Raw genomic sequence first — 499,643 nt, forward strand, 5'->3', positions numbered from 1 at the left:
TTGTTTAAGCTTCAGCTGGGCTCTTTTGTCTCCCAAAGCCCCTGAAAGGGAATGAAAGATGTCAATGTGTGATAAGACTGTTCAATAATAACACTACCGTGACAGGGCTTTGCTTCAATGCACCATGATATCCTGGCTTTTTCCAGCCACTCCAATCCCTTCCTGTCTCCTTCCCTCCATCCCTCCCTGCCTCTTTCCCTCCCTGCTCCCTTCTTCCCTATCTTCCTCCCAGAGGCTGGGATCATTTCTAAGAGAAGCTGTGATTCTCCCAAGCTACCCATGCTCAAGAAAGTAATCAGAATGAGCCCAGATCTAAATCCCACAGACTGGAGGAGCAGCATGGCTTAGTGGAAGTCAGAGGACTTTGCTGATTGGCTGATGTGTGACTTTGGGCAAGTCACTTAACTTCTCTGTACCTCAGTTCTCCTGTTCTCCCTCCTGTTTAGACTCTGAGCCCCATGCAGAAGAGGGACTCTGTCCAACTGAATTAGCTTATACCTACCCCAGTGCTTAGAACAGTGTTTGACACATAGTAAGTGCTTAATAAATACCATTTAAAAAGAAAATGGACCAGTCATCAAAGCCAAAATAAAACTACAGGATGTGAAAGCTTCAATGTTTATGTTTGGGGGTTTCCCTCCAGTCTCCTTTCCCCCATCTCCCCACCCCGAGCTCTTCAGATTTCACTTTCCCCAACCTCAGTCCCTGAAATTGCTGCAGTGGGGTGCAGTTAGGGAAACTCTGAGCATTGTTTATTATTTCCTTTGGAACACCACTCAGAAGGACCCACCTGGGACCTGCCCCCCATCCCTGTTGAGGGAAAAATGGAGCGTGGAAAGTCAGCAGTCTCTGGTTAGCAAATGTTGCTGGAGTTGTCAGCTTTCAGGCCCTGCCTGCAGAGAACTTCACCCACAGCCTTACTGTGGGTTCTCTTTGCAAAAACGGGATTAGAACCAGTGTCATCTCATTCCCAGAGCCCAACTCTGCAAGTTGGGAGTGCTTGCTGCCATGGGGAAGGTTTCTGATGAAAGAACTGCCAAGGGTGTTCCGGGAAATGGACAAGCTCAGTGTGAATCCTGAAAAATAGCCAGGATATGGACTTCTGAGATGGCAGCAAATGACTAAGACACTCTCCTGCCAGGTCTTGACAGTACGGTGCAGTGTCAGCCCTGGGCTGTGGTCATTTTGGCTGACAATGGGTCCTAGATATAAAAGCCTTGGGGTGCATGATGTCATGTGTTGCCTCCTGCCTGCCTACTCACTTATGGTACCTTCGCTCACGTCAGAAACACAACGGGCCCACGTGTCTGTGTGTTCACACCTGAATCAATTAATGGTAGGGATCAATTATCTTCGGCATGCCAAGCACATCCTAAGCATTTGGGAGACTGCAATAGGATCAGTAGATGTGGTCCTTCCACCCTCATGGATTTTACAGTCTACCTCCACCAGACTCAGACTCCCCAGCTCCAGTGCAAGATATCCAAGCTCACACAGAGGGTCTGACTTCAGTGTATCATGAGCACAGGTCATTCCTTCAGATTCCTTAAAAAAGAAGGTTTAACCGGGGATGGCTGTGCCAGAGGAAGAGTGAAGTGAGTCCAAATAAGAAGAGATAATTCTGTTGACTGTCCCTGTCTCAGCAACTCCTTCTTCCCTTGTAGGGAGTCTGGGCAGTGAAGGAAATGGGAAAGCAGTGTGAAAAAAAAAAGTCCCAGGGGAGGGGGACTGGAGTAGATGGGACACACCTAATACAACAGGGGTGGGATTGGGGAGGAAAATCCAAATGCCTGGTGTGAAGAAGAAATCTGGAGAGCAAATATATGGTGAAAAACGTAAGGGAGACTGTGATGAGAAATCTTCTGTAACATTTGAATTCAGAGAATCATAAGTTGGCAGTGTCACTGATACATTTCATGCAATTATTTCTCAAAAGCCCTCACATTCCTCAAAAATTTCTGCTGTGAAGGAGCAGTCCAATTACCTAGGCTGCATCTGCTCCAGAATGGCTGCAGTTGTGCTGTGGGCACATCTGGCCAGAGATCTCCTCGCTTCCCCCTTCTCTCCCAAAGCCATGCTTGGGCTGGCTTGACCTAGGGTGGAGACATGGGGGGGGGTCCAACAGGAAGTGGTGTCCCTCCTCTTTCTTCTCTTCAACATCACTGTGGTCTTCTTGTTGTGTCAACTGTGCACCTCTCAGGGTATGCCACTAGACACGGGGACGGGGCGAGACAGTGTGGATGGTTCGGTGCAAACCATCCCTCCTGCTGCAAACACCTCTCCAGTGCAGGCACGATTGGTGATAGGACACACCTTTCCCCTCTTCACCAACAGTGTCTGAGCAATGCTGACCGTAAAGGCCAGGACCTAGACAAGGTGCACAACTGTTCTTGTGTATGCAGTGTGCAAGAGTGCAACAGTGTTTGTGTTGCACACTTAGGATACGTTCTCTCCATCAGCATCATTCTTGAACAATAGGACAACTATACAAATGGGAGATTTATGGATTACAGTGAGATGCAGGCCCTGCCGTAGAAGCCCTTAAGGAGAAGACAAGAAAATATATTTTAAGGGTGGATCAATTTCTCTCTTAAAATAGATTGACTTTTCACAAGCTGCTGACACCAAACAAGGTCCATAGAAAAGGCTGTCTACTTATTTTAAAAAATGTATGAATCAAGGATATAGTTCTATATTTCAGTGGACTTGTGTGAATACTCCGCCTACTTCTACTATATCACAAAAATGTACCCAAGACTTAAATTTTCCTTAGTACCAATACTTTCCTTGGATTAGATAATGACCCCTTTCATCCATAGGTCTCAGAATTACTGACAAACACAAATGTGTTCTAATACCAATCAGTCAATCAAAGGTACTTACTGAGTGCTTACTCTGTGCAGACCATTTTATTAACCCCTTGGGAAAGTGCCATAGAGATAGTAGACAAGATCTCTGCCCTCATAGAATTTATGTTCTAGGAGGGAGGCCTACAATCTCAAGAGAGGCAGAAGGAGGGAAATGAAGCTGGCCAGAGTGAGTCTGTCCTGAAGCAAAACAATGGCGAAATCCCTGAGTTTCTCTGTTTCAGCTCTCGATTCCCACTATCTCTCTACCTATGCTGTGCACTTTGGGATCTCACATGACCCTGAGATAGGCTGGCTTCAAATCTCCATTGGCCGGGGAAAGACTGATGAAGAGGAGATTGCTGGAGAGGTTTCACTGACTGAAGCACTTTGGGCTTATCTTGGAGAAGTGTGGCAAGCGATAGGCTAACTGCACTCTTCTGCAGGGAATACAGAGTCTATACCTGCAGAACACCCTCCTCTAGACTGTAAGCCCCTTCAGGCCTAGGAGTGAATCTTCCAACTCTCCCTAAACTGTCCCAAGCACTTAATACAGTGTTCTGCACACAATAAGCGCTCAGTACATACCACTGATTGATCAGTACCTGGGCTGGCCCTGCGTCACAGCTAACATTTTCTTCTTTATACTCCATCAGCCTTATAAGCCTGTGAGGTTCCTCAGGACATTCTTCCTACTCTGCTTTCAGGGTTTTATTTTATTTTTAAATGGTTTTAAGGGCTTACTATGTGTCAAACACTGCTCTAGCACTGGGGTAGATATAAGTGATTTAGGTTGAACACAGTCCCTGTCCCTCACGGGACTCACAGTCTAAGCAAGGCAGAGGACAGGAGAAATGAGGCCCAGAGAAGTGAAGTGTCTTGCCCATGGTTACACAGCAAGCACTTGGCAGAGCTGGGATTAGAACCCAGTTCCTCTGACTCCCAGGTCTGTGCTCTTTCCACAAGGCCACACTGCTTGACAGTAACAGATATGTTATGGGATTTACTGACACTCTGTGCCAAGCCCTGGGCTGACTAGACTGGACCAGCCTGGTCCGGCTTTCCAGGCAATACAGAAGGGAATGGGAGAAAAGGAAATGAGAGGGCTTAGTCAGGCAAGACCTCTTGGAGGAGATATTCTTTTAAAGAGGTTTTATGGGTGGGAAGAGTGTTGGATATGAAGAGGGAGGTTGTTCCAGGACAGAGGCAGGACAAGGGCGAGAGGTCAGCGGCAAAATAGACGAGATCAAGAAACAGGGAATAGGTTGGCATTAGAGAAGGGAAGGGTGCGGCTGGGTTGTAGTGGGAAAGCAGTGAGGCAAAGTAAGAGGGGACAAGGTGATTGAGTGCTTTAGAACTGATGGTAAGGAGTTTCTGTTTGATGTGGAGGTGGATGGGCAGCCACTAGAGGTTTTTGAGGAGTGGAGAAACATAGACTGAATGTTTTGTAGAAAAATGATCTGGGCAGCAGAGTGAAGTATGGACTGGAATGGGGAGAGACAGGAGGCAGGGAGGGTGATGCTGTAATCAAGGTGATATAGGATAAGTGCTTGGATTAACATGGTAGCAGTTTGGATGAAGAGGAAAGGGTCAGTTTTAGCTAAATTGTGAAGGTCGAACTGACAGGATTTGGTTCTACTGAGACTGTGAGCTCCATATGGGACAGGGACTATACGCAACTTGATTAACTTGTATCTACCCAATTGCTTAAAATGGTACTTAAAATATAGTAAGCACTTTACAAATATAACAAATATATCATTTGCTTCAATAGGTTCTCATCCCCCTCCTCAACCCTAGTGTCAGAACTACACCTCATAGTGGCGGGGGTAGGTGGTAAAACAGGCAGGATTGGGAATGCCTGCCGAGGCAGGGCCCTCAACCAGGAAGATTTCTGGCCCAAGAACCACCTAGGGCATTCCACAAGGTAGACCAGAGAGTTTCTGTTCAGGGTTGAAAGGATCCAAAATGGTGGCTTTCTGGCCAGTTCTCTCTGTGAAGCCTGTCTGCCTGCTGTCCAGCCTCCATCACCCTGATGGAGCCACCTGAATCAATCAGTCAATTAATAAATGGTATTTATTAGGTGCTTCTTATGTGCAGAGCATTGTATTAAGAGCTTGGGAGAGTACAATGCAACAGAGTTCCCTGCCCAAAACAAGCTTACAGTCTAGAGTTTGAATTCTCGTTGTGGTCAGGGAATGTGCTTATTTATATTATATTATAATTATATATATATACTCTCCCAAGTACTTAATACAGTGCTCTACAAACAGTAAACACTTGATGAATATGACTGACTGAATGAATGAATAGCGAAAGCTGGACTCCGAGCTGATTTCCAAATGCCTGACCCTCCCACTTAATGCCAGATGTCCAATCTCTGCAGCATTGCTCTACGTCTCCAATGCCCAGGTGGCCCTTGTGGCCCAGGAGGGCAGGGCCTGTGGTTCCACCGTGGCAATACCTCTGGGATGAGTGACTTCCTGAATGGTTTCCTGAGGTTCCAGGTAGAGACGCTCTGGCCCCGGGATAGAAAGTGAATCCATAGCCAAGAGATTAGCCCTGACCAACATTGTGAAAGTAAAAGAAGGGTCAAAATCCAGTCTGTTAAGATGTGGGGGTAACTGTCCCTGAGTGAGGGGAAACACCATCGACACTCTTTGTCTTCAGAGTCAGGGCGCTGAAGGGAGGGAATAAAGAAAGCAAAGAAAATAGACAAAAGGAAGCCATTAAGGGAACATTTTCTTTTGAAGGGAACAGAATTCATAGGAACATTTTTCTCGTTAACATAAACAAAGTCTGCTCTGAGGATTCCTGACAATGACTCCCTGTAAAAGGGGGATAAGATCCCCTCACTCCCTCCCTCAGACTGTGAGTCCTGAAGAGCAGAGGGACATTGTCCAAACTGGTTATCCATTATATGCCAGCACTTCGCACAATGCTTGGCATAGAGGAAGCACTTAAAGAGCATCACGATGATAGCAACCTCATCGTAATCACCATCATCATAACCATCACATCTTAGATAGCTCTGAAAGTATTTATTCAGCATTCTGGTGTCTTTCACTGTACAGGGCCCTGGGAGAATTCACATTCAGACCTCGGGGGAGATCAGTTATTTGCTCAACCCATTAGGTGTTTACTGGGGGTTGAAACATGGCAATACTATGTCCCCAGAGGGCATGAGGATCCTCACTTGAAACTCTCTTTTAGATAGGATTGTTCTTGGCTTTTTCTGCCAGGGTCAGGGGTGACTGTGACAAATCATAGAGATCTGGGTGATACAATGGAAACTCCTTGAGGGCAGGGAAATCCGTGTTTTATTTCTGTTGTGTTTTCCCCAGCACTTAGCACAGAGTGCATTGCATTCAGAGGATGCTCAATCAAACTCCCCCCCGCCCGAAGGAGTTCAATCCTGAACTCACCCTTCCATCTAGAGAATGCCAAATCTCCAACACCCCCTTCCCATCCACATGGATATTCACTCTCCTTTTTAAAAAATGGCGTTTGTTAACCACTTACTATGTGTCAGGCACAGTATGAAGTGCTAGGATAGATGCAAACTAATCAGGTTGGATGTAGTCCATATCCCATTCGGAACTCACTATCTTAATTCCCATTTTACAGATGAGGTAACTGAGGCACAAAGAAATTAAGCGACTTGCCTAAGATAACACCGCAGACAAGTGGTGGAGCCAGTATTAGAACCCAGGTCCTCTGACCCTTAGGCCTGTTCCCTATCCACTAGGTCATGCTGATTTTCTTATGCTTCTCCTCAATATTCTTCTCTAATCTTTCTGATTGGAGGATGGAAGCTGCCCAAATTTGAAGTGCTGCCATGCCTGGGGTTTGACAGTCTCTCATCAGTCAATCAACTGGTCAATCAATAGCATTTGCAGAGTGTAGAATAATGTAATAATAATATTAAGAAGAAGAAGAATGGTATTTGTTAAGCGTTTTCTATGTGCCACACACTGTTCTAAGTGCTAGGGTAAGATACAAGGTAATCAGGTTGGGCACAGTCCCACATGGGCCTCACAGTCTTATTCCCCATTTTACAAATGAGGTAACTGAGGCACGGAGAACTTAAGCGACTTACTCAATGTCACACAGCAGACATGTGGCAGAATTTGAACTAGAACCCAGGTCATTTGACTCCAATTATCTATCCATTGGGCCATGCTACTTCCCAAGCACTAAGCACTTAGGAGAGTAGCACAGAGTACTACTGTGTAAGTAGTGGACATGATCCCTCCCCTTCAGGAGCTTACAGCCTACTGTGGGAACCATACACTGAAATAACCAATGGGTGAAAAAGTAAGAAATGAAAATAATGAGATCTATGAGTTAGTGCTCAAGAAGTAACTCGCGCTGAGTTTCATGACTGCCTGGAGTCTGGTTTTCCCCCAGGGAGGATGGCCAGGTTTTCTGGTCTTGGATCCCCAGGGTCCAGCCCCCAGCCATCTCTCCCCTGTCCTGCTCCTTGCCCCCACCATCTTGGAGGGGATTGGTCTTCTCTGCTTGCCTAAAGCCCAGGCTCTGTCGTGCGCTCCATCACTTCTGATCTGGGCTGGCACCTCCCACGAAAAGATAAAGGCATCAATTAATTCAGCTACCCAAGATAAAAACTGTTGTGGTGGACAGGAGTGAGAGACGCATGTGGTATTGGGGAGCATTTGGAGACATTGGAGTGTTGCCAAGAAAAGCAGATGTGAGTCCCCTTTAAGAGAAGCAGGCTATGTGGGTATGTATGCATGATGACTAATTGCCCAATTGATTCTATAGCACTGTTATTGATGAGCTAATTCGGTTTGGGTACTGTTGTTCCCACTGGTACCATCACAGCGCAATAGGACGATTGACTTAACACTGTCATGCCGAGAAACAGGAAGAGCATCTAATAAAGAGCCTGCATGGCTTTTTTCAAGAATCCATAGAGCCCAGCAGTGATGAGGGATCAGATGTGTTCTGCCTTTTCCTCTGCGGCTGAGTGCATAAATCCAGATGTGTGCAGGGAAGAAGCATACCCTAGCCTAACAATGAGTAATAAAAAGCAACTCACAATCATAGGATGCGTGACACAATAATGAATTGTATATTACATGCCTACGGAACACAATCAAAATGGTCAATTTCTTCCTGGTGGAAATCCACAGGCAGAATTGGGACATAAAGGAAATCCCAGTTGGGGTCCTGGGCCCTGTTTCCCCTGTTTTCATGACCTGGTGATAAATGAGAAAAAGTGCAGATGTTCAGGTCTTCTTCCCTGCCGATGACTGGGTTTCCTCCTCTGTTTACGAGGCTGCTCTCCGGCTGCCTCATTTGTGTTGAGGGGCCAATCTTCCACCCCCTCCGTGCTCCTTCTGCCTGCCGGGCCTGGGGAGCTACACCCATTCACAACTGGAGACCACGAGCCCGCTTTCTTGGGAAGCCCTGGGGCCTGCGAGTGAGGGAGATATCTGAAGTCCAGTGCTAACCTTCTAGCTCTACCTCAGTCTTGTCTGTTTCGCTGCCAACCTATCACCCACATCCTGCCTCTGGCCTGGAATGCCCTCCCTCCTCATATCAGACAGATGATAACTCTCCCTACATCTCCTCCAGGATGCCTTCCCTGACTAAACCTTTCTTTCCTCTTCTCCCACTCCCTTCTGCATGGTATTTTTTAAGCACTTATTATATGCCAGGCACTGTACTAAGCACTGGGGTGGATACAAGAAAATCAGGTTGGATAGAGTCGCTGTCCCACATGGGGCTCCCAGTCTTAATTCCCATTTTACAGATGAGGTAACTGAGGGACCGAGAAGTTAAATGACTTGCCCAGGGTAACACAGCAGACACATGGCAAAGCCGGTATCAAAACCCAGGTTTTTCTATCTCCCAGTCCCGTGCTCTATCCACTAGGCACACTTGGTATTCTCCAAAGGACCAACAGAGTGGCTTCAGTTCCCTTAACTGCAGCCAATACTTTGACAAGGAAAGTTGGGTTCTGTGTTTGTGTCTGTGCTCAGCTGCTCAGAATCAGGGTGGCTCCTGGCAAGGGCACAGTGGGCACTCCAGAATGGGCCCCTGGGACCTCAGCTCCCAGAAGCTTGGGAGTTTCCAAGGCTGAAAGCATACTGCACTCATGGGGATTGAGCAGTGTACCCTAGTGGAAAGAGCCCAGGCCTGGGCGTTAGGAGACCCAAATTCTAATCCCATATCTGCCACTTGCCCACTCTGTGACCTTAGACAAGTCAATTACCCTTTCTGGGCTTCCAATTCCTCCTCTGTAAAACGGAGTCAAAATATTTACCCTCTCTGTCTCTTAGGCTTTGAGCTCCCATTGGGGCAGGAACTGTGTCTCATCTGATTATTTCATAGTCACCCCAAGGCACGACACTTAATAAATATCATTATTATCTATCCCAGTGTTTAGCACAGTGCTTGACACAGAGCAAATGCTTAACGAACACCATAAACATTCTAGTTGGCACTCTGGGGTAGAGGGTTGGTGATGTGATGTCCCATTCAGGAAAAATGGAAGAGGTGATGGGAAACACCTCATGTTGTGGCAAATACATGGAAAATACTTGGCAAGTAATGAATACTTACTGTGGGTGTTCTTTATAGGGAACCAGCTGTGTGCAGAACACTGTACTGAGCCCTGTGCTGTGCACCGGCTATGTATACCACACTTTGCTGAGTACTTTATGCAGAGAGCTGTACTGAGCAATTACTATGTGCCGAGCACCGTACTGAGCATTTACTGTGCGCAGCACACTCTACTAAGCTCTTGGAAGAGTCCAAGTCCTTGCCCTCAGAGATCTCACACTTGGTGGGGGGATACAGGCCGGCAGAAAAGATATAAAATTAGGAGAAGCAGAGGGAGAAGAGTGATGTGGCATAGCTGCAGCTAAAGGAGGCTAAACTTTGAAGAGATGTGGTGGATGCTAGCCCGGACACTTCACCTCAGGCAATAACACGAATGCCCTACAGCAGCCAGGAAGTTCTAACTCTGGCAAACTAGTTATTTCTTCAAAACTGGGCTGAGACCACTGTTTCAGCAATAGTGGGTTGCCTGGAAGTCTGGGAGACATTTCTGTCCAGTTCGTGGAATTTTTACCAAATGCTTTGCCACATCCGATTTTATTAAATATTTCTCATTCCAGTCTGGACAAAATTGTGGAATGTTCCAGGTTCCAAATCCATCTATAGCCAAGCTAGGTTACTTTGGACAGATCAATCAATCAAAGGTATTTATTGAGTGCTTACTGTGTGCAAAGTACTGTACTAAGCACTTGGGAGCGTACAACAGAAGAGTCAGTAGACATGTCTCCCTGCCCACAACAAGTTAAAGGTCTAGAGGGACAAATCACCCTCCACCCCAGCTACCTGTTGGGGTAGCTGTTTTAACTTTGGGACACTGCAAATATCAATTTTTTCTTCATTCCTGTTACTGACTGAGCATTTACTCTATCAGTGCCCTGTACTAGGTGCTTGGGAGCTCACTAAGAAGGCAGAAGGGAAACATTAACGTTATAATTGAACTTGTTAAACTCTATGTGTCAAGCACTAACCTAAGTGTTGGAATAGATACAAATTAATCAGGTCAGACACAGTCCCTGTCCCACATGGGGCTCACAGTCATGGGTGAAAGGCACCCACAGAAAGTTAGCAATTTATCAGACATCAAAGATAGCACCTCTGAGCAGACCCTTGGAGCTTCTGCCCCTTCTCTCCCTTTTCTGCATCCCCAGTATGGAGCACACACAAACATTTTTTTAAAAAATGGCATTTGTTAAGCACTTGCTATGTCCAGACATTGTACTAAGCACTGGGATAGATATGAGCTCATTGTGGGCAGGGAATGTGTCTGTATATTGTTGTATTCTCCCAAACTCTTAGTACAGTGCTGTGCATACAGTAAGCACTCAATAAATATGATTAAATGAATAAGTGAATGAATGAACATGAGTTAATCAGATTGGACACAGTCCCTGTCCCAAATGGGGCTCAAAGACTTAATCTCCATTATGTAGATGAGGTAACTAGGGCACAGAGAAGTTAAGGGACTTGCTCAAGGTCACACAGCAGACAAGTGAAGGATCTGGATTAGGAATCCAGTTCCTTCTGACTCCCAGGTCTGTGCTCTCTCCACTAGGTCACGCTTCCCTGAGTTTTGTTTCATCTTGATATTTCAGTAGTTCAACTGCATCACTATGTTTGCTGTGAGTTTTACTAATAACTTAGGAACTGATTTGCTAATTAGTTACTGCCTCATTTTAGTAACTACTTAAACTTTGCCCCAAGTAGGGGATTTGACATCTTTTTAGGGGGAAGTTAATGGCTTTAATTTTCATCTGGCAAGAAAAAATTAATCGATCAATAGGACATATTGAGCACCTAATATGAGCAGAGCACATTATTAAGCACTTGGAGGAGTAGGGTAGAGGCATGTGGTAAGCATGCGGCAATTACAAAAACTATTAAATCCTCTTTTGTCCATTTTTCCAAATCTGGTCACACTCTATCTCATTCTGAAACAACAGAAATAGAGTAAGTGTTTAAAACCTTTTAAATCTTAGCAGAAAAAACACAGGCTGTGGAAGTCAGAGAAACTGAGTTCTAAAGCCAGCTCTGCCACGTGCCTAATGTGTTGCTATGGGCAGGTCATTTAAACTCTCAGGGCCTCATTTTTCTAATCTGTAAAAATGAGGATTGTCCCTCCCCCTTAGCCTGGGAGTCCCATGTGGGACAGGGACTATGTCCGATCTAATTATCCTGTAATTACCCCAGAGCTTAGAACACTGCTTGGCAAAAAGTAAGTGCTTAACAAATACCACAATTATTATTGTTATTATTATCATTATTCTGTACATATTGTGTGCACCCTCTTACTAAAGTGCTAATCCATGTATGTATCCTCTTTTCCTTCTTCCTCCTACCTGCAACTTATTTTAGTGTCTGTATCCTCTGCTAGAATGTTATCTCCTTAAGGGTAGGGATCATGTCTACCAACTCTACTGTATGGTACTCTTCCAAATGGCCAAGTGGATAGAACACAGGCCTGGTAGTCAGAAGGACCTGGGTTCTAATTCTGACTCTACCACTTGTCTGCTGTGTGACCTTGGGCAAGTCACTTCAATTCTCTGTGCCTCAGTTCCCTCATTTGTAAAATGGGGATTAAGACTTTGAGTGTCATTTGGGACAGAGACTGGGTCCATGTCCATCACGATTTGTCTGTGTCCACCCTGGAGCTTAGTACAGTATCTGGTATGTGGTAAGTGCTTAACAAATACAATAATAATAATAAGTGCTTAGATGTCCTATACTACTATAATGCTATTAATTGATTGAGTGCTCAGTTGTCAGCCCATTTATAGTGTTGGCCAAGAATGTTGCCAAACCTCTTTTCACAAACATGTAAGTGGCTGCACTGAGTGAGCAGTGACTGGCCTGAGGGAAGCCTCAAAGTCAAAGCTTTATCTGGGCATTTTCTACTATCCTGCAGTCTCCAACAGCCTCTGAGCTGGGGCTGCCTGCCTGCCTGCTAAATACAGAGACGGGATTCTTCTCAGCTTTCAGTGTCTTTAAGACGGCCTAGTGCAAAATGCAGGGAGTGCTTTGAGGAGTCCAGATCTGCCTGGGGCTGGTTGTAAGGGCCTCGCCTCTTCGGAGAGTCTTCGTCAGCGTAACTTGGAGCATGGGCCAAAACTTGGGTTCTTTTGTGAACCACTTCCTGAAAGTTCAAAGCAGTGGCTGTCTGTGGTGGCCGGAATGTGGTTCCTCTGAACACGGTGTTTAGATTTGGTTACTCGGCTCCGGAAACAATCCCCCTTGAAACGTGGATGGAAACAAAGCCACGTATGGAACCTACTCCTCATCTGCTGGATCCAGCACTGGTTCCCATTCGCTTCCAGACTCGGACAATCCACTCTCCAGTCTGAGACATTCTGGAGACAATCCTGGGGTGTTGCCTGGCCATTGTGTACCTGTATGCCTCCAGACTCAGATAATCTACTCTCCAGCCTGGCTCAGCCCACGCTGCAAAGACCACTTCTTTCAAAAGTGGGAAGGTCCAACACAATGAACACATTGTCAGAATCCCTCAGCACCAGCACATGCTACTCCTTGGTTTCAGGGCCCATAATGACACCTCAGACAACTCCCCTTGAGCCCAGCCATTTCCTTTCTGACACCATGCTTATGGCCCTTTGCTGATGTGAGTGTCCAGTGTGGTATTGGAGCTGTGCCTGGCTGACTAAACAGGGCCTGGGTGGCGGTGGCCAAGGCCTGAAAGAAGGGACCATGCTGGGGTCGACCACCTGGTTGGACATTATTTAAGCTCAGAAAGGAATGAGCTGAGAAATCTGAAGATAGGGACTCCCCTTTCCTGGATTCTCGCCTTGTCTGCCGCCCCCTAAACTGGTCTAGGCCTCTGTTTTTTTATGGTATTTGTTAAGAGCCAGGCACTGTTCTAAACACTGGGGTAGATATAAGGTCATCAGGTTGGACAGAATCCCTGTCCCTCATGGGGCTCACAGTCTTAACCCCCATTTTACAGATGAGGTAACCGAGGGTCAGAGAAGTGAAGGGACTTGTCCAATATCACCCAGAAAACAAGTGGCAGAGCCAGGACTAGAACCAGATTCTTCTGACTTCCAGGCTCGTGCTCTATCCACTAGGCCATGCTACTTCTCAGGCCTAATGAAGAAAGCTGCACCTGGAGGGGAAGGGAGTATAGCAGCAGCACAGCCCCCACCACCTGTCTCCCCAAACCCAACATATGGCAGAAGACCTCCGTTATATGCGTAGCCCCCTACAGTCCCAACCCCTTCTGGGCCCAGCCCCTCCTTGCCCCCTGCACCTCCCAGGGATTCTTCCTCCCCTGTAGCTTGTATTTACTCTCATTTCCTGGGCCAGCCTAGAGATAGACCCGGTAGCCCATTGCTCACCCTTGTGGCAGGCAGGAGGGAAGGGAGGGAGTCTCAGGCTCACTATTGTCATCTCAAAGTACTACAGCCAGGCCAGTGGAGTTCAGGGGATCATACTGAACCCACACATTGGCACAGACACACAAGTAGGAGTACATGTACCTACACACACACACACACACACACAAACAGAACTCTTCCCCCTGGGTGGTCTGTGTCCAAGTTACCATTCAGCTGGATTTTCAATGTAAATTAAAGGTAGCTAAATAATAGCACTTTTATGTTAATTGCCAAAGTAACAATTTACTTCTCTCAATTACATTTGCTCTTTTTGTTGTTGTTTTTAAAGGAAGTGAAATCACTGGTCCAAGATAGAACAGAAGGTAAGACCGGGATTTCTTGTTTGTAATAACCGTGGCGTTCACATTATGCCTTTTAACATTTATCCCAAATCAGCCCTTTAATCTAGATGGCTTTGATCCTTGCTCTTTTCGGGAGTTCTCCAACCCAGAACTTCTCTGGCATAAATCAATCTTGAGGCGCTGGCAGGTAACAGGGGAACGGGCTGTGTCTAGTGTGTGCAGCCGACGGGGTTCTTTGCTGAATGGCATGAAAAAGCCTTGGAGCACTCAGGGAGGCATAATGGTGGCCAGGGACCCCTGCCAAAGGTAAGCCACAATCACCCTGTCTCTCCAGTGGCTGGAGTGGAGCCTGGTCTCCATAGCCATCCCCACAGGCTTGTACTTCTTCTGATCCTGACCTTCAGAGATGGAGAGTGGCATCAGAACTCCAGATCCTGGAAGCAAACAGAGTGGGGATAGCTGTATCCGAGGACATTGAAATGATAACAGCAACAACAATAACAATATTAATAACAATAATTGTTAAATTTTTGCTATGTGTCAAACTCTGCTCCAAGCTCTGCGACAGATACAAGATAATCAGATCTCAGGTGGTCCCTGCCCCATAGGGGGCTCACAGCTTAAGGAGAGATCCTGCAGCCATTAGAGGATTTAACCGTACATTCTTCCTGTCAGGGCGGCAAAAATGCCATTGAGGAGCAGATGACAGATTAATCCTTTCCTTGGGCGATCTCTTAAGGAACCAAGGGGGACAGCAGCTTGGCATGGGATCTGATGCCAAGTGAGTACCCCAGCTTTCTGTTGACCTCCCCTGAGCAGTTCTCTGAGTTTTTTGGCCCTGGTTGTTGAAACTCATCCAGTCTGGAAAAGAGAGAAGAAAATGGCCCTGAAGATGATGCTCAGTGGAAACACTCTCCTCTGTGGTCCTTGAGTTGAGCACAGGTCCATCCAAGGGAGACTTTGCCTCCAGGCTGATTTCTAAAGCCTTTTGGTCCCCCAACTTATCTCCCAAGAGAAGCAGAATTCCCAAAACTACAGAAAGGTTTTGCCCCACAGAATTACTGACCGACCAGCCAGCAAGCCCCAAGGGGAGAATTTCCCATGCCCTGCCTAGCCACCCCTGGTCCTGCCCTTGTCCATCTCGGAGGGCCCAGGCAGAGCGACAAACCTGATAACAGGAGACGCGGTTCCAAAACCTTCTGGAAAATCAGGCAAAACGGGGAGAAATAAATTCGACCTGGGAAGCAGAGTTTGACTCTGGGACATTTCAACGAGGCCTGGCTTTGTGAAATCACACCTGATCACTGCTTGGAGTACAGTGCAGCTAGGTGAGCCAGAGGGAACAATCAATCAAACCATTGATAGAATTTATTGAGTGCTCCCTGAGTGCATAGCACTCTACTAAGCGCTTGGGAGAGGATAGTACAACAGAGTTGGTAGACGCGTTTTCCACCCACAACAAGCTTATAGTCTAGAGAGGCAGACATACATTAATAAATAAATTATGGATATTATTGCAAATGCTGTGGGGTGAATCCAAATGCCCCAAGGATCTGGGATGGTTTCCAGCCCTCTGAACACCGATTGTTGACTCCTTCCCCATTGCTCGGTCGAGGGGCGGGGGCCCAGAGAGCTCTGTTGGTGGCTCCGGCCCTGGGAAGCTCCATGAGGAGTCAGGTCGGGGGAATGATGAGTGCCATGTGCTGCCGGGATGACTCAGCCTTCTCACAGACATAACAGCTTACTTGTCGGACAGACAGACGGACACAAATAGACTGCAGACCATTAAAAAGTGAAATCCCTGCAGGGAAGCCCTGTGAGATTCTACAGGAATACAGGAAATCTGCATTAGGGGATGTGGTTTCCTTTGGTCTCCTGCCTCAACAAGAAATCTAACTGAAAAAGCACACGTTTTGGGCCATCGTCCGAGCAGGAAAACCATAAAGACCCTCCCCAAAGAGTGCTTGCTCTCTGGGTATCAGATGCAAACATGTGCAGGATAAAATCCAGGGTCAGGGGTTGGGAATACTAGCACAGGGGAGAAGAGGAAATGAGCCTCCTCAAAATGGAGACTGGGTCTAAGTGGAAGGTGGGGGGAAGCTAAAAAGGTTTGTTTTTATTATCTGTTCTTAGGACCCCTGAAACAGGGTTGACAGATCCCCGATTAATCTCTCCTCTCCCCAGGTGACACCCCCTAACTGCCACTTCAGCACTTCACCACCACCTGGGCATTTGTGTACTCAACCCCTTCCTCTTACCACCCCCTCCCTACTGACTGAGCACTTTTCTGTTCACATCTGACCCTACCCATTATCTAACCACTAGCTCATATACGAATTCCTCTTTCCCTCTCCCTTCCATTGTTTTACTGTGTCTTCTCTGCTAACCTCTAAGCTCCTCTAGGGCAGGTACTAGGCCTACTGATTTTATTGTACTCTCCCATGCACCCGTTGTAAATATTTTTGTGTTTGTCTCCCCAATTAGAGTGTAAGCTCCTTGTGGGCAGAGAAGATGTCAGTTTGTTATTCTGAACTTCCCAAGTGCATAGCATAGTGCACCACACCAAAGGAGTGCTCAATAAATACCATTTCTACTACTACTGCTAATCAGCCCAGTGACCTGCCCACAGCATGTGTACAATAAATATTATTAATTGTTTGATTCAGGGCAGAGTGGAGCTGTTGCCCTTGGAGGAGTGGGGAAGCTGGCCTTGCAGAACAGCTTAGAAGAGAGGGAGCTGGGAGAGGGGTGGGAATGGCATGGTAGCTTAGAAGGAGGAGAAAACAGGACACCAGTAGCACTATCATCTTCCCACAATGAAACAGCAGGTGCTTCTGGTGTCCTGCTTGTGCTTCCTTTTTGTAGGGGACTTGGGAAAACCCCTTAATCGGGTTATTTTGGTTATTTTAGGTATGTGATGTGAAGTCAGATTAATCTAGCTTCATGACTTACTGTAAAATCCTCAGAGTCCAGGAAACGGTTACAGATGAATTTATCTAAAAGTGGACTTCTGTGAATTGGAATATTTGTCTACCCAAGATCTGAAAAAGGTTAAAACAAAGACAGGTAAATATCCTTTCAAGAGTGAGACTTGGGTGACATTGAGTTGGGGCTAAATTCTTCTTCTTCCTCCTCTCTGCTAAATAATTTCTCAGATCCCCAGAGGGCTCCTGACTGCCCTGGGATGTCCCCAAGAAAGCCAAGGGGAGTGAGGATTTGGGCCGTAGATTGGCAAAACAATTTGGAGTTTATGTACTCCATCTTTCTCAAGCAGCCCTCTCCCAGCAAAGATTGGCCAGCTCCCATGGGCCTCACAAGATCTCAGGTGGGCTCCCGACTTGAGTGGAGTTTTGAATTACTTCACATCTGTGGAACAGATTGGTCTGTGGAATGGGATTTGGGATTATTGGGATTCAGAGAGTCCTAGTGGTTGGACTAGGGCTCTCTGAAGAGCATGGAATCCCTGGGTTTCCATCTCTTCCGCATCACCAGGTCACTGTGATACCCTCCCCTGGGCACCGCTTCCCCCCCTACCCGGAGTGGTTGTGAACACGTCTTCACACTCTGTTACTTTCTTCCTGAAATTTATATTGTGTCTGCCTCCCCCTGCTAGATTGTAAACTCCTTGAGGACAGGGATCATGACTACTAACTCTATTGTACTTTCACAAGCAGTCAGTGCAGTGCTCTGCTCAGAGTAAGAGCTCAATAAATACTACTGATCGATGGATGGATACATTCCAGAGGACTCCTTCAGAGAATTATTGGTCCTGAAGCAAGTTGAGCCATAAGTCTGTCCTTCACTCCCCATCTATCACCCTTAGCAGATGCTGCTCACAGGGCCTGGGGAGGCCAGGGGAGGGGTCAGGAGGTGCATCTCTCCAACACTCTCATCCCTTTCAGTCCATTTCCTGTTGGATAGTCCCTTCCCACTGCCTTCCCTTCTCCCCTTCTGTGTCCCACCCTAATCCATGAACCTTCTGTCTTTCACACTGCTGCTAAATTGCCCCTCCAATGTCTTCCCAAGGATGCTCACACCCATCTGCTGTTTTTCAGACTTTCTCCACTCTATATATTTTCATTTAAACTCGTGAATACTGGTGGTCTCCTTCATTTTTCATCATAAGTGGCTTCCATTATTTGCAGGATGTTCTCATATGAAATCCCGTAAAGTGAACGTCATGCAGAGAGATGACTTCCTGAATCTCTAACTGGAAGATGTCCCCAATTACGAGAGGTCGAGGGGACAGGGCACACATGAGTGGATTCAAGTCTTTGGACAGAGTGGGGTCTGCGAGGACAGACCAATCTCCATCTCTCTGCATCACCCCCAAGTCGAAAAATACCCAAAGCTACACTTCCCCCTCCTTCTCGCCATTGTGTAGAAACTTTGGTTTCCTTCTTCGGTTCTGGGATTCCCCAATTCCCTGTCACATCATGCTGTCCGACTTTCTCGTCCGGGACGCGCCCTACTTGCTGAGTGACTAGAATGAGCCTGAAATCACTGGGGGCCATAACGGTTGCCTGCAGACTTGTTTGGGTCTGCAGGGAAATGTCCACCACAGAGCAAAACAACAACAAAGAGGAGAAATGACCGGGTTCTCCCATATTTGCGCAGCCCAGATGTTATTTACAGCTCGCTCTGTTTATGAAGCATTTTCGTAGGCCTGCTGGCTTTGATCCACACGCTCTGTCAGCCGGGAACACTCACGTCCTGTCACATGGCATCCTGAACGAATAAACCCACTGGGATTCAATCCTACTGACGAAGAGGAGATGTCGTCTCAAAAACAGAAAGGAAAGCACCACCAATAACCCAAAGGAAAGTCTGCAGGAAGATGGTCTAAATAATGACAACAGGGATGGCATTTATTATATGTTTGCTATGTGCTAGGCGCTGGAGTGGGTAGGAGATCATCAGATGGATCCCAGTCCACCCCACGTCCACATGGGGTTCGCAATCTATCTTATCCCCAATTATAGATGAAGAAACTGGAGCTCAAAAAGGTTAAGGGACTCATCCATGGTCACACAGCAGGCAGGCCAGGGGGCACAGCTGAGACACAAGCACCCAGTACTGTGCTCTTTCCACCTGGCCACTGCCTCCCTATGAAAGGGTCAGGAGGTAGGACATCCAAAAAATAGTTCTACTTTTGTGCCCAAGTCTCTGAGGCAGAAATCAAGGGACAGGAAGGCTTTCCCCTCCCTCTGGGGGTCATTATTCCATGACCTAAGGTCATTCATTCATTCAATCATATTTATTGAACACTTACTGTGTGCAGTGCAGTGTACTAAGCACTTGGGAGAGTACAATGCAACAATAGTCACATTCCCTGCCCACAACGAGCTTACAATCTAGAGTTGGGGAGACAGACATCAGTACAAATAAATAAAATTACAGATATGTTCATAAGAGCTGTGAGGCTGGGAAGAAGGAAGAGCAAAGGGAGTAAGTCAGGGCAACACAGAAGGGAGTGGGAGATGAGGAAAAGTGGGGTATAGTCTGGGAAGGCCACTTGGAGGAGATGTGCCTTCAATAAGGCTTTGAAGCAGGGGAGAGTAATTGTCTGTTGTATTTGAGGAGGGAGGGTGTTCCAGACCAGAGGCAGGAAGTGGGCAAGGGTCGGCGGCAAGGCAGGCGAGATCGAGGCAAAGTGAGAAGGTTAGCACTAGAGGAGCAAGCGAAGTGTGCAGGCTGGGTTGTAGAAGGAGAGAAGTGAGGTGAGGTAGGAGGGGGCAAGGTGGTGGAATGCTTTAAAGTCAATGGTGAGGAGTTTTTGTTTGATGCTGTTTGATGTTTATTGGAGGTTATAAAGGGCAACCTCAAAGATGCGGGCGATCTCTAAGGGTGATGCAGCTTGTTGCTAAAATTGAAAGTTATGAACAAATCACCCAAGAAAAATTTCTTCTCCAGCAAGAGGAAGAGAAAAGTTGAAAAGATGTTCAGTTGTTTGAGAATGTTTGAAGGTATTGAACATTTGAAAAATACTTAAAATTGTGTCTCTCCACCCTTGCCTTTCTGTCTCTAGCCATTAACCTGTGAGAGTATTCATGAGATCATTTCTGTTTCGAAGAGGATGAGCCCCTCCCCCTCAAGATATATTTCTGATTCATTTTCAAGGAAATTCTGGCTGTGGAGATGAGGAAAAAAACAAAATATATTGCTGCAGGGAGTACCTAGAGGTGAGAGGCTGAATATTCACGGAACAGAAAGTATTGCAACAAATCTTCATTTTCATGATCATTTACCTAGACAGGGCTATGGTTACTTCTAATTCAACTAAAAGCCAGCTGGACTTTCCTTGCAAATGACTGTTCTGCATGGAAGATGAAAAGAGAGTTACAGGAGAAAAAAAATATTATTCACTTCCTCACTAATAAACACTGCTTCAGTCCCCAATTTAAGTAGACCCTCAGGAAGCCAGTAATGACCAGACCGCCAACAGTTTTGTTCTTGGTTTCTCCACTTGGATGGCTGGTGAGGTCTGGGGTGCCCCTGCACCCCGACTCTAGGCATCTCAGCATCTTGGTACGGATGATAGCACCAAGTTGGGGAGGAACACCCCACTATCTAGCTCCCGTTCCTGCTCTGCAAGTGACTCATGTTCTAATCAGACCACAGTCAGCTCATCTTCCTGCAGCTCACTCTAACTTGGATGTGGGCTTTTTGGGTCTCTTGTTGGGACTCCTGTCCCTCTTCCTGTTTTCTCACCTTTGAAAATACCACAACACGTTGATCCACTTCTAAAAGCTGGGAAAAATGGGGATATAATCATCCTGGCCATTCCGTTCACCCTGATTCGGTCCAAGACTAGCACTGAGTGTGTTGCAATAATAATTGTGATATTCATTAAATGCTTACTATGTGCCAAGCACTGTACTAAGCGTGGGGTGGATACAAGGTAATCAGGTGGGCCACAGTCCTTAGCTCATCTCAGGCTCATAGTCTAAGAGAGAAGGAGAAGTTTTGAATCCTCAATTTATAGATGAGGAAACTGAGGGACAGAGAAGTTAAGTGACTTGCCTGAGGTCATTCAGAGTGGGCAAGTGGTGGAATGGGAATTAGAACCCAGGACCTCTGACTCCCAAGCCAGTGCTCTTCTCACGGGGACAATGCTGCTCACTGTCTGAGTCCCTTAGACAAAGGATCTCCAATAAGAGGAACAGCTGTGGGGGATGGGACTGAGGAGAGGATAGAACATAGGCCTTGGAGGGAAATGTAATCCGAAGAACAGACAGCATTATCTTCGGTTAAAAGGTGCAGTCAAATCCTGCTCCCCCTGTACTGATTTTTGTTTTCATTTGGGGTATTTGTCCTTGTCTTTGATGTTGTTTCAGTGTTTCATTGTTCCTTATATATCTGTCACCAGTCCCCTCTTTCCACTTATATTCTCAGATTGTGTATCCCCCGAAGGAGAGGGACCATGGTTAATTCCCACTTGCGAATTCTTTCCCAGTGCTTATTATAGTGCGGTACACACAGTCCTTAATAACCTCTTCCTACTACTACTACTTCAAGGATGGCAAACACCCCATAGGGAGTAGATTTCCAGGAAGAGTAAGTAAGGACAGTAGATGGATCCCTTAAAATGAGCTTTGAGCTGGATGAATGAATGCTTATGGCTATTACCTGTGGGATGTCTCTGCCTTTGGCTCAAGTCACTTGGCAATGTTCATCCATGACATTTTTGTAATGAGGCTGATTGAATTTATGGTGTCAATATTTCACTCATTCATGGTAGTTACTGAGCCCTCACTGGGTAATGAGCACTTGGCTAAACACTTGGGAGAGTGCAACAGAAGAGAAACAGATGATCCCTGCCCTCCAGGAGCTTACAGCCTATTGGGGATAACAGGCAGACATAAATTTCTCCCAAACAGAGGGTGCAGGAGGAGGAACAAGTGTAAAACAAGTAGAGTAGTATGGAGCCTATCAGGATGGAATAATAGCAGGAATCATTGGGTGTACCAATGAATTAACCCACAAATACACAAAGGCTGATGGGCTTGGGAGTAAATATATAAGTACTAAGGATAATTTTTGAGCCCATGGGATGTTGGGAATTAATACTGGAAGGCTTCCTGGCAGGGTCGCTTAGTCTGGTAAACCTCATCTCTGCTCCAACGTATTTATTTTTCAGAGCAATAATCTGAACATTCTTAGGAAAGCAACAGTGAAAATAGCACTGGGACATAAATAGTTTCTCTTCACCTCCCCCTGGCTTCCTACCTCTGCTCAATTCATCTTCTCTTTCCTCTTCAAAGAACTGTTTTATCGGTGTGCTGAAACACCTCTCTGGAATCAAGATGGTAACCAGAATGGTTTCAGGGAGGAAAAGCAGCCAGCTGGAAATCCTGTCTTAATTCCAAAGATCAAAGGTGCATTTATTTGCTGCTCTTATGCGTTTTTCCAGTTTCAGTGCATCTTTTTTTCTGAAAGCTACATTGTTTAGTCTGAACTGGCCATTCATAAATTCCCCAGGGTCTATTCTGAGATGATGAGCAGGCAATGAGGTCAGCTGGGAAGAAAAAGACACCCAAATCCCCCCCCAACAAGCCCTGGCCCGGTCTCCAACCTCCTTAATCCACAAGCCCCATATGGGATGGAGGCCATGTCCGATCTGATTATCTAAATCCACCCAGCTCTCAGCACAGAGCTAGGCACATAGTGGTCCTTAGCAGATGCTACAGTAATGATGAGTTGGAGAGATTCCAGAGAAAGGCCATAATGCCACATCTGGACTAGTAAGTTGTGGCCAGGGAGGGAGAGCCGAAATAGTCTGCCCCAACCCTGGGCTGCTGCAAACGGCCATGGGCCAGCCCAGCCCTGGTGGGATCACCAGGGCAGAACCAGCCACTGGGGCACTAGGCTCATAAAATCAGACTGTTGCTGTGGGTGATGAGTCTACAGGAACGAGTCAAATCCCTCCTACCTTTCAGATCTCAAGGTGTAGGCTCAACTCCTCTCTGTCGAGCTCTGATCTGTGCACAGCAGAGGCACTGACTCCATACTCGCCTGTTTCCCGAGAGCCGTTTGCAGCTGGTGGTTAGGGAGGTCTGATTCAAGTACTAAGTATTTTAAAACTTTTCCTGGAAAGAAGCATCACCTCCCTGGGTTTTCTTCCTTGAAGTCTGGAAGGTGGAAATTGGCAGGGCTATGGGGGCTGGGGAAAAAACTAGCCCAACGTGTCATTATAGGCTTGTTTACTCCTTCATTCGTTTTTCTGGGAACACAGACAATTTATCATGGCCAATTAAAGGGAAACCACATATAACAGGCGCTTTACTAAATTGTTCCTGAAGCAGATTTGCATCCCGTGCTGCAGAGCTGAACTAATGGGGGCATCAGGACTTCAAAGGGGCAGATTCCCAGTTGGGAATTCCACTGGTTTTCCTCAGACCAAAGCTGGGTAGAGATGCCAGGTCAATTTTGCACCAATGACCAGAGAAACTCTCTCTTGTTAGACAAACGTGCTTCTATGCTTTCTGGCGCACCACTTCTCCTGACCAGCCTTCCAATTGATTGGATGGGATGAGGGCCTGCAGGCTCATTAGAGACAGGGTCTAGAACACAATTTGGAGGTCTTTGAATGTAGTAATAGTGCTGCTGCTGCTGCTGATGATGTTGGCATTTATTAACCATCTACTCTTGGTAGACATATGATGATAAGAAAGGACACAGCTCCTGTCCAACATGAGGCTCACGGAAGTACGGAAAGTGGATATCTTTTTACCCTTTAACGGATGAGGAAATTGAGACCCAGATATATTAAGAGACTGGCTCAAGGTCAAACAGCAGGCAAGAGGCAGAGTTTGCAGTCTTGCATTTCTTCCTCTCTCCAGGACATCTCTACCTGGACATCCCAAATCCTCCCCGCCACCTAACTTGCTCATCACAGTTGACAACACCACTAGCCTCCCCGGCTCTCAAGATCACAGCCTCAGAAGCAGCGTGGCTCAGTGGAAGGAGCACGGGTTTGGGAGTCATAGGTCATGGGTTCGAATCCCTGCTCTGCCACTTGTCAGCTGTGTGATTGTGAGCAAGTCAATTAACTTCTCTGTGCCTCAGTTACCTCATCTGTAAAATGGGGATTAAGACTGTGAGACTCACGTGGGACAACGTGATTACCCTGTATCTACCCCAGCGCTTAGAACAGTGGTCTGCACATAGTAAGCACTTAAAAAATACCAACATTAGTATTATTATTATCTTTGATTTCTCCCTCTTTCACCCCCCATATTAAATCTCTCATATGTCAGTTCTTTCCCCCACAACATTTCCAGAATCCATCCCTTTCTTTTCATCCAAATGGCCATCACATTGGTCTAGCTATTTGTCATCTGCTGGTTAGACTACTATATCAGCCACTACCACTTTAGCACTTGTGTACCAGCTATTATTATGCACATCTGAGTATGTCTTAATACTGTACTGCTTCCTTTTAACTGTAGCTTACTTAAGTATTTTTCTCTTTACTTTCATATAAGCTCCTTGAGAGCAGGGATCAAGTCTACATCTAGTGCACTCTCCCAAGCACTTAGCACAGTGTTCTCAATAAATTAAAGTGATCAGTTGATTATGATTACTATCCCCTAGACTGTAATCTCATTATGGGCGGGGTACATATTCCATAATTCTGCTGTGCAGTACTCTCCCTAGTGCCTAGTACAGTGCTCTGCACATAGTAAACGCCCAATAAATGCCATGGTTTGACTGATTGATTATTATTATTATTATGGTTCTTGTTAAGTGCTTACTATATGCCAAGCACTGTTCGAAGCACTGGGGTAGATAAAAGTTATCTGGTTGGACGCAATCCCCGTCCCATAGAGGGCTCACACTTAATCCCCATTTTACAGATGAGTTAACTGAGACACAGAGAAGTGAAGTGACTTGCTCAAGGTCACTCAGCAGACACATGGCAGATTTGGGATTAGAACCCAGGACCTTCTGACTCCCAGGCCCGTGCTCTAGCCACTAAGCCATGCTACTCCTCTACTTCTGCTGCTTTTACTACTGCTTTAAAGCGCTCAATCACCTTGCGCTCTTCTACATCACTTTGCTACTCTCCTATTACAACACAGCCCGCACTCTTCGTTCCTCTAATGCTAACCTTCTCACTTAACCTCGATCTCGTTTATCTCCCCCCAACCTCTCGCCCACATCCTGCCTCTGACTTGGAACGCCCTCCCTCTTCATAATAGATAATTGCTTTCCCCCACTTCAAAGCCTTATTGAAGGCATATCTCCTCCAAGAAGCCTTCCCTGCCTAAGCCCTCCTCTCCTCTTCTCCCACTCCCTTCTGTGTCACCCTGACTTGCTCCCTTCATTCATCCTCCCTCCCACCCCCACAGCACATATATTTATATATACATGTATATCTGTAATTTATTTATTTATTCATGTATATTAATGTCTGCCTCCCCCTCAAGACTGTGAGCTCGTGTGGGCAGGTAAAATGTCTGTTTGTTTTTGTATTGTACTCTCTCAAGCGCTTACATAGTACTTCGCATGCAGTAAGTGCTCAATAAATATGATTGAATTGAATTTATCTGCTGTTCTTGCTGTTGCTGCTACTACTATTACTATTACCACCACATGAGTGTCCCTTCCCACAAGCTCATCAGGTACCAGGAAAACGAAGTGTCCTGCCTTTGAAATGTCCCCAGCCAAAGCAGCACACAAGAAAAGTGATTCTCCAAGGAAACATGCAGTGAGTGGTCTCTGTGGTGGGTCCCATGTGGAAGCAGAGTGAATTGTTGGCTCTCCCCTCTGTGCTCGCATCGGGGTCAGCGGGTGGTTCTTTCCTGGGTTGGCTCTCTGTGACTGCCGTGTGAAGTCATGCTTCCCCCCAGGTTCCCCAGGAAATAGTACAGGAGAATTCCTTGTTCATTTCCTGTGGTCGGGATGGACTTTCCTCCAGGCTCATGTATCCCTCCCACTCCTGGGAGGTGGGAGAAGAGGGAATCAAGAGCTTTGTTAAATCCCCACGGGGCCAGAGATTTGGGGTGGGGGAATCCTGAGAATGGTGGCTCATGCCTCTAGGAAATCTGCTTATTCTGAGAAATGCACAATTAGCTAGCCTCCAATAATTAGTCACTGCTAATTTGAGAGAGTCATTCAGGAGGTAAGAGTCTAGCGCCAGTGATTCATCTGTTTCTCTTACGAGGATTAAGTGCCCTATTGAACAAAGAGGCCATTCGTATTACACCATTTCTATCTGACAAATCCGAGGGATGTGGGATGTTAAGAAATGGACTTACTCCAAAGAGCACAGTTTATATTTGGAGGATGGCAAGACTAGCATCAGCACTGTATTAAAAGCCGTCAATAATATCTATGGCACTGTGGACGGAGCTCTGTCTTAATCACTTGAGAGAATAAGATAGTTCGTAGAACCTATCCTTGCCGTCAAGGAGTTTACTGTGTGCAGAGCACTGCACTGAGCACTTGGGATACTATGGTAGAGACATGATCCTTGCCTTTAAAGGGCTTTACAGTCTACTGGGTGTAGAGTACTGTACAGAGCAGTTGGGAGAACACCCTAGAAACAAAAAGCATAATCCCTGCCCTCACAGAGTTTGCAGTCTACTGGGTACAGAGTACAGTACCAAGCACTTGGGAGAACACCACAGAAGCAAAAAGCACAATCCCTGCACTCACACAAGGAGCTCACACAAAGAATTTATACTATTTAACTGGATAGATGTGGCATCCATGGAAGTTTCAGCCAATTGGAAAGTTAGACAATGGGATTTCTCAATAGGACCATCTACCTGTTCTGTAGCTTGATGCCAGATTGGCTTCTTAGTCCATCAGTCTCCCGAAGGAAATGATTCCTTTCTGGATTTGGTTTTCTTCCTCTGTGTCTATCCCTGTATGCTATGTAGACCAGTCTGACCGAAGGAAGCCCAGGTTGCAGAAAATTATCCTTCCCACCTTCAAAATCTCATTGAAGGCAAACTACTCAAAGAAGCCTTTCCTCACTAAGTCCTCATTTCCTCTTTTTCCCACTCCCTTCTGAGTAGCCCAGATTTGCTCCCTTCATTCACCCCTCCCTCCGCCCCATAACACTCATGTACTTAGCTATAATCTATTTATTTATACTAATGTCTGTCTCCCGCTCTAGACTGTGAGCTCATTGTGAGCAGGGAATGTGTCTACTAATTCTTTTATATTGCACTCTACCAAGCACTTAGTAGAGTGCTCTGCATACAGTAAGTTCTCTCAATAAATATGACCGATTGATTTACTGAGTGTAGGAATCGCCAGGTCTTCAAGGAAATTGTTCAATAGGAATGCTTCACTGAGTGTGAAAAGTGATCCACACACATTTCTGTGTGGTCTCGAATGGGTGTTCCCTGAGCACAATCAGAGGGTGGGAAAGTGTCTATGTGATTGGGTCCAGAATGGTCAATGGAACTGGTAAACTGCAGCAGACTGGTTTCTAAAGGTTTGGAGGTATATTCTAGAAACCAATTCCATGTCTTTTATTCATTCATTCATTCATTCAATCAGTCATATTTATTGAGAGTTTACTGTGAGCAAAGCACTGTACTAAGCACTTGGAAAGTATAATGCAAGCAATAGAGACAATCCCTGCCCACAACAGGCTTACAGTCTGGATAGGGGATTATGGCATCCTCAAACATTACTGCTTACAATCTAATGCCCTAGAAGAGAGAATTGCCCCATTTACCCTAGAGAAGCAGCATAGCCTAGTGGATAGAGCTATGGGCCGGGGAGTCAGAAGGACCTGGGTTCTAATCTCGGCTCTGCCACTTGTCTGCTGTGTAACCTTGAGCAAATCACTTAATTTCCTTGGGCCTCAATTCTCTCAGCTGTAAAGTGGGGATTAAGACTGTGAGCCCCATGTGAGACAGGGACTGTGTCTAACTTGATTAGAACTGTGCTTGACACATAGTAAGCCCTTAACGAATACCAATATTATTATTATTATTACATGACTCCGTTCTGCTCCACTAACAGTGGTGAAAGGTATTGACATTCCACTTTCAGCAATGACATGTTCTACCACATCATCAAGAAGCTGCTTTAGGATCCTAAGAAATTTCTCCTTGTAATCCACCGGCGACCCAGCCCAGGCCAGTTGATGTCCCTGAACCCCTTCAAAAGACCTGCATTTTTCTTGTATTGCGTGAAGCAAAAATGATGCCATCTAAAAGTACAGTGCTACTCTGGGAGAGTGCTGCTTATCATATTCTGGGGAGTTGTCCCAGGGGCCTGAAGAGAGCAGTGTGATGCTATCATAGTGGATCCCAACATTTACCACATGTTCCCACCAACCAGTAAGTACCTTAGAAGGTGGTGAGTAGTGATTAATCAAGCCCCTGTTTTCATGCAGGACAAAACCAAATATGGGTGTTTTTCAAGTCTTGCTGTTGAAACAAACATGCCCCTGTACATCGGCCTGGAAGTAAGAAGGAATTGGGTTCTAATTCTGGCTTTGTTACATGTCTGCTGCGTGACCTTGGGCAAATCATTTAACTTTTCTGGGCATCAGTTACCTCATTGGTAAAATGGGAATTAAGAGTGTGAACGCCCCCCTTGGGACAGGGACAGAGTCACGTGATTGACTTATATCTAACTCAGCTCTTAGAACAGTTCATGGCATATATAGTAAATGTTTAACAAGTACATAATTATTATTATCATAATTGCTAATAATAATAATAATTAACACAACAGACATGGACTAGAGAGGTCAAGTGGCGCTATGCAAGCCACTGGCACTAGAATTAACTCCTCTGGGTGGCTTCTCGGTCCTGTAGTCTTTGTGGAGGGAATGAGGCTTGTCCATTGTTTGGGATGGGAAACTCCATCATTATCATCATCACCAATTCTTTGATGTAGGTGACATTCTTAAAGTCTTCCTTTTATGAACCTTTATGCCATACTGGCAGGTCTTACAAAGGGGTTCAGTGGCATCAGCTGGCCTGGGCTGGGCCCACCGATGAGTTGCACCGAGAAATTTCTTAGGATCTTAAAGCGGCTCTTTGGTGATGTAGTGGGACATGTCAGGGCTGAAGGTGGAATGTCAGTAACTTTCTCTATCATTCACAGAGCAGAGCTGAACCATCTAATTATCCTAGGTTTCCTCTTGATCAGTACCAAAAGGCATCATGGATGAACCTCTCACTTGACAATCTTAATCTCCACTTTACAGATGAGGTAACTGAGGCCCAGAGAAGTACAGTGACTTGCCCAAGGCTACACAGCGAGCAATTGTCAGAGCCGGGATTAGAGGCCAGGTCCTCTGACTCCCCGGCCCATGCACTTTCCAGGATAGGCTTTGCTGCTTCAAAATATCTTTTCCAACAGTGGCGGCTGATCCAGGTAGAGTACAGCTATACACCACCATTGATATCCTCAGAGTTCAGTCAGCCCTGCTGTAGGACCAGGAGAAAAAGCATGGGTCTGGGTTTCGGGAGACCTGGGTTCTAGTCCCAGCTCCACCAGATGACATAGGCCTTGCCAGCGTCCTGCCCCCCATCCCTGCCTACTTGCTCATTGTTCTCTGTGCCCCAGCGGGGGCATGTTGGGCAGGGACAAGAGAGAACGAGTGATGTTGTGACAGCCACTAACATTAGAACCAAATCGGCCCTGCAGATTTTTGCCCTTGAGTCTAAGAACTAAAGCACTACCATCAGCCCTGAAGGGGAAATCCACTGCCATCAGGTTCAACTCATTCGGAGTAGCAACATTCAAGCAAGCCACTGTCTCCACAAAAAAAGGCACGAAAGGCTTTCCAAACTTAGGCTTTCTGAGGAGATGCTGGGAAAAATGTAATAATTGTGATATTTGTGAAGTGCTTACTATGTGTCAGGCACTGTACGGAGTGCTGGAGTGCTGAGTGCTGGAGTGGTTATGAGCAAATTGGGTTGGATACAGTCCTTGTCCTAAGTGGGGCTCACAGTCTCAATCCCTATTTTACAGTTGAGGTAACTGAGGTCCAGAGAAGTGAAGTAACTTGCCCAGTCACATAGCAGACAAGTGGCAGAGCTGGGAATAGATCCCATGACCTTCTGACTCCCAGGACCATGCTCTCTTCACTGTGCCATACTGCTTCTCAACTACACTATGCTGAAACACTGAGGCAGTGGAAAGAAGAGAACACCTGTGCTCCAGAACCATCAGAGCCTCAAGCCTGGGATTTTCCCTGGGGCCAACCCTCAAAGAGCAAGCGTCACATGGCAGAACCCAAGCGAGCCATCCAGAAAACCGGCCGTGCCTGGAATGGGCCGAACACATTCCTTGTGGCTGGGAAACTGCACCCAGTTTGGAAGGATGCCGGATGGATGCAAGGAGTAGAGTCCGACCCTGACTGCAGGATCTGAAAGCCAAGTTTGGGCATGACAGTTTCCCAGCTGAAAAGAAGGCTGGACCAGCTATTTTTAAATTATTCCAGGGGCAATGGGAACACTGTCTGTCCCAAATGATGATTTATACCATTCAGTGAGTTGAGCCTGGGAACGAGACCAGCTGGAGCATTGGTTAAAAAGAGCGAGGAGACTGGCAGGCTTCTGGGCGGGGCCCTGACTTGGGAAGTGGACCTAGAATCCCTCCATTTTACGAAGAGGAGGAGCTGGGTGCAAATGGACGGGTGAGGTCTCGCGGGAGATAAACATGGCTTTGTAGGGCCTGTTTTGCTAATGGCAAAACTTCATCAGGCCATTCTCCCACCACCTAAAATGTAAGCCTGTGTGGGGGCCGAGTGCTGGAGTTATTGATGGGATGAGCCAGCATGCCCTTCAGGGAACTGCCGGGCAGAGTCCACCTTCAGTAGAGCATCGAGAGTCAAACCTGACAGGAGGTCTTGAAGGAAGGCTACCAGGGTTGGCCACAAAGGCACATTTGTCTTCTTGAGTAGTTTGGTCAGTGTTACCAGTCCATGAGCATGGGTGTGTGTGTGTGTGTGTTTGTATGTGTGCATATTTCTGGCCAGACACTTTGGGTGGAGTAAGAACTCTCTTAGACCAATAGGGTACCCATTAGTGCATTGCTGCACTCTGTTGTCTCTGAGTGAACAGCCTATGAAGCAAGCAGGCACTGGACTGCTGAAATGGAAGAACTGGCCTCAAATGGGCAAACATTTTCAGAATAGATAAGCAACAACAATGACAACATAATAAAAATAATAATAAAATTTTATAATAATAGTGATAGTGGTATTCATTAGGTACTTCTGTGTTACACACTGCATACACAATATAATAATGTTGGTATTTGTTAAGCACTTACTAAGTGCAGAGCACTGTTCCAAGCGCTGGGGTAGATACAGGGTAATCAGGCTGTCCCACGTGAGGTTCACAGTTAATCCCCATTTTACAGATGAGGTAACTGAGGCACAGAGAAGTTAAGTGACTTGCCCACAGTCACACAACTGACAAGTAGCAGAGCAGGGATTCAAATGTATGACCTCTGACTCCCAAGCCTGGGCAGTTTCCACTGAGCCACGCTAAGCAGCTCAGACTCAGTCCCTGCTCCACACAGAGCTCACAGCTTAAGGGGAAGGGAGAATAGGTATTGAATCCTCATTTTAGAGTTGATGAAACAGGTCCAGAGAAGTTAAGCGACCTGGCTAAAATAACATAGATTAGAACCCAGGTCTCTAGACTCCCAGCCCTGTCTTCTATCCACTAGACCATGGTGCTTCAAAATAAGACCATCCAGATTCATCTGATCTGATCTGAAATTGCCCTAGAAAAGCATCATTTTTGCCCAGTTGGGTTTTTCCCTAGTTGTCCTAGATGCTAGGCAAGAATTAATTTCAAACAAAAATCTGTATTGTTTGTATAGCACGAACGTCTAGTTAGTTGGAAAAACATGTTTTTTAAATTAAATTTCCTTTGAAAAACAATGGCTTAAGTTAAGGAAAATATGTTTTGGAAAACATGAAAAACTTTGAGAAAGCTAAAACTGGAAGGCGAATGAAGACGGTTTGGGGCTTTCCCCAGCCCCCAGTGCTGCCGCTGCCACCCCTCTGTCCATAATGAGAGCCAGCCGGTCAGCCTCTCTCCAGAAACAAAGCAGCGCCGTGTACAAAACCGGTCCTGCACGAGTGCCCGCTCTAGCCCCTCCTGCCACCATTGCCATTACCCAGCGGGAGATGAGAAATGCGCAGCTGCAGGAAAGATGGGCAACTCCCCAGGTGCTGCTGCAGGAGGAGGCAAGTTGTGAAGGCAGGGCAGCTGCCCAGCTCCCCCTTAACCCCTCACCTCACCTCACCGTGCTCCCAGGCACAAGCTTCCAGCAGGTTGTGTAGGTGGGCAGGCTCAACTGTTGTCATTATTGGCCTGGCACCTGACGGGTAGGTGGCACTTAGTATGGAGGGAGAAGTAGTCTGGCATGGGCTTTGAAGTCAGAGGACCCAAGTTGTTATTCTTGACTCTGCTAATTGCCTGCTGTGTGACCTTGGGCAAGCCACTTCATTTCTCTCTGCCTCAGTTTCCTAAATTGTAAAATGGGGATTCAATACCTGTTCTCCCTTCTACTGAGGCTGTGGAGTCCATGTGGGACAGGGACTGTGTTCAACCTGGTTAACTTGTTTCTACCCCAGTGTGCAGAGCAGTTTAGTAAGGGCTTAACCAATACCATAAAAAACACTTCTCCTAAATGCTTAGTACTCGTCATACAGTAGGGAGAATAGGGAGAATATGATAAAATAGTGTTGGTAGACACAATCACTGCCCTTAAGGAACTTAGAGTCCATCTCTGTGCAGAGCACTGTACTGAGTGCTGGAAAGAGTACAGTACAACAAAGCTGGTAGTCAGGGTCCCTGTCCTTGAGGAACTGACAGTCTCCTTCCCAGGGGTTGGGGGGTTGCACATAGAGTTGGGGCAATGGGAGCCAATGGCAACTTCTCTCTGAGCCCCAACACCACTTCACACAGCTGATAAGGCAGCTGGGGAACCAGGAGGTTGACTTGGTGCCAATGGGCTTTGGAGGTGGGGGGCGGGACCACACGGCCATGAATCTGGAAGTTGTTAATGTTTCTTCTACCCCCACCTTCCCAAATGTCGAGAGCAGACCCTCACATGTCTGGACTGTGACCAGCACAGGATATGCCTTTCGACCACACCATCTGCTCGGACGGCTCTAGCCTCTGTGTCTCAAGTGTGGTCAGACAGCTGAAGATCTGTCTGAGTGCCTCTGCTTCTCTAGATTCCACTTTCCCTTGACTCACCCCGTCCACCCGCTGGCTGGCCCTGTGTTGTTAGAGAGGGAGTCTCCTGGAGCCAACCATGTGGGGTGAAGGGTATTCCAAGAGCTCACTTGGGGCCACTCGTTTCTCCAGGCACATCCCTTCCACTCTTGGAGTTTGGACTCCTTGGTCAAATGTGACCCCCAATCCCTCTGGCAAGCAGGGAAAGCCCAGCAACAATAATGAAGCAGAGTGGCTCAGTGGAAAGAGCCCGGGCTTGGGAGTCAGAGGTCATGGGTTTGAATCCTGGATCCACCACTTGTCAGCTGTGTAACTTTGGGCAAGTCACTTAACTTCTCTGTGCCTCAGTTGCCTCATCTGTAAAATGGAGATTGACTGTGAGCCCCATGTGGGACAACCTGATTACTTTGTATCTCCCTTAGTGCTTAGAACAGTGCTTGGCACATAGTAAGCGCTTAACAAACACTATCATTATTATTATTAATGAGCATCTATTGACCATGCTGCACTATACTCAGTGCACGGGAGAGACCAGCAGAAGGATGGGACAGGTTCCCTGCCCACAAGGAACTTGCAATCTTTCTAGGGAACTGGGCATAAAATAATTCCCAGACTGGAGGAAGGAGCGCTTTAATAGCCAAGCATGTAAACTGACATGTACAAAATTACTACTGGACTTTAGAACGCCAATATGCTGAGTTAGTAGTTTGGGGTAGAGTGGGTATTGAGGGAGATGTCACTTGAGGAGAAGAGTATTGAATCAGGGAAAGTTTCCTGGAAGAAGTCCGATTTTGAAGATGGGAAGAGGTCAAACCTCCGGCTAATTTCAGAGCTCTATATGAAGCATTTGGAAGAGTCCAGTAGAGTAAAATACAAGGGCCCTGTGATCTAGCGGGAGAATCAGGAAGACACATTTTTTTTCCACAAAGAATAGAAACTGGAGAAATTAACTCCACCACTACTGCTAATAGCTGGAGTAGAGAAGGATACATGAATAAATACATGAGTAAATTAAAATATGTGGAGAATATGCACAAGTGTGAGTGGTAGGGGTATAAAACTAAGTGCTAAGGGGCAACTGCTGGATATTGGTCACCTGGGAGGGCAGAGTTTAATCAGGATGGGTCTTGTCCTATCTTCTGACCTGCTGCTGCCTGAGACATTAACGAGTTTACAGGTCTTATTACCTGTCTAATGCTCCGGGAAAGCTAGCAATCCATCAAGCAATTAAGGATATTTATTGAGTGCTTACTATGTACAGAGCAGTATACTAAGCACTTGGGAGAGTACAATATAACAGAACTAGTAGACACGTTCCCTGCCCACAGTGAGTTTGCAGCCTCAAAGGGGAGGCAGACATTAATATAAATTGATAAATTATGGCATGTACACAAGTGCTGTGGGACTGAGGGAGGGGTGAATAATAGCAAGGGAGTTGGTTACAGAAAAAGTCATACATAAGGTTCAAATGAATGTTGGAACTACCACAGAACTAAAGGGAAATTTGGAGTCCATCCTCAAAGTAGCCACCAATAAAACCAGCATCTCTAAGATGGGCTCTGGTGGAAACCCACAATTTATAGACCAGTGTGTCTCATTCCTCTACCTGGAACTTCCTCAAGTACATATTGAATGTCCACCAGGTCTACAATCGTGCCTGGGGAAGTATGAAGGAGATAGAGGACGTGACCCTTGCTCACAATTTACTTGCTGACAGGTTGCCGATATTGGCCATTTCCCCTTCAAATTCTTTCAGGACGTTCTTCTGAGAACCCCCAGCTAGGGTGGTGGTTTACATGTAGTTTATCAGTGTGGTCTGCCACGTCCTGTGTGCTTATGAGAACTGGATTCACAACCTCTTTCTTGTCAGCTACAAAAAAACCTCCCTAACAACTTCAATCAATCAATCAATCAGTCAGTTCTATTTATTGCACACCTACTGTGGGCAGAGCACTGTACTAAAAACTGAGGAGAGAACAATAGATATAAGGGACATGAACACCACCCACAAGGAATTTACAGTAAAAATCCATTGGATTCTTACCTATCTCCTTTTCTACCTTGATTGTGGCTCAGCCCCAGTGATTCCCTATTGGGGCTTCTGACTTTTACACCTTTCATTAATAGCTTTAATGACCTTGGAAGATACTCCTTATTCTCTTTCTGGACCTACGTTTGCTCTAAACAGATCTGGCTCACATCCTGCCTTCTAATGACCTCTTTTATTGTTCCCTTCAGCCAAGCACGGTTTTCGTTTGGTCCCCCATTTCTTTTCGTGGTGGGGGTTCTGTGGTTCACATTTTCTCCGAGCTTCTAAGGTGATTATAAACAGCCTCCAGACTTCTGGCAGGTTATTTATTCTTTTACATTCGCTTTTCAGCTTTGCCCTACTAAGTGACCCAGCATTGGCCTTTTCTCTTGGGCCAAGATATCTGCATCACAGAGATTCTCTCACATCAATCCTGACCCTACGTCCTGACTCACACTAAGGATTAAATCCAGGATTCTTTCAATCATATTTTTTGAGCACTTACTGTGTGCAAAGTACTGAACTAAACACATAACCTATGTTTAGCAGGATTTAATCTCTGTCCTCGTGGGATATAGGGTTAGATGCAGAAATCGGTGCCTTATCAAATGAACGGCACTCATTAAGGTTTACTGTGCACAAGGCACATTACTAAACAGTTGGGAGAATACAACAGCACCACCTCCAAACTCTTCTCATCCTAATAAGTCCTGTTGGCAATCAGTGAGAGGACAATAGAAACTTTCCTTTCTCTGCACCTACCTATGGGGGCATCATTCCAAGCCTCATTATCACTTTCTCCTCACTGTCCTTATTCTATTCCTGGGGACTTTAGGACAGTGCTACTATAGTACGGCTTGATTTTCTTTGAGTATTGAATTTAGCCCATAGAAATTCCATACGACTCCTTTTTGAGTTTCTCGCAGGAACTTGGAAATTGGCTGATTTTGACAGAAGATGCATGGAATCTGTCAACAAAACTTGCAGGAGGAAGAATTATCACTGCATTCCATTAGAGTTTGGATACATTCAAGGAGGCCAAGACTGTAATTAATAGCGGGAAAAGATAGAACTCTGAGACACATTTCCATCTGCCATGTTGATTATCTCTCTTCCACCCTTACTCCACACTCAAAGCCCTCTTAAAGTCCCACCTCCACCAACAAGACTTCCCTGATTAATTCCCCCAAGCCAACTGAGCCAACTCTGGCACTTAGCCAACTCTACAACCACCCTCTTCAGGACTCATATGAAATATCTTTGTATTTGATTCATCATTTTACAATAATTTAAAATATAATAATGATGAAATTTGTTAGGGATGTGTGAGGCACTGAGGTAGATATAAGGTCATTAGATTGGACTCAGTTTTTGTCCACTATAGTGGTTAATATTATTATGTTTGCCTCCCATGTTATAGCGGAGGTTCCTTGTGGGCAGGGAACATATTACTTCTTTGTCCTGTGCTTCCCACATGTCTAGAGCAGTGCACGGTGCCAAATAGGTGTTCAGTTTGGCAAGTGGCTTGACTCTAGTGCTTGAGCAGAGGCGAGCATCTTTCTGGTCTGATTTGTTGGGCTCGCCCCCTCCCACCCCACCACTCCCATCACCTGTGAGCCAGGGGCCGGATGGACACATACTTGGAGTCCTGGGACTGTTCCATTGTGGTCACTCGAGTCCTGCAGCATGTTGTATCCTTAACTCTCCACAAGCTTTAGGTGGCCTTTAAGAGCCAGCTCCTGTGGTCCCCTGGGGCACATGGTGGTTGTGTGCAACCTTTCCTGGTTGTTATTTGAGGGTGGGGCCCAACCACAGCTGATCTTCCTGGTTGGATTTTTCTGTGGAAACAGCTGATGAGACAAGTGGTGAGATGAAAAGTCAAAAAGCGAGTGGTTGTCCAGGGTTGACCAAAACTGTGTTTAGCAAGGATAGATGACCACAGAGGCTTGCTTGCTGGGGGATGGGGGTGGGAAAGGAGAGCTGTGCTTGACCCTGACCACTGAACACAATGGAGTGGACTCAGTATGGACAGATAGCCTGTGTCCATATACATATTCATTTATTCGTTCAAGTATTTTGTTTGGACCTTGCATTCTGACTTGTTCCATTACCACTGATTGATATACTGACTGTCTTATGTATATATCCTTATGATCTCCATTTCTGCTACCTGTAATTTCTTTTAATTTCTGTCTGTCCCTCTAGACTGAAAATCCTTGTAGGCAAGGATTGTATCTAACTACTACCTTGTATTGTAGTCTCCCAAGCACTTAGTACAGTGTCCTGAATACAATAAGCCCTCAATAAATATCATCAATTAATCAATCCTTTTGCTTCCCCTATCTTAAAGATATTTTAATGTCTATTTCTCCATCTAGATTGAAAGCTCCTTGTGCACAGGGACCTTATCTACCAATTTGATTATACTGTACTCTCCTAAGAGGTTAGTACAGTACTCTTCACAGAGTAAATGGTCAATAAATACCATCAATGGATTGTACTCCCTGTTACTCCCTGTTTGATCCTTGTTCTTCCTCCTCCTCACCCATCTTCTGTAAACCATTTGTCTGCCTATCTGTCTCCGCATCAGGGTGTGAGCCTCTTGAGGGTAGGGACCATGAATCTTGCTTGTGTGGTACTCTCCCAAGTGCTGAGTACACTGCCCTCAGGATGTGCTCAGGAAATTCCAATGATGGATTGATTGATTAACTGACTGATTGGTAGAGCATACCCTCCATTTCTACACTCCTAGCTCTGTGCCAACTCTGGATCCTCGCCAGAGGTGCCTTTTGAGGTAAACATTCCAATAGGCTGAGGCCCCAGATCTATCTAGCCTTGGACTAGCCGCAGTGGGGATCAACACCTTGAATTAACTGCAAGCCCACCTTCCCTCTCATCCCAACTTCTGGTTCTAGAATCAACTTCTGGTCTAGATTCAGTTTAAGTAGATGGATAATGTTTCTGACAAGAGGTCAAAAGAAGATGATCCTCACATTGTTTTTCGAAGCATTCTACTGCCACAGGGGGATGGACACATCAATCAATCAATCCATCAAATTAATTGAGTGCTTACTTTATGCAAAGCACTGAATTAGCCAAGTGGGGGCATACAATGAGAAGCAGTGGCTTAGTGAAAAGAGCACAGGCTTGGGAGTCAGAGGTCGTGGGTTCTAATCCCAGCTCTGCCACTTGCCAACTGTGTGACTTTGGGCAAGTCACTTAGTTTCTCTGTGCCTCAGTTAGCTCATCTGTAAAATGGGGATTAAGACTGTGAGCCCCACGTGGGATAACATAATGACCTCATATCTACCTCAGCACTTAGAACAGTTCTTGGCACATAGTAAGAGCTTAACAAATACCATAAGTATCATTATTATTATTATTACAATATAACAGAGTTGCTAGACATTCTCCCTGCCCACGATGAGCTCTCAGTCTAGAGGGGGACCAGTTGGGGCATGGCCCGTAGACCCATAGCTCTGTGAGGTTCTCTCAGAGAGCCTGTTTCCCAAGAAACCGTCCTTTTCCTTTTCCCCAAATCTGTTCCCACTCGCTCTGACTAGGACCTGGACTATTCCAGCCACTCCTCTCCAGCCTCAGCTGTTGAATCTCTACTTGTTTTTCAGAAAACTGGCTTCTAGGATTTCTCATTTGGAATTCCACAGGGCACTGAATGATTTTTGGCTAGCTGGTGATAGACAAAGCCCTAATCACGGGAGTCTTAGACAAGACACTGCACTCTAGTCAGACTGGTAGAAACTGAAAACTTTTCAAGGTGCACGAGGAAATAAGATAAGGTAATAGGTAATCATGAGGTGATAGGATCAAAGGTGATGTCCATGAGAATGTTGTTTTTTCCTGCAAAACTGCGGGTTAGAGAGTGCCCTTTGTCTATCAATCAATTGATCAATGGTATTTATTGAGCCCCTGCCCAGTGCAAAAGACTCTTCCCCTCCATGGTCCAGAGAGTTGGTGACAGGGTCAAGGCGGTTTCCCGGATCTTCAGAAATTTCAAAACTGGTGGAAGACTTTGTCATAAGCGACTGTGCTGTTGCGAATATTTAGCTCATCATATGAGGATATGAGACTCTCTTTTCCCTTCTTGCTTCACAGTTTTCTGAAGAAGTGATTCTGGCTATCTTCTCTCATCTTATCTTTCCCTGTGTGAATTAGTTCTACAGATGATGCTAACCATAGGTAGAGAGTGCTCCAGTAATGACGGTCTGCAGAATTTGAATTTTTGGGAGTGTTATAAAGGGCTGTTGGTCTGGTCCTCTTGGGAGGGACCCTCAGCCTTCTGCTTCCCTCCAACCCCAGGGTGACTGAAGAGGGGCTGAATGACTTGCTGACTGACCCTTGCCCTCAATTGCCATTTCAAGCAGAAGCCTGCTGAGGTCCAGTGATGGAAAATGGTGGGGGTTCCAAGTTCTGACAGGGAATGTGCTGAGGTCTGGCAGGGGAGCAGGCCAAGGTCCATCAGTGAGAGTGTTCCAAGGGCTGGCAGTGGAGCAGACCCAAGTCCAGTGGTGGGAGTGTTCAAAGGACTGATGGTGGAGCAGGCCAAGGTTTGGCAGTGGAGTGGGCCGAGGTTCAGCAGCGGAGCAGACCGAAGTCTGGTTGTGGGAGCGTGCCAAGCTCTGGAGGTGAGAGTATCCTGAGTTCTGGTGGCTGGACCCAGGAGGCATGTGGCCCAACAAAGAACTCAGCTGATAGACAACAGGGAGACATTCTTTCCCAAACCTCTGACTAACCCCCAGAGTATTCTCCCTGACAAACTACCTCACCTCAGGCCTATCACATTCTTTGTTCTTTCAATAAAATCAGTCAGTTGATCAATCAATCAATGGCATCTACTGAATGCTTATTGTGTGCAGAGCACTGTTCCAAGTGTAAGGGATACAACAGAGTTGCCCACAAAAAAGTTTATGGTCTAGAGGTCAAAAAAAAAGGTCAAACAGAAAACATTGACAATATCAGTACTGTTGGGGTCTACTTTAGATTGACAGGTAAAATGAGATTTTGATGACTTTTTTTCTGGTATTTGTTATGCACTTACTATGTGCCAGGCATCGTACTAAGATGAGGTAACTGAGGCACAGAGAAGTTCATTCATTCATTCATTCATTCATTCAATTCATGCAATCATATTTACTGAGCACTTACTGGGTGCAGAGCACTGTACTAAGCACTTGGAATGTACAACTCGGCAACAGATAGAGACAATCCCTGCCCAACAATGGGCTCTCAGTCTAAAAGGGGGAGACAGACAACAAAACAAAACAAGTAGTCAGGCATCAACATGATCAAGATAAATAGAATTATAGATATATACACAGCATTAGTAAAATAGAGTAATAAATAATATATACAAATATGCACGTGCTGTGGGGAGGGGAGGGGGGTAGAACAGAGAGAGGGAGTAGGGGGAATGGGGAGGGGAGGAGGGGTAGAGGGAAAGGGATGGCTCAGTCTGGGAAGGCCTTCTGGAGGAGGTGAGCTCTCAATAGGGTGACTTGTCCAAGGTCACACAGCAGACAAAGTGCCAGAACCAGAATTAGGACTTAGGTTCTTCTGACTCCCAGGTCCAGGCTCTATCCACTAGACCCCACTGCTTCTCACCATTATCGGGGGAGGGCTGTAGTGCGGTGTGACAGAAATGGAGAGAAAGGCTTTTACAAGCCTCCCATCAAAAACCAGACTAAGATCTGCCTCCCTCATCTTCCCCCCTTCCCTTCTGGGTAAATCAAAGGGCCATTCATCTTCCCCTCCCCTGCCCCCATCCGCCCCCACTCCCTCCTCCCTCTGCAGAAAACCACAAACTTTGGCCATAGCAAAATTTCCCATTTAATTTTATTCCCAGGCTTGACCCTTTCTTCCTGCTGGATCATCCTTCAGCTTATCAACCCATCTCTCTCTGTTGTCATGCTCTTCTATTTGGCTTCCAGCAATCTGGGATGGTCTGAGTTCCCTCAGGACAGAGAGTGCAGTTTATTAACCTGGTTCTGGAAATAAGGAACCCTGGGTTCTAGTTCTGATTTTGTAGGTGGAGGGGTACCTGCTTTTGACAATGGGCCATTCATTGGTGGTGAGGGTTTTGGACTGAAGAATCACCTAGGGCTCTCCGCAGGGTGGAATTTTGAAATCAGCCGGCTAAGGTGGGCACTGAAGATGGCAGGGGCTACCACACAATTCTCTGCTGGGACTTGGCACTACGGCACAGCGTCAGCCCTGTTCTGCAGACGCTTTGGCTGTGGGTGGTGGTCCTAGTGTAAAGCACCTTCATGGCCACCCCTGCCTACTTCTTCACTCATTGAACTCGGTGTCCCAGCAGGAACATGGCAGGAGGAACAGGAGTGTGAGTGGTGCTGGGCTAGTGCTGGGCCAGCATCTGGAATTATTAATAATAATAATGATAATAATGATGATGGTATTTGTTAAGTGCTTACTATGTGCCAGGCACTATACTAAGCTCTGGGGTAGATACAAGCAAATTGGTTGAACACAGGCCCTGTCCCATGTGGGGCTCACAGTCTCAATCCCCATTTTTTAGATAAGGTAACTGAGGCCCAGAGAAGTAAAATTACTTGCCCAAGGTCACATAGTCAAGTGGTGGAGCTGGGATTAGAACCCATGACCTTCTGACTCCCAGGCCTATGCTCTATCCACTATGCCACACTGCTTCTCTTAATAATTATGGTACTTGTTAATTGCTTACTTTGTGCCAGGCACTGTTCTAAATGATAGGGTAGATACAAAATAACTGGGTTGGACATATCAACTCCTCCCCATAGGATCTCCACCATGAAGTTTTTGGACTGAGACCCATCTGTTGTTCTTGACAGGCAACTCCATCCCCTTATCCTTCATCACAACTACCACCATTGCCACCACATTCACTATCATCATCATCATCAACCCCACCATGATCACCATGCCTAGTCCAGCACCACAACCCCAGAAGGTCCTGGGACTATCTAATGCCGACGATGAAGTTGGGTTTGAGGATGAGGATGCCAACAACAACCACTGGCTTCTTGGAAATTTCTAGCTCACTGGAAATGTCTCCAGGGACCTGAGGTCTTGCAGGGGTTGTTGGAAATGAGCAGTGGGAAGGATTCCTTTTATTCTTCAATGCCCCCGCCTGTCGACAATGCTCGCTTCCCGTTCCGACATGCCTCAGCCTTACGTTTTAGAGGACCGGTCATCTGGAACAACATCCCTCCCTCTGTTTATTTTTCTCTTCTTTCGGGCTCTTTTCAGGACCAGAAATGAAGGGGAATGGTCACATTTTAGAGCCACTCGGTGACTGATGATGTCTTTCAACTTCGTTCTTTACCTTCTTAATTATACCCACAACTGTCAAGTCAGCAGTTCACCGAGACTGTGACCTTGTTTAGGGAATCACGTAGGTACGGTAAGCACCTCCTCCTCCATGGGCAAGGAGCCCATTCCACCTAGGGCTGCAGGGGGGCACCCTAGAATTTGGGGTGCTTGATGCTGCAGGTGAGGAGGGACAAAGTACCTTTTGGGAAGATGGCACTCCCTCTAGGGCTTCCAGACTTCTGTTGTTCAGTTTTTCCAGGTTTCCGAAAGATCAATCCATCAAACAATCGACCCATCCATCAGTGGGACTGACTGAGCACCTACTAAGTGCCATGTGGCTGAATTAAGTGCTCAGGTGAGGACACCAGAATTGAAACATATTTTTCACCCTCAGGGAGTTGATGCTAATGGAGATGGAAAGAGCTCTCTGGGTTTCCAATGAGAAGCTTGGGATGGCAAGTGTCCAGTGGTCAGTACTTCCTAGTCATCAGGAACTCATTGTGGGCCCTCCAACAGCCCCTTTCTTCCACTCTCATCCCACCCACCCACCCTGAACGCCCCCTCCCTCCCCCTGGCACATCCATTCTTAGGGTTGTTGGGGCCCCCCATGGGCTGAGAATGATCCTACTGCAACTTGGTTGCACACAGCTCAGGCTGGTTGAGAGGGAAGGTCTGTAGTGGTGCAAGCACACTCCAACAAGGGAGAGGGGGATCCCTGCACTAGGCTCCCTGGACCATTCACCCAGTTCTGGCCCCAGCCTCCTCACCTTTGCCTTCAAAGCACTCAATCACCTTGCCATCTCCTACCTTACCTTGCTACTCTCCTACTACAACCCAGCTCACACACTTAGCTCCTCTAATGCTAATCTTCTGACTATTCTTCAGTCTCATCTATCTTGCCACTGGCCCTTTATCCACATCATGCCTCTAGCCTGGAACACCTTCACTCCTCAAATCTGACAGACAATTACTCTCCCCGCCTTCAAATCCTTACTGAAGGCATATCTACTCCAGGAGGTTTTCTCTGACTAGGCCCTCCTTTCCTCTTCTCCCACTCCCTTCTGCGTTGCCCAGGCTTACTCCCTTTACTCTTCCCCTTTCCCAGCCCCACAGCATTTATGTGCTGGTCAACGGGTCCCGTCAATGGGTCCCTTTCTTCAGTGCTCTTCACACAGTAAGCTCTCAGTAGATCTGACTGATTGATTGATTGACTCTCCTGCCCGCCTATCCTTGCTTGATAGCCTCTGCTCCAGTCCCTTCACAGAGAACCTGGGCCCAGGCAGGAGCCACTCCACCCCCCCGCCCAAGTGGCCCAGCCTCTAGAGGTACGGGGTTGGCTGCAGGACCTAATTATGTTCCTGTAATCCTCGACTTGAAGTTTCCAGTCACCTCCACGCGAACTCCAGCCCTTGGCGATTATGTAACAACAGAAAAGTGCCCACAAACCCTGAGCTCCTTCTGGAGGCCACATTGTGGCGGGGTGAGGGGGGGGGGGCGGCGGCGAGGGGAGAGAGCTGGGGGGGAGGGGGCTGCGTCTGAGCGTGGGAGGAGACCCCGCCCCCACAAGGGAAAGCGTACAGATTGACTGAACTTAAAAGGGCACAGTTGAAAAGGCATGTCAACCAGACCTGCACGTTTTTTGCACCTGCAGCAGTTGTCCCAGCTCCAGTGCTCTTCTCCCGGCCCCGGCCCCGGTCCCTGCTCCTCCACCCTCCCCAACCCCCGCCTGAGACCACTCTTTCATGCTCTGGCTCAAATGTGTCGTTTTCCTGCTTGGGTGGGGATGGTGGTAAATATCAAAAGAAACTTTTCTTTTCAGAACTTTTGTTAGGAAGGCAATGCCTGATGCAGATCTAAAGTGGGTTGCAGGTCTGGCACAGTTCCTGGAGACCATTTCATGGGGAGAAATAACCTCCGCTTTTGTCTCTGGACCCTAAGCTCCTAGTGGGCAGGGAACAATTCTATCAACTCTGTTGAACTCTCCCAAGCGCTTAGTACAGTGCTCTGCACATGGTAAGCATTCAATAAATATGACTGATTGTTTGATTGGACCTGGAGTTCTTTCAGTCACGCTCTGCCCTGTTCTGAGGCTGTGGATGCTGGGTCAGGGCAGGCCTAAACAACTTTCTTACGAAACCTCCAGAGCACAGCATGTTCCACAGTTAATAACCAAATTGGACTATGTCAGGGGTGGAGACACTGTCCACTGCATTGGACATAAGCACTGAGAGCTCATCCATGGAAAAGTGCTAGCTCATCCCAGGGGCTTATCACTATCAGTGACTTGGGGACTGCAAGGAACTTGTGGTCAGTGATCCCTAATAATTCACAAATGCAAGGACCATTACTTAGGCACCCAGGTGGAGAGAGGGAAACCAAGTCAGTGACTTGAAGCCAAGTGACTTCAATGTTGGAATTAGATCTGGATGGGGGGACTCTTTGTCCACATTTCTCATTGCCCTCTGTTGAGATGAACATTGACACATAAATACTTTTTTTAGACTCTATGAATTGTTAATAATCAAAACAGCATCTGCTGAATTTAACAAGAGCTGGCACAGATTGGTTAAATCACTCTGAACCAGCGATTATGGGAGAGGGAGGGAGGGATGGAGGGAAGGATGGAGGAAGGGGAGGAGAGAGAGAAATGGGTAGTTTGAATCAGTGTCTCTCTAATCAGTCAGTAGTATTTATTGAGCACTTGTGGTGTGCAGAGAACCATACTAAGCACTTGGGAGAGTACAAACAGCCAGTAGACATGATCCCTGCCCTCGAGGAGTTTAAAATCACACACAGAAGGCACTCAGTAAATACCACTGAAGATGACAATGATGAAGAGGACAGTTCTGAAGCAAAAGAGGTTAAGGTGCTCACATTAATCTCCTCTCAGGGTTCCTGTTTTCTAGGAAGTAAACAGGCTCTCCTGTATCAGCAGGACTTTTACACCCCAGATTATTTGTTGTTCATTCAATAGTATTTATTGAGCGCTTACTATGTGCAGAGCACTGTACTAAGCGCTTGGGATGAACAAGTCGGCAACAGATAGAGACAGTCCCTGCCGTTTGACGGGCTTACAGTCTAATCGGGGGAGACGGACAGACGAGAACAATGGCACTAAACAGCGTCAAGGGGAAAAACATCTCGTAAAAACAATGGCAACTAAATAGAATCAAGGCGATGTACAATTCATTAACAAAATAAATAGGGTAACGAAAATATATACAGTTGAGCGGACGGGTACAGTGCTGTGGGGATGGGAAGGGAGAGGTGGAGGAGCAGAGGGAAAAGGGGAAAATGAGGCTTTAGCTGCGGAGAGGTAAAGGGGGGATGGCAGAGGGAGTAGAGGGGGAAGAGGAGCTCAGTCTGGGAAGGCCTCTTGGAGGAGGTGATTTTTAAGTAAGGTTTTGAAGAGGGAAAGAGAATCAGTTTGGCGGAGGTGAGGAGGGAGGGCGTTCCAGGACCGCGGGAGGACGTGACCCAGGGGTCGACGGCGGGATAGGCGAGACCGAGGGACGGCGAGGAGGTGGGCGGCAGAGGAGCGGAGCGTGCGGGGTGGGCGGTAGAAAGAGAGAAGGGAGGAGAGGTAGGAAGGGGCAAGGTGATGGAGAGCCTTGAAGCCTAGAGTGAGGAGTTTTTGTTTGGAGCGGAGGTCGATAGGCAACCACTGGAGTTGTTTAAGAAGGGGAGTGACATGCCCAGATCGTTTCTGCAGGAAGATGAGCCGGGCAGCGGAGTGAAGAATAGACCGGAGCGGGGCGAGAGAGGAGGAAGGGAGGTCAGAGAGAAGGCTGACACAGTAGTCTAGCCGGGATATAACGAGAGCCCGTAATAGTAAGGTAGCCGTTTGGGTGGAGAGGAAAGGGCGGATCTTGGCGATATTGTAGAGGTGAAACCGACAGGTCTTGGTAACGGATAGGATGTGTGGGGTGAACGAGAGGGACGAGTCAAGGATGACACCGAGATTGCGGGCCTGCGGGACGGGAAGGATGGTCGTGCCATCCACGGTGATGGAGAAGTCTGGGAGCGGACCGGGCTTGGGAGGGAAGATGAGGAGCTCAGTCTTGCTCATGTTGAGTTTTAGGTGGCGGGCCGACATCCAGGTGGAGACGTCCCGGAGGCAGGAGGAGATGCGAGCCTGAAGGGAGGGGGAGAGGACAGGGGCGGAGATGTAGATCTGCGTGTCATCTGCGTAGAGATGGTAGTCAAAGCCGTGAGAGCGAATGAGTTCACCGAGGGAGTGAGTGTAAATGGAGAACAGAAGAGGGCCAAGAACTGACCCTTGAGGAACTCCAACAGTTAAAGGATGGGAGGGGGAGGAGGCTCCAGCGCAGGAGACCGAGAATGATCGGCCAGAGAGGTAAGAGGAGAACCAGGAGAGGACAGAGTCCGTGAAGCCAAGGTGAGATAAGGTACGGAGGAGGAGGGGATGGTCGACAGTGTCAAAGGCAGCAGAGAGGTCAAGGAGGATCAGAATGGAGTAGGAGCCATTGGATTTGGCAAGAAGGAGGTCATGGGTGACCTTAGAGAGAGCAGTCTCGGTAGAGTGGAGGGGACGGAAGCCAGATTGGAGGGGGTCTAGGAGAGAATGGGAGTTAAGGAATTCTAGGCATCGATTGTAGACGACTCGTTCTAAGATTTTGGAAAGGAAGGGTAGTAGGGAGATAGGACGATAACTGGAGGGGGAAGTGGGGTCAAGAGCGGGTTTTTTTAGGATGGGGGAGACGTGGGCGTGTTTGAAGGCAGAGGGGAAGGAGCCCTTGGAGATTGAGTGGTTAAAAATAGAAGTTAAGGAAGGGAGGAGGGCAGGGGCGATGGTTTTAAGAAGGTGAGAGGGAATGGGGTCCGAGGCGCAGGTGGAGGGGGTGGCACTTGCGAGGAGGGAGGAGATCTCCTCTGAGGATACTGCAGGGAAGGATGGGAAAGTAGGGGAGGGGGTTGTTGGGGGGGAGGGGAGAGGCGGAGGGGTGACTTTGGGGAGCTCAGACCTGATCGTGTTGATTTTCGTGAGGAAATAGGTGGCCAGATCATTAGGGGTGAGAGATGGGGGAGGGGGAGGAACAGGGGGCCTAAGGAGAGAGTTAAAGGTCCGGAACAATCGGCGGGGGTGACGGGCATGGGTGTCGATGAGGGAGGAGAAGAAGCTTTGCCTGGCGGAGGAGAGGGCAGAGTTAAGGCAGGAAAGGATAAATTTGAAGTGTGTGAGGTTGGCTTGGTGCTTGGACTTTCGCCAGCGGCGCTCAGCAGCTCGAGCATAGGAGCGTAGGAGGCGGACGGAGGAGGTGATCCAGGGCTGTGGGTTAGTGGCGCGAGAGCGGCGGAGGGAAAGGGGGGCGAGAGAGTCGAGATGAGTAGTGAGGGTGGAGTTGAGAGCGGAGACCTGATCGTCGAGAGTGGGAAGAGAGGACAGGGCGGCAAGGTGAGGCGAGATGCTATTGGAAAGACGGATGGGATCGAGAGAGCGGAGGTCTCTGTGGGGCAGTAGCGAAGATTTGCAGGGGGAGGGAGTGTGAGAGATGAGGCAGGTGAGAAGGTTATGGTCCGAGAGAGGGATTTTAGAGTTGGTGAGTGAGGAGATAGTGCAGCGGTAGGAGATGACAAGATCGAGGGTGTGACCGAGTCGGTGAGTGGGCGCGGTATGGTGGAGGAGGAGGTCGGCAGAGTCGAGGAGGGATAGCAGGCGGGCGGCAGAGGAGTCGTCGGGTACATCCGTATGGATGTTGAAGTCTCCAAGGATCAGAGTGGACAGAGAGAAGGAGAGAAGGAAGGTGAGAAAGGGGTCAAGGTGGTTGAAGAAGTCGGAGGTGGGACCGGGAGGGCGGTAGATGACGGCGACAAGTAACTGGAGTGGGTGGTAGAGGCGAATGATATGGGCTTCGAAGGAGGGGAAGGAGAGGGAGGGGGAGGAGGGATAGTGCGGAAGCGGCATCGGGGCGAGAGGAGGAAGCCGACGCCTCCTCCCTTACCGGTGAGTCTGGGGGAGTGGGAGAAGGAGAGGCCTCCGCTGGAGAGAGCGGCGGCGGAGACCGTGTCTTCGGGAGAGAGCCACGTTTCCGAAAGGGCGAGGAGGAGGAGAGAGCGGGAGAGGAAAAGGTCATGGATGAAAGGTAGCTTGCCTGTAACAGAGCGGGGGTTCCAGAGGCCACACTTGAAAGTAGCTGTGGGTGCAAGGGGAGGAGGGGGGGAGGGGCGGGGGGAGGGGAGGGTTTGGATGGGAAGGAGGTGGCGGGGCCCTGGACGAGGAGAGGGGGATGAGGGGTGGCGGTGGGACAAGAGGACTGGGATGGGGCGTGGGTGGGGAAGAGAGAAGGGGGGAGGGGGTGAAGAGGGGGTTAGGTGGGGGGAAGAGTAGGGGGAGGGGGAAGAGGGGTAGCGCTGGTAAAGTGGGGTTCTAGGGCGGGAGAGAGGAGGGGGGGAGGAGACAGAGGAGAGAGCGGGAAAGAGCTGAGCGAGAGAGGGGAAGGGGAAGGGGAAGGGGAGGATAGGAAGGGGCGGGAGGGGGGAGGGGGGGAGGAGGGACATGGCGAGGCCAGAGAGGTGGGTGGCAGCACTGACAATAAACAGTAATAAACGAAATCGGTAATATAGCAACATGATACAATATGATACAGTACAGTGGTGCTAATATAGCAACATGATACAGTATGATACAATATCGTCGTGTTAATAAAAGGGGTGATGACCAGGGTCGGGGGTAGACTCGATTAAGGGGCGACCTGATCAAATTCAAAATCTGACGACAATAAACAATAAAAAGCGAGATCGCAAATATAGCAACATGCTACAGTAAGGCACACTACAATAGTGTTAATAAGCAGGCGATGACCAGGGTTGGGGGACGAGCCGACCCTACCCGATCAGACTCAAAGTCAAGCGGCCAGCGGCCGAGAGTGTCCCAGAGCTCATGACCAAATAACCCTGTGGCGGCGGGGGGGCCCTGAGGTTGTCCGGGGTGGGTGGCGGCCGTAGGCGGCGGCTAAGGCAAGGTAACATGGTGAGAACAAGGACGTCGTCGACAGGATGCATGTCTACCAACTCTGTCATACTGTACTTTCCCAAGTGCTTAGTACAGCAAGTACTCAATAAATATGATTGATTGAATGATTCTTAACCAGTTTCAGGAAAGTTGAGTTTCCCAAAGGAAAGAACACAAGTGTCCTGGATGCATTCCCCAAATTATTATTATTGTTATTATTAATCATATTTATTGAGTACCTACTGTGTGCAAAGCACTGTATTAAGCACTTGGGTTAATACAGTATAACATCAGACACATTCTCTGCCCACAATGAGCTCACAATCTCCAGATTCAGAAAAATGGTCCGAGCAGTATCAGTAGATTTGTTTTAAATGATTAGGCTGATTAAAATGAGTAATGAATACCATTGATGAGTATGATGATTAAAAGCTCAAAAGGTATAGCAACATGATTAAATTATAATTTAAATATGGATGAACTTAGATTATGGGAGGAGTGCATATAAAAATGCAGTTTTTAAATTTATCTAGTTGGCAAAATGGTACCTGTGCTAACAAATCAGCTTTTAGAAAATACCAGTTCTGCCCTGACTCGACTGGGTGACCTTGGGCAAGTTACAACCTCTCTGGGCCTCAGTTTTCAATTTGTGAAATGGAGGCAATATACCTGCTCTCTCTGGTTCTTAGACTGTGAGCGCTGTGTGGGACGGGGACCAAGTCTGGTCTGATTATCCTGTATCTGTCCTAGGGCTTAGCAGAGTGCCAGCAAACACTCTAATAAACTAAATGACAAGTTCTCCCTCAAGACTCTAGAGTAATCTGTGACCCAGAAGCTCTTGATACCACTGTTAGGTGGAGTCTGGGCTTCCCTTTCAACCACTGTAGGGACTTTCTGGGACTCATTCTCCGCACCCCGCTCTCCTATTCCCTACTCCCCACCCTACCCCTTGGCTCTTCTGGTACTGTCTTTACTCCCACACAAAAGGGAGTGTTCCTAGTTGAAGAGGAACTTTGTTTTTAAAATCACCTCATTTTTAAATCACTCTCTAAATTCCAGTAAGAAGCAAAGGAGGTGTATGAAGAGGACCATTTTAGAGTAAATTTCCCCACCGTAAATTCGGAGAACAAACTTGCAGTGCATGAAAGAAAATATTTTCTTAGTCCACACAAATCACCCCATGTAGCTCCATGATCTCATCAAAAGCTCAGGGTAGTGAGGTTGAAGTGGTTTCCCTCTACTCTTGTCATCATCAAAAGAAATCCACATGTAAAACATAATGCCAATTTAGACATTGTAAAATCTTAAGTTCCTAGGCTTGGGAGTTAAATGCCTTTTTAAGTCTATGCCAGACACTTCTCAAATCTACATTTCCTGACTAGAAGTCAGGTGAGGTCATCATTGTCATCATAATCATTGGTATTTATGGGGCACTTACTGTGTGCAAAGCACTATACTAAACTCTAGGGACATTATAATGCAACAGTTGGCAGACATGTTCCCTGCCCGAAACAAGTTGGAGGATGGCACCCAGGATGACCCCAGGGTGAGACCCAAGGTGAGGCACAGGACGGCACCCAGAATGGCGCCCTACTGCTTTAGCTGTGGGCTGACTCAGATGAGATAATAAAAGAGAAAAAATGGAACTCTTTGGTGGGAAGGAGGGTGTGGGCATGATGCAACTCTCAGGGAAGTCAAGGATTGTTGAGCCGCTCCAGGCCATTTGCAGAATTGAAAGTGACTCCAGAGGAAGCTCATTCCCAGAAGGAAGATGAGTTTCCCAGAGGAAATGACTCACAAGGTGGGGTTTCAAAGAGAGAAGGGAAGTGGCTCTTTAGACTCACAACGGGATTTTGGGGGAGCCAAGCCTGTCCCCCTGGAAAAATGCATGGAGGTGAGGGTCCGATGGAGAAAATGGGCAGATGGCCTTGGGCAACGCTGGAAAGAAATCAATCAATCAATCAGTGGTATCTATTGAGTACGGACAGTATGCAGAACACTGGGCTAAGTGCTTGGGAGAGTACAGTACAATAGAGTTGGTAGACAGATCCCTGCCCTTGAGGAACTCCTGGTCCTGAGGCCTTCACAAACCAGGAAGCATGATGGTTGCAGCACCAGGAAAAAAGCAGATCTTCCTGGAAATATTGCTGCAGCTGAAAAAATGACCAAGCCTGGGCCTACAAAGTCTGTTTTCTCCAAGTTCTTAGCAGACTGTTCCCTATTTCTTGCAAAGAGCAGAAGAGATCCCCTTTTCCTCATTCTTTCAAAAGGAGGAGTGGAAGCACAGAGAGCTCATCATTGCACAAACTGACATAGAGCAAAAGAGCCCACATTTGCACATTAAAGTTCTTTGCCTTTTCAAGGCATTCATTAGGCACTCAATCAGTAGTATTGATTGGTTGGTTGGTTGATTGACTGATTGGAAAGGACTGGGAGAGTCTAATTGAGGAACTTTCAGGGCCCCATTTCATGTGGAACTAAAGTCAAAGGTGACTGACAGGGAGTAGTAATTTTCTCTTGGTAGCTACTGCTTCCTGAAAAGTATGTTTCCCAGAAAAGAAGAGAAAATGAGGCTCTATCAGTCAGTAAGCCAGAGAGCCCTCTTCCTGACTTCTTAGATAATGCTTTCTGGGCCAGGTGGCCAGCTGGGTTTTCTCTGGCCCTCTCCATAATGAGGCAAACAGTGAAGACACTCCCTTGGGCTCCAGAAAGCTTGCTGGTTTCTAAACCATTGTTGGTGATTCACAGAGTCAATCAATCCATCAATCAATGATATTTTCCACTGTGTGCAGAGCACTGAACTAATCACTGGGAAAAATACAATGGAGTTGGTAGACATGTACCCTGCCCACAGTAAGCTTACAGAGTAGAGGGGACTGTAAGGTAAAAGAAACTCTGCTTGTTGAAATGGGTATGTCTCCTGAGACCACAGAATCAGGAAATTTATGTGCCCGGATGGGATTGTCCCTGCCCCTCTCTCTCTCCCTCTCCTTATGTCTTGAATGAATGAAGCCTCAAGTCAAAGGTTTCTGGGTCAGGTCATTTTTCAATGATGAGTGGAATGATGACCTAAGTGTGCCCTACTTCCCCATTATCAACCCAGTAGCCCAGCCTTCCTTGGACGACAAATAGGTGGCCACAACCTGGTTTGGTCTGGGACCTGATCCACTTCAAAGAGCTTGGGGGATTAACAGCGGGCCAGAGGGAGTCAGTGGGTCTCAGAGGGATTTGGATAGAATCCTGGAGGAGTGGTCCAGAGTGAGTTTTGCTAGAGGAAATGTTAAGGATGTCAGAAGTTGGAGAAGAGTTAAACAGTGTTGACTTCTCGGTGTCCCTCATTGCTGCAATTAAGACTACCCCTCTGGTGAACTGCTGGTCCAACCTAGTGATGGTATTTCTTTCATCCTTGAGTAGCTTTCACTTTGGGTGTATTCTCTTCTTCCTTTCCAAAGGAAAGCCTTTGGCTTCTTGTGTCCCGAAACTCCTGGTGCCACCCCAAGACCGAAATACACCCCTCCTGAAGATCTTTTTCTGTCTCTCAGGAAATAGTGGTATCAGAAATCTCTGTTTACAATATGAGTGCCTCTGACAATACCATCTGGAGCTCTGGAACTCAAACTTCTCGTACAAACGCATCCTGATGAAATCCTCTGGTCTTCTCCGGAGGCTTTTCTGCCTTCCTGCCAAGTGGTAATTGGTACCCGTTCCTATAAGCCTTAAATTCTCTCTGCCCCAGCTGGAGTGACTCCCCGGAGGGCTTTTCCTCTTCCCTTACTCTTGGCCAGAGATCCTGCTTTGGTTTTTCATAACTGACCTGAGTCCTCTTCCTTGGCTCTGGGAACAAGATTTTACTTTTTTGTGGGGGTTCCTCGTGGTTCTCTTTATTCACTTCAGGTGCTGCTAAGTGCTACCCCTTTCAAGGAGAGGCTTCTGATTGGCTTAATGAACTATCATCCAGCCCTTAAGTGCCAAGAAGAGAGTGGACTTTTCCTCTCCTGAACTAAAGAATGCTATCATGGAGGAGGCCTATCAATGAATGGTATTTCCTGAGTCCCAATTGCATTCAGAGCACTGTACTGAGCACTTGAAAGAGAACAGCAGAGTTAGATGGTCGGGGTCTACTTTAATGCTTCGTCCTGTGCAGATCCAAGTCAAAGACAGAATTTTCCACAGGAAATCACTCCATAGAATATTCCTGGCCCACACAGACAGGGCCAAAGAGCTGGTGGCCAGACCTGAGTCAATTTCTTCTCCAGGAGACACAATACACCCTGGGACAGGAGGACTGCTGAAACCATCCTGGGGTCACTGTCCTTGAGTCTTCCCTCAGAAAAAATCATGTCACATATCCTGGCACCTCTCAACTAGACCCCACTCAAGAAGCAGAGAAATGTGAGCACCAAAGTTGAATGTTGGCTGTCCAGAAGTTTGACTACTGGTCTGAGATACCCAGACTGGTCATTTCTAAAGTACTCATGTGACCTAAGTCTCCAGAATGGTCAGAGAGGGAAATTCCTATTAAAGCACCCAGAGTTAAATTGCTGCTCCAATTCCAGGAATTTCTGCTTCAATTGGGAGATTCTAATAAAGGTAAAGGACAGAGTCAATCAGTCAAACAATCCACTGATACCATTGACTCAGTGCCAGCTGTGAGAAGAGCACTGTAATAAATGGTGGGAGAGTCCAGGAGAGTTTGTAGATACGATTCTTGCCTTTGAGCAGGTTACAATTGAATGGGGAACACAAACAAGAGCCAAGACAACCTATTACCCTTGGCCCTGAAATGCTTTGTTGAGTATGGCGTTCTCTTTTTACACTTTTGGCCTTGATGTGTTCGAGCTTATTAGCTCCTGTGGCCTCTTGTGGCAGAATTTATTCTTGGTGTAGTCGATGGTTGTTATAGGTGATTAGAGGAATCAAAGGAGACGAAGTTCTGGGGAAAAAGCTATTTTCATCTTTAACCAAGAGGCTCGACCGGGCCTTAGGACGGCACCTCAGGTACTGGTAGTATTGGGAAGGTCCCAGTACAGTTGAGATAAAGGGACCAAAGATCACAATCTGGCAAAACTAGTAGAGTTATTAGTTTACCCAGCATGAGAACATCAGAGGTAAAAGACACGCTCCCTGGCCGGAAAGAGCTTACCTTCTAAATGGGGGCACCTGATTCCTTTACGATTAGAAGGAGAAGTAACTGGTTATACAGCCATGAGTGCAGGTACAGCCATTGGCAAATAGGGGAAAACACAAACTAAAAATCCATTAAGCCAAAGGAGTTTTGTAGTAGAGCAGGACAACGTTCAGTGAGGAGGTGCTCTGACTGTCTGGGAACCCTTAAGTGCTAAAGTGGGCTTTAAACCTAATCTGACTGGCAAGATTCTGAGATGATTTCTAGCATTTACGGAAAGGGATGCGGTAGAAAACCAACCTTGGGACCTCAAGATACTGTCCATGAAATCAATCAACCAATCAGTGGTAAACTCACTGTGGGCAGGGAATCTGTCCACCAAATGTGTTAGACCGTCAACCCCCAAGTGCTTAGTGCAGTGCTGTGCACATATAATAAGTGCGAAATAAATACCACTCATTGATTTATTGAGCCCCTAGTGAGTCCTGAACGCTGCACTAAGTGTTTAGGAGGAGATAGCATAGCACAAACTCTGAATCCCACCCTCGAGGCTCTGACTCTCAGGAGCCCTGAGCATCCTGGAAGGGCTGGTGAGGCTGAATGTTCTGGCTGGAGGAGTGTGGGCCCACCATCCAGCCCCACCCAGCTCTTGGGGAGTTTTTAGTGACTCTTCATCACTGCTTCTCTCCGCCCTTTGAAAGGGAAAGGAAAAAGGGCCCGGGGCATGGAGAGCCTCGGGAAGGAGCTATTTTTGCAAGAGAGAAAAAAAGAACTACCAAGCCCCACCCTCCTTCCTCCTCCCCTCCCCTCTTCCACCTCCCGGCCTGCCCCGATCAAGGTCAGCAAAAAAGCTATTTTTGAAAGCAACAATCCGGCCCGACTTGTTTGGCCTCTTGGGACAAAACAGAGGGAGCAGGCAGACATGAGGCTCTTTGTTGAAAGGTAAACACCATCTTGGATACACACACACACACACACACACACACGCATGCACGCACACAGTCTGGTCCTGGCAAATGACTCATCAGGTGTTGGAAAGTGAACCGAATGGATTCATGATCTGTGCCGAGCCTTCTTTCGGTCCGCTACCTCCCCTTGACTCATTGCCAAGCTGGAACGGCTGGATCTGTGGGTACGTGCCCAAACAGTCATTCATTCATTCATTCATTCATTCATTCATTCATTCATTCATTCATTCATTCATTCATATTTATTGAGCACTTACTATGTGCAGAGCACTGTTCTAAGCGCTTGGAATGTACAAATCGGCAACAGATAGAGACAGTCCCTGCCCTTTGATGGGCTTAGGGAAGCAGCGTGGCTCAGTGGAAAGAGCCTGGGCTTCAGAGTCAGAGGTCATGGGTTCGACTTCTGGCTCTGCCACTTGTCAGCTGTGTGACTGTGGGCAAGTCACTTAACTTCTCTGTGCTTCAGTTCCCTCATCTGTAAAATGATGATTAACTGTGAGCCTCACGTGGGACAACCTGATTACCCTGTATCTTCCCCAGCGCTTAGAACAGTGCTCTGCACATAGTAAGCGCTTAACAAATACCAACATTATTATTACAGTCTAATCGGGGGAAATGGGGCCCCAGCTCCAGTCAGGGAAGGACACAGACGGCGGCATTAGTGTGAGGCCTCCACAAATTTTAAAACTCCACGAAGGACGTGCCTGTGACTTCTGTAGCTATTTTTTTCCCTTCTGTGGTATTTGCTAAGTGCTTACTATATGTCAAGTACCATTCTAAGCAGTGGGGTAGATAAACACTAATCAGGTCGGATAGAGTCCCACATGAACTCACAGTCTAAGTAGTAGGGACAGTAATTATTGAAATGTTGGGCTGAGCCATAGAACTCTGCTACTCCCATGGTATTATATATTTTCATTTCCTCTTTCCTATTTTTCTGTCATCAGCCCCCTTCCCCACCTTATTCTTAGACTGAAGGGCCCAGGAGCCATGTCTGTAGTTCATCTGTGTACTTCTTTCCTTTAGTACAGAGCTCTGCACATGGTAGGCGCTTAATAAACACTAGTAGTATTCTACTATTACTGTTACGTTGGCAAGTTGGAATGATCGCATTCACTGGACCATTGGCGAGTAGCTTCCCAGGTGTTTTCTCCATTCCAAAGTCCCCTCCAGCCCACCGCTGTACAGTCAGAGAGAAGGACTGGAGGAGGATGGGGTCTGTCCTGGGGGCCCGGCAGTCCAGACAGTCTGAATTTTTGGCTGTAGAAGAGAGGCAGGGAACATGATTAACCCACACACTTGCTTGTCCCAGCTGCTTCTTGACTCTTGATCTGATGGCTTGGCGCTGGTCCCTCGGGTATCTGTGGTAACTGCTGCTTGTGGTCCAGCCATCTCCCTCTGTTAGACCATTCTGCCGCTTAGGGTTCATTCATTCATTCAATTGTATTTTTTGAGTGCTTACTATATGCAGAGCACTCTACTAAGCACTTGGGAGAGTATGATATAACAATAAACAGACACATTTCCTGCCCACAACAAGCTTACAGTCTAGAGGAAAGCCCCATTTCACTGTTGAGGAAACTGAGGAACAGAGCAGTTAAGTGACTTGCCCAAGGTAACATAACAGGGTGGATCTCAGCAAGATTTTTTTGTTGCCAAAACTCTATTTTACAAACCCTTCTACCTGCTCTTATGCTCTAACTCTGATTTTTATTTCTGTGTCTTCTCAGATACTCTAGCTTCCTCCAGGACTTCTATTTCACCGCATTTGAGTCAGCAAGTCAACCAAGAGTATTGATTTAGTGCCTACTCTGAGCAAAGAACTGTTCTGTGTGTCTATGCTATGCAGAGTGCTCCACTGGGTGCCTACTCTCTACAGAGCACTGTACATGCACCTACTCTGATAAGAGCATTGCACTGAGGAAATGGGAGAGAAGAGGGGTGAGAAAAAAACAAAACAAAGATGAGGAACAAAAAGGATAGATGCAAAAGAGGCCTAAAGGAAACAAAGAAGGGAGAGAAAGAGTCAAAGCAGCTACATCAGGAAGTGTTTGTTTTTTTTTAAAGGTATTGTTGTCACCCTTTCCAGCACTCTACCAGTCTCGACTACAGGAGGGAAAGTCAAGCAGAGGCATATCACTCCATTCCTAGCTTGGGCAGTGGCTAGTGAGTGGAAAGCAATCTGCTACAAGTTAAAACCCATCTCTGCTGGGCAGCAGAGGCATAGGAGTCAAGGGTGGCAATTCAAGTTTACTGCATGGAAGGAGGCAGTGGTAAACCACTTCTGTATTTTCACCAAGATAACTCTATGGATTCACTACCAGAACAATTGCAGATGGAGGTGGGGTGTTCTGGGAGAGAGGTGTCCATGGCGTTGCTATGGTCGGAGATGACTCGTTAGCAAAAGGCATTTGTTAAGTGATTACTATGTGCCAGACATTGTACTAAGCACTGGGGTAGATACAAGCTAATCAGATTGGGCACACAGTCCATGTCCCAAGTGGGCCTGACAGTCTTAATCCCCATTTCTCAGATGAGGTAAGTGAGGCACAGAGAATTGAAGTGAGTTTCCCAAGGTCACCCAGCAGATGAGTGGTGGAGCTGGGATTGGAACCCAGGTCCTTCTGACTCTTGGCCCCAGGTTCTATCCACTAGGTCATGCTGCTTCTCCAAAGACTCTTGGCTAACACTGTTATCCCACATGCTGGCAGGGCACACCTGGGGTGCAGCAGGGAGGGGAGTGGGACTTTTCACTACAAGGATTTTGAGTATGAATGGTAATCAAAGAAAACTTTGGGAATGTGTGGGTGAGAGAGCGAAACAGAGAGAGAGAAGAGAAAGGCAAAAAAAAAGAGAGTGACATAGAAAGGCAGAGAAAGTGAAACAGACATACAGAGATCAGGAGAGTGAGCCTTCTCAAGAGCCTCAGAGGTTTTCAGAGGATTCCTGAAAAGTCCTCCTTCACAAGGGGCATACAGTTATTCCACACTGACTCACAGCACTGTGGGCACTGAAGCTTCTATCCAGGATTGATGGTTTCTGGAGAGCTCTCAGTCCTTCTGGGGTTGGGGGGGGGGGGCGGGTAAGGGGGTGGAAGGGATCTCCTGGCCAGCAGGCTGCCCCCTGCCACAACCTGGGTCCTGGGAAGGCTTACTCTTCTGATCTCCCTCCAGGGCCAGGGGGTGGATCCTGCAGTCCAGCTGACCATTCATTCATTCAATCGTATTTATTGAGTGCTTACTGCGTGCACAGGGGAAGGACCCACCCCATCCCCTGCCACTATAGTGCTCCCCAAACAAAGCTCTGTGGGAGAGCTTCCCTGAGCTGGTGAAGACCTTGGCCTCCCTCTGCTTGGGCAGAAACTGTTTACAGAACACTTTATCGCTCAGAAAGTGGGCACGGTAGCATGCTAATCCCTAGGAATGCTCATGAAATGGGAATACCAGGGCATTTCACAAACCAGCAGTCTCATCCTACAGGAATCTGTGGACATCATTGCTAGCCACTTTCTGACCGAACTTGGAGAGCAGAGCCTTGGTCCAGGCTGCTGCTGAACAAGTCCTTGCCAGCCCCTCTAGTCCTCGCTGAAGTGGCTAGTGAACGGCCAGCTCCCCTGGCAGCTCACGGTTGAGCCAATGGGGGGGCCGCTACAACCCAAATTTCCTAAAGCCAATCCCTTCCTCTTCCTCTTCTCCTTCCTTCTGCTCCTCCTCCTGGAGGGGAACCCTCCAAGTCTTTCCACACTTAGTCCTAATCCACTCCTCCCCAGCTCCTTTCTCCTTAGGGGTCTCAGCGGAGTTGATGCCACCATCAGTCGATCCATTAATTAGTGGTATCTATTGAGCGCCTACTGTGTGTAGAGCACTTTCCTGGGCCCCTATTGAGGGCAGAGTATGCTAATGGGAAGAGTGCTATACTGGATGCCTGCTGTGTACAGAGTGCTGTACTATGCATCTATTTTGCACAGGGATAAGTATTCCTCACCTAGAACCATCATCCCTCCAATATTCAGGAGCTGATGAACTCACTTGCGGATTATCCAGGCCCCATACTTCCCCTCAGCCTTCCTCAAGGAGTTTACAATCTAATGTGGGAGACAAGCAGACATAAATTATTTATAAGAAGTGGTAATAGTGCTTACCCAAGCACTTGGTTACTCCCCACTGTTTTCATCCCCTTTAGCACTTTTGTACATATCTTTCTACTCCATTGCTTCCTCCTCCTTATAGCTTATTTTATTGTCTGCCTCCCTTGCTATCAATCAATCATATTTATTGAGTGCTTACTGTGTGCAGAGCATTGTACTAAGTGCTAGATTGTAAGCTCCTTGGGGGCAGGGATCATGCTCCATCTAGTTGACCTCGAGGCCTTGTGTGGAAGCAACAGGCGGCGGCCTGCCCTGGCAGAGGGAGCAGAGATGTCCAACCTAAATGGGCTTCTCTGGCTGTCTGTCAGCCAGCAGGGACACAGCGGTCAGTCTGGGCCAGATGACTCCTCAGGTCGGAGGCCAGAAAAACTCTCTCTGTCCTCCAGCCTTCACCCCACTGGCTTCTGGGGCCGACACCCCCTTCCGCCTTTGGCCTCTTGGAGCCACCACTGGGCCCCTCAGGCGGAGCAGTCAGAAGATGAGGGGAGGCTAAGCGGCTCAAGTCCTGTTCCCATAGGCCCAGGCATGGGCTGCTCTTTCTGTTGTTGTTTGTTTTCTTACTGACTCATCGGCTCAGTAAACAAACCCAGTGGTACACACTTATCAAATGCCTTACCCAAATATTTGCTATTTATAAAATAATCAAGGAAACAGACCCATGTTTATTATTCCTGAGACAGCAGCAGCTTGACTGATTCAACAATCTTACTCTTTCCCCTTTTCAGCTCTGCTGTGAAAATATTCCTGAAAAAAAAAATCAAAAGGAAAAATCAGAGTGCCTCTCCAAATTGTATGTTGACAAGCTGATGGATTCTCCATCCTGGGCACACAGTAGGCAGACAGGAGAAAGGTGGAACAGGGTGGGTTGGGAAAGAATACAGTAAATGTCCGTTTCCGGTTCACGGGTCCTTGAGCGTCACTACATACTTCGGACGTCTGACCGGCTTCCTGGCTTTGAGAGCCTCTTACTTTAAACATCGGAGAGTGGGCTGATGAGGGGAGGGACGGGACACACGGATACTCATCCGGCATTTCCCGAGGTGCTCACTGGCCTGAACAGACAGGACCGTGTGGTTTGTTCCAGTCAAGAAGCAAGGGTGGTTGAGCTTGGCCAGAGGGTGTGTGTGGCGGGGGTTGCCGGTCGCCGGTCACTTTCTCAGTCACTTTATCTCTTGCCCGCTGGCTCTGTGGGGAGCTCATCTCTGGGATGCTGAGTAGGCAGATCAGAAGCCAGTCTGGTGGATACTGCCGAACCATTGAACATTCCTTGCTTTTCCCTCCAGTTACCTATCAGAGGCCCTTTAAACTTTTCTCCAGCCTCCAGGCACACCTCACATTGTTCAACCATCTCCAAAAGCCCCTCCATTATTCTGTTATGGAGAAGGGCAAGGAGGAAAAGGAGGAGAAGAGGAGAGGAGGAGGAGGAGGAGAAAAGGAGGAGAAGAAAGGGAGGAGGAGAGAAGTAGCAGCCATTCAGGCAGGCTGCCCAGGACAGGCGATGGGGAAGTAGCTGATGTCCAAAGGCCAGAGGTGCAAGGGAGAGAAGAAAGTTCCCCTGTCAGAGCCCATCCGGCCAGAGTGGCCTGGCTTCCTGTCCCTCTGGAAGGATTGTGGCCTTTGTGCACTCTAAACCCTGGCCAGTTCCCCTGCTGGAAGTCCATTGTACTGTTGGGAATAACAAGTGCTTCCTTCGGGCAGTCCTGTGGAAACTCCCTCCCAGGCTCTTTCCCACTGAATGGCAGTAGTGCACTTACCGTTGGTGGCGTCTCGCCTCCAAAGAACGGCAATTTGGAAAAGGCGGTGCTGCCCACACCCTCCCTGGCATAGATGGAGGTGTACTCTGTGCGAGCTGCCCACTCCCCACCCTGATCCTCCCATGATGTTGTGGCCAGCTATGGTCGAGAGGCAGGCCTTTCCTAGCCTGTGCCACAGCGAGCCCATGTTATCTGCCATCGTTGCAAGGAGACCTCTCGTGGCTTTCCACTAGTGCAGAACATCCCAGGAGGGATTGGAATCTCTCACTCAGGCTACTGCTTAGTATTAGCAGTGGGAGCCTGAGCACCTGGGTTTTTAATCCAAGCTCCCCCAATTGCTTGCTATGTAATCTTGGGAAAGTCATTTCATTTCTTTATGCCTCAGTTGCACCAACAGTAAAATTGGGACTAAATACCTGTTCTCCCTCCTACTTAGACTGTGAGCCCCATCAGGGACAAGGACTGAGTCTGACATAATTAACTTGTACCTACCCCAGTGCTTAGAACTATGTTTGATACATAGTAAATGCTTAACAAATACCCAAAGGAGCTGATGCTAGAGCCGGTGCTTCACCCCTGCCAGACGTGTTCCCCTGGGGTATGGAGTGTAGTAAGAGCATGCACAGGCAGGAGACACTGCCAAGGTTTTTCATGTTCGGGGGGCAGCACAGTGCTGATGCTATGCTATACCGTCATGACCCAGCAGGGTTTTCTTTTTGTTTGTTTAAATGGTACTTGTTAAGCACTACCATGTGCCAAGTACTGTTATACTAAGCTCTGGAGTAGATACAAAATCATCAGGTTGGATAGAGTCCCTGTCCCACAAGCACCCAGACTTGGAGTTCTACACTGGTTTGGCCTGAGCATTAACACCCCCACCCCTGAGCAAGATCTGCCATCTCCTTCCCTTGCACCCTACCTGGTCCAGATATTGGGCTTGCAGTCCCTCCCCTCCCCACCCCCCTCCACGCACTCACACAGGCCTGGAACAGGCCCAGTACTCAGGAAGGGCATGGTATCCTGGTGGCTGAGAAGGAGAGGAGCTGGGGAGGGCAAGAGGCCGCTGGCCTGCCTGACCAAACTAACTCCAAGGGGCCCGGATGGTGTGCTTAGAAAGCACCACTCGATTGCTTCATATCACAGTAACCACCACAGGTCAGAGTGAGTTTATTGAACAGATATTCCAAGGTTGGGATCTCTCTGTCGACCAGCCGCCAGGAAAGAGCACATCCCATGTGCAAATTATTACCGGGCAGTGAAAACTTCCCCATTGGCGTCATCAGCCAAGCCTCTGGGGTCCCGCTAGAGACTCTGAGTCAGCAAGAGCTGCTTGCGTCCGAACTGCCCGTAAAAGCTCTTTCCATGTTCCGCTATTTTCATGTGCCTGCCTCTGTCATCCCGGCCCCAGGATGCTCCTGTCAGCATCAATGGGAGCCTCACTAGAGTCAGGCTGCTGCAAGATGGGATCAATGGAACCACCAGCCCCTTTAAGGAAGCAGAGGTGCAGCATGGCCTAGTGGCAAGATCATGGGCTAGGGAGTCAGAGGATGTGGGATCTAATCCCAGTTCTGCCACTTGTCTGCTGTGTGACTTTAGGCAAGTCACTTAACTTCTCTGGGCCTTAGTTACCTCATCTGTAAAATGGGGATTAAGACTGTGAGCCCCATGTGGGACAGGGACTTCGTCCAACCTGATTTCCTGGTATGTACCCCAGTGTTTAGAACAGTATTTGGCACATAGTAAACCCTTACAAATACCATGATTATTATTATTATTTAAGGATGGCCCTGTGTAACAGTCAGTCAACCCATTAATCAGTTGTATTTATTGAGTGCTTCCTATGTGCAGAGCACTGTACTAAGTGCTTGGGAGAGTTCAGTATAACAAAGTTGGTAGACATGTTTCCTGATCACAAAGAGCTTAGAGTCAAGAGGATGATTTGGTCCAGCTTGAATGTGAGCTTTCTAGGCACTGCCTGATGTGAGCGACACTAGATGTCAAGGAGGTAACCCAAAAATATATCTCTCAACATATCTCTCAATATTTTTGTCTCTCACTCTCTCTCTCCCCCGAACCCCTTTTTCATCTGGGAGCTCTGCTCAGAGATTGGAGGAAATGGCTGCTGGTCCAACACTCTCCAGCCAATATCCCCTCCATTCACTCTGAAGAGGAGACCTGCCTCCAGAGCATGGGTTAGGAACAGCTGCAGGCCCATGGCCCAGGGCTCCCTGAGGGGCTGCTCTCCCCTGCCCCACCATCACTAGGAAGAGGACCCACTCCTGCAGGGCAGGCAGAAACACAACCTATTGAGAGGGTATGGTAGGCCTGGACCAAGTGCTCTCCTCCTCCTCATTATCCTGGGAACTTTCTTGGCACTGGCTGTGTGCAGAGCACTGGAAATAATGCCTACTTTATGCAGAGCACTGAATTAAGCACCTATTGTGTGCAGTGCACTGTACTGAATGCCTACAGTGTGCAGAGTATTGCACTGAGCACTTGGGAGAGTACACCAGAGGCGAGACATGATTGTTGTCCTTGAGGGGTTTACCATCCAATGGGGAGAGAGACAGGGAGCAGGAGAAAGAGCAAAGATAAATCACATCTCCTCCAGGAGGCCTTCCATGATTAATCTCTCCTCTCCCCATCCCATTTCCCCCGACCCCCAAATTTCCACTTTAACACTTCCATGCCACCAAAACACTTGGGTACTCACACCCCTATTGCACGTATGTACATATATCTTTATACTCTATTGCTTCTCTCTTCCTGTAATTTATTTTAGTGTTTGTACCCCCAGTTAGATTGAAGGCTCCTTGAGGGCAGAGATTGTCTGATAACTCTCCTAAGTGCTCAATACAGTGTGCTGTACACAGTAAGCACTCAATAAACTTCCCTGATTGAATAATTGATTCTCCCAAGTGCTCAGTACAGTGCTCTGTCCTGTAAGTGCTCAAATACCATTGATTGAATGTATTCTCCCAAGAGCTCAGTACAGTGCTCTGCACAGAATAAGTGCTCCATCAACACTTTTGATTGAAAGATTAAGCAACATGAAGAGGCGAGGATAAGAGCTGAATAAAGAATTAAATATGCTTCTATCTGTCCATAAGGCCTAAGGCTGGCCTGACTAGGTATGTATGTGCCTGTCCTGCCTGGTGCAGGAAGGAGACAGAGGATCATCTCCCCCTCTAGACTGTAAACTCACTGTGGGAAGGGAATGTGTCTCCCAACTCTGTTACACTGTACCCTCCCAAGTGCTTAGTAGAAGGCCCTGTACACAGTAAGTGCTCAATAAATATAATTGATTGATGTGCTGCCTCCACCCCGCTGCCCAAGCAACTATCCTCCACTGCTTTTGTTGTTGCGTACGTTGTTGAATTGCAGGTCTCCAGCTGCATTTGCCCAGTCCTTTCCTTCCCTGTGTGATTTTATCCCCCAGTCAGATCCCTGACCCCAATCTCCAGTCCCAGTTTTGGGAACTGTGGGTGCCAAACAAACATCGTAAAGAAACAGCACTTACAACGGTGATCAGAACTTAGAACAATGTCTGACACATAGTGAACGCTTAACAAATACCGTAAAAAAAAACACAAAACCAAAGAACCAACAACAGTGGGAGGGCACAGTTGTCCAGATGCGTTTCCCTGAAGCGGCTCTCCCAGCCAGTGGCTGGCCAAGAGGCACCACGACCTCTTCCCTCTCCCCGTGAACAATGCCCAGAGCCCCAAGGCCAGGGCAGAACCCAAGCCACCCCCTAGGGACAGACATCCCACGGCCCCACTCTCTGACGCCTCCCCATCCCTGGTTCTCAGCCCAGAGGGGAGTTTACCATTGCTCGAAGCCATTGGCCAACGTCTGTCTCACCAGCCCGCAGGTCAAGGATCCAACATTGCACCATCCTCAGTGCATGTGTGCCAGACTGGAGAGTCTCATTAAGATCTTATGGGCAGGAAGCTGACTCACGCCCATCTCCCACTAGACAGTAACTGTCCAGGAGGGGAGAGCGGCTGAGGGCCATGGTAGTGTTGTGGTTGTGGGGTGCTGCCCTGCCCAGATGCAGGGATGTCATCACTAAGCCCCTATTGGCATGCTTTCCCCCCAGGACAAGTCTACCCAATCCTATCTTTTTTGTGAAGACATTTTTGTGAAGTTACTACTATGTGTCAGACACTATACTAAACGCTGGGGTAGATAGAAGCTAATCAGGTTGGACACAGTCCTTGTCCCATGTGGGGCACGCAGTCTTAATCCCCATTTTACAGATGAGGTAACTGAGGCCCAGAGAAGTGAAGTGACTTGCCCAAGGTCACACAGCAGACAAGTAGAGGAGCCAGGATTAGAACTCAGGTGTTTCTAACTCCTGTGCCCTATGCTCTATCAACTAGGCCACTCTGCTATCGCTGAGATTGCCCTCTCTCTTGGAGCGCCTATGTCTATACTGTTTTCTCTCAGACATCAAAAATGTAATACAGAGAATAATAATTGTGGCATTGTTAGGGCTTTCTTTGTGCCAAGCACTGTACTCAGCATTGGAATAAGTACAAGATAATCAGATCAGACATGGTACCTGTCCCACATGGGGCTCACAGTCTAAAGGGGAGGGAGAAGACTTATTTAATTCCCATTTTACAGATGAGAAAACTGAAGCACAGAGAAGTTAAGTGACTTGCCAAAGGCCACACAGCTGGCAAGCACTACAGCTCGTACTAGAACCCGGGGCCTTTGACTTCAAGGGTCGTGCTGTTTGTATTAGACCACACTGGTAATTCCATCATTTTTTAGCTTTCCTCAACACCTTTCCTTTGCACCCTGGTGATGAATCCAGAGCAGGCAGGAATCGGAATATAAAAATGCTGAGGTGTCAGGGAGAGAATGCGATTCCCAAAGAGCAGAAAGTGAACCCTCGGGTGAGGATAGCCTTCAGGAGGGCTTTGGGGATGGGGAGAGACTCAGTGACTTGCTTACAGATCCAAGCTTTTCCTGGCAGAGCTGGGATTAGAAGCCACAGCTCCCATCACCCAAAGTCCATCAGTTGACACAATGAGTCAGGCTGCCAGTCGGGAAGTAGACGGATGAAAGCACAAGGCCGTTTTGGACAGCCTGGAGCCTGCTTTGTGTGACATCTTGCTACAGTGGGTCGCTGCTGGCTTCCTCTTCTTAATGGAGTCTAGTTTCTACAGGATCTCCTGTTTTCCCACTCACAGACATTAGGGACTAAGACAAACCAGATTTAAGAGCAACTCCTGCACGGAAGGAACTTCCTGGACCGGAGAGAAAGTCAGAACTGCTGACTCAAATCAAAATACTGAAATTGCCCCAGGCCCTGTGGTGTTTCCTAAAAATGTTTGCTACGTGAGGGAGTGAATTCAGAAATTCTTCCTTTGTTTACCAGGTCAATGTTCAATTAAAACTTACTTGAGCTTTCCTTTAAATGGTTCCATTTCAAGCATTCAAAACAACCTACTCAGCGCTGGCGGGATGTGGTAAGAGGAGATTGGATGGAAACAGATGAGTCAGTTAGCAAACTTGATTAACTTTGGTCATCCCAATGTATCTGGAGGGGATGGATTAATAGCACCTACCCACTCGCCAGCCCAAGAAGCAGGCCCTCTAATCCCAGCCACATCGACCATCCCTTCATCCTTTGGAGACAGAGTTGTCCAGACCAGCTCAGTGTCTTGGGAGAGTTAATGTTCTATAAATATATGCATTCATCCCAGAATTCTTTGTCCGGAGCTGAACTCTTCCAAACATCCTGAACTAAGAACTAACTGAACTAACAACTAAGAAATTTAGTTTCTTATAGTACACATCACTGTTGCAGGTCCATATGAGAAACAGTCCTTCTCAAGTGCTTAGTACAGTGCTCTGCATACAGTAAGCACTCAGTAAATTCAATTGAATGAATTGAATGAATGAATGAATGACTTGTCTTATCCTACCTTGCTTCTAGCCTCCAGTCCCGAGAAGGTGTTGCTTTTAGATGGCTTGGGAATTTTAGAGACATCCAACACTTTAGGCCTGGAAAGTGGGACTATGGTGTCAAGTGTTCTGCCAGGGACTTTCAAAAGGTGTTGAAATGCTCAACCTGAGACTGATTGAAAGGAAACTTTGCCCCTTTATCTCAAGAGTGCAGAAGTCACTCTGAGCTCTTCTGCTGAGAGATGGTCAGTGAACACTAAATTGCGCCATTGAGGGAGATGGTGTGTGATGGGATGGCTCTTTCTCCGGTCTTTCTCTGAGGATCCAAGGCCCATGTTTTCTCAGCTGCTTCTTCAATTCCAAGAGGGACAGCCAGGTTCCAGAAGGCACCATGGAAAGGGGTTCATGTCCATACCTTGCAGCAGCAAGAGGTTTTGTGGACATTCTGAACATCCTCCCCTCTGCGAGGAAAAGCGGGGGTGAGGGGGTGTCCCAGCAGGAGTTCTTTGGGAGAATTGGCTGGGTGGAGGACTGGGGAACTGGCCAAGTGGGGCTCCCCCACCTACCACCCTCTGGTCCCACCTCATACTGGCCCTCCAGCTCTCCCATCCCAAGCTCCCCAGAGCCACCTCCTGCCTTCTTGCTCTCTCCCATGCTCCAGTTCCCATAGAGCCTCTGCTCTATCTCCCCATGATCCAATTCCAGCCCCCATTTCCCCTCAGCTTATTCCTAGGCTTTCAGAGCTATCACTTTCCTTGGCTGCCCAAAGCCCGAAGAAGATCAAGGTTGCATTCCAGACTGCATCCAGGAGAACCTCCAACAGCCCACAGATTCATCATCAGCATGGACGCTGACATCTTCACTGGACTCTGTATGGGCAAGAAAGAGAGAGGGAGAGAGAAAGAGAAAAAGAGAATAAGAGAGAGAAAAATATAGAAAGTAAAAGTGAGAAAGTAAGAGAGAGAGATGATGATGATATACGAAACCCTATTGGTATATGTGACTTTTTTCTTTGTGAAAATAGAAGGCTGAAGAAAGGTGAATGAAAATTAACTTTAACTCATATAAAAATGCCTTTCACAATACCTTGTGGGGCAATATCATGATAAGAGTTTGGGGACTAGGAGTTACACAATCCTTAGTCAGAGTAAATTCTCAGGCCAGAGAAACTAGGCCCCTTGAAAGTACATAGAGTCCTTTCCCGGGCTGCTATTGCTCCAGCAAGCAAGTTGGGATTGAGGTGAAAACGATTCATCTGCATTGCAGCCTATCGGAAATACCAGTGAATCAGCTTGGTGGCACCATGTGTTGCCATTCCTTGTTTCAAGGGGGCCACGAGAAAGGTCTTGTATTGTGCTCCCTGTAGCTTTAGTTGCCCATTTCACTGGGAACATATAGTACGATACTAAACACAGTTTCGGCCATTTTTGGTAATCCACTAATTTGGGACAGGGTAAGATATTAGAGCAAGGGAGAATAGAGATCATGTCTACTAAGTCTATGGTATTCTCCCAAGCACTTTCCATAGGGCTCTGCACACAACAGACAAGCTCTTTGAAGGAAGGGGTCATGTCTACTAGCTCATTAAGGGCAGGGAATGTGGTCCACTAATTCTTTTGTATTGTACTCTCCCAAGTCTTTAGTACAGTGCTCTGCACATAGTATGTGCTCAATAAATACCATTGATTGATTGATTACCAAGGGATTAGTAAAGTGCTGTTGATTGATTGATTGATTGATGTCCTTAAGCAGAAGAAAGAAGAGAAGAGCATGCTTCCAAAGTTAATACAGAGGTGCTCTGAGGACTGCTCATGAAGGACAGAAAGAACAAAGAAAAATGGGAAGTGATGCCGTCTTACAGATGGAACCAAAGGAAAAACCACTGAAAATGGAAACCTGACAAGTTGCCAAGCAAAAGTCCAAAAGATTACTGATGGTTTGTGGAGATAAAATTCAAAAACCCAAACAAAAAGTAAGATGTACTTGCCTAAAGGAAATGGAATTAATATATAAGGCTTAGAGAGGATGAAAAAGGAAAAAGTGGACCTAATGCTCTGTAACAGAACATTTAGGAGCTCATCACTTCATATGAAAAAGTGATCTTCACCTAAAAAGATACTATCTTTTGAATGGAAGCTCCTTGTTTACATACTCTCTGAGGCATTCAGCAAAGTGCTCTGCACCCAATAGGCAGGCAGTCTTCTATTTGCTGTTGTTGCATGCTTCACTTGGTAGAGGGGCACAGAGGTCTTGCTATTCATTTGGGCTAGGCTGGGTCTTCCATGGGTTATCTCACTTGTAACTGACTGACAAACACAACCGATTGAAAGCTTCTTGAGGGTAGGGTCCATATCTATTCCTCTATTTTACTCTCCCAAAGACTCAGTACAGCACTCTTTACTCAGTAGGACCCTCTTCCTTGCTCTGCACACAATAAACACTCGGTACATTGCTCTGTGAACAGTAGGAGCTCAGTACTTTACTCTTTACACAGTACAGTGCTCTAAATCCAGAGGATGCTCAATGAATGATTTTGATTATTAATCACTTGGGAACCTAGGAACTCTTAAGGGTTAACAGCCATTTTTTAAACGATTCTTTCCCCAGATATGGTAGTAACGGTAATAATAAAGTCCTAAGTACAGGGAAAAAATAGACTGGTGAAAATTTGATCCAGTCCTTGTCCTTCAAAAGGTTCACAGTCTAAAAACTTCCCCTAGATCTTCCCAGGTATTGAAGAAATATGGTGTATTTAAGTGGGCAAGCCTATGTCTTCTTTTTTCAAAGTTTTAAGAACAGGGAATTCTTCTCCAATATAAGGTGACTTTGGCCAGTTCATTAACTGTCCTGAGCTTTGTTCATTAACTGTCCTGAGATTAACCGTAGCTGCAACCACTTAGACCACCAGCATCTAGAATTCAGGATGACTGGGAATCCATCTGCGATCATGTCTTTCAATTTGATATTGAATATGGTCTGTAGATGATGCTGCTAGAACAAACCATTCAAGGAAATTGGGAAACTGAAAGCAAGGAGGGCAGAGAAAACATTTTAAGGAACAGTAAAACAAAGCCTCAGACGATGCTGCATCCCAGTTGAAAATTGGGAGTCTGTTGCCAAGGACAGAGAAGCCTGGCACCTTGCTGTCAAGAAGGAAGTGACTCTTTTAGAGCAAAACCTTCACAAGGAATGAGAGACAAAGGGACAAAAGAGAAAACAGGACCAGGCACTACATACATCAAACATGACAATACAACAAGGGATTGACTTTATGTGTGTACAGTGTAGGCGGGATTATGGGTCCCACCTTGACCTTTTTAGCCACACATGCACTCAAAGGTGAATTCACCCCTGGGTGATGTCTTCTTGGGATACTAAAGATAACTCTATACCCTTTTGTATTTTATTCTTATCCTCAACATTTATGTACAGATGTATATTTCTATGTAGCTAGATCACTTTATTTACATATTTGTACATTCAATTTTTTTATCCTGGTATATTTCATCTTCTTCCTGCAATATCCTTATTCTATTTCCTGCTTTCTTCTTCTTCTTCATCACCATCATCAATAATGGTATTTACTGAAAACTTACTGTATGCAGACCACTGTACTAAGTGCTTGGGTGAGTATACTACAACAGAATTTTCACAATTTGTAAATAGTTATTGTCAATTTCTCCCATTCATTCATTCAATAGTATTTATTGAGCGCTTACTATGTGCAGAGTACTGTACTAAGCGCTTGGGATGAACAAGTCAGCAACAGATAGAGACAGTCCCTGCCATTTGACGGGCTTACAGTCTAATCAGGGGAGATGGACAGACGAGAACAATGGCACTAAACAGCGTCAAGGGGAAGAACATCTCGTAAAAACAATGGCAACTAAATAGAATCAAGGCGATGTACAATTCATTAACAAAATAAATAGGGTAACGAAAATATATACAGTTGAGCGGACAAGTACAGTGCTGTGGGGATGGGAAGGGAGAGGTGGAGGAGCAGAGGGAAAAGGGGAAAATGAGGCTTTAGCTGCGGAGAGGTAAAGGGGGGATGGCAGAGGGAGTAGAGGGGGAAGAGGAGCTCAGTCTGGGAACGCCTCTTGGAGGAGGTGATTTTTAAGTAAGGTTTTGAAGAGGGAAAGAGAATCAGTTTGGCGGAGGTGAGGAGGGAGGGCGTTCCAGGACCGCGGGAGGACGTGACCCAGGGGTCGACGGCGGGATAGGCGAGACCGAGGGACGGTGAGGAGGTGGGCGGCAGAGGAGCGGAACGTGCGGGGTGGGCGGTAGAAAGAGAGAAGGGAGGAGAGGTAGGAAGGGGCAAGGTGATGGAGAGCCTTGAAGCCTAGAGTGAGGAGTTTTTGTTTGGAGCGGAGGTCGATAGGCAACCACTGGAGTTGTTTAAGAACTCCCATCAAATCATAAGCTCCTTGAGAATAGAAAATACGTGTCTTGCTACCACTGTACTCTTCCAAATCCATAGTAGAGTGCTCACTCAATAGGTGCTCAGTAAATAGTATTAATTAATTTTCCTCTTATTCTCACTGTGTGAATACTATAAGAGTCTGTCTGTGTCCTCCATTAGATTGTAATCTCCTCGAGGTTCGGGACAATGTCTCCTACTCAGCTGTACTCTCCCAAGAGCTTAGCATGGTGTATTCTATTCACAATAGATGTTCAATAAATAATTGGATAGATTAATCTCACATGTACATGGCCACTCCCCGATCCAGGCCCCTCTTCCCCAACTGAGGGCCAGGAACCAAGCTTTTTGTTTGTTTGTTTTAATGGTATTTGTTAGCTCTTTACTATGGGACAGGCACTATTCTAAGCTAAGGAGTAGGTATAGGATAATTAGGTTGGACACAGTCCCTGTCCCAAACAGAGCTCACAGTTTTAATTACCACTGTGCAGATGAGGTAATTGAGGCACACAGAAATTATGTAATTTGTTCAAGGTCACACAGCAGACAAGTTGTGGAGTCATACTTGTCCATCATTGTACTCTTCCCCAGTGCACAGTACAGTGCTCTGCACACAGCAGGTACTCAGTAAATACCACTGAATGAATTAAAGGGTTCGTCGGAGGCTTCTGCTTGCAACTGCATTGGAGTCCTTTTGGCCAATAAGGACTCACCCCCATTTCAGTCCTGGGATAACTGAATTACTGGAACCAGCCTCAAGGCATGATATTGCTGTTTCCATATGAGACATTTGGGGCATTTCTCTGGGTGCAGCCTACTAAGATTTAACTGGAATTTGAACATGTTTATGCAAACCAACTAATCCCACTAAATCATCATGACCTACAGTTACCCTGCTTTTCCCAGCCTGGGCTTGTCTCGTGCCAAATTGGTCAGAAGTTACACAATATGAGTGAGTTTGCGTGAGGGGCAAAGGGGGGACCCCTGCCTCCATCTCTATTCACACTTTCAAGGCAGTCTCTGCTCCCCCCACCCCCAGCTCTGGGAGATCTGGATTCCAAACTGTGGCCTCAGAGGGAAGACTGGGATCCAGTCTCAAGAGACCTGGACTCTAGTCTTGGCTCTGCCCCGGCACACTCTGTCATCTTAGGCAAGTCACTTCATCTCCCTGGGCCTCCAATTCCTCATCTGAAAAATGGAGAAAAATGCCTGTGCTCCCTCTTAGACCGTGAGCCCCATGTGGGCCAAGGACCACATCTAATCTGATTATCTAGTGTTTGCCCAGTGTTTAGTACAGAAAAGACACCTAATAAATGGCATTGAAGAATAAAGGACAATTACTTTGGGCAAGAAGAAATTTGGGCTCATCTTTGCAACCCAGAACACTGTGGGTTGAGAATCCCAGCTCCTCCAGACCACTGTCCTGTTCACCCCCTGCTGCTGATGGAGGCCACAAGAGGGTAGATTGCTTCATGGGCAGCTCTGTCTCCGAACCAAAGGGCGGTGCTACTTCTCTGTCTTCTCTTTGAAGCCCCATTAGAATGGAAGCTCTCTGTGGGTAGGGAAAGTGCCACTTCTCTGTTTTGTACTTTCTAAGCACTTAGTACAGTGCATTGTGCCCAGCTGGGAATCAAAAACTATCAGTTCTCCTATTCCCTATCCATCTTGCTCCCTGGATCCCATTAGTTCTGATTGACTCATTATGGATCGAGAAACAGTCATGCACCCAGAGCACAGAACATCCCCAAATCTTTCTGCATTCCGAATTTGATGGAGCCTAAAATGTGTTTTCTCCAAATGTCTCCAGTTAATTTTTAAAACCATGTGGATTTATGGGGGATATTAATCCATGTGTTTTTCATTCATTTACACTTGTACCATTAAAGTCCTGCCTTGTAAGAGCTAGCTGATGTTAAAGGAACTGGTTGAGCTTTTAAATATGCTTTTTTTAAAGGCTTTCTTCTTAACAACAGGAAGACGTGTTTGCCAAGAGAAAATGAACTCAAACACCAGCAAATCTGGGTTTGATTCCAAAGTTCTAACCCAGGCGGTTTAGGAAGGTTGTAAACTTGGTAAAAATGGATTCTAGCATCCAGGTCCAGTACAACCCTACAGATATGTCATAGATGGCACCAATGTTATATACCTCCCTATCATACCCTAGGCTGTGGTTTTGCCATCGGAGGCTACCCCAGCACAAGGCACAGTGGACAGCCAAAAAATAAACCTGGCTCCAGTTAGAAACAAGGTGCAGAAGTGAAGAGAAATCAGTGCCAGTAGCTTCGGTTCCAAATTCTATTCTGGGCCAAGTGCTGCTGCAGCAGATACAAGATAATCAGTTCAGACACAGTCCCTGTCTCACAGGGAGCTCATGGTCTAAGAGGGTGGGAGAGTAAATCTCTTCTCCCCATTTTACATATGAGGAAACTGAGGTCTAGAAAATGACTATGATGGAACCTTAGCAGATGCGGCTATTGGACTCTGAGCTGGGAGGAGTGTGAAACTGCTTCTCCAGCCACAGTACTCTATTGCTCTTATTTTAGTCTGTATTTATCATGTTTCTTGTCTTTTATACTGTTTTTGCATTTTTATTGTTTCATCTTTCCTGCTACATCTGGTGCTCGTACCCTCTCCCGACAACTATGCCTCAATTGTGAACCCCTTGGGGGGTCAGACCACAGCTAATTTTTGCCCATGTATTTTTTCCTAGTGCTATTACAGGGCTTTACACATAACAGGGGTGTGCTAATAAGTGCAATTACTGCTACAGGGATGCTGAGCAACTTAGTTGCCCAAGGTCATGCAGCAGGCTGGTGGCAGAGCTGGGACTGGAACCTAGGTCTCTGCCTCCCCGGCCTTTGCTCTTTCTCTTTGGCCACCCAGCCTACTTTGTGCATAATGGTCAACTCTAGTTAGGGCAGGTCCAACTGGGATCTTTCAAGCTCAGGCCCACATCTCTGCCTAACCATCACCAGCAGATTTTTTCTTTTAATGGTATTTGTTAAGTACTTACTATGTGCCAGGCACTGTACTAAGCAGTGGGATATATGCTAGTTAATCAGATGGTGGTGGCTCTCAGAAACTGTCCAAGTCTTCACCATGCACATTTACAGAAATACATCTGCGGGAAGGGAAAACCATTCCCCTGCTCCCTCCCTATCACCCCTGGCCACGGACAAGAGCTGCTGTCTGGTGCAACTTCCCAATGTGTGTCTCGGGGTGACCCTGTCAGCTCCTTGGCTTCTCAGTTTCCCGTACATCTGTTCAGAGACACCTCTGGTGGTGACTGGATTGAGCTGGTCCAGCTGAACCACTGGAGCTTTCTTGCAAGATATCAGTTTTCCCTTCACGTCCAAAATCCTGCCAGTTCATGAGCTGGAGCCATTCCGGGGCCCAGGCTGGTCCTGGGAATGAGTGCCCCTTTCCCAAGTCAGTCAGTCAGTCATATTTATTGAGCACTTACTGTGTGCAGAACACTGTACTAAGCACTTGGGAGAGTACAATATAACAACATACAGACACATTCCTTGCCCACAGTGAGCTTAAAGTTTAGATGGGGAGAAAGACATTAATACAAATAAATAACATTACAGACATGTACATAAGCTCTGAGGGGCTGGGAGGGGGGATGAATAAAGGGAGCAAGTCAAAGTAACTCAGAAAGGAGTGGGAGAACAGGAAAGGAGGGCCTCTTGGAGGAGATGTACCTTCAATAAGGTTCTGATGGTGGGGAGAGTATGAGGAGGGAGGGTGTTCCAGGCCAGGGGCAGGATGTGGGTAAAAGGTTGGCAGAGAGATGAGATCGTGGTACAGTGAGAAGGTCAGCATTAAAGGAGTGAAGCATGCTGGCTGGGTTGTAGTGAGAGAGTAGCGAGGTGAGGTAGAAGGGAGCAAGAAGATTGAGTGCTCTAAGTCCTTTGTGTGCATCCCAAGGGATGCCGCCCGCTCACCCACCCACCTAGACAATTTTCCAGGTGGGCAGCATGGCCTGCTGGAAAGGAGAAGGGACTGAGAGTCTGGAGGCCAGGCCTGGGGCTATCAGTGCTGTTGAGAAGGAGATTTATCAAGAGCTTACTCTGTGTTAGGCAATGGGATAGACATAGGAAAATCAGACAGGACACAGTCCCCTTTCCTCTCTGGGGCACAAAGTCTAAGAGGGAGAGAGAAGGGGCATTTTATCCCCATTCTACAGATAAGAAGACTGTGATAAAAAGAGGTTAAGTGAATCACTGGGATCTCGGCACTACTGCCCAGCATCAGCTCTGTACTGCCGTGACTTTGCCATCAGGGGGTCCTGCGGGTGAAGATACTTTGGCAAATACCCTGCTGTGTGCTGACCACCCACCCCTTTTTATGACATTTGTTAAGCACTTACTATGTGACAGGGACTGTACTAAGCACGGGGGTAGATACAAGCTAATCAGTTTGGACACCGTTTCTGTACCACCTAACAGTCTTAATCCCCATTTTACAAATGAGGTAACTGAGGCCCTTAGAAGTTGTTACTTGCCCAAGGTCACAGAGCTGAAAAATGGTAGAGCCAGTACTAGAATCCAGGTCCTTCTGTCTCCCAGACCCTCCCCTTATTGCTCATTGCAGTCCATGCCCCAGCAGGAGTATGATGGGCAGAAATGGGAGAATGAGTGGCACTGTGCCATCCACTGGAACTAGCAACAACTCCTCCACATAGGATCTCAGTCCCAAAGTCTCAGGATGTAGGCCCATCTGTTCCTCCCAACAGGAGATGTTGCCATTTACAGTTCTAGAATTGCAGCTAGATTGACTGGGGCCAAACCCCCAAGCCATAAAGCTTTTAGACAGCACTTTTGGCCTTACACTGGGATCATTCTGGTTTTCAAGCAGTGGTTTGGGCATAGCCTTGCAGGAAGACCCCACAAGTGTGAGTCGCGGGGGTCTGTAACTTGGAAGCTCCCTCATTCGGCCACGGCAAGATGCCCATGGGTTCATGGGCCACAAGCCCGTTTTACTGCCAAAGAAGCTGGGAGCATGCCTTCCACACTCTCCAGGGGCTGAGCTTTTATTACCTTTCACAGCCATCCTGAGTGGCCAGCAGAAAGCCCAGCTGAATTTGTTACATTTTTGTGGCTGTTCCCACATGTTCCCATTTCCCAGGGCTGGCTCCACTGGGGGATAAAGTGTGCCCTGAGCCACAGCACTGTGTATTTCCAGAGAGCAGACCCAGCCCCACGGCTGGCTTCTAAACCCGGCTCGGCCTCATGCTCAGGGCTCACAAAGGTACCTGGGGATGAGGTAGGAGTCCTCAGCTCATGGCCTGAGGTGAGGAGAAGTTCTCATTCACCCCCATCCCCCACACCCAGCCCCCTCTACTTTCTTCAGCCACCTTCCTCTCCTGATGCCTAAGCCTCTGTTCTTTAGATCCCAGCATCAAGTCTCTCTAAACCCCACAGCTCCCTTAGTGTTCCAGACCTCTTCACTTCCTCAGCCATTCCATTACAGACTCTCCCATGCTGCCACCTGCCATAACCTAGTTCTGTCTCCTGATCCCACTGGCAACCATGCCTCTTTGTCCTCCTCCCCCAATAGGCTGGGAGCCTCTCAAGGGTATAGAATGCTGCTATTGCTTTTCACATACTCTCCCAAGCACTGAGTATGGTGCTCGACATTCGGGAGGCACTAAATAGACACTATCTATGATTGATTAATCCCAGGGTAACTGAAGACATCCCCTCAAGTTTCCCCAAAGCAGCCTGGGTCATTTGCTTAGCACTTCCTTCCATTCAAGACTAGGTAAAAAGATTTAACTTTGAAACATCGCTGGGGCAGGACAAGGGTCCATCCAGCCTAGACTTTTACCTCAGGGAGAGAAGCCCCGGGGTGACTAAACAATGGGGTGAGGGCATCCTTCATGCTCTCAAAATCTGGAATATGTAAGTGCTCCTCTTTCCCACTTAGTCCCTTCCACACCCCATTAGTCAAGACCCATGTTGAGTCAACAATCTTTGCAGTGGGAAGTAAGGGATTGAAGGGAAGGTGGTTCAAGTACAACCAAAATGGTACATGTCTTCTGTCACGCCTGGGAAAATTCAATAAGGATGTGGAAGATGAAAAAGCACTGAAGATTTGAACTTCTGAATTTCACTTGTCTCTCTGACATTCCTTGGTCAATTTCTGGTGGTCATTTGAACCTCATGGAGAATCACTTGCCACTGCTAAAAATGTTTCTGGTGTACAGCAAATCTAAAATATTTGCAGTTGGTGCCCTTTGCAACGCTAATGAAGAACTGACAACGGGTTTCCATAATAATCTGCCAGTTGATTGAAACGGCATCCCTGGCAGAGCCCCTCTGTGCTCTAACAAATTCACAGCCTGATCATGCTGAATATGTTCCCCTAACCGTCCATCACTATCTAAATCATGTTATGGACACACATATTATGGCAGAAATAACTGTAACTATTAACACCCCTAGCCTTCTTCCTAAATACCATTACGGACCTCCTGTCCATGAGCTTATTCCAACTTTCTTGTACCTAATTAGATCATAACGCTGAACTCTCTGTGATTGCTTTCTAAATCACCACTCTTGTGGAATCACAGTCCATTTTTACCCACGTGAAAAAGCAAACAGCCCGTGGCCAATAATTCACCATAAAAGTCTTTATTTGGGCAAGGAGAGCAGTAAAACCACAACTGTCTTACGTGACCTTAATTTGTGAAATGCTCAGTGAAGCTCGGCACTCCCTGGCCATGCCCCCGCCCGACCCGTTCCCTCTGATCCCCCTCCCATCAGGCGAAAATTGCTACATCAGCCCTGTTTTCTTTTTTGCCCCCTATGAGGCAGCTCAGAGAACAGTGAACAAGTCCTTTCCCCACACACTGACCCAGGAGTGGGGCTCTCTCTCACCCTCTCGTTTTCGCTCAAGGGTGCAGACCTGTGGATCTTGCAAAAGAGGAAGAGAGAACGGTTGCATTATGCTAATAGATCAATTTTAACAGCTGAAACAAATAATGCATTTCATTTCAGAGCACTCAATCCAACTGCCCTTCTCAGTCAGGGTCTGCGCAGGCTCCAGAAGTTGGGCTCACGGATGGCCCTGAAACCAGAGACAACCAAGGCAGAACCAAGACAGAACGAAGGCAGGTTGTGGGGGAGTGTTTTGTTTGCATACCCCTATAAACTGGAAACTCATTATGACTAGGGAATTTGTCAATTGATTCTGTTGCATTGTACCCTCCCAAACACTTAGTACAGTGTTCTGAGCATAGGAAGCACTCAATAAATTGATTGATGGATTAATTGATGCCTTCTCGGAGAAAAGAATTTTCTCTCTGGCTTTTTCACTAAACTCAGATCTGTGGCCAGGAGATGTGTGATCTTGGATAAGTCACTTGATTTCCCTGGACCTCAGTTTCCTCATCTGTAAAATGGGGATTAAATATTGTTCTTCCTCTCTCAGACTGTGAACCTCACGTGGGGCAGGGACTGTGTCTGATCTGCTTGGGACATAGTAAGTGGTTACAAATTCCATTATCATTGGTATTATTAGGAGGAGGAGGAGGCAGTGATTTATTTGCCAAGCCAACCCAATCTGGGGTCAGAAGCCTACCTCAATCCCAACGCCAATGAAGAGATACCAAGGGTCCCCACCCCCGCCTGCCCACAGTTGAACTAAATACTGATACCTGATATCCAATGTACACCTGACTTGGGTAAGACATTGGTGAGAACCACCACTTCATCAAATATTTTTGCCACTCTCCAGTGTACAGCCACCTGCCTACCTCACCTCTCGTTCTACAGAGTTCCTCCCCCAGCTCCCTACTCATACATACAAGGAACAATATGTCAAGAGCACATCTATTCTGCTCTCAAGATATGACTCAGTTCTGGCCATGGCACTGGGCTTCCACAAACACCACTGACACACTGGCCCAGATGACTGGTCTACTCAGTCAACAACATCCCACCTCATCCAGGAGGCTTTCCCTGATTAATTCCAACTGTTCAAGTCATGTCAACCCAACAGCTGCCCATAGTCTTTCCACATGTACAGCACCCTGAGTCCTGATGTCTACATGTCTGGTTGTTTGTTTTTCTAATGGTATTTGTTCAGTGTCAAATGCTGTTCTAAGGGCTGGGATAGGAACAAGTTAATTAGGTCTGCCACAATCCCTGTCCCACATCAGGCTCATATTCTAAGTAGGAGGGAGAACAGGTATCCTCATTTACAGTTGAGGAAACTGAGGCACAGAGAAATTAAGTGATTTTCCCAAGTTCACACAGCAAGCAATCGGCAGAGCCTGGATTAAAACCCAGGTCCTCTGTGCTCCCAGCTTTAGGCCACACTGCTTCTCCATTCAAGCATATACTCCGCTATTTCAAAGTGACATACTCTTGCTCCTCTGTGTTGTGTTGTTGCTCTTCATTCTGCTTCCACTCTCTGTAAATCATTTAGGTCTGCCTTCTCTTTGCTTCACAAACCAGATAAAACTATGCCCTGAGAACTGACCAATTGATCGATCGATACCTCGGTGAACTCATCCGCTCTCACGGCTTTGACTACCATCTCTACGCAGATGACATGCAGATCTACATCTCCGCCCCTGTCCTCTCCCCCTCCCTTCAGGCTCGCATCTCCTCCTGCCTCCGGGACGTCTCCACCTGGATGTCGGCCCGCCACCTAAAACTCAACATGAGCAAGACTGAGCTCCTCATCTTCCCTCCCAAGCCCGGTCCGCTCCCAGACTTCTCCATCACCGTGGATGGCACGACCATCCTTCCCGTCCCGCAGGCCCGCAATCTCGGTGTCATCCTTGACTCGTCCCTCTCGTTCACCCCACACATCCTATCCGTTACCAAGACCTGCCGGTTTCACCTCTACAATATCGCCAAGATCCGCCCTTTCCTCTCCACCCAACGGCTACCTTACTATTACGGGCTCTCGTTATATCCCGGCTAGACTACTGTGTCAGCCTTCTCTCTGACCTCCCTTCCTCCTCTCTCGCCCCGCTCCGGTCTATTCTTCACTCCGCTGCCCGGCTCATCTTCCTGCAGAAACGATCTGGGCATGTCACTCCCCTTCTTAAACAACTCCAGTGGTTGCCTATCGACCTCCACTCCAAACAAAAACTCCTCACTCTAGGCTTCAAGGCTCTCCATCACCTTGCCCCTTCCTACCTCTCCTCCCTTCTCTCTTTCTACCGCCCACCCCGCACGCTCCGCTCCTCTGCCGCCCACCTCCTCGCCGTCCCTCGGTCTCGCCTATCCCGCCGTCGACCCCTGGGTCACGTCCTCCCGCGGTCCTGGAACGCCCTCCCTCCTCACCTCCGCCAAACTGATTCTCTTTCCCTCTTCAAAACCCTACTTAAAACTCACCTCCTCCAAGAGGCGTTCCCAGACTGAGCTCCTCTTCCCCCTCTACTCCCTCTGCCATCCCCCCTTTACCTCTCCGCAGCTAAAGCCTCATTTTCCCCTTTTCCCTCTGCTCCTCCACCTCTCCCTTCCCATCCCCACAGCACTGTACTCGTCCGCTCAACTGTATATATTTTCGTTACCCTATTTATTTTGTTAATGAATTGTACATCACCTTGATTCTATTTAGTTGCCATTGTTTTTACGAGATGTTCTTCCCCTTGACGCTGTTTAGTGCCATTGTTCTTGTCTGTCCGTCTCCCCCGATTAGACTGTAAGCCCGTCAAACGGCAGGGACTGTCTCTATCTGTTGCCGACTTGTTCATCCCAAGCGCTTAGTACAGTGCTCTGCACATAGTAAGCGCTCAATAAATACTATTGAATGAATGAATACTATTGAGAAGCAGTGTGGTCTAGTGGATAGAGCACAGGCTTGGGAGTCAGAAGGACCTGGGTTCTAGTCCTGGCTCTGCCATTTGTCTGCAGTGTGATCTTGGGCAAGTTACTTAACTTCTCTGTGCCTCAGTTACCTCATCTGTAAAATGGGAATTAAGGCTGTGAGTGCCATGTGGGACATGGACTGTGTTCAAATGGATTACCTTGTATCTTCCCCAGTGCTTAGAACAGTGCTTGGCACTGCCACTTGTCTGCTGTGTGACGTTGGTGAAGTCACTTCACTTCTCTGTCCCTCAGTTAAGTCAACTGTAAAATGGGGATTGAGATTCTGAGTCCCATGTGGGAGAGGGACTGTGTTCAACCTGATTTGCTTGCATCCACCCCAGTGCTTAGTACAGTTCCTGGCACATAGTAAGCACTCAACAAATACTACAATTGTTATTATTATTATTTTAGTAAGTGCTTAATAAATACCACTAAAAAAACTTTTGTGCACTTCTACTGTGTGTCAGGCACGGTGCTAAGTGCTTGGGGGAGTAAAGACAGTTAGTAGGCATGATCTCTGCCTTCATAGAACTGATGCTCTCGAAGGGGTGGCAGACCTACAATAAATTACAGTTAGGAAGATGAGAAAAGAGCACAAAGGGAGATGTACATGTGATAGAGTCCTGGGCACTGTAAGGTGTGTCCATGAATTCTGCCAGAGGGTGGGCATCCACACGTGAGCAGGTGGCACAGAGGACTGCATCAGAAAGGCAAGCATGGTGAAACTGGGTCATGAAAGGTGCTGAAATCTTGCCCTTTCATGTTTAGACCACCTGCAGAATCTCTCCAGGCATAGGTGAGGTCTGCCAGCCTTCCACTGGAGAAACTTCATCCACCCAGCCCCCAACTTGATGAAATTCATTCCCTAATAAAAATTAGTAACCTCTAGTAAAGAGACTAACTTGGGCTCCAAAACTTTGGATTACATCTTAATTATATACTCGGGAGTTTAATAACATAATAAATATTTTCTCCACTTATCTTTAAAGAAAGTATGCTCATGTGAATTCCATTCATAACTTCTCTCCTATTACCTATTCCCTGACCCTGTGGAGACTCTGCCCTGTGGCCCTTTATGCAATGCCTGGAGATGACAAGATGCATCAGTGCCAGGATCTGGGCTTCTTTCTGTTTCCTTTCCACTTTGTGCTCCAACACAAACACACACACATACACATACATCTTCTCTCTCTCTCTTTTTCTCTCTCCCTCCCTCCCATTAGATTGCAAGCCCCTTGAGGTCAGGAGTCGTGTCTATTAAACTCACTTTCTAGCGCAGTTTCCCAATTGCTCAGAACAGTGCTTGACCCTCAGAATATTCTCACCACATACCACTGATGGATGGCTCAAGACCATGAGGCTGAAGCTGGGAAACTTCAGCAAAGCATTATGGGTGGGTATCCTGAAATATGCTCAGGGACAAGAAGACCATAATGGTTTCAAAGGAGAAAAGCATTTCGGTTCAGGAAACTAATCTTGTCTACTATCATTACTGTAATAATAGTAACAAAAATTGTGCTATTTGTTTAGTGCTTACTATGTGCCAAGTCCTCTGCTAAGCCCTTGGCTAGATACAAAGCAATCCCAATAGACATGGTCTCTGTCCCAGGAAGGGCTCACAGACTAAGGGGGAGGGAGAACAGTTATTGAATCCCCTTTTTATAGATGAGGAAACTGAGGCCTGGAGAAGTTAAGTGACTGGCTCAAGGTCACACAGCAGGCAAGTGGCAGAGCAGAGATTAGAACCCAGGCTTCCTGCCTGGCTCCCAGCCCTGAGCTCTTCCCACTTGGTCACACTGCTTCTCCCAGAAAATAAGTCAAGGTGACTGCTTAGGAAAAAGAATGACTAAAAATGTTGCTTTCTTCACGGAATTTCTACTGTCTTGGTGTGGCTTTTTCTCCCTTCCAAGCAAGGGACATGTTGACTAGATCTCAGGCTGTACTATCTCAAGATGTACTCACGAGTGCTCACTATAGGCCCTTTTTCTGGCTTGGGAATGTTTTTTTCAGGGGTGGTTTTGAGGATGGAAAGAATCCTCAACAAGAGAAGAAGGCTCTGCTTGGGGGCGTCTGGGCTGGGAAAAGGAGAAAACTGTGTGAGCAGCACTCACTTTCTGAGGTTTGCGGACAGCCTCTGACCACATATCCTTCCTTCCCGTCGGACCTGAGGGAAATGAAGAGCTCAGGAGCTGGGATGGGTCCCGCAAAAGGGCTGCATTCTTTCCAGCTGAATGTTTCTTTGGTTAATGTTGTACTCTTCAAAGAACTAATAAAATGCATAAATAAAAAGTTGGTGAACTGGTGTATTTCTCTTTGCCATTATGTTCTGTCATGTCATAGCAGTGGAGGGCAGATGTGATCTCTGCTTTTCAATGCTGGCTCATTTCCTCTGTTCAGAAAAAGCAGAAACTGGAGAAGTACAGTATGCTAGCAATCTGGGGTCTCCTGGACCAAGATGCTAGTGATCCAGAGCCCTCTGTGCCAAAGCCTTAGGAACTGGGATCCCTTGCACCAAAATGCTAGGAATCTGGGGCCCATTGCATCAAAATGCTAGAAATCTGGGAGGCCCTGGACCCAAACTCTAGCAATCAGGAGTTTCCTGCTCTAAAGTGCTAGGGATTTGGGGTCCGTCACACCAATCTGCCAATGATTTCACTTTCTTTTGGTTTAAATTAAGTGAGAAGGAAGCAGAACAGATGGGGCCCAGCTTGGTGGTGGCCCAGAGGCCACAAGAAGTGGCCCCTCGGCCCATGCCAAGGGCTCAGCACTTCTCCTCCTGTAGCAAACCTGGTTTTCCCTCAGTAGACCGATGCAGGCAGAGTGAGTGCAGAGGGGACCAGGACAATGGTGCCTGATATTGATGTGGGACCCTGTGTGGTCTCAGCCTGCAGCTGAGAAGTCATGTCATTTGCACGGAAAGCTGTGCCCGCTCTTTCTCAACAGGTTCCTCTCGACGCTGGTCCCATAGTGTGGCCTTCCCCGGGGGCTCCCCACGTTGAGCGTGGTGACTGGGTGAGGGAGCGGCTGTAGCAAGTTTACAAGCATTTCCTCGGCAGCCTGAAGGTGGAGGAGAGAGCCAATTTCTAGTAAACACCTCAACGCACAACCCCAGTTTATAAAAATATGACCTGGTTAATTCATGCCTGCTTCCCTCCGTGTGCCTAGGAGGTAAAACCTGGGCCATTTAAACCTCCTGAACCTATTTGCCAAAATGGGCCACTTGTTGCAGTGCTCTTAATAATAATAATAATGGTTTCTGTTAAACTTCATTCATTCGATAGTATTTACTGAGTGCTTACTATGTGCAGAGCACAGTACTAAGTGCTTGGAATGTAGAACTTGGCAACAGATAGAGACAATCCCTGCCCAATGACGGGCTCACAGTCTAAACACTTACTATGTACCAAGTACTGTATTAAGCACTGGAGTAGTTCCTACATGGGGCTCACAGTCTAAGAAAGAGGGAGAGCAGGTACTGAATCCCCATTTTGCAGATCATGGAACTGAGGTACAGAGAAGTTAGGGGACTTACTCAAGGTCACATAGCAGACAAGTGGTGGTCAGGATTAGAACCCAAGTCCTCTGACTCCCAGACCTGAATTCTTTCCACTTGGCCAGGCTGCTCTTCTCCCATTTGTATGTCCCATACAGGGAAGCAGGTGTCTTTATCCCCATTATATAGATGAGGGAACTGAGGCCCAGAGAGTTCTAGTGATTAGCCCAAGGCCACCCAGCAGGCTAGTGGCAGAGCCACATCTACTGATAACCAGTCCCACACTCTTGCCACTAGGCCATGCCCCCTCCTTAGGCGCACACAGATGTTATGGAAGGAAACAAATTCTGGACCACTTCGCTCATGTCACACGTCGTCCTTGTATGCTAGGAAAAGAACAAAGCCAAGGTGAGAAAGACAAGAGAGGCAATTAAGCAGATGGGAGTTGCACATTTCTGCGCTAGGGCCCTCTGCCCTGGTAGCTCTGCAGAAAAGGTTTTAGAGTTTGTCTTTTATCAGAATCTGTGCAGATTACACGAAGAAGATCCTGAAAAAGTGGGGTTTTGCTTTTTTTTTTTTTCCAGTTAATGCTGTTTTCCAGGCCCTGAACTGCCAATGTAGCATGAGAAATCCACTCATTGAAATGACAGGCCCAGCAGATGTACAGCAGAAATGTGACCGTCTGCTGCAATCAACTGCAGGCTTCCTCTTCAAGGCCAGCAACAAGAGGCAGCCAGGCGGCCAGGCAGCCAGGCGGGAGGGCCCCTGGCCAGGAGCGATTAGCAGCAGCTGGTTGGAGAAGGGAGCACAGGCATCTAAGGGAAGGAGTGGCTCAGAGCCAAGAGAAAAAGAGAAACAGCCATCTTTGCTCCTAGACCCCAGCAACTTTAGCTGAGTGATCTCAATCAATCAATCAATATTTATTGAGTGCTTACTGAGTGCACAGCACTGTACTAAGCACTTTGGAGAGTACAATATAAAAGAGTTGGTAGACACATTCTCTGCCCACAGTGAGCTTGCACTCTAGAGGGAATGAAAAGCCCTTAAAGCCCCCAAACCTAAATATTGAGAAAAGTATCCTTGGGCAAGGATGAATCCTGGTGGGAGACAGCAAGACTGATGGTTTGTGCAATCCACAAGGTTTATGGCCCCCTTGCGGGTCCAGTAAAGGCTTTCTTCCTCACATTAGCAATAGGGCTATCTAGTTAGCTCCCACCTGGTGCCATATGCTGTACTGAGTGCCTGAGAAAATAGAACGGAAACCCAGGAAAGTTTCCCTGTCCATAGGGAGCATCCCGCCTCTTCTCTAGCCCCACAAGCAGCTACCTCCAATGGCAGAGGTAGGAAACGGGCCACTCCATTAGCCAGAAGGTACCAGGGTAACTTGATGCCTCTTAAGAAAGGTATTTGAATCTTACTACCCCAAGTTCAGGTGCTTAGTACAGTGTTCTACAGACAGTAGGTGCTCAATAAATACGACTGAATTAATGAATGTAAGTTTAGCTGGAAACCCTTCGGGAGGTCCAGCCCAGGCTGAATGGACTTATAAATCACCTTGACTATGCACGAATGGGACTGACCAGGTCATGGAGCTATTTTATCAATCAATGGTATTTACTGAGCACTTACTGTGTGCAGAGAACTGTACCAAATTCTTGGGAGAGTATCATACAACAGAATTGGTAGACACATTCCCTGCCCCAGTGAGCTTACAGTAGAGGTGAAGTATTACATTGGTTAGATACCTAAAAATCCTATTGCCTCCAGGAATCCACCCTGAAAGCCTCTTCCTTTTGGGCTCTTCCACGATCATGTAGCTGCATTTTAATGTCAGTGTTTCTGTCTCATTCCTTTCATCCTCTGGTGCCTTCCCTACTTCCTCTACCTTTGAAATTCTCTGACTGGAAGAGAGAAATTATATTTGTATTTCAACAGTTGTTTATTCTGTTGGGCATCCAATTCAAGATAGATCTTAGGGGCATTTACACAAGATGCTTTTTTCTGAATAGGAGGTGTCATATTTACAAATCTATATATGCAAACATCTGATTTCAGGTATTTTATTATTGGCTGATCAGTGCGCTTTCTCCACCTGCTACTCCCCAACCCACACTCTTCATTTGTCCCAAGCCAACCTTCTAACTGTATCTCAATCTCTCTACTCTTTCTCCTCAGCCCTCTGATCCCTCTGCCCTTTGAGACTGTAAGCTCTTTGTGGGCAGGGGATGTATCTACCAGCTCCATTATACTGTATTCCCCCAGGTGCTTTCTATAATATTCTGCACACAGTAAACACACAGTAAATACCATTGATTGACTAATTGAACACCTTCCTACCTCAAATCCAACAGACCACAAGAATCCCTCTATCCAAAGCCCTCTTGAAAGTCCACCTCCTCCAACATGCTTTTGCCGATTAATTTCCAGCATCCCTAGTCACATGAACTACTCAGCCATCTCTACCACTTACAAGCTTGCTAATGCCCACCCTTCAGCACCATTGTAGATGCATTTATTCTACTGTTCCTTCAATTACTTACTTTCATTACTCTATAGGGAATATATGTCCATCTCCCCTACTAGAGGAAGATGAACTCCTTGCAGACAGGTCATGTGTCATTTGCTTGTTTTGTTCTTCCCAAGTACTAAGTATAGTGCTCTGCACCCACTGGGTGCTCAATAAATCAAATCACTATTGCTGCTACTCCACCACTGTTCTTAAAACAACTTCTGCCATTTTAGTCCATTCTTTATATTTTTTCTATGGGAAAAACTCTACTTTGTTTAGCATCTTTCACCGAACACCTTATTTTCGGGGATCCGAGTGTCAGAGCCAGTAGGGGAACCCCAGACCTGCTAGGAATGGGTTGCACTACAGGTTGTGGGTCAGAGGGGGTGGCAGCACTGATGTTGCTATTTGAACAACTCTTATGTGGCCCGTGGTCACATCTTCTTTGTGCAGAAAGACTGTTTCTTTGCTCTTGCAAAAGCAGACCTGCCCAGAACGGAAGTACCCAGTGCTGAAGCCCGAATTTGGCAGGAAGGCATCGGACACTCAAACCCAGAGCACAGAGAGCTAGCATGATTGTGGAAGGATGAAGAATAGAACGACAAAAATAGCAACCAATCTGAGGGGAGGGTTCCAATCAGGAGCTTCCAATCAGAAAAGCAGTGGCTATTCCCTACCCTGGCCAGACCCAAATTGGCAGTGCCCCGTTTTAGTCCAGTTTACTCACAAGGTTGTAGAGCAATTGGCCACTGCCCAGAGCAGACCAACAGCTATTGACTGACTGGGTTCTAATCCCAGCTCTGCCACTTGTCTGTGTGTGACCTTGGACAAGTCACTTAATTGCTCCGTGCCTCAGTTACCTCATCTTGTAAAATGGGGATTAAAATTGTGAGCCCCATGCAGGATATGGACTGTGTCCAACCTTGTTATCTACCCAGTACTTAGTACAGTGCCTGGCACTTAGTAAGTGCTTAATAAATACTATTAAAAAACAAACGGTGGAAAATCAGGTTCAGCGAAATGGAGTTTCTAGATAGGAGAAGTCAATGAATTTCTCTCCAAGCCACAGTGGGTTTTTAATTGGTCCCCGTGCTTCTCAGATCCAAATTAGGAGAAATAGAGATCTGTTAAAGCAAGAGAAACTTCAGTTGGATGTGAAGCAGTCTAGAAATGAAGCCATCACTAGGTGAAAATGCCAGCGTTTCTTCCAAAACTCAGGTTGAACACACGAGCCTGAAATTCACTCCCGCATCACCCAGGCAAGTGAGACCCAGTCTATAAATGGATTCAGTCTTCACCATAGCCTTCCACTCCACTCAGAAATGACCGGCCCCAGCAGACTTTGTGTCCACTTCACCATTCCAGAAAGTAATTGGCTGGATTCATCTGGCTAGCGCTGCTAAGACAGAGGTGGGGGGAAGCCATGGCAAAGCTGGGGAATCTCAGGGTATGGAGGAGTGGTCTCCAGAGCTGCCCCCTGCAGATTTATTGTTGAAGCTGGGCTTAAAAGTCAAAAGCAGCTTTGGTTCTCCACCCTCGTGTTGCAACCCATCTTAATGTGCCAGCCAAACAAAGGCAACATCTGAGTCCACGTTAGGCTCATTAGCTTTACAAAGAAACAAAAAGGGGGGAAAAAAGCCCTGCACTCTTTAAAAAGCTCAACAACAAATAAATATTACATGTTTGGAGGAAGGGCAGAACAGGCGTCACAATATGTGCTCGGGCAACAGATTTCCATAGTCCCGAGACCTATAATTTTCTTGAGAAATGTGTGGTTGCCTTGCAAAGAACAACCAGGCTGGCTGGGCTGATGAGTGACTCAGGTATGAGTGGGGGCAGGTGAAGAGGAGAGATCTGAGGAACAGTTGGGAAATCCTCAGCATAAACAAGATTACTCCAATCCTTTCCAGCTCACGTCCTCTCTTTCCCATAACTGGGCCTCCTGCCAAAGCGACCTAGTGAAAAGTTTCCCGCCGTCTTGGAAAACGAAAGGCCGCTATCTGTCTGGAAAAAGAAATTCTTGCTGTGTCTTCTTTTTCCCTAAATCACATATATTGTCCTAATGATTTCTGATTCTACTAGTTGTAAAGATGTCTATGCCCATCTCTCTGTTAGATTGGAGGGTCCTTGAGGACAGAGACTGTGTCTCATTCTTCTGTTTACCTGCTTGGTCGAGTATGCTGAACGTAGTGGACACTCAGTAAATATCATTATTACTACTACTACAATTACTACTATTTTCTCAAGGGCTCAAAACAGTGCATGGTAATCAGTGGGCGATCAGTAAATACTATGACTGTGGCTGCTACTACTACTTTTTCAAAAGCTTAGTCCAGTGTGTTGTGCTCAGGGTCACTCAGTAAAAACCATTTCTACTGCTACTACTTTTCCAATCCCTCAGTGGTTGCTCAGTAAATACCATTACTACAACTATTAATTGTGGTACTTGTTATCCACATATCATGTACCAAGAACTGGGAAAAATATAAGATAATCAGGTTAGACACAGTCCCTGTCCTATATGTGTCTCATAGACTAAGTAGGAGGGTGTAGGGGAAGTATTAGTGTCTTAAATGTTTAGTGCAGAATCATTTGGTAGATACCACTAACTACTACTACCAATACTTTCCCAAGTGCTTAGCATATAATGCACTGCCCTCTGTAGAAGCTCAGTAAATATCATTACTACTACTGCTACTACTATTACTCAAACCTGTACTCTTCCAACCAAGGGGCAGAGTCATAGTCATCCTCCAAACCAAGCACTGCACTCCAATGGGGCCCAAAGGAAAATATGTTTTGTTAGAAATTCTACGTGTCTGTGCTCTGAAACGCACATGGTCCTGGAAGGTGGTGGAAGGACAATCCGGTGATCCATTTGCAGTGAGTTGAAAGACCCCCTAGGATCAAGTCAACATGGGAACCCAGGACACTGGCAGAGTCATGGGCACTGGCACGTAGAAGTGCGCTGACCCCACTGCTCCTCACCCCTCACCAACAGGGGGCTTGTGAGCACTATGTATCATCTCGCTAGGCCACTAATGCAGAACCAAGAGAAGTCCGTCTGTCCAACCGACCATGTGTGTCACCTGGCTGGAGTCCAGTGCACCATGGTGCTAATAGAGACAGCTGTGCTTGCGTGCATATGTGCATGCGTTGCAAGCAGGGCAGGTACACAGTGTCAGCCTTGCTTAACCAGGGTTCTATGAGGAAGCATTCCTGAAGAGCTGAGGATCAGTGCATGGTTTGTTAGTCAATCAATCAATTGTATTTATGGAGCACTTACTGTGCGCAAAGCACTGTACTAAATACTTGGGAGAGGGCAATATAACATAGTAGACATTGCCTGCCCACATCGAATTTACAATCTAGAGGGGGATTTGGACATTAATATAAATAAATTCCAGATCTGGACATAAGTGCTGGAGGGTTGAGGAGACAATAATAACAATGTTGGTATTTGTTAAGTGCTTACTATGTGCAGAGCACTGTTCTAAGTGTTGGGGTAGATACAGGGTAATCAGGTTGTCCCATGTGAGGCTCACAGTTAATCCCCATTTTACAGATGAGGTAATTGAGGCACAGAGAAGTTAAGTGACTTGCCCACAGTCACACAGCTGACAAGTGGCAGAGCTGGGATGGGGGGCGGGGAGGGGGATAGATAAAGGGAGTAAATCAGGGCGACTCGGAAGCGAGTGGCTTAGTCAGGGAAGGCCTTTGAAGGTGGGGAGAATAATTGTCTGTCAGGGTCCCGATGGTCCCACGGAATCCTGAAAAACATTCTCGACTTGGGTCCAGGCCTGCACTCCTCCCCATGCCAAGGCAGTTTCTGATACGCAGAGATCAGGGGTGGAACTAAGGACCTCCTGCCGGGGGCGCTCCTGTCTTTCCTTCTCAAAATAGCTGTTACTCAATGTCCGTGCAGTTCATACTCCTCCGTACACTGCCACAGTGTAAACAAAAATCACGGAAGGCGCCCACCTGACAAGCTGGTTTCTGGGTTCAGGGACACCACACCCCTAAGATTTGCCAATATTCAAATGGCCGGCCGACCTTTCATTAAGCTGCCACTGAATCACTCCCCAAACCACAGAGAGCTCAGCAGCTATTTGTGTTGTCAATATGATGCCATCTCTCACCTGCAGTGGGCCAGAGGTGATTAATCTCCTCGAATGTGTTGTGTGTTTATGCTACTAGAGGTGGGTAACCCACTAATTTGGGTGGTTAGGGCTGCCTGCCCTGAGGAATTTACAGCTCAAGCTTTTAATCCTTTCGTGAGCTTCGTTTAACCTCTTATTAGGCCAGCAGAGGAAAGGTCCTCACTGATCCCTTCTGTCCAAGGCCGTGGAAGCCTGACCCAAGAGTCAGTTAGAGTCAATTGTATTTATTGAGCGTTTACTGTGTGTAGAGCGCTGTACAAAGCACTGGGGAGACTACCATGTAACAATAATAATAATAATTATTATTATTACTATGGTATTTAAGTGCTTACTATGTGCCAGGCACTGTACTAAGTGCTGGGATGAATAGAAGCAAATTGGGTTGGACACAGTCCCTATCCCACATGAGGCTCACAGTCATGTTCCCCATTTTACAGATGAGGGAACTGAGGCACAAAGAAGTTAAGTGACTTGCCCAAGGTCACGCAGCAGACAAGTGGCAGAGCCAAGATCAGGGACACTCAAGGACACCCACACACCCCTTTTCCCTCTTTCCTCTTCTCTTATTTCTTTCTGCATTGCCCTGATTTGTTCTCTTTATTCATCCCCCTCCCAGCCTCCCAGCCCATATGTACATATATGTAATTTATGTAATTTATTTATTTATATTAATAATCTATCTCTCCCTCTAGACTATAAGTTCATTGTGGGAAGGGAATGTGTCTGTTTATTGTTATATTGTACTCTCCCAAGTGCTTACTACAGTGCTCTGCACACAGTAAGCACTCAATAAATACAATTGAACTGAATTGAACCCCCGTTCCAGCCAAGACCCTCCCCTCTTGAGGGCTTTTGCAAGAAATCCTGTGGTCCCAGGGTTTCCCTTGGCTTCAGCACGCCATCTGAGTTGAAACTTTATGCACAATACATAACCCAGTAGCTTCTTCCTACCACCATAAAAGCATATGTTGTTGATGAATTGCTGGAAGGGGAAACGGAAGGCTCAAAGCCTACTATGGTCTTCTGGCTACTCAGACTAATGGGCTGGGTTGTGGATGAATGATGAAAACTATGAGAAATCTGTTCAGCCACCTGCCTGCCTTGCCATCAATAGCTTCACTGCTTCTGAGACTTTAAAGGCAAAATGGAAAAAGCCAAGATGTTTGTGGTCTAAAAACTGTCTACCTATCCTCAGCTCTTACCTCTTGGCGCTCTTCTTCATTCTCCAATAATCACAGTTGAAAATAGCCATGATGATCATAACGATGATGGCATAATCTCTCTCATCTAATAATGACTGATGCTATCTGCTTCTGAGATGCCCACTCCCTGGCCTTGCCTTCCTTGGGACCTCAGCCCATTTTAGAGAAGCAACACGGTCTAGTGGCAAGAGCATGGGCTTGGGAGTCAGAAGATGTGGGTTCTAATCCCAGCTCCACCACTTGTCTGCTGTGTGACCTCGGGCAAGTCACTTAACTTCTCTTTGCCTCAGTTACCTCATCTGTAAAATGGGGATTAAGACTGTGAACCCCATATGGGATAGGAACTGATCCAACCTGATTACCTTGTGTCTATCCAGTACTTAGAACAGTGCTTGGCACATAGTAAGCATTTAACAAATACCATCATTATTATTATTATTGTTATTTAATCCCCTGGAGTCCTGGCTGCAAGGCCATGAGGCACCTTAAGTCAGTCTGGAATTCAAACATGGAAGTTGTAATCTTCCATCCAGCAAGCTCCAGCAACAATAGCTCACACCTTAGTGATGGCATTTACATGGTGTTCACCAAGTCCCATGCCAGTGCCATGGTAGATGCCAGATTATCACATCACACAGTCTTAGTCCCACCTGACGCACCCAACCAAAGAGCTCATGCTTCTAGCCAGACAGGAGAGGGAATTATCATCACTGTGGAATTTGTTAAGCACTTAATATATGTCAACCACTGTACTAAGCGCTGGTGTAGGTACAAGAAAATCAGGTCCCCTATGGACCATGTGGTCTAAGTAGGAAAAGAAGAGGAATTGAATTCCCTTTCTGCAGATGAGAAAACTGGCAAAGGGAAGTTAAATGACTTGTTTGAGGTCACAGAGCAGACAAGTTGTGGATCTAGGATCAGAACTCAAATCCTCCAAATCCCAGATCCATGCTCTTTCCACTAGGCCATTCTGCTTCTCCAGGGGATAAACAAGGGGGATACTGCAAGGTGATGGAGCCCTATAAGGAGGCCCAAGCACAGCCATGCTGAGATATGACACACACTGCAATCATTCAATCAGTCAATCAATCAATAGTACTGATGGAAAGCCCACTGTGTGCAGACTCCTGTTCCGAGCATTTGGGAGACACAGTCCCTGCCCTCCTAGGGTTTACAATATAAAAGGGAGGGAGACAGACAAATACAGAGCATTCACAAGCAATGGGAGCAGAAGGAAGAATGAGGATCTAACTGGTAGGAACAAGACTATTGACTGATGAGAGAGATAAATAAGTGAAGAAATTTATAGCATAAATGGATCTTTCTGTACCTGGGGCATCTAAAACATATTGTGTGTCATATTACTGTTTTATCCTCCTAGTAGCCCACACTGTCCTGCCCCTGCTATTCCCCCTGCTACCCCAAAAGACTAAGAGTTTGGGCAAAACTATTGGCTTTTAAGATCTGTAATGATGTTTCTTCTCCATCTTGCCATTTTAAATAGGCAATAGCACAGCTTTATTTATGAACACCATATCCTGCAAAGACACTATACCATATCCATAAAAAGCCATGTCAAAAGGCCTCTGTGGTTTGAACAGTCATCACAGGGACTCAGTCCTTCCTCCCAATTTCTGCCTGGACATCGTTCTCTTGTGTGTGCGTGGGTGTGAGTTTGTGCATGTATCTGAGTGTATATGGGGGCGGGGGGGTTATCCACCCAAGTGTGTGCGTATCCGCCCTCATGTGTGTGTTAAATCTCCTCCACTTCTGATTTTGTTTTGTAGGTATTTGGAGATCTGGTTTACTTTAGAACAATGAAGCAGACAGGATTCCCCCCGGGGGGAGATTCGTTGAGGACTGGGAGGTCCCAGTGGTACAATTGAACTGGCACCAAATCAATAAAAACAGAAGAGAAGGGAGAAGAAAAAAAAACAATAATTAAAACATTCTGTAAAAAACATAGAGTGGTAATTAAAAGATGCAAACTATTGTTTTGCCTGGCTAATTACATTTTAATTTTCAATAGATTGCCGAACAGCATCAAAGAGGCTGTCTCCCAGGCTCCACAGAGCCACTGGTGCCTCTCTTGTCCACATGTTTGCCCTGTTTGTGTGCTGGGCACAGTATGCTTGGGCTTTCTCCTCTGGTGGTGGGGTGGAGAAAGGGCCTTTGTAGCCCAATAGCACAAAAAATATCATTTCATTAGATGATTTTTTGGTGGGGGGTTTGGGGGAAGAGCCAGGGAGGGGAGACCATTACTCATCTCCCACTGTGCACAGGCCCAGCTGCAGCGGAATCATTTTGCGATGGGCTCCATGGAGCCCAAACACGGCCAGCAGAGACCGCAGCAGGATTTTGACTTCCTCAGATGGACGAGGCAGTCAGCCCCAGAGTACTGGTGGTCTGTGCGTCATCACCTCAATAAAGAGGTGGCATAGCCTACCGGAAAGAGACTGACTTTGACAGCCAGAGGACCTGGGTTCTAATCCCATCCCTGCCACTTGCCCACTGTGGGGACTTGGGCAAGTCACTTCACTTCTCTATGCCTCCATTTCCTCAACTGTAAAAAATTCAGTCTCTCATTTGGACTTTGCCCACATACGGCAAAAAGAGAAGGAAAGCCAGGGATGGCCTGACCAAGAATGTAGGCCTGGTCACTCCATCCCGGAAGGAAACCTGGGCTCATCAGCCCCAGTTCTGCAGGATAATGAATTCTCCAGGTGCCAGGTAATCACACAGAATGATGAGTAGCATTCCCCATTAGTGGGCTGCACCATGGCTAAGGGTGAAAGAGCACACTCGAAGGGAAGGGTGAAGGTGGTTTGCTTCCTCTCTATCCCAGTAATGCCCTGACATTCTTTGAATATACAAGGAAGAGGGGCTTGGACCTGGGGCCACAATCCTGCTCTTCCGTCATTCGGACAAGTCTGTACGGGCATCTGGAGCTGGAAGTTGCTAGGGCAGAATGGAGCGATCTGGAAAACAGGTTGGAAAAGAGAGGATTGTTGACTTACAGAGCCTGGAACTGAGAGAAAGGGGAAAGACTTGAGGCAATAAATCGGCGCATTTGCTGAACGCATACTATGGGCAGAGCATTGAACTGAGTGCTTGGGAGAGCCCTGTAGAGCTAGTAGTTAAGATCCCTGCCCTTCAAGGAGTTAAAATCTAGAGGGGAGACAGACACTAAAACAATATCAACAGGAGAAAGTATAGAGTATAGAGTGTAAAATGTAAGTCTAAGGGTCAGAGTGGGGCAAGAGTACTTAAGTGGGTAGGTGGCCCAAGTACTGTAGTGGGAGTTGGAGGGTGGAGTGTAAGATTAGCAGAAAACTGGGGAAAGAATAACACAGCATGCACTCAGTACATACATACCACTGACTGATTGAAGGGGTTGACAATCTTTTGAGGGAGACAGAAGGAAGTGATTTGATTTGCACACAAGTGGGAGCAGGAGGAAGAATGGGGAGGACCAGGAAGCAGGGGAGGACCAGGAAGCAGGGCACTGGGGCAGGATGAGGGAGGTGAATCAATACTCAAATGTTTGGGCACTCCCATCAGGCCTTTGGAAGAGGGCGTTGCTCCTTTCTAACCACTGAGGGGTGGGAATGGAGGGTGCAGGCCCACGACTCATTCAACGAAAGCCGGAGTGAACCACAGCCTGAAGAAGCCTGTGCCCTGTCTTGTGGCTTTAGTGACAGCACAGTGGATTTGGAGAGGCCAAACCTCAAGTCTGGTGTTGGCATACCATGAGGTTCTCTTAGAAAGTTAGAAAAGTCAACAATTCTTGGGCCCCTGGATTCGAAAGGCACCCCCATGCCTAGATTCTTGGGACCTTGTGGTGTATTTGCCTGTCCGACACATGCATTTGCATGGAGCGATTGGTCCCCTAACCTCAAGAAAGAGAAAATCTGAATAATTGGAGCAAGCTATTTCAATCCTATTTTCCATCTCTCTCACTCTGGCCTGTAAGGGTCAGGGTCTTCACAAAGAAAGGCTGGCTAGCGATCTTCAGTCAGGCAGAAAAGAACAGGAGAAATCTACTAGCTCAAAACAATGAACCAATTCTGCTGGAAGAAAAGGTTGCTCTCTAAGATCTTCAGACTCAGGAATGTAGCTCTCTTAGGGAACATTTCTCACTTTCTCCCTGCTTACCCATCTAACATTTACCACATTTTTTGCCTATCCATAGTATTTCCTCTGGTAATGCACTTCTTCCCTGATTTTATCTAAGCCCTTCTTGATCCCATGTGATGCTTTCTCCCTGCACAACTGCAGAGAGACAAGAGAGAGGGGATGCACAGCAGCCAAGTGTCAAACAATCCTCCTCTATACCGCTCCCCTTCCAGCCTCGTTGGTCTCCCTCTTCCAATCCCACCACCCCCGTCAGCCCGCTCTCAGTTCCCTGAATCCCACCTCTATCTTTGGTGCGTTCTCTGAGGGAAAGTGTGGACTAGTGGCTTGGGTTTAGGTCTGGGAATTAAGGAGACTTGAGTTCTAGGTTCAGCTTTGCCAGTGGCCTGCTGTGTGATTAGACTGTAAGCCCGTTGATTAGACTGTAAACCCGTCGATTAGACTGTAAGCCCGTCAATGGGCCGGGATTGTCTCTATCTGTTGCCGAATTGTACATTCCAAGCACTTAGTACAGTGCTCTGCACATAGTAACTGCTCAATAAATACTATTGAATGAATGAATGACCTATTTCACCACCTACACCTCGCCTATGTACTGCCTCTGGCCTGCACCTCCCTTCCCCTTCTTATCTGACAGACTACGGCTCTCCTCACTTTCAAAGCCTTATTAAAATTGTATCTCCTCCAAAAAGACTTCCCCGACTGAGTCCTTGGTTCTCCTACTCCCTCTCCCTTTTGTGTCTACCTGTGCTCTGCATAGAGTATGCACTCAGTAAATATGATTGACTGACCTCAGGCCTCCCTAGGCCTCGATCTCCTCATCTGTAAAATGGACAGAGTAATCCTTGCCTCTCTCTTCCTTTCAGGGATGTTGGGAGGATAGAGTGAGAACGGCGATGCCAAAGCACATTGGAAAAATAAAAGTGCTTTAGAAACTCAAAATATTATTGCTCACCACAGAAAGCTCACCACCCCAAGGGCCCTTTCTACACTAGGCATAAATGGGGATATTTCTGTGTGCTTGCTTGTGTGTGTGTTTGGCCCCTGGGTGGTGGTGGTGGGGGTGTCTCTCTGGGTTTTCATGCAAACAATACAAGAAGACAGCAACAAGGGGTGGGGGGTAAGGGCTTCTGTTAGAGGTGGTCAGAACAATGACAGAAAAGCGGTGGTATTGCTGTACCCTTCCTTCTTCCCGCTCTATCCACTCACACAATGTGGGGCTCCCCCAGAACCCAGCCTGAGCTGGAGGAAGCTCCCTCTCCCCTTAAGGGGAAATAATGCCTGGGCCCTGGGAAAAGAGACAGGCTGCCCCTTCACCCCTTCACCCCGTCCTCCTGAAAAACTGGGGCCTTGTCTAGACAGGCGCCGGGGAATACAGCTGTCAACATCTGGTGAAAAGCTCATGCCCGCAGGGCTACCCATGAGCCTCCTGGCCAGGGTGCCCCCTCCACACTCTCAGAGATAACACAATGTGGTTGGCTGGGGAGAGATTGGTCTTCGATGTGCTGGAAAGAGTTCAGAGCCTATCAACATAATAAAAGGTTTGGAGACAAACTCCCGGAGAGGAGATTAAAAGCTATGGGCAAGTTCAGTCTAGAGGGCAGACAGAGCGGAAACCTGGTTAAACCAACGCAACCCCAACGGAGTGCTATAAACACCTAGAGGGGCCCGCGCTTCTCATTAGACACTGGGGGCGGAACACCATGTCACGCGTTTGGATCCAGCAGAAAGGAGCACGAACACTTTACGATCAGGAAGCATTGGGCAACAGCAGGAGATGCTTAGGTTGATTGTAGACTGCGATCATCATGGGCATTTTAGACCAGTCTAGACGGCCGGAGACCAATTAGAATAACTTTATAGAAAGCTTCATACCCTTCTGGGGCAGGGAGGGGCAGGGTGGAAAGGCCCTGGGACTTCAGGAGTCTCTGATGGGTGAGCGCAGAGGATTCCATGAGTTCTTCAATCATCAATGGCATTTCTTGAGCACTTACTATGTGCAGAGCACTGTACTAAGCACTTGGGAAAGTACACTACAACAGAGATGATTGGTATGATCTCTGCCCACAAGAAGCTTACAAGGATCTTAGGATTGCTTCCGGTTTCAAGATTCAGGCTCTTGCTCGCATCCTTCCACTGGCTTTCCAACCTAGCCAATTGTAGTCTCCCAAGTGCTCACTCCAGTGCTCAAAACACAGAAAGCACTCAGTAGATACCACTGATTGACTGACTGACCAAAAGAGAAACCAGCACCAGGTACTGCAAGCAGCAGGCACAAGGCCAAGAACACAAGAGCCAGACTGTGTGCATATGCACAAGATGGGTCCCATACTGGCCTGTTGAGTCCAACTGCCGGAGGCATCTCCCTCAAATGTACAAGTAACAGTTAACGGGCCAGATCCCATTTACCCTACTAACCTGGTCAATCCCCACTAAACTCTGAGCTCCTTGTGGGTAGGGATCATGCTTACCAACTCTATTGTGTTGTAACAATAATAATAATAATTTTGGTATTTGTTAAGCACTATGTGCTGAGCATTGTTCTAAGTGCTGGGGTAGATACAAGGTAATTATGTTGTCCCATTTGGGGCTCACAGTCTTAATCCCCATTTTACAGATGAGGTAACTGAGGCACCAAAAAGTTAAGTGACTTGCCCAAGGACACACAGCTGACAAGTGGCGGAGCTGGGATTAGAACCCACGATCTCTGACTCCTAAGCCTGTGCTCTTTCCACTAAGCCGCGATGTACTCTCCCAAGCTGTTAGTAAATTCCCAATTTAGAGAAGCATCATGGCCTAGTGGATAGTGTCACTATTCTGAGAGTCAGAAGGTCATAGGTTATAATTCTGGCTCTGCCACTTGTCTGCTGTGTGACCTTGGGCAAGTCACTTTAGTCCTCTGTTCCTCAGTTACTTCATCTGTAAAATGTGGATTGTGACTGTGAGCCCCACGTGGGGCAGGGACTCAGGCCAGCCTGATTTGCTTGTATTTACTCTAGCGCTTAATACAGTGACTGGCACATAATAAGCACTTAACAAAAACCATAATTATTATTATTACAGAGCCTGGCACAAATTTAAGTGCTTAACAAATACCTTTTTTTACTATTATTAGAGTCCCTGAAGCCAAGGGATTTTTGGCTGGGACAGGAGCTAGGCCAGCAGAATCCCAAGCAAATCCCACTGGCTCGCCAGGGCTCTGGAATCCCCACACCGCCCAAACCAAAGGAAAGACCAGGCGAGGCTCGCACCTGCTAGACCTAGGACAGAAGGCAGCTGCGGGGGCAAGTTAGACCCACAGACAACAATCCGACCCTGACTCTTGGGTGGAGGGATTCCATTATTTTCCTATGCTATTGGAAAGTCTTGCAGATCATTTAATAAACCATTAAAAATTAGTTTTACTGTAGTTTGATTTTTCCCATATGTGCAGAACCCTGCTTCACTCCTGCTAGCTTCAATTGATTTGTTGAGTGTCTACTGTATGCCTAGTACTGTACTAGGTGCTTGAGAGAGTTCAGTAGAGATAAAAGAGATGATCCCTGCCCTCAAGGAGCTTATAATTGAGCAGGGAGGACAGACACTATAAAAGATTACAGATGAAGAAGAAGAAGGAAAAGGGAACATATCATTATGGGTAGGGAACGTCTTACAACTCGTTGTAGTCTCCAAGTGCTTAGTACAATGTTCTGCACACAGTTAAGTGTTAAACAAATACCACTGATTAATTAGTTCTTCCAGGGGGCATGAATTGATTTGTATGGAGGTGCTTCAGGTAGGTCATGAGTTCCGCATACTCATGATTGAAATTTTCCAGGCTCCACCCCTCACCCAACCCACAACCATCTCCACTCCAAATTCCATTGTTTCATCTGATGCACTTTGTTGATGGTTTTTTTGGGAGACAATGGCCCGGAAACCTAATCCAGTAGGACATGTCAATTCCTTCTTCTAGGTTTCTGGTGGACTTAGAAGGCAGCCAAGTTCTTCGACATGTCTGGGCCTTGGTCTTCTCGTCTGAGACATGGGTTGAGCTGAACTGTACCACTTTATGGGGGAGTTTTGTGGTCTCATTAATTAGCACTCATAAAGCAGTTGGAAACTCTCAGATGTCAGGCACGTGGGAGGTCAAAGGATCTTTGCCATGGATTCATTTCAGTTTATTCTCAGACACTTTGGCTAAGTTTACACTTTATGATTCCAGCCTCTTGACCCTTCCTCCAAACAAAGTAATCTATTTTATAGATTGCCGAAGTAAATAAGTCAGTGAAATAACTCAAAGGCGCTCAACTAGAATGACAAGCCATTTCTAAGTACCACCACTGCTTTTGTAATATTTGATATGATCAGTATATAAATTCAAAATGAACAGTATATTGTCCAGTACAGTGCTGCTCTCTGGGATTAGTCAACAGAAGAACTTGCTACAGTTAACAGCTTCTGTGCCATTCTTGGGTGCTTAGTATAGTGCACTGAAATCAGTAAATTCTCAGTAAATACCATAAACACCAGTCCCTGCAGCTGGAGAAGGACAGGCTTGGGGAAGGAGTGGCTCCTGATATTCCTCATCAGCTGACATACACCACCTCGACAACCCCCCCACCCCTCCATTCATATTCAATTCAATCATATTTATTGAGTGCTTACTGTGTGCCTAACACTGGGGAAAACCCCCCATTTGGGACTCGGCTGGGGTCTCAGAGTTAGTGGAGCCAATGGAGAGACAGTAAGGGCTTGAGAAAAAAAGAGGACATGTATGTGCTTTAGTGTTGTTGGCAGTAGTGGTAATGGTTTGAGCTGAACCATCCACACTCCCTTGCCTGGTTCCCCTGCACCCAATGGCATTCATTCATTCATTCAATAGTATTTCTTGAGCGCTTACTATGTGCAGAACACTATACTAAGTGCTTGGAAGGTACAATTCGGCAACAGAGACAATCCCTGACCAATGATGGGCTCACAGTCTAATCAGGGGAGAGATGGCATGTGTTACGATATGCCTGGTGGGGTGAAAGGATGCAGTCTATCTGTGGTCACAGAACAGAATAACCTTGTGAGCTTGACAGTAGCAGATACCATTATGTCCACACTAATTTCACACTAATTTCTTCTCTCTGACCTCCCTTCCTCCTCTCTCGCCCCACTCCGGTCTATTCTTCACTCCGCTGCCCGGCTCATCTTCCTGCAGAAACGATCTGGGCATGTCACTCCCCTTCTTAAACAACGCCAGTGGTTGCCTATCGACCTCCACTCCAAACAAAAACTCCTCACTCTAGGCTTCAAGGCTCTCCATCACCTTGCCCCTTCCTACCTCTCCTCCCTTCTCTCTTTCTACCGCCCACCCCGCACGCTCCGCTCCTCCGCCGCCCACCTCCTCACCGTCCCTCAGTCTCGCCTATCCCGCCGTCGACCCCTGGGTCACGTCCTCCCGCGGTCCTGGAACACCCTCCCTCCTCACCTCCACCAAACTGATTCTCTTTCCCTCTTCAAAACCCTACTTAAAAATCACCTCCTCCAAGAGGCGTTCCCAGACTGAGCTCCTCTTCCCCCTCTACTCCCTCTGCCATCCCCCCTTTACCTCTCCGCAGCTAAAGCCTCATTTTCCCCTTTTCCCTCTGCTCCTCCACCTCTCCCTTCCCATCCCCACAGCACTGTACCCGTCCGCTCAACTGTATATATTTTCGTTACCCTATTTATTTTGTTAATGAATTGTACATCGCCTTGATTCTATTTAGTTGCCATTGTTTTTACGAGATGTTCTTCCCCTTGACGCTGTTTAGTGCCATTGTTCTTGTCTGTCCGTCTCCCCCGATTAGACTGTAAGCCCGTCAAACGGCAGGGACTGTCTCTATCTGTTGCCGACTTGTTCATCCCAAGCGCTTAGTACAGTGCTCTGCACATAGTAAGCGCTCAATAAATACTATTGAATGAATGAATGAATGAATAATTTTTAAAGGAACTACCTTTGTAAGGGAGTGGCGTAGGAGCTTCTTTACTTTCTTTCAAAATTCTATGCCTAAACAGGGAGATGAATGCAGATTGTAGCTATCCCTGAAATAGAAAGATTTTATCTAATTCAAATTAGTAGCAGGAGGGGGAGAGAGAGAGAGAGAGAGAGGTGGATAACTGATCTACCTAGAAACACAGTCTGTCTTGTATGCCAATGGTATCTCATCATTTTGAATGGAATTTGTCCAATATATGTGGGTGATTTCAGTTCATCTACAAGTCATCTTCAGCAGGACCTAGTTTAGCACAGGGCCTAGTGTGAAGCGGGTACTAAGGAAACAAACGGACTGTTAGTCTTTTTCTAAACATTTTAACTTGGTTAACCCCAGGCTAACTTGTTATTCCTGACTTGTTATTGCTTTAGAGCTGAAGCTGGTTCTCTCCTCCCAATAAGGCCACATCAGCCCTCGTTGGACCCCTTTGGTAGTTACCTATTTGTTGGCTGGTAGTGAGGTACCCATTTGGGCTGTTTGTTGTAATTTGTTCTTACATTCTCTTGAAGTGTGTGTTCTCATCTTAAGTGAGAGCCTGAATTCCCTAAGAGACTTGGCCCATGCTCTGTGTTTGGTGGTGATGGCTGGGATATTTGGTAGATATGTGTCTGCTCATTCATTTCCTTTCATTTCTTTCTGGTCTTTAGCCTTATTTCTTCTCAGAAAAATGCCTGCTTTGTGGCTCAAGACCCTGGTGAAATGATCTTTCCCTGCCCTCAGGATGGTCTGATTCTAATCCAGTCAACGTGGTGGGCAAAGCACTAGGAAGAATGACCACCAACATGCCTATTAACCCTATAAGAGTTGCCTCTAATTCTCTCAATGGCACTTTCAACTTCTCTTTCTTATTCAGTGTGGGACCTTTGATCTCTCAGTTAATCATCAGTCCATCAATGATATTTACTGAGTGCCAACTGTGTGCAGAGCACTGCATTTAGCACTTGGGAGAATATAATAGAGTGAGAAGTAGTGGCCAATAGAGAGAGAAGCTGTGGCCAAAAGAGTGAGAAGTAGAATGGCTTAGTGAAAAGAGCATGGGCCTGGAAATCAGAGGGCCTAAATTCTAATCCCAATTTTCCACTTGCTGGCTGTGTGATTTTGGGCAAATCACTTAATTTTTCTGTGGCTCAATTTCCCCATCTAAAAAATGGGGATTCAATACCTTTATGTTTCTTTTTTTTCTTTAATAGTACTGGTTAAACACCTACTATGTGCTAGGCCCAGTATTACAGTCTGGAGAAGGTAGAAGCTAATTAAGTTGGACACAATCCATGTCCCATATGGGGCTCACAGTCTTAATCCCCATTTTACAGATGAGGGACAGAGAAATTAAGTGACTTGCCCAAGGTCACACCTGTTTTCCCTCCTCCTTAGACTATGATCTTCATCTGGGATAGGAATTGTATCAAACCAGATTATCTTGCATCTACTCCAATGCTTACTACAGAGTTTGGCACATAGTAAGCACTTAACAAATGTCCCAATTATTATAAGGTATAGTTTCTGCTCTCAAGGAATTTAAAAGCTAGAAGGGGAGACAGACACTAAAAAAAAATAATTACATAAAGGCAGAAGAAGAAGGGAATGTAAACATGAGTTAATGCTTACCTAAGGGGTATGCAAGATATGTACATAAATGCTGAGGGAGGTTGAGAATAGTTGCAGTATTAGTAGTAGTAAAGTTATGTATTGAGCACCCATTAGGTGCAGTGTACTGTACTAAACGCTTGGAAAAGTACAACAGGAGTACAACTCCACAAGGAATTTATTTTCTAATGGAGTGAGTGCTCAATAAATATGATTGACTGATTGGAGACAAAAGTATTTTCAAATAGAATAATCAGAATAAATCGTTTGATTTTACATCTGACTATACATAAGTGCTGAGGGAGAGTTTAAATAAATAAATATGAAGGTGCTAGTGGTGGCCAATGGGCAGATGTGAGTTGGATTTGGGGAGCTAATCAGGGAAAGTTTGTTGGAGGAGCTGAGATTTTAGGAGGGCTTTGAGGGTGGAGAGAATTGAGGTCTTTCAGATTACGAGGGGGAGGAGTTCCAGGCTAGTGGAACAGTGTCAGCAAGGGGATGGAGGCAGAAGAGTTGAGAGAGAGGTTTAGTTGGAAAGTTAGGTTGGGAGGAGGGAAAAGAGTGAGCTGAGAATGTCAGGAGAGTAAGAGAGTTGATATCTAAGTGTTTAGGTGATGTGGAAATGCTGAAGTAGCAGTTGGGGGATATAGTCTTGACAGAGGAGGAATGAATCGGGGAAGGCCTCCTGGAGGGGATAAGATCTCAGGAGCACCTCAAGGATGGAAAGTGCTGAGGACAGGAAGCGCTGCGGACTAGCGGATTTACAGGGGGAGCTCCCAGCAGCAGGAAAGACATAGAGTATTCGGATTGTGGAGATGTTTAATCAGGAGCAAAGGAGATCTGGACATCAGTCCTTCTTGCTTAGATACTGGAAACGTAACTAATTGTTGACGTTTTCACCTGCTTTGCTTCCAGTCACTTTTCCAAAGGGAGCTTCGGCATGAGTCTCGCGGCTCCAGTCTTTGAGGGTAATCCACTAGAGGGCAACATGGAGCCATACTCATGAACAATCGTCTAAAAAACGGATTTTGCTTTCCTCTCTCCTTTTGAGCCCAGAGCCCTTCCAGCACTTCTCTGTTATTCATTTTCACACTGCCTCACTGAAGAAAGGTGAAAACTGAGATTCAGGCGAATGAAGTTCACTACTCCAAGTTCCACGGAACACTAGTGATGGGGCAGGAAACCTTCCCAAGTTTCTGGATTCCTCCGCTCTGTTGGGAACACCCAATGAGATTGACTTCAGTGGGCAGGGGGAAGTGGTAAACAGACGCCGTAGACAATTCAACAAAACTAATGAGGCTGAGAAATGATTTAAAGATTCACCGTTTCCGTAAGAGAATTCCTAAGCCTTTCTCATTTTGGTGCAAGTATTCAAGATGAGATTCAACCTTTTCAAAGTACACTGGGTGAGGAGGTGGGGGAAGGGAAGGGAGAGAGCTACTGCTGAAAGAATTTAATTCCTACTTCAGGAAAAATGCACCATGGGATGGTGATTTGATTGAATGTTCTCAACAACACAATCTCTGTCTCAGACTTACCTGAATGCAAAGGATTAGTGGGAAAGTTGAATCTGAATTCCCTTCCTAACACCTCTCGACCCATTTTTGGTGCAGATGTTGGGAAAAGAGGTCAGACTGAGGGACAGTGGATGACTTTTGGCAGGGTATGAGGAAACCCCTCCCAATGGACCACTGCAGAGAGGCAGTATGGTCTGGTGGAGAGAGCACAGTGCTGGGAGTTAGTATGTTGAGGATCTAGTCCCAGCTCTGCCACAGGCCTGCCACTTAACCTCTCAGGGCCTCAGTTTCCTGATCTGTAAAATGGGGATATGCTATCTGCTCTTCTGCCTCTTAGACTGAGCACTCCACTTGGGACAGGGACTGTGTCACTGTTCATGGCACAGAAGTAGGCCCAGGTAAATTCCACTATTAATGAATTGATTGACTCTGGGAGCAACCTATAAGACCATGCCTGCAATGGTTTTGAGTGACTCTGCTCTCTTGGCAAGAGGCGGCTCTAGCCGCACTCATAATGGCAGGAGATTGGCTGATTGGACAGCACCTACTAGAGTGTTTGGCAACTACTACTACTAATAATGATGGCATTTCTTAAGTGTTTACTATGTGCAAAGCACTGTTCTAACACTGGAGAGGATACAAGGTGACCAGGTTGTCCCACGTGGGGCTCACTGTCTTAATGCCCATTTTATAGATTAGGTAACTGAGGCACAGAGAAGTTAAGAGACTTGCCCAAAGCCACACAGCTGACGAGCGGCAGAGCTGAGATTTGAACCCATCACCTCTGACTTCCCAGCCCGTGCTCTTTCCACTGAGCCAAGCAGCTTCTCTATAGTAAGCACCCAACAAATACTACTGTTATTGGACTCCTCTTGCCCCTCCCTTTTTCAGATTCTCTTCCAAGGTGATGTTGTCCACATTTTTCGCAGTTGGTTGGAAAGGTTTCAGTGTTCTGACCTCTGGTTTTCTAAAGATTGATCTAGCCAAACCCAAGGTTCTTGGATGACAGAGCAGGGATGGTAGGCAGCATGTACAACCATGATCAAGGTACCTTCAGTGAGACAACCACCACATCTTTTTTTAATAGTATTTGTTAAGGCACTTACAATGTGTCAAACATTGTTCCAAGTCCTGGGGTGAGTACAGGTCAATTAGGCCAGATACAATCCCTGTCCCTCATGGGGCTCACGGTCTAAATAGGAGGGAGAACAGGGTTTGAATCCCCATTTTAAAGTTGAGGAAACTGAGGCAAGGGGCCTCCCCCTGGACACACTGCAAGCCCTTGGCAGAGTTGGAACCCAGGGCCACTGCTGTCAAAAGAAAGAATACCAGAGTGGTGGTGGGGTAAGGAGGGGTATCAAACCAACCAGAAGGGCACTTCTCATGGAAAAGCTCCCCATCCTACATTTCCCCTGAATACAGAAGCAGGGGAGTCAGTGCGGAGGGGGACACAGTGTTGAAGAAGTCCAACAGACAAAGGGATCCACGCACATCACCCTTTTGGAAATATGAACTCTCCCGTCATTTTAATGGTGCAATGTACATGGTCATATGATCCGAATATAAACATCATGTTCAGGGCTTTTCCCTGAGGCCTGGCTATTTTTGTACCATGAGATCCAGATTGTTTCAACAGCAGCTTCATGGTCAGGGCTGGCTCGGCACAAACAGCGTCACACTCGGGGTTCCTTGATCCACCCCAGCCAGTGACTAGTGCCACGGCCAGAATAGAGCTCCTCTTACACCAGTAGAGTGCAATCCCCTTGAGGGCAGGGACCTAGTGTCTGGCTCCTGGTGAGAAGCTGCACAGTCAAGTGAAAAGATCGCAGTATCAGGACACTGGGGTTCTAATCCCAGCTCCACGGTTCATCTGCTGTATGTTCTTGGGCAAGGCATTTAACTTCTGGGCTTCAGTTTCCTCATCTGCAAATTAGGGCATCAACACCTGTTCCCCATCCTCCTTAGACAGTGAGCACAATGTGGGTCAGGGACTTAGCCCTGTAATGTATCTATTCCAGCACTTAGCACAGTGCTTGGCATTGAGTAAGCATTTAACAAATAGCACAGTTATTACTATACTTAATTATTAGCATTACTACTATGTGCATTCTCCCAAGCGCTTAGCACAATGCAGACACTCAGAGGGCGCCTGATATTAGGTAGCCTTTTCAAATTCCTGAGTGTCCCATAGAATGCAAACTTTTCTTTTTCCCAATCAGTGTTGCTTTTCGAGCCAGCAGGGACAGAAAACCTTATGTTTTTACAGAAAACTTGGCAGGACATAAGACTGACTGAAGACACCTGGTTTTGATATTCAGACTTCAAATAAATCTTCCATAACCAGCTTTTACCAAGATTTTACAAATCTATTTGACCTTTTTTTTCCATTCCCACCCATTGTTGATCCCAGCACAAGTTTTATTGTTCCCGCTCTGCTGCTTTAAGGTTTTTATCTGTTTTTGATCAGAAAAGACAAAGGCTTAGTTGCATCTCCTGTCTTTGGGATGGCTTTCCTCCAACTTCTGACCCCAGATTTTTGGGTTTATTTTATGAAACAGAGACAATTCAATAGGCGCCTTTCATGGGCATGTTGACTATCCTCAACAAAGGAAGAGAAAGAAACGGTTCGTTGCTTAGGAGGGATGTGGCTCATAAGTAACACTGGTATGGGTCAGACTCAATATCAAATGGCAGGACAAGATCATGAACGGTGAAGTTCTGGAACGTCATCAGGCTCCTGGCATCAAAACTCTGCTCACCTTAACTCAGCTACGATGGGTGGGAAAATGTGAGGAGAATGAGTGATGGTAAGAGATCCAAAACAGCTACTGTGTGGAGAGCTGAAATGGAGAAACTGAAAGCAAGGAAGGCAGAGGAAGCATTTTAAGGATACAGTAATGCAAAGCTTCAGACACTGCTGCATTCCAACTGAAAACAGAATCAATTGAGGGGATAGACCTACATGGTACACTGCCATCAAGAAGAGAATGACTCTCTTGAGTGAAAGCTTGGTAAGGAAAGAGGGACAAGGAGGCAAAAGAAAAAATGTCTGCCAGGCACTGTAGACATTCAGCATAACCTTATGAGGGACTACCTTTTAGTGTGCCTGAAGTGGCCAGGACTGTGGATCTCAAATTGGCCTTATCAGCCTCATACACACTTCTCAGTGGTGTCTTCATTGAACCAAGGACAACTATAAAGGAGGGATAAACCCAACTACAAAAAGGAGTGTGTCCCAAACTCAAATAGGACCAGATCCAATTGACATTTAATGAGCACACACTCCATCACTCTCTCTACTCATGTCTTTCTTTTTTAATGGTTTACTCTCCTTTTTAATGCCAGACACTGTACTAAGCACCAGGGTAGATACAATATATCAGGTTGGACACAGTCCATGCCCCAGATGAGATAACTGAGGCACGAAGAAGTGAAATGACCTGCCCAAGGTCACACAGCTGACAAGTGGCAGAGCCAGAATTAGAACCGAGGTCCTCTGACTCCCAGGCCCGGGCTCTTTCCATTAGGCTATGTTGCTTCTCTTGAAGGTACAAAACAACAGGCATCACAATGACATCAGGGTTATAAGGTCAAGGGTTTAGTATTTTTTCAATAGTATTTCCTGAGGGCCTACTATGTGCACAGCACTGTGCTAACTCCTAGAAGATGCAAATAAAGTAAGCTATGGTTCCTGCCCTTAGGGAGCTTACAGTTTATTGAAATAACAGTTCTGAGGACGTGACTTTTAACAAGTACTTTATGGAATACCACCCCCCGCCGCCCCATCCTTTCTCCCCACTTCATCAGTAATAGTAGTACTAGCATTTATTGAGTGCCAACTTGGTGAGGTGCACTGTACTATGGACCTGAAAAGAACAAAAACAGTGAAGTGACATGTTCCTTGCCCACAAGGTGCTTACACTCTAACTGGGGAGAGTGGGAGGAGGCAAAAGTGAAACTACTTGTAACACCTCATGGGTAAGGAAAGTGTCTGAATCATTATCCTTGAATTCTTCCCAGTGCTATGTACATCATAAGTGGATGATCAATCGATAAATGGTATGTATTTATTAAGTGCTTACCTTGTACAGAGTAGTATAATAAAAATAATAATAATACTGGTATTTGTTAAGCTCTATGTGCCAGGCAGTGAACTATGTGCTGAGGTGGATACAAGCAAATTGGCTTGGACAGTCCCTGTTCCACGTAGGGCTCACAGTCCCAATTTACAGATAACTGAGGCACAGAGAAGTGAAGTGACTTACCCAAGGTCACACAGCAGACAAGTGGCCAAGTGTACTAAGTGTTCGAGAAAGTACAATACAACCCAGTTGGCAGACAAGTTCCCGGCCCAGGAAGAGCTTAAATGTCACTGATTAGTGACTGTTGATTATTAGGTTACCCCTTCATGGCCTGATCAAAGCTGAGTATGTGGTTAGGAAGTGAAGGCAAGACATCATTCGCCCTTGGTTTTCTGACCTCTAGGAGCAGGAAGTGCTCTAAGTCTCACCAAACAGCCAATTGTGAGTAAATTAGATAGGCACAATCATCTGACTGTGATAAACACACTACTGTTTGAGTATTCTCTCTGAAACAAATCAGTGCCCTAGTATTGACCCTATGTTCACCATTACCCTAGTACTGACCCTATTTTCACCATTACACAGCTGCATTGGGTGACAATAGACAGCAATTAAATCAATCAATGGTATTTATTGAGTGCCTACTGTGTGCAGAGGACTATACTAAGTCCTTGGGAGAGCACGATATGGCAGGGTTCTATTGTAGCAAACAGCTGTATTGGTAGCAGCGAAAGACCTGAACTGCTGCTGGATGGAGCGCTGAAACTGGGAAACTGAAAGCAAGGAAGGCAAGGAAACATTTTAAGGACTCATTAAACAAAGTCCCAGACGATGCTGCATCCAGCTGAAAACAGGGAGGCCAGTTGCTGCGGAGAGTCCTGCATGACACATTGCCATCAAGCAAAGAGCAGCTCGGTTTGAACAACAAGCTTCGTAAGGATCAAGAGACAAGGAGGCAAAAGCGAAAGTGTCAGGTGCTGCAAATGTCAAACAGGACTGCACGACAAGGGACAGTCTTTCAGTGTGTGTGCACAGTGTAGCCACAACTGTGGCTCCTGCATTACCCTTTTCAGCCTCACCATCACCACACACACATACATACAGAGAAACACACTTGTAGGAGAACTTCACTGTTAGTGACTCCTTCTAATGAGCATAAAACACAGCTATCCTTATATATGTAAGTTGATGTGGCCAAACATCAAGTCTACCAACTGCATTGAGCTCTCCAAAATGCTCTGCATACAGTAAGCATTCAGGAAATTCCACTGATTGACTGATGTAGATACACGAGTGTCTAGGTATATAGAATGCATAGAGATCTCTGTGTGTGTGTGTGTGTGTGTGTGTGTATAAGTTTATGTAAACCTCTCTGCACTCATCAGTATTGCCAGTATTGCCAGTAACTTGGGGTTCAAGGCTCACACTCAAAGGAGCAGTTCAACTGACTGGGGCTTGGTGACCAGGGCCGAATTGAACAACCCTGGAGCAGAGCAAGCATCTTCTCACTAGGTTCATGCCTAGGGCAGCAGAATGTTTGAAGTGTGTCATATAAAACTGCCTTTTCTCTTCCCTAATCTGCTTCTCATGCTGAGGAGGATGGAGGGGGGTACTGCTAAAATTAAAGACAGTTTTGCCTTTCAACACACCAGTCCAGGAACTGAGTCATCCCGGCCACCCTAAACCAGCGCCTCATTTCCCCGGCAAAGCCGGGCAGTGAGGTGGGGCAGATGGTTGCCCTAAATGGGAAGACTCTTGGGATCAGAGGTCCCACCCAGCAGACACCCCAGACTGCCTGCCATTATGGTTATGGGCAGAGAATATTGTTCTCTCTCAGGGTCCTGAGCAAGCAACAGCTCCGAGATGACTTGTGATGGCAGAAAGCTCTAGACTATGAGCTCCTTGACCCTAATAACAATTGTGGTATTCGTTAAGTGCTATGTAAAAGGCACTGTTCTAAGTTCTGGGTTGGATTCAAACTAATCAGGTTGGACAGACCTTGTCCCACAAGGGGCTCACTGTCTTAATCCCCATTTTACAGATGAGCTAATGGAGTCATAGAGAAGTTAAGTGACTTGCCTAAAGTGACACAGCAGACAAGTGATAGAGTCAGGATTAGACCTCAGGTCCTTCTGAATCACAGGTCCATGCTCTCGCTGACTGTAAGCTCCTTGAGGGCAGGGAACATGTCTACCAATTCCTTTGTGTTGTTCGCTTCCAGATGCTTACTATGGTGGCATTGAGGTGAGGTGGCAGGGTTTCCTTGGAAGATTTCACCATCCCACTCCAGGAAATGGATGCCCCAAATATTCCCCAGGCACCCCGAAGTAGTCCGCCACTGCCCTGGGGTGCTCCCTGGACCAGCCCTACTTCCTCAGGGCCTGCGTGCAGGGCCCGCTTCTGAGTGCCTCAGCCTGTCGGCCCGAGTCAGATGGTAACAATTTCCAGCCCCTACCAACATGAGCGGGTTTTGAACTTTAATACGCATCTTAATTACGACTGCAAACACTTTGTTAAGCAAACAAACTTCAAAACCTTTTTAAAAACAGCCCTTCTTTGGTCATTTGGTCTAGTAAAAAGGCTTCAAAAATAAAACCAAGGAGAATCAGACTGAAAGGCAGGGACGGAAACGCCCCCTCCACCCCCACCCCCAACCTACTCCCGATGTCTGGGTCCTTCCTGAAGTCACCACTCAGGCTGATATCTGAGCGCTTCCTTCCAAAATAGATCCAGAGAGCAGGGAGGCCTAACGCCTCAACCCAGCTTTCCAACCATCGAGCTGTTTATTTGCCTACATTCCTGGCTAGTGTCCCTGCCTCTTCTTAGAAAGACAGTGTATGCACAGAAAGTGATGCTAAACTCTCCTACCCCCAACTCCTGACCACACTCTTCCAAAATACTTGGTCACTTCTACATTTCCCCCTCTTAATTCCTATCCCCTGGAGAGAGCTCTTCCTCCGGTTAGTTCAGTTTTTTTCCTATCTTGGCAAGTAGCCCATTAGATTGTTAGCTCCTGGAGGGTGCAGATCACAACTCTAACTCTGTTGTACTAGCCCATGTGCTCAGTACTGTGTTCTGCACTCAGTAGGTGCTCAGTAAATACCACACTGACTGATTGGCTTGATGCCCAGAGGATGGAGACTCCTTTTTCATCTCCACTGGGGATACAGTTGGAGGCAGTGAATGGAGGCTGCAGCAGGAAGGATTTGTGATAAAAATGAAAGCTTCTGAGCATAGTAATACAATTTATTAAGTGCCTAACATGTGCCAAACACTATACTAAATGTACAACTAGGAGTAGTAATAGAGTACATAAAAAATGTACGTAAGTGCCGCTGGGCGTGATTGTGGTCAATTAAGTGCTTTGGAGGGGTGGAAATGCTGAGATGGAAATGTAGGGTGGGGATATGAGGTGAAAAGTAAGAAGTTAAATCAGGGAAGGCCTCCTGGAGGAGATGCAATTTCAGGAGAGCTTGGAAAATGGGTAGAGCTGTGATGTACCAGGTAATAATAATAATAGTAATGATAACTGTGGTATTTAAGAGCTTACTATGTGCCAAGCACTGTTCTAAGTGCTGGGGTAGATACAAGGTAATCAGGTTGTCCCATGTGGGGCTCACAGTCTTAATCACCATTTTACAGATGAGATAACTGAGGCACAGAGAAGTGAAGTGGTTTGTCCAAGGTCATAAAGCTCATTCATTCATTCAATAGTATTTATTGAATGCTTACTATGTGCAGAGCACTGTACTAAGCGCTTGGAATGAACAAGTCGGCAACAGATAGAGACAGTCCCTGCCATTTGACGGGCTTACAGTCTAATCCGGGGAGATGGACAGACAAGAACAATGGCAATAAATAAAGCTGACAAGTAGAGGAATAGGGATTAGAACCCATGTCTTCTGACTCCCAAGCCCGTGCTCTTTCCACTAAGCCACGCTGCTTCTCTATAAATTAAGGTCATGGAAGTTACAAACTGAAGAAGAATGTGAGCAAGAGTTCAGCAGCGGAGACACGCACGCAAGGCACAGGGAGGAGGGGATGTGAGGGGCACAGGAGGTAGGGCTCCCAAGCCAGGGGTTCAAGAGTGACATCCAGCCCAAGGACACAAACTCCACCTCCCACTGCCCCAGGGAGTGGTGCCTAAACCTAAGCCCACATGCGGATCCTGCCATGGACACAGCCCCGCCTCCACCAGTCACCAAGAGTCCTTATCACTGTCCTTCCCATAATGCCTCAAAATCAACAGTCTACCAAAGACATAAATGCTTATGTCTCCTGGAGACAGCCAGCACCACACTGATCACTCCTAGCTTTTGGTCAGCTGCCTCCACAAAGCCTCAGCAGCGCAAGTCAAACATTAGTTCTTCAGCCCCTGGGGCCCCTTTTCTCTGGGTCGGGGGAAGGGGTGAGCAGGCAGGCTTCTCAGAATAAGCAGAGAGTCACCAACTGGGGCCTTTTCAGCTCCAGTTGGAAACTCTCCAGCCTGGTCAGACAGTGGAGTGAGAGCAACTGAGAATCTGAGTCAGACCATCGCTGTGGGGGCCACTGCTCCTCTCCCCCCTTGTATAATTTGGAAATGATCCCCCCACTTCCTCTTCACCCTTGAAGCCACTTCTCTGGAACAATCCCTGACCACTCCACAGTGAGTAATGACCTCCATACTGGCCTCCCGGCCTCTCCTCTCCTCAATCTGTTTTAGCTGCATGATTCATCTTTCTCTAAAGCCACCTGGAGAAAAGTACACCCATCCTCACATGATTCCAATGGATTCACTCGGCCTTTTGCAGAAAAAGAAGGTCCTCACCATTTATTTCAAGGTTTCCGATCACCCAACTTCCCTGAGAAGGAGCATGGCCTTATGGAAAGAGCACAAGCTTGGGAGTCAGAGAACTTAATCTAATCCTGGCTCTGCCACTTACCTGCTTTGTGACCTTGGACAAGTTATGTAACTTCTCTGTGCCTCATTTCCTCAACTGCAAATGGGGATATCCGTTCTCCTTCTTATTTAGACTGGGATGCCTGATTATCTCTTACCTACCCCAGAACTTAGTACAGTGCAAGAAGTGCTTAACAAATATCACAGTTATTATTATTACCCTCTGCCCTGGCCTTCATTCATTCATTCAATTGCATTTATTGAGCACTTAATGTGTGCAGAGCACTGAACTAAGCACTTAGAAAGTACAACTTGGCAGCAGATAGAGACAATCCCTACCCATCAATCAATGTGATACTTACTGAATTCCTGTGTGCAGAACACCGTTAAGGAGCTTATTATGTGCAGAGCACAATACTGGGTGCCTACAAGGCGTAATCAGTCAATCATATTTTTTGAGCACTTACTTTGTGCAAACTACTTCACTCAACGCTTCGGAAACTGCAATAAAATTAGGAGGCATGATTTCTGCCTTTAGGAGCTCATAATCTAGCAAGGGAAACGGTTACTAAAATAGTTCTGTACTAAGTGCTTGGGACAGTGCAAGAAAAGACATGACACAATCCCTGCCCACATTTTTTTAATGGTATTTGCTTGAGTACTTAGTATGTACCAGGCACTGAACTAAGTGCTGGGGAGATACAAACTAATCAGGTTGGACCCAGTCCCTGGCCCACATAGGGCTCAGAGTCTTACTGCCCATTTTACAGATGAGGTACTGAAGAATGGAGAAGTTAAAATGACTTCTCCAAGCAATTAGCAAAGCTGGGACTAGAACCCATGTCCTTCTGACTCTCAGGCCCGTGCTCTGTCCATTAAGCCAGACTGCTTCTCTGACCATCTAAGGAAAATGGACAAAATGGATGGGAAGCAGCATGACCTAATGGAAAGAGCACAGACCTGGGAGTCAGAGGACTGGATTCTAATCCTGGCTCTGCCATTTGCTTGCTTTGTGACCTTGGGCAAGTCACTTAACTTCTCTGTGCCTCAGTTTCCTCAACTGTAAAATCGGGATTAAATCCTATTCCCTCCTACTTAGACTGTGAGTCCCATTTGGGATGAGGACTTTGTCCAACCTTATGAAATTTTATCTACCCCAGCACTTATAATAATGCATGACATACAGTAAGCATTTTAAAAATACCATAAAAAGTGGACAAAGTACTGGCCATTTAATTAAGAGGTGTGGAGGGGAACCCAACAAGGCTGTAAATTTAGAGACATTTCTCTCTTTCTTTCTCTATCTCTCTCACTCACACATGCACACTTTAGACCTATATCAATAGAAACAATTAGTTAAGAGTTAATCACTATTAACAAGATGTTCAGTTCTGGATTTCCTGTAACACACATTGTGTCCCTAAGGTAAACATCAGGGCAGTGATTCACCGGGCCTGGGAATTCCCAAAAGGTGTGGAACCCAATGGAATTTGGGGGCACTATATTTGCAGCTCTCTCTCTCTGCATTGTCCTTGCAAGGGCCCCTAATTAACATGCTGTCCTAGGAATTCTGTTTGCACACTCTCTCCCTCTTCTAGTCCTGGGGAAGTGGGTGGGCCATTGGGAACTGTCTTCCTCTGCCTCCTTCACCTTGTTTTCCTAGAAGAGTTTTCTCTTCCATTCTGGTCTTTTGGAATCTTTGACTTATCTCCACACAGGTTCCACCAAAAAAGTCACTGGTGATTTGGTTTCACCCCAAGGTTTGAGGGATGTGAGCAGGCAGAATGACATTGGCCTGATATGTGACCTTAGGCAAGTAATTTAACCTCTCTGGGCCTCAGTTTCCTCAACTGTAATATGGGGGTTGAATATTTCTCCCCCCTTCTCCTTAGACTTTAAGCACTATGTGGGACAGGGATTGTGTTTGACCTGATTATTTTGAATTCACCCCAGTGCTTGGCAGATGGTGGGCACTTAAATATCACCATTATGATGATGATGATGAAGAATAAAAAGATGCTTTCCATTGAAGACAAATCCCTAAAGGTCGAGAGAGACAGAGACAGAGTGTGTGTGTGTGTTTGCTTTTCAGAGTTTGATGCAGACATATTCTTCCTTCCTTTCTTTCCTTTTTCTCTCTTCTCTCTCCCTCTCTCTCTCTCCCCCCCCACCCCCCACTCCCTTGCCTCCATTAGCTGAACCCTCCAAATGAACTGGCTGCTTGTCAGGGGATCTGTTCCCCAGAAACAGGCTCCAGGCAGGGAAAGGGCTAGAGCTTCCCTAGCCATAAAAATAATTAAAACCAAATTCAGTCAAAAATCTGGCAGGAACATCTAGAAGTGCGTGGCAAAATTGGTCCTGTTGCAATATTTTTCATAATTCCTGGGCCCTGTAGAAAACACTTATTTCTGGCTAGGAAGAACTGGGCCAGGGTGTGGCGAGAGAAGGGGTTAAGTAATCTGGGCAAACAGTAAGCGTCCAGCAAATCAGCACTGGTCTCCCGAGCTCAGCCCAGCCAAGCAGGCAGAGGGCAAGGAGAACAGAGAGGCGTTCAGGCCTCCTGCTGCAGTTACACTGTGGCATCCATACTGGGTGGATCTGAGGAGGAAGGGGGTTTCTGAAAGGTTGTTAGGACAGGAGTGGGGGCCTGGATGCTTCAACAGGGAAGGGATCATATCTACTCTATTGGTGAGTATAGTGTTCTGCACAGAGTACGTGCTCAGTAAATGCTATGGATTGATTGACTGTTTAGAGCTGAGTGGGGGGTCAGTCATCCCTTATCCCAAGCAGGAGCAGTAGGTCCTGGGGCCTCCATCTGCTGGGTAGAAAAGCAAATGCTCTTGGTCATCTATGACCCTCACAGGAGCAGCGCAAGGACAGGGTAGAGAAAGGGGCAGAGGAAGAGGTAGGGGTAAGGGCAGGGACAGGGGAAGAAGCAAGGTTTTTAGTTATGGTATTTAAGTGCTTACTATGTGCAAGGCACTGTACTAAGCACTGGAATGAATACAAGCAAATTGAGTTGGACACAATCCCTGTCCTGCATGGGGCTCACAGTCTTAATCTCTATTTTACAGAGGAAGTAACTGAGGCACAGAGAGGTGAGGCGATTTGCCCAAGGTCACATAGCAGACAAGTGGCAGAGTCAGAATTAGAACCCAGGACCTTCTGACTCCCAGGCCCATGCTCTATCCACTTGGCGATGCTTGCATTGGCAGGGGTGGGCACAGAGTCAGAGCAGGGATAGAAGGAGGGACAGGGACTTGGTAGGGGTAGGAACATAAATCAAGAGGAGAAAGATTTTGTCATGGCAACCTCCACCAAAACCTTCCATAATTCCAGGCAGGCAGACCTCTGCCTCCATGCCTACTGCCCAGGGCTACTCTCACTCTGTAGAAGTGACAGTGGAAATGCATAGTGCCCGCTGCATGCAGGGCACCTTACTAGGTGATAAGTGACACATTCCCTGGCCTTCCACTCTAACAGGAACAGACAGAAACCTATACATAAACAGATTAAGGGGGATGCAAAATGGAGTGGGCCCTGGATGAGCACTCACAGATCCAGCAAGCTGCTGACAGGCTGGAAGGGAAACACTTTACAGAGAGAGGTCGACTTCCTGTTGGGAGTGACAGTCAATCATATTTATTGAGCACTTACTGTGTGCAGTGCACTGTACTAAGAGCTTAGGAGAGTACAATATAGCAGAGTTATAACAATAAGCAGACACATTTGAGCACTACAGGGGCCCAGAGAAGGAAGTCAGTGAATGGCTGCCGGGGGCAGAGAAGTCTAGTACAGGACCTCAATCTAGTCTAGTGCAGGATCTCAGAAGGAAGCGGGCTGAGATTTAGGCTGTCGAAAACACACTCTCCCTTCTGCATCACCCTTGTACTTAGATTTGCACCCTTTATTCACTCCACCCTCAATCCCATAAGCATTTATGCCCCCAGAGCACTGTGCTAAGCACTTGGGAGAAGACAACATAACAGAATTAGGAGACATTTCCTACCAACAAGGAGTTTACAGTTTAAAGGAGGAGACAGACATTGAAATGAATTATGGTTTTATTTGCTTATCTATTTTATGGTATTTGTAAAGCACTTACTATGTATCAAACACTGTTCTAAGCCCTGAGATAGGTACAAGTCAATTAATTAGGTCTGACACAGTCCCTGTCCCACATGGGGCTCACAATCTAAGTAGAAGGGAGAACATATATCCCCATTTTACAGTTGATGAAACTGAGTCATAGAGAAGTTAAATGACTTGTCCAACGTGACACAGCAAGCAAATGACAAAGGCAGGATTAGAACCCAGGTCCTTCTTACTCCCGGGCTCAACATCTCTCCACTAAGCCATGCTGCTTCCCCTGAGATCAGTGCTTTGCTCCCAATAGGCACAGCTCAGTGCACATGTCATTGTCACTTCTACTCCTTTGACTTAAAGGGAAGTACCAGTTCACTTCTGTACTCAGCACAAACATTTCAGGCAATGGAGAAGTGAGGAATGCTGACTCAGTGGACAGGTGACCTCAGGAACTGTTTTTTCCCCAGGAATTTTGGCATCAGGGCTGGGCCAGCCTGCTGCCAGTCACTAATGGTGACTTCTTCAGGGACCTGGGTGAAGTGATCCCTCTCCCAAAAGACAATTGATCAGACTCCCAAACCAATTTGTCTTCTTGCTGAAAGCCATCTCTAGACTCCCAAGGGGCCTCCAATGTTTCTCTGTTAAAGGAACATTCTTGAAGCCTGACCTAGCCCTTTCCCCACATCCCGAAGAACCCTGACTATTCTGAAGGCTCAGGTTCCTGCAGAATGGACACACCAAGCCCTGACCTTTCTCCCTTATCTACCCAGGAGAGAGACCCCAAGATGGGCAGTATTTGAAATCACTGAGGGAGTCACTGACACTGGTAGTTCTGGCATCCTCACCCTAACCCCAAACCTCTTGGGGAACCATACTACTAGAACTTCAAAAACTGTAACCCCAGGTTTTATTTTCACCTTGAAACAGTTTATTTAATCTCCAGCTGACAATAGACCTTGTTTTTTCTGTCTCTGAGATAGTCTCACTTTGATGTGTCAAAGGAAACTCTGTGGACTGGTGAGCAAAGCCCCTTCAACATTAATTCAGGATAAACAGCAGGTGTTCCACCGAGGAACCAGCCCCAGGCCTCCTCCTCCCCCTCTTCTTCCTGCTCCTTCTCCTCTGTCAATCAATTGGTCAATCAATGGAATTTATTGAGTGCTTACTGGGAAAGTACAATGCAACAGAGTCAGTAGACTCAATCACTACCCAAAGGGAACTTCATTCTCTTCCTCCTCTTCCTCCTTCACCTCCTCCACTTCCTCCTTCTTTTCCTCCTCCTCCACCTCCTCCTCATTCCCTTCCTTATCTTCTTTAACTTCTCTCACTAGATTGTAAGCTCTCTGTGGGCAGGGAACATGTCTTCCAACTCTACTGTATTGTATTCTCCCAAGCACTCGACCCAATAAGTGCTCAATAAACATCATTGACTCATTTGATTTTTCTTCCTCCTCCTTCCTTTCCCCTCCACGCCCTGACCCTCTTCTCTCCTTCTCTTTTTCCCCTCTCCCTGAGTTCTCCTTCTATTCTACTGGGGCAAGAGATTCCTCTTTTCGGGTGGGCTGAGCCCACTCTGCCAAAGCCCAGAGAGCAGAAGAAGAACAGGAAAGAAGGAGAAAGTCACCATGCATTCTTGTTTCTAGTTCCTATGTATATGGAATCCCTTTATCAAGATGCAGATGCTTTCAAAACAATGCCACACTGGGAGAGAACAGACCCAGTTCAGGAAATCTTGGGCCTCCAGTGAGACCAACCGCTGGCTAAACTTGCTCTAGGAACAACATGGATTATGTAGTAACCTGTCACAGATGATCATTCAAATCTATCTCCAAAGACAGTCTTTTTTTTTTGTCTTGTATATTGTCTAATTTCTTCTTCTGGAAACTCTTTCAACCACACACCGAGCTGGGATGAGGCAGAGGAGGCAAGATATGGACAGTCAAATAGCCCTCTGCAAATCTCCTCCCCTCTTTGACTTTCTCATCTTTCCCAGCAGCAACTCAAAGGGAGATCTTCTGCCACCTCTTAAAATCCACCCCCTCCACTTGCATCTCTGAACCCATCCTTTCACCCCTTACCAAAAGACTTGCTCCCTCTTTTCTTCCTTGACCATCATTTTTAACCATTCATTTCCCAGTGACTTCTTCCCTACTGCTTTCAAGCATGTATCCCCTATCCACCTCTGTATCAAACAGAAACTCTTTACCATCTGCTTTAAAGGATTCATTTCATTCATTCAATCATGTTTATTGAGCACTTACTGTGTAAAGAGCACTGTACTAGCACTTAGATCAGCTCACCCCCTCCTATCCTACCTCTCTGATTTCATACTATAACCCAGCCCACTTGCTTCTTTATTCCAAAGCCAGCCTACCCACTGTACCTCAGTTTTGTCTTATCACACTGCTGACCCCTTGTCTCTAGCCTGGAGCCCACTCCCTCTTCACACTCAACAGATCATCCATCTTCCCACCTGCAAAGCCTTATTAAAATCACATCTTCTCCAAGAGGTCTTCCTGAATGAAGCTCCCATTTCCCCTACTCCCTCAACTTTCTCCATCACTTACGCATTTGCATCTGTAACCTTTAAGCACTTGATATTCACCCCACCCTTAGCCCCACAGCACTTATGTTCATATCTCCAACATTTAGTACAGTGCTTTGCACATAGTCAGTGCTCAATAAATACCACTGATGATGATAGCTATAATTTATTTTAGTGACTCCCCTGCTACTCCACTGGTGGACTGGAAATGTGTTTACCAACTCTTGTATTATACTCTCCCAAAGGCTTGGTACAGTGTTCTGCAAATAGTAAGCACTCAGTAAATCCCACTGATTGATTGAACAGGCCAGGGGGAGTACCTTACAATAAGGTAGGGTGGAGTTACCTCTGGCCCCATTCAAGCATCTACCCCCAGACTGGGGAGGCTTTCTGCTGCACTCCAACCTACTCCTACCCTCATCTCTCAAAACCAAAACACTACCACCTGCTCCCACCCACACTGCATGCAGCCAAACTACTACCACCCACACCACCTACAACCAATCCACTACCACCCATTCGCACCCACACTGCCTACAGCCAATCCACTAGCACCTGCTTCCCACCAGCACCACCCTGTCAGTCCGCTCTATTTGTGCTCCACCAACTCAATCATTATCCAGGGCATCCACAAACAAGAGCCCCTCAAGCCGCCTTATCATGTCTTGTTTGTTTTGATAAACAGGTGAAACCAACTAGACCTGCCCTCTGGGTCCCAAGCCTGACGTGCCATCAGAGAGCTGCTTGTGTGACCTTCCTCCAAGATGACTGGTGACAACAAACAGGCCAGTGGCCTGAGTCATCTCAAACCAGTCTCACAACTAACTGGGGGCCTCTGGAGCCTGGCTCCGTGGGTGGAGAACACAGGACGTGGACCCAGCCTGTGGCTGCCCCGTGCTAACATTTACCAACTGCACCAAATGTTAGCCGGGCTACCGGACTCTTCTCCAGAGGAAGGGATACTGTGACCACTCCCTGGCCTGGGGACAACCCCCCCACCCTTAGCATCCATCATCCCTAGGGCATCACGCTGAGAAGCAGCGTGGCGCAGTGGAAAGAGCACGGGCTTTGGAGTCAGGGCTCATGAGTTCGAATCCCAGCTCTGCCACTTGTCGGCTGTGTGACTGTGGGCAAGTCACTTAACTTCTCTGTGCCTCAGTTCCCTCATCTGTAAAATGGGGATGAAGACTGTGAGCCCCACGTGGGACAACCTGATTCCCCTGTGTTTACCCCAGCGCTTAGAACAGTGCTCTGCACATAGTAAGCGCTTAACAAATACCAACATTATTATCAGCCCAGTGATTCCTGTCTACCGGGCAACTGGCAGCCAGCTGGTTCCAGACTCAGACGTCCTCTGGCTCGGCCTCAGGACGGAAAGCCGTGGTTGAGATTCATGATCGCGTGCTGGCAGCTCGGAAGGTTCAGTAATGACGGAGTGAGGGAGGGTGTGTCTGTTTACCTCAGGAACTATTGCCCCAGTGGCCAGCCCTCCTTGCCTCATTGGCTTCCCTCCAAGAACAGGTAGTGGCCTCCGTGGTGTTTATTATGAGAATCAATAGTCAGTCACATCAGGGAGAGGTGAAGTGGCTGGGTGGCAAGGTGGCAGGCCAGGAGGCAATTTGGCATGACAAAGCCAGGAAACATCCTGTAAACACTTTCATGCCCAGATAGACTAGGCCACATCACAACCAGGAGAAAATCAGGAGTCTCTCACAACAAAGGGAGCATTGTTCTCCTGTGGTCACCCTTAAGTGGATCCTTTGTCAGAGGAGACTCGGAGGCTCCAGAGCTGAGCTGCCAAGTTCCACCCACAGGGCTCCCAGGGGCGGGTTTGGGGATCGGGATGGCTGAATCAGCCCCTCCGGGGAGACCCCATTTTTCTAATCATGGCATTTGTTAAGCATTTACTATGTGCCAAACACTATGCTAAGTGCTGGGGTAGAGATAAAATAATCAAATTAGACCAGATCACTGTCCCACATGGGACTCACAGTCCAAGGGGGAGAGAGAAGAGGGATTGACTCCCTGTTTTACAGATGAGGAATATGGGGCCCAGAGAAGCTGGGTCTCATGACTTGCAGGCCAGTGTTCTATCCACTGGGCCATGCTGCTACTCAGGCAGAGAGGAGAGGCTCTCAAGAAGCAAAATGTCACAGCAGGTCAAGAAATCCAAATCTGACTAGTCGACAGCCTAGTTCTTTTCCTAACCTGGCAACTGGCTTCCCACATCACCTCAGCTCTGGCTCTTGGTTTCCCCATCAGCAAGGGGGAAGAGAACCATCCACCCACAGGCCAGGATTAGAAGGGGCTGTGAGAGCAGCAAGGGGTAAATTTCTGCTAAAAGCACATGGGTGACATTCCTGCAGAGTCCAGGATTAGCGAAAAATCGTTTTCACCCCGGCTTGGAGCTGCCTGCCCTTCTCCCAGTCCATGGTGGGTGTACTCTACCCAGTTGGACCACATAGCCATCCAACTGTCCACCATGCCACCTTGCTGCCATAGCATCTCAGCCAACACACAGCCCGGTGGGCCCAAGAGAATGCTCGATTAGTGCAGGGCGGCAGCCAAGACCTCATGGCATGCCCTCCCTACATCCATACTTACTACAAACCATGACTGCCAACTCCCTGGGCCCTAGATCCTGCCAGGGCAACCAAGTTGTGGCCATTTCTGAGATTACATTAGAGAGAAGCCAATGAGCACCAGGTCATTGGTCGAGGGAGCACCACACTATGCTGCCAATTGTGCCTGGCAGCGGGGAGGTTCCCATCATTGGGGTGGCCTCCTGAGAGCCAGCGCATGGCTGGGGTCCACCCCCAAGTGGCGGGCTGGGTCCTGCCACCCCCAGCGAGAGTGATGTGCTGTCCCCAGATGACTTGCCCAACTGCCCCCAAAACAACAAGGAAGCTAATCACTGGCCCCCAACGTCATCCAGGTGTGCCCAGACAGGTTTGGTATCAAGGTGCCCGTGAGTCAGGAAACAGTGCCCCCTCCCCCCTGAGGGGCTGGGCGCTGATCATACCAGCCCTCTGAGCCTCCAGGAATGTCAAAAACCCTCCCAGCTGGCCTACTGCCTTGAGCAGGGGCTCCTCTCTTCACCTGGTCTTGCTGGAATGAAAGGCGGGCGGCTGAGGGCGGGAGGGCGGGGGTGCAGGGTACGATGAGTCGGAGTGGGTTCAGTTAAGCTGGTAAAGCCTGTCTAAGAAAGAGCTTCCTGTAAGCAAGGCCGGTGACTGTTCCTGGCTCGTGACGAATTGAGAAAGCCAGGCAGCGTCACAGCAGGCAAATTTGAATGCACAGAAAAAAGAGGCACAGGAGGGAGCCTTCCAGATCATAGCCCACTGGCATGTGAATGCCTACTCTCCCCTGGGAAGCTATTTTGGAGCTCCCCTCAGACAGACTCTAGAATCCTGCAGGCAGGACTGAAAGTGTTAGTTCTCAACAAAGTCCCTTCATGTCACCTTGCATGATTTCACTGGATGGGCTGCTGAAGCCCACTCCCACAAACTGGAGATTTCCACCAAGATCTGCCCCTCTGCCTGTCAATAACCCCTTTGATTTAATGACATTTTTTGTTTGGAGTCCTGTGATGAACCTTTCCAATATCCCATTGTTAATTTACTCTGGGTGAGATGGTAAACTCCTTGAGGACAGAGAATGTGGCTACTAAATTAAGTAAAATAAAATAGTGTTTGTTAAGCTCTTTCTACATGTCAAGTGCTGTACAAAGCCCCGGGGTTTATACCAGAGACGCAGATGGGACATAATGCCTGGCCCACATGGGGCTCGCTGTCTCCTAACTCTATCGTACTCTCCCAAGCACTTAGCATATTGCTTTGCATGCAGTAGGTGCTTGGTAAATACTACTGATTGGGTGATTGTGCAAAATGCCAAGGTGGCAGACAATCTTGGGAGTCCATGATGAGTTTAGTGGTCATAAACACAGATCTATTTTATTGATCCTATGTGAAGCATTAAACCAAATTAAGCTCTCTAGTGACTTCTAAGGCAATGTAGCTGTACGTCACTCTCTCCTCTCCTTTGCTGTTCCACCTCCTGGAACACTCTCCCTTCTCCTACATCTGTCTGACCTCAGCTCTCCCCATTTTGGCTATGAGGAGTGTTGGCCAGAGTTCAGTGGTAAGTGGCTCTCAGGCCTCACGTGTTGCCCAGTGCACCTTTTGTTCTAGGAACTAAGGGTCCACACCACCCTGCTTAGGAGACAAACCCCCATTGTTGGCAGCAGGCACCCACAGGCTCACAGGGAAAGAAGCAATAACTGTAACCAAAGTTACCCACAGCTCTGATTGGTCACCTGCGGGTGCAGAAAAATTGTTCAGGACCGGTAGGCAGTGAGGCCTAGCGGAAAGAACGTGGGTGTCAGGAGATGCGGGTTCTAGCCCCATTTTGCTTCAATCAATCAAATTTATTGAGTGTTTCCTGTGTGCAGAGCACGGTACTAAGCACCTGTACTAAGAGTACAGTATATAATAACACTCCCTGCCCACAACGAGCTTAGAGACTAGAACAGGAGACAGATCTAGAGGAGAAGATAGGCATAAATATAAATAAATTACAGATATGGACATAAGTACTGTGGGGCTGGGATGGGGATGATTAAATGGAGACCTGCTGAATGAACTGCAGCCAGTCACTTAACCTCTCTGGGCCTCAGTTTCCCCTTCTGTCTTTGGGGAGAAGGTCCCTGCTCCCTCCTCCCTTTTATACTGAGAGCCCCATGTGGGAGAGGGCTCCTGGCCAATCTGATTATCATGCATCAAACCCAGTGCTTAACTCAGGGCTTGGCAGACTCTAAACTCACTTGCTCTGGGTGCCAACCTGGGCCTTAAGTGCTTCAGAACAATCAGGGGAAGTTAAAGACTCAGATTTGGACAATGGCAGACCCTCAATCCTTGGATGACCTGTCACTTAGCACTGCAGCCTGCAGGACTCTTCCCCTTCCAGGGAGGCCCTGCCTCCATTCACTCAGTGAGAATAAAACACCCCGGAACTCAGTGTTGCCAGCAGAGTGCTTGAGGGTGAACACACATGTTAATATTTCTTCCCTAACATATTCATGCAATTTCCCAAGTACCAGCCTTGCCCCTTACAAAGTCCAGCCCTGGGAGAATCTAGGTTTTGAAGAGAAAGCAGAAAGGTCAGAAGTCTGGGTTTCCATCAGCGTCTGGTCTAATAAATTTCACAGGGGGGCAGGGGAGAAGAGGAGCATGCTCGATAATCCCCTAGTGAAGCCAAGGAAGCTGCTGTGTCTTGAAAGTTCTTCCTCCAGTCTTGCCTGTGGATGCCCAGCCCTGCCCAGCCTCTCCAATGTGGTCCCCGACCAGAAGGGACTGAGAGGTGGTATGCCATCCCCGAGGTTGCTGGGTCACACCTTCAGTCCATCACAAGGAGGTGAACAAGTTCGTCTGGGAGCCCCTTCACCCCAGCTGAGGGGTCCCAAGAGCCCCAAGACGGCACTGAAAAGAATTTGCAAAAGTGAAACCAGCAGCCAGCTCTCACGTCTGCTCACGCAGATTGGTTTTCTGACTAATTTCTCTTGTCGTGGGAGTAATTAGGTTTATTAGCAACACTGGCTCCACTACTACCTTCAGGCAAAGAGAAGCAGAGCCGCCTATTAGCTGACTCTCACCTAGTTTCATTTACAGCATTCGCTTGAACTTTTACTCCCAAAGGAAGCTTGATGGAGAAAATGGAGTGTGGTGTGTATGTACACATACACACATATGCGTAAACAAACATCAGAAATACATGGAGCACTATTCCAAAAATAAAATAAATCTAAATGATAAAGAAAAGGATGAAATAGAACTCGCCACCTCATGTAAGGTTTGGGGAATTTCAGGACTGGGAAATAAAGAGGGTTTTTGTTGTGTTTTGGTTTTTTATGGTATTTGTTAAACACCAGGCACTGTATTAACCACTGGGTTGAACAAGATAATCAGGGTGGACAGGGATAATCAGTCCCTGTCCCATCTAAGGCTCACAGCTTTAGTCCCCATTTTACAGATAAGGTAACTGAGACATGGAGAAGTTAAGTGACTTCCTCAAGGCCACACAGGAGACAAGTGGTGAAGCCAGGATTGGAACGCAGGGCCTCTGACTCCCAGGCCTGTATTCTATCCAGTAGGCCATGTTGCTTCTTTAGAGTTTTTCCCCAGATGAATCCAGTCCAATTTTGAAAATGGTGCCCCTGTACTTGAACATAATAAAAGGAACAAAGAGAAAGTCCATCCATCCCAACCATCCACTACCCCACCTACCAGCTTCCCCTCAAAGTCCCCAGGGCTCTTGCCCTGGATTCATGGGAGTCATTCCTTTGTCAGTCCTCTTGGATCATGGTACCTTTCTGGAGGGAAATCTAGTTGAGCTCTAAGGTGGGGCTGTGGCTAGGACTCTGGCCACTTGCTTTTGACAGAGCAGAGACACTGACCTGGGCTTTGGGTGTTGCCATTTCAATTAAATTCCCTGGGCCGACCGCTCATTTCTGCCCATTTTTCCTAGCCTTGGACAGTCTTGCATGCAGTCATCAATGGGACATTCAGTAGAATCAAAGTGGCAGCAGGAAGACAGAGACAGGAAACAGCCCTCTAACGCCTGCTGCCCTGTTGGAGGCCCAGAAAGAGAAACAAGATTGACCAGGCTCTGCCCGAGTCCCAACTCAGTATGCCGTCCAGCAAACACAGGGTGAGATTGCTCCTGCTCCATGTCTAATTTACACCTATTTTTTCCCAGGGCTTAGTGTAGTGATCTGTACAAATTATCATTTAATAAATACTATTACTACTCCTAGTACTGTCTAGGAGATCATGGGACTAAGCATCAGGAGACCTGAGTTCTAGCCCCAGTTCTGCTTCTAGCCTGTTGTGCAACAAACATTAGGCAAGTAACATATAACCTCTCTGGGCTTCAGTTTCTCCATCTGTAAAATGGGGATGATCAACCTGTTAGCCACTCTCTTAGTCTGTGAGCCCCAGTGGCCCTGGGACTTGTGACCATAGTGAAAAGACTGTATCAATCCCAGCACTTAGCATGAGCTTTGGACTTAATAGATGCCATCATTTTTACTAGAATTTCCATTAGGTATTGTATTTAATCCTGACTTCTGTAGGCAGCATCCTAGGTATAATCCTTTTGTGTATTTGTGAACAAAGTGCCTTTATGGTATAATAGTTTGAATGGAATTTTCCATCAGAAATAAATGAACAGAATTTTTTTGAAGATATTTAATTGCTTATTATGTTCCAGGCTCTGTGCCAAACACCGTACTAAGCAATGGGGTAGTTACTAGATGATCCGGTTGGACACAGTCCATGTTCCACATGGGGCTCACAATCTTAATCCCCATTTCATAGCTGAGATAACTGAGGCACAGAGAAGTTAAGTGACTTGCCCAAGGTCACACAGCAGACAAGTGACAGAGCTGGGATTAAAACCCAGGTCCTCTGACTTGCAGATCCATGCTCTCTCCCGTAGGCCATCCTGCTTCCCTAATTTGATATCCCTCTTACAAGAATTGTGGTTTATATAATAATGGCATTTGTGTTGACTAGATACATAAGTCAGTGCCCTGCACACAGTAAGAGCTACATAAATACTGTTACTATTTATGTTGAACTCTAAATGACAGAAGAAATAATTAACAATTCATTAATAATTAATAAGTAATTCTCATACCATGCTACTAATTTTTCAAATGCCCAGTAGTGCTCTGGGTTCCTCCTTCAGTGCTATTAAACCCGAAGTTTGACTGGCCTTTAAGCCTCTGATCATTCTTTTCCCCTCCCCTTTGACAAGGTTATCATCTGCCCATCAGGAGTGGGAGTGCTCCACCCCCAAAGTCACTCCCCCAATTGTGTGAAGCCAGGCAAGCAGCCCTCCATCTGGCAGCCTGTGACCAGCAGCCTAGTCAGGAGGACAGGGCCCTTTCCCACTCCAGAGGTGTGGGAAGGCCCAGAGAAGTAACGAGACGTATACAGCACCAAGATGAGCATCAGCTAGCTCTGATTCCCCAACCACCTGTACCTCACTTCGAGCCAGATGACCTCTCTCTCCAGGACAGATAACACCCCTTCCCATCACTTCCTCCCCTCTCAGACTGATGACATGGCCCAGGGCAAGAGACATGCTAACCCCTGGCCCAAGATGGAACTCTTTGTCTTTAGGGCTGGCCTTCCCAGCTCTCTCACTTTGAGGCCCACAACTGTTTGGACCATCTAGTTGGAGGTCCCTAACTCCTTCTCAGACTTCTTCTGTCATACTTTTCCAGTGCTTAGTACATTGCACTGCCCTCAGTGGGCACTCAGTAAGTACTGATAATAAGTGTTGGCTTTAGGTTGTGTGGAAAAAACTCACCCACACATGCATGCTGTCCAAGTCTGAGCACCCTCTAGGCCCAACTGTTCATGCGGAGTCAAATTCAAGATGGGCAGATCCAGGTTTCTGGGCTTCTTCTTTAGAGGAGAAGGCTTCCAATCCCTAGCAAGACTCAAGACGGCAGAAATACTAGTTCTAGCAAAGTAACTCCCCTGAGACACCAAAGCAGTATCCTGACAAGAGGGCTTACAATGGCCATCATTTTCTAAACCAAGATTTCGAGTGCTTTGACTGAAATAAAAATCTCAGCTTGCTCATGTACACTCACACATGACCTGATGGACGTTCCTTGGGTCCCAATAGTTGACATCTGATTACAGTCATTTTCATTAGGTGAAAAGCAGGTATTTTCCAGTGTGCAAAAGCTAACTTGTGAAACGAAAAGTCTAAACGGCTCTGCTTACTTTCCACATGACCTTGAACTTCCTGTTCTGCTTATTTAGAGGACCGTGTCCCTGTTGTGCCCTCTGATAGGTGGAGAGGTTTGTAGGGAGCCTACTTAGCACTTTCAGAATTATTAACTGCCATAAAGAATGTTTGCATACAGGCACTAACTATAGTTGACCAGGGGCTGTAGCCATAAAGTGTTTGGCTGTGAAAACAATGATTGTAGGAGGGCTGGGTTTGGGGAATTAGAAATACCAGCTTCCAAGCACCTCCAGGGCTTGCCAGAACTCAGCTTTCTAACAGAGACAAGCACAGAAGGGAGAGAGCCTGTTTCTCCCTATAAAAGCCTAAGGGCTCTAGCTCAGTACTTCAGATTCACTGCTCAGATCGCCAGGACCGACTTCTCTGGCTTTGATGAGCAAATCCAGCAGGTGGGTTCCATTCCCAGCCCAAGGTGACTGACATTAAGGTCAGACAGCTGCTGCTGCCTTCAGCACAACTTGGAAGCAGCCTCATAAGACAAATCAATTGTGTCCTGCCCACGGTGGGGGTCAGAGTCACTGCATACAGTGCAGATTGAGGGAGAGCCATGCGGGGAGAGCCTGGATTGTGGGGTTGGGAAGAGTTAGAGAAGGAAAATTGGACCCCAATGTGCTCATGGAGAGAGACGGGAAAGAGATGGGAATTTTAACTCAATTCTAACTCCCTGGAGAGCTGGGACAACCATAACTACCCAACTAACAGTTATCCAAGTCCCAACCATAAAGCAATGCAGAGACACATGATCAACAAAGATGCTGGGCTGGAGCCTGACTGGCTCGTTCTAATGGGGGAGGGTTGTTGTAGACCCTGTCGGTCTCAAAAGGAGAGACTGAGGAAAGACGGCTCAAGGTCACATTCATCGGTGATTCCTGCTGAGCCAATCTGGAGCTCAGACTTAAATGCCAACAAACTCAAACAATAATGATGATGACAATAATAATGGTAATTGTTAAGTGCTTACTATGTGCCAAGCACTGTTCTAACTGCTGAGGTAAATATAAGTTAATCAGGTTGGACACAGTCCCTGTCCCATATGAGGCCCACAGTCTTAATCCCCATTTTCCAGATGAGGTAACCGAGGCACAGAGAAGTTAAGTGACTTGCCCAAGGTGAAACAGCAAACATGTGGTGGAGTCTAGATGAGAACCCAGGTCCTTTTGCTACCCAGGCCTGTGCTCTATGAAGCAGCATGGCTTAATGGAAAGAGAACGGGCTTGGGAGTCAGACATGGGTTCTAATCCCAGCTCCGCTACTTGTCTGCTGTGTGACCTTGGGCAAGCCACTTAACTTCTATGTGCTTCAGTTATCTCATCTGTAAAATAGGGATTAAGACTGTGAGCCCCACGCCACGTAGGACAACCTGATTACCTTGTATCTACTCCAGGGCTTAGAACAGTGCTTGGAACATAGTAAGAGCTTAACAAATACCACTATTATTGTTATTATTATCCACTAAGCTATGGTTCTTCTTTAAATACCTTGTTGAAGGAATCTGGCTGCAGTTCCTAAATTGTCAAAAAAATAAATCTAGGTAGGACCTGCTTAGCTGCCTTCTGGGAGAACAGCTATTCCCCTTTTCCTATTAGTGTTCTTTTCCCTGACTCTCTCTTCCTTCTACATAGTCTCTGCACTTATATCTGTGACCTTCTGCCATTTGATATTCACCCCACCCTCCACTCCACAGCATTTAAATGTCTTTAAATTATGTTATTAATTTATATTAATATCTGTCTCCCCCCTAGACTGTAAAGTCGGTGTGGACAGGGAACATGCCTATCTCTGTTGTACTATATTCTCCCAAGTGGTTAGTACAGTGCTCTGCAGATGGTAAGCACTCAAATATAGTCAACTGATTCATTTTAAAAAACAGCGATGTGGCAGTTTGGGGAGTTGGGCTCTCAGAGACACCAAGGTATCAATCAATCAGAGGCATTTATTGAGCATTTATGATGTGCAGAGCACCGTACTAGGCACTTGGGAGAGTACACTATAACACAGTTGGTAGATACATTCCCTGCCTGTAAGGAGTAAAGTCTAGAAAAGGAGCACACAGTCTGCAGGATATTTAAAACAGAAACTCTGCACTCAACGACGGAAGGCGGAGATCGCTTTCCTGTCCAACACTGTTCAGAAACATGCCCCTCCACTAAAATAACCAAAGTTTGCACATGGGAACATCATAATCATTGTCGGGTAGGAGACTGCAGGGTTCAGGGGAGTGGCACCCCAGGAAAACAGTTCAACCCCAACAACCTCTAAACTATAAGCTCCTTGTGGGCAGGGATGTGCCATAGTGTCTTCTCCTCCCAAGCTCTTGGTACAGAGCTTTGCACACAGCGAGTGCTTAATAAATACCACTGAGTGAACACTTAGCCGGATCAAGTAACAGGCTGCCCAGACCCCCAAGGTAGCTGCCTTCCCCCCCCCACCCCCCCCCCCACCCCAGTGGTTGGGACCTGGCGGGACTTGCTCCCCTGATGGAGTAGAGGGAGAAGCCTCGACTGGTGTGTGACCTCCTGACTCAGAGGAGGAGCTTCAACCCCGGGCTCCACCCTCTGGGACAGTGCCTGCATAATTCACTGAGCTAGGTAAAGGTCAGCACCAGGACAGCTGATCTCTCCAAAAGAGGGAGGTAGGGGAGAGTGCCACCATGCCAGAGCCAGAGACTGTGCCCACCTTTTGTGCTCCTGCAAAGGAGAAGGTGACTGACTGAACCAGGGAGGTCAGCATCTCTCCTTTAGGGGGCTGGTGGCAGTTCAGCCAACGGAGGCAACAAGCATTGTGCCAAATAGGAGTATGAGCTGTGGGTGAGTTCTAGGCTGTAAGCTCCTTGTGGGCGGGGATTGTGTCTACCAACTCTATGTATTGTATGCTCCTGGGAGCTCAGTGTAGTCTCTGCACAGTGAAAGCTCATTAAATCCCACTGCTTGATTGATCTGCCCATAAGAGGGACTTGTAACTTTTTGAGCAGGGTCCCCAAGAGCCCTACTCTGTGTCACATGGCCAGACAGGATCACCAGCCTGGAGGGCTGACCTCATTGGGCTGGATCTTACAGGTGAAAGGACCATAGCAAGGCACCTACAGACCTCAGGGGCTTGAAGGTATGCCACTTTCACGGGGACAAAGTCTTTACCAGTGGAAAGGAAAAATAGCCTTTCATCAAACAAGCCTGATATCGATTAGCGTCACCAGATTTCCTACCTTATGATGCCACGGTCTCAGCCATGGCCCATCCAGTGTGATCAATCCTGCCGCCAGGGGACTGGAACACAAAACAGAATCGGCTGAGGTGACCTCATGAGTCATTTCTAGGCCGACCAAGGATTTCTTCATTGGGAAATGTTCTTTTCCTCAGTGTTTATCATAAACAGTTCAGAGAGACAAAAACAATTCACCAAGAAAACGGAGCAGGGCAGAGGCCCAGCCACAGATGCTGCAGGCCCAGTGATCCATGTATGGGTTGCGGGTCCTCTGCCTGTAGAATCTGAGATAACAATAATAATAATAATAATAATAATGGTACTTGTTAAGCAGTTACTATGTGTCAAGCACTGTTTTAAGTGCTGGGGTAGATGCAAGTTAATCAGGTTGGACACAGTCCCTGTCCCACATGGGGCTCACAGTCTCAATCCCCATTTTACCGATGAAGTAACTGAGGTACAGAGAAATGAAGTAACTTGCTCAAGGTCACACAGCAGACACATGGCAGAGCCAGGATTAGAACCCATAAGCTTCTGACTCCCAGGCCCGTGTTCTTTCCACTATGCCATGCTGCTTCTCAGGGTACCCATGGTAGAGTCATCTCTGTGAGGCCCAGTAGATCAGACTCCAACTGTTTCAGAGTTCTTTCATGGGAAAGAGAGGCAGCAAAACAAAACCATAGGGTCTTTCAAAGCACCTGAGAGGAGTCCTATAATATTCAGAGAGTACTGTTTCCTTTTCTCTTCAGCTTATACATGGGCAGGTTCAGCTTGGGTTCATCCCCCAGTAGGCAGAGGGATCGCTAAAGCTTGGAATTTAAAATGCCACTATCTGCTCCAGGAAAAGTCATTGTCACTTTTGGAAATGTCTTCCACTGAGAAGGAAACTACCAATTTCTCTTTCCTGGACTGAGTAGAAAACAGAACTGATAAAACATCCCTGGCTTACCCTTTAAAGAAATGTTCAGTGCTCACAGATTCTTTCTCAGAGGAAAGTCACTTAACCTCCACACTCCAAATCTGTCTCAAACTGTGTACTGTTGCTTTCCCTACACAAATCCTGGGCACAGAAAGAGGATAACAATCAGCCAATCATCTCTATTGATTGCTTACTGTGTGCAGAGCACTGTACCGAGCACTTGGGAGAGTACAATACAATAGAGTTGGAAGACATGCACCCTGCCCACAATGAGCTTACAGACTACAGGTTTACAAACATTACTGATTCTTGCAAAGGCCATACTTGACACACCTTGATCTAATCTTTAGGGTCCTCAAAGGGCACAGGCTCTTAAATATATCTCTGGTAATAATAATTTTAAAAAACTGTGGTGATTGTTAGGGGCTTACTATGTGCTACCAATGATTGACTGCTAAGTTCTGAGGAAGATACAAGATAATCAGGTCAGAACCTCACCTCCCTTCTCTCCTTCTACATTCCAGCCCACACACTCTGCTCCTCTGGTGCTAACCTTCTCACTGTGCCTCATTCTCACCTGTCCCGCTGTCAATTCCTAGCCTACATCCTACCTCTGGCCTGGAACGTTCCTCCCTTCTCAAATCTGCCAATCAACTTCCCTCCTTCAAAGTCCTACTGAAGGCTCACCTCTTCCAAGAGGCCTTCCCAGACTAAGCCCCCCTTTTCCTCAGCTCCCGCTCCCTTCCATGTCGACCCGACTTGCTCCCTTTACCCCCCACACAGCACTTGTGCATGTATGTACATATCTATAGTTCTATTTATTTATATTAATGCCTGCTTACTTCATTCATTTATTCAATCTTATTTATTGAGCGCTTACTGTGTGCAGAGCACTGTACTAAGTGCTTGGAATGTACAATTCAGCAACAGATAGAGACAATCCCTGCCCAACAACAGGTTCACAGTCTAAAAGGGAGAAATAGACAGCAAAACCAAACCAAACAAATAAAACAAAACTTGCTTTGTCGTGCACACACCTATAATTCTATTTATTTATATTGATGCTTGTTTACTTGCTTTTGTGTCTGTCTCCCCCCTTCTAACAGTAAGCCCGGTGTGAGCAGGGATTGTCTATCTCTATTGCTGAACCATACTTTCCAAGTGTTTAATACAGTGCTCTGCACACAGTAAGTGCTCAATAAATATGATTGAATGAATGAATGAACCAACCCCTTCACAGTCTAAGTAGGAGGGAGAGCAGGTACAGAATCCCCATATTACAGATGAGGAATGTGAGGCACAGAGAAGCAAAGTGACAGGCCCAAAGTCACCCAGCAGGAAAGAGTGTGGAGATGAAATGAGAACCTCAGTCCCTGTCATGGATGCATGTGTTTGCCAATTCCCAAACCCACATTTTACCAAGGGGCTGGGAGGCAGCACATTGCAAAGTGCCGGTGAAAGTTCATTGGGAGACTCCAGTGGGTTACCCAATGGCTCCGGTGGGGAGATGGGTTTCATGGCCCCAGAAAAAAAAAAGGTTTCAAAAGGTTTTCACAATCTTATTATCTACTTAACCTTCCAACATCATTAGTCACCTAACTGCCAGACAAGAGAGATCACAGGGCACGAAGAGCCCGACAAATTCACAACCCAAAAAGAATATCCTCCACAATAGCTGGAATCCTTCCAAGTCCCAGTGGTCTTGGCAGATCTCACTGTTTTGGGGCTCCTACAGCAAAGTCTCCATACCTCAAAGCCTTCGTCACTGGAGAAGGGGGTCTCCATGAGGAAAGGATGAAGTGTCCCTTATGGACTTGGAATCAAAAAGACTATTTTGCGCAGCTGAAAGTGGGTCTTGAGGACAGGGGCTATCTACTGTTGGAAAGTTCAGTGTATTTTTATGGAGATGCCAGGCAAACACTTACAACAGGTAAGAAAACTGCCATCAAGGACCTTACAGTAAATTGGTGGAGACAAGCTTTTTTTAATTGTCATTGGGTTTTTGTGCGTATGTGTATGTGGTATTAAAGTGCTTACTATGTGTCAAACACTGTTCTAAGTGCTGGAGTAGATAACTGTAAATTAGGCTGGACACAGTCCCTGTCCCAAATGGGGCTCAAAAACAAGTGAATGTGACTAATAATAATAATGATGATGACATTTATGAAACACCTATGTGCTAAAGTACTGGGTTAAATGTAACTTTTAAAAATGGGACATGGACCCCCATGGCACTCATAATCTATCCTACCCCCATTTTACAAGTGAGAAATGTGCGTGAAAAGAGTAAGAACAAAGAAAAACGGGATAAAAAGAGATACAAATGGTAGAAATAATCCTTAGTAAATAGAGCTCAAAAACAATTGTGGTACTAAGTGGCTTGTTTTTTGGTTTTTTTACAGTATTTGTTAAGTGTTTACTATGTGCCAGACACTGTGCTAAGCCCTGGGGTAGATACAAGATCATCAGGTCAGACAGTCCCTGCCCCGCATGGGGCTCACAGTCTTAATCCCCATTTTACAGTTAAGGTAATTGAAGCTCAGAGAAGTTAAGTGACTTGCCCAAGATCACCCAGCAGACAAATGGTGGAGCTGGGATTAAAACCCAGGTCCTTCACTTCCTTCTGACTCCCAGGCCCATGCTCTATCCACTAGGCCATGCTATTTCTCTATGTGCTGAGCACCATGTTAAGCACTGGCATCAGTACGAGATAAGAAGGTCAAACACAGGCACTATTCCACATGATGCTCACAGTCTAATGGGAAGGAGAACAGGTAATACAGATGAGGACTCTGAGGCACAGGAAAGTCACATGACTTTTCCGAATCCATCTGTCTCTCAGGCCTGTGCTCTTCCATGCTGCTTCTCACAAACATGTACATATAGTCATGAATCCCTGAGAACTCCAGGGACCAGGAGGATCAATCAGGGAGTACCTTTTGGAGGAGGAGAGGCCATAAGAGGTCAGGGGCAGTAGAGTGGTGGAAGAAGCCCAAAGTTTGACTCCCAGGGCTTCCAAGACCACGATTTGGTCAGAGTTCCCAACATTCTCCTCCCCGTTTCCTCCAAAGCTGATATGTTCCAGGTGTGGCCTTGGCAATCCTGCCTGAGAGATGACCTAGCCTCTCGGGATCCAGGTCGCTCTCATTATCATTTGGTTTTTACTGAACCATTCCTGTACCCCTGAGTCTGCCCTCTCCCCTCCCTTCCTTTCCATTGATATCGGGATTCCCCCTGAGGCCAGGGGCCCCCATCTACAGTAAGGTCCTCTTTCCTCTCCCTGTCACTCGGTCCAGTGGGTGAGCACTCAACACACACATGAACAAATGTTCCTTGGGTTTTATTCTGTGTGCTTAGAAAGTAGCAAGCAGCCTACAGTGCAGTCAGGCCAAAGAGACCATCAATAATGCCAAGCACACGAGACGAGAACCAGAGACACGTTACTGTGCGCCGAAACTCTTCACATCCTAAATTACTTGCCTAATAAGGATTTGCTAACTGAGGATGATGGGGAGAGGATGTTGGAGTTTCTGAATGAAACAGAAAGAACATCTTCAAGATGGCGTAGATCCAGGCCCGAAGCATGGAACCCAGAAGGTTCATGAATGAATAGTTTGAGATGAGGCCATCTTCTTTTGCATGCACACAGCCACATCCGCATTCCATAAGTAAAATTCACCATTAGTGGTGTCTTCTAATATAAAGGACACTGTCTAGATCCTGCATTCCAATACTTGCAAACATCTGTGGTGAAGTGTGGCCAAATGAGAAGCAGTGTAGCCGAATGAGAAGCAGTGCAGCCTAGTGAAAAAAGCCCAGGCCTCGGAGTCAGTAGGACCTGTGTTCTAAATCCTATTCTTCCACATATATGCTGTGTGACCTTGGGTAAGTTATTCATTCAATTCAATTCATTCAATCAATCGTATTTATTGAGGGCTTACTGTGTGCAGAGCACTGTACTAAGCACTTGGAAGGTACAATTCAGCAACAGATAGAGACAATCCCTGCCCAACAACAGGCTCACAGTCTAAAAAGGGGAGACAGACAGCAAAACAAAACAAGTAGTCAGGCACTGATACCAACAAAATAGATATATAGAATCATATATATATATATAATTAATAAAATAAATAGAGCAATAAATAATATATATAAATATACACAAGTGCTGTGGGAAGGAGAAGGAGAAGTTACTAAACAACTCTGTGCCTCAGTTACCTCATCTGTAAAATCAGGATTGTCAGTGAGCCTCACTTGGGAAATGCACCATATACAACATGATTACCTTGTGACTACTCCAGTGCTTAGTACAGTGGCTGCCGGAATCAAGTACACAGATGGAAGGGGCTGCATTAGTGGAGTGGACTATCTGTGGGGAACATACCCACATTCTCCTAGGAGAGAGGGGTTTCTTGCAAAGCAGAAAAGAGCACGCCAACAGCCATCGAGGACTGTCAGTGTAGTTCACTGACGGCAGTCCTTAGGGGGTTCAAAGCTGGAGCCATGAGCAGCCGGGGATGGACTGTGGAGTTGGCAGGGTGATCTGCTGGCTTGGTGTTTAGCACTCTGCTTGGCACATTGGAAGGACTGAATAAAGCTAATAACAGTGAAAGAGAAGGTTCCATAGACTCACATGCAAATAGATGTTTCTCCATCAGTCTCATTCTGTTTGGGAAGGATCCTTCTATAGTCTGAGGTAGCTCTGACTTCTTTTTTTTCTTCTACCCAATTCCCCTCCCACTCCTTACTAACCTCTACCCCAACTCACGCGGCCTGCCACCTACTATCCCCTTAATAATAATAATAATAATAATGTTGGTATTTGTTAAGCGCTTACTATGTGCCGAGCACTGTTCTAAGCACTGGGGTAGGAATAGGGGAATCAGGTTGTCCCACGTGGGGCTCACAGTCTTAATCCCCATTTTATAGATGAAGGAACTGAGGCGCAGAGAGTGAAGTGACTTGCCCACAGTCACCCAGCCAACAAGTGGCAGAGCTGGGATTCGAACTCATGAGCCCTGACTCCAAAGCCCGTGCTCTTTCCACTGAGCCACGCTGCTTCTCCACCTTCCCCAACACCACCATCGCTGCCCCTTCATCCTTGATCTGATCAAGCTTACAGACACCCATGGCTACCACACTGTTGTATATTGAGATGTCCCTTGGCCCTATACATTGTATCCTATCTGCCCCAGTGTTTAGTACTAAGAAATCACTTGATAAATGTCCCACAGTTAACAAATACCATAGAACTAAGATACAGCTCTGAGATAGCAGTTGTTGCCAAACCCTCCAAAGCCAGATCCTCCCTCTCTCTCACCCTCCTCCACCCACCTCTGCCCATCTGCCTGCCCTCACTCTCCTTTCTGTGGGGGATGAACCCCAGGCTAGTTTCCAACATCTGTTTGCTTCCTGTTGTCAAAGGGAGTAACACTATAGATCAGCTCATCCACTCAAAGCTTGGCAGGAAAGCCTCCTGCCGGCATTTGGCGGCTGACATTCGGGAAATTGGAAGTTAGCAACTGGATGCCTAGCCCTGCAGACTCACTCTCACTTTCCAGAATTGAGACTGCTAAGTTATGGGACGAGGGGAAAGAAAAGGAGGTTGTATGACCAGGGGACGCTGGTGGCCCCAACCTAAGAGACACACACAACCATACATAGACAGACACCCACATGCTAAAAAAAGTACTCCAGCAAAATGCAACAGCCCACATCGAGGGAGGGTAATGCTAAGAACAACTGTGTGATCACTTCCAGGCTATTGCCAACATTCCGAAAGGCACAGCATGGCCTACTGGAAGAGAATTAGAAAAGTGATACTCGTTAGAAAGTTACAATGCAGCAAGGATTAACACATTTCCTTTTGTTTTCAGTACAGTTCTCCCGCAATAGAAAACTTGACTGTGCTTACTCAAATAGCAGTGCTGCTTGCAGAATGTTGTAGTGGGTACCTGCTCTATGCAGAGCACTGTGCTGGGTGTCTGCTAGATGCAGAATGCTGTCCTAGGTGCCTGCTACTTTCAGAGAACTGTACTGGGTATGCTGCCTGCAGAGCCCTGTAGTGGGCTCCTTCTGTGTGCACAGGAGTGTATTGGATGTCTGCTGCGAGCAGAACGCAGACCTAGGTGCCTGCTGCATATTGACCCCTGTACTGGACACCTCCTCTGTGCAGACTAGAGCTTGGACTTTTGGAAAAGTGCAATCAAGTTAGAAGACACCACCCAACCAGCTAAAATGCTTTCTAGCCAGATCAAGGTGGGACACTTGCTTTTCAATGAAGCCAAACAGCAGTCCCAGCTGGATGCCACCTGCATGTTTGAAGAAGGATGGTGGAAGACCACTAAATCAAGACCTTTGTCAAAATACCCTAGACCAAAGGAAGCAGGTAAGCAAGGCTTAAATCCCTGGAAATCTGCTATTGCCTGTTGTTGTCAAAGGAATACAGGACACCTGCACCCTTCCAAACCAGTGGGGGGTTTTGGCGAATAACAAAACAGAAAATACACTCTGGGTCCCAATGCCAGAAGCAGAGTTCTGAGCTGAGAATGCTGCCATTCCCTCCTTTCCAGTAGAGAGATGCCATGGACCAGATGTTTGGAGTGGTGAACTTTTTCAAAGCCGTTCTTTCTGCTGATAGGGATGCTGTTCCCACCCCTGCATTTTACTTTCTGGTTATTTGTTGTTTCTGCTAAGATTACAGTTCAGGCTCAGCTGAGCCTGCACTCTCCATAGGAGTGGGAGGAGATGTCTGCAGGGGCAGTGGATTGGGGGGAAGGGGAGTGTTGGAGGAGTTGTAAGGGTTTTGGGGGGGCACGGGATTCTCTGTAGTTATGTTGCCATAGACTTTCTGAAACGATAAAGTCTTGGGGACTCAGGCAGCTCACACTTTCAAGTCCAAATGCTGAATCACGACCTCCCTTCAGGGGAGGAAAAGGAGGAAAGGGAGTGTAGGGAGAGGTGGAAGTTTGGCAGGAAGGTAGAGACAGAGTGAAGTGGGAACCAACTGGAGGGAGGAAGGAAAAGAATTAAAAGGAGTGGGACTGCAACTATCCTTGAACTGGTTCCCATCACTGCCAAGCCCTGCATTTCCCTCAGAGTCCCAGGGACCTGTTCTTGAAAGTTTGGTGGGGAAGAGTGACAAAAAGAGGGAGAGAGAAGGAGAGAAAGAAAGAGACACAGACAACATTTCCCTCTCTCTACCTCCCCACCTCTTTCCCAGCTTCCTAGGACACTAGCACTTTGCTCGGAAGACCCAGAGAAGGGAAAGGAAAAATATCAAAGGCTTTTTGGCCTTTGTTTTGGGGAGTGGTGAAATGAGTCAAGTCAGTAGAGGAAAATCAGAAAAATCCCCCTTCACTCAAACTGAACGAGAAGAGAGACTTTTCTGAGGTCTGGAAAAAGCTGGTTTTGCCTCCATTGCCAGGAACCAACAGGTTTGGCTCTTCCAGTGGAGCCCTCCTGGGGTGGGTACGCCCAGACCCACAACCACTCATTGACCCCACTCTTCCTGGTTCTTGGATGGTGTGGTAGTTTCAGCTGGAGACTGCTTGCTGTCTCTCAATCACTATCACTTGCTTGCTTGCTCCCTCCCTAATCACTCACTCATTCTCTATCACACACTCTCTATTGCTTGCTCACTATCACTCACTGTCTATCTACCACTCACTCTCTCACTGACCTGGGGCCTTTCAGGAGGGAAAATGGCTATGACAGTGAGGGATAAAAGGCAGGGGAACCAGCCCAGCTGGAATTTGGGCATCCCAGGCTCTCAATCAATCAGTGGTATTTACTGAGCACTTAATGGGTACATAACATTGTACTAAGTGCTTGGGAGAGAACAAGTTAGAAGACATGTTCCCTGCCCACAAAAAGCATATGATCTTCCTCAGATTGCTCGATCTCTCTTCAGAAAGATGGGTTGCAGTGAGAAGGGCAGTGAGGTAGTAACACCAGCCCCCAGGCACCCAGTTTGGGACTGTTTTCAGATCATTCCTCATCAGTCTTTTCACCACACGTATCAGAGAAAACTGGAACACTGGGGGAAAGGCACATATCTTCTCTTGGGTGGATAATGACTACAGGGTCCACCTTCCCTTTTTCCTCCTCCTCAATGGACTATACTGGATGCCTACTGGGAGCGGAATGCTGTACTAAATGCTTGGGAGAGTACAGTAGATGGACAAAGACACAGTCCCTGCCTGCAAGGAGTTTTCGGTCTGATGAGGGAGTAAGGTTGATGGAAATGCTGTGCAAATAGTGCATGAGCTTCACCATCTAATACTTATTAACCACCCCCACTAATCAATGCTGAGCCAGACAGAAAACAACAGAAGTTAAACAGACACAGTCTCAGGCCTCTAGAAACTTAGCATTCACAGCTACAGATGGTCATTTAGAAACAAGATTAACTCTGCATAGTCACGCACACAACAGGCACTGAAAGTCTGGGAAGGCACAGGAGCATAAATAAACACTCACTGTGTTGTGAGCCAGCCTGCAGAGAGAAACACGTGTGGACAGAACTGGGGGAGGGCAGTTTCTAACCCCTCCAAGACCCTTCACTGCCTAAAAAGTGGGATTTATGGAAGTTTAAGGAAGAAAGGAAAGGTACTTGGTGAAGAGAATAAGCTAGCAGGTTTCAAGGTGAGGGAAAAGTGGGGAGGGGAGGAGGGGTGCAGGGAAGCAGATGGGGGTGGAGGAAAGGCCCACACACCAAAAGCAAAAAGGGGAAAAGGGGAAAAGTTATTTAAAACAAGAGGAAAGTGAACAGGGCAGGAAAGTTGAGGGAGATTAAGGTAATATGGAGGCCAGGGTCAAAGCTGAGCTCAATGCTGAGGGATACCAGTGGCATAAATTCTAGCCCCTCAGCTCCTTGAGGGCAAAGATTGTGCTTGGGATGAGTACTAGTGCTACAGTCATCTCCCAAGTACTTAGTGCTGTGCTTTGCAGACAGTATACCATAAACTCCATGAGGGCCGGAATCATTGCTACCAGCTCTCCTGTATTGACCCAAGCTCCGGGAATGGAGCTCTGCCCACAGCAGGCACCCAGTACACACTCCTGTTTGAATGCAAGCCCAGTCCGTGCCCGCCCTGAGCGATCACACTTTCGATTGCCTCACGCAGCGCGGGTCTCCGGGATACAAGATCCATCTAGTTTTCCATGAATAATCCTCATTAACGACCTTCCTGGGGAGCATCCAGGATGAGTGTTCCAACAGTCGTCGGGGAGCAAGAATGTAGAAATAGACAGTGGGAATACAGGATCTGGGGATGACGGGACAAAGACCAGCTGAATTAGGGAAAATTTGTTTTTCCATGGTAATAACTGCTTACTATATACCAGGCACTCTTCTAAATGCTGGGGTAGATATAAGTTAATCAGGTTGGACACAGTCCCTGTACCACATGGGGCTCACAGTCTTAATCTCCATTTTACAGATGAGGTACTGAGGCACAGAGAAGTTAAGTGACTTGCCCAAGGTCACACAGCAGACAAGTGGTGGAGTTGGGATTAGAACCCAATGCCTGCTGATGACCAGGCCTGTGTTCTATCCACTTGGCCACTCTGTTTCAATGCTGTTCTGATTCTGTTGCAATACAAGCCATCTGACAGAGTGTTTAGCCTGGAGATGTGGCCCTGTGGGGACCTATTCTGAGTTCAACACTCAGAAAACCTCACCTGACCCTAGGGCCAAGGTGAGGGGTTTGAGTGGCTGGAACAGGGCTTGGGCAGCCCAGCCCAGAGCTGGGAAAGGTGAGGGGGAAGGGAGGGAGGGAAGAGTTCCTCCCCACCCACAGGGCAAACACTATTTTATAAAGGAGAAAGAACGTGATCCCATACATCAACTGTGAATAGCTGTGGAGGTGGCCTGGCAGGAGCCCATTGAGGAGCCAAATGACTCTGTCCCTGACCTGCTTTGCCACTGGGCGGGGGGGGGGGGGGGGGGGGGGGGAGCGCGGGGGGGCTAGAGGGACTGGGGAGGGGGGCCTAGGTTAAGCTCAGGAAAAGGAGAGGAATCTTGGGTGCATCAGCATTGTCAGGGTTTACTGAAAGCGCTGTTTGTTTCCCCTAGGTGGGTTTGTTGTTTCACTGTGAGGTCTCTCGAGGCCCACCTCTGTTTCTTCTGTGTTTGGCTTGAAATGCAGAAGGGTAAAAGAAGCCTCCAACACCAAACCTCCGATTACCGAGAGTGGTTAAGAATAGATTCCAGTAGCCCAGCAACCAACACTTCACAGCAAACCCACCCAACAATATGGAAACCCCCTCCTCTCTAGAGAAGTCTCAGCCATTTATGTCAGGACATTGCCTGGGCACTGACTTTGAAATAATTCAGGGCTCACTCATTGCATTGGATCCATGTGCACCCACACACTCACACATCCATACACACAATACGCACAGCTACACACATGCTTGCATGTGCAAGCACACACACTCGCACAGAGACTCAAAAAATGCAAATCAAATTTCTACTCTTCATGTTCCATTCATATGTATTTATTGAGTGCTTACTGTTTGCGGAGCACTGTACTAAGCACTTGGGAGAGTAAAGTACAACAGTAAACAGACACTCTTTCCCCACCACGTGGTTCAGAAAGTTGCAAGCAACCGAGCACAATTCCTGAGATAGAGAGGTAATCATGTCCCTGGCATTACTCTGTCCCTTGAAAGTGTGCCAGGAAGATCAAGCCAGGCCCAGGACAGAGCTGACGATGATGCTGAGGCCAGCTTTGAAAGACACTAGGGAAAGCCAGGACCAGGTAGAGCCCCAATCCAACATGCTAGGACCCGGCTCCTGCAGATGCCTGGGCTTCTACCCACCCTGGCCAGAGTCCCGGGATCCTCGGACCAAGAGCTAAGGTATTCCCAGAAGATTCAGACCTTCTTTGCAGTGGCAGAAAAAAAACCATTCAGACTGAGGAAGAGAGTGGGAGGGATCAGTCAATCAGTGGTATTTATTGAACAATTACTGTGTGCAGAGCACTGTATTAAGCATTTGCAAGAAAACAATAGAGAAGAGACATGACCCCTGCCCAGTACCCACTTGCCTAGAGGAGTGACACCACAGCTTCAGGGCGGTTATTCCTGAAACCAACCAGCAGAAAGCAGTATGACCTATCAATCAATCATTCGTATTTATTGAGCACTTACTGTGTACAGTACATTGTACTAAGAACTTGGGAGAATACAACAGAGTTGACAGACACATTCCCTGTCCACAGTGAGCTTAGTGGAAAGACAACAGAACTGGGAGAAAGGAAACCTTCCTCTTGAATGATCTTGGGCAAATCATTTAGCTTCTCTTTGCCTCAGTTTCTTCATCCATGAAACTGATTAGTACAGTGTCAACCACATAGTAAGTGCTTAAGAAATACCACTGTTATTTTCATTATTATTGTTACGGTGTTAGATACCTGTTAACCCTCCCCATTAGACTGTGAGCCCTGTGTGGGACAGGATTTGTTTCTGATCTGATGGTGTCATCTTCCCCAGTATTTGGGACACAGTAAGTGCTTAGCAAATACCAAATTATTATTATTGTTAGGAAGAGGGTTGCTGGCTGGAGATGCTTAGAAGCAACTTTTCCCATCTGGGAACTTTTCCCCAGGTGGGATTCACTTGGGCTTCCCTGCTCCTGGAAGGGGAGTCCAGAGCTACAGAAAGTTTCAAGAGGACCGCAGAGCATCAGGAGGCAGCCATGGGATGTTTCAGGGTGGAAAGGTCCAACCTGATTGGGCAGAAGGGAAAAGCAAGGTGATGCTTTCCAGGCCCACCTACCTAGAGCAGCTGAGGGGAAGAGAAAGGGCCCGGGGAACTTCCTTCCTGCAGCCTTCCCAGGAGGGGAATGCCAAGGAGAATCCCCTGAAATGAAGAGGGAAGCAGAAGGATGCAGACAGAGCAGTTGGGAGGCCACAAGGTCTGGCTTATCTTGTTTCAAAACCATCTGCAAATCCACACAAAGCCAGGTTGGAGGCAGAGAGGGACACTGTCTTCTCAGTCATCACCAAATCTCCCCCAGCTCCCACCACTGCTGCTTTACTCCACTCATGTGCACAAACGCACCCTTCGCCCCCACACCCTCACACCCACACCTCTCCTGTCTGCCCCCACCATGCTCTGGGAGAACTGAGCTCCCTGGTGGAGGCCAGGGCACCAGCCTGCTTCTGGTTGATAACAGAAGATGCTCAACTAAGCAGGCATGGCTTTCCTTCCCTGACATCCATCCTGATAGGGAATAATCCATCAGTGATATGTACTGAGTGTCTACTGTGGGTAGAGTACTGTACTGAGCACTTGGGAGAGCTCAATAGGGTATGTAGATCCAATCCCTGCCCTCAAGGAGCTTTCATTCCAGCTGCCTGGATGCCCAGTATCCCAGTTTTCCCTTGGTGACCCAGCACTGACCTTTCTCTCATGAATGTATCCAAGCCCCTATTGAGCCTGCTGATATTTTCAGCCTACACAACTTCCTGTGGTAACAAATCCCACATGTTTACCTCCCTCTGTGTGAAGAAGCATTGTTTGCAGGGAGCCTCTCCCTGAAGGCTCTAACTGGGGCACCCCCACACATACCCACCCTGCACCATTCTGCTGCTGCTGGCCTCACTGAACAGTTCTGTGCCCACCTCACCCACCTCTACATGATTCCATTAATACTCTCATGGTCTCTGTTGTCCCATGGCATCTTAGACTGGGCCCTCCTCTCTGGCCTGAGACAACCATGTCAGCAGTGTGGCGAATGCCGGCTGCAATGGAGCCTTGCCTTCAGAAATAGCCCGTGGCCAAGGGGACTGGAGGCTGGCATGAGCTGTGGGCAAAGCCAGGAGCTGAGCCCTTGTGGCAAAGCTTTCTATGCCCCAGTCAGTATTTTTTGACTATTTTTGCTTTATGAATCTGGAAGACAGAAAGGTAAATGAGGTCTAGAGAAGCACTAGAGTGTGTGTAAAGACATCTTTCACAATATCCTATGGGGAAATAACATAATAAAAAGTTTGGGGATGGAGAGTTACACAACCTTTATTCTTAGAGTAAATTCTCAGTCCAGGGTAATTGTGCCCCTCGAAAGTACATAGAGTCCTTTCCCAGGCTGCTCTGAATTGACCTGTCATGTAAACCAGGAGGGCAAAAAAAGCAAGTTTTCAAAGTGAAAATATCCTGAAGCAATGGAGAGAAGAGTTGGGGGGGGGAGGGGGGAGAGAGCAAGAATAGTAAAGGGGGAGGTTGGAGGGTGTCCTGAGAAGGGAGAGGGAAAAAGAGGGCACAAGTAGGGACATGGTATAAAATCTACTTGGACATAAGGATGGGGTAGAAAGAGTGAAGTATGAGATACTGAAAAAACTTTTCTGGGCAAGCAGGCCAATATTTTTATATTGCCTCTTTCCTCAACTGGGTTGAACTGCAAAGCATCTTGAGAGTCAGGTGTAGCTCCTTCCCATCTTTTTTTTTTTTTTGCACTAACTTCCTGTTAAAGGGTTTGGAAAAAAGCAGCCATCAGAAGACCAGAGAGAGTGAATTTTAATCATCGTTTCAGCTTCTGGCTCCTCATCCCAGAATCTTCTCCACAAGCCCAGAACAGAAATGTTCTCTAAGAACACCTGGCAAGCACATGTAGAGCATGTGCCATTAGGCTGTTGGGACAGACCTCATTTTGAAACTCAGAGATCACAAAAGGTATGTTTTAGTTGAGGGCTAAAAGAAAATAGTTTATTTTCACCAATTGCTTTTTTTTTAACCCTCTTAGACTGTGAGTTCTGTGTTGGGCAGGGGCTGCCTCTGGTCTGCCTGGCTTGTATCTACTCCAGCACTTAGCACAATGCTTGTCATAATAATAATAATAATAAAAAATTATCATTATTATTAAGAACTGCTAAATTGCCAGGGCCTACAACTAATTTATAAAACATCAGTTTGCTGCAGCTTTTGCTGGCCATTTTATTTACGTTCTATCCCATGATAATAACTGTACTATTTGTTAAGCACTTACTTTGTAGCAAGCACTGGGGCAGGTGTGCAATAATTAGGCCAGACAGTCCCCAAACCACAAAGAGCTCTCAGTCAAAAAGGAGGGAGAATGGGCATTGAATCTCCATTTCACAAATGAGAGAACACCTAAAAAGCTTATAAATGTTCTTTTTGAATTGATCAAATCAAGGAGTAGGCACAACAGCTTAAGATAACATTTATATTTCCAACTAAATCTTAAAAGGACAAGCAATTTCTAATTTCTTTCATATCTATCCTAAAAAAAAAGGAAAAGGGGAAAAAACATGCAGATGGAAAGTCTTAAAAGTGCTGCCTCTGGGAGAGTGGAATGGGATATAGGTGGAAATGACTGCAGGAACTTGAGGCTTGGTTTAAAGAAGCTCCCAAACATTGGGCAGCTTGTCCAAGCTGCCAGGCCCCTTCTTGGAACATCACTTTGTAGAATGAGCCAGGTCTCTGACAGGAATCCCTGCATGACTGGGGTCGATGATCATATGCAATGGTTTTGGACTCTTGCTCTGCTGTCCCAGAATCTTTCTCCCCACTTCTCAGACTCTCTCCTGCTTGTCTCTCAGGGGCAGGGAAGGCTTTCACCAGCCAGGTAGAAGCTGGTTTCTTTCTCCGCTCAGGAGCAGTGACTGAGGCCAAGGGCAGCAGAGCTTGGAGGTAAACCAAGTCCCAAAAAGTCAGGAGAAATGTCAAAGAAACTGTGCTTCCCAGAGAGGAGCAGCATTGGAGTAGGTGTAGGGAGAACCTGGGGAATAACACGGGTTGCACTGCAGGTGAATCGACTTTCTCTCACTGAGGCCAAAGTGATTGGCACAGTGCTCAGTTCCAAGCAAAATGCTTTAGCTGCAAACCCTTTCCCAAAGCTTCAGATTCTCCAGGGATTGGGCAGGGGCAACAGGAGATGGAACAGGGCCACAAAGGTAAGACTAAAGCAGGGGCAGGCCAAGGTGGCCCACTAGGGGAGCCAATTGTCCTCCACTGCAGAACAACAATGGACAGTCTGATCCCTTCCCCACTCCCCTCCTTCTGAGCCCCAGGAGTAAAGTTCGAACAGGCAGGCTACCCTGCTCAGATCCAGCGCCTATAGGAGCCACAGTGTGTTTCTGCAAATGGTAGTAAACTGAGCCATTTCCCAACAGCCCCCTGGGTCCTGTGGAAATTCTTCTGGTAGAGGCATTCCCAGTCACATAGTTTGGTATTTAAACAATTCCCCATTCTTCCCAGTGTTTCCTAAAGCCGATGGTTCCAGGAGCTGTGTCACCCCCAACTCCCCTCCCCTCAGTGCCACCTCAGGCTGCATTTGAAAATGTGAGAACATTTCTGGGCAGTAATTCGCAAAGTAGAGTGAGTCACAGTCCTCAGCTGGCTGCCAGTCTCTTCCAGCAGTTCCTTCTTTTGGGAAGGGAATTTTCTTAGAAAAGAAAAAAAAAAACCTCTTCACTTTTAGGTCATCTTTTGTACATTTTTCTTTTTTTTTTTAAAAAAAAAAAGGAACTTTCCACAGACGCTTCAACGTGAGCTGAAGAATTAATCTCCAAAGTAAATGGTGAATTTTGATGAAACTCAGGAGTGTTTGGAAATGCTGGGAAGGAGCAGTGTGTTACCAGAATACCAATCAATCCGTGGTATTCATTACTGAGTGTTTATTGTGTGCAGAGCACTGTACTAAACGCTTGGGAGAGTAGAGTATAACAGAGTTGGTAGACAGGTTCCCTGCCCACAAGAGCAATCTTTCAGTCTAGAGGCAGGGAAGGGTGAGCAGCCACTCCAGCCCAGATTTCTGCATTCATTTTCCCCCTCCCACCCCCAAGCCACAACAGCCCTGTACTAAATGCTGAGGTAGATACAAGATCATCAGGTCAGACACAGTTCCTGTCCCAGTTTGGGTTCGCAGTCGAAGGAGGGAAAGCAGGTATTGAAGCTGCAACACAGAGATGTCAAGTGACTTGTCCGAGGTCACACAGTAGGCAAATAGTTCTCTTACTCCCAGGTCTGTGCCTTTTCCACTAGGCCACACTACTTCCATGAGGCATTCTTCCCTGTTCCCCATCCTGAAGGAGGAGCTAGCTAATAAGGGAACCAGCACCAGATCCTGAATCAGGCCTTCTTCCTCTCAAACTGGGAAGGAAGTTTTTGACAGGACTAGAGGGCTCCTCTCTCATCTCCTCCAACTCCCAGTCCCCATCTCAAGCTCATTTTGCCTCCTTTCTTTTGTTTCCCATAAGCTGGGGCTGGGGTCTGACCAGCCATCTCTGGTACACTCAAAGCAGTTTAGTCCCCTCCTCCTCCCAACTTTCCCAACTCCAGTGTTAATTCCCCATCCTCCCAATCCCTCCACTCCTTGCTGTCTTTCAGTTCTTAGATCGTCAGTGGCTATATCGCACTGCCTCACCCTCCCCAGAACTTCCCGGACCTGTCCCTGCCTCCACGCCCAAACAGCCACCACCCTGATACAAGCTCTTGCTGTATTGTGGTCACAATAAAAAGAAATCAAAGCCATTAGGCTGCAAGTTCCTTGAAGGCAGGGGCCATGTGTACTAATTCAACTGTACTCTGTCAATGGCCTGATTCAGGGCTCTGCACACAGTGGGCACTCAGCCCTTATTACTGATTGACCGCTTAACCCAAGAGTTCTGCGATGAAAATTTGAGGAATAAAGATTCCCAATCAATTATATTTACTGAGCATTTACTATGTGCAGAACACTGTACTAAGCACTTGGGAGAGTACAATTTAACTGAGTTGGTAGACTCGCTTCCTGTCCACAAAACTTACAGTCTAGAGGGGAGAGACAGACATTAATACACATTACAGATATGAACATAAGTACTGTAGGGCTGCACCAGAGGGTTGGGTGAGGGGAGTGCAAATCCAAGTCAAAAGGCAGCGCAGGAGGGAGTGGGAGAAGAGGAAATGAGGGCTTAGTCTTAGACTCCCAGGCCTAAATTCGGAATAGCAGAGTTTGAAATAGATGGGGGAGTAGATCAGGGTCAGACCAGTGTCACTTACTCTTCCCAGGAAAAGGAAGGGTCAGGAAGGACCGGTGATGAGGCACATGTCTACTGGTTCTATTCTATTACCCTTGTGGCTGTCCCAGGAGAGAAGCGTACACAGCACTCACAGCACTCTGTTCATAGCAGGTGCCCAATGGCCACGACTGACTGATTGATTAATTGATTGTTTGTGGTTACTGTGTACAGAGCACTGTGGGAATGCGTCTACCAATTCTGTTGTACTGAAGTCTCCTAAGTGCTTAGTACTACACTCTGCACACAGTAAGAGCTCAATAAATACCACTGATTGATTAAACGGTTGGGAGAGTACAACTGAGTATACATAATTCCTGTCCTTGAGGAGTTTACAATCTAGTGGAGGAAACAGACATTCAACTGAGTTGCTGGGTCAATGCTACAGTACATACTCAGGGAAATCAGGCTTTGCTTCCCGTCTCTATGAGCAGCCCTGAGCAGTGAGAGTTCTGCTGTGTTCAGTTAATCAATCAGTGGTACTTTTTGATCACTTTCTGTGTGCAGAGCACTGTATTAAGTGCTTGGGAGTGTACACAAGGCTTAATGGAAAGAGCACAGACCTGGAATTCAAAGGACATTAGTTCTAATCCCGACTCTACCATTTGTTTGCAGTGTGACCTTAGGCAAGTCGCTTAACTTCTCTGGACCTCAGTTACTTCATCTGTAAAATGGGGATTAAGACTGTGAGCCTGATATGGGACAAGGACTGTGATCAGCCCAATTTGCTTGTACCCCACCCCCAGCTCTAAGTTCAGTGCCTGGCATATAGTAAGTGCTTAAATACCACAATTGTTATTATTATTATTGCAGTAAAACAGAGTTGGTAGACACATTCCCTGCCCACAACAAGCTTACAGTCTAGAGACTGTTGTGGAAAGCCAAGATCCAGGAAAGGAACAACCTTCTTTTCCTTTCATTCCCCATCTCCCAATTCAAGTGCCACTCCCCACCTCCAAGCCAAAATGGATGGGCTGAAGTCAGAAAGGGGCTTCCGTCCCCTCCACTCTACCGAGACTGCTCTCTCTAAGGTCACCCATGACCTCCTTCTTGCCAAATCCAATGGCTCCTACTCCATTCTGATCCTCCGTGACCTCTCTGCTGCCTTTGACACTGTCGACCATCCCCTCCTCCTCCATACCTTATCTCACCTTGGCTTCACGGACTCTGTCCTCTCCCGGTTCTCCTCTTACCTCTCTGGCCGATCATTCTCGGTCTCCTACGCTGGAGCCTCCTCCCCCTCCCATCCTTTAACTGTTGGAGTTCCTCAAGGGTCAGTTCTTGGCCCTCTTCTGTTCTCCATTTACACTCACTCCCTCGGTGAACTCATCCGCTCTCACGGCTTTGACTACCATCTCTACGCAGATGACACGCAGATCTACATCTCCGCCCCTGTCCTCTCCCCCTCCCTTCAGGCTCGCATCTCCTCCTGCCTCCGGGACGTCTCCACCTGGATGTCGGCCCGCCACCTAAAACTCAACATGAGCAAGACTGAGCTCCTCATCTTCCCTCCCAAGCCCGGTCCGCTCCCAGACTTCTCCATCACCGTGGATGGCACGACCATCCTTCCCGTCCCGCAGGCCCGCAATCTCGGTGTCATCCTTGACTCGTCCCTCTCGTTCACCCCACACATCCTATCCGTTACCAAGACCTGTCGGTTTCACCTCTACAATATCGCCAAGATCCGCCCTTTCCTCTCCACCCAAACGGCTACCTTACTATTACGGGCTCTCGTTATATCCCGGCTAGACTACTGTGTCAGCCTTCTCTCTGACCTCCCTTCCTCCTCTCTCGCCCCACTCCGGTCTATTCTTCACTCCGCTGCCCGGCTCATCTTCCTGCAGAAATGATCTGGGCATGTCACTCCCCTTCTTAAACAACGCCAGTGGTTGCCTATCGACCTCCACTCCAAACAAAAACTCCTCACTCTAGGCTTCGAGACTCTCCATCACCTTGCCCCTTCCTACCTCTCCTCCCTTCTCTCTTTCTACCGCCCACCCCGCACGCTCCACTCCTCCGCCGCCCACCTCCTCACCGTCCCTCGGTCTCGCCCATCCCGCCGTCGACCCCCGGGTCACGTCCTCCCGCGGTCCCGGAACGCCCTCCCTCCTCACCTCCGCCAAACTGATTCTCTTTCCCTCTTCAAAACCCTACTTAAAACTCACCTCCTCCAAGAGGCGTTCCCAGACTGAGCTCCTCTTCTCCCTCTACTCCCTCTACCATCCCCCCTTTACCTCTCTGCAGCTAAACCCTCATTTTCCCCTTTTCCCTCTGCTCCTCCACCTCTCCCTTCCCATCCCCACAGCACTGTACTCGTCCGCTCAACTGTATATATTTTCGTTACCCTATTTATTTTGTTAATGAATTGTACATCGCCTTGATTCTATTTAGTTGCCATTGTTTTTACGAGATGTTCTTCCCCTTGACTCTGTTTATTGCCATTGTTCTCGTCTGTCCGTCTCCCCCGATTAGACCGTAAGCCCGTCAAACGGCAGGGACCGTCTCTATCTGTTGCCGACTTGTTCATCCCAAGCGCTTAGTACAGTGCTCTGCACATAGTAAGCGCTCAATAAATACTATTGAATGAATGAAAGAAAGAGCCAGACTCCAAGAGGGAAGTGAGGCTGCCCCACTCACAGCCAAGTGACCCACTGGGGGAGTGGGGTGCAGAGCGGCTGAGGAAAGTTCCCAGGGGCAGCCCAAAGAACCCAGGGCATAGGCACAGTGCATGGATGCTGACAATCTGCGGCAGATGAGGGTAGGAATGAGTCACTGTCAGAGAGAGAAAGAGAAAGAAAAAGAGAAAAAGAAACAGAGAAAGAGAATCTGTGTAAGAACAGCTTGGATTTGGGGCAGAATATCTCTTTATGCCCTGGCTTCTGGACCAGGGGTACTCCTTGGGGCCAGGGAAAAGGGGCAGTTGCCCAGTAGGGGAAACTCCAGTCCTCTCCTGCTGCCCCTGTGAGAAGGCACATGGCACACCATGTGACTGACAGTGGACCCTCACAGTCACCTACCAAACTTCTTAGCATGAAGAGTCCAAGCTCATTCTCTGCTCTCTGCAAGGGAGTCTGAGATTCGGGGGGTTGGGGGGAGGGTCCTACATCACTCCTGCCTGAACACCTTGCTTCCTTCACGGGTGCCCGTGTGCCTTCCCCCACCCAGGGCCCTCCATGAACAACCAAGCAAATGGCGATTTCAGCCCGAGATCTTTGTGCCCAAGAACAAATCAAACTGTCCCCATCTCACCAGCTGCACAATCAGGACTGGAGTTCTGGTGGAGGGTGAAGTCAATAACCATCTCATCCAGGAAGGACAAAGTCACGCTAAGGGCAGATCCACCAAACCCAGCTGGGGTAAGTTCACCTGACTCATGAGTCAGTAAAGATGGCCTTGAATTGGTGCACCAAAAGTAAAAGTAGTGATGGTATTTACTGAATGCCCACTCAATGCAGTACATTATACTAAGCTCTTGGTAAAGTATAATAGAGGTGCAAGACACATTCCCTACCCATAAAGAGTTGCCTCTTTAATGAGACAGACACAAATTTACAAATAGGATAACTGGAATAAATAAATTGAACTGGAGGTTGATTCTACATAAGTGCTGATGGAGTTTCAGAGACTGGGAGCTCCTTGTGGGCAGGAAATGTACTTGGATCGAAGCACTGCATCTGTGAGAACTCAATAAATGCTCTTAATGCTACATAAATGGTCTCTCTGGGGCTGGCACCCTTTTCCTACAACTGCTTAAAAAGTGCCGTGCATTCCCCCAGCATGATAGAGAAACCTAGCAAGAAAATGAGAAATAGCATGGCCTAGAAGATAGAGAACGGGCACAGGAGTCAAAAGTAGCTGGGTTCTAACCCTGGCTACGTCACTTGTCTGCTGGGTGACCTTGGACAAGTCATAACTTCTCTATGCCTCAGTTACCTCATCTGTAAATGGAGATTAAGACTGAGAGCCCCATGTGGGACAGAGACTGTGTCCAACCTGATTAGCTTCTATCTATCCAGTATTTAGTACAAGGCCTGTCACATAGTAAGTGCTTTACAAATACCATTAAAGAAAAAAAAATAGTCCCAAACTGGCTTGGTGGCTAACGGTCCTTGCTCTCATGCCTCAAGCCAAGTGGCTTTGCCTTGCACCCCTCCATCCCACCTCTGCCTCTGGGACCTTAGAGTCTACACTGCTGCCAGGTGCCTGGCTCATGACATGGACCCGAGGGAAACAGGGAGGTGAGGGAGCTATAGGTAGTCAAGAGAAAAGTATCCTTTAAGAGACATGAGGTAGATGTCTGGAGCGGGCTGATGTCACCCACACTGCATTTGCGGGGATTTCTTGAAGAGAAATCTGTCCATAATCAGTCCTGTGGAAGCAGAGGATAGCCTGGGGTTAGCCGGGGGCCTGGATCCACAGCTGAAGCTGATGAGGGTATTTGGCCAAAGACCAGATTTTTGGTTTCCTGTCTTCTCAAAGTCCCTGACCCTCAGCATTTAAGGAATCAATAGCCGTTGTTCATTTCTTTAGTTATTTTTCTCATGCAATCCACAGCAGCTCAGCCAGCGCAGTGTACAAACTAATTTGTAACAGCAAATAGGGTTAACATGTGTTTATCTAGGTTAAGCATAGACATAAATACACATTTTACATAACAAGCCAAGATGGAGGAAACTTTCATCGGAAACGTGATCGGGTCCCACAGCCATTCAATTGTCTTCAATTACCCGAGGTATCTCAGGTCCAGTGTTTGCTTTGAGTAAAATCATTTTGGTTTTCCATTGTGAGAATATCTGTTTTAGGAGTTTGGTTTCTGTTTTTTTGGTGGGTTTTTCTGAGCACGTAAGGGAATCAAACTAGATTTCTCCATTATGGTTATGAGCCAAACTTCAATTATTAAAGACTTTTTCCCCCTGTAGCCTGTAGAATTATGTGCAACTTAGATGAATCTGGGCATCTGTTTTCAAGACAAGGACCCTTTGCCTAGCATGTGAGCAAGCTCTCGCAGGAAGAACCCAGAGTTTACAGGAACTCTGACTGACAGCAACATTCCAGTTCAGGTTCTTCCTAGGCTAATGACTCCTTCACTCATAAGGAGCTAAGTTCACTCATTCAATCATATTTATTGAGCACTTACTGTGTGCAGAGCACTATACTAAGTGCTTGGGAGATTGCAGAATAACAATAAACAGACGTATTCCCTCCCCATAACAAGTTTACAATCTAGGATTGAGTGGAGCCCATCCATCCCCAGCCTCTTGGCAAAGTGGCACACCAAAAATGCCTGCTTATAAGCCAGCCCTTTGAGCTGGTTTGAGACCAGGCTGACAATCCACTATACAGCATAGATATGGCTTAGCCCGGTGCTTTCAGGGCGCAGTCTCCTTCCACCCCACCAAGTTCTCTGGCTCAAAAGCAGTGTCCATGTTTATGGAGACTGGGCTGGGGATTGCAGTTGTTCCGGAGCCACTGGAGGGTGGGGGAAGGAAAAGAGATCAGGGTGCCCTGGAGAAAAACCCAAGATTTGTGCAGAATGGTGTCAATATATTGTCACCACTTTACAGCTTGTGCTGAGGCAACACAGGTGACATCAGGCATTGGGATCCAGCTTTTCCAAGCAGAGCCACTGGACACCTGCCTCTAGTCACCCTGGCCTTCTGGCTAAAATCCCTCGATTGCCACATACCTCTGCTTGTAAAAGCTCATCTTTTCGAGGGAAAGTCCTGTCAGGACATCTTGCTCCATTAAAACTCCTTCAAACATCTATTTCCCAGCTGTTTGGGGAGATGGGGAACATATTCCCGAGTCTAGAATTTCCTTGAGTATTGGCAGTTTGCATCCGACTCGAGTGTTTTGGTGCGTGGCGATGCATTTAGTCCCAGCCAAGTGCAACTTCCTGTGTCTAAGAAAGGGAAATAGGGATGGAACAGGATAGTAAAAGGGGGCCAGGAGGGCTTTTGGATATCAAAGAGCTCTCGCAAAGCCACATTTTGATGACTTGAGTGTAAATGAATTAGAAACGTGTGGATCACGTTTTCCTGAAAACAAACGTATTTGTTCATCAGTGAAGGAAACCCTCAACCCAAGAGGGTTGGGGTTTTCCAGACGGGGGTGAAGTGAGCAGTAGACCACACTTTCAGGCAAGCAGCCAGGTTTCCTCTGGAGTTGGGGTTGCTTCCGGTGTCCCTGTTGGTGAGAGGAAAGCCCAGAGAAAGCCTGATCTTGGGCAAGTCTCTCGACTTCTCTGAGTCTGAGTTTCCTCACCTGGAAAATGGGTATTAAATACTTGGTCTCCGTCTTCCTTATGCTATGTTCCCTAAGTGAGACAAGGGCTAGGCACATAGTAAGGGTTTAATACCATGGTGTTTTTTTTAATGGTATTTAAGTGCTTTCTATATGTCACTGTTCTAAGTGCAGCAGTATATAAAAGTTTTTTTACTAGCAAGAGCCTACCTAGGTTTGGAGGGAAATTTGGAGATAGGGAGTGGAGTTTGGTTTTTTAGAACATGTAGCCAGGAAGAAGTGTTATTATCTTCTTCAAACTGTAAGAGGGTCGATGAGAGAACTCAGAGAGACATGAGACTGGGAAGAAATCCAGGGATAGCATCACCAGAAGCCAAAGTGCAGCCTGTTCTATTGGAAGCTCTCTGAGGGCTTGATCATTCAGTGCCCAGGTGCTTAGTACAGCATTCTGCATCCAGCAGGTGTCAGGACATTCTATCGATGATGAGATGATGATGTGAGGTTTGTAGCAGATGTAAATAGCCGAAGGGGAAGCACAGATGGCCAGATGGCCGATGCCCAGACCGTGAAGCCAAGAGCAGGGAAAGAATAAGTCAAATCCAACGCTATAGTTCCATCCTTGAAATAGGGAAAAAATAGCCCTCTGACTCAGGGTCAGAAAGGAATGGAGGAAATGTGAGGAGTCTGGTTTTCAGCAGGGGTTGAGGTTGATGAGTTACACAAAAGGAGAAGGGGAATAAAAGTCATTGGCAGCCATTTTCAAAGGGGCTACTGCTGTCTGAGCAAGAACTCTATCTGCAGGACCAGTGTAAAGAGGAAATAAGGGAATAGCAGCAATTTACTATTTACTGAGGGCCCACTGAGGGCTGTGCACTGTACTAAGTAGTGACTTATTCCCTAACCACAAGAAACATCCACTCTAATGGCTGGTGTTGGTTTGACAATGCCTTCCTTCACCCTCCTCTCAGCTTTGCTTCTACTCAAGCTAGCATCAGCCCCTGGCTCAATTCCTGCAGTTATTCACCATCTTTCTACTCCAACACCAGATGACTCTGGCTGGGAACGGCAGTAAGACTGGGGAGAAAGACACCTAACAAGGACATCCTCTCAGGAATGTTTCCCCAGAAGACCCTAGGAGGACACACAACATGATCAAGGCAAGCTTTCTTCCCCCCACCTCCCCACCCCCATACTTCCACACAATGGATTAGCGACATTGGTCAATACTACATCCATCTGCTTTTCCACATGACTCCCCCAGTCTAACCCCCACCACATTCCCCACATGAACTAAACTGGAGGCCAGGCCGTCCGGGTCTGGGAAAGGGAAATGAGTCCTCTCTATCCCGGGACCTCTTAGAATGAGTCGATGTTCTTCCCCCTATTTGGAAGAGACAAGCAGACTTGGGGTGAAACATCTCTCGCACTGCTTTCTGCCCCGAGTCTTCCAAGATTCCATAATGAATTATGACAGCCCTATCATCACGAACGCAGATAAACAAACTGGAGCTTTAAGTGCCAGAAAGTATTAGGTACAAACCAAGAGGAAATTAGATTCCCCCCTCCCCTGCCTCACAGTTCTCCATAGAAAACCACATCGTGAATCTTCCCTCTCTAATCATTTTATGCTAAACTTGTTGGGAAAATACCCATCCAAATCCTCACAGTGTGAGGCTGCCTCTGTTCCCAAGCTTTTCTTAAATGGTTAAAGCTGTGAAATGTATCCCTCTAGAGATCAGTCAAAAGAAAGAAGCGGCACATGCACAGAATCACACACACACATACACCCCCCACCACCACCACATGCTCCTCCCAAGACATGTACCACGCAAAACTTTCTTCTCATATTGAACTGAGACAGAAAGACCTCCTGAGACCTGGTATTCTACAGATATTAATTTTGTTCAGCTTTTTTCAGAGGAGAAACTACTCTAGGGAAGACTGGCGTCAGACTTTGGGAGCAGAAGGAGAGGTGAGGGATTGAGCAGTCAGACTACAAAGGAAAAGAGAGTGCCTGCTGGCAAGTGAGATTGGAAATGGCCAGGAAGTCAATCAGTCAATCAATCAATGATGGAATTTACTCAGCACCTACTGAGTTCAGGGCACTCTACTAAGTACAACAGAGTTACAATTAGGCCATTTATTAAGTGCTTACATATGCTAAGCACTGGGGTGGATATCAGATTGGATCCAGTTCCTATCCTACCCAGCTCTCACAGTCTTTTTTATCCCTATTGTACAGTTGGGGAAACTGAGGCCTAGAGAGTTTGAGTGATTTGCCCAAGGATACACAATGGGCCAGTGGCAGTGCTAGGACTAGAACCTGGGTTTTCTGACTCCCAGTTCCCTGCTCTTTCCTCTAGGCCACATTACTTATTACTTCCATTTTACAGATGAAGAAAGTATGTCCCCTACACCCAGAGAGGTCAAGTGACCTACCCATCCAGCCAGTGACAGAGTAGGGACTAGCACCTGTGTCTCCTGACTCCCAGTTCTATGCTCTGTCCACCAGACCACACTGATTCATTAGCTTTTTGGCTAGAATCTCTCTCAAAAGTGTGTCTGCCTTTGTCCCCTATATGATTGTGTGTTCATCTAGGGCAGGGTCCGTGTCTCTTTTATTGCACTCTTTTAAGTATGTAGTACAGTTCTCTTTACCAGTAGGTGTTTAATAAATACCACTGAGTGAGTGAGGAAAGGTGATGAGAGGCCAGGCAACAGAGGGTGGGGCACTTGAAACCATCAGGCAGTGTGGGGTGCGGGCTAGAGGTGGGGCCTGGGCCCAGGCCCAGGGCAAGTTTTCAGTTTGGCCATTTTTGATCCAAGCTTGAAGTTCCTGGGAAGCCAGAGGAGAGGTTGGGGGTCAGTAGTAGGCGAGAGAGCCCCTGGACACTCCTCCCTGGTCCACACGGCTGCTCAGCCTCCACCCCCAGCCTCCGGCTGGCCATGGCTCCCTCAGACATCCCACCCACGTGGTCTTGGCAGTTACCTGCATCCTCTTCCTGGAGGGAAGGGAGTGGGCTCCCCCACCCCTCCCTACGATGCTGAGCCCCTTAACTGGAAATGGAATTAGAGCCAGTCAGAGTGCCGACAGAGGGTCCCAGGCCTCCTGGTTCAGGGCCCCCACAACTTCTCCCTATTACCCAGGTCACCACCAGGTCCCTGCAGCTCCGACCCTGAAAGTCCCTGTAGCTGCCTGACCTCTCACCTGCTTGCCCAGACTCCTGTCCACTTCATTTGAGCCAGGATGCAGCAAGGCCGACCCTGTATGATGGTTGTGGAGGGGGAGGTTTGAAAGCTTGAAGGGGAGAAACCAGAGATCAACCACCAGGACAGAAGCGGGGGTGGGAGCAAGACACTACACAGTCAGGGGGCCCAGTTTCTTGGGAATCGGAACAGCCTTTCACCCTCCCAGAAAACAGGCAGCCTGATGCTGCCTCGCTGGGATTGGTCATTTGAGCTAATCCCCCGCATTTAGGAGGGGTCGGGGGGGTTTGGACTTTAGTACTCCCTAAAGCCAAAGATGAAAGGGTGAAGGTGGGTGGCTTCCGGCAGTACGAGTGAGGGATCACGTTGGACTTTTTTATATATCCTCCTGGGAAACCCATCCTCCTCCAGCTCCAGTCCTGGGCCTCGCTGTACAAAAGCAACCTATTATGTCCAATCACAGCAGTTTTGTAACGCCAGCGAAATAGGATTAGGACGAGACCAAAAGCATGTCCATACAGGACAGAAGCTTCCAGGTGACCCCGGGTCTTCGGAGGCAAAGAGACTGTTGCATCAATTCACCGTCCCACTACCTAGACCTCTAATTATAGAGCTTCCACATCCGAAATGATGCCGCCACTGGTTTGAAAGGGTCTGGCCCCTGTCTTCAAAAAGCTGATTACAGGAGCTCTCTGCAACCCCGGATCAGAGCTGGTGGGTTTCCAGAAACCGTGTTGGGTTCTTCCCCAGGCAGATTCCATCACACAACATTTAAAAAAAATCAACTCATTTGTCTAGATTGCCAAGTATTGGAGACATTGGCAACCGAGGAAAAGTTCAAACATCCTGCCAATTTTTCATCATTCCTCCCTTTCTCTCTATTGTCAAAGACTAACCCCACAACCATTAGCATCCTACCCAACAGAATCAGGGTTCTGGGGGAGTGTTGACCTAATAACAATGATGATAATAACTGTGGCAGTTTTAAGCACGTATTATATTCATTCAATCGTATTTCAATCGTATTTATTGAGCGCTTACTGTGTGCAGAGCACTGTACTAAGCGCTTATTATATGCCAAGCATTCTTCTAAGTGCTAGGGTAGATGTAAGATAATCAGTTCAGACACAGTCTTGTCCCACATAAGCTAAATAAGAGGAGGAACAGGTATTAAATCCCCATTTTACAGGTGAGGAAATTGAGAAACAGAGCAGGCAAGTGGCAGATCTGGGATTAGAACCTCAGGTCTCATCATGGACACACACATTGTCCAATTCCCAAACTACTGCATTTTACCATAAAGAATAAAAAAAGTCACCATAATTGCATGTACTGAACACCTATATGTAGAACACTGTACTGAGTACTTCAAATCCCAGCTCGGCCACTTGTCAGCTGTGTGACTTTGGGCAAGTCACTTAACTTCTCGGTGCCCCAGTTACCTCATCTGCAAAATGGGGATTAAGACTGTGAGCCCCACGTGGGACAACCTGATTCCCGTGTCTACCCCAGCGCTTAGAACAGTGCTCGGCACATAGTAAGCGCTTAACAAATACCAACATTATTATTATTATTATTGAGACAGTAGAATGGATGGCCCTAGATTTTAGTGTGTTTATCCTTTCAGACTACCCGCCCCAGATTGAATCTTTCTTTTCCAGTTAACAGATGTAATTAGAAGTGACTGCCAATGGTTACATTCCATTTACACCAGCTTCTATTCCACCCCGAGGCTGAATGACAAAGTATGGTCTACATGCTTAACTAAGAGAGTAACAAGTGGCTTCTTATCTTTCTACCTCTGTCAATGAGTTTGACTGGAGAACGACAAGTGACTCTGCATGTGTGCACGCACACACGTGTGCACAAACACATAAGGCCTGACCAAGGAGACATAAACAAAAAAAACCTCACGACATGACCATGCCACATATCCCCCACACACCACACATATGGGCATAGCCATACAACACCACTACTGTATATGTACACAAACCTAACCGCACACACACAAGCACATACTAAATACCACCTTGTACCCATACACACTCCACAAACACAGTTATACCTGTACACATATGGACATGCCTGTACACACACACATGAACATACAGTGCAAGTTTCAGCTCTCAGTCACAGCTGCCACTTCTCCATCGAGCCAGTGTGACATTTCTCCCCATGTTCACACGATTCATACAATTTCTTAGCTTATGTGGCCAGGTATAAGTACAGTGGAGAAAGTTGAGCTGATAGTTTTTTTAAAATCCCTTTATAAAAGAACCTAGCAGCCAAAGCCCTAGTGACTACCCCTGGACTGACCTAAGAGTGGAAAACTAAAATGAGGATTAAATCAAATGTGCCTTTCTTAGTTGGATTCTATCAACTCCTTGGATAAACCATGTGAGTTGGTCTTCTTGTAGCTCTGTATTTTTTCCAGCACCCGGTTTTCCAAGACACACGGATTCCACAAGGGGGGTGGGGGGAGAGGAGGTTTGAATTATTTATGGCCTGGATCTCCCACTCTTTGTTTTAAGGAAAGTTTAAACACAATGCTCGCCCACTCTGGGACTTTAAACAAAGTTCAAACAGATTCAAGTTCCCCGATGCAGGCTGAAGCCAAACGCCTTCTGTCCAGATGGCTTCCGCCGCCAGACCAGAGACTCAGAGCGGTGGCCCTCCTCCAGCCGCCTGTTGGGGAGTTTCACCCGGCCTTGTGGAGTTGAATCTGGGTTTTCCATTGAACACTCTCTGCCTGGCTGGCCCCAAGGGCCCACTTGCAGATGCCACTGTGCCAGGAATGACTTGGGGATGGTGGCGGAGGATGGGATCCAGGAAAATCGGGTGGAAATGTCAAGGACAGACACCTTGGACTTCAACACAGAGTGAGCGCCACACAGTGGAGCCTCCAAATGCTATGTCTGTGGTTCTTTGGGCTGACCTGGTTGGTTGCCCTGGCTGGCTAATTTGGCCAGAGACTTGGCAATGGCTGAATTGTTGGGTGAGAACCAGAGGCAGCAGGAGATTATGGCCACTGGCCTCCTGACAGAGTCAGTGTCTTGAGCCCTTCCTTTAAGTATTTCATCCAGGCAGCAATTAATTGATCAAGCAAGCAACAGTATTTATTGAGCGACTATGAGCACTGAGCCTGGTACCTATGTGCAGGTCACTGGATGGGCACCTATTATGTGCAGAAGAATTTTTCGCACACCTACCAAATCAAGCATCCACTGGGAGTCTGTCGAACAGAGCGTGGTGACAGTACAGTATCAGGATCCAGGCCAAATAAAGGATCTACACATTTTTGTGTTGCCCAACTTTCTCTAAAGCTGGGAAACCTGGGCCCCAAACAGATGCGACATCCAGCTTCTTGAGCAGTTTCCCCGCATTTCTTCTAGGCCAGATTCAATATCAAATGGAAGAGACAAGATCATGACCGATGACCTTCTGGAACGTAATTCGTTTCTTAGCACCAAAGCTCTACTCATGGAAACCGGCTAAGCTGGGGGACATGGATGGAGATCCCGGCTCTGCCACTTGTCAGCTATGTGACTGTGGGCAAGTCACTTCACTTCTCTGAGCCTCAGTTACCTCATCTGTAAAATGGGCATTAAGATTGTGAGCCTCATGTGGGACAACCTGATGACCCTGTATCTACCCCAGCGCTTAGAACAGTGTTCTGCACATAGTAAGCGCTTAACAAATACCAACATTGTTGTTGTTGTTGTTGAGAAGGAGCAGTAACAGGACACCTAATCAGCTGTTTAGATTGGGACATAGAAAGCCGGGTCTCAGGCAGAGGGTAGCCAATCTGTTCACATGCTCCCCACCCCAAACTGGGATCAGCGAATCAGGACTGACTGGAGCTCCTAGTTGTCTATCCTGTCACCAGTCCAGGGAAGCCAAGCCTTGATGGACCTTCTAATCACAGGGGATCCCAAGCCAAATCTGCATCCCATTCACAAACAATGGTAGTGTTCGGTTTAGGGGAACAGAAATACAACATGGGGCGTTGCAGCCATGCTGTGGTGCACACCAGGCAGCCCCAGCTGGGTCAGGGCAGATGTTAGGGCCCCGAGTGCAGAAACCAGAAACTGGCTCTGTGGGTGGGCCCGGGGGTGGGGAGCTGCACAGCTGGTCTTCAGGGGGAGCCCTGTGGACCGTTCTGAATCACCCATGCGGACACGGCCCCCTTCAACAGTGTTAAGTCATGATCAGTGGGGGCTCATAGATCAATCACTCAGTAGTATTTTTTTCAGCACTTACTGTGTGCAGAGGACTGTACTAAGCACTTGGCAAAGTACAATACAGAAGAGTTGGCAGACACATTCCCTGCCTGAAATAAGTTTTCAAGTAGACTGGAAGTTTCTCCAAGACAGGGATTGTGTCCACTTTACTCTACTCCCTTAAGAGCTTAGTACAAATGCCCTGCACAGGTAGACTCCTTGAGGACTGGAATTCTACCCAGTTTATTATAATCAATCAATGGTATTTCAGTGCTTACTGTGTGCAAAACACTAAGCACTTATGCTCTTCCAAATGCTTAGTAATAGGTTCTGCACACAAAAGGTGCTCAATAAATACTTGGCTGAATCTCACTCTCAATGCTCGCATCAGGTGACTGGCTGGTAGTCACCAAATCCTGGAAGATTTCATGCTTGTAACTAAGCGGTTTGGCTGGCAAATAACTCCCATTCCCATCTGGCCTCACCTTATCTGTCAGCTCGAGAGTGTAAGCTCTTGACTGCAAGCAATGTATCTGTTACATTGTACTCTCCCAAATGCTTAATACAATGTTCTGCACACAGAAAGCACTCAATAAATACAATTGACTTGACTCTCATCTTTCTCCCTCTACCCTCTAACACACTTGGCTCCATTCCTACCAAGCCAACTTCCTCACTGGGCCTTGCTGTGCCTCCTTGTACTTGGCTGAACCTCTCTCTCGATGCTCTCACCAGGTGACTGGCTGGTAATCTGGCTGAAGAGGGCAGTGTTAGGTCCCCAGGCCAGGCCTCATTCAACCCAGAAGTGCCAGTACTCCCAAACCCATCCTCATTTCCCTGTGCAAGGTATGGGCCCCACAAGGGAGAGGGTGGCCCCGGGAATCATGGGGACTGGGTGTCCAGAGGCCTGAATTCTAACCCTACCTCTACCTCTGGCTTGCTGGGTAACTTGGGCAAATCATTCAACCTCACTGAGCCTTGGTCTCCTCATCTTTAAAATGGGAATATGACACCTGCTCTCCCTCTCACTTAGACTGTGAGCGCCCTTTGTGTCCCATCTGACTATTTTGGGGAAGCAGCGTGGCTCAGTGGAAAGAGCCTGGGCTTTGGAGTCAGAGGTCATGGGTTCGACTCCCGGTTCTGCCACTTGTCAGCTGTGTGACTGTGGGCAAGTCACTTAACTTCTCTGTGCCTCAGTTACCTCATCTATAAAATGGGGATTAACTCTGAGCCTCACGTGGGACAACCTGATTACCCTGTATCTACCCCAGCATTTAGAACAGTGCTCTGCACATAGTAAGCACTTAACAAATACCAACATTATTATTATTCTGGATTTACCTCAGCACTTAATCAATCAAATCAAGGATATTTGAGGGCATACTATGTGCAGAACACTGAACCAAGTGCTTGGGAGAGTATAATGCAACAGAATTAGCAGACACATTCCCTGCCCATAATGAGTTTACAGTCTAGAGGAGTCGGACATTAATGTGAATAAATAAGTGATTTATGATATATAATTTAAAGATATGTACATAAGTGCTTTGGGGTTGGAGTGAATATCAAATGTCCAAAGATCACAGATCCACGTGCCCCGGCCACATCATGTCATTCTGTCAGGTACATGGTAGGCACTCAGACGCAACATTATCATTTTTATTATCAGTTCATATCTTCAGTCTTCTTTCCGTTTCTGCTGGTGGTGGTAAGGCAGAGAGGCAAAGTTAGGTGCAGGAGATGAACACATTCCAGGTCCCCCTAAGGCCTAGAAGGCAGAGACTCCAGGAGTGGCTCCATCACTATTTCCAGGGTCCCTCCAGCTGTGCCACTACTTCAAAGAACTCTCCCCACCCACTTCCAAAGAGGCCGAGCTGGGTGAACTGGAGCCCTGGGCCCAGCCCTGCCTTAGTGCCTGACCTTCGGCCTCACGGGCGAGCATCTCCATACCTCAGGGCTATCAGATCAGGCTAATAGCTATCTTTTACCCCTTTTATAGCCAGCTAGTCAGAAGTGGTGACACACTTTGAGCCCTGCACATGAAAGGTACTCTATAAATGGGAGGTATCATTATGATTTTTCACGAGGGTGGACAGTTATCGAATCTGTGCTTATCGGTACATGCAAACTGTAGTGGGGCTGGGGTGCGTCTGACTGAAATCGTAGGCCTGTCTGATTGATGTTGTGGTTGCTTCACCTTAATTATTGGGTAAGGCCTGGCCCCAGACCCATCCTATAGCACCCGGGAAACTTTAAAGGAGGCAAATTATTCAGGGGTGATTATATGGACATGTTTGTTCACTTTATACCTGGAAATGAGCACAACCAGCCGGAGAGTGAAACACCTCGCAAGCCTCCAGAGGTTGGAAGGTCTCTACTCTGGCCTTGGTTTTGTGTCTTCCCACGCAATCCGTCCACGTCTCAGTCACTTCCGGAGAACCTCACAAGGTTGCCATTTCATGACAGTGTTAGAGTCCCTTCGAACCTCAGCCCTGACAAAGTTCATACCTTCATCTCATGCCAACAGAAACTCCTCACAATCAACTTCCAGGGTCTCAATTACCTGGTCCCACCTTACCTCTCACTCCTCCCAAGCCCAACATTTAGCCCTACTTTATTCTTGACTCTAAAGACTCCATCCATTTACTGTTCCCCCAGCTTGGAACATTCACTCACTCCCAACATGAGACAGACTACAGCTCTCTCCACCTTCACAGCTCTCCTAAAATCCACTTCCCCCAACCAGTTTTCCCTGAATAACTTCCCAGCACCTAGAGCTATATCAACCCTTCAACCAACTCTAGCACTTCAGAACTTATTTACACTCTCTTTAGCTCTCGTGCATGCATGTCCACGCAAAGTATTTATTTTGACCACACTAGTTATAAATAGCACAAGGAGAATTAGAGCTAGCTGCCTTTGAATAGTGTGTACTTCTACCCTAGCCTCAAACAGGAAGTGAAAGCCAAGTGAGAACGGAATCAAAGGAAGTTCCCGGCACCCCAGTGAATTCTGCTCTTTGCCAACCCTCCCTGAGTGACCTTTGATATATCACTGAGTTGTTCTGGGCCTCAGCTGCTCCAATCGAAGCTTCTTGTGGAAAAGAAGAGAAAGTGACTACCAACTCTGTTGTAGGGTACTCTCCCAAGTGTTTAGTACAACACTCTGCACACAACACATGCTCAGTAACATTGACTGACTAAAGAGGATTCTAGCCCTGTTATGTCACAGCCTTCACTGTCTCCAGATGGAACTCTGTCTCTAAACTACAGAGATTTTACAGGGGCTTTCTTAATAGTAATGATAATGACAATAGTCACATTGTTAAGCACTTACTATGTACAAGCACTGTATTAACCACTGGGGAAGACGCAGTATAATCAGATCAGATAAGGGCCTTTTCCCACATAGGGCTCACAATTTATGTGGTAGGGAAAAAAGTATCTTAACCCATTTTACAGATGGGGAAACTGACAGAGAAGTTAAGTGACTTTCCTAAGGTCTTATAGGAGCCAAGCGGCAGAGATGACATTAGAAGCTAGGGCGCCTGACTCCCAATCAGTTAATCAATCATATTTATTAAACACTTACTATGTGCAGTGTACTGTACTAAGCACTTGGGAAAGTACAATATAACAGGGTTGGTAGACACAGTCTCTCCCCACAACAAGCTCACAATCTAGGGGGTGATACAGGTATTAATATTAATAAATTATGGATATGTACATAAGTGTTGTGGGAAGACTGAATAAAGGGAGCAAAGCCAAGTGCAAAGACAACACAGAAGGCAGTGGGAGAAGTGGAAATGAGGGTTTAGTTGGGTAAGGCCTCTTGGAGATGTGTTTTTAATAAGACTCCCAGTCCTGTGTTCTTTCCATTAGGCTACGCTTTTTCTGTGGTCTAGAAGTTGGTGGTCCTTCTTCTTTTCATTCAGAAAGAAAACTCTTGGCAAGATCAACTTCTGGGGTTTTAAAGAATTGGGGAAATTCAGTATCTTCCAAAGGAGAGACGACTGTAATGGTTTAGAAGAGGTTTCAGAAGAAGATAGAGACAGGATATAATTGAAAGGGTTTTTTATATTATTGTTTTATTGTTACTATTATTGTAATTATGGTAGTTATTGAAAGCTTACAATAGCCAAACACTGTGGTGCTGAGCCCTGGAGGTAGGTACAAGATAATCAGATCAGACCCAATCCCTACCCTATAAGAGACTCACAGTCCAAGAGGAACAGAGAAAATATCATATCCCCATTTTATGGCTGAGGAAACTAAGGCCCAGAGAGAGTAAATGACTTGCCCAAATTCACACAGGGGCAGATCTGGGTCTAGAACCTGGGTCTCTTGGCTCCCACCCGCACACTCTATCCACTGGGCCAGGCTGAAGAGGCAGAATATGCAAGCAAGAGAAAAATAAGTGTTTGTGGGCTGTCACTGAGAATTTGCCACAGGGAGGTGCCTGGATTTTTAAACTTAGGCAGCAGAAGGGTAGGGAGCTGTCAGGAATAGCAGACATTTGTGGAGAGGCCTGGGCAACTGAGAGAATGCAAGGAAGCTGTTGTGCACTGTTGGAAGCTAATGGGGTCCAAGGCAGTTCTGAATACATCCTTGAGCCTAGCTCAAAGACCTTCTCTCTCTTTCTCTTTTTTTCCTCTCTCTCTCTCTCTCTCTCTCTCACACACACACACACACACACACACACACACAGAGCACCCAAACACTCCTGAAAGATCAGAGCTTCACACCTCCTACAGCTGGCTCCCCAGGCCAAACCTAAGAAATTCACCCAGCAGCACCAGAGAATGTTTATTCAAAGCCAAGTGCCTCTCAAGCTAAAGCACCTATGGCACCGTGCCTCCAAAAAGCCCAGAAGGACAGCTTAGGGGACCTCCAGGTTCAGCTCCCCTCAGCAGTAGGAAGTTGCCCAAAGCCATGACGCCAAATTTGGTAGAAAAACCAGAGGATGTAATAAGAACATCCCAGATGTCATCACTGGCCACATCAACTGGTTCACCCGCTCTAAGTGACCCCCTGCTTTTCCCAGAGTCTCAGCTGATTTCAGAGAAAGATGTCCTTTGAACGTCTGCTCATGGACTTCCGTGGCCATTTGCATGAAGACATCAACAAGTCTGGGGGCAGGGATGATGGGGGTGGTGTTGTAACTTTTTCCAAGGCTTTGGTCGCCATGAGAGGATTTCCCTTCCCTTTGTAAGCCCAAGATGGCATGAAAGCTATGGTCAGAGGGTAAATCTTTGACCAAAGCCATCCTGACACTTCATTTCTTGAGTACTGAGTTAGCACTCTGCGAGCTATACCAACTACCTGAAAAAAAAACAACTTGAGAACGGTTTGTATCTCCTTTCAAAAAAAAAGAAGAGAAACCAAGAGAATGGCAGAGCCTTGGGGTGCAGATGGAATGTGTCCACACCCCACTGGCCTCTCCCAAGCACTCAGTACAATGTTCTGCACCCAGTAAGCATTCAGTAAGTTCCACTGATCGATTGGTGAGCTGGTGGACAAGATGACTGTATCACGGGCTAATGGTGCACACTGTAAGAGGACAAAGAGGAGGAGGACGGGGAATTGTTGTTGTAGTAGTAGTAGCACTTTCCTAGTACCCACTGGGTGCAGTGCATTATACTAAGCTCCTGGGAAGTACAAAGCAGAGAAGTAATAATAATGTTGGTATTTGTTAAGTGCTTACTATGTGCCGAGCACTGTTCTAAGTGCTGGGGTAGACACAGGGGAATCAGGTTGTCCCACGAGGGGCTCACAGTCTTAATCCCCATTTTACAGATGAGGTAACTGAGGTACCGAGAAGTTAAGTGACTTGCCCAAAGTCACACAGCTGACAAGTGGCCGAGCCGGGATTCGAACCCACGACCTCTGACTCCAAAGCCCGTGCTCTTTCCACTGAGCCATGCTGCTTCTCTAACACATTTCCTGGACACATGGAGATGGCACTCTAATAAAACAGATATAACAATATTTACTAGTTAAGAGTAGAAGAAATGACAAGTACTGACCACCCATCAGGTGGGTGCACTGGACTTGCCCTGAGGAAAGTACCCCAGAAGCCGAGCCATGTTATCTGGCTAGGTCAAGCTGCTTGCCATGGAAACAGGCCACATAGGCTCCATTCCTTCCCCCAACCCCCAGGATACCCTGAAGAATGCATATGCTGGGCGGATGGCGGCTGCCTTCTCTTTTGGCCCCATTTCAGCCCTCTTGGTTCCTTCGCTCAGGTTCTCCAGGGTAACGGTATGGCCCACTTCTGCTGGCGAGAGGCTAGCTTGGATAAGCAGGCAGCCACACGAGCATGACGCTCTTTAATTAGGGTGTCCCATCACAGGAGGAAGGCAGACAGACAGGCAGACACATTCCAATTACACTAATACACCTTGTAAACATCAAATATTTTTATTTGCAGATTAAAGAGCCCGGATGCTCCCAACAGCCCTGTTGGGCTGATTCCCGGGCTGCTGCTGCTAACAGGATTTGCTTTGGTTAAAATAGATAGGTTTACTTCTCTTGTTCTTTCCTTTTTGTATTTCTTAACCCTCTTGACTCTTCAGGGGATTAAATGGGACTTTTGCCACTAGCTCTCTAAGATTACAATCATGTGCCTGGAGGTCTTTTAGCATCAGCAGAGCCTCGGTATATTTGTATATACTTATTTGTATACGCAATAACTTATACAGAAATTTAATCTTGAACACATGTGTACCACTTCCTTGTCTTCTCCTTGTTCTTCCTCATCCTCCCACTATTTGTAAATCCTCTCTGGCTGTGTCCTCCGTTAGACTGTCAGCTCCCAGGGAGGCAGAGGTAGCTTGCTTCCCACATACTCTAAGCGCTGAGAAGAAATGCTTTGACTTCGGGACACATTCACTGAGGACTCAATTGACTGATTTTGACTTGGGGGAAACTGATGCGCTCTTTCTACTTCTTTTTTTCTGGTTCCTGCTCTTTTTTTAAGAAGGTCTGGCCCCAGGGCAGCTGGGATTCCCACCCTCTGCAACAACAAGGACCCACCTGGGCTTCAGAGCCCAGAATTATAATACAGAAACCAGGACGGTCTGTATCCAAACAGTGTACCATCTCCCCAATCCCCACTCCTTTCAGCTCCTCAGTCCTGCTCAGGATTTCTCAGTATTAGAGTGGTTTTTCAATGTCAGCTGACTTTCTCCCCATGATTCCTGCTGAGGGAGCAAACGCCTGTAGCCAACACTGCTTGAGAGCCGGACCCGACACAAAACTGCAACATCCAAAAACGTGACTAGTTGAATCCATATCAGTCCTCCCAGTTGACAGACCTCAACACTTGGGCTTCCTGTGGCTCTTCTGCATGCAGTTTACATTCCCTGTTACTTCAGGGCTAGCTCCACTACATACATACGCCCCTCTCCTTCTGCCTCCTACTGTCAATTATCTTAGTGTCTGTCCTGAGTTGTGCATGTGTGCATATGCAAGTGCATGCACACACACACAAACACACACACAGAGCAAGCTCCTTGAGGGCAGGGATCGTGTCTTCTAACTCTGTTGAAAGCTTCCCAGCAATTACTACAGTGCTCTGTTCACAGACTTTGAGCTCAAGCTTTGAGGACAAGATCACATCTACTAACTGGTATAGTCTCTCAAGTGCTTAGTTTAGTGTCTGCTCACATTAGATGGTGAACTCCTTGAGGGCAAGGATTTCATCTACTAACTCTATGAGACTCTCCCAAGTACGTAAGAACAGTAACTGAACAATCCTACAGTCAACTAATGGCACTGAATGCCTAGGGTTTGCAGCAGTCAACAGATGAGGTTCCAACGCAGCAAGTCATCAAATCCTTGAGATTTTTTTTCTAGTTGTTAAGCACTTTTCTAGTCAGGCACTGGACTAAGCACTGGGGTAGAGACTAGCTAATCAGGATGGACACAGTCCACATCCCACATTCATTCATTCATTCATTCAATAGTATTTATTGAGCACTTACTATGTGCAGAGCACTGTACTAAGCGCTTGGAATGAACAAGTCGGCAACAGATAGAGACAGTCCCTGCCGTTTGACGGGCTTACAGTCTAATCAGGGGAGACGGACAGACAAGAACAATGGTAATAAACAGAGTCAAGGGGAAGAACATCTTGTAAAAACAATGGCAACTAAATAGAATTAAGGCGATGTACAATTCATTAACAAAATAAATAGGGTAATGGAAATATATACAGTTGAGCGGACAAGTACAGTGCTGTGGGGATGGGAAGGGAGAGGTGGAGGAGCAGAGGGAAAGGGGGAAAAGAGGGTTTAGCTGCGGAGAGGTAAAGGGGGGGGGGTGGTAGAGGGAGTAGAGGGAGAAGAGGAGCTCAGTCTGGGAAGGCCTCTTGGAGGAGGTGAGTTTTAAGTAGGGTTTTGAAGAGGGGAAGAGAATCAGTTTGGCGGAGGTGAGGAGGGAGGGCGTTCCAGGACGTGGCCCAGGGGTCGACGGCGGGATAGGCGAGACTGAGGGACGGTGAGGAGGTGGGTGGCAGAGGAGCGGAGCGTGCGGGGTGGGCGGTAGAAAGAGAGAAGGGAGGAGAGGTAGGAAGGGGCAAGGTGATGTAGAGCCTTGAAGCCTAGAGTGAGGAGTGTTTGTTTGGAGCGGAGGTTGATAGGCAACCACTGGAGTTGTTTAAGAAGGGGAGTGACATGCCCAGATCGTTTCTGCAGGAAGATGAGCCGGGCAGCGGAGTGAAGAATAGACTGGAGCGGGGCGGCACATGATGCTCACAGTCTTAATTCCCATTTTACTGACGAGGTAACTGAGACACAGAGAAGTTAAGTATCCAAGGTCTCACAGCCGACAAGTGGCAGACAGGATTAGAACCCATGTCCTTCTTACTCACAGGCCCATGCCCTATCCACTAGACCATGCTACTTCCCTAAAAGTAAGACTTCCAAGAGTAAGGATTGGGAACAGCTCAGAGAAGAGGTGAGGTTGGGGAGACCTGAGTAAAACAGGAAGCCTCCCCTGTAGCCAGGGCATCTGATCATTCTGGACTGTCCAGGCATACAGCCACCCAGCAGCTGAAACTATTTATTGAGCGGCTGCTAAATGAAACCACACTGTGCCCCTCTGAGAGGGGCACCAGAAACAAAGGAGATATTCCCTGCCCACCTGGAGAGTAGACTCCTAATGAGGGAAGCAAGCTCAAAATATGGACCGAGAGTAGAAACAGTCAGAAGATAATCTGATTATTAATCACCAAGAGTCAGCAACAAAGTGATTTCTGCGTGGTATGGGCAGATTTTGTGGGGCGAGGGTCTTCTTTCCTTTCCCTAACCAGAACTGCTTTGATTTGATCGTCGTGGCTGAGTTGACTGTCAGCAAAAAATGAAATTCACAATTCTGAATGGAAAGCAGTCTCCCTCTACCAGGTTATCAGGCCTGACCCCTCAGGAAGCCAAATCCTCCTCCTGCTCCTCCTACAAATTAGCATCACATCAGAGTACAAGAAGAAAGACTCATTTTCCTTTAGCTTTAGACAGACAAGATCATGTTCCCACAACTCAGATCACAGGGACCTGCTTTCTTGGTTTTTTGGGTTTCATATGAAATTCAGGATGACTCTGGCAAGGCAACGAAGAGCCACGTCCATCTGCAGAAAGAGGAACTTTCACAATGAGTAAACTCAGAGTGCTGACACAGGAGGGGAAGAATGTGGCCACAAGGAGATGAAGGGAAGAGAAGGAAGAGCAAAAGTGGGATCGTGACTGGCTGCCCTCAAAGCTTGCGTGCTCACACTCGTGCACGCGCACACGCCTGCTGCCATGGTCTCTTTTATGAGCTGTTTGATCTGCCCCTCAGACCAGGTTCTAACAAGATGATTCTTCTCCCCCTACACCCAACCCCTGGAACCAGCTGTGTTTATTCATCACCCGCCCCCTTCCCTCCTGCCCCCCAGTGGCTTCCCCAGACCCAGCTCTCCACATCTTACTCAGCAGCTGCTCCACTCCCAAACACACATGACTTCATAACTGTAACACCTTCTGCAGGTTTCTGATTGAAGACTCTGAACTGCCTACACTGGGAAGAAGTATTGAATACACCCACTTCTAAAGCCAAGAAATTTTGTAGCAATTCCTGGGTTCAGAGAAGTAGAGGAACCTTGTGGAGAGAGCGTTGGGGGCTGAGAATCAGGAGATCTGGGATCCAGGTCCAGCTCTGTCCCTGGCCGGTGGTGTGACCTCGGGTAAGACACTCTCTGAGCCTCATCTTCCTCAGCTGTAAAACTCTCTCCCTCTCAGACTATGAGTCCTGCCTGGAACAGAAACAGACTGTGACTCTGCTTGGCACATAGGGCTTAATAAATGCCAATCAAGGGTATTTTACTGAGCACATACTTTGTGCAGAGCACTGTACTACACGCTTGGGAAAGTATGATGCAACAGAATTGGTAGATGTGGTCCCTGCCCACAAGGAGCTGACAGTCTACTGTGCCATTATATAGATATCCCTATATTTATTTGCAAATACACACGTACATCTATAGGTAAATATTCCTGGGCTATGTACACTCAACAGCTCCAATGATAAAATTTACCTATGGTGTGGGAGAGGCTTGAGAAGACCACTGTGGGATGAATAATCTTGACCACACCGTGAATACAAAAAGACTGTCCTTTATTGTGGTACCCTGGTTTTCAATTTTGCTTCTTTGCCTCTAGCTTCCCTCAGAGCTTCAGCTCAGAGAGAGCAGCTCCTTTATTGATGGTTGTTTTGCGATGCTGTGGCAACCTACTGCCAGTTTTCAGCTGGGGCACAGCTGAGTCTCTGTTTAACCATGTCTTCTGGCCTTCAGTTTCCCAAATTCCGGCTTGGTGGCTGATGGCTGTTTGGGAATCTCCTGCAGCCGTCCACTTTCCTCCCAGGACTTCCAGTTACTGGTGGCTGGGTTGGCCTCACCCATCCCAGGGCCCAGAACACTGTTTGAGTGGTGGCACAACAAAGGAGATAGAGGCTGTGATTCCTGGCCCCCAAGGGCTGCCGCAGAGCCCTAGCTAAGGGTCTTCATTTCCAACCTTCTTTGCTACCTCCTCCATTGTTTGGCATAATATAAGGTGACTGACCTTTCTTGGTAGACTATGTAATAATGATAATCACTGGTACTTGCTGAACACTCACTGCATGCAGAAAACGGTACACTAGCTACACTAGGGAGTGTACCTTGGAGTTAGTAGACATGATTCCTATCCTCAAGGAGCTTGAAATTTACTGCATGCTGAGCACTGTACTGAGCACTTGGGTGAGTATAATGGAGTTAGTAGAAAGGATCTCTGCCCTCAAGGAGCTGGCAGTGCTAGTGGGGAGACAGGCACTGAAATAAATGACAGGCAGGAGTAAGAAGGAAAAGTGGATATTTACACGAGTTAGCGTTTAAATAATAAGATGTGTAAGAATCAGAGTAATGATATAAAATGTTCGTATGGATCAAAAGTAAAACTTATATTTCCACTACTGCTGTCTCCTCATCACAGAACTGTGCCCCAGCCCCACTCCACACCCTCTCCATTTTAGGCATCCCCCTACTACCATTCTCTCTGCACCTTCCTCAGAGACCCTTCTCTTAAAACCAGTCAACCCTCAGTAATTCCCTTGGATGAGTAAGCCCATTGTCCCTGCCATGGTATCTCAGCTGCCAGAGAAGAAATCATATTCAGTGAGAGGGTGGGCCCCCAGCACTTAGAGAAGCAGTGTAGCCTAGTGGAAAGAGCACGGGTCTGGGAATCAGAAGATGGGTTCTAATCTTGGCTCTGTCACTTGCCAGCAGCAGAAGCTTGAGCAAGTCACTTAACTTCACCCTTTGTCTCAGGTTTCTCTTCTGTAAAAAGAAGATTCAAGACCTGTTCTCCCTCCTGCCTAGACTGTGATGGCTTTGTGAAACAGGGGCTAGGTTTGACCTGCTTATCTTGTATCTACTCCAGTGCTTGGCACATAGTAAGCTCTTAAATACCACAACACTCTTTCTGAAACAGGATCCCCAGCCCTTGACCACAATCTGACAAATGAGGGAGCTTGTATCAAAGCAGAACCAGGCAGAAATGAGATGTTCAGATGAAGATGAGGATGGGGCAGAAAATAGCCCCCACTGCTGATTGGAATAAGTGAGGTTTGTGTGTAGGGACTGAGCGCGGGACAGACAGTCAGAAGCATGGGGCCTTCTAATCCTGGCTTTCCCACTGACTCACCCACATCCTTAGACCAGTCACTACTGTTCCCTTCCAGGGCAACCCCTTACTTGTTCTTGGCTGGCTCTTGGGAAGCCCTCCCATCCCCCACCACCCCGTCCCTCCACACCCACCCTACGGGGGAGCCTGAAATCACCCCGATCTGATGTGACCCAGGAATCCTTTCTATTCAAATGATCCAATTGAGTTTACCAGCCATAATCATAATACTGTAATAATGCGTTGACTTTGTAGAGCACTTTAATTTTCCAAAGCATCAATTATCTTATTTTGCTTTTACAACAGCCCTATGGGGCAGGGAGGGGCTGGGATCTCCATTTTTGCAAATAAGGAACTGAGGTTCAGAGAGGTCAAGAGACTTGCCCTAGGTCCCACAGCAGGCCAGGGGAAGAGCTGGGTTCTAATCCCAGTTCCGCCACTTGTCTATTGTGTGACCTTGGGCAAGTCACTTAACTTCTCTGTGCCTCACCTACCTCATCTATTAAATTGGGATTAAGATTGGGAGCCCCGAGGTGAGATAGAGACTGTGTCCAACCTGATTAAGCTTGTATCTACCCCAGCATTTAGAACAGTGCTTGACAAATACCATAATTATTATTATTAATAGAGCTGGAATTAGAACCTAGGTCTCCTGATTCCCAGTACCAGGCTCTTTCTCCCAGGCCACTGTTGCTCTGCATCCCTCAACTGAAAACCCACATTAGGGCTATTTTCAAAGATGCTGGAAGTGATAAGGAGATACAATAGTGAATTTAACTAAAGGCCTGGGGGAATTTGGTCAAGTCTTCTGGAAGGAGGCCCAGGAGTGTCTCTCCAGGACATTCAGTTCCAAATTCTTGTCAGACTTGGCCACTGGATACAGAATTCTGCTGACCCTGGCCAACAAGCCCTCACCTGGAAACCCCCGATGTTGATTCCACCTTCCTCCAACCAAGTTGGGATTTCTCTTCTGGGACAAACCCTAGAGCCACTGGGAACCCTCCACACAATGGAGAATCTGTAAGGGCCCATGTTTGAGGGCAAACCATGGAGGGTGCACTCCATACAGAGCAAATAAAGCCAGGACTGCTCCTGACCCCCAGATCCTCTGGCCTACCTGCCTTTGGAAAGGACCCCTCCACTCCAACCCCACAGCTCCAACAGGGGGTCCAGCAGGGAAACCACAGAACTAAAAGTCAATGTGAACGGGGAGACAGTGAAATCTAGTGGAGAGAGCACAGGGCTAGGAATTGGAAGCCCCAGGTTCAAGTCCCAGCTCAGTTACTGATGCTGTGTGGATTTGGTTAAGTCATAATCTCTCTGGGCCTCAGTTCCCTCAAATGTAAAATGAGGATAAAATACATGCTCTACCTTCCTCACCCCATGTTGGACAGAGACTGAGTCCGAACTGATTATGTGGTATCTACACCAGTGCCTAGCACATAATAGTCAGCTTTTAATAAATATTATAACAAAATAATGGGTCAAAAGTCAGGAAATTTGGGTTCTATTTCAGGCTGCCCTGACTCATTTTGTGACCTTGGGCAAGTGACTCGACCTCAGTTTCCTCATCTGTAGAATGGAGGAGATGAAGCAAGCCTCCATCTAGCAAAGAGCTGCTGGGATATGCCAGTATGCTTGAAGCAATAGAGGAGGGAAAGCACTATTGGGGGAAAAGATTTACTGCAGGGAGCAAATTCTCCAGAAGAGCCTGGAACCTCCCATTTGAGTCAGCACCAGCCACCATGGTTGTGTGCAGCTAGAATGGAGTAGGGCCACTTGGCACAAACATCCCACTGAATTTTTCTCCCTGACTCTAAAATAGAGCAGGAAGTCCACTTGGCACATTTCCAACCCCTTGCGCTCTCCCTGAATCTATTCAGAATCCCACCAAAGCACCTTAAATTCATCCATCAGGAGGCTGTACTGAGTGCCTACTGAGAGTGGGGCACTGTCCTAAGCACTTGGGAGAGCAAGGTAATAGCAAGACACATGTTCCCTGCCCTTGGGACAGCGGGCTTTAATAGGTGGTCATGAGTATGATACAGCAGCTTTAGAAGGTGTGAGTTTTCCTCTTTCATCGAAGCACCCTTGCTTGGTATATCTAAAATAAACTGGATCCAGCAAGGAAAAATGGAATCGATTTTGAAATCCTCTTGGGAGAATTAGTGGAACCTTAGTTATGCTCTCTGGCCTTCCTATGGCCAATATGCTCTCTGACAGTGGTCGTATGAAGGAATGGAGTCATTTTATAATGTAACTACCCAATTCAGCAGCACTGTACCCTTCCAAGTGCCTAGTACAATGCTCAGGACACAGTGAGCACTCAATCAATACCATTAATTGGTTACTCAATCAGGCAAACACAACTGTAATCATCCCTGTGTTACTATTTATTATGATTGTTATTTTGGTTATAAAGTGCTTACCATGACCAGAGCACTAAGATAGATGTTGAGACATTTGAGGGAAAAGAAATAATCAGATCAGTTTGTCTCTCAACCTTTATTCTGGGGAAACTGGTTAGAGAACTTAAATGTAGGCCTGAGAAAATGCCCTCTTCTTAGTGGTGCATTGGCCATGCTTTGGGAATACTGTGGAAATGGGAGGAGAAAACATCAACGAAAGAACTCAGTGGGGTTCCTCTCTATAGAACTTTTCATCCCCAAAAAGAGGTTTTAAAGGGGAAGTGGGGTCAGGGGCTTCACAGTCATCACACCCCCGCCCAGCTGTGTCTTTTCATCCCTTAGCCAGCCCAAGACCACCTGCTGGAGTGGCACATTGACTGAACAGGGCTTCAAGCCGCCCGTGGTCCCCAGGGAAGGGTGGATGCTGGGGAAAAGGCACCATGTGCCTTGTGTCCAGCCCCAAACAGCGAAACCAGGTTCGGAGGCGTTCTGGGGGCCGGGTGCACCTGGGTTCATTGGCCCCAGGACATCATGTCGGTAACTCGGCTACCCTGCAGATGCGCCAAGCGTGACCAGGCGGGGACCGTGGCTTTTCCGTGCGGTGCTCAGCGGGGCACTGGGGTGCAACTGACCGTGACAAGCAGAACAGGGGTGGGATGGCTGAACCCTCCCAACCCGAACCCCTTCAGGCTTGGAGTTCCTTTGGTGCACAATTCCTGGCACTTTGCCAGAATGACACTCTTCAACCCCTGCTGGCTGCCTCAGGAAAGGTCATCAGGCAGAAGCACTTCTGGAAGCAGCTGGCAGAACAAACTGGCATGGAGCCATTGAAGAAGCAGCAGGCAGGAGGGTGACAGGATAGGGCAGGAATGACTCTCTTTGAGTGGAAGCTTGGACAGGATAGAGAACACAAGAGGTAAGACAGAAAGCCCAACAAAGGCTCCCCAGCCAGAAGAGTGACAGTAGCAGAAAGAATCCTCATTTCTCATCAACCTGTTCAACCACTACCAAATGGATTGACCAGTGGTACAGTGTTCACATGTGGCTTCAAACAGTCCAGTGACACAATCCACAAATACAAGCAGAAATCAACAACAGGCCTGCCTCAGGCTGGTCCCACCCTTCTCTTCCTCCTGATTTGCTCCCATTGGACAGTAGCAGGAATAACGGTAATACACTAAGCACCCACTGGGTGCAAAGTGCTGTATTGAGCACTTGGAAAAGTACAACAATAGTATGAAAAACTTTCCCTGCCCAAGAGGTGCTTATATCTAGTGGGGGAGGTAACAAAATACATTTATGAATAGGTTCATCTGAATACATAAATGGACTGAAAAATTGATCACACTTACACATCCAAGTGTTGAAGGAGGGGTGAACTAATACATATATGCTAGAGGTGCCTGAAGGGTTGATGTATCTCTGGGTGTGGAAGTCAATCAGGGTAGGCTTGCTGGAGGAAGTGGGATTTTAGAAGGGCCTTCAAGGTGGAAGAGCTCAGCCCAGGGAATTTGGGAGCCTTCAGTATGGGCTTCTTTGAAGCAGGTATATTTTCTGTGTGAATCTCACAGAACAAATGTAATGCTGTGGTTGATCAATCAGTAGCTGGGTTCACTAAAACCTCCCCCTGAGCCCTGCCCCCTGGGCCCCCTTGTCTTTAGGCATAAAGAGCATCCTTAAATCCACTGTCTCCCTGAGGAGCTTCAGATCATCTCCCCCTAGAATGGCAGCTGGAGGGAGGAGAGGAGGAAAACAGCAGAGAGGCCCAGAAGCCCCCAACATTGAAGGTCAGTCCCCCGGACTCCCAGTCAGGGATGACCCACCCATAGAGTTGAGTCTCACACACCTGTGGCACCACTAAATCTCACACTTGGCATGACAAAGCAATAGAGTTAAGTCCACCCAGTGTCACTGAAAGGCCGTCGTCTTAGTCCTGAGACTTGAGTCCTTAGCCCTAAACCTGGACAGACCACATCAAGGACACAATTCCTGCAACGCTGGTTTGTGCAGCATCAACTGCTCCTTGGTCCCTGCCTGCCGTCTTTCCCCAGTGCCAGTCGCAAGGGGTCCAGGCACTTACGGGTTCTGCGAAATGTGCCCAATGTGCCCTTGCCTCCCTCCGTGCACCTCCCCACCCCCAGCCCCAAGTACATATGGTGTCTGCAGTTTTTATTTTCATCATAAAGGCAGCCTGAGAACAAAAAGCATATTTCCACAACCTATTAAGTACATTTTAGGGGATTTGTCAATGCTTATAATTCATAAACAGGGTAGCCTAGTGGAAAGAGCACGGGCCTGGGAGTCAGAAGACATGGATTCTAATCACAGCTCCATCACTTAGCTGCTGTGTGACCTTATACAAGTTACTGAGCTTTTCTGAGTCTGTTTCCTCATCTGTAAAATGGGGATGAAATACTTGTTCTCCCATCTAAAGGGACTTTGAGACCCATGTCTGACCTAATTATTTTGTATCTGCCCCAGGGCTCAGCACAGGGTTGCACATAGGTAAGTACTTACATGCCACAATGATCATTGTTAGTACTATAATCAGCACAGTATACTAAGTGGCAGCATGGCCTAGAGGATAGAGCACAAGCCTGGGAGTCAGAAGTCCCTGAGTTCTAATCCCAGCTCCACCACTTGTCTGCTGTGTGACCTTGGGCAAGACACTTCACTTCTCTGTGCCTCAGTTATCTCATCTGTGTAATGGGGATTTAGACTGTGAATCTCATGTGGGATAGGGACTGTGTCCAACCTGATTAGCTTGTATCTACCCCAGAGCTTAGAAGAGTGCTTGACACACAGTAAGTGCTTAACAAGCTCAATAAATACTATTGAATTAATGAATGAATGAACAAGTACCATCATTATTATAATTAGCCCCATCTTGACTTTCAATATACATTCAGTTCGGCAAGGCCAAGGCTACTGCTCTTGCCCTCGGCAACTCAGAGGATCGGCAGTAGAGGTCACGAGATGATTTTTTGATGTCATCGCAAGGGCACCTGGGCAACCCACGGCCATTTCTGTTCTCCCCCAAGGAACCACAACTCCAAGACCTCGACCAGGGGAATGAGCCCAGCCGTGCCTGCAGCTGGAGCTCTCAGCTGTGCTGCCTGATTCTGGCAAGTCCCTCCCCTGAGCTCCCAGCTGAGAGGCCAAAAGAGCAGCCGGGCCTGGCTGGGACACCGCCGTGCTCACTCAAGAATATTATTACTGTCATGTTCCAGGCGAGGTGATGCTGCCACCACAAAATTTGGGTAAGCAGCAATTGCAAAATGCACATCTGCCAAAGCCCAGCTGTCCAGGCCAGAGGGGCAATCACCCAGAGACATATGTTTGACGTGGCATACAAAGGAGAGGAAAAAACTAAAGCCAATAATAATGTTGGTATTTGTTAAGCGCTTACTATGTGCAGAGCACTGTTCTAAGCGCTGGGGTAGACACAGGGGAATCAGGTTGTCCCACGTGGGGCTCACAGTCTTCATCCTCATTTTACAGATGAGGTAACTGAGGCACAGAGAAGTTAAGTGACTTGCCCACAGTCACAGAGTTTACATATACAGCACCTCAGAGCTGAATATGCAACCAGGGCTCCTCACACTGGCCTTGGAACCATCAGGGTCCTCACTTCTTCTTCCAAGACATCTCCCTCCCAGGTCTTGGCCAGAGATGATAGATCTCCCCTTCGGGGGAGCCCATTGGTTGCAGGTGCCTGGGTTCAACAGGGAGAGATCAGTCGGAGATAGTTGCCTGCCCAGGTTATCGATCCCTAGTGGCTGAACACCTACTGTGTGCAAGGCACTGTTGCAAGCACTTGAGAGAGTATAAGAGTTAGAAGACACTGTCCCTGACCTCAAAATGCTTACAGTCCAGCGACTGTAACGATCTATGTAGGAGCAGTATACAGTTTGTTTGGGCCAGATTTGGCTATTTCAGCCCATGCCTACCTGAAATCACACAGCCTTGAGGATCCTTAGAGGTTCTGGGGCCTGAATTAGCCCAGTGACTGCTGTGGAAGGTCATCAGCACGGTCCACTGGTACCCAAGGTGGATCCCCAGACCCCACCCTCAAGGCATGCCCTCTAGCAGGGCAAGGCCCTACCCCACTGCCAGGTGAGAGGACAGGCAAAAGAGACCCCCTGGGGGGAGGCTGCAGTTGCATGCCATCTGTACATGTGCTGCACTGAACTTGAGCCCCAGAGCAGGCTCTGCCAGCTCACTCTTCTCAGGTCAGCCCTTCACTGGACAGACTGCCTTGGCTCATCCAACACTGCTCTGGCCATTGTCTTCATGAGTGACGAAGACCCACAAGCCCGATCAAATGCCCAACATTCAAGGACTCATAAACCCACTTTCTTCAGGAAATAAAAGGGCAAACACCAGTCAGCAGAATCTCTCCTCTCCCATCTGACTTGGGGCTCAGTTTGCAGTCTCCATTCAGGCTCTCTGCACTCCACCAGCTGGACTGTCTCTTCATCCTGACAGAGACCTAGTGAGGACCTGTGGCCAGGACAAGGCTGGTCACTGGTCTCTCAGAGGAGGCAAGGGGCAAAGCAGACACCACAAGCCACTGACAGCTTTCAGTGTACTCTGGCTCCCCTCTGCCCACCCCAGGTAGGAACAGGTATGAAGTGCAGAAGAGTGCTCACAGCAGACAGCATCTTGGAGATGCTCTGGCAATTCTTTGGGACCCCAGAAGCAGAGGAAAAGCATGCCCAGATGCATCTCAGTGGCTTCTAATCAAGAGAAGCAGCGTGGCTCACTGGAAAGAGCCGGGGCTTTGGAGTCAGAGGTCATGGGTTCGAACCCCGGCTCTGCCACTTGTCAGCTGTGTGACTTTGGGCAAGTCACTTAACTTCTCGGTGCCTCAGTTCCCTCATCTGTAAAATGGGGATGAAGACTGTGAGCCCCACGTGGGACAACCTGATTCCCCTGTGTCTACCCCAGCGCTTAGAACAGTGCTCGGCACATAGTAAGCGCTTAATAAATACCAACATTATTATTATTATTATTATTAACATGTACCTACCCCACTTAACAGCAGATGCATCAAAGCCTCATTTTCCAGCCCTACCAAAGTAGAAACTTTAGAAAAGTCCAGCAACCACAGCAGCCCACTCCCCTATCTGCCACCCCTGGGGGGGAGGGGGGAGAGGGAGCAAGGGCAGGAGGAGATGGACTTACAACCACCTCCACATCCCATTTTCAGCTGAGGCTGCCAAATGAAGGGCCTAGCTTCTATCTCAGAACGTGAGATGTCTGACAAGAAGGCGGAAGCAGGTTCACATGATGGGCCACATAAACACAGACTTCAGAAGACAAGCAGCTGTCAACACTTTCACCTTCCACTTTCTAAATAGTGCTGATGGGGCCAAGTTTCATTTCACTTGTGTGGACACTTTCCTTGCTGGGGGACTCTGCTCGGAGAGGGGAGAAAGACAAATGGGGAGAGCCCAGTTTCATATCTGCTTCATGGAAGCGGATGTTGCTGGAGGGGGCCATATTTAAATCCAAAACTTCCCTAAATCATCCCAAGTTAACTCAGAGCGGTTTGGGGGTGAAGTGGGCGGGGGGGAGAAGAGAGGGAAGAAACCCACATTTCCACAAAAAGCCTGGCTAACATTTAATTGCTCAGGTCAGTGCTACTTATTAAGCACCTGACTTGCGCAAGGAATTGAAATAAATGCTTGTGAGGTAAGACAAAGTTCCTGACCTCAGGGATCTTAGAATATAATGGTGGGCATACATGAATTATTCCAGATAAAGGAGCAGAGGAAGAACTTGGATAGAACAGGAAGTGGCCCAGTTGTGAACAAGGACACTTGGACACTTGGTTTGCTGTATTTGTGGGAGGTCCCAGAATAGGTGTAGATCAAGAGCACAGCTACCTTGGGAGTGGTACTTTTTGAATTTTAAATCCATTAAATCAAAAATGGAAGAAAAAAACAATGGTATTTTTAAGCACTTACTGGGTGCAGAGCACTGTACTAAGTGCTTGGGAAAGAACAATACAACAGAGTAGGTAGACACATTCCTACAACAGAGTAGTTAGACACATTCCCTGTCCGCAGTGAGTTTACAGTCTAGAGGGGGAGCTAAAAGTCATTTTTATAATTTATAGATATATATAAAATATATATATAGATATACCCAGGTGTGGTGGGGCTGAGGGTGAGAAATGCCAAATGCCTAAAGGGCACAGATCCAAGTGCCTAAATAATGCAGAAGAAATCAAACTAAGGCTGATCCTAGTCACCAATATTAGACACAGGAAATATGAGAGAAATAAATATTCATTATGGCCAAGTGGAAAGATGAGACCTGAGGTCTAGTCCCCACTTGCTGGCTGTGTGACCTTGAACATGTCAGTTAACCTCTCTGAACCTGTTTCTTCTGCAGGAAATGTAGATAGGGTACCAGTTCTACTTCCCTGTGAGATTGGGACTGTATCTGATGTGATTATCTTGGATTTACCCCAGGGCCTGTCACATAGTAACTGTTCAGTAAATGCTACCAGTATTATTATTCCAGTGCTGAGTACCAGGAAACATTCTAAGTGCTTAGGAGAGTTCAACAGAAGTGAGACTTGTTCAATCAATAAGCCGTATTTATTAAGTGTCTACTGTTTGCAGAGCACTGTACTAAGTGCTTGGGAGAGTACAATATACCAGATTGGTAGACATGATCTTTGCCTATAGCAAATTTATGTTCCCTGCCCTCTGGGAGCTCACTGTCTAAACATGAGAGGAAGAGGCTGGAAATCAGGAGTCCTACATTTAATTTTTGAGTTAGTTCTTGTCCCTGGGCTCATGGGCCTCTAGTAAATGCAGAATGAAGAATAATCCTAAGATCCCTACCTCCTGCCTGTCCCTGCACAGATCATTTTTCTAAAATAAATAAATAAAACAACCAACCACTCAGCTTTTAACTTCCTACTCTTCAAGAACCTTCAGTAGTTGTTCACCCACCACCTCAGACAGAAACTCCTCTCCATTGGCTTTAAAGCACTCAATCAGTTCATCCCCTCTCACCTTATATAGCTGATCTATTACAGTCCAGCCCACACACTTCACTCCTATAATGTCAACCTGTTCACTGTACCTCAATCTGCTATGTCTTGTCCTTGACTACTGGCCCACCACCTGCCTCTAACCTTGAAATCCTCCCCCTCCATATCTGACAGTTCATCACTCTCCTGCCTTCAAAGTCCTCCTAAAATCATATCTCTTCCAAAAGGCCTTCCCTTCCAAAGCCCCTCATTTCTCCTACTCCCTCTCCCCTCTGCATCACCTTTGCACTCAGATCTGTGCCCTTTCAACAGGTAATACTTGCCCCACTGTCAGCCCCACAGTACTTATCTACATATCTTTATACCCTAACTAGTTTATTTTAATGTCTGTCTCCCCCTCTAGATTGTAAGTGCCTCCGGGACAGATATGTCAACCAAATCTACTGTTCTCTCCTAAGTGTTTAATACAATGCCCTACATACAGTAAGCATTCATACCATACATACAATCGACTGACATCTGTTCAGGCTCTACTGAAATCACAACTCCTACAAACAGGATGCCTTCCCTGACTTATCTGTAAATCAACATGGCCTAATAGAGTATGGGCCTGGAAATCACAGAACATGGGTTCTAATCCTAGCTCTGCTAACTGCCTTCTGTGTGACCTTGGCCAAATCATTTAACTTCTCTGGGCCTCAGTTTCCTCATGTGTAAAATGGAGATTCAATACTTGTTCTCATGGCTACTTAGACTGGGAGCCCATTTGGGACAGGGATTGGGCTTGACCTGATTAAGTTATATGATGATGATGGTATTTGTTAAGTGCTTACTATGTGCAAAACACTGTTCTCTAACCCAGAGCTTAACTACCAGCCTTGGTACATAGTAAGCACTTATTACTACTAATAATTATAATTGTGGTCACTTAAGAATCTCTCATCTCCCAAACTGGGCCACCTAAGCCCTTGAATACTAACTCCTCACTTCTTCATTGTACTTATGTAGAGATCTTTATACTCTGCTACTTTCTCCTCCCTATTATTTTAGTGTCTGTCTCCCCTTCTAGATCACAACATCCTTGACAGCTGGGATCTTGTCTACTGATTCTCTTCCAAGTACTCAATACACTACTCTGTAAGAGTAAGCACTCAATAGATATCACTGATTGATCTTTCACCTGACAGTACCACAGATGTGTCTTGAAGATGACTGCTGAGCTGTAGCTTCTTTGATTGGCTATCTCCCAGGCAATCTGAGCAAGGCCATGTCTATGCATTAAAAATCAATGTACCAGGGTCAAAGAGATACTTAGGAGCAATTAAATGACCTAAACGCAAACCGTATGTCAGCCTAGACTTTTTCAGAAGATTTTCCTTTATTCACAGTCAGAATAAGTAAACTGTAGACTTGAAAGTGAAACTAGTTGGAAAAAAAAACTACGGTCTTCTCCCATCCCCAAAGTTGAGAAGCTTTTACTGTTATTAGAAACAGTAAAAGCTTTCCAACTTTGGGGCCAAACTTTCCTTCTGCTTCATTTGAAAGTGGAGGGTTCAGCTGAAGGGTTCAGCTGACCAAGCCCAGGATTCGTAGGCCTCCAGATATTTGGCTGCAATGCAAACCTCAGGGCTAGTATCCCTTTAGATTGTGAGCCACATGTGGGATAGGGACTGGATCTGATCTGATTCTATCATATCCACCATAGTGCTTAGCACATAGTAAGCACTTGTCAAATACCACAATTATTATTATTGTACACTCAGCATACTGGAGCATGAACAGAAGATAGGATGCACTATGGTCATACTGTACTCTCTCAAGCACTTAGTACAGTGTTCTGCACATAGTAAGCACTTAATAAATACGATTGAACGATATAGCTACAAGTGAAGCCATATATGCAAGTCTATTTTTGTATTCAGGTAAACTTAGAGATGTGGCCATTTTTCACAACTGTAGCTCTCCAGACTCTTTTTGAGAAGAATGGAGATGTCTCTTCACATCTAGAAATTGCACACAATGACTTTTAAGTTAAATCAGATGATCAGCATGGGACGTTTGTTGCTTATTTCTACATGGCTTTTAATTGTAATCTTATGCTAATTTAATATTATCCTCATGTTTGATATGTATTAGGCAGTTGAAAATGTATACTGCACCCCGTAATGAAAAATGAAATGTATATAACAATGTGAAATGCAGAGTATGGTGTAAATATCAACATGTCAAATACTCTTACAGGAGACATGCGTATACAACACCGACCTTTCATAGAAAAGGGATTAAACTGATTTGCTGTAATTATACAAATCAACTCCAATCATTTTTAAATCTGAGGCAAGAAAATACTGGTGTAATTTTGCCAATTGAGAAAAATGAACAGTGCCCAACACTTCCTTGTGAAAGTCAGAACAAGAATCAGAGTCCACTCACGATCCTGAAATGCTGCAGTATCATTATTTCACGGTGTCTCCCCTCCCATGCCCCAGTAACTTGTCCCCGACCTCTGGTTGCCATGGTCACAAGTTCTGCTGGGTGACCTTGGACAAGTCACTTAACCTCTCTGGGCCTCAATCTTAACAGGAAAATGAGGATAAAATTCCAACTCTCCTTTCCTCTTAGACCATGAGCCTGGGGTGGACACTGACTATCTAATATGATTCCCCTGAATCTACCCCAGGGCTTAGCTGATAGTAAGCCCTTAGGAAATTCCATCATTGTTATAGTGGCAGTGAGTTCCAGTTCACCTTTTACTGCTCCTCCAAAGCCTCTCTCCTCCAATAGGCCTTCCCCAACTAAGACCTTATTTCCTCTTCTACCACTCCCTTCTCTGTCACCCTTGCACTTTAATTTGCACCCTTTATTCACCACTCCTTCAGTCCCATAGCACTTATACACATATTTATTATTAAATGTACTTACATTTAAATGCCATATTGGTAATTAATTTACATTAATGTCTGTCTCCTCCTCTAGACTATAAGCTTGTTGTAAGCAGGGAAAGTATCTACCAATTCTGCTATATTTTTCTCTCCCAAGCACTCAGTACAATACTCTGCATATAGTAAGCTCTCAATAAATATGTTTGATTGATTCCTTTTCCTCACCTAAAGCATTTATGATGTGTTTATCCATGTGTGGCCGAGCAAGCTAAGCACATGTCTGGCCAATAGGAATTTGCCTCCTCTATGAACCTGTGCTAATGCGCGAGGTCGCACTGTAGCAAACACTCACACATATGTTATCACTGAGAAGAAGGATCAGTCAGCCAATCACATTTGAGTGCTTACTCTGTGCAGAGCACTATACTAAGTGCTTGGAGAAGCAGCATGGCTCAGTGGAAAGAGCCCACACTTGGGAGTCAGAGGTCATGGGTTCTAATCCCGGCTCCGTTGCTTGTCAGCTCTGTGACCTTAGGCAAGTCACTTCACTTCTCTGTGCCTCACTGACCTCATCTGGAAAATGGGGATGAAAACCATTAGCCCCAGGTGGGACAACCTGATTCCCTGTATCTACCCCAGTGCTTAGAAGAGTGCTTGGCACATAGTGCTTAACAAATACCAACATTATTATTACAACAACAAATTCCCTGCCCTACCATGAGCTTACAGTCTAGAAGAAAAGAAAGTCAGCTTTCTAATGCTGAGCAAAGGCCCTCACTTTACGCCTTAGAGAAACAGGCCAGAGACTCTCCAAATTATTAAAAACTTCAAAAAGTGAAAAATATTGGGATCCACTTACCATACTGCTTCCCAACCTGGCCCAAAGCCTGCCTCCCCTTTGCAGACAATAGAAGAGGTCTGCCCATGTATAGAGAAGCTGTGTGACCTAGTGGAAAAACCACAGACCTGGGAGTTAGAGATCCTGATTAATCCCAGCTCTTCCAGTTGCCTGCTGGGTGACTTTGGGCAAGTCACTTCATTTCACTGTGCCTCAGTTTCCTCATCTGTAAAACAGGGGTTAAATCCTCTGATTTGGGCTGTGAGCACCACATGAGACAGGCATAGTGGCCAACCCAATTATTTTGCATCTACTTAAGTGCTTAGAACAGTGTCTGATACATAAGCCCTTAACCAGGGCTTAGAACAGTGCTTTGAACATAGTAAGCACTTAAATACCACCATTATTATTATTATTATTAACAAATACCATTAAAAAAATAAGGGAGGTGGGGGAAGAAATATTTGGATGAGAGAAGAACTGACATTTGAATCGAGTTCTACAACACACTACTCCCACTCACAGGACTTGGGAGTTGGTTTCCTATTTATGTTACCTCTGTGCTCCTGGACTGGGGTTAGCCCAGTGAAATGTCCTTCCCCGCCCTAACCCACTCCCCTCTCACCCCTCCCCCAACCTCCCAGGCAGCCTATGGGAGTCTGTCCCCTGGATTTCCAGAAACCTCTATTGTCTTGGCTCTGCTACAGCTCCCAGTGCCCAAGGCCAAAGGCTAATTATTCTGGGAATATCCCAGGCAAAACAATGATTTCATGGAATTCTTACCTTTGTTGGTTATTGCCTTTTGTGATATTTCAGGTATGTGACTCTCCAGACAAGAGGCTTCCAGGGGATATTCTAATCTTAAATTTCCTCCTACAGTCGTGGGAGAAAGGGTCTGTTTGGGAGAGCCAAACCCCATGTGCACAAAGTTCAGACTAAAAAGAAAACAAACACAGTTGTGTCCAGTAAGGAGACCCCTTTTCTAGCCCTGGGCAAACTGATTACCAGGGACCTGAACTGCTGCATATCAATAGCCGGATGGCTAATAACTTCAATAAACTGTGTGCTTTGTGGCCATTGTTAAACTGTTTGGAAAAAGGTTATAAATTAAATTTGGCCTCAACCTGAGTTTTAGGAACCTCATCAGCAAAGCTCAGACTTCTGGGTTCAAAGGTCAGACCCATTAACCCTGTTTTAACTTCCTCAAGGAAGAAGCCTCTGTTTCAGACTTTCTCCCAATGCTTGCTTGTTCACATCACAAAGAATTTTAACGGCATTATTTCAAGGTCCTCGGTCCTGGTCCCACTCACTCCCGTCCCCCAAACAAAAAAAGCCTAACTTGCACAATGCTTCCTGTTTCTGTGAACACAGGGAATGAAACCCTCTTGCTCAACAGTGGGTAGCCAAGGTACCAACATTTCAAATAACTTGTGCTATCTAGGGAAGCGGCGATAACTTTTTTTCAAAAAGGGGAGGGGGGGGAAAAAAAGAGGCCCGTGATACCTTATTGAGGAAGCTTAGCCCTTAAATCCAGGCTGGCTAACTAGGGTCTTAGAGGCTAATCCTGCCCAACTCCCATCTGGAGAGCAGCCTAATTCAGCTGTCCATGTTGAGCCGTGTGCAAACTCAGCTTTCTGAGCCTGAAGCACGGGTAGTCTGCCCACATTTCTGAGTGTGCCCAGCTATGCATCGCTGTCCTACATGCTGAATCACGTCCACATCGGCCACTCTACCTGGACCAGCCGGAAGGTTTACTTGCTCCAGGTCAGGGACAAGAAGAAACATGAAAATTTCTTTCCAGGATTGTTTCCTCCAGAAATCAAGTGCTTCCAGTGACCTCATCCCCCTGGTCCTTCTATGTACCCACTTGTCTCTGCCCATACGTGCATGTGCACCCACTGACACGCACACACCCCACGCACACTGTTTTATTCAGGATTGACCTGGGGGATTTACATGGGATTAAACTATGCCAGATCCATGTTAGTAAGGCAACCGGCCCATTCCCAGAAGGTGGCACCAGCAAAGAGGCAGTCTAGAGATCTGCCCCTGCCCCACCTCCCACCCCACAGTGACCGGGAGAATGGCTGCCCCTGGCCTTCCTGTCTGAATTGGACTTTAATGAAGAGATGGCAGGACCACTCTCCATCTCCAAGACCAAAGCTCAGCCTCCTTTCCCATGATGCTGGCTTCACAGACAGGCCCGGTAGTGCCTGTTTGCTGAAGCCTGCCATGCCTCTTTCCAGGGAATGGGACTGGAAATCATTGCTTTGTGAACACCTATCATGCACACAGAGCTCTGTGCTAGCCATTTACTGCCTGCAGAACACTGTTCCAGGTGTTTGACAGCATGCAATAGAAGGGGAAAATAAACTTTCTGCTCAAACTAGTATAGGGATGGCCTAATCATGTGACCAAAATATGGTCTCAAATGGCCCCGCTGATTTCCAAGGGGAGGAAATGCTCAGGTTTCCAACCATTTACCTAACATCCACTTGGAGCTACATCACATACTGACATTGCCAGGCACAGTCACACACACAGGGGAACTTAGCATCAGAGATGCCATCTTTGGAAACCAAGGACTAGTATGTATTAATCATACTACCAAAAACCCACACCAGTCCCAACAATATTAAAACTCTGCTAATACTGTATTTCACTGAGCATTTACTATGAGCTAAGTAACTGGGCTATGTGCCAGAGCAGACTCAGGATAATTAGCCAAACACAGTGCTCATATTTTGGGTCTCCTCAAGCTGGGCTGAGGGAGGCTGGGAGCTTAGCTTAACTGCTGTGGGGCCATCACCCTCACTGGGTGAGCACCTGTGGTCCTAGCCACCAAGTAGACATCTAGCCACCAGCATGCTGTCCAGCTTGAGCAAAGAACCAATTTCCTCATGTTTTTCCAGGATGAAAGGCCATGGTGCAATTAAGTTGTCTCCACATGGACATTACAGTATTAAAAGTGGATGAAACCCTATATTTGCATTATGACACACTAACCCAAATACTGCATTCCTCCAGGAGAAGACAGACGGATAGGCCTTTACTATAGGAATTGAGATCAGATTCTAAGACAGAAAATTCCAACCCTTTCATAACTGAGGGTGAGGGTTCTTGTTGGTCCCTTTAGTTACTGCCACTCATTCCTCATCATGGCTTCCCTTCAACCAATCCTGCTGTTCTATCCTTGACTAATGGTGCAAGGAGCTACTCCCTGGCATTCTCCTCGTAGCTACCCTGGCCTGCAGACTGTTCCCAAAGGTATGCTCTCATGGGGGCAGGGAATGTGTCTGTTTATTATTATATTGTACCCTCCCAAGTGCTTAGTCCAGTGCTCTGCACACTGTAAGTCCTCAATAAATACAATTTATTGCCTGGCAAGAATCGAGGCTTAGTCTCCCTTTCTGGGCAGCCGAATGGTCAGAATCGGGCCCCTGGACCCCATGTGTTCAGCTCCTGTATAGGTCATCCAAATGGATTACTGAAGCACTTACCTTATGTGTGACCACTTTTCCTTCTTCCTCCTGCTGTCATTTATCTTAGTACCTGTCTCCCCTGCTAGACTGAAAGCACCTCAAGGGCAGGAAAGGTGTCTACTAATTCCATTGTCCTTTCCTAAATGGTCAGCACAGCACTTAGGACAGAATAGGTGCTCAGTAACTACTAATTGATTCTCCCATCCATCGGAGCAAAGTGGCTGACTTGGTGGCCCTGGCAGCAAGGGCAAATCAGCCTGAAAATTTGCTGAAATAAGCCCCACTCTTCTGGTTTTCTGCTTTCGCCCAGTGGGGCACCATAGGTGAGGAGACCCTTGGTGGGGTTGTGGGGGGAGGATAGGTGGGAAGGTGCTTCTAAGGGTTGGAGCACAGTAACCCAGTTCCAGCACCAATACTGATGGGGAGGCTTCCACCATTAGGCAGCCCCACTCCTGAAGCTCCCTGCATTCATGCCCTCCAAGTAAACGGCCACCTGGATCCAGTGGTTGCCTAGACATTTCAGTCCTGACATTACAGTACAGGATCAACAGTGCTGTGGTTCTTCCAGCCATCAAGGGGTCCCACTCACACAAAAAAACCTTCACAGGACTTCACACAGAACCACCCCCCTGCCCACCTCCTCACTCCCTGCTCTCCATAGCTCAGAGAGAATACAACTGGCAGGAACAAGAGTGCAAGTGGCCCCATGACAGCCACTAACACAATCAATGTCACCATGCAGACTCATCCATCATTTAATGGGAGACTCCACCCAGTACACTGTGGGAAGGCAGGACCCCAGAACTGTTCCAGTGAAGAAGAGGAGGATGTGGGGCCTCAGAAAGGACAATGGGGGAAGGGCAGAGTAACTGTAGATATATGGTAAAACAACATTTGTGTTGCCATATTATTACTATTATAATAAACGGATAGTGGCATCTATTAAACATTTACTATATTCTAGGCATTGTACTAACTACTGAAGTAGTTACTACGCAATCATATAGAGATCCTCACCCAGTTGAGAACGGTAAGCTCCTTATGGGCAGGGAATGTGACTAACAATTTTTTCATATTATATTATCCCAAGCACTTAGTTCAGTGCTCTGCACACAGTAAACGTTCAACCAATGTAATTGAGCAGGTATTTAATCCCCATTGTACAGATGAGAAAATTGAGGTACAAAGCTGCTAAAAGCCTTGCCCAAGGTCACCCAAACACATGGTAGAGCCGGAGTTCAAACCCAGGCTTCCTAGCTCCCAGTCCTGTGCTCTTTCCCCTAGGTGAGACTGCTTCAAAAAGTCTAAATTACATTAATGTGATGGTATCTGGTGATTTAGGTAAAAAAAGTAAATAAAATGAGACAGTCACTTGATTGCAGCCCTTAGAAGATCAAGCAGCACTTCTGATTCCAGCCGTCCTGCTAAAGTCTGCCATAAGGCCTGTCTGCTGCTTGGTCCTTCTCCTTCCGACCTCAGCCTGCCCTGACAGTTGTCTGCTGTCTGTCCCGCCTCACCTTCCATCTACCCTGACCTCTGACTAGCCAGCCAGGTCTCTCTGGCCTGCCTTATGCCCGGCCTCTGTCCACCTGACTACATCACATCGATCTTTCCAGTTCTCTGCCTGGGCTGGACTCCATAAGGACTTAACTGTCAGACTCCTGATAGCCATGTGCCTCCTATCCCCTACCTTCAACCTACCCAGTCTCTGAGTGTGTATGGAACCAAAGTGACCAATTTCCCTAAATTCAGTAACTCTAAAGCACTTCTGGACATACCCTTAGTATATTCATTCAATAGTATTTATTGAGCGCTTACTATGTGCAGAGCACTGTACTAAGCGCTTGGGATGAACAAGTCGGCAACAGATAGAGACAGTCCCTGCCGTTTGACGGGCTTACAGTCTAATCGGGGGAGACGGACAGACAAGAACAATGGCAATAAACAGCGTCAAGGGGAAGAACATCTCGTAAAAACAATGGCGACTAAATAGAATCAAGGCGATGTACAATTCATTAACAAAATAAATAGGGTAACGAAAATATATACACTTGAGCGGACGGGTACAGTGCTGTGGGGATGGGAAGGGAGAGGTGGAGGAGCAGAGGGAAAAGGGGAAAATGAGGCTTTAGCTGCGGAGAGGTAAAGCGGGGATGGCAGAGGGAGTAGAGGGGGAAGAGGAGCTCAGTCTGGGAACGCCTCTTGGAGGAGGTGATTTTTAAGTAGGGTTTTGAAGAGGGAAAGAGAATCAGTTTGGTGGAGGTGAGGAGGGAGAGTGTTCCAGGACCGCGGGAGGACGTGACCCAGGGGTCGACGGCGGGATAGGCGAGACCGAGGGACGGTGAGGAGGTGGGCGGCAGAGGAGCGGAGCGTGCGGGGTGGGCGGTAGAAAGAGAGAAGGGAGGAAAGGTAGGAAGGGGCAAGGTGATGGAGAGCCTTGAAGCCTAGAGTGAGGAGTTTTTGTTTGGAGCGGAGGTCGATAGGCAACCACTGGAGTTGTTTAAGAAGGGGAGTGACAGGCCCAGATCGTTTCTGCAGGAAGATGAGCCGGGCAGCGGAGTGAAGAATAGACCGGAGCGGGGCGAGAGAGGAGGAAGGGAGGTCAGAGAGAAGGCTGACACAGTAGTCTAGCCGGGGTATAACGAGAGCCCGTAATAGTAAGGTAGCCGTTTGGGTGGAGAGGAAAGGGCGGATCTTGGCAATATTGTAGAGGTGAAACCGGCAGGTCTCGGTAACGGATAGGATGTGTGGGGTGAACGAGAGGGACGAGTCAAGGATGACACCGAGATTGCGGGCCTGGGGGATGGGAAGGATGGTCGTGCCATCCACGGTGATAGAGAAGTCTGGGAGAGGACCGGGTTTGGGAGGGAAGATGAGGAGCTCAGTCTTGCTCATGTTGAGTTTTAGGTGGTGGGCCGACATCCAGGTGGAGACGTCCCGGATATATGAGCATATACATATAACATATACATATACGTATATGTATATACATATACATATAACATATATATATGTATATGCATATACATATAACATATACATATAACATATACGTATATGTATATACATATACATATAACATATACATATAACATATACATATGATAGTATATGAGCCCCATGAGACAACTGATCATTTTACATCTACGCCAGCACTTTGTGCACTGCTTCGCACCTTGTAAGCATTAAATACCACAATTATCCTTATATTACATTGCTTCCCCCTTTTAACTGTAAGCTCACTGTGAGCAGGGAACATGTCTACTAACTCTGTTACATTATACTTCCCCAAGCACTTGGCACAGTGTTCTGCACACAGTAAGCGCTCAATAAATACGATTGATTGACCGTAATTTATTTTAATGTTTACCTCTCCAGCAAGGAGGGCAGAGGATGATTTTAAGGACATGGTAAAACAAACCCTCAGACAATTCTGTATCCTAGCAGAACAAGGGGAGTCAGCTGCTGAGCACAGACCTTGCCCCAGGTCCTGGGTCATGTCTTCATGCAACACAACTAAGAAATGCATCCAGGCAGACACACACCCTGGGTCTATTTGGGGATACAGAGTGCAATGGTGACGAGCAAACCTAGGGGACCTGGTCATGGTGCAACCCCTCTCTGGATTGCCAATTGACATCAGAGTAGTAGCAATAATTGTGGATTTTGTTAAATACTTAGTGCCAAGCACTGTAGTAAGTACTGAGGTAGATAAAAGAATCTTGTTGGACACAGTCCCTATCCCTCATGGGGCTCACATAGGAGGGAGAACAGGTTTTGAATCCTCATTTTACAAATAAGAAAACTGAGCCCCAAAGAAGCAAAGTGACTTGCCCCAGGTGTCACAGCAGTCCAGTGGAGGAGCTGGGATTAGAACTCAGGTCCCCAGACCCCCAGTCAGTTCTCTTTCTACTTTTCAGGTTGACATGGCTTTTGGGCCAGGACCATGCTTCAGAGAAAGCAGGAAAAAACCCAACAGAATAAGGTTTGTAATGACTGTATGGGCCTTGGCTTTTCCCACATTTTTGGGGTCCCCCCATACCACCTGTGGATCAACATTAAGGCCCAGGAGACAGAGAGAGTGAACATAAACAAGGTTATAAAAAAAGTGATGTCACTCAGGACTACTGATCATCACCCCCACACACACCCTCCCACCCCAAAAATCTTAGCATACCTTCACTGGCTACTTATTCCATGTATTTAATACTTTGGGCAGGGGTGGTAATAATAAAAATATATAATAATAATGGTATTTGTTAAGTTTTTGTGTGTCAAACATGGTTTTAAGCACTGGAATAGATACAAGAATCAGTTTGGATGTAGTCCCTGCCCCATATGGGTCTCTTAATCATAATCCCCATTTTACAGATGAGGTAACTGAGGCACAGAGAAGTTAAGTGACTAGCCCAAGATCACAAAGCAGACAAGTGGCAGAGTCAGGATAGAATCCAGGTCCTTCTGACTTCCAGGCCTGTGTTACATCTACTAGGTCATGCTGCTTCCCCCTTGGTACATCGGTTTCCAAATTAAAATCAGTGTTCATTATAGAATGTTACATCTTTAAGACAACCCATTAGAGTCATGATACTTAAATCTTTACACGAACCAGGCACTTGGAAGTAAGGATGTAAATCCAGGTAGATGAAGGAGACCCCCATCTCCGGGGTGGGGGCGGGGGACGCTGAGGTCACTGAAAGAGGAGCCCCCAGCCTCTTCCTTCTCCCCCAACCCTCACCACCTTGCAGTAGCACAATGGGGAAGGCAGAGTTTCCTGAAACAGCACAGGTGAGGCTGGGCGATTAACATTTGATCCCCAGTGACCTGAGAATCCACTTATGGAGCTGTCCGTCTGGAAACAATAGGTGAAACGTTTTCAAACTAGCTGAACAGTGTCAACAAACACGTGCTTTGACGGACCAAGACGGTGGGGCCTTGGCGGCGGCCGGCTAGGAAGCCCCTTCCCCCCGAGGCCCCCTTATCTTCTGACAGCGTGAAAACCCTTACCTGCAAATCGCCCGCTGCGTGAAAGGAAGCAGTCATTCATCCTAATGCGGCCCTCGGCTGGCTCTCACTGGACCGTGATGCCCTAGAGCAAAAATGGGAAACGCGTTAAAGGGGGAAGAGGGGTGGGGGATCGCCTTAATACAAGGGTTTTACAGCCGGGTCTCCGGAACCACTTATCCCCGGGCCTCAGTCAGTCCAACAGTGGTATTTACTGAGCGCTTACTACGTGCAGAGTACTGTTCTAAGTGCTTGGGACAGTAAACTACAAAAGAATTAGCAAATACGTCCCCTGCCCATAATGGGTTCCCTCCGGCAGGATTCCCCCTGACCTTCATTCATTCACTTGTATTTACTGAGCGCTTACTGAGTGCGGAGTACTTTACTAAGCGCTTGGAAAGTACAATTCATCAGTAAAGAGAGACAATCTCTGCCCACAGCTAGCTCACAGCCCAACTGGCAGGGAACTTTAAGTTCCCCGAGAGTCTTCTGAATGAGAACATGGGTTGGGGGCGAGTGGAGAGGAGGGGACTTACTCCCTCACCCGCACCTTTTGCAACCAGCCCAGGAGGCTTCATTCTAGCCCTTAGGGCCCGTGGCTACGTTGAGGATCCCTGGGGCCTTTTATCTAACGGGAATGATACTCACAGCACCAGATGCTCCCTCACAAAGACCACCTCTGCCGCAGCCCCAACAAGCAAAGGGACCTGACACGTGCCCTGAAACCCCCACCCCAGCACGTGCCCTACAGCCCAGTCCTGAGATTGAGTGCTCCAGCTAACACCTGGACTTTGAAGGGAAAATAAGGAACAGCAGGAATTGGAGAGGACCCGGCCTAATTTGCCCCAGGTGAGAAGGTTACTCAGCAATTTGCAAGGCCCATTGACTATCTGCAAGGCCCATTGACTATCTGCAGGTCCCTCCCGTCACACCCCCTCCCCTCTCCCCCCCAACCCCACCACCACCAATCCCAGAAAGTAATAATAATGCTTACTAAATTCTTACTATGTGCCAAGCACAGTACTAAATGGTGGTGTACATACAATGTAATCCAGTTAGACACAGTCCTTGTTCCAGGCGGGGTGCCCAGTTTCAGTGCCCCAGCTCCAGCTAACAAAAACAATAATAATAATAATAATAATTGTCAAGCACTTAATCTATGCCAGGCACCATTCTAAACAATGGGGTAGTTATAAGAATATCCATTAAGAGACAGTAATTCCTGTTCCACAGAGGGCTCACCACAGAAGGCTCACCATCTTAATCCCCATTATACAGATGAGGAAACTGAGGTACAGAGAAGTTAAGTAACTTGCCCAAGGTCGCACAGCAGACAAGTGGTAGAGGGGAATTAGAATACAGGTCCTTCTGATTCCGAGGCCTGTGCTCTATCCACTAGGTCATGCAGCTTCACCTGGGGGTCCTCAAGCCTGTAAAAGAGCTGGGAGATAGTCAAGCCTCCAGAGGACAAGGAGCTGGTATCTAAATCAATCAAAATGAATTATTCAAAGTCCCTAAAATGTACAGAGCACAACGATGGAGTTGGTAGACACTATCCCTACCCTCAAGAAGCATATATAGAGTAGCTAGGGAGACAGACATAAAAATGAATTATAGGTAGCAGGAAGAAAATAGGGTATGGCACTATATACCTAAAACTCTCTTGCTTCTGGGATCCTCTCCCAAGGTAGGGTACCATACAGATATCTGTCTGTCTCTGCCAGGGCTGCCTTCAGCTCCCCAGCCCCAGGAAACCGAGAGGAGCCCACCAGCTGTTGGCACCACCCTGGTGTACCCCAGGGGCCGAGGAATCACAGGGACAAGATGGCCAATCTGGAAGTTGAGTCATGACACTGAGTTCTCAGATCTCCAGGGGAGGTCCCATGCTCTACCCAGCCACACATTTCCATTTGTGCTTGTAGTTGGTGCAGACATTGACTAGCCTTGACCTCAACCAAGACATAATAATAATAATAACAATATTAGCAATAATATTTGTTCAGCACACACTATGTGTCAAGCCCTGTGCCAAGCACTGGGGTCAATACAAGAAAATCAGGTCAAACACAGTACGTATCTTGTATGGAGTTCACAGACTAAAGAGGAGGTAGAATGATATTGTATCCTCATGTTACAGGCACAGAGACGTTAAAAAACTTGCTCAAGGTCACACAGCTGGCAATTGATGTCTGTCTCCTCGAGACTGTAAGCTCGCTGTGGACAGGAACTGTATCTATTATTACATTGTATTCCCCCAAGCGCTTAGTACAGTGTTCTGCACACAGTAGGCACTCACTAATTACAATTACTAAGTGACGGAACCAGGATTAGAACCCAGATCTCCTGACACCTGTGCTTTCCTCTAGGAAATGCTTATTCTCTACAGTGATGTCTGCACAGAGTCAGTGCTACTCACTGATTGAGTGAAGAGAGTGGGGAAGTCCAGGGAGTTCCAAGAGGACTGGGTTGGCCATCACTAACTGGAATCTGGCTAACAAAACAAATTGGTGGCCTCAATCAAAGACAGCAAAGTGTCTTGAGCAAATAAGGCTCCTTCGCCCACTGTCTCTGAAAGAAAAAAATGATATTCGCCGTGGTAAATGCAGGGATAAAGAGAAAGCATGAAAGAGAGTCAGTTCTTTCAGGAGCACAGTTTCATTTCCCAGGTTGCACAAAAACAAGGACATATGGTGAAGAGGTAACAAGGGGCCGGGCCTTGTTTAATATCGGAATTAACTTGAGAGAGGCTGTAACCAGGACAGAGACAGCTGGGAGAGAAAAGCTTTGTTCCTGGGACCCCGGAGTCCTGGGAGGGGTCTGACTGTCAAAATCTCCAAGGGCTTATTAAACAAGAAACCTATCAGTCTTAAACTCAGGACCGGGGAAGGTGCAGCTGCAACTAATACCATTACAAATGGTCCATGAAGCAGCAGAGGGAAGTGTAAGAATATCTCACCCCTTCCTACTGGAGAACTAGGATCCTAAGACAGAAGGGTCCCTGGGCAGATGGGACTGGGAGACTCCTAAAGCAATAACATAAATGTCAACTTTGGGGCATCTCTGGGATTCCACTAAACAGGGATCCCCAACTTAGACTGTGAGCTCCACATAGGACAGGGAGTGGGTGAAACCTGATTAACTTTTGTTTTTTTAATTTATTTTAAATAAACTCTTACTATATGCCAGACACTGTGCTGGGGTAAATACAAAATAATCAGGTTGGACTAAATACAAGATAATCAGGTTGGACTAAATGCATGATAATCAGGTTGGACACAGTACCTGTCCTAAAAGGGGCTCCCAGTTTTAATCCCCATTTTACAGATGAAGTAACTGATGCACAGAGAAGTTAAGCGACTTGCCCAAGGTCTCACACAGCAAAGTGGCAGAGCCTGGATTAGAATCCAGATCTTCTGACTCCCAGGCCCTGGTCTTTCCCCTGGGCCATGCTGCTTCCCTTGTATCTACCCCAGTGCTTTGAACCGGGCTTGACACATGGTAAGTGCTTAACAAAAACCATAATGATAATAGTAACAATCACACTTGATGTACAAACTGGACAGTGTTCTGCATCAGGAGGTAGCCTGCATAATGCTCTATACCCATCAAGCACCTAGTACAGCACTCTGCACCCAGTAGATGCCCACTACAATGCACTGTGAAAGTACTCAGTAGAGCACTCTACACTCATTACATTCAGTTGCCAATGATGTTGATGATGATTGAACATCTACTATGTAGTAGATGCCTAATGTATAGAGTACAGAGAAGCAGCAAAGTCTAGTGGGTAGAGCACAGGCCTAAGAGTAAGAAGGACCTGGGTTCTAATCCAGGTTCTGACACTTGTCTGCTGTGTATTAGACCTTGGGCAAGTCACATCTTCTCTGTGCCTCAGTTCCCTTCTCAGTAATAATAATGTTGGTATTTATTAAGCACTTACTATGTGCAGAGCACTGTTTTAAGTGCTGGGGTAGACACAGGGGAATCAGGTTGTCCCACGTGGGGCTCACAGTCTTAATCCCCATTTTACAGATGAGGTAACTGAGGCACAGAGAAGTTAAGTGACTTGCCCACAGTCACACAGCTGACAAGTGTCAGAGCCTGGATTCAAACCCATGACCTCTGACTCCAAAGCCCGTGCTCTTTCCACTGAGCCACGCTGCTTCTCTGGGTATTAAGACTGTGAGCCCCTTATGGGACATGGACTGTGTCCAACCTGATTGGCTTGTCTCTACCCCAGAACTTAGTTCAGTACCTGGCCCATAGAAAGTGCTTAACAAATACCATAAAAGAAAATTTCCTGGAAAATTCATGTAAAAAACCCACTAGGGCTGCTGAAGGAAAAGCAGGTGATACATTTACTATTTAGATTTTCTGACTAGCCATCTTCACTGCCCCCAGTCACTGGATAATTACTGAATTCTCCATTTGATTTTACCTGCACAGAAACCACTGGCAATAACACACACTTTGAAAGAAACATGATCAGTGAACACATTTCACAAAAACCCAATTTTGCCCAGATAAACAGATAAACACAAAAACACAATTAATCACCTTCTTAAAATCTGACCTCTCTCCTCTTTTGCAGCATACAAAGTGAAGTGAAGAACAAAGCGTTTTAATTTATATGGACTGGAGACAGATTAACAGGCTTTCTAATAAAGGTTAAGGTTTGCAGTGTTTTTAATTAAAATTCCCTCCACTGGGCAAAGTAACATTGACTGTGCAGATGTATTAGATCTAACAAAAGAACCTTTTGCACTGTTTAGACAGGAGTGTTCATTCAGATCCGCATGAGAATGAAGTAAGTGAATTATATGAATGTGACATATAATACGACATCAGAGTTATTATAGAAACAAAGCTCTAACTACATTACCTCCATTGGTATTGGATATTGATGTACTTGCTTCAGAACCTTTGGGAAAGCAATAATATTCATAGTGGGCAGCAGAATTTAGGATTCTCAGGATTATATTTTACTCTCCCAAGGACCTAGCACAATGCTCTGCACACAGTAAGAAATCTATATATGTGATTGAATGATTGATTGGAATTAAAGAACACAGGATACATGTGATTCCACTCCCAAAGAGTTGATAAAAACTAAAGAACTAACCACTTTTCATTTCCGTTTAATAAGTTGATCGAACACCAGTCCAGTGCAGTCATCTTCAAAGCCCTGTGTATCTTCACACCTTTCCCTTGACTTCCCCTTTCCAGAGCTGAAGAAAGGATGTGATAAATGTCGTGATTGAAATGATAGATCACGTTTTTATGGACTTGGAAGTTAATTTTACTTAGAAGTGTTTTTATAGACTTGGGAAGAAAAAGAAGAAAACCAACTCAGCTCCTAAGATCAAAAACTTTTTTTCCCAGTTTATTCCACGTCAGTGTGGGTGCCTCTTGACTCTTCGCTAATAAAAGATACTCACTGAAAACAATATGCTTAATTAAGGAAGTTGTTGCAGCAACTCCTCAAAGGAAAGAGATTGTTTTCAGTTAAGGAAAGGGAGGATGAAAAGGAAAAAAGGGGGGGTGGAATTGTTGGGTTTTTAGTTTTGTTTTTTCTCCAGAAGTTCTAAGATATCGGCCTGATCCATTCCATTTACAGCATATTAAAACTATTTGGTGTCTGTGACCTGGATTTCCAGATTTGAAATGGATGTTAGCAGTATGGAACCTTTTTTAACTCCTCTGCAAGTTGATTCTGAAGAGGTGGAGGTTTGCTACATACTGCTGTACTCCGAGATGGTACTAAGTACCAAAGAACTTTCCCTCTGCTGTTTTAAATGAACTGTCCATGCATTTCAGGTGATCACATTATCCGCAGTGATGACTTCATGATTCTCCTGTCATGGAAAATATGTCACTCTGAAGCCATTGCAGCTGTTGCATATTCAGTAGATTCTGTACTTGCATATGTATATGGGGAAGCAGCGTGGCTCAGTGGAAAGAGCGTGGGCTTTGGAGTCAGGGCTCATGAGTTCGAATCCCAGCTCTGCCACTTGTCGGCTGTGTGACTGTGGGCAAGTCACTTAACTTCTCTGTGCCTCAGTTCCCTCATCTGTAAAATGGGGATTAAGACTGTGAGCCCCACATGGGACAACCTGATTCCCCTATGTCTACCCCAGTGCTTAGAACAGTGCTCGGCACATAGTAAGCGCTTAACAAATACCAACATTAACATTAACCTGATGGCTTTGTATCTACCCCAGTCCTTAGTACAGTGCTTGGTACAGAGTAAGTGCTTAACAAATACCACAATTATTATTATTAAGATGAGGAGCTTAATCTCCAGGGCAAAAGGAGGTGCTATAATAGAATAAAGACAGTTGGTGTTTAGTGCTAGGATTTTTTTCTATTCCTTTTGACCCAACATCCATGCTGCTTCATACCTTCTCTCGCCCATTTAGCACTGGCTGTCACTGAATGACTCAATAGTTGCTTTCTGGAGTGGAGGAAATGTGTTTCATCTGTTCTCAGCAAAGGGGTAGGCAGGGATTATGTCCACTAATTTTGTTATATTGTACTATCCCAAGTGCTTATTACAGTGTTCTGTGCACAGTAAGCTCTCAATAAATATGTTTGATCGACTGAATGATAAGGGAGAAGCCACTGGGACTACCTTTCTTACATACTACCTTGGAGAAAGGAGGCCTTTCTGGCCTGGGGAGGAGGTGGATTTTGAGACCCTCCTCTAACCTTGGTGCTCACCTTTCTTGGAACAGGTCCAGATGGAAAAATAACAACAATAATGATAACAATAATAATAGTAATAATTGTGGTATTTTTTAAGTGCTTACTATGCACCAGGCACTGTACTAAGCACTGGAATAGATACAAGCTGATCAAATTGAACACAATCCCTGTCCCCCATGGGCTCACAATCTTAATCCTCATTTTTCAGATGAGGTAACTGAAGTACAGAGAAGTTAAATGACTTACCCAAGGTCACATAGCAGACTACTGTGTCAGCCTTCTCTCTGACCTCCCTTCCTCCTCTCTCGCCCCGCTCCAGTCTATTCTTCACTCCGCTGCCCGGCTCATCTTCCTGCAGAAACGATCTGGGCATGTCACTCCCCTTCTTAAACAACTCCAGTGGTTGCCTATCAACCTTCCGCTCCAAACAAACACTCCTCACTCTAGGCTTCAAGGCTCTACATCACCTTGCCCCTTCCTACCTCTCCTCCCTTCTCTCTTTCTACCACCCACCCCACACGCTCCGCTCCTCTGCCGCCCACCTCCTCACCGTCCCTCGGTCTCGCCTATCCCGCCGTCGACCCCTGGGCCACGTCCTCCCACGGTCCTGGAACGCCCTCCCTCCTCACCTCCGCCAAACTGATTCTCTTCCCCTCTTCAAAACCCTACTTAAAACTCACCTCCTCCAAAAGGCCTTCCCAGACTGAGCTCCTCTTCTCCCTCTACTCCCTCTACCGCCCCCCCCTTCACCTCTCCGCACTCTCCGCAGCTAAACCCTCTTTTCCCCCTTTCCCTCTGCTCCTCCACCTCTCCCTTCCCATCCCCACAGCACTGTACTCGTCCGCTCAACTGTATATATTTCCATTACCCTATTTATTTTGTTAATGAATTGTACACTGCCTTGATTCTATTTAGTTGCAATTGTTTTTACGAGATGTTCTTCCCCTTGACTCTATTTATTGCCATTGTTCTTGTCTGTCCGTCTCCCCTGATTAGACTGTAAGCCCGTCAAACGGCAGGGACTGTTTCTATCTGTTGCCCACTTGTTCATTCCAAGCGCTTAGTACAGTGCTCTGCACATAGTAAGTGCTCAATAAATACTATTGAATGAATGATCAAGTGACAGAGCCAGGTTAAGAACCCAGGTCCTTCTGATTCCCAGGCCTGTGGTCAATCTACTAGTCCATAGTGCTTCTCAACTTGCTTCTCTTCTTGCTTCTCATGTCTTTAATTCTATATGTGCTCTCCCGAGTGCTTTGTACAGACTTGGCAAATAATAGGTACTCAATAAATGTCATTGACTGGATGTCAAAGGCAACTATCACCTGATTATCCCAAGGATCCTTTTGCAATTGCCAGAGGAGAATAGTTGGTAAAGGGACCAGGAATCTGACCCAGTAGCCACTTGCTTTAATTGTCTAAGATTACCCAACCTCATCCCAATCCCAGGAAAGAGGAATGGTACCCTCCCCCATCTTCTCACTGCCACCTCCACAAATGCCAAAGGTCAACTGGGGAATTGGCAGGACCCTGAAGTCACAGCTTCCCCTTGATCTGTACGCCCCACTCACCTAATGAGTAGAGTCTAGCTGAAAAAGTGCATGATCATCCCAAGCCAACAAAGATAGGAGACTATCAAAGGCTGGTGGAGGGTTGCAAGAGACAGAGTGGGGAGTTGACCAGGGGCCCTTTTCTTCTTGGGTTGGATCCCCAAGTCCTTGATCAGGTGAAGTCTCCCTGTATCTCTTAAGATGTTCACTTTCAGATAAGACCTAAAATGCAGGCCCTGACCACATGAAAGATGGGGCAGATGTTTGCAGATGGCTGTGTCACTATGCTGGCCAAAGGCCAATCAGGCAATTATGTCCTGCCCACACATGACGATACTGGGAGTTTCAGCTGGGGTGGCGGGTTTCACTTTCTGCTCTTCCCTAAGGGGGTTGGAGGGGAGGGGGAGGGGAGGGGGGAAGGCGTTGAGGGGTCAGTACAGGTGACTGTACAGTCCTGGACAGTGCTTTTTGCCAGCTCCTAGTACCATCCTTTACATCCAGTAGGCACTTAAATCAATGTGTTGACTACAAAGTGAAATAGTCCATCTCATGGACCACCTTCCCATAAGGTGACCAAAACCAAAGGCAAAATTACCCCACAGAAGGTTCCTGATACCACAGCTAAGCATCTTCAGGGCAAAACCAAGACTCCTTTCCCAAAAAACTCTCAAACCTAGATATTTGTTGATCGGAAGCAGTTCTCGCCTCACTCATCTCCTGACCTCTTACTCACTTCCTTACTCCTGCCTGGAACTCCTTCCCTTTTTAAATGCCAGCCTCCAGCTCTTCCCACCTTCAAAGCCTCCTGAAACCCCATCTCCTCCAAGGAGCTTACCCCCATCAAGCTCCACCTTCAGGAATCTGGGCCATCTAACAGCTGCCCTTAGCATTTACATTCACACAACTACCTTTGGCACTTAGGTATATCTCATTTATCGGGAAGGGTCGGGAGTGAACAGTCCCCCGAATTCGCGGGGTGGGGGGGGAGGAGCTCGCCCACCACTCGGGCATGGGTTTCAAGTGGGGAAATTCAGGAGCTCGGAGCTCTCATAGCTGGGATAGACCCCCTCCCTCCCGACCCCTTCCCCGCACCTTTCCCTGCCCTGCCTCCCCTCTCCCCACCCCACCTCAGGCTCCCCTGACCGACTCAGCGTCAGGACCTGGGAGGTGGACAGTGGGCAGGGGGCCCAGAGACCAGAAGAACCCAGGCCAGCCTGCCCGCAGGACGCTCCCGGGGGCAGGGACCCCTGTCTCTGCATTGAGAGGAGGGGGAGGAGGGGGAGGAGGGGAAGGGAAGGGCACTGAAGCACCGTCGATGCAAAAAGAGTTCATTAGAAATGCTCGGGGTGGGGATAGAGGGCGGGGATGGAGTGGGGAGTGGTCCCTGGTGGTTCCCTTGGCGGGCGTGGCGGGAGGGACTTCCACGGGGAGATTTTGCAGTGTCTCTGTTCCCCTCAGAGGGGCGGTGGGTCCAGACCTCCGGGAAATGTCCTTAGTGAGATGGGGGCGGGGGGGAGGGCAGGGCGAATGGCAAGAAGCGTGGGGCGAGGGGCGAGGGGACAGGTAGGAGGGTAGGTCGTGGGGGGGTGGCGGCGGGTGGATTACCCCCACTCTCTGAGCTTGGGCTTCTGCTGCTCCCGAACTCATCTAGGACTTGGAGAAAGCCTGGCCCGGACCCGCACCCACCCCCATTGTGTCACCCGGGTGTCCTCCCCACCGAAAATGAGCCCCCGCAGGATTCCGCCGCGGGTGGGTGGAGGTGAGGAACGGTCCAGGGCTAAAGTTTCAGGTCAGCCTGAGTGGGAAGTCCTGCCGGGGGAAGAAGGAGACCTCCACCCCCCCCCGCCCTTCTGTGCCCCCTGGTCGGAACCCGGGACCCTGACCCAATCTGGGAAAGAGAGGGGTCTCTCTAGGGCAGCCCCCCACTCCCTTCCCTTCTGCCCTGTGAGCTCGCTCTTTTCCCCATCAACCCCATCCCGACCCAGGATCCCAGCCTCTTTACCCAACCTCCTGGGACCGCGCTTCCTCGGGTGGGAGGTGAAACGATACCCTGGGGAGGCCGAGGGAACAGAGAGCCTCCAAGGAGAATCTGCCCGACCCGAGATCGCCACCTGTAAATTCGCTGTGGACAGGGAATGTGTCTGTTTATTGTTATATTGTCCTCTCCCAAGCACACAGTAAGCCTTCAATAAATACGTTTGAATGAATAAATGAACACTGGAATCTGACCCCGGGCAGAGCTGGAAAGAGCAGCGTTTCCAGCGTTTATTGTTACATTGTCCTCTCCCAAGCACTTAATACAGTGCTATGCACATAGTAAGCCCTCAATAACTACGTTTGAATGAATAAATGGACACTGGGATCTGAACCCGGGCAGACCTGGAAAGAGCAGCGTTTCCAGCTTTAGAGAAGCAGCATGGCTCAGTGGAAACAGCACGGGCTGGGGAGTCAGAGGTCATGGGTTTAAATCCCGGCTCCGCAGCTTGTCAGCTGGGTGACTTTGGTCAAGTCACTTAACTTCTCTGTGCCTCAGTTACCTCAACTGTCAAATGGGCATTAAGACTGTGAGCCCTGCGTGGGACAACCTGATCACCTTTTATCCTCCCATAGCTTAGAACAATGCTTTGCACATAGTAAGCGCTTAACAAATACCATTATTATTATTCCAGCGTTTATTGTTATACTGTCCTCTCCCCAGCGTTTAGTACAGTGCTCTGCACACAATAAGCCCTCAATAAATACGATTGAATGAATAAATTAACACTGGGATCTGACCCCGGGCACAGCTGGAAAAAGCAGCTTTTCCAGCTTTTCCAGGCTCGCTGTGCCGGCCTCATGGAGATTCCTGGGTACTTCAGGATGCTTGGGGGGCTCACAGTCCGAGAAAGTTGGAGCTCCCTTTAGCTTTCCGAGCAAAAGCCGGTTGGGCACAGCGCAGGGGTTCAGGCCAGGATTGGACTCCCCCTACCTTATGTGGGAGTGGAACTGCGTCTGACCTGCTTATGTGGCAAGCATTGTGCTAAACCCTATCCGCCAGATAATAATAATTATTATGCTATTTGTTAAGCGTTTACTATGTGTCAAGCATTGTTCTGGGGTAGATGGAATAGATACAAGGTAATCAGGTTGTTCCAAATGGGGCTCAAGGTCTTAATCCCCATATTATAGGTGAAGTAACTGAGGCACAGAGAAGTTAAGTGGCTTGCCCAAGGTCACACAATAGACAAGTGGCGGGGCAGGGATTAGAACCCACATCCTCTGACTCCCAACCCCGTGCTCTTTCCACTAAGCCACGCTGCTTCTCAGGTCGGATGATCAGGTCGGACACAGTCTCTGGCCCACATCGTAAGAGCTGAACAAATGCCACAATTATTATTATTACTGGTAGGGGCGGGGGCTGGGCGGGAAGGCTCCGAAGACAGGGGCCGCCCGGAGCACAAACTACAAAAGCAAAAGAAAGTCGAAGAGAGGGGACGGAGATCGGGGGAGGGGGCGGTGATTCCCGCCGGATTTGGAGGGTCCGTCATGTAGCGGTTTTCCGAGATGGGGAGCGGACCCTTTCCCCACCGGGGGCTTGTCAGGGGCCGGGATTGAGGACAGGGTCTTGGGGAGGAGGGGGAGGATCCTGGAGCCTCTGTGTCCCGTGGCTGCCCGGGGTCTTCGGGGGGAAGAGTTCGCGGGGTCGTCTGTCGGAGGGCATCTCAGCTTTCCTACCCGGTTTAGCCCCGGACCCCGAGCCCCGGGCCCAGCGGACAGGGAGGGAGGAAGCTTTCGCTCTGACGTCGGGAAAGCCCCGGGGGTAGAAATCGGGGGTTTCTCAGCGTGCCGAGAATCTTTCTAACAACGAAACTTCAACGCATCATTTCAATTTCAGTCCAGAGGAGCCAAGGGCCAGTCTCTGTCCGTGTCTGCCCCATATTGTAGAGAGGGACAAATTAGGCGACTCCGCTCCAAGCAGCCACTAAATAGGACCCCGAGTCCTTGTTGCGGCACCCTTCAATGTATTAAGCAAAGAGCGGGGTGACTTCATTCAAACTTCACACTAAAGGGACAACATAATCCTCCAACTCAAGGTCTATATTTTCACTTTCCTCTATTTCCTCATTCAAAAGCCACTGCCCATCAGTCCCCACCAGCTGGTTGGGTCTCTAAGTCTCCGATTTTAACAAAACTATTCCTCCAAATTATCAACACGAAAATATTTGTAAAAGGTCAGGGATGCTGAGCATCTTCTCCCCCTTCTCAATAGGGCCTGGTGGCAGGGGGAACTGGCCTTTTACAATCCAATAGAATACAGTATTCCCAAGCATTTAGTACAGACCCTGGCACACAGTAAGTGCTCAATAATTACCACTGATTGATTGACTAATCAAGCAACTTCTAGAAGGTTAAGGGTCACATCATCGGTGCAGTCTGGACTCCCAAACCTTTCTTTCATCTTGCCCAGAATACCCGTGTCCTACCTATTTCCTTCTTCTCATTCTTCTCTAAAAAATAACTCCAGAACAATTCACTCAAATCCTCACTCTTCCCTCCAGCAGATGAGGTGGGTGGACTCACTATGGCCTGGAGTTCAACTGATTTTGAAAAATTAAGATTAGTAACAAATTTAGGTGGCATCTAACACTTTATCTGATTTAGGGAGGTAAAATCTAGTTTTCCATGCATAAAGATGAACTCTTCAAGCTAACCAAAAACTCATTAACAGCTTCCCTCTGGTCTAGTGTGAATTAGGGTGCCTAATTAGGGTGAGAATTTAGAGGAAACTCCCACCTGGTTTAGTGCGAGTTAGCATGCCAATAACTGATTCAAGTATCTAGTAAAAGTCGATTTCTCACTTACAGGATCTTTGAGAGTATCTTTTGCTTGTCAACATCACCTCAAAGGATCAGTATTTGCTGTGTTCCTACCTTGTGTAGAGCACTGGACAATCATTCTCCCCCTTCAAAGCCCTGCTGAAGGTACACCTCCTCCAAGAGGCCTTCCCAGACTAAGCCCCACTTTTCCTCAGCTCCCACTCCCTTCCCTGTCACCAAGACTCACTCCCTTTGCTCTTCCCCCTCTACCTCCCCCCACAGCACTTATGTATATATGTATACTACTGTAATTTTATTTATATTGGTGCCTGTTTACTTGTTTTGATGTCTGTCTCCCCCCCCAGACTGTGAGCCCTTTGTGGGCAGAAATTGGCTCTCTTTATTGCTATATTGTACTTTCCAAGCGCTTAGTACAGTGCCCTACGCATAGTAAGCGCTCGATAAATATGATTGAATGAATGAACTAAAAGTACTAAGGGTGGGGAAGAAAAGGAGAAGGGGGGAGAGAGGCTGTCCCTTGAGAGAATGGGGGTCTACCTCCCTTTGCTCTAGGTGTCTGTCCACCCCAACACACACACACACACACACACACACTCCAGGCAGCCGTCGCGGACAGGGTTAACGCACTGGGTTGTGTTTGCGGAACTGCCATTGCTCAATCTGCAAATAACGTGGCGATGTTGACGGTTTCTCTGGCCCCCGGTAAAGTCGGCCCGGCATCGGCGGTAGCCTCGGACAGTTGGCCGTTCAGGCGAGAAGAAGGGGAGGGTGCGGGAAAGGGACTTGAGCGATCTGGGGTCTCTCTAGCCCGGGGGCCGATGCTGGGGGTGGGGGGAGGAGGGAAGGGGGAGAGCGGCTGACCCTCCCCGGCAGCCCGAGGGCGGCGGTGGGCAGTGCCCGCAGAGGGGTGCCCGCCCGCGGGACCCCCTCTTCCTACCACCCTTTAAAACCTGCTCTTTCTCGTTTGTCTTGATGCAGATCATCCGGCTGAACACACTGGGGAAAGCCACCGGACCAAGGTAAATCGAGTCACCTCGCGCGGTCGCAAAGGGCCTGGGATCTAACACCACCCCCTCGTTCATCCAGTCGTATTTACTGAGCGCGTGCTGTGCGCAGAACACTGTACTAAGCGCTTGGGAAAGCACAATACAGCAAAAAGAGAGGCAAATCCTGCCCACAACGGGCTTACATTCTAGGGGGGGGAGACAGACATCAAAACAAGTGAACAGGCATCAGTATAAATATGTAGAATTATAGTGGTATACATATATACATAAGTGCTGTGGCGGGGAGGGGCGAGAGCAAAGGGAGCGAGTCGGGGCGATGGGAAGGGGAGGGGGAGCTGAGGAAAAGGGGGCTTAGTCTGGGAAGACCGCTTGGAGGAGGAGCGCCTTCAGTAGGGCTTTGAAGAGGGGGAAAGAGTGATTGTTTTGGCGGATTTGACGAGGGAGGGCGTTCCAGGCCAGGGCTAGGACGTGGGCCAGGGGTTGGCGGCGGGACAGGCCGTTCCCCTCCTCCTCATCCGCCCCCGAACTGCTCTATTGTACTTTCCCAAGCGCTTAGTACAGTGCTCTGCACGCAGTAAGCGCTCAATAAATACGTTTGAATGAATGAATGAATGAGACCTCGCCTCGTTAGCGCTGAGACTCTTGGGGCTGCAGCGGACGACGAGGTCACATAGAAATCGGGCGGCGGCGGGCGAGGGGACCGATGGCAGTGTAGGTCAGAGGGGAGCTGGAAGCCTTTCTCCCGAGGGATGGGTGTCTTGATGAGCTAATAAAGATGGGCATCTCCTCCCCACCCCCACCCCAAAAAAGTACTTCCTTGGTTTGGGTTGGGGGGAGGAGTGGAATGACCGATTAATTGGGAGGGACCGTTAGAGCAGCCTTTTAGGATTTCGGTGAGAAGGGAAGGAAAAGTGCCCGGTGCACAGAGAAACTCAAGGACACTCCTGGCCCTCCCCGGCCCGCTGTCTCTTCGTTTCCCCTCCGCTTCCAGGAGCAAAAGTTGGCAGATAAAAATAATAATGTTGGTATTCGTTCAGCGCTTACTATGTGCCAAGCACTGTTCTAAGCACTGGGGTAGATACAAGGTAATCAGGTTGTCCCACGTAAGGCTCACAGACTTAATCCCCATTTTACAGATGAGGTAATTGAGGCACAGAGAAGTGAAGTGACTTGCCCAAGGTCACACAGTTGATAAATGGCAGAACGGGATTAGAACTCACGACCTCTGACTCCCAAGCCCGTGCTTTTTTCACTAAGCCGCGCTTGATCGTAGCGGATCCCGGGAGAAGTGCCCGAAGCACTGTTCAGCGCTTAGAACAGTGCTTGGCATATAGTAAGCGCTTAACAAATACCATCATCATTATTATTATTATTATTGGGTTTTGGGGCCTTGGGGGCAAGTGCAGGGAAAGGGCGGCCGGAGAAGAGAAAGGAGGATTCGAATGGAAGTGCGACTTGTGTCAGTTGTCTAATGGCTCGATGGCCCAATCGGTTGTGGGGGCGGGGCTTCGCTGGCGCGGGGGCCACCTGAGCGCACCTGAGCACACCTGGCACCTGAGCAGGCTCGCGGTCTCCCTGCGAAAAGCAAGGACCGTGCGTGCTCCAGGGCTTCCCCGCTCTCTTTCTCTAGTCCACCAAACAGTGTCACCATAAGCATGCAAGTTCTGAGTTTTCTTCCTGCAAGGGAACAGTAATAATAATTATGGTATTTGTTAAGTGCTTACTATGTGCCAAGCAGTGTTCTAAGCGTTGGGGTAGATACAAGATAATCAGGTTGGACACTATCCCTGTCCCACATGGGGCTCCCAGTCTCAATCCCCATTTTGCAGATGAGGTAACTGAGGCACAGAGAAGTTAAATAACTTGCCCAAGATCACACAACAGACAAGTGCCTGAGCCCAGATTAGAGCCCACAACCTCTGATTCCCAAGCCCATGCTCTTGCCACTAGTGTTCAAACCGGTGGATCAGGTGCCGGCCTCTCCCCCAACCCCCTTCCTTCATTCTTCCATCCCTTCCTTATTCCCTTTCCTCCCTCAGCCCTTCCCTCCTTTCTCCCCCAGACCCTGCTTCCTTTTTCCCCTCTCTCCTCCCACCTCTCTTCCTTCCTTTCCCTTTCCACTTCTCTTCCTTCCTTCTTCTCTTCCTCCTATTATTATTATTATTATTATTGTATTCGTTAAGCACTTACTATGTGTCAAGCACCATTCTAAGCACTGGGATACAAACAAGGTAATCAGGTTGTCCCATGTGTGGCTCACAGTTTTAATCCCCATTTTACAGATGTGGTAACTGAGGCACAGAGAAGTGAAGTGGTTTGCCCAAGGTCACACAGCAGACAAGTGGCAGTTTGGGATTAGAACCCCCATCCTCTGACTCCCAAGCCCTTGCTCTTTCCACTAAGCCACTCTGTTTCATTCCTTTCTTCCACTCTTCCTTTCTTCCTCCCTTCCCCTTCCCTCTCCATCCCTTCCCTTCCCCGCAACAAGTGGGGTAACAGGTTGGGTTGACAGGACCCAAGGAGGCTGGCTGGGTAGAGAGCCTGCTTTCTGCCCAAAGCACTGGGCTTTCAACATCTGCCCTGCTCTCACTTTCAGTGGGTCGAGTCCTGCAGTCAGTGTCCCCCAAACGAAGACTAGCCCCGGGCTCGGGAACCCCAACTCTCTTGGCAGCAGTCGTGGCCAAAGTGCACGGTTTTCCCTCTCTCAGTAGGAACTGCACGGATTTCCCATAAAACTTCGAGGTGGGGTGGGGAGGGGGTGCAAAATGACATCCTGGGGAGAGAAAGAAACTGAAATATATCTTCTACCCAGGGATTTCTTGTCTTTCTGGAATCGCTAAAACCCACAATTAGGAGAGCCATTGAACAAATACCAAGCTTCAAAGAAGGAGAAACTAAAACAATGAAGACGCCCCAGGCAACAGGTTATTTTTAAGAATACCGTTTATATTTTCTAGGAGAAGCAGCAGGCAGTGTGTGTAAAAGAACTCGAATTACCCCATCCCTTAGTGCCGCCAGGGGTTTATGGGATCAGTTTTGCTCATTACTTGAAAACTGTGGTCTATAATTAGGTGGCACAATATTTCTACGTCAGTCTGCCCCTCCCTTAAAGTGTGCGCTCCTTGTGGGCAGGGATCATGCCTGGGCTTCTGAGTTCGGGCTTACTATGGTGTACTGCTATCTGAGGGTGTTCAGTAAAAAATAATTACATTGAAATCCTTGCATATATGATCTGTTTCCAAAATAATTAACCTAATTTTAAGGGGGGTTCTTTGGTTTACACAGACTTAACTGTATCAACTGATTAACTTGAATCTACCTCAGCACTTAGACCAGTGCTTGACACATAGTGCTTAATAAATACCATAATTATTACTATTACTATTTTATACTAATGGGCAGTGTTCGAAATCGGTGTTCCAAAGGGCTTAGCTGACCCATTCGTTTGGGACAATGCTAAGGTACCTTTTCATTCTGTCACTAAACTCCCTGAGTAATAATAATAATAATATTTATTAAGTGCTTGCTGTGTTCCAGACACTGTACTAAGCACTGGGTAAGATACAAGCAAATCGTGTTGGACACAGTCCCTGTCCCATGGAGGGCTCACAGTCTCAATCTCCATTTTACAAATGAGGTAACAGAAGCACAGAAAAGAAATGACTTGCCCAAGATCATACAGCAGACAAGTGGCAGATCCAGGATTAGAACTCATGACCTTCTGACTCCCAGGCCCGTGTTCTATTCACTACACCATGTTGCTCTCTAAGGTGTGCCAGCCAGCCATGCAGGCCTCACCCCTGTTGTTTTCTCTCCCTCTCTCTCACATCTCCCTCTCCTGAATGCTGGTTGCTGTGCGGGAATCAGGATTTCTCCTCTCTGCTGCTTAGTTGAAGGAGCACTGGACTGGAGTCAGGAAACCCAGGTTCTAATCTGGTTTTCTGCTACCTGCCTACTGGATGACCTGGGGCAAAGCTTTTATCTTCTCTGGGCCTTAGTGTCCTCATCTGTAAAAAGGGGATCAGATACTCATTCCCCCTCCCTCTTAATCAATCATATTTACTGAGCACTTACTGTGTGCAGAATGGTGTATTAAACACTTGGGAGAATATAATATAACAATATAACAGAGTTGGTAGACATGTTTCCTGCCCACAACAAGCTTACAGTCTAGAGGGGAGGCAAACATTAATATAAATAAATAAATAAATAAATAAATAAATAAATAAATAAATAACGGATATGCGCATAAGTCCTGTGGGGCTGAGGGAGGGGTGAAGAAAGGGAGCAAATCCAAGTGCAATGTGAAAATGCGAACCCCTTGTGTAACAGGACCTGTGAACAATCTGATTATTTTACATCTAACCCCAAAGCTTGGCACATTGTGGGCTTAATAAACTCCATCATTAATTAACCCCAAATGTTGATTTGTGTAATTATGTAAGGACTGTTGCTTACTTTAGTATATGCTATGGCTTGACATTTAATAAGTGATAACCAGGAGTCCAGTCCCCTGGCTCTAAACTGACAAGTTTTGAAATTAATGCAGAAGGGAGACCCAGAAAGAGGCGAGTAATTAATTAATATGGCACTGTTAAGTGCTTACTATGTGCAAAGCACTGTTCTAAGTACTGAGGAGGATACAAGGTGAACAGGTTGTCCTACATGGGGCTCACAGTCTTCATACCCATTTTACAGATGAGGTAACTAAGGCACAAAGAAGTTTAGTGACTTGCCCAAAGTCACACAGCGGCAAGCAGCTGAACCGGGTTTTGAACTCATGACCTCTGACTCCCAAGCCTGTGCTCTTTCCACTGAGCCACACTGTAAATGGCAGTTGGGAATCACGGGGTATGTGTTGGGGGAGGGGGCCACACAGGAAGCAAGTAATCAAAGAGGTGCTGCCCCATAGACTCCAGAGCTAGTATAGATCCATATAGACCCCAATTAGGCCTGGTCCTTGAGGTCAGAAACTATGTCTACTATTGGACTCTTCCGAGGGCTTAGTACAATGCTCTGTACAAGGAGGCTGCTCCGTAAATACCAGTGATGGAGAAATATGTTAGGCCCCAAGTACTTTGACAGTGTTTTGATTGTAAACACAATACTTGAAAGGAAGAAAAATTTATATTGTGAAAAAAACGTCAAATATCATGAAAGTCACCTACTTGCCAAACCAGAATGAAGCAATTTTTCCCCTACATGTGAATGGATTCAAACAGTCAGTCAACCAATGGTGTTGGTGGAACACTTACTACAGGATGAGGTCTGCACTGGCATCTTGGGAGAGTATAACAGAGGTATAAAACACAATCTATGCCCTTTATTTTGAATTTCCCAAATACCTACTGCAGTGCTACTAGCAAAGGAGCTTTTTCAGTCTAACAGCGGGAACAGACACAGCATAATTTACAGATTGGAGGAAAAGAGAGTGGCAAGATGGATGTGTAAATGAGTAAGTGCTCAAATTGTAGAGTGTGTACATTGTGGCATACAAAGAAGGTGCGGGTGGTAGCGAATGCGAGAGAGCTGGGGTGGAAGTGAGGAGGAAATGTGGTTTCCCCTCCCACTTGAAAGCGGTACTACCACCTGCAACGATGAATGGGTTTGAACCCAGCTCTGAGCACACCACATGTTAGCTGATTCTCCAAGTTGTTCTAGAAAAATTGGAACATCATTGTCATAGGAAACTTTTCAAGAGAACTACAAGCTAGAATTTGGACAAGGTGGTCACGAAATGTATCAAGAGAAACCGCACAGCTAAATCTGACCTTTGGGAAACTTTGTTCAATCAGTCAGTCAATCAGTGGTATTTACTGAGGGCTCCATGGCTGTAGAACACTGTACTAGGTGTTTGGGAGACTATGACAAAGCAGACACAGACCCTGCCCTCAAAGAATTTACACTCTAGAGAGAGGGAAGACAGGCACTATAATAGAAAACAGATAGGAAGTAGAGGAAAACGAGTCAAAATACATGAGTCATTGCTTAAGTAAAGGGGTGTGTGAGATACATACGAAAGTATGTGTGTATAGTGCTGAAGTGGAGGTTGGGGGACAGGGTGGGGGTTGTACCCTGGAAAGAGGAGAAATAAATCTGGGAAGCCCTCTTGGAGGAGATAATTCTCCCCAAAATGTAGTTTGGTGGATATGAAGGGGGAAGGGAGTTTTAGGCTAGGGTAGAGGCTTGAACAAGAGGTCTGCAGCTGGAAAGCAGACAATGGCCTTGCTTGGAGGCTCAGAGCAAGCTTTTGAATAGATGAGACGGGGTGGGATAACTTTCCTTTCCTTTTTCTCCCCAACTGCTGTTTGGTCTGCCTTCTATCCTCGGGTGTTGGCCTCAACAGTGGCAGCTTTTATCATCCCTTTCCAAAGGCTCTTCATTTTTTCCTCTCTTTTTTTTTTTTGGTCCGCTTTGACTCAAGGATGTTTCTTAATCACACCTGAATTAGAAGTGTCATGATATTTGGAAACATTCCAGCTTTGTCTCCTTTACTGCTGTACCAGTGTTATAAATAGCTTCCTGATGATACGAGAGGTGATTAAAGGTTCCTGAATGCAGTCTTTGGAAACCCCCTTATTAACTATCTTTTTGATGTAAAGAGTTTGCAAAGGTTACCCTCCACCCGGCACTAAGACTTATTTCACCAAGTCTTGGGAACCCTAGGTTTTCTCCCACTTGCTGCAAATTCCATCTTAATGCATTCCATTTCCGAAGCTTCGTGACAGACAACGTCAGAGCTGTTAGAGGGTGGTTAAGAGTCTTATCTTTTTTCTTAGCTAATAGGCATTTGGTTGGAGTGTGACTAAAATGGATCTCAAAAACCCGAAGAGTACTTTATTTTGCAGTCGTGAACAATTTGTCTTTCAGTAGTTGAGGCTCCGCTTGCTTCTTTCCTTTTTGAAAATGCACCATAATTTGATAGGTTTCTTGTTTTAGCCACATTTTGCCTGTAACATATAAACAGCTTTGTAAACAAAAGTTGCTTGTGTAAGCAACAGAAAGCAGGGTACATAGGGCAGAAGTCTTTCAACAATTGACTAAGTAAATGGGTGTGTGTGAGAGGGTTTCCCTCATGAAACTTTAAATAAGATCCTATGAACCCTAATAGAATCTGGGTGTAGTGGTAAACAAAAGCATGTGTGTTAGATGCTGGCATTTCAGGAGAAAAATCAACTATATTGTGTTTCTTTTTGACGGCAGAGTTCTTTTAAGTTTTGTAATCAAGATGATCTTGGAGTCTCTAGAAAAATGACTCCACTGAGTATGCAGATATGAAAGTTTTTGATGTATGAAAGTCAATTTCTAGTTTGAAAAAAATCACTGCACTCTGATAAAACAAAAAAATTAACTATTTTCATATATGAACGTGTCTGAATTCAAGATGTTAAACAAGACAGACTTCTGTGAGTTTCCATTTTACATGGGAGTGTTCTGAAAGGTTTGCAGTGGGAGAGAGTCGAATCTTTGTTTTCTGAGTATTTTCACTACAAATGCAGTTTTCTTTTAGGGGTGGCTTACTCTAAAAAAGAATTAAAATCATTCTAATAATCTAAAATAGATTATTGATAGAATTCGAACTCCCATTGTCTGCCGATGCCTAAATGTTTGTGCATGGGATTTTGCTAAAAATCTACCTGATTCTGTTCTTTAAACACCCTCAACCTTTTCCCTTAGATTTTTAACATATCTTATAAATTAAACCTGAACTAGTAAATATTAAGCATAAGATAAATGAAGATAGGGTCTTTGATAAAATCATGTCTCAGAGACTCTGCTACCTTTTAATCTCGTTGTTGAAACGCAAGCCCAGGATTCATTAAGACAGTGGTCTTCCCTCTGCTAGAATGTATTAATTTTACAAAGGTTAATATTTAAGGTAATGGGATTTTAGACAGCTATTGAAATCTCATTCTATTCTCTACAATTATATATTTCTGGGAAAGGTTTGTTTATTTGGGATTTTTAGGTTTTTTGTTTTGTTTTGTTTTAGTTCGAAAAAACCCCACAAAGGTAAAAATCCTCCTCCCATTCTTTAAAATCTCACTTTTTCTGTGTATGTCCGTGCTCTTGGAAAACGTTCTTTCATTCATTCAATAGTATTTATTGAGTGCTTTCTATGTGCAGAGCACTGAACTATGTTCTTGGAATATACAATTTGGCAACAGATAGAGACTATCCCTGCCCAATAACAGGCTCACAGTCTAAACGGGGGAGACAGACAGCAAAGCAAAGCAGAATAATAATAATAATGTCAGTATTTGTTAAGCACTTACTATGTGCCGAGCACTGTTCTAAGCACTGGGGTAGACACAGGGGAATCAGGTTGTCCCACAGAACAAAATAAAACAAAACAACATCATCAAGATAAATAGAATCATGGAGATATATACCTCATTAACAAAATAAATAGGGTAATATATAATATATACAAATATGTACAGTCCTGAGGGGAGGGTAAGGGGGAAAAGCAGAGGGTGGTAGGGGGGAAGAGGAGGGGCGGAGGAACAGAGGGAAAGGGGGTGCTCAGTCTCAGCCTTCTCTTTTACAGCCCCCCCCAGACACACACACACTTATCTTGGTTTCAGAGGAGTAGGTTATTTGTTTTGTTTTCTGGTTGTTTTTACACTTAATCCTTTCCCCTGGTCAGATCACAACTTTCAGGATCCCCTGCCCCCAGTAAAAGGACCCTTCTGTTAAATGGAAGCTAATCCTTTCTATCCTTGGTTTGGGACTCTTATGAATGTTGGGTAAAACTGGGGATCCATGTTTGGATGTGAATTTAAAGACCAATGAATGACCCTTGGGTGCAATCTTTGCTCTTCCATCTAAAATGGACAATAGGAGGAAATCTGAGCTTAGAAAACATTATGAACAAATGGAAGACACTTTTAAACCATCCAGTAGGTACATAATGACATTGCTTCCACTAAACTGTAGAATTGCTTGAGCTCCCAATAGTTTGTCTGAATATTTTTAATGGAATCCATAACACTCTCCCACAGTAATTCATTCATTCAGTCATATTTATTGAGCACTTACTGTGTGCAGAGCACTGTACTAAGCATTTGGAAAGTACAATTCAGCAATAAAAAGAGACAATCCCTGCCCACACAGGGCTTACAGTCTAGAAGAAGTCTACAAGTCTAGTCAGTAATAAGGCAGTTCGACTTCTAACCGGTTTGAACTAGTGTTCAAACCAGCTAGAGCCTGTAGTGAGGTTTTCAATGTGCAAATTTGAGAGTTGAAAGGAATATCTTTCAGAGCAAGATCACCAGTCTTGTAGCTTTTGATCTTTTTTTAAATAAAGATTTTCCCAAATTACAGAAGTGCCAATTCAAATCCAAATAAGCATGATCTTTTTTGGGGATGGATAACTTTGGGATTTCCCTTTCAAAAACAGTATGGGGCCCTAAAGCATACCTCAACAAACCCTGCCTAAACAAAGCCCCAAATAGACTCTGGCTGGAGTTTTCCCTACCTTCTAGAAGGTAGGCTTCATGGCCGGAAATGTGTTCATTATTGAAGAAGACCAAACAGTAATTCAGCCTCAAGTATTGAAATAACTTACTGTTGTTATTGATAATAATAATTGTGGTATTTGTTAAGCGCTTACTATGTGCCAGACACTGTACTAAGTGCTGGGGTGGATACAGGTAAATTAGTTTGGACACATTCCCTGGCCCACAGAGGCCTCACAGCCTTAATCTCCATTTTATAGGTGAGGAAACTGAGGCACAGAGAAGTTATGTGACTTTCCCAAAGTCACACACAACAGACAAGTGGCAGAGCCTGGATTAGAACCGAGTTCCTTCTGACTCTCAGGCCTGTACTCTATCCACTAGGCCACACTGCTTGACAGACAAGCTTGGGCCCACCTTTCTTATTTTTATTATGGTATTTTTCAAACATTGTTCGATTCACTGGGGTAAATACTTGTTAATCTGGTTGGGCCCAGTCTCTGTCCCACATGGGTTTCACAGTCTAAGTAGGTGGGAGAAGAGGTACTGAATCTCCATTTTACAGGGAACTGATGCCCTGAGAAGTTAAGTAGCTTGCTCAAACTGACACAGTAAGCATTTGGCAGAGCTGGGGTTGGAACTCAGGATCTTCCATTCTCAGCTCCCTGCTCTTTCCCCTAAACCAAGCTATTTTTTTGCCCATTCAATCAATCAATCAGTCAATGGTATTAGAGAGCTTACTGTGTGCAGAGCACTCTCCTAAGTGCTTGAAAGAGTGAGGCTTAACTGAATTTCTCTTGTAGTTCATGCTCAGGAACTTGTAAATTATTTTAAAGAAACTATATCAACATCACTTCTCAATGATAAAGTGAATGGGGGCGGGAGGGTGTTGGTTATGCTAAACTCCTCACTCATTCTGAATTATCTGTAAATTTCAAAGTACCTATGTCAAAATTCTCAATCTAGATTTTGGGAGGATTTTTAGAGTGCTAAAGCTAGAAAATATCTAACATGGACTTTGTACTTTAGCAACACCCTGAGATACAATGGAAAATTTTTAAAAATCCATTTTTGATTTACTTCACAGCAACATGTCACACTTAGAATTACTTCAGTCAGCTCTTTCTTCCCTTAACATTGGCCATGTTACAATCTGATGACAACTGGATGCACTGTGGAACTCCTTAATGAATGACTGAATGAGGTAAAAGGAAATAAACAAAGTGTAGCAAGGAGGCCTCGCTGTTGAAAAGGGCCCTAGATGCAGAAAAATAAGCTTGTTTTGGGGGGTTTTTTTGTGGTTTTTTTTTTGGCTGTAGCATTTGAATTGAGATATTATTGAGGTAAGGCCAGGTAATTGCTTTCTTTTCTCCTTTTGTCATTCCGGAGGTGGGAACAATAGGTGCTATTTGGGGTTGAGATCTGCCCTTCTAACCTTTGCTGCTCTTAAAATGCCTTCGGGTCATCAGAAGATTCCTCATGCCTTTTAATTTTTTTAAAATTTAATTTAATTTTTAACTAAGGGGAGATTATTGGAGCATAATACCGATCAAACTGGAGATTAGTAAGGAACTACTGATTCTCCACACTGCTCTCAACAGTTTTTCTTTGGACTTAACTTTAAAAAAAAAATCCTTGTCTTCATTATTTCAGTTTCCCCAGAAGGATGCTCCCCCGGGGGAAGGGGGCAGCAGAGAATTAGCAGCAGAAAAGAGCCAGGAACGGGAGGTCGACATGGAAAAAGTCAGGACACTAGCAAGACTCCCTATTCCAAGGGTTTTTTGCTCCAAACTGCCACTTCGAGGACAATTGGAGGATTGGGTTGCCTGCCTTGGCCGGGCTCTCGCTGAATTAGCTGTTAATTTAGGTACAGCTAGATGGCCGCGATCTACATCAAAATGGCATCTATTAAATATTTATTATTTGCTGAGAAGCAACGTGGCCTAGTGAATAGAGCTAGGCCTGGGAGTCAGAAGGACATGGATTCTAACTCCAGCTCTGCCACTTGTCCGCTATGTGAGGCAAGTGGCTAAACTTCTCTGTGCCTCAGTTACCTTATCTATAAAATGGGGATTAAGACTGTGAGCCCAATGTGGGACATGGACATTGTTCAACTCGATTGGCTTGTATCTGCCCCAGCACTTAGTATAGTGCCTGGCACATAGTAAGCGCTTAATAAATACCATAAAAAAAAACCTAAGTCCTTGCTGTGTGCTAAGGCCTGGGGGAGTTTGGACACAGATGCTTGTGGGATGAGCAGGAATCTTATCCACATTTTGCAGTTGAGGAAATTGAGGCCCAGAGAGGTGGAGTGACTTTTTGTAAATTACTCAGCAGTTGGCCAAGCTGGGAGAGAACAAGGGTCTCCTGATTTCCTTGCAGGCCCTTGCTCTTTCCACTAGGTCTGAAGATGGTGGAATTCCAAGTGAACAACACTCACTGTGTTCCTGAACAGATCCAGAAATGCCAGTGGGACAAAGCCAACAAGGGAGATGAATTGTGCCCTTGCTGCTTTTCCTGTTTGGGCTGGGCATGTAGAAATGCTGGCTGAAAGTGAGCACGATTCCTTCCGGGATATGCCCAAGGGCTGTTAGTTTTGTCTCCAATGTTTGCCTTTGCTGAGACCCAGGTGGGCACTCTTGAGGCCCAGTTTGCTTGACTGTTCGTCTTCCCTCAGCAGAGCAGGCTGTGGAGCAAAACACTGGTCCGAGTTCAGCCTATGTGTTGCAGCTCAGAGACTGAGTGGGAAAGTCAGTCAGCCAGTCATTTTTATTGAGTGCTTACTGTGTGCAGAACATGGCACACAAGTGCTTGGAAGACCACAATATAACAATGAACAGACACATTCTCTGCCCACAGCGAGCTTATAGTTTACAGGGGGAGACAGAGAGTAATAGAAATAAATAAATTCCAGCTCTGTACCTAAGTGCTGTGGAGGTAGGAGTGGGGGATGAATGAAAGAAGCAAGTCAGGGTGATGCAGAAGGGTGTGGGATAAAAAGAAAGGAGAGCTGAGTCAGGAAGACCTCTTGGAGGAGATGGACACCTGCAATAAGGCTTTGAAGCAGGGGAGAATGGGGTGCTCTTCAGGGGAGAAGGGTGGACCTGTCCTCTGAGAACTGCAGGTGGTCTCTTGGAGGGAATGGGCCTGAGGTAGCCAGACCCTTTAGCCCAGTGGTCACAGTGGCTTGGGTTCAACTTATGCATTGGATTGGTTCCTAATTCCTACTTCCTGATTGGGTAAGTGTCCATGGAGTGAAGGGTCAGGTAGCCGGGCTCTTGGGTGAGGTCAGAAAAGACATGAGTGATCTATTCTCTGCAGAGCAGGCCCTGAACACAAAGGAGGGTAGTGGCCCAATGGAAAGAGCACAGCACTGGGAGTCAAGAGGCCCGGGTTCAAGTCCTTCCTCTGTCACTTGCCTGTGGTGGGACCTTGGTCAAATCTCTTAACTTCTCAGGACCTCCACTTCTTTATCTGTAAAATGATGACAAAATACCTGATTTCCCTCCTTAGACTGTGAGCCCCCAGTGGGACAGGCATTGCATTCAATCTGATTATCTTGCATCTATCCCAGTTCTTAGTATGCAGTAAGAACATGATAAATCCCATCATTTTAAAGGCACAGTTCCTGTGAGCATTGGGCATGAACTCAAGATGAGATTTGCTTCAACTCCAGAATTTCCTTCTGATAAAGTATTGTCCTTAGGTACCCTTCTCTGGGCCCCAGCAGGGTTGTCCAGTGAGAGCACAATCTCCAACGAGGACAAAATTTTGCTTTTCTACTGATGTCATGGTGGATCACAGCTTCAGGGGAGGCTTGGGTTCTGAGACTTATGTTCTTTTCATCACAGCTTTGTACCCCTGTCACTGGTGGAAGGGCGAGTGGTCATTTTTAAAAAAAATTGATTTTCTTCTCTACCCAAGAGTTGTGGAATGTAGCAGCAGTGGTTCTATTTGGGAAGAGGGGGTGGCGAATGGTTTTGGTTTAGGGTGGGGACATGTGTATGTGTGTTTTGGTGGTGGAATGCACACCTGTGAATACAGAATTTGGGCCACTGGGTTTGTGTACACCCACCCCTGAAATTCAGATCAAAGTCCCCTGGGTGTTATACACCTGAGAAAAGGAACTGTCAACTTTTGTCATTGCTACCCAGAGCTCATAGTATCCAGTCCCAAGACTAGCTGGTTTGACTTTCTTTCCTCTGGTGCTCTGGAGAGAGAGGAAAATTGAACCTGCATTAGTTAAGCCAGCGTTCATGAGCTGTGAGCTAAATGCAATAGGGAACTTAGCCTGCATTCGCTAGTTAAACCTACTTGCGTTAGTTAAGCCAGCCTTTGTTGGCTAAGGCTGCATTCATTAGTTAAGCCTGCACCAGTTAAATAGACAGGCATTCAGGCTCCCAAAATACATGCTGCTTCTCCTCCTCTCCCCCCATAGAGATATTTCAGGTGAAAGTGTTTTGTGGTTTTTACCTGAGATACCAGAATCATCAAAACAAACAAACTTGGGTGTGGGGGGAGAGTTCAGTTGTCTGGGGAGTTTTGCTGTTGTTGATCTGAAAATCAGCATGGCCTGGTGGAAAGAGTAGGGCCTGAGAGTCAGAGGACCTGGGTTCTAATTCTTACTCGGACACTTACCTGCTGTGTGACCTTGGACAAGTCACTTAACTTCTCTCTAAGTCACTTCCCTTATCTGAAAAATGGAGATTCAATACCTGTTCTCCCTCCTAGTTAGAGTGTGAGTCCCTGGTAGTACCTGATGATCTTGTATCTACCCCAGCGCTTAGTACAGTCCTTGGCACATAGTAAACACTTAGCAAATACCACAGTGATTATTATTATCTTGCACTTCAGTAAAGTAATATTCAAGAAAAACGTGAGCAGCAAGCACACACAAGTAAATCAAGTATGAAAATGGTGGTCAACCCTTCCCCAGGAGAATCCTTGAATTTTTTTTAGGGCACAGCGGGGTTGGGTGTTGGGGGTGGAGGGCTGACAGTGTTAAAAAAAAAAGCTGAAGTGTGGAAAGCCAGGTGAGTGCAATCGAGCCCTTTCTTAACCCTCGGCAAATATTGATCGTTGGAACAAAATGGTTTGGGGGAGGGGGTCAAGGATCTGGAGTAGCTTGCTCTCTAGTTTTCTTTTCAAGAGAGACTGTTTCTCCCACCCTTGGGTGGTAAGACGGGAAAGCCTCAACTTTCACATTGTGCCTATAATGGTTTGGGATTTCGTTCATCTCTGGAGAGTGATGGTAGAGGAAAAGTGAAGGCGGTAGAAGAACAGGCAGGGTAAGGAGAAGGAAAAGTGGAAGCGATCATTTTCCTTCTCTTTCCACTGCCTGTTCTGCTACCATTAAATTTATTGCTGAATTCTGAAAGATTCGATTTTGAATCATCTATTTTCTCATTTTAATGTAACAATTTGAACCCAAAGTGTCAGAAGTAGAGATTGGGGGATGGAGAGGAGGAATGCTATTCCCTAAAAACATGTTTGCTCTGATCCATGGCTGGGGCAGGGCAGAAGACAGGCCAGAGAAGGGCCAAGAATAGATTTAGTGTAAAAAATAAAATTCAACCCTGGCCATTTCCCACCTTTCCTGAAGGGAAACAAAGACTTCGAGCTGGAACTTCAGCACCTCCGGGCTAACGCTCTCCCTTCCCCTTCTCCCCCTTCCCCTCCCCCATTCCTGGGCGCATTATTTCCTGGGGAAAGTAAAGTGAATTTACTACTGATATTTTGGAGATCCTTCATTCTTAAGTGTCCTTTTGTGCAAACTAGGTGACTTTAGATGTAAATACAGAAAGTTGGAATCCTCTTTTGAGGCTTTTAAGGGTGACCCATTCAAGAAGACTTTGCCCGTGTTTAAACACCCCTTATCAAAACTTAATTTCCATGAATGATGGATTTTGGCACTTGATGGAAGGGTGAAGAATGTTTAATTACCCTATTTTCATGTGCTAATGAAGCCAGTGTGACTTAAGGCGGTTTTTTTTCTCCTACTAAGGTAGGCTGTTTGATTATGCACATGACTTCTTATGTTTCTCTCCTGGGCTCTGTCTCTACTAAATGGTTGTCTTATTAAGTAACAGTGGCTAATCTGTCTGACCACAGGCCTTGGCCTTCTTATGTTCGAATGGTCTGTAATTAGCAAAGCTGTCAAACAGGAGTCTTCTTCTCAGTGAACTTTTGGGAACATGGCTCGAATCCTGCAATGCTGAAAACCATAGATATCTAGAGTCTCATGCCCCTCATCTCTCCATCTCTTCATATTTTACCCACTATCTGTAGTGGATTTTAGTGTCTGCTGTTGGCTAATTCTATTGCACTCTCCTGAACTCTCCGTCCAGTGCTAATAATCAAAATTAGGGCATTTACTAAGCACTTACTATCTGCTAAGTGCTTTATGGAGGGCTGGGATAGATGCAAGATAATCACATAGGGCACAGTCCCTGTACTCCAGGCTCACTGTTTATCTAAGTGGGGGGAGGATGGGTATTGGATCCCCATTTTACAGATGAGGAAAAGCTCAGTGACATGCCCTAGGTCACACAGCAGGTAAGTGGAGGGGGCAGAGCTAGAACCCAGATCCTCTGACTCCCAGCCCCGGGTTGTCTCCATTAGACCAGTGCTCCACACACTGTAACGACTCAGTAAATGGTACTGATTGATAACACTGCTGCAGTGTGCCAGTTAAAATGAAGTTAACTGTTCTAATAGGGAGAAACAGAGAAAAACTTCAGTGGATTTCCACTAGTCATCTAAACATAGTTTGGATAGTCAGATGTCCAGCAAATCAATTGCATGCTCCTTGAGGGCAGGGATCCTGTCGACTATCTCTATGGTACTATCTCAAGAGCTTTAATACAGTGCTCCACAAACCCTGAGTGCTCAGTGAATGCTGACTGCTTGATGGAAGTGTGGGGATTTAAAGCACCACCTCATCCCCTGCAGGACAGGGTTTCCCTGCTATGAAGTGTCCTTGATTCTTAACCCACGGATAGTATTCTGAACCAATACACATAGAAGTTCTTTTTTACTTCTTCAAGGGAATAACCTCTGGAGAGTTGAGTAAAAATTTGTGCTGCTTGGCCAAATCTTTGAGGTGGACTGAATCGAGTACCCATCCATTTCAGAGATGGAAATTGGAGACCAGCAGGGCCGTCTGGGGGAGGGTCGTTGTGTGTTTTGGTCGGGGGGAAGGGGGTAGAGAAATACGATTTTAAGGGAGTGTGGTATTCAGGGGAGGAGCTCCGAAGGAGATTTCAGGGATGGGGCTTTGAGAGTTTATGTTTGGAGCTGGGACCTCAAGGAGGTGTGGCACTAGGGGGGGCTTTGAGTGGGTGTGGTGTTTGGAGGCGAGGCTTCAGAGGCTGTGGTGTTTGGGGATGTGAGGGGGCGGGGCCCCAAGCAGGAGATGTGTTCAGTAGGGTGTGCAGTGTTCAAAGAACAAGGCATACAAACTTCTCTTGACCCCTCTGCGGGCGGGGGGGGAGGGGGAGGGGGGGCACAAAACACCTCTAGCAAGTCTGGGAGCCCCAAGCCCCTAGGGAAGGACAAAGTCCCAGGAGACCCTGGCTGGCATTCCCAGGCCTTCCCCAGGCCAAGGCCAGAGCCTGTTGGAGGTGCAGCCTCTGAGGTGAATTGGTGGCAGGGGTGTGGGGGGAGGGTGGTGGTCTGGAGGAGCCTCCACCTGGAGGGGAACTTCTCGTTCATTCTCAGCCATGGATCTTCTGGCTCTCCTCCCAAAGGGGCACGTGAGTCCCTGAGGGGGAAGCATTCGCGCTCTTGTCCCTGACCCTTACGAACATGACCTTCCATCAGGAAGGTCTCCCATGGAAGGGTCCAGGCACCAGCCTGAAGTGGGGCTAACTGACTGGCGTCGTCCCTTTGCTCTTCTCTAAGCCTGGGCCCTTGGGCCCGGTTATTTCAGGAATGGGGCCAGCCTTCCCCTCTACCCTCACACCATGGGCCAAAGCTGAGGCCTGAGGTCTCCCACAGCAGGGTGGCCATGGCTGCTCAGACACCTTGGCCCAGCCAGGCTGGAATGGCTCCCCCACCTCCTCTTCTGTCCCCCAGAGGCCCAGCTCCTACCCCCATCTCCTCCTCTGTTCCCACACCACACCTGGGGCCCAGCTCTCCCATCTTCTCCTCTTTCTCCCCTACCCTATGTCAGTCAGTCAATCAGTCAGTCAATTGTATTTATTGAGTGCTTAATTTGTGCAGAGCACTGTACTAAGTGCTTGGGAGAGGAAAATACAACAATAAACAGACACATTCCCTGCCCTCAAACAGCTTACTGTCTAGAGGAACAACTCCTCCCTCTCCTCCTCTGTTCCCTAGAGGCCCAGCTCCCATCCTCATCTCCTCCTTTGTCCCCCCTGGGGTCCAGCTCCCCGCACATCCTTTTTTTAGGCTACTTGTTAAGTACTTACTTTGTGTCAAACACTCTTCTAAGTACTGTAATAGGTACAAGTTAATCAGGTAGGACACAGGCCCTGTCCCACATGGAACTCACAGTCCAAGTAGGAGGGAAAACAGGTATTAAATCTCCTTTTTAGAGTTGAGGGCACTGAGGTACAGAGAAGCTAAGTGACTTAACTAAGGTCACACAGCAAGAAGTTGGCAGAGCCATGATTACAACCCAGGTACTCTGACTCCCAGGTCCATGCTCTAATTCCACTAGGCCTTGCTGCAGCTCCTCATCTCCTCTGTCTCCAGTGCCCAGCTCTCCCCCCAACCCCAACTGCCCCTGACCCTGCTGTGGTCCAGGTCTAAATTTCTCAGGCCCCAGAGATGCACCAATCAATCAAGAATATTTTACTGGGCGCCTGCTTCAGGTAGAGCATTGCAGAGCATTGTACCAAGCACTTGAGAGAGAACAAAGGGATTTGAAGACATTGAACTCTGCCCTCTTGGCGCTTCTATTCTAGCAGCCAGGACTGAGATGGAAGCTGGGTGGTTCTTAAAAGGGTGGGCGGGCAACCCACCCGCATTGTCCCTGTTGGAGCATGGCTTGCTCAACTAGGAGGTTGCCTTACTTTTCACAATGGGATTTTCCCCATTTTGCAACTGACATGAAAAATTTTGTTTTTCAGTTTCCACATTATTCATAGTATTCCCTGGTTCACTTCACTGGCATTTAGTCACAACAGGGTTTGCATGTTCTATTCCTTGAGGGGGATTTTCTCTGTTTCCTTGGTGGTGTGTTTGTCATTATTTTGGTGATTGGTTTATTTGAAAGACACTGTAATACGAATGGCATGTGTGTTTCATGACTTCTAGTGCTGGCACGGCATGAGTGGGTAAGCGGTTTGGGGGGAGCCCTTCGATGTCCCGCCGGACCTCAAACTCATTGTGTCCAAATTTGAACTTCTCCCTTCTCCCTTCTCCCTTTCCCTCCTAAACTGCTCCTCCTCCCAACTTTCCCATCTCAATCAGTGACACCACCATCCTCCCTTCCCAGAAGCTCCCAACCTCCTTGTCATCCTAGACTCTTCACTGTCAAATCTCACGTTCTCAAATCTCGATTAGACTGTAAGCCCGCCAAACGGTAGGGACTGTCTCTATATGTTGCCGACTTGTTCATTCCAAGCGCTTAGTACAGTGCTCTGCACAGAGTAAGCGCTCAATAAATACTATTGAATGAACATTCAATCTATGCTAAATCCTCCCCAAATATTTCCTGGATCTCTCCCCTCTCCACCCAAACAGCCACCACCACCCTGCATCAAGCACTCAATCAATCACTTGTATTTATTAAGTACTTACTGTTTGCAGAGCATTGTATTAAGTGGTTAGGAGAGTAGACACTTTACGTGCCTACAAGGGGCTTACAGTCAAGCACTCATTGTATCGCTGTTAGACTATTGTACTGGCCTCCGGGCTGGTTTCCAGCATGGCTTAATGGAAAGAGCATGGACTTGGGAGTCAGAGGACTTGGATTCTAATCCTGGCTCCAACATTTATCTGCTGTGTGACCTTGAGCAAGTCACTTAACTTCTCTGTGCCTCAGATACCTCATCTGCAAAATGAGGATTAAGACTGTGAGACCCACGTGGGACAACCTGATTACCTTGTATCTACCCCAGTGCTTAGAACAGTGCTTGGCACATAGTAAGTGCTTAACAAATACCATAATTATTCATTATTACTGTTTTCCTGCAGCCAGCCTTTCCCCGATCCAGTCTGTACTTCCCGGGTCATCTTCCAAGACCCTAATGGTGTGGTTTATTCAGCAAATACTACATGCTAAACACTGGGGTATATGCAAAAGAATCAGATCAGGCACAGCTCTTGCCCCACACAGGGCTCACAGTCTAATGTTCAGCATTTTACAAGAAAAATTTAATCATGGTCTTTGAAAAAAGGGAACCTGCTCTGTCTTCCTTTTCCATCTCCACTTCAGGCTCAGCAGATGAAATGTGCGTCCTTCCCTAAGCCCTTCTGGGAAAGCGAGGAAACGTGGCCCAGGAGAAAGAGCAAAGCCTGGGGAATCCAGAGACCTGGGTTCTATTCCCAGCTCTGCTCCCGTCCTGCTGTGTGACCTGGGACAAGTCACTTACCCTCTCATAGCCTGTTTCCTCCTCTGTAAAATGGGGATAAGAAGTCTGCTCTACCTCCCTCTTAAATTGTAAGCACTGTGCAGGATTCGGACTGTGTCAAATCTGTTATATTTGTACCAGCCCCAGCGCTTAGCACCAAATAAATGTTTAATGCACAGCATGGTGGTGGTGATGATGATGCCCGGCTCATCTTCCTGCAGAAACGATCTGGGCATGTCACTCCCCTTCTTAAACAACTCCAGTGGTTGCCTATCAACCTCCGCTCCAAACAAAAACTCCTCACTCTAGGCTTCAAGGCTCTACATCACCTTGCCCCTTCCTACCTCTCCTCCCTTCTCTCTTTCTACCACCCACCCCGCACGCTCCGCTCCTCTGCCGCCCACCTCCTCACCGTCCCTCGGTCTCGCCTATCCCGCCGTCGACCCCCGGGCCACGTCCTCCCATGGTCCTGGAACGCCCTCCCTCCTCACCTCCACCAAACTGATTCTCTTCCCCTCTTCAAAACCTTACTTAAAACTCACCTCCTCCAAGAGGCCTTCCCAGACTGAGCTCCTCTTCCCCCTCTACTCCCTCTGCCACCCCCGCTTTACCTCTCCGCAGCTAAACCCTCTTTTTCCCCTTTTCCCTCTGCTCCTCCACCTCTCCCTTCCCATCCCCACAGCACTGTACTTGTCCGCTCAACCGTATATATTTCCATTGCCCTATTTATTTTGGTAATGAATTGTACATCGCCTTGATTCTATTTAGTTGCCATTGTTTTTACGAGATGTTCTTCCCCTTGACTCTATTTATTGCCATTGTTCTTGTCTGTCCATCTCCCCCGATTAGACTGTAAGCCCGTCAAACGGCAGGGACTGTCTCTATCTGTTGCCGACTTGTTCATCCCAAGCGCTTAGTACAGTGCTCTTCACATAGTAAGCGCTCAATAAATACTATTGAATGAATGAATGATGATTTAAGAAGAAAGAATGGAATCTTATTGGAGGGCAGGGGACAGCAGGCTTTAATGCCTGTTTTGGGCTGGCATCCTAGGGACAGTTTCCTTAATGGAATCAGTTTCTCACAGCTGAAGCTGTAAATTAGGAAACCAAAATAGGTTGGGGGTACATGGGGGAAGGGTGGGTGCCTCGAGTTCAAAAGATAACTCTGTGTCGTCTAGTAGTCGTCCCCACCTCCCCCATCCATGGGGAATGAAGGTTTGCATTCCAGTCTGAGGGGTCAGGCAAAATCGGCCCCGCGGCCCCCCCACTCCCCACCCCCCCACCTCCCCTCCATTCTACGAGTTTTCCTTTGGCAGGAACAGCGAAAACAAAGGTGGGGAGGGAGGTAAGGGGTTGTCTTCCTTTCTTTTACAAGGTGGGAGTCACTTTGCTGCCCGTGAAAATGGACTGCTTTTGAAAGAGGAGATTTGCACATTGTAAATGTATTCCTGGGGCGACTCAGCCTCCTGGATGTCTCAACTGCAGCTCCTCAGGTGGCTGGGGAAGTCAGAAGCAAGTTGCAGCCTATTCTCAGAGAGCCACCGGGCAGAGACAAGAGTCAATCCCAATTCTTCTATGAAAATCTGGGAAATATTTTTCCCAAGATTTCTACCCTCAGGCACTCCCGTACACTTTCTGCCCACAGTGGTTAACAGCAGTGAGGAGCTGGAACATTGAGACTGTGTTTTAAGGCCTGAATGAGAAAGGGACACAGTGCCTTTGGGCATGCTGACATCGATTATTTCGTGCTAGTTTTAAAATGAGGTTGGCAACAGATTAAAACAAAAATAGGCTAATAGGAGAGCCCCAGAAACTCAGTTCTTTTCAAAATAAAGCAACTCTGAAAGCTGGCCATAGGCTAATAGAAGCCACTCCTAGTGTATGTGGGGGGGGGGGAGCAGGGGGGCGGTCTGCACTGGTACTCCACGCTGAAACGACAGTCCTAAAGAGCACCCTTTCTGCCCTCCACTCCCCTTGCCTGAAGCCTTGGGTTAAGGAAGTGGCTGAGCTTGGAAAGAGATGATGAATGCAAGCCACAGAGAGCTGGCCCTGGCTGTCCGAGGCACGTTTGACCCTGTCCAGGAGGGTCCCCTCCCCTCCCCTCTCAATGATGGATGACCCGGGAGCTCAGCCTGAGCAGCTCCTGAACTCAGAGGTCAACAGAGGAACGTCTCTCCTGCCTTTTGAAACGGGGCCTTGAAAGGAGGTTGAGTGAGTGCCATTAACCGAGAATGGGTAGAGCGGGCACCACCGGTCGGCCTGGCCACAAGGTCACAGAGTAGACACTTGGCGAAGCTGGAATTAGACTCCCAGGCCCGCACTCTATCCACTAAGCCATGCTGCTTTGCTGAGGCAGCAGGGCTCCAGGCATGGCTGAAACCATCTGGGGGAATCATCCCTGCTCAATCAATGAATGGAATTTACTGAGCATTTACTGTGTGCAGAGTACTGTACTGAATACTTGAGAGAATTCAGTAGTGTTAGTAGACACCATCCCTGCCCTCAAGGAGCTTACATTTTATTGTGGACAGCAATCTCTACTAAGCAGTTGGGAGAGTAAGATGCGATAGAGCTAGTAGTCAGGATCTCTACCCTCAAAGAGCTTACATACCTACAACCCACCATCCAGGTCTGCACCGATCAGATTGCATCTGGGCCCTGTCATTTTCTGGTTCTACCTGTCAAGCTGTGGGAAGAACAACTGTGTTGCTCTTCCTTCTCTCTTTATTGCTCATTTTTGGCTTTCCCCCATGCCTTTCGCAAGAAAGGCACCAACCTTTACTAAACCACACTGAGGGTCACACTCAGCAAGTGCTGACCAAATGGGAGAGGGTACAGCAGTGTCTGCCGTCATCGAGATCTCAGAGAGATCGGTGACCACAGGCTGCATCCCTGGGAGGGCTGCAAGGGTCAATTGGAATGACCGCATACAACCATTTGGGGCTAGGAAAAGGTGAAGTGGGGAGGGGCACACTACTATCAATCAGTCGTATTTATTGAGAGCTTACTGTGTGCAGAGTATTGTACTAAGCAGGTGGGGGAGTACACTATATCATAGTTGGTAGATACATTCTCTGCTCACAAAGAACTTACAGTCTAATGGGGAAGACAGACTAGTAAGGATAATAGTAAGGATAATTGGAGAATTTATTAAGTGCTTTCTATGTGCAAAGCACTGTACTAGGCTCTGAGGTAGATATCAGGTACCTGTACCAAATGGGGCTCACAGTCTAAGGGGGAGAATAGCATGGGCAAAGGAAATAGAGAAGTTAAGTGACTTGCCTAAGGTCAAACGGTAAAGTGACAGAGCTTGGATTAGAACCCAGGTCCTGTGACTTCCAGGTCTATTTTCTTTCCACTTCTCACTGACTGCAGAGATTTCACCCCAGTGCTCACTGACTTTTGTGCCGCTGCCTCTCCTCTCTTCTTCACCCTCTGCCTGCCCCAGGCTAGCCATCCTGCCTGTTGCCCAAGGGGAGAGGGCAGTCCACAGTCTGGAGCTGTGGGGACCCCACAGGGTCGACTGGATATTGATATGGCTGCTTGGGAGTGAAGCTGAGAGCAAGTCTGTCCTCCCTGTGCATCTTGGGAGCATCCTTAGATGGGAGTATCTCCCCCACAGACCAACAGGGAAGCTTGAACTCAGTGGATCCTCTTTGGACTATAAATGTGCTCCTAGTCAACTTCATAAGGACATGAGCTAGTGGAAAGTGAGCAGAATCTTATGGTTGAGATATGTACTGCTGAAAAACAACAATTCCTTATTGTTGCCTTCTCACCATCCATACTTTGGTCACTGTGCTAAGATGTGTTGTTTTGTGATATTAACTCTGTTTTTAACTTTATTCCATCTGCTTGACATTTGGAAGCAGAAAGGATCTGAGTTGGTATTTGAGGACCTAGCATTTGGAGGAGGAGAAGGAGGAGTAATAAAGGAATTGATTGAGCACCTGCTGAGTGCCGTGTACTGTACTAAGTGCTGAGGAAAATACAACAGATAATAATAATAGTATTGGTTAAACACTATATGCCAAGCACTGTTCTAAATGCCGGGGTAAATACAAGGTAATCAGGTTGTCCCACGTGGGGGTCACAGTCTTAATCCCCATTTTACAGATGAGGTAACTGAGGCACAGAGAAGTTAAGTGATTTGCCTAAGGTCACACAGCAGATAAGTGGCAGAGCCGGGATTAGGAACCATGTCCTCTGACTCCCAGGCCCATGCTCTTGCCACTAGGCCATGCTGATAGATGCATAAGACCCCAGTCTCTGCCCATGGGGAGTGTACATTCTAACTGGAGAGGTGGACATGAAGGTATTAAGAAACTTATTGATGTTGCTTTTACTCAACCTCAAGGCTTTGTTTAGTCTCTGGGCCCTCTACTTTTGTTTGGTTTGGTTTTCCCAGTCAGTGGCTAGTAGGATTGAACATAAAAACAAATGTGAAACCAATACCACACCACTTTTTTTGGACAGCTCCTTCTGAAGTTCGATGGGTAAAACCACATTTCAGTTCAAGCGTGGTTTCTGAAGGTTTGAATTTGTGGCTCTACCTAGGAGAGTCTTCTCTCTGTTGGCAGAACTGCTTCACCGTGCTGCCACTGGCAGGCTAATTAAGATGTTCTGAATCTCCTTGAGACATCTACTAACACTACTGGACTCTCAAGTGCTTGGTACAGTACTCCACACACACTAGGTACTCAGTAAATAGCATCAATCAAGTCTGTTCTAGAACACACATTTACCTCATGTGCGTGGTGTAACTCATTTTCCATAATCAGTCATTAGAAAATGACAACTTTAAAAAACAATATGGCAATGATATCTTCATTTTCCAAAGATCTCCATCGCATGGTCACAAGTGCTCTTTATGGCTCTTTTTCAACTTGGATTTAAAAAAAAACCTAGCTACAATTTGCTCAGATATCAAATTCAGTTGGTCTTGTTTGGTGCCAAAGCTAATGTCTTTCAGCCTGAAGTCAAACAAATTTGTGTCAAATGATCTGAAGAACAGTGGTCTTATGCTCTCAGAAGCTTTTCTGTAGCTTTTCCATTAAGAAGTTCTGAAACAGAAAGCACATGCATTAGTCAGAGGAAGAAAAAAATGATCTCTTAATTCTGTGATCCAGCCATCAGTGGGATTGACCGAGAGTCTACTGAGAGAAGCTTTGTACTAAGGGCTTGGGAGAGGACACCACAAGCAAGACACATGTTCCCTGTTCTCAAGGAGCCTACAGTCTAGAGGGGAAGACAGTCACAAATGATTTACAAGCAGTGGGTGTGGGAGGAATAAATGGGCAGTGGGATGAATGACTGAATAAATAATTGACTAAGATGTATGATTTAAGTAGAAATATGCTCTGCAAGGTCAGCTTTCATCAAGAGAGGAAGAACTCCTTTCAGTAAAGAAGATATACATGAATGATCGCAGAGGTGAGAAATTTACCAATCCAGCTTCATTTTTATTTTGTAGGAGATGGAGGAGGGTGTCAATCTCCTGTTTAATAATGGCAAGTGAAGTCAGTTGAAAGTTAGGTAACCACCCAGTCCAGCTTTGCCACTTGCTTGCTGTCTGACTTTGGGCAGTTATCTGTGCCTCAGTTTCCCCTTCTATTTAATGGAGATTGAATACGTGTTCTCACCCCTGCTTAATCTGTGAGCCCTGTGAGGGACAGACTCTGTGTTTGACCTCATCATCTTGTGGCTGCTTTGGAACTTAATACAGTTCTTAGGACATAATAAGTGCTTAACAAATGCCACTATCATTATTATTATTGTTATTATTATTCTCCAGCTGCCAATCTGCAAATGGGCTTGATAGAATACCCCTTTCCTTGAAATTCTAGTCCTTAAAAATAAACCCACTTATGAGAGTCATTCATTCATTCAGTACTAGGAAGTGAGCACCTACTGTTTGTGGAGTACTGTACTGAGTGCTGGGGAAGGGGGCAGTCAAGTATGAACAAAATTTGGTCCCTGGTCCTCAAGGGGCCACAGTCTGGAAGTGGGGCTGGGAGGTTGGTGACAGGTATTCATTCATTCAATAGTATTTATTGAGCGCTTACTATGTGCAGAGCACTGTACTAAGCGCTTGGGATGAACAAGTCGGCAACAGATAGAGACAGTCCCTGCCGTTTGACGGGCTTACAGTCTAATCGGGGGAGACGGACAGACAAGAACAATGGCACTAAACAGCGTCAAGGGGAAGAACATCTTGTAAAAACAATGGCAACTAAATAGAATCAAGGCGATGTACAATTCATTAACAAAATAAATAGGGTAACGAAAATATATACAGTTGAGCGGACGGGTACAGTGCTGTGGGGATGGGAAGGGAGAGGTGGAGGAGCAGAGGGAAAAGGGGAAAATGAGGCTTTAGCTGCGGAGAGGTAAAGGGGGGATGGCAGAGGGAGTAGAGGGGGAAGAGGAGCTCAGTCTGGGAAGGCCTCTTGGAGGAGGTGATTTTTAAGTAAGGTTTTGAAGAGGGAAAGAGAATCAGTTTGGCGGAGGTGAGGAGGGAGGGCGTTCCAGGACCGCGGGAGGACGTGACCCAGGGGTCGACGGCGGGATAGGCGAGACCGAGGGACGGCGAGGAGGTGGGCGGCAGAGGAGCGGAGCGTGCGGGGTGGGCGGTAGAAAGAGAGAAGGGAGGAGAGGTAGGAAGGGGCAAGGTGATGGAGAGCCTTGAAGCCTAGAGTGAGGAGTTTTTGTTTGGAGCGGAGGTCGATAGGCAACCACTGGAGTTGTTTAAGAAGGGGAGTGACATGCCCAGATCGTTTCTGCAGGAAGATGAGCCGGGCAGCGGAGTGAAGAATAGACCGGAGCGGGGCGAGAGAGGAGGAAGGGAGGTCAGAGAGAAGGCTGACACAGTAGTCTAGCCGGGATATAACGAGAGCCCGTAATAGTAAGGTAGCCGTTTGGGTGGAGAGGAAAGGGCGGATCTTGGCGATATTGTAGAGGTGAAACTGGCAGGTCTTGGTAACGGATAGGATGTGTGGGGTGAACGAGAGGGACGAGTCAAGGATGACACCGAGATTGCGGGCCTGCGGGACGGGAAGGATGGTCGTGCCATCCACGGTGATGGAGAAGTCTGGGAGCGGACCGGGCTTGGGAGGGAAGATGAGGAGCTCAGTCTTGCTCATGTTGAGTTTTAGGTGGCGGGCCGACATCCAGGTGGAGACGTCCCGGAGGCGGGAGGAGATGCGAGCCTGAAGGGAGGGGGAGAGAACAGGGGCGGAGATGTAGATCTGCGTGTCATCTGCGTAGAGATGGTAGTCAAAGCCGTGAGAGCGGATGAGTTCACCGAGGGAGTGAGTGTAAATGGAGAACAGAAGAGGGCCAAGAACTGACCCTTGAGGAACTCCAACAGTTAAAGGATGGGAGGGGGAGGAGGCTCCAGCGTAGGAGACCGAGAATGATCGGCCAGAGAGGTAAGAGGAGAACCAGGAGAGGACAGAGTCTGTGAAGCCAAGGTGAGATAAGGTATGGAGGAGGACTGAATTCATCAAGGCAAAACAACATTAGAACAGGACAGCAAATACAATCAGAGCTCCAGAACACTGTGGTTGAAGGAGGCACTTGCAAGGCTTCTTATTGCTCAGACAGGGGACACAAAGTCATTCAATGCTATTGTGCTCTCCCCAGAACCTAGTGCTGAGTTCTGCATACAAGACACCCAGGATAGTGCTCTGCACACAGTAGGCACCCAGCACAGCCCTCTGTACACACAGTAGTGGGTAAAAGTAAAAATGTACCCAGACAATCCCAGAGAAGATACCAGATGAGAAGCAGTAAACAGAAAAGCATCCCCATCTGTGGGAAAACACGAAGGAGCAAAACCACAAACAGGAAACACATTGCTGGGATCTAAGCGCCTCCCAGCCGGGAGTTCCAGGGCCTGGACAAGGAGGATAGAGACTCCTGTCTTCCCAGAACATACGTGCCTCAATCTGGACACTGAGAGAGACGGCTCCAGTCCCTTGCCCTCCACCTTCTCATCCGTCTCCCCCGCCCACCTCGGGTTTTCCACAGTGGACTTTCGGCGATCGATTCGGATCTCATTAAACTGATTTACTGGGCCACTGGCTCTGCTCTGCCTCAGATAATTCCTACTTTGTTTAAAATTCGGGAAGGGCTGGGGGAGGGGTCAGGACATTAATGGTTGCACTTCTACAAACAGAGTGGCAGTGGATTTATTGCGAAGGTTATAAAGGAAAAGTATTAAGTGTGCTTCTTCTCTGCACGGCCCAGCCCTCCTGCACAATGTCTGCGGGAACCCCAGGAGTCCTGTTTTGGGCGTCGGAGCGGGGTGGGCTGTGGTGGGGAGGGACTCTGCTCCCTGAAGATGGACTCCGCTTCCCCACAGCATTAATTAACGCTGTAAATCACGGGCAACATAAAACGACTATATCCGACAGGGCCTGCAGAGTCCCGGAGTTCCACAGGCCGCGTGCGAGCTGCTCGCTCTGATGCCTACCCCGGCGCGCTAATGGCAGGGCGGACTTCAAAGGAAGCTTTGGCACTATTACACTGTCCCTGCTGTAAAATACAGGCTCCTCCACGCCACTTTGTGGGGAGGAGATGAAAGTTTTGACCATTTATGGGAAAGTCCTTATTTTTTCCCCTCCCCCCTACCAACTTTCCTTCTCTGAAGGGGACCAGATAAATATGGGCTTGTTCTTTCCTCCCCAAACAATGGGGAGATGAGCTTTATCTCAGTAGGTTGGTGTCTTGTTCTGAATTGTTAAATCCTTTAGGACAGGGATCCTGTCTACTAATTCTATTGGACTCTCCCAAGTTTTTGAGGGCTGGGATCACATCCACATGCTCTACTGTACTAGAGTCTCCCAAGTGCTTGGTAGAGTGATCTGTACAAAGCTTAGTGGATAGAGCATGAGTCTGGGAGTCAGAAGAACCTGGGTTCTAATCCCAGCTCCACCATAAAAATGCAGTGTGATCTTGTGCAAATCACTTACCTTCACTGGGCCCCAGTTACCTCATATGTAAAATGGAGATTAAGACTGTGAGCCCCTTGTGGGACAGGGACTGTGTCCAACCTAATTAACTTGTATCTTCCCCAATGCTTAGTACAGTACCTGGCACAAAATAAGCACTTAAATACAATATAATAATAATAATTATTATTAGAATGTGCCATTGAATGATCAATTGATATGTAGATGAAGCCTCCAGGATGGGTCTCTAGATTTCTGCCTATGAATCCTACAACCATTCTAACATTGGTCTAGTCAGTGATGGATGATCCATGAAATCCACCACCTGTCTCCCGTGCCAATTATACCCCTGTCTCTGGGTTGGTCAGCATGGCTGCAGGTGGGCAGTAGCTGTGCGTAGGTGTCTCAGATTTGTGTTAAGTTGGGACAGGTAAGGTAGGGCTTGCAGTTGGTAGGGGAAGAAGAGGAGGAGGAGGAGAAGGAGGAGGAGGAAGAGGAGGGAGAGTGTTGGGCAAGACAAGAGGGACACCACATTCATTCATTCAATCATATTTATTGAGCACTTACTGTGTAAAGAGCACTGTACTAAGCACTTGGGAGACTATTCAGGATTTGCCCTGGCCAAATGAGCCCTCAGCTGGGACCATGGCCACTCTGGTACCAAGCCTCAGGGTCAGCCCTGCTCAAAACATAGGGCCTCCCATCATGTGTGGCACAGGATAATCACCTCACCTGGCCCCTTCCTCACTCCCCCAGCCTTCTGGCTGGTTGACAGAGTGCCAGCCTTAGGGGAAGGCTAGTGAGTGGTGACCCCCTGTGAGCTCCAAAAGTGACCTGAACTCCAAACATGATCAGATGTGTGAATTCTAAAGAATGACTCTGATACTCAGAGACAGCGTTCCTGGGCTCGGGTGCTGCCTGACTTTCATGGCCTAGCCGGACCCAAAGTCAGAAGCTTAATGCTTCTCATGGTCAATCCACATGTGCTCGCAGCGTGGCGCAGTGGAAAGAGCACGGGCTTTGGAGTCAGGGCTCATGAGTTCGAATCCCAGCTCTGCCACTTGTCAGCTGTGTGACTGTGGGCAAGTCACTTAACTTCTCTGTGCCTCAGTTCCCTCATCTGTAAAATGGGGATTAAGACTGTGAACCCCACGTGGGACAACATGATTCCCCTGTGTCTACCCCAGCGCTTAGAACAGTGCTCGGCACATAGTAAGCGCTTAACAAATACCAACACTATGTGCTCAACCAGAAGCCGGCCATGCCCATTCTGCATTGCTAATATGATCTGCTCCACACGTGCCAACAAAGCATCAATGGTATTTCATCTATATGGCTCTTCTGTAATGTGTGCACTGTAGGCAGGATCTGAAATTCCAAGTCATCCACAATTCACCTTTGTCACTGTCCCATTACAAGAGTGTGGACAGCTGTGCCCGGGCAGTGACATCATTGACCTTGTTTCACTGCATCCAGTGATGCCCAACGGATAGTGAACACAATGTCCTGTACCTGGGCTTGTGCGTGCATGTGTGGTGTGTGGGTGTGTGTGTCCCATATTTAATTTGGGGAGTGAGGCACAAAGAAAAGGGTGCTGGTTTCCTTCTTTATAATTCAAGTTCTTGGGGTAAAAGATGCCCTTTTATTACAAGAGGAGGAGGTGATGGTGACTTTTTTTTTTTAGCAATTAAGAGTTATCAACGCCCAGGTAGAACTGAGAATGTGCAGTTTTGCCATAACCCGTTTTCACTAGTGTTTTGGCTGGAATGTTGCCAAGAAAATATGGAATGTTTGGCTGGATGCATCGTGACGTAGAGTTGGGAGGAATGGTTGTGTGCAGGTGTATGGTGTTGGCGGGGGTGAACACCACATTGGTAGTGATGGCATTTATGGCATGAGAGTGCAAATTGTCCTTAATGCAGAGTCTGGTTAGAGCATAACCCCTGCAGGGCAGGGGAACTGGACCTAGTTTCTCCTAAACGGAGAGTCAGTCAGTGATTAGCACTGAATTGTCTATTACTCCCCAGTAGCACCCCAGTGTGTTAGTTATAGCCAGGGGCAAAATAAAGGGGTGTACTATTATTAATTTATCCATCTTGCTTGGAAGTCAGACAACCTGGCTTCTAATCAAGAGAAGAAGTGTGGCTCAGTGGAAAGAGCACGGGCTGGGGAATCAGAGAACATGGGTTCAAATCCCAGCTCAGCTGCTTGTCAACTGTGTGACTTTGGGCAAGTCACTTAACTTCTCTGTGCCTCAGTTACCTCATCTGTAAAATGGGGATTAAGACTGTGAGCCCCATGTGGGACAACCTGATCACCTTGTATCCTCCCCAGCACTTAGAACAGTGCTGTGCAATAGTAAGCACTTAACAAATGCCAACATTATTAATATTATTATTAATCCTGTCTCTGCCACTGGTCTGCTGTGTGACCCTGGGCAAGTCACTTCACCTCTCTGGGACTAACTGTAAAATGGGGATTAAAATTGTGAGCCCCATGTACGACATGGACTGTGTCCAACCTGGTTATCTTGTATCTACAAGTACAGGTACAGTACTTGGCACATAGTAAGCACTTAGCAAATACCAAAAAATAAAATTAAAAAATTATCCATATGGATCATCTTAGGGTACAACTTGCCTGACTTCCAGAGAGACTATTGTTTTATTAAATCCAATGGTGCATCGTCAGAGTTGGGAAAGGGTGGAGGGAGGGTGTAAGGAGGGAAACTTGGGTTTCTGGATTTGGACAAGGAATTGAATCATCAATGATAAAATCTGATAAATTCAGTGAATCAGTACAATAGTTGGGAAACCAACAAATATTAAGCAGCACCTTTGGACTAATGGAAAGAGCACCACCCTGAGAGTCAGCAAACCCGAGATCTAATTCAGTTACCTGTTTTGTGACTTTGGACAAGTCTATTGACTTCTCTGTACCCCAGTTTCCTCATCTTTAAAATGGGGATTAATTATCTGGTCTCCCTTCCTCTTAGACTGTGAACCTCATATGGAACAGGATCTGTGTTTCACCTGGTATCCTAGGCTTACTTCAATGCTTGGTACAGTGCTTGGCATATAGGAAATGTTTACCAGACCACAATTATTATTATAAGTATTAGCTTTCAATCAATGGCATTTATTGAGCACTTACTGCATGCAGAGCACTATACTGAGTGCTTGGGAGAGTGCAACACAACAGAGTTGTAAACCTATTCCCTACCCCCAAGGAACTTAGAGTCTAGAGGGGATCCAACATTAATATAAATAAAAACTCCCTACCATTGGCTTTAAAGCACTCCACCACCTTGCCCTCTTCTACCTCACCTCGCTACTCTCCTACAACCCAGACCGCACTCTTTGCTCCTCTAATGCTAGCCTTCTCACTGTGCCTCGATCTTGCCTATCTCGCTGCCAACCCCCAGCCCACATTCTGTCTCTGGCCTGGAATGCCCTCCCTCCTCAAATCCAGCAGACAATTAGTCTCCTCACCTTCAAAGCGTTAATGAAGGCACATCTCCTCCAAGAGGCCTTCCCAGACTAAGCCCCTCCTTTACTCTTCTCCCACTCCCTTCTATGTCTCCTTGACTTGCTCCCTTGGTTCTTTCCTCTTCCCAGTCCCACAGCACTTATGTTCATATCTATAATTGATTTATTTGTACTGTCTGTCTCCCCCCCTTTAGACTGCAAGCTTGTTGTGGGCAGGGAATTTGTCTGTTTATTGTTGTATTGGGCTCTCCCAAGGGCTTAGTACAGTGCTCTGCACACAGTAAGTGCTCAATAAGTGTGATTGAATGAATGTTGTCCTCTTCCAAGTGCTCATTACATAATGTAAGCTCCAAGAGGGCCAGAAACATATATCTTACTTCTGCTCCTGCTCCCAAGTCCGCACATGATGCTCTGCAGGTTTAGGCGCTCAAAAAATGCTGCTGATATTGAGCCCTCAATAAGTACTACTGCCTATGTACTCGCAGCGTGGCTCAGTGGAAAGAGCATGGGCTTTGGAGTCAGGGCTCATGAGTTTGAATCCCAGCTCTGCCACTTGGCTGTGTGACTGTGGGCAAGTCACTTAACTTCTCTGTGCCTCAGTTCCCTCATCTGTAAAATGGGGATTAAGACTGTGAGCCCCACGTGGGACAACCTGATTCCCCTATGTCTACCCCAGCGCTTAGAAGAGTGTTCGGCACATAGTAAGCGCTTAACAAATACCAACATTATTATGTTACAATCAATGATTTGAGGCGTCTCTCCATCTATTAAGGGATTAGAGAAGGAGGCGCTTCTACTGTCCACAGACCCAATGCAGTTTTCAGGACAATTCCCATTCAGAACCATTAGTTACATTTGGGCGGGGGGGGCGGTGCAAAGGGGACGTTGAATGGTTCTTCCTCCTTAATTTTTGGATTGTTTTTGATGTGCCCTCCTGAAGGTGTCAAACAATTAAGCATGTATTTATCCATCATCCCTGTGGGTGTGGGCGAGTGTTGCTTTTACCAGAGGATGGGCCTGAAGCTCCCGTCCCTTCTCCCTATCCTCCTCCCAGAAGCGACCCCTTCCCCCACCCCCCGGCCCCCGCAGTTGATCTGAACCCCAGTGGGGTCCTGGTAGGCTGCTGGGGCAGTGAAAGGCCCCTCAGCCAGTGAGGACAGTCGGGAACAGGGCAGGAAAAATGAAAAGGAAAGAAAAGCTCGATCTATCACACAATGGCAACTATTAAGGCTCTCGCGACATCCCACACTAATCTGGGAGTCAGGCCCCAGCGGCTTACCAAGCCTGTATTTAACCTATTTTCTTAATGGCAATTAAGAAATGTTTTCATTTCCCAGGGAGAGGATTGCCGTGAAATCCCCTTGGCCTGTTTGTCTTCTCCGGCTAACCCCTTCCCTCCTCTGCTTCCTCCTTTCCCCAACCCTCTCCCCTTCTCCGGTGACCAGCCCTTCTCCCTTCTCCCTCCCTCTGGCCTTCCCCCTTCCTCAATCCCCACCCCCTTCTCTAGTGACCAGCCCATTCCCCACCCGTTCTCCCCGAGCACCGACACCCCCCCCCCCCCCCCCCCCGCTCCCGCCAGGCATCCCAAACATCCCTATGTGTTTGGACAGCGTGCAGCGAGGAAGAAATGATTAAGCAGCTGAATGTTTGAAATCCAGCTAAATGCACCGATTATTATCTGCTTAAGTCTTCCTTATCTCGAACCGTGTGGGGCTTAATGGCTGGTCCATTGTTCTCCGCCCCAAGGTATTAATGAAGGAATCAGGGCAGCGAGCTGATGTCAGAGGTGGCCCAGAGGTGACTGGTAGAGAAGGTATCCCTGACACCCGCCACTCTTCCCCCCCAATCCACTAGCCCACAGCTCTCGGGAAGACACCGGTGGAAAACAAAAACAAACCGAACTGGGCTGGGTTTCTAGGGTGTGAGAGGAGCTCGCCCAGAGCCTGCTGAAAAGGTGTACCTGTTCTCTCTTCTGGCCGCAGGGCACCAAGTCGGTGCTGGAAGGGAAAAGTGACCAAAGCCTGGTCCATGAGCTGCAGCTTCTGCCATTCTCAGCTCCAGCCCAGGTCAGGAGCTCTCAGCGTTTTTTCACCACTAGCTCATGACAATAGCCCCTTTCCCTTCCTTCTCCTAACTCTGATTTATTTATATGTCCGTTCCCCCCTCTAGAGTGCAAGTTCCTTGATGGCAGGGATGGTGAATCTATTGTACTTCCCAAGATCTTAGTACAGTAATCTGTACACAGTAATAAAAATGATGCTGTTTGTCAAGTGCTTATTTTGTGCCAGGCACTGTATGTGGATACAAGCAAATCGAGTTGGTTACAGTCCTTGCTCCATGTGGGGTTCACAGTCTCAATCTCCAATTTACAGAGGAGGGAACTGAGGCACAGAAAAGTGAAGTGACTTTCCAAGGTCACACAGATGACATGTGGCAGAGCTGGAAATAGAACCCATGACCTTCTGATTCTCAGGCCTGTGTTCTATCCACTATGCCATGCTGCCTCACAGTAGGCACTTTGTCAGTACTGTTGACTGAGTGATCAATCCCTGAGTCTCAAACACTCCATCTGCTCAGACTGTGTCCAATCTGCTATTAGCAGATCTACCTTGGTATTTGGTGGATAATAAGCACTTAACAAATATTATTCTTGTTATTATATTATTATTGTTACTCAGGAAACTGCTCTGCAAATAGGAAATGAAACTTCATCTTTCTTTGTCAGAGCCTGAGGGGAGAAAAAAGCTGCCTTCATAAGGGTCATTCTCATTTTGAATCTAACTCTGACTTTGAAAATGAAGTTATTTCAAACTTTTCAGCTGTTACTCTAGAAAATACAATTAGGCAATGCAGATTAGATAGGCAACATCATTGAGGGTCCATTCTCCAGAGAAGCCAGGTGGAGGTCCTCAATCTCACTAGTCCTGCTTTCCTGGAAATGGCCAGGAACTTGGATAGAGAATTAAATCATGTTGCATCATCCACTCCCCTTAGTGACATATTCCATGGGGTGATGATATAGGTAGGATATACGCTGTAATTAATCTCAAAGGTGTGGTCCCGAATGGATAGATTCTGTTGGTAGCCACTCTGTCGCATGACATGATGATGAATATGGCATTTATTAAGCATTTATTTCACCACTAATGAAATCTATTTTAAAATAAAATTTACTTCACCAAAACTAAGTGGCCCTTATTATCCAGATGGTCAAAAGTTTGCATCTGTAGTTCAAGGTAGGATATTCATTCATTCAATAGTATTTATTGAGCGCTTACTATGTGCAGAGCACTGTACTATGCTCTCCCAAGTGCTTAGTTGAAAATTCTGTTGAAGTTAGTTGAGAAGCAGCATGGCCTAGTGGAAAGACCCCAGGTCTGGGAGTCAGAGGACTTGGGTTCTAATCCTGGCATTGCCTGCTGGTGATATGATCTTGGTCATATCATTTAACTTCTCTGTGTCTCAATTTCCTCATGTGTTAAATGAAGATTAACTGTTTTCCCTCCTACATAGACTGTGTCCAACATGATTATCTTGTGTCTATCCCAGTACTTAGTTCAGTGCTTGACACATAGTAAGCATTCAACAGATGAAATTTTAAAAGATCAGTGGGCACTCAATGCATGGTTTTGATTGACTGACAAATCACTCCATCTGTTCTTTCCCCCCATCGTTTTAAGCTAGATGGATGCCCAAGTGCCTGTGTTCTTTTCAGGGTTGTCAGGGTTAATGAACCAAGAGTCTTGAGTCTGGCCAGAAAAAGGAACTCAGAATCAGTCTCTTCATATTTTTGTTCTTTCGATTCTGAGCGTGCAAGGCTTTGGTCACCTCTTGGGAAATGTGCTGCTTCGGGATTGTCTCTTTGCTGACTTCTGAGGGAAGGTCAGTTACCAGGAGGGAAAGAAAAGAAAAGTGGCCTAGTAGAAAGAGCACAGCCTAGGGAGTCAGAGGACCTGGGTTCTAATTCCAGCTTCTCCGATTACTTTGTGACCTTGGGCAAGTCACTTAACTTCTCTGTGCCTCAGTTCTCCTGACCTCCCTCCTACTTAGACTGTGAGTCCTATCCATGTGGGTCAGACCCATGTGGGTCAGGGACTGCGTCCAACCTAATTAACTTGTCCCTATCCCAGGGCTTAGTACAGAGTTTAACACATAGTAAGTGCTTATCAAATACCATAAAAAAGTGAACAAGTCTCAATCTTCATCATTTAACTAAAATACCTTGCAAGGTACAATGATGGAGAATGAGAGATGCTTAGGAAGGAACTGTGGGTCTTTATTTTGTTTTTCTCCAGGACTCAGGAATAACTGGCTCTGACTTGTTTTCAATCAATCAATTAATGATAGTTGAGTAATTACTCTGAGGAGTAGACTAGATTTGGTAGACATAATTTCTGCCCTCAAGGACTTCAAAGTCTAGTGTTTTCCTTTCCTTCTAGTATTGTCTGACACCGCCCTGGGTGATCTTGAGCGAACCACTTAACCTCTCTGTGCCTCAGTTTCTTCATCTGTAAAATGAGGATGAAATACCTGTTCTCCTTCCCTATTAGACTGTGAGCCCCTTGTGGGATAGGAAGAGTGTCCAATCTGATCATCTAGTACCTGCTCTAATACTTAGCCACTTATCATAGTGTTCAGCACATAGTTAGCGGTTAGCAAATCCTAGAATCCATGCTACCAACTCTGTCATACTATACTCTCCCAAGGGCTTAGTACAGTGTTCTGCACACAGTAAGCTCTCAGTAAAAGCGATTGACTGACTGGTTGATACTGAGTGAACCTGAAGAATTCTCCCCACAGATTATTGAGCAGAAGAAATCCATTGACAATAACCAGGCAGCAGTTGTGTCCACCTTCATTTCCTGGACATGCTCAACCAAAGGGTTTTTTCACCATTTTTTCACTTCAGCATGATGGTTTCACAACTTGGCTTTGGAAACTATGCATTTCCTGTTCATGGATTTGGGGAAAACGTGTCTTTAATTCTGCTCACCCTTAATACTCATATTGGCAATCATTTCTTTCACCGCAAAACAGTTCCTGGGCAATTCCATGGAAAATTTCCCCATGTTAAAATCATGTAGAAATGAATATATCCCTGCTGACTTTCAGTTTCTTTCCTCTGCCTTGAGATACTCCCACTAGTTCGGTGAATGACCAAAGTGCTGTGGGAATATCCTCCTTCAATTCTGGTAAGACTTGAGGAAGGGTGGGAGGGAGAGAGGGGAAATGATATTAATGCTCTTCCCTCTGCCTCTGCCCTGTCTCCCTGCTGCTCCGAGGAGTAATGTGTCCAGGCTGATTGGGTCGCCTTTGAATGACTAAAGAGCACTGGACAGGGGCCCTAAGGCTGGGGCATGCCCAGTTCCATTTGAAGCCATCAGGAATGATCAGGGATTGGAGTCTGGGAAACTCCTGGATGAGGGTGGTTTTTTTTCCAGGAAAGGTCTCCCAAGCGCTTAGCACAGTGTTCTGCACATAGTCAACACTCAACAAATAATGATTGATTGATGTGGGGTAAGGCGGCCTCCAGTCTAGTTTTACTCCAAGGTGATGGTCAGTGTCCAGCGGGCCTGTCCCCTATCAGGGACAAATTTGGCACATGACACCATTCTGCCTGGAGCCTTCTTTTCCAGTACCAGGCCTCCCACCCCCTCTGCTTCGGCCCCTGAAGACTATGGTTCAGGACCATGGCTCAGGAGTGGCGCCCATGATCTGGGGCTGGGAGGGGTTCTCAGTGGTTCAGGTGTGAGGAAGGGGTCAGGGACCCTCAGAGACCTTCCCGTGACACTCTCAGGAACTACCTACCTAGTCAATCAATTGTATTTATTGAGCATCTACTGTATTCAGAGCACTGTACTGATTGGGAGAGTACAGTATAACAATCTAACAGAAACATTCCCTGCCCATAGTGAGCTTATAGTGAAGAGGACTGTAAGCTGGGTTTTACAAACTTCTGCAAATAATTTTCCTTATGTTTATGATGCCCTGACATAGGTGTCAGTAAAGTGGGGATTAGCATTCTTTGTTGTCAGTAGGGTCCCTACCAGGGAGTCGGACCAATTTAATGGATTTTCCTGGGCCTCTTGTTCACAAAGTTGTCTCCCACAGGATTCACTGCTGGAGGCTGGTGCAGCATGGTCTAGTGAGAGTCAAGGGACCTGCCTTCTAAACCCAGCTCTGCCACCTACTTGCTTTGTGACTCTGGGCATGTCACTTAACTTCTTTATGTTTCAGTTTTTCTCACCTGTAAAATGGGGATCAATACCTTTTCTCCCTCCTATTTAAAATATGGAAGGGGAATTGTGTCTGACATGGTTATTTTGTGCCAGTCAATGGTAGTCACTGAACACTCACTATGTGCAAAGCACTGTATCTACCCCAGTGTTCGGCACATAGTAAGCACTTATCAAATGTCATCATTATTATTTTAAATATTGGCCTCTGCCCCAACCCTGTGTTTACATTACCAGCTTCCTCTTCCCTTCATTCCCCTTTCAGGTTTCAGGAGTTGGGGGAAGGGAGGAGAAGAGGAAGGGAGAGTGTTATTCCCTTGCTGAAACTGAGCTGGACTAGAAGGGCAGTAATTGTGGTATTTGTTAAGTGCCTTCTAGGTGCCAAACTCTGAAGTAGATACAAGATCATCAGGTCAGACACAGTCTCTGTCCTACATGGGGCTCACAGGATACTGTGTTAGTCCTACACGAGGCTCACAGAGCACTGTGTTTTCCCTCAGTAGGAGGGAAAACAGGTATTGAATCCCCATTCTACAGAAAGGAAACTGAGACCCTGAGAAGTTAAGCCACTTGTCCAAGGTCACCCAGCAGGCAAGCAGCAGAACTCTAGTTCCCTGATTCCCAAGCCCATGCTCTTTCCACTAGGCCATGCTGCTTCTCAGCGTGGCTCAGTGGAAAAAGCACGGGCTTTGGAGTTAGAGGTCATGGGTTCGAATCCCTGCTCGGCCACATGTCAGCTGTGTGACTTTGGGCAAGTCACTTAACTTCTCGGTGCCTCAGTTCCCTCATCTGTAAAATGGCGATTAAGACTGTGAGCCCCACGTGGGACAACCTGATTCCCCTGTGTCTACCCCAGCGCTTAGAACAGTGCTCGGCACATAGTAAGCGCTTAACAAATGCCAACATTATTATTATTATTATTCTCATTTGGTAGCCCCAGATCACTTCCTCCACCCACTCTCTTAATGCCCTTCTGCCCTTTCTCCTCCCTCTTTTTTAAAAAAATCATATATGTTGTGCTTACTATGTGCCAGGCACTATGCTAAGCCCTGGGGTAGATACAAGCTAACCAGATTGGGCACAATTCCTTTCCAACATGGGGCTCACAGTCTTAATCCCCATTTTACAGATGAAGTAACTGAGGCACAGAGAAGTGCCTCCTATCCTCTCTCTTACCCACCCTATCCCTCTCCCTTTTTCCTCCCCTGCCTCCCTCCCTTTGGCCCCCAAATTGTCCTTGGGCAAAAAATCATTTGGGTGTTTTGGACCTACAGGGTCCACCTCAGGTATAGTTGAGAATCAATGTCAGTCAGTGTACAGTGGTACACATCTCATATCCAGATTGCTTCTAGCTTGGGGGGTAGTTTGGAATAATAATAATAATGTTGGTATTTGTTAAGCGCTTACTATGTGCAGAGCACTGTTCTAAGCGCTAGAGGAGACAGGGGAATCAGGTTGTCCCACATGGGGTTCACAGTCTTAATCCTCATTTTACAGATGAGGTAACTGAGGCCCAGAGAAGTTAAGTGACTTGCCCACAGTCACACAGCTGACAAGTGGCAGAGCTGGGATTCAAACTCATGACCTCTGACTCCAAAGCCCATGCTCTTTCCACTGAGCCACGCTGCTTCTCTGGAAGGCATTGTCTGGTCATCTGCCATTCCCCAAATTGGGGCCTGGACCCAGGAACTAGCAAAAAGGGTCAGACAGCACATATCTTTTCTGCCCTTGTCCTTTCTGAATAATACAGTCATTAAGCTGATGTGTCTCCTTTGCATACAAGCTGGGAAAGAAATAGCAATGGCCTAGTCATGTGTTAATTTGAAGGGAAAAGGTTGATGCCTAGTCCATTTGTTCCTCTGTTGATCTTTGGAAAAATGAAGAGTGTGTGTGTGTTAGGGGGAGGGGGAGGGATTCCTTTCAAGCCTGGAAAATGTGTCCCGAAGAGGCCCTGGGGGGAGAGTCTTGAGGGAGCAATCTCAAATTAATCTTGAAATTTAGTGGCAAGACCCGAATTGTCTACAGTGTCCTAGAGTTACCTGACTGGGAGGGAGACTAAAATGAGATAGGGTGGTGAAGGGTTTATGGTGTTGCATATTTTGCTTATATCATACACACGCGCGCGCACACACACACACACACACACTCCCCAACCCTTTGTTGGTAGCAGTTCAGCATTACAAATGGATTAGGACATTATTTTTATGTGACTGTGATACACAGTGGACTACATAATATCATCATCAGTGGTATTTAATGAGTGCTTACTGTGTGCTCAACACTGTAGAAAGCACCTGTGAGAGTACAACAGAGATGATAGACATTCCCTGCCCAGAAGAATATGCGTACATTAAGAGAAATTTTATTTGTTCCGTGCATTCTGAGAGAAATGGATCTCACCTGGGTTGAAAATGATGGTGGAGGTAAATGGAAGAAATCTTTACCATGCTCTGGTTGCTGAACTCAGTGATCAATCAATCAAATTTATTGAGCACTTACAGTTTCCAGAATGCTGCACTAAGCTCTGGGGAGAGTACAATATAACAGGGTTGGTAGATAAGTTCCCTGCCCACAACAAGCTCAACAGTCTAAAGGGAAAAGCCATGACTTGCTATGGAACTGATCCTGATTTTTCTAGTCACTCCGATCTGATTATCTCATCTACCCCAGCCCTCAGCACGGAGAAAGTGCTCAATAAATACTGTAGCAAACAGACTCTTTGGGTAACCCAGCAATGAAAACCCACTAGAGAGAAGTTTTCACTTCCAACTCATCCGCCTTTCCTTGCCACCTCCTGCCCATACCCTTCACTGAACTAACACTGATGAATGGGCAGGGGTGGGGGTGGGGGAGTGAATGGGTCAGAAAAGGCAGCAGTGCCAGTGGCTGACTGACTGCCTCTGTCTGAGGATCCAGCTTTTGCAGCTGAGGGTCCCCAAGGACCCGAGGGAGGGATTTTACATCTAGGAGAAATTGTCTCATCCCTTTGGCTTTGCATTCTTTTTTGTCTGTGGCCTTGGTTTCCAAAGCTCATTCCAGCAGAAACCAGCTCCCGGGCCTTCTTCTATCCCTCCACTCTCCTTTATTTCTCTCCCCTTTCCTGCTTTTCCTAGCTTTAATGGAATTTTCCTTTCTCACCTGCTGCTGTTCCCCTTGGTAGCTCCTGAACAGGCTTCCATTGTTTGCCATCTTCAAAGGGACGTCTTCCTGCCAGAGGGTTGGATGAGCCATTTGAGGAAGGGAAGGAATCATTCAGTTATTGAGTGCTTATTGTGTGCAGAGTATCATATTAGTGCTAGTGAGAACACAATATAACAGAATTGAGAAGCAGCGTGGCTCAGTGGAAAGAGCACGGGCTTGGGAGTCAGAGGTCATGAGTTCGAATCCCGGCTCTGCCACTTGTCAGCTGTGTGACTGTGGGCAAGTCACTTAACTTCTCTGTACCTCAGTTACCTCATCTGTAAAATGGGGATTAACTGTGAGCCTCACATGGGACAACCTGATTACCCTGTATCTACCCCAGCGCTTAGAACAGTGCTCGGCACATAGTTAGCACTTAATAAATACCAACATTATTATTATTATTATTATTATTATTATTAATTGCACTGACCACAAGGAGCTTATGCTGTAAAGGAATGAGGGACAAGACAGAGGTTTGTGTTGGGAGACACTATCCATCTCTGCAGCTGGGGAAACCAAAGGAAGCCAACCTCATCACAACCCAGCCGTGGCACAGACATCACATCATCATCACTTTCCTGGGTTCTCTTTGCCACAGTTTCATGAGCAACCACCGGCCTTCCTGTCTGTGCTGCTCACTGCTAGGGAAGATGCTTAATTCTCTGTTGCAGGTGATGAATTGGTACCATCAATCAATAGGATTTACTGAATGCCTACTGCATATTAAGCACTTGGGAGAGTGCAGAATTAAGATACTTGATCCCTGCCCTCAAAGAACTTACAATATAGAGTTTACAGAATGTCACGGTTTTGGTGTTTTTTATGGTATGTAAGTGCTTACTATATAGTAATAATAATGATAATTGTGGTATATGTCAAGTACTCTTATAAGTGCTGGAGTAGATACAAGTTCATCAGGCTGGATACCGTCCCTGTACCACATGGGGCTCACAGTCAAGCAGGAGGCAAAGTAGGTATTGAATTCCCATTTTGCATTTGAGGAAACTGAAGCCCAAAGAAGCTTAGTGACTTGCCCAAGATCACAGAGCAGACAAGTGGTGGAGCCAGGATTTGAACCCAGGTTCTCTGGCTCTCAGGCCCGTGGTCTTTCCACTAGGCCACACTGCTTCCCATGGCTGAGCACAAAAGTGAGCTAGTTGTGACAGATAATACTGCTCTCCATATAGATTGGTGGGCTGCAGAACAGGGAAGGGGAGGCATATGTCCCAGTGATGGAACACAAGAGGAGGAAAGAGATTTCAGCAAACATCAGTTTTGTTCTTCCAGAGGCTCCAATTAGGGCTTTTATTATCATTCTAGCCAGCTCATAACCTCCTACAGTTCCTGTGGCCCAGTTAGCAGGCCATCTATCTGTGGTCCTGAGGACAGACCAGCAAGCGCACAATAACAAATCCAAGTTTATCTACACAGGGCCCTAGGTCTCCAACTAGGTGATGTCCTTGCTCTAGGAGAAGCAGATATGTGATACTCCCAGTGAGGCCTACAAATCATTTTGGTTGAAATGCTATTGACACCTGGAATATTTGAACTCAAAGCAAGCTGGGAGAGTAAAGGAGCAGCTAGATCCCCCAGTGACTTTTATCCAGTTCTTTCAAGGGTGCAGATTTGGATGACGAGGTCAGCCATCCATGTCTTTGTAGCACTGCTGGATTGTTGGAGTCATGAGATACATTTATGTGCAGATATGTGTGTATGTGTGTGAACACGTGCACAAGTCTCTGTGCTATGTACAACCCTACATGTGTGTTTATACACATGTGCATTCATACATATGTGCAATTTTGTGTATGTGTGTTTAAACTCCATTTACTTGTATTGGAAGATGATGTCAAAATGAAACAGATGATATATGCCTGAGGAAGGTTTGAAAGGGGGTGGCCCTTATCTGAGAGGCCAAATGTAGCATCTGTCATGAAATAGATGCAAGGCATACATGCAAAATCCTGGACAGGGTGAGTTTATTTACAAAAAAACAAAAAACTCCATTAGTAATCTAAGCCAAACAAAAACATCACAGTTGTGACAGGAAAAAATTAGCACTGATCCTGGCTGGGCTCCTCTCTGGGAGAAACCCTGGTAGTATGCTAATCATCCCATTCAGAAAAGCCTTAATTAATTTAATTAAAATCTGTCAGATCAAACTGATTAGCCTGATACCCAGCCCACCAGAGGCAGGGGCAGAGGTGCTGGAGGGCAGCTGCAGCTAAGGTCAGTTTCAGAAGAAGGGGAGGGGTGGTCTCCCAGGTGATCAAAGCCTCACCCTTCCCTGGCCAGTGGTGGAGAGGCAGGAGTCCTCTGGCAGAGATAGTCTCTCCATCCCCACTGGCGAACCAGAGCATTTCAGGGCACCAGCATGGCCACTTGCACTCTAGCACCAGCTAACAGTGATGGTATTTATTCAGCACTGACTCTGTGTCAAATACTATGTTAAGTGCTGGGGTAAATAGAGGATAACCAGATCAGACATTGTCCCTGGGGTTCATGATCTAAAGGGAAAGGAGAGCAGCTATCTTATCCCCACTTCATAAATGAGGAAACTGAGGCATAGGGAAGTTAAGTGTGGGGGCAAACCTGTGCTCATGCACTTTCCACTAGACCACACTGCCAACTGGAATGAGGATCATAGTCCTTCACCCCACAAAGCCCTGGTCCGGGCAAGAGTCAAAGTCTGAGTCATGTGACCCTGATGATAATGACTATCAACATGAGAGGAGGGTGGAGGCTCTCGAGATCCTCATTAGAGTACGGTCAAGCAAACTGTGACCTCTGGGCTTGGGGAAGCACGGCTCTCTCTTGTGCTATGTGGCATGATCAAATTGTCCTGGGAAGGTGCTTGGAGGGAAGATCGAGCTTTCTTCCCCAGCAGGAACATTAAAACTTGGGAGAGGAGGGAAAGTACATTTGGTGTTAGTAAGTTGGCCAACCTTTCACTTATGTCCATGGCCCCTATGGGAACTGTTGCTGCAAGGAGACTTCCATGGCCAAAGTCTAATAATGGAGAGAAAATCCCAAGAAGGATCATCCAGAAGAGGAGTCTGCCCATCCCAACCTGACAGGGAGAACAGAAAACCTTTCTCACAGAGCTCTGTGCAGGGGAGTGCCATTCATATCTGCAGAAAACATGTCACCTTGTCCTCTGGCAATCGTAGGTCCTGAGGGGAATCCTACCATCCAGAGAGCCAGACAAAACACTGATGGAATCTCTGGCTGGTCTGAACACACATCTTACCAGCTCTGTCTTCTCTGCCAGGACCCACGTTCGAAAGCTAGATCTGAATTATGTGTGCCCCAGATGGAAGGGGGCAGGGATCTTAGGGGGCATGAGGACCAGGAGAGGATGAGCCAGTTTCAGAGAGCCAACAGTCCAGGGAGCTGCCATTTTGGGTGTTACCAGCTCTGATGGGACACACTCAGGTCTGGTCAAAGTTGGGCTGAAGGAGATGGAGACTCCAGCTGAGACTGCTGTGGGGACCATTGTCTCCCACCCCACCCACCATCCCATGAAGAGGGTGCCCATAAGCTGAATACAAATATCTTGTCTGTGGCGGAGAACCAGTCACCTCTTTCAGCAGCTTTCTGAGTTAAACACAACAGCTGAAGCATAGGTCTAACAGGCTAGGTTAGCTTCTTAGGTGGCGGGGCATTGGAACAGGGGCAGATTTAGAGGCAGCTAAATGGGGTTACAGGTCTAGAGCAGCAACATCACTGATTGACTTGACTTGGCTCTGAAAGCGAGATGTGCCACTCAGTGGGGGAATGTCACTGTCACAAGAACAAAGACCACTGACTCCATCCAGCCGCAACCATTTGGGGATAGGGAGCCTTCATTTCCACCATGCAGGCTTGGTGCTGACAAGAAAGTCAGTCGTTTAGGACTCTGCTTCTCGAGATGAGTTAGTGAGAGAGGAAGTAGAAAGATACTATGACTGTAAATGCCTTGTGGGCAGGGAATGTGTCAACCAGCTCTGTTATATTGGAATCTCCCAAGCACTGAGTGCAGTATTCTGCACCAAGTAAGCTCTCAATAAATATGACTGAGTCAAAACAGGTACATTGACAAGAGTATTTCTCTCACTTGTGAGAGGGTGGGTCAAACTAACAGCATTCCTCTTGCCTTCTCCCATTTTCAAATTTCCCTTTTCTTGACCTCAGGATGTGTCTTCACTGGTGCTTTAGGAAGCATCTTCTAGCTGAAATTCTAAAGTTAAACACCCAAGTTTCAATCAATTAATGGTATTTATTGAGCACTTACTGTGTGTAGAGCACAGTACAGAGCACTTGGGAGAGTAAAACAACAAAAGTTTTGTTAGACACCAGCTTACAGCTCAGGGGACTGTTTCTTTTCCTTGTAATACAGATTGGGAGTTGTCATCCCCAGATAATGGCCTATTTTCTGGATTTGCAGGATCCCAGCACCTCTCCAGTAGTTTGGGAGCCTAGCAACACCAAAGAGTTTAAAGTAAGATTGTATGCCTCCCATTCACGCTTAAATGATAGGAATTGGAGCAGATGATATGGACGATCATCTCTAAAATGAAAAACATTAAAAAGACATGCATCTTTTATTGGCACTGCAATGGACTTTTAATGCGCTCAAGTAGGGCACAACTCCCTGGGTGCAATTAGAGCAAAAGATTGCTCTGCAAAATGAACAACAAAAAAAATCATTCAAGACAAACCCCACATTTGACTCATGGATGTTATTTTCCCTCTTAATTTCACAATTTTATGGCTTTCCCAGTTGTATTGCTACAGGTAGCCTTGAAAAAGACGGCTTTAGTTCAATCCATGGACCCTGCAGTAAAGTGCAGTTGTTTGGTCAGCACAGGGTCTTATCACTGGAGAAATGTGTTTTATGGAATCCATAAGGTCAAAAAGGTAGGGTTCCATTTTCCCCTCAGATTTAACCTTTTCCATTCCTGTTGTTTAAAATCATTTTCCTAACGTCCTGAAGATAGCTTGATTTCATTTTTTCTCCAAATACTTGACCACCCCAATTTCTGAACCCTGCCCCTCTCTTGGTCTCTCTCAGTCTCTCTCAGTCTCTCTTGGACCCTCTCCGTCTGTCATGTTTTTGGTGGCCTTGCCTGCCGTTGGAGGTTGGGGACATTGAGAGAGAAAACTGGCTTTGCTATCTCCTTTGAATTGTACACAGTTTGCCACCACAGTGTACAATCTAGCCAGAAGCCTTTCCAGCCTCTTGCCCAGAGCTGTAGAGCATCTGACTATTTTTCTAATACTTGTTTTGCTTCCCTTGGTGTCACTAGCACAGGTACGTTCCTAATGTTCCACTCCAGGACAGAGCCCTTCCTCCCCCCCTCCTCCATCTCCCCTCTATTGCAGCAATACTTGCCCTATTCCTCTCTTACACTCCACAAGTCTCCACAAACTTATGTCTTCCTGGTGCTCTCCATGCCTTGTGTCCTCCTTGTGGCCTCTGCTCTTTGTGCCTTCTGCTTTGGCAGGGCCCAGGGGAGCAAGCATGGGAGTGGGACTCAGGAGATATAGGTGTGATTGCTGGCTCTGTCACTGGTTTGCTGTGCAACCTTGGGCAAGACACAACCTCTCTTCATCTGTAAAATAGGGATGATAGATTGTAAGTCCCATATAGGGAAGTCACTGTGTCCAATCTGATAAACTTATATCTACCCCAGGGCTTAGCACATAGTGAGTGCTAAATGAATATCAAGATGCTCCTGCTGATGGTTGTTCTCAGTTCTCCCCACCCAGAGCAGGAAGAAATGCACTGTGTGGCTACAGCATTCTCCATAGTCCTCTGAACTCCTACCCATCCCTGCTTTGGATGTTTCTGTCTCGAGAGTTTTTCTGCTTTTTCGCTTCATCTGAACAGTGAATACAAGTAGCCCAGTGGTTAGGAATTTTAATTTCAAATGGTTGGTTTTGAAAGATAGGATAGAAAGAGTGGTTTAGAAAGAATTCTGTTGGGTGCAAAGAAAAGAATTTCTGGTCAGTAAAGCATATTTATTCTGTATGATTTTAGAAAAAGAGGATGAGGGGAAGAGTAGGGAAGAGCTAAAGAGGAGCAGTTTTTATGGGACCAGATTTGGATTTTGGATTCTTGAAATGTCAATCGTCCTGCCTCTCTTATTGTCACTCTTTCCATACTTTCCCAGTATTTCTGGGGAAGTGGTGCTGTTCACTTCATTGTTCACCAGTCCTCCCTCTCCCACAGTTTCACAGTTGAAAACAAAGCCAGTCCCAGCGCCCAGGTGGGCTGGAAAAGTTTCCTTCCCCTTCCAACCTAAGGACCAAGTCTTTGAGGGAAAATTTCTCATTTTTCTGGAGAGTTACAAAAATGACAGGAGAGACACCCTTCACAATGTTTCTCCAGAGAGAGCTTGGGGCTGTCACCAAAAGGAAACCCACCTTTCTAGTTGGCTGGATTGTTCCATGTAGCACAACTGTTAGTCTGTAAGCTCCTTGTGGGTGGGGATTGTGTATCTTGTTTGAGATATGCTCGCCCATGAGCTCCGTACAGTGCTTTGCCCGCAGTCGGCACCCAGTAAATGTCTCAGATAATTGAGAATAACACCAGTTTCAGAGTTCATAGAGCTGTTCTAGGGAAGCTTTGTAGGAGCCAAATTTTACATGAGCTAGCCCAAACTGTTCCTCTTTCATTTGCCCAGGAGCAGAGCTAGGCTGCCCCTCCCTCACCCTGAACCCCCAGCATGCAGGAGTAGATGCAAGTTGCCGCACCAGGCAGGGAATGGCCAATTGCCCAGAAGAGGCTATGTGGCAAGACTAATTCAATCTCTAGGGCCAGTGTTAATGGTTAACTGCTTAACTGGGCCTGGACTCCTTAAACAAACAGGGCCAGGGCGGGGTGGTCTTCCTCTGGAGCAGACAGGGGCAGCCGCACAAGGGAAGGCTGGAGGCCTGTGTCCTGCAGAGAAGAGGGGTCACCCAGGCCTTGGCTTCCTCTGGCTCTTCAAACAGGAAAGGAAGGAATTACATTAACTGCGCATCTATTTTCAACTCCAAGAGGGATAGAGAGAGGGTCTCCCTCAGAAAAGGCCTTGGGGTTCATGCGGGTGAGGGACCAGGCCCTCTCAGCTGTTGCTTTGCTTGTTTAAGTGACCATTGTCCAAACAGGTGCCTCACACCCTTGGCCAGCTTTGGATAGTTGGCATAGCTCTCCCTGTGGCCTGCAGGAGAGACAGGGAGAGGGTCGAGGGACCTGGGCCGTGCTGTGTCTGGACGCTGCTGGCCCGGAGACCCTGGAGCCTCAGACCTGGAGACTCTGACTCCAGGGGATATGGTGACCAGACCACCCATTTCCCTCAGAGAAGGCCACAGCCACACAGGAAAGGTGAGTGGGTTGGTGACTGAGGGGGTTGGTTAAGGATTTGTGTGTGCTCATGTCTGTGTGTGAAAGAGAGAGACATATGGTGCTCAAACCCCTTATTTCCCTCACAGAAGGCCATAACCATGCAGGGAAGGTGAGGAAGGGAGACAGTTGAGGGGGTTGGCTTTGCGTGTGTATGTGTGTGTTCACGTGTGCACATGCACTCTATCCTCTATGAGAAGCAGCATGGCTTGGGAGTCGGAGGTCATGAGTTCGAATCCTGGCTCTGCCACTTGCCAGCTGTGTGACTGTGGGCAAGTCACTTAACTTCTCTGTGCCCAGTTACCTCATCTGTAAAATGGGGATTAACTGTGAGCCTCACGTGGGACAACCTGATTACCCTGTATCTACCCCAGCACTTAGAACAGTGCTCGGCACATAGTAAACACTTAACAAATACCAACATTATTATTATTATTATTACCAGGAGGGCCAGGCCTTGGGAGAACTAATGCTCAGGGTGGCAGAATGACTTCCATTAGTAGGTGTAATTTGGCAGATCTGGCTGCCTCTGGAAGCTTTTCCCTAGCTCTCTCTCATTTATTTTTTTATTTACTTTAATGTCTGCCTCCCACCCTTTGACTGCAAATTGTTTTTGGTCAGGAAACAAGCCTACCAACTTCTATTGTCTTTTACTTTCCTGTGTGCTTAATACTGTCCTCTGGACACTATAAACTCTCAATAAATATCAATGACCGATTAACAGTGGAAACCACTTAATTTTCTCCTTCCTAAGCCCTGGCAGTCCTTCTCTGATCTCAACAAACCCTGTAGTACTGTTGTACTCACTGCCTCTTTGCCTTTCTTTCCCACTCTACTATTTGAGTGTGGTTTCCTCGTCTTGGAAGATTATTTTCTGCCTATCCCCAAGGTAGAGTGCAAGTTTTTTGGGGCAGAGATCATGTCTTCTTCCATTCCAGTATTCCAAGTGCCTAGTACAGGGCTCTGCCCAAAACAACCAGCTCCAAACTCCATCACCCCTGCCATTGCCTGAGCCCTCCCTGGGGTGGTTGGCCAATTGGTGGCTGCAAAATGCTGCTCCATCCTCTTTACAAAGCTCCTCCAGAACTAGCTGGCCCACATAATTATTTTCCTCCAAAATCTCCAGCTGCTCTAAAAATCCCATCTTGTTGTCTGCAACATCTTTCATTCAGACTACCATACTTTCTCCTCAAACAAAGGCAACTTGAATGGTTTAGCCCACACAAAGTACAGAGGGCTGGTTTCAGATTTAACAAGTGCTTGACCGAGTTCAGCAGCATGGTCAGGACCAGATTAGACCCCTGATACTTTTGCATCAGGAGTGTTGGGAACCTTGAACTCATGACCCAAATGTCCGTGCTGTGGTGCGGTCAGCTGCCCACCCGACAGATGGCGGCCTCTGTGGCCCCGCTGTTCAGCCTTTTGTTGCTTGGGCTCAGACACAAAGACCAGTCAGCCCAGTTTCACTTTCTGCCTCTCATGGATGTGTTTACAGCCTCTCAGGAGGATGTGTAAATGGCTTTACATTGGCATTCAGAAAAAGGGGAAAGTCTTTTGTTCAGGGGAGGGCTAAGCAAGTACTTGGGGGCCCCAACACCTCTGGGTTTTTTTGAAGGACACCTCGACTTGGGGCCAAAACCCCTCAATTATCCATCCTCTTTTTTAACTACATGATAGCTAGATGTTGACTGGCTCAGTGGAAAGAGCATGGTCTTTGGAGTCAGGGCTCATGAGTTCGAATCCCAGCTCTGCCACTTGTCAGCTGTGTGACTGTGGGCAAGTCACTTAACTTCTCTGTGCCTCAGTTCCCTCATCTGTAAAATGGGGATTAAGACTGTGAGCCCCACGTGGGACATCCTGAGTCCCCTGTGCCTACCCCAGCGCTTAGAACAGTGCTCTGCACATAGTAAGTGCTTAACAAATACCAACATGATTATTATTATTACAATTATATGTAGAAATTCCAGTGGAATCACTTCACTACGGGGAAATTAAACTGTTTGAACCGGCATCTCTGCAGGAGCCTGTATATTCTCCATGAGCTTTCTGCAGGAATTGATTTGTGTCCTACAGTGCCTGTGTGACAGTGCCTGTGTGGCAATGCTTGTGTGCATTATACAGTATGTGCATGTATTCTACGGTGAAATATTCTACATTGCCTGAGTGCATTTCACAGTGTCTGCATGCATCCTAAAGTGAAGCGTTCTGTAGGAATTGGTGTGCGTTTCTCACTGCCTATGTGTCTTCCCTGGAGCAACATCCAGTGGAGAGGGCATTCTTCAGTGACAAATCACATTATGAACCCTGATTCTTGTAATAATAATTCTGGTATTTGTTAAGCACTTACTGTGCTAAGCGCTGGAGTAGATGCAAGCAAACAGGGTTGGACACAAGCCCATGTGGGGCTTACAGTCTAAATCACCATTTTACAGATGAGGAAACTGAGTCACAGTGAAGTGACTTGCCTAAGGTCACACAGCATGCAAACAGAGCAGGGATTAGAACCCATGACCTTATGACTCCCAGGCCCATAGTCTATCCACTATACGGTGCTCCATCCCTATATATACTTGTAAATACATATTGGTGCTCATAGATAAGCAGAGCAGTACTTACAGTGCAAATATCAGTCAGTCAGGTTTATTAAGCACCTTTTGTGTACTGAGCACTGTACCAAGCTCTTGGTAGAGTACAAAATAACAGACTCGGTAGACACATTCCCTGCCCAGAAGCAGCATGGCTTGGTGGTCTGGGAGTCAGAAGTACATGGGTTCAAACCTCAGCTCTACCACTGGTCTGTTGTGAAACCTTGGACAAATCACTTCACTTTTCTATGCCTCAGTTACCTCATTTGTAAAATGGGGTTTGAGACTGTGAGTCTCAGGTGAGACATGGACTGCATCCAACCTGATTAGCTTGATTAGCCTGAATAGCTTAGCTTCTAACTCCAGAGCTTAGAATAGTGCTTGGCACATAGTAACTGCTTAACAAATATCATAATTATCATCTACCCTAACCCTTAGTTCAGTGACTGACACATAATAAGCACATAATATATGCCATAAAAAAAGAAAAAACGGCTTTAGAAGACCCACAAACTCACGAAGACTATAATTTTTATGGCATTTTCTCAAGCGCTTACTGTGTACAGGGCACTGTACTAACCACTGGGGTAGATACAAGCTAATTGGGTTGAACACAATCCCTGTCCCACACAAGGTTCACAGAACTCCCATTTTACAGATGAAGTAGCAGAAGCATAGAGAAGTGAAGTGACCTGCTCAAGGTCACACAGCAGACAAATGGCAGAGCTAGAACTAGAACTCAGGTCCTCTGACTCCCAGGCCCGTGCTCTTTCCACTAGCTCATGCCATTTCTCAATGAGCCCAATCACAGTCTATTGGGCTCTCATCCTTGACGGTAAGAAGTAAAGTTTCATTCATTTCTGAGAGTTTCATCCTGAATCAAAGTGACTCTGCAAATGTCTTTTTATGGTTTATTTGCCGAATCTGCAATACAGGGCTTTGCCTGGGTAGAAAGTTCATAAAGTAGAATGTCCCTAGCCCCTCTCTCCCAAGCAAGAGGTAATGGGTAAGAGGCACCCTGTCTGGGGAGCAAAGGTTGCAAGCAGCCCTGCACCATTTGCAGAGTGAGCGCCCTCGTGAAGGGCTTCAGGATGAGAGCACATGATCACGGGCACTGGGGTCTCCTTAAGTAACTCAGTGGCTCAATCCCAGCCTGCTCACAGCAGCATTGCTCTGAATCTGGGGCAGTCAGCTGGTTGGAGCAAAGAAATAGGGAGAAGCAAACAAATTTGTGCAGCTACCACAGGGAGCAAGCGGATCAGGGGGTAGTCACAGCTTGAAATAGATAGATCATCCTGTTTATAGGAGAGTGACTCAGGGCACCTCTGAAGATATCAATAAATCAATCCATTAGTGACATTTATTGAGTGCTTACTAAGAGCTTGGTAGAGTACAATACAGTACATATTCCCTGCCCATAATGAGCTTACAGTCTAGAGGCAGAGACAGGCATTAATATAAATAAACAATTTAAATTATGCAATTTAAAGATATGTATATAAGTTCTGACAGGTTGAGGGTGGGGCACATATAAAATGCCCAAAGGTCACAGATCCAAGTGACAACACAGAAAGGAGAAGGAGCCAGAGAAAAGAGGCTACATAGGGGAAGGCCTCTTGCAAAAAATGTGACCTTGGAGGAGATATCTTGTAGAGGTTCCTTTAAACTTGCTCCTGGCTTGCTTAATTGTATTTCAAGCACTCTTTGAACTGTGATGAAAATAACTGGTATATAAGTGCTTACTAGATGCCAAGCACTATACTAAGCACCAGGGTAGAGACAAGATAATCAGGTTGGACTGTTCCACCCAGAGCTCACAGTCAAAGGAGGAGGGAAAAAAAAAAGTGTTGAATCTTCACTTTGCAGATGAGAAATCCGAGGCACAGAGAAGTTTAAGTAACATAATAATAATAATGTTGGTATTTGTTAAGCGCTTACTATGTGCCGAGCACTGTTCTAAGCGCTGGGGTAGATACCGGGTAATCAGGTGGTCCCACGTGAGGCTAACAGTTAATCCCCATTTTACAGATGAGGTAACTGGGCACAGAGAAGTTAAGTGACTTGCCCACAGTCACACAGCTGACAAGTGGCAGAGCCGGCATTTGAACTCATGACCTCTGACTCCCAAGCCTGTGCTCTTTCCACTGAGCCACGCTGCTTCTCTAACAGGCCCAGGGTTAAACAGTGGCAGTGCTGGTGTTAGAATCCATGTCATCTAACTCCCCACGTCACATCTTTCCACAGGGCCACACCAGTGCTGTGGCCTTAAAGCAGGAAAGGCGACTAGATGTCTTTAAAAGCTGATGTCTCAGGGGGCACTTAGGTGCCAGTTCAAGTGCTGCTAAAATTCCTAACTGCCTTCTCCCTCATGCCCCTTTTCCCCATTTCCTTTTCAGCAATTTCAGCAATGTATTGTAAGACACTGAAACATGTGAATAGCATTTCCAACTCTTTCATTTTACCACGTTCATTTGTAAAGGCATGTGAAAATGCTAATATCCTAAATTCAAATGAATGTGAAGCTGGATAAGAGGAGTGGGAAAAGATCCTTACTTGAATTTGGGTTTAGGTAAAAGTCACTCAGGCAATCAGTTTCACTCATCACTTGCAGGATGGGCTTTGGAAAAACCTCTGCTTGGCTCTTTGAAGTGGGAGGTAAAAACTTTTTGGTTTCATTCAAGGACGGCTGAAATGGATCTAGGAGTCAGAGTGGGCCAAGGTATGGCTAAGATGCCTGAATGAATGGAAGAGTTAGGGTTTTATATTGACTATTTATTGGTCCGATCCTTTCAACACTGTTTTCTCCAATTCCGAGTTCTCAAGGAGAGCCATAAATGTCATTAAAAGGCTGGGAAGGGAGACCTGGGAAAATATATTCCATTGTGCCACATGTGTCTTCTCATTTGCCATGTTGCCTAGACTATAACAACAAGTGCCAGTATGGATGCAGCAGGCTGTGGTCTTGGGAGTGATAATTGTGTGCGTGCGTATGGTGGCGGGTAAAACACAACATGACCTAGTGGTTAGAGTACTTGGATTGATAGTGGATAGGGCCTCCGAGTCAGAAGAATCTGGGTTCTAATTCCTGTTCTGCCACTTGCCAGCTATGTGGGCAGAGCAAATCACTTAACCTCTCTGTGCCTCAGTTACGTCATATGTGAAATGGGGATTAAGACTGTGAGCTCTATGTGGGCCAGGGACTCTGCCCAACCGGTTATCTACCCCAGCACTTAGAACATTCATTCACTCTTTCAATCGTATTTATTGAGAGCTTACAGAGCACTGTACTAAGCACTTAGAAAGTACAATTCAGCAACAGATAGAGACAATCCCTACTCAACATTGGGCTCACAGTCTAGAAGGGGGAGACAGACAACAAAACAAAACAAGTAGACAGGCATAATGAGTGCATGGTACATAGTAAGCACTTAAAAAAATACGACAATTATTATTATTATCATTTGGGCGAGAAGCTGCACAGTGTAAGACTTCTTTAACTGCAACCCACACACTGGAAGGACTTGGTAAATGGAAGAACTGAGGTGCTTTTTAGTTTGGAGGAAAGACCAAGGCGACAGTGCTTGAATATTTCAGTTCAAGTATCTGAAAAACAATTATCCTGAGAGGGTGGCGGCCTGCTACTCCCAGAAAGCAGAGCAAATGAAAACAAACTGATGTGCTTTTAAAACACTCAGTCAACTTGCAGCCCCCTACCTTACCTCCATGATTTCCTATTACAACCCAGCCTGCACACTTCACTCCTCTAACATCAACCTACTCACTGTGCCTTGATCTCATCTATCTCGCCCCCAAAACCCTTGCCCATGTTCTCCTTCTGCCTGGAGCTCTCTTTCCCTTCACATTCAACAGTCTCCACTCTCCCTACCTTCAAAGCCTTATTAAAATCATACTTCCTCCAACAGGTCTTCCTGGACCAAGCCCTCATTTCCCCTACTCCCTCTCCCATCTATGTTGTCCATGCACTTGGATCTGTACCCACTAATCCCTTGATATTCACCCCACCAGCAGTAGTTACATACATATCCGTAATTTATTTTAGTGCCCATATCTGTCTCTAGACTATAAGCTCCTTATGGGCAGGGAATTCTGTGTACTGTACTCTCCCAAGCACATTGTTCAGTATTATTATTGTTATTACTCTGCACAGAGTAAATGCTCAGTAAATCAGTAGTATTGATTGTCAGGATCTGGCACTGTCCCGAAATCTGAAAGAAATGGATAGACAACAATTAAGCACTTCCTCAAAAGCTCTTCCTATTGTCAGCTCCAAGTTCCCTATACAATCTTTACACTGGACCTGGTATTCCCTCCCATATCCCGGCCTCTCTGATCCTCCTGTTTCCCTCTTCCTTGTAGAATGCCAACCCTTGCCAAGCTCTTCCTGACTAGGAAAGGTTCCAGGAAAGGGCAGAAGTAAGTGCCAAATAACTCACTGACCCCTAATGGAGGAACCATACACAGTCAACATTGGATGGATGTTAAATATATATTTATTTACTTTTTGGTCTGGCTCTCAACATAGTGTCATTTTTCAGTTCGTTGAACCTCTCTGTCTACTTTTCCTTCTATGCTTTTTGGCCTTTCCTGGTGTTTGTTTAGTCGGTGAGCTCTTGAAGAGAAGGGATGTGTTATCGGCTTTGCCCACCAAGCCAGGCCCAGTGCTCCACAGCAGTTGGTGTTTAATAAATACTATTTGATAATCATAGTTTGCCACCTGGAGCTTGGGGAACAGGTCACATGATTTCTTGGAGTCCCTCTTGGCCTTTCCAGTCTGAGGAATTCATGCAGCCACAGCTGCCCTGTTTAGCGCTCAGTGAAGAGGAAGTGTTTTCACCCGTATGGAGAGCATGGAGGTTGTGCTCTTGCAGAACGTGAGCCCTGAAGAAATGGCATCACAGCATCCTCGTTTGGGCCAACATCCCCACCCGGCAACATGGCTCCCTCCAGCCCCTCATCCCTGTGTTCTAGCCAGACAGATGCACATGGCCGGAAAAATGATCCAGATAATTCTCCAGTCGCACCGTGTTCAAATGGCATCACAAACGGACACATGGTAGCTGAACTGATTTTGATTTCTGTTGATTTGGTCAATTTTTACACATATAGAATTGTGGTACTTTTTAAGCACTTAGTAAGTGCCAAGCCCTGTACTGAGAGCTGGGGTAGATAGAAGATAAGCAGATCAGACATGCTCCCTGGGCCCACATGGGGTTCACAGTCTTAGGGGAGGGTGAACAGGTATTTGACTCCCATATAACAGATAAGGAAAGTAGGAACAGAGATATTAAGTGACTTGCCCAAGTTCACACAGCAGACAATCGCCAGAGCTGGAATTAGAACCCAGGTCCTCTGATACCCAGCCCTGAGCTCTTTCTGCTAGGTCATGCTGCTTCTCTAGGTACCATCATTATCTTGATTTCATGAGCACTCTATGCTCTTGGAAGATTGTGTCCATGGAAAATACTTCTGATCTAGATTACTTAGATTATTAACTCTCAGGATTATGTTTTTCTAGTTTATGCAGATTAATAGTAGGGATTGCTAAGGAAAGATTATTTGGGTGCAAATCCTTTGCATTTGCCAGTCATTTTGGAAAATAAGCACTTAGTACAGTGCTCTGCACACACTTAATAAATACCACTGATTGAGTGAAAATGTGTAGCAATTTAAACTTCTGAAACTTTACCAGTGAATACCAATGTGAGGGCTGAGTTTCCCCTAGCAGAAAACTAACAGACTGACCTATCAGCACAGCTAATACTTGGGACCTTGTGTCCCCCCAGCCTTGCCAATATCTGTTTGTTGACTGATGCAACAGTTTGCTAATTAAACAGTTCACAAGGGTGTTTGGAGCAGACCCTGTGGACATTTCACCAATTGAACAATTTATTGCTGTGATAGAAGGGGTTAGTTGGTGTTTATTAACTAACCTTCCTGACCTGTTTACTGACAAGTTTTGGTCCCTGACTTGACTTTCCGAAGCCTCCATCTGGGATTCACCCCAGTTTGGTTCCTGCTCTGTGGCTTGTTGTTTTAAGGCCAGACTTTAACTTTGCTGCAATTGCAGAAGGGGATGAAGTCATTCGATTCCTTGGCAAGGAGGCCATGGTAGAGTAATAATAATAATGATAATAATTGTGGCAAATGTTAAGTGCCAGGCACTGTACTAAGCGCTGAGGTAGATACAAGATAATCAGGTTGGCTATAGTCCCTGTCCCACTTGGGAATCACAATCTTTCTCCCCCTTTTACAGATGAGGTAACTGAAGCACAGAGAAATTAAGTGATTTTCCCAAGGTCACACAGCAGATAAGAGTAGTAGCTTGGCCTAGAGAATAGAGTATGGACCTGGAAGTCAGGACTGCGTTCTAATCCCAGCTCCACGTCTAATCCCAGCTCCACCACTTGTCTACTGTGTGATCTTGGGCAAGTCGCTTCACTTCTCTGTGTTTCGATTACCTCATCAGTAAAATGGGGATTAAGACTGTGAACCTCATGTGGGACAGGGACTGTGTCCAACCTAACAACACTGTATCTACCCCAGCACTTAGTACAATCCTGGCACATAGTAAGTGCTTAGCAAATATTTTTTTTAAAAGTGGTGGAGCCAGAATTAGAACCCAGGTCCTCTGACTCCCTGGCCTGTGCTCTTTCCACTAGGCCAAGCTGCTTCAAGCCGGGTCCACAAGCTTTGTTGCCGTGGCTTTTCTACACAAGAAGATGGTGCTTTAAAGCAAGGTTTCGGATTTGGGAAGAGGGCAAAACATGAGAACCCCTGGGACTCGGTTTCTCAATCCAGGATGAATATACTGTCTTCCCAGGCTTGGCCTTGCAGGAAGGGAAGCCTGATGCATTTCCCCAGACCAACTCCCCTGTGCACCACTTGTGTCCTCTGCAGAATTCCCCACCCCACCTCCGGGCCCTGGGCGTGTACAGAGGGCTCTGGTTCTTGAATCCTCAAATCCTTGGGTCTCCTAGTGCTGATGAGCAGTCAGGACACTGTGGTGGAGAAAGGGTTTGAAGGACTGTCAGGGAATCATAATACTAATAATTGTGATATTTGTTAAGATCTTACTATGTGCCAAGCATTGAGCTAAACACTGAGATAGATTCCAGATAATCAGGTTGGAGACACTCCCTCACCCACACAAGGCTCAGAGTTAAAAGAGAAGGACAAGTATGGAATCCCCATTTTACAGATGAAAAACTCAGGGCAGAGAAGTTAGATGATTTGGCTAAGGTCACACAGCAGGTAAGTGGCAGAGCCAGAAGTAGAACCCAAGTCCCCTTACTCCCAGTCCCAGGGTCTCTCCGTGAGGCCCCACTACTTCACCAAGTGCCATTCCAGGGCACAGTGATCTCTATTCCACCCACCTCCCATCCCACCTCACCCACTGCCTAGGAGAGCTGTTCAACTAGAACTAATTGGCCATTCCTAAAGTGCAATTTGCAGGGATATTAATCTCACTGACAGGTGTGGAAAATCTAACCCACTCCATAGACACCGAATCTAACCAGGACACACAGAGTATAAATTGGGTTTTAGCAGGTGGCACCCGTGGCCAGCGGTAGCAATCCCCCACGCTCTCCCTGGAGGCGCCAGGAAGAGAGGCATCCCAGCTACAGTCCCCAAATTAGAAGGCTAGCCCCATATCGTTTTGCACTGACATTTAGGATCTAATGCAAAGCAGTTGAAAGGATGACTTTCATTACCAGGGGTTGGGGAGTCTTTTTGTCCTGCATCTTATCACCCATCAACATTTTTTCTGGTGAGTTTTAGCATGGCACTCATTTTCTATGCCCCCGCCCTGTGGAAGAAATATGGGAACGGGGGCATTTCTCTTCCATCCAGGATAATTTTGAAGTTGAGACTCTTCTGTTTGTGTGCTGTTTTGTTATTGTGTGGGAGAATGGGGAGGAGAGAGAGACAGAATCAGAGAAAGAGAGAGAAAGAGAGAGAGAATGTGTGCATACAAGTAGCCAAGGTCTTTAGCCTTCTGCTGTCTGGACCCAAATGGTACTGTCACAAATTTGAGTTCAGCAGGACATTTTCAACAGCCTGAAAGATTCTGTTAAAAACTGCCTACAACTAGAGGAGGAAATTTGTATTTCCTGTTTAAATTAGAAGGGACTTTCACAATACAAGAATAAAAGACAGGGCTTACCCCAAAGACATGCATCTGTTTTATATAAAAATAAATGCATTATAAGTGTGAGAAATTGCTTGAAGATGGCCATGAGATTGAGAATATGCTGTGTATTTACTTTATAGTCAACTGAGGTTTCCTTTTCCAGTAAGGTTAAGAACCTCAAGAATTTTTATGGGTTGCTCTCACAGAAGGATGTTAAGTGCCATTGTGAATGTGAGATTTGGGTAGGGGAGTGGGCAGGGGGCTTTTCTTTCACTTCCCAAATATGGATATATCAAGAGGCGTTCCAGTTCTGGTCCTTTTTTAGCAATAGAAAATCGAATTAAACAGAAGTTCTTAGAAATTATCCTATTTTCTTTGAAATACTGGACTTCTCCCAATCGTTGACTGGTTCATGGTGAGCTCTCCATGTTCTTTTCAAAGGCCTTGTTTCTGTTTCTTCCTGGAAGCCACCAGGCATGGCCAGAGGATGGATTTCCCTGGGGCCCTGGGACTAGATGTTGCTGGGAGCTGAGACCCAGGAGACGATGTGAGCAGTTCCGGAGCAGTGGCTGGAAGTCAGGAGGGCCGGTCCGTGCCTGGGGGTGGGCGGTCTGCACACATGGGCACGGTGGCTGACACAAGCTGAGTTTTCCTTAGCGTGGACAGGTCTACCGATGATGCAGTCCCTGCCACAGTTCCAGAGAGCACAGTGTCTTGGTGTCATGAGTGTACCCAGACCTTGAAGCAGCCCAGTCATGGGAGTCAAGAGACCTAGGTTCTAATCCCAGCTCTGCCACTCACCTACTGTGTGATCTTGGGCAAGTTACTTACCTTCCCTGGGCTTCAGTTTCCTTGTCTGTAAAATGGGGATTCAATACCTGTTCTTCCCTCTTAGACTGAGAGCCTCATGTGGGACACGGGTTGTGGCCAACTCGATTATCTTGCCTCTTCTCTGGTGCTTAGTACAGTTCTTGGCATAATGTGGCACAAATACCACAGCGATGATTATTATGGGTGCTCGATCTCAATAGCTGGATTGTCGGAGAAAGAGCCTTGCAGCACGCTCAAATGTTACCAATCCTCAGTAGCTGTTTTGAGGATCAGGGCCTATGGCCCCACAGCCACTTGCCCCCCAAGTAACCATTTTATCTCTGCAGATTCTGCTTTTCTCTGTGGTCCCAGCTATTACATCACCCTGTCCCAATTGGTGCAAATAATCTTGAAGGAAAAGGAAGGAGAGCAGGTATCTGATCCCCATTTTACAGATGAGGAAACTGAGTCACAGAGAGGCTGTGTCTCATAGCAGACCAGGGATAGAGCTGGGACTAGAATCCAGGTGTCCTGACTCCCAGCCTCGAGCTCTTTCTAGTAGGCCTTGTTACCCACTGACCACTGACTGCTCTATGGGTCTGGCAGCATGCCCGACTAGGAGCATATGGGAATGGTGCACAGGATGAGGAAACTGACACCACCCCCTTTCCAAATGCCCCAAATCCATTTTGAAAAATTTAGTCACACAAAAGATGTCTGTCTTTGGTTTTCTCTCTGTGAAGCTTTGCTTCCTCTCAAATAAAAGGTTTTGTTATGCTACAGTGGTCATATAATCAGAAAAACTACCCCGCTGGTAGAAGTCCTGGTGGTCTAACCAACAGAACCTGGGGCCATTAGCCAGGAGAACTGGGTTCAAGTCCCAGCTCTGCCGCTGGCCGGTTGGTTGACTTTGGACAAGTCACTGAACCTCTCTGTGCTTCAGTTTCCTCATCTGTAAAGTGGGGCTAAGATCTAGCTCTCCTTTCCTAGTGGTCTGTGGGACAGGGCCTGGGACCAACCTTGTCTTGACCCCAGCACTTGGCACATAGTGAGCCCTTAATAAATACCACAATTATGTTATCAGGCCCAGGAAATTCTTTGGAAAGCCTTTCCAACTAAAATGGCATCTCTTTTCCTCCTTCCCTGCATCCTCTGGTTTAAGCTTTGGGTCTGGGAATAATTGATGATGATAATGGCCCGGTTCCGGGACTGGAACACTGATACTCAGTTTCTCATTGCTGGCCAAGAGAGTGGGGGAGGGGGAGGAGTCCAAGTGAGTAATTACCCTAACCCTAACCCACCGCCTTCAACTCCAAGAGTCAAAGGAACTGACTGACAGCCAGGGGGACATCCCCTCCCCCGCACCAGCCAGACCAATGAAGATGGATGGCCCCATCCTCCCAGAGGGCAAATGGGTGCCCTCTGCTGAGGACCCAAATGTGCTCCTGACTCCAGGGTCCCTGCCACTGTTGTCTTTTCCTTGGGGGAGGAGAGGAGTGTTCAAAGGGCAGTGTTTCCGTGGGGGCTTCCTGGCTGACCACTGAGCATTGCTCAGCCCCCAGTAAGAGCCCTGTCTGTGGGTCAGGTGGAGGTCACTGTAAACTAACCCAACACCTCTTCCTTCAGAGAGCCCCATGAGAGGGGCGGATGGCGGTGGGGAGGGGGAGGTGAAGCAAAGCTCTTGGTCCAATCCCAGAGGCTGCCAGGAGGCAAACAGAGATTCTCTCCAGCCCCAGAGATTCTCTTCAGTCCCGTAGCCCTCCCCGTTTCCATTGCAAACACCTTCGGTCAGGGCCTCCAACAGCCAAAGAGCCCCTTCCAAATGCACGGTGCCCATAGGTTTCCTCTCCGCAACTCTTCGCCTCACTTGTTCCTGCTACATCTTTAAAGTCTCCAGAGAAAAGCTTGTTTTTAACAAGGAAATGCAAATTTTTTAAAGGTTATGAACAAATGCATTTCTGCACCTCTCTTGTTCTCATATATGTATTTTAATCAATTCATGATCTGAAATAGCCAGCTGCCTTGTTGCTGGGTGCCCACGCCCAGGCTAAGCTCTCAACCAAAGTGGAATAATAATAATAATAATGATAATAATGATGGTAATGATAAAAATAACTGTGGTATTTGTTAAGTGCTTTACTATGTCCAGTGCACTGTACTAAGCAAATGGGGTAGATACAAGGTTATTGAGATGGACACGGTACCTGTCCCACACAGGGCTCACAGTCTTAATCCTCATTTTACAGATGAGGTAAATGAGGTACAAAGAAGTTAAGTGACTTGCCAAAGTTCACATAGCAGACAAGTGGCGAAGCTGGAATTAGAACCCAGTTCTTTCTGACTCCCAGGCCCAAACTCTATCCAGTAGGCTGTGCTGCTTCTACATGATTGATTATTGTCAAAATTTCCCAAAATCCGCTGAACATCTCTTTAAGGTAACAGTAATAATAATAATAATACTAATAATGGTATTTGTTAAGCACTCACTACGCACTAAGCCCAGTACTTATGTATATATCTATAATTTATTTAATTTATTGCCCATCTCCTGCTTCTAGACTGGCAGGGAACATGTTTACCCTCTCTTTTGTATTGAAATCTCCCATGTGCTTAGTACAGTGCTTTGCATGCAGTAAGCACTCAATAAATACCAGTGATGATGATAATCAGATTGGATAAATAGGCCGATGAGTAGAGAGTGTTTGCCCGTCATCTCAATAGCAGCAACAGTGCTTACTTAGTGCCTCCTGGGTGCAGAGCACTACACTAAACACTTGGGAGGATGCAAGAGAAGCATTAAATGCATTCCCTGACCACTCAAACTGGGGAGAGAGAAATTTTGTCTCACTTAGAATGACCATTTCAGAATTCTCATGTGCTGAAGCAAGAATCTTGTTTTTGTCTATCCTATTTCTGCTTGGAACCTCTTGTTGAAAGAAAATTGCAGCATGCCATTAAAGCAGAGGGTAGCTTGTAGTGTTTCTCTCCATCGATGGATTGGTTCAAGTCTGCAGCAGAAAAAAGAGGAAAACACAGAGAGTGGAGGGAATCTTTAATTTTAAAAGTACATCCACTGGAGTTCAAAGCCTGCAAAAGGGTATGATGCCCACTTTTCTAATTTTACCAAATATCAAGCATCTGGTGTGGACTGGTTTGTGGTCCTGGGAGCAAGAGGAAGTACAATACTCAGAGATGAAAAGACCAAAAAAGCTCACTGACCTGTCTAAAAATAACTTTGTGTTTTTCACCAGTTAATATCAGCTGGAGGTATGATTAAACGGTAGTTGTGGAGGAAGAGACAATAATTAAGTGTGACTGTTTCCTCTCAGAGCCCAGTCCCAGTTGGTGAAAGTTAAGTATTGTCATTCAGATAAGACCCCCCCGAAAGCAATTTTCCTGCCTATCCACTCAGCCCTTCTGCAAAATGTCTTCTCAGGGTGCTGAGCTGTGGACAGACGCAGTCCAGACCCAGCCACGGTTGGGGCTGCGGGGAGGGGCTCCGAGGCTGCTAAGGAGCCGGCTGGCCTGCTGCCCAATGGGTGGTAGTCAGAGCCCCAGCCCATTCGAGCATTGACCACCCAACTCGGCCTCTCTTAAGTGTATGTACTTGTGTGTGTGGCAGAATGCAAACTTGGAACTGCACTGCAGGAATGTGGGTGTGTGGACTGGCTGTGGGATGGCTAAACAATCAGTCAGCGGTATTTACTGAGCTCCTAGTGTTTGCAGAGCACTGGACTAAATGCTTGGGAGAATACAGTACAACAGAGGTGGTAGACATATTTCCTGTCCACAGGGAGCTTACAGTCTAGAAGGGGAGACAGACAAAATAAATTACAAATAAGTACATAAGTGCTGCAGGGCTGAGGGTGGGGTGAGTATCTTAAAGCGTACAGATTCAAGTAAGTGCATTGAGGGCTTAGTTGGGGAAGCCCTCTTGGAAGAGATGTGATTTTAATGAGGTTTTGAAAATGGGGCGAGTGGTAGTCTGCCGTACATGGAGGGGAAGGGAGTTCCAGGCCAGAGGGAGGACATGGGTGAGGGGTTGGCGGGTGAGATAGATCAGGCAGAGGTACAGGTACAGGTAAGATAGGAAGCTGATTGAGTGTTTTGAAGCCCATGGTAAAGAGTTTCTGTTTGAATCATAGGTGGTTGGGCAACCATTGGTGGTTCTTGAGGAGTGGGGAAACACGGAGAGAATGGTTTTTTGAAAATTGATCCAGTCAACAGAGTGAAGTATTGCCTGGAGTGGACAAGAGGCAGAAGGCAGGGAAGTGAGCAAGGAGGCTGATGCAGTAGTCAAAGGTAAGATAGGATAAGTGCCTGAATCAACGTGGTGACTGTTTAGGTGTAGAGGAAAGGGTGGATTTTAGTCCCCTGACAGTTGACTCAGAGCTCACCTTCCTCTTGTAGCTCAGTGTGATCAGGGAATGTGTCTGTTAATATTGCCATGTAGTACTCTCCCAAGTGCTTAGCTCAGTGCCCTACACACAGTAAGCACTTAATAAATATGATTGATTGGTACAGATTGCAGAAACCAGGCATCCATTCAAGAGGAGGCTCTTCTCCAGATCTTTGTTAGGTCTTTGTTAGGCGCTTACTATGTGCCAAGCACTGGGTTAAGCACCAGGGCAGATACATAATAATCCAGTCACTCTTAGGCCCTGCCGGACCTAGGCTTCTCGGTGAACTCATTCGCTCTCACGGCTTTGACTACCATCTCTATGCAGATGACACGCAGATCTACATCTCCGCCCCTGTCCTCTCCCCCTCCCTTCAGGCTCGCATCTCCTCCTGCCTCCAGGATGTCTCCACCTGGATATCGGCCCGCTACCTAAAACTCAACATGAGCAAGACTGAGCTCCTCATCTTCCCTCCCAAACCCGGTCCTCTCCCAGACTTCCCTATCACTGTGGATGGCACTACCATCCTTCCCGTCTCTCAGGCCCACGATCTCGGTGTCATCCTTGACTCCTCTCTCTCGTTCACCCCACACATCCTATCCGTTACCAAGACCTGCCGGTTTTACCTTTACAATATTGCCAAGAGCCGCCCTTTCCTCTCCACCCAAACGGCTACCTTACTGCTACGGGCTCTCGTTATATCCCGGCTAGACTACTGTGTCAGCCTTCTCTCTGACCTCCCTTCCTCCTCTCTCGCCCCGCTCCAGTCTATTCTTTGCTCCGCTGCCCGGCTCATCTTCCTGCAGAAACGATCTGGGCATGTCACTCCCCTTCTTAAACAACTCCAGTGGTTGCCTATCAACCTCCGCTCCAAACAAAAACTCCTCACTCTAGGCTTCAAGGCTCTACATCACCTTGCCCCTTCCTACCTCTCCTCCCTACTCTCTTTCTACCGCCCACCCAGCACGCTCTGCTCCTCCGCCGCCCACCTCCTCACCGTCCCTCGGTCTCGCCCATCCCACCGTCGACCCCCAGGCCACGTCCTCCCGCGGTCCTGGAACGCCCTCCCTCCTCACCTCCGCCAAACTGATTCTCTTCCCCTCTTCAAAACCCTACTTAAAACTCACCTCCTCCAAGAGGCCTTCCCAGACTGAGCTCCTCTTCCCCCTCTACTCCCTCTACAGCCCCCCCTTCACCTCTCCGCAGCTTCACACTCTTTTCCCCCCATTTCCTTCTGCTCCTCCCCCGTCCCTTCCCATCCCCTCAGCACTGTACTCGTCCGCTCAACTGTATATATTTTCATTACCCTATTTATTTTGTTAATGAAATGTACATCGCCTCGATTCTATTTAGTTGCCATTGTTTTTACGAGATGTTCTTCCCCTTGACTCTATTTATTGCCATTGTTCTTGTCTGTCCGTCTCCCCCGATTAGACTGTAAGCCCGTCAAACGGCAGGGACTGTCTCTATCTGTTGCCGACTTGTTCATTCCAAGCGCTTAGTACAGTGCTCTGAACATAGTAAGCGCTCAATAAATACTATTGAATGAATGAATGAGGTATTGAATCCCCATTTTACAAATGAGGAAACTCTTCACCTGCTCCCCTGCAGCTCACACTCTTTGCTCCTCCCAGTCTGTCTTTCTCTCCACATCTTGTTCTCTGTGCTCCTAGCTCCAATCCTTCATTTGTGTTGTTCCCCTAGTCTGGAACAGTGCTTTGATCAATTTATTTTTGGTGCCCTCAATAATGTATTCCATCTTAATCCTGGCTGCTTTAGTTGCATGCTCTATGACTTTGGGACAGTCACATCATTCTTGTGCCTCAGTTTCCTTATCTGTAAAATAGGGGTTAAATACCTGTTCTCCCTCCCCATTAGAGTGTGAGCCCCATGTGGGACAAGGACTGTGCCCAACCTGAATACCTTGCATCTACCCAGTTCTTAGTACAGTATTTAGCACCTAGTCAGCGCTTAACAAATACCACAATTATGATTATGATGATGTTGAAAATGAGTTTGATCCCTGGTGGGTAATGATTATGATCACAAGTATGATTATGATGATGTTGAAGATGAGTATAAATATCATGATAGAGTTTTGTTTTTATTTTTTATATTTGTTAAGCACTTACTGTGTGCCAGGCACTATACTAAGTGCTGGGATAGATACAAATAATTGTGGCTCTATTCACTAGGGCATGCTGCTTCTTATGTCTTGCTTCTTGTTGTATACTTGTTCTTCCTCCTGCTTCCAATATTTGTAAATCATTTTTGTCCATCTTTTTCCCCATTAAACTGTAAGCTCCATTAGGGCATGGAACATGTACTTGCCTCTGCGTTACGCTCCAAAGTACTTAGTATGGTGTTTACCACTCAGTAGATATTCAATCATACCTGTTAACCAATTTTTTTATTAGAATTTGTTAAGTACTTACTATATTCCAGGCACTGTGCTAAGATCTGAGGTAAATGCAGATACTCTGATTGGACATGGTCCCTCCCCCTCATGAGGCTCATAGTTTTAATCCACATTTTAGAGGTGAGGAAACTGAGATACAGTGGTGGACCCGGAATTAGAATCCAAGTCTTCCAGGCTCGGGTTCTTTCCACTAGGCCATACTGCTTCTCAGCGTGTTTGATTGAAAACAAAATGGGTGCCTGCTCATCAATAAAATAACCTGATTGTTGGGGTTGTGTGGAGCTGTGCTTCTCCCATCCTCCCTCCACTGTCTAGACCTGCCTTGTATTGGTGAAGTCCAGTCAACAAGAGCCGGCTTCTTCAAAGAAGCAGTCCCCTCACCTCACTGGATCTTGTGTCTTTATTATGAACAAAGTGAGACTCCGCCATCAGCTGTCATGATCATCATGGCATCAGTGAGACTTAGTTTGCCATGAGCTATATATAATACCTATGTAGATCATAAGTGTAATTGTCAAGTAGTTTTTGGAAGAGCGAACTTTTAATTACAAGAGAAAATCTAATAATTTGTAGATCTACTAGCCCAGTAATCTCATATGAATATTGGTGAAAATGACTATGATTTCATCTCCAGTTTGCAGCTTATTGAAATAGAAACTGGGTCAATAGGCCTCTTGACAAGAAGTGGGGATGAGGAAAGACTTAGAAAGACTGGGAAGACTTCCTCACCAAGGGGGGGCTGTCTCTTTAATGCCAACAGATGGGCTTCCCAAATTCCCTGCATCTGTACTACTGGGCTTGTGTCTCTCCAGAGCTTAGCAGAATCCCTGTGGGTAGATTTTCCAGGTTTACCGGACAGAATTCCTTTGGGCCAAGCCGGAAACACGGGGCTGCTGAATTCCGACAACATTAAAGGTAGGGCCCACCCCTACCTGTGGAAGTCTGAACATCCCAGATAAAAGCAGGAAAATACGGGCCTTTGAATGAGACCCAGTGGGAAAACAGCCTCTAGGCTAACAAAGCATTGTCTGTGGTATCTGTTTTTGCTGCCCAGCCGGGGGACAAATAAAGAGTGATTCTTTGCCGGTCATTAATGGGGCCAGGCATGGACTGGGGTTGTTCCTAAATGGGGGCTTTGTTTGATCCCTGGTGGGTAAGCCTCCTCACCTGTCATATCTATCATACATTTAATTCATCACGCTCCGTGCTCCAAAGCTACGTTGATAGTATCAGGGGAAGGGGGAGGGGTTATCTTCCAACTTTGAGCAATCAGAGAAGATTATGGCAAATAAGATTTGAGCAAAGGAAAATTTGCTGATTTGTGACTCCCTGCTGGACCTGTTTCCCTGCAAGCCAAAGATCCAGGTCCCGAGCTGTGCACTAACCAACTGTGCTGTTTATTTCTAGCCTTTGGATCTGAAATTAGTGCAGGGTGTTTGGGGGGCGGGCAGTGAAGAGGGATGGGAAGATGTGGAAGTTAGGGTCACTGCCTCCATATAGTTACAGAAATAACTCCCTTCTACCCACCTCTGCTCCCCTCACACAACACACACACACACACACACACACTTGCACAACAACACAACACTATAGAGAGCACACATTTTTTTTCTCTTTTTGCCTCTAGACTGTAAGATCACTGTTGGCAGAGAACAAGTCTACCTAATCTGTTATATTGTATTCTCCCAAGCTCTTAGTGCAGTGCTATGCACACAGTAAGTGCTCAGTAAATATGACTGGTTGATTGATTCTCTTAGCCCCAGTAGCTTTTTTTGTAATTTAATTTGTGAATATTCTTACTCACAGATATTACATGGCATAGTGGAATAGAGCACAGGCCTGGGAGTCAGAGGTCATAGGTTCTAATTCCAGCTCTGCTATTTTTCTGCTGTGTGACCTTGGGCAAGTCACTTCACTTCTCTGTGCCTCAGTTACCTCATCTGTAAAATGGGGACTGAGAGCCCCAATGGGACAGGGATTTTGTCCAACCCTAATATTGTGTATCTACCTCAGCACTTAGTACAGTGCCTGGCACATAGTAAAAGCCTAACAAATACCATAATTATCATTATTAGCCTTTGGTCTGGTTTTATACTAGAAAGTCCAGTTTTCAGATTATCTGGCCCCAGTCCAGTATGAATCCAGCACCAGAAGCCTTGGTGTCTGACATTTTCAGTGTCCCACTGCCCTCTGCCTCAGTTCCTGCCACCGAGGTCCCCAGCTCAGAAGCGGTGCTCTTGTGCACAGGGAACTGTGATGGTTGGGAGGAAGGAAGATTAATCCAGTGTCTCTGGAGCAGGTACAGGGTTGGTGGGAGGGGCAGAGGAGGAAGGATCAGTCTGGAGAACACTGTAGGTCCAGGGAAACTTTGCAAAATGTATTATCAGATATCTTTACACTACACTGTGCATCAGGTGAGGTGTAGGTGACCTCAGGGGGGGTGTCTGCATGCCCAGTGCCCACAAGAACTCAGTGACCACAGTCCTCTCAGAGGAGCAGGGGCATCAAGGTGACGGATCTTGGTCACCAAGGAGATGTTCTTCCAACAGAAGGCTGTCATGGTGGCATCCACCACTCCTGGGGCTGGCGGTCTGGCTCACCTGCAGTGCTCATTCCGCTGCACTCCCATCAGCAAAACAGCCAAAAGGGGTCTATTGCTCCATTCCCAAGGCAGCTTTGGTTTTGAGTGTAAGCAAGAGTTTGGCGAGGGCTATGAGGTGGGTGTCAGGGCAGAATATGTGAATCAATAGGCATTGGGCCATATCGACATCACAAAGGTGGTGTTGTAGTAGTAGTAGTAGAAGCAGCAGCAACATTTACTGAACACCCATTTGATGCAGTGTACTGTACTAGGCACTTGAGAAGTACAGAATAACAAATTGAAACAAGGAACTTCCATTCTAATGGGAGAGATAGATCTTACCATATGTACAACTGGCATAGTCAAAATGGAATGAGCAGACATATACATGAGAGGTAAGGAAAGTTGATAAGTTGATAAGTGCTAGAGTTGGCTGAAGGGATGGTAATGTTCAGAGTGTAGGTGTAGGTGCACGTACATGTCTCTGCTGAATCTGACATTATTGGCTGGAGCCAGCCAACCCACTGGTGCTGGCAACTCCATGTTCAGATGATGGAGGCCAACAGCTCCTGGTGGGTGGATTGCCAATCAATCAATCAAACAATCAATCAATCAGTGGAATGGATGCTGTTGCTGTTGCAGGGTCAGAAGGTTGGCACGGCCAGTCATTACCACTGCATCACACCGAAAACAAATGTGGGGACTACTTAATCCTGCTGTATGACAAAGCAGAGATAAGGTAAGTGTGTAGTTGAGGAAGCCAACAATGCAACCCAAAACCAAGAGGCTTGTGGCCAGCTGGCCTCTGTCACTGTGACCTTGGGCCATTAGGACCAGCAGTGTGACACTTGATTCCATTAATAAATTAACCAGTCTGGAGGAAAACACCAGGCTTTAGGGGAGAGCCCTAGAGCCTTCTACTGATACATGAGCAGGGAGAGAGCTGTCCAGCTATTCCATTCATAATATTCCATTTGAATGGCTGGAAGCGATTGATTAAACCAAGGAAGACTACATTATCCTTCTGAAAGTTTCCATCACATTTATCTTACTCAGTAAGGTTGTGGCAAATCCTTACAGCTCAGATAAAACTCTCGTGGCCGGCTGTGATGAGGAAAGAAAGACAAGTTGCTAATGGCACGTGCCAAGCACGTAGATGGATGGTAAATCCCCTAATTCAGTCTATTCTCTGGCTGCCAGCCAAGCTAAATATTTCTGCGGGATAAAAATGCACTCTTGCATGCTGCACTCTTAATGGGAAGTCTAATTCTGACAGGCACATGGTGGGGGGTGAGGAGGTTCCCCCCAGGATGAAAGTGGGACACTGAAGTTTGCCCAAAATAGTGTGTGTGTTTGGGTGCCGAGCTGGGTGTTGGTTGATGCTACTTAGTTCTTATCTGTTTCTAATAAATAGGGGCTTTGTGGTCCATGATTGGATTAATTTATTGATCACTGAAGGAAAAGATAAAGCAAGTTGGGAAATGTGTTTAGTGTCCTGTTCCTCTCTCCACTCCTCCCTCTTCCTCCTCTTCTTTATGGGGACATCATGTCCGGGGCGGGGGAGATCTGGAAGATTCCCGGTTGACCACCTTCTCAAGTCTGCTAGGTGCTCTGTCGATAAACCCATTTGCAAAGGCTTTACCCTTTGGTTGATCTGGCCGCAGCATATGGACTGGGGGATCTTGAACCACATGCCGCTTACGGTTAATTGAAATGACTAATGGAGGTGTTAGTTTCTTCAAGGCTAATTGAAGGATGCCATTAATAGAAGATTAGAATTGGATAAACCAGTCAGTCACTCCCCTCTATTTATGGCTGATTTATTCTCAAAGTGGGCTCTCCTAAAGTTTAGAAGGTCACTACTCCAGCATAATTTTGCTTCAAATGAAAGCAATCATTTTTGTGCTCTGACATGAGTATGACTTCTCCTTTGCTCAGACTGAATAGTCTGAGAAGCATTGTGTCCTAGTGAAAGGCATATGGGCCTGGGGGTCAGAGAACCTGGGTTCTAGTCTCAGCTCTGCCACATGCCTACTGTGTGACTTTGGGCAAGTCACTTAACGGCTCAGTGGAAAGAGCACGGGCTTTGGAGTCAGAGATCGTGGGTTCGAATCCCAGCTCTGCCGCTTGTCAGTTGTGTGACTGTGGGCGAGTCACTTAACTTCTCTGTGCCTGTTACCTCATCTGTAAAATGGGGGTGAAGACTGTGAGCCCCATGTGGGACAACCTGATTCCCTTGTGTCTACCCCAGCGTTTAGAACAGTGCTCTGTACATAGTAAGCGCTTAACAAATACCAACATTATTACTTAACTTCTCTGTGCCTCAGTTACTTCATTTGTAAAATGGGGATTAAAACTGTGAACCCCTTGTGAGAGAGGGACTATGTCCAAACCGATTAACTTGTATCTACCCCAGTGCTTAGAACAATGCTTGGCACATAGTAACTGCTTAACAAATACCATAATTATCATTATTATTATTATTTTCATATTTGGAGCCTTGCTGCTCCAGGACTTGGCCCCACTGGCTTATAATGCAGAGCCCACACCCAGACTTGGAGGGAACACTGACAAGCAACATGCTTAATGGAAAGAGCACAGGACTGGAAGTCAGAGGACCTGAGTTCTAATCCCAGCTCCACCACTTGTCTGATATGTGGTCTTGAGCAAGTCACTTAACTTTTCTGGGCCTCAGATCCCTCATCTGCAAAATAAAGATTAAGACTGTGAGCTTTGTGGGTCATGGACTGCATCCAACCTGATTAGCTTGTATCTGCCTCAGTTCTTAGATCAGTGCCTGGCACACAATAAGTACTTACAAATAAAAACTATCTCAAGCCTCAGTGCCAGTTCTCAAAGAGCTAGAGTCCCCATGGCCAAGCCTGGGAGGTACTGCGATTCTTGAAATGCCACTGACAGGCACAAGTGTCCGTCTGGTTATCCGCGTTGGGAATTCTCATCTTCTAAGACCATGCAGAGAGGTCTGGCCACCCTGGAGCACTGCTTGATGGAACTTGAAATCATAACAAAAACCCAGCAGATCAAGTCAGGAATTAACCCTGCTATGGCCCCTGGACAGTCACCTCCTTGTACAGCAGACTTGCTTTCTCATTCGATAGTGAATATGGGGGACTTCATCCCAAGTCGAGCATCACTGTATAGTGGAGGTACAGAAAGAAAGAGTCTACAGAAATCCAAAGGTCTGTGGTTATTTACAGAACAAAAACTAGTTGCCAGAATCAGCACTTCTCTTATTAAGTGGCCAAAAGGTTTGGTTGTTGTATGACTCTCTTGCTCAGGGCTTTTGGCCTGGGCCCAACACTAGTGACCAGAAATTCATTCTCAACTTCTCAATGGAGGAAGGCAATGTGGCCTGGTAGAAAGAGCACAGGCCTGGGAGTCAGAGGACCTGGGTTCTAATTCTAGCTCTGCCACTTATTTGCTTTGTGACCTTGGGCAAGTCACTTAACTTCTTTGGGCCTCGGTTACCTCACCTGTCAAATGGGGATTAAGTCATCCTTCCTCTGACTATGAGCCCTATGTGGGACAGTGACTGTATCTTGTATTATCTTGTATTTACCCCGGCCTTCAGAATAATGCTTGACATAAACTTGTTATGGGCAGGAAATGTGTTTGCTAATTCTCTTGTATTCTCCCAACAATTTAGTACTATGCTCTGCACATAGCCAGTGCTCAGTAAATACCATTGATTAATTGATACCAAGTGCTTAAAAATACTTTAAAAAACAAACAAAAAGAAGTCTGAGCTGCTGCTGATGAGAATGAGAGGCTGCCTTTTCCGGACTGGCTGACTTCCTCTCTGAGGAAAAGGGGTTAGAGGGGAGGGCGAAGGATTGGAGCCTGGGCAGTGCCTTCCACCAGGAAGTTTGGGGGTTGGTGGGTTCTGAATCCCCCTTCCTGTCACTGAATGGGAAGGACAAGGATGACTTCTCTGCCCAAGAGACTGTCTCATGAAGGACAGACACTCTTCTGAAGCTGATTTTTTTTATGGTATTTGTTAAGTGCCAGGCACTGTACTCAGCACTGGGGTAGATACAAGGTAATCAGGTTGGACACAGTTCCTGTCCCACATGGGGCTCCTGGTTTTAATCCCCATTTTACATATGAGGTAACTGAATCACAGAGAAGTGAATAGACTTGCCCAAAGTCACACAGCAATTAAGTGGCAGAGCTGGGATTAGAATCCAGTCCTTCTTACTCCCAGGCCCCTGCTCTATCCACTAGGCCACTCTGTTTTCTCATTGCTTTGATCTGCTTCACTCATCTTCTTGCTTCAAGGGTCTTAGTTCTGGACAACAACTGGGGAAACTCCAGGCTTACAGAAGATCCATAATAATAATTGTGATATCTGTGAAGCATTTACTAAGTTTAAAGCACTGTGTCAAGCATCGGGATAGACATAATATAAGCATGTCATAAACAGTCCCAGTCTAAAAAAGCAGGAGATCTGGTATCTTATCCCTCTTTTACTCGTGAAGAAACTGAGGCACAGAGAAAGTAAGTGCTTTGCCCAAGATTACACAGCAGGCGAGTAGCAGAGCCAGGATTAGACCTAGATTTCCTGAGCCCCAGACCTGTGCTCTTTCCACTAGGCCTCCCTGATTCTCCAAGGAAGACAAACACCCCTTCTCTTTCTCCACTAGCACTTAGGTGAATGAAAACAAAAAGATTGGTGAAAAAAGACTGATAGCTAGGACTTTTGGCCAGAAAAGATGTTTTTGTTCCTCTGCATCCCCAGCTCATTAATAAATGCCAAGCTGGATTTAAGGTTTGCCATTTTGGAGTTCTTCACATAGTTGTTCCGCCTCCTGTTGCCTCCACAGTGCTCTATGGGTGAGCTTCTAAGAGTTTATATTGTCAGCCCAGAAGAAATGGAAAAAAAAGTGGTGGGGTGAATGGAGAGTTTCACTGAAGAGAAGGGATGGTTTTAATACTCTTCCCACGCTGACTTCCAGGGAGCTTTGAAGGAGGTTGTAGCAGGCAGGCAGGCCTCTGAGCAACACACCCTCCGGAAGATGTGGCCTGCTTTGTATGCAGATTTGTCTGCTGGGCATTGTGCAGGGGAAGTGGCTATCTTAAAGGATCAGAGCTGGGAACCTTAGGTCTTTCTGACACCTGGCCAGCAGGAGACTATTGGCACTTGACTTTTTTGGGGGGTGGGAGGGGTGTGTGAGAGTGTGTTTATGTGTGTCTGTTCACTTGGCTTCAAAAGTAGCTCTTGACTTTCCTTCAGGGTTTTGCGGGTAAAGAGAATGTGTGACCAGCCTGCCCACACAGTTTTCATACCTGAGTTTTTATTTTCCTAAAAATGGTTGTGAAGAGAGATGATCCCCAGACGTCCCCACCAACCCCAACCACTTCTAGCACCCCCCTTCCCCAAATACACACACCTCAATTATTAAACTGTTCCCTGAACTCCATTCCTCTCCTGTTTCTATTTACTGTCCTATCTGGAGACATGTTATTAAGTGCTGTCAGGCCTGGGCTCTATGTAAATAATGTTTTCTATTGGTCATGGTTTGGTGTGCTCAAAAAAGCAGGGTGGGGAAAGAGCAAAAGTCACAAAACTCAGTGACTGATGACATGAAAACTCCTTGTTAAGGGTAGTTCCAATAGTGTATAGGTATGACTGAAATTATAGAACAGGAAATGACTCCTGGAAGAAGTGGAGGGTTGGATGTTTCTGCATCTGACTAATGTGTTTATCCTAACGGAATTCAGTCAAACATACCCAGAAAATAACAAATGCACAGAACCTAAAATTATATCCAGTGTAGTCAATTCCACTTTTACCTTAGATTTTTTTTCTGGAGCACTACCCCTGCATATGTGCTACGTTCTTCAAACTTGTAAGAGACTAAATATGTGGTAGCAGCAGGGCATAGGAAGAAATATTTATTGAAGAAATGAACTGTTCATACTGTAATCTGGATATGTGGTTTCAAGAGTTCAGTGCAGTGTTTTGCATATAGTAAATGCTCAATAAATACGATTGAATAAGTGAATGAATTTTATTGACTCAAATGTGAAACGTTTTAGTCATCTGCTGTGTGTCTTTCAGCATTGTGGTTTGGGGGGGGATGTGGGGGGTGGGGTGTGTGTGTGTGTGTGAGTGTGTGTGTGTGTGTGTCCTTTTATCAATAAAACTTCTTTTGGAGTTGGTCCTTTCTCAGATGACTGATTGCCAGCTGAAATGAAATATAGAAAAATGTTAGAAAATGTTTCCTGGGCAACAGAATTTTGGTTTATAATTCAGAAGTCTATTGTTCAAGGAGATGATGAGTTCTGCAATTTAAAATAATCTGTCTTGAGCTTTTGTTTTCCATTTCTGTCATTTAGTTCAGGGAAAGGACTGTTACAGGCATCAAGAGGGCATCATTGACAAAGTAGACTACCCAAAGCCTTTCTACATTCTTATATACATGGATTATATCTATCTAGATCTAGATAGAAAGGTAGATCTCAATTGATTGTATTTATTGAGTGCTTATTGAGTGCCTATTGTGTGCGGAGTATCTTATGAAGTTATAGAGAGAGTACCACAAAAGCAAGGCACCAATCCTTGACAGTCTGGAGGAGGCTGAGTCCTGTATCATGGGCTTGGAAGAGCTTGTGGGAAGCCAAATATCTGGTGCCGGTCCTGTAGAGGTTTGAGATCTGATCCAGGAGGCAGACAGGCATAAATGATGTGCAAACAATAGGAGTAGGAGGGAGGACAAGAAAAGACCCGGGAGAAGTTCAAAAGGGTCGGAAGGGATTGGCTGAAGCGATAGCCACATGGACATTTGATTCCTTATTTGGATATGGGCAAACGCTATGGCTCTCCCCATCACACCCTGTGCTAGTGAGGGTGGTTAGGGGTCTTGGTTCAGGTAGTTCAGACGATACCCCGAAGTGTGAAGCCAGTCTGGAAGCAGGTCACTTTTAGAATGGCTTCCTGCTTCAGGTACAGAAAGCCACAAAATCAATTGACCCAAAAACTGAAGTAGATTCAGCAAACCAAAGACATTTCCATTTTGAACTTTCAAATCCCAGACATACATCTACCTGACTAGACCACAATATGTACCCAGGAGATGAGACACATTTGGCACTTAGCATAGCTGTTCCTGAGATGATCATGAACTTTATATTTCTTATGAGACGAATGGGCTGTGATCTGTCTCTCTAACAAATTTGATTTAGAAAGGTGTTGAAATGTATTCTGTCCCTGATTAGAGCCACTGAATGAATTAAGGATACAATGATGATTGTGTCTTTATTTGTCTTTTCACTGTCTTGCACATCTTAAAGCAATTTTGCACTCAGAATTATCAGCCCACCAGGCAGAAAGAAGTTTGCTTTGTTAATTGTTCTTGTTAATCCTAATTGGAGAATGGGGTGAAGTGAATGAGAAGGGAAAAGGGAGTGACTGGCCAGGGGAAATGTTTAAATCCTAGAAACAAGCCCAGGAGGGTTTGCTACAGGAGAGAGTGACTGACTAACTAAGGCAATGTGTGGGCATAAATGTGCATCTGTAATTTTTTTAGGGTATTTGTTAAGCACTTATTATGTTCCGGGCACTGTATTAAGCAATGGAGTCAACACAAGTTAATCAGGGTGGACACAGTCCCTGTCCCACACAGAGCTCACCATCTTAATCCCCATTTTACAGATGAGGCAACTGAGGCACAGAGAAGTTCAATGACTTGCCCAAGGTCACACAGCAGAAAAGTGGCAGAGATGGGATAAGAACCCAGGTCCTTTGTAATCCCTGGCCCATGCTCTATCCACTAGGCCATGTTGCTTTTCTAATTGCCTATGACCTTCTATCAGGCTCAAATGGGAAAGCGCATGGCTTGGACTTGGGGGTCCCTCAGTCTAGATTCAGGCAGTGCTATCTACTGGCCAAATAGCTGGGTTTGCTTATCAAGAGTTTCTTTGCCATGACCATTGGCTGGGATTCAGTTTGTGGCTGACCAATCGAAGGGTATTTTTACTCTCTGATCCAGGGTTATGGTATGATCCAGAATTGCTTCTTTTTCTGACCGATCTGCAGCCCGTGCTAACATTCCTTTGAAATCTCAGTCTAATTTGGGCTGAGCAATCAGTCACACACATTAAGCTTGCTTCCTCCCTCGTGGATCAGGCAATACTTCAATATCAAAGTGAAGTAGTGAAGAGTAGTGTCTGCTGGCGAAGTATTGTGCAGTTGTCCTTTCCTCTCCTGGATATGCCATGGAAAACAGAACAGTTCTCAAGATGGGCTAAAATCTCATGTGACTATATTTAAGGGGTCTGGACTGAAGTAAGGATGTGTCCTCTACTTTCCTGTATTGTCTTCTTCTAGGACATACTGCTTTCCAAGGCAGGTTCCCCTTGTGCCTGAAAAAAACTTTGGACTTTTTCACTGTCTCAAGTGACTCCTAGGGTGGCCACCTCTCTAAGCATTTGGTTTGGGGAAAACTAGTGAAAACCTCTTTATTGCCAAAGGCTCCGGGTGAGGGTGAAAGCACTGACAAGGAGTTGTGACTGAGGAAGTCAGGAAGGTGTGTGCATGAGACCACCCCCCTCTTTTCTTGCTGGAGATACTGCTGAGTAAATGTGTTTACCTTTTGCCCTGGTATTTATACTAGTTAATGTGTTGCACCAGATAAATCTACTTCCTGAGTCCATCTTTCAGCTTGCTCCCTTCCCTCCCAGTTGACAAATGGTTTGGGTTTGACACAGTTTAATCAGTTGAGCCCCTGCTGGGGGCTGTAGTCTGCTTACTCCTGCTTTTTATCGCAAAAGTGAATTATCTGCCACACTGTCTTGTGCCCCGTAAACTAACCCAGGGACCTGTAGTATTCAAGACTCTTCCTTTAGGAAGTGCAATTGAGACAAGGAGAGAGCAGTTTCTGGACTCCTAACTTGCCTCCTTCTCTCCTGGGGTCTGCTATCCCCCACCCACAACTTCCAGCTTGGTGCCCTCTATGTTAAATCTGTCTGGGCCATCAGCTGTTCAAAACTATGACCTGTATCATACTTATAAAAATGGTTTCCTAAGCAAGGGGAAACTTGTGGCCTTTGCATATCTCTCTGGAAGTTAGCACAGGCTAGCAGCCAAAAGGGAAAGTGACTTTGACTTGAGGGGAAGTGACTCGATCTTCAAGTCCCCAAGAGAGCTGCAGCCAGGAGCAGGGTCCCTCCTGCTGCTGATGCTCAGGGCTGCCCCGTGAGTGAGGCCAGATAGGGGGTATGTGCGTGTATATGTGTGTTTGTTGAGGGGGAGGGCGGGGCAGGAAGGCCAAGGTCAGAGCAGCAGATGCCATCTGCCTCCCGTCCTCGCTGGCCTCACTCCTTTGTTTCCAAGTGGGGTGTCCTCCTGATTCCAACATTTGTCCATCCCATTAAGGCGAGGAGGGGGAGAAGCTCAAGCTACACAGAGCTATGGTGGGGTGGGCAAGAAACATTCTTTCATTCAGTCAGTCAGTCAGTCATATTTCTGAGCACTTCCTGTGTGCAAAGCACTGTACTAAGCACTTGGGAGAGTCCAATACAACAATAAACACAAATTCCCTGCCCACAACAAGCTTAAAGTCTAGAGGGGGGACCGTCAGTATAAATAAATAAGTGGTATCCACTAGTCCATCCATTCGGGAGTTGCCACAGAGATGAGCTGAGCACCAGCTCTGGAGAGGGGCTGAGTGCCAGGGAGAAAGGTGGCCTTCCAGGGCCAGGACTGTACCAAGGGTGAAGGAGGATTTTGAAAGGTGAGTTTTCTGGGAAAGGATTGGGTTGCCTCTATCTTTCTCACAACCATATCTATCAGTCAACCAGTCAATCATATTTATTGAGCACTTACTCTCTGCAGAGCACTATACTAAGCACTTGAGGGAGTACATATAACAGACATGTTCCCCTCCCACAATGAACTTATGGTCTAGAGGGTGGATAGACATTAATAGAAATAAATAAATTACAGATAAGGATCCACATATGCATGTCTATCTTTGTGCAAGGTTACTAAACTGGCATGTAAGGAGTCATCCCTCATTTAGATGAGAATTATTATTTTTTCTGTACAGGGAAAATGAATATGTTCCTCTGACTAGGAGGTAGCATCAACTTCAGCTGCAGCTAATAGCACTGGGGAGGCCCAGACTCCTGTTTCACAGAAGTATGTGCAGATCTGGAGAGCAAATGGACAATGGGTGTCTGCTGCTCCACACAACGCAGCTTAACACATTTCCATTAGCTGGGCAAGCCTGGACCCTGGAGCCAAGGCTGTGGCGGAGCTGGGGTGATAGTCAGTGTGATATTTGGGATGAGCTTCCTATAGACCAGTTCGAGGTGCCCATCACTGCGCTAATCGCTGAAATAGAGTCAATTCAATCAGAGCAGATGGGAGTCCGGTCTCCACTCCATCTGAGCCAGGGGTGGGCCAGGACAAGTGCAGGAGGGGAAGAAGGAGGAGGAGGGAAGGGGTCCAGATGGGAAGAAAGCAGGTCCTGACAGCCCGCAGGAAAACTGGGTCAGGTATGCTGGAGATTAAAGGAGCAGACCTCATCCTGGGTCCAGAGGCAGGGGACAAGTAGCAGACAATTAGGAGGAATTAGAACGGCAACAAGTAGACCAGATTTATCAGCTTTAATTGTCTTTTGTCAGGAAGGCTCTCTCCTTGCAGATCGCGGCTTCTGCCGATGTCCTAATGCCTCTAATGGCCTCTCCTGTGCGGAATTGTCTCTGCTCTGAGGAAAGCCATCGCGGGAGGGAGGGAGGTAGGGGCAGGAGGAGAGGGGCCCAGGGGCCAGTTTCCAGGAGCAGCTTTTTCCTCCTGAATTTGTTGCATTGAACAGAAAGGAGAGGAGGCCCCGCGGGGCTCCTGGGCCAGTGGCCGATGACTACCTGGGGATTTTCACTCTGGGCCCGGGCTTCCTCGGGTAGACCCCATCGGGAAACAATAGCCCGCTGATAAAGAGCCGGATAAGGTCGGACACGTGGCCCGGGAGGCGCTGTTCTCTTGCTCTTAAAAGCTGTCTTGCCTTATGCCAAGTAAACACTGGCTTAGTTTAAATAGGGGTAAGGTGTCAGCTTTTTAAGGAGATATTTTCATTTACTAGCCAGTGCGGGGCTGGGGTGGTCTTCCCTGTCCCAACACCTGGTCCAGGTGGTAAGGCTGCAAGATGATCTCTCAGGTTGCCATTTCATACTAATTTCATGGATGCCTTCCCTTTCCCTTTTTCCCTTTGTTTCCTGGTTGTCTTCCAGTGGGTCTTGCCCATTGTGGCCTACTCAATAACCCTATAGTCAAAGTTCATTATTTATGCTATTTACTGAACACCTACTGTGGGTCAAGCACTGGAGTAGATGCAAGAAAACCAAATTCATCCCAAGAGGGGCTTATCAACTCTGTTATATTGTACACTCCCAAGTGCTTAGGAGGGTACTCTGCATACAGTTTGATTGACTGATTGAGGGAGGGAGAGGAGGGATATGATCCCCACCTTGCAAATGAGGAAACTGAGGCCCAGAGAAGGCAATGTCTTGCAGTAGGTTAGGGGCAGAGCTGAGACTAGAACCCAGTTCTCCCGATTTCTATCCTGGACTCTTTCCCACCAAACCATGCTGCCTTCCAAAGCTCACCTTCTCTGTGGATCTTTTGGCAAGTCCAGAATATAGGTTTAACTCTCTAAGAGGAGGTCAAACTCTATTCCTTTCCCCAACTTTCTTAAGTAATTATGGTTTACAGCAGCAGCTCTCAGCCCCCAAACGTGTGTGTGTGTGTGTGTGCATGTGTGTGCATGTGTGTGTGTTTTGGGGGAGGGATGCCTACACAAAGCTTCGGATCTCTGTAGTGTCTAGAGGTTGGGGACCAGGGGAGAGCAGTTTTCCCTTTTCTTGGAGACTCCATGTAACAGCAATACAGTCCTGAGATGCAGCTTTGCTGTTGGTGCCAGAGAGACCCTCAGAGCCACTTGGTCAAGTGTCCTTAATCCAATCACCTCCAATCACCTCCTCTCTTCCTGCCCCCAATATTAGCACACACCAGGCCCCACAGGCCCAGACCCTTATGCGCCTCCTCGGAACATCCTCTTTTCTCTTTCCTCTTTCAAGCAGCAGCAGCAGGTTCCTTTGTGCAGGGCCTCCCTTCCTCTCTTCCCAGCACATAGATCACTGGAAGGAGCAGAAAGACGCTGCTGAGGTTGTAAACTCTCATTGAAAAGCAGCAGGGGGGAAGCGTACTCTGATGTTGCAATTTCCACTGAGAGGCAGTGAAAGCACACAAACTCTTGCCCCACACTCCTCCAACCATGTCTCGGTCACTTCCTTTTCCCAGGGAGAAAGCTGCTGCAGCCTCTCCCGCAATGAGGGAGAGCAGAGAGAAAGGTAGGCTTATTTGCAGTTCACTGTTAGCTCCTTTCCTGCAAATGGACCATCCACCCCTCTGCCTTTCCACCCTGCTGTCCAAATGGTCATGTATCCCCATTCCCTTTATCCTATCTCCCATGAAAATGCAGGCTTATTATTATTAATAATCATATTAATAATAATAGTAATGACATTTGAATGTGCAAAGCACTGTGCTAAGTGCTGGAGTAGACACAATCCAATGGGACACAGTCTCCATCCCACACAGAGTTCATAGTATAAGGGGGAGGAGAACAGAGCAACAAGCGTGGCCTAGTGGTTAGAGCACAGGCCTGATAGTCTGAGAATGTGGGTTCTAATCTCCATCACTTGTCTGCTGTTTGACTTTGGGCAAGTCACTTCATTTCTCTGTGTCTCACTTTCCTCATTTGCAAATTGGGGATTCAAACCCTGTTCTGTTCTCCTTCCTCATTAGACTCTGAACCCCATATGGGATAGAGACTGTGTCCAAACTGATTAGAATAGTGCTTGTCACATTGGAGGCACCTAACAAATACTATTATTATTAATATGTAATCTGAATCTTATAGATAATAGTAAGAATAACTGTGGTATTTCTTAAGCACTTACTATGTGCCAAACACTATACTAAGCCCTGGGGTAGATACAAGAGAATCAGATGAGGAAACTGAGGCACCAAAAGGTTAAGGGACTTGTCCAAGGTCACACAGCAGGCATGTCCAGCTTCCTGGCTTCAGCCCGGAAGGAAACCAATCCCTTGCCTAGTTGGTGAGTCTCAATTTACAGGTAACCCTCCAACCTTCCGCCTTTTCTTTGGACAAAAGCAATTCAGGATGAAAAGAAAAGATAAAATTCTCCTGGATTCTGCTGGACAGGATAGCCCAGGGGAGTATTTTAGAAAAGATGCCAAGGAGCATATCAAAGTAGAACATGTAACTAAAATACTTAACAGAAATGACACTGCCCAAGACCAGGGCAATATGTCTGTGTCTCCATCACAGAGTAAAGCTAAAAATACACCATGCTGGCAGCAGCAGCACCTGACATAATGCACAGGGTGTTCCTGTAAATAAAGTCAGTCCTTAGCCTATCCACGAGTAGACTGACACATATGTCCTTAGCCTGTCGGTGAGTAGTCTAGCATGTCTTTCCTTAGCCTGATGGAGTGGATTCCCAATAGGAGGACAGTTTTTAATGTCCCACATGGCCTTCAGCAGGGAAACAAATCTCTCCTTTTCCCCCTGCCTACTCCTCTGGCCTCACCCTTTCCTCTCCTCCGCACCCAAGCACTGCTTTGCTGCTCTTCCTGCCCATCGTCCCTCCCAGTCACTTGTGCTCACTCCCAACATCCTCAGGCTCCAAAATCAGTCCCTTGCCACCTAGGCTCATTTTTGAACGGGGATACCTAGGATTCATGCTGTGTCACCAGAAGCCAGCCTTGCTGAATAATTCTCTTTTGAAACTGGATTAAAGTAACACGTCCCTGCTCCCTTTATCAGACTCACATCATGGCAGTGACACACGCATTCACTGTAACACACCACGTGTCACGCATTCCCCTGGAGCCCGTATACAAATAGTTGCTGTGCCGGTCAAAGTTTTCAGAAACTCAGGCCAGAGACCTCTCCTCGTGAGGCTAAGAGGAAAGGCTTGTTTGAGTTTAAAAATGAGACACTCCGGGAGCCAGGCTGAGTCTCTGGGACTGATGAGTTTAAAGGCACGTGGGAGGACTTCAAAGGCCTCGGTGCCCTGCTTTCTCAGAGCCAAGGCTGCAGTTGGTCCCCAAATGTTTACCAGCAGAGAGATGTGCCTAACATACAGGAAGTGGGAAATGGGTGTGTGTGGAGGAGGAGCGGGTAGAGGAGTTTACTCTGATGTGGTTAGTCTGTCATTGACCTTGTTTGGTTAAAAGAGGGTTGAATGAGAAAATGAGACCCCGTTTCATCTTGGGTGCACGTATCCCCCTTAGATTCTTCTTTAGAAAGTTCTTCCGATTGAAGCCAGCACTCGCACTCTCCCTGCTACACTGACTTCCTGGGCCGGGAAAGTGAGCGAGTGAGGTCCTGCAGCCCCAGATGAGCTGAGAAGCCCGGCCTTGTTGTTGAGCTGATGCAGCGATAGTATCAGAGGAAATAGATGGGGGTTTCTGAGATCAGAGCTGTTAGAGCCATTCATGATTTGCTGCCAACCTGCTTGAGAAATGCTGATTAATAAGGTAATTGAGGTTTTCTGTGAGCTAGGGGGAAAGAAGTCGTGACTAAAAACGGACCAAGTTATGACTTTGAAATGAACATTTTGAGACTCCAAATTCCAGACAATAGCAGTTTCTGAAAGCTCAGTGCCAGCACCTACTGTTCTCGCGGATTCAGGGTGCACAGTTTTTTGCCTTTAAAGGGTGGGAGGTCAGAAGGTCAGCACTTTATTATTTTTATTTTGGGGGGGCAGATACACATTTTCATATGGAGCTTCTGCGAGGCCCTGCTAGGGTCATGTGTTCTAAAGCGGGTGATGTGACAGATTGCGCCTCTTCCCTCTGAGCTCTGCCTTCCTCCTACCTGTAATTTATTTACTCATCTGTGTCCCCCTTGAGACTGTAAACTCCTTGAGGGCACAGATCATTAGACTGAGTTTGTTGGACTCAACCAAGAGCTCAGGACAGGGCTCTGCACACTGTAGGCACTAAGTCAATGCTATGGACTGGCAGATTGCAAAACTCATTTGATGAGGGGTTTGGGCTGGGCTGCCTGTTTGGTTGGTTTGTTTCCGTTTGGGGGCTGGGGCTGAGGAGAAGTGGGGGGCCTAACTCCACCCGGACTATGTCCAAAAACGTCTATCCCTGAAAGGCTGCAGCTTTGAATGCACTCCAGTCCAGCTCATATCTCAGCCTTTTTGGTCAAGGCCAGGCAGAGCTGTTTGAAGTGTTCGTCCTCCCCACGCCTGGAGGTGGAGCTGCCGGCCGTGTACCCGGTATTCCAGGCAATATTTGGGTTAAGCCAACCCTCCCACTCAACCCACTTCCCCTAGTCCCTCGCAGCTGTCATGCGACTCTTGAGCTACCGGGGTGGCAGGAGCAGTTAGATTCTTCAACAGGGAAGTGAAAAGTTTCCTAGCATTCTGCATCTCAAAGCGAGACTATGTTTTAATAGAAGGACTACCTTCAGTATGACTACATTGTTTTTCTCTCCAATCTGGTCTGACTCAGCATTAGCTAATTAAACCTCACAAGGAGGCTGGATTTCTCTTGTTTAATTAATGGCTCTTCTGAGCTCTCCTGCTGGAAGGACTCTTGTTTTACGCCCCTAGTACTTCTCTCATCCAAGGCCCTTGCACCTCCTTGGGGACGGTGACAGCGCCCCCTGTGGCTTTCCAGACCACAGCCGACGACCTGAAGCAGCCTCTGTCTGTCTGCATCGTCTTCCTCCTTGACCCCTCCTGGCACTGAGCTGACCTGCCTTGCCGTGAAAAATAGAGAGCCGCTTGGCCCGGGCATACTCTTTCGAGCCCAGGCGGGAAAACCCAAATATTCCCACTCCCCCCTCCTTCGTGCTGGCAAACCCTGGGTGAGCAGTTTGGCCAGGAGAAATGAAAATCTACGATGTAAATGAGGAGTGTTTTGTGAGAGCGGGGTGTTTTTTGTTTGTGAGTTTCTTCCTGTGAACAAATACTCAAATGTCCACTTCGTCGAATGAGTAAGTCAGTATCAGTAGGGCTGGGGCTGGGCGTGTGTGTGTGAGTGGGTGGGGGTGTGTGCCTGTTCTAAAATGTTAGAAAAAGCACGCTGCAGTGGAGGAGGAGGTAAATAAGTCTGAATAGCAGAAGCCAGCAGGAAAAGTGGGAGACTTGCTTTCTGTGCTCGAAATAGAGTTTGGGAGCTGGTGGCTATAAATGGAACTTTGTGCATCACTGTTTCCCTGAATTTGAGGATTCCTCATAGAACAGGACCATTGGAGGAAGTGGGGGATCTGGTTTGTTTTGCAATGGCGGCAGGAATGCAGGGTGCAAGCTCGCAACAGTAAACAAACAGGACGTTGTATGCCATCATCACAGGATGTCCTTCCTTGGGACAGAGCACTGGCTTAGACAGGAGGGAGGGAGAGGTGGACCAGTCCAGCTCCCCATTATCCTCTGTGGATAGTGATGGTCCTCGAAGGTTTAGGTACTAATACAGCCCCTTCTCCTAGAATAGGAGCTCAATGCCCCCTAGAGAGAGGGCAGCTGACCCCAAGGGAACAGTCTTCTCTGTCTCTGTTCCCCCCCATCCCCTACGCACACACCTACACTCACATATATACACACACATACCCTGTGGGGAATATTTCCAATTTCCAGCAGTAGGAAGTCACATTAGTTAGGCCAAATTCGAAAGCATTTAATTACCAACTTTAAAAAAATCCAAAAAACAAATGGAGGCTTTTAGCAGGAGTTAAATACCAGCCTTTTCATGCTTCGCAGGAAATACACGTTTCACAGGAAATCACTGAAAGTAGCAGGAGTCTGGATTTTGTTGAATCAGACACTAAAAAAAGTGGATATCTCCCTCCACCCCCCCCCCCCCCCACACACACACACAGTTTTCCTGGATGCGATTTAGAACCGGGGGAAAAAGTCTTTCAACTCTAGGGCAAGTTGCCCCCGGGAGATTTCAGAGAGGGAGGAAAACGGACTTTCGCCTGGGCGCAGAGCAGACAATGGAGGCTCCTTCTGCCCTGAGGTTGAGGGTGATGGAAGGGAAGGAAAGTGCCAGGTGAAGCTGGAATCCCCGTGGCGGAGGAGGAGGAAGAAGAAGAAGAATAGAGTATCTATGGGGCTGGGGCAGCAGGCGGCCAGAAACAAACAAGCCACTTGGGCTGGGACGGTGCCATTGGTTGGGGCCCGAGTCCCAGGTAGGGAGCCCCGCCCCTCTTGCTCCGGGCGCTCGGGTACGCGCCGAGAGTCGCTGAGCGCTAATGGGAATTTGAAGCGGGGAGGGGAAAGCAAGGCAGTAGCAGCAGCAGCAGCAAGAGCAGCAGCAGCAGCAGCAAGAGCAGCCTGTTCGGTTAGCACAGACTGAAAGTACTGCCGGAGCGCGCAGCCCTCCAGGGTTTCGGAGAGCAGTAAGAGCAGCAGCACCTGTCTGACAGAGACGGAGAGAGGTGGGGACAGAGAAGAGAGCGAGACACACACACACACCCACACACACGCAAATACACACACAGGCGCGCGCGCAGAGACGGAGCGGAGCGCACCCATTGAAAAAGGAGTTAACTCTCTAGGTGTGAGTCAGTCTTGCTCTATCCAGGCAAGTAGAAGGAAGAAGAAATGTGTACTGTGTAGAGATGCGCGAGACTTACCTCCGATGTTGGATTTTTATTTGGAAAAACTTGTGGATACGACTTTGGTAAGGAACTTCATTCTATCACTTTAATGGGAGGCCTCTGGGACCTTTTGTTAACTGGGGAACTGGCAGAGACACGAGATATTTTTCGCTACTTCAAACGTGCTTTTAAGACCGTGTTTCTATGAATCATTAACCTTCTCGGTGCTGGGTGTAATTGTCAGTTCATTGAAGGTTCAGTAGTAGCTTATATCAAAGAAAGTAAATTTTCCCTGGTGACATTTGAAAAACTTTGTTATTAAGTTCCTATTTATTTAGCATCATGACTGACCGTGCATGCTGAAGCCAAGCGCAGCCAGCCGATTTGTTGGAGCCCTGTCGAGTAAGGCATATCTGTCCAAAAAAGAGTTCCAAATGTGTCCCCGAGAGGATGAACTCTATCCGTGATTCGGAGCGAGTTTATTTTGGCAACGGGGAAGCGCTCTCCTGCCTCGAATCGAGAGTCCCTGGAGACACCTGAACTGGCCAAAGTACCAACGAAGGACCCTCTTTCCTCCCCCTCGCTGCTGCCTTGTATCCCAGAGTTTTCGGACAACGTGCCGGAATCCGGCTCGGCTCTTCCTATTTGGAAGAAGAAAGGGGATATTCGAGGCGGATTTAGAGCGCAGCGCAGCCTGCGTCCCGGCTAGAGGGAAACCCTGCATGTTGAAGAGGGCTTCACTTACAGTAACCCGGGACGCGTGAGCCGCTTCTGGGAATGAGTCGCACAGTTTCACATTTAAATGGCAAAAAGTGCTGTGTGACGTTCGGAGACTCCAGGAGGAATCTTCGCCGGGGACTTTAGTCGAACAGCTTCTGCGTCGGTTTCTTTTCTTTTCACTATCATTGTTATGGTGGAAGGGGGCAAGACTCAAATGTCCCCTCCCGCCCCAGCCAGAGCTCAGAGCTCTGGTCCAGGAGAACGCGCTCTTGGATGCTGCCCGATTTTCTGGGAGGTTGCTGGGGTGTGTGTGTTGCGGGGGAGGACTAAAGAGAGGGGGGATGCAGCCGCCAACGTCCTGCGGAGAGTGTAAAGAAGCACGTCTGGGGAAGGGGAGGGGGCTCAGGTTGTTTGTTTTCCAAGTTGTTTGTGCCACTGGGAGCCGGTGGGAAAGTTCAGTCTTCTCCATTTGGGAAAGGCAGCCAGGAGTTCCGCTCCCCCTGCCCCACGCGCTTTCCATTTTTAGCTTCATTCAGACGCAGACAGCCAACTCCTTCCTCTTCCTCTCCTTGTTTGTGACACTTCTGAGGCAGCTTTTCCACAGTCACGGAGCTGTGTAGCGGCCGTGACCCCAGGCGCTCTGGGACTCGGTGGGAGCTTCCTACCAAGTCGGTCTTTTTGCTGGGCAGATGGAAAGGGGGCTCTGAAAGGTGGGACACCCCCAGCCCCAAAAGGCTTCCCCGTCTCCCCACCTTTACCTTCCTTCCTCTCCCCGCCCCCCCCGGCATGGGGGGAGCCTCTGAAAGATCAACTCCCATCAAAATAGCATCCTAAAATATCACCCTCTCCAATCAAGTCAGGGTGTAGGGCTTTTTTGGCTATTACTCAACTGGACTGGCTACCCTCCGTATGCTCTTAAAGTGCCACAGACTGCCGTTCCTGTATTAGTCACACCGTCTCAGAGGAAACCACAGAAACTGAAGGACAATGGGGATTAAAAGCGTTTTCCTCTTTTTTCCAGGCAGCCGCACAGTGTAGCTCGAACGCGGTGAGTTTGCCAACCTCGGTGGAGGGGCTGGAGGGGACCATGAAAATGGGCATGGAGGATGTGGACATGACTCTCTGGACAGAGGCGGACTTTGAGGAGAAGTGCACGTACATCGTGAACGATCACCCTTGGGACGCTGGAGCAGAGGGGACCGGTTCGGCACCGCAGGCCGAACTGTCCCTGCCTAGGAATCTGGTCTTCAAATACTCCCCGAACTGCAAAGAGGTAAGCGGCCCGGGCCTCCCCAGGAGAGCTCTCCCACCCACGAACCTGGTCTCGCTCATTAGGCTGCGGGTGATTGAGGCCCCCTTCGCTCCAGGAAACCCTCGGATGCATCCATCTGTTCAGGCATCCCTCTGTCTTCTCTCTGGTCTCCTCACTGGCTCCCTCTTGCTTTCCCCATCATCTCCCTCCCCAGCCCCCGAAGCCCCAAACTGATCCGCAAACAGTTAAATCTCCAGGCAAGTTGAACTGTGCCTGAATAAGCATATTTAAAGTGCAGGGGTGGTAGATCTGTGAGCCAATTTTTCGACTGCTGTTGGCCAACACATTCATTGCCTCTGGCCCAGAGATTAAAGTGCCTCAGTTGTACAATAGCTTTGGGAAAAAAAAAAAAACTTCCTTGGAAAATGTTTTTAATCTTTTTCTTTTCTTCTGTCTTCCTCCAGTTATTAAAGTGCTTTATTCTTTTAATGAGCAAGCTTTATTAGCTGTGTTTCTAAAATTATTCTCAAAACATTGATGTGTTTATGAACTGAAGGGATGGCATAAACTGGAGAGAGATTGGTGTAAAAGTCTCCTTTGTCAGAGTGACTGAGGAGTTAAACCACTCACTGTTCCCTTGGACCTCTTCCCTCGAAGCTAGACAGGCAAAGAGATTCCCCCCAGCCTCTGAAGTGGGGATACTCTTTGTTGTTGTTTCAAAAGGGCTGAAAAATGAGGCTGGATGAGCAACCGATTGTGCGTTTCCCCTTTTATAGAACTATTAGAGTCAGGCGTGATGTTCAGCTGTGTAATAACCGGGAAGGGCAGCCTTTAATTTCCCTGGGCTTCGGCTGGACCTGGACTCTTCTTACCTGCCTGCTGCTGTCCATCCACCCCGATGAACTGACCCCTAGGCTGACCCTGCCACCGCCTCTAAACTCACCGCGTCCTTTCTTTTCCTCCTCCTGTCCTGAGTGAGGGTTGTTTGCTTTTATGAATGTGGAGTATGCGAAGGGGGCTATTTACTAGTAGCCATGTCGAATCGCTCTTTCTCAAACTTTATTTGACCGAGTCAGGCAGCCTGTTTAGAAACGTTCAGTTTCTTTCCTGTTTGTGTGTCTGAGTTAAATATTTCTGTGAGCTGGAAGACACAGCTGTTTGAATTTAAAAATAGCAAATATACTTTTCCTTCTAAGCTTTTTCAAAGGAGGGGGGGAAGGTCTGGATAGACCAAAGAGATGACGGGTAAAAAGATGTGAATTGTTGTGCCATTCCTTCACCAATGTCCACTAAGCTGAATTGAAATCACAAGTGTGGGGTTTTTCCAATTCACATTCTCTAAGCACACATTTTCTAAGCAGGATTCTCAAGTAGTTAATTATGATTGCATGATCTAGGCCATCCACTGATGCTAGTTATGGGCTTTAATGTTTGGCCGGCAGGGGCGGGGGGGACAGGGAGTACTGGGGGTACTGATCCTATTTGATAAGAAGACAGTGGGCGACTCGGCATTTTTGCTGGGTTTGAAAAAAGGATACAGAACATCCTCCTTTTGTTCTCATGAGTTCCCCATTTAATTCCCTGGGCACATCGCTCCTATGAGAGGGAAAAGAAATCTTGATCTTCCCTGGATTCTGATACCAGTGAGGATGGTAAGAAAGCCAAGGAGAAGCCTTCCTTCTTTGAAAGTGGCGATGAGTGGTGTGCCATCGTTCATTGTTTGTAAAATAAACTGCGGCTTTCAGCTTGGGGTCTCTGTGTTTGGGTCTCTTCCCTGAAAGTCACAGAATCTCCACTGGGAGTGTTTGGCATCTCTCCCATCGCTTTCTGACCCCTACACAAGGAGGGATGTGGCGACAGCCCCCTTAGGCTTGTCCTGTTGATCAGAAACAGAGGGCCTGAAAAAAATGCATCTCTGCTGGTGAGTTGATGGGCTGGACACAGAAGACTCGAGCTGCGTGAACAAAATCTGGGAAAAGAAGGCAACTAGTCCATGCAATCATTTTGTCTGGACTGCCCACCTGAAATTGAGTACTGTTCATTTGGGTCAGTGACTGGGCACGGATCGTGGACACTGGTGGCTAAGGAATGATTTGTATCACCGAGGTTCAAAGGTGGCTAAGGAATGATTTGTATCACCGCGGTTCAAACTGCCCCTCAAATAGGTCAACCTGTGGGAGTGGAAAAAGAGCTTTGTGTATGGACTTTGAAGAAGGGGTCGGTAAAGTTGGTGTATCTATCCGCCTGTTGGCAGTAGCTGCCTTGGGTTTTCACCAACTCCTCTGTTTCTGGTTGGTGGTCTGGGGAATTTTGGGTCCCACACATATTTCAGTCCGGATTCACACTTTGTCAGCACTCAGGTGGCTTCTAAGCTTAGCCCGTTGCACTGAGGTCTATCGGGCACCCATAATGAAGCTGGGATTCTTTTGCCCAGTTGGCCCATTTAGGATAAAATGTGGATTCTTTAGTGCAGTATTTAAACATGAAAGGAAATTCACCTCCTGGGAACAGGCTGGTGAAATGATGCTCCCTCTCCTCTGCCCACAGAGAAGACTTCCATTCCTACTGCCCCACCCCCACCCCCACCCCGGAACATTTGAGCTTTTGGAATCACTAAGCCAACTCTCTCTTTACTGTACTCTGGTGATGGGCCCATTGTCCTGGAAGTTCCAGGCTCCTCAAGCTGTGACCCTGGGTTATGATCACCCCAGTATGGGGCCGGTGTGGGGCCCAGTGGGACTCGAGTTAATAATGGCTTAGGCTGCCTTTAAAAATCCCTCCCCACCACACGCCCTGGCTTCCTAGGACTGCCTTTTAGAGGGAGATGATGCAGTGAGGCTGCCGTGTGTTTCCTTTTAATACTGAGATAATTAAGGAGGAAACCATCTGAAGACATTTCCGTTTACTCCACCCCTTTTAAAAAAAAAACTGGACTACATTATAGGCTACAGGTCTTAGTGCCTTTGTCAGGTCCAGTCATCTCAATGCAACGATCCTTGTGTGCCAAACAGTGTTGTTGGAATGAGTCAGTTTTATGTGGGGGGGGGAGAGGGGTTGAAAGATTCTTAGCTAGTAATTAATATGATTTGGGGTGAGTGTGCACACATCTAATGTGTATTTGGGTTCTGCTGTCCTATGTGAAATAGACTACTGGGGCTCTTTATTTACAATCCCCAAATAAAGGAGTCTTTCCTTTTTTTAGGAATGCTTCTCCCTCTGCTAATGAACTTTCCATTTAAGTTTTTCCCCCTCTCCTCTCCCCACAACAACCTGAAGTAGTAAACTCCCCTCTGTTTTTATGGCAAGGCAGAGTAAAAGGTCAAGGAGTCCTGTTTTCTGTCTAGAAGCCATGGGGTGTCAGGATGTGCTCTGTGACTCGGGCCACTGACAGAGACAGATTTGCCCAAACAGCAGAGAGTTGGTGCTGGCCATTATAGCGGCTGGGGACAGGCTTCTGTGGGGGCAGTTGAAGCTTGAGCGTGTTGAAGCTTTTCATCTTCCTCCTGACCTATTTGGAGAAGGCAGGCACAGCCTCCTTCCCGCAGTCCATTAGGACCCTGGTCAGTTCCGTGGGGTGGCCGGCCTGAGCGAGGTGAGGCAAGCACCATCTCTCCCAGCCTGTTCTCCCAGGGCCTGGGGAAGCTGCCCAGCTGTGACTCCCCATAGATCTTCATCACGCCTCCCCGACTCCAGCCACAGATGGACTGCCGGCTGCAGCAGCGCTGGCCACTGGGCTTGCTGCCCCCATGGGCTTTGGGAAAGCTTCGTTCCCAGTCCCCTCTTGCCTTTGTGTTGCCTCAAGCCAACAGCGCATCCTGGCCGGGACAAACCCTTCACTCACAGAAGATGCAGATTTTTGGTTTTTGGGAAGGATTTTTTCCAATATAAACTGTTTGACCTGCCTGGAAACCCAGCACTTTCTACTAGCCTCTTGACAAGAGCAGACATTTATACATGTGAATATGGGTCTGTGTATTCCCACCTAAAGTTAGTAACTTCCCTTGAGGGTCCTTTTCTTAGAATTCCCCAGCATTAAAACAATACCCTCAGCCACCAGTGCAACTGACTTGGACAGGGTAGGAGAGTGGACCAGGGCACTTCACCCAAGCATCTGTTGGATGGTGAACTGCCAGGGAAATCTATAAGCAGGGAAGTCAGAATGATCTGTCTAAATACTGTTGGCAGACATGCACAGTGGACAAACCTGGGGGCAACAGTCAGGAGAATTGACACTCGTCTCGAGCAAAGGTGGCACAAAGATCAGGACTCAAGAGGCAGGCTAGAAAACAGAGACAGGCCATATGAGGAATGAGCCCACCAACGTGTGTGTGTGTGTGTGTGTGTGTGTGCATGCACGCGTGCCCAAATAATGAGGAAGGGAAGTGTCAGCCCCACTGTCACATATAGACAGGGTTTCATCATCAGTGATGTCAGTAGGACAGCTCTGTGTGTGTGGGTGTATGCATCCTCATACAACTGTACTGATGTACACACAAAGTCGTTGAAACTATGTGTAATGTATTGGGTCTAGTAAGACTAGAATTGTCCTCATATAAAATAGGTACATCTTGGTTGAATGTAGTTAACCTGGCTCCCGTGTCTGAGCCAGGTTCCTGTGGCACAGCCAGGGGGCACTCTGAGTCTGGGCACATGCATTGCTGCTCTTTTCACAAAATCGATCTGATGTGGAGGTGCTCCATCCACAAAAATGTGACATCAGCGCACAGTGGATGCCTCACGATGCCTGTTTTGGCCCTTTATAAATATTATTTGATGGCAAAAAGTTCTCATTTTTCAATTCTCAAAATACCTCAAGTCCATTGATTGCCATACCTGAGACTTCATCTTGGCCCCTGGGAAGATCGCCGATCCTGGCTGTGAACTAGAAGAAACTGGAACACCGCCCAGTAGGGGGTTGAGAACCCGATCCTGGCGGCCGCTTGTTGGGAGGTAGAGCCCTGGCCCCCCTTATGGTCCCCAGCCACCCCAGAGATTGCCCCGAGTTACCATTCCTGACATGCAGGGAAGTTGATGGGCCAGTCAGATGCCTCTCTCCCAATTACTGCCTTAGAATGGAGATGTGGAAAGAAGCAGCTGCTAATTATCAGCTAGTGAAAGGCTGGGCATTGTGTCTTTCTTGTTTTGGTTTTCTGATATTGTACACTAATCGTTCAGATGTAAAAATCTCTAAAGACGTTATGTTCTTGCTCGACCTTGGAAACAGTGGCATGGGGGTTTCAAGCTGACTTCTTTCTGTGAGGGTCATTTCAAGCCCCAGTCAGGCCTGACTTAAGATTGGGGGCCGTTACTTGTGTGTGGTTTTCACTGAGTTAAGCCAGAGGGGCAAAGGGGGCTTCCCGAGCTCGCGGTGCATCAACCATCCAATGGCCATGAGCTCTTCTTGCAGGTGGATGGCAGTGAAGGTAGTGGCAGGAGATGGGACAAACACCTGTCTCTCTCAGCTCTGCCGAAACAAACTGAGAGGATCCAAAAATAGCCGACCAGCAACATGGCTTCAACTTGTAGGAAACTTTCAAACTGCTTTTTTCTGTCTAGTTCAGATGCATCTACATGGGTGTTGATCTTTGTCTTGGCAGCTGAGCCATCAGACATCATGCAATAAACCACGGCAGCAGGGGGCCAGGGAGAACCCCACAATCGCTGCTCACTCGGCTGGCAGGGTGGGTGGCCGGGTGAGGTGTCGGGCTCCATGGCAGTCTGTTGTTTCATTTCTGTTTCCAGAAGTTTAGAAACCTGGCAGCCCCTGACTGCCCTCCGCTGTTTATCAGGAACTTATCTCCCTACCCCCGCAAACCCCACCACCACCCTGAGCAGCCTGTGAGTGCTTGAGAAGAGTCCAGGTTTCCATCTCTCCCTCTGTGGTGCTTGATTGTAGTTCAGACAAGTTCAGAATAAAATAATGACTTTACCAAAAAGTAATATGAAATCTGAAAACAAAGATCACTCGCTTTTTCGTTTTTTCTAGCACAATCGTTTCTCGGTAGATGCTTAGAAAATGATTCTGTGAGGTGCTTTGGGAGAGCAGAAAACCCAAAGCCTGGGGGAGGGGGTGGAGGAAGGGGTGCGTGCTGGAGTAAAATGACCTCAGCAGGCAGTTGAAAGGGAGTCTCTCAAACTAGTTCTTTGAATAATGATGAATTGCTTCCTGATTTGTGGTTGTGATCTTACCCTACCCCAAAGAATCTTTCTGTCAAGAAGGAACTGGCACAACTAGACTAGCCTTGCCAAGGCCTTAGTAAATCTTGACTGCACCACTCAGTCCATGACCTCTGACCCTCTTCCCTCCCCCAGGAAGTGGAGTTTGGGGGCTAGTCTCATGTAGGTGAATGTAGTTTATCTGTAAGAGATTCTGGCCCCTCTGTGTGGAAGAGATTGATTTAGTTAAACATTTGCCCATTTTACAAGGACTTGGAGCTTTTGAGGGTGTTCCAGGATTCCTTGTGGATGTTGATCCATCTCCATGAGAGGCCCGATGCCTGGTACACTTCCCTACAGTGCATTCCCAGCTACCACTCCTCCTCTTCTTGTCCTCTCTTGGCTCCCTACTTTAAAGTTTCTCTCCTGCCATCAGCCTGGCAGGGCTAGAGAGGCAGTGGGGCCTTAATGGAAGGAGCCCAGACCTAGGAGTCAGGATACCTGGGTTTTAAACCTGACTCCACCAATTGCCTGCTCTGTGATCTTGGACAAGTCACTTACTTTCTCTGTGGCTCAACTTCCTCATCTGTAAAATACCTGCTCTCCCTCCCCCTTAGGCAGTGAGCCCTATGTGGGAAAGGAACCGTGTCTGATCGGATTGCACTGTATCTACCCCAGCACTTAGCACATTGCTTGGCACATAACAAGCCACTATAACCTCATTATGGGCAGGTAATATGTGTGCTTATTGTTGTACTGTACTCACCCAAGTGCCTAGTACAGTTTTCTTCACATAGCAAGTGCTCAATAAATACGACTGAATAAATGTATGAAATAGTTAATGAATACCCCAGTTGTTGTTATGATTATTGACCCGCCTATTCCTGGCCAACTAAATATCCTTTGTGTTGTTTTTTCCCTTGTAGGTTACTGGAGTTGTGAGCAAGGAATACATCCCAAAAGGAACACGCTTTGGGCCCCTGATAGGAGAAATCTACACCAACGACACAGTCCCCAAAAATGTCAACAGGCAGTACTTCTGGCGGGTAAGTCAGGGGCAAGGTTCCAAGTAAATGCAGCAACCAGAAAAGCAGAGCCTTGAAAGCTGGGTCATTTCCTGCTTTGGTATGTGCGCATACACACTCTCGCTCATAAGTGCACTCTGAGCTTCTGTGAGTGCACAGCCTTCGAGTGAATGGGCCGCGCCTGGCCAAGCGATGCTGAGGCCTGACGACTGGCGGAGCAGGTGTGGAGGTGGGAGGGGCGCGCAGAGGAGCGGAGCGGAGCAGCAGAGGTGCGGACTCTGCGCGACTCGTGTTTCTGCAACCCGCCAGTGCTTGGCTTAAAAGGAAACAGTTCTGCTGTCTGCTTCAAGGGAAGTTTCATTTACATTTCTCTGCAAGGAAGTAGTAATGAGTCACTGAGTCTTAGAATTGGATGTATTCTTGATTTCTGGCTGACATAATTCTCATTGGAGGCATATTGCAGCCCGTGAATTTGTATCTTTCACCTACAATTTGGAAAAAACAGTCTAGGAGGGGCAGTGGGGATTTTTTTGGGGGGAGAAACGCCACTGGAAGGAGCGGAGAAGGAGGGTAGAGCAGATTCTGTTCACTCCAGGTACTTCGGGAGTCAGTTTCTGCTGCTCCTTTCAGTGGAGTGAAATTCCAGGTGTACATGTAGTGTTACATAGCATGAAAATGTCACCATCTGCCCCATTTTCAGCACAATTAAATTTGTTGAAAAGCAGTCAGATTTAGTGGGCAAGATACACTGGATTGGCAATGAGTATGCTCCATTTTGTCAGTGTTGGGGTGGAGAAGCTGAGGCCTTCTTTCAACTTCCCACCCAGGAGGCTCTCAAGGATGCCTGAACTGGACATTTGAGAGAGAGTACAGTAGAGGTACAGTTAGAAACTAAAACTCTTGTCTTCAAGGAGCTTGCAGTCTAGGGGTGAGACAGACACTGAACTCTTATCCAGCTAGAAAAGGGAAGAGAATGGGAAAGTCAGAGGAGGTTCCTGCCCCTGGAAAGTGCAAGAGGTATTGACAAGGACTAGCATTTCAAACAACTGCCTTAATTCATAGCCTAAGCCTGGGCCTCGTTGGTATCATTGTCATCATCCTTATCATCAATGGTATTTATTGAGCTTTTGCTGTGTGCTGAGCACTGTACTAATGGCTTGGGAGAGTACAATATATCAGAGTTCATAGACACATCTCCTGCCCAAAAGGATTTTACAGTCTAGAGGGTATCTCTCTGTTCTATATTTACTATCTTGACTTTTCTGGAGTTGCCCAGGATGAAGAAATTTTTCATCCTCTTTTAAAAGAGTTTTCTCTTAACATCTCCCTCCTACTCTCATTCAATTCACAGTAGCCACTAAACATTCCTTTTAGTATTTATCATTATTATTATGGTATTTGTTATTATTATGGTACTTATTAAGCATTTACTATGTGTCAAGTACTGTTCAAGCACTGGAGACACAAGTTAAACACAGTCCTAGTCTTCCAGGAGAAATAAGACTTTCACCCCTGCAAAGGCAAATTTTCCCAAGCAAGAGTGAGTGAGTTTTTTTCTCATGGACAACAAATCTCTCTGCTTCCTGGCCCTTTTCTGACTTTTCTGGACTCAAACTAGTCCCTGTTAATAAAGGTGAGGTTATGAGAGCCATTGACTGGAAGACCATCTTGGAAAGGTGAGTGAATGAATAGCTAAGGCCTCACACCCCCATCAGAGAAAGAGATTGTGCACGTTCCCCACTTCATCGCCATGTGTGGGGTCTTCTGCTTTGCACCTATTGAGGACAAAGTGCCATAATTAATCAGTGGTCCTTGCTGAGTACTCTCTGGGGGCCAAGGACTGTACTGAGCACTAGGGAGGGCCCAACATAATAGCGTTGGGAGACACGAACCCTGCTTTCAAGGAATTTACAGCCTAGTAGGGGAGACAGAAGTTAAAATAAATTATAGATAGGGGAGAGAGAGGGACTGTATTGTGTTTTTGGTCTTTTATACAGCATCTGACACAATGTTTGGACATTTGGTGATGATGGGGTATGATTAGAGTTCAAATGGGTGCTGCCTCCTATTTAGGCTATGAGTCCCATGCCAGACAGGAACTGTGTCCAACCTAATTAATTTTTGTCCACCCCAGTGCTTACAACAATGTGTGACACATGGTAAATGCTTAAAAAAAATCATTTTTTTAAAAAAGCAAAAAAAACCCGGGTAACAGAAACCCCCCATACCAAGCACAAGGGCAAGTACCACAGGGCAAGGTGTGCACTACCTTTCTTCATGGAGCCTTTGTGCTAATGGGGCCGGAGGTTGGATGAGCCAACATCCATTTACAACAGGGGGAGCAGGAGGGGAGGAAGCGTCCCCTAGGATCCTCTGAGGCCGCCAAGCGGATTTTCCTCCCGGAAAAGTCGAGCAGGGAGAGATGAAATCATAGATCATTTCCCACATGTGCCGGTAGGGGCACATCCTGATTTTGCTGGCCGGAACAAGCCCAGCTGCTCCGTGGAAAAACATTTCAAAAAGTTCCAGGCACACTGCATCCTCCGTGAGGAGAAGGGATGTAAGAGCTGAGCAAACCACACTGTGACATTATTTCTTGTAACTGTACAATGAGTCAGCACATTTTTAATCTTCCTGATGATAATGTATGGAAAGAGAGTGAGCTGATTGTCAGGTGTCTGCCGAAGGCTGGCTTTTATTTTTATTTTTTTGTGGGTGGTGTGTGACTTCACGGCATCTGTTCTTGACGGAGGGTCCAGTAAACCGCGCTCTCCGTGCGGAGCTGCCTGGAAGCTGCTGCCTCACCTTCGCTTTAGAAAGCAGTTTCCGCCTGCCGTCGAGAGCAGAGTGCTGTGGCCCACCATGTTCCTGGAAGTTTGCACATCAGAGTAAACAAACTCGAAAACTCCTCTTGATAGCAGAATTCAGCCAACCCTGTTCCATTTTCTCATAACAAAACACACCGCAAAATCTCTCACAAGCTTCTTTGATGGAGCCACATGTATTTCCCCTTCTCAATTTACAGGAAGTTCCTCTTAAAAGAAAGTGATTCTGGTGTTTACTGCCTGCGTCTAAGGGACAGGGTGGTTTGCTTGCTTGCTTCCTTGCTCTGGCACTGAGGGGAGAAATTCAGAGAGGGGTGACAGTTTAATCTCCGAAACAGTGAGTGCCTGGAAGAGACAGAGCCATGATATAATAATCCCTGAAACTAAATTAATGTTGTGGCCATGACAACTGTGTGGAGTAAGCGGGAATCCGGTGAGAGTTGTAGGTGATGCCGTGGGGGTGGAGAGAGAGGAGAGGTGATTCTCAAAGGAACTTTGTCTTTTCCCGGGCAGACGCCACATTCTAAGATTCAGGCTGGTTTTCTTCAAATGATGTATGAGCGAACTAACTTTCACATTACTCAGTCTCGTCACCCCTCGATCTCGCCGTATTGCCTGAATTTACTTTCATATTCTCTCAGTCAATCTCCTTTCCTTGCCCTCTGCTCATTGAGTCTGAGCCCGGCACAGCATTTCTCTAAGGAGAAAAATGGTACTCTCACCCCCTCCCCCTTGCCCAAACTGCCTGCTTTCTTCACACTTTCTATTCTGTGTGTACATGTCTGTCTGTCTGTCTCCAGGCTGGTCAGCGTGCTGTATTTAATCCCATTTCTTGTGAAGATAAGAGGTTTTTTTATCCTTTCATTTCAAAGAAAAGAACAAGTCTGAACAAGTCCTATTGAGAGGGAAAAGTGACTTCTCAATGGGCTGTCAAACTTTGGCCCCGGTCCAAGAGTTCACTAGATTATGGCAGGTGAAGTTCACTTTTGCCCCACCCAGAGTTTCCACAAAAAGGCAAGCTTCCAAGTATTCATATGAGCAAGTGTTACTTTAGGACCCATAGGGGGGTGGAGGATGTTTGCATAGTTTAAGCCTTCGGGCGGGGGTGGTAGGAAACTGCAAGTAGAGAGAGAGGCTGTAGAAAGATGGTTTGACGTAGCCTTAGCAGTGTGTCCAGGTGACTCAAAGCATTAAAAGTCAGCACACAATCAGAACTGGAGTAAGTAGTAGTGCCTGTCAGCCTTCGTCGTGCGAGCCCAAGAACTCAGAAGCTGGTGGTTCAGCGCCAGGGCCGTCTCTTTATCCGGTGTTTGCTTGGGGTACACTTTCTCCCTAGCATGCCAACCTGATTAAACTGAGATGAAAGAGGTAACTGGCAGAGAGTTTTCCCATAATCTCTTTCTCTCTTTCTCTCTCTCTCTCTTTCTCCCTCCCGCCGATGCCACCAGAAGCGTCAGCCTGGCTTCCCTTTCTAAGTAGGAGGTACTTGGCGGTGGGGACACGGGAAAGCCCCGATTTGGGGTCTGCTGCTTTGGGGGAAGTGGGAGGGCATGGGATGGGAGGAGAAGAGAATCCCAAGTCTCTGGCCCCCTCGTCTGGGACACTTTGAGATGACAGCGCCTTTCCTCTGCCTTAGATCTATTCCGGTGGGGAGCTTCACCACTTCATCGATGGCTTTAATGAGGACAAGAGCAATTGGATGCGCTATGTGAACCCCGCCCACTCTGGGCAGGAGCAAAACCTGTCTGCCTGCCAGAATGGAATGAACATCTACTTCTACACCATCAAGCCCATCCCCGCCAGCCAGGAACTTCTTGTGTGGTACAGCCAGGACTTTGCGGAGCGACTCCACTATCCTTCCTCCGGAGAGCTGCTGGGGATGAATCTCAGTAAGTGGATTACAGTCTGAGGCATAAAGAATGCCAGGAATGTCTCCTGCCTGTATGATCTAATAATACGGTGTTTAATTATAGGGCAGCATCATTTGTTATCACAGCAAGTGGCTTGGGCTAAGGGTTGAGAGTGGAAGAAATTGTTTTTGTCCCTGTAAGTGGCAAAGTGCAATCTGTCGAGCCATTTCTTTTCAACAAAGATCTAGGGTTGTTGTTTTTTAATAGTATTTGCTAAGTGCTTACTATGTGCCAAATACTGTACTAAGCGCTAGGGTAGATAAAAGCTCATCAACTGGACACAGTCCATGTCCCACATGGAGCTCCCAGTCTTAATCTCCATTTTGCAGGTGAGGTAACTGAGGCACAGAAACATTTAGTGACTTACCCAAGGTTACACAGTGGACAGTGGAGAAGACGGGATTGGAACCCAGGTCATTCTGGCTCCCAAGGCCATGAGCTATCCTAGACCATGCCGCTGTTTCAAGCCCAAGCCCCAAAGTGCCCTGGCTCTGGCCCCAGAGAACTGACAGCCAGCCCTTCAAATGGCTATTGAGCTCTTTTAATGTTTCATTTCCATATGCAAATAGATAGTCGGCCCCAAACCCACTTTGGCCAAGAAGGGGAATGACTGTTGGCCAGTTTAAAATGTTGAGGTTTTCTTATAGAATCAGCAACCCATTAGTCTTGCCTTTTTTTCAGAGAGTAGTTGAAATGGATAGTCTTGAGATTTCATATCTAGCTTCCTTCCTTAGGGTAAAACCTAATTATCTGCCTTCTAATCTGTTTGACTGGAGCTGCCTATCATCTCTTCGAGCAAATTCTCAGTTCCTTACTATGTTTTTTATCTGCTTTCACTTTTTCATTCAGTTGCAATTACTGCCAACATTTCCTACAAGGAAAAACAGTCCGATTACTCAAGTATTCTTAATACTTTCCACCATCTCAAGGAGTCTTTCTAGCAAAACTCTTTCTCATTCACCTTTGTAACTTTAACCTTAAACCACATTTGTAGTTGTTAAAAGTAACTCTTTAATTATTTTTTATTTTTGGAAGAAAACCAAAGGGCCCAGAGTAAAACCCAATTACACATTGCTAATAATGATGTTGAACTCCCTACTGGTGTGTGTGAGCTTATACACTTTGACCCTTGGGGAGGCCTCAACTGTAACCAACTAGAATCTACCTGTAGTAGTTCAACCCTTAGGTGCCCAGAGAGCTAGCTTGATGAAGACAACAAAGGTCACTAATTTGACTTTTTTTGGGGGGGCCATCCCCTAGTCTACCCCCAGTTAGTCATCACATTCAACACTCCCAGTGGCTTCAGGTAAGCAGGATCTTGCCATTCGCTGTAAGCAGACTCTTCTCCTCCTTCTGCTCATTCTCCTTGCTCCTCCTTTGAGCCTAATAAGTTTCTGATGCAATGAATAGTTGCTTACTCTGCCACCATATTTTGAAGGGAGCTTGTTGGCCCCTCCAGGTGATTCCAAAGCATCCCTCTTCCCATCTAGACTCAGTTTTGGCCTCTGCCTTGAAGACAAATAGGAGTTGGGAATAGGAGGCAGATTGGCTGGGAGCAAAATGTCAGTCTCTAGGATAGACAACCCCGGCAGGCACATCCAAGGTCTGAGTGTGGTTCTTGGGATTTGAGGCTCTCCGCCCCTTGGCAGCAGGCTGAGCTCTCGCCAACGATTGGCCCAGTTTCTTCTTCTCTTCTACTTTTTCCAGTCAAAACAATTGTGGGGTGAATTTCCCTCACTGCATGCCTGGTGAAGGAAGCCTCTTCCTGAGAAACTGAGCACAGTGGTGCATGGAGGGGTGGGGGGCACTTTGCATGCCTGAGGGAAAGAATGGGCCGGAAATCCCATTGATGATGAAGGCACTGTTTCATCATATAGATCAGGGCATCCTTCTTGCTTCCTTCAAATCAGGAGCCAAACAAACCATCCTATTTTTGAGGTGCCTTCTGGGAGCAAAGCACTGTGCCAAGCATTGGGAGAGTATGATGGAAGCAAAACACACATTCCCTGCCTACTAGGAAGCTTCACTCTAATGAGCCAGTTCACCAGCCTTCTTTCCTCACTCAGCTCCACAAGTGGATCCACCTCTCCACAGGGCCCAGTCCACTAGAGTTTTAATTCTTCTGGGCTCATTCCCTAGCCCCCCAAACCTGCTCCATAGTTTGTCCATGTATCACGCTATGCTCCATCCATGGAGCATCCATCCCTTCTTCATCTGAGGGCTAAAAGGATTTCTTCTTCTTTACCTCCTATAACTAGCAAGTTGGCATTACCTGGTTAGAGTCTTGTCACCCAGTCACCTCCTCAGTTTCTAACAATTCTCATGCCCAACTGGAAACACCATTTTATCCCCCTCAAAAATAACCTGCCATTTTGGCAGGTCCTCCTTTCTCTGCCTGCGGAGAACCTCTCAGATCTCCAGGTCCTCATCCTGAAACTTCTTATTTTTGAGATGTAACAAAAGCGAATCATCATCAGACAGAGCCCTGTGTTGCTTGTTGTGCAATCTGTTGTTTTAGGTGTGGTTCCTGCTGATTGACACTCTCTGTTGATCAGGAAATTTCCACTATTTCATCAGGCCTAATAAGTAGCTTGTTCCTCCACCTGTATTGTCCTGTGCATTAGTTGGTTGTTGGGTTTCCATGCTACAAGCACAATAGAATTTATGGTCAAGCCCCCACAGCGGATGCTCAAGGAATATCAATTGGGGGGTTAGATGGGGAGGACAGTTTAAGTTTAGAAGCAGAGTTTGAAGTTAAGCAGAAATTGAGGGGCTTGATTTTTAGGACAGAGTGAGCAAATAGCCTGTATGTTGTTTACTTCTCAGAAGGTCCTTGGGCTCTCTTTCAAAGTTTAATTATTTTTTTTTTTGGAGGGGGAAGGATTCTGTTGCATTAGACCCATCTAGAAAACAGATGACCAAATTCTAGACTTCTAAATGTTAGTCAGCTTTCTCGGTTTCAGTTGAAAGCACGCGTTGTTTTGCCTACTTCAGAACTTCTAGGTTCTTTTCCTTCTCGTCTTGGAGGCTCTTAATATAGACCGAAAATGTGAATCGGCACAATTAACCCACTCTGGGTCTTGAGGAGCTTTTCACTCTTGAAATGACTCTCTCCACCTACACCCATTTTTTAAGTTGAAGAAAAAACATTTCTTGGGCTTTTTCTTTCCTTTTTTTTAATGCTTACCCAAGCTGATACTGGGATGGAGAATTAGTTAGAAATGACATTCATTTTTCAGCTGGTGGTGGAAAAGGACCACTCAAAAGCACACTTCTGAATTCTCTCCTTTCAATAAAATATCAGAATTCAAAACCTTTCCCCTTTATCCCTATTTCAGAATCAAACATCCTCTCCCAGCCCTACAATTTTGCTATAATAGCCTAAAGAAATTATTTCTAAATACCTGTTTTGATCATTTTACTATAAAATGTATTTTGGCTTCTGCATAATGTACTTCAGGTAGATATTCCTGCAGTGACCAGCATCCCTGTTAATGATCACCCCCATTTTGTGCTCTTCCAAGGGCTCAATACAGTGCTCTGCACTCAAAGAATACCACTGATTATCAGTTATTGAGCAGGAAAATCGTACTTTGTGTCAACACGTACCTTGTCCATTCCTCTCATGGCTCCTTAAGCCCCTGAAATGAACCGACAAAGATTTCCAACAGGTTTTTCCTTCTCAGGGTGTGGAAACTAGTTTGAGAGCAGTCCATGTGTTATTAGATGGCAAGAAATAAATCTGCCCGGCTGGTATGAATGGGCTCATAAACCTGGCCCAAATAAGCCTGAGGTGGGGAAAGGTGCCCTGTGTCTTCTTTCAGAGCTGACCCCTGTTAGCTGCTTGGACTTTGGAAGCGTAACTGCAAAGAGTCCAGTTCTGAAAGCCAGGATGGTGGGCTTAATCTAAATGAGGATAGAGAGCAGTTGGGAGAGAAGAAAGCAGGACCTGTTTGGGGAGCCATCTCTTGCCTCAGGCACTGATGCACACAAGCCCTGGGACTTCTCTGGCAAACCCAATCCTGGAGCTGGGAGAGGGCTTCCCTTTCTAGTTCAGTTCACTGTGGCCTCCCCTTCTCCTGCTACCTTTGTAGCTTTGAAAAACAAAAGTGACAATTTGAACTTCCTGCCTTCTGGGCCATACTGAAAGACTGATAGTGGCCTGATAAGGTGATATTTATTTTTGTCTAGTGGCTTCAGAAACCCCTCTCCCTCCCCAAGCTTTCTATCAATACTCCCTATTCGGTCTCCTTCCTTATTGTGTCACACTCCGGTGTTTATTCTTGGGATGCTAGCTGGTGGAGAGCAGCTGATAAAAGCTGGACTAAGATAACATTCTCTCAGAGACCTCCTAACTGAGCAGAGGTGAAATTCTTGGGCCTGGTGAGTTGAGCTACTCATTCTGAGATCTAGGATTCTGGTCTATTAGGGGCACAAGGACAACTAAAGTATTTAGAGTTCTGGTCTGTTCTTCTTAAAGCTGTGTAGTCCCAAGAGCCTATAAACTACACCCAATCCAGTCAAATTTCCAAACTCCAATGAACTGGTCTGAGAAAACTCTCCCTTCAACTCCTAAAGGAGCCTTGTGAGCTTAAACCTTTGTTTGTTTGGTTTGGGGATGTGGGGAGGGGAATCTCAATCTTAACTCCTCAGAACAATGCAGAGTTCCTGGGCAGAGGGACCTCCAGGGACCCCCAGAGCCCCGGTCAGAACAAACCAGATTCTGAGACTTTCTAGAGTCTATGTCACTGACCTCGGTGAATGTGCCATGCTTATATAGGTTGTGGGGACGGACACTCTTTCCGGGAGCCTGGTTTCGAAAGGCGAAAGTTTTGGATTTAATTTTTAAATTGTCAACAAATCGGGGGGAAAAAACACACTTTTCTTCAGATTACTAATCCATCTGTTCTGTGTAGGCCGTTTACATGGGGCTTAATCAAATTCATATTAAAAAAGAATCGAGATGAAAATTGATGACTGATACTATTTGAAATGAGTCTTAATCTGACACATCTCGCTCACTGTGTGCACACGAATTTCCTCTCTCTGAACTGTGCACCTCAAAGTGATCTTTTTCAATTAGCTTATCGCCCCCGTGGTATTTTTCCACGCTGTTTTAATAGAGGCTAATCGTTCAAGTGCAGGACGGAACGTAATTAGGTCAGAATTTCTTCATCGCTGCAATGGTGGTCGGCCCGGGTAATTTCCCAGTTTTGGTGAGGATGAAATGGGGTAGAGAGTCAGAGTGAAGCTTGTCCAGCCTGCAGATGGTGTCAGGAGATGGATTGTGGCCCGGCCTACCTCCATCGTCCTTGACCTCCCATCGAGCCCCCTTCTCCTATCTAGGAAGGGTCTGGGAAAGACACCCTCTACGGTACCACGTCACATAACTGGTCTTTCCCTTCTCCCTCGGCAGCTCAAACCGACGTTCGCCCAAAGCAGCAAGGCAGTGAGAAAAATGAGCTGCGCCCAAAGAGTGCCCCCAAGAGAGAACACAGTGTGAGAGAAATCCTGAAAACCGACTCTAGCCACTCCAAAGGGAAGGACTTATTCCGCTTCAACATTTCACCCGCTACCCCAGACAGAGACTCCGACGACCTGAGAAAGAAGTGCAGCCCAGAAAGGCCCTTCTATCCCCGGGTGGTCTACCCGCTCCGAGCTCCTGGGCCGGAAGACTATCTGAAGGCTTCTCTGGCCTACGGGATGGACAGGCCCACCTACCTGACCCATTCGCCCATCCCCTCCTCCACCACCCCGAGCCCCTCTGCCAGAAGCAGCCCGGACCAAAGCATAAAGAACTCCAGCCCACACGGCAGCCCGGGCCACAGCCTCTCCCCTCTGGCTGCCGTCACTCAAGAGCACCGAGAACCCTACCCTTTTGTCGGCGCACCTTACAGCGCGGAAGGGCTGGGGTCTTACCCCGGCTACGGACCCCCAGGGCATCTCCCTCCTGCTTTCATCCCCTCCTACAACGCTCACTACCCCAAGTTCCTGTTACCCCCGTACGGGGTGAGTTCAAACTCCCTGAGCGCTGTGAACAATATCAATGGCATCAACAATTTCAATCTCTTCCCGCGGCTCTATCCCGTGTACGGTGGCCTGCTGGGGGGTGGCGGCGGCCTGCCTGGGCACGTGCTGGGCTCAGGGGGCCTCCCGAGCTCGCTGCCCTCAGATGGGGCTCACAGACTGCGGCAGCCCGACCACCCCAGGGACTTCCTGATCCCGGCTCCCCGCAGTGCCTTCTCCATCACAGGGGTCGCCCCCAGCATGAAGGACCCACCCTGCAGCCCCACCGGCGGCTCCCCCACTGCCGCCACTGCCGCCACGGCCGAGCACCTGGCGCAACCCAAAGCTACCTCAGCCGAGCTGGCCGCCTCCAGCAGTGAAGAAGCCATGAATCTCATAAAGAACAAGAGGAACATGAGTGGCTATAAAACGCTCCCCTACCCACTAAAGAAGCAGAATGGAAAGATCAAGTACGAGTGCAATGTTTGCTCCAAGACCTTTGGCCAACTCTCCAACCTGAAGGTAGGTCCAGGACTAAGTAGGCCACTGTCTTGGGGGTAGTAGGAAGGGGACAACCATGGTACTGGGCTTTGGAAGGGGGGAGAGAGAGGTTTTGAGGAAGAAGAGAGGGCCTTGTTTGAGGGGAGTGCTGGGGGGGGGTGGCGGGCAAATAAGCACTGACATCGGTCTCCTAGAGTTTCGCAATTAGACTTCTCCCAGCTTTCACTATGGCCAGTAGCTGAGGAAAACAACACCTTGGCTAGATTTCCAGGGCAAATTATTTTTGGTTGGTTCCAGCTCTTTAAAAAAGCTGAAGGAATCTGCCCAGAGAGTTGATCCCAGATGCATCGTAAATGGCCTCATCGGCAGTGGAATTTATTGGGCGCCGTGCTGGGTGCCTCCTGTGGGCAGGGCCCCATTGAGTAAGAGCCAGGGAGCTCCTGGCAGCTCCTGTGGATGTAGGTCACACTCCCAGGCGGGGTCATGGTGGTGAATCCTGCTCGCCCAAGCAGCTCACCATCCTGTTGCTTCCTAGGTCCACCTCAGAGTGCACAGCGGAGAGCGGCCCTTCAAGTGTCAAACGTGCAACAAAGGTTTCACACAGCTGGCCCATCTGCAGAAGCATTACCTGGTGCACACGGGAGAAAAGCCCCACGAGTGTCAGGTGGGTAGGTCCTGGGGCATCGGATCTTGTCCCCTCCCCACCCTGCTGCTGGGTTGCTGAGCTCAGCTACCGGCGGAATGGGAGCTGCAGTCCCTCGTTGCTTTTTGCTGGGGGCCCGAGGGCTAAACCTGGGACCCGTGGGCGGGAGAGAGAAGGGGCAGGCAGGGAGGGGGAGCACGCCCCTGCTGGGTTAGAGGCCCACGTGAGCCTGTTGACTACAGCCAGCGGGAGCCTGCTTACCTCCCAAATTGCTCTGCGGAGTTCCGCCCTGCCCTGCCCCATGACCATTCTTAACTTCTTCCTGCACTTCCTGTTTCCACCTCCCTCCCGCCCCGCAGGTGTGTCACAAGCGCTTCAGCAGCACCAGCAACCTGAAGACCCACCTCCGGCTCCACTCGGGGGAGAAGCCATACCAGTGCAAGCTCTGCCCAGCCAAGTTCACGCAGTTCGTGCACCTGAAACTCCACAAGCGCCTGCACACCCGTGAGCGGCCACACAAGTGTGCCCAGTGCCACAAGAGCTACATCCACCTGTGCAGTCTCAAGGTCCACCTTAAGGGGAACTGCCCGGCGGCCCCGGCCAGTGGCATGTCCGTGGACGACCTGACCCGCGTCAATGAGGAGATCGAGAAGTTCGACATCAGCGACAGTGCCGACCGGCTGGAGGATGTGGAGGACGACATCGACACGACCGCCATGGTGGAGAAAGAAATCCTGGCCTCCTTACGGAGAGAGGGGGATGGGGCTGGCCTCAAGGCCTCCTTGCAAAGGAACCTGGGAAACGGCCTGCTCTCCTCAGCCTGCCGCATCTATGAGTCACCTGACCCGGCCCTTCTGAAGCTGCCTCACGTCCACCCACTACCTCTCTTACCTATAAAGGTCAAACAAGAAACGGTTGAACCAATGGACCCTTAGGACTTTCAGGAAATGAAAGTGATCTCTTGCTCTTTTGTTTTGTTTTGTTTTGTTTTTAATTTAAGACTTGGAAAGTCAGGGTGCCTGTAGCAATTCGCTTGTCCATAACTCCAGGGCTGCACAGCCATCTTGACTCACACTTGAGTCCTTCTCAACTCTCTCCAGTTCAACCAAGGAACTCCAAAATTAGTGTATTCTCAGGGCATAAAACGAGAGGCAAAGACTATAAACTTATATATATATATAAAATACGTATATATATATATTTGAGCGTGCGTGTGTTTGAATATGTGTGTAGGAATGTCTGATTTGCCTCCCCACTTACAAAGACAATCATCTAGACAGAATTATTTTTGCAATGATAGTCCTTCATAATTTATTATGCAATTTATCATTCTAAAAGCAATAATTAGAAAATGTTTACAATGACTGGAAGATTCATTGTAATTTGAGTATAAATGTTGATATTTTTTTTGTGTGTCTTGTGACTGTTCCTTATAGATAACTTCTGCTCAACTGTTTAAGGAGACCCTAAGGTTGGAAAGCATAAAGCAAAATGGATCTACATACACGTGGTTTGGAAAATGAGGTGTTTATGTTGCCAAAAGTTGATGACTGGGGAGTTTAGGGTCTTTAGGCTTGAACCATGTTTTATACCCGGGTTGGAAGGGAGGAGGGAGCATCAGTTGTGCAGAGTTACTCGTCCTCCTTTAAAGGAGCATCACCTCCTGTATCTGCCTGCCAAGGGGCCAGTGTCCACCACCAAACTGACTTGGTCCAATGCGCGGGCTCCCAGAGAGCTCGGAAGATCCAGGGATGGGGGCACATGACTAGCAAGAGAGAGTGGGGGGGAGGAGGGGCGTGCCCCAGGACCAGGCCGCCCCGGGGCCTCACTTGAGAATGTGAAAACAACAAAAGGGCCAGGTCCAAAATCACGGTTCCGTTTTTTCCAAAGCACAAGTAGTTTTAGGGCCAGCTCACCTGCCTGGACAAAGGACAGAGTCACGTGTGCCTGGTGCCCTTGTGGGGAGGCGGTGGGTGGGAGGAGAGAAAGGCTCAGACCTCATGGAAAATAAGACGGGTAACGATTGCTTCGTTGTCTCTGCGAGGGAGTGGGCAGTGAGCGCTCCTGTCCCAGCACCTTTTTCTCTGTGCAAGGCCACCTTGCCTCAGTATTTGTGTTTGTACATTTTATGGTTAATTTAATTGAAGATGAAAAGGGCATTGCAAAGTTGTTCAACAACAATTACCTCATCAAGTGTGTCCAGTGCTGCAGGAAATGCTGTTTTCTCCAACGCTTTGCTACTTTACAAAAAGCAGGTGGCCCCGGAAAGATAGACTCTTGCTTGGCTCTTTATCTTTTGTTCTGCTTAGCCCAAAGATAGCGTGTTGGCATCCAAGGTGTAGCAAAGAGTGATGTATATTTATAAATCTATTTATACCACGATTCCATATATGTCTATGTAATATATATATTTATACCACTGAAATTGTGAGCCAAATCACGTAACCACCTACTTCTCATAAGGGTGAAAATCCGATCTTCTCAGACTCCATGTCACACCTACTGACCTCAAGCTCAAAAGGCCGGACCTCCACCTCCTCCCCAGATTCTCACTGTGGCTCAGTGACATCCAGCCCCTGACTCTCTTCCCTCCCAGCGGGCTGACTCGTTCTCTGCAGGCCCAACTCTCACCATCCCAAAACCTGCAGAGAAGAGGGAGAAAGACATCCGCCTAGGTGAGGTGGTAAAACCAGCACCAGCAGGGAAGAATGGGCTAAATACAGTCTTGGCTCCATCTGAGTTCTGTGGGTACCCTCCCCCTATCCTCACACACCCTCCTCTCACCAGCAAATCCTTTACCCTGGAATAGTTCTGATCTTTTCATCTATTTATGTTCCTATAAAATAGAAGTCTTTAGCCAGATAATTTCTCAAATCCAGGGTTTTGCAAGGGCAGTGAACACCTTTAATGAATGCCTTTTGTCCCCCTAACTTGAAATTGCCCCAGGAAGTATCTAAATTCAGCCTGCTGATTTTTGAAGGATCTTACAGTTGTCTGTACAGTCCATTTCTGTTCCTTTATGTAGCAAGGCTGACCTTTGTTAATGTAGCAGTTTCAAAAAAACATAATGCTGACCTATAGGGCGAACCAAAGTATCACTACTCTATCACTGGACACACACACACACACACACACACACATACACTTTCCCTTTTCTCTGGCCTCGAGTGTTTTATTTGATACACATTTTACAGTCATTTCTATGCATCAGCTTTAACAGAATTGTTACTTCCTGTGTTTTCCCTCCCTAATACTCCTCCCTTTAGGATTTTACATGTGAATGTAGCAAACAGTCAACAGTGGTTTTACTTTTCTCTACTCAAAGAAAGAACTGACCAAAGTTAACCGGCTTTGTACTTTGCTAGAACAACAAACTGTATCTTATGTTTACGTACAGGTTTACATCATTATTTATGTGCAAATTGTCAAAATGTAAATTAAATATAATGTTCATTGCTTAGCCATTGTCTGCTCTGTTGTCAGTGGCCTGTGGTCCCTGCTGTGCACACGCGCTTACACACACAAACACACACACACACACACACACAGACACAGTGGGCAGCTTAACATTTCACAGGGGACTCCCCCCCCCCCCCCCCCCAGCCCCTCACTGGAGACAACTCCTTTGCTTTAGGAATTCAAGTGCTGAACATGTCCTGAGGGAAATAAAGCATTTTTTATCTTTTAAATTAAATTGGTGCCAAATCACCTCTGTCTTTTTCTGCCCCTCCCACACAACTGACTGCTAGATTTCTTTACCATTGGAAAAGAAGGGGAGGAAGGATTCCCCTGAATTTTCCCTCTTTTCCAAAGGGTCACAGGTTGGGACCAGGGTTACATGGCCTCCAAGTCATGCGTCTCTTGACCTCAACAGCTCATCCTCTGAAAACAGAATGGTCCTCCACTATGAGGAGGTGTCTGTCATTTTTGATGCAATGCCAGCTAGCACTGGGAGAGTTAGGGGCGCCTTAGCCATGGATGGCCGAGGCTTAAACACCCACAGGGCTGATCTCAACTTGGCCCCATCCATTGGTCACAACTGTTGGGCACGTAGAAGTAGCATGGCATAGTGGAAAGAGCCTGGATCTGGAGTCAGAAGATCATGGGTTCTAATTCAAACTCCACCACTTGTCTACTGTGTAAACTTGGACAAGTCACTTCACTTTTCTGTGCCTCAGTTACCTCACTGTAAAATGGGGATTAAGGCTGTGAGTCCCATATGGCACAGGGACTGTCCAGTCTGATGTGCTTGTATCCAAAGCAAGCTGGAGAAGCAGTGTGGCCTCATGGAAAGAGCACAGGCTTGGGAGTCAGAAGTTGTGGGTTCTAATACCGGCTCCACCACTTATCAGCTCTGTGACTTCAGGCAAGTTACTTAACTTCTCTGTGCCTCAGTTACCACACTCTTGTTGCCTTTCTCTCCCTTCTAGACTGTGAGCCTGTTGTTGGGTAGGAATTTTCTCTATATGTTGCCGAATTGTAGGTTCCAAGTGCTTAGTACAGTGCCCTGCACACAGTAAGAGCTCAATAAATTTGATCGAGTGAATGAATAAAACGGGGATTAAGACTGTGAGCCCCATGTGGGACAACCTCATTATCTTGTATCTACCCCAGAGCTTAGAATATTGATTAGTACATAGTAAGCGCTTAATAAATGCCATCATCATCATTATCATTATCCACCCCAGTGCTTAATACAGTGCCTGGCACATAGTAATTGCTTAACAGATACCACAATTATTACTATTATTATTAGATCCCAGCTCTGCCATCGGCCTTGGGAAAGTCACTGAACCTTCCTGGGCCTCAGAGAACTAAGGGCTCTTCCTCATCAGTCTGAGATACCCAACATTCTGCTGCCTTACAAGTCTTTCCCTTTCCTCAGTAGATCTGTTTAAACACCTGCCAAAACATCATCATGCGGGCTGAGTAGTGATATGCCAACTGACATGTGTTCCCTACACTGGGACTATTTCTGAAAGGAGAAAACCAAAAGGACTTAGAAGAGGACTGATCACTGTGACTCCAGATTGAGTGTTGGGGCAGAGCACAGCTGGTTCTGGAGGCGAGTGGGTCCCCATGGGTGGGAGGTGGGTGGATCCTGAAGACACCAGAAGGTGGAAAGAAAGGACAATGCAATTCCTCTCTTCCACAGTCTCATCAGGCTGAAGCCAGGAACCTGGAACTGGTTTGAAGTCATCAACAAGGACTTGATGTAATATTGTCTGAGGCTCAAGGATGTATCCATCCAATTTATGCCACTCCCCCTCCCTCAGAAAGCTAGTGTATTAGTCAATTGCATTTACTGAATGCTTACTGCTTGCACAGCACTGTATTAAGCACTTGGGAGAGTACTACATTTCAATAAACCGATACATTCCCTGCCCACAACAAGCTTACAGTCCAGAGGAGGAGACAGATATTAATATAAATAAATAAACTACAGATAAGCACATTAGTGCTGGGAGGTTGGGAGGGGGCATGAATTAGGAGAGTAAGTCAGGGTGACACAGAAGGGAGTGGGAGAAGAGGAAAAGAGAGCTTAGTCAGGGAAGGCCATTTGGAGATGTGCCTTCAATAAGGCTTTGAAAGCAGGGAGAGTACTTGTCAGATTTGAGGAGGGAGGACATTCCAGGCCAGAGGCAGGACATGGACGAGAGGTCAGTAGCGAGGTAGATGAGATAGAGGTATAGGGAGAAGGTTAGCATTAGAGGAGCAAAGTATGAAGACTGGGTTGTAATAGGAGAGTAGTATGGTGAGGTAGAAGGGGGCAAGGTGACTGAATGCTTTAAAGCCAATGGAAAGGGGTTTCTGTTTGATGCAGAGAACCCACTGGAGATTCTTCAGGAGAGGGGAAACATGGCCTGAATATTTTGTTAGGGTATTAGTGCTGGTTTTGTGCCCCTGTCCTCTCCCCAACAACTCTGAATGAATCATTCTCCCTAGGGACGACCCCACAAGCCGCCATGGGCTAACGGCATCGCAGGCTCCTGACCTCTGTATCTTAACTTGGAACATTACCAGTCAGAACTGATTTTCTCCCATTAATGAAGTTACCCCTGGGAGATCAGTTCCCAAACCAAGGCCCAAAGCCCCCACTATTATCAAAGTTACCCAGGATTGTGCACTCAGTCAACTTTAGAGGAGTGGAAGGGCTACATTCATACATGCATTTATGTTGTGAATAGCTATCATATTGACATGAAATTCTCCCACAGCAGCTGGGTGAGAAGGAGGGATAGCATTTCTTACCTGGGTATGAACCGAATGTCATCAAGCCAAAACCAAAATGTTGTGAGCTGAAACTGGCGGTGAATTCAGAAATGACAGAAGGGACATTTGTTTCCCAAAACAAGAAACCCAATGGTGGCCAGTAAGTGAACTAACATCAACAGGTGAGCCCATTGCTTTTCAGACTGCTGCTTCTGCCCTGGGCTGGAGGAAGAGGAAGAGAGGAGACAACAGGGGCAGCCAGGCTGGGGTGGAGAAGGGGTTGAGGACAGCTTCAAGGTTGGGAAAGGCCCAGGGGCAGCAGGTGGAAGTGATTAGAGGCAGGTGGTGGAACATCCAACCATATGACTCTCAGATTGCGTGGGTACTCAGGAGGCCTGGAGCAAGATAAGAGGGGAGAGGAAGTCAGATGCTTCTACTACACCAGTCTGGAAGAGAGCCTCACCTCTCCTTTTTGAAATGGAATTAGCCTCCTAGAGAGGAGGTAAGCATAGGACCTTGGTCTAGGAGTAAGAGCATGGGACTGGGAATCAAGAGACCTGGGTTCTAGCCCCACCGCTGCCCCTGGCCTCCTGGGTGCCCTCCTAGAGACAGCAGCACCAAGGCAGGGCTGCTAAGGAGTTAATGGGCCCTGTCTGTTCAGTGGGACTGGCCCAAGATCACTCAGCAGGCCAGTAAGAGACCAAGCATGAGGCCCCAGGCCTCCGGACTCCCACCCCCAAACTCTGCCCAGTAGGCCTTGCTTCCACACTTCTCTTTGGGTTGGGGGGACTTGGAACAGATAACCAAGTGTCTTGGGGAGACAAAACAGCTGAAAAAAATGTCTGGGGAATTTTAGCTCCAAGCCACTGCTCCCTGAAAATGAATTGCCCAGTCAAGTTGCCGCTGGCCAAGGATTCTGGGAGTCTGTCTAGGGACTGGTGGGCCTGAGGTCAAGGAGACACTGTGGGGGGAGATTAAAATGGGCTTTGGGCAGGTAGGGAGGGGTTTAGCATGGCCAAGTGAGGAAAGGGGAGAGAAAATGCATGGCCTAGTAGAAAAAGCACAGGCCTGGGAGTCAGAGAAACTGGGTTCTAATCCCACTCTGCCGCCTGTCTGCTGTGTGACCTTGGGCAAATTGCTTAACTTCTCTGTACCTCAGTTACCTCATCTGTGAAATGGGGATTAAAATTCTGAGCCCTATATGGGACATGGACTGTATCCCAACTGGTTAGCTTGGATCTACCTCAGGGCTTAGAACAGTGCTTGACACATGGTAAGCACTTAACAAATACCACTTAAAAAAAGTGAGAAGAGCAGGGGACTGGGATCTAATTCTAGTCCCAACTTGGCCCCTGGCCTACTGGGTGACCTTGAGCAAGTCACTTACCTTCTCTGGGCCTCAGTTTCCTCACTTGTAAAATAGAGCTAAAATAGACTGCAAGCCCCACATGGGACAGGGACTGTGTCCAGTCTGATTACTCCAGTGCTTAGTACACAGTTAGCACTTAATAAATGTCATAAAGATGATGATGGTAATGATGATGATTGGAGAGTAGCAGGAATGGTAACACTGTAAAACTGCAGCTGCAAAGAGTGAGAGAATTTGTAAGTTGATGCAACTAGGAGTCCAGGAGAAGATAGCAAAGGCAGTTTGGGGGTGAGCAAAGCTGTAACTGTTCAACCACTCAGATTCAAAAAGAAGCTTAGAAAAATGAACCAAGTAGGGTGGGGAGGTGGGGGGCTGTGGTGGCAGCTGCCCTGAGAAGATGTGACAAGGAGATGAAAATAAGTGAAAAGTGAAAAATTACCTTATGAATAAACCGATAAAAATAGTGAAAAGGCAATCCTGCTTCCAGTCATTCCTGAATCAGCGGCCGGGGAGGCCGAAGGCACCCAGCGAAGGTCCCCCGCCCCCAGCCGAGGCGCTCAGCTCTGTCCCTCCTCTCCACCCCCCCTCCTGGTTTGTTCTCCCCCCCACCCCCTCTTTGGGTCACGGCAGTTCCTGTGGGCGGCAGCGGTGGCGGCAGCAGTGGCGGCAGCAGAGCCACTGTTTTCGACTTTCATGTTCAGTTTCACTGTGGGCTTAGAGACCCATGTGGGACACTTCACTACTTAGAACACACAAAAAACACGACTCCGTCATCTTGGCTTCCTGCTGACACCGCGATTTGACAAAATTCTCTCAGCGGAGAAACAAAGCCCAAAGAGAGGGAAACGGGCCTCTCTGTGGAGGCTTCTAGGGAAGCCAGGGGCGGCGCCAAGCCTGTCCAGGTCCCAGCAACCCCTCAGCTCCGGCTGTCCTCCAATTTTGTGAGCCTGTCCTACTGGCGCCCATTCTCCTAGTCCGGAAACTGTGGTCTCCCAAGCAAATGTGTGATCATCTGGAGCTCTGATGTGGACCCTCTGGGCCTTGGGAAGCTCAATCTGCCTGAGGGATGCAAGGGACACTGGATGCAGGGCACTGGTCCAAGCAGGACCCTCCTGCTCCCAGTTCTCGAAAGGAAGGATACAGATCATTTTTCTGAAAAACTTGTTCAATCCATGTCTCCCCATTCCTCAAAAACCTCCAATGTTTGCCCACTCACCTCCGCATTAAACAGAAACCCTTACCATAGACTTTAAGCCACTCAATCAGCTCTCCCCCTCAATCTATTGATCAGTTGTTTCATTGAGCACTTACTGTGTGCAGAGCAATGTAGTAAACACTTGGGAGTGTATAAGAGCTGGTAGACTGTCCCCTGCCTAGAAGGAGGTTACAGTCCGCTTTACCTCCAGAATCTCCTATTACAACCCAGCCCTCACCGGTGCTCTTTTTTTTGTGGTATTTGTTAAGTATTTATTATGTGCCAGACACTGTACTAAGCACCAGAGTAGATTCAAGATAATCAGGTTGGACACAGTCCATGTCCCACTTGGGGCTTACAGTCTTAACCCCCATTTTACAGATGAGGTAACTGAGGTACAGAGAAGTGAAGTGACTTGCCTGAGATCATACAGCAGATAAGCGTCAGAGCCCAGGTCCTCTAATGCCCAGGCCCATGCTTTATCCACAAGGTCATGCTGCTTCAACCTCTGACACCAACCTACACATTTGATCTCATCTAATTTGTTACTGACCTCTTACCCACACCTCCCTCTGGCCTGGAACTTCCTCCCATTTCATATCCAACAGGCCATCACTTTCTAACACCTTTAACACCCTTCTAAAAACTCACATCTCCTTCAAGAGGCCTTCCCTGACTAACCCTTCGTTTCACAGACTTCCCCTCTGCAGGTGTACCCCTTACCTTGGCTGACTATTACCCCCTAAGTACTTCGATACTCACCCCAGCACTTCTGTCCATATCCTTGTGCTCTGCTATTTCCCCTATCTGTAATTGATTTTAATGTCTGCCTCACCCTATAGACTGGAAGCTCCTTGTGGGCAGGAATAAGATCTACCAACTCTAGTATACTGTAGTTTCCCAAGCACTTAGTACAGTGCTCTGCACACAGTAAGCACTCAATAAATACCACCAATTGACCGATGGATTGATTGAGTAGGCAGGGCTGTCCTTCCCACAGAACCTACCCACGCCGTCAGATCAATCACGCATCTGCTGCTGCGACTTCAGCACAACCATCTCCCCTGATAGCACTCAGGCCACAACCAGACAGACGTGTTCGCTATCAGACAGATGTTCCCAACACCACAGAGGAGCAGGGTGGCTGGGAGTCAGGAGACCTGGGTTTTAACAAATACCATGATAATAATAATAATTATTATTACTATAATTAATCCCAGCCTGGACACATATTGCTGTGTGACCCTGGATAAGTCACTTCACTTCTCTGGGTCTCAGGTTCCTCTTCTGTAAAATGATACCTGCTCTCTCTTCCCTGAAGACTGTAAGGCCCTTGTTGGATAAGGACTGCTCCAATCTGCTTATATCTACCCCAACACTCAGGACAATACTTGGCACATAGTAAGCACTTAACAAATACCATGATTATTATACAACTGAAGAGACAGGGTAGTGCCAGAACAGATTTTGGGATGAGGGCCGGGGCTCCAATTTAGTCTCATTTCCGTGGCCCAGGGCTGGTGCCCGTTTAAATGAGGCAGGGCTGACTTGCTCCCATGGCCACCTGACCACAACAGCCCTGCTCCCTTCCCAACTTTATGGCTGCTATCCAGGCTAGAGCACCCTGCCATGCTGGGGGGAGGCAGGCTCTTGGTTGGTGGGGAGGGGGTACCCATGCTCCAGGCAGGATGGGACAGGGAGGCTTTCTCCTGCCCATGTGGCCCATGCTTTATTAACTTCTCAAGGCCTCAGTTACCTCATCTGTAAAAAATGGGCATTAAGACTGTGAGCCCCATTTGGGACATGGACTGTGTCCAACCTGGTTAGCTTGTATCTTCCTCAGTGCTGAGTACAGTGCTTGGCATGTAGTAAGTGCTTAAGAAATCTTATAAAAAAGGGCCTCCCAGACCCTTTCTGACCCACAGTCTCTGGCCACAGAACAGCAGGACAACCATAGGAGGATCACAGTTCTCATGGAAAAAACACCTCATTTTCATTTCTCAAAGCTCATGGAGAAGTCCAGTTTTGCTTTGGGGTTGTGGCCAGGGCCGGTGATTGGAAGGGCTGGGAATATAAATCACTGGTAAGATTTTCTCAACCCCAACTTCACATCAGTACTTGTTACTTGTTGGCAAAACTTTCTCTTTCTGTTCTGCTTCTCACAGGGCAAGTTTGATGGCGAGTTACTTCCTCCACAATCTGGCTGGAATCAATCAGTCATATTTATTGAGTGGCTTACTGTGTGCAGAGCACTATATTAAGCTCTTGGAAGAATGCAATAAAACAGAGTTGGTAAACATGAACCCAGACTACAACGAACTTACAGTCTAGAGGGGGAGACAGATATTTAAATTATTTAATTTAATATAATTAAATAAATTACAGATATGTACATACATGCTGTGGGGCTGAGGGAGGGGTGAAGAAAGAGGTAAAATCCAAGTACAAGGGCGACGCAGAAGGGAGTGGAAGAAGAGGAACTGAGGAGGAGATGTGCCTTCTATTAGGCTTTGAAAGTGGAGAAGGATATTCTGTCAACAGATCCACCTGCCTGGAACCCCCAGAGGACACTGCCAGAAGAAGCACTTCAGTACCTTCCCCAGTGCCACTGCCGGATTGACAAGCAGGACCCAAAAGAAGCCCGTTCAACAGGGTCCCTTAGCGGGGCCTGGTCGGGGCTCGAAGGAGGGGTCTAGCTAGTCCCCACTCTGGATGGGCCAGCCAAAATGGCAGCACCCAAGGAAGGAGTCCGCTAGTTACCTGGCAAGAGGTTTCCTAAATTGCCGGTCTTGTGGGCACTCCATGCCGGATAAGTAAACATCCCCAGTCAGAGCCCCGTGGTGATGGCATCCAAGAGCTGCAGGCTTTCCGGTCTGGCCTGAACTACGAATTGGACAAGGAGCCCCATTGCTCCGATCTTCTGGGCTCTCACCCATCACCATAGACACCATATTAAGGAAGTTATTCTGACCACATGCCAAGTCAGTCAGTCAGTCAGTCAGTAATATTTATTGAGCACTTACTGTGTGCAGAACACTGTACTGAGTGCTTGGGGGAATACAATATAACAATAAACAGAAATGGTCATGAGCTAAGCACTGGAATCTCTGCAAGATCAACTGAACAGACACGGTCCCTGTCTCACACGGGGAAGGAATGTGGCATGGGGATCTGGTGTCTATTTGACAGAAGAGAAAACCGGGGCCCAGAGAGGTTAGGTGTCTTGCCTAAAGTCACACTGAGGGCCAGAGGCAGAAGGTTGTTCCGCTGAGAGGTCTGTTATACCCTGGGTGGCAGCTGCTCTGCTCTGAGACCAAGGCAGTGACGCTTGCCTGTGGTTGGAGCAGAAAGCAGGGTGTTATGCTTCCTGACTTCTGCCCCATTTCTAGCCAACGTCATTGTGTGGCTTTAAGCAAGATGCTACCCATTTCACAAAAGAAGAAATTAAGACCTGGGGTTAATCCTTGCCACCCATCAGCTTTTCAAGGAGTAATTTCAGTGTCTGAAGTTTATCGTGATTCTCAAATGTCCAGCATTGGCTCTATGCAGAATGCCCTGCTGACTCCAGAGCAGTGTTTGGACACCCTAGCCTAAGAGTACATGCATCTTAACTGATCAGAGGCCTTTAGCTGGCCTATAAGTGACCTGTAAGGTGGCAAGAGAGTGCTGTGAGCTGACTGGGGCAAACCTTTCCCCAGTGCCCGCAGTTCTCTTGTTCATCCTGGGTCCAGCCTACCCAAGAGGTTCTTCAGCGAGCAGAAACCCTTGCCCTCCTTCTCCTCACCACTGTTCAACACGCAGATAAGAGAAGACTGTCACCCAGTCCTCCTGTAGCGTGGCAGGACTGGCCCCCACAGGACCTGCAAAAAGGAAGCTCACCTGACCACGCCAGGCCCCTCAGAACCTCTGTCTCTTTCGATGTTGCAGCACACCAGGCCCACACAGACAGACGTATTGGAGGAATACTCCCTGACTCTGCTACTGTGGTCCAGCCAACACGTGTGTGAAGGCACACTTTCAGCCAGAACTAATGGCACTGGGATCGTCTCCATCTGTTGCCAAATTGTATTTTCCAAGCGATTAGTACAGTGCTCTGCACATACTAAGAGCTCAATAAATGTGATTGAATGAATGAATGAAAAATGAGGAGGGTGGAGCCTGGGCAGTGGGGACAGACTAGGAGGCAGGAAAGTGGATTCAATGTCATTTGCCCCTCAATTTCTAATAATAATAATTATTACTGTGGCATTGGTGAACCACTTGCTATATGCCAAGCACTGTACTAAGAGCTGGGATAGATAGAAGTTCATCAGGTCCTCCCTGACCCCTCCAGAAGAGCTCTCCTCCTGGTTTGGTGGCAACCCCATCCTCCCAGGTCTTTTAGGTGGATTCAAACCTAAACAACCAGTGAGGCAGAGACCTAGTGGAAAGAGCACAGGCCTGGGACTCATGAGACCAGGGTCCTCATCCCAGCTTTACGACTGGCCTAGAGCAAGTCACTGAACTTTTCTGGGCCTTAGTTTCCTGGTCTGAACAATGGGAACAGAATGTGATACCAGTTTTCCCCTCCCCCTTAGTCTGTGAGTCCCTACTGGAGCAGAGACTGTGTCGGACCTGATTATCTTGGGACTAGCCCAGTCCTCAGTCCAATGCTTGGCACCTAGCAAGAGTGTAGCGAATACCCTAACTAACCAATGAACATTGACCAGAAGGGAGGAGTTAGAGAAGACTTCCCAGAACAGGAGAACCCTGGATGCCACCAGGAACGCTGAATGATAGATGGAGAGAAAGAGATGAGCTGCTATTTATCAGAGTTGAACAGCTTCATCATGGGTCAGCCTTTGGACTGACCCCTGGGGCCTTGTCACAGGCTGGCAGAGTGAGGTTATTTTTATTCAGGCTATAAAGTTGTCTTTCAGGATGCCCTCCGTCCCTCCTCCTGCTGTTGTCACTGCTGTTGCTGTTGCTCCTGGCTGCGCCTGTCCAAAGTCCAGGCTCCAACCCACATCATCAGCTGTGCAGGGGAACGTCCCTTCGGCCTGGCCCAGTCAGGTCTCCTCACGCCCGTGCTGAGGACCAGGTTCTCAGACAGGGGTCACCAGTCTCCCATCTGGGCTCTGTCACTGACCAAGTGAGCTGTCATCTGCCCCACCAAACCGGTCAGGAATGAAAACAACATTCAACTCCTAAAATGTTTACAAGCCCGCTCGGCTATTGCACATATAATTTATAGCGCCATCTTGCCGGTTCCTCCTCCCTCTCCATGGAATGTCCTCTCGCTTCCCTGGGGGCTGCCAAAAGGTGGGCGGTTGGGCAAGAGGTGGGCAGACGGAGTGGCTCACCTTGGTCCCAGGGCCCAAGACAAGCTGTTCTTGTCAGCCAGTGAGGTGGGCTGGTCGTCTGGATCCCCACCACTCCCCTCAAGCCAATCACTGGTCTGGACGTTCCCTGGGGAGCAGGAGGTGTGTCCTGGAGGCCCAGGGCCACACGAGGGTGAGCACTCTCACCCAGCCAGCCAACCCAACGCATCTGTCATCCCCCAAAAATAGAGCCATCCCTCCGGTCCTGCCTGTTCCCTGCCCCGGGGCGGATGGGCACAGAGGGGCAGGGGTGGGGGGTGGGGTGGGGATTTGAGCAACAGGGCATGAGCAGGGGAGTGGTGACCAGGTATTAACCACACACTCAGGGTGTGCTCTGCCTCATGCCTTCTGCCACCGCCGTGGTGGCGGCAATGTTGTCATTACACAACAGCCGTGAACCCTGGAATGTCTCCAGCCAATTATTCACCCAGGCCAGCCAACTTCACAATCACCGGCGACCTTCTTCCCGCTCTGAGACAAGCCTGGCTGGTTTTCAAGCACTGAATACAGTGCTCTGTACACAATTAGCTCTCAATAAATATGAATGATTGATTTTCAGAGGGGCATGATGTCCCACAAGAGAAGTTGTAGAGACACCGACGACCGGATGAGGTTTGTCCCCAGGGGCTCACTGTCCTGAAACAGTATCAGGGGAACCCAGTGGCGGAATGAGCGCCTAGTACAGCGGTCTGTACACAGTAAGCTCTCAATAAATATGACTGACTAACGGAACAAGAGGCAAACCAGCTGGCTTCTCCGAAAGGGTCTGCTGGCTATGTCCTTATTGTTTGGGTCCTATGAGAAAGACACCTCCCTTGGAGGAATTAGATAATTATCCCCAGTGGATCTTTAGAAGTCAGTTCCATTTCCGCCTTTTCCTTTTCTCCATCCTTGTTCAGTTCCCTCCCGAGGAAGCCAAGTAAGAAGGGACTCACAAATCTCCCCACGGTCCACCACTGGGTGCTTTTCCCACTATAAAATCAGTAATGAAATATATCAGGAAATAATTCAGAATGAAAAAATTAACTTTAAATAGAGAAATCATCTATCAAGATTGTTTCAGGAGTTTTTTTAACCTCGGATTTCTCGCAGGTTTTTATTCTTCCAAAGGTATTTCACATCAGTGATCTCATTTTAACCTCTCAGGACCTTTTTGAGGTAAGGAGAGACAAGTATTATTATGCCTATTTTACAGACGAGGAAACTGAGGTCCAGAGCTGCTGCTCTCTTTTGCCCTGGTCCCTCCATTCTCCCAACCCCAAACACAGGTTCTCGAGTAGTAAGGGCCTGGAGCCAGACGTGGCAACTGTAGCTGGGCATGGTCTAGTTCACTTCAGGCCCCCCATGGGCAGCCGTATGGACTCATGAACCCACAGGCAGGCCTCTGGAACCACAGCCAAACCCATAGGACCATCAGACAGACCCATGGCCAGTGCCTCCTGTTGGAGGGTTCCCAGAGGTGTCAAAAGGGGAAGCACAGAAAAGACTCCTTTCAGTGCCTAGTTCTAAGCCTAGTTCTCCAAGGCCACAGAGGGGTTGGCTTAATGGCTTTAATTTGGACCCAGGCAAGCTGGCCATCATCACTGATACATGAAGAAAATGTCCTTTGTTAACCAATCAGGAGGGTGTTGTTATCATGGGGCCTAATGAACTGTCATTATAACAGAGTAGGTTGAAAAGTACTTGCTGATTGGTGAATCTCCTAACCAGAATGTCAACACCTCATTGCTTAAAGATCACTATGTTTCTTAACTCCCAAATGCTTACCCTCATATCAAGAACAATTTTCCACACAAAATGTTTTCCATTCTTCTTCAGGATGCTTTCTGCTCCAGGATTCTATTGCCTCCTTTTCTATTTTCTTTTTTTTAATAGTATTTTCTAAGTGCTTACTTTGTGCCAGGCACTGGATTAGATAGAGGATCATCATCATAGTCCTTGTCACACAGTCTAAATCCCAATTTTACAGATGAAGTACCTGAGGCACAGAGATGTTAATTGACTGTTTGCCCAAGGTCACACAACAGACAAGTGGAAGAGCTGGAATTAGTTCTCTGACTCCCAGGTCTGGGATCGGGGGGAGGAAAGAGGGATAGGGGACCTGAGGAGGGAGTTAAATCTCTGGAACAACTGGTGAGGGTGATGGGCATAGGTGTGAGAAATAATTTTCCTGAGCAGAGGAGAGGGCAGAGTTAAAGCATCCAAGGATGAACTTGAAGTGGACCAAGTCAGCCTGATATTTAGATTTCTACCAGGAGTGCTGTGCAGCTTGTTCACAAGAACGAAGGAGGGAGACCATGCAGGTGATTCAGGGTTGTGGGTTAGTGGTATGAGATTGACAAAGGGATGGGGGAGCAAATGAGTTAAATTCAGTAGAGAGGATGGTGTTGAGAGCATCAGTTTGGTCATCAAGGGAAGGTAGTTTGGTACGGAGGCTAAGTGGGGCAATATGAATTGAGAAAATGGGATGGGGTTTAAAAATTGGAGATCTCGGTGGGGAAACAGTAGAATTACGGGGAGGAGATGTGTGGGAGATAAATCAATGTGTGTAAGCTTGATGTAGGCAGGGAATATGTCTGTTTATTGTGGTATTGTACTCTCCCAAGAGCTTAGAGCTGCTCTGCACAAAGTAAGCACTCAGTAAATATGATTGAATGAATAAATGAACAGGTTAAGGATGAAGAAAAGCATTCCCATGATGGAGTGGGGGTTCCATAGGCCACACTTGGTTAAGACTGGGGGGAGGGGGCGGGATTTTGGGAGAGGGAATGGTGCAAGGGGTGGAGAGAAGTTGGATGGGAGAGAGTTGATGGGGACCCATGCTGGGGAAGAGGGATGTGGAGTGACACTGGATCAGAATCACAGGGTTGGGGCTGGGGGATGGCGCAAGTGGTAGGGAGAGGTTGGGTGGCGGAGGGGAGGACTGGGATGGGCTGACTGGGGAGCAGGTGGATTGAAGGGTCATGGTGGGGCAGGTGAAGTCTAAGGGTTGTAACTGAGATTAAAAAAAAACAAACCAGCAATAACTACTTAATCCCGTGATACCCTTAAGGAGATAGTTGAATTGTTCTTGGGTCCTTGAGAGTGAAGAGGCCAATGATTAGGCGAATGCCGAGGAGGTGGGTGAACTGTCATTCATTCAATCCTATTTTTTGAGTGCTCTACTGTGTACAGAGCACTGTACTAAGCGCTTGGGAAAATACAACACAAGAGTAAGGAGACATATTCCCTTCCCACAGATGGAGGGGGGAGACAGACATTAATATAAATAAATTACAGAAATGTATGTAAGTGCTGGCACTTATATCCTTGGGTCCTTGAGAGTGAAGGTGGTAGTGTTTAGGAGAACCTGAGGAGATGGTTGAATTGTTCTCAGGACCTTGAGAGTGAAGAGGCCAGAGATTAGGAATAAACAGACTGGGTTGGTGTGAATATAGGAGAAAGCAGGGGCTGAGTAGGTGTGAAGGCCCGCAGCCTCTGAAATGTAAAAATATATGAACCTGGGCCTTTGTCACCTGGAATTTAGGCAGCCACACCCTGATCTGACTGCAGGGAAAGAGGGAAGATGAAAAAAAACAGCCGCTTCTTGGTCGCATCAGATCCGGAATGAAATGTCCTATAATCCTGGCAAGAGGGCAGATGGTAGGCAGTGGGTCCGATGACTGACGACCTGGTCAGGTAGAGGCCGTTCGATGGAGAGATCTCAGTGTCTTCGGGCAGGTCTCTGTCCCTGGCTACAGTTAATAGTCCTTGCTGGTTTGTGGCCTCTTGGCAGAGAGATCTCCATGTCCTCGGGCAGGTCTCTGTATTTAATGTTTGGGAGAGTCCAATAGAGTTGGTAGACATGTTCTCTGCCCAAAAAGACCTTAAAATTTAGAGAAGAGCTCACAGTCTAGAGGGGTAAACAGGCATTAAAATAAATCACAGATATGCACGTAGGTATTGGGGGGAGAGGATGGGTGGATATCAAGTGCTTAAATCATTCAATCGTATTTATTGAGCATTTACTATGTGCAGAGCACTGTACTAAGTGCTTGGGAGAGAACAGTTCCAAGGGCTTCGGTGATGCAGAAATAAGAGGGATCAGGGAAGACGAGGGCTTAGTTGCAGAAGGTCTCTTGGAGGAAATGTCCCTAGTGGAAAGAGCCCGGGCCTGGGAGTCAGAGGCCCTGGGTTCTAATCTAGCCTTTGTCACTTACCTTGCCCTTTAGACTGTAAATTCATTGTGGGCAGGAAACGTATATGTCTGTTTATTGTTATGTTGTACTCTCTAAAGCACTTAGCACTGTACTAAGTGCTCTGCACACAGTAAGCTGTGAATAAATACGACTCAAATGAATGAATCTTGGGCAAGTCACTTAACTTCTCAGTGCCTGTTTGAGGGAATGAGTAGTACTATCTGTGTGTGGGTGTGCTGAATTTTAAAATGCATCAGTGAAAGGAAACTCCAAGAAGAAACACAACCCTCTTTTGATTTCCAAACTTCCCTGGTCTTGATCAAGTTGAATAATAACAATTTTGAACTCCATGTTTCACTGGCTTTATGATTTTGGTGTGCAGTTAATTAATGATGGTATTAAGAGCTGACTCTGTGTTGAGTACTGGGCTGACCGCAGTTCAGACACAGTCCCTGACCCACACAGGATTCAGAATCTCAGACAGGGAGAAGAGGAATCTTCTCTGCCTTTTACAAATGGGGGATGTGAGGCCCAGAGAAGCTAAGTGACTTGCCCAAAGTCACACAGTAGGCCAAGAGCAGAGCTGAGATTAGAATCCGGGTCTCCCAATTCCCAGTCCCCACGCCCTTCCCACTAAGCCACAACATCTCTGTCAATTACCGTCAGAGGAAATTCCCTCTGGATTCATCTATTTGGTTCAGTGAGAGGTTTTACTTTCTATCGATTAAAAGTGAACTTCCTTCTTCTCAACGAGTAAAAACAATGGACTTTGGACTCCTGGAGTTTGTAAATTACGAGAACCAACTGCCTTAGTCACTGTGATGAATCACTGTCATTTTCTCTTCCCACCCTTTTCCACAGACACACAAACACCTGAGCTAATTTAGTCTCATCTAATTCTCTCTCCTGTTTTCGGTTGGGTTTCCTCCACCTATGCCGCGTGAGTCAAAAATAGCTCATCATCAACATCCTAATTCCTAATGAATCTTCAGGTGAGAATTCCCATCTTCCTGGTGACTCTGCCGCCCCTTTCTCCTCGGCGTCTGATTGGGGGTTGGGCCCCCAAAGATGATTTCTGGCAGAGCTGGAGTCCTGCCATTCTGGTTTCTCAACTAGAGTTCAGGATAACTTCTTTTCCCCCTTGGGGTTTCCCTTTTTTAGAAAATGGCATTTATTAAGCACTTATTATGATCCAGGCACTGTACTAAGCACTGGGGTAGAGACAAGTTAATTAGATTGGACACAGTCCGTGTCCCATCTGGGGCTCACAATCTTACTCCCAGTTTTACAGATGAGGGAACTGAGGCCCAGAGAAGTGAAATGACTTGCCCAAGGTCACACAGTAGACAAGTGGCGGAGCCAGGATTAGAACTCAGGTCCTCTGATTCCCAGGACTGTGCTCTATCCAGTAGGCTCTTTCCTCTTTCTTAAACCATCCCAGGGACAGGGACACACCAGACCTTGGAGCCAAGTGGTGAGACGTCTGAAACAGAAATGTGTTTTTCAAAATACTTCCAGCTACTCATCAAGGATTCTGCAGCCCTGAATCCCAGAGACAGGTGGTGGCAGTGGACAAAAGCTTTTATGGAACAGATCAGCTTTGTGATTCCTCAGCACAGGCCTACGGACAACCTTAAAGAATCAGAAGGCACTGAGTCTCTTGGCCCACATCCTGGCTGAGTTGAATGCCCATCTCCATTTCCACTAGCATTTCTGTGAGAAATGGAGCTTGTCTCTCCCTTCCCCATCACCGCAACATCCTGACACCAGACTCAAAGGAGAGCCAGCCCTCCCATTAGCCAGAGTGTCCTGATTACATTGATTTTTTTCCTTGAGTTTCATTTCATTATTATGCCATTAGTCCACTGCCTCATGATTTATTTCCTTCTTCCTCCTGGAAGCCTTCCCCATTAATTCACAACCTGCTCGTCATGTCAACCTGACCTACAACCTCCAGCCACCCTTAGCACTCGAGTTATTTCTGGCCTCAGCACTTACGTGCATTTGTATATCTTATATGTCTAGTCAAATAAGTCCTCAACTATTTCAACCTGACATAGGTGTGCTACTTCCTGTTATGTCCTCATAGTAAATACCACCACCACTACTACTATCACCACCACATTCTTTCTCCTGCTCCCAGTATTTGGAACTATTGTTTTGCCCATCTGCCTTCCCCATTAAATGGTAAACTCCTAGAAGGCAGGGAACCCATGTCTGGATTCTGGTGTTCTCTCTCCAGTGTTCAGCACAGTGCAGGGCACTCAGGAAGTGGAGATTCAACCTCACTGATGGGTTGATTCATTTTCTGCATTTAATTATTTAGATTTTACAGGGGTCTGGGTGATTCAACACTCTCTCTCACTCCTCTCTCTCCTACCTTCCCCCACCTATTCTTCTCTGGGCGAAGTCAAAGCAAGTTAGGTATATGTATGCCCAGGGCTTTAGACATCCTCCAACCCTGACTCTGTTTCTTCTGATGGCAATGTCCTGCGGGGTTTGGCTTCTGGTTCCTGGGCAAACTTGAACTGTGTCTTGGTCTTTGGGTATCGCCTCATTCATTTTCCCTGGGGGTTTATTGTTCCTTCAACAAAAATTGGTGAAAATCTGGGTAATATACCGGGGTCTTTCTGGCTATTGGAATTCACATGGGATGGGGAGTGGGGGAAAGCAGAAGATAGGGGGAGGCATAGAGAGAGGGATTCTGCCCCTTGTACTGAGAACCCCTTTGGTTCAGGGGTGAAGCCCAGTTTTTTGGTTGGGTTTTTTTAATTTTTTTTTTTTTAATGGTACTTGTTAAGCACTTACTACATACCATGACTAAGTGCTGGGGTAGATACAAGATCATCTGAATGGACATAGTCTATATCCCATATGGGGCTCATAGTCTAAATTGGAGGGAGGAGGATTTAATCCCCATTTTACAAATGAAGGAATGAAGGCACCAAGAAGTTAAGTGACTTGCCTAAGTGGCAGAACCAGGATTAGAACCCATGTTCTCTGACTCCCTGGCCCATGCTCTTTCCACTAGGCCAAGCTGCTTCCCAGTACATCTCACTGCTTACCTCCTTCACATCTAGCATATTTAGGAACCTATTTTGTGTATTTGTTTGTGTTATGTCTTAATGTATCATCATTCCTGATGCATCTGTCTCCCCACTCCTCCCTTCTCCCCACTTAAACTCTTAGTTTAATTTATTCAATCGTATTTATTAAGCATTTACGGGGGTAGAACACTTAGATTCTGACTCAGCCTCATGCCTATTGTGTGACCGTGGACAAGTCACTTGATTTCTCTGTACCTCAGTTTTCTCATCTACAAAATGGGGATTAAATGTCCATTTTCTTTCCCTCTTAGACTAGGAGCCCCACATAGGACAATCAACCCACATGGTTAGCGTACTTTTTGGCACATAGTAAACTGGTTCTAATCCCATCACTACCACTTGCCTGCTGTGTGACCCTGGGTAAGTCACTTAAATTCTCTATGCATCAGTTTCCTCAACTGCAAAATGGGGAATCAATACCTGTTCTCCCTCCTACTTAGATTGTGAGTCCCATGTGGGACAGGGATTGTGTCTGACCTGATTAACTTGCATCTACTCCAGCACTTAGAACAGTGCTTGACACATAGTAAGCGCTTAACAAATACCATTGAAAAAAATGGTTTCACTTGCTGCTTTTGCAAGACTTGTTACTGACTAAAATAGCTAAGGGATAGTGATGCCAAATGTCAGCCTAAGATGGTGGCTATTTTGCATACACGGAAAGTCTGGAATGGATACAGGCTCCCTGACTTCTTGCATAATGGTAGTTTGCTTCCTGGATGAAACCAATTTGATTTTACTGGACGGCAAAAGGAAATGGATTGGTGGCACATTTTTTCCTGGCCCTCTTCAAGCCCTTCCCAGCACTCTCAAAAGTCACATCAGCATGGTGCCCGGGCTGGAAGACCAGATAGATGAAGCAGTGTCTGGTCTCCAAATCTCTGGAGAGCTCAGTCCCCCAGGAGAGTGGGTTTGTAACCTCATCCTGGGCTCTGGGATTCCATCAGGGAAGCCCTCCTCCCTCAGGATAGAACATCTCACTCAAGAGAGACCAGGAGCTGCTCTTCCTTAGAGATGGTGTCAGCTAAGCCAAGGGAAATGGGGGGTCTCCCGCCCTACCATCCCAATGTTTGTTTCTTCGGGTGGCGCTAACATGAGATCTAATGCCCCGAAAGTCGGGGACGCTACTCAAATATGCAATCTGGGGACATGACTCAGCCCTCCTGGACACCGCTGGGGCCATTGGGAGAGCAGAGGTTGTCCCCTTTTCCCTCATCCCAGCCTCCTGACTTTCGACTCGAGGGTTCTCCCCACCCCACCTTGTCCCACACCAGTATTGATGGCATAGCCGGGCTGGGGATGGGCTGTGAGATGCCACAGGTGCTCAACTTACAAAAATCTATGATGGTTTCAGTTCAGTGGGGATGGCTCTGCAGCCAGCCAGAACTCAGTTCAGCCAGTTCTACAGAAACCCTGTCACAAGTCCTCCATGATGCAATACTCTCATCTTAACGTTGCCACTGTGCTTCTTGCTCCAGCCCTTCCTGGGGAAAGTGACCTCAGAACAGGAGGCTACACTTTCCTGGTGTCACCCAGGCCCACCTCCAACACTCTGCTCAGGCTCTGGGTCACTTAACTCACACTAGGGTACCCTGGCTTGAGTTTGGGGTGCAGAGAGGACAAGAAGGAAGTGGCTGATAGCACCAAGTGGCTGATGGCTGTTGGTGCCATCTCTTTCTGGTGTCAGAAGTGTCTAAGCAGAATTCTCGCTGGGAGTGAAGAGGACAAGATCTTGAGAGAGGAAAAGGAGTGCACAGGGACCTGGGGATTGGACCCTACTGAACTCTCTTCTCCAGCTAACAGGTTGGGAACAGTCACGATTCGGAAATATGAAAACCAAAGGGAAGAATTTCTCCCTTCTTTTCCTTGGTGCTTATACTGAAGTTAATAACAATGGGGCTTCTTTGATTCATGATTTCCTCTCCCATGGACATCATTTTCCTAACTTTCCTGCACTCCAATTACAGTAATTATGGTATTTATTAAGCACTTACTTGAAGCCAAGCACTATGCTAAGCAAGCAACAAAGAAAGTCTGATAAATTACCATCCCTGTACCTCACACTGAGAAGTAGCAGAGGCTGGTGGAGAGAACATGGTCCTGGGGGTCAGAAAGACCTGGCTTCTATTCTTGGCTCTGTCACTTGTCTGCTGAGTGACTTTGGGCAAGTCACTTAACTTCTCTGTGCCCTAGTTACCTCATATGCAAAATACTGATTAAGACAGTTCATCCCATGTGGGACATAGACTGTGTCCAATCTGATTAGCTTGCATCTATCCCAGCAATTAAAGCAGTACATGGCACATAGTAAGTACATATCAAATACCATAAAAAAATCTAAGGGAGAGGGGGAGCAAGGATCTTATCCCCATTTTACATATGGGGAAACTGGGGCACAGAGAGGTTTAAGTGATTTGCTCATGGCCATCCAACAGGCCAGGGACAGATGCGGGTTTAGAACACAGGTCTCCTGACTCCCAGCCCCATACTCTATCCACTAGGCCTAGAGAGAGTCACCCCTGGGATGGGGCCCCTGGAGCAAACTAAGAACACAGGCCTTGGTGTCTATTGCCCCTCTGCCATCACAGTTTTACTCCAGGATATACCGGAAGGTCAAAGGGCAGTGAAAGGTTAAAAGCCTCACAGGCATTTGCCCATTTATGCCATTACATATAAATAATACTTCAGCAAACTACCTTGGAACACAAAGAAAAATAAGTTCTCTGGGCCTACAGATGAATGTGTCACCAGGTAAGTATTTACTTCCCAGAGATGAGCAGGATACACAAGTGCTCCCTGCATGGCAGAGGGAGGGTCAGTGACCCCCACCCATTTAAGCTGACACTACCTTGCTCACCCCTGTTCTCTGAGAAGTCCTGAGAGTTTCCAGTCACAGCAAGAAAGACCCAAAATGGTGGCTTCCTGGTCTGTTTGCTCTTGGAAGGCTTCCTCCTCTCAGGCCCCACCCCATGACAACACCCACCCCCTGTTCACCCCATCTTTATAAGAAGCAGGGTGGCTTGGTGGGTAAAACACAAGCCTGGGAGTCAGAAGGACCAGGTTCTAATCCTAGCTCCACTGCATGTCTAATGTGTGACTTTGGGCAAATCACTTAATTTCTCTGGCCCTCAGTTACTTCATCTGTAAAATGGGGATTAAGAATGTAAACCCCATGTGCGACAGGGACTGTGTCCAATATGATTAACTTGCATCTACCCCAGCACTTAGAACAGTGCTTGGCACACAGTAAGCACTTAACAAGTATCATAATTATTATTCACCATGAAAATTAGCCCCCTCTGGTCACACACAAAATTACACCTGGATTTACTCCAGGGATCAGCCAGGATCAGTAAAAGATGCCCTGGAAGTGAAGGCTGGGTTTGCTTGCTTTCTTGGGGTGCAAAGGCATCCATCACTCAATCGATACTATGTTCTGCATGCCTATTACATGTAGCCCTGCTGCACTAGGCACATGGACGCTGTGTTAGGCACATGAGGCCTGTGTTACATGCATGGGGGCTAGTCCAGTGGTTAGAAGATGCGGCTCCTGGTCTCCAGTCAGTCCTGGCAGTCAGCTGGAGGAAGAGCTGACTGACAAAGATGCCCTGGTGGTTCACAGAGGAGGGATCTGTCCTCACAGAACATGGTCTCCTACGGCCTCCCCACAGGGAGGGGTGGGATGACTGCCAAGATGAGCATGTTGGTGATGGTGATGATTGCAGGAATAGTAAACATAATAGCAATAATAATAATAACAACAATTCTGCCATCCTCGAGTATGAAGGACAATTAATAATAATGATAATAATAATGAATAGTAATAATAATAAACCCACACTGGTCCTGGGAGCCACAATACAAGTTAGACCACTGGGTGAGAACTGAGCTCCTGGAGGTGCCAATTGTGATGTCTTTGTGGCTCTTTCTTCCCCCCACCTCTTCCTCAATCCACCCTGTATTCCTTCAGAAGGGATCATCATCACCACCACCACGACTACCACCATCACCACCACCACTACCACTACCTGGGGAATGTGGAGAGAGATTTGAAGGAGCAGCCACAGGAAAAGGTTCCTGAGGGAGATGTTGGGGGTCTCTTTTCCTAGAGGTGTGTGTTTGCAGCCCAGAACAGCCCTGCAGGAAACCCCCCAGGGAGGCAGAGGGTGCAGCTATGGAAAAAGAGAAAGAATGGAGAGAGACATGTCAAATCCAGGGCCTACCCAGACCATGTGCTCAGCCTTGGGCTGAAAGAAGGCTGGCTCGGAGTTGACACCCCAGAAGAGCCAGCCAATTTCAGGCCTGGAAATCAATTGCCAGGAGTCCCAGGGGCCTTAGCCCAGGGATGCCCAAGCCAGGGGGAGGAGGAGATGTGACTGGCCAGGCAGACTTCCCAAACTAGAAGCCCAGGCAGCAGCCAGTGCAGTCCAGAGACCCCAGACTCGGACCCTTAGCATGAGCTGCTCCCACCTGTCAGTTCTGCAGGGAAGACAAGAGGAGGCACATTACTGGAGACCAGAGGAAAGCAAGTGGAGCAAACTCTTTCCCAGACAGAGCACAGAGGGAATGTAGTGATCAGGGCTTGAGGAAACACAGAACAGAGTAACTCCTCACAGTCGTGGAGCCAAGGGCTCTGGTCCATTTAGGCAAACACGGTTTAGGGCATGTGATGTTTAAAATAATAATAATAATAGTGACGATAATAATACCTGTGATATTTGTTAAGCACTTACTCTGTGCCAAACACCATACTAAGCATAAGATCATCAGGTTGAGCTCACAATCCCTCATGAGGCTTACAGTCTAAGTAGGAGGGAGAATAGGAATGTAATCCCCATTTGGCAGGTGAGGAAACTGAGGGGCAGAGCAGTGAACTGACTTGCCCAAGATCCTACAGTAGGCAAAGACTGTGAGCCCCATGTGGGACAACCTAATTCCCTTTTACCTACCCCAGCACTTAGAACAATGCTTGGTACATAGTAAGTGCTTAACAACAACAAAAAAGGTGGCACAGCCAGGATTAGAATCCAGGTTCTCTGACTTTCAGACCCATGCTCTCTCCACTAAGCCTCTCTACTGACTTTCCAGGGATTTCTAGTGAAGTTGGACTGTGTGGAGAGGTGGTGGGGGCTGGGTTCCTGTTTCTCAGCATCACCCACCAATGAATCACCAGCGAGTGACCCTGACCTGCCCACCACCACCCAGCATTATTTCCAGAGACAAGAAACCGAGTCCTCAACCACTCACTCAATGAAGCTAAATGTCACCGGTCTCAGGGCTGTAGTCTATTTCACTGAGGTAAGAAGGGTGTCAACTGCTTGTCACAGCTCTTCCTGGACAGTCCATACGCCAGTAGCTGCTGCTGAGGAGAGACCCGACCAGGAGTGCTGGGGGGGAAGCAACTGAGGGAGGGGAGACAGGGAGAGACACCAAGGAGCCCCAGCCTCTCCTCCCTAAGCTCCGACAGACCAACTGACCTCTTCAATTCTCTGCCCCAGCCACCAGCCAGGCTCAGCTCTCACGACACGACTCCTGCCCCACCCCTGCCACCCACCCTTCACAGACATCACTTACTGGCAGAAGCTGTCCTCTGAGGGAGAACAGGGGCCTTCTGACAAAAAGCGAGGAGTCTGAGAAGATTCACTGGAAGCATTTCTGGGACAGAACTGGGATCTGAAAGAATTGAAAAGCGCTTTTTCCACCCAAGCCCCTCTGGCCCTTACCCAGGTGATTGTCACACTGCCGCATGTTGGTTCCTGGAGACATCTTGTAAGGCCTCTGCTTCAGTTAATCAGTGACCTTCACCCCAAAGGCAAGCACTACACTCCCAGTGTGTCAGTCCCACCCATCAAGAGGCTGGCTGGAAAACTTGCCAGAAAACCTACTGGACAACAGGTCATCCTGTGCCCCCACCTTACATCATATGGAATTTAGTGAACTTCCATTACTGAGTGGAAGTTGCGCAGTGGCATCCAGAGGGAGTGTCCAAAGGCTGCTTGTGACACCTATCTTCACGCTGAGGCCAAGCCAGTGTCCCAGGAGTACTCCCACTATTCTGGGAGGGCTCCCAGGGTTCTGGTGCTAGGGGAGGGGGTGGTGGTGACTCCCGAGGTCTCAGGAGAAAGAGTCCATCACCCAGTATGGGGATCCCAGCCTGTCACAGAGGGCCCCAAGGGCCTGAACTTGCAGCTTGAACCGGGGGTCCACCACCCCTTATTAGGCTGTGAGGACTGAGCCTCCCCCGGAGAGAGCTGAGTTCTTATCTCTAATAAGCCAGCGATTCTATCCTGCAAGGGGATGGGGAGCAGCGAACCCTCAGAGGACCGGAACAACAAAAACAACGTCGTTTCTGCAGAGCTAGTGAAAGCAGTCTGGGGCCTTTAGGCTGCAGGGAACCGCCTCCAGAGGTGATGATCTCACTTATGGGGCTTGACATTTTCTTCCCTGGCTGGTCGCCGCTACGGTTCTACTTACAGGAAACCAGAGGGAAACCATAACCTACCCAAGGCTATGGCTCTCAGTGGCCTCGGTGCCTTTGCACACGTCTCCTCTCACTCTAGAGGCTCTCATGGGGTGTTGGGAGCGGAGGGCAGGGGGGATCTCTGCTGCCTCCTGGGGAGTTGAGGGCCATCACCAAAACCTCTGCTGATGGGAGAAAACAGACCCTTTTGAGTGAACATGCACTTTCAGAGTCCTCCTAAACTCATTTCTCAACTAGCCCTCCTGATTCCACCGCCTGTGAATATTTCTCTGCCTGTCTCCTCACTGTTAGAATGGAAGCTCCTTGAGAACAGCGATGTGCCTCAAGCAATTAGTACAGTTGTTATATTCAAGTGCAGGCTCAGCTAATACCATTGCTACTACAACTACTACTACCACACACCCTGGAAGTTGCTGCCAGTGGACTGGGGCTGGGCTGGCCACTGACAATCTTAAAATTCCAACTCAGCTCAGCTAGAGATCACTACCAGCCCGGGGCACATCATTCCATCTCAGTGCCCCGGTTCCCAGGATGGGGATGGTAATTCGTACCCACCAAGGAGAGGCAATGTCCAGGAAAATGGATGTCTGAAATGCGTTCTGAGAGCCGCAGATGAAAGGCTTTCCCGGGAGGAATTGCAGATGGCTGTTATCGCCAGCACCAACGTGACTATTCACTTCAGCTGCAATCTCCCCGCTGTTTAGCACCGATCAAGCTGAGGGCAGGACTGGGCAGACCCAGGGGACTGGGAGAGAAGATGCCACCGAAGGTGAAATGCACCCGTGTGTACCTGCGCAGCTGAAAAGACCAATGTGGGACCTGCAGTCTTGCCGGTGCTGGGCACCCACACAGATACAGCCTTGTTGTGTGGTCATGTGTGATATGGCGGCACCTGCCACTTTTTCACTCTTGCCTCCTTGGCTTGCCATCCTAAGGAATTTTGTGCTCAAGAAGAGTCACTCCTTTCTGCATTGCAGTGTGGCAGCCCGGTCTTTCCACGGCAATAGGTGCCCAGTTTTCAGCTGGCATGCCTCACTGTCCAAGGCTTTTCTTCACTGTGTCATTAAAATGCTTCTTCTGCCCTCCTTGCTTTCAGCTTCCCAATTTCAGCTCTCCATGTGGCAGCTGTCATCCCCCCTAGGCACCTAGCTGGCTTCTGTGTGGACCCTGGTGCTTATCTTTTTACAAGGGCAGGTCACTAATCCAACTCAAGTGCCCAAGCATTTTGTTCAAATGATAGTGGTACAGCTGCCCTCCCGGGTTCAAAGTCAGTCTGTCAGTCAGTCAACCATGTTTACTGAGAATTTACTGAATGCAGGGCACTGAACATAGTGCTGGGAGGGTAAAATACAACAGACACATTCTCTGCCCATGAAGTTCAAAGGTGAACAGTCCCCTTGCCTGCCAGGAAGTCACTGTCACCAACAGTGGGTCTTGGTCTTGGTGCTGAGGGGAGTGATACTGCTGGCTAGTTCAGAAGATGGGAACCTGTCTTGGCTACCACCACCTGTGGAGGGGAAAGGAGGAGGGAGAGACAGTGTGGAAAAAACACGTGAGTGTCTGGGGCCTGGTTCAGGACCCGTCTACACTGCATTTCAAGAAGTGAGGATAGTAGTACTCAGCTCTTGGGAGAATACACCGGAAACAAGACACACATACACCCTGTCCTCAGTGACCTTGGAGTCTAATGGTGGGGGGAGTTTTCTGCCCCTTCTAGCCCAAGGGGCCTCAGAGACAAAACACCTGAGAGTAAGGCTTGAAAGGTGGATGGATGAATCAACAATCCACTTCATGGAGGGAGCGGGATGGTAGACGTAGTTTTCAGTAGGCACCATTGCCTGCAGATCGGGCCTTGCGGGGAGAGGGTGTGAGGGGGTACTCAGTCCAGACCTTCCTGGAGACTCCTCTCTACTTACTTTCTGACTCAGTGTGAAACAGCGCCTGCACAGATGAGTTAAGTTTTCATAATAATTCAGAAATACGCCTGCAGCCACAGTGGCAAAAGGGAGTTAAGTTCAGGGCGAAGAATGACTAAGCATCATCTTCATCATCATCATCATCATCATTAATAATACCACGACTTGACATTTATATAATGTGTTCTATTTCCAAGTGCTTTACAATCATTAGTTAACGTACTGTCTGCCCGTCTGCAGTGCTGAGCCTACAAAAGAGCCTTGTTGAAGTGCCCTGTTAGTAGACCTTCTAGAAGGAGATGTGGGTATGGCTGGGAGTGGGGGTAGTTGGAATTTATCTCAAGAGCTCAGTGGTGAAGAGGCAGCTAGAAGCGCTATGGCCCCACCCCTCCATCTGCCCCAGATTGAGACCGGACATGGATGCTCTCACGTGTCATGAACAGTCCTGAAGACGAGCTCAAAATAGGCCAGCAGCAAAGTCAGGGAAACACCAACAGCCAGCCAGTTCCCAATTTGGGCTGCCTGAAACTTGCCCAGGCCCAGTTGGTCAGCATATCCTGAAGGGTTGGAGAAAGTCATGGACAACAGGGCCGAAAAGGGTGACTGGGGGGAGAGCTAGGGTTGTTAGACTGCCTATCTCTGACTGTTAGGGTAGGCATCATGGAGGGCAGACAGCACACTCCTCTGGCACTGTTGGAATCTGAATAGTGGACTGGATGGACCATTGGTTTGACCCAGGACTGGGGTTCCTTGCTTTTGCAGGGACATGGATTAACCAGGTTCTTTATGGATTAGTTGAGTCTTCTGCTTTTCCTCCTCCATTTTTTTTTTTTGGTTGTGTCCTACTTGTTAGCCCTCTCCCAGGAAACAAAGAGCAACGAAAAGTGTCCCTTTCCCCACAAAGCCCCTCCCTTTCCTCTCTAGTACAAGAGTCTATAAACATGAAAAGGACAAACTGAAAATGTCCATTCTTACCCTGCCTAATCTCCTGGTACTAAATATGTCCTATACATGATTCAAATCTATTACAGTGTAAGCTCTTTGAGGACAGAGAATGTGTGTGTTGCCCTTGGTAGGCTCTGGATATGCACTGCTGCTGCTGCTGCTGCTACTACTACTGTTGCTTCGACTAGTAGTACTACTAGAACTGCCTATTTGAGATGCATAGCTCTAAATACATCTTAAGTGCCCCTTCCCTTCTTCACATATTCAAAAGGCACCCATGTAGGTGGGAGAGGGGGAGGAAGAGGAGAAGGAAAATGATGCAGTCACTGGCTTTCACCTGCCTCTCCACCTATAAACATGGAAGAGGAATAATCTTCAACAACACTGCCTGCAGGAGGCAGTTAACACCTTCAGGGGCTCGAGAGGACCCTCTAGTACACAGACCAATCTCCAGCTGTCAAGTTATGTGGAAATCTGATAACTGCTTTACTTAGAAGGAACAAAAGCTATAAGACAAGCAAATGGCCAGAAGAAAGCTATTAGTCATCTTTCTTCATGACTGATCACAATATATTTCAGCCTTCTCCAACTGTAACTTGCAATTTGGGGCCTGACTAATAATAGGGTAAATTTACTTTATCAATCTCCAGATTTTCAGGAAATTAAGTGGCAGGTGTGCAAGGAAAAATGAAAAGATGGGAATTCTTGGGATTTCTTCACAGAGAGCAGAGTGTTGAATTGGCCTGGAGCAAACCCCTCCCCCTCAACCCTCCTCACCCTCCACAAACACACATGCATACACAATATCTCTGCACTTTCCAGCGTCAAAGCCACCAGCATGCTGGCGCTGGGGGAAGAAAACAGATTTGGGCTAGATGCCTTGTCACACTGAGACACACATATCTGCTGATTAGCCTTTGATTTATGACCAACCTTTTGCCTGGGGCCATGATCTTGTCAGATCTCCTAAACTCAGAAAAGGGAGGCTTGGCCCACACTTGGCTGGAAAAACCAAGAACAATAATAATAATTAACATGGCTCAGCTTCAACATGAGCCACAAACAATAATTAGGGTAGCAAACAGCCAGGCCCATTCCCGACCTGGGCTGGCACTGCTATCTCCATTTGGCAGATGGGGAAACTGAGGCTAGGAGGCACAGGACTCATTCAGGACCACGTCTGATCTTAAAGGTAAGTGTCCCTGGCTTTAAATTTGAGATGCCTGGATCATACCTTGTTCTCCGACTACTTTGAAACCCCACCCCATCCCCACCCAATCACTCAATACTATTTACTGAGCCCCTTACTATGTGTAGAGTACTGGTGTCCACAATGTGCAAGAAAGTCTGCCTTGTCTTGTTAGACTGTGCAGCACATGCTTTGAATTTGATACACATTTTACTAGAAGGTATAGCATATATATAAAACCCTTGAGCACTACAATCCTATCTCGCAAGCTTGTAACCTTGACCTTGTCCTAGGTTCAACTCTCTCATGCAACCTACATAATCAATCTGTCACCAAATTCTGTCAGTTCAGTCTTCACAGCAATGCTAAAATCTGTCCTTTCCTCTCTATCCAAACTACTACTATGCTGATCCAAGCACTTAAAACTATCCCACCTTGACTACTGCTTCTCCTTCTTCAATGATTTCCCTGCCTCCTGTGTCTCCCCACTCCAGGCCATATTTCACTCTGTTGCCCAGATCATTTTTCTCAAAAAACACTTAGTCCATATTTCCCCACTCCTCAAGAACTTCTAGTGGTTGCCCATCCACCTCTGTATCAAAGAGAAATCATTACCATTGGCTTTAAAGCACTCAATCACCTTGGCCCCTCTTATCTTACCTCACTGATTTCCTACTACAATCCAGCACACTCACTTCTCTCCTCTAATGCCAACCTACTCACTGAACCTCAATCTCCTTAATCTCGCCGCTCACCCCTCACCCACTTCTTGCAACTCCTTCCCCCTCCATACACCTCAGACCATCACTCTTCTGTCAAAATATTATTAAAATCACATCTCCTTGAGGCTTTTCCCTACTAAGCCCTCATTTCTCCTACTCCCACTCCCTTTTGTGTCAGCTTTGAAGTTGTATTTGTACCCTTTATTCACTCCATCCTCAGCATCACAGCATTTATGTACACATCCATAATTTATTTTAATGTGTGTGTCTCTCTCTCTAAACTGTAAGCTTTTTGAAGGCAGGGACTATGTCTACAAACTCCATTATACTGCACTCTTCCAAATACTTAGTAGAGTTCTCTGTACACTGTAAGCACTCAATAAATATGATTGATTGAGATATCTTTCACAGGAGTGGCTACTTCAACATGATAAACAAGGAAACATTACCAAAATAGAGAAGAGCTCTAAAACCTTGCCTGAAATCTTTGGACAATGAGGACTTTCCAAGATGATTTTATCAGTTCTTTATATTGATGCGTTTCAGACATTTGACTGGGTCAGTAGATGGTGATTGACTCCTTCATTATGATCATTCATTTATCGACCACCACTGAGTGCAGAACACTGTTCAGAGCACTCAGGAGAGTACACCAGAATGGGCATGGCCCCTCCTGCCCTCAAAGAGCTTACAATCTAACCATTATAATCTACAGGGCCTATATGGAATTTTCTTTTGGTTCGACGATGGCCCTGCTGATGACGAAAGCATATTCTCGGGAGAGGGGTGGAAACTGATTAAAGGAGCTTTCAACTGAAAAAACTCTCCAGGCCCAATCAGTGAAGAAAACCACCCACCAGCACCTTTGGGTGTCTCAGTGAACTCACTTGCATAGACAGTCGCTTAGGCAGCTCAGACACTTCCTCAAAACAGGGAATTTCTTCATCTCAAGGAACCCACCCCAGAGGAGACTGTCACCCCTTTCACTGACACCACTGACATGGGCCCTTCCAAAATTCCTTCCCCCATTTATTAATTCAATTGTATTTATTGAGCACTTACTATGTGCAGAGCACTATACTAAGTGCTTGGGAGGGTACAGTATAACAGTAAACAGATTCCCTGCCCACAACAAGTTTATATTCTATAGGGGACATAGAAGGTTCCTAGCAGCCTGGCCGGGAACAATTCCCCCTCTGACTGCCACTGTGTCCTAACCTGTCACCTTGGCACATCAAGACACAGAATGGAGGCCAATGTCAAATTCCCAAAACAGGCCGAAAGAAAACTCTATAAAAATTTTTCAGAAAAACCACTATCCAGTAAAGTGATGAGGTGTCCTGCTGTGTTGCTCAGTCTCTGTACTTTCAGTGCTAGCTGCTGCTCCTACAGTACTACTAGTCTGCTCCTAAGCCTCCTGAAACTCCTGCTCAGCGACTGGGTCAAGACCTGGTACTGTACTTGTCAGAGGATAAGTGAAAATGAAATATTAGATTTGGGTTTCATTCACAACAGTCATGAAAAGCGAACCGTAACTGGCTTGCAGAATCTTTCATCCAGTTGCTGAATTTAATTCAGGACTCCATTGTTTCCCCATTAGAGTGGAAGCTCCCTGAGGCCAGGGAAACATGTCTCTTCATCCTGTTGTGAATTCTGAGTGCTTAGTATAGTGCACCCAATGGATGCTCGATAAATACCTTGACTATTACTATGACAACTCATTTTTTAATGGTATTTATTAAGCACTTACTATGTGTCATGCCCTGTGCTAAGCTCTTGGGTAGATACAAGTTAGTCAGATTGGATACAGTGCATGTTCTACATGGGGCTACATGGGGCTCACAGTCCCCATTTTACAGATGAGGTAACTGAGGCACAGAGAAAAGTCCTCTGCTTATATTGATCATACTTGGTCACAGATTACACTGCTCCAATCTCCAAATCACATAATTAAAAAAAAATCAACAAGCTGGCCTCACATCACAGAGAACCATGACAACATTAGGGCTTCAATTCTGTTCCAAAAAAGCACTTACTTGCCTTTCTCTTTCTCAGTGCTTAGAGCAGTGAATTGTTCCCCGTGCCAGTTCAATAGTTACTACTACAACTATCGGCACCGCAGTGACCGCCATTATGCATCATTACTGCTACTACAACTACAGCCATGAGTCTTTCCACTTCATGAAATGCCCTTAACTGCCCTTGTCGGTGGAGGTTGTTCCAAATTTCAGATTCACTGCAAACGATCAAAGTAACAAAAGTTGAGGTGGCCATGAGGCTCCCTTGATGATCAGAAACTGTAGCCAGATTTGTGGGAACAGATTCTTGGCACTAGTGCTCTTTACTCAGTAAGTGCTAAATAAATATAACTGAATGACTGATTGGTGGGCAGCTATGGCTGGGGACATGTGAGCTCTACAAGGGTCAACCTGCTTGGAGTCCCTGATGTTGTTCCTTAGAGAAGAGCACAACTGATCACTCGGAAAGAAGCCCGAACTGCTGGGGGACTGAGCTCTGGAGGAATCTAATGTGGTCATCTGTGACAGCTGAGTTCGGGGTTTCAGATATACCTTTTCCTGAAATAGATACCAAATTGTTGTAGAAACTCCAGGCCAAGTATCAGTACTAAACTGGGGAGCGCTTCTCCATGAGAGGGGTGTATTATTTATATGAATGCCTTCTTGGTGTGCTTCGCATTTGGCTTTTTTGATGTACAGGAATTGTGCTCTGAACTCTTTCTCTTTAGTTGAATCCTGATGCTCGTCTGGGTTTCAAAGGCCACTGAGAAACGAGAGAGCAGAAGCCTTGCAAAACGGGGCCACCTGAAAATCAATTTGCATTTAAGTTTACTAGTTAAACAGGATTAAGCCAACTTGTGTGTGTTTTGTTTTGAAATAAAACAAAAAAGCCACTTTGCTTCCTGGTGCTCACTTGAAGCCGCGTACACTTCTGAAGGCCAGATGCAGCTGCCACTGGAGAGAACGTCTCTGGAGAGAGCGTGGGAAGTTAAAAGTCGATGTTTCTGATTAATTAATAATGATTCTCAGCTGTTTTGGCAAATGATTAAAACGGATCATCTGCTTTTAAGTGAAGAGGGAAGATATTAGCTCTCAGAGCCCCCAGAATCAAGCGGGAGAGCCCCTGGGGCTCTAATGTGACTCACTCCGCTGTTCTGCAGAGTCATTGTTCCTGCGATGGCATGCATGCAGCCCAGGCCCAGAGCACTGAGACAGCATGCCTGCCTTTAGGGGCCCGGGCTGTATAATCCTGGAGAGGGGTTGGGGGGGGAGGGGGAAGCGATGGAACTAGGTACCCCTTCATTGGTCTCCCAGGGTGGGGGCTCTATGGGTCTCTGGGAACTGAGCAGCTCCAGGAGAGGTGGCCCTCCATGAACTGGTTCAGGAGGCGGTCTGCATGGGCCTCGCCATCACGTGCTGCAGTGGGAGAAAAGGGGAAGTGTGGTTTGCAATGCAACGTAATCAAAGCAATACTCAGCAATAGACCAGAAACTTAGTGGCTCCCCATGTCAGCCAGTCCACTCCCCCACTGGAGAAAGTCACGCAAATTTGGACACCTCATGTCCCCATATGCTGGTCAAGTTGGGGCTGGACAACTCAGCTACTCCTCAGTGAGAGGGTGGGGCTTATATGTCCATTTTCCTGGCTGTGAGTTGAGGGAAGGAGCTGGATGGCCATATCCCCAGCTGTGAAGTGGGGGATAATGTTGACCCTGCCAGGTGCCAGGGCCTTGACTTGAATGCTGCAAAAATATTCCAGTTCTTTTCATCTTGGGCTGTCATTCACCATCCTCTTCCTCCCCTCAGCCTGGGACAAAACCCACTCACTACTCCAGGTGTGGGCACTGGTGGGTGCTGGCAGTGGTAGACACTGGCATTGGTGAAAGTTGGTACTGGAAGGCTCAGGCATTGGCACCAGTGGGCAATGGCAGTGGTGAGCCCTGGAGGATACAGGCAATGGTGGAAGCAGCCTCAGAGAGAAGCCCAGCAGGAATACAGCCTGCTTTATTATTGGTCGTCCCAGAGGCTCTCCCTACAAATCAATCAATCAGTGATATTCACTGAGCTCTTACTATGTGCAGAGTACTGTACTAAGCACTTGGGCACTTGCATTTCAAATAATCAGTAACATTAACTGGATGCCTCCTTCGCCCCGAACACTATCCTGAGCAGCTGAAGACTGGGACAGAGTTAGTAGATGCTTGCCTGTGCTCTAAGAACTGGCAATCCAGAAATGCTCTACCCAAGGCATCAGCCTCATCACCCTGCCTGGTCTGGGATAACGACACACTGTGCAAGGCAGATGGCATCCCAGGGACATCATCTCACCTTGGGCTGCCCGAGGAGCCCAGCTTGGGCCGGACCCCACTTGCTACTGCTATCAGGGCCCCCGTCAGCTCAGAGAGAGAGCTGAGCGGGGCGAGCCTAGGACTCCATCGCCCTTGAGGGGAAGTGTTCAAGTGAGGGGAGGCAGCAACCACCACATCTTAAACTACCACTGGGCCCTAATAGCCACAAAGCTCACAGAATCGGCTTTGCAGCTCTGTGATGTGGGTGGAACCCGACAGCAGCCGTGATGCTCTCTGGCTGTGGAACCCGCTCCACCCAGCAGCACCAGCGCACCCCGGGGAACCAGCAAGGAGCCGAGATTGTCCCAACAGCGTCCTGTCCCCTCCCCCGATGCTCCCAGGTTCCTCTAGCTGGGCCCCAGCTCTGTCAAGTCTGCTCTGCTTGGCTAGGGAGGATCCTTGGCCTCTTGAATCCTGGGATGGCTTCTCTTTCACTGGGCTATGTACAGGCGTGCACAAGACAACCACCAGGAAACAGCCCCTGCAGCATAAGGGGAAGCAACTCAGGCTCGAGCCCCGCTTCCTGCCTGGCCCTCAGCTTCCAGGGGGAACCTGGTGGGCAATGGGTAGTAGAAGAGCAGGCAGGCACACCTGGGAGCCCAACCATGCCTGCCAGGGACCTGTGAGCCAGGCTGTGGGTGAGGGACTGACACAGGGACCCTTCCTCAAGCTGGTTCCCAGGATCCAGAGAGGGGCTACTGCTTGTAGCACAGCCCCCTGCTTCTGTCACCCCTCACTCAGCTGGGGAAGGCCTGGCTAGAGATGTGATGGTGTACTTACTGGCCACAACAGTGATGTTGCAAGCCCCGCAGTGGAGAAGGGTTTCATCAGGTTGACCCAAGAGCCCTCCCAAGGACCCCTACCAGTGCTTTGCATTCACAGAGGGATTGCGGCAAAAAGCTGGAGGCTTGGAAGCAGAAAGAAGTTAGGCGAGAAGGTCACCCAGGCAATTCAGAAGCACTGTAGTCTTTCTTAGTAAGTTCTGGATACCACCTGCCTAGACAGGGGGCTAAGGGGCTAACATCCACACTCTGCTCCCCCCACACCAAGCTGCTCTGGAGCTGCTCACTGCCCAGAGGGTCTGGAGGGGCCCAGAGGCAGCGGAGCCTTGAGTGCCCAGTCAGAGGGCCCTGGGTGGGGAGGTGGAGGAAGGGCTACTCCTGGGGCACAGCTGCTGGCCCACCACTTCACCGAGGCACTCTCCCTGTCCCCAGCCTGTCCAGCATGTCGGAGGAGAGGAATGGAGCTGACACAGCCCAGGCTGGCCACTAGGGTGGGAGCTGAGCGAGAGCAGGGTTCTCACACTGTCAGGATGACCTTGTCAAAAATAGGTGGTGGGTGGGAGAAAGTGAAAGAAAAAGAACAAGAGGGAACAGAAACCAAAGAAAGGCACCCAGAGGGGCCAGGGGGAGGAATGGGGCCACGGCAGGGGAATGGTGGGGCCACGGTGGGGGGAGGAGTAGGGCCACAGTGGCAGGGAGGCACAGAACCAACGGGGAGAGGGGGGACCGAGGCCATGGTGGAGGGAGGAGCCCATCATTGGCAAGGGGAGGAGCAGGGCCACGACGGGAGGAAGAGCAGGGCCATGGCAGAGGGAGGTACAGAACCATGGCAGTGGGGGTGGGTCATGGTGGAGGGAGGAGCCAATCAGCAACAAGGAGAAGAGCAGGGCCACATCAAGAGGAGAACCAGAGCCACAGCAGGAGGAGGAGCCAGTCGGTGGGGAGGGAGGAGGAACGTGGCCAAGAACTGTGCTAAGAATTGGAATTGATGTAATGTAAGCAGATCAGGCTCCATCCTTGTTCTGCAGGGGACTCACTGTCTACGGATAAAGGAAATAGACTTTTGATCCCCATTTTACAGTTGACATAACCATAACCAAGGTCCAGGGAAGTTACCAACTATCCCAAATTCACACAGCAGACAAGTGACAGAGTCAAGATTAGAATGCAGATCCTCTGACTTCCAGGCTCGGGCTCTTTCCACTAGGCCATGCTGCTTCTCTGAGAAGGTGATCAAGGGAATGTGAAGGCATCTGGGCCCACACGCCAAATGTGTGTGAGAGAAAGAGTGCTAGTTCTGTTCACCGAGACCATCCACCCTTTCATGGAAGGGACGATGAAGCCTGTCCAAGGGAGCCACGTAAGGCCACCGTCCACGAGAACATCAGAGCCAACAAAGGTAAGGACAAACAAATGTCCCTGTGTGGCTTCTGCTTCCTCTTCCTGAAGGCTTCTGCCCAGAGAGGACACACAAGTCCCTGGGTGAGCACCCAGGGCAGCTGTGACCGTCATCCACAGACATCTGGAAAGCCCTTCTCAATCCCAGATGCCAGGGCCCCGGGCTTCAGGCGCCCGTTGCAATTAGTCCAAAAAGCCACAGACTACAAAGGCATTCATTCCTTGGAGATAACAAGCCACATTACCAATTAAACCAAGAAGAAATTAAATTGGTGAACCAAACCATCTCTGGTTATTTCCGGGAGGAACACTGTTAGTCAAGAGGGGCTTCTCTGTGGGTGGACCTGTGATCCAAGAATAGGGGGCAAAAAAGGAAGAGACAGAGGGGAGGTGGAGTGGGAAAGGGAGGAAGAGGAGAGAGACAGAGACAGAGAGAGGAGGTTGGAAACTCTAGACTTAGGTGCAGAGAATGTTTTCCAACTCTGTTATATTGTACTCTCCCAAGTGCTTAGTCCAGTGCTCTGCCCACGGTTAAGTACTCAATAAATTCCACTGATTGATTGGGAGGGACCAAAAGAGAGAGGGAGAGGAAGGAGGGAGAGGCAGAAAGAGAGGAAAGCAGAGAAAAAGAAATGAAGAGAATAGCAGAGGGGAATAAGGCAGTTACAAACACCTGTACTCACACAGGCATGTACACACACACACACACACACACACACACACACACACACACACACAGATGTTGGCCCCTGGAATATCTGCCTTCTCAGCAGGCGGCAAGGCCTTGGGAGCTTATTCCTGAGGCCTGCTGGGGCTGCATTTCTCGGGGGCAGCCAGCAGCTCTGTGGATTCTTCCAAGAGAAGAAGTCAGGCCGCTAGCAGGGTGGGGTGAGCTGTAGCTAGCCAATCCCAGATGGATCTCGGGACCCACACAGGGAGGCCACGTGGCCCTTCCACTCTTTGTAATACTTTTACATCCATTTCCTCCAATTGGGTTGGAAGCTCTGTGTGGGTAGGGAACGTGTCTTGTGCTACTACTGTACTTCCCCAAGCAATCAGTGCAGTACATGGCACTCCATAGGTAGGCAGTCAGTAAGTTCCATCACTTGATAAATACTAGTACTCTGAAAATGACTGGAACAATGACAAAGAGACTCAGACGCTCCCACAGGGAGAACGGGGAAGGCTCTTGCTTGACCTGGACACCAGGAGATAAGGAGAACAGAACCAACTCGTAATCTTAAATCCTCATCTCATTCATCCTCTGAGTTTGCACCGAATAAATTACATTGACTGTGGGACTCAAAGGAGAGGAGGCTTGTGGACAGGTGGGCAGGTTCTGAATGGCACATCTGTTTGTTTGCTTGTTGTTTATGATATTTGTTAAGCACTTACTATGTGTCAGTTAATGTACTAAGTGCTGGGGTTGATATAAGACAGGTTGGACACAGTCCAAGTCCTACATGAGGCTCACAGTCTTAATACCCATTTTATAAATGAGACACTGAAGCCTGGAGATGTTGAGTGACTTGCCCAAGGTCACACAGCAGACGTGACAGAGCTGGAATTAGAACCCATGTTCTCTGACTTCCAGGCCCGTGCTCTTTTCACTAAGCCATGCTGCTTCTGAGGCTTAAGTCCCTCCTTTTGGAGCTTGCAGAAGTGAAGCAAGCAGTTTGGCCAAGTGGCAAGAGCTTAAGCCTGGAAGTCAGAGAACCTAGGTTCTAATCCCAGCTCCACCTTTTACCTGTTGTGTGACTTCGGGCAAGTCACTTCTCTTCTTGGTGCCCCAGTTCTCTCATCTGCAAAATTCAATACCTTAACTCCTTCCTTCTTTCAGGCACTGTATTGGACCTGATTATTCTGTATATACCCCAGCAGTTAGTACAGTGCTTGGCGTATAGTAAGAACCACTTATTATTATTATTGCTATTATTATTATTACAGAAACGGAATGACTGAACAGAGCAGAGAAGGAAGAACACAGCTCCTTTACTTTTTTTTAAATGGTCCTTCTTAAGGTCTTAACTATGTTCCAGATCTGAACTAGGCCCTGGGCTAGATACAAGCTGATCAGGTTGGACACGGTCTATTTCCAACATGGAGGACACATGGCTCACAGTCTTAATCCCCATTTTGCAGATGAGGTAACTGAGGCACAGAGAAGTGACTTACCCTAGGTACCACTGTAGAAAAGTGGCAAAACTGGGGTTAGAACCCAGGTCTTTCTGATTCCTAGGTCTGTGCTTTACCCACTAAGCCACACTTCTTCTTCAGATTTGAATCCATGCCTCCAGAGGAGACTGTGATCTGAATGCAGTGCCTTAGACTGCTCGGCCATCCTGATAACTGACATCCTGAAGACACTCTTTCAACCCGGACCTCGACCAGGGTCCCGTCAACCTCACACCGCTCCGGGGAGCCATCCCCAGCAGGGCTCTCTGTCCTCTTCTGGGAAAGTGGGGTCAAGTCTCCACCCTCCAGAGAGATGGTGCCCACGTTCTCTTGCCCATCACAGGCCCCGGGTTCTGAGCAGGGGCAGCAGCTGGAAGAAAATAGACAGATGATACTTCTGTTTTCAAAAGTGGCTCTTTCTCTCTCTACTCCTGGCTGTTAAAAACGGCCTGAAACCAGCCACGCATCAGTTTTGGTTCTCATGACTAAATCAAGGAACCGAACTCTACTGCTGTGTCATATGGAATGAAACCCCACGTCTTAAAAGCAAATAAGGCAGAAATTCAAATTCTACCTGAAATATTTCATATTGCAATCTAAGGCTGAGCTCCTTCTCCCCATCTTCTCCCGTGAACCCACCCTGAGGCCCTGACCTTGGCCACTTCAGGTGCAGTGAGACTGGCAATGCACTTGGTTTTGGAGAACTCTTAGTCAGGGCCTGGATGCTTAACATTAAACTTTCCCCTCTCAGTTTGGGCACACACCAGTACAGCCTTGACTTAGTGGATAGAGCACAGGCCTGGGAGTCAGAAGAAACTGGGTTCTAATCCCAGCACTACCACATGTCTGCAGTGTGACCTAGGGTGAGTCACTTAACTTCTCTGAGCCTCACTTATCTCATCTGTAAAATGGGGATTAAGAGTGTGAGCCCCATGTGGGACAGGGACTTTGTGCAACCTGATTAACTTGTACATATCCCAGTGCTTAGAACAGTGGTTGGCACATAGTAAACACTTAACAAGTACCATTATAATTATTATTATTATTATGAAACACTCCTTCTCTGAGCAGGCCTACCCACTAAGTCACTCCTCCCAAATGCCTGGAATTTTAGTAGAGGCTCCAGTTCTTCACTGCCACATGCTCCATGAAAAGAGCCAGGAAAAGAGAAATGATGCCTAGTCCTCTCTCCAGTGCCCTGGCCAGCATACCCTAGCTCCAGTAACCACCCAAGGGCTCTGCTGGGACAATGGAACCAGTGACTGCCAATGGGCAGGAAACAATACTGGGAAATGAGGCAAGGGGATTAGGAGGTGGGGAGTGGGAGGAGGAGAGTGTTGCTCCTGGCCCAGATCTTGGCAGTCAACAACAGCCTCTAGACAGTAAGTTCACAGTGGGCAGAGAGTGTGCCTACCAGCATGTTATATTGTTACCTCCCAAGCTCTTAGTATAGTGCTCTGCACACCATAAGCACTGAATAAATACAATTAATTGATTAAACCAAGGATTTGGCTAAATTGTCGCTCTCAGGTTTGTGGTATTAGAGCAGCGGATTTCAGTGGAACATGCAGGAAAGCCACAGAAAGCGTTGTCTTATCAGCTCCCAGCAACAACCCTGACTTTCACGGCTCATTTGTTTGTACACAGGCTACTCCGTAACTCAGGAGGGTAATTTTTGTAGGAGGTCAGAGATGTGGCATCTAAGATTATTTGAGAAATTGGCAGGGACTTATTGGTATGGAAAGCGGATTACAATCTGATTACCTCTAATTCTCTCCAATGTTAGTTTCTTGTGAAAAAAATCCTGTTATCTCAGCTCAGGGTAACATGACTAAGCAGACGCAATGAAAGCAATTGATTACGTCTTTCCCCAGATGTTTCAGTGTTGGTAAAAGTGAATTTGGAATAAATGTATGTATGAGCTCAAGGTAATAATACCTGTTTCAACCCGCTCCAACTCTTTCTTGTTCATGCCAATAGCAAGGCTTCCCAACATTTAAGGGAAAGTCTTGCTATTGGCAAGAAGTGTGGCCTAGTGTAAAGAACACAGATGTAAGAGTCAGAGGGCCTGGGTTCTAATTCCAGATCTGCCACTTACCTGCTGCATGCTCTTCAGCAAGTCTCTTAAACTTCTCTGGGCCTCAGTTTCCTCATCTGTAAAATGGGATTCAATACCTGCTCTCCCTCCTACGTAGCCTATGAGTCCCATGTGAGACAGGGACAGTGTCCAACCCGATTATCTTGTATGTACCCCAATACTTAGTACAGTACTTGGTGCATAATAAGCAGTTGATAATTATTATTAATAAAAATCATAATTATTAATTCCCCACCCTACTTCCCTATCTATTGCCATTTCAGCCACTTCTGGCTGGTTATCTAAGCTTTAGGGTTCTCAAACACCCCTTTAGCACTTAAATACATATCTTCTTTTATATGCAATAACCTACCATTGAGAGTGATTTATTTTAGTATCTGTTTCTCCTACTAGACTGCAAGCTCCTTAAGGACAGGGATCATGTCTATTACTCATTTGCACTCTCCCAAGCACTTGATAGAGTGCTCTGCTCACAGGAGGTGCTTGGAAAACACTATTGATACCAACCAGGGCTTGTAGATAAAGTCAGAATGAAAAACTAAATAGCTTCTGTAGTCAGTCCCCCACCCCCCAACACACACACACACACACTGAGCTGTCAACTGCTCCTCTGTTTAGATTTGATGGTGGCTTAATGACACTGATTAAAGGAAATGAAGACAGTGCTGTTTGGGGAGCTGGGAAAAATTGACTTTCACTCACACAGCTGAAAGTACTCTGGTTTTTTTTGATGTTACATATTCCAAGACAAATGTGAACCATGCAAATATTTCTTTCCAGAGAATCAATTCCACTTTAGACATTGACATAAAAAGCAGGTTCGATTCAAAGACTTGGTGTTGGAGAGGGGTAGGAAGAGGTAGCGAGTCAATAACTAAAGCTGTCAGGATCCTATTTTCCAAGTAGTGGTTCAGTAGGAAATTTTCCTAACAAAATTTTTGATACGATATCAGGACATCCAGAATACACCTCATTCCCACTCTCAGCTCTTCAATTCAGGGGGAATTAAAACATTCAGACGTGGAGAATTGGAGGTAAAAGTCAGCTCCAAACCACTCTCGCAAAGAGGTAGGAGCCAGTGCCCCAACCCACTTGGTCCAGGGACCAGCTTTCCTAGGCTCCTGATGTCAAGAAGGGTGCCAATGCAGAATGGAGCCTCATGGCAAACTTTGGGTGAGCATCCCTGCTGCCATGGCCAGAAAGCACTGATTTAGTTGATGTAGGAGCTTTTCCAGACACAACAAGCATTAAGAATTGCTCCTCTTCCCCTCTAGAAGGGGTACGGTTTCTTTAGAGTTTAAAAATCATCACCTTCCAGGTGTCTTGGTGGCACTGCCCACCTTCCTCAGGGTCTATCCCCACCTTTGGCCCACTCTTGTCCCGACCCCAGCATCCGGCCCATTGTGGGGACTCTCCCCATCACCATGAACTGGCCAATGAAACAGCATCCGCTTTCCACAGCTGAGAGGTAAGGACCTGCTTCCGGGTGCTGCTGGCAGACACACTCCACCTTCATCGCAGTCCTCCTTTAACAGACTCATTGTTACTCTTTGGAGAATCTGACATCATTCTCCCAGAGACACAGGTCGGAAGTCCCCTGCCAGGCCTGGCATTGGCCCCAGAAAACATTAAGCACTACTGTCCTCCCCTATCAGACTCAGTGTTATTTCTTGGTGATTCTGAGGGGACATCATTCTCCCAGATACAGGTCAGAAGGCCCCTGCTGAGCCTGGCATGGGCCCTAGAGAACATTAAAAGTTACTGTGGATCAGGCTAAAACTTTGAGGTCTACAAAAGGAACAAGAGAGCCCTGTGAGTGACTGTGTGATTGCCACACACAGGGAAATAGATTGTTAGCTTCTTGGTGGCAGGGATAGTGCCTACCAACTCTATATTTTCCTCTTCCAAGTGCTTAGTACAGTGTTCTGCACTCAGTAAGTGCTCAATTAATGCCACTGATTGAAGGATTGTCACACAGGAAAATAGATTGTAAGCTTCTTGAGGGCAGGGATCTTGCCTACCAATTCCTACATTTTCCACTCCCAAGCGCTTAGTGAAATGGTCAGGGAAGCAGCGTGGCTTAGTGTCAAGAGTACAGGCTTGGGACTCAGAGGTCATGGGTTCTAATCCTGGTTCTGCCACTTGTCAGCTGTGTGACTTTGGGCAAGTCACTTCACTTCACTGTGCCTCAGTTACCTCATCTGTAAAATGGGGATTAAGAACGTGAGCCCCATGTGGGACAACCTGATTACCTTGTATCTACCCCAATGCTTAGAAGAGTGCTTGGCACATAGTAAGCGCTAACAAATACCATCACTATTATTACTCAATCAATACCATTGATTGATGGACTGTGACACACAGGAAAATACATTGTAAGCTTCTTATGGGCAGAGATTGTGTCTACCAAGATTACTACTGGAAGCAGTGAGGTCTAGTGGAAGGAGCACAAGCTTGGGAGTCAGAGGACATGGGTTATAAACCCGGCTCTGCCACTTACCTGCCACTTACCTTGTCATCTTGGGAAAGTCAGTTTTCTCTTCTGTGCCTCAGTTCCTTCACCTCCAAAATGAGAATTCAATACTTGTTCTCCTTTGTCATTACTCTGTGAGCCCCTTGTGGGACCTGATTTCTCTATATCTACTCCAGTGCTTAGTACATGGCTTGACATATAGTAAGAGCTTACCTATTATTGTCTTTTCCTCTCTCAAGTGCTTAATACAGTGCTCTGCACTTGGTACCGTGTTCAATCGGTACCACTGATTGATGGTTTGCCACCCCCAGGAAAGGGGGCACAATTTCTATAAGGGGAAAAATTTATATTGAACAATCTGTGCAAGAAGCCCTCCCTGCCATCGGGCCTATTTACTGGTCCCGAAGATCCTGGCTCGTAAGCCAACCTTCAAGGGCTGCCCAAACGTCTCTAGGCTCCTCCAACCCAAGTCCCAAACTGAGCACCTCTGCCCAAGGCACTCTGAGGGACAGAAAGTGAGAAACCCTGCTTTCCTCAATGATAATAATAATAATGATAATTGTGGTACTTTTTAATCTTCATCAGTGGTATTTATTGAGCTCTTACAGTGTGCAAAATACTCCACTAACAGCTTGCGAGAATACAAGAGTTAGCAGACACATTCCCTGACCACAGCGAGCTTATAGTTGAGAGGGGAAGACAGACATGAAAATACATAATTTATAATATGTAATTTATTATTTTAACAAATTATATGAATTTGCTAAGGGCTTACTAAGTGTCAAAGTACTGTTCTAAGCACTAGGAAAGGACACAAAATAATCAGGTCCCACAAGGACTCCCAATCTAAGTATGAAGGAGAAGAGGGATTGTATCCCCATTTTACAGAGAAGCAACGTGGCTAGAGAAGCAGCGTGGCTCAGTGGAAAGAGCACGGGCTTGGGAGTCAGAGGTCATGAGTTCGAATCCCGGCTCTGCCACTTGTCAGCTGTGTGACTGTGGGCAAGTCACTTAACTTCTCTGTGCCTCAGTTACCTCATCTGTAAAATGGGGATTAACTGTGAGCCTCACGTGGGACAACCTGATTACCCTGTATCTACCCCAGCGCTTAGAACAGTGCTCGGCACATAGTAAGCGCTTAACAAATACCAACATTATTATTGTTATTACAGAGATAATTGGCATCAACAAGTTAAGTGACTTGCCCAAGGTCACAAAGCAGGTACGTGGTGGAGCAGGGATTAGAGCCCAGTTCCCTGTGAATCCCAGGCACTTGCTTTTTCCACTACACCACATTGCTCCTCACTGAGGGTGAAGACAACATCCTGCTTGCTCCACCCACCAAATGGATCCAACCACAGCATGGTGGATATTGCACAGAAAAGAGAGAATAGGTGGGCTGGAATCTGGGTTCATCTCCAGTTTTCATGTAATTAACATTTGATGCTTCCCTCTCTCTGTGGAGTCTTGTTTTCCTCATTCCCCACAGAGTCTGTTACTTCCCGGCCTAGGGCCATCTAGAAAAGTCATTTTGTGTTGGTTTTTGAGCAGCACGCTTTTGCTTGAGGCCACATTTGTTTGTGTTCTGATGATAAAGACAGACTCGAGCTTCATTTCATTTTTTAATAAACCATAAAATTTAAATAGTCAAATAAAAAGAAACAAAAATAGATATCAAAGCCAAGCACTACATTTTGTCTTTGTTCCATGACTGCGTCCTGGGGCTTGACTCACAAGCGGCAAAAGAGCTGTAGGCCAGAGTGGTACCTCCCAACTGTTGGGACCCAGAAGCCAAACCTGCACACGCAGACCAAGGCCAAAAGGGCCGATGAACTTCAAGCGTGGTCTACGTCTGTTCCTCATTCAACTCGTCAGGGAGGCAAGTTCTGTTGCCTTGCCAGGTAAAATGTTACCATCCCCAAAGCACTTATGTACATATCCACAATTTATTTATATTAATGTCAGTCTCCCCCTCTATAAGCTCATGGTGGGCAAGGAACATGTCTATCACTTCTGTTGTACTGTACTCTCCTAAGTGCTTAGTACAGTGGTTTGCACACAGGAAGCACTCAATAAATTAATTGCTGCTGCTTCTGCTCTCTGAATCCACTCACCGGGACACCATCTCTCTCTCTCTTTCTCTCCACAATGGTTTTCAGCCTCTTCAGCACTTAGCACAGTGCTCCGCGCGCAATAAGCACTTAATAAATACTACTACTACTACTACTACTATCCACAGAAGCGTTTTGACCCTTTTGCTCATGAAGGAGCAAGACAGTCAAAATCGCCTGGGGAAAACCCCCAAACTGAAGATGAGAATAAATACTTAACTTGAACAATCCTATGTGGTCTGACCTCTTTTTGCATAAACCCAAGTCAATGTGTTTTTGAGGTTTGTTTTTTAATCTCCCTTAATCCTGAAAGAATTGAGGCATTCTGCTGCTCTCTCTTGGCTCTCCCACCACGCCACTTGCTCATTTCCTGGCCCTGGCTAGTGAGCCTTCCTTGCCCATATATGCGGGCCCTGTCTCCCCATAAACAGGCACTCTGACCAGACCCAGCTTCCCTCACAGGAATAGCTTTCACTACACCCAGAGTGATTACAGTGAGTGCACACAGAAGAGAGAGACAGGCAGCTCATGGGGAAATTCCACACTTTCCTAATTTTTGGAGGGACAGGCCATTTCTGCTTCAGACTTGCTGATCAACCCTAGTCAAAAGGCTGGCACTCAGGGGGAGGGAGAGTGCCAGGGGCAGGTATGGCGGCTGGGCCACCAGCACCGCCCAGCATTGGTCAGGATTGGTCAGCAGCTGGGTGATAGAAAGCACAGCACAAAAAGTGTCCGGAACAGGATCAGAAGCTGGGTGGCACAAGGACATTCATTGTTTGGTACAGTTCTAGAAAGCTCTTGTAATTTTCCCCAATGGGGAGAGGCCCAGAGTGGTCTCAGAGTTTCCCCAGGCAGGCCACCAGGAGACCCCACCTGAGAGTGGGGTCAGAGGTAAGGAAAATGTGAGCTCGGAAAAGACTCAGCTTTCTGGTAGGCAGAAGGGTCCATGACATCTGTCTGTCACACTGCAACTTGACAGCTCTCAGCCCAGGACCATGAAGAGAACTGCAACAAGAACGCCCTGTAACTCCTTCTGACATTCCTACTAGGGAAAGAAAAGATTTTCACAGAAAGGCCTCGGACGTGACAGCAAGATTAGCTACAGCAGCTCCCAGGACAGGTCTGTCTACTCCTGAGGCCTGAACCCTGAATACCACCACCAGGCCGAATGCGAGCCCAAGCAGTGGAAACAGTGACGGGCTCCGAACAAGTCAGAAAAGACTGGCGAGTGACAAAACTGTGCGTGTTCTACAGTGACAAGACACGGTTCACTGTTTTATTGAAAAATCTCTCTCACTGCTCAGTATCAAAGTTAAAAGATGTTTGCATACCAATAGACACACTGTAAACATAGGAAACTTTCACCGAGGAGAGACTGGCTTACTGTAATTGGATCTTTTACAAAAAATTACTGCAAGTTTTTGACAACAGAATTTCTCTTTTACTTTCTTGGGTCTGATTTGCTTGAAAATTTAACCGATTTTCCACTGCCTCGACCTCAAGTTCAACCCCGGTCCCATTAGGGGATACCCCTGTTTATTTGCTAATCAGAGACCCATAGCAAAGGACCCTTGTTCCATATCCACTCCCTTCGCCGGATGGTTTCAGCCGCTATTTTACAGAAAAACAGAAGACTTGCCGTGGCCCCACGAAGGTTTTCACGTTGCAGCTGAGGTTTAATGACGGCAGAAGTGGTGGAGAGGAGGGAGGGGAGGAGGAATGGGGGGGAGGAGTAAGAGATGGAGGAGGAGGAAAAGAGGAGGAGGAGGCAAAGTTGGAAGGAGGAGGGAAGAGGACAGAGGTGCTGCAAAGAAAGACCAGGCCAACTGCCCTTATCTGGAGAGGGCTCCTCCTTCCTGCATGGTGGCTGCAGCCTAGAGACTTGGCTGGTCAGGTTGCCCCTGCCCGCCGGTGTCCCCGGAGTCCCCCTGAAGTCAGAGGCTGACACACTCTGTGTCGATTCCAGGGTCGGGGGCTTCTGGGAGTCAGAAGGGTCAGGGCAGGAGGGGCTGGGGGGGATGAGTGGGTGGGTGGGGCGTCAGGGGAATCCTTCAATCCGTGGACTGGGGGACGATACTGATGTGGAGAAAATTATCAGGGTAGCTCAGATGCTCGCTCAGCCACTGCAGAGGGGTCTCCAGCATCGGTTCAATTCCATGGATCATCACTTGCTGCTTCTGTTCAGAGTCTAAATAAAAGAAAGAAAGCCTTCGGTCAGCAAACAAGGGGAGAGGGAAACCGCACCAAAAGCATTCAGTGGCTGGGGGTGGGGTGCAGGTGGGGAGACCAGGCTCAGGAAGCTCGGGCTAAGGTTGGTCTTGGGAGGGCCTCAGCTCTACACACGTTTTCTACCTTCGGCGGGCTCTAGAGGGAAATGTGTGCAAGGAGAAAGTTGAAACATTGTATGGTGTATCGCCTCAAACAGAAACCTGAGGGTTAAGATTAATTCTGACAAAAATCCCGTTAGAGTGAAACTTATTGAAAGTATCAGTCCTTTCTTAATTACTCGGCTCACTTAAGGCTGACGTTAATGAAACTGTAGAGGAGAAAACACATCAGGGGACTTGGCGACCTAAATTTTACCAGCTACACTCAGGAATACCAGTTATCCCAACCAGCTGAAGAAGCTTCAATTTTAGTCCAGAGGCCTTGAGAAATCCTTCTGAGGGCTTTTCCAACGTCCCTTTCCCAGTTGGTGTACCAGAAGGTCTGGTCCCCACGTCAGAACCCCAGCCCTTTCTAAGAGGAAGGTCATGGAGGGAATAGGGAATTAGTGTGGATATATGGTACAGTTGGCAGCCACACTCCTTTCACTCTGCCTTTGGAAAACCCATCACTGGACTTAGTATGGCGCTCTGCCTACAGTTGGTGCTCAATAAATGCTCTGGGACGAACAAACAAGGGCCTCTGATACTTAAGCCAAATGAGCTGGAGTCCACCGTCTAAAGGCTGGCAGTTAAGCCAAAGATTTCTGTTGTGCCAAAGCACCGGACCATCAGAGAACAAAGAAGAGTCTGAACCCTGAAAACACCGTCTTCTGAGCAGATGGAGTCAGAACTCAGGTAGCTCCAACTGTTTCCAGAGACAGAAAAATGCACATCCAGAAGATTTTTCAAAGGCTGGGGTCCCGCTACGTCAGCACCCCACAGTGCTTGGGTGGAGCCCTCAGGCCAGGCCCATAGCCAGGCACGCCATCCATTCCAAGGGACAAATTCAGCCCCCAAACTGGGACCAGCTCTGAATGTCACCAAACTTCAAACCACACAGACTCTGGGTCATCTTTCTCCAGAGGGAGACAGTGACAAAGCACCTCTCCAAGGTCGGCGAAGTGGCTGGGAACCGAATCTGCAAGGCTCCACTCATATCCGGGCCCTGCCTCCATGATGCTGGGGAAGGGGGAGGGCCACCTCTCCTGTGCTCTACCACTGACTAGCTGTTCCTTCCAAACCATTCTTCAAACAATTAGTGTATTGTGCTTCTTAGAAATCTTTAATATTCTCAGAATCCCTCCACCCACTCAGCCCTCAGTCGAAAGAGGAAGGAGGGGCACTGTCAGAGTAAGAGGGACTGCTGGGGAAGGTCGGTCCTTGAACCAGAGTCACCTTTGGATGTACTGCCCCAGACAGGAAGGGCTTGGAGGAAGCGACCTATCGCCTGGTTGGCTCAGACACCTCGGCCTGGAGCAATCTGAGACGCAGGATGTGAAAACTGCACTGCCCTGGAGCGGCCTATGTTTGAGAAGTCTAGTCACCTTCCTCCCACTGGAAGGGCCTGAAGCAATGACATCCCGGGGAGGGAGGGGCACAACCAGGCCCCTCTTGGGGTCCCACCACTGGGGAGAGTTAGACGGCGCATGGGCTCCTAGGCTCAGCCTTCTGCAAGGCACCTAGGAGCAGAAAGGGCCCGGGGCCGCCTGCTGGGCTCATCTCACTGCTCAGTGACTGGGAGAGACAGCCCCGATGGGAATCCCCAGGCCCCACGCTTGATGTCCACGCTTGATGGAGAAGCAGCGTGGTGCAGTGGAAAGAGCACGGGCTTTGGAGTCAGGGCTCATGAGTTCAAATCCCAGCTCTGCCACTTGTCAGCTGTGTGACTGTGGGCAAGTCTCTTAACTTCTCTGTGCCTCAGTTCCCTCATCTGTAAAATGGGAATTAAGACTGTGAGCCCCACGTGGGACAACCTGATACCCCTGTGTTTACTCCAGCGCTTAGAACAGTGCTCTGCACATAGTAAGCGCTTAACAAATACCAACATTATTATTATTATTATTATGTCCAAGTTCAGGACCTTATCTGCACTGACCACTGGGCTTCTGGAGGCCTCCTCAGTAGGCAACTGGTGATCCTTGACTTCTAGCCACAGGCTTCTCTTTGGGACATTGGACTTGGTCACCCTCAAAATCCAAAGACAGAACCCCAGGGTCGACAAAGGATCTGTCATGGGAACAAGCTGGGAGGCAGTTTCTCCTGGGGCTGCTGGCCACAAAGGGCCCTACACTTCTTGCATAAAAACACATTTGAAAACACAAAGGCCCGGTTGAGGCACTCAAAGTCAAAGGAAAAGGCATAGATATTATTATCTCCTAGGCAACCCTGCTGGGGAACAATGAGTAACTGGATTATTTTCAGAACAGGCAGTATCCACAGCAGGCAATAGTGGGGTGGTGTTAGAGTGGTAGTAGTAGTAGGAGGAGGAGGAGGAGGAGGAGTAGCAGTAGAAGGACCAGGGTTCAAATCCCAGTCTGCCATCTGCCTGCTGGGTGACCTTGGGCAAGGCATTTAACTTCACTGTGCCTCACTTTCCTCATCTGTAAAATGGGGATTCAATACCTGTCCTCCCTCCTCCTTAGACTCTGAGCCCAGTGAGGTATAGAGACTTCATCTGACCTGATGATCTTGCTCTTAAATACCACCAATATTACTATTGTTGCTATTACTATTAGTAGTGGTGCTTATTGAGTGTCTACTGAGTTCAATACACTGTACTAAACCCTAAAGTACACCAGAAGGGAGATTTACTTAATTTGTTATTGTCTTTTTCTTTTAATGCATGAAAGGAAACACTACGATACCGACCAAGAAAACTGGATTAAAAAAAAAAACTGTTTCTTCACGTTTCAAAGTGAAAATCTAGAATTTAATACTTAAGAATGAGAAAAATGTCACTACAAAGCAAATGACTCAAGAGAAAAATGTTCCTCCTCCCCCCACCCACTCAAATTGATTATATTTTGTAAGTCAACTTGATATTTTAAGTAGACCAATACTTGAAGCAGAAATCGAGTGAAGCAGTCCTAGGTGAGTTCCCCCCACAATGTTCTTTATTTCACTTTGAATCTCAAACAATTATAATCCTAATACAGCTCAGATTACCCAGGGTGCACAGTCATTCGCAAACACGGCTTTTGTTTGAGAATAAAAGTCAACCAAAGCAAAAAAAAAAAAAAAAAAAAGCAAAAGAATTTTAACTAGAATCTCACCTAGACTGGGAGCCCTGTGTGGGACGAGGATGGTATCTGCTCTGTTCTATCTGTGTCTATCCCAGAATTTGGCACAGTGTTTGGCCCCGAGTAAGTGCTTAATAAACACCACAACTAATTTAACCCTCATTAAGGTGAAAATTCCATTCACACAAACATTTGACTTGATTATCTGGTATCTACCCCAGTGATACAGTGTTTAGCACATAGTAAGCACTCAACTACCACAATGATGATGATGATGATTATTATTACTATTATTCAGGTGTTTAATCTACCTGGACTATGGGATCCTCCCAGTAGTCTCCCATAACATTCCAGCATTCAGAAATTTCCTCCTTTTAGTCTACTGCAATACAATGAGGAAGGTTCAGTAGTCCACAGATAGTTTTCTTTTCTACTGATAGTAATGGCTCTATCAGAGCAACCACCCAGTTCTCAACTTACCTATTGCCACTCTCAGCACTTGACACATGCCTGCTCAACTGTACATTCAATGCTCTGACAAACTCTGACATAAATATTTTTATGTCCACTTACCCCATTAGAATGCAAGCTCCTTGTTTTTCCCAAGCGCTCATCCTCTCCTACCTCACCTCACTGAACTCCTACTACAGCCCAGCCTGCACACTTCCCTCTTCTAGCACCAGCTTGCTCACAGTGCCCCAGTCTCGTCTCTCTACCGACCTCTTTCCCATGTCCTCCCTCTGGCCTGAAACACCCTCCAAACATATATACACCAGATCACCACTCTCCCCAACTTCAAAACATTATTAAGGTCACATTTCCTCCAAGAGGTCTTCCCTGACTAAGCTCTCTCTTCCCTGACTTGGTCACTCTTCTGAGTCATCTGTGCACTTGGGTCTGTACCCTTTGGACACTTGTTATTTACCTCTCCCTCAGCCCCACAGCACTTACATATGTATTTGCAAATTATATTAATGCCTACCTTCCCCTCTAGTCTGTACACTTTATGTGGGCAGGGAATGCGATTACCAACTTAGTTGTATTGTACTCTCCCAAATGCTTAGTACAGCGTTCTCTGCATACAGTGAGAGCTCTATAAATACCAGATTGATTGACTGCACCGCATCAGGTGGATGCTCCATAAATACCACCACGACTGCTACTGCTACCATTCTCCCACTGTTAAAGAGCCAGGTCTGGTTTGCTCCCAGGAATGGGAGTTTTCTGAATAGTCTTTTGGGAGTGATCACTGGCACCCACAGACTCAATGAACAAAGGAATTGCTGCCCATGGACTCTTTGGGCTCTCGCTGAATCTGATTTCAACAGGGGATTATACGGATACACTGAGCAGAAGGAAGAAGCTGCTGGAGCCATCCCTGACACAACGAGCATTGTTGCGCCCAGACAGTGCAGTTGTTTCATCTAAGCCAAATCACTTCTCCCGGCCAGGTGGAGAATTCAACCTCCAAATAGTGCTGCGCTCTCCAAACCGCTAGGCCAAAGTTCCTCGTCCACAGTTAACTTCTGGGCTTGGAAGAACAAGCCTGAGAGAGACTCTCAGCACTCTGCAAGAATCATTCAGATTCCTGAACTGGCAATCTGTGGACACAGACTGCCGGTCTTGGGCATAGAAAGACAGGAGAGAGTTCCCATGCAGCACTATATCTACCAGGCTGTCTGGCCACCTACAAGAGATGGATCCAATTATTCTAGATCCACCAGCACTGGAGAGGAGAATCTGAAAGAAAAAATGGGCTCCTCAGAAATACAGGCTTGAAATGCCTTGTGGCCAGGACGATTTCTTTCACTGTGATGAAAGAGAGTATCAAAAATGAACTGATAAAGCATCGTAGGGAACGAGGAGTATATTTGGAGCTTGTAGCCATTTTGGAGTTAGTTGCAACAGCACAGGTCTCTTTACAGTTTTACCTGGTAAAGTTGTGAGTCATCCATGATCTGAACCGCCCTGTGTTTATACAGCACGGTTTGAAAGACATTTTGGGGAAGGGTGCTTGACTGACAATGAGCAAACATAACTTGTGTGAACAACAAAGTTCATTTCCACTCACTCTTACCCGGAGAAAACCAGGCATCTCAGGAGTTGACTCATCGAGGCACAGATGGCTTTGTCTCTCTGGCCACATCTGCCTTCCTGTGCTTGGCCAAGGAAGCGCAGTTTTAAGCCAACAGCACTGGCCACAAGCCGGCAAAAGTGGTGGACTTCCAGGACCTCAGCAGCCCGCTCTTAATCAATGAAAGAAGAATCAGTAGACAGACCCTGTCCTGCTAATTTAAGGAAGGCAAACACTTGGTTGGTCTCAAGAGGAGTGCAATTTATACATCCTTCGGAGCTGGAAGATCACACGCAATCCATAGTGCAGGTTTTTGCTACTTGCTTGCCAGGAAGAAGGAAAGGAAGTTCAAAACCCGCCACCACTTGGTTTCCTAATGTGTCATCCTTCTCTCTTGCATTCTCCAACTATTCCACTGGTCGCTATGGGAGGTTCTGGACAGCAAGCAAAATTCCCTGGCAATTCCACAGCCCCAAATGAGTTCTTCCAGTTCACCAAAAGCTGAACGGGCTGCGCCACCCCCAACAACGTTGAACAACCTGGGCGCTTCTGTCGGGGACCTAACCAGTCCTGTCCCGGAGCCCGAGCAGCACCCCCGGCAGCAGTTGAGCCCCGGGTAATTGAATCCATAGACGCGGAAGAGCCCGGGGGGGCGGCCGGCAGTGCATACATCATGCTGAAGGATTTCACCCCAGCCGAGGCAGTAGCAGTCAGTGAGGTCAGGTCAAAGGGTGTTAAACCAAGTCAGGATATAGCCAGAGGAATACATCAAAAGCAGATTTTTAAAAGGGCGATTAATCTTAGGCAGAAACGCTTCCTGGAGAATGAGATCTCAATCTTAAGAGTGCACTACATGATGTAGTAGTAAAAATGTACATATACAAGCTCACAGAGCTTCCATCCTGTGATCACAAGCAGAAGGAGAGGGCTGTTTATCGGAGAAAGACAAACCCACTCTAAAAGACTTATATCAATTTCTCCCGGATGCAGCCTCACTAGGCAGGCAATATGGGGCTTTACGGCCATCCGGGACCACCGCTGGCTGAGGCGGGCCAAGGATCGCTTTCCATCTGGAGCGACTCCCCACACTCCCAAAACTCAGGCCGCTCTCAAAGGAAAAGCATCTTGAATAGTTTTTATTCTCAGTCTCATCGTCTTGAGCCTTGGTTTTGTTTCTTCCTCATACATTCATTTTTCCCTCGGTATTTACTTAGCAGCAAAAGGAATAATGCCTGTTGCACAGTTCTGAGACTCAAACGGAGAAATTCATTAAACCCACTGAGTTCGATTCTCCCATGACCTGCAGGCCCAGAAGTCCAGGTCAACGGGAGGGGGTGAGGGTGGGAGGGGGGAGAGCGTGTGTTGTGGGGGGAGCACGTGTCAGTGCTGACCCAAACTAGAAGGCAGTGGTAATTTTGGTGTTGACCTTTCACCTGTGCCCCATCAGTGCTCCAACTCCCTCGAGACCCTCCCCCAGACCCTTCTAAACAAGGCAGGGAACAGAACTGGGCTCTTTTCTGCTTGATATGTTCGACAAACCAGTTTGGTCAGAAGAAAGCTAGACTATGCATGGATATTTCAATGAGAAATTCAGTGAATTTTTCAAAATTCCCAATCCACTCTTTGAAAATGTCACAATGGAAACTTTCTCAAAACAGGACAAAAAGAAAACTTTTACAACGAACTAAACAAGTCATTAATTCTTTTTTACAACAGACAACCAATTCAGCCTTCCAGGATTTGAAATGAAGACTATTCCTTGCACCAAAATCTTGCTTTCCTGCTCTTGAAATCAACTGATCGATCCATCCATCCATCGCATTTATAGAGCGCCTGCTGGGTGCCAGGCCCTGCCATGCCCTGAGAGGACACAACTTGATGGACGGCTCATGTTACTTCCATAATATGACATGAACGGACAAAAGGACAAACATGGGGGATGGGTCAGAGAACCCCAAGCCATTTTCTATTTATAAAGCCATCGGAGGAGTCAAGGCCCTGCCTTCCTGTTCAGGTAAACTGAGAGAAGACAACAGGTCTTAGAAAGGGCACTCAAAATCCAACATTACCACGACTGCGGGAATGGGGCTGGCCTGATGTGGGGATGGGTTTGGTTTGGGCAAGACTGGATGTGAAGAAGTAGCGGGACCGAGGCTGTGCTCCTTCTGTTTGTAAATATAACTATCTCTGTCCCCCTCATTAGAGTGGAAGTGCCCTGTGGGCAGGGACTGTGTCACTTCTCCGTTTTATACTTTCCAAGCGCTTAGTAAAGTGCTTAATAACTACCCCTACCACTACTACTGCTATCATCACAGCCAATTAAAGAAATTAATTCATTCATTCATTCAATCGTATTTATTGAGTGCTTACTATGTGCAGAACATTGTACTAAGCACTTGGGAAGTACAGTTCAGCAACAAATATAGTGGGATTGGTTTTTATGTAACTCTTTAGACTACTAGACTCGTCACACTACTCACCACTCAATCCCAGGGAGTCCCCATAAGAAACAATGCATGCTCAGGGTCCTTGCTAAACTGCAACCGGGGCAACGGCAATTTTCTAGATGGAGGACCGAAAAGGGGCCAGAGGGAAGATCCTGCAGTTGCAGTGGGGGGTGGGGGGAGATGGGATAAAAGAAGGATGGAACGAAGGATGAAATGAACAAAGGACAGGCAGAAGGAGCTATGCATCTGACTGACTGGAAACTCCAGCCAGATGCAACTGATTGGAACTTTCAAATACCAATCACTCCTGAATTCCCAAGAATGGGTGGGGAAAGAGGGAAAGGAAAGTAAGAGAGAGAAGACAAGAGGGAGGGAGGAAGAGGGGAGGGGTAGGGGAAGAGAAAGAGAGAGAGAGAGAGAGATCTAGAGAAAGCGGGGAGAAGGGTAGAGAGAAAGACAGGGAGAGGCGCAGATCAGCATGTGGAAGAGGGATCAAAGAGAGAAGAGGGAAGAGAAAAGAGGGTAGGAACAGAGGAGAGCAAGGGGGGGAAGACAGCAGATAGAAAAAAGAAAAAAGGAGAGAGATTAGAACTCCCTCCCCAGTCCTTTCTTCTTACCCCTGCTCTTTTGCCTTATCCTCCCTCTAGGTCCCAACTACCCCAGCTGCTAGGTGTGAGCTTCAGCCTCTTCTCCCCAGGCACCAGGGTGGTAGTCCAGATCATACCTCCTCTATTTCACCTGCTCCACCCACCCCCACCCCCCCCACCCCCGCCCACGGAATTCCTCCACTTCTCGTTTCTGGGCTTTGCCCTTCCCACCAAACCAGACTCTGCTGGGCTGGACCTATCTGGTTTCCAGCCCAGTTTACCCCTCTCCTTCCCCCCAATCCCCTCATCAATTCTGCCCTTGGATGAGCTCAGGCCCAAGAGATGACGCCACAAACTGATGGCCAGTCCCTGTGGCCTGGCTAAACTGAGCTCTGCTGCAGGATGAGACGGATGGGAAGAACATGGACGACAGGGAAGGGACCCTCCTCTCCAAGTGGTGAGGGTCTGGCTGCAAGCATAGAACTTGGCACTCAGAGAGCCCAAAGCCAGGTGGGGCCAGGGAACACATGTGGGAAAACTCAGAGGTTTGTCTGGGCCTGATGGGTGGGTGGATCATGGGAATATGCACAGGCAAAGAGCCTGCATGCATGGCAAAGTGGATAGAGCATGGGCCTGGGAGTCAGAAGGTCATGGATTTTAAGCCTGGCTCTGCCACTTGTCTGCTGTGTGACCTTGGGCAAGTCATTTTACTTCTCTGTGCCTCAGTTACTTCATTTGTAAATGGGGTAAGTGCTTAACAAATACCATCATTATTATAATAATAATTATTATTAATAAAGAGTTCCCAGCTCAGAGACAATTGCTAACTCTGAATCCTGAAGAAAAAGCACACAGACCGCCCTCTGCCCCCCTGCAAGCCCACGACCCCTGCAGACCCACCAGGGCCATACACAAACAACCTTGTCTCATTGCACTAAGTAATACTGATGCACCTCACTCTTTCCATTATGGTGAATCAGGTACCCATCTGAGATGGCCACTGGACCAAAGTCCACAGCGAGAACAAGCTGCTAGGCCTTGGTATCCCCCTAATTTCCATGCAACAGCTTGGCAGCAGGCGGCCCACTGAGAACTCACTTGGGGGGCACTGAAGGAAAACTCAGTGGCCAATGGACCTGGGCCTTCCTGGACCTGGAGGAAGGCATGGGGGGAAAAAAGGAAGGAGTGGAGAGGAGGGAGAGGGAAGGGTATTTCCTTGACCACCTCATGAAACCTACTAGCTTGGAAGGAACATTAAAAAAGGACTGCATCTGGATTTCTGATTTCTCTGGCAGTCAAAAATGCCACTTTGGCTTTTAGCAGTAAAGTGAGAGCGAAGAGGTCCTGGGTTTCCGCTCTCACTTCACACCTGTGGCAGAGGCGGGCAGGGGCTCTGACGGAACCAGAAGCAGCCAGGTCTTGCTTTGGAAAATCAGCAGAGAGAGGAAGACATATTTCCCTCAGGTCTGCCCAGCAGCTTGGTTTGCTGAGAGAGTCCAGTTTCTGGAGAAGGCATCAGGTAGATCCACCTGAGCTCCCCTCAGGTGACTTCCTCCTTGCTGCTTCCTCTCCTCCTCAGTCACCTCCCTAGGACAGAAGAATGACCCAAACCCCCAGCAGAACAGCTGGCCAGGCAAGGCACACCTCCTGAGCCTGGGACGTCCTGTCTTCAAACGGTGAAGCAAGACAGAATCCCTCCAGTGCCTGAATCACTTGTTGTTGGCTTGGAAGACAATAGCACCACTTGACTTTTATGTGTACTTTCTCTTTTTATCATGTGATGACAGCCAATCCGCCCAGCCACGCCCAGCCTGCAAGTCTTTCGCTTTCAACCCCACAGCCAGGGAAGTCGGTGTGCCAGATGTATGTACAGGTGGACAGAACCGGGCACCCCACAGGCCCACCCGGTTAGTGCCCTGGCACCTTGCCCATTCCCTGCAGGTCCCAAACAAAAGTCCAACTTCCACAGTGAGAGGGCAAAGGGCGGCAGCCTCTTCCACAAAGAGGGGGAAAAACCTTATAGAAGTCTTACTCTGTGGTTTCTTAGCAACCTGTGTCTCCAGACTGTAATCAAGCATTACTGTCTCTGTGAAACCTAGCCTTTTGACAGAGTCAGGCAGGATCTGCCACTCTCGCAGAAACAAATGTGCTAACTCACTTAGGGAATAATGATGATAATAATTTTGGTATTTGTTGAACACTTACTATGTACCAGGCACTGTACTAACCACTGAAGTAGATACAAGATCATCAGGTGGGACACAGTCCCTGACCCCCATGGGGCTCACAGTCTTTACTGTCATTTTACAGATGAGGTAACTAAGGCACAGAAGTTAATCGATCAATCAATCATATGTATTGAGTGCTTCCTGTGTGTAGGGCACTGTACTAAATGCTTGGGAGAGTACAACACAACATAACAGACACATTCCCTGCCCACAATGAATTTACAGTCTGGGGGGGGGAGACACAATATAAACCGATACATTTTGGATCTGTACATAAGTGCTGTGGGGCTGAGAAGGTAAATGGTGAATAAAGAGGGCCAGCCAGGGCAACACAAAAATTAAGTGACTTGCACATAGCAGACAAGTGGTGGAGCTGGAATTAGAAACCAGGTTCTCCAGACTCTCCAGCCTGTGTTCCATCTAGTGGGAAGTGTCTGGATCTGGGAGTCAGGAGATCTGGTTCAATTCCTAGCTCCACAGTTGCTTGTTGTTGACCTGGACCAGTCACTTAACTTTTCTATAACTCAGTTTTCCCCTCTGTAAAATGGGGATATGATTCCGGTTTGCCTTTCCCCTTAGACTGTGAGCTCCATCTAGGACAGGAACTGTGTCCAATCAGCTAGCATTGTAACTACTCCAGAATTTAGCACAGCGTTTGTTACATGGTTAATTATGATTATTACTACTACATCTGCTTTGGAACACTTCTGGACGGCTGGCAAAGGTGGGGAAAGGTGGAAATTGAGGGGTGGTGATTCTCCTCAACAGAGAGGCACAGGTTGGGGAGGTCAAGGCAAGGGTAGGGGGGTAGGGAGGTGTGGGAGTGGGGAGGGACAATGATGGGGTCTATTGCCTAAGACAGTCCTGGGTAAGGGAATGCCTTCTAATTATCCAGTGGCTTTCCAAGATGCCACGCCGGCTAGCTGCAGACTCAATCCCAGGGAAGTACTTGTGATACTTTTTAGTTTTTACGAAATCTCAGCTGCTTCCTCCATGGCTGAGGGTCACATAATCAACTTGAAGAGAGCGGGGACAGTGCCACAGGTCTTACTGCAGGGATCCTGGCCCATCAAAGGGTTTTCGAAGACCAAACAGCAACCAGGACCGCAAGGACTGGGGAAAAAGCAGGCCGGGATAGCAGCAACTAAAGAGAAGGGCTAAAAAGGTTCAGCAGCTCTGGTCCGGCTTCAGCCTGCCTGACCCACTAACCCATCCCTGAAGCCCCCTGGGGGGGGGGCGGGGAGGGAGGGTGCGTTAGGGGGAAAGGAAGCTCCTTGTCCTCTGCAGCTGGGAGCAGGCAGAAGGGCCCAACCACCGGCAGTCCAGCGGGGCCGCTGGCCAAGTGAGCAGGTCTGGGTACTGTTTCGACAAACCAGTAGTCAAATCAGAAAAAGTTCCCATTAGCTATAGTCTTTCCTGGACCAAGTTCAAACCAAAAAAGAGCAACTATTCGAGTAACTGTTTACAAATAGAAGGCAACTGTGTGAAAGAAGAGACAATCTTGCCCCCAAACGATTGGCGTCGTGTCATGCAGGTGTGTTTGCTGGCAACCGTACAGTCGTCGGGCAGGAATAAAAGGGCTCGGTGCTGGGTAGGAGATGACTCATGTGAGGAGCGCATGAACGCTTGGAGGAACAGAGCATTTTTTCTTTTAAGTGTTTGCACCTTACTGTCTTGGGTTCGTTCTGTGATAAAGCTGGACCGTGGACAACAGTAACAGTAATAATAATGATAGTAATTATGGTATTTGTTAAGTACTTTCTTTGCTAAACACTGTACTTACTAAATGCTGGTGTATATAAGGTATATGCAGATAAGACACACAGGGCCTACAGCTTTAAGTAGGAGGCAAAACAAAAACAGATGGGGAAACTGAGGCCCACAGCAGGGAAATGACTTGCCCAAGGTCAAAGAGCAGGCCTGTGGCAGAGCCAGTATTAGAACCCAGGCCCAGGTTCTTTCCTCTCAGCCACTCTGTTTTCCATGATTCCCCAAATGAGGCTCTGACTGTCTGGCAGGGGGACAGACACTAAAATACAGGGGGAAGGACAAGAAATACACAGAGAATTCATTCCAATGTCTGGGTTGCTTGAGCCAGGGGGTCATAAGGGATTTCCCAACCAAAACCTCCACAGACTGTGGATTTGGCTTTACATTTTTCTCAGCTATGAGTCGTATGTCACCTTGGAACGGTATTCTCAAGATGAACATGCTAAGGCACTCCCAAGTCAATTAAAGACTTCACCAATGTTTACAGCCCTTCTACGGGACAGGAACGATAAAACCTGCCCATAACTGCAGTCCCAGTGGTTATGGCAGTGTGGTCAGGTGCTTCATCAGGGAGAGGCCACCTTCTGGGACTCCAACAGAGACCTAGATGGGGAATCTCCAATCACCTGGCTCCTGGCTGGGGTGGGCTTGGCTTAGACATGGGTAGAGGCCAGACGCATCCCCTCCTTCCCCTTCTGGGAGCCCAAGTGAACCCACAAAACTCACAGGGTTTCATGAAGGCAGACGTCAGAGGCAGGGGATTACGGTCCTGAAAGGTAAGAGGGAAGCCTGACCCCCACAACTAGAGGGCTGAGGCTTTCAGCCTTCCCAGCTCAGGTTTTTTCAAATTCTTTGCCCACCAAGAGTGAACTTTGGGCTACACAGGACACCAGTGCCTCACTCTGAGCCCCATCCCATAATTACCCTTTGCCCTTAATCATCTCAAGGATCAGATCTCTCCCTAAATGCCACTTTTCTTGTACAGCTCGCCCAAGCTTCATTTCTTTCCTACTCCAGCTTCCACAATTTTCCTATTTGCCAGGAAACAAACCGTTCCTCCTGGCGCGAGGAAGAGCATCACCAGACTCAAGGAAGGCTGCCTTTCCATGTAGGTTGAGAGGGAAACTAAGGAGTCACGGAAGAGCCAAGGAGGAAAGTCAAGCCATTTCTACATGCTGCCATCTCTCCTCAAATATCACATAAGGCTAAGCTTCGCTTTGACCTCTCAAAGAAAGGCCCACAGTTGAATCCATGATAGCTGTTAATCAATAATAATAATAATAATGTTGGTATTTCTTAAGCACTTACTATGTGCCGAGCACTGTTCTAAGCGCTGGGGTAGACACAGGGGAATCAGGTTGTCCCACGTGGGGCTCACAGTCTCAATCCCCATTTTACAGATGAGGGAACTGAGGCACCGAGAAGTGAAGTGATTTGCCCAAAGTCACACAGCTGGCAAGTGGCAGAGCTGGGGTTTGAACCCATGACCTCTGACTTCAAAGCCCGTGCTCTTTCCAGGGATGGCTTTGGGATTCACCCCTTGGGAATGAAATTCCTGCCTCCCTGAAATTGGGCTTCCAGCCTTGGCAAGGAGAACTCAATTTCCATCCTTCTGAGGGATCCACACAGATGAGTAGCCTGCTTCCTGGGGAGATTTCCTTTGGCTGAGATTTCTACGTGAGCCTACTGGCCCCCAACCTGCCACGGAAGGAAGAGGGAAAGAGTGGAATACCAAAAGGCTAGGGGGAACAAGGATTTGCAATATAAATGCAGAACTGGGAAGTTCCCTTTGCACCTATCCCTGGTTACACAGATGAGCTTGGATTTCTGGGATTTTACATTGTGAGATCACTACACGCTGAAACAGGAAGAGATTCTTGGGGGCAGAAGTAGCTTACAATAGGCATTAAGGCATTACACACCTTTCTAGTGATGACACACCATTGCATAAACACTTGGAATTGCCATTTTAAGTGTCACGCTTCTGAGGTTATACACCTAGAATTTTAACATTTTCTTTTAACAATATTAAAGCTGAAAAACTATAAAAATTAAGATAACTCAGAGATTATGTGAACCTAATGAAAAGATTTAAACCGAGTAAATAGGTGGAGAGTCTACTATATTCTCTTTTAGCTTATTATTATTATTATTTAATTAAGTAAGACAATTTTCAGCTGTAAGTAATGCTTTTATCTTACACAAAAGGTCCAACCACGACCAACTTCCAGATAGATCTCAGCTTGAAAACCTAGTTTGGGGTGGAAGGAGGAGGGGAGGGAGTGATGGGGAAGGGCAAAGGATATAGAATTTCTCAGTAATTATGGCCTGTCGCCATAGTTGGGTGCTTTGAACAGCTCTCTGGTAGGAGCAGAGGCAGAAGGCCCTCAAAAAATTCCTCCCTCCACCTTCCTCCGCCTCCCTCTCTTTTTCTTCGCTCCCTCCCTTCCTCCCTTGATCCTTTCTCAGTCTAGAAATTTGCTCTCCTGCTGCTGGGGTTCTCCCAGACGGCTTTTTCCAGAACGAGACACTCATCCATCAACCCACATCTGAACCCCCCTTCACCCATTAGAGAGTGAGGAGTTCAGAATCCATTCCTTTGGGTTCTTCTCAGAAACAGAAAAGTCTTGATTTGAAGACCCTGGGGTCAAGTCACTGGACCTCACTTAGTTTTTTAAATGGGGTCTGTGTGAACGCCACAGACAAATCAGAGCCAAGGAAAAGCTGTCTTCCCCACGCGGCGCCTGTCAACACCGTCACATGTCCCAGAAAAAGATGCAACTCCTGGCATTTGGTTGAGAGTTGGGCCAAAACAGCATCGAGCTCTCGTGAGGTCCTGCATCTCACGGGCCTCCTAATCCAGTGCCTGCCATTCCGATCCCCACCAGCCACACCCACAATGATCCTCACTGGTTCCACTCAATGAAATGCCAATTCCCACAGAAGCCCCAAGGAGCCTACCATCTCTCTCTCTCTGTATCTCTCTCTTTCTCTGTCTTGTAAGCCAGTGGATCCCAGCTGGAGGGAAGCGGGGTGGGGAGGGCATGATGGGGGACCACGCCAGACGATAGAGCAGGGCCCACACTGGGAGTTGGAGGGGGAACCACACTAAGAACAGGGAGTCACAACAGGCCTGGAGGTCTCTCTCCCAAATTCCTGATCCTCCCCCAGGCACTTGATTCCTCCATGAACTGCCTACCACCCCACCCCCAGCACCACCCCACTCCAGCATCCATTCTCTGTTTCCACCAACCAGAAATCCAGTCAGCCCTCCCTTGCTCCATTGCTCTAGACCTGAACAGCCCCACCCCAACCTGCCACTGCCCACAAAGCCCCATCCTTCTGCCTCTCTCTTCCTCTCCTCCCCTCGACATGTCCCTGCCACCAGCAAGGTTACAGCTGCTGTAGCCAGGGTCCCCAGGGCGGCTCAGGCCCAATGGCTCCTCTCAAAACTGGTTTCTGTCCTGGACCATGGCAAAGCTGTGTTCCAGGAGGAGCTGTCTGTTCTATTTGCAACTGACTTCTGGACTGCTGAAGAGACCAAAATGCCCTTCTACATTTGCACATAAAGAAACCCATATCCTTGAACTCTTTAACAAAGAAGGGTTTTCCCCTTCAGCATGGAACTTGGGGATCCCTTACCCCACCAACAGCCCCTTCCCTTCATTCATGGGCACTCCTCCAATGTCCACAAGATCCTGCAGGTGGACCAGGTGGCAGAGCCGGTGGGACGCAGGGGCTGATACGGTACCTTCAGGAATGATTGCAGAAGGGCAAACTTCCTTGAGGAGATCTCCGAGAGTGTGCACTTGCCCGTCCGCAGCAACTGGACGAAACAATTTCTGAATGAAAGGCCGCTCAGTTGTTGCCTGATATAATAAAACACACACATACACAAAGAGAATTTTAAAATAACATCATTTCAGATCAAGCTCTTGCTGTGGCTCGCATCCTGCCTAAAAGAGAACTGTAAAAAGGAGGTTTCCTTGGCCCGTGGACAAAGAACATGAAAGGATCCACACACCTTTCTCGTCTTCACCAGCCCGTCCCCCTGAAACTCCAGCCAGAGGCTGGCTGAGTGCTGGGTTTATTCACTTCTTTGAGGCTCCCCAGATGATCCGGTGATGGAGAAACGTCCCTGGGCCACACGCGCCCTTCAACTAGAAACCTGTTTCCCCCCACATCCATCTCAGCTGCGGAGTTTTGGCCTCAATCTTTCTTACCCCACCCAGGAGGGGCCCTGTGGGACTGCTTTCCTTGGACAAGGAAGGAGAGCAGGACTGCTTGGGGCTCAACGGACCAACCCCTGTGCTGGAAGGTGGCTCTTCCATTTTTAAGTCACAATGGATGAGTTTTGGGGCTCTAATAGCGGTCCCTTGGCTGAAGGGATGGGCCTGGGAAGGTGAGCTGGGAAGGAGGGCCACATATGTGGATTGCACCAGTGGGATCTCAGGGCTGCTCTGGCCACCGTCTCCCTGGCCCCACAGACCACTGAGAACTGGGTGGAACCATGACCTTACTGAATACCCGCAACATGCATGGGATGGACTGGGGCATCCCACTCTTTACCTCTTCTGGATGTTGGTCCAGTGCACCCTTCACTGCAGGTTATGGCACCCACTTTGGGAGGAGCATTAACTAGTCCCCCATCCCTCTCACCCCTCATCTGGCCTGTACTCCACACACTAACAGCCTCCACTGGTCTAGAAGTGTTTTTAGTGCCTAGCATTCTCTCCATTGTCCTTGATGGCAGACAGAATCTCACATCAGCACATCTGTACACATCGTTCTGGGAGCCGGAGGGCCAAAAGAACCAAGAGCCTGACTCCCGTGGAGGATGCAGGAGAAAAGCCACGCTAGGAACATCAGCCAACCCAGAACCCCAACACAGTAATGTCAATTACAAGCTGTATTAATGAATTTTATGAAAATAAAGGCATTGGTGTACAAAGCACTATTGGGACTTCCAAGAACAAGCCTAATCTCTGATGAGAAATGGCACGACCCGAAAGTTAGCTATCAAACCGTAAAAAATCACTTCTACAAAAATTCTGGTGTCAAGCACTTCCCAGCAAAGTAAGACTGCTCTGGTGAGTATTTTCTCTTAGAGTTCCAATAAAAAATACTTCCTGTACTGTACAACAGCTTCTTGTCTAACGAACAGTTGGTTACTGATTCTTCTAAACAGTGAGTTGCATTTTTTTTTTCACGCCATGACCCTTTCTGAAGGCTCTGGTGACAATCCATGACGAAAAAAACCCAAAAAACCCTGTGGTTCCTCTGCAGGTGCTGCAGTCCACAAACAGCTGCCGAGAGCTCTGCAGCTACAGGGTGCTTAGCAATGCAACAAGTCTAAAAGGCTAGAAGGAAAGGAGGGAAGGAGAAAGGGAGAGAGGCAGGAAAGGAGGGAGACAAGCCTCAAAAACCTCCAATGGTTGCTCACCCACCACCGCATCAAACAGAAACTCCTTATCAATGGCTTTAAGGCACTCCTACTTCACCTCACTGAGCTCCTAAAACCCAGCCTGCACACTTTACTCCTCAAGCACCAGCCTACTCACTGTACCTCAATCTTGTCTATCTCACCGCTAACTCCCTGCCCACACACTCCTTCTTTCCTGGAACACCTTCCCCTCTTCAGAGCCAAAAGACCACCACTCTCCCCAACTATAAAACTGTTCCAAAATCACATCTCCAAGAGGCCTTCCCCAACTAAGCCCTCATTTTTCCTACTTGCTCTTCCTTCTAATAATAACTGTGGTACTTAAGTGCTTACTAGGTGCCAGGCACTGTACTAAATGCTGGGGAGGATACAAGCAAATTGAGTTGCACACAGTCCCTGTCCCATGAGGGGCTCACAGGCTCAATCCCCATTTTACAGATGAGGTAACTGAAGCATAGAGAAGTGAAGTGACTTGCCCAAGATCACAAAGCAGACAAATGATGGAGCTGGGATTAGAACCCATGACCCTCTAACTTCCATGTCCATGCTCTATCCACTACACCATGCTGCTTCTGCATCACCTAAACACTTGATATTCCTTCTACGCTCTGCCCCACAGGACTTATGTACATATCCTTACACTCTGCCACTTCTCCTGTCTGTAGTTTAGTTTAATGTCTCTCCATCTGAACTGGAAGCCCTTGGTGGGCAGGGATCATGACTATCCACTAGGGATTGTAGTCTCCCAAGTGCTTAGTAGAGTGCTCTGCATACTCTCACTGACTGATTGATTGATTTAAAGCAGGAAGGGAAGTTGAGAGGAGCAAGAGACAGGGATGGAAGGAGAGAGAAGCAGAGGGAAGGTGAGGGGGCAGCAGGCAGAGAGAGAGAGAAGAGGACAGGAGGAGGGTAGGGGGCAGACCCCCAAGATAGTGGAGGTCAGCATTTACACAGCCTATAGCTCTCCTCTGCCACCACCAAACAGTTTGTGCCTTCTACCTCTGTGGACTCTCCAGAATTCCCTAGCAAACTCTCCCCTTCCTGGAAGCAGGAGTTAAAACTGGCCTGTAGCATGGCCTAGTGGAAAGAGCATGGGGCTGGGAATGAAGGGGATCCAATTCCTGTTCTCAATGCTCCATATTTAGCCTGCTGTGTGTGACCTAGAACAAGTCACTTAATCTCCCTGGGCCACAGTTTTCTCATCTGTAAAATGGGGGCTCAATCCCTATTTTCCCTCTGATTTACACTATGAGCCTCACCTGGGCCAGGGACAGTGTCCCAGCTGATTATCTTGTATTTATTCCAACACAGCATATGGTACTTGGTAAACCACAAGTTAAGTATTAATCAGAGAAAACTTTAAGAAAGCAGTTGGGAGGTAGAATCTCGAGTTGTGACTTCTGAGTGATTAATAAAATGCTTCATGTACTCATGATTTCTTTTAAAAGACTATTTAATGTAACAGTGAAGCATTCTCTCAAAAACAAATTTATTCATTTTAAACATCTGCAGGGAATCTGGGGAATATTAACATGACGACCTCCCACTGCCCAAATGAGAGGAAGACAACCGAGAAAGACATCCACAGGGGAGCATCAGTCACTAAGGCATTAGCCAACAGTAAGCAGGAACAACGTAACTGACCCAGTGTGTCGGACTCATCATCTCTGATTCTTTCCAAATTCTGGATGGTAAACAAAGCCAAAACTAGTATATCGCTACGACAGCTTGAACACAAACTTCCAGACAAAGCAACATCGTGATAGTAGCCAAGAGCGCTTCCAATCCGACCGGCAACAGGGAGCCCTGTGTGAGAGTCTGTTCACCCAGGGAGCCAATCAGACTCCAGGATAATCTTGACTCTAAACTCCCTGTGGGCAGGGAACGCATCTACCAATAGTTTTATCATACTCTCCCAAGCACTTAGTACAAAGTTCTGCACACAGAGACAGCTCAACAAATAAGATGGATTGATTGACTGAAGAACAACTTTTGGAACAAGGAGCTCTTCAGAGCCAAGCAAGCAGCGACCCATCATCGACCCTTTGCAAAATGATCGGGTACTACAGGCTGCATCGTGGGTGGGCAAGTGGAGGAAGACTCAAGACCACTGTGGAATGGCCAGCCCAAGGAGAGCTGATGGATCTCTAGCTCCACCTGCCATAGCTGGCTTCTTCAACAGTACCACTGGCCATCTTCACATTACACCAGCCACACTAAGCAATGGGGTCCAGGGCCACGACCAGCTCTGAAGCAGTGCTTGACATGTGCCATCTATGCTGACATGCATTCTGCTGATGAATCGTGAGCTGAAGCTGGGGGAGGGGAGAGAGAGAGGGTCTGAACACAAGGAGGACAGAGAACCTTCTGAAGATGCAGTAACGCAAAACTTCTAGCTACGTGGCACAGACGTGGTTGGCAGGGAGGAAGTCGCACTGCACCAACTGCCAGCATAGCCTTCGGGAAAGCAGTAAACCCAGAGGCTGAACTGAAAATGTTGTCAGCTGTCAGGAGCTATCTGCAGGTGCCACTGAAGGGGAAGAGGTCATCAGCCTTGAACTGATCTCCTACACCACAGTCGCACACATGGCTGAGATACCACTGTCACAGAGCCATCTCTGAACCCTATGTGACACACACGCAGTTGCTAGGGTGTGCCCGGCCCCTGCCTATACAGTGGAAAAGGGGCAACAATAGAGGCTTTGCCTTCCGAGGGCTGAGTAGATCAGAGTTGACTATGCTGCTTTTCAGCAGCATGGGTAGTGGATAGAGCACGGGCCTGGGAGTCAAAAGTAATTCTGGCTCCGCCACTTGTCTGCTGTGTAACCTTGGGCAAGCCACTTAAATTCTCTGCTCCTTAATTACCTCATCTGGAAAACAGAGAGACTGTGAGCCCCAAGTGGAACAGGGACCGGGTCCAACTTGATTTGCTTGTACCCACCCCAGTGCTAGTACAGTGACTGGCACATAGTAAGCACTTAACAATTATTATTATTATTATTATGAGAAGCAATGGTAAAGGAACACAAGCATCAGCCAATGGGAAGCCAGGAGACCTGGGTGGTCCCAAGACAAGCCAGAGCACCTAAGGGAAGAGTTAATGCAGATCTCATCATTCCACTGCCAGGCCCCAGGGCCCCAGGTGAGAGGAGCCTGGCTGGCCATCTCACCCATCTGGGTCATCCCTGTGCCAGATGAGCCCGAGAGGTCAGGCAAGCAGCTGTGCAGCAACTAAGCAGACGAAAATCAGGGTCTACACTTCTGTTGGGGAAGATGTAAGCATCTCCCATTGTCAGGCAGGCCACCCTGCACCTGACCAGGGCAGCCCTAGAGCCTCCTGAAGGTGACCCCAGTGAGGGTCTACCAGGCTGCCGGCCAACTGTCCCGACTAGTCCGGAGGTGGCCCCCGCCCACGGCACCCGCCAATCGAACTGCTGGCAGATCGGACAAGCCAAGTAGCGGGGATTCACCGGCCTCCAAAAGCCACGGATTTCCGGCATATACCCAGGCCACAGGCAAACTCTTACCAGATCGGCACTGCCAGCTGCCAGTTCTGCGGCTCAAATTTCAATTTTACAAGTTCTTACTTGTCTACATCTTGAGTTCTTTGAATGTCAGCCTAATTTCTCTTCAGGTTCTGGGCCAGTGCTAATTTGCATGGATTTCTGAGAAACTGAACATTTTGAGATTTCAAATTTTATGTTTATTAATACAGCAGAAAAGATAAGAAAGGTTCCAAGAAGGCTAGATCTACACTAGTTAAGGGTAATTTTGATTACATTCTACACTGTCAGTCTGAACCATTATGGCTAACAAAGCACAAAGACCAGATGTGCCTATTTCCTGACAAAGGTGAATGGTCTCTGAACATTTTTACAGTTAAAAATGTTACTGAGTGTACATTTTCTTTCTGTGTTAACCTTAATTTTGTCCTTGTGCAGCATTTATTCCCAGGACATCAAATACTACATCCACACCACAGGGTAATTACCCAGACATTTCCTAAGGCCAACCCTAATTTACGGGCTATATGTTTTTTCCTCCTCATCTTTATTTAATTTTGGTTTTTAATCTCCAGAATCACCAGGCTCTCAGTCTTCACATCTAAAGGATGGATGCTACAGCTTCCTACATACTCTTCTGCTTCCCTCATCCTACCTCAATGACTTCCAATTATCCTACACAGTCATCCCACACTGAAACCACCTTCTAATTTCCATGTGTGGAGGGTTTGGTTAGGGGAAAAAGGTAAGATTTCAGTCTCTCAGACTACAGCCTTGTTTTCTGCTAACACCAAATCATAAGCTACAGAGCTTACCAATAATTAAAATGTCTTCACATCCCACGTAATCATTTAACATTTGTTTAAAACAAATGCAAACTTAACGACACGTGTTCGATTCCTCGCAGCCATCTGCTGCTGGAGGAGGCACTGCCCTTCTGGCCTGGAGAAGTAGTAACCAGGGGAGACTGGGCAGGAATTTAAAAGTCAAAGACATTGGAAACTAATCAATTATCCAAAACACCTAAAACATTGATTCAAGGATGGATCAAATGGCAAAAAGCCCATTCATCCTCTAATACAGTTGAGATTATTATCATTATTATTAAGAAGAAGAAGAATCAATGCAGCATTTGATAAGTACTTACTATGTGTCAGGCACTGTACTAAGAGCTGGGGGGGGGGGATACAAGCAAATCGGGTTGGACATGGTCCCTGTCCCACATGGGGATCACAGTCCTAATCCCCATTTTACAGATGGGGGAACTGAGGCACAGAGAAGTGAAGTGACTTGTCCAAGGTCACAGAGCGCAGCCAAATGGCAGAGCCGGAATTAGAACCCAGATCCTTCCGACTCCTAGGCCTGAGCTGTATCCACTATGCCATGCTGAGATAAAGAAGCAGCGAATCCCACTTACCTCCTGTGGGACCTTGGGCAAATGACAACTTCTCTGGGCCTCAGTGACGTCATTCGTCACAAGGGGATTAAATGCCTGTTCTCCCTCTTATTTAGATTGGGAACCCTGTGTGGGATAGGAACTGTGTCCAACTTGATTATCATAATTATTATTGTTATATTTAATTGTATTTACTGAGCACTTACTCTGTGCAAAGCACTGTACTAAGCATTTGGGAGAGTACAATATAACATCAGACCCATTCCCTACCTACAGTGAGCTCTCAGTCTAGAGGGGATTATGTTTGCATCTACTCCAGGACTCAGTACATGTTGGGACCATTATAAGCCCTTCACAAATACCACCATCATTACTATTATTATTATTAGAAATAATAATAAGGCTAAGAACCAAAGAGGCATAGTGCTGTACTGGCTGTCTGCAGATTTTTTTTGTTCCACTCCCCAAAACATACAAAGGATGAGCCTCCAATGGAGAAAAGGAGAAAGGAAAAAAAACCCTCTTGCTTCTAACCACCCCTTCCATTCCCTGTCCCCAGGACCTCCACCACCACCCCTGCTTTCTTTTTAAGATGAGAACATGTGAAGCAGCTCTGTGTTGGAAAGAAAAATGCAAAATCTATTGAGGATTTCTTCCTCCTGGATCAGTGCTCAAAGCTATCACTACTGATAGGTGCATGTGTGTATGTGTGGGTGTGGGTGTGCACGCGCAGGCACAGCACATATGTGCCCTCTGGCTTGCTAGAAATTCTAACAAGAGAAAATGAGACCACACTATCATCTCAAAAGGGGAGACAACATCTTCTTTTAGGATTAAATCTGACTCTCTGAACATGCGACAGCCCGTCATAGAAAGACGCATTTCTTCTCAAATGCTGAATGTGCACTGGTCCCAGTCAGTCCAACTTTCAAGGTTTTAGTGCCCTTGCTCATGCCCGCAGCACTTAGACACATAACTGTAACATTTATTTACATGGGAGTCTGTCTCCCCATCTAGACTGTAAGTACTTGTGGGCAGGGAATGTGTCTACCAACTCTGTTGAATTAAAATCTCCCACGTACTTTATATAGTGCTCTGACTGCACACAGTCACTGACTGATTTAGCACTGATTAATTTAGTCCCTAAGGTGATGCTTCCCATCAAGAGAAATGGAAAAAAATCCCACCCCAATGTCAACTAGAAATTCCCAGGGTTCTACCAAGAAGTTCTTCTTCCTGAACAACTTCTTCCTGAAAACTGACACGAGTTTCGGCACGCCTGTGTTAAAATCACCAAGTCCAAATTACTCAGAACTTAAGGGTCTGACATCGATGTCCAATCACAAGACCCTTGGAGAAATCGTCAAGAGTAAAAACCAAGACAAACTCTGTCCTCTCTCCTTGCAGGAAGAGTGGCTCCATAATGCTTGGCTCCGGGTGCAGTTCTACTGTTGCCCAATCCAGCTCCCTGCCCAAGTCCTCTGCCCTGGAGAGACACCTTCCCTGGATGGTCGCCCGCCCGCCCGCCCTCCCTTGGGCAAGAGGCCAAGCAAAAGGGTTGTTCCGGCTGGCTTCCAGAACATGCAGCTGCTGTGCTTCGCATTCCAAGCCTGGAATTCTGCTCTGGGCCAGTCGGATGTCATCGTGCTAGGCCAGTGCTCTCAGCCCAGACCTTCTCTGCAGCAGCTCCTGCGTAGAATAACATGACCAAGATTGAGGAGACATTCTCTGGGCTTCCAGCGGAAGAGGCCTGGGGAGGGGATTCAGGGGTCTGAGCTACCCAACCAGCCTAGAGCGTTCCATAGACACCCGGGAGCCCTCAGTTTGTAGTTCCAACCACTGCCACTAACGCACACAACCAACAATCTGGGGCCAAATTCTCACCTTGGGAAAATTTGCATTCCTACTGAATCCTCAGTGCTATTGGTAAGAACGACTAGAGGAAATGCAGCAGTGGCTTGGAAGCCTAACAATGCCCCTAAAAGAAAGGCCACATAGCCAGTGCCCCTGACAAGGCAAGGACAACAAAACCACCAAAAGAGAAGAGATGGATAAAATACACCTGCCACTCATTTTTTAGTCTGGCGGAGCTCCTGCTTTCCAAAACAGCCAGTCCAATAACACTGGAATCTGTCTGCATATTCCCTGATAGCCATAAATTTATTATCTTTATTACAGGGCATAAATGGGATACTCTGCTAAAAATCACGGCTTTGTCAAAGCCTTGCTCCCAGCTGTGGCAATAAAACTAATTTATGAAGAGCTTGATAAGCACAGGCCCACTGCCAAGAAAACACCATGACACCAGCACGCGGACAGTTCAGGAGGCACAGGAACATCACCCATTTGACTCATCCGAGGGCACCAGCCCCTTCTGCAGCCCGCCAAGTGCTCATTAGATGGAAGACCAGCCGCCACCACCACCTTCACCTCACCTGGCCCCCACTCAGGGGGCACAGCAGGGAGGGGCCAGTGACTACACCCCCTACCCCCCGCGAGCCTCCAGAAGCACCAGCTCTTCTAGCTTTCCGCCCTCCCCAGTCCCTCATTCCCCAGACGGTGGGAGACAGAGACACCTCCTCAATACTTTGGCCCTTCTATTTGCCCCCTCATCCACTGCCAGGAGATGGAGGGTTTGGAAACTTAGCCCAGGAGACTGGGAGCAAAACACACAGGCTCCTTCTGCACCAGCCCTGAAACAACTCACGATCCAAGGGCTGGGGTTGGGATTGGGGCTGCTAGCAGCAACTTGGCAGCAAACTACTGGGGAAACCTCTGCACTATGTTTGCTACCAAATGACTGGGTAGGTCACTCTGCTTATGGGTTAATTTGACTGGACCAAATACACTCACAGTTCAAACATCAACAACATTTAGGAGCAGTACCTGAGACGATATTTACTGAGATCCAACTGAGTGTCCTACACTGTACCAAATGCGGGAGCACATAGTACTTTCCCTACCCACTGGACATTGGATTGCGACAACAATTTAGCTGGAACTGTAACAATGGTGCTAACAATACCTATCAAGTGCTCTGAATGTGCAAACCTGCATCCTAAGCTTGGGGAAAATACTATATTCATGGACACTATTCAGACTACGGGTCTTGGTTGTCCAAAGAGATTCCCAATGGGATTCAACCTATGGGGAGGAGAAGGCCTGAAGAAAGAACAGGGTCCAGTAGCTTAGGATGAACTAGTGCCCTGATGTAAAGGAGGAGTGATTCAGAAATGGGGACCTGGCAAGCAGCAGACAGAGGAAGCCCCCTTTCTCCTGCTGTTAGCTTTTATCTTCAACCTCCAAGTCCTTCCACTGGCTAAATCTGGGAATGGGAGCTTCTGGGTAAACCCCCTGCCAACCTGATGCCTCCTGGAAAATATGGAGTAGTGATGTTCTTTTTTCCCATTCCCTCTCTTTCAGGCCTCCAACCTGAACCTTTTCTAATTGTCAGCATTTTCCCCTTTGGTAGCGAGCGTCTCACTCAACAAGAGCATACAAACCAGATTCAGACAACAGGGGTGAAGGATAGGGGGCAGTAAGCAGGGTAAGCCATTTTCCTTCTTTAGAGTTCGGCCACTGGCCTGGCCCAGAACAGGAGGTGTTTGGGGAAATGGCTCCCTGGCTGGTGGGTGCACTGAGGCTTTGTATCTTTTTGCAGGTTTTTTGATATTTTTTTATCCCACTATAGAGCTCTGACCACAGTAAGCACTCAATAAATACCATTAATTGACTGACATTATCCCACTGTGATAATATGAACAGAATTCACCAAGCATATAGTACAGAGCGCTGTACTAAATGCTTGGGAAAGAACTATAGAAACACAGACCCATAATCCCTGCCCAGTGACCTTTTTTTTTTAAAATGGTATTTGTTAAGTGCTTACTGTGTGCCAAACATTGTTTTAAGCTCTGGGTAGATACAAAGTAATCACGTTGGACACAAACTCTGTCCCTTATGGGGATCACAGCCTTAATCCTCATTTCACAGATGAGGTAACTGAGGCACAGAGAAGTGAAGTGACTTGCCCAAGTTCACACAGCTGACAAGTGGCGGGGCCAGAATTAGAATCCAGGTCCTTCTGATTCCTAGGCCTGTACTCTATCCACTAAGCCACACTGCACCAGGTGACAAGGAGGCCCAGCAAAATGGGACCACTGTGGTGCCCAGGCTGGCTGAGTGTGGTGTGGACTCTCCAAGCACCAGGAGAAGGTGGACCACCTGATTATGAGGGATGGCTCACCACAATGGGTGCTGGATGTGCCCTGTTTCAGAGAGGTCACTAGAGCAGTGGCTAACTGTTGCAGAGTGGATATATTTTCTGCCCATGTGCCTGGCCCCATTTTCATTTCTCCCTCTTCAGTGATGCAATCCTTTCAGCTTCTCCTCAAGTTGAGTTGCTCCCCTCCCAGCTACTGACCCATCGAATAGTGCCCTCTGTCTACCCTGTTGGTGGGCTCCCCATTCTGACTCATCACACAGCACGGCGGCTTGGGGAGAGTGTGGTCACCCATTCTCCTGGGGGGTGCCCACCCAACATAGGTGTGATGGGACTGACTTTGCTTCAGTAGTGGAGGACTGATGATACTGGTGGTGACCCTGGCACAGAGGTGGCCCATGGGGACACTACTCTAGAAAATCCAGGTGCCACAGGAGGTGGGCAGAGCGTTTGCTCTATAAACTCTGAGTCTGGCTGGACTCCTGCTGACATGCTGACTCCATATTGTCAGGCTCCCAAGAACATATTAGTCTTTCTTATTTGGTGTCCTCACCTCACTGGAAAACATGCCTCCCAGATGCTGTACAATTCAGAGACAGCCATCAGATCTGGGTCCTGGAGCCTACCTGCCCAGGGCAACCAGTCAGCATCTGACCTCAGTACTCAGGCAGGTGCTCGGCCCAAAGCCCTCAGCTGATTCGGATGAGAAATCCCAGTGACCATCTTGGGCATGTGTCTCTAGAGCCTCGTCACCAGCACTGAGGGCTCTTCGACTACTGAGTCAAGGATAGACAGGCAACGGTGTGCTTTACTGGCTGGGTTGGGGGTTCCAAGGATAAGGACTGTGCTTAGAGAAGCAGCGTGGCTCAGTGGAAAGAGCCCAGGCTTGGGAGTCAGAGGTCATGGGTTCGAATCCCGGCTCCAACACTTGTCAGCTGTGTGACTATTGGCAAGTCACCTAACTTCTCTGTGACTCAGTTACCTCATCTGTAAAATGGGGATTAACTGTGGGCCTTACGTGGGACAACCTGATTATCCTATATCTACTCCAGCGCTTAGAACAGTGCTCTGCACATAGTAAGTGCTTAACAAATACCAACATTATTATTATGTGATTATCTTGGATTGACCCCAGCACTTAGCATATGATGGCTATTCCAATTCTAATTTCCCAAATACATTTTTTAAGTATACAAAAGCCAATTCTTGTGGTTTCAGAATGCATTTAGCTAACCGGACCCAGAGTTCTTGGCTAATGTTTGCCCTGTTGCTTTCCACAGTCATCACTGTTGTCTGTCTTAAGCTGTTAGCATGAAGGAGAGCACAGAGTTTTATCTTGCTTTGAATAGTGCCTGGCACAAAACTCTTTCTGGTAATAATGACCACTCTACAGCCAATAACGATTTCAACAAGCAGGAAACATACCATCCAAGTGTCCGTTGAAAAAGATGATTAGCGTTTTCGTTCTTAGTCATTTTAAACTTCCTCCTTTTACACAAATGCCTTTGTGTGGCCCCAAATGGGAGTGTTTGGGGAGAGAAAAGGTACAAAAGGTGTGTCAGATAGTGAAAAACCCAAATTCTACATACTCTGGTTTTCAAGGCTTAAGGTCCAACCCTTGTGGATATGCACGCTTTCAAAGCAAGGAGCTCTCTTAAACCAGTGTCTGTTAACAACTCCATCAAGATGTCAACAGAGGTCTAAAATAAATAATCCACAATTTTTCTGCCAAGCCCAGTCCCAAAGCTGGGGCATCCCAGATACAATTCCCAGAGGATTTGGTGGCCCTTTTTCAGAATCTTCAGTTATTTTGCACACAATTAAAACCATAAGGGAAGTCAATAGTTACTCACTACCCATAGGCTCAGGATCTTTAGGCTACAGGCATGCACAGGGCTTGGCACTTGAAATAGAAAATTTATTTAAAAAAAACACATTTTTACTTCTTTCCTTCCGAGAAATAAATAATACTAATGGCCTGGGAATTCTCACTTCAAAAGCCACTGAGACATTATCGTTATAGATTAATCATTTTTAAAGTTTTTAAGGTGATTATATTTAAATAATTCTGATGTAATTTCCATCAATTATCTGACCTTTTTCTAATGAGGCTAAGGCTAATGTATTTGATATCATATCTCCAAATGTACAAATTGTGATTTCTCACTCACATGCCACAGGGAAAGAAGATGAAGGAGGACACAGGGAAACACAAAGACAGACACAGATTACAAACATACCGACACAAAATAATTAGCCAATTTGAAGGAGCATTGAATTGGCCTTCAGGGATTTTTAATTTTTTTTTTTTAAATCTTCAAACCTAGAGAAGTCTTTCTAGATGACAGGGAAGTCAGTGGTTTAAAACTGCACAATCCCAGCTAGACACAACTTTGCCCATGGACTTTTTCTAAGCATGACAGACATACCATCTCAAATCAAGCCTAGCCTGTGGGTGACCAGTGCATTATAAGAGCTACAGCAATAGATTTGGGTTTGATGAGCTCCTGGTCTTCTGTAACAAATTGACTTTAATATATTTGACAGTTTTCAGCCCTCAAACCATCACTTATCCACCACACAGATTGTCAACTGGAGCTCCAATCTGAATGAGGCACCTTTTTAGATGAAAGGACAACTATCTGGATTGGCTGTGTGTGAGTGTGTTTCTTTTGTGTTTGTGTAAGTGTGTGTGTGTGTGTGTGTGTTGATAGCGCCAGTAGAGAGTGTGTGTTTGTGGTGGGGGGTGGCGGGGAGAGAAAGGGAGTCGGTGTGTGTGTGAGGGTCAGTAGTGGGGAGGTGTATGAGTAGTGGGTATGTGTGTGTTGCTTGTGGGTGTGTGTGTCAGTCATCGGTGTGTGTGAGGGTCGCCAGCATTGGCCATTCGAAGAAAACCTGAAGTGATACCAAGTCATTTCACACGTCTGTCGCCCAAGTAGAACCATTTTCAACCCTCCACATAACACGGTACAAAAGAACCTGGCATCTCGGCCGAGAAAGAATGGGCATCCAATAACCAGTTCCCTTCAGCGTGAACATTTGCGACAGAAACGGAAGAGGCTGATTTTCCACAGGATATGTTACCACACTTTAGCTGCAGCAACAAGCTGCATGCCCCAAACTGCTCTACCTTTGTGCAGATTTGACCCCTGGTATCATACTCATGCATGTCAAATGTCGTATCACATGCCTTTCAAAAGAAGCCTCATATTAAAATTAGCTTCAGAATACATACACACTATTTCCAAATGAATACTTCTTTGTCAGCCTTTACTGTAACTGACAGAAGCGTTTGCTTCTTCATTAATTACTAAGTACTTTCTTCAGAACTAAAAATACATCCCATCAGCAAGTCGGGGTGAACTCAAGAAATGATTGTGAATCAGACTATTCCCTCTCCTAATATTCTGGAGATCTCTAAGCACTCTGAGCACCTTGGAAGTCAAAAAAACACAGAAAGGTGGGGCTTGAAGCAGAAGCCTCTATCTGCTGAGGTCTATCATTTAGCACAATGTTGTCATTGTGGCTACAACTGCAGCCAGGGATACTTAGCCGTCCGACCACTAGTGTCTTAATTGAAACCATGGTTAATGAAGGCAGCCATTAAAATTCTACCCCCACATATGGTTTGAAGTCTGGGTTTTGTTTTATTAAAATAGTAATGCTTATTACAACTGTGTCTAGACAATAATGTAGAATAGAGTTAGGCTGCATAAACGGTTAAGGATAATTTTCCTAATCACATGTAGGCAATCATTCATTTCTTCCTCACATCCTTTCATGGAGGAAGATGTGTTAAAGGGAGTAGCTTCAAATTCATCTCTGATCTCCTCTACGGCTGGCAGCAATTTAGTAGCATTTACAAATTTACAAGAAATTAAACAGTTTAGATTCATTATTATATAGACAAAGCGACCCAAGAAAAGCCAAGACAGCAGGGACTTAACTCCAAGTAAAAACTCTTGGTCTTCTGAAGTGCATTTAACAATTGGTTTCTTGTGTGACATCTTGAAAAATGGTCAAGGTTGCAAAGGTGAGTTCGGTTCCATCCTCACCTCTGGCCCTCAGGATGCAAGCTCATTAGGGGCAGGGAACGTGTCTGTTAATTGTTGTATTGTACTCTCTCAAGTGCACTTTACGGTGCTCTGCACCTAGTAAGACCCCAATAATACCATGGATTGATTGATTGGCCAGAAGAGTTTCAGTGGGTCACTGGTCACCTACTGTTTTCCTCATCTCTGTGCATGCAGAAATGACTCTGTGAGGCCATTGTTTCTTCAGGTGGGCTGAACAGTGTGAATCATCCTGACCTGACTGGTCAGGCGTGCCCACCTATCCCATCCCCACCAGGCCCACAGGAAGATGTTCCAGTTGGCCACCCAGTGCTTTTATCAACTTTCCCCTCTTGGCTCCCAATCCCTCCGGCTCCATTTTGAGCTGCCACCCACCCACCAAATCCTCTCACTCCTGATGCCACTTCGTAGACCCCATCGGGAAGATGGGCATTCAGACTTCCCGAGACCCCGCCAGGACCTGATGTGGCCCAGACTCATGATTAAAGCTACCTGAGCCTGGGGAATTTGGGGAAAAAGAAAGTTTGTGCTTCAGCAGTGAGACTCTTTTCTCCTTTAGCTATGAAATGTAATCACAGATAGTCACAGATTTCAATAGTGAGTACCCTATCTCTACTCTGATTGCAGGGCTGGTTTTGAGTAAAAGTCCTTTTAAAAAGCAGTCTTTACAGGAGAAGGTTAGACAGCACAAAGAAGATGGGGCTGACATCTACATAAAAATGGGGACAATGTTGCATACAGTGATAAACAGGGTGGCCTCATATTCCAGCAGAAGGAGTCTGAAGACTCGGTTCTGATCTCGGCTCTGCCACTTGCCTACCTTGGGCAAGTCATTCAAGTATTCGGAGCCTCAGTTTCCTCACCAGTAAAACGGGGATTACACATCTGTTCCCCCTTCCCCAAGACTGCGAGCCCCAAGAGGGTCAGGGACTGTGCCTGATTTAATTGTATTGTACCTATTACACAGTGCTTGGCACATAATGAGTGCTTAACAAATATCACAATTATTGTTATCATTATTATGAGCTCAAAATTGACTTCCCAATCAATAGGATGCTCTGCTAACAAATAAAAGCAGCTACACTTGGAGAACGGGAATTGTGACTACTAACCTACTGTCCTTTCCCAAGAGCTTAGTCAAGTGCTCTGCACTAGGTTGTCACTCAGCAAATACTACTCATCCTCTTTCTGACTAATTCTAAATTAAAGAGACCACTTGGTTGGCGGGGGTGGGGACAGGGAGAGAAAGGGCAACCCGGGATGGAGCAGAGGATGAGGGAGAGAAACAGAGAAAGAAAAGGGTGTCATTCTATATGTGACCAAGTGTCATCTCCTCTTTCTACCTCCGATCAATCAAACCTATTTATTGTCTAGTGGGCGCAGAGACAGGCTGCAAAGGCCCAAGGCAGTAACAAAGGTAATTGCCACCGCTCGGGCTGGGGCAGAAAGCCTTCCCCACCCAGGCCCGGGATCCTAGCACTGCCAGTCCCCCACCCCTACCCTGGGCCGGGGGAGAGGCCACCCGCGTTGACCAGCTTTGGGGGGTGGGGATGGGGGGCGGTTTCAGCCTGCCAAGAACCTGAGTTCTACAAGTGTTCTGGACTTCAAAGATCATCGTGGGGCTTGTGACTTTGGTGACTTCAGTGACAAGGCACTTTAGCCATTAAAGAAACGGAAAGAGACTGTGGTGAGGGGGAGGTACAAGAAGCATTTTGCTTCAAAGAATGCACTTCATCCCACACTGTCAAAAGAGGAGATGTTGTGGCTTCCAGCTATAATCACTGCGTTCATTTGAAAGCCTTTCTAGAACCCAAATTTTAGCAGTTCTCAAAGGATGATAAGCCTGTCTCATTAACAGTGGGCTGCCAGGCAGTAGTAATTAGCAGCAGAATGAAGCAGTCCTCTGAAGAAGAGCATACTTCAAGAGGGCACTTTGGTTTGCCAACGCTCTCATCTGGAAGCCCCTCCCAGGAAACCGTCCCCTGGGACGATAGCAAGCATGTTAGCAACTTCAATAACCAAGTGTCAGGGAGGGTTGGTGAGCAGTGCACTAAAGTGCACAATTCCTAATATGAACAATACTGAGTCTAGTCCTTCTTCCAAGGCTTCCAAAGACTACCAAGAACATACCTTCAAGAGGCCAGAGCCAACTTGCTCCCTTCTCCTGCCCCACCCTCCTCTTTCCCTCCTCCTTTCCTGCCTCTTCAGCTCTCTCTGGCCTCATTCCCTCCTTCTGCTCATCCCTCAGGCTTCCCTCCTTTTTTAAAATGGTATTTCTTAAGCACTTAACTTGGTGACAGGCACTGTACTAAGCACTCGGGTAGATACAAAATAATCCCAGCCCATGTTCCACGTTGGACTCACAGTCTTAATCCCCATTTTACAGATGAGATAACTGAGTCACAGAAAAGTTACAATACATGCCCAAGGTTCCACAGCAGACTAGTGGTGAAGCTGGAATTAGAATCCAGGTCCTCTGATTCCTAGACCTGTGCTGTTTCTACTAGGCCACATTGCTTGGTCGCTGTTCCTTCCCTCTCCCAGTCCATCCGCTTATCCCGAGGTGGCTGGGGCTGGGGCAAACCACTACCCTTGACATAGATTAAATGAGGCTCTTCGGAATCATACCAGCCAATTTGGAGTCATTTAAATGCAGACTCAGAAACTGGACCTTACTGTTTAGAGCCAGGACATGCAGGAGGGGTTGGTGGGGCGGGGGAGGGGATTGGAAACACCTTCAGAATTGGATAGCTACAATACCTGGGAGCCTGTACATATCTGTAATGTATTTATTTATATTAATATCTGCCTCCTCCTCTAGACTGTAAACTCATTGTGGGAAGGAATCTTTCTGTTTATTGTTATATTGTACTCTCTCAAGCACTTAGTACAGTGCTCTGTAAATATGATTGAATGAATGAATGCTTAACAAATACCATAAAATTAAAATCCATCACCTTGCCCCCTCCAACCTCACCTCGCTTCTCTCCTACAACCTGTCTGTCCGTCTCCCCCGATTAGACTGTAAGCCTGTCAAACGGCAGGAACTGTCTCTATCTGTTGCCGACTTGTTCATCCCAAGCGCTTAGTACAGTGCTCTGCACATAGTAAGCGCTCAATAAATACTATTGAATGAATGAATGAATGAACCCAGCCCACACACTTCATTCCTCTGGTGATAACCTCTCACTGTGCCTCGATCTCACTGTCTTGCCGCTGACCCCTGGCCCACATCCTACCTCTGGGCTGGAATGCCCTTCTTCCTCAAATCTGCCAGACAATTACTTTCTCCCGCTTCAAAGTCTTACTAAAGGCACATCTCCTCCAAGAGGCCTTCAGAGACTAAGCTCCACTTTTCATCTCCCACTCCTTTCTGCATCACCCTGATTTGTTCCCTTTGTTCTTTCCCCCATCCCCACCCCACAGCACTTATGTGTATATCTGCATTTTTTAAAATTTACATTGATGTCTATTTATTTGTATTGATGTCTGTCTCACCGCCTCTAGACTGTGAGCTCATTGTGGGCAGGGACTGTCACTCTTTATTGCTTCATCGTACTTTCCCAAGTGCTTAGTACACTGCTCTGCACACAGTAAGTGCTTAATGAATGAAGAAAATTTAAAAAAATTTTTTAAAGGGATGTGGGGTGTACTCTGATGCAGAGTAATGAATCCGCTGTTCTCACCTCTTCCATGAACAGATAGACTGTCAAAATGTTTTTCCCATCAGCACTGTGTATTTACAGCACATGTGAACAGGGCAAGTTAAGGGGCTACACTTGGGCCCACCTGCACTAAAAGAATGTTCCAATACTAAAAGTGTCCGCTTCACAACTTGGCAAGGTGCTCTGGCAAAAAAAGCTCTAGACACTATCATGGATGCAACACACCAACTGGAAGCACAATGACATGTACCAGCCAGAAGTCCCATTAGCAAATTGCCTGCGTTCGCAGTTGGAGCCAGTTGGGATTACCCTGGTTCCCCAGCACCATTACAGTGAGATGAATTGTGGTACTTGTTAACTAAGCGCTTCCTATGTGCCAGGCTCTGTACTAAGTGTTGGTTAATGGTGTGGGCAGGGCCTTCTCTGTGAGAAGACTCAGAACTCACCAGCCTTTGGGCCCCAATGAACCACAATCCCAGTGAATTCATGAAGTACACCCAAGCCCATTCCTTCGTGCGGGCCTTCGACCGGTGGCCTTGTGAACTGGCGGTGACCTCAGCTTGGAATGGTCAGCCCTTTCTGAAGCTGACTTCAGGGAAAACAACATACATCCTGTTTAAGGTACTCTTGACTAGAGATTGATTCTCAAGGAAACATTTTCAGCAACCGCGCCTTAGTAAAACGAGGCTAAAGATTTAAAAAAAAAAGACGACACCTCTTCTTTTACGACTTTTAGGATGGTCCAGGTATTTTAAACCTGCTTGAGTTCTGTCTGTGACTTACTTTCTTGGACTGCCCTCATCTCTCTCTCTCTCAGCCTGTCTCATCTTCCAGAGGGTACCACGAGATGCCCTGGTACACGGCTCCTCATTGAGAAACACGGACTGCGGGCGGGCTCTCTGATCCAGGCACGAGAGGAATGGTTATTAACATGGCATTTCCTCATAGGGTAACCGTGTGTCAACTGGATGACACCTCAAAGCTAAGTAAAATCCTCCTCATTTCCTTTCCCTGCTTTGTCACTGAGAGACTTCAACTCAGTGGGGGGAAAATGTCCTACGGAGAATTTGCATGTGGTTTAATATTATTAGCACTTAAGGACACTTGGGATTTGGCCCTCAGCTCAGCACTGAAAATGTCCTGTTTGAGTAAGACAGGATGTTAACTAGGCTTCGGCACCGAGGTCCTGAGTGTCAAAGAACATGTGGGGGAAAAAAAAAAGGTGGGGGGAGAGCACATAAAATGAAGGTTGTGACCCTTAAGAAAATTCTGAAGAGGTCACTAATTCAGGAAAGCCATTGCATTGCTGGGAGGTCTCTGTCTTTCCCATCACTGTAGACCATACCACCACCCTCCCTGTCTCAAAAGCCTGTAACCTTGGCATTATCCTGGACTTAACTCTCTCATTCAAACTAAATATTAAAATCTGCCACCCAATCCTGTCGGTTCTACCTTCACAACATTCTTAAAATCCACTCTTTTCTTCCCATCCAAACTGCTACTATGCTGATCCAAGCACTTCCCACACCCACCCTTGGCTACTGCATTCAGCCTCCTCCCTGCCCTCCCTGCCTCCTGTCCCTCCCTACTCCAGTTCCAACTTCAACTCTGCTGCCTGGATCATTACTCTAAAAACAAAACCAAACCTCCCAAAACCAAAACATTCAGTTCACATCTCCCCACTCCTCAAAAATCTCCAGTGTTCCACCCATCCACCTCTGCATCAGGCAGAAACTACTTACCCCTTTACGGCAGTCAGTCAGCTCTTCTTAGCCCATCTTACCTCGCTGAACTACTAGAACACAGCTCACACGCTTTGCTCCACCAACACCAACCTACTTACTGTATCTTAATCTTACCTATCTCCCTGCAGACCCCTTGCTCATGTCCTCCCTCTGGCCTGGAACTCCCTCCCGCTCCATAAACAACAGATTACCACTCTCCCCATCTTCAAAGCCTTATTAATGAATCAGTTAATCAATCAATAATATTTATTGAGCACTTACTGTGTGCAGGACACTCTACTAAGCACTGGGAAAAGTACAGTATAACAGTACAACACATTCCCTGTCCACAGTGAGCTGACAGTCTAGAGGGACAGACAGACATTAATATAAATAAATTATGGCTATGTACACAAGTGCTGTGGGGCTGGGGGCAGGAATGATGAATAAAGGGAGCTAGTCAAGGCAACACAGAAGGGAGTGGGAAAAGAGGTAATGAGGGCTTAGTCAGGGAAGACCTCTTGGAGGAGATAAGCCTTCAAATAAGGCTTTGAAGGTGAGGAGTCTAATTGTCTGTCAGATAGGAAAAGGGAAGGCCTTCCAGGCCAGAGGCAGGACGTGGCTTAGAGGTTCAGTGGTGAGATACACAAGATCAAGGTAGAGTGAGAAAATCAGCATTACAGAAGCAAAGTGTATGGGCTGCATTGTAGTACAGAGTAGTGAGGTAGGGTAGAAGGGGGCAAGTTGACTGAGTGCTTTAAAGCCAATGATGAGGAGTTTCTGTTTGAAGTGGCGGTGGATGGGCAACCTCTGGAGGTTCTTGGGAAGTGGGGAAACATGACTTGAATGTTTCTGTAGAAAAATGATCCAGGCAACAGAGTGCAGCATGGACTGGAGAGGGGAGAGATAGGAGGCAAGGAGGTCAGCAAGGAGGCTGTTACAGTAATCAAGGTGGGATAGGATAAATGCTTGGATTAACGTGGTAGCAGTTTGGATGGAGAAGATGGATTTTAATGAGGTTGTGAGGTTGAACTGACAGTGATAGATTAAATATGTGGGTTGAATGTGAGAGAGGAGTCAAGGGTAACACCAAGGTTAAGGGCTTGTGAGACAGGAAGAATAGTGGTGCTGTCTACAGTGATGGGAAAGTCAGGGGGATGACACGTTTTGGGTGGGAAGATGAGTTCTGTTTTGGACATGTTAAGTTGGAGGTGATGGCAGGACATTCAAGTAGCAGATTTGGGAATCATCTGCACAGAGGTGGTAGTTAAAGCCATAGGTCTGAATAAGTACTTCAAGGGAGAGGGTGTAGATGAAGAATAGAAGGGAACCCAGAACTGAACCTTGAAGGACACCCACAGTTAGGGGGTGGGAGGCAGAAAAGGAGCTTGTGAAAGAGACTGAGAATGAACACCAAAGAGAAAGGAGGAGAACCAGGAGAGGACAGTGTCAGTGAAGCCTAGGTTGGATAATGTTTCAAGAGAAGGGGGTGGTCGACATTGTTGAAGGCAGTTGGGAGGATAAGGATGGAGTAGAGGTTGTTGGATTTGGCAAGAATGAGATCTCTGGTAACCTTTCTAAGGAAAGAAGGGTTCAGAAGCCAAATTGGAGGGGGTCAAGGAGAGAATTGGATGAGAGGAACTTGAGACAATGGGTGTACACAACTCGCTCAAAAAGTTTGGAGACTGGTAGAAGGGAGATGGAGCAATAACTGGAGGGAGCCACAGGTTCACATCTCCTCCAAGAGACCTTCCCTGACTAGGATCTCATTTCCCCTACTCCCTCTCCCTTCTGTGTCACCTTTGCAATTGGATCTATACCCTTTAAGTACTCGCTATTCATTCTACCCTTGGCTCCACAGCACTTATGTGCATATTCATAATTTATCTTAATGTCCATTTTCTCGCTGTAGATTGTAAGCTCCTGGAGGGCAGGAACATGTCTATCAGCTCTGTTGTACTGTATTTTCCCAAGTGCTTAATGCAGTGCAGTGCACATGGTAAACACTCAATAAATACCTTTGATTGACGGACTAATTGATCTTGAGGAGTGATCTTGGTCCTGCTCAAGAAACAGGAGCATGGTACAAGCTTTGGCATATCCTGGTGTTCTTCAACCTGCATCAACCCAAATGTTCAAGTGGGTACTTTTTTGTCAGTTTTCTTTCTACCGATGCTCCATGAAAAACCTTCCTCCTTTGTGAGAAGGCACTCTTGGCCTAGAAGTAGTAATTTAAAAGCTATTCTAAAAGTAATCAAACCAAAAGCAAACAAGTAATCAAACCAAAAGCAAAAGAGGAAACCACCACAAACTTCTCCTACTTAATGCTGACAGATGTTTTGTGTTTCGGAATTTTACATGAAAATAACGTATAAAAAAAGAGGAAAAGAATAAAATAGAGTGTTCCGGGACTGGTAAACACATGATTAAGCATATCTGTGTTCACTGGAAAACATGCCACAGACTGAACTGCAAAAATCAAATTCAAGGCCATCATTCCAGAACTGGGGCAAAGATGCTCTGGCACTGGTCTCTTACAAAGGAAAACACTTGCTGTGATGTAAAAGAACTAGAGGAATTATAAGTGGGTGCTAAGTTTGGAAGTTTTTGGACAAAACTAACAAATCACCCAGACAATTCTATTAAAAACGATTTATGCAGATGCTTTAAATGTGATAAATCCATTAAGAGTTCGTTACATTTTTTGTTTTGTTTTTTTCCCCAGAAATGTCTCATAGCCACTTGTCAATTAATAACAGTAGTGAAATTGGCATGGATGCAGGAAATCCACAACTAATGCCTTATTACTCTAAACAGTAATTGTAACTTCCTCCACCACCTAGCCTCTCCTTACCAGAGCTGCATTTGACTGATCTGGGCTCCAATTATTTCCCTCCCTCTTTCCAGCCTCTGGGGGAGGTGCCCATGAGAAGTGACAAGGCAACAAGCTGGGTAGGCGGAGAAAGCAGCTGAACTAGCAGAGGGCCCAGACAGCCTCCCAAGCCCGCAGCCAGAGAAAGACAGACAGTAGGATATAAAAAGCCAACTACGGTAGACTACCAAAAGCCAATTAACCTGTTCCATCCTGTGTCAAAATAACCCACGCACGAGAAAGCTGTTATCATCAAACTATCACTCTTCAACTTCTAGATGACATCATCCCCGACTGTTGGGCTTTTAAAGTCTCTTGATTAATACTGTAAATAAAGAGTAGTATATTTTGTGTTTCCATTCAAAATAGCCAAAACTCAAACCAACCGGCAACGAATACTATTCCTTAAGTCAAATGGCAATTTCCTCTCATTTAACATTTGCCTTTATTTAATCATTTCATCCATCTCGAGATTATGCAGGCAGAAGGGCTAGGGGGTCAGTAGAACTACTGAATGCCATGGATAATCCAGACTCCATTTTAACCATTCGATCCCATCTCCTTCCCCACTGGTTGGAAAAATGTTGAATGTGAGCTGTGCCTTCCTCTGCAGAGTACTAACAAAGGAGAAGATGACCCACACACTTATAAGCAGGAGACTGAGAAGTTGGGGCCGGAACAAACAAGCCGGCCAATCGGAACAACAATAGGGAAGCAAACTAAACAAAAACATTTATAGGAAGGGTATTGTTCTATTTTCAAGATGGCTCCCTGGGTCTATGGATCATTCCACTGCCCTAGGGAGTTCCAATTTCAGGAGTTAAAAAAAGGGATTGATCAGCCAACACCTCTGAGATTCTAGAAGGAAAGGAACCAAAGGAATGGCTGCAATCAACTCTGCCATGTTCTTCACTTGGTCAGCAATCTCTGGGCAAATTGCTAACCTCATTTTTTCGTCGGTCTTCTAAAACGTCCTTCCATGAGGGCTAAGTACGACCAATAGCTTCTATTTATCCTAAACAATTCCTTGAGGATGCAACTTGGGGCTGGGCTCCGGAGACAATGCAGCAAGTAAAGCCGGGACTCGCTGTATTGGACTGCCCTCTACAGGGAACGATTTGCATAATTCTCTTTTCGCCAATAAAAGATGCTCAGACAAGTGCAGCCCCCCCCAAAACAAACCCAAAATACCCACCCTTTCCCCGCCACCACCTCCCCCCAACACACACGGGCATGACCAAACTCTCCCTCTCACAGGGCGAAGTGGGGAAACTGCCATACTTGGGGGGAAACCCCCCACCCAGCCGTGAGCACAAGCAATGCCAAACAGTAAGAACGAGTGGGGTGAAAACCACGTGAAAAACTTCCAGCCCGGTGGTCACCCACCGGACATAGCTCCTACCCAGCCCTCCACTCACTACTGCTGACACCACTCCCTTCTCCTCCACCGGGATGCCACGGTCATGTGATGACGTCCCCAGCCCCTGCTTGGAGGCCAGCAGGGGACAGTCCTGAAAGGTCGCTGCAGACAGCGGCTGTGGGACAGGTCAGGAGTGCAGAGTGGAGACTTTCCCAGAAGCCAAAGGCCTCGGTACCAACGTTTTGGAAGCCTGGCAAATGGCTCTGGGTAAAAGGCTAAACTCTGGGCTCTACCTATTTCCTGTTTCCGTTCATTGAAAACATATGCGGGTTTCCTGTTCTTTAGGAAAAGAATCTTCCTGCTTCTGAAAAATGAATGACTGAACTGGCTGGGTACACATTCACCCAAAACACTGATGACGCCATCTGCAGCATCAGGCTGGAATTCCAAGTCATGCCCCAACAGATGCTTCCATTGCTTTGGGTGGTGGTAGAGAATAAAACTGAATTGGAAAAAAGTTTACAATAAAACTTCTCAGGACTTGTTCCCCACCAAGAGCTTCCAAGTTCGGTTCCCCAGATTCCTGGGGACCGAAGGAAAAAAGTTTTTCAGCGCTTCTCTCCAATCTTTCGATTCCCCCGTCCATTACCACGTGATTCCAAAACCAGTTGGCTGCTAATCCACTGGCTTCACCCCCAGGGCCTGCCGATTTATCATCCTACTCTCCAGCTCTCCAAAATTAGGATTGGCCCCTTTGGGCTCCCAGGCAGGACCCAGACTCTGGAAAACAGGGGTTCAGCCCCAGGCCCATGGATCTTCATTTATTCATTCATTCATTCAATACTATTTATTGAGCACTTACTATGTGTAGAGCACAATCCTAAGCTCTTGGAATGTACAATTCGGCAACAGATAGAGACAATCCCTGCCCACTGACGGGCCACAGTCTAATCGGGGGAGACAGACAAAAACAACAGCAATAAATAGAATCAAGGGGATGTACATCTCATTAACAAAATAAATAGGGTAGTAAAAATATATACAAATGAGCAGGCGAGCACAGTGCTGAGGGGAGGTAAAAGGAGAAGGGGAGGAGCAGAGGGAAAGGGGAAAGGGACCTTGAGCAGTTCTGAATGTCCTGGGTTCTGCCCGGGAACCACCTCTGCAAGCCTGCTCTGGGTTCCATTCTCCTGCTGCTAGCCCCACTCCTGGCAAGAGCTCCTGGCAGGGACGGGGATGGAGGAGGGGATCAGTTTGGACCTGGGGCACTGCTTTCCCAAGCACCACACGAGCACTGAGAAGAGGGCCTCCAGCACCATAACTAAAGCAGAGCTGCCGCCTCTAGTCTCTTTCCTAAAAATGGTGCCCTTTTAAGGGAGGGACTTGGAACCAAGGCTGGCTAGGAAGTATGGAGAGAGGCAGGACAATCTACCTGCTCGCCTCTCCCACCCCACAAGCAGTGAAAAAGTGGCAGGGAGGAAAGGGGGGTGGCCCTCTGAGCAGGCGTGGGGGGTGAAGAAAGTCACCAGAATCAGGAGGGGAGCCACTCCCCTTGATTCCAATCCTGGAATGGCTCCTCAAATTGGCGAGGGTGACCACCCCCATCCCCATTTATTCTTCTTGAGCAATAAAGATTTTTGTTCTTGACATATTTTACCAGGTTATCATTCCAGGGATAATGTGGGATTTGTGAACTTGTATAACTTTGCCCTAATTCCTAGTTACCATTTTATTTCTATAAATGCACAGCTCATAGTTCACCTGCTGACGCTTGTCTAAGGTAAGGTTCCGGCCCTGCCCTGCATGAACTATTTTCTCGGTTACAGAGAAGGTGTAGAAATCAGTCCCGGTTAGTTTAGTTCTGAGTTGTTAAGAGAGAAAGGGTGTGTGTGTTTTTCCAACCCTCCCCACTTTGAAATGACTCTGAGATGGCCCATCAGTCTCACTCGTACTGGGTTTCTTCTTTCCTCCTTTTGAAGCTGCTGTCTAGATTGACTGTGCTTGCAACAACCTTCTGAAAACCAAGAAAGTCTTTTTGACTTTTCCTGAGGCCCTGCACCTGAGCATTTGATTTTCACTCCCTTCAACTATGCCACCGAGAAACTGGAACAGAGTACGATTCTTTTATGCTAGCCACATGACTAATACTAGCTAATCTACTGTTACAGGGCCTGGATTACGGGCCCACGTGTTGCCAGTAGATTCCCTGTCCCCATTACAAGATCCATGAGATCTGGAGACTGGGAGAGGTGTGGCTTACGGGCTCCTATTTTAAACCAGTAAAACAATTCTTCTAGAGAAAAGACTCACTGATCAATAAGACAGATTTGTATTTAGTGCAACTCGGTCAAAGTATCATTTTCCCTTTTAGAATGTGAGCCGGTTGTTGGGCAAGGATTGTATCTGTTGCCAAATTGTACATTCCAAGCGCTTAGTACAGTGCTCTGCATACAGTAAGTGCTCAATAAATACGAATGAATGAATGAATTTTGGCTGAAGCTGAAGACTTGTGTTGGCTATAGGTTAGCACCTTCTACTTCTCTCCTCCCCTCTCCACACAGGACACTCCAATTATCCTCCCCCCCACCCCCAACAGGACACTCCACTTGTCTCCTTTCCCCACGCCATACCCTTCCACATACAGGACACTCCACTTAACTCCCTACAGACACACATACACACACACACAGAGGATACTCCGCTTGTCTCCTTCCTGCACCCTACAGAACACTCCCATTGTCTCCTTCCTCCACTTGTCTCCTCCACCCCCTACACAAAGAACACTCCATTTGTCTACTCCCACCATCCCTGCACACATATAACACTCTATTTGCCTTCTTCCCCATGTATACAGGACACTCATTCATGCTTTCAATTAGGAAAAATCCGGCCCAGTGTCGAGTATCACACTGAATGCTTGGCAATAAATATTTAAATAAAAGAAATGAATCAAAGACTGAACAAGAATGCTTCCAAAAGTACTATGCATTTCAGGCTTTAGTTAAAAATGTCACTTGGCCACTCTATTTCCCCTAAAACATTAAAACACCACAAAAATAAATACCCGCAAACTTTTAATGCTTGGCACTTCCTCGAGAAAAGGAACTCAAATAAACAAAAGGCAAAAAAGTAATAATAATTGTGGTATTTGTTTAGCACTAAGTGCCAGACACTGTACTAAGTGCTGGGGTAGAAACAAGATAATCAGGTTGGACACAGTCCCTGTCCCACATGGGGCTCACAGTCTTAATCCCCATTTTACAAATGAGGTAACTGAAACACCAAGAAGTTAAGTGACTTGCCCAAGGTCCAAAGCAGGCAAGTGGCAGGGCCAAGCTTAGAACCCAGGACCCATGGCTCCCAGGAAAAGCACTGTTGTTTAGTGGAAAGAGCACGGGCTTGGGAGGCAGAGGTCATGGGTTCTAAGCCCGGCTCCGCCACTTGTCAGCTGTGTGACCTTGGGCAAGTCACTTAACTTCTCTGTGCCTCATTTAACTCATCTATAAAATGGGGATCAAGACTGTGAGCCCTATTTAGGACAACCTGATTAACCTGTATCTATCCCAGTGCTTAGAACAGTGCTTGGCACATAGTAAGTGCTTAACAAATACCAACATTATCATTATCATCATTACTAATCTACTAGGCCATACTTTTGAATTCGTTTTAGAGATATTCCATCAAACCTAGGACTGTTGGGAGTTCTAATTAAGGGTGTTAAAAGTCTAAGTAATCTTCTTTATATTGTTAACTCGTGAATTCCTCAAACTTACTCTAAAATGAAATGTTTCCTTAACTGATGCTCAGGATCTGTTCCCCGGCACTTCCAAACCCTGAGAGGCCTGGATGAGACTCTACCCAAGAAGCTGATCTTTGTGAAAACAGCCAATGAGGCAGCTGACTCTGTCCTCTACTCTGAAAATTGAGCTTTCTTGGCTATCCAACACACACACTTGACTCTTACTTTGCTGGACAGAGAGCAGCTGTTGGGGCCTTCTAGAACAGTACAATAAGGGGCAACCCTCAACTCACAAAAGGAGTGTTTGACTGGAAACAGCACTCCTCTTGCTAGCATCTGCCCCATTTGCCATATTAATTTGCTACTTTGGCAGCATCTTAACACTCACTTTGAAAAGTAAACAAATTAGTCACTAACCAAAGAGAATGCAGTCAGTGAGTGGCCTTTGGTATGCATTTATATCTAGTGTGGAAGCTGCTAAAATTTCTGACAGTACTCGTGAAATAACTGTGAGATTTCCATTCTTGATTAGTTTCATTATGACAGAAAGTGTGTCAATTAAAACTAGACACTGAAAATTATTTGCTCAAGACAAACTTCAATATTGCAGATTCGTAACTTGCTTTCTAATAGCTTGAAAGAGCAGTTGGACTTTCATTGGCAGAACAGTCGATGGCATACAATGCAATTCTGTCCCCTCTCTTTGGACTTTGAAGGTGGTGGCGGGGCAGGGGACTAGAAATCTAGGTTTGCTTAAGCCTGTAAAAGGAGGAAGGCTTTGAGAGAATCTTTTCTGCCCCCTTCCGGGTAAGAACTTCACTATTCTTTTCTGTAAAATTCTCTGAAAGACGAGATTCTCTCTCCAGGACAGTACACTCCTGGCACCACCATCCAACTTTACTTAATGTCTCTTAGCCAAGACACTAAGACCAAAGTTTGCAAACTGGAGAAAACTTGCTGCTTTTTCTTTACACTCTAGCCCTAACCAGCAATTTCTTTCATTTTCTTTCCATTCTTATTTTCTGCAATCCGGGTGGTTCGCAGAGACCTGTTCAGGCCAGTGGGCTGTAAGTTTGTAGTGCATCCCCGGCCTACCATGCCATCAAATAGGCAAGGGATGGATTCTGTTTTCAGAATAGGCATGGCCATGTAAGCGTGGGTTGAAGGGTACCTGAACCAAGTGATAGCACAGTGAGAGTAGGGACTGCACTCTTGGCATTGTCGCCCAAAGGGACAACTTTCAGTCTGTCTGCCCTTCTCCAGAAGTGAGACTTATGGCTTGGGAGCGACCAAGTGCCAGGAGAAACTCCTGGATTGGGTGCAGGGAGTTGAGCTTATTCAAATGCTCAGACTGACCTTCACCTGAGTGACCATGGAAGAAAATAAGCTGCAGAGTCAACATTTCAAACATGTAAGAATGATCTGGGAGCTATCATGGCACACATTTCTAATAATGAAAGGTATGATGATCCGAACAATCCGCAGGTGCTTTGTAAACTTCAGGTTCGATCCTGCTGCCAACGGGAGATTGGCAACTAAAAAAGACTTTCTCTACCTTTCCTTTCAAGGACCTTTACTTCATGGGTCTTATATTTCAATTTATAAAATGAGTAGTTTCCTTTGAAGGTTCATTTTCAAGTCGATGAAAGAAAGCAATTCAGCAACATTTGTGTGACAACTCTTGCTTCGAGCCTTCTATATGTATCATATCTAATATGTGATTTGCCAAAATGACCCTCCTTTGGGCTCTTTCTGGCTGTTAGTAAGAAGTCTTCCAAGAATCGGCTTTGGTTTAAATGCCACCCCTCTTTTACTGTATATACTCCTCCACCTTCTTCACACTTATTACACAATATTATAGCTTTTCTCCATTAGGCTGGTTTTGTTCCTTCAATTGCTCATCAACTTTTCCAGTGACGCTTTCCACCCTTGATACTTTTCACTTCACTGGGCTTCCTCTAATAATAATAATTATTATTAGCAATAATAATAATAATAGCCACATTTGTGCACCTCCTGTGAGCCAGGCTCTGTGCTAAGCACTGGGGAAGATTCAAGATAATTCCCTTTGCAGTCAAACAGTTCTGTAATGCCTGTCTTATCCTGCTTCTCTCTAGACTAGCACCTTGTTGGCAGGGAACCTGTCTACCAACTCTGGGATACTGTCTTCTCCCAAGTGTTTAGTACAGTGCTCTGCTCACAGAAAGCGCTCAATAAATACCAATGACTGATTGATTGCTTTACTTCCCACTTCCTCTTTGCTATCCTCTCCTTCTCCCGACTTTAAACGCCCTGGCCAACAACCTCTCGCTGGTACCAGCCCTACCTGCCCTGTGCAGCCCCATTATAGGCCTTACTATGCTTCCCCAGAGTAACCTGGGACACCAAGGCACTGTCCCTAAAATCTCTCGTGGCTCACAAAGCGACAGGGAAGAACCATCTTGAAATTTCCACTGTTAGCCTGGGAACGCAGTAGAGATTCATTTTAATGGTAATTAATTTTCTCAGTACTGGAATTCTCATTTGAAGAGATCTACTCCTTCACCACGGTGTCTGGTTTCGAAGACCAGTGCCCAATGTAAACCTAAACATGTAAATCTTAAACCAAACGTGAAAATACCACTACCAAGTGAAATGTTTCTTATTCATCTACCCGGACAGGGGACAGACACTGAGGGAATTCTTAAACCTGCTTAAAGTCAACCCCTTACAAAGCCAGTCTGCAACCAAGACCTTGAGTGCAACAATCTCAGAAGCCTCCTGCCTTGGGAATATAAGGTCCCATCTAATGAAGGGCATTCAATTAGAGTAAAGTACCCAGAGAACATGGAAAGTTTGCATTTAAAAAAATTGAGAGCTTCCAACCAGAAGTTGACTTCCTTTGCCAGTTGACCAGATTCTGCAAGATTCTGTAAACTTTGCCTTCCAAAAAGCCCCCAAACTGATCCAAAAATCAATAGGCAATAATAATAATAAAAATAACGGTATTTGTTAAGCGCTTAATTATGCACCAGGCACTGTATTAAACGCTGGGGTTGATACAAGCAAATCAGGTTGGACACAGTCCCTGTCCCATGTGGGGCTCACAGTCTCTATCCCCATTTTACAGATGAGGTAACTGAGGCCCAGAGAAAGGAAGTGACTTGTCCAAGGTCACAGAGCAGACAAGTGGCCAAGTCAGAGTTAGTTCTGACTCCCAAGCCCATGCTCTATCCACTAGGCCATGCTGCTTCTCACTGCAATAGCAGTTTCAATCGGGGGCCTGACCAATAGGGCCTCTTGGCTGTGTGCTTTGTTGCCAGATGTGATTGCCAGGGAGATGGGATGAGATGAGAGGTTTAGTTCCCTCCCAGGGCTGCCACCAATTTGGAGCGGGGCACAACCGAACAAAAGTTGCTGTAATGTTCTACACATGTCTATTGTCTGTACTACTCAGAGGCCGTGAATCAATATTTCTGGAAACAAAACAGAGTCTGAAACACTGGTTCACTCCTCAATTTAGGAAACGTCAGCATTCATCTCTGACATCCCGTTTCCCATTTTTAAAGATGAAATATTCCTCCAAAAAAGCAAGAGAAAGGCCAATTGTATGGACTTGCAAATTGGCCAGTATCTTCAGTGCAGTGTAAGAAAATGGGAGGTGGCAGTGCCCAGTAACTCGAGACAGGCTACAAGACTCACTGAGGGATTTAAGCGGTTGCTGCACTGGGGACTGGTGAGACTTCAGCCACTCCAAACCCAGCAGCCCTCATGGGTAAACTTCATCCAATCTAGCAACCCTTATTACAGGGCTTCATCCAATCCAGCAGCCTTTACTGGAGGGCTACATCAAATAAGCTGACTGGAGAGGCAACATCTCTGTGGACTTGGAACAAGACTGGGACTCCAAGAATCTGGGTTCAAATCCCAGCTCAGCCGCTCGGCACTGGATGAAGTTGCCCAGGCTGGAATTTTGCCATCTTGCTTCATTTTCTACAAAAGAAGGCAGGCAAAATGGTTCCCACAGAGATCCTTCTAATTGGCCCTCTTATGATTATCAAATACACCAACCCACCACACAGCAGGGTCTAAGTAAGCAGGCAATCTGGTAAACCACTATTTTTTTTTATTTTCAAGTGGGTGATAAAGATGGCCTAATGAAAAAACCTCAGCCAGGGAGGAGGTGGCACTTCTCTTCCAACAGCCACATTTTGACACATTCTAAATGACGTTTCTAAATGTTTTTGACAGACTTCCTGTTATTGAACTGTCTTGGGAGGGTTGGCCTAGATGCATTTAAGTATCCCAATTCCCAAAACAGGACCCTGGAACTCCTTTGGAAGCACTTAAGTTACTTAGCAGGAGCCAGACCCTTGGGTTGCCCCTGTTGGGCTTAGCTTTTGACTCCTCCAGTTACCAGTGTTGCTGTTGTTCAGAACTGGGCCGAGCCCATTCAGGTGGCAACCTAAAAAATGAGAGGCTCTCAGGGAACACACCCATCCGAAGCACACATTAAGGTGTGGGTGGGGGGATTGATGCTGTGTCAGAGCTGGCTACCTGTAGTCCAATGCAATCCAGCTCCCTCCAACTCTACATAACCCCAAACTGGGCCAGGAATGTGTCGCACCTCCAGGTCCTGGCCACTAGAAAGATCTCACTGGGATGGGGAGAAATCCAAGCAGCCAATGAAAAGGGCAGAGCTTTCCTTGACATACATACATATATATGTATACACGTATATACGTATACACATGCACACATATGTATATATACACACATATATACATCCCTTAACCTGCACTGACTGTCACTGCTCAAAACATCACCCTTTTTTGTTTGTTCGGTGCCTTTCTTCTGAAGAGCTCAGAGTGTTTCCCCAACATCTGATGTTCCTTGCAACACCCACGACCCAAGCACCATCCCCTATTTACAGACGGGAAACCAAAGTACAAGGAGATTAAGGGGCTTCCCAGCTTGGTGAACCAACCAAATCCAAAATCTCAGTTTTGGGACTTTCAGTCACTCTTATAGCCCCATCCGCTATCACCAGCACTGCCCCAAAGGGATGACTCTCTTGGCCCTAGCTCTGTGCTGCTGCAGATGCCGTGGCACCACCACCCTGCTGGTGCCTGTCAACCTGATATCACAGGTCCCCTAGGAACCTGGGACAGCACCAGTCCCTGGAAGGAGGCCATCACTGCGATGCTATAGTTCGCCGAGTAGTGGCACCTGTCTGACTCCTTAAGGGTCAAGATGACTGACTGATAGACACCACTTGGGTGCATTTCTCCCCCTTCCCCTTCACCCAGTCCTCTCTTTGGCTGGAGAAGCAACCCCTTTGAAAGCTGGGCTTGCCAAACTGCCCAGGTGCCCAGTGGCTGTTCACTGTTCTCCTCATTCATGCAGGGCGATGAGATTGGAAGGACCCAGGATAAAAAAATTGGAGAGAAAAAGCCACCTTCACCTGCCCTGTAGCCCTTCCTTCCCTCAGCGGATAAAAGGGCAGACTACCTGGTCTCACAACAAGCAGAGCCAAGTGCAGCACCACGACATCCTCTGCCCCACCACATTGATGAACCCAATTTCATGTGGGGTGTCTCAACAACTGGGCCTCAGATGCTGCCCTCATTCCATTACTCCTTCAAGCTGATGCTTAAAGTCCCCTTTATGCTTTTCGCAATTATTTAAACCACACGTCCACTTCCATGGTCCAGGCAGAAGCCCAGAGAGATGCCGATTGTATCAACAAGTTCTTCTCCAACTGTTGAGTAAGGCTGGCTCAGAAGGAAGAGGAAGAAGGAAGGTGGAAGTGGGGGAGAGGAAAGCATCTCCTGGTGTGGATAATCAAGACTGCAGGATTTTAAAATCAACCTGCCAGCTGTACAAAAAGCCTTTCAAATAAGGAAGTCAATTAATACTATTTTTCTTCTAAAAGGGAAAGAATCGCCATTTCCTAGTAGCACCACCCACAACTTCACAATGTGTTGGAAAAAAGTCCTTCTTGTTGTTTCACTGATTTAGACCTCATGTAAAGTGGGAAATAATATTTCTAAACATGAAACATGCTAAATTGGACCTCTACGGGCAACACAAAGAGCTTTAGTACCTCTGTGGAACCTTTAAGCCTCCTGAAGCAGTTTACAAGAACTCCACTGACTGGGTGGCTTCATTCAAACTCACTTTGATTGTAACTGGCAAAATGGCACCGTGCCGTATACGTGTTCTATGGCTACTCGGAGACAAACCAAGTCACTGACATCAAAAGATGACTTTCTGGTTAATGTGTCATTTTGCTCATTATGACTAAAAGATTAAAGCCTGGCTAATCACATTTTCCACCAGATGTTCTTTTGTTTTTATTTCTATTGCACAAATTCTGAATAGATCATCTATAACCAATTCCATTTGCCATTACATCAGTGAAACCAACGCAAGGTAACCCACAACAACAACCCTTTTCAGAGTTCTGTGTTTCACTTTTCAGTGCGCTGGCTTTAATCAGAAACATTTGGATGTGTTCTTTGAACACGTTAAGGACACGCAGTCGTCTGCCGGCTTTCTATGAGCATGAAAGTGCTCTTCAACGGGCGGGAGAGAATGATGGGGCCCTGGAATGGGCTCACAGCCAAGGAGGCTGGGGCAGGGATGTTCTCTGGAGGGCCTGAGGAAGGATCCCGGGCTGGCCTGTTAGAGGCCTGGGTTCGCTGTACCGCAGAGGCTGAACAAGATTCCCTGTGGGACCTCATGACCCCACACTACGTCGTGGACTCAGAGACACTTTGGGGAAACCATCTTTCAGGAAGATTCACTCAATCGGGAGAGGAAAAAAAAAAAGGGATGTGCCAATTCCTTCGGGACTTCTGCCTCACAATATCCAAGCGCAGAATGGGCTGGGGATGCTACTCTCACAGCACTATGGCAGCATTCCCCCTCCCAACCCCGACAGCCCACCTGGACCCTCCTGAGCCATGTTTTCAGAAACCCAGTAGTTTGGGGTGCTATTTCCTACCTGATATATTCTAAATGGGATGTACCGGAATCCATTATCTTCTGCAGGATACTCCATTAGTTTCCGGTTAATGGCCCAAAACTGGTCAAATTTGTCTGGAATGAGAAGTTGTTTGTTATTAGAAAGGGGTCAAGAATTGGCACATTCTGTCACTGATGGGGAGAGGAAATGGCAAAAAATGATTCCCCAAGAAATCTTCTGAAAAATGGAATTTCTACAATGCATTATTCAATCTGCCTTACTTCTCTATAGCAAGCTACTGTCCACTGAATGAGTTCCGGACCACAAGCTATTGATTGAGAAGATCAAAAAGTAACTCCCTCTCCCTTGACCTCTGCTTCTAAAATCTTTTCTTGAGCAGAAGAGAAGCTCTTCTACTGACAAAACACTACTGAAGCAGGTGTATAAGCCAGGGAAGAAAACAGCACCTGCAAAGAGATCGAGTTCAGTTCTCCTTTTGTTTTCACAGAACAGCAGAATCTTCAGGTGTCCCAAGAAGAAGACAGCAGGCTGACTCAGACTTCGGGCGTGGGAAGGAAAAAAATACGGAAACTAAGGAAATGAAAACAAGTGTCGCGTCAAAGTTGAGGCACTAAGGGAAAGGGAGAAAGATGCCCAGAAAAAAGGCAACTGAGGGTAAAAGAAAGATGAAAATGTAGCAGAAAAAAAGTCAAGGCAGGCAAAAGAAAGAAAGAAAGCCTCTGAATCAAAAAATCTTTGAGTTAACAGCTTATTAAAGAGGATCTATGTTTCTAAATATCTTGAGACACATAATATGCTCATCAGTACCAAAATAAATTATGAAGCATCTACAGCAGTCAGAGTACCATCAAAGTGCTTGGACTAATAACTGAAAGAAATGAATGGAAGAAAATCTCTGCTCTCATGGGGCTCTCAATCTGAGGAGCAGGAGGGACACAGAAACATAGACGCTCAAGCATGAGCTCAAGTAGGGCCCCTGAAATTCAACCATGAAGCATAAGAGCCCCCTGCTGGCAGGTGGCAAGCCCTGGGCAGCACCACCAACCTCCCTACCTCTTTCTTTCCATTCTCCCTCTACTCACCCCTCCACCATAGACCATAGACCCTTTATGCAAAACTCAGGGAGTATGGGCATTCTCCCTGCGAGTGAGTATCCCTGAGTCAAAGACACCCAATTTTAATGTTGTTCACACATGTAAGCGTGGGTTGGGTTTTACCATGCATGGACTTCATGCAGCATGGCTGCAAGAAAGTGACACGCTGTCCCACCTAGTCACCTCAGCACCGTGTATTGGACGGTTCGTTTCTTGGCTTATGGCAATTACTTAGAGCGAATCTCTCGTTCTTGACTATAGTTTACCTGTCACTTTATGCTACTGCCTCTCTCATCAGAGACTAAACTCATCAGGGAAAAGGACTGTGTCTTTCACTTTCTGTTTCTCACAGTTCTAGAATAGTGATCAGCACAAGGTAGATGCTCCATAGATACTTATTCTTAGATTGTGAACAATTTGCCTAATCCTTATCCCTGCATTTGTTTCCCCAGGGCTTAGAGCAGTGGTATGCACACAATAGGCAGTAGTAGTAAAAGCATTTAATGGGTGCCCACTGGTGAAATGCACTGTATTAAGCGCTTCAGAACTACAAAGCAAAGGAGTGCCTTACTTTCTTTGCTTTGCTTTCCCTGCCCACAAAGAGTTTGCATTCTGACACAGGTGCTCAATACATGTTATTATTACTTGTACTGCTCTCATTATTGGTACTAATAATGAGTCAGTAGTTGTTGAAGCCAAGACTTGGGTTACTCTGGGCATTAACTTGCATAAGCTAAGCCAAAAGTTGTACACAATTAGAAACAATTTCATATTACTTCCATTATTCTCTAAGGAAAAACTACTAAGGTGATGTTGAGCAAATGTTTCTTTTCAATGAGTTCTTCGCATATTCCATTAGAAATAACAGCCAAAAGTAAAATAGCCTTAATTTTAGACACCTGGCAGAAAATGCTGCCACTTATCTGAATCGAGGTTTCTACCAAATGTCATTATTCCCACAAGTAAGAAATATTGCCTACCGCACATGATAGGCACTCAATAAGTACCACTGACATTGATTGCTGTTGGCTCCCATGATCAAGGCCTTGGATATCTGCTTCACTCCAGAGTCTCATTTAAGATAATAGTTTCAGCTTTTTTTTTTTTAAGCCAAAGCCACCTGATTTGAGTTTCACTCATTTGTTTTCCACCACAACCACCACCACCACTATCATTCCTGCTCTGGGGAAGGGGAGAAAATTACCCAAAGGTCTGCAGCAAAAAAGAAGATGAAAATCTGGATAATGCACAAGCAGGCCACTGGAGTCCAGAGAAACTGAGGGTTGGTGTTGGAGCTCATGAATCTACTGCTGCCTGAACCCACAGATGCAATAATTCCATCTGGGACAGCTGAGTGTGGACAGATACTTATCTCCAAATTGGGACAACTGGCTCCTTTGGTAATAATAATAATAATAATAATGTTGGTATTTGTTAAAAAAAATGTTGGTATTTGTTAAGCGCTTACTATGTGCCGAGCACTGTTCTAAGCGCTGGGGTAGACATAGGGGAATCAGGTTGTCCCACGTGGGGCTCACAGTCTTAATCCCCATTTTACAGATGAGGGAACTGAGGCACAGAGAAGTTAAGTGACTTGCCCACATTCACACAGCCGACAAGTGGCAGAGCTGGGATTCGAACTCATGAGCCCTGACTCCAAAGCCCGTGCTCTTTCCACTGCGCCACGCTGCTTCTCTGTTAAGCGCTTACTATGTGCCTAGCACTGTTCTAAGCGCTGGGGTAGAAATAGGGGAATCAGGTTGTCCCACGTGGGGCTCACAGTCTTAATCCCCATTTTACAGATGAGGGAACTGAGGCACAGAGAAGTTAAGTGACTTGCCCACAGTCACACAGCCGACAAGTGGCAGAGCTGGGATTCGAACTCATGAGCCCTGACTCCAAAGCCCATGCTTTTTCCACTGAGCCACACTGCTTCTCTATAGTATTTGTTAAGCGCTTGCTATGTGCCGAGAACTGTTCTAAGCGCTGGGGTAGACACAGGGGAATCAGGTTGTCCCATGTGGGGCTCACAGTCTTCATCCCCATTTTACAGATGAGGTAACTGAGGCACCGAGAAGTTAAGTGACTTGCCCAAAGTCACACAGCTGACAAGTGGCAGAGCTGGGGTTCGAACCCATGACCTCTGACTCCAAAGCCCCTGCTCTTTCCACTGAGCCACGCTGCTTCTCAGCTGCTTCTCAGCTGCTTCTTTGGTCAAATGCTTCCCCTTCCAAGCTGGGGAGCAAAGGCAGAGCACCACAGGGCTTCTTCCACAAGATGGAATCAGTCTCCTGCTCTTCCTATTCCAGCTCTCTACTCAGTCACGTCGAGTGGGAAAAGTAAAATCATCGCATACTCGCCTGAAACACTTGTTCCAGGAGAAGCAAACACCACTGCACTGACAAAATCACAATTTTCCTAAGTGCTGAAAAATGTAAATCTTAATTTTCAGTTTCCACATCGGCAGGCAGTCAAAAAAAATTCAGCCTTCAAGTTTCAACATCTTTTAATGTATTCCAAGAGGCAATCCCAATAATTATTCTTTTTTTTTTGACTCGGAGAAAATTCAATTACTGTATCCTCCCAATTAAGAAGTTTTCTCAAGTTAATTTTGAAATCAGGTCAGTAAGAACACAAAGCAGATTCTGAACTTTCGCAATACCATTTCTTAAAAGCCTCTGCCATATGCTGTTACATGGTCTTATATCAGATTTGTATTTTTTCTTACATGTCAAAGACAATCTTGAAAGAATTGCTTTTTTGCCAAAAGATTTATTGGTAGCTGCTTCACAGAGGTGAGATCAGCAAAATTATCTAAACATCTCTTTGCAGTCTGATAGTGCAAACTTTGATTAGTTATCCCAAAGCGAAACAATGGTGCATGGTAAATAGAAAAAAAAAAAACCACTAATGGAAAACAGCAGCCTCCTGAAAATTTAAGCCATTATATTATGAAACATCCATCCCCTCTCCCTCCAACCACCCCCCACACAATCCCCTTTAATTCTGAGTCAAATGGCTACCATTCTCCTGGAATACTATGGGGGAAACACACCATGGGAAGCCTGGATCCATTCCACTGGCATCTTCGGGGAGGCCAACCTCTAACTCTATCCAGGAATTGACTATCTCCTTACTCCTGGAGGGACCAGGCCAGGCCAAGCCACGGCATTCCGAATGTTCTCCCTCAGCCCCACCAAGCCCTCCATGCTGCAGTTTATGACCCTCCAATTTTTTTGCTCGTTTTTATGGTTTTAGTTAAGCACAGTCAGTGTGCCAGGCACTGTACTAAGCATTGGGGTAGTTACATGCTAATCAGGTTGGACACAGTCCATGTTCCACATGGGGCTCACAAGTTTTATCCCCATCTTACAGATGAGGTAACTGAGGCACAGAAAAGTGCAGTGACTTACCCAAGGTCACACAGCAAACAAACAGGATTAGAACTCAGGTCCTTCTGACTACCAGGCCCGTGGTCTATCCACTCCAGTTCCCTCTGGTTTGGGGGTTCAGCACAGAGGGGAACCCAAGCCTGAACGCAAGGCCCACATGAGAGCCCATCATGGAAAAGATCCTCAGTAGATTTCAGTCTTCTCCAGACTAAATCATCCCTCTCCAATCCTTTAACCATTGACAGATTAAATGAATGAAATCTAGTTTATAAAAGAACAAAAATCACACAAATCTTCCCAACCTACATCTTAACCCACCACAAAACTTAAGCTCTTGCCTGGAAAGACCGAAGAATATTCCTTCCCTCAAAAATCGCCCGCCAGCCAGAACAAAGCTGCCCATCCTACACCCACTCATTCACTGCCACTGGGACCAGTCCACAGGAGAGGTCCCAGACCCCATCTCTGCTTCAACACCAGACAGGTCCAACACTCAAACAAGACCTTTCAGGTTTGATCTCTCTACCCTAATAATGTAATAATAATGTTGGTATTTGTTAAGCGCTTACTATGTGCAGAGCACTGTTCTAAGCGCTGGGGTAGACACAGGGGAATCAGGTTGTCCTACGTGGGGCTCACAGTCTTCATCCCCATTTTACAGATGAGGGAACTGAGGCACAGAGAAGTGAAGTGACTTGCCCACAGTCACACAGCTGACAAGTGGCAGAACTGGGATTCGAACTCATGACCCCTGACTCCAAAGCCCGTGCTCTTTCCACTGAGCCACGCTGCTTCTCCCCACCCACCCGATCTCCATTTTCCTGTAGACAAATCAAAGAACGCACAGAGCAGCCTGACTGGAGCTCACCTGTGGGGTAAAATGTAAGTCAGTCAAAGCACCGCCAAACTAACCAGGGCTAGAAGGGCTGCAGGATCTTGTGGATGAATGAAAACCAGTGATGACCAAAAACCCTCATTTTTTGAATATAGTTTCCACCTCTTTCCCATCTGCCCCTCAACAATGATGCTCAAGGACTCAGTAAGGGACTTTGGCACCAGGTTCTCTTTGAGTTGCTTAGAGTTATGAAAAGACCCCAAATGGTGGCTTTCTGGCCTTGGAGCATTTTGAAGCCTGCCTTTTCGTGGTCCCTAAAATCCCTCCCCCTTTCTTGCCCTGTGCTCAAAATGAAAAGTCGAGACTTCTTCCAGTCAGGGCAGAAAAGCCTAATCTGCCTCCTAGGCTAAGACAACTCACCCCCCCGGGCAGACAGGTACCCAGGAAGTACAGAGTTCTCACCACAATTAATATAAGAGGAGTGAGAGAGAGAGGCAGACAACAAAACACAGCCCTAGGAGTCAACACAGCTCCCAACATGAGAACACACAGCCTGCCAAGAATACGAAAACTGCTACTCAAACAAAAAAACAAACCAAAAGTGGGGAAGTTCAAGTTTTGAACCCTCTGGCACACAACAACCAATAAAGGGAAACAGAGATGGGGAGAAGGTGTGAGTCGAGAGGCTTGGAGATCAGTATACTTCAGTGGGTAAGATGTGACCAGTTCACAAACCTTCCTTAATCATTCCTGCACCTACCAATAACAGTGATGATGCAGCGTGTGGCCGTGAAAACAGCCCCTTAAACAAACAACCCTCCAGTGCTCGGGGGAGCCTTCCCTGTTTTCATTAAAACTGTCCCTGGCTCAGCAGCGCCTGATGGTTTCGGTCTCCACGTCACTTTGGTTGGAGTCGGGACCTGGTGGCCTTTACTGAGGTACATGGTGCATTCAATTGTATGCATGGGCAAACCCCAGGCCTTCTGAGATGTGCAGAAGATGAGCCGGAGAGAGTGAATGGTGCAAAGGAGAGATAAGGTATGCCTCGACATGTCCATGAAGTCATAATTCATCAGTGACTACATGGAGAAATGTAAAGTAATTATCAATTAGAAACACTGCTCAAATAATTAGGGAGAGCTCCTGGAAGATGGAGGGGAAGGAAAGGGAAGCCAAGAAACTGGTTGCCATTCACCTCGGCTGCTCTGATTGTTGGAGACTTGCTGCAAAACAAAGTTGATAAGCTATGACAATTCACTACCCCATATCCTGAGAAGTGAGGGAACTTTAGCTTAAGACAAAGCTTGTTGAAAACCGTTGAGACAAACAACTGCTATTTCTAGTAATTCTCTTTTATCTTTTGGAGCAATTACTATTTCCTTTAGTTGAAATTATGCCAAATTTCTCAAGAACATAAGAGCAAAAACTGGTGTTCAGGACATATTAAAAAGGGTAGCCAATAAATCACAGTCTCATCTTAAAAGCACTGGGATTTTAAAAAATACATAAGCCAGTAAAAATTACACAAACTTGAGTCTGCTCTTCTGCTGCTTCTCCAAAGCCTTTGTCTGCAGTCAAATTCTGGATTTTTTTATTGAGGCTTGAGCTACTGTAAAAATTATTCTGATCATTACTACTGTGAAAGAAATCAATTTCCTACTTTTCAACATTGCACCTATTTCCCAGTATTTTCAAATATAGGTTCCATGTACTTGGGAGAAGCTTGGGGGCAGGTAGGGGATCTGAGAGGGGAAGAGACTGGTCCAAGGGCTCAGTCTTCCCACCAGGAGCCAGGGGTGGAGCTGGGCCTCCACTGAGAGTAGTCCACTCAACTCCAACTGGACTCTGTGCTCCCCAGACCACTTAGCGACCTTCGGTTTCATAAAAATGCACTCCCAAAAAACAATGCAGGAACCCAGCTTCCTTACTTAAGCTGTGCTCTCCAGGAGATGTCTTCCAAGATGTCTTCCAAGGAGACTGCAAATCAATCCTAAACAGCCAATAATTGGAAGGGTGGGACAAACTTAGCATCGAACAGATAGGAAAAACATTCACACTGGGAATTCCCCACTGCGCACACCTTTCACCAGCTCTACAAGGAGCAAAACTCAAGGCACCAGGCCTCAAGTTGCTCTCCTTGCAACAGGGCTACTACAAGATGCCACATTTATTAAACATGAAAAATCTAGAAAGCCTGCGCTCTCAGTCAGATGTTTCACCCCCAAGTGAACAACAGGTCTTGGGCTCAAGTAATATGAAGAGGAAAGAAACTGGGAATCTTGATGTACAGGCATAAGAAAATCCTGGACAACCCAACTAGACAATTTGGATTATATGGTTTAGGAAACTGGCCAATACTGATGAGATGGAAAGCAGCACTGGGGGAGGGAGCAGACGGATCTCCCACAGATCTAAAGAAACAGTTTCAGGGAAGGGATGTGGACAGTTCTGATGTCAGCCAGGGTCAGAGTCATGACCTCCAGCCTGGGGAAGGGTCATAGTTCCACACTGAGCGACTCCAATTTGTGCTTCTCAATTTTTTTCTATTTTCTCAAAAATCCTAAACTAAATTACTCACCAGTGGTTTTCTTTCACCAGATCATTTTAAACCAGTGACTTTTCAAGCTAAACTGATTAAACAAAAATTTTCCTTTGCTGTGGTGTCCCTTTAAAATAACGTGGCCCAGGCATCCTTGTCACTGTCACAGTCCTTGTCCTTGTCACAGTCAAGGAGGGCCAAGGCACCCGGTGAACCCACTGAATCACAGAAATGGCCAGTGCTCCTTCCCTCGCAATGAATCCCAGGGAGCAGCCAGCACTCACTGCTGCACTGGCCTGGCCCCACCAGCCTGTGTTGGAGCGGTATATTGCCATGCATTGTGAAATAACTGTCAATATTTTCACTGGGTTTTATTGTCAACAATATTTGCTGCCAAATCTACCTGAAGCGATATAGGGGGTTGAATAGGAGCCAGACATTGTGAAATTCATTTATTCTTTTATTCCTCTGCAATTTCAAGTTCCAGCTTTCCCTAGAAGCCTGGCCAATTACCTGTACAGCCTTATCCAACAACCAAGTGCACCACCTTTCCAGATTGGCTTCTACCACCATTTTTCACAGTGACATCAAGACGACCATTGAGTGATTGATTTCAAACATGTAACGTCAACTTTCCCTCTTTGTATAATAAAAGCTCATTTGTTCTAAAGGGGAATGCTTCAGGCTGCTTATAAACTTGCTCTGAGCCACTTTCTCACCGAGTCATGTGTCCTGAACGCCTCCCTGTTCTACTGTGAACTCATTCACCTCCTGGCGAAAAAAGGGCTGTGCACACAACACGGGAAGAAAGGCCTAACCAGCTCACCAGACAGCTCGAGAAAAGCTCAGCACCCCGAGGCCATCATGATGCTTTCTGAGCTGCTCTTGTAGCTTGTGTTCCTTTATGCTTACTCAGGTTTAAGTGCTCCAGTGTGCAAAAATTATACATTACAAACTACTTTATACCAATGTCCATCTCCTTGTCTAGATTGTAAGCTCACTGTGGGCAGGGAGCATGTCTCCCAACTCTGTTGTATTGTACTCTCCCAGGCAACTTCACAACATTGCTAAAATCCACCCTTTCCTCTCCATCCAAACTGCTACCATGCTGATCCAAGCATTTATCCTATCCCACCTTGAATACTTAACCTGCCTCCTTGCTGACCACCCTGCTTCCTGTCTCTCCCCACTCTAGTCAATATTTCACTTTGGTGCACGGATCATTTATCAACAAAAACATTAAGTCCATGTTTCCCCATTGCTCAAGAACCACTTCTCAAGAACCTCCAATGGCTGCCCATCCACCTCCACAGCACACAGAAACTCCTTACCACTAGCTTTCAAGCATTCAATCAGCTCACCCCATGCTACATCACCTCACTGATCTCCAACTTCAGCCCAGCCCACACACTCCACTCCTCTAGTGCCAGCTTACTCACCATGCCCTGATCTCATCTATTTAGCCTCCGACCCCTTTCCTACATCCTCCCCCTAGCCTGGAACTCCCTCCCCCTCTATATACAGCAGACGACCATTCTCCTCAGCTTCAGAGCATTATTAAGGTCACATCTCTTCCAAAAGGCCTTCCCCTACTAAACCCTCCTTTCCCTAGCTCATTTTCTTTAGGGATCTAGACTTTAAGCTCCTTGTGGACAGGGGTTAGGTCTACCAACTCTATGTAATATACACTAAATCAGTCACTTGCATTTATTGAGTACTTACTCTTTGCAGAGCACTGTACTACATGCTTGAGAGAGTACAACATAACACTATAACAGAGTTGGTAGACACATTCCCTGCCACAATGAGCTTACAGTCTAGAGGGGGAGACAGACATTAATATAATTTAATTACCACTATGTACTTAAGTGCTATGGGGCTGAGGAAGGTGTGAATTTAGGGAGCAAATGTGGGCTACGCATAAGGGAATGGAGAAGAGGAAATGAAGGCTTATTCAGGGAAGGCCCCGTGAAAGAGATGTGCCTTCAATAAGGCCTTGAAGATGGGGAGAGTAACTGTCTCTCCCAGGTGCTTAGTACAGTGCTCTGCACACAGTAAGCACTCAATAAATACGACTGAATGAATGAATGAGTGAACTCCAGAATGAACTAATGGATGCTTAGTGATGGATGCATGCTTCCCCCCATGAACCCCTTCAAGGAAGAGACATGCTCCCAGGAGATTTCTGAACAAAGCCCAGGCTCCACTTCCATCAGGTCTCACAGTTCAAAGATGCAGTTCATATCTACACAGCCCAATCTCTTTTGACTGTGGATTGGCCCTGGGCCAAAGTGGGTAGACGCCAGGGTGTCCTTAGAGAGAAGTTATCCAGCACCTTCAAGGACAGCGCCTCATTCCACGGTGGCCTTCAGTCAGAGTTTTCATATTTTCCATCACAAAGCATAATCCTCCACCAAAATGTTAAACTATTTTTAAAACTTGAATCAATCTCAGGCAAATTCAAAAGGCAGCACCTCCCCCAGATCACTAATCGAACAGTATGAAAGTTATTGGAATGTAGCAAAGGGCAAGTGTTTATAGCTGAGATGGAGACGGAGCTCTGAAGGGGAAACAATTTGGGGTAGAGGCTACCTAGGTTAAAAGGTTGACCTAAATCAGAAATTTAGGCGTTGGGGCCATTCCGGTGACTAACCTTCTCCTTCTCGTCCTCCTCCTCCTCCCCCAGACATATTAGGGGTATTCCGAACTGATCTATCTGGTGGTAACCCAGTTCCCACCCAACTCTCGATCTGTGATCGAAAAATAAAAATCACGGGACCCCATTTGTGTGGCTGGATTTCCCGAACATGATGTATGTAACTTCTGACCCCTAACTTTCTGTTAATTTTGCATGACCTAACTTTAAAAAAAAGGCTTAACCTAATGACAAAAGCAAAACTGAAAATGCCTGAGAAAACCTCTACTGACTCGCCTGGCAAATCTAATTCTGAGGTTCTCTGGGTGGCCCAGCTGGCCGGCCTGATACTGGCCAGAAGCTCAGAGTGGGAGGCGTCCTCCTGGGGCAAGGTAATGAGATTCAGCTCCAAGTTCCAAAAGCAAAAACTCAAGTTTCAGGTGAGATAAGGAAAGCACCAGAGATAAGAGGGAAGCAGTGCCACAGCCCACACTGAGAAGCCACCCCCATGACAATCTTGGAACTTGCTTTCATCAAAAGAAATGTGTGATCCATCTGCAGGATTAAAGTGAATCCATATTATGGAATCTCAGGAGTTGATGTCTCCAGTTTTATTTTCACTACTGCAAATTAGTTTGATTGGTTCTGCTGTGATGTGAGGGACCAGTTGGCCCTTTGTATAGGCTACTGCTGAGAAACTGGGCAACGCAGTCAGAATGCCTTCTACATGGTAGTGCCCAGGCCTCTCTTGTGCAGTCAAGGGCTTGAGTGCCATAACGTGACTTACCCTGAACATCACCACCCTCTGTATTACAGGAGAGCCAATTCCACTTGAAACAATATTTCAGACTTGATCATCGGCCGATTTACAAAGTAACCTTTCACATTTATTTATCCAAAATAATTGTCAAAGAAAATGGGAAGGGCAATCACCACCACCACCTCCTTTCTTTATTCTCTTTGAGACCAGGTAGAAATCCAGCTGAATTTGAGTGTTTCACCTGTCAATCCATCTTGCTGATCTTTCCAGAAAGTCAGTTCCATGTTTAGAGCTGACTGTCAGAATCCATGTTGCAACAATCGCCTTACCAGGGACAAAATGGAAACTAGCTATCATTTTGTAACTGAACAATAAGTCTGGATGCTGAGTGAAACTCTCCAAAAACAAGGCATGACCACTCATGGAACACGCTGGGAAAAATCTAGGTTTGGACAACAGCATTGGAATGACCTATGATGATGTCCAGTGCACATGGGCTATTACTCTTTCTTCCTCACAAACAACTTTTCAACCTTTATGAGAAAGTTGATAGACTTTCTGCCTGGAATGAGATGAGAACTGAGTGCCACTTTTTTGCAGAGAAGGGCAAATCTGGGCAAAAGTTAAAGAGAACTCAAAGACTGTGAGCCCCAAATGTGCCAGGGACTGTGTAAAACCTGATTATTTTGTATCCACCCCAGCATTTAATACAGTGCTTGGAATGTACTAAGTGCTTAACAAATGTCACAATTATTTTATTATTATAATGACCCACTGATCTACAAAAGCTTCAGCATGCAAACACTAAACACTATATTCTTTATATTGTGTAAATATTTATTTGTTCATGGCTTGGCTACTATTGTTGCATCAGATTCTGGTTTGTGGCATAATTCTATTTGCTTGACCTTCACATTTGTTTGCTTCAGCATCACCTTTATTGGTTTCTAAGCACTTACAGGCTAGGATCTATGTCTGTTCAACTTACTTTGTACAGCCAATCAATACAATATCCCGTGTTTGTGGAAATTTAAACACTGTTGGAGGAAGAGGGGCTGGAGTGAGAGGAGGAGGAAAGAAGAAGGCAAATGTCATTAAAGACCCTTACTTGGCCAGGGTTTCAACTTTGAAAAGATGAGAAGTTATATATTAAGATATTCAGCCCCTCCGGGAGGGTCATCAACAAACTGACACATAAGCTCGGAGAACAAACTGGCCCAGAAAGCGAGTTCTATGGTGTTTGCCTGCCTGGCCACCTCAGCTTGAGCAAGTCTATAAACTCTTCATGGGCGGGGAATGTATCCACCAAGTCTGTTGTAATGTACTCTCCCAAGGGCTAAATACAGTGCTCTGCACCCAATAAATGCTCAATAAATACGACTAATTGAAAACTTTGCAGGGACAGGGTCTGGGACTTGATCACGACCTGCTTGGTATCAATAATCAATCCTCAGTAACAGCATCAGGCAACTTCTGCCTGGCAGTATTTCTCCTGGTTAATCTCACTCTCTAGAAATCACCTCACTACCTTGAACTGGCATATTATTGCCCCATTCAAATGAGGCAGCTGAAAAATCTTCCTGGAGAGAAAAATCAACAATGGCTCACGGAGAACTTGGGGGAGAATACAGTAATCCCATGAAGATGATTTTTCTTTTGGTTTCTGAATTTCAGGTAATAATTGGCATGACTTGTTCAACGTTAACCCTGCCTTTTGAATTCAGAACTTCACTGGCACTTGCAAAAACCATTTTGAATACCACAAGTTTCACATTCTACTAACTGTGCGTGGTTCGGGTTTGCTTCCCGTGTTTAAAGGAATGGATTATGCTTTAATAAAAAGGATTTGAAGAAAATTGCTCGAAATGTCATAGAAAAGCCAACCTGCAGATGTAGCGATAACTGCCTTGTTGCTAATACAAATGGTACTTTCTTTTCTTTTTTGTGGTCATCATCTCTGTTTCATGGGGAGGCTAAAAAGCATTAGATCTAAAACTAAAACCTATAAAAACATACTGAAAGGCACAACATGTCTTAAAAGAGTTCTCTTGGTTTCATAAGCTTTTCTTATTTCTCTTTCACAGAGTGCTAGGAAATTAAAATTAGCATTTGAAAGTATTCAAAAATTGTTTAAACTTTTCATCTAGTTGTTATGTTCTGTTCCCCAGGTGCATTCTTAATGAAATAGTCGCACCATCTGCTGGAATACAATTCATATCCATTTATCGTTTCTCTTAACTAAAGCTTTGGAGATTGCTTTGGCCTGCTTACGGCTAACAAAAACCTTTTAATCATCAGAACCACCAAAAATTATGCTTCCCTGAAATAAAATCAACGGTGCGATCCTTTGCATTTACGCCCACTGACGTCACTTATGGAATTATCATGGCACAATCCTTTTTCAGTATTAAAAAAAGAGACGGTGCGAGTTAACTGAACTTCCAACAGTTAATCTCAATGAAATATTTTCTGCAAGGGCTTCCCCCTCCCCCAAAGGGTCGTGGTCTGGAGGACACGAATGGGAAGCAACATGGCCTACTGGATAGAGAATGGGCCTGGAAGTCAGAGAATCTAAATTCTAATCCCTGCTCTGCCACTTGTCTGCTGTGTGACCTTGGGCAAATCACTTGACTTCACTGGGCTTCATCTGTAACATTGGGATTAAGTCCATCAGCCCCAAGTGAGACACGGACTGTGCCCCACCTTATACCTACCCCGGTGCTTAGTACAGTGCCTGGCACTTAGTATGTGCTTAATAAATACCATTACAATTTGGAGGTGAAGCAGCCCACGGAAGTGCAGCATCCAGTGGCCCCTTAGCTCCAGGCAGGGGAAGGTGGGAATTTCTAACATTATTCTGAGCATAGAAAGTGCAGTTCTAACAATGTATCATTTAGAAAATGACGTTTTTTTCCTGCTTGCCCATTTGGAGGGTTTTAAAACATGAATCTGAAGAAAAGAATGTTTGCTCCAGGTCCCATTAAACGAGCTTGCCCATCGAATAACCATATCTCTGGCACTCAATTTTCCAAAGCCCGCTTTGCAAAAAAACCATCACCCAGCCCTGTCTGTGTGACACAATCCTCACTAGCACTAGGTTTGGAGAAGTGGAATAAATGGAATTACCCACAGGCCTAGTCTTTTCAAATCGTGTCCTGGCCGATCCAGGTATGTCCCGTGTGGGGAGAGACTTCCCAGAGTCAACCCATCCTGGTCTGGGAATTTGATTCCCCAGTTAGATGGGGACAAGGATCCTGATGTTGAGTTCAAGCACTAACCCTGCCCAAGGCTAGACAGGGAGAGGGCAAGGGGATTAGGCCCTCCTGATTCACATCACCACCGAGATCTCCACCGAGATCTCCTTGTCACCTCAAAACACTCTCTCTCAGCCAACTTCCTGAACAGGTACTGAGGACAGTGCTTTTAGCTTTCCGGCCCCTCAACTGGTGACACCACGATTTCACTTTGACTGTCTGATCTCGACTTCCGTCTTTCGAGAGCCTGCCAAATCCTGATATTTCTTCAACATATAGGCACATTTTCCATTCAGACCAAACCACACCCATGCCCTTCACACCTTCTGTACTCTAATATCCCCTTACCTGCCCTCTCCCACCTTCCACTGCTCATCACTCAGTTAAGTCTAAAATACACCTCCTAAACTGGCTTTATTCCCCTAGCCCTCTACCCAAAACCTCTTTCCAAGTTCTTTCTACCCTTCATATCAGCTCCAACCTCCGTGGGTGGGATCTCCAGGCTCTTCTCCAACCCCGCCAACCCCTCTATTTAGGTCACCCCATTACTTTTCTTGTTCTTCTTTAAAAAAACACTACTAGCTACAGTTTGGGGGGGGGGGGGTTTGTTGTTTTTTTTTTAAGATGACATTTTGCCCCAACCCCTCACGAGTCATTTAACCTTTCTCTGTCTTAGTCTCTCTCTCACACTAAATGAGGATCCTACTGCCTGCTTCCCCGGGGTTTTTCAATGCTTATTTACTACTGTGCTATGGGCTGATTCTTGAAAGAATAACCAAGTCCAGGGTTAGCGTCGGCCCCCGCAAGCCGCCCAAACGAGGCCTGGTGGTCCTGCAGCGGGCGGAAGGTTATGGGAACCATGTTAATGGGGTTTCCTTTGGAAACGGTCACACATCATTTGGTTGGTGACAATCTGGCCAAAGAGGAAGCGGCAAAGCAGAGGTCACTGGCCCGCAGCCTTGAACTCTCAGTAGCTCCTCAATTAGAGAGGTACCTTCCTGAGCTCCAGCGGAGATCAGAACTGCTGCAGGGGCTCCCTTGCCAAGGAGGAGACACTAAATACTAATCAGCAGGATCTCCTGCACACCTACTGGGTGCACAATGCTGTCATACAACAGAGTTAGTGGGTATTATCCCTGACCTCAAGGAGTAGTAATCTAGCGGGCTAGAGGAGAGGGCAGCAGAAAAAGAAAAGCAAGTTGAATGGCTCTTTCTTGGGATTTGAGAAAGGGCCTGGGAGACAGGAGAACCTGTATTCTAATCTGAGTTATTCCATTTACCTGAGGTGTAACTTTGAGCAAGTCACTTCACCTCTCTAAGCCTCAGTTTTCTCATCTGCAAAAATGGGGAGTCAATATCTATGCTCCCTCCTCCTTAGAATGTGAGCCACATGCAGGACCTGATTATCTTGTGCATATCCAAGTGCTTGGTATAAAGCTTGGTGCATAGCAAGCACTTAACAATTACCACAATTATTCTTCTAGACTTTAAGCTCCTTGTGGGCAGGGAACTTATCTACCAACTCTGTTAGACTGCACTCTCCCAAGCATTTAGAACAGTGCTCTGCACACAGTAAGCACTCAATAAATATGACCAATTGATTGTTGGAGGCAGCCATTTAGTTGAGGTTCATCCTCATTTATCCTGCTCTTGCCAAAGGGAAATTTGATAACCAGTCCACCAACAAACTCGTGGCAAATTGCTTTCAACATATATGGGGACTTTGTTTTCTCCATTATGCATTTTTGGTACTAGATTTCTTCAGACTGTTGGCTACTGGTCTAATTAAGAGGCAATCTTGCTTTTCAGCCCAAATAAAGCCTACTGATGGTGTTTGTAAAACTTCCACTCTCCAAGAACACCTAACCTAACCTTTTGTGGATCCCAATTAATATCTCCAAAGAACGTTCTATCCACCCCACCACTCCCGACCCTGACATTTTAGGGGCTCAATGATGCTTTCTTGGAGTAATGCTCCCACACTGAAGAGAATAAGCCATTAGTCTTCACACCCTCCTGGCCAGGTTTCCAGCCAAAATCAAAAACAAGACTGGTCCACTGGGAACATGGGCTTTTCCGTAGCCAGGCCTCTAGACCCTCAAGCTTGTTCAATGGACCTGACCCAACTGCAAGATTCAAGGGTCATGCCCCGAGCTGCCAATCCAAACCTCACTTTATCTACATTTACACTGCAGCAAACTGCAGCCTCCTGAGCACCCACTTCCAACAAAGGAAAATCAGGATTTCCAGAGCCAGCCAATGCAACCCCACATAAGTGCTGGAAAACTGGTTATTTCCAAAGGCTTCATCACTGGGTAGGACCCTGGGGTCATTGGACATCCTCTAACGGACGACCATTTGTTGAAGGTTCATGGCTGCGGTGTGGAGGGACTTATTTACCATTCTGTAATCCCATCCAGAGCTGCTTGTGGTCTTTCTTCTGCATTTCATTGATGACTTGACTCTTGTGCTTTAAAGCATCGGCCTCCTTCATACAAGACATAAAATGGGCTTCGATAGCATCCTTGGATGGACAGTGCAGGAGGTCCTTCTCAGGAAAGCTCTACCAGTAAGAAGAAGAAAAGGAAGCACAAGCCAAGCAGAGAAGTTAGTAGGTATTCCATCAAAATATATTTTCCCCCTCCACCCTTCTCACTTTCACTATGCAATAAGACAGTATCAATTTTGAAAAGTTACCATTCCCAAATACTCAAAACTAACAGGGCAGAGATTGGTCACTTTCCCACAAAATTTCCAAGCATTGAGTGACCGGGTAGAGGAACACAATCATGGCTAAAGGATTTGCCCCCATTCCTTGTGTCATTAGCCAGGTTCTCACTGGCCTGACAGGATCCTAGAATCGAGGCAGATTTGATCTGGGGAACTTCTCCTTGGGGGGCTGCCGGACACATGTTGTGACTTGCTGAGGTGATGGCCAAGTAATGTGTCCTAATGGAAAGAGCACAGGCCTGGGAGTCAGAGTACTTGGGTTCTAATCCCAGCTCTGCCATTTGCCTCCCATGTAACCTTGGACAAGTCACTTAACTTGTCTGGACCTCAAAGCCTACTCAGACTGTGAGCCCCATGTGGAAGAGGGTCTGTGTCTGACCTGATTAACTTGCAACTACCCCAGTGTTTGCCACTCAGTGCTTAACAAATTCCACAATAATAATAATAATTATTATTTTATTATTATTATCCTATTATTTCAACCCTGCCCATTAGGTCCTCGTCAGGCTGGACTGGTCTCCCGTTGACTACTGGGCCCAGGATATCCAAGCGTTCCAGTACGGGGCTGGGTTAGCACCAGGCAGTGAAAGGGAGGGCCACACACGAGTGCAGGCTCTTTGGGAGCAGTCTGGGACCTGTCTCCAAGCCCATGTGCCCTCCGGCTATGCCTTGTTATCCATGCCTTTTCTGCCTCCCAGGTGCCAGGTGTGCTTCTGAGAAACCCCAGGCCAATTTGTGAATGGAGGTAACGGGGAGGTAGCACTGTCAATCACTCAATGGTATTATTGAGCGCTTACTATGTGAAGAGCATTGTATTAAGTGCTTGGCAGATTACAATTCAACAGAGTTGGCAGACACATCCCCTGCCCACAGGGAGCTTGCAGTCTAGAGTAAGGACAAAGCTTGGCCCCAGGAAATCTTCAAGTGCCTGCACCCTGGAGGACACACCCCCTACCCACCCAGGCCTCCGTCTGCCCATATGGGCCTCCCGGACTGTGACAGCAGGTTGATCCCACTCTCTGTTTGAGGACATGACCTGGATAGTTTCACTTTATGCAGTTTTCAGGAGGACCCCAGCCATTCTTTTTCCCTCTGAATTGTCCTAGAATCTCTTTGCCACAGAACCCTGGCAATCAATCAATCAATTTATTCATTTATTCAATCATCTTTATTGAGTGCTTACTATGTGCAGAGCATTCTACTATGTGCTTGGGAGAATACGATATGATAGAATTATCAGCTATATCCCCTGTCCATAATGAGCTTACAGTCTAGAGGGCAATCTGAAAAATCCGCCTCCTAATGGTTACCAAAATGATTCTCCAAAAGTGAACAGTCAGAATGGCAACGAATAACATTCCTTATAAGGAAATGAAAAAGCCCATCTCAACTTTCAACAGGAAACCTTTTCTTTAACGATAACCAAGCTCAGAACCTCACTCTTAAAGTGCAACCTCCAAAACGGCCAGGTCATTGTCTCCAGTTCACACAGAACAGAGCCTGGCCCAATGAAGATGTTTCAACCCATCGATAAGAATCAAGGGCCTACTGAAGGACTGTGAAAACCCTTGGGCTTGCAGCAAAAGAGGTACTACCCTGGGGAAAATGTCCTCAATATTTATTTTTAGCCCAGCTTGCAGTTCCCCTCCTTAAGGAAGACAAAGCTTCCCTTAAACTTAGGAAGGACAATAGTCAATTTGAGCAGAGCCCGGGAACCAAGTGTCCAGGGAACTGCCTCATCCGGGAAAGTCAAATGAATCAAACCTCAAATGAACAGAGAGATCAAGAGAGACTTTGGTTTCATAAAGTCTTACTCCAGGATGTTCTTAATATGCTACACCTATTTTTAACACCACCCAATATTTTAGAGCTTTCACACTACCTAGTACAGTAAAAAATGGTGTGCTTTTTATCGAGGAAAAATGCTTTCGATCAAACGTCCTTAGTCACTTACCGGAAAGACATAAAATTACGATCAGGTAGCTTTCCTTTCCCTGTTCATTCACACCCAGCCCTTCATGGTTGAGCCCACAGCTGCCTTTGTCATTTTGTGAAAGCAGCAAAACGGCCTGAGAGCAAGTGTGCCTTTTGGCAAGCCTCCTTCCCTCTCTCCCTGTCCCCTCAGTGCCTAATTCTTGAGTAGCTATTATTATTAATAGTAGTAGTAGTAATAATAATAATTATGGCATTTAAGCACTAAGTTCCAAGCACTTTCAGATAATACAGTCAGACAAGTCACAGTCCCTAAAAAGGCTCACAGCCTGAGGGACTGGGAGAGGGAGAGAATAGATGTTTAATACCCATTTTACATAAGAGGAAACTGAGGCATAAAGAAGTAACGGGCCCAAAGTCACCAATCAGGCAAGTGGCAGAGTCAGGATTAGAACCTAGGGCACCAGACTCCCAGGCTCAGGTTCTTTCTTCTGTGCTTTTTTCACCGCTCCCCAGTCCTACCCTATAGGGAGAGAAACTTCAGCAGTAAATAACCAAGACAAGCAGGTGAACAAAAGTGCTTCTTAATCTGTGTGTGTGTGTGTGTATGTGTGTTTGTGCATTACCTTTGCGGCAAAGACTGCAATTCAGACCACAAAAAGGGTGGGTGTAAGGGGGAAAGGCCTCCATCACTGTAACTGCAAAATGATTCCCCAAGTCCATGGAGATCTACGTCACTCCATTCCCTAAGCTACCGCCTGTTTTACTCAGAGAGCAGGGATTCCCAGTCTACACATGGGTCTTTCACCAAGGGCCATAGAAAGTTGGATAACAGCCCCGTAGCCCATCCCGGCTCTGCCACCTGTGTGACCTTGGGAAAGCACTTCATTTCTCTTTGCTTCAATTACCTCTTCTGTAAAATGGTGATTAAGTCTGTGAGTACCACGTGGGGCATGGATTGTGTCCAACCTGATCACTTTGTATCTACTTCAGGGCTTGAACTGTGCTTGATACATAGAAAGCACTTAACAAATATCCTTAAAAAAAGTGTTTAACCAATACCACAATTATTATTATTATTAGAGAAGCCTCTGGGAAATGTTTCTCAAGTCTCACATTTTGGAGAATAACATAAGAACTAGTTGTAAAATTCCAAAATTTAAAACGTGCAGCACTTATGTACATATCTGTAATTTTATTTATTTATATTAATGTCTGTCTCCCCCTCTACATTGTAGGCTCATTTTGGACAAGGAATGTGACTGTTTTATTGTTATACTGTACTCACCCAAGCACTTAGTACAGTACTCTACACAATAAGCATTCGATTAAATGACTGACTGAACTGAACTCAATCTGCTTCCTCATCATGATCTCACTCATTTACAGTGCATTCTGGTACTGTAGGTGTTGTTATCTTCCAAAATGTACATGTAAAGCAACACACAACACCCCACCAAGATACTCATGATACACCTCTGAGTTATGACTCTGTTTATTCATCTTCTGTCAGGACTGTAGATTCCGACAATTCCGAACTTTGGAATTTTAGCTTTATTGTCTGCAAAGTTTCGCAAGACCTATATGCAGCCACATTCACATGTTTAGAGTGGAATTTTCTCCTTTCAGAGATCTGATTTCTACAGACTAAACCTTAGGGTGACTGGATTACCTGGATTCCCAAGAGAGGAGGAGATGAGAGAGAGAAAGGCAGAGGAGGAAAGAGAGGGAAATGGAGAGGGAATGGAGAAATGGAGGTGGAGGTTGGGGTAGGGGAGAAGGCTACTCACTCAACAACCAAAGTTCTCCTTTGCCACCACTGTCTTCTCTCTGACTACCATGGCCACAGCCACCACTTAGACTAGGCAGTTTGAGGGGGGAATGCGGTGGGAGAGATGGGGATGACTTCCCAGAACACCCTACTCCATGGTGTCCTAGCATTAAACATGTATGATTGGAAGGTGATGATCCTAATGGGCAGACATGCCTCACATTTCTTTATAGTTCACAAATGAAATTTTTTTCAGTGTTGCCTTTTGGCAACTATAAGGGGATATGCAGACATGACACAAGAGGTATCTGAACTCTTTTGGCCATTTCTCATCTTACCCACTCTAAACAAAGAAAAATAAACTAGACCTGTATGTTTTTTAATGTGATGGGTTTCCAAAAGACAAGGATTTTTTTTTTCCCCCTACAAAGTCTTGGGGAGATTGTCTGCATAAACAGTTAGGAAACTGAATAGCTTCCAGTTTTGCTTAGAGTCCATTTTCAAATTCCCTGCCATTAGTAGGCCAACTTTAACCTGGCCCAAAATGTCTTTTACATGAATATATATGTTCTTGGGTCCTCAGCTTAATAAGAACGAAATCCACTGAAATGCTATGAAAGTCACTAAAGAATGCGACCCCTTCCTCCGTGTCAGTGGCCCAACTGCAGACCTGAAAGTTCTTATATGACTTTCTTTAGGGTGTAACTGAGGATTCAGTTTCAATTTTAATTCAGGGTCAGCCCTCTCCTGATCAGTGACCACCCTACTTCCAGAATGTTTGCTTTTTCCTAAGATATAGTAGCTGAGCCCAGTTGCCCAGTCCCCGAGGAGATCCAGGGCATTTGATTTGGCTGTCAAGAACATCGGCTCCCCAGAATGACGGACCACCCAATTGGACCGCCCAGATCAGCATTCAACTCCTTCCCGAAAATGATTGACACGCCCTGGTAAGTGAAACCACAGCCAGCAGCAACCTTCCTCTGCTGCCTCGCCCCAGCTTGGGCCAGCCAGCTGCTCGTTGGCTTGTGCACCAGTTCCTCCAGGGGCCAGCTCAGGAGACTCAGTGCCTCTGGAGGGGGCGGGTCATGTATCACTCCAAGAATGGACTCGGTTGAGAGGAAGTAGTGCAACACGAAGGGTGGGGAAGGAATGGGGGAGGCAAAGGGGGTGGAGGGGGCCTCTCTTCTATGCACCACATGCTGGGAGGTTCTGGGGGGCACCGAAAGCCCCTTCCATCACCAGCTGACCTAGGAGCCATAGGGAGAGGAATTAGATTAGTTGGAAGTCGGTACACATGCTTCTGAACCCTGGCCTGCTACCAAAACACCCTAGAATTTTGTAGCCAATGTGGGAGTAGCAATTTTTCCTTTAATCTGTCCCACAGAAATCAAATAAAATCATTTTTAAGACCCATAGAGGAACTGATATCAAAAAGGGGTTTTAAATGGCTTTGCTAGAGGTTCGGAGGAAGGTGAGGAATAACCCTTGCTAAAAACCAATGACACCTCTTGACCAAAAATTACTGTAAAAAAATTAAGTTCCTCTTGGGATTCCATTCTGTTCCAGAGATGAGACATGCTATGAAACCCACACTCTACCTTAAAGTGCACGGTGATGTTCCAAGGAAGGGCTGTATTTGATGCAAGTAGGTCAAAGAGCAAACCGATGGGATAATGCCTAAAAATGAAAGAGGGAAGCATTTAAGGCAAGCACGGACACTTACAGTGACAGCAACAACACAACATTCATTCCCAGAACATGATCTGGCATCATAATGGAGGGAAGTCCAATCACTTATCACTTGAAGGCAAAATTGAATATTGGTTGCCCGCCTGGGCTCCCGAGGTACAATTTTCAGTCAAGGGATGGGTTTGTTTTTTCCTACCAACCGACTCCATTTCAGTTTAAGAGTGCCTGAGACATGGACTAGGCTGAAAAGGTTTGTGTATCGAGTTGCTGATGTTTTCCTCGCAACACTCATGACTCACAAAATCAGATGACAATAATTCAGCCTGTGTTTCCGGCCATCTCCCATTTTTCATTCTCCTTCTAGGGGGCACCCCATACTCCCAGTCCCAAGCCAGCTTCAGGTCCCCATGGACCTGGCCCCTGTCACTGCTGACTGAGCTCTCTCACTGCTAGAGAATGCTGTGTAGCCTCCCTTGGCTCAAATATTTCCCACCCCCTCACTTGAAAGACTGACTCAAAAAGACTGATTAAAACACATCTCACTTTTCCATTAGATAATGGTAAGTCTACTTAGCATAGATAACGGCATCTCCAGCCTCTTAGTATAAGGTGTCTTTCAACTGAATGATTCAAAAGATAACAGTGAAAAAACTAAGCCTTCTATTTACATGCATGCCGGAAAAAAGTCAAATTCAAACTCTTTTCTTCTTGGTAGACATTTACATTGCTATGTGACCATGAAACTATGTGGATTGTGTTTTTTATCATTTTTTTTCATCTACATGTATGGTTCTGATCAATTTGTTGGCTCTTGGGAATACATTCATGCACTTTAAGTCTGGGGAGTAACTAGACTTCACCCATCATGGACCTAGTTAAGCTCATTCCCGCAGTCCAGTGGTTCTAAAAGTTCATCTTCGTGCCCTGGGCCCTTTAGCAAATGTGGTTCCTGAAATGAGATCAACCAATAAATCAACTGTATTTATTGAGTGCTTACTGTATGCAAAGCACTGTACTAAGCGCTTCGGAGAGCGCTAATAGAGTTGGCAGACACATTCTCTGATCACGACGAGCTTAAAGTCTAGAGGGAAAACATTAGTACCAGGAGTGGAGAGTAAGTGCAAGGGGACTACTGGTGACTCATGAGCAAACCACAATCTTACTGGTCCTTGACCTCCACGGCATTTTGAAATGAACACGCAAGGGTGAATTTACAACCTGCAAGGTGGAATCAGGAAAATCTGTATTTCAAAGTCCTGTTTAAATCTTCAAATGTACACAATCAAATCAATCAGAGGCATTTATTGAAGGCTTACTGTGTACAGAACACTGTACAAAGGAGAGTACAGTACAACAGAATTGGTAGACATGTTCCCTGCCCGCAACAAGCTTACAGTCTAAAATATTAGACACGATCGCTCCACCACTCTGGGAAAGAAGATGCAGTGGGGAGAGAAAGACTGAGGAAGGAGTCACTGTTTGACAGGCAATTCTGCTTTCATTCATCCCATATATTATCAGGAAAGATTGTTTCACTTGGCAGTTTGCAAAGAACTAAAACAGGCTTTTTGTCATCCTTAAAAAGCCTAATCCATTTTTTCTACAGAATCAGCATTTCAACTCTAGCCCACCCAGTGTAATGAATTGCCTTTCCAGATAAATGTGGAACAGCACTCTTTTAAGAGAGGCAGTGCTTACTCCAGGGCTGGAGATGGACGGAAGATGCTCCCAACCCTGGATTTGATGGCCCAGAAGATGGGCCCTGGCTCTGGGCCGGTGGGAGCCTCAGAAAGCTAGGAACGGGAATCCAGAAAGAAAAGAATTGAGTGCCTCGGGTGGCGCCTCATCAGATTCACCGATGCTCTTTGCAGTTACTCTGCCCTCCGGCTGCTCCTGTCCACCAGGCACCTTCCAGGTCTTAGAAAGCCAACAGACTCAGAGGAGTCTTTCCTTACCGATGATTTTTTTTTTGCTTCTGGAATGCCAAGACCAGCTCAACATACAGTCTGCTGATTTCCCAAAAAGCAGACAGTAAGCAATGCATTGTTGTCTTGACCGAGAAACTCCCATCCCCAATCCCACACTTGCCCAAACCGCAGTTTGTGAAAATCAGAATGTTCATGAAAAATGGGACTGTCTTAGAGAGAGCTCATTTGAATTTCCACCATGGGGATCCACTACTCACAGCACAGCTTCAGCAGTTGGCAAATGCTTTCTTGCAGCAACCTGCAAGTCATAGCAGTCTCCCTGCCCTCCTCCCCATCTTCCTACCTCAGAGACCTGAGAACAGTCCCTTTGCCCTGCAGACCAACCCTGAATGCCAGCATGGCAAGCCTCTTGCCTCCATAACCAGGAAAAACCCTGAGCTCAGCAAAAAAACAAAAAAACAAAAAAGAACACAGACAAGATCAAACCGGCATTATGTCGTTGCCAGGTGGCTTCCGCAAACTTTCCCCCATTAAAATATTACCGCTTCACAGGAGAAGGTGCACTTTTGGCCCAAAGCTCAGTTTGCTGAAGAATCACAAAAGGCTTTTACAAATGTTCATTAGGCCCCACACTTCTGAAGAGTCTCTGCTTTCCAAAGAATTAAAGTCCTAATCTGGAGATGTCGTCAATTACTGAAAAGTAACACGGCAAGTTAATGTCAGCTAGAAACCAGACTCTAGAACTGTGCAGCTCTCCTCTCCATTTCAAGTATAAAATCACCTTCCTTTACCTCCTCCAATCAAGGAGGTATTAAGACTGTGAGCTTCATGTGGGACAGGGACTGTGTCCAACCTGATTAGCTTGTATCTACCCCAGTGCTTAGAAGAGTGCTTGACACATAGTAAGCACTTTACAAATACCATTATCAGTATTAATATTATCAAAAGCAATCATTACTTTTTCTAGACTGCAAACTCCTTGTGGCCAGGGAACACGTCTACCAATGCTGCTGTACTGCATTCTCCCAAGCATTTAGTACAATGCTCTGCACACAGTAAGAGCTCAATAAATACCACTGATTGATTGATTTACCTGGAAAAAAAAACTACTCCCAGGGCATATGTTTGTTCATCCCTTTATCTCAGGCAGGTATCTGGACTAAGCTTAGAGAGGTGAACTCCAAGTCATCAGTAGGAGGGGTTAAGTATTACTATTTCCTGATAGCAATGAAGTAATTTACTTTGCATTCACACTAAGGAAAACAGCTTCAAACTTGATGGAGTAGTGTCTTCAAACCCACTGTTACAGTGAAAGTGTGATACTAGACCATCAATCTAGTGTAAGTATGAAATAGAACCCTGTGGGGCAGATAACCAGTGATTCAATGAAATGATTAGTAATTGTAGGAATTCACTATCACACATATTCCCTGTCAAATAGTAGTAAAAGTGTGAACACTTCTAAAATCAGAGCAGATCAACACAGAGTACTGACAACAGCTGTTTATTAGTAAAGAGAAAAGGAGCTGTTTGACTTTATTCAAAAAGGATCAAAACCAATCGAACTGTTGCTTCTCACTGGGCAGAGAGAGAATGTGCAGCTCGTACCACACTATACATGAAATCTAAAGGCTTATATGATATCTCATTCTTTATTACATAAATGAATGCGCCTCAGAGGATCACTTAATCTTCCAACACATTGTACAAATGAGCCAAGAGACAAAGTTAACACATCTTAGGGAACAGCATGCATGGAAAATGTGACCTGTAGCTTCAAAAATGAAACAGATACATGTAAACCAGGAAAATCATTCAATTTAGAAGAAATGAAAACAATTCAGATCCAAGACCGGCTGATCCCCGAAGGCTGGCATGGAAATCCAAGGCCCTTGATATATACAGGAATGGCTGATGATCACCCGGGGTGTGTTGGGTGAGAGTCTCGGAAAGGAGAAATTTCCGTTGAGCAGTCTGACCCCGGTGATTTTTTTGCAGCAGTCGAGGCTGAAAGGACACTGTAGGGGGAACAGGTTCACTGCAATCACCCACTGGCTCCAGTAGTCCTTCCTCTAGGGGGGTCCGGGCTGCAGCTCCTCACGATGCTCTTCCTCCACTTTCTGGCCCCAAGTTTGGCTGATGGTGTTTATGGATGGGGGAAGACAGGAGGTTGAGGCTGGGCCCAAAGAGGGGATTGCTTAAGAACCTGAAGACCCCCATCCAGATCCAGAAGTATCCTGACTCCTTAAATTATAGTCTCCTTTTCCCCCTGCCCATTCCCACCGCACCAGTCTTTCCTGGGTTGGATTTCTCCGCTGAACCCAGGTTAGCCGGCATCTCTCGACTCATTGGGCACTTTAATGGAAGAGGCCTGCAAAGAGACATTATTTCCAAATCTTTTAAAAGAAATCTTGTTTGACTCGGTCTCGAGAGTCATGGTTCTTCATAGGTAAACCAACATAACTTGGTACTCCTAGTCAATTAGCGTTTGCACTATGACCTGAACAAAACCTTACTGGAGCAGCCCCATCTTGCCTTCAAGCCAACCAGGGCTGGCTAGCTCCAGGGTCAATCAATCGGCAGTATATTTTTTGAGTCTGCTCTCTGAGCCAAGATGGAGACACAGCTAGGACACCACTAAGGGTGATGGGTAGAACTGAGGCCAGGCATCAAAAAAGGAATAAGACAATCTAGAAACGCCCAGACCTTAGAAGGAAGCCAAAGTGGGGGAGGGGGGAAATCCAGGAAATAAAGACCCCAAGATCTAAAGGCTCTTCCGTAGGGTCTTATTTTTAAACTATTTAGTGGTCCAGCTACAATTCACGAAGCTCAAGCGCCTAAGACCTTCTCTTTTTTGCTACTTCAAAGGAGGGTGAGATAGCAGCACAGATGTTCTGTTGTAAGTACCAATGCCTGGTCAAATGATGATGGTCCAGGGACCTATGTTGGGAACTCTTCCAACATCAGCAGCAGCAACAATACCTGAAAGCTTTACCTAGGCAACACTTTCCAGCCTATAGGGTTCTAAGAATTCCCCAGCAGCCCAGGGAAGTGAAAGTCCCCTACAAGAACCACCGGAAAGGAGAGTGATGGGCCAGGTTCTACGATTAATGCAACAGGGAACTGGAAAAATTCCACCCTCAGCCAAAATATAGGCCACTCCCACCAAATGATATAGATTGCCACAAGTATACATGATGTTAATGTTACACAATGACACCCTTGCCAGGAATTTAGCGGCAGATCATGGTCTACCCACTCCCCACCAGCAGAAAAGAAATAACAAGTTCCCTCTTGCAGGAACCTAGCATGACCATTCAAGTATTTCAGGGACACCTTATTACACTTTCTCCCAGGAGAAAGGACTGAACTTGAGGAGGTATTAAGAGACGGTCCTGAAAAAAGAGTTTTCCAACACCCAAGGCAAACAGGCTACTTAGTCACAGAGAAGTAAAATGACAAGCACTCTTTTCTGGGGGAGGTTTTAAAGTTACCAGCATTGGCACGGGCTTCAACATTTCAGCTTCCATTTTGAGTTCCACCATACATATCAAGGGAGCATTACTACCATTTTTAAGAAGTTTCACTGACTTGAGAGCTTAATCCATCAATCAATGGTATTTACTGAATGTTTACTGTGTGCAGAACTTTGCATTATGTACTTGGGAGAATACAATACAAAAGAGTTGGTGGATATCTTTCCTGTTAAGTCTAAATGAGGAGTTAGATATTAAAATAAATGACAGATAGGTACGTAAGTGCTGTGGAGCTGAGGATGGAGAGAACATCAAAAACATCAAGTGATTAAAGGGCACAGATCCAAGTGCCAGGAAGAGGCATAAGGGAGAGACGGAGTAAAGTATAAGGAGTGGGAGAAATACCATGAAGTGTCATGAACCCTTGCAACACTTAGCTTTGGAAAGTTAACCTCCAGCCAATCAATACCACGGTCTGATTGACTGCGGTAAGAGGGAAGACTAGCGCTTTGACTAGGTGCTTCTTGGTAACAAATGTGGAAGGGTGGAGCACCCTCTGCTGGCTAGCTCACTCCAAACCTCTTCTAAAAACAAGAAAATTGGCTGAGTGAACAGCATTTTCCCTGGAATTTTAGGGGCTAAGGGTCAAGAACACCCAAGCAGTCAGCACAAAGAGGAGGTGATTGATCACCACAGAGCCATCCTCTCCACTGTCTGTGCTGGGATCCGCAGGCAGGCCGTATGTGCCCTCCCTGATGCCAGCTCCAAAACCAGATTTCCACGTGTCAAGGAACCATGTAGAGACCCTTGTTTCTGGGGCAACCTGAGAGAAGCAAGACCAACCCTACCCAGCCAGCCACACTTGGCCACAGTCAGCCGGCAAACCAGAACAGAGGACATGAGACCAGACTATTGAAGTGACCTAACACAACTTTGAACATCACGACTCCTCCTGAAGTGGCCTAACATGACCTTGATCATCATGACTCCTGGAGCCCTTTTTGTAAGAATAATAATTATGGTATATGTGATTATTATGTGCCAAGTACTGTACTAAGCACTGGAGTAGACACAAGATGATCAGGTCAGTCCCACATAAGGCTCACAATCTACATAGGAGGGAGAACAGGAATTGAATTCCCATTTTAGAGAGGAAGTAACTGAGGCACCGAGCAGTGACTTGCCCAAGTTCTCCATCAGCCAGGTGGCAAAGCCAGGATTAGAACACAGGTTCTCTGACTACCAGGCCCGGACTCTTTCCACTAAGCCACGCTGAAGGCAGGCGGCATGTCTACCAAGCACTTTATTACACGACTTAGCACATGGTAAGTGCTCAATAAACACCATTACTACTTAGAGTTTTTACTGGCACAAAATTGCTTGTTCCCCCTACAGCTGCCAAGGGCCGCCCGACTACAACACAGTTATGGGCATTGGCAGGAACTGGCAGAGCACAGGTCTGATATCTCCCACGATGCAAGATTTCCCATGCACGCCGCTGCCAAAATATGCTCATGGAGAAAGGCAAATGAAGTCTGTAGAGTTTTAATATCTTCCAGTCTTTTCCCCTGAGTCATTCAAAACCACTGCAGCCACAGATCAGGCCACAGACTCCCTTAGGACAATGTTTCAAGAGCAAACCATTCCCGGATCAGGGGAAGAAAGACCAACACCACCACCGGTGGAAATGGGAAGCCGTTTTGACCTTAATAATGATGGTAATCATGGTATTTGTTCAGTGCTTACTATGTGATAAGCACTATTCTAAGCACTAGAGTAGATACAAGCTACAATACAAGGGTTGGACACAGCCCCTTTCCCACATGGGGCTCGCAGTCTTAATCCCATCTTCCAGATGATGTAACTGAGGCACAGAGAAGTGAAGCAACTTGCCCAAGATCACACAGCACAAGTGGCGGAGCCAGGTCACCAGCAACTGCTATATTGTGGGGACAGTCATCTGCCATCTGAAATCCTCAAAGCTTTGGTGGGGAGGACATGGTCCAAAAAAAAAAAAAAACCCTGCAAGGTAGTTTTGCTTACATGAAGGTTTACTCTATGTAACTTCTCATCCAAATACGGTTCTGATCCAAATGGGTCCACTGTCCATTGGCTTTTTTGTGCCGAGTACAAACAGCAGGACCACCCCTAGCCCTATCTGGCACCAAGAATGGTTCTAAAGCATTTATGTATTTGTGGCTATTTGTTTATTTAATTCACCACTCAGGCTCACCTTTTCATGCTTCCACTATCCACTTCAGTGTTGCTACTGAGTGGGAGGGGCAGTAATAGTAGTAATTACAGTAATGGTATTTATCAGAATGGCTCACTCCCCAACGTTCTTTGCTACTCTCCCACTCCTTGCTTTAGCTCCTTCCCCACCACACATTCCTAATAGAGAGAGAAGCATCTCTAGATTTCGCTACCACACTGATCCAAGCACTTATATTATCCTGCCTTGATTCCTGCATCAGCCTCCTCAATGACTTCCCTGCCTCCTGTCTCTCCCCTCTTCCAGTGCTCACTTCACTCTGCTGCCTGGATCATTTTTTTCTAAAAAAAATGCTCCATCCACTTCCCCTCCAGATTTCTCAAGAACCTCCAGTGGTTGCCCATCCAACTTGCATCAAACCCATTGCCATCAGTTTTAAAGCACTCCATCAGCTCTCCCCATTCCACCTTACCTCACTGATCTCCAATTACAACCCAGTCCACACACTCTGCTCCTCCAAACCCTACCTACTCCCTGTATCTCGCACTCACTGCCTATTCCTCTGCCCCCACTGGAAGGCTCTCTCCCTTCATATCAAGAGACAACCACCCTCCCCAACTTCAAAGCCTTATTAAAACCACACCTCCTCTAAGAGGCCTTCCCTGCCTTAACCCACTCTATGCTGACATAGTCTGTAGGCTCCTTGTGGGCAGGGATCAGGTCTACCTGCTCGACTGTACTCTACCAAACACTCAGTACCATGCTCTACATACAGAAATCTCTCAACAAGTACCACCAATTGACTGTTTACCCCAGTGCAGAGCAGAGTGCCTGACACCTAGTTAAATGCTTAATACAACTAACTTTTAAAGGAAGCAAAATAGCACTTGCCCTGTCTCACTCCCATCCTTTGCATCTGAAAAGTGAGTTTACCAAAAATGCGCATGGGTCATCTAATTCTTTCCAAAGAATGCAAAGCCTCTAGAGCGTTTTCAAGGAGCATAAGTGACTGGTAAGTTATTTTTTAAATTGGTAACTGTTTATTAACACATGGAGAAAATATGAGTTTAACTCAGTCATTGACAGAATGTTTGCAGGACACTGTCCACCTAGTAGTTCTCCCAGAGGGTGAGGGTGGGTTCTTACAAGACTTCAGAAATCCATAACTGGCACCGCAGCACTATCCAGTTTTGCAGCCAGGTAAGCACACACACCTTTTCTCCAACACTCCAGCACACTGCACCCGGACATTCCCCAATTCCAACATAGGTCCGGCCCAAACATGCAGGGAAGTCATCTTGGACCCTTAGAGATAGGCAAGGGTTGAAAATGCTGGGGAGCTAAGACTCAATCAGTCAATAGTATTTATTGAGCATTTACTGTGTACAGAGTACTGTACTAAACGCTTGGGAGAGTACAACCTAACAGAGTTGATAAACACGTTCCCTGCCCACAAGGAGCTTTCAGTCTAGAACCAACATGAAAGAGGTGGTTCCTTCTAAGAGGCTCCCCATCTAATAGGAATATAGACACCCCTGAACTGTCTGTACACAAGGGGACCGGGGGAGGAAGGGAGAGGAACACAGAGGACCATAGCAAAAGGAGCTCTCCCACCCCCACAAAAAAAAAAAAAAAAAATATTGTAATCAACATTGGCAGTTTACCTAAGCCCTTTCTAAACCTGACTTTGTTCAATTGGAGGACGCTAATCTGAGCAACCGGACCTACTCGCTAGGGCAGGAAAGAGCTACCTACGGCCCTCTGGACATGCTCACAGGTTGTCCCGATAGCCTGTGAGGGTCTGGATCCCCTGCCCCCACTCCCACTTCACTCCAAGGTGCTATGGCAGCAACGAGGAGGAGGGAACAAGTGGGAGTAAGAACCCAGGCAGGTTTTTCCCACAATCCAAGGTTGTTCACGCTATAGGTGCAAACACACAGGCTGCATTCTTAGGTCATCACCAGTTTCTTCCAGAGCCCCAGAGCTCAATGATTCAGAAACGTTCACTCACCATTTCAGCGGGGTGCCTTCATACTCAAACCATATTTCATTAATATCCTCTTGTCTCATAACCTTCTGAAAGTGCTTTTTCACTTTGTCAGTTACGAGGGTTAGGTAGCTCACTCTTGGTAAAAGCAACTGGAAGGGAAATAGGCAAAAGTAAATTTGAGTTAAGATCTACAAATATGGAAAATAAGGCTATGTTTCTGAATTACAGGGAAAAACTAATCTCTGCACTATCATAAATACCACAACTGCCTTTATAGAGAAGTTATTGTTTCAAGCATCTTAGAATTGTTAGTGCATGCAACTGATTTAGCCCAATTTAACACACAATTCTTGGTTAACTCTTCTTCATCATTCATAGGGGCTGAAGACGCAAGTGTACACAAAATTACAGGAATAAAAACCAGAATTTATTCCGCGACTTTGGCAAACCACCCTTCTCATAACTGTATTTTGGTCTCTTTGAAAAGTGAACCCTACTGTAGTCGCTAACAAATCATGATAAACAGGATAAGTCCCACCAACGGCTCCTGGAAAATTAAAAGCAAAATGGCTCACTTGGGCTTGGGGGTCTCTGAGAAGATAAAAGGTTGGGACATTTTCCTTAGGAACAGTATCAGCTGAGAAGGACAATAAATGTTTCTGATGGATTGATGTAGACATCTGGGAAATCCACCTTCATTTGAAGAACGCAAACCCTGAAGGTCATTTACAAGCAGGTTCTCGACACACTGATTTACTCACGGGGCAAGTTTACAAACTGTACTCATGTTAACAAACAAAATACATTCAATGTGAAGACTTCTTTTCAGGGCTCAAACAGACTCACCTCTTGGAAGCAGTGAGGAAACCACCTAAGGTGGCACGTGAAAGGGGTTTACCCGTTCCAGCCTTGGTTTCCCGACGTGGGACATTATCTTCCTTCTGACTGCTCAGGCTACGGGGAACTCAATCAGAAGACTTTGAAAGTCAGCATGCCCCTTGGCTCCCCTAAACCCACAAGCTTATTAACTCGACAACAGATCAGTGTGCAGGATGTCCTCTCCCCAAAGCCATGCCTCCTAGCCCCTCAAATGCTGTGCTCACTGATCCAAAGGTACCAACAGTAGTTATTGAGCGCTGTGTGCAGAGCACTGTACTAAGTGCTTGGGAGAGTACAATATCACAGAGTTGGTAGACCCGCTTCCTGCCCACAGCAAGCTTACAGTCTAGTCCATTACAGTCTAGTCCATTTCCCAGAGGCAGAAGTGAGGGAGGAAGGAAATCAGGCATTATCACTTCCTGTTCAGTGGGACTCCCATTGGCAATCGACCCATCCTGCTACATCAGGCATTTTATCACCATGGACTATGCACTCTTGCCGACATGGGAGAGGTTTCCCCACCAAATTTCTTTCAGGTTCTTAGGCAAAAGTCATCAGGGACCTCCACAGTTACCATTCTGAGTCTCCACAGGGACCTGCACAGGTACCAATTTGAGCCTCCATCCTCTGTCCCACAGACCATCAGTGCAAACTAAGGAATTCCCCAGGTCTTTTGCCTCTGTCCTTTTCTTCTGAGAGCTCCTTTCACAGCCCGCCCCTGCAGTCCCCACACCGAGTCCCTAGCTGGCTTCTAAGTCTGCACAGATTTGAAGACTCTTTGCCAAGCAAGTAAACTTCAGAGAGTACAGATGGTGAGGAGGGCACAGCATCCAACGTCCAGAAAGGCTGATTCAGGGCAGAGGCAAAAATCCTCCATTCTCTCAGACTTCCCTCCCCTCCCTGCGGGGCTCCATTCCACAACAGTACTAATAAAAAGAATAACAACAGTATTTGTTAAGTTCTTACTATGTGCCAGGCTCTCTATTTAAGCACTGGGGTTACAAGCTAATCATTGGACACAGTCCCTCTTCCAAATGGGGCTCACAGTCTTGATTCCCATTTTACAGATGAGGTAACTGAGGCCCAGAGAAGTGAATTGCCCAAGGTCACACAGCAAATAACTGGCAGAGCTGGAATTAGAACCCAGGTCCTTCTGATTCCCAGGCCTATGCTCTATCCATTAGGCCATGCTGCTGCTCTAGGTTCAATCCCCAAACACAGGCAGGTTCTCGTATGGACCAGCTTGTCCTAGAGGCACATAAATGTCTTCCTTCCCAGAAAATTAAGTGCATTTCTTCTTTAGGAAACACCTCTACAAAACAAGCTTCCTAAGCCGGCAGGCCACTGCTGGACCAGATGGAATACGCTTTAGTGTCACCATCAGGCAGGAAGTACCACACCTCCCCTCCCCTGGGACTGTGTGAAAGGAAGATAGTGAACAGAAACAGGGAAGAGTGATGGTTTCACCTACAGGAATTTCCAAACTATTTTTTTATGGTACTTATTCAATGGTATTTATTGAGCGCTTACTATGTGCAGAGCACTGTACTAAGCGCTTGGAATGAACAAGTCGGCAACAGATAGAGAGACAGTCCCAGCCGTTTGACGGGCTTACAGTCTAATCGGGGGAGACGGACAGACAAGAACAATGGCAATAGAGTCAAGGGGAAGAACATCTCGTAAAAACAATGGCAACTAAATAGAATCAAGGCGATGTACATTTCATTAACAAAATAAATAGGGTAATGAAAATATATACAGTTGAGCAGATGAGTACAGTGCTGAGGGGATGGGAAGGGAGAGGGGGAGGAGCAGAGGGAAAGGGGGGAAAAGAGGGCTTAGCTGCGGAGAGGTGAAGGGGGGGTAGTAGAGGGAGTAGAGGGAGAAGAGGAGCTCAGTCTGGGAACGCCTCTTGGAGGAGGTGAGTTTTAAGTAGGGTTTTGAAGAGGGGAAGAGAATCAGTTTGGCGGAGGTGAGGAGGGAGGGCGTTCCAGGACCATGGGAGGACGTGGCCCGGGGGTCGACGGCAGGATAGGCGAGACCGAGGGACGGTGAGGAGGTGGGCAGCAGAGGAGTGAAGCGTGCGGGGTGGGCGGTAGAAAGAGAGAAGGGAGGAGAGGTAGGAAGGGGCAAGGTGATGTAGAGCCTTGAAGCCTAGAGTGAGGAGTTTTTGTTTGGAGCGGAGGTTGATAGGCAACCACTGGAGTTGTTTAAGAAGGGGAGTGACATGCCCAGATCGTTTCTGCAGAAAGATGAGCCGGGCAGCGGAGTGAAGAATAGACTGGAGCGGGGCGAGAGAGGAGGAAGGGAGGTCAGAGAGAAGGGTGACACAGTAGTCTAGCAGGGACTTGTTATTTGTTAAGTGCTTATTATTTGTAAATCACTGGTCTAAGCACTGCAGTAGATACAAGTTAATTAGGTGAGTCCCACATTGGGCTCACAGTCTAAGTAGGAGAGAGAACAGGAGAACTGAAGCACAGAGAAGTTAAGTGATTTGCCCAAAGTTACAGAGCAAGCAATTGGCAAAACTGGGAATAAAACTCTGGGCCTCTGACTCCGAGGCCCATGTTCTTTCCATTATGCAAAGCTGCTTCAAGTGCTTCCCTCCCAAAACCTGTCTCTGATGAATCCTGACTGCTTTCTAAGCAGATATTATGTTAAATTAAATTGTCAGCCTACATCTGACCAGATCTGACCAGACATGAGAATTTCCATCTGGTACTGAAACGACCCAATATGGTTCCTTGACTGGTTTGCGCCGTGAAGCCTGCCTGCCCTTTCCCTTCCTCACCCCTCTATAATCCCTGTGGTCTTAGCGCCTTGCTATCACAAGGAAATGCTGGACCCAAGGTGTATGGTATCCCCCTCTGGTCTGTAAGTTCACTGGGCGCAGAGAACTTGTTTACCAACTCTGTTTTATTGGACTCTCTCAAGCACGTAGTACGGTGATCTGTCCACACTAAGTCCTCAGTAATTGACATTATATCCTTTTCAAAGTCCATTCAGGTTCCTCCAAATCTGTTCATCCCATCATCTTTTATTCACTCAATCGTATTTATTGAGTGCTATGTGCAGAGCACTGTACTAAGAGCCTGGAATGTACAATTCAGCAACAGAGACAATCCCTGCCCAACAACAAGCTCACAGTCCTCATACGACACGCCACCCTCTGGAGCTGTCCGGAGGGGTGGCTAGGTTATAGTTCTGGAAGGATGAGGTTGGAAAGAGGTTAAACAAGGCTTGACCCTCAGAGTTGTGAAGTGAGGAGGGATGGTGCGGGGGGAGAGTCCGGGGCAACAGAGTAATTCCCCGACCCAGGACTGATCCCCACGATCTCTCCCGATTTCAACACGAGGCCCAGCTTAAAAACCATTCACATTATTATTATTAATAATTGTATTTATTAAGCGCTTACTGTGTGCAAAGCACCATGCTAAGTGCTTGGGAGAGTACAATATAACATCAAACACATTCCCTGCCCACAGTGAGCTCAGAGTCATATCAATGGATACTCTTCTTCAAATGCCATCGAGTCATTTCCGACCCACAACGACTCTATGGACATACCCTCTGCAGAACGACCCATCTTCAATCATAAAGTCATTGTGGTATCAGTGGCAATTAAGCTACATAAAATTTTGATGATATTACTGCAGGTTGCTTTCTTCATAGAATTGGATTAACCCAGATGAAAGTAAACCATCTACAGAACCTCGGCGATTTAGAAAGGAAAATGTCTCCAATAGGTAAGGTCCCAACACCAATCGTCAGACTTACATAATACGGTTCTGCTTCTCTTTCAGTTATCTCATCCTGATAGAGCGTGAAGCATGTCGGTATTCGCCCAAACCACACATCTCGAAGCACATCTTTGTCATCTGTCATTCTTCCCGTGAGTAGGGCGGCACATATAGACTGGAGTCTTCTTCCACCAAAGCCACGCTGAAAACAGACATCATCAAAGGCATCAGCCGTTTTCATAGAACCACTCTTTTGAGACTGATGGGACCATTATGAAGCAAGGAGAAAAACCATTTGGGGGAAAATAAAATGCCTGGCTCCGGGAAGGTATTTTGGTGGGAGGCAGCGTCTGCGCTTTTGCTACTGATGTGCAAATCCAAAGCACAGTGTTTGCCTGTATAACCCAACCAGTGCCATCCATCAGTGTCCCACTGTAGCCCTACAGAAGAGTTGTCCTTCGGTTCCAAGATGAGCCTGCTGATGCTGGGATCACCTCCATGGGCACAAGTGTCACCCTGAGCCTCTCTTGCACATCGTGCCTATGAAGATACCCAGGGGCACGTTTTCTGGGGTCTTGCCATTTGGGTGAACGACACTGCTGTCCCCAGACGTCAGGGGGTGGGAGGAAGGGAAGGGAGGGGAGGGAAAGAGTTTATGTCCCGTGTCTGCAGGGAGGATGGCTTGCTGGGCCGGGGGCTTGGGTTCAGCGCTTAGAACAGTGCTTGGCACATAGTAAGCGCTTATTCATTCATTCAATAGCACTTATTGAGTGCTTACTATGTGCATTATTGAGCACTTACTCTGTGCAGAGCACTGTACTAAGCGCTTGGAATGTACAGTTTAGCAACAGATAGAGATAATCCCTGCCCAATGACAGACTCAAAGTCTAAACTGGGGAGAAGTTGGTATTTGTTAAGCACTTATGATGTGTCAAGCACTGTTCTAAGCAATGGGGTAGATATAAGGGAATTAAGTTGTCCCACGTGGGGCTCCTGGTCTTCATTCCCATTTTCTAGTTGAGGGAAGTGAGGCCCAGAGAAGTGAAGTGACTTGCCCAAGGTCACACCGCTGACAAGCAGCGGAGCCGGGATTAGAACCCACAACCTCTGATTCCCAAGCTCGGGCTCTTTCCATTGAGCCACGCTGCTTATCGGATACCATCATCATCCCGGTGGTGCCTTGAGAAGCAGCATGGCTCAGCGGAAAGAGCACTGGCTGGGGAGTCAAAAGTCATGGCTTCCTATCCCGGTTTTGCCACTTGTCAGCCGCGTGACTTTGGGCAAGTCACTTCACTGCTCTATGCCTCAGTGACATCATCTGTAAAATGGGGATTGAGACTGTGAGCCCCAAATGGGACAACCTGATCACCTTGTATTCCCCCCCCCCAGTGCTTAGAACAGTGCTTGGCACATAATAAGCACTTAACAAATGCCATCGTTATGGTGATAATTATTAAAATGGGGATTGAAACTGTGAGCCCCACGTGGGACAACCTGATCACCTTGTATCCCCCTCAGCGCTTAGAACAGTGCTTGGCACATAGTAAGCACTTAACAGATACCATTATTATTATTAAAATGGAGATTGAGACTGTGAGTCCCACGCGGGACAACATGATCACCTTGTACCCCCTTCCCCCCAGCACTTAGTGCTTGGCACATAGTAGCCCCATGATAATTATCATTAAAATGGGGATTGAGACTGTGAGCCCCAGGTGGGACAACCTGATCACCTTGTATCCCCCCACCCAGCGCTTGGATCAGTGCTTGGCACATAGTAAGCACTTAACAAATGCCATCATTATGGTGATTATTATTAAAATGGGGATTGAGACTGTGAGCCCCATGTGGGACAACCTGATCACCTCGTAACCCCCCCACCCAGCGCTTAGATCAGTGCTTGGCACATAGTAGCCCTATGATAATTATCATTAAAATGGGGATTGAGACTGTGAGCCCCACGTGGGACATCCTGATCACCTTGTATCCCCCCACCCAGCGCTTCGATCAGTGCTTGGCACATAGTAGCCCTATGATGATTATTATTAAAATAGGGATTGAGACTGTGAGCCCTACGTGGGACAACCCGATCACCTTGTACCCCCTTCCCCCCAGCGCTTAGAACAGTGCTTGGCACATAGTAAGCCCTTAGCAAATGCCATGGTTACGATTATTCTTCAGCTCCCCCGAGCCCCCGCCTGGAGATGACCAGCGGCGGGGTGTGTCCGCCGTCCCCGGGGAGGAGCGCGGCGCGCAGGGTCGAAGCCCACGGGGGGCGGGAGGGCTGAAGGCGGGGACCCCGGGGCGCCGGCTCCGCCCGCAGCCAGGGAAGGAGGGCAGCAGGCCATCGGCGGCCCCCTCCCCTCTGCCCTGGCGGCCGGGGGAATCGGAGGTGGGGGCGGGCGGCTACCTGACACTCCGCCGGCGGCGGCGGCGGCGGCGGCGGCGGGGAGGAGGAGCGGAAGAGGAGCGGAGCAGGGAGGACGACCGGCGGGGCTGCGAGGGACCCGGCCGGGAAAACTCGCGCAGCCGCACTGAAGCCCCCAGCGATGGCGGGGCCCCTGCCCCACTTCCGCTCTGCGGGCGGCGCCTCGTGATGACGTCACGCCTCCCAGGGAGGCCCCGCCCCACGGCTCCCATTCATTCGTTCGTTCCTTCGCTCGTTCCTTGTTCGTTCCTTCATTCATTCATGCGTTCCTTCATTCATTCACTCATCCGTTTCTTGCTTTCGTTCGTTCCTTCGTTCGTTCCTTCGTTCCTTCACTCGTTCCTTCATTCATTCGTTTGTTCCTTCGTTCGTTCATTCATTCATTCATTTGTTCCTTCACTCGTTCATTCGTTCGTTCGTTCCTTCGTTCATTCATTTGGTCCTTCACTCGTTCATTCATTCATTCGTTTGTTCCTTCGTTCGTTCATTCATTCATTCATTTGTTCCTTCACTCGTTCATTCGTTCGTTCGTTCCTTCGTTCATTCATTTGGTCCTTCACTCGTTCGTTCATTCATTCGTTTGTTCGTTCATTCATTCATTCATTCCCACATTCGTTTGTTCCTTCATTCATTCATTCGTTCGTTCCTTCGTTCATGCATTCCCACCTTCGTTCGTTCCTTCGTTCATTCATTCGTTCATTCGTTTGTTCCTTCGTTCATTCATTCATTCATTTGTTCCTTCGCTCGTTCCTTCGCTCGTTCATTCATTCGTTCGTTCGTTCATTTGTTCATTCATTCATTCATTCCATAGTATTTATTAAGCGCTTACTATGTGCAGGGCACTGGACTAAGGATTTGGCATGGGCAATTCGGCAACAGATAGAAACCATCCCTGCCCAATGACGGGCTCACAGTCTAAACACCATTCACTCAATAGTATTTACTGAGAGCTTACTAAGCGCTTGGCATGGACAATTCAGCAACAGATAAAGACCATCCCTGCCCAATGATGGGCTCACAGTCTAAACATCAGTCACTCAGTAGTATTTATTGAGTGCTTACTAGGTGCAGAGCACTGGACTAAGCGCTTGGCATGGACAATTTGGCAACAGATAGAGACCATCCCTGCCCAATGACCGGCTCACTGTCTAATCGGGGAGGGGGAGACAGAAGGACAGAAACAAGACAACATTAACACGGTAAATAGAATCAAAGGGATGTACACCTCATGAACAAAATAAATAGGGTAATAAAAATATATACAAATGAGCACAGTGCTGAGAGGAGGGGAAGGGGGGATGGGGGAGGGAGCAGAGGGAGGAGGGAATGAATTCATTCATTCATTCAACCGTATTTATTAATAATGATAATGGTGGTACTTATTAAGCACTTACTATGTGCAAAGCACTGTTCTCAGCGGGGATACAGACAAAGTCAGCGGGTTGTCCCCCGTGGGGCTCTCAGTCTTCGTCTCCATTTTACAGAGGAGGGAACTGAGGCCCAGAGAAAGGGAAGTGACTGGCCCAAGGTCACAGAGCTGACACAGCTGGGATTAGAACCCATGACCTCTGACTCCCAAGCCCGTTACTGAGCACTTACTGTGTGCAGGGCACTCGACTAAGCGCTTGGAATGTCCAATTGGGCAACAGAGAGAGACCATCCCTGCCCAGCAATGGGCTCCCAGTCTAAACGGGGGAGACAGACAGCAAAACAAAACAAGTAGTCAGGCATCCCTACCATCAGAATAGATAAATACAATCGTAGATGTATACCCACCATTAATAAAATAGAGTAATAAATGTCATTATTATTATTATTAGAGAAGCAGCGTGGCTAAGTGGAAAGAGCCCCGGCTGGGGAGTCAGAGATCATGGGTTCAAATCCCGGCTCTGCCGCTTGTCAGCTGTGTGACTTTGGGGAAGTCACTTCACTTATCTGTGCCTCAGTTATTAACTCATCTGTAAAATGGGCATTAAGACTGTGAGCCCCACACGGGCGTGGCTCAGTGGAAAGAGCACGGGCTTTGGAGTCAGGGCTCATGAGTTCGAATCCCAGCTCTGCCACTTGTCAGCTGTGTGACTGTGGGCAAGTCACTTAACTTCTCTGTGCCTCAGTTCCCTCATCTGTAAAATGGGGATTAAGACTGTGAGCCCCACATGGGACAACCTGATTCCCCTGTGTCTACCCCAGCGCTTAGAACAGTGCTCGGCACATAGTAAGCACTTAACAAATACCAACATTATTATTATTATTATTACAATCTGATCACCTTGTATCCTCCCCAGCGCTTAGAACAGAGCTTTGCACATAGTAAGTGCTCAACAAGTGCCATCATCATCATGACCTTCCAACTCCCAGTCCCGTGCACTATCCACAAAGCCATGCTGCTCCTTAATCACACAATCGTATTTATTGAGTACTTACTGTGTGCAAGTGATAATAATAACAATTAATAATGATTGTGATACTTGCTAAGCACACACTGTGTGTAAGCACAAGCACTAAGCACTGGGGTAGATACAAGGTAATAAGAGCTGGACACAATCCCTGTCCCATATGGGGCTCACTCTCTTAATTTCCATTTTACAGATGAGGTAACTGAGGCCCAGAGAAGTGAAGTGACTTCCCCAAGGTCTTACCCCTTCCCCTCCCCTCAGCACCGTGCTCATTTGTATATATTATTTATTACCCTATTAATTTTGTTAATGAGGTGTATATCTCCTTGATTCTATTTATCTTGATGATGTTGTCTTCTTTTTGTTTTGTTCTGTTTTGCTTTGCTGTCTGTCTCTCCCGTTTAGACTGTGAGCCTGTCATTGGGCAGGGATTGTCTCTATCTGTTGCCGAATTGTACATTCCAAGCGCTTAGTACAGTCCTCTGCACATAGTAAGTGCTCAATAAATACTATTGAATGAATGCATGAATGGTAGATCTAGGAGTCCTTCTGACTCCCAGGCCCACGATCTAGCCCCTAAGCAACACTGGTTCTCCTCACGCTGGGGAAGTATGGTATAACAAAGTTGGTAGACACGTTCCTTCAGTCAATCCTATTTATTAAGCACTTAGTGAGGGCAGACCACTGTACTAAGAGATTGGGAGAGTATAACACAACAATAAACATACATTCCTGGTACACAATGAGTTCACAGTCTAGAGGGAGAGACAATATAAATATGGATAAGGACGTAAGAGCTGTGGGGCTGAGAGAGGAGTGAATAAAGGGTGCAAATACAAGTGCAAAGGTGACATAGAAGGGAGTGGGATAAGAGGAAGCAAAGAGTTAATGCAGAGTTCTGCACTCAACCTGAAGACCTATGAGAGCCTCTCCCTCCACGCCTCTCCCTCCACTAGTTGTTTAATGTTTGTTTTACTTTGGTGGCTTGGATTTTTTTTTACCATCTATTATTGCTTTGATTTTCACTGTTATTGGTTTGAGTTTCTGTTTACCCCCTGTTAGATTGCGGGTCCCATGTCTGTATCATCTGTTTCCTTTAATATTTACAAACAACAATATTAGTTTTGATTTTTAATTGTTTCTGCAACTTCCTTCCCACGCCTAGATTAAGAGATCTTGCTGGTCAGAGAACATCTTCAATTTATGTTTCTTTGTTTAGTCCCAGGCCCAAGGAGAGTTTCTATGCAGTGCCCTCAGCAGGACTTTTGGGGCCTGTTTCACATTTGTGCTTTTCATTTACCATTCACTAACTGTTGAATGAAATCATCATCATCATCATCTTTATCAGTGGTATTTATTGAAGGCTTGCCGTGTGCAAAGCACTTGGGAGAAGACAGTGCAATCATTAGCATCAACGACACTGAGTAACTACTGCATGCCAACCACTGAACTGGGTGCCTCCTGTTTACAGAGCACTGTACCAGCAGTCTACCATGTGCAAAGCTCTGTACTAGATGCATACCTTGAGCAGCACAATGTATTAGGTCCCTTGTGTAGAAAGAGCACTATGCTGCTCTCCTACTGTGTGCAGAGCACTGTAGTGGGTACCTACTGTTGACTGATGAGTCCTTTGTGTGAATGTGTGAGTTGTGTGTGTCCATGTCTGAGTGTGTATATTTGACTGTATGGCATGTGTGATTGTGTCTGATTATGAGGATGCAGAAAAGGATGGGCATTATGTTTTTTTTCAGGGAGGAAAATACCTCCTCACCAATTTACCTTGTTTTTTGTACTTTTTATCATCTTGTGTTTTGTTTCAACCCTCCTTATCTTTGTGTGTTACCAGTCCCCTCTCCCCGTTTGTCCTGTGAGTCAGGGAACCTGCCCAATTCCCATCTGTGTATTATTTTCCAGCACTCAACACAGTGTTCTGCACACAATAAGCACTTAATAAATACTATACTACGACCACTACCATTACTATTGTTCAAAGAGACCAGAATAGCCAGCGTCGAACAGTCATGTCTTGAAAGTGCAGCTTGTGACCACTAGGGATCAGACTGAAACCACAGAAAACCTCTGGCCTTTGCAAGGGGAGACCAATAAACCCAACTCGAAATTTGCAACCAGGGAGTCCGTTCAAGCCTTCAGTCTTCGCTGCAGAGAGGCCCCAGGTAGCAGCAGTTGTCAAATATGTATGGCTCAATCAAGCAATGGTATTTGGCGGGCACGGCAGATCTTGGGAGCTCTTAGGAGTGCACAATAAACTAAGTAGACATGATCTCTGACCTCAAAGCACTTAGCGGAAACAGACACTAAAATATTATAGGTAGGGGAACATGGACTCTGAAGATGTGAACATAAATGCTATGGCGGTGGGATGAATATCTAAGTGCTTAGGGGGAAAGGATTTAAGTACATAAGTGATGCTCTAGTGAGGGAAAATAGGTTGGGGGGAAGGGAGATTAATCAGGGAAAGCTTCCTGGAGGAGATATGAATTTAGTAAGCTTTGAAGATGGGGAGAGTGTTGGTCTGTCAGATGTGAAGGGGGAAGAGTTCCATGCCAGAGGGAGGATGTGGTGAGATAGATGAGCTTGAGGATCAATGATAAGATTGGCATTACAGGAGTGAAGTGTGCAGACTGGGTTGTGATGGGAGATTAGCAGGGTGCGGGGAGAGTTAAAGCCAATGGTGAGGAGTTTCTGCTTGATGTGGAAATGGATGGGCAGCCATTGGAAGATTTTGAGTGGAGACGTGTGAAGAAAGATGTTTTAGACAAACAATTCAAGCATCAGAGGCTCATTTGGAAGACAGAAGTTACGGGGCCCAAGAATCTAACTGGACTGTCCAACCCTTACCCTGACAGAAACATCCTCTGTCAAATCTGAAAGCTCCAGGGCTGAAGCCAGAACAGCCAACCCCAGCCCAATCTTGAATTTACCCAATTTACCTCAAGCTCACCTTCTAGCTCTGCCTCAGGCCTGATTCCCCTGCCTCCGATCCTTCATGCAGGCTGCTGTTTTCCCAGACCCCCTCCTCCCCACCCAGAATCCTCCAGGCCAAAGCACTTCCCAGCCTTAAAATGTCCTCTAACTCCTCCAGAAAGCCTTCCCTCATTACTTCACAACACCCTTTAGACATGTCAACTCAAATGCCACCCTTTTAGTACTTGTGCATTTTAGTCCGAGTTTCAGAACTCATGTATATTATTATTGCTGTCATTATTATGGTCTTAGTTAAGTGCTTACTATATGTCAAGCACTGTTCTAAGCACTGGAGTAGTACAAGTATCAAGTGAGAAGCAGCGTGGCTCAGTGGAAAGAGCACGGGCTTTGGAGTCAGGGCTCATGAGTTCGAATCCCAGCTCTGCCACTTGTCGGCTGTGTGACTGTGGGCAAGTCACTTAACTTCTCTGTGCCTCAGTTCCCTCATCTGTAAAATGGGGATTAAGACTGTGAGCCCCACGTGGGACAACCTGATTCCCCTATGTCTACCCCAGCGCTTAGAACAGTGCTCGGCACATAGTAAGCGCTTAACAAATACCAACATTATTATTATTATTATTATACAAGTGAATCAGGTTGGACACAGTCCTTGTCCCACATGGGGCTCATATATATTTTATTTATTCTTATATTTACTTGAACATTCAACTCTTGATTTGGCTATTTCAATCTGATATATGCATACTTATTTCCCACCAAATCCTTACTCTCCCTCCTGATTTTACTCTTTGTACATTATTTTTGTCTGTCTCCTCTCCTCCCCTATGAACAGAGAGCATGTGTTTTGCTACCAATGTACTCTCCCAGGTACTTAGCATAGAGCAAAGCACACAGCATACAGCAGGCCCTCGATAAATACCCTGGATTGGCTGACTAAAGTAGGACTTACTTGAGTTTGAAAACATCAGCCAGTGTTGATGTTCCTAGAGAAACTAGTTTTGTCTCTTACTAATCAGCGTGCCTTGGTGATCATTCAGTGGTATTTACTGAGCCAGGTTGGTGGACACAGACACGTACACTCTCTCTCTTTCTCACATACACACACTATACACACATTCACACAGGGTCAGAGAGGTGGACACATACACCTAGAGTCGGGGATGTGGATGTGTAGACACCCAGACAGGGTCAAGGATTTGGTTGTGGAGACTCACACACACACACAGGGCCAGGGAGGTGAACATTCAGGCACAGGCACTAAGAATCAAGGATGTGTAGGTGCACAGGATAAAGGAAGGAGTTGTGTAGACACACTCAGAGTCAAGAACATAGATGTGAAGACACAGGATGGGCTCAGACAGGGGAGGCCCAGCCCAGCCCCCAGGTCTGGACTGAGCATAATTTGGAATGCACTTGGGGTCTGGTGAAGACTCTTCCCTGTTGAGATTGAGGCCGAGGCCAGGAGGGATCCAAAGCCACAAGCCGGAGAAGCAGCATGGTCTAGTGGATAGAGCAAGGCCCTGGGATTCAGAAGGTCCTGAGTTCTAATACTACCTCTACCACGTATCTGCTGTGTGAACTTGAACATGTCACTTCACTTCTCTGTGCCTCAGTTATCTCATCTGAGCCCCATATGGGACATGGACTGTGTCCAACCTGATTAGCTTGTATCTTCCCCAGGGCTTGATACAGTGCCTGGCACATAGTAAGCATTCACAAATACCATTAAAAAAAATTCCCACAGAGATAGGGGAGGTCATGGGGTGGCATTCCTGCCCCTGCTGAGGCTGTAGAGATTGAGGCAGCCCATCACCCCAAAAACTGACTCCATGGGAGCAGTGGCCCCTGCCCTCCTCCCACCCCAACTCCTTCCTCTACTCTAGGGATGAATGGGAGAGGACAGACAGGAACCCCACACCCTAACAAATATTCCAGCCAAGCCATGAGAGGGATCATGAGTAAAATTAGTGTAGAACTAGGGTGTGTGACTCCACCTCCTCAGACAGGTCACCCAAATGCCACGAGGTCTGAAAGAGGCCAAGATTTGACTCACCAAATCCCAACACTGTTCAGCCTGGACTGGGTGCTCCGTGGCACAACTCAGATGTTAGTAATAAGAAACAGGGTTTAGATGAGCAATCAGGGCAAGCAGTGGTGTTGCACGTTGACAGACTAGGAAGAATTATATTCTTAGAGACAGCAGTCTTTCTCAAGCCTGTGCCATATACCTTGGAAGATAAATCTCGGAATCCCAGGAAGTGAGTAAACCAATGCTCAACTTCCTGTCTAGGAAGGAGTGTATCCAGCCCAAGCCTCCCCCTTCCAGGAGACCTGGTCTTCCTGGGTCCTGCTAATTTCTGGCATTTTCCATGTCTAGAAAAGGCTTCTCTCCTACAGACGTGGTTACAGGTGATCTGCTCAGCTGCTGCCGCCTGCCAAAAAAACGAAAGAAACACACCAAAGAAGAATGCTCACCTCCTTAAAGCTAAAGCCCTCCCACCAAGCCCCTACAATTTCAGCATTGCCCACCCTATCCTTCACCCCCCTGACATGCACCATGAGGGGCATGACAGGGGAGCAGAAAGCCCTGCTTACTAGGAATGAACTCCAAGGACTTGTTTTGTCCAATTGAAATTGAGTCCTTGCTTTGAAACTTCTTGCTGCTTTAAGCCCGCTCTCGTGTGCTCCCCAGATGGTCCTCGATGAACCAGATTTGTAAATCATCACTCACAAAGAGTTCCCTGGGATAAGAATCTGGCCTCTGATTGATAGTGCTTGAGAGAGACCTCAGCAAGCAGAACCCTGCTGATGGATTCACGGTGCACACCTCTCCAGACTAATTAGCGCATCAAGAAGAAAGACGGGCATTTGGATTTCTTCAAAGAGCCAGGAGTCCTACTGGACTCCTCCTGTACAGTCTCCATCACCTGTCTGCGGAACACCATCGGGGCTGGACCAGAAGTCCTGTTCTGTAAGATCCTATATTTAGGGCCTAAACTGTGTGGCATGCAGACGGCCCACTGCAAACATTCCCAACAACATGTCATCAAAACACTTAATAGTTCAGCAGTTTGAATGCAATAATAAATCAGGAATGGGTGTTGGTTCAGCTAGTCATTGAGGCCAAGCCAAGGGTAATTCCAAGAGGAGGAAGGAGGAACACCAGTGGACTAGATTCTCATCTAAAGAGCAGGACAGTGGCAAATAAGCTTAGGAGACCTGGAAGGATGAGGTTTCAGGCCATTAATGTAACTATTAATCTTTGCTTTACTACCCATTTCATCAGAAACAACTAGTTGGCCATAGTGATCAATCAACTTTGCAAAGAGGAACAGTGGAAAGAAAAGTGGAAAGAATAGAGACGTTGAGGGAACTTTATCTTTGTGCACTTCGCTCCTGTAACGCCAACCTGTTCACTGTACCTCACTGTCATCTATCTCGCCACCAACCCCTTGCCCACATTCTGCCTCGGTTTTGGAACTCCCTCCCTCTTCGTATATGACAGATGATCATTTTCCCCACCTTCAAAGCCTTATTAAAAGTGCATCTCCTTGAAGAGGCCTTCCCCGACTAGTCCTCATTTCCTCTTCTCCCACCCCCTTCTGCGTTGCCCTTGCACTTGGATTTGTACCCTCTACCCATCTCATCCTCAGTCCTTTCATACATATCCATAATTTATTTTAATATCTGTCTCCCCTTCTAGACTGTAAGCTCCTTTCGAACAGGGAACTTGTCTTTCAACTCTGTTATTTTGTAATAATATTAAGAAGAATTGTGGTATTTGTTAAGCGCTTACTATGTATCAAGCACTGTTCTAAACACTATGTATCAAGCACTGTTCTAAGTGTTGGAGAAGATACAAGATCATCAGGTCAGACACAGTCCCTGTCCCACACAGGGCTCACAATCTAAGTACAAAGGAAAACAGGAATTGAATCTCCATTTTACAGATGGGGGAACTGAGGCACAGAGAAGTAAAGTGACTTGCTTAAAGTCACACAGCAGACACATGGAGGAGCTGGGTTTGGAATCCAGATTCCCTGACTCTCAGGCCCATGCTTTATCCAAGTGCTTGGTACAGTGCTCTGAACATAGTAAGTGCTCAATAAATATGATTGTTTGAGTGAGTGAGTGAGTGAGTGAGTGAGTGAGTGAGTGAGTGAGTGAGTGAGTGTGGAGAGAGGGAGAAAGAGTGGAGAGCTCCAGTAGCTTATTTTTAAAATATCCTCCCAATTCAAGAACCTAAGTCTCCCAACTGTGGTCAAAATGTGGTTGAAGCAAGTGTGGTCAAAGCATGTGTGTGGTCAGAAGCAATCATTCAGTTGGGTCTATTTACTGATTACCTGTGTGTGCTGACCTGATTGCATTTAATCTCTCCCAGAGCTTAGTACGGGGCTTGGGACAAAGTAAGCGCTCAACAAATGCCACTACTATTTTTACAATTATCATTATCATTGCAAAGCACTGCACTTATCACCTGCTGTGTGGAGAACACTTTATTGGGTACCTACTATGTACAGAATGCTGTACTGGATGCCTGCTCTATGCAAGGCACTCTATTGGAAGCCTAGGGTATATAGAGCTCTGTCCTAGGTACCTACTCTGGGCTGCACTCTGCACTAGGTGACTACAGTGTGAAGAACACTGTTCTGGGCGCCTAAAAGTGTTGGAAAGAAGTAGCAGGAGGTTAATTAAAGCAGTCTCTGACTCACAGGCGGTACAAAGTTTAAATGTGAGAGGAGTCAATCAATCAGTGGTATCTGATAGACTAGGGCAAGGGCAAACTCTGAGTCCCCGAAGCCAGTTTGTCTTGCCTCTGCTCCCCCAACCCTCTCTCCTCACTGTCCTTCTCCAACTGCCCTTCCACCTATCCCTGTGCCTCTGCTTTGTTGAATATGCCCCAGAGATAGAAGGGGAGGGAGAGCTTTGGCTTCAGGGGCCACTGAGCTGTTGTTGGGTGATAAGTGGCCACAACAAAGGGCACTCGACCCTCCCTCAGAAAAGAAGGAATAAAATCTCTCTTCAATTTATGTTTCTTTGTTTAGTCCCAGGCCCAAGGAGAGTTTCTATGCAGTGCCCTCAGCAGGCATTTCGGGGCCTGTTTCACATTTATGTTTTTATCATTCACTAACTGTTCAATGAAATCATCATCCTCATCATCGTCAGTGGTATTTATCAAACGTTTACCATGAGCAAAGTAATGTCTACTAAGCACTTGGGAGAGGACAATACAATCATTAATATCAACAACATTGAGTATCTACTGCATGTCCACCACTGAACTGGGTGCCTCCTGCTTACAGAGCACTGTACCAGCTGTCTACCATGTGCAAAGCTCTGTACTAGATACATACCCTGAGCAGCACACTGTATTAGGCTCCTTGTGTAGAAAGAGCACTATGCTGCTCTCCTACTGTGTGCAGAGCACTGTAGTGGGGGCTTAGTGTTGACTGATGAGTCCTTTGCATGAATGTGTGAGTTGTGTGTGTCCATGTCTGAGTGTGTATATTTGACTGTATGGCATGTGTGATTGTATCTGATTATGAGGATGCAGAAAAGGATGTAGCAGAAACCTCTGGGGAAGGTAAGGGGGGTAACCAGTCATTAAGGCAGTCAATTGTATTTTCTGAGTGCTTTCTGTGCGCAGAACATTGTACTAAGCACTTGGGAGAATACAATGTAACAGAACACACTTCTTGCCCACAACGATCTTAGAGTCTAGAGGGGGAGACAGACATTAATGTAAATAAATTACAGATATGTACAGAACTACTCCCTGGGGGTGAGCCGTCGCTGAGTGGGGCCCTCATATTGGCTTGGTAAAGGTGAGGGGGAGTCTTCCTTCTCATTTTCTGGTGAAAACCGGAGGGAATACCAGAACGAGAAGTGAAAAGCAAATCCAAGAAGAATAAGGCCCACGTGGTTATCCTTGGTACCCCGAAACCGACCAGAGCTGGGCCACAGGAGCTGAAAGCATCAGAGCAGGCGGTCATCGGGCCCGAACTGGGATGGCAGTGACTTCACAAGCTATCAGGGCACCAGTCGTGCTTATCAATGACCATTCCCTCCTGCGGCTGTCCAGGGCCCTGCTACTCCCACGGGAGGCTCTGCTCAGCCCCTGCTTCCAGGGTGAACCCCTTGGAGGCCTGACTCTGCTGCTGCCCCTGTGGCCTGCTGGTCCACGTTGTCCCGGGAGCTCCACTGGAAGTCAAGTTCTGAATATCTGGTGATGGTGAGGAAGCCAGGAGAGCAGGAGCCAGAGCCGAGAACCTGCCACTGCTGCCCAAGGAATACGCAGGAAGGGCTGAGCGAAATCCCTAGACACTGGCCTTGGGGAGCACCTTGCCGCCCCAAACTTTGAATTTTGACTGCATGAAGCAATTTGCCCAACAAACCTCTCTGGTCTGAGTTTCCTCATGTGTAAAATGGGCATACAATACCCATTCTCCCTCCCTGTTGGATTGTGAATCCCATGTGAGACTGAAACTGTGACTGATCTGATCCACTTATATCTACCCCAGGACTTAGGAGAGTGCTCAACACAGAGTAAGCACTTAATAAATTCCATTATTATTAGTATTCTTATTCTGAGGATTAGAAGCTTTTAAGAGAGCCGGGTTCTAATACCAGCTCTACCCGTAGCCTGTTGTGTAACCAAGGGCAAGTCACTTTACCTCCCTGTGCCTCAGTTTCCTTATATATAAAATGGGGCTAGGATACGGGCTCTCCCCTCCTTTTACGCTGTAAGCCCCCCGTGGGGCAACAACTGTGTCAGATCTAATTATCTGCTATCTATTTACCCAAGGGTTTTTGGCTCAGTTGAGGGGGTGGACGATTCCCTCTTGCCCTCATCCATCCACCCATCTATCCATTCATTCCCTGGCTGGGCTAATAAATAATCAATAACGTTAGCACTTTTGAAGCGCTTCCTAAGTGCTATACACTGTCCTAGGCGCTGGGGTAGATGCCAAGTAACGAGGTTGTCCCACGCGGAGCTCACAGTCTTAATGCCCATTTACCAGAGGAGGTGACTGAGGCGCGGGGAAGTGAAGTGACTTGCCCAAGGTCACCCAGCCGACGGAGGCCCTGGGCAGGCTAATAAATAATCAATAATTTTGGCACTTTTGAAGCGCTTCCTAGGTGCTATACACTGTCCTAAACGCTGGGGTAGATGCCAAGAAACGAGGTTGTCCCACGCGGGGCTCACAGTCATTCATTCATTCATTCATTCAACAGTATTTATTGAGTGCTTACTATGTGCAGAGCACTGTACTAAGCTCTTAGAATGCACAATTCGGCAACAGATAGAGACAGTCCCTGCCCTTTGACGGGCTTACAGTCTAATCGGGGGAGACGGACAGACAAGAACAATAGCAATGAATAGAATCGAGGGGATGAACATCTCATTAAAACAATAGCAAATAAATAGAATCAAGGCGATGTACATTTCATTAACAAAATAAATAGGGTAATGAAAATATATAAAGTTAAGCGGACGAGTACAGTGCCGAGGGGATGGGAAGGGAGAGGGGGAGGAGCAGAGGGAAATGGGGGGAAAAGAGGGTTTAGCTGCGGAGAGGTGAAGGGGGGCTATAGAAGGAGTAGAGGGAGAAGGGGAGCTCAGTCTGGGAAGGCCTCTTGGAGGAGGTGAGCCGTAAGTAGGGTTTTGAAGAGGGGAAGAGAATGAGTTTGGCGGAGGTGAGGAGGGAGGGCGTTCCGGGACCGCGCGAGGGCGTGGCCCGGGGGTCGACGGCAGGATAGGCGAGAACGGGGGACGGTGAGGAGGTGGGCGGCAGAGGAGCGCAGCGTGCGGGGTGGGCGGTAGAAAGAGAGAAGGGAGGAGAGGTAGGACGGGGCGAGGTGATGGAGAGCCTTGAAGCCTAGAGTGAGAAGATTTTGTTTCGCGCCAAGGTTAATGCCCAGTTACCGGAGGAGGAGACTGAGGCACGGGGAAGTGAAGTGACTTGCCCAAGGTCACCCAGCCGACGGAGGCCTTGGATTATTCAGGTCCCGTGGAGGCGGGGTGGCGCACGTGCCAGGCCCCGCGGGGGGGAGGGACCGGCCGTCACCCCGCCCCCGCGGGCCACCTCGACGCCGGGCACGGGGCGGGGGGCTCCATTCAGTCGGCCGGGAACCAGCGTCCGGCGCGGACCAGGAGCGTCCGGCGCGGACCAGGAGCGTTCGGGGCGGATCAGGAGCGTCCGGCGCGGCCGAGGAGGCGCCCGTCCGTCCAGCGGGGATGGAGCCGGCGGACGGAGCCGTCGGAGCGGCCGAGCGGCGCGCGGGGGGCCGCCCGGCAGGGGGCGCCCGGGAGCCGAGCGGGGGGCGCCAGGGGCCGGAGCGGGCCGCGGCCGGAGGGGGGCGCTGTGCGGCCGGGAACCCCGCGCCGCCGCCGGCGCCTCGGCCGCGGCCGGTGCTGCTGTGCTGCACGTGCTCCGACGGCTGCTCCCTGCCCCGGGCGGGGCGGGGCCGGCAGCGGGGGCGGCCCGGCAGCGGCGGCCCCGCCGGACTCTTCTTCCTCCTCGGGAGGCGGCCGGCGAGGAGCCAGCCGGGCCGGGAGAGCCACAGCCAGCCGCAGCCGAACCCGATGCCGCCTCCTCCGGGGAGACGGCCGGGGTGCAGCCCCCCGGGGGCGGCCAAGAAGCCGTCCGCCTTCACCCTCTGGCTCTCCAAGAAGAAGCCGCCGCCCGGCACCGACTGCGGAGTGTTCGTCCCGCACCCGCTGCCCGCCAGGTAAGCCGTCCCTGCCCCCTGGGCCCCGCATCCGGGGGCATGCGGGGCGAGGGGCACCGGGGAGCCGGCCGAAAAACGGGGGGCTACCAAGTCAGGCCGTCCTCCCTAGGCACCCCTTCCTTCTGCACGGGGGACGACGGTCACACTCCTCCCCTCCCCACCTCCACCCCTACTTGAAGGCAAGTCACTTCGGTCCTCTGTGCCTCAGTTCCCTCAATCTGTAAAATGGGGATGGAGAAAGGCAAGTCACTTCACTCTTCTGTGCCCTCAATCTGTAAAATGGGGATGGAGAAAGGCAGGTCCCTTCACTCCTCTGTGCCTCCGTTCCCTCAATCTGTAAAATAGGAATGGAGAAAGGCAAGTCGCTTCACTCCTCTGTGCCCTCAATCTGTAAAATGGGGATGGAGAAAGGCAGGTCCCTTCACTCCTGTGCCCTCAATCTGTAAAATGGGGATGGAGAAAGGCAGGTCCCTTCACTCCTCTGTGCCTCCGTTCCCTCAATCTGTAAAATAGGAATGGAGAAAGGCAAGTCGCTTCACTCTTCTGTGCCTCCGTTCCCTCAATCTGTAAAATAGAGATGGAGAAAGGCAAGTCGCTTCACTCCTCTGTGCCTCAGTTCCTTCAATCTGTAAAATGGGGATAGAGAAAGGCAAGTCACTTCACTCCTCTGTGCCCTCAATCTGTAAAATGGGGATAGAGAAAGGCAAGTCGCTTCACTCCTCTGTGCCTCAATTCCTTCAATCTGTAAAATGGGGATGGATAAAGGCAAGTCACTTCACTCCTCTGTGCCCTCAATCTGTAAAATGGGGATGGAGAAAGGCAAGTCGCTTCACTCCTCTGGGCGTCCGTTTCCTCAATCTGTAAAATGGGGATGGAGAAAGGCAAGTCACTTCACTCTTCTATGCCCTCAATCTGTAAAATGGGGATAGAGAAAGGCAAGTCGCTTCACTCCTCTGTGCCTCAGTTCCTTCAATCTGTAAAATGGGGATGGATAAAGGCAAGTCACTTCACTCCTCTGTGCCCTCAATCTGTAAAATGGGGATGGAGAAAGGCAAGTCACTTCACTCTTCTATGCCCTCAATCTGTAAAATGGGGATAGAGAAAGGCAAGTCGCTTCACTCCTCTGTGCCTCAGTTCCTTCAATCTGTAAAATGGGGATGGATAAAGGCAAGTCACTTCACTCCTCTGTGCCCTCAATCTGTAAAATGGGGATGGAGAAAGGCAAGTCACTTCACTCTTCTATGCCCTCAATCTGTAAAATGGGGATAGAGAAAGGCAAGTCGCTTCACTCCTCTGTGCCTCAGTTCCTTCAATCTGTAAAATGGGGATGGATAAAGGCAAGTCACTTCACTCCTCTGTGCCCTCAATCTGTAAAATGGGGATGGAGAAAGGCAAGTCACTTCACTCTTCTATGCCCTCAATCTGTAAAATGGGGATAGAGAAAGGCAAGTCGCTTCACTCCTCTGTGCCTCAGTTCCTTCAATCTGTAAAATGGGGATGGATAAAGGCAAGTCACTTCACTCCTCTGTGCCCTCAATCTGTAAAATGGGGATGGAGAAAGGCAAGTCGCTTCACTCCTCTGTGCCTCCGTTTCCTCAATCTGTAAAATGGGGATGGAGAAAGGCAAGTCACTTCATTCCTCTGTGCCCTCAATCTGTAAAATGGGGATGGAGAAAGGCAAATCGCTTCACTCCTCTGTGCCAAGGCAAGTCGCTTCACTCCTCTGTGCCTCCGTTCCCTCAATCTGTAAAATGGGGATGGAGAAAGGCAAGTCACTTCATTCCTCTGTGCCCTCAATCTGTAAAATGGGGATGGAGAAAGGCAAGTCTTTCCACACTTCTCTGTGCCTCAGTTCCCTCAATCTGTAAAATGGTGATGAAGACTGTGAGCCCTACGTGGGACAACCTTGTTACCTTGTATCTACCCCAGTACTTAGAACAGTGCTTGACACATAGAAAGCGCTTAGCAAATACCAACATTATTATTACCTCCTCCAGGAGGCCTTCCCAGACTAAGCCCCCCTTTTCCTCAGCTCCCCTTCTCCTCCCCATCGCCCCGACTCGCTCCCTTTGCTCTATTCCCCTCCCCATAACACTTGTGTATATATGTACATACCTGTAATTCTATTTATTTATATTAATGCCTGCTTACTTGTTTTGAGGTGTATGTATATAATTCTATTTATTTACATTTATGCTATTGATGCCCATTTACCTGTTTCGATGACTGTCTCCATGCTTCTAGACTGTTAGCCCATTGTGGGCAGGATTGTCTCTCTTTGTGGCTGAATTGTACTTTCCAAGTGCTTAGTACAGTGTTCTGCGCACAGTAAGCGCCCAATAAATACGATTGAATGAATGAATGAATGAAGTAATAATAATATGTTATTTGTTAAGCGCTTTCTATGTGCCAAGCACTCTTCTAAGCTCTGGGGTAGATGCAAGGTAATTAGGTTGTCTCACTTAGGGCTCACAGTATTAACCCCATTTTACGGATGAGGTAACTGAGGCACAGAGAAATTGATGACGGTGTTGATGATGATGAGGGTATTTGTTAAGCGCTTGCTATGTGCCAAGAACTGTTCTAAGCGCTGGGGTAGATATAAGGTAGGCAGGTTGTCCCACGTGGGACTCATAGTCTTAACCCCATTTCGCGGATGAGGGAACTGAGGCACAATGAAGTTAAGTGGCTTGCCCCAGGTTACACATCAGACAGGTGGTGGAGCCGGGATTCGAAGCCACGTTCTCTGACTCCCAAGCCCTTTCTCTATTCACTAAGCCACACTGCTTCTCTAAGGACAGGACCCCAAAATCCAGGGCTGTGGCTTTCTTATTATTATTATTAGCAATAATAATAATAATATTTGTTAAGGGCTTACTATGTGCTAAGCACTGTACTGAGGGCTGCGATAGATAAAAGCGAATCTGGTCCCCTCCATGAGGCTCACATTCTAAGTGGGATGGAGAACAGGTATTGAATCCCCATTTTGCAGATGAGGGACCTGAGGCACAGAGAAGTGAAGCGACTTGCCCAAGGTCACGCGAGAGGTTCGTGGCTGAGTCGGGATTAGAACTCGGGTCCTCTGACTCCCAGGGCCTCGTGCTGTCCAGTAAGCCACAGTACATCCACTGACTTTGGGCCAGTCTGAATGTCAGGTGTCACTGCGGGTCACTGGACATCCTCCGAGGCCCAGGAACCGAACCGGCGTCAGGGGAAGGTCCCAGCTGGAATAGGCATCCCCGGGCCTGTTGGGGACTGGGTTTGGCTAGCCTCCTTCTCCCTCCCTTCTCTGGCCCACCGCCCCAGCTGCCGGGCTATAAAAGTTCCCACCTGCTTGCCACTGCCACCACTGCAGAGTTTGAGCTCTGCCACTGCTGCCAGTCTTTCCCCCATCGCCCCGCTGGGGACGTCTTCCCCCTCCCCGCCTCTCCCGCCTCCACTGGGTGTGAGCTCAGAGCAAGGGCAGGTAGAGGGGGGAGGTCAGTGCACACCTGTACCTTCTAGGTGTACCCACTTTGACATGTACAATTCAAGCACAATTCCACTAAGTGCACAATTCCACTAAGAGAAGCAGCGTGGCTTAGTGGAAAGAGCACGGGCTTGGGAGTCCGAGGTTGTGGGTTCTAATCCCGACTCCACCACTTGTCAGCTGTATGTCTCTTAACTTCTCTGTGCCTCAATTATCTCATCTGTAAAATGGGGATTAAGACTGTGAGCCCCATGTGGGACAACCTGATTTCCTTGTATCTACTCCAGCACTTAGAACAGTGCTTGGCACATAGTAAGAGCTTAACAAATACAATCATCATCATCATCATCATTATTACTAATAAACTATTGAATGGGGTGAAGGAAATAGCAATTTTTGAGCTCCTACTGTGTACAGACCACTGTACTAAATACCTGGGGAAGCTCCATAGAGCTAAGAGACACAATCCCGGCCATCTAACTGAGAGAGAGACACTAAAATAAATTACAGCAGGAGGAAGAAGGAAAAGAGGCTATGTATGTGAGTTGGTGCTTAAGTAATAGGGTGTGTAAGGTCTATACAAAAGTGGAGGGAGGTTGTGGGTACTTGTTAGGTGGCATCAAATTTTTAATCAGCAGCGGGGAGGAAGAGACAGGGGAGATTACCTGGATTTGCTTTCTTCTTTCTCCTCAGATGAGACTGATTTCACATGAGACCATGAATGGCAGAGTCCAGGGAAATTGCTTTTGGAGGAAGGTTTATGTTTAAAACAACTCCTGTGGCTCTGGGACTTTGCGCTTCATGAAATCATGTAAACAGTTCTTGTAGTATTTTACCTCAATATTGTTACTTTTGGAGTGGTTGTCTGTTGAGGAGTGTTTTTTTTTCTTTTATTCAGATGGCTTCTGCACATAATTGTAGACCAAAATGTGTAATAAAAGATGCATTACTTATTAATAAGGACATCCAGTTACTCAGGTGTAAGTCACATAAAAGCAGGTGTTACAATTTGAACATACAATACTTTTTGACCTACGTGTTACCTTATCCTTTCCTGTTTTAAAAATTGCCAGGGTAACACAGTATACCATTTTCGTAGTGCTAGTACTGTGAACCCGTTGTTGGGTAGGGATTGTCTCTATTTGTTGCTCAATTGTACTTTCCAAGTGCTTAGTACTGTGCTCCATACACAGTAAGCACTCAATAAATACGATTGAATGAATGAATGAATGAATGAATGAATAATGGTATTAAGAGCTATGTTGTGCAGACACAGTACTAAGTGCTAGGAAAAAATATATGGGTGAAAATTATACTTCCTGACCCTCAAAGGAATCAGTGGTATTTATTGAGTTTTTACTGTGTGCAGAGCTCTGTACTAAACGCTTGGGAGAGTATAAAACAATAGAGTTGGTAGACATGATCCCAGCCCTCAAGGACTTAACAATCTAGTTGGGGAGGAACAGTCAGTAAAATAAATAAAACAGTAAAATAAATAACATCCAAGGAAAGCAGCAGAGTACAAGAATAGGTACATTAAGTGCTGAGGGAAGGGGGTGAGGGGAGTAGCACAGTATTTAAGAGTCACAGTCCCACAGATATAGGATATGCAGAAAGGAGGGCTAATAGAGTGGGGAAAAAGATGTGATGTAGTCACGCTTTGAAGATCGGGAGAGTGGTGGTCTGTTAGATATGAAGGGGAAGGGAGTACCAGAACTGAGGGAGGATGTCAGCAAAGAGTCGGTGGCTAGAGAGGTGAGATCGAGTCCCAGTAGTTTGCTATTAGAGAAGCCGAGTGTGTGGGCTGAGTTGTAGTAGTAAGTTAGCGGGGTTAGGTAGGAGGGGAAAAGCTGAATGAGTGTCTTAGAGCTGATGTTAAGGAAGTTTTAAGGCTTTTTAAGACTCACAATCCAAGAATAAAGGAAATGAGGAAGATCAATCAATGTTATTTATTGAGCACTTGCTGTATTCAGAGCACTGTACTAAGCACTTAGGAGAGTACAAGAAAAAGGTTGGCAGACATAATCCCTGCCCACCAGGATCTTACAATCTAGAGGGGGAAGACAGCCATTAAAATAAATTACGACTATGTATATAAATGCCTGTGGAGCTGGGGGTGAGGTGAATAGAATATCCACTGCTTAAAGAGTACAGATCCAAGTGCACAAGTGATGCAGAAGGGAGAGGTAGTCAGGGAAGACCTCAGGAGGAGATGTGATTTGAATAAGTCTTTGAAGGTGAGGAGAGTGGTTGTCTGTCAGATATGAAGGGGAAGGGAGTTACAGGCCAGAAGGAGGGTGTGGGCAAAGTGTCAGCAGCAAGATAGATGAGATTGAGTTACAGCAAGTAGGTTGGCATTAGAGGAGCGAAGTGAGCATACTGGGTTGTAGTTGGAAATCGGTGAGGTAAAATAGAAGGGGACAGGCTGATTGAGAACTTTAAAGCCAGTGGTAAGGAGTTCCTCTTAGATGGGGAGGTGAAATTTCTTGAGGAGTGGAGAAACATGGACTGAACAGTTGTGTAGAAAATGATCCGGGCAGTAGAGCCAAGAATAAACTGGAGAGGGGAGAGACAGGAGGCTGGGAGGTCAGCGAGGAGGCTGATGCAGTAGTCAAGGTGGGATAGGATAAGTGCTTGGATCAGCATAGTAGCAGATAGGATAGAGAGGAAAGTGAACTCTCCCAAGCACTTAATACAGTGCTCTACACAGTAAGTGCTCAAAAAATACTATTGATTGATGGATTGGACCATTTACAAACTCATTTATTCAAACTCCTCAAGACTGTGAGGTTTTTGATGCTGATTGGCCATCTTCTGAGAAGCAGCATGGTGTAGTGGATAGAGCACAGTCTTGGGATCAGAAAGCCATAGGTCCTAATCCTGACTCTGCCACTTGTCTGCTGTGTGACCTTGGGCAAGTCACTTCACTTCTCTCTGCCTCAGTTACCTCATCTGTAAAATAGGGATTGAGACTGTGAGCCCCACGTCGGACAGGGACTGTATCCAAACTGATTATCTTATATCTACACAGTGCTTAGTACAGTGACTGGCACGTAGTAAACATTTAACAAATACCATAATTATTATTATCTTTTGGACTTCTGGATTTTCAAGTGCCTCATTTATTCTTTCTAAAAAAATAATAGTAATTATACTTATGGTTAAATGCTTATGCTGTGTTTGGGGTATTTCAAAGCATTGGGATAGTACATGTTAATCTGGACTGGCACTATCCCTGTCCCACATGGGGCTCACAGTCTTAAGTATGAGGAAGAACAGGTATTGAATCCCCATTTTATAGATGATGAAATTGAAGTCCAAGGTCACACAGCAAACAAGTGGTGGAGTTAGGATTAGAACCCAGCTCCCCTGATTCCCAAACCTGTGTTTCTCAATTTTGCTATTAAGCTCTGTTCCTGTGGACAGGAACCCACATGGAAGTTTTAGTCTAAAAGGGAAGGCAAACAGGCATTTTATCCCCATTTTACAGATGAGGACACTAGAGCCCAGAGAGGTTAAGGACTTGCCCAAGATCACACAAAAAGCAAGTGGCAGAGCCGGAACTAGAACTCAGTCTTGTGCTCTTTCCATTAGGCCACACTTCTCTGCTACAGGCTTATGCATCCAGAGTAGTTTTGTATTGTATCTGTTGGTCCCTGTGGCTGTGGTTCTGCCAGTGAGACCATATTCTTGAACTCCAACTAAGAGATGCCAGTAAAATCAATGTTTCTTTAAAGATACCAATTAAAGATGAAGGAAGTCTTTCATAGCAGTGATTGGGTCTATTCCCTCAAGCCTTCTGGCTTAGGCTCTTGCTCCCGGGTCTCTTTTTTGGAACTGAAGAATTTGGTTGTCATACATCCCTCTTTGGTGCTCTTTGCCTCTTCCCCTAAGGCTCACTGAAATCACAATCCTTAGGGGTTGTCAATGCTCATTAAAGGTGGGAGGGCTCTTTTTCTTCTTTCCCTGTGGGGTTCTCAGGTTTCAGTAACTCTTTTCCCATTCCTTTATAAAGAGTGGTAAAGCCTGTGACTCTTAGAAAATTTTCTGACCCCATGGTGTTAATGCTGTCCATTGAGATGACCGTAAGATCTGCTCGTTTTGGGCTCACGGCCAATTGATAGGAATGAAAAAAGTTAAAAATTACAATTGGCATGGAACGCCTGGTAATCTTTCCAGAGTTAGTGTCTGCTCCAGGGCTGGAATATCATGAGGACTGACAAATAGATGGCAAACTACCTAACTGGGAATAGAACCATAGTCACAAATATGGGATTTCTCTAGAAAAACCAATGCTTTTCATCCAAGTGCTAATTGGTTAGCCCCCAAATGGAGTATTTTATCCCATTTGCTTAAACTCCATTCTAGTTCTGCTCTCCTTTTGGTCTGAGTTCTGGAATCAAATTGAATTCCTGGAACAGGAAGGCTACGGGGAGATTTCTGTTTGTTTCAATGGGAGTGTCAAGGTTTCTGACCCTTTGCCTTTGTTTATTGACAAACTGACAAATCGACAGAGAAATCATAGACTGGAGTCATGGGAATCGGGGCAAATAGGTCATCTGGGTGCTGAAGCAATTTCTGCTTCTCCTCTGTGTGGGCCTTTGTGCTCTGCTTTGCAGGCAGGAGTCTCACGGCTTAGCCCCGGGGTTGCCACTTGCCTGCCAGCCTTGGTGAGAGTTCAGCAGGACCATGGGGGCAATTGAATATCAGTCAGGCACTTCTCCAAGGAATCTCTAGTTCTGAACGTCTCTATTCGGCAAGGCTTTTGCTGGTTCCGTGACACTGCGATGGAGGAGTGCCCTGAAATAACACTTTGCATCTGCGGCAGTGGAGGGGTGCCCTGAAAATGCAGGGCCCCAGAATGGGCTGGCTTTGAATTTCCGAGCAAGAACTTGCCCTTTGCTCTGGCTCACCCTGAGCTACCCCTCTCCGGGATGTTTTGTTCCGGTCCTGGCTTGCTCAAGGTGAGAATGAGTCTGGGCTCCACTGCTGAACAAGTAAAACAAGTTTACAGAGGAGAAATGGAGGAAGTTGGTCTTTGTTTTTGTGGTCAACTTCTTCTGAGAAATGGAACTCACTTCCTTTCCATAGTAGTGGAGTATTAAGGCCCCCAACAGGGAAACTGAATCACTGCCCAAACAATAGGGGCTCCAGAGGGTACCCCAGATTCAGGGCCAGAAGGAATCTAAGTGTTTGGTTGGGCACATATGTAGCACGATGACCAGGGAGGTGGGGGTTTGGCTTGTGCCTGGCCAGAGGTTGGGGGTGGTAGACAACAAAAACAAAGTGAGTGGGGCCATTCAGTGCCCCAGCTAGTGGCCCAGCCAACTCCATAGTCTGTCTCCAAAAGTGACCACAAGATTCCAACATTGAGGGGAATCAAGTTGTTTTCCAAGTCTACCCACACCCAAGGGAAGATTGTGTTCTTCCAGGGCCAACTGGTGCTGCATGAAGAGCATTCCCCAACTCTTCCATTGCTTCCTATCCAAGTTCTACCTCTTCCCGCTTTCCAGATTTGTGTGTGTGTGTGTGTGTGTGTGAGAGAGAGAGAGAGAGAGAGAGAGAGAGAGAGAGTAGCTTCTCATGGTTACAGATGGACCTTCTAACATCCCCAACTTTTCCTCTATCATTCTCCATCACCTAGGAATCCCTCTAGTTAGTACCAGACAAAGTATTGACCACAGCCAGAGCCCAGTCCACAGCAGGGCTACCAACCTGTAGTACCCTGGCCGGATGGAGGGTTGGGGCAGAGCCCCCTGCCACTTGGGCTTGGGCCTCAGAAAGCCTGGGAGATCTTGGGCAAGAACAGGGAGTGGTAGAGGTGGGTTGGGGCCCTCTTCCTCCTACACCAGATGTAGATGGGGTCCTCAGTCTCTAAAATGTGCTCTCCTTGATCTGAAGCCCCTTACTTTCCAGTTGTGTGGCCCTGGGATCCATGAGTCTTCCCAACCATTTACCGAATGTGTCTGAAGCCGCACTTCTTCCTGCTTTAAAGAGTCCCTTTGCTTAGCCAGGCTAATTCTTTTGGAAGAACTTTGTTTTTCTAATGGTAGCTGAAGAACCTCAGTGAGGTCTCTCTATCTAGGGAGGCTGCATGGCCTAGGGGAGGGAGCATGGGGCTGGGACTCCGGAGACCTGGGCTCTGTCCTGACTCTGGCCCCTGTTTGCTCTGTGACTGGGGCAAGACATTGGACATCTCTGGGCCACATTTTCCTGGTAAATTCAGCGTGAGATACTCTCACTTCTTAAATTAGGAGTCCAGGGTAGGCCAGGTACTGTGTCTCATCTGATTATCAATCAATCAATTGTATTTATTGAGCACTTACTGTGTGCAGAACACTGTACTAAGTGTTTGGGAGAGTAGAGTATAAGAGAGTTGGTAGACATGTTCCCTGCCCACATTGAATTTGCAGTCTAGAGGGGGAGACAGACATTAATATAATACATAAATTAGGGACATAAGCCTAAATGCTGTGAGACTGAGGGAGACGGTGAAAAACAGAAGGAAATCAAAGTGGTGACGCAGAAGGGAGTGGAGAAGATCCTATGTCTATCCCAGCTTTTGACATGCAGCAAGCACTTAGAGGTATCACCATGATTTTTGATTATTGTAAACAGTGGTGTGGTCCCTTCCTAGATTTGTTGTTGACGCCAATGCCAGTTATTGGGAAATAATGCCAGTCAATCACCAAACAGCCTCAATAGCAGGACAAAGTTGAAAACAAAGCCTGGGGTGTGGGTATTAGTCAGGAGCTGAGGTCTCTCTTCGGGTCAGTTTGCTTAAGTGAGAAGCAGCTGAGGTGCAACGTGGGAACCTGGAGCCGGGCTGCCAGGCAGCCCCAGAGGGATCGGGGACTCCAGTCAGATTCCCCGGGCCACCAGGTGGAATAAGTCAATCGCAGCAAGACAAAGCTGTTACCTGGGAGATAAAAAAGGTAAGAGACTAAAGTCGAAAATAGGAAATTTCTGGTCCTTCCAAGCAATCAATCTTCTAGAGCACTGTAGTGGGCACATTGGTAGACACATTCCCTGTCCATAACGAGCTAACACTCTAGAAGATGATCTTCCAGACAGCCAGTCAGCCCACTCTCTTCTCTCACTGGCTCAGCAGGCGATGCCAAGAAAGGAACCGCTTGCCCTCTGGAGGGTGGGCTCATGCAGCTCTTTCACTGAACTCCCCCCTCAAAAAAAAAATAATGCAGGGGGCTTCTCATTTTACTCTCGGAGAATGGCAGTGCTCTGCACCCAGTAAACACTCAATAAATACCACTGATTCTCTGATTGATGTGATCCTTGGGGCATGATGATCTTGGCCTTAACATTACTGGGGGTGGGGGGGTTGCTATCAACTGCAGTCTCCCTCTTTTCAAAGCTTCCCTAACCCTTTTGCAGCCCTTCTAACCTAATGTTTATGCCACACTTGTTCTCAAAAAAATTTAATTCCTCCCCTCTTCTCTTTGGAATGGTAGTCTCCTAGATTCTTTTCAAGAAAAAATACCTGAGTTCCTCTGGGCCAGAGTTACTGAGCACCCCCACGGCCTCTCTCAGAAAGGAGGTGTTCCTGGGGTAAATTAAAAAAAAGGGCTAAGACTAGCCGTCCCAGTTTAATCTTCCCTCAAAAGTGCTAAATGAGTTACTGGAGCAGCTATCTATATACAAATCCACATCCCAAACGTATTTACAACCGAAACCCTGGATCTCTCAGAAAGGAGTTGTTCCTGGGGTAAACAAGGCGGCGGTGAGGCTGCTGCGGGAAGGCCCCCTGCCAATTCAAGCCGAAATTTCGGCTGACTCATGAAGGGAGTGGGCTGTGGGGAGGAGCAATGGGATTAGATAAGGCAGATGGTGAACAAGGCCTGAGTTGTCTGGAGATCGGGGTGCAAAATAGACTTTTCAGACAGGATCGGGAATTCCGTGGGAGCCAGAGAGCTTCCTCAAAGCCAGGCTGTGTGCCAGGGTGAGCAGTGATAGAATGTGGCCAGCGAGAGGGAAGCATCCAATTGTACTCTTCCTCCCACTGGGGACTAGCTTGCCATCAGCAGGCACAGTGGCAGTTGGCACCCTCCCAACAGGTGACTCTCGGGGCTCCCTTTCCCTCCCTCCCTCCCTTCACCTTGTCATGTTGCCAGCTGTCTACTGGACTGTTTTTCCAGGGTCAGAATTTAACAGCAGAATTGAAAGTTTCCTGGTGATCAGCCAATTTGTCCAGGAGGGTGACTGCATTGGAGACAACCCCCTGTGAGGAGGATGCCCTCATCAGCTCCCTGGGTTATCAGATGCATGAAGTGGCGATGGCAAGAAATGCATTTCACTGTGGTTAAACAAAAATATTCTTGCAAAGCTTTGGATCTATGACCTGTGGACATTTCATGATGATGATGATGTTGGCATTTGTTAAGCACTTACTATGTGCTGAGCACTGTTCTAAGTGCTGGGGGAGATACAAGGTAATCAGGTTGTCCCATGCCGGGGGGGGAGGGGGGGCGCTCAGTCTTCATCCCCATTTTACAGATGAGGTAACTGAGGCCCCAAGAAGTGAAATGATTTGCCCAAAGTCACAGAGCTGACAGGTGGCGGAGCCGGGATTAGAACCCATGACCTCTGACTCCCAAGCCCGAGCTCTTTCCACTGAGCCACGCTGCTTCTACACGCTGCTTCTTCATATTTGCCCCACCCCCAGCTCCACAGCACTAATGTACATATCTTTAAATTATATATTTTAAAATACTTATCTAGTCATATAAGATTATATGATTATATGATAAGTCTATATCATGTCAGAGAAACAGCTTGGCTTAGTTGGAAAGAGCACGGGCTTGGGAGTCAGAGGTCATGGGTTCTAATGCTGGCTCTGCCACTTGTCAGCTGTGTGGCTTTGGGCAAGTCACTTCACTTCTCTGTGCCTCAGTTATCTCACCTGTAAAATGGGGATTAAGACTTTGAGCACCACCTGGGACAACCTGATCACTTTGTATGCCCCCCAGCACTTAGAACAGTGCTTTGCACATAGTAAGTGCTTAACAAATACCATTATTATTATTATTACTATCCCACTCTAGACTCTAAGCTCATTATGGGCAGGGAATGTATCCGTTAATTCTGTTGTATTCTCCCAAGCGCTTAGTACAGTGCTCAGCAAACAGTAAATGCTCAATAAATACCAGTGATTGGTTGATTGATAGGGGTGTGTTGCAGCAAGAGATAAGGATGTAGTTTAGGAAAAGAGTGAAAGTGTATACATGTATACGTACATGTCTCATTGTTTAAAAGCACTTCAGATTAGAAGAATTTCTTATGCTCAGAGTTAGGATCGATACCAGCCAGAGCACTGAACCAAAGATTAGGCTTTATGTGCTCAGAAGTCAGGTGGATGGGCGGTGGCACCCACTGGCTTCTGCAGGCACCTGGCACACCAAGATAATAAAAATAATAATAATTATAATGATACTTGTTAGCGCTTACTATGTGCCAAGCACTCTTCTAAGCACAAGAGTAGATTCAAGTTAATCAAGTTGGACATAGTCCTTGTCCCACAATGGGCTCACACTCTTAATCCCCATTTTTTACAGGTGAGGTAATAGGCACAGAGAAGTTAAGTGACTTGCCCAAGGTCACATAGCAGACAAGTGGTATAGGGAGGTTAGAACCCATGACCTTCTGACTCCCAGGCCCATGCTCTATCTACTACACATGCTGCTTCCCAAGATAATGAATCACTATTAGAAGGTGCATTTTTGACAATGAACAATGAACATGCTATGCTGCCTACCAAAGTAGTAATGGTAAAGATATTTATTTGGGGACAACACACTGTACAAATAAATGCTGGGGAAAGTCCAACAGAAGCACAGGTCAGGTTCCCTGTCCTCAGGGAGCTTACCCTCTAATGGGGAGATAGATGTCAATATGTGTATCAGTAGGGTATTCAGAGTAAATTGACTTTACAGTGTAGCATTCCTAGTTGCAGGTATCAGTAAACAATCATCAAATCGACATGCTCATGTTCAGTGCCCAGATCAGGTGAGAGTCTGGTTGAGATTAAAAATCCATTCACATCTGAAGGTTGCCTTTCATTTTTCTGGGATCAGGACATAAGTCACATCCAAAGTTGAACTTCCACATAATAGTTGCTTTCCTAACGCATCTTACACCTGAGGAGCAGAGTGTGGTTTTACCATCACTCCTACAGAATTCCTCGAGGAAGTCAGGAGGAAAGGAGTCCTGAGTTTCAGTCAATCATTAATATTTGCTGAGCTCCTACTTTGTGCAGAGCACTGGCACTGTAGTAAGTGCTTAGGAGAGTGCAGTAGATGTAAAAACCTGATCCCTGACCTCAAGGACCTTCCAGCCTAGTGTGGGAGAAGCAATTACAAATGAGCACCACTACTTGTCTACTGTGTGATCTTGAGCAAGTCACTTAACTTCTCTATATTTCAGTTACCTCATCTGTAAAATGGGGAATAAGACTGTGAGACCTACGTGGGCCAGACACCATGTCCAACCTGATTATCTGGAATCTACTCCAGCATCAGTACAATACTCTGCACACAGGCACTCCGTAAATCTTACTGATTGATTGATTGACATGCAGCTGATGGCAGAGTTCATTTTGGGAATCCCCAAGAACTGATTTGAATCTTGCTTAGGGGACTTCACCTAAAACTCCTGGGTTTGCTAGTAAGCTGGCACACAAGGTCGAAAGAAAGTGTAGGTCCTTAGATTTGAGGTGATAAAGAAATACTTCCCTTGAAGGCCTCCCAGCTCTGTGGAGGAAATCAGAGTTCAGAGTCCACCATAGGCCAGAGCAGAAACTCTCAAATTCTGTAGCCTGGAAAAAATAAGAGGGAAGCTGAAACACTGATTTTTATCTGAGTTCAGCTCCACACCCATTCCTTCATGTGACCAAAGCCCCTTGTTACTGTAGCTGAAGGAACCAGACTGCCCCTAGATTCTTTGATTCCATCTGCAGACTTTTCTGGAAAGCTTCACAGTTACAGTTTAGCCCAACATTAGCTTGGTTTCTTTTGATTCTGTTCTGGGCCAAAAAAGGCATTCTCAAGGTTCAGTTAGAGCCCTAGGCTGCTTTTTGCTGCCTCTTTTCTCTTTTTCCTTCTTGTAAATGTTGGGGGGGTGGGTGTGTGTGTGTGTGTGTGTGTGTGTGTGTGTGTGTGTGTGTGTGTGTGTGTGTGTGTGTGTGTGTGTGTGTGTGTGTGTGTGTGTGTGTGTGTGTGTGTGTGTGTGTGTCTGCGTCTGCCTGTCTGTCCCTGGATCTCATTCAGTGCAAAAGATCTGTAGTCATTCTGGTGGCAGGCTGGGTCATGGGTGGGAGCTGTCAGCATCGTGGTCTGGGGAATGCATTCCCTCACCAAATCTCTAGCTCATTTCTGGTCATGCTCCCACCAAATCTCAGGATGGACACTGAACATTCTGGGTCCCAGCTTCTCTAGTTTTCTTCACAACCTCTTCGACCTGGCCATCCGCCCACCTGCCCCATCACACAGGAATATTGGAATCATGAATTTTGTTTCAAAAGACTTCTTTCCAATTTTCACTCCCTGTTAATAAACCCTGTTTCAATGAACCTGTCCCGTTTGCAGGGTGCTGAGCAGGGCCCCTGAAGGCTGCTGAAGGAGGAACTGGGAGGGGGACGGGCAAGCAGAATGGCAGCAACAGCCGCAGGAGTGCTATGTACTAAGCATCGAATGAGTAGGATACGCTTGGGAAAGTAAAAAATTAGCACAAGACATATGTTCCCTGACCACCAGGAGCTTACACTCTAATGGGAGAGACAGGCATCTCCACTGTTTACAAAGAGTGGAGCAGGAGGAAGAGTGAGCATCAAATAAAGAGTGGAATGACTCTGCTGAGATGAAAATATTGACTCTGCTGAGATGAAAATATCTGAAGAAATGATTGACTGTAGGACAGGACCCACAGTCTCAACTTGACATTAGTGTAGTGGGTCTGGCAGCAGGCTAGCTACGTGGTGGGCACCAGTCCCTGAAGGCTCTGCTTTCCTTTACCAAAGTGGAAAACAAGGGACTGACCCCAGATGTGCCAAACCCACTTACTCACCTCTGAGTGGGTAAATAACATGGTGGGGAGTGTCGATCACACGTTGCTCTTTCAGCCATGCACGTGGATGACAGGTGTGGTGTCTTTGTGCATGGGTGTGTGCAGCTGCCCTTAATTTTTCAAACACCCACACTCACTCTAAAAGTAAAAGTCATGGTCCCTAGCCTGCAGGAGACTACAATACAATAGCAAAGGCACAAGTATATCAGCACAATGGAAGCAGGGCAGGGAACTCTGTTGCTCTCTCTCAAGCACTTAGTCCAGTGCTCTGCACATAGTAAACACTCAGTAAATACCATTTGATTGATTGATTGAACACAAGTTCAGCTGGAAAGAGCAAAATCAAGCCAAAACGAATAAATCAATGAAAAAGGCAGTGGAATTAACCAACATAGAGATGAGTGCTAAGACTGGCTGATTACATGACTTGGGAATTTGGGGAAGGCTTCCTGGAAGAGGTAGGTTTTCAGGAGACTTTGAAGGAAGGAAATGATGTATTGTGGTGGGATTTGACGGGGGAGGGGGCTCCAAGCAAGGGGAAAGCAACAATGCTAAAGATGCAACAAGAAAATCAGAAACTGGGATCAAAATATGTGTCCAAACATTTGGAGACTCTTTCACCTCAGTGGGCTTCAGCACCCCATCAAAAGACCTAAAATCACTTATGCTTCTGTAGACTCTTCCCCAGGGCTCAGTACAGTGCATCACACTCAGTAGGAGCTCAATAAAGCCTTGATCACCAATACTGCTATTTATGTAATCCTCACCCTTGACTCAATCATGCAACAGTCCTTTTGCCTGGGTGACTGTACCTGCAGGTTCCCACACAAGAAGACATTCCAGCAATTCGGAGCCACTTCAGCCAAAATCAGGATTACCAAAGAGCTGCTGACCTAGCGTACTCCTCACCAGGCCCACCGGAAAAGGGTGTGATGTGATGAGTGTTGCTTGAGCGTTGGAAGACGAATTGCATTCCAAAACCTAAGAATCCGCGATCCTATCTTACCGTTTCATGTTTAGAATGGCATGTGGGTGGAGTTGACAGGCTAAGTCCTTTGAAAAGTCCAAACCTGAATTGGTGTGCTCACAACTGCCCATGGCTGCTATCGGAGCAGCGTGGCTCAGTGGAAAAGAGCCTGGGCTTCGGAGTCAGAGGTCATGAGTTCGACTCCCGGTTCTGCCACTTGTCAGCTGTGTGACTGTGGGCAAGTCACTTCACTTCTCTACTTCTCTGTGCCTCAGTGACCTCATCTGTAAAATGGGGATTAACTGTGAGCCTCACATGGGACAACCTGATTACCCTGTATCTACCCCAGCGCTTAGAACAGTGCTCTACACATAGTAAGTGCTTAACAAATACCAACATTATTAACTCGTATCCATATCTGCTTCTTCTTCCCCAGTCTCTAAATTATTTCAGCATCTGTCACCCCCACTAAATTTTTAGCTTCTCAAGGACAGGGACCATGTCTACTAACTTTATTGGACTCTCCCAAGTGCTCATTGAAATACTCTGCACACAACTGGGGCTCCATAAGTACTACTGATTGATTGAAAAGTTGAGTGATTTCGGCAGGTTGCAAGTGAAAATTCTGTGCAAAGGCCCCAGATCAGAACCTCCTCTCTAGCACCTTAATGTGATCTTAGTCAGAAGTAGAAATTCATTGAAATAAAAGTAGACGGATTTCAAAAGAACACTGTTCATAAATCCTGAGCCCAAGCTGGCTAAAGAGGTGCTAAAGGGGCTTTACAACTGACAGTTTTGTTTTACTGCATTCCATGTTATCAAATTCTAGGTTGGGCAGTGTGCTTTCCTTGTACTTCTTGTTTCTCTTGGAAGAGAGCACTTCCCTCAGCGCTTTGAGCCACTGAAGATTCCGTCCTTCCCAGTGGGATAGTGGGGATGCCAGCTGCTTGTCAGCAGGCCGGACTATTCACTCTCCATCGAGGTCTGCATTTAGGGAAGTGGGCTTCCCTTATGGGAGCAGGGACCGAGGGAGGCCGGGGAGTCCACATCTTCTGAGCCCCTCCCCCATGCTTCCATCCAAGGGTACGTTCAGTTATTCATTCAGCCTTTCTACCCGATGTACTTGTTCTACTACCTGGTAATTCCTTGTAATTCCTCCTGCTCCCACTTTCTATAAACATTTTTTGTCTCTCTGTCCCTCCCCCCGTTAGTGTGAGCTCCTTGAGGGCAGGGTGTATATGTGTCTTTCTGCAGCTGTATTCTACCAAGCGCTCAGGCCTGTCCTCGACACCCAGTTGACACTCAGTAAATACCGTTACTGGATAAATTGGAGAACTGTTGGAGGAATTGGTTGGAAGTGGAAAAATCCTGTTTCCTTTTGTGATTCTCTAAATTATTCAGCCCCTCAAGGAAAGGAAATGAGATCGTGTCTGCATACTTTCTTGTCCTCTCCCAAGCTCTCAGTACAGGGCTCTGCACAGAGTGAGGACTCAGTACCTACTATTGATTGCTTGGGGAGATTTGTGGGAGAGAAGCTGGGCAGTACCAGCCTCCCCGTCTGCTGTAAGGCCATGCGTAGGGATCCATCCGGTTGTGGCAGAACCACTTAGTTACTGGGCTTGACTGGTTTGAAAAACTGCCAGGTGGCAGGAGAATGGGAAGACTGGCACTGCTCATGCCTTGTAGGGTGGTAGCCGTGGGTTCAGCGGTGCCAAGATTGCGGGGGCCCAGAACCCCTCTGTCTGATCATATCCATATTTTATTTACTTATTTATTTATTTATATTACTATCTATCTCCCCCTCTGGATTGTAGGCTCATTGTAGGCAATCATTTTATATTTATACTCTCCCAAGCACATAGTCCAGTGCTCTGCACACAGTTAGCACTCGATACATATGACTGATGGATTGATTGAGTCTGCTCTGTGACATTAACTTCACTGCCAGATGAAGTGCTTACTCCATGTAGAGCACTGTACTGAGCATTAGGGCAATTCAAGGAGTCACACATTGAGCCCTCACAGGGTTCAGCTCTCCCAATCACAGAGGAGGCAGGAGGATATCCAGACCAACAGGAATGTCATTCTAACCACAAGCAAAAGCCCAAGCACCCCCACCCTCAGTCAGCCTACAGTGACAGATGAATTGGGGTGTTAGCCCTGGTCCCCGCCAAGACTGTGGAGTCGATCCCTGCCACCGGGTGGCTTCCGATCTGCTCCAAGGGCATATCTGAAGATCACTGGTGGATGAATGGCTGTCTGAGTCACAGACCCTGACCTCAGAGCCACGATAACACTCTCTGCCTTAAAATCCGGTCAAACAGAGAAAATATTTTCGTGGGGCAGAGTGGCCTGGTGATTTACACTGGGGGCTGAAAAACTGGCTTCAAACCACTGGAGCCCAGCATCAGAATCCTTTGTTGGTGTTGTCACCTGGATCTATCTGTACCACCGGACTGGGTGCTGTCCAAGATGGGGGTACACCCCCAAGGAGGGACTGTGGTTGATCATTATAGGAATCCCGCCAAGTGGCAGAATCTTCAACAGCAAATACCATTACTATTCCTGGTTGGCCATACTAAAAATTACCAAGTTCAACATGCTGAACTAAGTGCTTGGTAAGGTGCAACAGGAGCAGAGACCTGTTCCCTACTTTCAGGGAGCTTACAGTCTAGTGGATTCGGACTGTAGTTTGAATCCCTACTCAACAAGGCAAATTGGAAAACCAAAATCATTGATAAAAGATTAAAAATCACAAGGAAAATATATCTTTTCCCTGGGTAAAGCCCAGGGTCAGACTCTCACTAGTCAGCACTTAATACAGGGCTCTGAACCTAGTAAGGTCTTAATAGATGCTATTACTACTTCTACTACTATTAGTCCATCATGGGATAAAAGAAAGGAACACTTCTGTGCTAAATCCAAACAGTGGATATGTCACACAGCTGTGAAAATTTAGGGAGTCTCAGTGCGGGACTGACTCATAGCTGAGGGAACACTGAGGGTCGCTCAGCCCATGGCTACTGCTAAGAGTTCTATCTCTGTTCTAATGTGTTTCTTCAGGAGTGTGCCATATGAGAGGCCATGGTGATGAAACAGCTATTTTGTCACGTGGAGGGTGAGTGGGACAAGTATGGGGTGTCTGAGGATAAATAACTCAAAGGAGGGCTTTCCCCCATCTTCTCAGAGCAAGAATTCTGGAATTTTGAATGTTTCCATGGGTGGAAAGAAGATTATTAAGTTCTCCCTTGTGCCACTCCATTCAGTAAAGAATAAATAAATGTAGCTGGCTTAGAAGGCTGGGTCACTTAACAGTCTCCGTCCATTCCACTGAATTTTTAAAAGGCCCATGACCTGGGGCAAGTCACTTGTCTTCCCTCTGCTTCTGTTTCCTCAGGGGAACTCAATATCTGCTTTTCCTCCCCCTTAGACTGTGAGACCGGTGTGGGCCAGGGACTATTTGATCTGATTGTATTAGGTCTATCCCAGCCCTTAGTGCAATGCTTGATGGGTAATAAGTGCTCAAAATACCATTATTATTATTATTACTAATTACCTTGGAAGGAAATGCCAGATTGAATTTTCTATCTAAAAAAAATCTTCAGCTGAATGTGATAAGGAGAGATTCAAAGAGAGATTCAAACACCATAATCACTTAGCTGAATTTGGAGTTCATGTGGGAGGCAAGGCAGGAATCTCATCAAAAGTGTTTTCTAAAGGCTTGAGGCTGGAATGGTGCATCACCAGGGTGAGCACTAGGAGGCTCCAGATCCATACCGACTGGCTGAGGCTCAGGGCTAATGCGATTGTGATCCAACTGCAGCCACAAGCTGTACAGGTCGAAGCTGTTCTTAGACTGAGCCCACTAGGTTGTTTGGACACTTTAACCGCCAGGGAGCAGGGAAGGAGCCAGTTGTTGACAAAAACCAGCTGCTGCTTTTAGTGACTTGACACTCAGGATGAAATGCATTGGTGCCTCTGTCCATCAATCCATCAATCATTGGTGTTTACTGAGGGCTTACTGTGTGCAGAGCAATAATAATAATAATAATAATGTTGGTATTTGTTAAGCGCTTACTATGTGCCGAGCACTGTTCTAAGCGCTGGGGTAGACACAGGGGAATCAGGATGTCCCACGTGGGGCTCACAGTCTTAATCCCCATTTTACAGATGAGGGAACTGAGGCACAGAGAAGTTAAGTGACTTGCCCACAGTCACACAGCTGACAAGTGGCAGAGCTGGGATTTGAACTCATGAGCCCTGACTCCAAAGCCCGTGCTCTTTCCAATGAGCCACGCTGCTTCTCGTGGACTGAACTAAGCGCTTGGGAGAGTACATTATAATGGAGTTGGTAGACCTTCTGTCTGCTCCCAGTGAGTTTAGTCTGTAACAGTTTCCCCAGAGAATCACATTCCCTCAGAGGCGAGTCTTCAATTTGTCCGCACATCCAGAGTCCAGAGGACCTCCAGGATCAAAGGAGACCCAGTAACCAGCAACCACAGTCAGTGCAACAGGATCAGTGTTGACAAGTTTCACGTTTACCCTCTGCCGGGCGACAGGAAGCATTTCTCCCTGGGTGTTTGGGCCCCAGGGGGCACCCTTGTCTGTGTGGCATGGAGTGGGTGAAAATCTCCAAAGGTCACAGAACCATGAATCACGCCCACATGTTCTTGGCATTTCCAGGCTCACAATCACAATCTCTTCCGGTCCTGCTACTGGGGTATCTGGCCCCGGGCCCTCTCAGGCAATGGGGTGGGCAACACTAAGCCCCATGAGGTCAAATCATGGAAGGTTTACAAGTGGTAAACCACCTTCTTCCTCTCGGTCCTTCCTGTCTGACTTTCTCCCCATGAGTGCTAATGAACACCGCTGCCGAAGGCTGGACGTGGCTTCTTGGTTCCCAGCTCGTGGGTGGGGCTGGTGGGCCGGGCCCCACGGGGAGTCATCGTGAAGCGGCATGTGAGCACGGTTCCCGTGGGTCCTAACACGTAGAGGGGAGAAGTATTGGTGTGCGTGTCTGTGCCTGTGTGCATATGTAGATGGTAAGTCTGTCCAGGGAAGCGTAGGTGTATGTTTGTGATTATTCATACCAGGCCAAATGGAGAGAGCCTGGGGCTGAGAGTCAGGAGACCCAGAGTCTCTTTACTGTTTTGCCACTGGCCTGCTGTGGATCTTGGGCAATCAATCAATAGCATTTAATGAGCACTCACCGTGTACAGGGCTCTGTATCAAGAGCTTGGGAAAGTACCTTGACAAATCCCTTAACCTCTCTTGGCCTCAGACCCTCATCTGATATGTACATATCTCTAATTTATATACTGATATTAATGTCTGTCTCCCTCTCTAGAGAGTAAGCTCACGGTGGGCAGGGAATGTGTCTGTTGATTGTTGTATTGTACCCCGTCAAGGGCTTAGTACAGTGCTCTGCACATGGTAAGTGCTCCATAGATATAATTTAATGAAAAAGGAATAAACTATCTGCTCTCTTATGTGAGGTAGAGCCTGTGTCCGATCTGACTAGTTTCTACTCACCCAGTGCTTGGGGCTCAATAAGCACTGAATAAATGACATAATTCTAAGTGGTGAGAGCAGCTGAATATATATCATAATTATGCATAATGATGGTTGGTGGCTTTCAGCACAGCCCTGCAGGAGAAACAGCATGGCTTAGTGGAAAGAGCACAGGCTTAGGAGTCAGAGATCATGGGTTCTAATCCCGCCTCCACCTGTTAGCTATGTGACTATGA

At 47.0% G+C, this 499,643-nt stretch overlaps 2 protein-coding genes and 1 long non-coding RNA gene across 5 annotated transcripts; 1 reads left to right on the forward strand and 2 right to left on the reverse strand.

Moving 5' to 3' along the window:
* Nucleotides 1-14,042: 14,042 nt before the first annotated feature.
* LOC114805753 lies at nt 14,043-200,170 on the reverse strand. Of its 2 annotated transcripts, none has more exons than XR_003753775.2 (3): nt 200,112-200,170; nt 199,467-199,548; nt 14,043-14,555 (listed from the first exon to the last, which is right to left on the reverse strand). It is a non-coding gene; the product is annotated as an uncharacterized LOC114805753 (long non-coding RNA). The 2 variants fall into 2 exon arrangements; XR_003753774.1 differs by lacking the exon at nt 14,043-14,555 and adding an exon at nt 191,003-191,085.
* A 13,346-nt stretch (nt 200,171-213,516) lies between these two features.
* PRDM1 (PR/SET domain 1) lies at nt 213,517-325,944 on the forward strand. Of its 2 annotated transcripts, none has more exons than XM_029047706.2 (7): nt 213,517-213,554; nt 303,134-303,385; nt 310,447-310,566; nt 315,007-315,259; nt 320,697-321,808; nt 322,323-322,451; nt 322,790-325,944. In XM_029047706.2, exons 2-7 carry the CDS (start codon nt 303,200-303,202, stop codon nt 323,363-323,365), a joined length of 2,376 nt encoding a protein of 791 aa, XP_028903539.1. In that variant the 5' UTR covers nt 213,517-213,554; nt 303,134-303,199; the 3' UTR covers nt 323,366-325,944. The 2 variants fall into 2 exon arrangements, with proteins under 2 accessions (XP_028903539.1, XP_001505433.2); XM_001505383.5 differs by lacking the exon at nt 213,517-213,554 and adding an exon at nt 301,135-301,475.
* A 45,803-nt stretch (nt 325,945-371,747) lies between these two features.
* Nucleotides 371,748-463,437, reverse strand: ATG5 (autophagy related 5). Its single transcript, XM_029047358.1, has 8 exons — nt 463,293-463,437; nt 460,920-461,084; nt 456,285-456,412; nt 446,567-446,645; nt 440,936-441,098; nt 424,045-424,139; nt 388,811-388,928; nt 371,748-372,695 (listed from the first exon to the last, which is right to left on the reverse strand). The coding sequence occupies exons 2-8, from the start codon at nt 461,025-461,027 to the stop codon at nt 372,559-372,561; spliced, it is 828 nt and encodes a 275-aa protein (XP_028903191.1). The 5' UTR covers nt 461,028-461,084; nt 463,293-463,437; the 3' UTR covers nt 371,748-372,558.
* Between the last annotated feature and the right edge of the window lie 36,206 nt (nt 463,438-499,643).

The sequence above is a fragment of the Ornithorhynchus anatinus genome, chromosome 19 (assembly GCF_004115215.2).
Source record: "Ornithorhynchus anatinus isolate Pmale09 chromosome 19, mOrnAna1.pri.v4, whole genome shotgun sequence".
NCBI lineage: Eukaryota > Metazoa > Chordata > Mammalia > Monotremata > Ornithorhynchidae > Ornithorhynchus > Ornithorhynchus anatinus.

Coding starts and splice junctions, on each gene's coding strand:
- PRDM1 (XM_001505383.5), top strand. CDS start 301,434: ATGTTGGATTTTTATTTGGAAAAACTTGTGGATACGACTTTG. Junction 301,476..303,133: donor AACTTGTGGATACGACTTTG/GTAAGGAACTTC, acceptor TCTTTTTTCCAG/GCAGCCGCACAGTGTAGCTC. Junction 310,567..315,006: donor ACAGGCAGTACTTCTGGCGG/GTAAGTCAGGGG, acceptor CCTCTGCCTTAG/ATCTATTCCGGTGGGGAGCT.
- ATG5 (XM_029047358.1), bottom strand. CDS start 461,027: ATGACAGATGACAAAGATGTGCTTCGAGATGTGTGGTTTGGGCGAATA. Junction 446,646..456,284: donor GAAGGCACCCCGCTGAAATG/GTGAGTGAACGT, acceptor TTTCATTTTTAG/GCATTATCCCATCGGTTTGC. Junction 388,929..424,044: donor TCCCATTTAGAATATATCAG/GTAGGAAATAGC, acceptor TTATTATATCAG/GCAACAACTGAGCGGCCTTT.